This window comes from Odocoileus virginianus, unplaced genomic scaffold (assembly GCF_023699985.2).
Source record: "Odocoileus virginianus isolate 20LAN1187 ecotype Illinois unplaced genomic scaffold, Ovbor_1.2 Unplaced_Scaffold_12, whole genome shotgun sequence".
NCBI lineage: Eukaryota > Metazoa > Chordata > Mammalia > Artiodactyla > Cervidae > Odocoileus > Odocoileus virginianus.
Window position 1 is genome coordinate 798945 of NW_027224274.1, and position 483163 is coordinate 1282107.

At 42.0% G+C, this 483163-nt stretch overlaps 3 protein-coding genes, 3 long non-coding RNA genes and 1 pseudogene across 12 annotated transcripts; 3 read left to right on the forward strand and 4 right to left on the reverse strand.

Annotated features, from left to right (window-relative positions):
• Positions 1–37832: 37832 nt before the first annotated feature.
• LOC139033503 (uncharacterized) lies at positions 37833–60876 on the reverse strand. Of its 2 annotated transcripts, none has more exons than XR_011486054.1 (3): positions 60206–60876; positions 45372–45464; positions 37833–38145 (listed from the first exon to the last, which is right to left on the reverse strand). It is a non-coding gene; the product is annotated as an uncharacterized lncRNA (long non-coding RNA). The 2 variants fall into 2 exon arrangements; XR_011486053.1 differs by lacking the exon at positions 37833–38145 and adding an exon at positions 39150–40177.
• Positions 60877–61020: 144 nt separating this feature from the next.
• CREG1 (cellular repressor of E1A stimulated genes 1) lies at positions 61021–73033 on the forward strand. Of its 2 annotated transcripts, XM_020889228.2 has the most exons (4): positions 61024–61416; positions 64649–64768; positions 68037–68221; positions 71702–73033. In XM_020889228.2, exons 1-4 carry the CDS (start codon positions 61063–61065, stop codon positions 71703–71705), a joined length of 663 nt encoding a protein of 220 aa, XP_020744887.2. In that variant the 5' UTR covers positions 61024–61062; the 3' UTR covers positions 71706–73033. The 2 variants fall into 2 exon arrangements, with proteins under 2 accessions (XP_070318844.1, XP_020744887.2); XM_070462743.1 differs by lacking the exon at positions 71702–73033 and having other exon boundaries at positions 61021–61416; positions 68037–68225.
• Positions 73034–79284: 6251 nt separating this feature from the next.
• LOC139033505 (uncharacterized) lies at positions 79285–80771 on the reverse strand. Its single transcript, XR_011486056.1, has 2 exons — positions 80553–80771; positions 79285–79650 (listed from the first exon to the last, which is right to left on the reverse strand). It is a non-coding gene; the product is annotated as an uncharacterized lncRNA (long non-coding RNA).
• Positions 80772–95202: 14431 nt separating this feature from the next.
• CD247 (CD247 molecule) lies at positions 95203–181104 on the forward strand. Of its 3 annotated transcripts, none has more exons than XM_070462746.1 (8): positions 95203–95396; positions 174533–174636; positions 175552–175608; positions 176188–176268; positions 176799–176834; positions 177580–177636; positions 179207–179248; positions 179946–181104. In XM_070462746.1, the coding sequence occupies exons 1-8, from the start codon at positions 95339–95341 to the stop codon at positions 180009–180011; spliced, it is 501 nt and encodes a 166-aa protein (XP_070318847.1). In that variant the 5' UTR covers positions 95203–95338; the 3' UTR covers positions 180012–181104. The 3 variants fall into 3 exon arrangements, with proteins under 3 accessions (XP_070318847.1, XP_070318846.1, XP_070318845.1); XM_070462745.1 differs by lacking the exon at positions 95203–95396 and adding an exon at positions 174176–174392 and having other exon boundaries at positions 176802–176834; XM_070462744.1 differs by lacking the exon at positions 95203–95396 and adding an exon at positions 174198–174392.
• A 2825-nt stretch (positions 181105–183929) lies between these two features.
• On the reverse strand, positions 183930–380185 carry POU2F1 (POU class 2 homeobox 1). 3 transcript variants are annotated; one of them, XM_070462735.1, is made up of 16 exons: positions 380086–380185; positions 266791–266856; positions 238527–238627; positions 234942–234995; positions 232932–233051; positions 229923–230111; positions 228431–228557; positions 227255–227349; positions 222037–222210; positions 215739–215880; positions 213826–213971; positions 213181–213360; positions 211644–211749; positions 197409–197754; positions 196697–196785; positions 183930–194413 (listed from the first exon to the last, which is right to left on the reverse strand). In XM_070462735.1, the coding sequence occupies exons 1-16, from the start codon at positions 380144–380146 to the stop codon at positions 194373–194375; spliced, it is 2037 nt and encodes a 678-aa protein (XP_070318836.1). In that variant the 5' UTR covers positions 380147–380185; the 3' UTR covers positions 183930–194372. The 3 variants fall into 3 exon arrangements, with proteins under 3 accessions (XP_070318836.1, XP_020744880.2, XP_020744882.2); XM_020889221.2 differs by having other exon boundaries at positions 183930–194895; XM_020889223.2 differs by lacking the exon at positions 380086–380185 and adding an exon at positions 270147–270427 and having other exon boundaries at positions 183930–194895.
• Positions 257691–261026, reverse strand: LOC110134610 (large ribosomal subunit protein uL11-like; annotated as a pseudogene).
• Positions 380186–380323: 138 nt separating the features above from the next.
• LOC110134611 (uncharacterized) lies at positions 380324–388212 on the forward strand. The gene is made up of 3 exons (XR_002313129.2): positions 380324–380764; positions 381058–381250; positions 387947–388212. It is a non-coding gene; the product is annotated as an uncharacterized lncRNA (long non-coding RNA).
• Positions 388213–483163: the final 94951 nt, after the last annotated feature.

Consider the following 483163-nt stretch of genomic DNA (forward strand, 5'->3'; position numbering starts at 1 on the left):
CCGCTCCCCCCTTTAACATCTCTTCTTTCTTTTCGCTTGCCCTAAAGGTTACAGTGGTTCTTTCATTCTTTTTATCTCCCCTCTTTTCTATTGGCTTCTTTTATATACATCTCTACCCCTGTCTCTGCTCACTTAAAAAGTAATTGCATTCGCCGGATATCTGGTTTCCCCAGCGCTCCTGGGCGGAGGATGAGGACCCTCCCGAGGGTAAAAGGCTCTCCCACTCCCCTCCTCCCGGCCCTCGGAGACTGTTCAGGCAGTGCCTTCAAAGCCTGGTGTTGCAAACACAAGTACCTCCCCCTCTGCCATCTCTCTTCCTCTCCACCTTCAGTCTCACAGTTTCAGGAGACCGCTATCAACCGATCCATCTCTCATCTGTGTATCAGGTAGAGGAGGAGGAGAAAAGGAATCCAAGCAAAGTTTTCCAAGCTCCCTGTAGCAATCTGTCTTTTTCTCTCCCCATTGGATTGCTGCATTTGGATTTGTGGAATTTCATCTCCCACAAACTGCTTGTTGCTAAAGGGCCTTTTTTGCTGTTCCTAAGTGTACTCTAAGAGCAAAGGGCAAGATCCCGAACATCCGATTCCCATAGGCCCAACATAGCAACCCTCCCCAGGGCCATCCCAGCTCCCTGAGCAGCAAAGAGGCTGAAGAAAGCAAAGCTGCAAGGAAGGGGCAGGGGACCTGGAATCTGGAGCAGCTTCTCTCTCTGCTGCCAGTTTACACCCTGGTCACCAGCGCTAGGTGCTCCTTCTGGGTCTGGACCCCTCCCAGAGAAGAAAAGGGGAAGCCTTCAGAGACCTGTGAGTGTGACAAGGATTGGCCCACAGGGATGCCTCTGTGTCTTTCTGCAGTGTCCTTGGGCCCCACCCCACCCCAAACCCTCACCCAGCTCACCCTGGGAAAGAGACAGTGGGCCAGGTAATCATGAGCACTGTGAAGACAGGTATGTGGGAAAATGGGTAAAAGAATCCAGTTGAGAATGTGCTCACACTACAAAGAACTGCCCTAATTCTGCTCTTTATCCCAACACTCCCTGCAGACTTTCAGGCACTTAAGATTGTTGCTTTGGGTACCAGCATTGGAAGCCTTGGGCTTCCCTGGTAGCTCAGACCGTAAAGCGTCTGCCTACAATGCTGGAGACCTGGGTTCGATCCCTGGGTTGGGAAGATCCCCTGGAGAAGGAAATGGCAACCCACTCCAGTATTGATGTCTGGACAATCCCATAGACTGAGGGGCCTGGTGGGCTGCAGTCCACGGGGTCGCAGAGAGTCGGACATGACTGAGCAACTTCACTTCACTTCCCTTAGAAACATGGCCTCTTCCCTATAGAGTCTTCTAAGACTTGCCTTTCGGAAACACTGAGAGCCCTAATGCCAGAGTGTTTTCTAGTTCATTTAACTTAGCCTAACCTTTATTTCAGAAGCAGATTGAAGGTTGAATTCCTGCTCTGCTAATTAATAGCTGTGTTTTCCAAGACAAGTCACTTACCTAGTCTGATCCTCATTTGCCTCACCTGTATAGTTCAGTAGGCACTTTGAAAAAAGTAGCTACATCTTTTTTTTTTTTTTTTGAGTAACTACTTTTATAATGTTAGCCTCATGTACAAGCTCAAATAAATAGGGACCCAATATTTCTTTTATTCCCAGGCATTCTAAAGCCCAATGAATGGGATTCCACCCCCAGGAATTAATGGTCAGTCTTTTTCCATCCAGCCACACAGCTGCAGAAGTGAGAGTTCGAGAGCAGAGTTGTCAGCAAGAAAGGAGTTTCTTGGTACCTTGCAGTGTATACTTGTGCATATAATTTTTTTTCCCTTTTCTTTTTTTTAAATGTGCAGGACTGAGTTGGTGATGGGAGCAGAGTCTCTTCTCTTATTTTCTAACTCTGATTCATAGGGCCTTTTCTTTTCTGCCTCCGTCTAGTCCTCCTTTCTGCTCAGAATGGGGCTGTCCCAGCACAGGTTTCTGGTTCACAAACAGAAGGGCGGAAGTGCCTGCCAAAGGAAACCGTTAGGCTTAGATAGCATCACAGTCGCTCAAGGTGACTTCAGCTGCAGCCCACGCCCTGTGTGGGCCTTCCCTCAGCCATGTGAGAACCCATGACCACAACGCAGACAAGCTTGGCCGCCAGCTTGCTCCTGGGTCTCAGGATGTGCAGGGTAGGATGCTCCTCCGTAGTTCTTTGGGCCCTAGGAGAGGCGTTTATGAGAGGAAGCGGTGGAAATGGGGAGAGAGGCCGAGGCCTGGAGCTGTTTCAGCAGTCCCGAGAAGGTGGGGGCTTGTGCTCACCTTTTCCTCCCCTGTCACCCCTCCTGAAGCCCCCCAGAAGCCAGAATGGAAATAACCCATTTCCAGGGAGTTTCCAGAAACTCCTGATGGCTTCTCTGAGATTCTGACTTGGTGCTCGGTGTGCTGTGAGGAGCTGACAACCCACGGGGAAGGGAAGGTGGCTCTGACGGGGTCGTTCCTCCCTGTCTCGAGGGGACTGGTCATCTCACAAGGGCTCATTTCCTTTACTCTCCCTGCTTCACACAGCCTGATAGCCTGAATCAGCCAAGCAGTAAATAGAGGCCAGCGCAGAATGAAAAACAAGAAACACAGAGCAGCTTGAGTAGGGAAACCCATATTACTATCAAATAAATACTCCCAAATACATGTTACTATTTGGGGAATGAATGAGTGCATCAATGAATGAATGAAGCAAATTAATAGCATCTTTGCCTTTAAATCAAAGGCAGAGCCTTTTTTCCATAGATGGGTCTTCAATGGGAGAAAAGACCTGCTGAGAGAAAAGATCAAGAGAGATCATGGAAGGGTACAAGTTAATTAGTAAATTAATTAGTTTTTAAGCAGAACTGCAAAGAGCTCCAATCAGGCAATTCTTAGTAAGTGGCCACACTGGGCTGCTGATGGTTCATTTTAAAAACTAAGAGCAAGAAGCAAATGCTCTCTCGTAACTATAAATACTAATTTTCAAATATATATACTTGAGCACTAAGTCCCGGGAATGTGGCAAAAATAAAACAAAAGAACTCATTCTGCTGTGATTGTCAGTGAGGAACAGAATTGAATAAACTGAAATGAAAGCACCACGGTTTGAGTGCTTTATGAGTTCAAGGATTGGTAAGAAGAGCTTCCCAGAGGAAGATGGTAGCAGGTGAGAGGTAGACTGAAGCGAAGGTAGCGGGACAGCAGCTGGGCCACGGGGAGGATGCTGATGTGTGGAGAGAACAGCCAGCAGGGGTTGGTGGCTTCATGAAGTGTTTCGACTGGAACTGGAAAATTGATTACATAGGGCAATTGAGCAAAGAAATCGACGTGCAGAAGCCAATGGGAGACAAGATTCTCACTGATATTGGAGGGAGATACAAATATGCCAGGGGAGTGGGAACTGAAATAAACCCTATGGTATTGGATTGGAATGGGAGGCATTGGTGTGGACCCGTGGTTTTCAATCTGTAGATACATATATGTGGATATAAATGTGCAGACACACATACACATATTTCTTAGTTTGATCCACTGAAAGGGCCAGGGAGAACTGATACCCCAGTGCAATCAGTGAACAGAGCCCCGATCTTGGTTTCTAAATACCATTCTTCACTGAAGGAGCCAAGCTGCCAGGCTCCTCTGTCCATGGGATTTCCCAGGCAAGAATACTGGAGTGGGTTGCCATTTCCTTCTCCAGGGGATCTTCCTGATCCAGGGATTGAACCCAGGTCTCCTATACTGGCAGGCAGATTCTTTACCACTGAGCCACCAGCAAAGCTCCAGAAATGCATTAGACCCTTTAAATAAAATAAGAGTTCATAAGTCCACACTGATATAAACAAACAAGTGGATAGATAAGTGGAAGGTTCTTATAGCACTATGCTGACTAACAAAGGTAAAAAAAACTTGTCTTTTGACAACAATTATAGTTAATAATTTTAGGTAGAAACATCATTTGATGCTAAATCTAATGGGGTAAAAATGGGATGAGAAATAGGATTTTAATAATTTCAAATTATCTCCCTATAAATTATTCATTGATTACAAAGGGGAAAATGTAACTTTTTAGAGATAAGCCTGTAGCTGTGCTCAGTCGCTTCAGTTGTGTCCAACTCTTTGCGATCCTATGGACTGTAGGCTGCCAGGCTCCTCTGTCCATGGGATTCTCCAGGCAAGAATACTGGAGTGGGTGCCATGCCCTCCTCCAGGGGATCTTCTGACCCAGGAATTGAACCCACGTCTCCTGCATCACAGGCAGATTCTTTACCACTGAGCCACCCAGAGATAAGCCTAACAGACAGCATATTAAGAAAGTGGTCGAAGCAAACACCATGGGTGATGGGACGAGCTGACATCACACGTTACCTGATGGGATGCAGTAGGAAGAACGCTCCAGGACTTCTCTGTGTTCCAGCGGCTAAGACTCTTCCCTCCCAGTGCAGGCCGCCTGGGTTCAATTGCTGGTCAGGGAATCAGATCCCACATGTTGCAACTAAGAGTTTGCATGCCACAATGAAGACTGAAGATCCCACATGCTGCAACTAAGACCTGGCACAGCTAAATTAAATTAATTAAATATTTTTTGAAAAAAGAAGAATAAGACACCATCACTTCTGTGACACTCTGGCCCAAGGTGCATAACCTGAGTCTAATCATGAAGAAACACTGGACAAGTCAAATAGGAAGAACATTGCTCAAAGTGACTGGTCTGTGATCTCCAAAAGTGCCAGTATCAGGAAGGTCAAGGGAAGGCTGGGGAAGAATTCTAGTCTACAGAAGACTAGAGCCACATGACAACTGGGTTGACCATGTGCTTCCAGATTGGCTCCTTTGACTATAAAGTACTTTGAAGGAATTATACTCTCTCTATATTAATACACATATCAAATATACACATATCAAATCATCAAATGTATACTTTAGGCATCTTACAGTTTTGTCAGTTATATCTCAATAAAGCTGAAAAAGAGAGAAATCATTAGAATTGGCAAAATTCTAAGGATCCTAGGTGAAGGATATATGGGAGTTTTTGGTTCTAATCTTACAATTTTTTCAAAGTTTGAAATTATTTCAAACAAAAAAGTTAAGAAAAAAGGTGGTGGGGGTAAGAATTGAACCCTCCTGTTTCTTTTTTCCAGATTGATTTGCCACCCAGTCCCTTCATCATCTGTTCCTCCCCAACCCACCCCCAGAGATCCCCAGGATGAGCCAGAGTCCTGTTGACACTGGTGATAGAGAGAGAGCAGGCAGAGAGAGACTAGTCTTTTGGGAAGACAGAGGATGGAGACATGATGTGGAAGATTATTCAGTTTTTTTTCATACAGATATCTTTGTGATGTTTCAGTGGTTGCAGCAGACACATGGACTTTTAAAGTTTTGGAGGAGAGTTGTTTTTTTTTTTTTTTTTTTGCCTGTGCCCTGGGGCTTGCCCACAGGATCTCAGTTCTCCGACAAGACCAGAGATTGAACCTGGGTCAAGTCAGTGAAAGCCTGGAACTCTAACCACTGGGCTGCTAGAGAAGTCCCTGGAGGAGAGATTTAACTTAAAAAAAAAAAAAAAAAAAGAATAAAAAAGGACTTCTTTGGCGACCCAGTGGTTAGGCCTCTGAGTTTCCACTGCAGAAAGATGGGTTCAATCCCTGGTCAGGAAACTAAGATCTCACATTCCTTGTGGCAAGCCAATAAAAAGAAAAGAAAAAGAACTGTTTTTTTTTCTAGAAAGAAAGTGGGAAGATAAATTTGTAGAAATAAAGGTGGTTTTCGTGAAGTATTCATATCACAATTTCTTTGGGGGTATTATTAGTAACATTAAGTGATGCAGTTTTGCCACAAGGACATTTACTAAAATGAATCAGTAGCTTGAATTGGACAGGAGCCTGTCCAAAGCTGGAGCTTACCCATATGGCCTTAAAATGAATATCTCTGATGATTCTACACTAACAAAGTGAAACATTATAAGAATGAATAGCACCCAACTCCCACTTGCCACTCATTCTCTTTGTTTTTTTTTACATGGACAATAAAGAATTATGTGGAAAGTTTTCTGCACAAAGTACACATCTACAAAATTCTACTAAAAATCTGTGTTCCTTCCTGTTAGTTTTTCTTCCTTCTTGTCGTGGTATCACTGTCCATCCATTTGTCCCAGAAACCCGGGAGTCATTCTTGATTCTTCCGTCATCTTTACCAACCAGGTGCTATATACTTTTAGCTCTGAAATATCCTGACATTACTCCCTGCAACCTCCCACCAATCACAGTCATTGCCAGCTTTCATTTGGATTAGAAAACTATTAGATATAGTTCATCTCCACATCTCCTAATTATTGTCCTTGCCTCCAAACTTGACCCATCATCTCCCCGCATCTCTTTTCCACTTTACTGGGAGTAACCTTTCTAAAGATTACTTTGGAGGGTGCAGCTCACACTCCTAACATGACCAAGTTTGCCTCTCCAGCTCCTTCTCAACAGAGAACACAGCACTCCACACTTGAACATCCTGATGTGCCGTCTGGTCCCCGAATGAGCTCTTTTCTCTGTCTGGAACACATTCCTTGCTTCGCACAAAGCCCAAAGTTAACTCTTATTCATCTTCTGTTTCTCAGATAAGGCTTCCTCCAGGAAGATGGTCCTGACCACCATCACACAGCCCTGGTTTCCCACCACCTGGAATAGATGTGCTTCCTATGTATACCTCATGCCTGCACTATTCTTGTCCTCGCAAGGATTACTTTATACTTGCCCGTTTACTTTCTTTATCTTCCCACAAAACTTTAATCTTAAAGAAAGCACATTTCATTCTGTTTTGGTTAAAGTTCCAAGGTTGGTGCTGGGTTCAAATTTGATGAGTTCACATGTTGGGTTCACGTGTTGAATGAGTGAATGGACACTGGCTTCATGCAAAAAATGTAGATAATCCATTTTGTAATCCAGTTCTTGAATGTCCACCGAAAAATATAGTATAAACATGAAAAGTTGTAACACAAAGGATAGCATAGAGATTTAAAGATTAGTGTGGAAACCAGACTTCCTAGGCCTAACTGTGACCTTGATCAAGTTACTTAATTTTGTTCCCGCTTCTCCATTTATAAAATGGGGCTAATGATAGAATTTACCAAATAGAGTTAAAAGAATTAATTGGATCAATACATGTGAAATGCTTAAAATAATGCTAGCAACATAGTGTGATGAAGGCTGAGTCATTATTTTCATGAAGTAATAGTAGCAGCAGCTTCTTATCATGATGAAATGATTGTAATCAGAGGGAAGTCCCAAACACAGCTGCCTTCACAACATAATTCTATGTTCATCTCTCAACTCCAAGTTATCTACTTGTGATTTTCACCTACTTTTTTTTTTTGACCACACTACTCGACTTGCGGAATCTTAATTTCCCAACCAAGGATAGAACACCTTTGCCCTCGGCAGTAAAAGTGCCAAGTCCTAAGCACTGTACCGCCAGGGAATTCCCAAGTTTCACCTACTTTTAATAAATTTGTCTGCTGGATGCAGCCTCACTTGGACGAAAGATTCATCTCTGTCTCATTTCTTCTCAGCTGTACTTTATCTGACTGTTCTAGGATATTTTAAGTTTAGATTCAGTTCTGCAATTTTGCTTGTACATGCCAACAATTGAAAAAAAAATGGTGGGAAAGGAATTCCTCACATCTCAATTCTGAATAAATTTCACTATCTTGAATGAGTTTCATTTTGGAAATCAGTTTTAAGTTACACAGATGTAAATAATGCATACATTTAATGCACAGAAACTATGGTCTTTTTTCTGGTATAGTCTAGGATTTGATCTTTTTCCCTAGCTCTTATCACTTACTGACTAGTCTACTTGCTCTTATCCTGTTGCACTACCTCATAACTTCTGGTGCCGAAGCCTTTTTCATGATTTTACAGCTTCAGAATATGTCGTTATTACATTTCCTATGCTCATACATCTACATTAAATTTTTCTGCCTTGTGATAGTATTTGAGACTTTTTCACATTTTTCTCACCCAATAATATTGGGTGTCCCCAATATTATTCAGTCTGCGAAGCCCACACAGGGTCCTATCTTGTAACCTTGTTATTTATCTGAGAAGGCAATAATTAATAGACCCTTGAAGGCAATAATCAAATAGACCTTTGAATCAGCGATGCTTGCTAAGTCGCTTCAGTTGTATCCGACTCTTTGCAGCCCTTTGCGACCACATGGACTATAGCTGGCCAGGCTCCTCTGTCCACGAGATTCTCCAGGAAAGAATACTGGAGTGGGTTGTCATGCCCTTCTCCAGGGGATCTTCCCGACCCAGGGATCAAACCAGAGTCTCTTGCGTTTCCTGCATTGGCAGGCAGGTTCTTTACCACTAGCACCACTTTGATGCAAACTAAATGCCAAATGTCCTGAAGCAGTGTAAAACTGGATTCTGTGAGGTCCTGAGGAAGGCCAAGAGGTCAAGGACGGGGGGTTCAAGGAGCGCCTTGGGGTATAAGGAAGGTGAAACTGACCTAAGTGTGCTTGGCGAGATAGAGTTGTAGGAGGCTGGGTGCCTGGAAGGATGGTGTGAGCAGAGGGCTGCTGGAGACTGAGGAGCGGCTGGAGAGGGACAAGAGGGTTTGTCAGAGACCCGCTTTGACGTTCTGCTCAGGTTTGCAGTGTGTGTCTGCTCCAACATGGTACACATCATCCCTTTAAGTGGGTATTAAATTTAGAATCCTGGCCTCCTTATAGGGAGACTGCTGCCCCTGGAATCTTGTTCTGGGAATATTTTGTGCTTGGTATTTGCCTCTGCAAAAATAGGTGTTATTTGCATCTTGAAGATGACTGACCTGAGCACAGTTGCTTCTGGTTTATATTTTCTGTTTCTGTTTCCTTTATTGTACATGGTGGGGATTTTAGGCAGCAAGAAAAAGAAATGGGGTTAGAGTGAGTAGGGGAAGAGACTTGACAACCACTTACCTATAAAGACTCTGTAGGCAAAGGGGCCAAGCTGAGGACTGGGGACTCCAGGACCCTACCACCTGTGTGCTTTCTAAAGGGCAAAGTTATTTAACCATTCACATTTTCTAATTTGGTGAAAATTCTCATTAGTTACCCAAGGATGTGGCAAGGAACTCTTAGTCAAAACAAACATAAATCTAAAACCATAATGAAATGCGTTAAGCACTCAATCTGGCCTTGCACAGATGAGTTGGCAATAAGGCGAAGGATGCAGGCAGCCCCTGCTGGAAGTCACACAGGGAGATGAATGCGTCTCTGCTGTGGAAGGCAGAATGGTGTGGGTGGCAGTGGTTGGGGAGTGGGGTGGGGGTGGAGTGGGGAAGGGATTTGCATCTCATGGCTTAATCAGATCTGAAAGCTAACATCCTGTTTTTCTGTAGGTTGGGCACATCAGTAGCTGAAAGCCTCTCTGACCACGGCCAGGCTCAGGAAGTGAGTGTCAACAGCCTTGCAGATGGGAACCCAGCTCTGAATAACCGTTCCTGCAAAGGCGTCCTGCCCCCATCCTGGCCAGGCCCCTGCCCCTCTACCCCGATTCTAGAACTCCAGACCTCACCCCTCCTCCCCAGAGACTTACCAACAGGAAGTTAAGTCAGCTGGAACACTCTGTTCCCTTGATAATTTTGTTTTAATTCTGCAGCTGTGTTTAAGGCTTTGAGAAGTATCTCTCTGGTTCTATGTCTTGGTTCTGTTTGTTTGCCTGATGCTAATTCTCTCACATCCATGTAACCATATCATGGTTACCATTAGGCTGGTAGACCAGAAAGGGAAGTAGGGTTGCTAAGAAGGAAATGGGGAGAGTGGGAGAGAGCGCTTTAGGGACTGTAATACTAGCTGTTGATGAGCTAAGGAAGGTGACCAATTGCTCAGGAATCGTTACTGAGGGGAAGCTATAAATTCTGAGAAGGAATTCCTAAATCATGAATAATATGCACTACCAGAGCCGTTCCTTCTCATTGCTTCAGGGTGCTTATCTCTACTTCATATCAGAGTCAAGTGTGGGCATGTCTTCTCAATATTCTACAGTACCTACTCAGCAGATGGCTTACCCACACTTATTTTCTCTTAGGAAGCAGTTGGTAAATAAACACATGAAACTTCTCTCCTTCCTTTTATCCGAAGTTAGCTTAACACTTAAAAAACCAAGACACAGATTTCCCTGGTGGTCCAGTGGTTGGGAATCCTCCTGCAAATGCAGGCTACATGGGTTCGATCCCTGGTCTGGGAAGATTCCACATGCCAACAGGCAACTAAGCCTGTCTGCCACAACTACTGTAGCCTTCGCCTCTAGAACCTGTGTTCTACAACAAGAAGTAGCCCCTACTCACCACAACCAGAGAGAGCCCGTGCACAGCAGTGAAGACCTAGCACAGCCAAAAATAAAAGCAAATCAGTCCAAAAGAAAAAAGTTTCCATATACAACTTGGTCTATGTATATGGTCTACAACCATATACAACAAGGTAGTATCTCAGAACTTCTTGTAGCTGCAATTACAGTTCTTTATTTGCCGAATGTCTATTTCTTTTATCAGCAGCTCATTGTTACGAGACTCATCAGGGAATTATTTTGTTCTGTCCTGGTTACTTTTTCTCCTGCTGCCTTTCATTTAAGTCTAGAAGGGAAGGACCTCTAAAGTTAGAGACCATGAATCTCTAAAGCTATTAAGCAACTAGAAGGAAAGTGGTGATTATTCTCTCTCCGAGTTCTTTTTTAACAGATCCAAGAAGAGTGTCCCCCATTCATTATAGTAACTGGCCCTTTGAACTCACGTGTGTAAACTGCCAGGGTGGGTTTTTAAAGGATCATATGAGGCAAATGACTTTTAGTCACATGAGTTGTATACGCTTTGTCAATCCCTGTCCTGGAAGCCTAAGTCCAAGAAAACATGGCTCACAAAACATATATGGTATCACATGTCTCCATAAAACCACATCTAGAAAATCCGTATATAGATCTTCTTTTGCTAGTCAGTAATTATTTACAGTGAGCTATCATTTCAAATGCCTGCTAGTGTCTGCCCAAATTTAATATTTCAGAATTAGTCCAGGAATTTTGTATTTTAAGAAGTGAACTATATGAAGCCTGCAATGAACATGATACTCAATAATAAAAAACATGAAACTTTCTCTCTAAGATCAGAAACTAGGCAATTTTGCCCACTTTTGCCAGTTGTATTCTACATAGAGTACTAGAAGTTCTTGCCAGAACAATTAGGCAAGAAGAAGAAATAAAAGGAATGCAAATTGGAAAGGAAGAAGTAAAACTATCTTTGTTTGCAGATAATATGATCTTATATGTAGAAAACCCTAAAAATCCCCCCAGAATCTATTAGAACTAATAAACAAATTCAGCAAAGTTGCAAGATACAAAATCAACATACAAAAATCAGTTGCATTTCTGTAACTAATGATGAACAATCCAAGAAAGATATTAAGACAATAATTCAGTTTAGAAAAGTATCAAAAAGAATGAAAACTTAGGAGTAAGCTTGGCCAAGGAGGTGAAAGACCTCTAAACCTATAAAAGTCCTGAAAAAGACCTGAGAACTACAAAATGTTGATAAAATAAACTAAAGAAGACACAAATAAATGGAATGATATTATGTGTTCATGCATTCAAAGATTTAATGTAATATTGGTAAAATGTTTATACTAACAAAGCTATCTACAGGTTCAACATAAGCCCTTTGAAAAACTCAATGATTTTTGTCAGGAACAGAAAAAGAATCCTAAAATTCATACAGATTTTCAAGGGGCCCTGAATTGCCAAAAAATCTTGAAAAAGGATGAAGTTGAAGGCCTCATACCACATGGATTCAAAACATATTACAAAGCTACAGTGAGGCACAGACATAAAGACAGACACATAGACCGATGAACAGAGCAGAAAACCCAGAAATAAACCTTTGTGTTTATGGTCAAATGTTCTTCAACAGGATGCCAAGACTACACAATGAAGAAAGAAGAGCCTCTTCAACAAATGGTGCTTGAATACTCACATGCAAAAGACTGATGTTACACTCTTACCTTATACCATATACAAAAATTAACTCAAAATGGAATAAACAGCTAAATTTAAATCTATAAAACTCCTACAAGAAAACACAGGAGAAAAGCGTCATGGCATTGAATTTGGCAATGGTTTCTTGGATATGACACCAAAAGCACAGGTAACAAAAGCAAAAATAGACTAATGGGGCTACATCAAATTTTTAAAAACTTTGGCACATTAAAGGAAACAATCAACAGTGTGAAAAGGCAGTCTATGGAATGGCAGGGAAGAAAAGAAAATCATATATCTGATAAAGAGGTAATGTACAGAATATATAAAGAACTCCTATAACTCAACAACAAAAAATCAAGTAACCCAATTTAAGGCAAAGGACAAGAATAGACATTTCTCAAAAAAGATATACAAATGGCCAGCAAGCATATGAAAAGATGCTTGATATCATTAATCATTAGAGAAGTGCAAGTTGAAACCATAGTAAGACATCACCTCATACCTATTAGGGTGGCTACTATAAAAAAAAAACAAAAAAACCCAGAAAATAACAAGTCTTGGCAAGGATATGAAAAAAACTGGAACCCCCTTCTGCCCCATTGGTAGGAAAGTAAAGTGGTGAAGTCACTATGCAAAACAGTATGGAGTTTCCTCAAAAAACTAAAAACAGAGTTGTCATATGATCCAGCATCCCAGAAGTGTACACTTAAAAATAGTTAAGAGAAAAATAACAACAAATAGAAAAAAAAACACAAGAAAGCAAAAATGGTTAAACAGGAGGAATTTTATTGTGTTTGTGTGTACTTTACCAGATTAAAACTTAAAAAGAGAAAACAGAAAGTAAAAGAATGAATGCTTGAATAGTCCTAACTATAAAGTACCTCCATCGATGCCACTCCTCTAGGTTTACTTAAAAAGCAGTCCTATGACTGAATAAAATTTTCTTAAAAGTCAGATTTGAAAAAAAAAAAAAGTCAGATTTGTCATTAACAAAGAGGCATCAACGTCTATAACAACTAACCTTCCAGCTGTGGTCTTCAGTAGCAAAGATCACAAGCCAATCTCAGGCAATCACTTATGGGGATGTTATAAGGCATTCAAGTTCTGATAGGTTCAAACTGATTGACTTTCTTAGTTTCCAGTGTGGAGATTTTTGGATTATAAACCACAAAACTGGTCTGAGAAGTGGCAACGGGAGAGACAGAAGGCCCTATGGTTTGAGCATTATCTCTCGGCTTAGACCATGAGATTAATTGCTGAAGCCACAGACTGAAGCCCTGTTTGAGTGGATAAGGTATAAAATAGCTCTAAGGTATCCAGCTATAAAATGTAAGTTGTGTCTGGTGGGCTGGGGAGAGGGCAGATTCATGCATTGAGGGAAGGGCAAGGAACAGATCTGGTAGCCAGCAAAGCCTTACGAGGAGTGAGAGGGGAAAGGATGCTTAAGAAGTGGCAGCACTATCAATCTTAGCACTTTTCAAAGTGGGAAACAAGATACTATCTGCCTCCTGATATGATGCAATAAAGAGGACACAGGGCTTTCCTCTTTTGCAAAATGCACCAGTCCCTGTTTAGCCAGCTGTTTTCCCCAGTAGCAATTAAAGAATCTGTTCCTCCTATTTTTTTCTTCTAAAAACATTCATGGCAAAATCCTTATCATTGCCAATTCAATATACTAAGCTGAATGAAGCTGTTCTGTACAGAAAATGAACATATAGCTTGCAAAGAAGAAATGGTTTGTTTTCCAAGAACTCCTTCTGGGATAGAGGAGGAGGGCATGCAACTTGTTATCATCCATCCCCCATTTGGAAATTGGGCATGATTCTGCAGGGCTGACATGAGGGCTAATGAGGTCGTTTTCACTGAGCAGTTAGTGAGCTCTTGTTGCTCAATAAATGGTGACTAAAATAGAAGAGAAGGAGGAAGCACCCACATGTTCACGTTTCTTCTTTGTATCTTTCTACTTCTTCCTACTTCCATCCCTTTTCTTCTCCTAACCTCCTAGTGCCTCAAGGGTCTCCAGAACCCTTCTGCTGTAGTCAGGACCCTGCTCAGGCACTTCATCTTGGATACTTCACTGCAGCCCTGAGGTGGGGAGTCATGGATGTGAGAAGCGCCTTCCAATAGGTGCAGGGAGAGCTGGGGTGCTGGGGAGACTTCACTGAGGAGTCAACACTGGCATTAAGGATGAAGACCCAAGGCAGACCTTTCCAGGCTGTGTGGTCAGCAGAAAAAAGTCAGAGGATACACAGAAGAGTACATAGTAAGGAAGGAAAAGCAGAGTCCAGTGTGATGGGATGGTGGACAAAAACATGGGCTGGACTGGGACGTGCTAAATAGTTTGGACTTTAGTAGGAAGGGGGCGACATGGCACAGACGAACTGCACAAAAAAGATCTTCATGACCCAGATAACCAGGATGGTGTGATCACTCACCTAGAGCCAGACATCCTGGAGTCTGAAGTCAAGTGGGCCTTAGGAAGCATCACTACTGACAAAGCTAGTGGAGGTGATGGACTTCTGGCTGAGCAGATCCTGAAAGATGATGCTGTGTGAGTGCTGCACTCATTATGCCGGCACATTTGGAAAACTCAGCAGTGGCCACAGGACTGGAAAAGGTCAGTTTTCATTTCAATCCCAAAGAAAGGCAGTGCCAAAGAATGTTCAAACTACTGCACAATTGCACTCATCTTCACATGCTAGCAAAATAATGCTCAAAATTCTCCAAGCTAGGCTTCAAAAATTTGTGAATGGTGAACTTCAGCCATGAAATAAAAAGACGCTTACTCCTTGGAAGAAAAGTTATGACCAACCTAGACAGCATATTAAAAAGCAGAGACATTACTTTGTCAACAAAGGTCTGTCTAGTCAAGGCTATGGTTTTTCCAGTAGTCATGTATGGATGTGAGAGTTGGACTATAAAGAAAGCTGAGCACCAAAGAATTGATGCTTTTGAACTGTGGTGTTGGAAAAGACTTTGAGAGTCCCTTGGACTGCAAGGAGATCCAACCAGTCCATCCTAAAGGAAATCAGTCCTGAATATTCATTGGAAGGACTGATGTTGAAGCTGAAGCTCCAATACTTTGGCCACCTGATGCAAAGAGCTGACTCATTAGAAAAGACCCTGATGCTGGGAAAGATTGAAGGCAGGAGGAGAAGGGGACGACAGAGGATGAGATGGTTGGATGGCATCACTGACTCAATGGACATGAGTTTGAGTAAACTCCAGGAGTTGGTGATGGACAGGGAGGCCTGGCGTGCTGCAGTCCATGGGGTCACAAAGAGTCGGACATGACTGAGCGACTGAACTGAACTGAACTGTGAACTTCCAGATGTTCAAGTTGGATTTAGAAAAGGCAGAGGAACCAGAGATCAAATTGTCAACATCCATTGGATCATAGAAAAAGCAAGAGAATTCCAGAAAAACATCTACTTCTGCTTTATTGGCTTCGGTATTCCACGAACTGTGGAAAATTCTTAAAGAGATGGTAATACCAGACCACCTGACCTGCCTCCTGAGAAACCTATATGCAAGTCAAGAAGTTAGAAATGGACATGGAACAACAAACTGATTCCAAATTGGGAAAGGAGTATGTCAAAGCTGTATATTGTCACCCTGCTTATTTAACTTATATGCAGAGTATATCATGTGAAATGCCAGACTGGATGAAGCACAAGCTGGAATCAAGATTGCAGGGAGAAATATCAATAACCTCAGATATGCAGATGACACCACCCTTATGGCAGAAAGTGAAGAGGAACTAAAGAGCCTCTTGATGAAGGTGAAAGAGGAGAATGAAAAAGCTGGCTTAAAACTCAACATTCAAAAACAAAGATCATGGCATCTGGTCCCATCACTTCATGGCAAATAGATGGAGAAAACAATGGAAACAGTGAGAGACTTTATTTTTTGGGCTCCAAAATCACTGCAGATGGTGACTGGTGACTGTAGCCATGAAATTAACAGACACTTGCTTGTTGGAAGAAAAGCTATGACCAACCTAGACAGCATATTAAAAAGCAGAGACATTACTTTGCTGACAAAGGTCCATCTAGTCAAAGCTATGGTTTTTCCAGTAGTCATGTATGGATGTGAGAGTTGGACTATAAAGAAAACTGAGCACCAAAGAATTGATGCTTTTGAACTGTGGTGTTGGAGAAGACTCTTGAGAGTCCCTTGGATTGCAAGGAGATCAAACCAGTCAATCCTAAAGGAAATCAGTCCTGAATATTCACTGGAAGGACTGATGCTGAAGCTGAAACTCCAATACTTTGGCCACCTGATGTGAAGAACTGACTCATTGGAAAAGACCCTGATGCTGAGAAAGATTGAAGGCAGGAGGAGAAGGGGACAACAGAGGATGAGATGGTTGGATGGCATCATTGACTCGATGGACATGAGTTTGAGCAAGCTCCAGGAGTTGGTGGTGATAGGGAAGCCTGACGAGCTGCAGCGCATGGGGTCTCAGAGTGTCAGATATGACTGAGCGACTCAACTGAACTGAACTGAGGGAAAGGAGCGACATGGCACAGGCTATTTTGTAGGGGTCAGAATTATATTTTATGAAGGTAACTCTGGCAGCAGAAGGAATCAGCGGCAATATGTTTGCAGAACAGGAAAGCAAGTCAGGAGATCCTGACCACGTCAGCTGAGACACAGCAAAGACCTAAACTGGGGAGGAGGAAAGGGGTTGAAAAATATTATAAGGTTGATTTGCCAGGACTAGCAGCCAGAATAAATAGAAGGAGCTGAGAATTACAAACTTTCAGAGTAGGTTTGCCAGATGTATCAAACAAAACTATAGGAAAGATGTCCAGTGACTTTTGAATTTCAGACTATCAATGAATAATTTCTAGTGTAAGTATGTCCCATGCAATAGTTAATCTAACATCTAAAATGAATTTCATCTGGCAACTCTGCACTTGTTAACTGAAAGGAGTTAACAATTGAGCAATCATATCTCTCATTTTCAACTGGACAATCAGCCTAGTGAAGAGCACCATGTTTATTTCAGTGTCATGAGTCACCTGTAGCATAGCTTATTCAATATATTTTTTAGATCTGTACTAAAGTTACTCTTTAAATTTAGCATTGTCCTATGTAGGAAATTGCCAGTTTAGTGAGTTTATTATTTTTTTCATTACCAACTAAAATAAATCTATGACTCTAAAATAATTTTTTTACTTCCATACTACCTAAAATGTGCATATGTACTATGGGAAATTCCAATAAAGTAGAGAGAGCTAACCCTTGGCTGGTCTGACTCATACCTGACCAGCCTTGAGCCGCAATCTCTGTCTAGATGGGGAGGAGGATGGGCTGGCATGCTTAAAAACCCGCACTTGACTGTATTAGATCAGAAGGAGATGGACAGACTCTGGATAAGGAATGGGCAAGTGGAGACTCGGGCTCTGTCTATAGGAGTCCAGCAGGTCCCAGAGGCACGTTTGTGGTTGAGGCCACATTGCCTAAGAGTTGCGTGGGGACAAGTGAGGGCTGAGAACCAAGCTGGAGGTTGTCACCCAGAGGAATATTATGTCTCTCCAGAGGCTGTAAGCTGATATCCAAGAACGCTTGTTCTGGGATTTGGATAGAGACTGTTGATCTACCTGCTTGTGCAATGTCTAATTGTTCCAGATTTGTTAAGAAAGCTTCTCCTGATACTTGGTAATGGTTCAGGTTGATGTCAGTTCCTGCGCCGTCCAACAGAGAGGTTTTCCCAGGTTTCTTGGTGGAGACTGGAGCCACCAGAATTGGGGCATCCTGAACTCAAACCAAGCAGCCATTCTTGCCCAGGCACCTCTGGCCCCAAATTTCATGCTGAGAGCCCAGTGGCTCCTGTCGTGATTTCAGCATTCAGCCACATAATGGCCCCCACTGTTATGCTTCCCAAACACCACGAGGTTCTCTTCCCTGCAGCTTTCACTAATCCACTCTACTCGTCAGACGACTCCTGGATAAGCCAGCGTTGCTCTGGGGCTTTCCCGTGTTCATCAAAGCTCAGGCCCCTTGGGCAGGGCTGATGCTTCTCTGGGTGCTTTTCCACAGTGGGCTGGTGAGACATGAGATGGTGGAGGTAGCACCAGCATCCTGTCTAATGCTCACGCATCACAAGGCTGTTCTGTGGGGAGCAAGGCAGAGGGGCTGGGTGGGAGACTGTAGCGAGTATCTGTTATGTGCCAAGTATTGTGCTAAGCCAACCTTTGCAGTGTTCCACGAGGCAGGTACCATCATCTTCATTTTACAGACAAGGAAACTTGGAGAGATTAACTTGTATAAGGCAGAAAAAGTAGAGGTAGAATTAGATCTCAGGCATTCTGGACTTAGGTGCTCTTTGAATTATGCCACTTGAAATCATTTTGAGAAGGGTAATCACTGTTTCATTTTCAATACAATAAGAATTTGGAGGCACCTCTGTACAATTAGGAAATGACAGCTGGCTTAACCCACTGGTGTGCTGGGAGTTACAAACAACACATCTTTGAGAGCTTAGGCTTCAAGGTCACGTGAAAAGTGAAGTGCTACTACATTAGGAAACCCAGATGTGGTTTTCTGTGTGTGTGTGTGTGTGTGTGTGTGTGTGTGTGTGTTTAAATTGTGAACACTTGGTGCTAGCTCCCAATCTTGGTTTAGGGTGAAAACCACATATCTGAAATGTCTATTTTGTATTTCCACTCACAGGGGACTTCTTGGCATGTTCTATTTGCTTCCTCTGGTTAGCCTGTCCCGCCTTGATGAAGCACCTCTCCTCAGGCACCTGGACTTTCACCCATCTCTGGGGATAGAGTCATTGCCTGCCTGCCCCACTGACTGTGCTCTCATCATATGAAGTAGGTGAAGGCCCCTGAAACTTACTCCTCACAAAGTGGATTTGAGTAGAGACCTTGGAACAGAACTGGTAGGAAGGAAACTAGCCAATAGCCCCCAGTGATGCCAGAGTGAACGGTTTCTCCCTTCCCTGTGTACAACAAGCCACAGAAGGAAGCCTTGGCTTTATTTGTATCCCTAGTTGAGGTGGTATGTCAGCTTACAGTGTGTATCAGTTATAGCAGAACCTGTTCTTACCTAGTAGCCTCTAGACTCCAGATTTCTGTCAAGAGAACACACTGGTCATAGCAAACACCCTCTTCCAATAATACAAGCTACAACTCTACACATGGACATCACCCGATGGTCAATACCAAAATTGGATTGATTATGTTCTTCACATCCAAAGATGGAGAAGCTCTGTAAGAGAGCAAAAACAAGACCTGGAGTTGACTGTGGCTCATATCATAAGCTCCTTATTGCAAAATTCAGGCTTAAATTGAAGAAAGTAGGGAAAACCACTTAGTCATTCAAGTATGACCTAAATCAAATCCCTTATGATTATACAGTGGAGGTGACAAATAGATTCAAGGGATTAAATCTGGTAGAGAGAGTGCCTGAAGAACTATGGACAGAGATTCATAACACTGTACGGGAGGTGGTGATCAAAACCATCCCCATGAAAAAGAAATGCAAAAAGGTTGTCTGAGGAGGTCCTACAAATAGCTGAGAAAAGAAGAGAAACAAAAGGCAAGGGAGAAAGGGAAAGATGTACCCAACTGAATGCAGAGTTCCAGAGAAGAGCAAGGAGAGAGATAAGAAACCTTCTTAAATGAACAATGCAAAGAAATAAGGAAAACAATAGAATGGGAAAGACTAGAGATTTCTTCAAGAAAATTGGAGCTATCAAGGGACCATTTCATGCAAGGATAGGCACGATAAAGCACAGAAATGGTAATGACCTAACAGAAGCAGAGGAGACTAAGATGAGGTGGCAAGAGCTATACAGAAAAGGTCTTAATGACCCAGATAATCACGATGATGTGGTCACTCTCCTAGAGCCAGACATCCTGGAGTGTGCAGTCAAGTGGGCCTTAGGAAGCATTACTATGAACAAAGCTAGGGGAGTATGTGATAGAATTCCAGCTGCACTGTTTAACAATCCTGAAAGATCATGCTGTTAACATGCTGCACTTAATGTGCTAGCACATTTGGAAAACTCAGCAGTGGCCACAGGACTGGAAAAGGTCAGTTTTCATTCCAGTCCTAAAGAAAGGCAATGCCAAAGAATGTTCAAACTACCTGCACAATTGCACTCATTTCACATGCTAGTAAGGTTATGCTCAAAATCCTTCAAGCTAGGCTTCAGCAGTACATGAACCAAGAACTTCCAGATGTATAAGCTGGATTTAGAAAAGGCAGAGGAACCAGAGATCAAATTGCCAACATCCTTTGGTCATAGAGAAAGCAAGGAAATTCCAGAAAAACATCTACTTCTGCTTCATTGCCTATACTAAAACCTTTGACTGTTTAACAAACTGTGGAAGATTCTTAAAGAAATGGCAATACCAGATCACCTTACTTGTCTCTTGAGAAATCTGTATGCAGGTCAAGAAGCAATATTTAGAACTGGACATGGAACAGCTGACTGGACATGGAACAATTTTGAAATTGGGAAAGGAATACGTCAAGGCTGTATGTTGTTACCCTGCTTATTTAACTTTAATGCAGACTATATCAAGCAAAATGCTGGGCTGGATGAGTCACAAACTGGAATCAAGATTGCCAGGAGAAATATCAACAACCTCAGATATGCAGATGATGCCACTCTAATGGCAGAAAGTGAAGAGGAACTAAAGAGCCTCTTGATGAAGGTGAAAGAGGAGAGTGAAAAAGCTGGCTTAAAACTCAACATTCAAAAAATGAAGATCATGGCATCTGGTCCCATCACTTCATGGCAAATAGATAGAGAAATAGTGAAAGTAGTGACAGATTTCCTGGGCTCCAAAATCACTGTGGATGGTGACTGCAGTCATAAAATTAAAAGATGCTTGCTCCTTGGAAAGAAAGTTATGACAAACCTAGATGGTGTATTAAAAAGCAGAGGCATTACTTTTGCCAGCAAGGGCATATTCAAAGTTATGATTTTTCCAGCAGTCATGTATGGATGTGAGAACTGGACCATAAAGAAGGCTGAATGCTGAAGAATTGATGTTTTGAATTGTGCTTCTGGAGAACACTCTCAAGAGACTCTTGGACTGCAAAGAGATCAAACCAGTCAATCCTAAAGGAAATCAACCCTGAATATTCATTGGAAGGACTGATGCTGAAGCTGAAGCTTCAATACTTTGGCCACCTGATGCAAAGAGCTGACTCATTGGAAAAGATCCTGATGCTGGGAAAGATTGAAGGCAAAAGAAGGGGGTGGCAGAGGATGAGATGGTTAGATAGCATCACCAACTCAATGGACATGAATCTGAGCAAATCCAGGAGACAGTGAAGAACAGGGGAGCCAGTCCATGGGGTCACAAAGTGTTGCACACAGCTTAACAACTGAACAACAATTTCCTTATGCTCCTTAAGGAAGGAAAGAAGGAAGAGAATCTTTCTTCAATGTCTGTTATGTTACAGGTACATAGACAACTTGCCAGCATTTATTTCCCACCCAACCCCACTGCCAGCAGATATTATGATTTCCTTACTGACAGATGAGGAGTCGGAGGTTGAAAATCTACCTTGCTTAGTAATAAAATAGCTGTCAAGTGGAAGAGGCAGAATTTGAAGACCCAAGACCTCTGATGCCAAGTCTGGCTCTCATTCTACCACACTGTGATTATTTTTATTATAGTTGAATGTGGAAGGGTAGAAGCCACTCCAGCAGACATTGGATCCTCCTGAGTATAAGCATGACTTTGAAACCATTTAACTCAGATTGGGACTTGAACCCATGTCCTGGGACCCGAACCCAGCCAAAACCCATGGTCTTCCAACTGAGATCACAGACCTGGTTTCAGAAACCTAATGAAGCTCAGGTTCTTGATGTCTCATCACAGAAAGAATTCAGTGAGAGACAAAGTGATAGGTAAGAAAGAAGTGGATTTATGTGGGGAAATACACACTCCACAGACAGAATGTGGGCAACCGCAGAGGGCGAGTGCAGTCTCAAAATGTGATGTCATTAGTTTTTATGGGCTGGGAAATTTCATAGGCTAATGAGTGGCAGGATTATTCCAACTACTCTGGGGGAAAGGGTGGGATTTCCTGGTGTTTGGCCACTGTCTAGTTTTCTTTGATGGTTGACCTTGGAACGGTCACGGCACCTCTAACTGTGTCATTTAGCTTGCTGACATGTTACAGTGAGCTCATACTGAGTGTCAAGGTTTAGTCAAGTTGACTTGTCTGCCTCGTGGACCCATTTGGTTCTAATCAGTTTATGTTGTGCCCTTGGGCTATGTCATCCTTTCAAAGGTTTCGTCCTGTCCCTTTTCCTCCTATTTATATTTCATGACCATAGTAGAGAACCAACCAGTTGGAATAAATGGCATTTTCACCATTTTATCTTTAGCAGTACACAACCTAGTACCTGACATGTATTTATTGCATATACTTAAGTTATTGGATTGATTTTTTAAAAAATTTTTAATAGTTTTACTGAGATATAATTCACATACATTTTACCCATTTAAAATGTACAATTCAATGGTTTTTAATATGTTCAGAGTGCAACCACCACCACAATCTAATTTTAGAACATTTTCATTACCCCAGAAAGAAACCTAGTGCCCGTTAGTAATTACTCCCCGTTCCCTCCTCCCCTCCTTGGATTGATATATTTAAAAGAATCATAACTGAGTTGAAGGTAAAAAACACCTTGCAAAGCCCCCATGGTAATAGGGTCTTTACAGAGATAAAACAAGCAAGTGAAGTCAAGGAGGGGGGTTTCCTGCACACAACTGTGCAGCCCTGGCTTCCCAGTAGAATCTGAGCAGGAGTTAACCAACGTTCTACTATAGCCAGTATGTGAGTCACAGTCACAGCCTGAATCTGTGGCAAAAGCAAATGGCACTTCCAGCGGGCATTCCCCAGCGGAGCAATTTCCCATGAGGTATGTGCATGGCGACTAGCCATCCTGGGATTTCTGGCATGGTTCCGTTTCACGTCTTTTGTTCCAAAGTCCTTAGAATGGCACTTGTCCTGGTTGGGTAATGAACCTTGTTTTTGTATATGGAAAATGCAGTTACTACAGGCACGTGGAAAGTGCCTTTTATTGCTTCCTGCTGGCAGATCAAAAGCAGAGAGGTTCGACCACCCCAAGAGAGCCTGTTTTATTCAGGGAAAGGGAGGGGCCTCGGGGCTCAGGAGTCTTTTGTTATTCTGTGCAGGCCAGGAAACCCAGGGAGGCTGCTGATAGAGCCAAATGAGGCTAGAGCAGAGCTGTTGTCCCAGAAAAGGCAAAGAAAATTGTAACAGGAAAGAAAAAAAGCAGAGTCAGAAACTGCTGTTTTGTTGCACAAAGGAAGGAGGTGACCCAAGGCTGCTTGTGACACAGGAAGAAGCATATTTGGAGAAGTGAGAGCCTCTTCCTACAGATGCCTTCAGATTAGAGGCCAATTATGGATTGCCCCGAGGAGGGCATGGCAACCCACTGCATATTCTTGCCTAGAGAGTCGCAAGGACAGAGGATCCTGGCAGGCGACAGTCCATAGGGTCACAAGGAGGACCGAGCCGCCACGCCCTGCACAGCATGGGTTGCCCCAGGACAAGCAGGAAGCTCTTCTGTGGTTCTGGTTCTTTCCACACCTGGGTGAGGTTGCTGGTGTCAAGGTGGCCTTCATAAGCATGTTGAAACCAAGCCCAAAGCCTATTCTTTTTCTAGGATTGGTCTATTAAGACCTGCCTCCCCATCCCCCGGTCCTCCCACCCTCCCAAGCTGGTCAGGCAGGTCCCTAATGGTTAATTAAATCTTGAGTTAGGACTCAAGAGACTCGGAGTCAGTCTCATCCTGCTTCCCTCATCAGCTTTGAAGCTGAGGGCACATCACTCCCCACCCCTCCACCCCCAACCTCTGCTTTCTCAAAAGAGGAGTAGAGAAGACTGACAGAATTATCTTAACCAGACATATTGATTGCTTTGCCTTGAGGTGATTCAACTGATTCCACATTTAAAAACCTTGAAAATATTTGGATTCCTCAGTGAAATAAAATCTTCATGATTCTACACATTTCATTCGTTAATTCACTCACTTAAATATGTATTAAGCACCACCATATGTGAGCCATGCTAAGCAACAAATAGTGATGACATCTGCTTATTGAATCCCTACTATGTGTCACAAGTTGTCAGATACTTTAGATTGATCATCCCATTTAATCTTCCCCACAACTCTGTGAGTTAATACTTTCATCATTAGGCTAAAAGGAGGAGCCTGTGGTAGTTCAGACAGTAAAGAATCTGCCTGCAGTGCAGAAGACCTGGGTTTGATCCCTGGGTCAGGAAGATCCCCTGGAGAAGGGAATGGCTACCCACTCCAGTATTCTTGCCTGGAAAATTCCATGGACAGGAGGGAGCCTGGTGGGCTTTGATCCACGGGTTCACAAAGAGTTGGACACGACTGAGCAACGGACACACTTATTAGGCTAAGAAGAGTTTAGGCAACTTTTTCCAGTTCACACGTCTTTGATTCTAGACACTAACCCTGCCACTGCATAGATAAATGAGATGCAGTGGGTTCTGATTTCAAGGATGTTCCAACCAGCAGCCCTGTGGCCAGTTTGCAGGCTCTGAAACCCTTGACATTGTTCACTTGGTACATGGATTCTCTAGGCAAGAATACTGGAGCGGGTTGCCATGCCCTTCTCAGGGGATCTTCCGGGCCTAGGGATCCTATCGAGCCTCTTAGGTCTCCTGCATTGGCAGGCGAGTTCTTTACCACTAGCGCCACCTGGGAAGCCCTAGGAGTTCCGCAGACCTGGTTTTCTTCCATAGGAATAGCCAGACCATGAATATTATAAACTGAAGAAATAGCGCCCTCTTGTGTCAGGAGTATAACACATTCGTACTCAGGAGAAAGACATTTTGTACAATCTTAAATTATGAAACATTTGGGTTTTTTTGGGTTTTATTTTTACTTCGTTGACTTTGAAACATGCTACAGAACTCTTTGTAAATTACTAAGTACAAGAATCAGCAGGACAGAATGAAGGGACATGATGTTGGAATACTCCTTTGCTGGGGGATCTACACTAGAAAATCCAGAACTTCTGTTCTGGTATCATAAAAGTATCATAAAAATATGATACTTCTGGACATGTTTACTTTCTTCCTTTATGAGTCCCCCACCCCTCCCGTTCTTTTCTCTTTTTTCTATTTTTAACCTGCATTTGCGTCCCCCCTCTCCTCTCTACTCTCCTTACCTGTTCTTAAAAAGTTATATTTGTTTATAAACGATACAACCTTTATTCCCCTTTTTATGGGATTTAAAATTTTTATCTATTCTTTTTTTTGAGTATGTGTTGGGGGTGGCAGAGGGTATACAAAGAAGGAAGCACTGATATAACCTAGGATTTAGAAGATCTGGATTTGTCTCCATCCAGCCATCCCTTCCTGCTCTTTCCATAAAGAATTCGGTTTAGTTCAGTTCAGTCGTTCAGTCGTGTCCGACTCTGTGAACCCATGAATTGCAGCATGCCAGGCCTCCCTGTCCATCACCAACTCCTGGAGTTTACTCAAACTCATGTCCATCGAGTTGGTGATGCCATCCAGCCATCTCATCCTCTGTCGTCCCCTTCTCCTCCTGCCCCAATCCCTCCCAGCATCAGGGTCTTTTCCAATGAGTCAACTCTTCACATCAGGTGGCCAAAGTATTGGAGTTTCAGCTTCAGCATCAGTCCTTCCAGTGAACACCCAGGACTGATCTCCTTTAGGATGGACTGGTTGGATCTCCTTGCAGTCCAAGGGACTCTCAAGAGTCTTCTCCAACACCACAGTTCAAAAGCATCAATTCTACAGCACTCAGCTTTCTTTCACAATCCAACTGTCACATCCACACATGACCACTGGAAAAACCATAGCCTTGACTAGACAGACCTTTGTTGGCAATGTAATGTCTCTGCTTTTTAATATGCTGTCTAGGTTGGTCATAACTTTCCTTCCAAGGAGTAAGCGTCTTTTAATTTCATGGCTGCAGTCATCATCCGCAGTGATTTTGGAGCCCAGAAAAATAAAGTCTGACTATTTCCACTGTTTTCCTATCTATTTGCCATGAAGTGATGGGACCAGATGCCATGATTTTAGTTTTCTGAATGTTGAGCTTTAAGCCAACTTTTTCACTCTCCTCTTTCACTTTCACCAAGAGGCTTTTTAGTTCCTCTTCACTTTCTGCCATAAGGGTGGTGTCATCTGCATATCTGAGGTTATTGATATTTCTCTTGGCAATCTTGATTCCAGCTTGTGCTTCTTCCAGCCCAGCGTTTCTCATGATGTACTCTGCATACAAGTTAAATAAGCAGGGTGACAGTATACGGCCTTGGTGTCAGTCACTTATTAAACATATATAATAGAAATGACACAATATATAGTTTGGAGAATATGATGAAGGAAAATTTTTGTAATCATAAAAGGTCAGGAGGAAGATCTGCACAAAGCAACATACACCATAGAATCCTGTATGTTTGCTCAAAGTAGGTCACTAGATATCTTATTGTGGAATCTCTCAGAAACCAAGGAAAAGAGGAAAAAGTAATTAGTGATTGTATTCATCATATTCATTAGATGAAAACAGACGAACTGCTCTTTGGAAGTATTGTGCTGTCTGGTGTTGAGGCCTGACAAATTCTCCCACGGATCCTCATGAGGAAAGGACTAAGTTACAGCGGGAAACGCTCCTACAGCGGCCCAGCAAGAGCTGCAGAAACAGGCTTCCTACCTTTATTTCCTGTAACGCCGTTCAGCGGGAGGCTGGCAGCGTAGCTCTAGAGTGCAGCTCAGTACAAAGCAATCCAAACAAGGGAGGAACATGATGTAGTCCAAGCAGGCAATTCTCTGCTACTCTGATACATCTTAAGGGTAAAATTTAGAAGAGCTAAAAAAAAAAAAAAGAGTGAAATGCATGTTCTTAGGAAATCCATCGCAGGTGTGATTTCTCCTGACTGGGCTGAATGTTCATTCTGAACAGGATGTCAGGTTGTAACCTCCAGGAAGAACCTGTGTTGTTGATAAAGGGAAGATATTGTGATTTTAATAACTGAAAGGGAAAAAAAATCAAGTCCTTTAAAGAGCATTTGGGAGTAGATCCAGACAAGTGACTGACAGATATCTACTCCATCTGAGCAGAGGATGAACTTAAGAAATATCTAGAAGCTGAAGCCAAAATCTCTATAGAAAACAGTTTGGGGTCTACTCCAGCTTATGAAAGAAACAGAGTAGCATAAAAATAATTCTCATATTATGGTATGCCTAGCACATACTAAGAATTTGTTTAGAATTCTAAACTAAGATATTTGTTTAGAATCTTTAGAATCCAAAGGTTTTGATTCCATTGTTCTAGACTGGGCTAATGAATCTTCATTTTAAACTCAAGAAACAATTGATACAGAGACATCATCTTAAAGTGGGGTTATGATAACTCTAGTTGAGGGGGACAACAACTCAAAGCTGATGCTAGGGACTGCTTGCTTGGACAAAAATCTCTCAGTAAAACACCTTGACTTACAACTACTTCAAAACCATAACTTCCTAGTAAAATCTGTAGTACAAATTAGTTCATAGCTGTGTCCCCTGCCCTCCTTTCCCAGTAACCAAATGTTCTAACTTGCTGCATGGAATGGCTCTGCTGTGCTGTTCTTAGTCGCCCAGCCGTGTCCGACTCTTTCAACCACATGGACTGGAGCCCACCAGGCTCCTCTGTCCATGGGGATTCTACAGGCAAGAACGCTGGAGTGGGTTGCCATGCCCTCCTCCAGGGGATCTTCCCAACCCCGGTCAGTTAATTACATCAGGTCAGTAATTAGATAAGTTAGGATAAGGTTTGGCTGCATGTAATGGAAAAATCACAGTGTCTTCAACAATTTGAAAGCTTTCTTCTGTCTCTCAGAAATGAGTTTCAGAGGTTGGCAGTGCTGAAGGTGCATCATACTCGAGAATGTTAGGGACTGAGGCTCCATACATTGCTCTGATCTTTGGCGCGTGGCCCTTACCTCATGCCCAAGATGGTTGCTGCTGTTCCCACATGGTTCTATATGACAGACGGCAGGAAAGAAGGGCGAAGATGGGAGTACTCCCTCCCTTTAAGAAGTTTCCAGGTTGATACTCAATACATTTGCTTACGTTTCAGTGATCAGAACTTCGCCTCATGGCCATATCTAGATGCAAGGAGATGGGGATTTGGGAAAAGTAATCTTCATTTTGCATGGCCACATGTCTAGCTAAATTTAGGGGTTGATTCCAAAAGGTAGAAAAATAAATGCGTATTGTCTTTGCTATAGCCATTTGTGGACACCATTAGGTGAAAAGTTCAATTGTCAGTTGAAAGAAACTGAAAGTTGCTCAGTTGTGTCTGACTCTTTGTCCATGGAATTCTCCAGGCCAGAATACTGGAGAGGGTAGCCTTTCCTTTCCCCAGGGGATCTTCCCAACCCAGGAATTGAATCAGGGTTTCCTGCATCACAGACAGATTCTTTTTTTTTTTTTTTTTTTTTTTATTAGTTGGAGGCTAACTACTTTACAATATTGTAGTGGGTTTTTGTCATACACTGACATGAATCAGCTATGGATTTACATGTGTTCCCCATCCCGATCCCCCCTCCCACCTCCCTCTCCACCCGATCCCTCTGGGTCTTCCCAGTGCACCAGGCCTGAGCACTTGTCTCATGCATCCAACCTGGGCTGGTGATCTGTTTCACCATAGATAATATACATGTTTCGATGCTGTTTTCTTGAAACATCCCACCCTCGCCTTCTCCCACAGAGTCCGAAAGTCTGTTCTGTACATCTGTGTCTCTTTTTCTGTTTTGCATATAGGGTTATCGTTACCATCTTTCTAAATTCCATATATATGTGTTAGTATACTGTAATGGTCTTTATCTTTCTGGCTTACTTCACTCTGTATAATGGGCTCCAGTTTCATCCATCTCATTAGAACTGATTCAAATGAATTCTTCTTAATGGCTGAGTAATATTCCATGGTGTATATGTACCACAGCTTCCTTATCCATTCGTCTGCTGATGGGCATCTGGGTTGCTTCCATGTCCTGGCTATTATAAACAGTACTGCAATGAACATTGGGGTGCACGTGTCTCTTTCAGATCTGGTTTCCTCAGTGTGTATGCCCAGGAGTGGGATTGCTGGGTCATATGGCAGTTCTATTTCCAGTTTTTTAAGGAATCTCCACACTGTTCTCCATAGTGGCTGTACTAGTTTGTATTCCCACCAACAGTGTAAGAGGGTTCCCTTTTCTCCACACCCTCTCCAGCATTTATTGTTTGTAGACTTTTGGATAGCAGCCATCCTGACTGGCGTGTAATGGTACCTCATTGTGGTTTTGATTTGCATTTCTCTGATAATGAGATGATGTTGAGCATCTTTTCATGTGTTTGTTAGCCATCTGTATGTCTTCTTTGGAGAAATGTCTGTTTAGTTCTTTGGCCCATTTTTTGATTAGGTCATTTATTTTTCTGTAATTGAGCTGCAGGAGTTGCTTGTATATTTTTGAGAATAATCCTTTGTCCACAGACAGATTCTTTACCAACTGAGTTAGTAGGGAAGCGCATTGTCAGTTGAAGCAGTTCCTAAGTGTCAACATCAAAGCCATGTCATCAGCCTCAGAAAAGAGCCTTTCTGATCTCAACATAGAGACTAATACTTTCTCCTTATCTGAAAGCAAAAGTAGTTCATATGATATACACTGTAAAGAGGATGGATCAAAATCTCTGCTTACGTCCATCTTTCCTCTTTTGAAAATTGTACACATATAATATTAATATGTGCTTATGCTAAACCCAAGCAGCATGGAAGAGTAAAAAGCTCAAGCTTCCTCCTGTTGCAACCCAGGTAGTCTTGGTTGTCATTTTGTGTATTTCTTTCTGAACAAGATTTATACCTCCATATCTCCTCCTCAAAATTGTTACCTGGTTTATCAGGACACCATGTTTATCCTGACTTCTATCTTGCTTTGTTTCGTATCATTGTAGTATATTGCTATTCATTGCAGTAATGCAGTGGGGGTCAAAGATGACAAATGTTAGAAGTTAAAGGGGCTGGAGAAATCACAGTGTAATCCTTACAAGTTACTCCTTGTTTTATGTTGAAATGTAAATAGGGCTGGGCTTGCTAATTTTTTCCCCACTGGACTTAAGGAATTGTCTTTAATTTTTAAAAATACTAAATTCATGTAAAAGTAAATATGTAACTTCTCTTGGGATCTTCAGTAATATAAACCAGGACATTCTCTTTTCTTGTGCTCTAGACAGTTTGTGATTTTGTTGACAGTTATTCAGACAGTGTCTTCATAGGTAACACCTAAGAGAATATGAAACAAATAGAGGGAAAGTAAATCATCTTCCTTTTCTTTCTTATTATTTATTTATTTATTGGCTGTGCCTTGGGACTTGCAGGATCTATGTTCCCCGGCCAGGGATTGAATGTGGGCTCCCAACAGTGAAAGCCCATAAACTTTTTTTTTTTAATTTTTAAAAATTTATTATTTTTTTAAAATTTAATTGGAGGCTAATTACTTTACAATATTGTAGTGGTTTTGCCATACATTGAGATGAATCAGCCATGGGTGTACATTTGTCCCCCATCCTGACCCTCCTTCCCACCTCCCTCCCCATCCCATCCCTCTGGGTCATCCCAGTGCACCAGCCCTGAGCACTTGTCTCATGCATCAAACCTGGAATGGGGACCTATTTCACATATGATAATATACATGTTTCAATGCTGTTCTCTCCCTATCCTCACCTTCTCCCACAGAGTCCAAAAGTCTGTTCTTTACATCTGTGTCTCTTTTGCTGTCTCGCATATAGGGTCATCGTTACCATCTTTCTAAATTCCATATATATGCGTTAATATACTGTATTGGTGTTTTTCTTTCTGACTTACTTCACTCTGTATAATAGGCTCCAGTTTCATCCACCTCATTAGAACTGATTCAAATGCATTCTTTTTAATAGCTGAGTAATATTCCATGGTGTATATGTACCACAGCTTTCTTATCCATTCGTCTGCTGATGGACATCTAGGTTGCTTCCATGTCCTGGCTATTATAAACAGTGCTGCGATGAACATTGGGGTACATGTGTCTCTTTCAATTCTGGTTTCCTCAGTGTGTATGCCCAGCAGTGGGATTGCTGGGTCATATGGCAGTTCTATTTCCAGTTTTTTAAGGAATCTCCACACTGTTCTCCATAGTGGCTGTACTAGTTTGCATTCCCACCAACAGTGTAAGAGGGTTCCTTTTTCTCCACACCCTCCAGCATGTATTGCTTGTAGACTTTTGGATAGCAGTCATTCTGACTGGCATATAATGGTACCTCATTGTGGCTTTGATTTGCATTTCTCTGATAATGAGTGATGTTGAGCATCTTTTCATGTGTTTGTTAGCCATCTGTATGTCTTTGGAGAAATGTCTGTTTAGTTCTTTGGCCCATTTTTTGATTGGGTCATTTATTTTTCTGGAATTGAGCTGCAGGAGTTGCTTGTATATTTTTGAGATTAATTCTTTGTCAGTTGCTTCATTTGTTATTATTTTCTCCCATTCTGAAGGCTGTCTTTTCACCTTGCTTATAGTTTCCTTCGTTGTGCAAAAGTTTTTAAGTTTAATTAGGTCCCATTTGTTTAGTTTTGCTTTTATTTCAATTACTTTGAGAGGTGGGTCATAGAGGATCATGCTGTGATTTATGTCAGAGAGTGTATTGCTTATGTTTTCCTCTAGGAGTTTTATAGTTTCTGGTCTTATGTTTAGATCTTTAATCCATTTTGAGTTTATTTTTGTGGATGGTGTTAGAAAGTGTTCTAGTTTCATTGTTTTACAAGTGGTTGACCAGTTTTCCCAGCACCACTTGTTAAAGAGATTGTCTTTTCTCCATTGTATACTCTTGCCTCCTTTGTCAAAGATAAGGTGTCCATAGGTGCATGGATTTATCTCTGACAGCACAGAATCTTAAGCACTGGACCGTGAGGGAATTTCCCACCCTCCTTTTCTATCACAGCATGGAGGGGCTACAGTGGCATAGAGGATGGCAGAAGTCTTCAGCTGGGAATTGTGGCGTCTGCCACCATGGCCCCCTGCAGACACATCTGAAGAGGTCACCCTTTGAAAAGACAGTGGTTTCTTGGGGAGAGTCCCAGCAAGAAGGGCTCTAGCAGGACAAGGACAATGCAGTACAGTAATTATATCAGGTTTAGTTCACGTGCCCTGGCCCTTATCTGCCCTGTTCCACCTGCTTCTCCCCCCACCACCCCAACATTCTAGCCCCCTTCTCACCCCAGGGCCTTGGCGACCTGCTCAGTGGAGATCCTCCATGCTCATACTGTCGTCATCTCATGTCCTAACAGTGTCGGCTTCCTCAGCCTCCCCCAGGAGAGGGTTTGGCTTCGGCATGGCTTCTGTCATATCCATCAGAGGAGTGGCAGAGTCTTGATTCTTCCCAAATGCACACTTCTGCATCCAGGAGAAGATCACACTGGAGGGTAGAGGGTCTGACTTTCCCAGCAACTTACCAGAAAGTCTGTGTAACTCAGCCATGCAGTGAACTTCGGGGGCTTCCCTGGTAGCTCAGCTGGTAGAGAATCCACCTGCAGTGCAGGAGACCCCGGTTTGATCCCTGGGTTGGGAAGATCCCCCGGAGGAGGGCATGGCAACCACTCCAGCATTCTTGCCTGGAGAATCCCCGTGGACAGAGGAGCCTGGTGGGCTACAGTCCATGGGGTTGAAAAGAATCAGGCAGGACTGAGCAACTGAGCAGAGCACACAGCACAACTGTGAGCTTCAACAGTGACAGGAGAGGAGAGCGCTGGCGGACACATCCCCCTCCTTCCTTCTCCAGAGGCATGCTTCCCAGGCACTGTGTTTCCACCTGGCTTGTCAGAACGACAGTCTGCGCAGTCAAGCAGCCAGCAGTCTTCTCTTGTGCAGCCGAGGGCAGCTAATCAATGTGCCACCTTGCATTTGCTTTCACTCCTTTCCTGCTCTTGTCTCCTGCCCAGGGATTCGCAATAAAGCTGCAGCATTGTGAGGTTTGCCTCCAGATTTTCTTCAAGGGAACATGGGCTAGGAGAGCAACTGATGATATTTGTTATGAGCATATGTGAGCAGGTCCCTGGAGGGACGGTTTAGAGATTTGGCAAAGAGATATAGCATTGAATCTGAAATACTGAATTCCAGGTAAAGAGCGATTTTTTTTTTTTTAAGTAAAAGTGTCTCCCAAATATTGAATGGCACATACTTGTGATAGAAGAATTATTTGCAGTTCCTCTGAAATTCACCTTTAAATCTGCATCCTGTATTTTATTTGTTAAGCCTGTGTGAAGACTCTGAGAAATTCCTGGGAAAGAGGCTTTGCTGGATTTGAGGTAAGGGAACAGTGTAGGCCAAACTCTATGAAGCTGTGCAAAGAGTGAAAGAATATAGCGAGAGTGTAAAATGTGAAGAGGGGGCACAGTGGGAGTCAGAACTGTGCCATAGTGAAGAGTCTTGCCCTTTGTTGCTTAGTCTCAACCTCGTGTCCAACTCTTTGCAACCCCATGGACATCAGTATGGCAGGCTTCCCTGTTCTTTGCTATCTTCTGAAGTTTGTTCAAACTCATGTCCTTTGAGTCAGTGATGCCATCCAATCGTCTCATCCTCTGTCACCTCCTTCTCTTGCCCCCAGTCTTTCCCAACATCAGTGTCTTTTCCAATGAGTCAGTTCTTTGCCTCAGGTGCCCCAAATTTTGATGCTTCAGCTCCAGCATCAGTCCTTCCAATGAATATTCAGGCTTGATCTCCTTGCAATCAAAGGGACTCTCAAGAGTCTTCTCCAACACCACAGTTCAAAAGCATCAATTCTTCGGCGCTCAGTATTCTGTCATGGTCCAACTCTCACATCTTACATGACTGTTGGAAAACCATAGCTTTGACTATACAGAACTTTGTTGGCAAAGTGATATCTCTGCTTTTTAATACACTGTCTAGTGTTTGTTGTAACTTTCCTTCCAAGGAGCAAGCTGGCTGTAGTCACCATCTGCAGTGATTTTGGAGCCCAAGAAAATAAAATCTGTCACTGTTTCCACTTTTCCCCCTTCTATTTGCCATGAAGTGATGGGACCAGATGCCATGATCTTAATTTTTTGAATGTTGAGTTTTAAGCCAGCTTTTTCACTCTCCTCTTTCACCCTCATCAAGAGGCTCTTTAGTTCCTGTTCTTTCTGCTATTAGAGTGGCACCATCTGCATATCTGAGGCTCTTGATATTTTTCCTGGCAATCTTGATTCCAGCTTGTAACTCCTCCAGCCCAGCATTTTGCATAATGTAGTTTGCATATAAGTTAAATAAGCAGGGTGACATTATATAGACTTGACATACTCCTTTTTCAATTTTGAACCAGTTGGTTGCTCCATGTCTAATTTTAACTGCTGTTTCTTGACATGCATACAGATTTCTCAGGAGATAGGTAAGGTGGTCTGGTAATCTCATCTCTCTTTTTTCTTCCATTTATTTTTATTAGTTGGAATCTCATCTCTTTAAGAATCTTCCACAGTTTGTGGTGATCCACACAGTCAAAGGTTTTAGCATAGGTCAATGAAGCAGAAGTAGATGTTTTTCTGGAGTTTCCTTGCTTTCTCTATGATCCGACGGATGTTGGTAATTTGATCTTTGGTTCCTCTGCCTTTTCTAAATCCAGTGTATACGTCTGAAAGTTCTTGGTTCATGTACCACTGAAGCTTAGCTTGAAGGATTTTTAACATTATCTTGCAGGCATGTGAAATGAATGCAATTGTGAGGTAGTTTGCAAAGAGTCAGACATGACTGAGAGACTTTCACTTCACTTCACTTCATGCACTTCACGTACACAGAGGAATATTATTCAGTTCTAAAAAGAATGAAGCACTGATGCATGCTACCATATGGACAGACCCTCGAAACACTTCTGCTAAGTGAAATAAGCAGTCACAAAAGGTCCTAGCTCACTGCATCTATATACAATATTCAGAATATGGAAATTCATTGAAACAGAAAACAGATTGGCAGTTGCCAGGGAGAAGAGGGAATGGGGAGCCAAAGTTTAACAAGTACAGGATTCTATTTCGAGGCAGTTAAATTGTCTAAGAATCAGATAGATGCAGTGCTTGACAACATTGTGAATTTACTAAATGCCACTGAATCGTTCAGTTTAAATGGTTAATTTTATGTTACGTATTTCACCTCAATTAAGAAAAAAATTATTCCATAGGCAACGGTAAATAACAAAAGGGTTTTAAAGCAGGCAAATACCCCAATTCCTTGTACTTATATAGATCACTGCTTTTTTTGTAGGAAGTAGATTGTTGCCAGCAACGGAGGCTGGCAAGAGTAGAGAGAGATACTTAGTGGCGACTACAATCATCCAGATGGTGGTTGGCACCACCTTAACGTTTGTGCAAAGAATGGGATAGAGAGACAACTTGAGAGGAAGAGACAAAGCGACAGAGGAAAGAGCAGCCAGAGAGGACTCGGGTTTCCAGGGCGACGCACCAACAGTGCACCGTTTTACTGAGTTACCAAATAGGAGCGAAGACGGACTGGGCGGTGAGCTTATTTTCAGACTTCAAGTTGAGAGGTCTGTGAGACATCCAAGTGCAGTTACTAATTAGGGAGCTGGAAATACAGGTTTGAGAGTTTTTGCCCTCCTAATGAAGCTGTAGGAGAGGACAAGATTGCATAGGGCAAGAGTCTAGAATGAGGAGGACAGAAAGCTTACAACAGAGCTTGAAGGAACTTCAAATGTAAGGTTGAATAGAAAAGGAGGAGTAGGCAGAGGAGACCAAGATGTGTCAAAAAATTGTGAAAAGCCAAGGAGAGCAAAAAACAAGGGGTCAAATGGAGACACTGCTTTGAGAAGAATGAAGCGGTCCGTTGTCTTGAATGCTTCTGAGAAGTGAAGTGTCCATTGGATTTAGCAGCATGGTAGTAATTGTCAACCTTTCCATGGAAGAGTGGGGATAAAGTCAGAATTATTAATTTGGGGAGTGAGAATTTTATATCTTTACCCTCTTGACATCCAGTTCACTGCAGGGTTGTTCTGGATTCTATTCTCCTGAATTATCTTGGTACGGAGTTGCGCCAATGTTGCCTAAGGAATCTATGTCATGCAGTCCCTATGTAACACCGCTGTTGAAGATTTTGCCTGTGATAACAAAATGTGTACTTCCTTTATGCTACCTCAGCTACTGATGTTGCTTCTTGATACTGACTTTCCTCTTAGGTTTATGTTTTCATGTCTGGAGAAAGCAGATTTAATGACAGTAGGATTGAGCTGTTAGGAAGATTTTCCACTCATCATTCCTCATTTCTTTCTGGATGACTTTCCCTATGACCCTCCCTCTTCTTAAAAGATAGTAGATACTTCCTAGATTGGACATGGAAGCTATGGGCATTTTTGTCTGTGGTCCAAGGGTGCAACTGACCAGGAAATACATTAGCCTTATTTTCCATATGGCATATGGTGTGGTGGTGGTTTTGTTGCTAAGTCGCGTCTGACTCTTGTGACACCCCCATGGACTATAGCCTTCTAGGCTCTTCTGTCCATGGGATACTCTAGGCAAGAATACTGGAGTGGGTTGCCATTTCCTTCTCCAGGGAGTCTTCTGAATCCAGGGATCAAACCCAGGTCTCCTGCATTATTTTCCATTCTCAAGTGCTAGGCAAAAGGCCACTACTCATACAAAATCCCCATTAATCGAGAGATGATTTATAATAAGGTTTCTCTAGGGGGAAAAAGTGTAGAAGGCAATGGCAACCCACTCCGGTACTCTTGCCTGGAAAATCCCATGGATGGAGGAGCCTGGTAGGCTGCAGTCCATGGGGTCGCGAAGAGTCGGACACGACTGAGCAACTTCACTTTTACTTTTCACTTTCATGCATTGGAGAAGGAAATGGCAACCCACTCCAGTGCTCTTGCCTGGAGAATCCCAGGGACGGCAGAGCCTGGTGGGCTGCCGTCTATGGGGTCGCACAGAGTCGGACACGACTGAAGTGACTCAGCAGCAGCAGCAGCAGGGGGAAAAAAACAAACAAACCATGATTTATAGCATGTACCAATTTCCACGGTGTAAATACTTCCACCACATCCAATTTCAAGCTGCTGCAAGGTCACTGAATTCAGAGATAAGAGATGCACAGAATCAGCTCTAAACGGTTGGTACAAACTGGCTCAAACACCAACATCCCTCTTTCTAACTTTAAATGTCTTCCTGGAAACTGGTCATCTTTTTCTCCTAATTTACTTCCAGAATTTATCATCAGATTTGATTTAAGAAATGCTTAGGTAGGAGCTGCTCAATAAGTATGTGTAGAATGAATGAAGGAATAAATGGAATCATCGTTGCTTGTTTCACTGACCTCATTCTACAGTGAAGGAAAAGTAGTTGGTTTTGTCAGGCGAGTGTATGCTCCTTGGCTCTTGTCTCATCACTCCAAGGATTTGGAGTGATGGACATTAAAGCCCCCTCGGCGGGTCGCAGATCTCGGGCCTTGGAAAGACATTGTTAAAGCTCTCAGGTCTCGAACGGACCATGTTATAGCTCTTAGACAAATCAGTGTTACAGCTCAGGGTTACAGCTCTGTTTTATTTAGAAGATAAGCCAATCCATCTTTGAGGCGTGAGGGCACGTCGATCCAAAGACGCAAAGAGAAGAGCGCCCCAGTGCGAGCGGGGAGAGAGAGAGCCCTTTGGCTCCTCTTTTTATATGTTTTTTTTTCTTCCCCCTGGGCCTGCCCTATGCAAATTGGGCTTAGGCAGGAGCGCTGTTCTACCTGAAGTCCTCACTCCGGTCCTCGGACCTTCCTTTGACCTTCCTCTGTTCTATTTTTGTGGGCTTTTCCCTTCCTTGTCTTTTAGCCACCACCATTTTGGACTCCTTTTCCCTATTCTAACTACCTAACATTCCCCCCTCAAGAGATGGGAGGCCCAATTCTTTGGGAATAGGGGCATCGAGGTCTTTCTGGCTACTTCCTGCTGAACTGGGATGGCGAGGGGTATTGGGCCTCCCCCTCTTGCTAGTCTCAAGCCTCAGAGTCCTTATAGTGGTGTCCATCTAAGGGTGAGTGATATTTTCCATGGTTGGCTGTAGTTTTATATCTTTGTTGAACTGGCACTGCATGTTGTAGCTTGACCTGGGCAGAGACAAGACAGGTTAGTCAATTGATAATACATAATTATTATGATAATAATCATAAGCAGCATCAATATGGCATAGCAAGGACTAGTAGGGGCATTAGCCAATTCTAAATTCACATCGCCAGGATGGCTCAAGTCCCTCCTTGTTCAGGGATCAGAAGATCTATCTCCTGTCTGTTTTGGAGTACAATCTCTGTCAAGCTGTGTTGGCTCTTTAGAGCTATCCTGAGAAATCTTATCCCCCAGAAACCAGATTTTGGGGGTGTTCATTAGAATGGCACTCATTTGTAGTCCTGAATAGGTATCTGAGATCTCCCAGGGGCTCACAGGTGTATTGAGTGTCCTCTTCTGTTTTCTTCCATGGCTTGACTCGTGAGTAGTGAATCCAGGAGTCATGTCCTGGTACCTTGACTGCTGTGGGGGTAGAAAGTATTACAGGGTAGGGGCCCTTCCATGTGGGCTGGAGTTGAGCCTTTGGGGACCCATCTTTCCAGACTTTAATTAGGACTTGAGTCCCTGGAGCATATAGTGGTGACTCCTTAGAGTCTTTTGGGTCCTGGTTCATACCCCACAAGCGTATATCCTGTTGGAATTGCCCAGTGGCCATGGTATAAGACTGGAGGGTCTGAACCTCTGGATCTAGGAAGAGGTCACTGACATAAACAAAAGGTCTCCCATATAGCAGCATCTCATAAGGACTAAAACCAACCTGTTCCTTAGGGGCAATACGGGTGTGGAGGAGAGCTATTGGTAAAGCCTCCTTCCATCCCAGGGAGGTCTCCCAGGTTATCTTTTTTATCGCTGATTTTAAGAATTGGTTGGCTCTTTCTACTTTTCCTGAAGACTGAGGCCTCCAGGCACAATGGAGATAATAAGTAATGCCCAATGCTTTAGAGACCCCTTGGGTGACCTTAGAAGTAAATGATGTCCCATTGTCACTTTGTAATGACCTGGGCAGACCAAATCTCAGAATGATTTCATGGAGCAGTTTTTTTTTTTTTTTTTTTTTACCACCTCCTCAGCCTTCTCAGTCCAGGTGGGAAAGCCTTCAATCCATCCTGTGAATGTATCTATCATGACTAATAGGTATTTATACCCTTGAGAAACTGGCATCTGGGTGAAGTCCATCTGCCAGTCCTCTCCTGGGTAGGTCCCACATCATTGGATGGGCTGGGCCAGCTGGGGTCTTCGAGCTCCTTGGGGGTTGTTTAATTGGCAAGTGGGGCAAGAGGAGGCCACTTGCCTTACAGTTGTTTGGAGGCCTGTTCCTCTGAAGGACCTTTCTAGTAATCCTTGGAGGGCCTGCTCCCCTACATGAGTGCTGGCATGTAAGGAGTTAACCAACTTCCACTGGAGGTTCCCAGGCAGAAACAGGAGTCCCTCCTTTTGCAGGCACCCCATATGATCTTCTTGAAAGCCCTCACTCTTAGCTTTAAGAGTCTCACCTTCAGTATATGAAGGAGTTTCTGGCAATCTAATCTAGAAATTAGTCTGTGGAACTAAGGTGGCAACCCCTATTAGGTCATGGTTCTGTAATGCTGCTCTCTTAGCTGCCTGATCAGCTGCTTGGTTCCCTCGTGCCACTTCCGTGCTCCCTTTTTGGTGTCCTTTACAGTGGGAGACTGAAACCTCAGTGGGCAGATGGACTGCCTCCAAGAGTCTAAGGATTTGATCACCATATTTGATTGGGGACCCTCGGGTGGTCAAGTGGCCCCTTGTCTTTCCAAATAGCCACATGTGCATGTAGCACCAGAAAGGCATACTTGGAGTCAGTGTAAATGGCTATTCTTTTTCCTTTTCCCAGCTCTAGAGTTTGGGTCAGGGCTATGAGCTCAGCTAATTGGGCTGAAGTACCTGGTGACAGAGGCTTAGCCTCTATGATCTCAAAATTGGAGACTACTGCATATCTGGCTCTTCTTTTTCCATCTAAGACAAAGCTGCTTCCATCAGTGTACCAGATTTCCTCAGGATTGGTCAGAGGATCTTCTGACAATCCCTCTCAGGGTTTTGTCCAGTGGTCCAAGGTTTCTAGACAAGAGTGAAAGGGGAGAGAGCCCTCAGGGGTAGGCAGGAGGGTGGCTGGGTTAAGAACCTCACAAGGGGATATAGTGAGGCCTGGATTTTCCATCAGCATTACTTGATATCTGAGGATTCTTTGATCAGACATCCATAAATGGCCTTTCCCATTTAGGAGTTGTTTTACTTGGTGGCTGGTAAAAATAGTTAGTTTGCCCCCAAAGGAGAGTTTTAAAGCATCTTCTATCATGATTGCAATAGCAATTTCGAAGGCAGGGGGGCAGCCTTGGGCAGTTGGATCAAGTCTCTTGGATAAGTAAGCTATAGGTTGGGGCTCAGATCCCAACCTTTGAGTTAACACTCCCAAGGCTATTCCCTCTTTTCATGGACATAAAGTTGGAATGCTTTTTCTGGGTCTGGCAACCTCAAGGCAGGTGCCTGAGTTAAGGCCTGTTTTAGTGTAGCCTCTGCCTTCTTTTGAGGAGTTCCCCACATCAGTGGGATTGAATCATCTCGTCCCTTTAAGCTTTCATATAAGGGCTGGGCAATTAGACCATAGTTGGGTATCCAGATTCTACAGTACCCAGTTAGCCCCAGGAAAGCTCGCAATTGTTTTCGAGTCGTGGGGGAGGGCAACTGGAGGATTCCTTGTACCCGATCAGAGGACAGCCTCCTGGACCCGTGTGTAATCTGAACTCCCAGGTAAGTGACCTTTGTCTCGACCATCTGTGCCTTAGCATGGGAGACTTTATATCCCCTCTCTGCCAAAAAGTTTAGAACCTGAATTGCATGTTGTTGGGCATTTTTCTCATCTGGAGAGCAGATTAGTAGGTCATCTACATATTGTAATATTTTCCCATTAGGTCCCAGGTCCAGATCTAGGAGATCCCGGCTAAGGGCCTGTCCAAACAGGTGGGGGCTGTCTCTGAACCCCTGAGGTAATACTGTCCAAGTCATCTGTTGGTGCTTTTCTCCTGGGGCCTCCCACTCAAAGGCAAAAAGATATTGGGATTCTTTAGCCAGTGGTATGCAAAAAAATGCATCTTTGAGATCCAAGACTGTAAACCACTTGGCACTGGGTGGGATTTCTCCCAAGATTACATAGGGATTGGGTACTGTGGGATGGAGGGGGACTACAGCTTCATTTATGATCCAGAGATCTTGAACCATTTGCCAGGTTCCATCCTTTTTCTTTACTGAGAGGATTGGGGTGTTACATGGCGAACTGGTGGGGACCAATAGCCCACAAGCAAGGAATTTATTTATTAAAGGCTGTAGTCCCTCCCGAGCCTCTCTTTTGAGAGGATATTGTTTCCGGTTAGGAAACCGAGTGGGATCTCGGAGGACAATGATGACCGGTTCAGCTTGGTGGGCTCGTCCAGGAATCCCCTGGTCCCACACCTGGGGGTTAATTTTGTCCTCCCATAGTCTTTGTTCTCTCTCTATTGGAGAAGGTGTAATGGATTCTTCAGTAGTAACCAGAAGCTGTAGGGCCCTAGGGGCTGAAAAGCTTCCCATCACAAGGGTGGTCCCCAGTTTAGTGAGTATGTCTCTTCCCATTAAGGGAGTAGGACACTCAGGGACCACCAGGAACTGGTGGGAGAATATCTGTCCATCCCAGCAACAAAGAAGTGCTTGGGTGAATCTTTTAGTAGTTGCTTTTCCTGTAGCACCCAAAATGGTACAGGTTTGGGAGGAGAAGGCTCCGGAGTAGGAGCTCAAGCAGAGTAGGTAGCCCCTGTGTCAACCAAGAAATTCTCAGACCTACCTGCCACATCCAGTTGCACCCTTGGCTCCAGCCCCATGATGGTTATCTGTGACAGGCGGGCTGGCTGGAGCGGGCCAGTCCTCTTGAACCATCGTGAGGGAAGGCTTGGCACTTGACCTTGAGGCTCTTGGGTCCTGAGGGCAGAGTGCCGCCCAATGTCCCAGTTGATGGCATTTGTGGCAAGCCAGTTCTAGGAGACTTGTCACTCTTTGGCCCAATGCCCTGCCTGTCTACAGATTAGGCATTTGCCTCGTGCCTTGTCCTTCAAGGACTCAGGGTTTGCCATAGGGCTTCCCTGGAGGGCGGCCAGCATCTGGGCATGCCTTGTCTCTTTCCTTCTCTCCCTTCCTGGGCCTTGGCCTCCTTCTCCTGTTCTCTGTTATAAAAGGTATTGGTGGCTGTCTGGATCATCTCATCTAAAGAGGCAGCAGAGTCCTGCTGCTGTAGCTGTTGTAACTTAATTCTGATATCTGATGCACATTGGGGCAGGAATTTGTCCTTTAAAATCACCTGTCCCTCGTAAGAGTCTGAGTCTAGATTGGTAAACTTTTGGAGGGCCCCTTTTAGCCTTTCCAGAAAGGGGAATTCTGCAATGGGGTTCTCGTTGGGCTCCTGAGTTATTGCTGAGACTGGGCACAGTCCCACAAGTAATAGGCTTCCTTCTGTTTCCATGGGTGGACTTCCTTAGGGGTGAGTCTTTCTGAAGGTTATCCTACCCAGTACTGTTGCAACCTGAGAGCCAGGTGTCCCCGGGTCAGGGTGCAGATCCCCAGGCAGGCTGAGGCATGACAGCCTCCTAGAGATCGAATCCCTGGGCAGGTCGAGGCATGACGGCCTCCGAGAATTGGGTCCCTGGGCAGGTCGAGGCGTGACGACCTCCTGGGACCCCTGGGACTGGCGGATCCCTGAGCAGGTTGAGGCGTGACAACCTTTCGAGGACCAGATCCCTAGGCAGGTCAAGGCGTGATGACCTCCTGGGACCCCCGGACTGGAGTTTGGGCGTCCCCAAGGTCTCCAGTGTGACCAGTGCTGGGTAGGATTAAGGGGTTGTAATCTTAACTCATTGCTGGTTTGCCCACCATGGATGGGAATAGATATCATGATGTAAGCTCATCCTACCTAGTACTGTTGCAACCTGAGAGCCAGGCGTCCCGGGTCAGGGTGCAGATCCCCAGGCAGGCTGAGGCGTGACAGCCTCCTAGAGATCGAATCCCCGGGCAGGTCGAGGTGTGACGGCCTCCTGAGAATTGGGCCCCTGGGCAGGTCGAGGCGTGACGACCTCCTGGGACCCCTGGGACTGGCGGATCCCCAAGCAGGTTGAGGCATGACAACCTTTCAAGGACCAGATCCCTAGGCAGGTCAAGGCGTGATGACCTCCTGGGACCCCCGGACTGGAGTTGGGCGTCCCAAGATCTCCAGTGTGACCAGTGCTAGGTAGGATTAGGGGATACAGGATTTCCCTCCCAAGGCCAGCTATTTTCTGGTTGTCCCTCTAGAAGATTGTAGAGGCAACACTGTGGGCCCGGATGGGGCTGAGGAAAGGAGCATGAAACAGGAGGGAAGGGGGCAGAGCACAACCTTTGAAAGATGACACAGCACAAGGGCATAACGTGAACCAATTAAAATCAATTGGGTCCAAGATGACAAGTCAAATTCAAGTAAACCTTAATCCCCAATCTGTAAGCCAAAAGACACACCCAGAGGTGGCAGAACAGCTCTAAGGCACTGTCAAAAGAGGGAGGAGTGGGTGGTTCCCCAATGGCTGGGATGATCCTCCCACTCATTAGCATATGAATTGACCCCACTGGCAAAACCTAACCAGGCAGCATTCCTAACCCTTGGCAATGGCCCACACCCTGAAGCATGTGCTTCTCTCTGAATTCTAACAAATCCACCTCTTACTTTTTGGCTGGGCTCGAGTCCCGGGAGAGAGCTGAAGGACAGGAGGAAAAAGCAGTGGGAAAAACGTGCCAAGGAATCCCCTTCATAGCCTGCTGGAAAATTTGCTAAATATCTGACCGGTGCTCACAGTTTTCATTGGCCTGATCCTTGGCACAGAGAAGAGTAAGGACAGAAGAACCCCCACCGGCTTGGGTAACAGCTACTGGGGCCCAGCAGATAGTGCCTTTGGGACATACCGAAGAGTAGCCTCTCCAGAGTTGCGCCCACTGCTGCCCGCCTGTTCGCGGGGGGTTCAAGGAAACGAGAAGTGAGAGATTGTAAAGGAATTAAGATTTGTTAGGCATGTCCCTCCAGCCATAGGAGCGAGGACCTCCTACCTTAACCGGAGGTCTTCTGGAATCTGAGACTGAGCCGTGTGAGCTTTCTGCTGAGTTTGTTTTCCAGTGTCCCAGTTTCCAGCATGATGGGCCTCTTGTCACTTCCCTTGCTCTAGGTTTTCTTCATTTCGCTTCTACCGCGGAGCTTGACTGAGTGGGGCTCATGCTGAGCTTGGCCTCGTCTGAGGGGGGCTTGTTTCAGCCAGGTTAAACCCGAGTCACGGCCCCATAGGTGTCAGGTGAGTGTACGCTCCTCGGCTCTTGTCTCGTCCCACCAAGGATTTGGAGTGGCGGACGTTAAAGCCCCCTCAGTGGGTCACAGATCTCGGGTCTTGGACAGACCGTGTTATAGCTCTCAGGTCTCGAATGGACCATGTTATAGCTCTTAGAGAAATCAGTGTTACAGCTCTATTTTATTTAGAAGATAGCAGGCCAATCCATCTTTGAGGCGTGAAGGCATGTCGGCAGGAGTGCTGTTCTACCTGAAGTCCTCACTCCGGTCCTCGGACCTTCCTTTGACCTTCTTCTGTTCTATTTTCGTGGGCTTTTCCCTTCCTTGTCTTTTAGCCTTGCCATTTTGGACTCCTTTTCCCTATTCTAACTACCTAACAGTTTGAAAGATACCCTGAATTATAAAGGGCACTGCACCTGGAGTCAGAAAATTTAGGTTCAAGACCTGGCTCTGTCTTGTAATATCTACCTCCCTTAAGACAAGTCCCTTAATGGCTCTGGGCTTCATTTGGATCATCTACAAATGAGGCTAAGAAGAGCCTGCTACAGAGTTGTTGCAAGGATCAAATGCAATAATGCATAGTAAAAATTATATGGTGCTATTTTATTGGTATCACTGTACAGAAGAATTTGTAATTTATAAAAGCTATGAATCAGTTTGTAAGGATATGCATCAGAAAGTAAAGTTTAATAAATGGATCTATAAATACAGGGTAGAGAGCATAAATGTGGGTTTGAAAACAGATTCTACTAATTTGCTCTGTGACCTGAGAAATCACATCAATAAAATGGAGATAATAATACCTATTCCAAAAGGTTTTTGCAAGAATTAAAATTAGACAATATATCAGTCAAAATAGGCTCAGTTATGCTGTGGCTTCAAGCAGTAAAGGTTCATTGCTATTTCCCAATCATAATATGTACTCACTGTGTTCACTGCAGATGACTATGCCATAGCAGGGATCTGCCCTACAATGTCCAGATGGATTGAGCAGCCACAATCTGGAATGTTATCAGCTGCCTAGGTAGAAGGAAAGACAGTCTTACACCAGAATGAAAATGATACACATCATTTCCACTTTCAGCCCCTTGGCCAGAACTAGTCAGATAACCCCACTAACCCCAAATTGGTCAGAAACTATAGTTCTCCCTGAGATACTGCAGACAAACTGAACAGTGAGTGGACAGCATAATATATTCTACAGATAGTAGCATACACGATAACCCTTGACCCACTTAAATATTCCTCCCTGTCTTTTAGATATGAAGGAATAAGATGATTTCAATCAAAAAGCTTAAATTTATTGGCCTAGCATACATTGTGTGAGAGTTTCCTTTTGCAGTTTTATGAATTTGAAGGGAGGGGAAAAAAACCTACTAGCTTAAAAATGGACCCCAGAATTTCTTTAGAAAAAAAAGTATATTTTATTCAACATAATGATTAGAAAGCCGTTTTGGTCATGGGAAAATAGCCCCACAGCAGGGTGGCTGGACCTAAAGCTAAATTACTATTCATATTAAAGAGAAAAAAAATTAAAGTTTCTTGAAGCAGCCTGGGAAACTTTCTAGAAAAGAGATTCAAATATTTAATTTAATATAATCTGCTATGGTACATAGCAATGTAACTTCACCCCCAAATCTTCAACAAAAACCAGCTACACTTTGGGTTAAGTAGAGCTTGTAATAATGGGGTTGGAGGATTAAGAGAAAGTGTTTTTGGGGTAAATTTAGGACAAAAGGAAGAAAAAGTTTCAAGCTACATCAAGAACTTAGCCCAAAACTGTTATGAGTAACACAATCCCCTGAGAATACTCAGTTATTCTGTAAGGAAATGCTGAGCTTCCCAGCCCAGTAAATGAATTATTTTAATTTAAATATTAAAGAGAAAAGTAGTCCCACTAAGTTGACAGAGATGCTGACATAAAAAAAAAATAGTATAGACCTCCATTACGGGTGACTTTCTTTGAGGATGCCATTGGTTAACATGTAAAAAATCATAATTGAAGTTGATTTCTTCAAGAGATGTCAACATCTTATTAAGACAGATCCAGCACATGAAGTATTGAAACGAGTTCCCTGTAGTTCTATTATGTTGCAGGAAGCCAGGAATGTTTCTCTTGGGCTGAGGCTGGGAGCCAGCTCTGCATGTGGCCTTTGTTCCCGGGCCTCCCTCTGCCTTCCTAGCAGTTATTCCACAACTCACAGCCCCTCCTGGGCTTTGGAGCCAGCCCCATGAAAGGGGGTTAATTTACCTCCGCATGTCATGTATTTACCTCCTGTCAAACAAAATTACATCTCCTGAAATACAAGTGGAATTTTGAGTCATAAATAAGCTTAGGTGCGATGAACAGGAGAAGACCAGATTGTTTTTAGTATGAAAGGAAAATCAAAACGGAGTTGGTGTTGCTAAGAGAGCTCTCTAAAATGAGGCCTTAAGGAAGTGTGACTTATGCATGTCTCAGCTTGGATGGAATCTGACATTTTGACCTGATGATGTCATCCACAACACCTGCCAGAAACTCAAGAAACTGAACTCTTAAATTTTTTTGTGACATTTCAGGTTTTAAAAATATTTACCCATGCTTACCCATGAAGTCCTGAGAGGATTTACTGAGAGTTAAAGCAGGCTTGTTAGTGGGAGCCGCTCCCCACAGATGCACGGCCAGGGAGCTCCGGCAGGGGGGTGGGGGGTGGAGGGGGGAAGGCTGGCTTGGCCTCCCCGTTAGACCTTGAGAACATGGCCAAAGACTTTAGCCTCCTTAAGCACTTTTATTTTTACTTTCAATAAAAAATCATTCTGACTTTTTATTTATTGTAAATAATCCTCAGGAAAAAACTCCTTAAATTATTGTCAGTGGTTAAAGAAAAACTTTCTTCTATTCACCACACTTCTGACATCAAAAGTGTGTGTGTGGGTTTCCCATATCAACCACTTCAACTCTCTGGCACCAAATGAGTATCCTACAATTCAATTCTGTCCTTCAATTCTGACACCAATTACTCAGAGCTTGCTCAGACCCCAAAGGTTAGGGGCTCAGTCCCATAAGACTACCCACCTCTTTAGATGCCAAATGCAATAGTGGATCCCCAGGGAACCCACACTTCTGTCCAACTTGGCTACAAATGGGAGGTTTCCATGACTCCCTCAAGGGTGATAGCTTGCTAGAGCAGCTCACAGAACTCAGGAGAACACTTACTGTAAGTGATATAATAGAGATGAACACCCAGGTGAGGAGGTATGTAAGTCAAGGACTAGGTCTGGAGCACAGGAGCTTCTGTCCTTGTGGAATTTGGGAACCTCAAACCAACTTCATTGTTTAGGGTTTTATGGAGACTTCATTCTATAGGCATGACTGAATAAATCATTGGTCATTGGTGATTAGTTAGTTCAGCCTCCAACCTCTTTCGCATCCCAGAGGTCAAGGCAGAAGAGTCAGGGATTAAATCAAATAGTATAACAAAAGATGCTCCTTTCACTTAGGAAGTTACAAAGGTTTTGGAAGCTCTATGCTAGGAACCAGATGTGTGCGTGCCAAAAGTCACTTCAGTTATGTCCAACTCTGTGGGACATTATGGACTGTAGCCCACCAGGCTCCTCTGTCCATGGGATTCTCCAGGCAAGAACATTGGAGTGAGTTGCCATTTCCTCCTGCAGGGGATCTTCCTGACCCAGGGATCGAACCCGTGTTTCTTATGTCTCCCCTCCATTAGTAGGTGGGTTCTTTACCACGAGCACCATCTGGGAATGGAATCAGGCCAGAGACTAAATATATGTTTCTTATTATATCACAATGCCCAAGAAATCACAAAGGAAATAAAATAGAGAGGAAAATAACTGCAGGCTTCCTCCTCAACTCTTGAGGAGGCAAGAGACATAGAAATGCCAAGGAGGGCATTCTCCCTGCTCACCCTTGACCTCTGGAGGGAGAGAGGCCGTGCCTCTGCCTCCAGCCCAGGGCAGAACATCAGGGGCCTGAGGGAGAGCACAGCGCCTAACTGGGTGCTGACCTGGTACCTGGGAATGATTTTCATAAAATCGATTGTCTGTTAGTCCACTCACTAACTGCCACAGCTTGGGTAAATTCCTTGACCCTCAGTTTCCTCAGGCATAAAATGAGGCTGATAAAAAGAGCTCATAATCTCTTAACCGAGAAACTTGGGGCTAGATAACTCATGGAAGTCAGTTTGTTCAGACCTGAGAGAGGAAGTAAGGCGTATCTTATATAAGATCGCAGTGCAGCAGTGTCTGGAGCAGGGTCCTGGAAGAAGCCTGGAAGCACACACACTGAGGAAGTCCCTGGAGGACTGAGGAGTCCCCACTGGAGCCCTCACAGTCCTGCACCGCCACAACACACGACTTTAGCCCCGAACTGCTCCTCTCAAGGAATTCCAATTTGCCCAAACCGTGGCAGCTGACGGCCACAAAGAATCCTCCCTTTCCGGAGACCCATCCTTGACCAACTGCTCCTGTAACATGCTATGTTAGAACTGATCCCCTGCTAAAACCCGTATGAGAATCCCTTTCTTCCCCAAGGCTGAACACTCCTTTCAGGGACTTTTTCTCATACCAGGAATTCTGGAATAAAGGCTTATGCTGCCAGTGCTCTGGTTGCCTTTCTTCCATAACATTCAGAATTTTATGTGACACATACAGACACACAGTAAGCAGAGTGGTTATTAATAAAAACCATAAAGAACCTCCCAGAGGTAAGATGTGCCGCCAAGTGACTTATGAAAGCTTCCTGTTTTCAGTGCTTTTTGGGTGTGTGTTTGTGCGTTTGTCACTCAGTCGTGTCTGACTCTTTGAGACTCCGTGGACTGTAGCCCACCAGGCTCTCTGTCCATGGAATTCTCCAGGCAAGAATACTGGAGTGGATTGCCATTTCCTTCTCCAGGGGATCTTCCTGACCCAGGGATCAAACCCAGGTCTCCTGCATTGCAGGCAGATTCTTTACCATCTGAACCACCAGGGAAGCCCTTCAGTGCTTTCTGTATTTTGGAAATGAGGATATGAGATTGAGGACCTCTAGTACATATGACTGCAAGGAGATCCAACCAGTCCATCCTAAAGGAGATCAGTCCTGGGTGTTCATTGGAAGGACTGATGCTGAAGCTGAAACTCCAGTACTTTGGCCACCTGATGCGAAGAGTTGACTCACTGGAAAAGACCCTGATGCTGGGAGGGATTGGGGGCAGGAGGAGAAGGGGACGACAGAGGATGAGATGGCTGGATGGCATCACCAACTCGATGGACATGAGTCTGAGTAAACTCCAGGAGTTTGTGATGGACAGGGAGGCCTAGCCTGCTGCGATTCATGGGGTCACAGAGTTGGACATGACTGAGCGAATGAACTGAACTGAAGTATATATGAAAGTGCTTAGAATAGAGCTGGGCACAGGGTGTGTAATTAATATTTGCTATATTGATCGCACTGAGGTGGTTCTATAACTAAGGAGCTGTTATTTTGGGAGCTCAGTCTCACAGGTGCAGAGTGATCACCACTTGGGCAACACCACTGGAGAGGGCATCCTCTCATCCCTGCGCTCAAGCACCAGGCTCTCTGTTTGCAACAGAGTTACCACGCATCTGTAACACTCAAAATAGTCTCTTGAGAGCAGTCTGTTTGTAGAGGGCTTCCTTTCTCACTTTTAAGTTATTTGTTTTTGAATAGGGCAATAGGAACAGAATCAGCTCTATAGTTTGAAGAGGGGCCAAGAATTTTTAGGGGTGTGAGGGCACAAAGAAGGAAGGAATAAGTTCTTCTGATAGAGGCATGGAAATGTACAGTGGCTTGATCTTAAATTGTCTTCCAAGTTAAATACACTATAGAAATAAACTAGTTAAAAATATTTAAAATATTTTGCATGATTTAATCATACATGTACTAATTCGTTTAACAGTCAGCGCTTGAGCTCCTACTGTGGACCAGGCACTGTTCTGTGCTCTGGGGATTCAAGGTGGAACAAAACAGACGAGCTCCTTGCTGTGGCCTGACTGGTTACAACCTCCCCAAATTCACATTTTGGAATCCTAACACCCAATGTGATGATGTTAGAAGGTGAGGAGGGCTTGTCTTTGATGGGGGGTTAGATCATGAGAGTGGAGCCTTCATGACTAGGACTGGCGCGCTTATAAAAGAGATTGCACAGAGTTCCCTTGCCCCTTCCACCATGTGAGGACACAGAAGTCTTTAAACTACAAGTGGTCTCTTTTCTGATCATGCTGGTACCCTGATCTTGGACTCAGCCTCCAGAACTGTCAGCAATAAATTCCTATTGTTTTTAAGCCACCCAGTCTGGTATTTTATATTACCAACCAAATGGACCAAGATAGTTCTCCTCTCGTAGAGTTTCCATTCTAGCAGAGAGAATGAACTCATGTAATTATTCATTGTTGCAAGTGGTAGGAAGGCAATAAAGAATATTGATGGCGCTAGAAGTGACTGGAAATGACTGTGCTAGGTGGGGTGGTCAGGGAGAGTCTCTGTGAAGTTATCTCTAACACTTAAGAAGAGTAAGAAGAAGCTGGCTCACAAACTGCTCACTTAGAAGTAAGTTCTTGGAGGAAGGAAGAGCAAGTATAAAGCCTTTAAGTTGGAAAAGGCTTGCGGTGTTTGGGGACCAACAAGGAGACATGTAGCTGGAGTAGGGCGAGTGAGGGTTGGAGCTGTGGTTCGAGAGCAAGCCGAGGATGGCCCAGGTAGGACCTGCAGTGCAAAGCAGTGCGGGTAGCAAGTGCAATGAGAGGCCGCGGCGGGCGTGAGGAAAGGAATAACCTGCTCTAACTTAAAACAGGCCGGTTCCAAACTGGGAAAGCAGTTCGTCAAGGCTGTATATTGTCACCCTGATCGTTTAACTTCTATGCAGAGTACATCATGAGAAACGCTGGGCTGGAGGAAGCACAAGCTGGAATCAAGATTGCCAGGAGAAATATCAATAACCTCAGATATGCAGATGATGCCACTCTTATGGCAGAAAGTGAAGAAGAACTAAGGAGCCTCTTGATGAAAGTGAAACAGGAGAGTGAAAGAGTTGGCTTAAAGCTCAACATTCAGAAAACTAAGATCATGGCATCTGGTCCCATCACTTCATGACAAATAGAAGGGGAAATAGTGGAAACAGTATCAGACTTTATTTTTCTGGGCTCCTCAATCACTGTGGATGGTGATTGTAGTTATGAAATTAAAAGACACTTACTCCTTGGAAGGAAAGTTATGACCAACCTAGATAGCATATTTAAAGGCAGAGACATTACTTTGTCAACAAAGGTCCATCTAGTCAAAGCTATGGTTTTTCCAGTGGTCATGTATGGATGTGAGAGTTGGACTGTGAAGAAAGCTGAGCGCTGAAGAATTGATGCTTTTGAACTATGGTGTTGGAGAAGACTCTTGAGAGTCCCTTGGACTGCAAGGAGATCCAACCAGTCCATCCTAAAGGAGATCAGTCCTGGCTATTCATTGGAAGCACTGATGCTGAAGCTGAAACTCCAATACTTTGGCCACCTGATGCAAAGAGCTGACTCATTTGAAAAGACCCTGATGCTGGGAAAGATTGAGGGCAGAAGGAGAAGGGGACGACAGAGGATGAGATGGTTGGATGGCATCACCGATTCAATGGACATGGGTTTGGGTAGACTCCAGGAGTTGGTGATGGACAGGGAGGCCTGGCGTGCTGCGGTTCATGGGGTTGCAAAGAGTCGGACACGACTGAGAGACTGAACTGAACTGAACTGAATTTATAACTACTTAAGGAGCATGAGAATTTTTTTATAGTGTGTTCTGGTCTATGATTTTTCTCACATCCTTAATGGAATTTATAAGGAAAAACTTTTTAAAATTTATTAAGGAGAGATGGGATAAATGGAAGAAGCAGCATCGACATATATGTACTACCATGTATACCTGGTGAGAAGTTGCTCTATAACACAGGGAGCCCAGCCAGGCACTCTGTGAGGACCTAGAAGCGTAGGATGGGGGGAGGGGAGGGAGGCTCAAGAGGGAGGTGATATATGTATAATTATGACTGATTTGCATTGTTGTATGGCAGAAACCAACACATTGTAAAGCAATTTTCCTCCAATTAAAAATAAACTAAAATTTAAAAAAAATTATTATATATATTTTTGGCTGTGCTGGGTCTTCGTTGCTACACTTGGGCTTTCTCTCTAGTTGCAGTGGCTTCTCTAGGGTGCACTGGTTTCAGTAGTTGGGGCATGTCAGCTTAGTTGCTCTGAGGCATGTGGACTCTTCCCGGACCAGAGATCAAACCTGTGTCTCCTGCCAATGGCAGGCAGATTCTTATCCACAGCACCAACAGGGCAATCCAGGAAAAACTTTTAAAGGACTTTTAATTCATTCCAGTCACTGAATCTATTATGCTAGTAGTCACCCAGGTTACTAACACTGCCTTCAGTCACAATTTAACTTCTAAAATCAAATCATTCCCCACATTACAAAACCTGTGATTGTTGGAAATGAGGCACTTGATCTAGTAAACATGGATTTTTCTACTGTGCAAAAATATCCTCACATTACATAATAAGTATTTATCAAATATTGGTTTAAGTAACTGTGTATGGAGCAAAATTTAAACAACATAAGCCCTATATGCAAGCCACATAATATTTTATATGTCACAATTTAACTTGCATTTCCCGTATTCCTTTTAGGAAAAACTACTAACAAACAGCCAGGTCACTTCCATCACCCCACACCACCCCACACCTCCCTGCATCACTCCTGCACTTTTTGTTTTTGGCTGAATGGCATGCAGGATCTTAGTTCTTCTACCCAGGATTGAACCTGCATTCCCTGGAATGGAAGTGCAGAGTCTTAATCACTGGACCACCAGGGAAGTCCCAACTCCTACACTTCTTTGATAAGTGAAGATTTTGATTCCAAGCCTAAGCCTGTCAGAGACTGATCATAGAAGCAACAAGAGGAACATAAGAATGGCTGTTCTGAATTCAGTGTAGTGCCTGCCACTTTAAGACCTCTGACCAAAGCCTACTCACTCACCACAAGCAAGCAAGCCAATGATTTGTCTTTGTTCCCAGTGAAATTTTTACCTACATAGGTAGCTTATGTTGCCTAGGAGACAAAACCGGTCATGTTAACAGTAAACTCTAATTCTATGGCCCTCATCTCCACTCATGACAGTGGGACCTTTATTTCTATCCAAGCTTCTCCCATCACCAAGATGTCTCTTGCAGGCACACAAACAAATAAAAGCAAACTCCACTGCCTGCTGAGGCCACTTTGCCTGCCCTGCTTCATGAAGGCCCTTCTTCGGTCGTCAGGACCATTCGTTGAGCCACTTGAAAATGGCCAGCATTGTGTCAGCTGCTCCACTGTTGCCAAATGTTATTGCACCACATGTACTTTCAGTTTATGTGGCTGAGTTTCTCTTTTGGTGACTTTTTCCCCTTTTCATTATGTTCCGTTTCTAGACTAAGGCATGAGACCAAAGGAGAGTACAGAGCTGGACTGGAGGATAAATATAACTTGTAGATGTTTTTCTAAATTCATAATGGTTATATAACTTCACCAATCCCAAATACCCGTCTTTCCCACCTCTTGGTATTCACGTTCTGTGTTAATCCCTTTGTTAATCTCACAAATCCTCTTTGTGTGACCAATGACACTCCAAGATTATAAAAAAGTTATAAAAAAAGATTCTGCTTTCTATCCTGCTGGCCTTCTCTTTTTCTCCCTCATTTAGCTGCTTTAGGTGAATCCAGCTGCCCTGGTGTGAGCTGCTTGTGGAGGGGCCCATGTGGCCGGGACAGAGGGAGGCCTGCAGCCAGCAGCCAGCAGCCAGCAAGAAACTGAGGCCTGCTATCCAACAACATACAAAGGACTGAATCCCACCACCAACAGTGTGAGTGACCTTAGAAGGGGATCCACTCCCAGTAGGCCCCTGAGATGACTACAGCCTGTGGAACAATCCATTTCCCCTACACAGCTGGACATGCCTGTCTCCCACCAGGGGTTCTTCATACTCCCTTCAACAACAGCTGTCTTCCCAACACCTCATGTCTGTGCCTATGTACATTCTAGGTCCTCTGTATAAAACCCTCCCCATCCTTCTCTCTCTCCCACTTTCTCATTGTCTGCAACCTTCCATTTATCCTTCAAGTTTCAACTGAAGAATTGCCTCTGATATAAAGCCTTCCCTTGATACAGGCCCGAGTTCCCTCTTCTAGTTTCCTTTGCCCCTTGCATAGTTCTCTACATAGCACTAATGACACTGAATTATAATTTTTGTACTTGCTCATCTGTTAATTAACCAGGCAGAAATTTTCCTAAAAGGTAGGGACAATGTCTATTAATATTTGGTATCTTAGCACTTATTACAGTGCCCCCATGGCCTGACTGACTCACTCAATGCATAGTTATGTAATGCATAAATCTAACACACAAATGCATAAAGGGAGGAAATTTTGGCATCTGGCAGGCAAAGTGGATGTATATCTTATCTTTTTTATAGATACTCTTATTTTTTACTCAAATTACTATGATAATCATGTGAAAGGCTGACTTTTAGTACAAATTCTAATTTAATAATTTTCTTCTGACTCACAGATAACTTTCTTCTCCTATTTAAACTACTAAATCATTAAAATACTAAGAAGATTACTCTTCTAAAGCTTAGTTGATGTGCTTTTGATTAAAAACACTTAATTTAAAAGATGTTTGTTAATATGTCTTTTTATTTACCAAGCACTATCTAAGGAGATGGAAAACATGTCCTATAGATTGAGAGGCATCAATAGTTATTTCCAAAATATCTGGAAAATCATTGTTAGTCAAATATAAGCGTGCATGAAAGAGTCAAATGTAAAACTTAAGGTAGTCAACAAAAGGTTTGTTTTACTGCTTTTTAAAGTCTGGGAATATTTGATTAAAGTGAGGGTGGATGGTAAGTGTGGTAGAAAGGACATCTTACTAATGAAAAATCACATGCATGGGCATTTTCCTGCTGAATGTAGGGGTGGGCAATGAAATTTCTCAGTAGCTGCTTGAGGAATTCCCATTTAGTAAAAATATTTTTTTTCAGAAGGCATTAAAAAAAAAAAACCAAAACCCCAAAACAGGAGCCACAGTGGAAAGCATTAAATCTCAAAAAATAAATTAAATGAAGCAAACTACAGATCTGCAGAAGAGAAAGTAGAAACAGAAAGAATGGAACAAAAGTAACAATCACTAAGATGACAATTAGAAATTACTGAGCATTTGTGATGTCTCAAGTACTATGCTGGGTATTTTCAATGTATTATCTCATTTAATCTCCACAAAAACCCAGTGAGGTAGGAGCTATTATTCCCCCTTTTAATGCGGAGGAACTCACCCTATCAAGGTCATGCATAGGTGGCTTACTCTAAAGCTAGCTCTTTTCACCACTTCACTAAGCAACCTAACATTTGAAACATGCATACTGCAAAGAAGAAAGTTCCTAAGCAATTGCAGATAGCCTGAGAACCTTCTACAGTTGGTATAACTGTCCTGACACAATTCATTTTGTCAACAGCTTGTAATGCTTTCCTGCTGGATGCCTGGCATTGTTCTCGGTGCTGGGACACTGCTCTTGCACTAGATGAAACTGGGACTGATAGTGACCCAGATAAATAGACAAGGGTAGCACTATGTAAAAGATGTTACACTTTTCACCAGGATGGAACCCAGATGTAAGGAGATCACTATTTCCCACTGGACCTATGGGAGGTGGGGATCAGTTCAGGCTGTTCAGAGATGGACAGAAAGTCCAGATGAGAAGCAGTGGGATCTGGGTGGTTGATCCAGACACTCCTAACTAAGGGCTTTTCCGAATATTCCGATGTGGAGAGTTTGATAACTAAGAGCTGAAGTACCTGTTGCTATTCTTGAGTGTCTCCATTCAGTTGTCCTCATTTGCTAATTGTTGATTTATAAGGCTTTATCTGCAAAGCATTCCATCAAATATTACTCATTAACTTGGTCATTCAAGAAATATTTATTGAGTGCCTACACTGCATTGAGGATATGGAAATGGACAAGATAGACAACATTCCTGCAACTTGCATTCTAACAAGGGATACAATGAACAAATAACCAGCTATTATTAAATAAACATGCTAGTTGCAGAGGGTTACAAATGCCTAGCTAAATAAATATGTTGTTGCAGAGTGTTAGGATTGCTATTGTTGGGAGGGGACAATTTCCCCCTTCCTCTCTTGGTTCTTTTAACTAGTTGAATAATTAAAATGATATAACACAGGAGACATAAGGGGCTTCCTAAATGGCTCAGTGGTAAAGAATCCACCTATCAATGCAGGAGACACAGGAGATGCAGGTTCAATCCCTGGGTCAGGAAGATCCCTTGGAGGAGGAAATGGCAACCCACTCCAGTATTCTTGCCTGGGAAATCCCATGGACAGAAGAGCCTGGTGGCGCTATAGTCCATGGGGTCACAAAGAGTTGGAGAAAGCTTAAGAGATTGAGTACACACACACACACATGACAGGAGAAAACTTTAATTAAGTATTACTGGGAATCCACATAGCATGAAAGATTACGAAAGCAGTCAGGCTAACTGAGCTCTATGTCATCTTGGGCTCCAAAATCACTGCAGATGGTAACTGCAGCCATGAAATTAAAAGATGCTTGCTCCTTGGAAGAAAAGCTATGACCAACCTAGATAGCATATTAAAAAGCAGAGATATTACTTTGCCAACAAAGGTCCATCTAGTCAAAGCTATGGTTTTTCCAGTAGTCATGTATGGATGTGAGAGTTGGACCATAAAGAAAGCTGAGTGCTGAAGAATTGATGCTTTTGAACTGTGGTATTAGAGAAGACTCTTGAGAGTCCCTTGGACTGCAAGGAGATCAAACCAGTCAATCCTAAAGGAAATCAGTCCTTGCTGTTCACTGGAAGGACTGATGCTGAAGCTGAAACTCCAATACTTTGGCCACCTGATACAAAGAGCTGACTGATTGGAAAAGACCCTGATGCTGGGAAAGATTGAAGGCAGGAGGAGAAGGGGACAACAGAGGATGAGACGGTTGGATGGCATCACCGACTCGATGGACATGAGTTTGAGCAAGCTCCAGGAGTTGGTGATGGACAGGGAGGCCTGGCGTGCTGCAGTCCATGGGGTTGCAAAGAGTTGGGCATGGCTGAGCAACTGAACTGCACTGATGTCATCCCAAACTAAAGAGAAAGGGGTAGGAGTCTGGGACTTCAAAGGAAAATAAGGCAATTCACAGGAAAAGGAAAAAAAAATCAAATGTTTGGTAAATAAATGTTTTCTGGGCCATAGATAAACAACAGGACACAGAGAGGAATTTAACAGACTTTGTTGGGTTCTGTGAAAGGAAAATAAAAATGGAGTAGGTATTGCTAAGAGAGCGCTCTTAAATGGAACCAGGAAGGTATTAAGGAAGTGTGACTTATGCACATTTATGTGGTTTATGTCTCAGCCTATCTCAGCCAGGAAGGAGTCTGACCTTTTGACCTGGTGAAGTCATCCAAACAGCTGCCAGAAACTCAAGATACTAATTGGACCCTTCCCCTAAAATAACTTGTGACAGTATGTTTGTTGCACATTTACCCTAAAATGATTGTGATTCCTTATGGACAAATATTTCCTGACTCTAAAGTCATCATAATTCTCACTAGGCAACTTTTAACAACCTCATAGCTTTTTTTTTTGGCTTTAACAATCCCTGACTCTTTTCCTTGGAACACTCTTTCTGGGTAACCTAAATCTGTGTCTCCTGAATTGCAATTCTTAAAACTCCAAATAAAGTCTTTCCTTATTTGCAGCTTCCTGTATTACTTTCTGGCTGACAACATTCCTCTGTCTACAACAACTAGTTCACTTTACACTACAATTATCTGTGTTGATAGCTCCTTCCTGGAACAAGTCTTCTAATTCTTTCAGGCAGTTAGGTGGAAGCTCAAAGTTTCTTCCTGAGTCTTTTGGGCCTCGACTGTTTCCAGCTTAAAATAATTCATAAGATTAATCCATATGCTTATGGATTCTTATGGATATGCTAATTCTCTGCAGCTGTCACCACTGCAAAGAATAGAATAATAGGACAGAAATAAGACATTTTACAGAATATTCAGAGAGCCCTTAAGCAATTTTCCCTCAAAAAAGGATAACAGCTTCATCTTCTCAACAAAGGCTCTAATTAGTAATTATGGTTATCACTGCAGATCAGTCTTGGCATTGTAATTCCTTTGAATTATCTCATGTTGTTCTATAGATATGAAGTTAAAAGGCATTTAAAAAAATCTTAGATCAAATGATGTAATCATATCAGAGCTTCTTGAATGGACCAAAGAAGTACCAACATTGTTTATTAGGAAGAAAATGCCTCATGAATAAAATGAAATTCTCAAAAAAAAAAAAAAAAAAAAATTCACATGCCAAAGTGGCATACCTTGGGGTGACTTGTTTTAAACTACTACACTATGAAAGAAATAAATAGGGTTGTCTAGTAGAGAGTAACCCAGGAAAGCCTCTTAGAAAGAGTGGTCAAGGATGCACATTTAAGAAGTGACATTTGAATGGAGATCTATATGTGAGTAGGGTAGCAATTCTGCTGACCAAGGGAGGAGAATTTTGAGCAGAGCAGCTAGTGTAAAGACAGACAGTGAGGGTAGGTGCTTAAAACTAGAGGGTTTCTTGACCTTATTCTCATGCTCAGATGCATGAAACCAAGTTCTAGGTATCTGTTTTGTAATGGGGCAGTAATAGGGCTTACTGTTATTCCATATACCAGCAACAGCGGTATAACATTAAACAAAAAAAATTGGGACCTTTTTGCAAAAAAATTATTCATGTTCTGAAAGTTACAAAAGGCCTCTGTTTCACATGTTAGCAGAAAAACAGAATTTAGAGCCATAAGATGTATCAGATATCATTCAATCTAACTCTTCCTTTTAGAAATAAAAACAGAGGTACAAAAAGATAAACGTTTCAGGGTCACATGACTTGACAGCAGCAGAGGTGAGATTAGAACTACAAATTTGAAACTCACATGGTCTTTCCTTAAGAGTAACAGATGAAATATTTGTAATTGGAAGGCACTCAATCGACTTGCATTAAATATTTGTCTTGAAAATGATAAACCTGATCTTCCTCCTCTTAAATTTCTCCCATTTCATTTTCTATTTAGCTTGAAGTTCTCCCAAATCCAGCTGTTAAAAAGGAAAACAACTTGACTAAACTGTTCACCCCCTTATTTGAAGAGCAAGCAGTCTGTGTAACAGCCTTTGGCCACCAGAGGGAACTGAAGGCTGCTACTCAAGAGTAAATTTCCTTTCTGCACCCAAGTTCTGAGTAGCCTAAAATCTCTGCGGCTGAATATGGGGAGGCGGAGTTGGAAGCAGGAAACGGAGACAGGGCTTCCGCTCACATACCTGTGGCTCCCACCTGCTCACTTGACCAGCCCAGGGCAGCTGAGGGAACTTACCTCACCTTTGTTGAACATCTCAGCCTCAGAGGCCAGATTTACAAGGCTTACGAGTTGACAGGGTCAGTGACAAACTCCTGTGGCAACACTACCACGCGGCATATATAACAACGATGAAAACTTGGGTTTGAGGCCACGCCAAGGAGATGAGGACTCACTCTGGAGATATGTGACTTCAGTTTACAGTTATAAAGAAGGCAGACCAGGTGTTACGAGGTTACTTATTAATTCCCAAGAGTATGAGAAATAGGAATCACCCTAGAATAGACTGTAGGAGGAGCAAAAAGGAAATGCCACTTACCTGGGGTGAGGGTCAGCAAGGGCAAGTCATTGATGAAACCACTGCCCCCGAGCCTGAAGTGTTAGGTCCACAACTGGCTCCTGGATGCTGCTTCAGTTGTGTCTGACTCTTCGCAACCCTATGGACGGTAGCCCACCAGGCTCCTCTGTCCATGGGATTCTCCAGGCAAGAATACTGGATTAGGTTGCCATTTCCTTCTCCAGGGTATCTTTCCAACCAGGGAGGAACCAGCATCTCTTATGTTTCACACATTGGCAGGTGGGTTCTTTACCACTAGCGCCATCTGGTAAGCCACAAATGGCTTTGAAGAATTCAAATTCGTGCATGGAACCCTGACAATACCAAAGTGTCTCTGTCTGAGAGTCTCCAATGCCAGGAGTAGTTTACAAAAGTGGGGGCTTCTGTCCTTCTCACTGGGATCTTCTGCTGCTCTTCACAGCCTACAGTGAAGTAAACGGAAAGGAGGAGCATAAGTGGAATGCGCAGCAATTCGTCTCAGATATCAGTCATAACCAAAGGTATTCAAGGAAGGCGTACATGTGAAAGGCCTGGTCCTTTCCTAGTAGTATGACTTAGGCAAGCTGCTTAATTTGTCTCAGCCTCCGTTTCATCAGGCATCGAAAACACAAACACCCTATTCAGGACTATTTCCCAGTCCTGACGGCCGCGGGGCGGAGCGACAGGGAGGTGGCTAACCAGTCAGTCCCAGCGAGTGGAGGAGCCGGTCGAGGGACACGCCCCTCCGCCCTCCGCCCGCGTGCTCCGATTGGTCCTCTTCGGAGGGGGCGGGGCCCAATCGGGGCTCTCCTGGGTCGGGGTAGGCCGCCGCGTTCAGCACTCTCGCTGGGGTCACCAGCATGGCGGGTTGTGCCCGCGGGTCCGTGCGCGCAGTGCTCGCCTTCCTGCTGGCGCCCGCGCTGGTGACTCAGCTGGTGGCGCCGGCGCGAGGCCGCGGCGGCCGGGGCCACGGGGACTGGGGCGCCGCCGAGCTGCTGCCGCCGTTGCCGCCCCGGGAGAATGCGGCCCTAGTGGCCCGCTTCGTGACAAACCTCTGTGACTGGGGCGCCCTAGCCACCATCTCAACGCAGGAGGGGGTGCGCGGCAGGCCCTTTGCCGACGTCTTATCGCTCAGCGATGGGCCCCTGGGCAAGGGCAGCGGCGTGCCCTACTTCTACCTGAGCCCGCTGCAGCAGTCGGTGGGCAACCTACAGGTGAGCCGGAGGGGCGGTGTGGCTCCGCGGGGCTGGAGCGCGCGCGAGCCTTTCGACTACCGCTTAAAGTCTGCCTGGAAAGGAGAGCCGGCCTCATAGAGCTGAGTTTGAACCCAGCCCAAACCTCTGGATCTTCTCTCCTGCTCTGGGTAGGCGTGCATTACAGCTTTCCAATTGTTGGGCAACTAAATACCAAGAATTGCCCACACGTCCTTGCCACCGTGCCACGCACTTGGGGTGTATTCTTTACCAGCACCTGGACGACTTCCCACCTGAGTCGTCTTGGGGCACTGTGTCTCATTAACTGGGCTCTTATTGCTAAAAGTTATAGGCCTCGGGTGCAGGTCAGCCTCCCACGTAGGGAGCAGACCGGATTGGAGAACTAGGTCCTCACCCTTTGTCCACCTTTTGGGGCAGAGCCAAGTTAACACCTCTCCGGTGGATTTCTGATGCTTCGAGTGGTGTCACAACCTGGAAGGCTAGAGCTATGCTGAGTCCAGGGATGGAGCAAGATTTGGGGAAGGTTCCTTTTGACAAAAGATCCCTAGACTTGAGGTTAACATTGTTTATGGATTATATTGAAAGAAACCTGTATTTGATGAGGTACTTGCTATGTGCCGGGATGACCTTTCCCTTCATCTTCCCCTCATCCTGTTTTTTAATCACTCTTTGAGGTGACTGTTACCACCCTGGCTCTGCAGATAAAGAACTTGCCCTAAGCCCAGTGGCCACACTGGAATTTCATGCCAGATCTATTGCCTTCAAAACGCAGGTCACGAACTGGTGGTCCGTGAGCTGAGTATGTCCCACAGATGGGTTTTCTTTGGCTCACGCAGAGTTCTGTATTGTTTTTAATAAATTTGAATTAGTTACCAACATTCAAAAATGGAGCTTGCAATTAGAAGCCTGAATTTCTAACTTGTTGAAAAAGGGGAAGATCTATGACACTGGGAGCCTGCATTCTCTGAGCTAACCCTCCTTTAGTTAAGGTATATATACATCCCTGTTCCCCCATTTTCTTATTCCCAGTCACCTGCTCCACTCCCTTAGACATTTGCTCAGAGCAAGTTCATTTCCCTTTCATCAGTGATGGTCCATCTTGGCTGCAAATACAGTCACCTGGGAAGATTTTTAAAGTGCAATTCCAAAGCATATTACTAAAAACACATTTTATTATAAAACAACCCCCCAAATCCCTCCTGATGCTTCTAATGTTGGGAAGGGGTGAGAACCACTGCTATACACTATTATATTTAAACTTTTGCTGATATTATCTTCCTCATTTTAGGCAATGAGTAAACTCCACTCAGAGGTGCAGAGACTCAGTTGTGACTAGCCAGCTAATGGCTGTCAGGTGGAACTCAAGCCCAGGTCTTTGACATCTCTAGAATATGACAGTGATGAGGCGCTTACCCAGGATTTCAGATCCGTGATGGCAGTGAAAAGGCATGGCCACATCAGCATCAGTCTGACTGTAATTCTGTCAGTTAACCAGTCAAAGTTGGTTTCTGCTTTCCATTTTTTCTCTTCCTTCTAACCCATCTTCTTCCTGACTATTTCTATCCACCCTATCCACCCAAATAACATGAACGAAATACCACTCAGCATTGCCCTCTGCCCAGAAACCTTTAACAACATCTGGCAACAGAGCTACATAAGATTCACCTGGGTGTTTGTTAAAACTGCAAGTACCTGGGCTGAGAATGGAACCAAGAAATCTGCATTTTAACACGCTCTCCAGACAGGTGGTTCTTGGAAAGCCCTGACAGATGCCAGCCTGTAAAACACAGCTTTGACTCTTTAGCTTGGACTTGAGGCACGCTCACTACCCACAACCCTCTACCTCTCACTACTGTGTCCCTTACCCCTTCCCCTCAGAGAGCTTTCTTTCATGCAACTCACAGTCTTGTCGTATACTTTCCCCATTCTGTGTTTTTGCAATTACAATGCCTTTACCTTTAATACGGGCTTCCCTGGTAGCTCAGACGGTAAAGTGTCTGCCTACAATGCGGGAGACCCGGGTTCGATCCCTGGGTCGGGAGCAACACACTCCAGTATTCTTGCCTGGAAAGTCCCATGGACTGAGGATCCTGGTAGGTTACAGTCCATGAGGTCACAAAGAGTTGGACACGACTGAGCGACTTCACTTCACTTTACCTTTAATACATCTTTTGACTTTTGTGCTGATTTTCACTATCTTACAAGGCTCCCTAGAGTTTCCATATCACTCCAGGCTGTGCTAGTATCTCCTTAAACAACTTCAAATATGCTTAATTATCATTCACTTGGCAGTGAGTTATGCGCTGCCTTTTGACCTCTTCTGTGTCTTTGTTTTGCATTTTTAAACTTTGTTTATGTTTGACTTTTCAACCAGATTATAAACTCAGAGAGAAGGGAAAGACCTTGTCTGAGTCTCCCTGTCCCCTATTTTTGGTCTCCCTAGTGCCTTGCCTAATAGGTTTTGTTGACAGCAAATTTTTGCCTAATAATTCCAAAGAGATCTCTTTATGACTCATTGTTTTGATGAGTCACTGTGAGATGGCAAAATCCCACACACAAGACATTTAAAGTTTAAAACACTAAATGTAGCATGTGAATTTTGCTGTAATCTGTCAACAATGCCTTTTATGAAGCTGATTTCTGAATAAGAAAGAATTAGGAATTTTGCTTATATCACATTTTTAATTAAAGAATTCTCTTACTGCTAGAACAGGAAAGAGCAGCTTCTCCAATTTTGAAATCACATGATAGTTTCTGCTAGTATAAGATAACCAAGAAGCATGATTCAGCTACTTTCTTGCTTAAATTGTACAATTAGCTACTTGAACCATTGTGGTATTTTTATGCATTAGTTTCACAGTAGTCTAATCCTTTAGCTCTTTCAGTGAAGGTTGGAGTTCAGCCTTGTATTTGGGTGATAATGTAGTTATAATTCCTCTGGTAAGTATGGGACAAATTAGGAGTCTAAGAAAAAGAAAAGTGTTTAACATAATTCTTACTGAGTTGGTTACTTAAAATGCGGAACAACCTCCAACACACTTTTTTTGGAGAGAGAATAAAGATCAGTCTCTATCCAAGTAGTAATTTTCCCAAGTGGAAGGTGGTATTTTCCAATTCATTGTTTCATGAAAGAACGATCAAGTTCTGGGGACAATGTGTATGCAACTTGTGAAATTAATTACCTCTCCAGAGACAATATTTCACATGGGAGGTCTTCACTTTATCTCTACAGGAGAATCCATATGCTACGTTGACCATGTCTTTGGCAGAGACTAGTTTCTGCAGGAAATATGGATTTGATCCGCAGAGTCCCCTCTGTGCTCACATAATACTATCAGGAACTGTTATCAAGGTAAATATCGTGTAAGAACAGATACTGGCTTTAGAAGATCATCATCATCAACAGTAAAGGAAGACATATTTTGAGAATAAAATAAAATTTGTGATTGAGGTACAGAGTTAGAATATATTCTAATATGTGTAATTTCATAAAAACTAAAGGTTTTAATTGGTTACTTTCATGTAGGTGTTCAATAAGATATTGAAATATTCAGTTGAGCAGATAGATGTTCAATAAGAAAAAGGAACTATTTTTTGAAGCTGAACAGATGTAACAGCTATTAAGCTCCTATATAAGGAACATCTGCTCAAAGTTCATACTCCTGACCATGTTGTACACTGTACAGTATTTCCCATGTTTGGATTCCTTGTCTCCGTATTTAACAGTGGCTTAGAGCAGAAAGCAGATTAAGTATATTAAAAGGGGAGTATGCACAAAATCAATACATGTGAATCCCTTGCATTCCTATATACTAACAATGAAAAATCAGAAAGAGAAATTAAGGAATCAATCCCATTCACCATTGCAACAAAAAGAATAAAATACCTAGGAATAAACCTACCTAAGGAGACAAAAGAGCTGTATACAGAAAACTATAAGACATTGATGAAAGAAATCAAAGATGACATAAACAGATGGAGAGATATGTCATGTTCTTGGATCAAAAGAATCAATATTGTGAAAATGACTAAGCAATCTATAGATTCAGTGCAATCCCAATCAAATTACCAGTGGCATTTTTCACAGAATTAGAATAAAAAAATTTCACAATTTGTATAGAAATGCAAAAGACCCTGAATAGCCAAAGCAGTCTTGAGAAAGAAGAATGGAGCTGGAGGAATCAACCTTCCTGACTTCAGACTATACTACAAAGCTACAGTCATCAGACAGTATGGTACTGGCACAAAAACAGAAATATAGACCAATGGAACAAGATAGCCCAGAGATAAGCCTGCACGTCTATGGGCACCTTATCTTTGACAAAGGAGGCAGAATTATATAATGGAAAAAAGATCGTCTCTTTAAGAAGTGGTGCTGAAAAAACTGGACAGCTACAAGAAAAAGAATGAAATTAGAACACTTCCTAACACCATACTCAAAGATAAACTCAAAATGGATTAAAGATGATCAGAAACCATAAAACTCTTAGAGGAAGACATAGGCAGAACACTCTTTGATATAAATCACAGGGAGATCCTCTATGACCATTTCCTAGAGTAATGGAAATAAGAACAAGAATGGACAAATGGAATCTAATTAAAGTTAAAAGCTTTTGCATAGCAAAAAAAACCATGAACAAGATGAAAAGACAACCTCAGAATGGGAGAAAATAATTGCAAATGAAGCAACTGACAAAGGATTAATCTCCAAATATATACAAGCAGCTCATGCAGCTCAACAATCAAAAAAAAAACCCAATTAAAAAATGGGCAGAAGACCTAAACAGACATTTCTCCAAAGAAGACATACAGATGGCTAATAAACACATGAAAAAATGCTCAACATTGCTTATTATTAGAGAAATGCAAATCAAAACTACAATGAGGTATCACCTCACACCAATCAGAATGACCATCATCAAAAAATCTACAAACAGTAAATGCTAGAGAGGATGTGGAGAAAAGGGAACCCTTCTTGCATTGTTGGTGGGAATGTAAATTGATACAGCCACTGTGGAGAACAGTATGGAGATTTCTTTAAAAACTAGGAATAAAACTACCATATGACCCAGCAATCCCACTACTGGGCATATACCCTGAGAAAACCATAATTGAAAAAGACACATGTACCCCAGTGTTCATTGTAGCACTATTTACAATAGCCAGGACATGGAAGCAACCTAGATGTCCATTGACAGATGAATGGATAAAGAAGATGTGTACATATATACAATGGAATATTCAGTCATAAAAAGGAATGAATTTGAGTCAGTTCTAGTGAGGTGTATGAACCTAGAGCCTGTTATACAGAGTGAAGTAAGTCAGAGAAAAATGTTGTGTATTAATGCATGTATATATGGAATCTAGAAAAATGGTACTGGTGAACCTATTTGCAGGGCAGGAATAGAGACGCAGACATAGAGAAGGGACTTGTGGACATAGAGGGGGACGTAGAGGGCGGGATGAATTGAGAGAGCAGCCCTGAGATACACATATTACCACGTGTACAACAGAGCTGATGGGAAGCCGCTGGGTAGCACAGGGAGCTCAGTGCGATGCTCTGTGACGACCTCGCGGGTGGGAGCTTCATGAGCGAGGGGGTGTGTGCGCCTGTGGCTGATTCATGTGCATCTATGGCAGAGCACAGTACAGCATTGTAAAGCAATGAATCCTCTAATTAAAGTAAACTTTAAAAATTGAAGACAAGGGAGAGTATCTGTATTAAATACTAGAAGTGAATTTAGATAGTTGGGGGTGAGTGCTAGAGAGAAGAGGTTAAATAAAACAGTGGGAAGGGCAAAGGGCAAGGTGTTGTGAGGACTGATCTGATTGCTAAGCCAGTAGGCAGACTTCTTGACCTTGTCAATCATGAATACCTCAGATAGGTTTTAATCGTGGTCTCAAAATTCTATGTGGCTCTGTTTCTGGAGCTGAGTGTTCTTCAATGGTCAGAGACGGGGGGAGGGGCAGCAGATGCACTTGAGTTCCATTGCGCTCCTTCTAAAGACTTCTATCCTTTATGTGCACTCGTCTATGTGTTTAATATATGCATGCTGTGGGATAAAAGTGCTAATGTTACACAGCGTAACCACCAGCACTATTTTATTATGGTACTTTGTGCCAATTACTCTGACAGCTCGAAATTGCTATTTCACAATGAAAACTGGTACTCATGATGGTTTCCCACTTCATTATAGTATATGTTATCACCAACATTTGAAATCTCCATTGTTCTCTGCATTTCTTCAAGCTTCTTTTACTGCCTCTTGATGGCTTAAGATCAAGATTTGTAGTAGATGTTAAAAGTGCTCAGCACAAAGGGAAAAAAAGGTGAGAAAAAATTACTACTATGTGTAGTGATGAACGTTAACTAAACTTGTGATTATTTTGCAGGGTATGCATATGTCAAATCTTTATATTGTATACACCTAAAACTAATACAGAGTTATATTTCAATTATTGATCAATAATTAATTTTATAAATAAAAATTAAAAAAATCAGGATTTATAACTAAATAATCTCTTTAGGATTTGTGGAATGCTAGAATCACACATTCTTAACAGCCAAGAAAGCAAAATGTCATTGCTATGAGTAGGTTTATTTTATATATATCTTTTAGGTGAGTGAAACAGAAATGGACGTTGCAAAGAATTCATTATTCATTCGACACCCTGAGATGAAAACCTGGCCATCCAGCCATAATTGGTTCTTCGCTAAGTTGAATATAACCAATATTTGGGTCCTGGACTACTTTGGTGGACCAAAAATAGTGACACCTGCAGAATATTATAACGCCACATTTCAGTAAGTATTTACACATCTTCCATCTTTCTAATATTGCAGCCCTTATCAGTGGTCCTCAATCTTCTAAAGCAAAGGGGTCTTAACCATTTCATGTACCATGGATCATTTTGGCAAGCTGGTAAGGCCTATGACTCCCCTAGGAATAATATTTTTAATACATAAAGTACATAAGATTACAAAAGAAACCAACTATATGGAAATACATTTATAAAAATATTTTACAAAATGTGGGGTATATAAAATATGGGATATATAGTAATATGTTGGCTTTTTAATGAATACATTAAATAGTAAGTTCTAGTAGAGAGTCCATAACCTTCCTGTACTTTCAGAGTAGTGAGAACTGAATATTTTAAGACATATGGCAGCAACAGTGCCGTGATATGAAAGTATCTATAATTCCTATATTTCTGTCAGTGGCCATCACAGATACACTGTCACCTCTTAGTTTATTGCCTACATTCATCATTAAAAAAAATAATACATTTCAGTTAGAGCTTAATGAAAATGAAAACCTCTTTCCATGCCAGTTTTTTCCCCATCACAGACACCCTGAACTCTTATCTACAAACTAGGACACCAGGTGGAGACTTTTTTTTTCCCCTGCGCCCCATGGCTTGCAGTATCTTAGTTCCCTGATCAGGGTTTGAACCTCCGCCACAACAGAGAAAGAGTTGAGTCCTAACCACTGGGCTGCCAGGGAATTCCCAAGACCCTGTCTTAGGTCTGTGCTTGTGGAGCCTAGTTCTGACCCATGATGATGTTTTCTCACGAGAATCAGACCTGGCACTTGACCCAAGGTGAAGGATTCACATGGTGGGTGAGCATGTGATCCAGATCCGCAGGCCCTGGTCCTCTAGTGCCTGTGGGAATGTGCGGTCCATCCTGCCAGGAAATGGACACTTGGAGGGAAGGAGCGATCGGAGAGAATGAAAGAGAAGAACATAGCCTGAAGATGGGGAAGGGACAGGACAGAAGGGTGTGATCAAGGTTTTTGAAATTAGGTTAGGGTTCAAATGAAGGAATACAGGGGACTGGTACTTTTCCCAGGCGACACGGGTCACGTTGGCCTGTCTGGCAGCCTCAAGGCCTCGAGGATGGTGATGACAGTAACAGCAGCAGCGGTAGCGTTTGTTGGGCATTGTGGGCTGCGCTTACTGGCGGCTTCCCATGTCTGAACTCGCTGAACTCTCACCGCAGTCCTATGAGTTAGGTAGTCTTTTTTTCTTTGTGTTTTTTTCTGCTGGAGAGCTGATGCACAGAAAAGTCAGAGACTTGCTTAAAGTTTTAGGAAGCAATAGTGCTGGGACTCAAAGCCCAGCATTCTAGCTCTGGAACCTTCACCTTGTTTCTAACCAGGAGGTTTTGCTGCCCTCTGGTTACATCCATCCCCGGCAGCTGAAAGTGAAAGTGAAGTCGCTCAGTCGTGTCTGACTCTTTGTGATCCCATGGACTGTAGCCTACCAGGCTCCTCCGTCCATGGGATTTTCCAGGCAAGAGTACTAGAGTGGGTTGCCATTTCCTTCTCCAAACTGGCAGCTGACCAGGCTCCAACTCTGGTGTCATTTAAACACTTTCTGCTTGCAACAGACTGGCTGCTATTTGTGGAGATGAGAGTGTCCATGCTAAGCTAGACTTTGTAGGTTGCAGCTCAGGTTTGGGCTTAAATTCTCAGCATTCATGTATTCTGCCTTATTATATTATGTAACAGTTCTATTGGTGAATCATTGCCTTTCCATCATGACTGTAAATCTCTTCACAGCAAAACTCAGGTTTTAGTTTTGGTTTTTCATTCCAAACTTAACCTAGGAGAGTGCATGGCACAGAGTTGGTGTTTAATAAATACTGGCTACTTGTCAGGCTGATCCTTTGAAACAAAGATTCTTGATTATGTTGTTTGAATAAGAAAAGTGAAAGTGAGGTCGCTCAGTCGTGTCCAACTCTTTGCGACCCTGTGGACTGTAGCCCACCAGGCTCCTCTGTCCATGGGATTCTCCAGGCAAGAATACTGGAGTGGGTTGCCATTTCCTTCTCCAGGGGATCTTCCCGACCCAGGGATCGAACCCAGGTCTCCCGCATTGCAGGCAGATGCTTTAACCTCTGAGCCACCAGAGAAGCCCCCTGTTTGAATAAAGAATCTAACAACAACAAAGAAGAATCAGTCATGGCATTTATTCTGCTGTTGTGCCTGCAAGAGAAGAGGCCCAGGCCAGTGATTGTGTTCTGGACCTGAAAAGCCATCTTTTCAGGAAGGAAGACAGAGGTAGCAATTATAACATTATGGCTGGGCAACAAATTATCAAGGAGGACGGTCAGTAAGATGACAGGCCAACTCTTCAAGGTTAAAGTTCACTTTACAGGATGTAACAGTCTCTGAAGTACAGTTAATCTTTGTCTAAATAACATGCCTGAAGGCAATGTTTGCTTTAATAACAAAGTAAAACTGGAAAAGAAAACCCATAAGTCTGCACATTGAATAAGTCAATGAAAAAGATAAATTTGAGGTTTCTACTATATTAACATAGATGAATGGGCCTTTTCTACAGCTTGGATATAAGAGGGAGCATTTTTTCCTATCCTTGTGGGAGGAGGGCAGAAGACTAGCCCAGGGTGTGACCCCTCCTGAGACAGGATGCAAGAATCCTAGGAATGGGCAGTGCCTTGAATGTGACCTGGAACAGATGCTTATGACTCCTACCCATTTCAGAGTCCAGGAGTGGGTCCCCCACCATTCCACCCACCAGGTTTGCCATCAGGACTGTTTAATAGTCCAAGAGAGTGTACAATAGTCCTTGTCTTGCTAGACTCATATTGAATGGAAGCTGGTAATGTTTACCAGAAGTATGTGTAGATGTGCTTTGGTAAGCAGTTCTTCTCATAAGTATCAGCAATTGCTTCCTCTCACTGTTAAGTCTGAGCAGCAGGCCTCTGGGGTACCCAAAGACAGAGGTAATGAGAGGTCAGTGGATTGCAACTTGCCCGCTCTCCCTTACCTGGAGATGGATTTCCTGATGGCCATGATCAGGGCCACGATAGGAAAATGGGTCAAGGTCACCTTCCTGGCTGAGTGCTGGATGACTGCTGCTCTTTTGCTCTAATGTTGGGAACCCCTTCTGCTCTCATTTGTCTTTTAACTCTTCCAATATTCTCGAATGTGATGATCACAGTAGCCACAGCTGCTGACCAGTGTTTTGTCCCGGCAGTGCTTACTAAAGTGTATCAGCGTCATATTTGGAGAGGTGGGATGAGAGCTGAGAGGAAGACCCTAGGCCTGACCCTAAACCAGGACTCAGTAATGAATTTTTTGCATTTTAGCAAACCCAGATTTTTCTTTACTACACTAAGTGCCCAAAATTAACTTGAGATCTTAAAACTTTTAGATCAGAAGTGTCTCTAGCCCTTCCCAAGAATGAGTTAACTTCTGATTTGTCAACTCTGTTTAATGAAATAATTTTTCTTCCTCTCTCTTCCCCTCTCTAGGTGAAGCAGCATATGGTGAATTTAACCTCATGCGTGAAATTTCTTAGGAAGTTTCACAGTGATTTGAAGCACTTATTGTTTTTCTATGGGAAGTTTGCCAGAAGATTGGCCAGTTTTCTTTCTTTGCTTGCTTGCTAACAGAATTGAGTTGGATTATTACTGGATTTCTTGGAAGATGAGATTGTTGGAGATATATATATATATTTTTTTAATATTTTGAAGCCATTTTCATAGAGACGCGTCTTTCTTTATGATCAACGTTTTATTCCATTAATTCCAAATAGTTTGCCAACAGTGCTCCTTGAAGAGGAACAGTTACCAGTTTTAAATTGACCATTGGTATTTGAAAGTACTCAAGTATGTGTTCTTAATTCCTGAAATCCACTGTGCTGGGGAGAGGGTCACGCCCCCACAGCTGCTGCCTGAGTCTGTATTAAGGGCTCCTATTACAATGCACCTGAATAAATCTTGCCAAGACAAACAAACAATGATGAAACACAAATGGAGCATCCTACTCATGGTCCACTTATGTTTGACAGTCCTGGGTGTTGTTAATCCAACACAAGGCCAAACTATCTCTTATACAGAACTTAAAAAAACAAAAAAAAAAACCTCTTCAAGTCTAAAGTGATAAATATCTAGAACAAAGGATCATAAAACTTCCTTAATCTGACTTAATAAAGGAAGTTCATAAAATTTTCTGAATTTGACTTCCTCAGCTAAGTGGACACTGTGTGATTAGTTTCTTCCTCTCAAAATACATACACACAAGCACACCTTTAGGGGATTATGAAAGAAAAAAGAAAGGGGTAAGTTATTTCTGGTGTTCTTTTATAACATTTCTTAACGTCAACCCAGACATGGACCAGGTTCAACCAGAGCCAAAATCCATCTTCCAACTCTCTCAATAATGGCCTAAGCCTTTTTCAACTTCTTCAAATGTCTAAGTGGCTTCTAATGCTGTTACTGCCTAAATCAGGTCATCAGAGGGAGGGCAACACTATTTTAAAAAATCACATTTCTTCAGAAGGGAAGAGACTGTGCTTTTATTACCTATATACGTGATTTTAGAAGACTCTATGAGATCCTTTATAAGAGATGTGTCTGGAATCAAGCAACTGGATCCTTAAATGGCTAAGAGAAAGGAAGTTAAATATGAGTTTGAAACTACAAAATGAACTTACCTGAAATCCAGCAAACAGCTTCTCTTTAAGAAAAATGATGTAACATAGGCAACAAAAAAAAAAAAAAAAAAAAAAAATGTGTCTTAAACTTGGTGGAGGAGGTTTCTTACTCAAAGCATTAATAATAAAAAGCATTATTTTCATGAAATGTGTTGTATTTATTTTCTTACACAGAGATGGTAATATTTATTGCACTTTTTTTTCATTGTCCACTGCTGAAATCCCTTTGTGTTTTTATTTTAGCAGGTTGTTAAATTAACTTCTGGCTGATTTAAAGCTTAAAGTGAATAACTTGACCCTTTCCCTATTGGTAAATGGTTCATTATGTCTTAAAATTTGGAGGTTTACCAGAATGCAGTCTTTGTCAAGGGTCTTTCCTCAGGGCCTTGGGTGCCAAGGTAACTTGTGATAGAATTAAATTGATAGTGTCTATCTGTATTTCTCCCTTTACTCAGTTATTGTGAGTTTTCTCTTCATTATTTGGTACCATGTAAAAATACCTATATTCAAGTAAGATCCAATTATCACAGAGGAGAGTCAACCACTTTTTCACTGAAGATGCTGTGGCTCCTTTTTTAACTGAATGTGCAAATTAAGTCCCCATTATGTTCTGATTGATCACCAGGGGGCACTGTGGACCACTTTTTGTGCAGATGCTGGTCTTTTGAACAGTAATCTTCCACATGCTTACCCAAGTGGCTCAGTGGCGAAAAAATTCTGCCTGTAATGCAGGAGACACAGGTTCAATCCCTGGGTCAGGAAGAATGGCAACCCACTGTCCCACTCTAGTATTCTTCCCTGGGAAATTCCATGGACAGAAGAGCCTGGCAGACTATACAGTCCATGGGGTCACAAAAGTCGGACATGACTTAGCGACCAAACAACAATAATTTCCCGCTTATACATAGGGATCTTTTCCAAGACTGTCCCCAGCCCTTGCAGATACCTGAAACCCAGGATGATACCAAACCTATATGTACTATGTTCTTTTCCTATACACACACACGATAAAGTTTATTTTATAAAGCATGGGGTCGCGAACAGTCAGACACGACTGAGTGACTGAACTGAACTGAAAGACTATAGGAATTGCCAGCATTGCCCTAAGTAAAATAAGGGTAACCTGAACACAAGCAGTGTGATATCAAGACCACTACTACTGACAGGTACATACAGCGCCAATTTGCTGCACAAAGGGATGATTCAGGTGTGAGATTTCATCATGCTACTCAACACAGCACACACAAAATGTACAAACTGTTTATTGCTGGAATTTTTCATTTAATATTTTCGGACTGAGGTTGGCCACTGGTAACTGAAACTGCAGAAAGCAAACCCGTGGATAAGAGGGGACTGTGGTACGGCAGAGCTGATTGAGTCCACTGTGGGCTGGGGTGGGATGGATAACCTCGGTAAGATGACCCTGGAGTGGAAGTAGCCCAGCAGAGCAAAGGGGAGAAGCTGAGGCCTGGTCTGTGCTGCTGCTGACGACTGTCGTGGATTTCCCCCTCCCTGTCATGCGCTTCATTACCTGCTGCAGAACTGGGGCAGAACCCTGACCCGAAGGAGAGAGGGGGTGAGTGTTTTGGACTCGGACTGGCTTTGGCCCAGAAAGCAAGGCAGGCCCTGATAGAGAAAAGAGAAAACCGGAAGCAGGGAGATGGAGTGGCTGAAGAACCTGAGTTTCTAAGCCAGGGGCTGTGCCTGGTGACATCGTCTTGGCCTTGGGTCTGTCCTCAGCAGGTCAAAGTCGTGTATCTTTACTAGACTGTGGCCAATAGTCACGGTTCATTCTGTCTTTTAGTCCAGCTTTAGATTCCTTTCAAGTATAAGGTGGAGTGGGGACCTTTATGACTTGAGGTTCAGCTCCATGAGATCAATGCATACATATTCTGACTGGAGGTTGTTCATGTCACATTTTCCTTCTTAGTAATAGTCAGACTGAAGATCACAAAATCGTTGAAGAGGAGACTCTACTTTCCTGTAGAGGGGCATATTTTCAGATTTAGAACTGGGGGAAAAAAAACAAAACGTTCTACTTGGTGCAACACTGGTAGGTCAGTATTGTAAGGGAAATTCCAAACTGTCACTTCAAAAAGAGGTGCTCTGTATATTTTCATCTGAGAAGACAATGGTAACTGAGGTCCTTTTGGAAGTTAAGGAAGGTATAAATTAATCAGTAAAATTGTATCTTTTTCTTAATTTTTCCTTACTTTCCTACTTATTGTAAGATATATATCTTTGTGGGGGCTTCCCTGGTGGCTCAGATGATAAAGAATCTGCCTGCAATGCAGGAGACTGAGTTTGACCCTGGGTCAGGAAGATCCCCTGGAGAAGGGAGTGGCTACCCACTCCAGTATTCTTGCCTGGAGAATTCCATGGGCAGAGAAGCCTGGTGGGTTACAGTCCATGGGGTCACAAAGAATCAGGCATGACCAAAGCAACTTAGCTTGCACACATGTATCTTTGTATGGGAAATACACAAATAAAAGATTAAAAATTAGTAATCTCACCAGCTAGCATGACTGCTAGTATTCTGATGTGTTTTCTTAGAAAAAACATCTTTGCTCCCAGGAAATGTTTAACTATAAAGATCATGTTATATGTTGATTGTGTATCACACGTCCTTCACTTTACCATAAGCTTATGTTACTAGAAACCATTCATAAAGATGGTTTAGAATGGCTGCAAATGTTTCATCAGATTGATCTCTTTCAGCTACCAAATAATGATCTGTGTTAGCACTCTGTTGCTAGTGACATAAACCTGAGTCAAAGTAGTTTAAGCAAAAAGAAGAGTTCATTGATCTTAAAATATTCCTTCAGAACCAGCTCTTCATCTCCTGACTCCTCTTTCCACTGTGTAGGTTTTAACTGAAGTCAGCAATCTTAGGGCAAAAAGGATGCCTCTTCCCCAGCCATGGGAGCCATTCCTGGATAATCTCTGTGTCTGGAAATGCGTTCATTGGCCAGGTCTCCTGTTTCTTTCCCTGCAGTTGACAGTTCAGCTCAGCACTGGTCAGAACCACGTGGATCAGATAGATTTTGAAGTGGAGCTTCTGAAAGGAAAAAAAGAAGCTATGTTAACTGAAGGGAGACTGGATAGGCCAAAGTTAAGGGCTGCTACCACTTTCTCCAGTATTTGACCATTTAAATTACTTCCAATTTTTCCTTGTTATAAGGGAGAAATCTTTATGCATGAAGTATTTCCTACACCTGTTTCCTTGGAGAGATTCCCAGCAGTGGAATTCCCAAGCCAAAAGCTGGTGAAATCTATTACACATGCCCTTAAGACTTTGTGCCAATGAACAGTCCTGCAAACGGTCTATGAAAGTGTTCACTCTACACTGAATTTATAGGTAAAAATAGTACTGTGTGATTTTAGTCGGCAGCTCTTATGTAGTGGTGTATGTGTGTGTCAGTCGTGTCTGACTCTTCGTGACCCCATGGACTGTACCCTGACAAGCTCCTCTGTCCAAGCTCCTCTGGGATTTTCCAGGCAAGAATGCTTGAGTGGGTTGCCATTTCCTCCTTCGGGGGATCTTCTCAACTCAGTGATCGAATCTGCGTTTCCTGCTTTGGCAGGCGGATTCTTTCCCGCTGACCCATCTGGGGATGGTAACACTACCTGTGTGCTTGTGGCTCAGTCACGTCCTGCTCTTTGTGACCTTTGGGTTTTAACTCACCAGGCTACACTGTCCGCATGATTTTTCAGGCAAGAACACTGGAGTGGGTTGCCATTTCTCCTCCAGGGGATCTTTCCGACCCAGGGATTGAACTCGAGTCTCCTGTGTCTCCTGCATTGCAGGCAGATTCTTTACCTGCTGAGTCAAACTCAATAAACACTCGGTGCTTTTCTTTCCTTTATTCGAATATCAGTTGGTAATTATAAGTTGAGTTTTCTCAAAAATAAATGTTACGATTGTCATAGGACTTAATTTTATAAAATAGGTTCATTCACAGCATTTTTATCTAATCCTTGCAACAAGCCCAAGAAGTAGATGGAACACATATTATTTTCCTTACTTTGGGGAGAAGATTGGAGTTCCCAGATAGTCAGGTTGGGGGAGTTCACACAGTTGCCTGTCAGGCCCTGTCCTTAAATCTAGCTGTTTCCCTAAGAATCCAATGACCCTTTATCTGCTGTTGATGTCTGGGTCTTTTGAAGAAATGTCTTGCCATTTGTATTAAAGACATGCAGTAAAAAAAATCATTGGCAAGAAATTCTTTTTCTCTGTAAGAAAACCCCAGGTTTTCACGGTGGTATGCTGACATCTTTCGGGGCCAGTAGCGCGTGGCAGAGAGAGTGAGCTCCGAAGCCTCCAAATCCCAGCTCAAACGCTGCCAGCGCCCTATGCAAATGCTCTGCGAGAGGGTCCCGTTGGTAGTTAGCTGGGGAGGATGCCTAGGATGGGAGGCGTGTCTGTTAGCATTATTCGGTCTCCGTCACGATGTGGGCTAGCCCACAGTCCCTCGTGACGTGGATACACTGGTCAGGATGTAGAGGAGCAAGGAGCCAGCCATTTTCTCAGTAATAACACTGCAGGAAGGGCTCCCCTGTCATGGGTCAGTCACGGGTCTTCACTGGGCCTTGGAGGAAACCCTCTTCCATCATGTGCTAGGTGTGTGCCGTGGAGGGGCAGGGTTGAACCTGCCCAGGCAGCCAGCTGTGGAAGAGACCGGGAAACTGTAATTTGACTAGACAGCCGCTAGAGGTCCTTGTGGAACTGCATTGAATTGCCCAAGGAGGGTTGGCCCAGAGCAGGAAAATCCTCTTTAATCCACCTGTCATGTAGCCAGGCCAGCTGCACCGCTGGAATTCCAGCCCGCTTGGTCTTTTAACCACTCTGTCTTCCCCATAAGCTGGTGAATGTTCTAAGGGACAGTAAAGGTCTAAGGTGGGGATCCACAGTCCCTCTCCAGCAGTTCCAAGAGGTAGGCCCCTTTCAGTCTAGTTTCTGGGGCATGAGGACACATGCCTATTTGGGGGGGGGGGGATTCCCAAAGTCCAGAAGAAATATCAACAACCTCAGATATGCAGATGATACCACTCTAATGGCAGAAAGTGAAGAGGAACTAAAGAGCCTCTTGAGGAGAGTGAAAAAGCTGGCTTAAAACTCAACATTCAAAAAATTAAGATCATGGCATCTGGTCCCATCACTTCATGGCAAATATAAGGGGAAAAAGTGGAAGCAGTGACAGATTTTATTTTCTTGGGCTCCAAAATCACTGCCAATGGTGACCACAAGCCATGAAGTTAAAAAACACTTGCTCCTTGGAAGAAAAGTCATGACAAATCTAAACAGCATATTCACAGCAAAGATATCACTCTGCCAACAAAGATCTATCTAGTCAAAGCTATGGTTTTTCCAGTAGTCGTGTATGGATGTGAGAGTTGGACCATAAAGAAGGCTGAGCATCAAAGAATTGATGCTTTTGAATTGTGGTGCTGGAGAAGACTCCTGAGAATCCCTTGGACTGCAAGGAGATCAAACCAGTCAATCCTTTTTTTTTTTTTTTAAGATTTTCTCATCATGTTTAATGAGAAACAACTAAAATGTCATGAAAATAGTCCAGAAGGGAAATTTTTACTATTTATCTTTCAGATCATATATTTTTTCTTCAAAACCTGTACATATTCTTGTGATGTTTTCAAAAGCAGGTCCTCATACAGATTTGACCCATCTGTAGCTCCTAGAGGAGACAATCCATAGGACTCAGATTCAAATTCAGCAGCAGCTTCTCTTAGTTCTCTAGTTATACTCCTGTCCAACTCCTGCCGCATCTTGGTCAAGTAAGTCTCCATGCTGTCATTTGAAGGGCGTGGAATTGAGGTAGAAAACCCTCCATTCGCTTGTAGAGTAAGACTTCCGTTGAGCACTAAAGGATTATTGAAATTTCCAACACAAGGGGGCTCCAGGACTGGCCTCGTGCTAAGAGTGCTGAGTAAAGATCTGTTCTGCTGCTTCTCCACCTCAAGTTTGGTGCTGATCTCTGCCAGCCTCTCATGAGTCTTGTCTAGTTTACCTTCCAATGACTTTCTAACTGCTAGTTCTACTAGGTAGAGATGCTTATATTTTTCCAACTCTGCTTTATGAGAATCTTCTTGCAAAGTTTTCACCTTGGAGAGTTCAGATTCCAAGTCTTTAATTCTGAGTTCCATCTGACTTCTTATGGAAGCATTATTCTTCTCTTGTAACTGCTCTAAGTTCTCTTGAGATGCTGCTTGCATCTGCAAAAATAGGTTGACTTCTTTTAATTTCTCTACGAGTTCTTGTCTCGCTCTTTCTTCAATTTCCCGTTTATACTGCTCTATTTGACTGTGTTCTATCATATCCATTTCTATAAGACTTCTGAGGTTCACTACTTCTTGCTCCAACTTCTTTTTATTCTTCTCTAGTTTTTCACATTTCTTTTGCATTCCTTTCATAGACAATAACTCCTCTCGAAGAACTTGATTTTTTGCATCCAGGTGCAGACATTTTGAAGATGCAGTTTCCAGCTCTGCTGTAAGATCATCAGTCTTATGTTTTAGCATATTAATCTGAATATCCATTTCAGTTTGACTGGTTTTTAAATCTCCATGGAAACTAAGCTCTCCATTTTCATATTCATTTAACTTCCTTCTTGTCATTTTTAAGACTTTCTTAAATCCAGTAATCTCTGTTTCTAACTCACTATTTTTCTTCTTTTCTTGGTCCAACCTATCTTCCAGAGATTGTTTTAATTCAATATATTTCTTTAATTGTTCCTTTTCATCCTCAGACTTAGAAAAAAAAATTTAAGAAAATTATTTTTAAACACCTAGAGAGATTTATTCTTTCTTCAAAATATTATTTCTCATGAGTTCACAAGTTAATATGAATTTGTAGTAAACACAGTTTTTAAACCTGATTGATGCCAATAGGAAAGTGAAGTGGCTCAGTCGTGTCCGACTCTTTGTAACCCCATGGACGGTAGCCTACCATGCTTCTCCATCCATGGGATTTTCCAGGCAAGAGTACTGGAGTGGGTTGCCATTTCCTTCTCCAGAACAGATTTCAAAACTGATGACTTTTCTTAAAACAACTTAAAATGATTTTTCATTTCATCACTTTTCTGGAATTTAAATTGCCAACATTGATTTGTTAAAAATAGAGGCTTTTACACATAAAATATTAATGCTAATGAAAGGTTTTTAAAGAGTGCCTATATTTACATTTTACTTTCTAGAGATGCTCTAAAATAATTTTCATCAATGGTTCAAGATATTCCAGGTTTTGTTAAATCAGCTTACTAAAATAATCTTTGAAAAATTCCCAAGCAACCTCCATCTCTTTAAAAAAAAAAAATCCAACAAATGAAAAATACATTTGTTCAGAAAAATGGTTCTATATAAAGTATTCATTTTGAATGAAGAGAACAAACTACAATATTTAAAATGATTTATTCTCAAAAATCTCACAGAAAGATTTGGATTACAAACGAAATTCAAAATTCTCAATCAAATCATTACTCAAATTTCTGGACTCAAATAGATGTTTGTGTACCAGTGTTCAAGGCAGCATCATTAACAATAGTCAGAAGGTGGAAAAACCCCAATTTCACTGACAGAGGAATGAACAAACAAAATGTGGTCTATAAAATATTGCTTTTGGACTGTCACAGTTTTTGAAATTAAAATCTTACTATGCTGCTGATGCTAAGTTGCTTCAGTCATGTCAGACTCTGTGCGACCCCATAGATGGCAGCCTACCAGGCTCCTCCGTCCATGGGATTCTCCAGGCAAGAACACTGGAGTGGGCTGCCATTTCCTTCTCTAATGCATGAAAATGAAAAGTGAAAGTGAAGTCGCTCAGTCATGTCCGACTCTTAGCGACTCCACGGACTGCAGCCTACCAGGCTCCTCCGTCCATGGGATTGTCCAGGCGAGAGTACTGGAGTGGGTTGCCATTGCCTTCTCCACAAACCAGTCAATCCTAAAGGAAATCAACACTGAATATTCATTAGAAGGACTGATGCTGAAGCTGAAGCTCCAACACTTTGGCCATCTGATGTGAAGAGTTGACTCAACAGAAAAGACCCTGATGCTGGGAAAGATTGAAAGCAGAGGATGAGATGGACTCAATGGACATGAATCTGAGCAAACTCCAGGGGACAGTGAAGGACAGGGAAGCCTGGTGTGCTGCAGTCCATGGGATGGCAAAGAGTCAGACGTGACTTAATGACTAAACAGCAACAAAAGGCCTGGCTGGGCTTAAAGAGGACTTCTGAGCCAGCCAGCTGTCCCTGCCTCTGGCAAGTTCAGTCAGTCCTTCCCTTTGGCAGATGACAAAAATGTGATCCGCATGAAGTCAGAGCACCTCCAGCACAGCCAGGCCTGGCAGGCCCCTGAAACCAACACCCAGACCCTTGTATGCAATCTTGGTCACCCCGCCTGCCCTCGGGTCAGTGTGGATGGCCAGCAAGGAGCAGCAGGATCGCAGCACCCAGGATGTACTCGTGGCAGCACACATATGACCCTGTGCCTCCCCCTGGGGGCAGATGACAGTGGGCAGGGCTGAAGCAGATGGGGCACTGGGAGGCAGGAATAATTAACCCTAAATAGAAGTTCTGGATAGAGGACAGCCTGGGAGGGGCATCTAGTTCAGTCCTTCCATCTCTTTTTTAAGGAGAGAAGAAAGGTGCTTTTTCTATGTTTAAATTACAAATACAAATCAAGACCACTCTTTATGTAACAAGCACATACTGAGCTTCAAGTATATACAAGGCACTGCACCAGTTCTCCTGGTATTGGATAGCCTTCCAAGTGCTGCTTTTCTGACACAGGAACCAAATATCTTTATTTCTCAGGATATTTTTCAGTATCAAGTAATGGAAAATCCACCTAAAAATTCAGCTCCTTCATCTTATGACTGAAGACACCAAGACCCAGAGAAAGTGATTTGAGGTCACAGGGCAAATTAAAGACAAAGCTGGGAGAAGATCCCTATCCGTGCATTCCTACAGTAGCAACTCTCTGTGGCACCATGCTGAGGGAAGGCCATTTGGTAGGGTCAGAAGTAAGTCTAAGCCTTGGCCGAGGCAAGGAACATGAGAACATTCACTTATTCTAATATAGTTGTGAACTGCGTTCTCAGATGTACTGGCGTCTCATAGTTTGAAGCTTGCTCATTTCAGAGGACAATTTTGTGTTTGCTCAGATATCTAGGAGCAGACTTTTAAAAAAATTTAATTTTCCTTTTATTCTGGAGTGCAGTTGATTTACAATGCTGAGTTAGTTTCAGCAAAGTGCTTCAGTTATACAAGTACATACAGCCATTCTCTTTCAGGTTATTTCCCCATATGGTTTATTACTGAATAGCGAGTAGAGCTTCCTATGCTCGACAGTGGATCCTTGTTGATTATCTATTTCATATGTAGTGGCGGGCATGTGTTAGTCTCTAACTCCCAATTTATCCCTCCCCCCACCTTTTCTCCTTTGGTAACTGTAAGTTCATTCTCTTAAGTCTGTGAGGGTTTCTGTTTTGTAAATAAGTTCACTTGTAACATCTTTTTAGATTCCACATATAAGTGATATCATATATTTGTCTTGTTTGACTTCACTTAGTATGATAATCTCTAGGTCCATCCATGTTGCTGCAAATGGCATTATTTCATTCTTTTTTATGGCTGAGTAATATTCCATTGTATATATGTACTGTGTCTTCTTTATCCATTCATCTGTTGCTTCCAGGAGAGGACTTTATGAGACTTCTGAAGCTAAACATATTATCCAAACCAGTCCAGAAAATGGAATCACATGTTCATAACAAACATGTGGAGGCAGGTGCCCTAAATTCTGACCTGGTGTTCAAGAGCTGCAGGATGCAAAAGAGGGCGCATAGCATGGGGCCTTGCCTCCCCTTCTGAGGACTTGCCTACCTCATCCCTCATCTGCTCCTCTCTGTCTCCCACCCTCTCCACAGATGCTGGGACCACCCCCTTACCATTCCTAGAAAGATTTTGCCTCCATAATCTGCCCCGAACATTTAACAACTCTCTGGGGTCCTTTCTCCAGGCAACTATGGTGATCTCACCTCCTTTGAAAGACTTCAAAAGGAATAACTCTTTCCAACACCTTCTATATCATGGACATAACAAATATCATTGTATTCCTTCCTCCAACAGTCCAATGAGTCCATTGTTAGCCCATTCAGAACGAGGAGTTTCAAACATTATTAATGTAGTCAATAGTCAGGCAGGTAGTTAATGGTAGGACTGGAATTTGAACTGAGGTCCAGCTGTTTTAAAGCTCATGTTCTCCCACTGCCATGAACCAGCACCCAGAAAAGCTGAGTTCTAATCCTTATTTGGCCACTACCAACTTTGTGACCTTGGGCAAGTTTAAGTAACTTGCCCAATCTTTCTGAATCTTAGTTTCCTTAACTATAAGGTGGAAACTATATACCCGTATTGACTACCTTACGAGTAGTCAATCATGAAGATTAAGCGTGAGTCATCATGAAGATTGAGCATGACAATATATATGAAAGTGACACACAGATGTAAAGGCATCCCCAAAGCAGAAAAGATTCTTCTTCTGGTGGAAGGTCTTTGACCATCAATAGTGATATTCAGTAGGTTATATCATCCCTTGATAGTATCTCTTTAATTTACCCATACCCTAGCTTATTTTTACCATCTCTTATAATTTTTAAAATCCTTTATATCCTTGTGCAGTCTTTTCATTTATGTTTTTCTTGTGTTTGGACATTAGGTATGCATTTCCTCAATGTCTCCTTAAAGAAAATTGTGACTTAATTTTCTTACGGACAAATAATCTTTTGAAGGGAGGGGCCCCTTAAGTAAAACTCCCACAGATTAGACCCAAGTAAAATTATGAAATTTACAAATATGTCTTTAATGGTTCTGCATTTTCAGCATCTGTAATATTCAAGGCTGCTTCAAATGCAAGATACAGAATATAAAGCAAATAGCTTAAGGGAAGTTATTGGTGGCTTCTGGTTCAAGATGACGGAGTAGAAGGAAGTGCACTCATTTCCTCCTGTGAGAGCACCAAAATCGCAAATAACTGTTGAACAACCATCAACAGGAGGACACTGGAACCCACCAAAAAGATATCCCACATCCAAAGACAAAGAAGAAACTGCAGCAATAACGTAGGAGGGGCACAATCATGATAAACTCAAATCCCGTATCTGCCAGGTGGGTGACTCACAAACTGGAGAACAATACCAAAGACGTTCTCCCACTGTGGTGAAGGTTCTGAACCCCATGTCAGGCTTCCCAGCCTGGGCAATCCAACAAAGAGACTAGGAATCCCTGGTGAATCTGACCTTGAAGGCCAAAGGAGTTTGACTATAGGACTTCCACAGGACTGGGGGAAACAGAGACTCCAGTCTTGGAGGGCACAAACAAAATCTTGCATGTACCAAGACCCAGAGGAAAGGAGCAGTGACCCCACAGGAGACTGAACCAAAACTACCTGCTAGTGTTGGAGGGGCACCCTGTGGAGGGGCCCCCCACCCGGATGGGGGCACTAGCAGCAGACCCGGAAAGTCCTCCATGGCATAAGCCCTCTTGGAGGTCACCACTAACCCTACCAGAGAGCCCGCAGACCCCAGGGCTGAGTTGCCTCAGGCCAAACAAATACCAGGGAGGGAGTGCAACCCCAGCCATCAGCAGATAATTGGGTTAAAGCTTTACTGAGCAAGGAAAAGTGAGCAAGACTCAGTTTTTCCCATAGCCAGTTCCTCGCATCAGGAAGCTTACACAGGCTTCTTAGCCTCTTCCAACAGAGGGAAGACAGAAGACGCAAGAAGAACCACAATCCCACAGCAGCTATAACAAAAACTGCATTACGGAAACTTATTCAGGATGAAAAAGCAGAAAGTTATGTCCTGAAGGGACAAGATAAAACCCCAGAAAAACAACTAAATGAAGTGGAGATAGGCAACCTTCCAGAAAAAGAATTCAGAATAATGATAGTGAAGATGATCCAGGATCTTGGGAAAAGAATGGAGAAGATGCAAGAAATGTTTACCAAAGACCTAGAAGAACTAAAGAACAAACAAACAGAGATGAATAATACACTAGAAGGAATCAATAGCAGAATAACTGAGGCAGAAGAATGGATAAATGACCTGGAGGACAGAATGGTGGAAATCACTGCCGCAGAACAGAATATAGAAAAAAGAATGAAAAGAAATGAAGACAGCCTAAGAGACCTCTGGGACAACATTAAATGCACCAACATTCACATTTTAGGGGTCCCAGAAGGAGAAGAGAGAGAGAAAGGACCTGAGAAAATATTTGAAGAGATAATAGCTGAAAACTTCCCTAACATGGGAAAGGAAATAGTCAACCAAGTCCAGGAAGCACAGAGAGTCCCAGGCAGGATAAACCCAAGGAGGAACACACCAAGACACATAGTAATCAAACTGACAATTAAAGACAAAGATAAAATATTAAAAGCAGCAAGGGAAAAATGACAAATAGCATATGAGGGAACTCCCATCAGGCTATCTATCAGTCGATTTCTCAACAGAAACTCTACAAGCCAGAAGGGAATGGCACAATATATTTAAAGTGATGAAAGGGAAGAACCTACAACCAAGAATACTCTACCCAGCAAGACTCTCCTTCAGATTTGATGGAGAAATCAAAAGCTTTCCAGACAAGCAAAAGTTAAGAGAATTCAGCACCACCAAACCAGCTTTACAACAAATGCTAAAGGAACTTCTCTAGGCAGGAAACACAAGAGAAGGAAAATGTGTGTTAGTCGCTCGGTCGTGTCCTACTGTTTACAACCCCGTGGACTGGAGCCCACCAGGCTCCTCTGTCCATGGAATTCTCCAGGCAAGAGTACTGGAGTGGATTGCCATTCCCTTCTCCAGGAGATCTTCCCGATGAAGGGATCTAACCCAGGTCTTCTGAATTGCAGGCAGATTCTTTACCATCTAAACCACCAGGGAAGCCCACAGAAGGAAAAGATCTACAGAAAATAAACTCAAAACAATTTAAAAAATGGTAATAGGATCAAATGCACCAACCAAAAGACAAAGACTGGCTGGGTGGATGAAAACATGTGCATGTATGTACTTCCACTTACCACATCACTCTGCTTGACCCCCCAAATTGTATGTAATTATTTTATATTGTTAGGTTAATCATGTTCCCATTATGGCTTGCAATTGTAATTATCTTTTATTTTTGTCTGGCTATTGATTGTGAAAACTGATAAACATCTTTTACTATTGTGATTATGTAATTAGTTATTTAATACCATTGTATCATGATTGGTCAACAGAAAAATAATAGAATTCTGTATCACCAAAACTACCATTTAATAGAAAAACCTGTAATCACTTTTTAAAATCCAGATGCATATCAGAATTATCTTGGAATTTTTTGAAAAATACAAATGCCCAGGTATTGCTTTTTTTCTCCAAAGCTCCAGATATGTTTCTAATGAGCAGCCATGTTTAAAAACAACTGGACTATATGATGATCTTTTACTTTTATCTAGTTTGTTTCACTTTTTTCTATTTCACATTCAGGGCTCCTATTTCATTTAGTTTATGTTTTCCAATTTCTCCATCTCTCTTTAATGTTCTTTCTCAGGACTTTAAATCAGATGTAATAGACAAGTTTTGTGCTGAAGCTCCAGTATTTTGGTCATCTGATGCGAACAGATGGCTCATTGGAAAAGTCCCTGATGCTAGGGGAGATTGACAGCAGAAGGAGAAGAGGGCATCAGAAGATGAGATGGCTGGACGGCATCACTGATGCAATGAACATGAACTTGGGCAAACTCTGGGAGATGGTGAAGGACAGGGAGGCCTGGCGTGCTGCAGTCCATGGGTTGCAAAGAGTCGGCCATGACTGGGCGACTGAACAGCAACAACAAATATATATATATATATTAGAAAACTTATGAATTTTTGTTTAACTAAGAAATTCATGACATTTTGATTCCACTTGTTTAACTTAGTATGAATGTGCTGTGCTTAGTTGCTCAGTTGTGTCTGACTCTTTGTGACCCCATGGACTGTAGCCAGCCAGGCTCCTCTGTTCATGGGATTCTCCAGGCAAGAATACTGGAGTGGGCTGCCATGCCCTCCTTCAGGGGATCTTCCCAACCCAGGGATCAAGCCTAGGTCTCCTGTATTGTAGGCAGATTCTTTACTGTCAGCCACCAGGAAAGCTCTTATATGAATAGAACGTTAGATTTCTAATGGAAAAAGTAGATATGCAACAAGCAACAAAAATTTACTGTATAACACAGGGAACCGTAGTCAATATCTTGTAATAACGTATAATGGAAAATAATTTCAAAAATAGTATACGTGTTTATGTGTAACTGAATCACCTTTATGTGCACCTGAAACATTTGTAAGTCAACTATACATCAGTAAATATATATATATGAAGACAAAATAAAGTTAGAAATAAGCAAGTAAAAAAAAAGAGAGGTTATTGGCTTATGAAATGGAAAAGCCCGTGGGCAGGCCTTTAAGTATGGCATCATCCAGGTTCTCAGTGGATGCAGTAAGTTTTCAACCTGTCATTACACATTTCTTGTTCTGCCTTCCTCTGGAGTAGATTCATTCCCCAGCAATTTTCCTCCATTTGGGAGAAAGATGGACTGGATATCAGGCATACCTGATCCTCACAGAGAAAGAAGCATCTTTTCCCATAGCTCTTCTGTGGGAGACAAAAATCATAAATTGGCCTCCAAGATTTCCATCCTTTGGTGTGTATGCCTCTCATTACCTCCTTGATTATGAAAAGGACATGTGACTATGATGTGATATCACTCCTGTGATTATATTATTTTATCCTGGGTGGCCCAGATTCAATCAGGTGAACCCTTTGAAAGCAGAGTTTTCTTGGACTTCCCTGGTGGTCCAGTGGTTAAGCATCACCTGCCAGTGCAGGGGACGTGGGTTCAATCCCTGGTCCCAGAAGGTGCCGTACGCTATGGGGCAGCTAAGCCCACACACCACAACCACGTGCTGCAGCTACTGAAGCCTGGGGACCCTAGAGCCTGTGCTCTGCAACAGGAGAGGCCACCACAATGAGAAGCCAGGCGCCCCGACTAGAGAGTAACCCTCACTCACCGCAACCAGAGAAAGCCCGAGCACAGCAGCAAAGACCCAGCACAGCCAACAAACAAATAAATAAAATTACACAAAAAAGCGGAATTTTCTCAAGGTGATTGCAGAGTAAGTCAGAGAAGTGTGCTCTGGTTGGGCTAGGAGGAAGCAAACATCTACGCAGTGAACTGCCTACAGGGGCCATGTAGTAAGGAAATGCAGATATTCTCTAGGATCTGAGACAGTCCCTAGATAATCATTAGCAGGAAAATAGAGATCTAGTTCTATATTTGTTTGGAAATAAATTTTGTCAATAGCCTTGGGAGAACACCCTGAGCTTCAGATGAGAACTGCAGCCCCAGCCAACTCCTTGATTTCATCCGCATAAGCACCTAAGCAGAGAACCATCTCCCACTGTGCTTGGACTGACCTACATTACTATGAGGTAATAAATTTGTGTTGATTTAAGTCATTTCATTTGTGATACTCTGTCATGCAGCAATAGAAAGCTAACACAACTTCTGAACATTCCAATGTAGGAGTTAGGATCTTTTGCTTGTAAGCAATAAAAACCAACTGTAGGTAAGCTGAGCAAAAAAGAGATTTATTGGAACAGTGTTCATAGAGCCACAGAACATGAACATCTCCTGGGATGGATGAGTCCAAGCAGAAAAAAATGAATGAAGAATGTTTCTAGGTCTTCTTTCACTTTCTCGAGATTTAAATTCCAGGGAGAAAGGTGATTGGCTTTACATGACAGCCTCATCAACATTGTAACCAGAGGGGAATAGTTGGCTTTTTAAACCAAAATTGATGGAGTGACATCAACAACCTAGCTGAGTAAGACATCCCTCATGTATAATCCACTCTCCATAACAACAATTTGACATCCATAAATGGGCAGAAGTGCCTTTGTGGGAGCTCTGGGATCCAGTACCATATACCAAAGGATTCGGAAAGAGTCTTGCCTTGCTGACTTGTTGGGTAATGAGCATACAGACCTTGGTCCTGGCTGTGGATCTTACAGTGGCCCATGAACTGGCTCCAGCTGCTCTCATCCATGGCATGGGAGTCCCCAGAAAGCACTATCTCAGACAGTCATCCACAGACAAGAGACCCTTTGTGGAAGTCCAGGTTCCAGAGGAGAAATTCTAGCACTCTGTTCTAACAAAAAATATATGCCTTTGGATGTATTGGCGTGGGTAAGAGGAACACCTTTGAATTGCATCATCCCTCCCCTGAGGTGGCATAGCTAAGGAATAAACAACATCTTCTCAGGCCTGTGATTTCTTCTACAGGGCAAAGTGAGAGCATGTGAGTGATGCTCCTTAGCTGTGTGAGGTGCTCCTCAAAGGGCTAATTTCTCTCTCGTTACATCCAGAATACTGAATCATGATCTATATGAGTAGGGAGCAGGAAGAGATAGGACTCCTAGGGGCACTGAAGGGATGCAGATTCTAAGTGCATTGTGGGCTCCATCAAGAAGCTGGTCCATGAACTGCTGGGGATGTCTTGCCTGCACACCCCCAGTCAGAATGGCCATTATCAATAAGTCTATGAATAACAAATGAAGAAGGTGTGGAGAAAAGGAAACCTTCACACACTGTTGGTGGAAATATAAACCGATGCAGCCACTATGGAAAGCAGTATGGAGGTTCCTCAAATATTAAAAATAGAGACCATCTAATTCAGCAATCACAGTTCTGGTTATACATCTGAAAGAAATGAACTCAGGATCTTGAAGAAATATCTGCACTCCCGTGTACATTGAAGCATTATTCACAATAGCCAAGACATAGAAAAAAGCCCAAGCATCTGCCAACAGGTGAACGGATAAAGACAATGTGGTATACATACATATATATATATATATATATATATATACACACACGATGGAATATTATTCAACCACGAAAAACAAGGAAATATGCCATTTGTTGTAACATGGATGGAACTTGAGGGCATTATGCTGGGTGAAATAAGTCACATAGAGACAGACAAGTGTTATCTGTTATCACTTATATATAGAATCTAAAAAAGATGAACTTATAGAAACAGAGCAGAATGGCAGTTGCCGGGGGGTAGGGGGTGGAAGAAATACGGAGATTTTGGTCAAAGGGTACAAACTTGCAGTTATGAGGTAAATAAATTTTGGGCACAGCAAGGTGAGGTGGCAAAGATGAGGCCCCGTGGAGGTGTCTGGGTGAGGTTCTGCAGGGATTGGCAGCCGTTTCTGTTCCAACAGAGACCTCTCAGGAAACAGGCACTGGCCTCCCACTTCTTCTCCATCTAAGACCAGTCAGCTGAAGAAGGGTGGGCAGGGCTTAGGCCAGTGCATCGGGTCTCAAGGCCCGGGGATGTGCTCCTTACTCCAGAGAACCCTGGGGAGTGACTGCCTCTGGAAACACCAAGGACAGAAGCCAGTCCTCTTTTTTGTGCTTCTTTCTCTGGTGATCAGGAACCTGGGAATTGCTGCATTTAGCAGTTTCTGGATTCCTCTTGCTGTGTTCTTCTCAACAGTTGAGGCAGTGTTGGACTTCCTGCCATCCTGGATATTACAATCCACACATCCACCCATTCATCTACCCATCCAGAATGCACTGGGAGCTAGGGGTTCAATCGTAAGGAACAGGCAGATCTTTCCCGCAGGGAACTCAGTTGCTGGTCACTATGTTCTACTTGGACTTTCTCTCAGCTCCTGACCCTGCCCGTATCCTCCTGTAGGTCCCAGCCCCATCCCACTGCACTCACCAGAACAAGGCTGGCACCACTGGACAGCTATTGTTTCATACAATACCTTTCCATTTCTCCCTTTCATGATAAATGATTCTGGGAGGGTTGTTGATCATAATGTCTCATCTCTAGGCTTGTCTTGTTCCCACTGGGAACAATGGTTGATCCAAGAGGTGAGCATAAGACCCAACGTGGGCCAATTAGATCGTTTCCTGAGATTGATATGAGGATTCTGAGTGTTTCTGTTATTTAGCGGTATAACAGCTATCCCAAATTTAGTAATTTTTAGAACAAAAACTGTTTTAGGTATTTGTGATTCTGTGGGTCAGCAGCTTAGGCTGGGTTCAGATCCGCAGTACTCTGGCATCAGCTGGCATCATCCATGTGACTGCAGTGCTCTGGTGATTCTGCTGTGGCTGGATGATCTAAGATGACTTTACTCACTTACCTGGAAGTCAGTGCTGGCAGTCAGTTGAGTTGTGTCCCCAGCAGGCTAATCCAGCCTTCTTCATATGTAGAAGCCTGGATTCACTTTTTGGATTCCCATGGCACCAAAAGTTATGGCAAGTTCCAATGCGCAAAGGTTTCTCAAATATTTGAGGGATTTTTTTTAAAGATGGGAGAAATAACATGCTTGTATATTGATAATAAGAGATAAGGAGAAAGAAGAGAAAATTTCTGGAATAAAGTCCTTGAGAGGCAAGAGAAAATAGAACCCAGAGAGGGGTTGGTACCAATATAATAGGTAAGAATGTGTATTCACTGTAGTTATAATTTTGATTTATCTCATTTGGAGTGATATTGAGGGTTTTTCATTCATTTAAAAGCCAGGACTTCCCTGGCATTCTAGTGGCATTCCATCTGCCTGCCAATGCAGGGGACATGTATTTAACCCTTGTGTGGGAAGATTCCACATGCTGGCAACTAAACTGTGTGCCACAATTACTGAAGTCTGCACGCCAAGAGCCCATGCTCTGCAACAAGAGAAGGCACTGCAATGAGCAGCCCATGCCCAGCAATGAAGACCCAGCACAGCCATATATAAACAAACAAACATTTTAAAAGCCATTTGCTACTTCCTTTTCTATGAATTTTCTGTTACTCATTTTCTGATATGTTTTTAGACCCTTACAAGCCTGAAAACTTCATGAGGGTGAAGATTCTTTGTTTTACTCAGTCATGTCTTCAGTATTATAGCACAGTGCTTGGCACATTGTAGGAGCTCAAAAAGCATTTGTTGTGACTTCCTTGGTGGTCCAGTGGTTGGGAGTCTGCCTGCCAGTGCGGAGGTCCGGGGAGATTCCACATGTCGCGGCACAACTACTGAAGGCTCCTGTGCACCCAAGAGCCTGTGCTCTGCAACAAGAGAAGCCACCACAGTGAGAAGCCGAGTTTAACAGCTAGGGAGCAGCCCGTGTGTGCAACAGTGAAGACCCAGTGCAGCCAAGAATCAATAAATAAAAATGTAAAAATAGTGTTTGTTGTAGCTGAACAACATTTAGCTACTTATTATGTGTAAAGGTACTAAGCCCCTATGACAGTGCTAGAATTGTGCATGAATGGAATCACTCAAGATTTACTTACTCTTTGCCTGGCTTCTTTCACCCAGTATGATTTGAGATTCGCCCATGTTGTTTTGTTCCTAATAGCTTATTCCTTTTTATTATCAAGTATTACTTCATTATGAATATATCATAGTTCATCCATATATTTGGTGATGGATATCTGGGTGGTTTCCAGTTTTTGGCTATTACAAACATAAAGTTGCTATGACTATTCACGTATCAATCTTTGTATGGAAATATATCTCCTTTACTGTTGGGTAGATACCTAAGAGTGAATTGGCTGAATCATATATAGATGTATGTTTAACTTTTTCATTAACTGCCAAACTTTTTCCAAAATTGTTTCATGCTACATTCTAATCATCAAATGTATGAAAGTTTCAGTTCCTCCATATCCTTGTCAACACTTCATATGGTCAATTATTTAATTTTAGCTATATTAGTAGGTGTGTAGTGGTATCTCATTATGTTTTGTGTTTCCTTAATTATTAGTGATGTTCAGCATCTTTTTCATTTGTTTACTGACCATTTATCTTCTTTGAGGAATTTTCTATTCAAATATTTTATCCATTTTCTTGTTGATTTAATCATCTTATTATTGATATGAAGGATTTCTTTATATATTCTGGATATCAGTCCTCTGTCTGATGTATGTGTTTACAAATAATTTCTCTGAGTCAATGGCTTGCTTTTCCAGTTTCTTAATGGTGTTTTCCAATGAACAAAGTTTTAATTTTGATGAAGTCAAATTTACCAATTATTTTCCTCTAGTCCCTTTATAAAATTTGAATTTTCCTAGTCCCTTTATAAAAAACCAATTGACCACGTATGTTTGAGTCTATAAGATCACAACTACTATATGTTAATCATGCCACTCTGTATGCTCAATGTTTTGCAGGGTTATTTCACACTCCTTGCTCCTCTTTTACAGAGTTTTCCTGGCTGTTGTTTTGCTTATTTAGCATTATTTTTGTACTGAGATGTAATTCACATGAGTCTACCATTTTAAAGTGTACAGCTCAGTGATTTTTAGTATATTCACTGTGTCATACATCATCACAACAATCTAGTTCTAGAACATTTTGATCATTCTCAAAAGAAACTTCATACCTATTAAGAATTAGTCCCAATTTCCCCCTTTCCTTGTCCTCTGAAAACTACTGATCTACTTTCTGTCTCTATGGCTTATTATAGATATTTTGTATAAATGCGATCATATAATATTTGGTCTTTTTGTGTTTGGCTTGTTTTGTTTAGCATACTGTTTTCAAGTTTCAACCAGATTGCAAGTATAATATTTTATTGTTCAGATATATGATTTGTTTATCTATCCTCAGTTCATGGACATAGGGGTTGTTTCCAGTTTGGGGCTATTATGAATAATGCTGTTATAAACATTCACGTAAAAGTTTTAATGTGCACATGTTTTCAATTCTCCTGAGTATATGCCTATGAGTAGAATTGCTGGGTTGTGTGATAATTCTATTTAAATTTTTGAGGAAATGTCACACATTTTCCATAGGGAAATTTCCCATGTTTCCACCATTAATGTACAAGAGTTCCAATTTCTTAACATCCTTACCAACACTTTGTGTTTTTAAATTTTAGCCATCCTAGTGTGTGCGAAGTAATAGTTCACTGTAATTTTGATTTTCATTTTCCTAGTGACCAAAGATATTGAGCATCTTTTCATGTGCTTGTTAGAGAAATATCTATTCCGATCTTTGGCAGATTTTTACTTTTTTTTCTAGTTGAGTTGTAGGAGTGATTTATATATTCTGAATACTATACCTTTATCAATATTTGATTTACAACTATTTTTTTCTGTGGATTGTCTTTACTGATAGTGTCCTTTATGCACAAAAGTTTTAAATTTTGGTGGAGTCCAATTTACCTATTTTTTTCTTTGATTGCTTGTGTTTTTTTTGAGTCTTCACTATTTTTTGTACATTAATTTTTCATGCAAACTTTCAACCAAGGTTATTTTGTGCTAAAACTTTTGTTGGTGTTTGTAGAAGTATGGGTTGATTAATTTATAGAGAATCGTGGGCTTCTTAAAAGGAAGCTTTCTATCAAAGACCAAGATACATCTTTCCATTTACCCAAGTCCTTTCTGTATTCTTTAGTAATGTTTGAAAGTTTGTTTCACATATATCTTACACTTTCTATTAAGTTTATTTATCAGTATGAATCGTTTTTATTATTGTAAGTTGGTTCAATGTTTAAATGGTGTCAAATAACAAACGTGTTTGAAGTATTATGTGAATTCTTCTGTTTTCTACGGTCCAAATTCCAGCCAAGTTCAGATCTGCATCCTCAGCAATTTGCTTCATAGGCAGGGACGCTGAGGTCTGGAGATGTTGCGTGACTTACTCAAGGCCGCACAGGAAGCAGATAGCAGAGGTGGCACTGAGATCCGAGTATTCCATCTCCACATTTTACCCGACTCTGAACCTAGAGCTCTGTTGTCTCACCAACCACCATAAAACACATGAATCTAGGGGAGCAGCGAACATTCTTAAATGCGCTGGTAACTTGTATTTGCTTAGGGGCTGACTACACCAATCAAGATAGGAATTAGATAAAAATTAGACAAAAAGAATTAGAGAAAAATTAGACAAAAAGAAGGAAATGGCAACCCACTCCAGTATTCTTGCCTGGAGAATTCCATGGACAGAGGAGCATGGTAGGCTACAGTCCATGGGGTTACAAAGAGCCAGGCATGACTGAGCAACTATCACTCAGACAAAAATTAGAAAGAAGGAAAATAAAACAATGGTTAAAGGAGACCCAAAAAAAGCGAAAATTCAGACACAGGCACACACACACACACACACATGCACACACATGCATACACACACCCCAAACCCTCAAACCTCCAGAGCTTCCTGCCTGTGAACCGAAAGGGGGAGTGTGAGTTTCTTGCCCGGTTGGCAGGTGCCTTCTCAAAGGCCGTCGTCCTCCACTTCCTGAGGCGGCGGCAGCAGAACAAAGCCAGCAGACTCCTTTTCTCTTCTTCATCCAGCCACAGCTGCCCCAGCCTCTGCCTTCTGGCACCATCCTGGGGAAGGACAAGATGAAGTGGACAGCACTTGTTATTGCGGCCATCCTGCAGGCACAGTTCCCAATTACAGGTAAGGCTGATGTATCGATGGAAATGAACTTTTGGAAGCCCTTTGTACATATGTGTGTGGGGTGGAGGGAGACAGTAGAGACGTGGAGGAGAGCCAGTGTCTCCTTTAAATCTTGCCCTCCCCAAAGCAATGGGCAGCTGAACAGGGAAGGGTCTGTTTCTATAGAGACATCTGCTTCATTATGACCAAGTTGGAAATTAGCTTCGAGTCAGCAGCTTGAAAACAGACCTGTGTGAAGTATGGATTTTTCCAGTGATAAAAGGAGAGAGAAAAGTCTGCGATGGGGAAGGGTGAGGGGGAACTGAGGCAGGACTTGAGTGGACAAGAGGAGAGGGAGAACTTAACAGAAGCTGGAAGGAGCCAGAAAACGTCAGCCGGGCCACGTTTTGTGCTGAAGCATTTCCCGAGTCTTTGTGTATTCTTTTACTACCTTGCTGGCTCCGTCACTCGCCCACCTTCCTGCTTCGCCACCAAAGAGTGTTTCATGTGCTGTTGGGCAGAGAGGGTCATGACCGTGGCTTACTCGAAGCACCTCCATAGGCCAGGCACCGACGGGGTTAATGAAGGAGGGAAGCGGCCTTCTTCAAGGCCCACGTCTCCTCTCAGCTCTGACATGGCTGCCTCCGCACCCCACAGCCGAGGGCCGCTTGGTGACACACCCACCCCGGGCTCCGTGACTCACCCACTGCCCCTTGCCTTAGGCAGCTCTCTGTCTCAGGCCCAAAAGCCAGAGATGCTGACAGAACGTAGGGGACAGATGAGAGGATGTGACTTGTTAGGTCACGACCACAAGGAACAACCAACCGACAAGAGAACTTACTCCTCACTTCATTTCAGTCCCCGGAGACTAGCTTTTCTACAATCCTTTCATTCCCGCTGTGTTTTCTAGCTCAGATAATAATAATAATGATAAGTGAGAAGCAGATGAAATGGATTCTGTCTGGGGTTTGACATCTCGGCATTTTTACAAGAAATGGGACAAGCTGTATTTGAATCTAAAGAACTGGGAGAGTGGTCAAAAGCCAAGGCCGTTTCTCCACTTTACAGCTCACCTCAGCGAGGGACGGTGTTTGGCAGCAGTGGTGGGAGGGCAGGAGAACCCTGGCACTTCCGTTCCCACCAGAGAACATGGCCCCGCCTTGGCCCAGGGCCTTGGGGGCTCGAGGACCAAGTAATCACGGGGTTTTCTGTACCACACAGCGTCTTCTCAGAAAAGGCCTTGCTGGGTACGGGTCACGTGCTGCTGTGGGGTAGGACACCAGGGCGAGCCCAGAGCAGCCCGTCCTTGTGTGCAGGGCGCGGGAGGACCCATGACGCCAGAGCAGCCTGTGAATTCAGTGACTTCAGAGGGAACAGATGACAGCAGTAGACTCAGGCCCTGGAGATGGTTTCACCACCTGAAGTTCTGAGCCTCGGAGCTAAGGCAGGGGCAATAGCATTAGAAAAGAAAAGCTGCTTGAGTGGCAGTGGCTGCCAGGAGTGGTAAACAAAACCCCACCCAGGAGACAAGACGGGGGCCATGCCCATTTCCACAAGCAGTGTACAGGAAGAAAAAGCTTTAGCTTCGCCTTTCAAAGTCACTTGCTTTGCCAGCTTGGAGATTGAAATTTCAGCTGTTTTTAGATGAGGCTCCTAGCCTCATTGAGGGAAGGGTGAGGGAGGCTTAGAGAGGCCTTTAACACCAAGGGCCACAAAAAGCACCCATGCTGGCTGAGAAGACATGCTTTATGATTTCCTTTGGAGGAAAGGCTGCTGATGAAATTTGAGTTGCGGTCTTCCTTCATTTCTCGCTCAATTAAGTTACTTACTCCCCAAGCCCTTTTAAGGCTTCTTCTTTTTACTAAGACTTTTCCATTTGTTTTCTTGCAATTGCCCAGATCATTAAGATCACAGCAAATAGTGCCCCAGTCTGTCTACCTGAGGAAGTCTTCCTGGGTGAATCTGCTAAGACAGTCACTTGAAGCTGAAAGAGATTAAGATGGAGTGCCTAATGGTGTGGGCAGAGTTTTGTCTGCAGAGACCTCAGCTCATCAGTGCCTTCAACACCAAGGTGGTCACTACCCTACCATAGTCCATGCAGCATTGACACAGAGTCTCGGGAAATGGCGTTGTGGGAAGAGTCAGGCCAACCACAGTGCTGCCAGTTTTTCAGCCATACAACCTTAGGCAAGTTACTTAACCTCTCTGGGCCTCAGTTTTCCCACCTTTAAAGGAAGAATAACCTTCATTGCAGAGTTGTGCAAACGAGAAGTAAATGTTGCATGCCTGATACTTACTAATCAGTCAATACATAAAAGTTGTATTAATTTTTATTACTATCACACCCTGGACTGTTTTCTTGTTTTCGCCTCCCAGTGACAGGAAATGGAAACCCATGGTTAGGATTCTTGATCTGCTTTTGATTGTGTTGTAGAGCAGCACTGGACATTTTCTCCATCCGTTGAGATCCAGTTCACCCTTCTTTTGGTTTTTGAGCATACCTGTAACAGCTTAGGAACACATTGGTGATCCCTGCCAGTGGTAGGCCCAACTATGAACAAGTGTCAAACCTTCGCTGGATCATAGGATGAGCATTACAGCAACCATTTTTATTTTTCAGAGACACTTATTCTCTAGGGGATATTCCCTCAAAGTGAAAATATGGCTAATATATAGAAGTAGTTAGGAGGAGCAAATTAGAACACAGTTTGCCTGGTCATCACTGGTCAGGGTGGCCAGCCAGAATTTCAGCCAAATGGTTGGTGTGGATGCACAGTGACCAGGGTATTTAACTGAACACTCTTTGCAATCAGACCTTTGCTTAAGCTGCTTGGGGCTGTGCTTGAGGGAAACTTTTGAGTGACGCCAGGATGCCAGGAAGTTTTTCATGGATGGCACTTTCACCAGTGGTTTATTTTGATTTCTGCTCATCTGGCTCTGCTTATCCACACGATCTGCTTCATTTTCTACCATGGCCTTTCTCAGATTTGCTAGCCTATTTACACATCTACTGCTACAAAACATTCCCCAGAAAAAGAGCCGCGAAACTGTTGCTTAGATGAATAACCACTGCTGAATCTTTTTTAAAAAATCATTTTATTTTTGCCTTTGTCTTTAAAAAGTTTATTTTTTTTAATTGGATATGCACTTTTATTTTCAGGAATCCCTGAGTGTGGTGTTTTCTGTTTATTTCAAAGAATTCAGGCACCATGAGGGAACTGTCTTGCTTTAGAGTTGTCCAAACACACTCTGTAACCCTTTTTCTCCTGAGCCTTATTCACCCATGGGGGTTTCCCTGCTGGCTCAGCTGGTAGAGTCTGCCTGCAATGCCGGAGACCTGGGTTCAACCCCTGGGTTGGGAAGATCCCCTGGAGAAGGGAAAGGCTACCCACTCCAGTGTTCTGGCCTGGAGAATTCCACGGACTGCATATCCACAGGGTCGCAAACAGTTGGACAAGACTGAGCGACTTTCACTCACAGCTAACTGATTAAATAAATAGCAGCAATACTTCGAAATAAATTTCTCCTCTGCTTGGGTCAAGGTTAGTTCTTTTCAACACTAAAGTGACTGTAGATTTTACCAATTTGACAAAACATAAAGTCCATTTGGTTAAAAAATAATCAAACTAGTCATTTGATCTGTTAATTGAAACAAAATGATCTTTTAGTCACTGCACATACACAACTACTCCTTCCAGTCTAAAACACAATCTATGTTTTCTGAGGGAAAATATGCTTTAATCTTGCTCAGAGAGAGATATATCCAAGCACTTAGCACAGTGTTTGAAGCAGAGATCACACACAGTAAATATTTGTTGAGTAAATTAAAAGGGTGGGTGAATGAATGAAATCTAGACTTTTCTGTGTGATTAAATTCACTTTAATGGTGCATGGAGGGGCATTATGTAGACCTTTCTTCTAGAGAACTTAGTGTAAAACAAAGTACTTTAAAAATTAAACTGGTGGAGGGAACAAGGCAGTTTGAATAAACAGACTGATTAAAATGATTTATAAGGATGGTCTAAGATAAAATTCTACCATCGTTAAAAGTTTCTGATTGGACCATAAGAAATTTTCAATATTCATTTGAGACCTAAAAAAATGATAATTTCACATGATTCAACTAATATTATATCTTGAAAAGCAGACAAAGAAAAATATTCATTTTTCTGACTTGAAAAAATTTCTGATTAAGGAAAAGCAGAAAATAAAGAAGGCTACCACTGTTGGAGATTAACTAATGGACTAATAAATTAATGAAAGGCAACAAGGAGAAAAATAAAAATTTGTGGATTAAAGCATAAATCACATTATTCAATTATCTGTTTCAAAATATAGAAAGAAAGAAAAAGCAGGATATCTAATCATTATAGCCCAATATGGTCTCAGTTACTAAGTAAATATCTCAACTAGCTATCATTTTTTCTCTCCATTTGAGATATTTTACAAAAATATATCATAAAATCAGAGGAAGTTATAAATTTGAAAAATATTCCATTCCAGTATCTTCCCAAGTGTCTACGTATCTTTATATAGCTATTATTTGTTGTTCAGTTGCTAAGTTGTGTCTGACTCTCTGCAACCCCATGGACTGCAGCACGCCAGGCCTCCCTGTCCTTCACCATCTCCTGGAGCTTGCTCAAACTCATGTCCATTGAGTCGGTGATGCCATCCAACCATCTCATCCTCTGTCATCCCCTTCTCCTCCTGCCTTCAATCTTTCCCAGCATCAGGGTCTTTTCCGACCCTGAAGTCGGCTCTTTGCATCAAGTGGCCAAAGTATTGGAGCTTATTACAGTTGTTATTACAAAAACAATTTCATGTGCTTTTTTTCCTTAATATTTTGTTCTGAGTATCTTTTTTATGCTTAGCTTTCACGATTATTTTTAATTGCTATGTAAACTTCCATAGTTTATGCATCATATTTTCTTATTTATTGTCGGACATTTGGGCTATTTCTAATTTTTCTTATTATAGCTAATCCTGAAAGAAAATCTTAACATATATAGCTTAAAAATTTTTTTTCTGACTTTCTTCCTTGGGCTAATTTCTCTAGGGTTGATAATTAAAAGAATAGGTTAAAGTAAAAAAACATTTCCCAGGATACCTTAGACTTCTATTGAAGTCTAAACAGTTTTTCCATCAAAGAAAGAGAGTTTTTTCCCTAACTGACCATCTGCAAGTGTTTCTTATCTTTTCTGGAGCAGGCAATAGGGTGGAGGGACAGAGTAGGCCATGGAACCAAAAAGATCTGGATGTAAGTCCTGGTTCCTCACCATCCTTTCACTGTGGCCTGGTGCTTACCGTCAGATCCCCGTTCTTCTTCTACGAGATGGCGGTAGCGATGTCTTACCTCATGCAGCGCAGTGTAGGGTGGAAATACTACTTAGAAGTGCCTGTATACAGAAGTGCTGCAAAAGCAGTAATCATTATGATGTGTGGCTCAGTTTCCCTACCTACAAAATAGAAAGGATAGAATTTTTCTGGTAGAAGAAAGTGGAAACCCTGGTACTAACATGCTTTCTTTTTCTTCCTCTGTTACTAAATTGCAGCATAAACTTGGGCAGAAATGTCTTTAGTTTTTGCATCTGTAAGATGAGAAGAGAGCTGAACACCCCTTTCAGCTACAAAATAAATTGCATGGTCTTGTAAAATTACCATAATTTTAAAAAGAATATTTAAGTTGCCTACCATCTCACTGGTTTTGCCTCATAGAATTAGGAACCTAAATCTTACTCTTCCCTGAAGCTCCAATAAACAAATAAACACTTTTTAAAAAGAATGCAGACTTCTACCTTATCACAATATTTTTAACTCTCTAAGCGGAAGCTCCCACTGTGAAAAATTCAAGGAGAGTCCAACATTTTCTGGCTTGTTCCTTACCCTTGTGCATCGGCCGCAGATTTATGGCCGCACAAGGACTTTGTTGGTGAGAACTGACTTGAAGAGAAAGCAAATTGCTGTCTGAAGCAGTCAAATTGCAATGGTGGAAATGTTAGAAGCTTCCACTGTCCGCTTTGCTTGCTGGTTAAGATTTGTGATACTCAGCAACTAATTTTCAGGCTCAAGGGGAGAAAAATAAATAGAAAGCATTTGAACAAAGACAGGCAGGATCCTCGCTGGTCCAGACCAACGTTCTCTTTGAGCAGTTACACTTTTATATCTACAAAATGCTTTCCAATACCTTCACTCGCAACTCTCCTACGGCAAGGCGGCCGAAAAAGTAGTGAGATTCTCTCTCTATAGAAAGAGAAATGAGGATCAGAGGTTTAGTCACTTGCCTGAGTAGAACCAGGCCCCAAACACAATTTTTCTGATCCCTTGTTCAAGGTGTGTGCTCTCGAATGTTCTTTGCAGCCTCTCCACCAGGCTTTTTGTCAACTTGCAATATTATTCATGCGATGACTGAATTCTGAAGCAGACTTTTGAAGGTATTCCCCTTAGTAAGCATGTATTGTGATTTTCCTTTAAATTTCTGAAGTAAGAAATAACTGTTTTGATACCGAGTGTCCTCATTAATATATTTTTTCCTGAGTATAAAATATTTGGTTGTTAATATAGGATTGTGTTTTCCTCTGGCCTATTACTATAATTCTGAACTCATGTTCACCCCAAATGGTAAAATCCATCTTTTCTGTTTTCCTCTTAATAAATACACATATTTGGGAGCATTTCTCGAGAGGGACCAACCTCAGTTTGCAATTCAACCAGCTTCTGTGTATGCAGGCACCCCTCCTTGCCCCTACCACATTATGCATAGGTGGAGATAAAAATATAAATTAAATTGTATTTGAGAAGATTTGACCCTAAATAATAGCCTTTAATCGATCTATTTGGTAACAATGTATCTTCATTAAATGTGTAAGATTTTGTGGGGTGACTTTTTCTAAAAGAATAGTGTACTATTAATATTACACATAGACTTTGAGTTGAGAATTGGTTTTTTTAATATAAATCCTAAAGGAGTGGGAGAATTATCTTTAAATAACAAATGTCTACAATCAATGATTAATTATTTATGTCAGATTTTAGCCTTGAGTCCACTTACATCTGCCTGGGCTGAGCTCTGAAAGTGCAAAGCCTTTTGCTGCTGGCTGGGGAAAGCAAACAGATAAGAAATCTGATGTTCAGAGCAGAAGCATTAAATTGCCAGATTCTGAACATCAGTGAATCTTAGTGGGGCTGATCCCCAAGCTGCCCCGCAGGAAGACTGGGAAAAGAGAAGTCTCCGGGGGGTTCTCCGGGTGTCTGTAGGGGTGCTGGTTACCGGTGCGTGGCTTTCACCAAACCCTGGAGCTGGGGAGAATGGCTTAGAACCAGCACCACCACATAAGATCAAACAAGTCCCCACTTCTCTGTACTGCTGTAGGCACTAGAAAGTCAGTTGTGTGGTTCCTACATTTCACCGGTCCCCCACCGTGTAATGTTGTTCTGATTCTAAACCATAATGTGAACGTCAGCCCTGAGTTAGAACTGCTTTTTCATCTTATAGGCTGGGAGACTTGGAGTGAGTAGCTATTATAGGGAGAAGAGTAGGAAAGATAGCCTGGTGGGGTGGAGGTGGAGATTGCAGTCTGTGGCCCTGGGAGGCAGACTGGCCGGAGAAGCCAGGAGAATCAAGCGAGCCAGGGGACCCCAGCATGGGGCCGGCTCAGTGTGGGTGCGGCACACGCATGTGCCTGCGTGCTCTGCTGGGGGTAAAGTGTGTGTGCTCCAGTGCACGTGTGAAGGTGTGTGGGGGGCTGTGTGCCCGTGCACAAGCTCTGGTGTGTCCCAGCATGTGAGTTCACTGGCATGCTTGGTTTAAGTGTGTGCTTGCCTGCATGCAAATGAGCGTGTCTTGCATCTGCTGGTATGTCTCTCCATGTGCACCAGTGAGTGGTTTTCTGAGCATTTAAGAGGAAGCTGGTGGCAGCAGGACAGCTCTGTAGAAAGAAGGGCAAACACTGCTTGAGCTTAGAGCTGGCAATCTAGGCAGGAGAATGGCGGAGCTGAGATGTCGCTGAACCCATTCCAGGCATTCTGTGGCAGAAGGGAGTTAAGACAACTTCTGTCCAAACTAGAATCTCTAGGATTATGGAGAGGTGTGAGCGACTCCTTTATAGAGACCCTTTTCTTTCTCTCTCTCCTTCAAACTTTTTATTTTACTTGGAGTATAGTTGATTGTCAAAGTCGTGACAATTTCAGGTGAACAGTGAAGGGACTCAGCCATACATATACATGTATCCATTCTCCCCCAAACTGCCCTCCCATCCAGGCTGCCACATAACATTGAGCAGAGTTTCTTGTATTATACAGTAGGTCTTTGCTGATTATCCGCCTTAAACACAGCAGTGTGCACATGTCCATCCCAAACTCCCTAAGTATCCCCTCCCCGCATCCTCCTCCTCCCAGCCCTGCAACCATAAGTTTGTTCTCTGTGAATCTGTTTCTGTTTTGTAAATAAATTCATTTGTATCATTTTTTTTAGATTCCATATATAAGAAATGTCATGCAATGTATCTCCTCTGTCTGACTTACTTCACTCAGCATGACAATCTCGGGTCTATCCATGTTGATACAGAGACTTCTCAGGTCACTCAGTTGCCCTAAGAACTCCTCTCATAACTCTCCCTTTTCCCAAGGCCGCTCTCCTTCTTTCCACGTTCCCCTCAGATCCCTCTGCCTAGAATGCTGACCCTACCCTGCCCCCGCCTGTGGAAACACTGTCTTCCTCTTATAATCAAGTCCAGATATGCGAGGACCTCCTGGACTCACTGTTGACATTATCAGCAGCATTAAGGTGACAAAGTGAGGTGGAAAACTGTTCTCAGAACTCATAGTTAAAACTCCAACACAAATGTTCCCCATGGTGAGTTAGAGCGGAGGCCCCGCACACAGTTTCAGGAACACATACCAGCCCGCAGAAAATGCCACCAGTTCCCCAGTTCTCACCAGTTCTTCCCACAGTGGTCATCCTGTGAATCTTGACTAAAATAGTCAAAATACATTTGATGCTTTTCTTTCTCTCTGCCCTCAAAATAGATCGATAAGCAATTCAATAAAGTGGCTCTTAGTAACCTATTTGGGCTGTAGAGAGTAGGTATTGCCAGACTGATAGTTTTTTGTTATTGTTGTTTTTATGGGTGATAGTTATTTTCAATATCTGGTTATTCAGACCATCTGGTTAGCACAATGGCCTTCAATGGCCTCCTCACTTCACAGTTGGGAAAGCGAGCATGGGATTGGAAGGGAGAGGGAGGCGGTGCCCAGCAGAAAATGCTACAAATGGCCTCATTTTTGCTGAAATTTCTGCCGGCGCATTTTTAGGCCTTACAGACCTTTCTAAGGTGACAAGAATTTAATTCTCTGCCCTGTGTTTTCTTTGAAGTACTTAGTTGAAAATATGATTTTTTAAAAAAAAGTTTGCTGCTTTAAAGCACAATCTGCCATTCTTGCTAAAATACTCAGAATTTTATGTGTCTTTGTGCCACTGCTTTGATCCAAAGGAACCAGAGCAGTTGAAAAAACTGTTGTTTGGTGGTCTGAGTGTTGAAACTACAGATGATAGTTTAATAGAACACTTTAAGAAATGGGGCACACTCATAGACTGTGTGGTCATGAGAGACCTCCAAACAAAATGTCCCAGGGTCTTTAGTTTTGTGGCTTATTTTTGTAGTCACGAGAGGTGGATGGAGCGATGTGTGTTGGACCACACAAGGCTGATGGGTGTGTAGTGAAGTCAAAGGGAGCTCTTCCTAAAGAAAGTGAAGGAGAGTGTTAGTCACTCAGTCGTGTCTGACTCTTTGCGACCCCACGGACTGCAGTCCACCAGGCTCCTCTGTCCATGGGATTCTCTAGGCAGGGATACTGGAGTGGGTTGCCATACTCTTCTCCAGGGGATCTTCCCGACCCAGTGATAGAACCTGGGTCTCCCACATTGCAGGCAGATTCTCTACCATCTGAACCACCAGGGAAGCTTCCATTTAACAGTGAAGAAGATTTCTATTGTGGCATTAAAGATGCAGAAGAATATAATTTGAAAGACTACTTTTGTGGCAATGTTATGCGCTAGGGAGGAAACTTTGGCCATGGTGGAAACTTTGATGGAAGAGGAGGCTATAGTCATAGAGGTGGTGGTAGCAGGAGATGATAGTGGATATAGTAAATTTGGAGGTGATGGTGGCAACTATCACGATGCTCCTGGTTCTTGCATTAGAGAAGGCTATTGTGGTGGTGGGCCAGAATATGGAAACCAAGGTAACAGAAATGCTGATGGTAGCAGGATATAATGGTTACAACGAAGGAGGATATTTTCAGAGTGGTAACTATGGTAGTGGGGATACTATAATGATTTGGAAATTATAGTGAATAACAGCAATCAAATTATGGGCCTATGAAGTGGGACAGTTTTGGTGGAAGGAGCTCAAGTCCCTATGTTGGTGGTCATAGATCTGGTAGTGGAGGGCTGGATGTGGTATCAGAAGGTTCCAACAACTCAGCAGAAAAGGGCTAAAGTTCTTAGCAGGAAAGAGTGAGGGGTCATCATGAAAGCTGCAGATTACTTTGAGGCAGTCCTCCAAAACGCACTGAAGGGGCTGTAAAAATCTGCCACAGGAGGAACGATGATCCATAGTCAGAAAAGTTACTGCAGCTTAAACAGGAAACCCTTCTTGTTCAGGACTGTCATAGCCACAGTTTGCAAAAAGTGCAGCTATTGATTAATGCAATGTAGTGTCAATTAGATGTACATTCCTGAGGTCTTTTATCTGTTGTAGCTTTGTCTTTTTCTTTTCAGTATATCAGGTATGTTGTCCCATAAATTGTGGTATTGATACCAGGAATAAAAAAATCAAGAAATTTTTAACTTAAAATGAAAACAAAATCTTTCACTTAAAACAAATTGTTTGGTAAACCAATTGACTTATCGATGAGTGAGTATTTACGAAGCACTTCTCATCTACAAACAATCCTGTAGATGGTTGGCCCAACCAGCCCATTAACCAGACCAGTCTTTGAGAGATGGATGCTGAAAAGAAAGAAGAGCTTTCTTTCTTTAAGAGAAAGCTTCCCTAGTTCTGTAGGTCATGTTTTCAGGTTTTGTGAAAAAGTCTTAATTTCCCTACAGGCTTGCTTCTTTATGGTTTAGTCTAATTTCTGTCATTTTGTGAGCCTGTGCTAATTTCCATGCTGAGTTTAATAGCAAAAGAGGCATATATCAGGAGATACCACCCAGGACTTCTAAGTTAGGCTTTAGAGTTTCAGAAATTCTCCCTTTGATTTCTTCAGATTAGAGAGGAAACTTTGTCTTTTCTTCTACTTCACTATCAACACTTCAAAACCCAGACCTACATAAAATACACAAATGCTTTACGGACAAAATGAATCTTGTCTATTTTCTTTGGATTTCGGTGGGAACAATAAAGATTGAGCTACAAAAGGTTGGCAAAGAGGATTTTTCTATTTCTTTCTATTAAGTGTAGAGGCTTCAAAAGAACAGCTCAGAAAGTCAAATAATTGTATCTACCGCAGCTCAGCCATCCATCTCCCTGCTGACCTGGCCTGTGAAATCCCCTTTAAAAACTTGGTCAGCTCTCACCTGCCCATTGCAAATGCTGTATTGTTAAATGTTCCTATCCAGAATTCCACAAGGGAGGCTGCTGTAAAGTAAATTCCTTCCATTTCAACACAGCATCTCATCAGGAATAGCTCTTTGGGGTGAGCAGAAGGGTGCCTCTAATTTTCAAGGCTTTGTAATTTCATCTTGGAGAGGGAGCTGCTTGGAAACCAAAAACGGATTGTGAATTAAGTTATAATCACGAACTCTTGCAATCCAAAGTCGCCTGGGGGGAGGATGTAAAAGGGAAGGCTTGGAGAGCAGTTTTTGATCTTCATGACAATTTCTTGATTTTTTTCATTAGGAAAAAAAACACATCAGTTTCTAGCTATGGCTCTAAACACAAAGCCTCAGATTTGAAGCCAATCTAATTTCTGGTTTGGTTTCTGACCATAGCTTCCTCAGAAAATTCCTGTCAGCCATTTTTAAGAGCACAAAATGGCTCCTCTGTGCCGAGGGATAAAGAGAGGATTTGGCTGTTTAGGAATTTTTCAATTTGGGGTTGAATATTTCATAGCAGCATGCAAGCCTGGAGTAACTTCAATTAAAAAAAAAAAAAAAGGCATCTAACCTCCAAATTGGTTAATCATCTCAGATTCAGTGCAGAATGATTACCCAAGGAAGACGATATTGCGTTGCTTGGCCCTCTCTAGGGAGTCCTCTCAATGGGCCTAGGTGCTGTCCCTGTAATGAGTCCTCTATCGTCCTGGATGCCTTCCCCATAGAATTCCTTCAAACCCACAGTCTTTCTCCATCAGGTATGACCATGGACTTGACCTTTCTCTTCCATCACCTTCATTCCTTTTCTCTGAAGGTCTTTAAAAAATCCTTTCCAAGGGAATATAAAAATCACATTTAATGGGATTTTGAATTATACAAATGCAAAATAATGCAATACAAAAAAATTAACAAAGAAGGTCTCAATTTATATGCACTATTTACAATAATGTGGCTCTAATTTTGCATTTATTCCTGTGAGAAATTAACTAGAATTTTGGAAAATCATCAGGAATGCACCTTTCATATAGTGTAACTATTTTGTAATCAAAAGTGGCTTTGGTAATATCATGATTTGCTGGGGTGGGTATGGGGAATGCTGTCAGTGAATTTTACTTTCAGTGGTAAGAACAGAGCCTCTCTGGAAAGATTTTCTGTGATCTAAGTGGGGCTTCCCTGATATGACAGAATCACAGAATATTTGAGCTGAAAAAGATAGATACCTTTAAGTTCTACTTTTGTATTTTGCCAGAGAAGAAATGGCGGTCCAAGAGACAAGAAGCACCCTGGCTCTATTTGTTTGTATGCGTGTGTGTTTAGCTTTCTTTCTGCCTGTCCTCTGTCTGTCTTGCTCCTGACAGGATTCTGGGAGGAGTGCTGACTTGATCTTCTCTCAGGGGCTACAGAAGAGCAGGTGCTATAAAGCAAGGCCCTCCCTCAGCCTGCTGCCTGCAGGTGGGCAGGTGAGGGCCTGCAGCTTTAACGGGCAGAAATCTTAAGAACAGTGGGAGCTTGGTGTGTAGAAGCTTGAGTGGAGGGAAAGTACTTTTTGTCTATATAAAATAAAAGTTTAATGAACAAACAAGAGATCCAAATTCCTTATACTATTACCATATCTAGGTTCAGAAAATGCCTAATATATGTAAATGATGCCTCAACAAAACTGCTTTTTAAAAGAAAAAAAAAAAAAATAAATATTAACCACATACAAAAGGACCTTCCCTCCACTGGAGTCTCTTTGAAAGTTTGGTGGAAGAGAATATTATAACAACACTTACTTAGGAGAGTGTTACCGAATCATTTAGTAATAGAAGAATTCATTTTCTAATTCAACTGTTTTCATGAGTGTGAATTTTCACTTAGTGGATTTTCATAGCATACGTGTGTGCATGATAAGTAGCTTCAGTTATGTCTGACTCTCTGCAACCCAGTGGACTGAAGCCCACCAGGTTCCTGTGTCCGTAGGATTCTCCAGGCAAGAATACTGTAGTGGGTGGCCATGCCTGCCTCCAGGGGATCTTCCTGACCCAGGGATCCAACCTGCATCTCCTGCATTTTTGGCAGATTCTGTATTGCTGAGCCACTGTGGAAGCCCTTTCATAGTGTAGACAGACACATTTAACTTTCTTAAAGGAGAGATGTGTCCAGATCTTCTTATCAGTTGTTTACCAACGGATGACCTTCCTAGGATGAGCAAGATTGACCCTTTGGACTTGGAAGAATTTCCTTTTAAGAGCTTTCTGTGATGCGGTTCTACTTGGGTATAGAACATCCCTGCTTGGCACCCCATTCATAACCAAGAGAGACAGATAAATCAATGCCATCTTAAACATCTCTGCTGTGACTGCCCAGGGCCATGGAGACCACAGGACAGTGACCCTCTGATCAAAGGCCCTGGCAGCCATCTGGTCATGACGGGTCCTCTCTAGCTGGAGAGAAAAGACTACAATGAGAGAAAATCAAGTTATCTTCCTATTAGTGAAGAGGGTATGTTATAACAAAACATTTCGTTGTTGGAAATAATGTCAGAAGTAGAAACAAAATACAGAGCATAGCCATCCTTTAACTCATCCTGAATATATTTTCTGAGAAAACACTATTACACGTCAACTACTGCACAATGATGAGTCCCAGTTGCTATGCTCAGAGAACTGTTTCAAGACGTGATAGAGGTATCTGGCTGGTCTGGTGAAGTGATGTGAGCTGCAGTGACAGTCCACACCTGTTGAGAGGAGCTTGCTTTCTGTGTTGTTTACGTGCATTAGGTCCGATAGCCCTCCGGCACTTTTGCTGGTGTCCCTGTGATGCAGGTCGGGGGCTGAGGCCCAGTGGCGCTTGAACTAGTGGCACATGACCCGGTGGTCATGAACTAGAGCTGGGCTTTGACCCCAGGCAGCTTGGCCCCCACTATGAGCTATATTGCCCCTGGGAGATAATAGCTTACATTTGTTACGAACTTTGTGGTAGGAGTTGAGGTTTGCTTGCCACAAGAAGTTGGGATAGGCCAGATCTGGTGTTAGGAACAGAATGTCTTACTTCAGGAAGGGCTCTTAGTAGCGCCCCACCTGTCCCTGGAAACTCATTCCCCACCCTCAGAGTGGTTCTGGGGTGAAGAGCCTGGGGGACCTCACATTCATGGCCCTTGGGACTGTGGCATGGAGCCCACTCCCACTTAAGGCCGGTACTGACTCCCTCCCTGGGCCAGCGGCTCATCCAAAGGAGCTGACTCCTAAAGGTCTTGTTCACTGAAGTTTATAACAAAGGCATTGTTTCCCAAACTGTGTTCTGCAAGATAGGAATGCTGTACCACAGCAAGAAGGGAGACATACTGGAAACACTAGTTTGAACAAACTTAAGGTTTCTTTTTTTGTCATTTCACTGCAGGACTTGTCAGAACCTTCTCTCTACAAATGTGCCTTACACATCCTCAAGAGGAAGAGAGGGAGAAACAGAGTGTAATACTGTATGAATTGATTTGACCCAGTGTGGCATGCATTTTTTCAGAGAACTGCTATTAAATGGCCTGCAGAATCATTTGAAAAAAGTTCAATGGAGAACAGTATCAAGTAGTTCAAACGTAAGAGTTTTCAGAAAGCTACGCTGGAGGAACAGAGATGCACCTTGGGGTTACAGGATTTGAATGGGTAGGACTCAGTGCAAAGAGGGGAGAGGAAGACACCCCAAGAACAGGAGGAACGTATCCAAGGCAGGACCGCAGCATGAACGTAAATGCCCAGGCAAGGACTTAGACGCTCCATTCCTTTTGAGCAGCTCTCATTTCCTACTCATATCCCCATGGCAATCAGGACAGGCGAATGATTAAGGGCACTAGGGACACTGATTGGGAGGACTGTCCCAATGAAAAGAGAGGTCAGTAGTATTTTACCCTTCTTAGATAACCTCGGTGCTAAACCCTGCAACAGAAACTCCTAACAGCCTGGGGAAGGTTTGGCATGTCCTCTGTAGCGGATGATGCATGTTCATACCGCATTGGCCTCCCCCTCAGTGCCTAGCCTGCCTTCCAGCTGCCTCCAATTGCCCCTCTCAGCCTGAGGCCTTGCTCGGGTCCCAGAAACTGCTCCCTTCTGTGCCCCTGGCCATGCAGGAGGTGGTGCAGGAGGTGCTGGCAGGGCCGGAGGCCTAACGCCTTGCAGGGGCAGCTCTGGGCCAGGGACTGAATTCAGACCCAAATAGCCTCGCTGTCACATATGCTAACCCTGAACCACCTATTTCCACGAATTTGCCAGCATCATGAAGCCCTGTTGTTAAGAGTGGTAACTAGCTGATAAGGCCCCCCTTTATTGAGTTCCTTTCTGCTCCTGCCAGACTCCTGCACATATGTACTATATCCATTTCCTAGGACTGCTGTAACAAAGTACCATAGCTTGAAATGATTTTCTCACAGTTCTGGAGGTTAGAAGTCCAAAATCAAGGAATTAGTGGGGTGTTGGTTCCTACTCTGGGAGAATCTGTTTTATGCTCTCTCCTAGCTTCAGGTGGTTTGCTGGCAATTTTTTATTTTTTTATTTTTTATTTTTTTCCATTTATTTTTATTAGTTGGAGGCTAATTACTTTACAACGTTGCAGTGGTTTTTGTCATACATTGAAATGAATTAGCCATGGATTTACATGTATTCCCCATCCCGGTCCCCCCTCCCACCTCCCTCTCCACCCGATCTCTCTGGGTCTTCCCAGTGCACCAGGCCCGAGCACTTGTCTCATGTATCCAACCTGGGCTGGTGATCTGTTTCACCCTAGATAATATACATGTTTCAATGCTGTTCTCTTGAAACATCCCACCCTCGCCTTCTCCCACAGAGTCCACAATTTTGGGCATTCCTTGGCTTGCAGATGCAACACCCTGATTTCTGCCCCCAACTCCACATGGCATTTGCCCTATGTGGAAGTATGTCTCTGTACTTAAATGTTCCCTTTTTGTAAGGACACAGACCTATGGGGTTAGAACCCACTCCAGTGACCTCATCTTAACTTGAGCATCTTATTTCCAAATAAGGTCACATTCACAGGTACTGGGTGGGGAGGGGTTAGGAATACAACAATCTTTTACAGGGTATGATTCAATCCATAACACCCACCAGTGCTTCCTGGGAATATCTCCCAAATAAAGAACCTGTACTCCAAACTTCATCTCAGGGTCTGCTTCTGGAAGAATCTGAACTAAGACACCCTTCTTAAAAGTGGTGCCTCAGGGATACAGAGAGATTGTGAAACTTTCCAAGCACCATGTTCTTTGCTGAAATTATGATTTGAGTCAGCATTTTAATTTCTTACCTAAATACTATAATATGTTTCTCAACCTTTCCCAAGACTATCTGGAAGGGCTGTTTCTATGATGGCTCAGTTTATTTGTTTTGAACACTGGTTGTTGTTCACCATGATGTGCTTCATTGAGGAAAGAAAAGAGGCATGTCAAATGCACAGGGGTCTTTGCCATCAGGCATTGCTAAGGGAAGGACACTTCCAGCCCAAGGCATAAGTGTTCATTTCCAGCCTGGTTGACTGTCAAGCTCCCTCTGAAGTAACTGGCGTGGATGCAGTCTGTGGGGCTGCTGAGCCAGCTCTGTCCCCTCCTTTCCTCCGGAAGATGGAATAAACATGTCAGAGGGGAGGGTGCTTCCCATCTTGGGAGCACCGGGGTTGCCCTTTAGAAAAACATCGCCAGCACATTCTGCAATCTAGAAATGAATCTGCATGGTAATTCAAGCAGCAGGGCTTGTTCTGGATTTTAGACAGTTCCAGACCCTGCTCCAGGCCCTCTTTTTCCAATCTCCATCTAGATTCCACATAACAGCAGTCTGGATGGCATAGTGACTCCGACAGGAGGAAGGGCCAGGGTGGCAGCTGAGGCCATCCCCTCCTGCCTTGTGTGTGTTCTCCTTCGCTGGTGAAAGAACAAAGTGTTTCCAGGGCTGGGGGGCCCCAGCCGTGAGGCAGGGTGGTTCCAGTTCAGTTTTGAGTTAACAAATGCTTTAAACAAGTTCTTGCAAACAGTCACCAGGAATTGGCCATTGCTCTCTAGAGCTTTCTGCAGTCCACGAGCATTTCAGAAACAGGATTAGGGCCCTGATTACAAGGAATGGCTGTGTGAGTGTGTTTTAATTATGAGTAGATTTTTATTCTAGTGAGACTTGCTTGTTTCCAAATACAGATGAGTAGAACAGGACTCAGAGTGACTTGACTTTCTCTAATATTACAAGAAGATTGTGTGTGTGTGTGTGTGTGTGTGTGTGTGTGTGTGTGACAGAGACAGACAGAGATCAAGAGACACAAGAGAGAGACAGAGAATTAGGAGGCAGGAAAGGGGCAGGAAGATGTATTAAAAAGATATTCGTGGCAAATAGTATAATTTCTAGGATTTCTTTCTCTTCTTGTTAGCAAACAGCCCCTCAAGAGAGCTCTGGGATGTGGGTGTGGGAGGCTGTGGGAGGAGAGTGCTGACTAGGAGCAACTGGCTATAATAGAAGCAGCACCACTTTTATTCTACTGCTGGAAAACGGTCCCCTCCTTTGCCAGAGAAGGCCACTCTGTGAGGTTCACATCCTCAGGAAGGAATCCCTCTTGTTCAGTTGATTTGGGAGAAAAGAACCACTTTCTGAAGTAGGACAGTCTTCATTTACTTCAGATTCCTCCCCTTGTTGCCAGCTTGCCGTTCACCTTTAACTTCCATCTCGGATGTCTGTCAAGTGCCTACGTGCACCTGGAGTTTCCACGTAGGGTCCCGTCTCACAGCCCATTCAATCTTATGACAACCCCGTGAAGCTGGCATCGGTTCTCCGTTTTATGGATGAGGACACCGAAGCTCTGAGTGACTTAAGAGATTTGTCCCAGGACTGGTGCAGCCTAGGTTGCGTGCCCGCTGTTGCCAGGCCCCTCAGTGTGCTGAGCTCCACCGTGAACACAGCTGCAGGAAGGGGAGCCGTCAGAGGAGGGGCTGCGGTGTGGGGTGCTGAGACCAGACCCGAGTCTCTCTTTGGGTGACTCGGGCGCTGCTGACCACACCTCTCTCCATAGCTCTGGGACAGACCTGCGTCAGGCACTCTCCCCGGGGCACGGGGGCAGCCACCAGACACCTGAGCACACACCTCTTGCCAGCACCATTTGCTCACCCACCGTGCTCGGGGCCACCCCCTGATGTGTGGTGACAGGGCTGTCTGCAATTGACTGACAGCTGCGAGTAAACACCTACTGGATGTTCAGAATGGATCCAGGAGCAGTTAGTCCTAGGAAAGACCCGTCCTCTGGCCACGCCCCCTCCCTAGGGCTAGCTGCTCTTGACCAATGTACAATGTGGGGAGAATTGTTTCTCAGACTCTTCTCCATCCTTCGTGGCGTTGCTCAGACCCCACCTCTGGTTTGACGCCTTCGCAGCCCACCCAGCCAGTAATAACCCCCCTCACTGAAGTCCTCAGGTTTTCACCAGCTGTCCCTCTCAATGGGCGATGAAGAACACGGGTTCTGGAGTCGCACTGACTGGGTTCAAAGCCTCACTTCAGTACTCGCCAGCTGTGTGTCCTTAGGAGCAAATAAAGGCTTTCTGGATCTGGAGCTCTTCATCTGTTTAATGTGGATAATGACACCTATTTCAGAGGGGTTTTGTGAGGAGCAAACTCTTTAATGCATGAAAAGCGCTGGGCTTGGTGCCCAGCCCATGAGCCCTTGATATCCACCGGTTCATAAGATCAGTGCCCTGGGCTGTCGTTGATTGCTGACTCATGTCATCATCCAACTCTTGTATTATTAATGAACTTTTTCTGTGGTTACACTTCATTTTTCCAATTGAAAGATTCTGGAGGCAAGGTCCCTGACACTTGTTTTTTCCATGCCTAAAGCATTTACTATTGGACTGTGTTGAATGAAACCCAGTGGTTAAACAGAGCTCAGCAAACTTTTTCTCCAAAGAGCCAGGTAGTGACCATTCTAGGCTTATGGGCCATAGGCCTTTTTCACAGCTACTCAACTCTGCTGAAAGTCCCTCAGTCATGTCCGACTCTTTATAACTCTGACTATATAGTCCATGGAATTCTCCAGGCCAGAATACTGGAGTGGGTAGCCTTTCCCTTCTCCAGGGGATCTTCCCAACCCAGGGATCAAATCCAGGTCTCCTGCATTGCAGGCAGATTCTTTACCAGCTGAGCCACAAGGGAAGCCCAAGAATACTGGAGTGGGCAGCCTATCCCTTCTCCAGTGGATCTTCCTGACCCAGGAATCAAACTGGGGTCTCCTGCATTGCAGGCGGATTCTTTACCAACTGAGCTATCAGGGAGTAACACAAAAACAGCCACAGACAGTATGCAAACCGGTAAGCATGGCAATGCTCCAAAAAACTTTGTTTACAAGCAGGTAACTGCCCAGATTTGGGCTGTAGGCCATACTTTGCTACCCCTGGTTAACAGCAATGGAAACAGAAGTCAGATGCTTGGGTCCAAATCTACATCCACCACTAAATATGCCCAGTTTTCCAGCTTTGTGTTTGAAAGAAGGCCCCGTCAGTAAGTATCTGCCTGTCTGCCTGATCCCAGCCCATGGCACCAGGGAGACACCTGAGGTGTCCTCCTTAGGCAGCTGCAGAGCTGAAGCGGGTGGTTGACTTCAGTGAGCGGATAGCACAGGTGTGGAACTTAAAACAAAAATGGCATACATTTGCTGGGGTAGTGTCTTCAAGGTCAGTAACTTTCTCACTAAAGTGAAATGGAAACACGAAGTGATTTGGCTGGGCTGAGGGATAAAAGCATTTGTTATTTTCTCTAATTTGCTGTGTTCATGGGGAATTTAGTCATAGGACTTTCTATTCTCAGGAACTCACAGCACGTCATGACACACATCTTATTCACCCACAAAATAATTCTGTTCTGCATAACAAGCCTTTACAGGCAAGGGGTGGAAGGCAATTATGAGAAATCATGTGTGTTAGGATTGTTAGCAGTGCTTCAAGAGCATCAGAGTTAATTAACAAAGCATGTGTACAGATCCCCTCTCTTACCAGAAGCTCAGGTTATAAGGAAAGGATGATATTCTATTTTCAACTTTCTTATAATCCTTGAAACTGTGTTGATTTTGAAAGTAAAAATTCAACATCATGTTAAGGAAAGACAAACACAGGTGAGAATTATAGAGCATTTAGAGTCTGGCTCAAAGTGGTAAGAGTTATTGTAGGACAAGAAAGTATTGGGTGCTGTCAAGATCTCATCATTGGGAAAATGGGAAGCTACATCATAAATGTCTGCCTGATCATCCTAAGCTTTCTCATTGTAACAGGATGTGTTGTTTTCTAATAATAATAAATCTTATTAAGGAGAAGCAATAATTTCCTTTGGGACATGAGTAAAATAAATTGAATTCAGTCTGTTTTCAAAATATAATGAGTATTTCACCAGTGCAGCATAAGAAATAGAGTATCACCTAAGAGAAACTTACATAGGCAGTGATAAAATGAGGAAATATAATAAAAGAACACATGCTCCGTGGAGGAGAAGCCCTCTGTGTGTGTGATTGTCATCTTGTGAGTGGTCAAATCACACTTCATAATTTTGCGAATTGCTTTAATGTAAATTACTGTATGAAAAATTCATATCACTTTGAAATATATAGGTTAGCCCCCTTTTATTGGCAGAGAAGCTAAAGTTTAAAAGAGATAGGTGATTTGTTCAAGATTATTCATTGGTAGAGTTGGAAATTGAATTCTATTCTTCTGGATCCAAATCCAAGTTTTTCTCCTATACAGTTACATGTGGACAGGTTATGTGTGTATCTGTGGCCTGGAAGGGTGGCTTGCAAAGAGGTATAAAACCTTACAAAAAAGAATGCACTCAACTAAAATTTGCACTTGAACTTCATTGTTATACATACTTTTCATTTTCTGTTTCCTTTTAGAGGTTAAATTTTCCATTTCTGATTTTAAACCAAAGAAGAGCTAATTATATTTTATGGTCCACTCTTGAAGAAGGCAAACTGGAAAAAATATACAATGCCAACTAACTGGCCTAACAGGATGTGGACTCTTTTTTTTTAATGTTTAACTTTTTATTCTCTCTTATTTGGAAAGATCCATTTTGCCATATTTTTTTAAATTAATTTCTATTAGAGAGTAGTTGCTTTACAATACTGTGTTATTCTGCTGTACAGCGAAGTGAATCAGTCATATGTACATAAATCCCCTCTTTATAAGATTTCCTTCTCATTTAGGTCACCACGGAATGCTGAGTTCCCCAAGCTACACAGCCGATTCTCACTAGTTAGTTATTTCATACACAGTAACACATATACGTCCATCTCAGTCTCCTATTTCATCCCACCCACATTTCCCCCTCTTGATGTCCATACAAAAGAACACAGATGTTCTTTACATCTGTGTCTCTATTTCTGCTTTGCAAATAGGTTCATCTGCACCATTTTTCTAGATTCCACATATATGTGTTAATATATGATATTTGTTTTTCTCTTTCTGACTTAGTTCACTCTATATGACAGTCTATAGGTCCAACTGTGTCTCTGCAAAAGGCAGCATTTTGTTCTTTTTTATGACTGAGTAATACTGCATTGCCTATATGTACCACATCTTTTTATCCACTCCTCTATTGATGAACATTTAGGTTGCTTCTGTGTCCTGGCTATTGCAAATAGTGCTGCAGTGAACAGTGGTGTGCATGCGCTTTTGAATAATGGTTTTCTCCAGGTAGATGCCCAAGAGGGAGATTGCTGGACCATAAGGTAATTGTATTTTTAGTTTTCTAAGGAAAATTGGCTGTACCAATTTGCATTGCCCCATAGCGTAGGAGGGTTCCCTTTTCTCTACCTTCTCTCCAACACTTACTGTTTGTGGATTTTTAAAAGCTATTTATTTTTGACTGTGCTGGGTCTTCGTTGCTGTGCATGGGCTTTTCTCTAGTTGCGGCCAACGGAGCTAATGTTTGCCGCAGGGCTCAAGCTTCTCACCGTGGCGTCTTCTCTCGCGGCGCACAGGCGCTCCGCGCACAGGCTCGTAGTTGGGCTGCAGGCCTTAGTGGCCCTGCAGAATGTGGAATCTTCCCTGACCAGGGATCTAACCTGTGTCTCCTGCATTGGCAGGCAGATTCTCATCCACTGTACCACCAGGGAAGTCCTGGTTTTAGATTTTTTGATGATGGCCATTCTGACCAGTGTGAAGTGATATCTCATTGTAGTTTTGATTTGCATTTCTCTAATAATTAGTGATGTTGAGCATCTTTTCATGTGCTTCTTGGCCATCTGTATGTCTTCTCTGGAGAAATGTCTATTTAGGTCTTCTGCCCATTTTTTCACTTTTTTAAAAAAACAATGAGCTGCATGAGCTGTTTGTATATTTTGGAGATTAATCCCTTGTCAGTTGCTTCATTTGCAAATATTTTCTCCCATTCTGAGGGTTGTCTTTTTGTTTTGTTTATGGTTTCCTTTGCTGTGCAAAAGCTTTTAAGTTTAATTAGGTCCCATTTGTTTATTTTTGTTTTTATTTTCATTACTCTAGGCAGTGGGTCAAAAAGGGTCTTACTGCGATCTATGTCCAGAAGATCTAAGTCTGTTTTCCTCTAAGAGGTTTAAGTGGCCATCCATAATTTAGGTCTTTAATCCGTTTGCCTTTATTTTTACTACTAACTCTTGTAAAATTTAACTCTAGCGACAATTGTACAGGAAGAAAAATATCTGCTCTTTTTGATATTTGGTCTCTGGTTGCATCAAATAGCTTTTGATTGAGTGCTCAGAGCTTTTCAACCTCTACACTGTTACATTTGGGGCTGGATAATTCTTTGCTCTGGGAGACTCTCCTGTGCTTTGTAAGTTGTTTAGCATCATCCCTGCCCTCCACCCACTAGATGCATTGGCAGATGGATTCTTATCCACAGCATCTCCAAGTTGTGATAATCTAAAAAGTCTTTAGATGTTGCCCAAATCCTAGGGGGCAAGGTCTGCCCCTGGTTGAGAACTAGTGGATTAAAGCCATCATTTTCGTTGGTCAGTCACTCAGTGATGCATTCATTAGGCCTGATGGACAATCTAGTCTGACTTGATTTTGGTTTAAGTTGCCCAGTACAGGAGGCTAAACACTTTCCCAACATCAGGTGAAGTCAGGCAGCCTCAGGGCTGCCCTGTGAGACTGGCTTTTGGATGGCTCTTCCCAAGGTTGACAGCTATAACTCATGGAAGGCAGCCACTTGGTACTGTGTCTTCAAGTTGGCAAATTCCTTCTTCTGTTTTCTTTTCTTATTTCCATCTAGATGGTGGGATTGAGGGAGGTCGGTTTCAACAGGAAGTGGAAAGAGCATAGATTTATGAGACAGCCAGACTTTAATTGAAACTCTGGCTTTACCTAGCTATGTGACGTTGGGCAAGTGACTAGACCTCTCTGAAACCGCTCCTTTTTAACATTTTAATCCATTAGTTACTGGTTGCACTGGGTCTTTGGTGCGCGTGGGCTTTCTCTAGCGGTGGTGAGTGTGGGCTGCTCTTCGCTGCGGTGCGCGGGCATCTTGTGGAGCACAGGCTCTAGGCGCACAGGCTCAGTAGTTGTGCACATGGGTTTTAGTTGCTCTGTGGCGTGTGGGACCTTTCCAGATCAGAGACTGAACCTGCATCCCCTGCATTGTCAGGCAGATTCTTATCCTCTGTACCACCAGCAAAGTCCTAGAAACTGTCTGCTCCTTTATAAAATGAAGATTGCCTACCTTAAAGAACTTGAAAATTAATGTGTGTCAAGGGCCTAGATGGAGTGAGGCACATGGTAGGCCTGTAGCAAATGTTTTCTATTACTATAAACAATAATAAAAAAAGAATGAACAGCTGAATGGATAAAGTAGAAATGTCAAAAGGAGTGTCAGGCAGTGACCAGGTCCCTCTGGGCTGGCATCTAGGATTTTCTGATGATCCCTGAAGCGTATGCCTGTCTTTAGCTCCCTGGAGGCCCTCTCAACCTGTTCTCACTTTGGTGTCCCTGCTTCTCCGGCTCTTGAGAGACCTGCATGTTCCAGAAGAAAAGGTTGGAAAGGTGTCAGTTCACATAGAAATATGCCAAAGCATTGTTGATCGGGGGTGTGAAAAGCAACCAAAGTCACCAAGCCACAGAGGGATAGAAATGTGAACAGATGGGTGGATGGGAAGGCGGTTCCTGATATGAGAAGCACAGAAGCTGCTGCCTTGGCCAGAGCTGGAGGAGAGGCTGAAGCGTGGGAAGGGTGGCAGAGAGCTGCCACAGTCCTGGATCCCAAGGCCCAGCTGCTAGCACCCATCACACATTTGCAGCAGGGTCTATACTAGGCACCAAGGAGAAAATGAAAGACCCTCAAAAGCATGCTTCGCCAGGACAGCCCTGGGGAAAACGATGAAGGTGACTTTTTGGGGGCTACCTCTCTTCCCTTCTGATCATGGAATTTATGTTTGGTAAAAACATTAGGGGATCCCCTTTGTCCCAATCACTTTAGGTTCACTGGCCCCAAGAAAGGAGGTGGCAGAATTGAAAAGCTGGTGGCTGAGCCAGAAAGATGTTGGAGGTGGAATTTAGGTCACAAATGGGATTCAGTGTCCCTTTTTTGATAGGGAGTTCTAAGTTTGTTCCAGTTAGCAGTTTGCTATTCTAGATCTACAGCCCAGGATGGACTCCCAGACAAGTACTCTTTCTGCACTACCAGCTTCCTTCCTCTTAATCCTGTGTCTTATTTTAACCCTAAATTCTAGGATAATTGTTATCCAAGGAAATCAGTACTGTTTCCAAATCAAACAGCCTTTACAATCTTTATGTCTTTATTTACTTGATGCTGCCCCTAAAAGTGCAAAGGTTCTCCTGCCCTAGAATACTAAAGAAAAGGAGAGATAAACAAACACGACCTGGAAGTCAGTCACTCTACTGCATCTTATTTAAAATTGAGTAGATTTTATTACCTGTTTTTAGAACCTTGCATTGCATGCACACATTAAACACAACATTTTTTTCATATTTTAATGATTACAAGGTCAAAGCATACTGATTATGGAAAAGAACAAAGAGAAAACAAAAACTCATTAGGATGTTGGTGATTATCCTTCGAGGTTTGAATATGGGCATTTAGTTTTGTAACTGTTTTTTTCATTTAATAATAAATCATGGCCATTTTTCCTTCTTGTTAAATATTTCTTTATATCAGTTTTAGTGTCTATAGAGTGCCATAATTTATTCTACCACTGCTTATTGGCTTCACAATTTGGCGCATTATGAACAGTGCTGCTGTAGACATTTCTGTACGTGTATCAGATCCACATTTGGGGTTATTTCCTTGGAATAAATTCCTGGCAATAGACTTTCTAGGTTTCCCCTCCCCTCAGTGTCTCTACTTCCTGGGGCCTGCTTCTGGTGCCTTCCTGGGCCCAAACTTTGCATCACCCACCGTTCTCATGAAGCTTCCTAAACTCCAGGCCTATCCCCATCTGTTGGTGATCTCATGCGAGACAGCGCACACATCACACCTCTCCTGGACCGCTCTTCAAGGGGCAGAGCTGATAGCCATTTGTAACCATGGTGACCAAGACCAAGACGGGTTTCTTCTATCATCCCTGTCAGACCTTTATGACGGTGACAGAGGACCGCAGAGGACACATCCATACAGAGATCTCTCAGGAAATGAAGGGAGGCCAGGTAGGGAGAGCCCCCAAAGCTCAAACTTCTGACCAACTCGGTCCCTGGTCAGACTCTTGTCTTGCCTTACTGTCTCCCTGGTTGTGGTCTTTCTTCCTTCTACCCTATGTCCACCTCTCAGCCCCACCCATGAAGTCCTGCTCATCAGCTGGTATTGCTAATTTCTCTCTCAGCCTAGCAGCTCTGACATCCAACTGCTTCTTCCTTGAGTTTCTTCATCCCACTGCCTGCTTGACTCTGTGCAAAGAGTCAGATCCTCCACAGGACAGGGTTTAGGATATTTATGGAATAAACAGGGTGGTCGCGGGCATGGGAAAGGTGATTGGAGGTAGGGAAAAGGTGCAGCCACAGGGTTCTGTGCAGGCGCATCTCACTTACATGCCTCTGGATGTTTGTTCAACATGGAGACACTTAGCACAATCTGAGGCTGGAGTTTTCCAGACTTTGACAGTTGTAAGAGAAGCCTCTGTCAGCTCTCTGACACCAAAATGCCATTCATTAGACACCTATGCAGGCCCAGTTTTAGGAGCAGGGACCGCAACCAGCCCCAGCTGGTTCACACTGGACAAGAGCTGACTCCAAGTTCCTGTAAAACAACTGCAATGCATGAGTCTGGGAAGGTATGCAATTAAAGAGAGGGAAAAAATAACTAAAGCAGATTTAATCAATGAAGGCAGTTTAAAAAGCAAAGGAGTTTTAGTAAGCTGTTCTGTTATCTATTGTTCTATAAGACAAGTCCAAGAATTTCTACTAGTATCAGCTTCTGTTAACTCTTTGGGGCACGACTACCCCCCCCCCCCCCAGCATTTAATATGCACTTACCAGTACCAAGCTAGGGGCTGAGCACACACCATCCATTATTGCAATTATTCCTCTCAAGCATTTGTAACAGCCCCATGATATCCAGATTTTACAGATCTTTATAGAAGAAACAGGCTCAGAGAGGTTATATAAGACATCCCAGACCACATAGCTAATAAGTAGCTAGTTCAGTTCAGTTCAGTTGCTCAGTTGTGTCTGACTCTGCCACCCCATGGACTGCAGCACACCAGGCCTCCCTGTCCATCACCAACTCCTGGAGCTTGCTCAAACTCGTGTCCATCGAGTCGGTGATGCCATCTAACCATCTCATCCTCTGTCATCCCCTTCTCCTCCTGCCTTCAATCTTTCCCAGCATCAGGGTCTTTTCTAATGAGTCAGTTCTTCACATCAGGTGGCCAAAGTATTGGAGTTTCAGCTTCAGCATTCAAGTCCTTCCAATGAATATTCAGGACTGATTTCCTTTAGGATTGACTGGTTGGATCTCCTTGCAGTCCAAGGGACTCTCAAGAGTCTTCTCCAACACCACAGTTCAAAAGCATCATTTCTTCGGTGCTCAGCTTTCTTTATAGTCCAACTTTCACATCCATACATGACTACTGGAAAAACCATAGCTTTGACTAGATGGACCTTTGTCGGCAACCTGGATTTAAAACCCAGGACTGTCTCATACCAAAGCCATGAGCCTAATTGCTATGTCATTGTTGGAAACTCTTTCCCATGCTGGATTTTGAAAGTACTCCTAAGATAGCATGAGAAGTCTGCTGAAATCTTTCAGGTGGCCACCTGGGTCACCAGGCCTCCTTTCCTCCAGATCTGTCCTCCGCGCTGTGTCTGAACGGAGGTCCCTGAACTGCTCTGGGGACAAGAACCAAATGGAGAAGGAACTTAGTTCTCTAGGATAAGGCCTCTCAATAGGTCTCGAGCCCTCATTTCAACTATGAAATCCAATTAGTACATTGGATTTTAAAGTCTGATGTAATCATTGCCTTCTCCCACACTGGTGGTTTTTGACAAAATGTCACATTCAACATTGCACTAAACTCAATTGCATTAATAAAGATTTCTCTGTATCCAGGCCCTAGAAGGGGTACAGAATACAAGGCAAAGCTCCTTCTCTCTGAGAAACACCTCATTCATGCTCTTACCTGATCCTTAAAACAATCCAGTGATGCAGATTGTGGAAAGCCACAGTGCAAAATAAAACTCCGGCAATGCAACCACAAGAGCGCTCTTGCCTTCGTGCTAGTTACTACCTTAGTGACTAGTTCGCACCTATTTCCTCATCTGACCCTCACAGCAGACTCGAGAGGTTGACGGTGAGGAACTTATTTCCGTGTCAGAGACGGGCAAACTGCAACAAAGTCCTGCTCTCACTAGTGTGAGGGGCCACCATGTTGATTAAACTCTGAATCCTCAAGTCAACCCAATACGGTCTCTGGAATACCCCAAGTACCTGGCTACGTCCCATGTAAAAGGAGATTATCTGAGACTTTCAGACAGGATTGAACTCATCTCTAATCCTTGGGCTGAGGCTTTGCTGAACTGGCCCTAGACCTCGGCTGTACACGTTTAACAGAGACAGCAAAGGGCTCCCAGGAAGCAAGCTTTATCTATCAGCCGTCTCCACCTCCCACCTTTTCCACCCCCACCCTGGACAAGTCACGTGGACCAGTTGTGTTCCCATACTCGTCCTGCCCCACTAATAACTTGGGAAAAACTCAGCCTAGATCACCCCTGAGAGCACGCTGTCAGATCGTGTTCTCATTTCGCAATCCCTAGAGCCCCAGCAAGAAGGTCCAGGGTCCCCCAGGCAGCACCCGTAGACACAGATTCAGCAAGAGTGAGAGCACTCCAGGTGTGCTCGGTCTCTCGTGGGGTTTGATTCCGTGCCTGACCAGGGTAAGTTTTTGGCAAATGCTTCCTGAACAGATGAATGATTCTAGATAAGTAAACCTAGCAGCATCCACCTATAGCGAAGGCCTATAGAACACGGAAATCGTGGAGGTGGGTGGCCAGTTTCTGGGCCTGAGCTCTGCCATTAGCTAGCAATGTGGCCTTAAGAACATCACTTGGAAAAAAAAAAAAAAAAGAACATCACTTGATGTCTCTGATCCTATTCTTTGGTACGTTATGGGAGACTTGGACATTGATGATTAGTAAGTTCCCTTCTAGAACTGGAACTCAGACATTTCGGAAAAGACAGGCAGAAAATAAATCTACGTTAGCGTCATGAGTGGGGCTTGAGCCTGGCTGCCTCCTTCCTCTTCTTATCAGTCAGATTTCTCCTCCATTCCTTGCTGACACCATTATCAACAGATCTACTGTGTTAGGAAAAGGAAGGGTAAGAGAAAGACATAGAAGAGGGATGGGAGAAAGAGGAGGGAACAGAATTTGCAAAAAAATATAGCAACATAGTGACGAGTCTTGGCTCTGAAGGCAGACCATTAACATTCGAATCTGAGCTCTACTAGGTTCTAACTGTGTGAACTTGAACATATTACATAACCTCTCTGAGCCTCAGAACCTCTATCAGTAAAGTGGATGCAATAACACCTATCTCATATGGATCATGTGAGGATCCAAAGACACAACCCAAGTTAGCCCTTAACCAGGGGCAATACTTAAAAGAGTCCAACTAATGAACAGCTCTCTCTCTCTCTCTCTCTCTCTCTCTCTCTCTCGGCAGCTTTATTTTAATTGAAGTCTCCCTCTCTCTCTCTCTCTCGGCAGCTTTATTTTAACTGAAGTATAGTCGGTTTACATTGCTGTGTCAATCTCCGCTATACAGCAGAGTGACTCAGTTTTACACATACATACATTCTTTTTTTCATATTCTTTTCCATTATGGTTTATCCCAGGAGACTGGATATAGTTCCCTGTGCTATACAGTAGGACCTTGTTGTTTATCCATTCTAAATGTAACAGTTCACGCCTACCAACCCCAAATTCCCTGTCCATCCTTCTTCCTCCCTTCGTCCCCTTGGCAACCACACATCTGATCTCTATGTTGCAACAGCTGTCTCTTGATGCTTCCTCTGTGAAGCAGAAAGGGGAAAGGTAGAGAAGGAAAGGGGAAGATGGAAAGAAAAGAGGAGGAAAATTAAGTAAATGGCAGTGGTGGGTGGTGGGCAGGAAAGTTTTGAGGTGGCAGTGAAATCATTTTTGCCTGCCTAAAAGTGGACTATGTATGAAATCCAAAAACACCCTGCCCCCGCCTCCCACTCCCCATCACCTTGCTCTCAGCCCCCAGCAGACACCGTGGCATCCTGGGAAAGAAGCTTTCTGTGGCTGTGGGGCCTGTTACTCCAGGCTGTCACCACACTGGCGTCCCATCTGTGGGCAAGACGGCCATTTCAGCCTCCTTCCCTCTCGCCCACCCACAGAGGGGTCCCTGTGAGACGGGTTAGAGTGGTTCCCCACCCCCACTTGGGGCTAACTGACCTGTCAGTTCAAAAGGGGGTTTTAGGGCTTGGGGTGTCCCCCACCTGGGGCTAACCCTAGCCGAGGCGTTTGTTGATGATTTGAAGCTGAAGCGAGCAGCCTGTGAGAAGGGAGAGGAAAATTCCCCTCCCTGCTAGTAAGAGGCCTCACAGAGCTCGCCAGCCTGTTGTTCTCTGGGTGTTTTGTTTTTTTTCCTTTGTGCACATTGGCTTCTAAATTTTACCAGCTGTTGCCTGCCTTCATCTCTAGAAGCTAAAACATGTTGGACTCAGAGGAGCAAGTGACAGTGAAGCAGGGAGTAACGGATGGACCGATAGAGGCGAGGTCTCCTGCTTTCCTTGGAGCTACGAGGTTAAGCCTCACTGTGGACAGCAGTCTACCCAGCACAGCTCCTAACCTGTTCACCTCTTCTTCCTCCTCCTCCCCCACACATGTGGAATGCGACAGTCGTAATGCCTAAGACAGTTTTAACAGTATGTGCCTCTAGATTCTGCACACCCCCCTGCCCCGTTTTTCATTGTGGTAAAATACTCATAAAATTTACCACCGTAACCATTCTTCAGTGTGCACTCAATGGGATTGAGTATATTTATATTGTGCAGCCACCACCACCATCCATGTACCGAAGTCTTTTCATCTTGCAGAACTGAAACCCTAACCCACTAAACGGCAGCTCTGCCTGCAGGCCTCCCCTCAGCTCCAGCCGCCGCCATTCTGCTCTGTCTCTGTGAGTTTGATTGCTCCAGGTACTTTGTATAAATGGAATCATACTATAGTTTTCCTATTGCATCTGGCTTATTTTACTTGGAATAACATCCTCAAAAGTTGCCCATGTTGTAGCCTGTATCAGTTCCTGCCTTTTTAGAGACTGAGCTCTTTCCCATTGTGTGTATACACATTTTGTTTATCCATTTATCTGTTGATAAACATTTGTGTTGTTTCCACCTTTTGGCTAATGTGAATAATGTTGTTAGAACATGGGTGTCGAAATAATTTCTTCAAGACTCTGCTTTCAGTTCTTTTGGGTACATACCCAGAAGTGGAATTGCTGGATTCTGTGGTAGTTCTATTTTTAATTTTCTAAGGAAGGAACCACTAAACTGTTTTCCATAGTGGCTGCACCACTTTACATTCCCTCTAGTAGTGCACAATGTTCCAATTTCTCCACATTCTCCTTAATATTCATTATTTTCTATTTTTGATAGTAATCATTTATTTTTTAAAAAAACTTTGGCCATGCTACATGACATGTGGGATCTTAGTTCCCTGACCATCAATTCCACCCATGCCCCCATAGTGGAAGTGTGGGGCTTTAATCGCTGGACTGCCTGGGAAGTACAATAATCACCATTTTAATAGCTATGAGGTGGTGTTTTTAAAAGGAAGAGATGGCAAAACCAGGATTTCAGAATTTATAAATATAGAATAAAATATACCAAAAAGTGACTATTTAACAAACAACGAGTTTAACACACATGCAAATAAAATAGCTGTTTATGTAGGTTCCTTCTGAGATGTCACAGGAGAAAACAGAGGAGAGGGGGAAATAGAAAGAACACGAGAAGAAAAATTAAGTAAAATGGGGGCAAGATGAGGTGAAACGGTGGAAGGGCTTGAGGGCAGTCTGGAACGATGTTTCTGGACTCACAAGTCCAGGGCCCCTGGATGTACATCGGCACTCCTGCCTGCATGTACTCGCTTGAGGGACAACGATTGCTTCCTGCTGTGGTTCTCCGTGTTGGGAGGGCCACAGAGATGAGCCAGCCACCGTTCCTTACTCGGGCCAGGAGGTCAGGAAAACGGGGTGGAGATGAGGGGCGTTCCCGGGCAGAAAGGCCAGCTTCCTCCAAGGCCTGCTGGTCCCAGCACCTCAATGCGGACACAGGTCAGAAGGAGGGCTAGGTGGCATTCGCTCTTGAGTTTCATGTACTTTTAAAGCCGCTTTTGAAGGGATGAAGTCATCTCGGTTCTTTCATTTCAGGAAAGTGCCTGTGAGAAAGGGGGAGGAGGGGAGAGCCCTGGGAGGGGCTGCCCTGGTCCAAGAAAGCTGCTGCTGCCCGGCAGCTGGGCTCTTGCCCTTTGAAAACCGATCACCAGGAAGCCCTCCACCTCTTTCCCACAGGCCAGTCACATCTCAGTTCACGGATCTCAGGAGAGAGGACCCAAGTCCCTGTCCTCGGTCCCAGTCTCCAGGGTGCTAGTTTTCTGGGCAAACACAGCCTAAAGTGAATGGCAGCATTTTGCTTCTTTGGTCCCTGACCTGGGTCACACTTCCATGGAGTTCCATGACCAAGCCAGATGAACAGAAAGAAAATGAACAGGGACGACTAAACAGACACAGCCTTGCTGGCGTCTCAGTGGAAGGGTCACCTACTCATAAAGCAGGCAGGAAATCTTTAATTAGCCCTTTTTCCAGACACAAAATCCTGTGATAACATTTTGTAATATTTGAATACATATTTTCAAAGAAAGTGATGTGGGAGCCCTTTTGTCTTTGTTATTGGAGTGCTAATTTCACACCATGTGTATTTTAAACCATCAGGGGTATGTGTGTGCTCAGTCGCTCAGTCCTGTCCGACTCTTTGCAACCCCATGGACGATAGCCCACCAGGCTCCTCTGTCCATGGGATTCTCCAGGCAAGAACACTGGAGTGGGTTGCCATTCCCTTCTCCGGGGATCTTCCCAACCCAGGGATGAAACCTGCGTCTCCTGCATTGCAGGCGGATTCCTTACTACAGTGCCACCTGGACAGCACTAAACTGTCATGCAAGAACACAAACTTTGTACCTACAGGACGGAGGACGGGGGAGATCCTTCTAGGAACTCTTCTTTCTCTTGTCCATTTTTATTCTGCACATCCCTTTTGGGAAAATCCTGCCCTGGATTTTATTAGTCTCGTGTAGGCCTCACAAAATCCATTATGTGTCTCTCAACCCTGCTTTTCAAGTTGCCTCTCCATGAGGCGTGGACTAATGAAATGGAGGGGGAAGCAGCTGCCTTCACACTCGTAGAAGACACTGAGCCCAACGGTAGCCCCGTCCTTCAGAGACTCTCAGGACAGCCTCCTCCCTGCCCTTACCATATACTCACTGCCCTGAGTTTATTTTATAACTATTTTAACTATAAGAATATGCTTCCATAACTGGCTTTAAAAGCACGTGTGCACACATAGAGGGGGAAATACTGGTTTTGCTTCATCAGAGAAAGTCTTTTTTCTACTTTAAAAAAAAGCCTCAAGGTAACCATTATCTTAACAATAAAATTATTTTAAAATTTTTGTTAGAACACATGCTAGTAACATCTTAGAACCATATCCTGGTTTTCACTTTACAAGGCACTCTCAGGTTCATCTGGGCTGTGCCTCACTGCAAACGCTTTGAGAGAGGAATTGGCGTCCCCATTTGGCAGATGGGGGGACTGAGGTTCTGGGGGTTGCCCGAGTACCTTAGGGCAGACAGCTGGGAGGCAGTGACGTGGGACAAGGACTGCATCTTCTGACGCCCTCGGGTGCGCTTTCCCTTTGGCTGTGTCGTCTGTCACACACACACAAACCACTAGATAAAGCGCTGTTGGAAGGATAGTGGGTCCGGCTCTCACAGTGAGACTAGCGACCCCTCTGATTGGTGCTGTCAACTGTTATCAGTTTGGGGGGGCGGGGCTGAGGCTGCCGGTGGGTCCTGGAGTGTGCCTCCTCACAGTGGGGGCCCAGGAGCGCCTGCCTGCAGGAGGGGTGTTGATCGGCTAGCCCAGCCTCCGCAAAGATGCCTCTTCCTAACTCATGCAAGGGTGTACGCGCAGCTGGCCATGGCCCAGAGTCGGCGGTCAGAGCTCTCTCTCAGGGTGGGAGGGGGCGTGTCGGTGCTGACCCTCCTAGCAGGCAGCAGGCCCCACGAGCCAGAGAGAGGATGTGGTGGCAGAGACTGGTCTCTGCAGCGTGAGAAACAGACTTGCCTGCCCGTGCAGCTGTGCCTGCCAGACTGATGCTCTGCCCTCAGCCGAACCGAGGCGCTGGATGGGGGCCTGGGCCTGAGGAGATCGCAGTTCTGGTCCCAGTTCTGCCACGGATCCCCTTCTCTTTACTTTTCCTCTTTCAATTGACACAGTATTTTCACATAAGCAACCTCTGCTGAGCCCCACTGCAACCCTGTAGAGCTGGCCCCTGATGCTCACAGAGGTTCAGTGACTTTCTCGTTGTCCAGAGCACTTGGGTCCCCAAGGCTCGGGCACTTGTCACCTCCCTGAGTTGTCTCTCAAGAGCTGTGATGATTCAGGCAAGTCCTGTGTCCCTTCTGAATTTGATTTCTCATATGAAAAATGAGGGGGTTGAGGCAAGAATCAAACCAGTTTCTTGATCTTGCTGTGATCAAAACATGTTTTCTTTCCACTGACTTTTCCATGTTGCTCATTTCTTTGGCCGACAAATGCTTCTTCTTATTATCTCTTGGGAGCAGCTGCGCTGAGTTTATCTGCCCCTCGGAGCGTGGTGGTGTCTCCCACAAGGGGCCCGGGGGTCAGTATGGACTGGGAGGCAAGGGGAAGGAGGCTCTTGGAAGGCGGCCAACCGCAAATCCCGTCCCTACCCCACCTCCAGCACCCCCATCACTTTCTCTTTGGCCAAAGTCCTGGTGTTCAACCTCGTCAGCGTGCGGCTTCTTTCCCCACGCCCACCCTGCAGCCATACTGGTCTCCTCTGGGGCTCAGCCAGAGGGATGCAGAGAGCAAAGCTCACATTATTCTTGGTGGGAAACAGTTAAACCCTACCCAGAGTGTATGTGGGGATTTGGGGCTGGAGGCAGGGCAGAAAGGAGGTCTGTCCTTCCTTGAGGACAGACAGAAAGGAGATCTGTCCTGAGCTCTGCCCCTCACACTTCCCACGCCTGCCAGGGACATGGACGATGTGGTAGGCTAAGAATCCTCCCCAACAAGAGCCCGGCACTTGGACCCCTCTGCCTGCCAGCACTTCAGGAGTAAGACAGGGGCCTGACTTGGGGGTGCTCATAGGAGATCATTTTCTTGAGTCTCCAACAATCTAAGGCCGGGGCTGAGCTTCTGCAGTTGAGCAGCTGCTGAACTGTTAATCAGTCTACCAGCTGTCGGGCTTCCCCTCTGAAACGTCTGGTGAGGCATGGCAGGCGGGAAGGGGCAGGGGCGCGAATACCACCCCGGGGCTCCCGACCTCCACTGTCCCGCACCCCAGGCCATCTGCAGACCTGCTCAGCCAGGGATGTCCTCTCCTCTGTTTTCCTCAAGTGGCCACGGTCAGAGTTAAGTGTAGGACATGCCTTCAGTTGCTCTGGCCAGAGGGCTCCAGCTGGCACCTCTTCCGCCAGGACCGCCACCCTAGCCGCTGGGATTCCTGAGGGGCAGGGACAAGGATGGGGCTGCTGAGAGCCAGGAGACTGCAGTGGAGCCTCAAGGAATCCCCATGCCCATAGGCAGCTCGTGGGGAAGGGAGGAGTCAGTGGGAGGAGAAGGGGAAGGGGGGGCAGGTGGTGTCTGAATGATGATCCGAGTTAAAAGAATGAGACTCCCGAAGACTGAGTTAGTCTCAGAGAAACAGGACAAAAACTGAAGTGGGTCACTGACTTCTGTGCCAGAGCCTGAGGAACGGTGGCAGGGGGCACTGTGCCTGCAGCACGCTGACCGGCGCGTCCCCACCTCTGTCCCACTTCTCGCAGTCCTGACCTACCTGCCCCTCAGGCAGAGCTGGGACTGTGGTCCTCTGCCCCCAGCCCTGCCTCACACTGGGTGCGGGCGATCTAGGGCGGAGGGACACTTGCTGTGGGCAGCTGGATAGCCTCTGTTTGAGAGACCTCTGATTGTCGCTTCGACCAGTCTGGTGGGCAACCATTTCTCACATCCCTCAAGAAGTGGCTGAGGTCACTTCTGGGCTGGAGGAGGGAAGGGGACCGCACCCCTTCTCAGACTCCGTTCATGCCCCGAAGTCTGAGCCAAGGGGCACCGCTGAGAAGTGCTGGGCAAATGCAAAACACGTTCAGTGTCATTATCATCGCCAAGACTGGGTACACGGGGCACCATGCCCCGGCGGGCCTCCGAAGCAGGTGCCACACTGTGGGTAAAGTGGGCCTCACCCCTCACAGAAAAATGCGTTCCTCCACCTACCGCTGCGTGGCTTTGGGCAGATGACATACTGACCCTGAGAGCCTGCCTCCTCATGGTTAGATGGGGAGATTGTGCTCCGTCTCCCGGGGCAGAATCTGAGGATTGAATGAGATGCACCTTATAACCAGTGTGGGGAACATAGGAAATAGTAACAGACACCCTGGGGGGGAAGAACTAGCGCGGATGCTGTGGAGGGCATGCCGACATCAAAGGTTGGTGGGAAAGCAGGTAGGAGGCAGAGGGTAATGATTCGTGGGGTCCGGACAGCAATCCCAGAGCAGGGCTGGATCGTCTTCACTGGACAGCGAAATGCACACACGGAAGGTGTTAGAGTGTTGGTGAGCTGCTCCGCGAGCATAGCCATCAGCATGGGGGGTGGGGGGGGGGGTGGGTTTAGATCAGATCGGGCAGCTCAGAAAGGGCCCCCCAGGCCTCTCCCTCCCGCCGTTTTAGCTTCTCACCTGCCTTGAGGCAAACTTCGGCTCAGGCCTAAAGCACTGTGGCAGCCTGTGTCTGACAGGCCACCCCCACCCCCGCCACCCCACCTCCCCTCGCAGGTCCTTCCCCGTGCAAGAGGCACAAGGCATTTTGGACTTGAGTCCAGAAGGATCCCTTAAAGTCATCCAGCCCTCCACGGTGCTGGGAGGCCTGAGGCCTGAGGCCCGGGCCTCCCTGCTGCTTCCGTAGCAGTTGGGTTTCCTCTGTTTTCTGTCAGCCCTCCGTGTTCTCAAAGGTCAGCGCCTGGCCCCAGTCTGCAGGGGCTTTGCTTCTGGGGAGAGCAAGAGATGGGAGAGGAATGTGGGCAGAGGAGGGCAGGAAGGGAACGCCAACCCACTGTTTGGGTGCCAGTCCATTGCACACTCACAGAGAAAAGAGGCTCACTCCACCTGGCCCACAGCAGTGAGCAGAGCTTCAAAACAAAATCTAGGTAAAACTGGAAAGACAGTGTCTGGATGGGGTCAAGTGTTGGTGGGGTAGACCCACCTGCCTTCTTTCTTTATCATCAGTACCTGCAGGAGCTCAACATTTCATGAGCGGTGGGGAAACCATATGAGCCTGGAGCTTTGGATTCTGAAAGGTTAAGAGAGAGAGGAGATGTCATTTTGACTCCTTCATCCCAGAATGGTGGGGGACAGTGCTGTCCCTAGTGGGGCAGGGATAGGGGTTCGAGATCATCCTCAGGTCAGAGAACTTTACAGGGGACAGCCTCTTCAGGGCCTGGGCTGCCTTCCAAGGGTTGTCCAGATGGTGAATAGAGCAGGACCCCGGAGCAGGGCTGGGGCAGGGCAAGTTGCTTAGTCAAGATCCACACCCAGTGGTTTTTGCCAAAGGCCGAAATCAACTTCAGTGCAGCCTCGGGGCCTTCTCAGCACCCAGCATAGGCTTTTTCTCCACTTGCCCTGTGCCTCAGTGTCCCCTGTGACATGGGCAAGCAAGATTTCTTTATAAGTTTCTTGGGGCTAAATGAAGGGATGATCTTATAATTCCCCTCTACTTTCCCTGGAGACAGTTGGGACAATAGTGCAATTTTCAATGTGTCTCCATCTGGAGTACAAAGTATTAGTCAATTCAATAAGCTATTTCTTAAGCCCCTAATGCACAGAACTGGATTGCATCATGAACTTACTGCATCTGTTCTCAGGAAATTTGTGACTTCTTTCGTGGTCCAGTGGATAAGACCCTGCACTTCCAATGCAGGGGATGCAGGTTTGAACCCTGGTTAGGGAACTAAGATCCTATATGCCTCAAGGTGTGGCCAAAAGGAAACTAAGGGTTTTCAAAAAGAAATAAGACTTTTCACACAAAATAATCAGAGCAGTAATTCTAATTTTTTCTTTCAATTTCAACTCGTATTTGATGGCACTAAAATATGCGTTCCCCATGGGCTCTCAAAAATCCTACCTCACCCTACTCCCAACTTTCTCCCCGAGAGAAAGAGAAAGCTTTATGTGTGTGTGTTAGTTACTCAGTTGTGTCCAACTCTTTGAGACCCCATGGACTATAGCCTGCCAAGCTCCTCTGTCCATGGAATTCTCCAGGCAAGAATACTGGAGTGGGTTGCCATTCCCTTCTCCAGGGGATCTTCCTGACCCAGGGATCAAAGCTGTGTCTCCTGCATTGCAGGCATATTCTTTAGCGTCTAAGCCACAAGTTCATCATAGCAGGGAATCTGTTTGGGCCAAAAACCAGAAAGGGCCACCGAACCTACCCAGGGCATCCATAAACCAATCTGAGATCAGAGTGGAAGGTGAGTCCAAGACCAGCAGAGTCCCTGTCCCCCCACCCCTAACCCCAACCCGTCTCACATGGGCAGAGGGAAGCTGCTGGCTAAGGCGGAGAGGATGGCCTGAGTGGATATGAAAGACAGAAAGCAGCCAGGAAAGGGTTTTTCGCCATTTTAGACCCAAAGGAGGGGAACTCAGAGCACTGAGATATCTTGTTCTTTTTTCACGGAACCACTTTAAGAGAAAGCTTTAGGAGAGCAGATAAATGAAAATAATTTTAACAAAGGTATAGCTTTGACTACACTTAAAATTTCGTAATAGATGTAAGTTATTTCCAAGGTTTTGTATTCTATTATACATAACAACAGAAAAAGCAATGGCAATCCACTCCAGTACTCTTGCCTGGACAATCCCACGGACAGAGGAGCCTGGTGGGCTGCCGTCTGTGGGGTCGCTAAGAGTCGGACACGACTGAGCAACTTCACTTTCACTTTTCACTTTCATGCCTTGGAGAAGGAAATGGCAACCCACTCCAGTGTTCTTGCCTGGAGAATCCCAGGGACGGGGGAACCTGGTGGGCTGCAGTCTATGGGGTCGCACAGAGTCGGACACAGCTGAAGCGACTTAGCAGCAGCAGCATACATAACAATTTTCTTATAACACCTCTTAATGGATAATGATCGAGAAACAATACACTAGGCACTGAGTCTCAGGCGATACTATAACTGTGCTTTATACCAATCTTATTGCTGACTTAATATTCACATAAATCTTACATGTGAAAACAAGCTGTAGGTTGAAGTTCTTTCACATTATAAAAATTCCCAAGACTGCATGATAAAAGCCAAGAAATTGTAGCCAGTCACAAATCAAATAAATTATTTGTAACTAAATAATTTTAAAAACAAGATTATAAAAATACTTTATAATCTTTTTCTAACAAAATAATTACTATTTTTATGGGGAACGCGTGCATCTTCATGTTTGATTTGAAAGACAGTGGATCAAAGAGTTTAAAAGTTTCAAAAATCCTGCTTAAACCATTCTCTAAAATATCTCTATTTTCTCTAAAGTCACCTGAGAAGAATATTCCACAATCACCCTTGTTTGCATCCTTCAGACCCTACTGTCTCAGGTTTAAGAGGCTCCAGGCTAAACTTTTGGAGCTGGGGAAGATCTCGAGGTGGCTCATGGGCTGGTTGAGTAGGAAGCGCCCTCCTGCTATGCTGGGGGCTTGGTGGGGAGGGTGGCTGTCTCTGAGAGGTGAAATACCACTACAGCATGCACAGTTGCCATGGTTTTCTTCATCTAGTAAAGACTAGCATGTTCACTTCAATTCAGTCGCTCAGTTGTGTCCAACTCTTTGCGACCCCCATGGACTACAGCACGCCAGGCTTCCCTGTCCATCACCAACTCCCGGACTTGCTCAGACTCATGTCCATTGAGTTGGCGATGCCATCTAACCATCTCATCTTCTGTCGTCCCCTTCTCCCGCCTCCAATCTTTCCCAGCATCAGGGTCTTTTCCAGTGACTCGGGTCTTTGCATCAGGTATCAGAAGTACTGGAGTTTCAGCTTCAGCATCAGTCCTTCCAATGAATATTCAGGACTGATTTCCTTTAGGATTGACTGGTTGAGGATCTCCTTGCAGTCCAAGGGACTCTCAAGAGTCTTCTCCAACACCACAGTTCAAAAGCATCAATTCTTCAGCACTCAGCTTTCTTTATAGTCCAATTCTCACATCCATACATGACTGCTGGAAAAACCATAGCCTTGACTAGATGGACCTTTGCTGTAAAGCAATGTCTCTGCTTTTTAATATGCTGTCTAGGTTGGTCATAGCTTTTCTTCCAAGGAGTAAGCATCTTTTAATTTCATGGCTGCAGTCACCATCTGCAGTGATTTTGGAGCCCAGAAAAATAAAGTCTCACTGTTTCCATTGTTTCCCCATCTATTTGCCATGAAGTGATGGGACCGGATGCCATGATCTTAGTTTTCTGAATGTTGAGCTTTAAGCCAACTTTTTCACTCTCCTCTTTCACTTTCATCAAGAGGCTCTCTAGTTCTTCTTCGCTTTCTGCCATAAAGGTGGTGTCATCTGCATATCTGAGGTTATTGATATTTCTCCTGGCAATCTTGATTCCAACTTGTGCTTCATCCAGCCCAGCGTTTCTCATGATGTACTCTGCATATAAGTTAAATAAGCAGGGTGACAATATACAGCCTTGACATACTCCTTTCCCGATTTGGAACCAGTCTGTTGTTCCATGTCCAGTTCTAACTGTTGCTTCTTGACCTGCATACAGATTTCTCAGGAGGCAGGTCAGGTGGTCTGGTATTTCCATCTCTTGAAGAATTTTCCACAGTTTATTGTGATCCACACAGTCAAAGGCTTTGGCATAGTCAATAAAGCAGAAATAGATGTTTTTCTGGAACTCTCTTGCTTTTTCAATGATCCAGCGGATGTTGGCAATTTGATCTCTGGTTCCTCTGCCTTTTCTAAATCCAGCTTGAACATCTGGAATTTCATGGTTCACGTACTGTTGAAGCCTGGCTTGGAGAATTTTGAGCATTACTTTGCTAGTGTGTGAGATGAGTGCAATTGTGTGGTAGTCTGAGCATTCTTTGGCATTGCCTTTCTTTGGGATTGGAATGAAAATGGACCTTTTCCAGTCCTGTGGCCACTGCTGAGTTTTCCAGATTTACTGGCATATTGAGTGCAGCACCTTAACAGCATCATCTTTTAGGATTTGAAATAGCTCAACTGGAATTCCATCACCTCCACTAGCTTTGTTTGTAGTGATGCTTCCTAAGGCCCACTTGACTTTGCATTCCAGGATGTCTGGCTCTAGGTGAGTGATCACACCATCATGGTTATCTGGGTCATGAAGATCTTTTTTGTATAGTTCTTCTGTGTATTCTTGCCACCTCTTCTTAATATCTTCTGCTTCTGTTAGGTCCATACCATTTCTGTCCTTTATTGTGCCCATCTTTGCATGAAATGTTCCCTTGGTATCTCTAATTTTCTTGAAGAGATCTCTAGTCTTTCCCATTTTATTGTTTTCCTCTATTTCTTTGCACTGATTGCTGAGTAAGTCTTCCTTATCTCTCCTTGCTATTCTTTGGAACTCTGCATTCAAATGGGTAAATCTTTCCTTTTTCCTTTTCTCCTTCGCGTTTCACTTCTCTTCTTTTCTCAGCTATTTGTAAGGCCTCATCAGGAAACCATTTTGCTTTTTTGCTTTTCTTTTCTTGGGGATGGTCTTGATCACTGCCTCTTGTACAATGTCATGAAACCTCTGTCCATAGTTCTTCAGGTACTCTGTCTATCAGATCTAATCCCTTGAATCTATTTGTCACTTCCACTGTATAATTGTAAGGGATTTGATTTAGGTCATACCTGAATGGTCTAGTGGTTTTCCCTACTTTCTTCAATTTAAGTCTGAATTTGGCAGTAAGCATGGGGCACACTACCACACAATTGCACTCATCTCACACGCTAGCAAAGTAATGCTCAAAATTCTCCAAGCCAGGCTTCAACAGTACATGAACCGTGAACTTCCAGATGTTCAAGCTGGATTTAGAAAAGGCAAAGGAACCAGAGATCAAATTGCCAACATCTGCTGGATCATCGAAAAATGCAAGAGAGTTTCTTTATCCACGCTTTCTCCAGCTGAATTCACCCTATTTTCTTTACTTTTTATTCCACTTTCCAAGCTGTTTCTCACTGTTCGGACCCTACCAAAGTTTCTCCAGTTCTTCTCCATTCGGCACATGTTGAGAAGTTCTAAACCAAATACCGAATGTTCAGAGAAAAGTCAGAATTGTGTTTCTTTCACTGCAGGGCAGGATTGTGTCCTAACCGCAGGGCTACTCTGACAAGTCATCTTTGCCTGGCCCAGGTCTATTCTCTTTTCAACCCCATTGCATGTCTGCCTATTTGGATCTCGGCATGGGGTGGGACTGGGGTGGCAGACCATGGGGCAGAGGCCATTGATAAAATGGTTCAGCCAGTTTAGTTTTTAGACTCTGAGTAACCCTTGCTCAGCATGGAGCTAGGTGTTTCGGTCTGGGGCATGGGAAACAACAGAAGAGTAGAAAATGTGGCTCCATAGTCAAGACGCTCACATCCAAATGGGCAAACAAGACACAGGGGCAAGAGCAATAAAGAATGTAGTCATGATAAATTGGTTGGTGCAGGAAAAAAATGGGCATTTGCAGGAGGAACTCAGGCAACCTTGACTGATGGGTCGAACCTGAATGCTTGTATTGGCAGGAGGAGGGGTCCCAGGTGAGGGATCAGCTGTGGCCCAGGCACAGAGAGTGCTGGGGTTAGTGAGGCCCCCAAAAGGCAGGCCTTTGAGGTGGGAGTGATGTGGACAGGGGACACGGGTGGAAAGTTAAGTGACCAAAGCCTGAGACACTGAAGCCGCAGGGTGGGAGGGGAGGTTTGCAATGTGATGCAAAAGCAAGCCGGAACTTCTAGGTGGTTTTGAAGGGGAAGGGGGAGGGAGGGGGGCATGACCATCACTGGGCTGCAGTGTGTGGTAGATCAAGGCGGATGTGTCATGTCATGTAATTGCCACCATCTTGTGGTCACAGAATCATGGTCATGGAAACTAGATCGGCAGGTCTAGGGGAGACTTTGAGCTTATTGAGACTGACCTCCTTTTCTTTTGATTTCTTTCTGGTTTAGTTTTCATTCCACTTACTGCCCCTCCCCCACCATTTTCAAAGTCATACACATTTTATTTAGAAAATGTTTAAAGTACAGAGAAGAATAAAGAAACAACCAAACCCTAGTTATCATCCATCTCTGTGGAGTAACCACTGTTGCTTGTGCCACTGATTTCTCTCCAATCTTTGCTTTTACGCACTGGCTTTCTTCCATGCTTGACATTAAATAGTATAAATATCGCAACTGTCCATTAGTCATGTGGGTTTGAATATTTTTAGTGACAGTGTGTTTTAAACCCTTTTAATGACCAGGATCTCATTACATCTTTAAGCACATTGGACCTTTTGAAAATATAGATGGCTTAAAATTTTTTTTTATTTATGATGTATTATTACATGCTTACCTGGAAAATCTGCAAAACTTAGAAGTGTAAAAATTTAAACCATTCATAATCCTACTGTCCAGAAATCACTTAATCTGTTGTTGATATTTTGTGGTATTTTCTTCTAGTTTTCTTTCAGAATAATGTGCATCTTAAAAACAAAACAGGAATCACATCACATACAACTTTAATCCTGCTGCTTCATTTACCGTATCATACAAGTTTCCGTTTTTGACAGCTGTTAACATCATGTTAACCTAATATTTATTGAGAATTGAGCAGGTAACAGACCATTCCAATCATTTTATGTATACTCACTCATTCTAATCTTCACAACGGCTCTTGAAGATAAATATTATTTTCTGTTCCCACTTCGCAGACAAGACAGCTGAGGCACAGAAGGTGGGATTTGACGCTGGACGTTCTGACTCAGAGCCAGCATTCCTACTGTCCTATGGCCTCTCCAACCAGTTCTCAGTGAAGCGTCTTTTACTGCCCTGAAGTACACACACACACGCACACACACACACAAGCACACATACACGCTGAGGCCCTTTTCCAGGAGACAAACTTTCAGATATTGAAAACATCTCTGAGGTCCCCAGGTCTTGCCTTTGCCAGGCTTAGCAACTTCATCTCAGCCATTCCTCATGGCCTCAGGGCCCTTCGCCCGGTGGCCTTTCACTCAGGCAGGTCCGAGCTTTTCTGTGTCCCTTTGGATGGCTAGAAGCAAAAGTGCGGCTGTGGGGCCGCCTGCTGAAGGCCAGTCGCAGCCAGCCTCTCCGCCTGTGTGTGCTGGACCCCAGGCACCTGCAGTGTAGCCAGAAGTTCAGCAGCGTTGACATGTGACGACTGAACCGCAACAAAGGGTGCTCTTCCCAAACCTCTCAGCCCGTCACACGGCCAAGGCCAGGCTGGTCAAGCCTTTGCCTGGTCCTGCAGGGCACAGCCCGGAAGAAAGGTGTTTAGGAATTTCCAGGGGCCTTAGTGCGGCTGGACTGGGAGCTTCCAGGACAGCCTGGCTCAGGGTCTGGCTGGCCTGGCTCCGGGAGGTGGCGGGGGAGTTCGGCCGGGGCAGCAGGCAGCTGTGGTCTCCAGGTCGTTCCCAGTTTTATACCGTGATTTCACAAGAAGGCAGCAGCAGTCACAAGAGCCAGTCTGCCAGAGTCTGCATGGGTGCCAGGCACGGCTCGGAAGGGTCGTTCTGGCCGAGCACTGCCGCGGCAGAGGGGGCACATTTAGTAGCCCCCCGGTACCCGTTCCCCGGGTCTGCCCGAGAACAAGCAAGGCAGCTTGGTTTGCCTGTCACCTGGCACTCACCACCTGAGGCTGGGGGCAGGACGGGGTCCAGGGAAAATCGCCCAAGATCACGAACTTGTCCTTAATACCTTGATACCTTTGTCCTTGTCCTTAACAGCCTCTGGGTGTCCCCTGATTTGATTTCGCTCAGGCTCCTGAAAGAGGAGGGAGAGGAATGCAATGAGCAGTTTCACAGTAAGGCATTCATAGTGCATGAAGCTCACTGTGCTACCCTCTCAGGGTCACTTCCACTGAACAGAGACCTTTCAGAGACCCACAAGCCTTCATCTGAAGATAGTTTCCGAGAGGGGTCTTACTGCTGTCCCTCGTTGTAACTGGGTGGCCGGCAGCCTCTTCTTCTTTGCACATTAAGAACAAACACACAAATCTGGCACTGATCCTTTATATCCTTGCGTTTTGATTTCCCCATCTGTGAGATGAAGATAGTAACAGTACACCCGTGACAGGACTTGATGAGGATTAAATGAGATAATGCATGTAAAGCTCTTAGAATTAAAGCTGGAACATAGTTAGCCTTCAATATATTTAGTTCTTATATTACTGTGAGTTATTAATTTGATTATACAGCAGCTTCACATTTACTATGCCATTTTATCCTTATGACAACCGTCTGAATTTAGTGATTTTGCTCTGACTTTATAGGTAAAGGAAGGGAATCTAGGGATTAAGTATGCAGTTAAGTAGAGTGGAGAAGAACCCAATACTCTCTGAAAGGGTCGCTATTTTCCCCTGCTTAGCAGGGGTTCGAGGTGTTCAAAGGCCCGGCCATGGGCCTGGCACCCTGGAGGCACAGAGAAGCTCCAGACTCAGAGCCCACCTTGGAGAGCTCACCAGAATCTCCAAGTCCAGCAGCCTGCGAGACGTGCCATTTCAACCTGTCATGTTACACTCACCTCTGAAGCTTCACTTCTGACCAGATCCCTGACTTCCGAAGGGGGAAACCAGGGCTGCTCTTCTGTTCCAAACACACATAAACAGAGAAAATAATATAATAAACTGTATATGCATATTTCAGTATGTATCTCTAAAAGTTAGGGACTTTCTAAAAAGGTAACTACAATACCATTATCCTACCTACACAATTTACTATCAGTTCCTTAAGATTGTCAAATATATGGTCAGGGTTTACATTTCTCCAATCTACTTTTTTTCGTTTTTCAACACAGCAGTGTGTTTGTTTGAATGAGAACCTAACTGGCTTATATGTGGCTTCATCTCGTGTATATCTATACTTTCCTTCCCCATACCCTGCCTTCCTCCCAACCCTCTTTATTTCCTTGAACTTTCTTGTTGAGGATGCGAGGCTGTCTATCCCATAGTTTCCCACAGTATGGATTTTGCTGACTGCATCCCTGTGGTGTCATGTTCCTGCCTCATATACTATATAAACTGGCAGCTGGATTTGGAGGCTTGATGGGATTCAGGTTTGGTGTTGTAGCAAGTATACTTCAAGGTGCTTTGGTGTGTTTTATCAGGAGACTCATGATGTCCCTTTTGGTGACATGAGAAGCCATTGATGATCGTTGCTTAGTTTTAGAGCTGCTATTTCACTAGGAGTTAGCTCTTTTTTCATCTATTTAGTAGAATATTTCTATAAAGTCCTCACTATTTGGTTACCCTGATAAATACCCAGAATAAATGCTTATTTTCACTGATTTGTTATCTTTGCATAAAATGATGGATACACAGTTTTATGATCGAATTCAAACTAACCCCAAGAGGGGAGAGTAGGTGAGCATTTGGAAAAAGAAGAGCTGGGGCTGACCATTTTTGGTCGAATGATAGGTGTACAGAGGTTCATTCCACTACTCTATTTTCATGTATGTTTGAGACATTTTGTAACCAAAAGTATGGGGTTTTTAAGTAAAAAATATAAAGACTTGGTGCCCAAGCATCCTGCAAAGGAAAGTGATGAATGTGTTGGTTTTTCTAGTGTCATGATGACTGCATAGACTTAAGCATATTTAAGAGTTTTAATCCATTGTAGTCATTTTCTTACGGATGTTTAAGTGTTTCTATTGTTGGCCAGGGGAACCTCTTCAGGTTGACTCCAAAGTTCTTTTTGACTCAAGTCCAATACTCTTTGACATCATCCACGTTGATGTATCATCCCATATTGACGTTGTGAGTCCTATTCTTGTTGTGCATCTCCTACCCAGACCTGGGACGTATTTCCGAGGTAGGGCTCTGTCTTTCCCTAAGAGTCTTTTTTGTGCCTGGTCACTGTAACCAAAAGAGATGCCTCCTTTGGCCTCTGTAGTCAGGAGCAGAATTCTCTGTACAACAAGCAAGTGTGGCTTGGCCGCCCTCTATCCCCTTTGCGCTGCTCCCCCACCCCCACCCAAGCAGGTGTCTCAGCCATGCGTTGATTATGCTGGTGGGTGGGTGGAGGGGAAAAGAGATAAAAATCTGACTTTAAAGGCCCAGGCAGTAACTTGCCTGAGGCTGGCTCCCCCTCCCCAGCATTGGCCCCACCCCCAGACTCAGAACCAGGCAGAAGGAAAGGGGGGCACAGAGAGTTCAGTATCTCTATTTATCTATCTATATTTAGGCAGATTTATCTTGAAAGTGAATCAGAGAGGAACATTTAGGGAGGAGGTAGCGGGGTACCTCCGGTTTACATAGCTTTATCTAATCTGCCAAGGGCGGGTGGCAGGGGTTGTGTAGAGCAGGCTGAGCCCTCCAGAGCCAAGTGTGAAGTGAAAAGGGCACAGACACTAAAGGGGAACTGACCGAGGTGGGCCTTCGATGCGCAAGGGGCCACCAAGCAGAGGACTGCACATATAGGTGAGCTCCCAAGGGCAGGTCAGGAGGATGAGGAGGCTGGTGACAAGTAGAACCACCCGGTGACAGAATGCCGCATGAAGCGGGGAGAGTTCCCAGTGAGAGTTCCAAAAGGTCTAGAGGATCTCCAGTCAGGAGTGTTTTGGGGGTTCCTGTCTGATGGCTGAGTCCACACCCAAAGGGAGAACATGGAGTTGCTTGTGGCAGAGGAAAGAAAGACCCAGGGCTCACAGTGGACACACCAACTGTGTGAACTTGGACAGTCCCCCCACCCCCACTTTTTACACAGTGGGGATAATAGTCATTCCTCATCTTCAAGGAGGGTTAAAGGAGAAGTCAGCTGAGAAACTCTGGGGATCCCGGGAGGTAGGACTGAAGGCATCACTGGAGGTATCACATCTGCTGGGAAACTGAAACTAGGCCAGAAGCAATTGCATTTGTCTTCAAAACAGTATCCAGGTTGAAACTGCTCTCAGATAGAAGTTGCATGATAGAAAGACCCAGAGTGGCTAGCCTAGGGAGGAAGAAGCCAGGCTTGCTCCTGGGGGTAGTGGGTGGAGGCTCCGGTGGAGGCTGGTCATTTCAGAGGACAGGACTACCTGGAGACTCTATTAGCGAGTCTGATATGGAAATATTGTGTTTCAAGTAAAGGTCTCAGAATAGATTTCTCTGTAAGACTATGGGTGTGTGTGTGTGTGTGTGTGTGTGTGTGTGTGTGTGTACAACTTAAGAAAACAAATGGTAGCAGACACCTGAGGAGTCCAACTTTCCAGTCTCGATCTATAGAATATTTGGGCTGTAGGGTAAAGGCCCCGCAGGCAGACCTGCCAGGGAGGCCGGACAGCAGGGTCCAGAGTGGAGGGTTTGTAAGCGTCAATATGTGTCCACGACCCTGTGTGCCAGGCTGCACAGGGCGTGAGCCAGGCCAATTGGACAGGGAAGTCTTAGGCTAGGGGGCCACCCAAGCCTGTCTAGAAGTTGTAGTATATGGGAGGGGCATGTGAGACACAAGATGGGCAGCAGTCTCATTTACGAATATGTATTTAAAACATTTCCTACACATACCTCTGCCTCCTTTGATTTTTATTTTAATTTAAAAAATGACAAATTAAATATAAAAGTTAATTTGGAGTTAATAAAAATAAAAGGAAAATTGTTAGGACCCAGTTTTAATGGCGGCAAAATCCTAGTAGAAGTAGAGTTATAGCTTTTCTAATCTGGCTATGAAACAGTGATCTTGGCTATATTGTTACTGCCTCCTTGACATAAGTCCACAATTTTTCCTTAATTTTGTTGCATCTCAGCAGATAAAGTCAGTTTTGTTAGACTTGCTTTTCGCCTTGTACACACACTGTGTGTATGGTGTGTACACACAGATGAGGTATAATTCTGCCAACCTGAGCTGCTGCATAGAACACTTCCTAAGTTTTTTATTGTGAGTGTTTCTCAGAATATCATTGAAAATAGTGCTTTCAGGAAAATATAAGTGAAAATATATTTGATCTCAAAATGAGGAAACATTTTCTAAGCATATGACTAAAAGCAAAAAAAATTGGTGATTTAAATAGCAATTTATATGTGTGAAAGACACAAAATGAAAAGTAGATGACAAAGTGGAAAAATATTTGCAATAAGTATAATGGGAAAACTGTGAATATCCCCAGTATGTAACATACTTTTTGAAATAAATCAAGAAACCCCAGCGGCTAAGATGGTAAAGAATCTGCCTGCAATGTGGGAGACCTGGGTTCAATCCCTGGGTTGGGAATCCCCCCTGGAGAAGGGAATGGCAACCCACTCTAGTATTCTTGCCTGGAGAATCCCATGGACAGAGAAGCCTGGCAGGCTACAGTCCATGGGGTTGCAGAGAGTCGGACACGACTGAGAGGCTAACACTAAAGAAAGCACATCGGAAAAAAACCAAAAAACAAAAGCAAGCAAGCAAAAGTCATTGTCTCACAAGTCATAAAATGAGAGAGACACACAAAGAAAATGCATGAAAAAATATTCAACATTACTAATAATCAAAGAAATGCAAAATGTAAAATTAGAGTCTGTTTTTTCCTTATGGGTAGGCTGTTTCGGTTTTCGTTTGCTTAATGATAATACCCAGGGTCGGTGAGACTACAGTGAATTGGAGCCTTTCAAAAATTGCTCAGGATAAACTGACACCAGATTTCTGAAAAGTAATTCAATCCTGAGCTTAAAGAGCTCCAAAAAATTTATTCTTGTTGGCTGCATTTTCCTGTGTCTTAATTTATTTCTTAAGATATAATCAGAGGAGTTTTAATTAATTAATTAATTAATTATCTATGTTTAAGGATGTGTATTACAACACTATTTATAATACATATCAACAATAACCTAATTTCTAATAATAGGCAGAGTGGTTAAATAATTGTATATAGCAAAAATAGTAAAAAAAAAAAAAAAGAAAAAAGAAAAACATAATCCTAAGTAGAATCAAACAAAACCCCTAAGGTTTTGAAAAAATGCATTAGAATAAGCATTTTAAAATACCACAATATGTTAACAGTGATTACGTCTGAGTGATAGAGTTATGGGTAATTTTAATTTTCTTTTTCATCATATTCTATATTTTCTAATTTTCCTACACTTAACATTTCTACTCCTGTTATCAGAAAAGTTATAAAGAATATAAAAATAAATATGTCACTTTTGAATTGAAAAATCAAATTCATCCTAACATTTACTCAATTACCGGAGAAAGAGCAGGTTTGGGGCAGGAGGTCCTGTTAGAGCTGAACTGTTGTTCATTAGATCTCCAAATGGATGTTCAAGTCTGGACTTCAGGGGAGAGTCAGTGTTACAGATACAAATGCTTGAGAGTCAACAGCACATGGGTGGGATTTTAATGCCCTGAGAATGAACGATGAGATCACAAAGGGAGTGAGTTTAAGCAGATTAGAGAAGACCCTTATTCTCTCCAAGACATCTGGGAGACCACGGTGCCCACAGCAGGCACTTAGAAACATTTCTGCAGTGGCTAGGAACAAACAAATGAACTCCAGGGACTGATTTATTCTAAAACCTCAGATCATTTGCCTGTACCCTTTCCTTTATCTCTCCCTCATTTTTCAGGCCCAGTTCTCCAGTAATGGCATCATTCGTGAGAATAAAATTATGTTTGGCTAACAAAAAAATGCCAGATTAAAAAACGCTGATACAATGCTTAGGACCATCGTAAATGTGTCAATATCAACAGTAGCCACTTCAGCACACTGGAAGTCAGCCAGTCCTGCAGGCCAGGCCGAGAGTCGATCCCTTTCTTCAGTGAGTCCTTCTGAGTACATGTGCAACTGGATTGCACAACTGAAAATCCTATGTCTCCATTTTCCAATTAAACTGATTAGTCCGATGGGCCTTTGTTTAGAGCCAGTACATTTGGATTATTCAAGTGGGTTCAACTCTGCAAATGGATAAATCCTGCTTGCCAAAGTTTTAAAGAGAGATTTATTTAAAAAGCAGATCACTTATTTTTAGTTTTAGAAACTTCCGTTTTTGAGTGCAGTTTGCTTCCTTTATGTGCTTGAGAGAGCGGCTTCCTTCCACTGCTTGGAAGGAAAGAGAATGTATTATTTTTAATCCCCTTCGTTCACAATGGACCAGGGAAGTGAAGGAGCTCCGTCTAGGAGAGACCAGTTGACCAGGAATAGGAGCATTAGCTGCTACAGATTTGTTGGCTACAATAAGTAGAAGGCAGGGGTCCCCAGGCGGTGCAATGGTAAAGAAGCTGCCTGCTAATGCAGGAGATGCATGATGCGCGAGTTTGAGCCTTAGATTGGAAAGATCCCCTGAAGTAGGAAATGGCAACCCACTCCACTATTCTTGCCTGGAAAATTCCATGAACAGAGGAACCTGGCAGGCTACGGTCCACAGGTTGCAAAGAGTGGACACAGCAGTCATGTCAGGGCTGGCAGGGGAGGTGGGAAGAGGTTGGAAGTGAAGCGACGGTTGCTCCTTGTGACCCCACGGACTGCAGCCTTTTCGAACTCTCCAGGTGAGAATACTGGGGTGAGTGGCCATTCCCTTCTTCCCCACCTAAGGAGTGAACCCAGATTTCCTGTATCGCAGGCATATGCTTTACCATTGTGCCAAATGGGTTGCCCTGGGAAGAGGGGGGGGGCTCCCTAACCCCGGCTTTTCCTGCTTGGGAGTAGGGTAGTGAGAGTGGAAAGATCATCCTTTTCCCTTGTGTGAGCCCAGCAGCGTGGGCTCACTGTGTAATTCAATGACTTAATTAAAGGAAAGCAGCTCTGAGACAGCCCTGCTGGGTTTCTGAGAGGCTGACTTGGAGGAATCTTTACATTAAACTGATTGATAATCTCTCTGTGTCTGTGAGAGGTGTTTTGGCTTCATGTCAGAGCTCCCATCAGATAGGCATGTACTGTGAGAGGTTTGAAAAATGGTTCAGATGAAAAAATTGACTCTGTTCAATAATAAATGATATAAATAAATATCATTTATTAATAAAAAATAATAATGATGCTTTGTATTTATAGAGCATCTTTCAAGTGTGGGAACTCTAAGTTCTTGTGGATATTAACTTACCTTTCACACAATAGAGAAAAAATAATTTTGTCCATTCCATATTTTTGAATTCTCTTTTTTATTTTACTGGGAGAGGAGGGTAGATACTACAGGGATATTTTCTTGTAATTATTTCAAGGCAACAAATCTTCCTTTCATTTTTTTTTTTCCTGCTGGAAATCTTTCCTTATTGGATATCACCTAAGAAGTTAAAGAATAGTGATGCCTAAAATGTGTATGTGTTTTTATATGTCTATGTGGGTGTGATATCTATATAAATATTTAATGTTTATGGTCTAAGCCTTTTCCCTCAGTTTTCATGAGTTAGAATTTATTAGCTACGGAACAGTGGGGATATTATTATTCGCTTTTGCACGTAAGTGATTTAAAAGTCAATTATGAATTGATTAAGGGTATTGGAGAACTATGTCATGTAATATGGCCCCTGCAATTTCGATTTGTTACCAAATATCTGGAATGAGGAAGTGTACAGGGTGGGAAATAGCCCACAGAGGTACCATATGGATATTAAACCGAGCAGACAGAGGCCTTAGGTCACTGGGCTGTAGCAACTCTGCTGGGTTTCATCTGGCTGGGTTAGGAGGTGGGAACATAGGGTGCCGAGCAGGTGTATAGGCAGACACTTGTTCAATCACTAAGTCGTGTCTGATTCTCTGCAACCCCATGGGGTGTAGCCCGCTAGGCTCCACTGTCCATGGGGTTCTCCTGGCAAGAATGCTGGAGTGGGTTGCCATTTCTTTCTCCACAGGCAGACCCTTAAATATAAGAATAAAGCAGAACCTCAAGACAGGCCCAAACTATTACTGAAAACCAGGCAAGCCCGTAGAGAGGCTAGTCAAAACAGCCAGCCCCCCACACTTAGGTCAGGGTTCTTTACTCCTTGTGACATTTAGAGCAAGCACCAACCAGCTAGGGTCCCTGGGGAAGGAATGTAAACATTTATTGCATTTCCTATTTATCTGCCAAGTCTGTCTTCTGGGTCACTAAGGCAGAGAAGCAGGCGGGAAGGCACTAATAACCCAATGCAACAGAATTATTTGAAAGGAAGATTCCCCTATAGAATTCATGTCCTTTGACCATTCCAAATGGGATGTGGGGGTTTTCAGGTGGTAAACAGAGGTGGAAAATAGGTGATTTGTGGCTGGGGCCCTCCACTGGGGACTTTGTGTTTGCATGAAGGGATGCTTAAAATCAGATAATGTTCACCTCAGAATTAGCCAGGAGCAAAAGGCAAAACTTTGTTAACAAAGCTTGGAGCCCACAGTAAATTTTAAAAAGCAAGCGTGCACCACAATGATGAGCATTCATCATAAACCTTCAGTCGCCTCTGGGTTCTGGCCTGGATGCTATCCTTTTGGATAAAGTAATTTTGGAATTTTGGAACAAGAGCCAGGTCTTATGATTCCTTTGTATTGGTATGGAAGTGAAATGAAGTCGCTCAGTCGTGTCCGACTCTTTGCGACCCCATGGACTGTAGCCTGCCAGGTTCCTCCATCCATGGGATTTTCCAGGCAGGAATACTGGAGTGGGTTGCCATTTCCTTCTCCAGGAGATCTTCCCAACCCAGGGATTGAACCTGGGTCTCCCGCACTGCAGGCAGATGCTTTACCGCTAACTAGCTAATCAAGGTGTTCCAGCCCGGCACGCTCATGCTACCCAGTGACTACTCACCTGACTTAGCAGTCCCCACTCTTGAAACTGCTGCTCAGCGTGTGTGCATGTACCTATGCATGTATATGTATGTATGTACAAATATACATGCACATATGTTTTCTCTCATAAACGAAACTGAATTACACTTTATTTTCAGTATTTAGGTGACCCTTGGGCTTCCCTGATGCTCAGACGGTAAAGAATCTGCCTGCAATGCAGGAGACCTGGGTTTGATCCCTGGGTTGGGAAGATTCCCTCCTGGAGGAGGGCATGGCAACCCACTCCAGTATTCTTGCCTGGAGAATCCCCATGGACAGAGGAGCCTAGCAGGCTTCAGTCCACGGGGTCGCAAAGAGTCGGACACGACTGAGCGACTAAGCACAGCACACAGGTGACCCTTAAAACTCAGGGGGAAAGTTGGGATTGAAAATGCAGGGAAAAAGCAGAGCAGAGGAATAATTATTTTGCAGATCATCACTAAATGAAAAATTTCCCCAAACCATTAGTTCCAAATTCTAACATTAAAAAAAGTCTAAAGTAGTACAACATAAAGATGGACTTTAATGTACAAAATCATGTAGCACTTTGTATCAGTCCAAAGACACACTGATTTTTTTTCCCTAAAGGAGGTTGAAGTTAACCTGGCAAATGGTCAGAAAAGTGTGAAGAAGGCAGGTTTTTTTCTTTGTGAATTTGTTTGATTTGAGGTTCTCTAAATGCCATGATTGGTACCAATCATGAGATCTGTGCTGAGCCACAAACCCCAAAGCTGCAGCCCAAGCCCCCAGTGAAGTTAATTAAGTTTGAGTCTTGGGCTGGTTGATGCCAGAATAAATGTGTTGTCAGCAGGCTAAGCCAGAAGAGTTGGGCTCCAAAGAGGAATTTCTCTGCAGTAAATATCACTTAAATTCCACTCAGAGTTGGAGCTGGTGTCAAAGTCCAAAAAAGCAATATTCCCTGGCAACTGCTGTCAGGAGTGTGTTTGTGCCTGGCTATGTATCATCTGAACTCAAATTAGCACAGAAGAAGGAAAGGGAGTTAATATTACCCAGCTGACTGCTCAAAGAACTGCTTCAGCTGTAGCCAGAGAAATATGGATAGGGCATGACCAGTCATCAATGACCTCCAAATGACTAGATGCTCAGAATTTTCTGGCAGTTTGGGCTAGATAAATAATTCCCACTGTGAAAGAAAATATTCCCTGAAATATTTCAGGGAAACCAATGCTATCACTGCCCTGTTGCTCACCTACAACGAGCCGGAGAAACACTACAGGAAGAGGAAAGGAACAGTAGATTTCTACCTCACCACCCGCTGGGTTATGAGGAGCCGGTCAGCCCAAGGAGGCTGGCGAGGTAGACGGGAGTGGGGAGTCTCACGTAAGCATATCCCACCTCTGGACAGGTCTTTGGAAGGGAAGGGAGGAAGGAATGGAGGGATGGGAGGTGGGAGGAGGGGGAATATATGGAAAGGGAGACTGAAGACGGAAGGCAGAAGAGGAGAAGAAAGGCAAGAGACAGTGATATTAATTTAAAAAGGAAATAAAGGCAAGAAGAGAGAGAGCAAGAGGGAGACGACAGAGGGAGAGAGGGAAAAGAAAAATGGATTAACACTGGGCTCTACCATGCTGTGCTAAGTCGCTTCAGTTGTGTCCTGACTCTTTGTGACCCTGTGGACTGTAGCCAGCCAGGCTCCTCTGTCCATGGGATTCTTCAGGCAAGAATACAGGAGTGGGTTGCCATCTCCTTCTCCAGAAATTAATACAACGTAGCTCTCAAGTAATAGGCATCATTTTTTTTAACAGAACACACACTGCAGATAAATACTGCAATCTTTGAGCTTTTCCAGTAACTGTATTTCTCTTAATCTTTCTTTCTGCTATATTCTTACATTAATTTTAAAATGTTTGCTTTTAAAACAAAGATAACGGAAGTTTTGGGTCAGCAGTGTCACCTTTCATTTCCAGTAATTTGAAGGTAGAAAACTGCAGGCAAAATTCTTCCCTTTCTTCTCCATTTCCTTCACTCACCCAGGTTCCTGCTTGGCCAGCTTTCTGCTTTCAGAAAAGGGAACAGGGGCTGAGAAAATCCGCCTTGGGGAGTTCAGGTATTTGGACTGCTTCAGGAGACAGCACCCTTGCCCAGAGCAGGAGGCAGCTGGTTCTAGCAGCCCCTTCTCCCAGGGAGTTTACTAACAGGACTATTTCTGAGTTATTCTTAAGGAAAGCCACCCTTAGAGTTGTTAAGATCTGGAGCCAAATTCCTCCTCAGCTGAGGAATCCCTTACACTCCATGCAGCAGGGAGGCAGCTTCTGTATTTGGTGCTAAGTGTTTGTGGAAAGCCCAAATACATGATGGAGAAATAAATTAGCTGCCTTCTGAGAATGCATAAATTGGGAATTCAGAAAAACTTCATCCTGTGTGGTTGCAATCTTGGGGTGGTTTTGTTCAAGAAGACTGGCTCCTGCTTGGGGGAATAATTATAAACTTATTATTATTTCCATTTATAAATCAAGCTTCTCAAAGGAAGAGAATGTAAAAGCAGTTTTAGTAGTGCCCAGTGAAAAGACAATTGCTATCAGCTACAATTGATACACTCTGGAGAAAAACAGTGCATAACCAAACACACAGCATAGTCACAACTGCAGGGGGTTCTTCTGAAGGCAATTGTAAAAGGAATGTGCCTCAGTAGCCATATCAGGATCTCTGGGGGTGTTTTGTTGTTCTAGGGGTGATGGAATGAGAAGGTCATCTCCAGGGTGGCTTTCTTCTTAAGTCAGGAACCAAAATATTACAGACAAATAAGCAAACAAACCTTTTCTTATTCACCAGTTCTCTGACCATCTCCCTTTAATTTGTAGGATGTAGCATTCCTGGAATAAGAAACTTCTTTAGCTGAAATGAATCACTGGTTTAAATTCAGGCAATAGGGTGACATTCTCCTTAATTTAATAATTTTAAGAAATAAATTGATGCAGATTCAGATCAAATTTCAAGCACTCACTTCAATGTGGTCAATAATTTTAAGTTTAAATGTCTGATGTTACAAAAAATAGTGACTCTTTGAACTTAATGTTCAACTAATAATTAGTGCAATTTCAAGATCCTACTAAATTGGAGGCTAAAATGCAGGATCAAAAGAGAGGCCAAGTTACAATCCTAGATTCTAAATATCCCAGCAGACTATTTCCATGAAAGACCTTTTTTTTTCTTGTGAATAAGTGTACGTGTGCTCCCCTCCCTTTCCCCTTCTCTTTAAAGAAAAACAAACAAAAAAAAAAAAACAGTGATGACTTTTCCCAGTCTCTGCTTCCAGGGTTTTGGACGTGTGAAGTCAGATGGGAGGCAGGGATGAGAGCACTAATTGGGTGCATCCCGGTGCGCTAATATGAGGCCAGCTGATATGAGGCCAGCTAATATGAGGCCAGCTGAGGGTTTCTGAGTCTGCCGTCTGCACCTGGCCTCTCTGGAGAGTAAGAAGGGTTTGCTGCCCCTGGTCATAGGATACACTTCAGTCTTGACTGCCATTCCCTGGGTCATTTCTGTGCCAGAGTGGACAGTGTGACTTCTACGCTAACCAGCCCAGAGCAGTTCATGCTCAGTGGTCACCCAGGAAAGCCACGTACAGATGCTGGGAAGGGTTGCCAGGATGGCCGGGTAACTGTCCATCCTCCAGAAAGTTGGATCAGCCCAAAGGAGTTGCCAAGTTCTTAGGGCTAGGCTGCTGGCAACATGTCACCCAAGTCTGTGTGAGGCGACAGGGACTGACGCCGCCTCAGGAAGTGGCCATCTGGTGACAGACGAAAGGTGCGGCAGAGATGGGCGGCAGAAAACTAGACGGGGCGAACTGAGGGGAGTGCTGGGAGGAGACCCTGGAGAGAAAGGCGCAGAGAGGAGCTGCCCCAGACTGAAGACAGGCTGACACGGGAGAGGGGAGACAGGAGGCGGGCTGGAGGGGAGGGGGGAGACAGGAGGCGGGCTGGAGGGGAGGGGGGAGACAGGAGGCGGGCTGACACGGGAGGGGGGAGACAGGAGGCGGGCTGGAGGGGAGAGGGGAGACAGGAGGCGGGCTGGAGGGGAGGGGGGAGACAGGAGGAGGGCTGACACGGGAGAGGGGAGACAGGAGGCGGGCTGACACGGGAGAGGGGAGACAGGAGGCGGGCTGACACGGGAGAGGGGAGACAGGAGGCGGGCTGACACGGGAGAGGGGAGACAGGAGGCGGGCTGACACGGGAGAGGGGAGACAGGAGGCGGGCTGACACGGGAGAGGGGAGACAGGAGGCGGGCTGACACGGGAGAGGGGAGACAGGAGGCGGGCTGGAGGGGAGGGGGGAGACAGGAGGCGGGCTGGAGGGGAGGGGGGAGACCGGAGGGCTGGAGGGGAGTGGGGAGACAGGAGGCGGGCTGGAGGGGCGGGGGGAGACAGAGGGGAGACAGGAGGCGGGCTGGAGGGGAGGGGGGAGACAGGAGGCGGGCTGACACGGGAGAGGGGAGACAGGAGGCGGGCTGGAGGGGAGAGGGGAGACAGGAGGCGGGCTGAGGGGAGAGGGAGACAGGAGGCGGGCTGGAGGGGAGGGGGGAGACAGGAGGCGGGCTGGAGGGGAGAGGGGAGACAGGAGGCGGGCTGGAGGGGAGAGGGGAGACAGGAGGCGGGCTGGAGGGGAGAGGGGAGACAGGAGGCGGGCTGGAGGGGAGGGGGGAGACAGGAGGAGGGCTGGAGGGGAGAGGGGAGACAGGAGGCGGGCTGGAGGGGAGAGGGGAGACAGGAGGCGGGCTGGAGGGGAGGGGGGGAGACAGGAGGAGGGCTGGAGGGGAGAGGGAGACAGGAGGCGGGCTGGAGGGAGAGGGGAGACAGGAGGCGGGTCCTGGAGGGGAGGGGGGAGACAGGAGGGCGGGCTGGAGGGGAGGGGGGCGACAGAGGGGAGACAGGAGGCGGGCTGGAGGGGTGCAGGGGAGACAGGAGGCGGTCTAGGATGGGAGGGGGGAGAAGAGCGGGCTGGAGGAAGGTGAAGGACAGAGGGAAAGCAGGAGGCGGAAGCTGCATGCTACAATGGATACCTTGGGAGAAAGAAGGCAGTAACCAAACGACAGGCAAGTCACAAGCGCAGGGGGTTCTTGAAGGCAATGTGTAAAAGGAATCGGCCTTAGAAGGCATATCAGGAGCTGCTGGGGGTTGTTGTTCAGGGGGATGACAGGAAGGATTCCGGGTGGCTTCTTCTAGAGTCAGGAACAGAAATTAGCGGCAGATAAGCAAAGCAAACGTTATTGCACCAGTCTGACATCTGCCTGTATTTGGTAGGGGGGTAGCATCCTGGAATAAGAACTTCTTTAGTGAAGAATCAGGTTAAATCGGGAACAGGGTGACATTGCTGCCTTATTTAGGGATTTGTAGAGAGAGAATTGATGCGTTCAGTGCAATTAGCACTCACGTCGATGGGGTCAATAATTTTAAGTTTAAATGGGTCTGATGTACGAAAAAAGTGATCTTGAACTAATGTTCACTAATAATGTCAATTCAAGATCCTACAATTGGAGGCAAAATGCAGGATAAAAGAGAGGCCAAGTCAATCCGATTTAAATATCCAGAGAGGGCATGAAAGACCTTTTTTATTAGGTGATGAAGTGTACGGTGCTCCTGCTATCCTCCTTAGGAAGAACAAAAAAAAAAAACGTGATGACTTTTCAGTCGGCTCCAGGGTTGGCGTGTGAAGTCATGGAGGCAGGAGACAGCACTGAATTGGGTGCAGCAGGGGCGACTAATGAGGCGCTGATATGAGGCAGAATTGAGGGCAGCGAGGGTTCTGAGGCTGCTTGTACCTGGCCTCGAGAGGGAGAAGGTATTGCGCCGCTGGGTCATAGGAACACTCAGTCTTGACTGCTTCTGGGCATTTCGGTGTGCAGAGTGGGGACAGTGGACTTCTACGCTAACAGCCCAGAAGCAGTCATGCTCGTGGTCACAGGAAGACGACGAGCGGGAAAGGAGTGCAGGATGGCGGAAGGTCACCTCCGAAGTGGATGCAGCCAAAGGGAGGTTGCGAAGTTCTTAGGGTAGGCTGCTGGCAACAGTCAGGCCAGGTCTGTGTAGGGCGAGAGGGATGACGAGCGCTCAGGAGTGGCACTGGTGACAGACAAAGGCGGCGGAGGAGATGGGGGCAGAAACAGGAGGCGGCGACTGGAGGGGAGTGCTGGGAGGAGACCCGGAGAGAAACGGGCGAGAGAGGAGTGCCAGACTGACAGACAGGCTGAGCTGGACGGGGAGAGGGGAGACAGGAGGCGGGCTGGAGGGGAGGGGGGAGACAGGAGCGGGCTGAGGAGGGGGGAGACAGGGGCTGGAGGGGAGAGGGGAGACAGGAGGCGGGCTGGAGGGGAGGGGGGGAGACAGGAGGCGGGCTGGAGGGGAGGGGGAGACAGGAGGCGGGCTGGAGGGGAGAGGGGAGACAGGAGGCGGGCTGGAGGGGAGGGGGGAGACAGGAGGCGGGCTGGAGGGGAGAGGGGAGACAGGAGGCGGGCTGGAGGGGAGGGGGGAGACAGGAGGCGGGCTGGAGGGGAGGGGGGAGACAGAGGGGAGACAGGAGGCGGGCTGGAGGGGAGAGGGGAGACAGGAGGCGGGCTGGAGGGGAGAGGGGAGACAGGAGGCGGGCTGGAGGAGCTTCAGCCCCTCAGCCAAGGAGGGCTCTCTCCAGGAGCGACAGGCTGGGTCTGGCCGCCTTCTCCTGCGGTCACATTCTTCTCACAGAGAGAAGCCATTCTGGGAAACAGCCCAGGTGCCTCTTCTCTGTAAATGAGCCTAGAGTGTTCTGTCACACCTCTCCTACCAGGGATTGGCTCCGGCCCAAAGGAATACCTAACCACCTTTCCTGGTGTAGACACTCCTGAGACACGGGGCGTGCCCTCTCTCACGGGCTCTTGTGTGTGCAGACACACTCATTCATACATGCAGACACTCCTAGGTCCCGATCCAGGTCGAACCACCTGCCTGTTTGGATATCCAAGGGACACCATTTTTCCCAGCATCCCCCCCATCACTCAGGTTTTGTTCCCTAAGCCACAGCAGTCCAGCTGCACGGCCAGACTCAGGGCCTCTCCTGTGAGCTGTGTTTCGGGAGGGATTCCAGGAAAGTGGACCTGTGACCCAAGAGCAACCCCAAACCCCAGCCTGGCCCTTGTCCTGGGATGTGAGAGGGGAATGCCACTCCCTGAATAGGACTAGCAGACAGTTTCCACCTGCCTCCTGGGCTCGAAGAGAGCCAGGTGGGGAGAAGACTGGGATCGGCCCCGACGGGTCTGTGATGCCAGCAAGTCCTGTGTGGGCTGTACCGTGTTAAACGTCCCACTGCTTCTCCTGCGGGCTTCCACTACTCCGTGAATTGACTGGAACCAGTCTTGAACTCCAGCATCCCATCAGCTACCTACCTCCTGTCCACATGTGTATGTGAAGAATGTGGAGTAATTTAGATATTCATTGATCTAAAGCACATCTAAGGAGTGGAGAAGGCTAATAAAAGGCATGAAAAATGTATTTTACTATCTTCTCTTATTTAAAAATTCTGTACTCATATAATATACTGTAGAACTTGGAAAGGGCATAAAAAAGGTTTAAATCATCTGTAATTTCAAAAACCAGAAATGAAAGCACTGCAAACAGTTTTATGAATTTTCTTCCCTCACTTCTCTATAGTGATATCTGCACCTCTGTGTATATGCTTATAAATCTAGTGTTAGTTGCTCAGTCACGTCTGACTCTCGCAGCTCCTCTCTCCATGGGATTCTCCATGCAAGAGACGGGAGTGGGTAGCCATTTCTCTCTCCAGGGGATTTTCCTGATTCAGGGAGTGAACCCTGGTCTCCCACATTGCAGGCAGGTTCTTTACCACCTGCGTCACTCAGGAAGCCCGCTTATAAGTCTAGACTGAGAGTTAAATACGAGTGGTCACAGGGCACTGCAAGGGTCCCAGGCTCTGGGAGAAGATCTCACTGATTTCTGGTCGTCCTGGCGAGACATCCTGAAAACCCAAATTACGGGGTAACTGAGATAGCAAGAGAGGAGGTGGCAGGCCAGGCTCCCCTGTCCCACGTTGCCTCCACCAGAGAAGAGGGAGGGTGGAGGCTGGCTTGGAAGCCATGGGGTGAATTCCCTCTCATGGGAGAGAGCCGTGATCAGAGATGGCAGGCTGGCAGGCTGACTCTCAGCCCACAATCGCCCACGTCCCCAGCAGCTGCAGGGGCATCAGGCTTTGCGGGGCCTTTGATCCATGAGAACGAAGTACGTCACAGGCGAGTGCTCATGGGGCGTGGGCTGGGTGCAGGAGGGTTGCCAAACTGACAAACACACCTCCAGGAAAGCCTTCCAGCTCTGGCTGGGCTTCAATCAGTCAGCTCCCCCTCGTCCACTCCCCACACAGAGCGGGCATAAAAGGCTTGGGAATGTACCTGCCCTTCCCTCAGGTGATCCCAACGCCCACCCAGCTCCCAACCTCAGGAACTCAGAAATAACTCTCCGCGGGTAAGAAGCTGGGCTTTTCCTGCACACTGCTACACACACCCACTCACATTTCTTTTGGACATCTGAGACATAAAGACAAATAATCTTATTTCTTCTTGTCAAGCTTTTGGAGATTAGGGAGAGAGAGTTGAAAACACAGAATTGAGAGAGGCAGCCCACTCTGGGCTCAGCTTGAGAGCAAGGGCAGGGGTGAATCCAGGTGGAATTTATCATTTATTTCTTGATCACACACTTAGGATCACTTACTTTGTGCAGGCATTAGCTAGGGATTGCAGAGAAAGAAATATAAAGCAGAATAAAATATATTCTTGTGGAGTTTAATTTTTAAGACAGACCTGTCATCAAATCTTTAGTGAACATGTATCAAAAGCTACAATGTCTGATAAGTCAGAAATATTATCATAAACTTATTTTTAAACAGAATGGTAACGACATTTTCAAACAATATGTTTGATATGATTTACTTCAACCTCCCAACAACTTATCAGGAAATCCTTCTAAGTTTAAAGCAATGAGCGCAATTGTCAATGTTGAAAAAAAAAAAAAACACAAGAAATACACTACAGAGTGTCCAAAAGGCTTGAAAACACAAAGAAAGTACTGTGTTTCTTTTATCTTTTAAAAACAAGGTTAACAATTGGATCCATTTCTTCAATTTAGAAGTACTTTACCTGAACAGGTATCTGAAAGTTGAAGGAAAACATATTGAATCTATCTTTTTGAAAAAATGTAACTAAAATTCTGTTTAACAATAAATTTAACTCATGATTCCTGATTTTTCCGGCACCCCACAGAATAGAAACAGGTGACCACTGAAGGCAGATTAGTTCTGCCTGAAGGAAGCACAGTTTTCCCAGAGGAGGTAACATTTGATCTGAGTCTGGAAAAGTGAGTAAAAGTTTTTAGCTGGACAGTTTAATGGAAGGATGGGCTGAGTAGTCTTCTTGGAAGCCACTGACTGGTCCTCCCAGAAGACTCATCCTTTTTGGGTGAGACTCAGCCTGCTCTTTGCTCAGCTGCCAGTAGGATGCTGAGGATGCTGAACCTGGGTGGCAGTCCTGCATGGCAGGGCCTGGGGCTGCTCACAGCCTGGAACTCATTCATGAAAAAAGGCCTTGCCAGTCTTTCTCCTTTGCAGGCTCAGGGGCTAGGGCATTTCTTCCTACTTACTCACGCTCATGCAGGGACACCAGAGAAGGGGGAGGGCACTTCGGAAATCTGACACTTTGTGACATCTGCTCATTAAGAAACCTTGAGTAGTTTTTTTTCCTAATAACTAGCTTGAACACGGATCACAGCTGGAGGGAACCATAGGGGTTGTTATATGAACAGCCTTATTTTGGAAGTGAAGAAACCAAGGGTGAAATAGTTTCCATAAGGTCACTCACCTTAGGTAATGGTGTTAGCCCAGACTCCCATTAAGACAGTCTCTCAGGCTTCTTCCAACTCATAGGTTCTTTGAAAAGTAGGGGGCAAAATTCATGTGTCTTATGCATCATTGTTGCTGTTCAGTCGCTCAGTTGTGTCTGACTCTTTGTGACTGCATGGACTGCAGCATGCCAGGCTTCCCTGTCCTTCACTATCTCCTGGAATTTGCTCAAACTCATGTCCATTGAATCGGTGATGTTATCCAACCATCTCATCCTTATGCATTAATAGTTATCAATCAATCAATCAGCCTCTTAATCATCCCAGTGATTATGTAACGACTGAGTCCTGGTGATGACTACCACTGGGCTTTCTATATGATAGAATCAAAAGAACTAGAAGCCAGGCTCTTTCTTTACCCCTGAGTAACATGCATGAGCTGAGTAGAAAAGAATCCTTTAGACACAGTGAGAGTAACAAAGTGCTCTTTGTACTAAAAAAAATAATGACTGCAGTGGAAGCTGGTATGGGCTGGAGCTTTTTGGAAAGGAAGCCTGAGAGGAACAAGAGAGCTGAGAGAGACATGAAAAGGATTACTAGAGGGAAGGGGAAAGGCAGGATCTGGGTGGAGAACTGTGGGCAGCATCTTGGAAAACTCTCGAGTGCCTGTTTACATACAAGATTGCACTTCCTCCTACATTCCCAGGCTCCCTGCTTCAACTCACAGCACTTTTCATCTCCAGGGTTGGCAGGTGATCTTCACCCTTTGTTCATCCAGGATAAATCAGTGGCAATATTCAAGGGTGAGACGCCAGCTCCATTTTGGCCGCCACATTATTTTTCGCTTGAGCGTTGTCCTGGTCTGTCCTGGTAAATTGGACTTGTTCTCTCTCACCAACTAATCCTGCAACAGGGATGAAAGCATGCTTCAAGGTGCCCAGGCTCCCCATCCTACTTCCACACAGCCCTGAGCAAACCAGCAGGGCCCCTAAGCTGCTCAGAGCAGCTGTGACTCTGGTGCCCAGAGCAGAGGCCCACACTACGACAGTGCTGGGCAGTGTGAGGGGTCCACCCCAGCTCCCGGCACCACCCAGGATGGCATCTCATGCTAGCTGTTCAAAATCTACCAAGACACAGGTGGATATGAGAGCTAGCCAGGCAGGCCCCAGCAGCCAGCAAGCTTGTCCTCAGCAAATGACTGGATGTGGAAAAAGTGGAACTAGAGGGATAAAGGGAGAAGGAAATGGCAACCCACTCCAGTACTCTTGCCTAGAGAATCCTGTGGATGGAGGAGCCTGGTGGGCTGCTGTCCACAGGGTCGCACAGAGTTGGACACGACTGAAGCAACTTAGCATGCATGCATGCATTGGAGAAGGAAATGGCAACCCACTCCAGTGTTCTTGCCTGGAGAATCCCAGGGACAGAGGAGCCTGGTGGGCTGCCGTCTGTGGGGTCGCACAGAGCCAGACAAAACTGAAGCGACTTAGCCGCAGCAGCAGCAGAAAGATAAGAAATTTCAGGACTGTCTTCATGAGTCTATTTTAAACTAAGCAGAACCCCAGGCAGCCATGGCAGGGGCAGCATGATGTGCATGTGAGATCACACGCCGGCACAGTGAAATGTGAGGAATGAGAGGCACCGAAGATAACCTAAGATGCACCTGCCGTGTCAGGCTGCGGGCCCTTGGGTTTCCCTGACAACAGTGACAGAGTGTGGGGGTACTGGTCCTGGTGGGGTTGCTCTGTGTGTACAGCAGAGAGCCTTGGGGTTGCCTTCCTTCAAGGAGCAGCCTGTCCACAAGTGTTCAGGTGGGGCTGGATGTATTCCTAGAATCTTCCAGACCCAATCAACCCAGAAGGCAGCAGAGCCCGCAGTGAAGCCCAGGAGGGAACTCGAGGCATCACGTTACAATGCAGATCCCTGGGTCCTCCTTTAGAGACTGATTCAGCTACTCTGGGGAGCTTCTGACACAGGCCCTGGACCAAACTGGCAAGCACTGCTGACAGCTTCGGGTCCGCTGCCAGGCAAGAGGAGTAAAACAACCCCTCTTCACCTAGGAGCTAGCTCAACTACTTTTTCTGTCCTCAGTCAGAATATTACCCTGTCCTGCAGCCTGGTTAGCTCATGTCGGAGAAAACCGGGAGAAGCTGACAAGGGCTACCTCCTGGGGCCCTCCCTTCCCGACATGGCCCCTCGCTCCTCGGCTGGGTGGGAGAGAACGCACCCCAGCAGGCGCAGGCCACCTGTGGATTCCTAGGGCTCCACACAGCGCTGCCCCGGCAGAGGGGCGGCTAAAATCCAGCACTCGCTGCTTACGCCGTGTTCAGGGCTCCAAAGTGAAAGCAGCTCTGGACTGTGAGAGCGGCGTCTTTTGACGACATTCGGAGTACCCCTCAGTGTGAGAACCGAGAGATGCCTGCGCTCCTCCTGGCTCTCTGAGAAGGGGGGGCAGAGCTCGTAGGCTGGAGGCTCTTCGTGGGGAGGCTTCCGTCTCCAGAGGGCCTTTCTCTCCCCTGGGCCTTCCGGAAGGCCCCGGCCTGTCCTCCGCGCCTTAAGACTGGATACGCGCTCGACGCTCTGGGAGACCCAGAGCCAGGCCTCCTGATCCGCGCGTGCGCTCCCCACCTCCTCACCCCGCAGGGCCCGGCGGGTCCCTGCTTCTCGGGGTGACCCTTGGCCGGTTCGCCTTGGCGTCCGGGACACAGCCCCTGCGGCCCCAGCCCCCAGGTCCAGAGTGGATCCCGCTGCCCCCCCTCCACCCCCAGCCCGAGCGCTCCCAGCCGGGCCGACTTCCCCGCGGAGGCCGGGGGCGGTGCGGTTCGGGGTGAAGGGACCGCAAGTGGGGGCGGCTGCCTGAGAGTGTGAGAGGAGTTCAGGTTCAGAAGGGAGATCTCCGGTGATAACCCGGGCCCTGGATGGCTGAGCTCGACAGGAAACCTCGAGCTGGGAGACAGCTGTGGGCCCGGGGTGGAGCTGCTGCTCCCAGTAACCGCACCGCGGGGTGAGCGCCCAGAGCCCACCCCGGCCTCGTGGGGAAGGACCTTAAGGCCCCCCACACACACACAGGCGCGCGCAGCCCAGAACTCCTCTTCCTCTGGGCAGCGGAATTCTTCATGAATTCGGCTGCTAACCTTAGGCTGGGCTGTGGTTGGAGGGAAGAGCCCAGCCTCTGACCGGCACTTGGTGGGCTCGGGGCCCACCCCTGGCCCAGCTGGGTGGCCAGGGCCCAGGGATGAGTGAGCACGACCACCTCAGGAGACGCCCCAGATCCTGCCACTGCTTCTTTCCATCTCCTTTCCAGGGGGGAACCCCAGATAGGGGACTGTGAACTTGGCCTCATGAAGGCTCAGGCTTGCCTCTAAAATCTCAGAGAATTTACCCTGCCTGGTAAAGTATGTATAATTTCAAATCAAAATAGCATTTCCTCCCACCAGTCTGGGAGAAGCTAAGCTTGGTAGGCAGGCCTCACCCTGTGACTTGCCCCCAGCCTGCCAGCATGTATCCAAAGGAGCCCAGCACAGGGCCCTCGAGTGGGCCAAGCACAGCCCCAGGCTCAGGGCGCGCCTTGGCTGGAGGGGCTATCAGTCGAGCAGAGACATATAGAGGTTTCTGCTGTGGGTGCTGTGCAAGCCGGGAAAAGGTAGCCTCAATTGCCTGGAGTCAGTAGGAGCCTTCCCAGAGGGCAGATGAGGGCTTCAGAGATGGCCTCTCTGGCTCCCTTCTGTCTGATGGTCTCCCTTGGGTTATTCTGGTAGCGCAGCTCCTGATGCCTCGAAATCTGCTTGGCTTCTTAGGTGCCTGACTCCCAGGGGGCAGTGGCATGAGTGGAGCAAGGCAGTGGGTCAGAGCTGCTTTCACCTGCTGGGCTGGTGCTTGTGTCAAGGATGGGGCAAGGAGGAACTTGAGTACGAAAGTATGTCTTTTCTGCAGTACTGCATAATAATAACAGCAGCTATGATTGTGCTGTGGACTTCCCTGGCGGCTCAGAGGGTAAAGCGTCTGCCTGCAGTGCGGGAGACCCAGGTTTGATGCCTGGTCGGGAAGATCCCCTGGAGAAGGAAATGGCACCCACTCCAGTACTCTTGCCTGGAAAATCCCATGGACAGAGGAGCCTGGTAGGCTACAGTCTATGGGGTCGCAAAGAGTCGGACACGACTGAGCGACTTCACTTTCACTCATGATTGTGCTATCCATCAGGAGTAATTGTTTTTGTGTTTATGCACAAAGGTTTTAAAACTTCCCAAAATACCATTAGAGTGAACATTTCTGTATATTTGAATTACTTCCAAATCCCAGTAAGTCATCACCAGAAATGTATTGCGCACCAGTCAGGTTCAAGGTGCTTTGCTAGAAGGACAAGTCTGTATCCCTCCCTTCACTTTCTGCTTGCCTAGAACTGTGCTGCGCAAACGTGGACTTAGTTAAGGGTTTTGTTTTTGTCCTTTGTTTTTGTTGGGTTAACATTATAAATGTAATATACTATCACAAAGTTTCAAAGAACCCAAAATGTGCAAAGTAGAAAATAAGTAAAATTTTCCCAAACTCTCCCTCGACTCCCTCCTCTCCAGAGTTACTGTGAATAATGTATTTTGTGTATGCAGCAATCCAAATATATAGGTAGGTAGGTAGATAGATAGGTATAGATACTTTTTTATTGTGGTAAATTATAAGTCATATAAAGTTACAATTTAACCATTTTTCAAGAGTACTAGTCAGTGGTATGAAGTACATTCACAATGTTGTGTAACCATCACCACTATCTGTTTCTAGAATTTTTTTTTTACTGTCATAAATTTTTAATTTTTAAAAATTACAGACTTAACAGTAAAATAATTAACAATACACTATTTTTGGTGTGTGGTTCTATGAGCTGTAAGATTTGGATAGGTTCACGTAACCACGATCACAAACATGATACAGAACAATTTCTCTCCCCAACTCCCATATGTATATTAGAGTTTTATATATTCAGGACTCAATCCTCTTTTATACATGTGATTCAAAAATATTTTCTCCTGGTCAGTGGCTTCTTCTCAAACAGTGAGTATACTTAACAAATTGTGTATAAAACTTGTACACCAAAAAGGATAAGCCATGTTTACAGAAGCTAAAGAGTCTTAAATGGAGAGATTTATCATAATCACGAATGTTTCCAGAAGTTGTTCATCATCCCAAACATAAAGCATCCAGATACGTTTTTATGTATAAGTATACATGTGCAAGCTGGGCTTCCGAGGTGGCTCACCAATAAAGAATCTGCTTGCCAATGCAGGAGACACGGGGCCGAGGGTTAGATCCCTGGGTCGGGAAGATCCCCTAGGGGAGGAAATGACAACACATTCCAGTGTTCTTGCCTGGAAAGTCCCATGGACAGAGGAGCCTGGCAGGCTACAGTGCAGGGGTTGCAAAGAGCTGGACACGACTGAGTGACTGATCATGCACACATACTTATGCAGGCTATGTAATATGCCTTTTCTTGTTCATGCACAAGTATTGTATACATCATTCCAGAGTTTGTTTTTAATCTAAATATCTTGAAGATCTTTCCGTAGCAGCACATATAGAACTATCTGTTGTGTTTGTTTATTTGAACTGCTTTACATAAATATACCAAAATTTATTTATCTGGTTTCCAGCTGGTGGACATGTCTTCTTCTACCTCTTTTTGTTTTGCTCCTGCAGATAATGATGTAATAAATATCAATAAATATAAAAATGTGCTTATATCTCTGCATACTGTGAGGGTTTATCTGCAGACTAACAGAATAAATGAAAGTCTCAAAGAAGTGGCAAAATCCTGCCTGGAATTTTTACATGAGGGTTTTGTTCTAGAGTGGATTTCTTTTAAATGGGGCTAATGTTCAAGAGCACGCTGTGAGGGCTGTGGGCTGTGTGAAAGACCGAAGGCCTGGCAAGACCTGGCCTCTCCTCCCGCTTCTTCCTGGCCTCTCTCCTGGCTCTGCGGCATGCACAGCACGGGGCCTCAGGAGTCACTTCACCTCCCTGAGCTGCAGACTCTTTATCGGCAAAGTGGAGCAAGTAAGGTCTGTCCAGCTTACAGTTCATGGGGTTGCAAACGGGTCGGATATGACTTAGTGACTAAACAACAGCAATAAAATATGTAGAGAAATATACATATAAACATAGATACTGCTCTTTCTGTGTGTGTATATATATACACGTGTAGATATAGCTTGTTTATAACTGCCTGGCACAGAGTAAGTGCTGTCCACTAAAATGAGAGACTTGTCTGCTGGCCTTGAGGGGCAGTGGGGAGGTGTACTAAATGCAAAGAGCTGAAATGTGAGTTCCGCTTACCGAGGGAGGTTGCGGCTGTCATTGCTTTACCCCCAGAGCTCGGATGAGCACGAGCGCCGTCTCCCTTGGCTGTCCGCAGCGTCCCGTGCGTCTCTCTCACCTCCCTGCTCAACTGGGAAGCTACTTATTTGTGTTTTTGCTTGCTCCTCACTGCCTAGCACCGTGCCTGCAGCTTCTCCTAATAACAGTGGCCTATCATGGTGTTTTGAGTACCTACTATGTGTCAGGAACTGTGCTATGTTCGTGCTTACATGCAATATGCTCCCTCCTTACAATTTTCTCAGAAGGTAGAAATTATGCCGGCTGCCCACCTCCAATACACTCACATTCTGAGGTACTGGGAGTTAGGACATATGAATTTTAAGGGGACACAATTCAGCCCTTAACAGAAAAGTTGGTCCAGTGGATAAGAGCCCGCCTGCCAATGCAGGGGACATTTTTTCCGTCTCTGGTTCCGGAAGATTTCATACACCGCAGGGCAGCTAAGCCCGAGCGCTGCAGCCGCCGAGCCCATGAGCCACATGTGCTGCAGCGTGTGTGCCTCAGAGCCTGTGCTCTGCGACACGAGGCGCTATTGCAGCGAGGAGCCTGCACCCCGCAGCTGGCCCCGCTCACCGCCCGAGAAGCCCACGGAGCGACGGAGACCAGCATGGCCACGGCAGCAAAGCAGACAAACCAGACGGCACCACCTGAAACGAGCACTGCATTACTGCCCAGCTACGCTCCGACACAAAGTGAAATGGTAAAAAGTGACTGGCACCAACAAAGGATGTAGTCAAGGTGATTAGGATGTTCCCAAATGGATCAGCCTCTCTAGGCACTGGCCAGTGTGGGTGCTGGCCCCACATTTGATAGCAGGCCAGCGGTAGCTATTAACCCCGGAAGCCTTTCAGCCTTCTGCCTCCTCAAAGAAAGAAGGCCATTTGTGAAGTTAATATCACCTACTAACATGGATCCTCTGAAAAAGAAGGTCTCCAAAGCCTGGTGAGGCTCCTTTCTCCCCATCCCTGAAGACCAGTAAGTCGTCCAAGGGCAATACCAACTGGTGGTTAGGACTCTGGACCACACGGTGTCTAGATTATGGATTCAGATAGGTCCAGGTTTAACCCTGGCTCTAGACCACAGGCAAGTTATTAAACATCTCTGAGTCTCAGTTTCCCCAGCTGTATAGTCATAGTTGCTCTAAGGATCAAACGGGAAAACTCACATGTGCTTCCTAGCACAAAACGAATCTTCAACTAGTGGTTATAACTATCATCCTGTGAGTCTAGCCTAGATTTTCCCTGCTGCAGTGAAAGTTAGTTTTTCAATCAAAGAGCCACTCCCCTGAGGGGGAGGTCTGGATGCCTAAGGTGCTGCGGTGGACGGGCTGGGCATCACTCCCAGCACAGGCACCCATCACTGCTGCCTTCCTGAACACACACGACTTCCTGTTTTCTAAATTCTTAGCCTGCAATGTCATCACCAGTTGCATCTGAGTCTGGAGGTGCAGCTGGGCAGCAGCCAGACCCTGAGCTCAAGGTTGGAGTGGTGAAAGGAGTTCAGGAGGCTTGGAAGCTGTCTCCTCCTACCTGAATTGGAGGCTATTAGAATCAATACCATCAGGTCCTGCGTACTGAGAGCTCACCAGCCCATCTCACTTAGCTCACACACCCTGGGAGGTGGCTGTGATTACCCCATATTCATACAGCTAGTTAAGCAGCAGGGCCAGGATTCGGACTCAGGTTGTCTGCCTTCAGAGGGTTTGTTCTTGCTGTGATGTTAAAGTGCTTCTTATTAAGGGGGAGACAAGCTGGACATGGGTGGGATTTTACAGTCCCTATAGATGTGGGAGAATTTGTGTTCTTTGTGCTTTTGGAAGCAGATCTAGGACCAAAGCTATTTTTTTAAAGCTCTGAAAATTTGAGCTCTCCACCAGTAATTGATGGGTGGTGAGCTTTCTGTCACCTGAGATATTCAAGCAGAGGCTGGGGGTATCAGAGAAGAAATTCTTTTAAAAGGTGGGAAGCTCTCTGGAAGAGAGAAACTCCAGAAGCATCCAGATAGACTGGAGAGACTTTGCATCAGATAAAAGTTGGGAACTCTTTAGCTGAGGGATCTTTCTGAGACTCCATTTCCTCATCTGAATAGAAGCAGCATCATTCTTCCCATATCATACAGAGTTGTTCTGAGGATTAAACCAGATAACTCAAGGGCGAAGAGTTCTCTAAGCTGAACACAGTGCAGATGTAAGTTAGCTTGTTATCACTTGGTGAAGCCAAGAGTTCTCAGGATGTCCACCCACTATTGAGCTCCTGCTGTATACCAGGCATTTTCCATATACGCATTGTGTGGTTTCATCCTCATATACACTGAAAGGGGCGTCGCTCCATCTTGAGCTGGGGAAACTGCCCAGGTTTTGTCCCCAACCTTGGCGTGAAGGAGTGGGAAGCCCTGGTCTACTCCTGCCGCTGCTTGTACCTTCAGAGCCTCTATCATGGTGGAGAAGGTCACCTGAGACCCGGGACTCAGCACGTGCCACCAGACAGGGCACTTTCCCACACACTGGTGTCATTTCATTTGCATAACTCCCCTGTGAAGTCAGTCTTAATAAACCCCTTTTGCAGATGAAGGAATTGAAGCTCAGCGTGGTTAAGAAAGTTGTCCCAAACCACAAAGCTGGTAAGAAGCAGATTCAGAAGTTAAATCTTAGGCTTTCTGGCTCTAAGGCTCATGTTCTTTCCTCTTCTTAAGTGGCCTGGTATGTGCTAGGTGAGGAGGGGAAATCAGCAAGTGAAACCAAAATGCATCATCTGTGCTTTCCAGGCCATGTGGGGAGGGAGACACCATGTGAAAAGTTAACAAGCTGCTGTGACTAAGTGTCAATAGCCAGCAAACAGTGAGAGCTGTGAATTCAGAGGTGGGTGAAAGTCCTGTGTCCTGCAACCAAAGGGGAGGTGCGCCTTAGGCAGAGAGGTTAGACAAGCACCCAGGACCAGGGACTCAGTGTCCCATCCAGCTTGGCTCTAACCTGCAGGTGTCCTCAGGAAAAGTACTCTGCTCCTCTGGTCTCAGTTTATCGGCCTGTGAATTGGACCTAGTAATAGCCCCTTGCTCACCTTCTGGGCTCTCATGAGAATCAAACTTGATCATGTACAGGAAGTCATTTTAAAAGTACATGTTGGGATTCAAATGGGAAGTATCCTTACTAATTGGATGTGATGGAGTTTGACAGACACCCTGCTCCTAAAAAGGATTTGCTGGAGGGGGAGACGGGCATCAGTGTGTGTCTGCAGATTTGGGCGACAGCAGGACCAGGTTGATAAGTCCTGTTCCGTCTGTTTGTGGAAGCTCATAGTCTGCCTGGGAGACAGACAAACAACCTAATTCAAATACCTCTCATCCAGAGAAACCAGACTCTAGTGCCTCCAGGCTGCCTTTTGGGGACCCAGAATCTTTCTGTTAATGGTCAGTGCCATGAAACTTCCTAACTCCGGGCCTTTATGAAGATGACAAATGGGTGTATAGAGATGGGCGGGCTCACTTTCCCTAAGACAACTCATACCATTTTTAGATGTAACATGTGGAGAGACACACTTTGACACACCTCTCTGCCTTAGGTGCACCTCACCTTTGGTTTCAGGACACAGAGCTTTTGCCTAGCTCTGAATTCACAGCTTTTACTGTTTGCTGGCTTTTGAAACTTAGTCACAGCAGCTTGTGAATATTTCACATTGCGTCTCCCTCCCCAACCAGACCTGGCTTCCCCTGGAGCCTCCAGGCATCTGATCATGCAGGATCCTACAAATAAGCAAAGAGTTTATTTGGAGTCTTTATTTTGTTGTCATTGTTGACTGGGGCCTTAAGTACAGCAACTCAGGACATAGGACATGCAGATTCAGGTAACCCTGAAAGAGTGTTCCGAGGAAGAGAAAGAATCGGGTTTATGAAGACAAAAAGCCACCAAGCTGTTAAGAGTTGCCTGCTGAGAACTGTGGTTGGCTCTAACATGAGGCGGAAAACATTTGTCCTGAAGGAATCACAAGTTGTTCTAGAGTGTGGGTTCCATACGTAGATAGGTGGTCATGAGTTATTTTAAGGTAAGGGAGTAGTAAGTATCTTGAATTTCTGGCAGGTGTTCTAGGTGACATCACTGGGTCAAAAGATCAGATTCCATCCAGGCTGAGATGTTCATAAGTCATACTTTCTTAATGGTCTCCTGGCTCAGTTTTAGAGAGCTCTTTTAGCAACACTCATGCAAGTTTTATTTTCATTTCACGCATGCCACCTGGCAGGAAGGCTCCAGTTTATCATGCTGTTGGCCCAATTCTCCAGTGCCTACCTGGTTGATGACAGTATGACGACAAAGGGAGGCTAGGAAACACCTAGAATCCAGGCTCCCAGTTCAGGCGGGCCCTGACCACCTGGACCTACACTGTTTGTGATGGAGACTGGAGTGAGCATGCGGGCAGGCAGTCTCGGTGAACAACCGCAGGTCCCAGACTGGGTCTCCTTCGCTCCCTGTGTTCTGATCCCGGATCCACGGCAGGAGGCACTTGGATGTGCAGGGTCAGCTCTTCTGAAGCTCCAGCCTTCTTTTCTTCCAGGTTGAGTTCTGCCCTGGAGCAACTGGAATCACCTAAATAACTGCTCTGTTTCAGCCTGACCACCTTGGGTGAGGACTGATTCTGGAGCACCTATAGGACAGCTGCAACCTGTCAGTATTCAGACGGGTTCCAGTCCAGCTGGGCTCCTGTTTCCATATTTGCCATGTGTCTACCCAGAAGTGGGGGCCCAGAGAGGCTGGGTCTGTGCCCTGGGATTGGGTCACCTGTTGGACCTGGATACAGTGGAATGGGGCTGGGGAACTGGGAAGACTCGTCCTAACTCGCAGATTTGCTGGTTTGCCTTGTGCAGGGGATCACAGAGTGGTTTGTGGAGGCCTGGATCGGAGGGGAAGGATCATGGGGTCAGATTCCACCCCCAGCTTTCACTCTGCAGCTCAGCTGGGAGCTCTGTTCTTTTGCTTTGCAAATAGGGGGAGATTCTTTTTCACCAGGTCACTATCACGTCCTGGCCTGTGCTAGGAGGATACCGGGCTCTAGGGAGTTCCGTCCTCATTTTCTGCTAAGGAGGCAGCACCTGCTCAGAATGCATCCTCCCATCGCGCTCTTTGGTCACCTGGTGTCGCCTCACACACCCTACCTGTGCAGCTGTGAACCCCCAGAAGTTAGGCAGATCGGTGTCCCTAATCCTGTCTGGTTTAAAAGTTCTTGACATGGTTTGACCCTTTCTCCCTCAAACAAATATATTGGTGGTGATTTGGGGAAAAAAAAAATCATGGTGATAACAATAGCTGATATACGGAGCACTTATTATTAATACATGCCAGGCATTAATTATCTTATTGAGATATTAAGCCTCACCATCACCTAATGAGACAGTTAATATTATCCTGTTTTATGGATGAGGAAACTGAGGCTTAGAGAAGTTCAATAACACACAGTTGAGAAGTACCCAAAGGTTACAGTGCATATAAAAGACTGAGGCTTTGCTTTTGCTTTTTGTCTCTTTTTGGCAGTGAAATGATACTTGTTGTAGGGCACAGCTGTATTGCTGAGAAGGGCTGGGCCTGAGGGACACTGTGCTCTGAGGCTCGGCTCTGCTGTGCACTGGCCCAGTCCCCACCCCAGACAATCAAATGAGAACTTGGGCTCAGAGTGGACCCCAGGCCTATCCTAACACGCGACCAGGGCTGAGAATGAGAACCCTTAATCAGTATCTGGGTACTTGTGCAAATTCTGGGCTTCTCCTGGGTGCTGTGGATCTGGGACAGAGGATGGGAAGTGTGAAATAAAACAGGTTCTCCTGTTGTTTAGGAAAACAGCCACCATATAACCCCATTAAATACCTCTCTTAAGGACTGAATATGGTGGGGACAGAAACAAGATGCTCAGGGAAGGAGGAAAATGGGTCTCTCTCTTGGGGATGGGGAGGCAGGGAAGAAGCCAGAACCTAGGAGTGTCTATGGCTCCTGTCTTTGAGTTGTCATCTTGGAAAGCTGCCTGCTGTCCAAGGGAAGCCCCTCCAACCTGGGTGTGGCCTCAAGACCTAACACATGAGCCCTAAAAGAGCAGGGACTCAGAAGACCCTACTCAAATGTGAGACATGTGTATCCTTACAGAAGAAATTTACAAAAACACCTACCAGTACCTTCTCTCATTTGATTCTCACCACACCCATAAGGTAGACAGGATGACCCACCATTTTACAGATGGAGAAACAGGCCCAGAGAGGTGAGGTGACTTGCCCAAAACCATACAGCTACTTAGTGGCAGAGGAAGGACTATTGATAGAACCCACCTGATACCCAATCCAGGGTTCTTTCTATTTCAGTATCCCCTGACATCAAGCAGATGCCCAATAAATATTTAATTAGCCACACAACTGAATTAGGCCCTGGGTCCCTTCAAGGAACTTTCTGGATTATCACTGCTTTCATCAGTTGCATTCCTCCTCTCATGGGCACAGCTGGACTAGACAGAGGGAAGTTTCCACCCTGGGGTGTATGTGGCGATTAATATCCTTTTTTGACCAAACCACACACAGCACATTTGTCTTTGGTCATAAAATCATGCTGCTGTTCAAAAAGAAAGAAAAAAAAAGAAATCTGTTCCTATTACTTATCTCTGGGGAGGGGCCAAATCCTCTCCCCACTGCACTGGCTCTGCACAACACCAAGAAATATTTCTCCTTATTTGTTCTAAATTTACTGCCCAGTAATTTTTCTGCTCTCATTTTACGTGACGGGCAACTGAGCAATTTTCTCCCAACCCTTTTTCTGAATCTCAACCACCCAAATAAATCTCCGCTGACACCCTTCCAGTCCTAAAAGGAAAAAAAAATTACCCCAGCTAGGGTGGAGTGGCCACCAAACATGGCCTTCGCTGGGGGCTGGGTTGTCTCCCATAGGCCTTCAGTGTGTGTGGTGTGCGTGTGTGATCAGTCGTGTCTGAATCTTTGCGACCCCATGAACTGTAGCCGGCCAGGCTCCTCTGTCCATGGGACTTTTCAGGCAAGAATCCTGGAGTGGCCTTCAGATCCCCTACCTTCAGTCAGCAGCGGCTTCCAGCACCACCTCAGGGCCAGAGGTCAGGCCAAGCTTGCATAGGAGGCCTGGTATCTTCCGTGAAAATTCCATATATCTAGTCTGTGCTCTGATGTTGGGGGTGAAGGAAGAGGCAAGAATGTGGAAAATGCAGTCACTGTTGTCCAGCACTTACATCCCAGAGGAGGGGAATTTCACAACCCAACACACTGAGTCTGTAGTGAGCTCCGTAGAGGCAGGTCCTTCAGCAAGGGGAACTCTCACTGGGGCTGTGATGGCGGGACGGAGCCCCACTCCGGCAGATGAGTGCTCGCAACCGCAGGCAGATAGAGGGACCGACTGCAGTAAAGGCAGGCAGGAAGGGCAGGAGGGACAGTGTGGGGAGACCCTGAGCGGGGGCTGGACCTGAGCTAAGTCAGGGCTAGACTTCACTCAGACAGAAAACGGTTTCTGAGCAAGGACTGTGGGGAGTTTACAAAGAAATCAGTGCCTGGGGCGGGCGTGGGGGTGGAGGGTCCTGAGTTAGGGAAGTAGTCAAAGGGTTGAGAACAGAGGATTCAAGAGGGCTGGGGGTGGGGACTCGGGTGCAGCCTTGAATCACCTGCTCCGGGGCTTGTGGCAGAAGCCAAAAGGTTGCTCCTGCAAGAAGGAGGGCAGGGCTCGGCCCAGGAGGTCGGGGGGAGGGGGGTGGGGGTGGGGAGATACACCATCTGGGCTCCCCTGGCCTGCCTCTTACTTGCTGAGTGCTCCTGACTAAATCCGGAGTTCTCCCTGCTTCTGTGTCCACGTGGTGCTGTTGGGAGGAACTGACGAGCTATTACATCAAATCGGTGTCTAGCACGAAGTAAACACTAAAGAAATGTTATAGTTTTCACCCTTGTCAACAGACGAGGCAGCTGAAATAGGGTAAACAACTTGCCCCAAGTCACAGGAGGAGGCCTTCAAGGGCACGTTACCCGCTCCCTTAGTCCCGGGGTAGTCCTGCAGGCGGCCATGAGGGGGCGCCCTCGGCCCGGGAGAGATTGCGGCCGCGGGATGCGGCTCCCCTGAGAGCAGGCGGGGGAGGAGTTAGACGCCTACTACACCCCGTTTTACACTTGAGTTGCGGCACACATACCCGGCAGGAAGAACAGTCTAGGCTAAATCCGTGTCTCCTCTCCCACAGTGTAGTGAGCTTTCAAAAAATGCTGTTTACTGTACTTCCTTCCCCAACCCCATTGTACTTTAGTTTGCATAGCACATACTCTGGGGGGACCCCTGGCAATTTGGGGTGGCTTCCAGATTACGTGGTTCACATGGGGCTCGCACCTATCGGGGCTCCCATGCTGGGAGCAGCACAATGTGTTTTCATGCGCAGTGTGCACAAGGGACAATTTCACCTCCCCCGCTTAGTTTTTACCTCCTTCCTGCCTTCCAGGCTGTGTGGTCCTGCCGCTTGCCATGTCCCCTGCTGGGGCAGGCTAGGTTTCCCCAGAGGCTGGTCCAAGGAGGGAGAGAGGTTGTGGTCAAATGGGGTATGGAGAATGCATCCAGCCCTCATCATGATTTCCTTGACCTGTCACGGTACCCGCGCCCCGCCCCCCCCCCCCCCCCCCCCAAACCAGACATGTTCCTTCACTTGGACCTGGCTAATCAGTCTCATCTCTTGACACAGCGGCACAGAGCTTTGGCCTGCTCGATCCGAAACTCTGCTACCTGTTGGACGGGATCCTCTTCATCTATGGCGTTATTGTCACTGCCCTGTTTCTGAGAGCAAAGGTTGGTGTCACTGGCCTCTGGGGGGCGGGCAGGGGCTCCCCAACTCGGTGGATGTCCAGAGGGCCTTGGTCGTGGAAAATCTCAAGCACGAGTGGTTGGAATCCACGGGCAAAGCAGAGACCAGCCAAGTGAGCACACTGGGTGGGCTGGAGAGGTGGGGGTGGTGTTTCGCTTAGCCGGACAGGAGTGGGAGGGTGAGTGTGCACTGGTGCTGGAGTCTTAGTGAGGAGTCATACAGATGTGTGAACATTTAGGCGTCTCAAGGCAGAGGTTCTGCCAGGAAAGGGGGTTATGCTTCAGTGCAGAGCAGGGAGGTGGGAGCCTGCAGTCTCTTTCCAGACCCTGCTGTCCAACTGCAGACCCAGGCTTGGCTCGCCTCTTCTCTTCTAACCCGGTTTTCACCCGTACGTGGGAAGGTTAACGCAGAGCACGGGTTTTCACCGAGGGCCCTGCAGGTCCTGCCAGGGGCTGGGGCGGGCGGTGGGGTGGCCGCGGCGTGGGCAAAGGGAGACGAAGCCTCGGTCCTCAGGCACAGCGCCACATGGAAAGCACCAGGCCGCAGGGGTCAAGACAGGAGGTGGCACCTCTCAACTAGTTCTCCGAATCCCTGGGAGGAAGGGGCCGGGGGAAAACCCGGAACGCAGTGGGCGCGGCCCGTGAGGCAGGCGCTTCTGCGCATGCGCGAGGGCCCTGGCCTGGGAGCGGAAACCCGGGCGGGCGCCAGGGCACCTGCGGTGACTGCGCTTGACCCCTGCGAGGAGTAAGGACAGCTGGGCTCAGAAATGAGGCTTTCAGGCCCCGGGAGCTCGCAGGGGCCCAGCCCCAGCAGACAGGGCGCACGCGTTTGCAGTGGAGAAGCGGAGCGAGGCTGCCCGCGCAGAAAGTAAAGCGCTTTCTCTCCTCTTCCCCATCCAGTTCAGCAGGAGTGCCGACGCCCCCGCCTACCAGCAGGGCCAGAATCCGGTCTACAACGTAAGTCCGCCTCTCCAGGAGAGCCTAGCCTAGAAGGTGCACGCCTCTCCTGGGACGTGGGGGAACAGCGGCCAGGGGCTCGGCTGTGGGTCTGGTCCGCGGCCATTAGCCCTGCAGGTTGTTTTAACCTCTCTGGGACTCAGTTTCCTAACTCATAAAACGGGGATAGTCACCATGCCTGCTTCGTGGAGGTGCTGGGAGGATGCCGCTCCCTAGCGATGTGCTGCGCGGCGGGCGCCCCCTTAGTGCGGTGCCTGCTCCAAGCGAGCCCCCTCCCGGCAGCGGTTTCACGGACCAGAGTGATGGGGGTGGAAAAGGAAAGTATAGATCTTCCCTGCGGTGGAGAAGCGATTTCACTGTCTCCGTGCAGTGGGACTTTGATCGAATAGATCATGCACCCCCCCCCCCCCCGCCCCCAGTAATATGTTCTCTGAGAGGCTTTCCGAGATGATCGTAGCCGATGGATCCCCTGGTCCCTGCTCCTTTGTGAGCCACCACTCTTAAAGAACTGCCTGGCCTACCGGCCCCATCCTCCTGAGCTTTCCTTTGTCATCTCTGACTCATTTCTGCATCTTCTAGGAGCTGAATGTCGGCCGAAGAGAGGAGTATGCAGTCCTGGATAGGAGAGGGGGCTTCGACCCTGAGATGGGGGGGAAACCGGTAAGGCCTTTTTGTGTCTGCGTGTGTGAGTGTGTGTGCGGGCTCAGCCAGGCAGTTAGAGGTGGGCTCCTTGGGGCCAGCGGGCTCTTCACCATGCTGGACCTTATGGTGTGAGAGGCCTGCCAGGCGGCCGGTGGCCACCACCCCGTCCTCCGCCGCTGCCCAGGGCGCCTTTCTGCATCACACAGGCCTTCACAGTATGAATGTGGCAACGCTGATACCAGGCTCTCGGCAGCTCTGCCTTTGCAGCTGTAAACTCCACACCCTGTGGGAAAAGGAGCAGCTGGAGGCCCGAGGTGGGGTCTTAAGAGCAGGGCTCAGCTTGGGTGTGAGAGCATGTCTGTGTGCATGAGGGAGCATGAGGCCGTGGAGGCCCTGGGGCGGCTGAGCGGGACTGCAGGCGCCCAGGGGGCACACGGGCTGAGGAGGAGCCCACAGTTGTGGGGAAGGGGCGGAGGGAAGGAGCCTCAGCTCTCCTGGCCTGGATTCCTGTTTCTCCCATGCTAACTTCTTCCCCTTCTCTCTCCCAGCAGAGGAAGAAGAACCCCCACGAAGTCGTGTACAATGTGAGTAGAGGAGGTGGCATATTTTTCCTTGGAAATTTGGGGGGGAGGGCTGGAGAAGGGCTCTGGACAAAGGTTTGGCTCCTTGCTCTGTGGTCTTTGCCTGACTTGACTCTCACTTCCTGGGGCCGAATTAGACCTCACCTGCTTGCTGCCTGCAGTGGCTGCTTGTAGGAAGGCCCCTCGGCCTGCTTTCCCTCTCTCGGCCCCTGTGCCTGCCGCTGGAGTTCCCGGGTCAGCCTGGTTGGGACCCGGCAGGGACAGTGAGGTCAAGCTGGGCAAGCCCCTGGGAGGGACTCCTGTTCCTAGGATCCAGAGTAGTCCCCGAGTTTCACGTCTTGTTGAAAACCTCCCCATCCTGGGTGTTGATCAGCGCGTGGGGGACCAGTGCAGGGGGTAACCTACTGTAAAGAGAGCTACTTCTTCCTACGGTGTTGGCTATGTAAAGAGACAACTTGCTTAAGTAAATAATTCTGGGGCCTTCGAGTGAGCTCTTGCATTGTCCAACATGTGTGCCCTTTGGCTAGGAGTCCACATCTTATCTCAGGTTCCAACCTGAGCTGCTCAGCTCAATGCAAAGGGCTGGCTTTCAGAGGTTTCCAAAGGAAAAGGGTGGAGTTGGAGCTGATTGTTGGAGCCTTGAATATAGAACCACCCCCCTTGGGAATCTAGAGGTTCCCTTTTGCAGGGGAGTCCACAGTTTTCTGCATTGGTTGGTAAAACCAGGGTCTCATGCCCTCTTTTTCAGGAGCTAAGAAAAGACAAGATGGCGGAGGCCTACAGTGAGATCGGGATGAAGAGTGACGTGAGTGTTGCTCTTTCTTTGTTCCCCGGCTTGGGTGGTGTGGGGGATGTTCCAGAGAGTCCCATCCCTGCCTCCTGTCACCTGCAAAAGCCCATGGGACGGCCACCAGAGGCAATGGTTAATCCAGCTGTGTCATCTCTTGATAGAATGTAAGGTACTCAGAAAGGACTGATGCTCTTTAGGATTAAAAACCAAGTTAAATTCTAAAATGGCCTATGCTTTGCAAGAAAAGGTAAAATCTGTCACATTAATAATAATCAAGTGATTAATGTGTGTCAGAGCATGTTCAGCACTTGGGAGGGTGGCCCCCTTGTTCACACACGATTAAGGACTCCCAGACGGCGAGAGCAGGGCACTGAGCCTTCTAGGTCCGGTCCCTGCGTAACTGCACACGCAGCACGCCCACACTGCTGGCCTGGCTCGTGCTTTCCAGGCAGATGGTCTCATTTAACGCCCACAGTGACCTGGTGAGACAGGTGTGCCCTTCCAGGCACATGGTTCAGTAACTTACCCAGGGTCGCGAAGCCGGTGATAGGGAGCCAGAATCGGAACAGACTCTACAGCTGGAGCTTGTGCCCATGACGGAGTTGCTGTTCCCAATGAGTATAAATGACTAGATAAAAATTTTTTTAAAATTTATTTCATTCACATATAGTTGATTTACAGTGTTAATTAAAGTGATTCCATGATTATATACATTGTTTCATATTCTTTTCCATTACGGTTTATCACAGGATATTGAATATAGTTCCCTGTACTATGTAGTAGGACCTTATAATTTATCCATTTTATCAGTAATAGTTGGCATCTGCTAATCCCAAACTCCCAATCTATCCTTCCCCCACCCTCTTGGCAACCATAAGTCTGCTCTATAAGTCTGTGAGTCTGTTTTGTAAATAAATTCATTTGTATAATCTTTTTAGATTCCATATGTAAGTAATATCATATGGTATTTGTCGTTCTCTGGCTTACTTTGTATGATAATCTCTGGGTCCATCCATTTGCTGCATATGGCATTTTCTCTTTCTTTTTTTATGGCCAAGTAATATTCTGTCATATATATGTACCACATCTTCTTTATCCATTCATCTTTTGATGAACATTTAAGTTGCTTCCCTGTTTTGGCTATTGTAAACAGTGCCACAGTGAACATTGGGGTGCATGTATCCTTTTGAATTGTAGTTTTCTAAGATCATATGGTAATCCAACTTTTAGTTTTTTGAGGAACCTCCATAGTGACTTTCCTAGTTAGCCAAGAATTTTGAGAGCTGCAGGGAGGCCCGATTATTCCAAGCAGTGGGCAGTGTGGCCAGCACCCATGCAGCCCAGATCCAAGAATCTGATGAGGGTCTGCGTCGGGCAGAGCAAACCTGGGCCTCGTCAGAGCCCGGCTTCACCTTACTCTGCGGAGGCCATGGTCTGACCTGAGGGCCTTTCTCTCCCTGGGCAGGGCTGCTGGCTAGGAGATGGTCAGCTCTGACTGTCTGGGGCCCTCCGAGTAGGGCCCTTGAGCAGGAAGGCCGCTGCCAACTGTCTGACTTTCTAGCCTTTTCTTGTCTCACTCCCACAGAACCAGCGGCGAAGAGGCAAGGGGCAGGACGGTCTTTACCAGGTAAGTGCAGCTGGCGGTGTCTCTGGTCTGCACGGCCGGCCCTGCTTCCCGGGACGGCGCCGTCTAACCAGGACCACGCTCAGGCCCCTTGTGTGTCTCGTTGGCAGTGCCAGCTCTTCAACAGCTGACTTGGCAAGCCAAGGGCACCCATTCAGGCCTGTAGTGACTGCTGTGCCAGTCAGTCCCTGAGGCAGGGTTGGGATTCAGCCTTTCAAGCACATCACTTGACTCTAAGGAGGCTGCGAGGGGAGCCCTGGGGGAACAGAGCAAGGCAGACAGGTGGCAGTTGCCCAGAGGCTGTGTGGTCTTGAGCAAAGGACACCAAACAAGCCATTTCCTGCCTCTTTCTCCACTGCTCTGGGTCCTCGCAGAGGCCGTACCCTGCCTTATCCTCACACCTGGTAGGGTGGGTGAGAAGACGGAAGTAAACCAGCCAAGAAAAATAACTTTAAAAAGAAAATGTTATTGTAGTCGGGTGCTTAGTTTTTGCAAATCGGTGTGAATTGTGTACCCTGAGCACAGCCAGCTTCTCTAAAACACAGAGCCCTCAGCTGTGGCCTCGGGGACAGTTCCCGGGCTCCGGAGCTCGGGGGGAGGGCGCGGGCCAGCTTGCATCTGAAGCCTGTTGGCCTCGAGGCAGGCTCACACCCACACAGGGCTTCTGACCTCCTCCTCTTTTCTCATTTGTTTTTCCCAGGGACTCAGCAAGGCCACCAAGGACACCTATGACGCCCTCCACATGCAAGCCCTGCCCCCTCGCTAACAGCTGCTGGAGTTTCAGCACTCACAGGCCAGACCTGTAGACGGCCAGATTGTCAAAGATACAGGATAAAGCATTTATAACCCAGTTCACTCATATTTCTCCACCACCCAAGTATTTCTGAGTGGGATGCTTCAAGTTGTAACATTTGGTCATACCCAATTCCAAACTCACACAGAATTTTGTCCTTGGATGCTGGGAGAGTGCATCCCCATGCCCTTCCCTGAGGAGTCCACTGTGAACGCACCTTGTTCTCAGGTCTTCTGGTTTCCTGGAGACCGTAGGCAGACCCTACTCCCTGCAGCTCCAGGTTCTTAACTGGGAGGCGGGCCTCCTCCCTCTCAAACATAACTGAATTCAGGGTGTGTTTTGTGAAGTCCCCAGAGAAACCACAAATGTTAGTGCCCGTCCAAACAGTCTGTATCGTCCTGTCCGCTTTTGAGTAGCTTTGCCCCCGCTGTAAATTTGGCTTCAGCTGTTACCGTGCCCCCTGATTTCAAGGTAACTGGTGATCGGGCCAGGAAGGGGGCAGAGGGGAAGGTGGGAGTAGGTGGCAGTTGGTATTGGTAGACAGGGGTGGGAGCAGGGGAGTCAGAGGCCTGGGGGGCGTGAAGGAGCCCTCCTGCAATCAAGTGCACGTTCCCCGTGATAGAATCTATGCCAGGCCTTCTTTTGGGACCGAGAGACGAACAAGCCTAGCCGTGCCCTCAAGGAGCCCATGCTCTCACAGGGAAGCGAGCTGTGAAGAGTCTGGGATGAGAGAACAGAGCGGTGTCACTGCAGATGTTGAACAGGTGAGCTGGCAGCGAGAGAAGCAAGACCACGTTCTTTGCAGCCACTTGCTCACCTCATGGAATGAGACAAACCCATCTCATCAAATGGGGAAGGCCTTGAAGGACGACTTGGTATAGCTCGAACCTAGAAAGATCCCAAAGGACAGTGGCATCACAAAAAGAGCCTCAGCTGACGTGTTAGAACAGAGCTGTGTAATAAAAGGGCACATGGTGATGGATGGAAAACCCACTCTGCTTGGTCTTAATTTATGCTGGTTTGCTAGAGCCTTACTCTTTTGCATAATAAATAACTTTAGTGAAAATGCTTTGCTGTAAGCTTCATTTAGACAGCCAAGCCTATAATGGTCATTCAGTCATCAAGGAATCAGCCTGCTGCCCCTGCAGTGGGGGCAGAACTGCTGATTCTTGGGAGAGAACGGGATGGGTTCCTGGAACATGCAGGAAAGCAGGATGCAGCCAGTGGCCAGCCCAGGCTGTGCCTGGGGCAACACGGGGGGCACGGCCTGTGGGAGGTGGTGGGAGAGAGCCCTGGGTGCAGGGCTCACCGCGTGGCGCAGCTTGTGTGCAGGGGGGAGAACGGGAGAGGCGCCCGCCGAGGATCCAGGTGTCGGGAGAGAGGGTGCTGTGAGCAGGGGGTGCTGGGGGTTATGAGCAGCCGCCAATGCCACAGCACACAACCTCAGTCCGTAAGGTATGGGGAAGGGACAAAAAAACAGACTCTGCCCCCAAAAGTGACCCTGTCCCCAGCAGTATTTTGGCTTAACTGTAGTGGCTGTTTATAAGGCCCTAACTCAATAAGCTTTCCCAGATGGCTCAGTGGTAATCTGCCTGCCAATGCAGGAGACACTGGAAGATACCGTGGAGAATAAAATGGCAATCCACTCCATCCAGTATTCTTGCCTGGGCAATCCCACGGACAGAGGAGCCTGTGTGCCATAGTCCATGGGGTCTCAAGAGCTGGACACGACATAGCAACTAAAAGAACTCATGAAGCCACCAATTGGGTAGATTTTGAAATAAAAAAAGACATTGAAATGCAAGGCCATGGCTATTAAAAGCCCCTGAGCATTTGGGATTCCAACAGAAGTGATGTGCCTCTCTGCCAGGCAACTCACAGATAGGACGCCTCACACAGGCATTTTGATTTGTATCCTGGCCTCAGAGGGGAATTCAGTTCCACCCACCAGGTATTAACTAGCACCTTCCTCTTCTGTACCTAGCACTTTGCAAGCTACCAAGAAGGCTAGAGAAGTAACATCCCAGTTAGGGACTTAAAATTTTGTCACTGGATTTTGTCCACACCATGTAAAGAACTCTGCATCACACTGCAGTGTTGTGATCCACACAGGACCTTCAGGCGGAAGCAGGGATGAGTGGCCGCTGATGACAGGGTGTGGACAGAGCTCACCAAGGCACAGAAGCTGTGGAAGGGTTTGTGGAAGGAAAAGACCTCTGAGGTGGAACAGGATGGCTGAAAACTCAACCCTGATTATGTAAGCTGGTCATGGGGCAAATTACACTATGTTGTTTTAGCTGCTCTTCCACTGACTAGTTCTTAAAGACAAGTGACAGCTCTTTTTTGGCTGCTGCTGCTTTATCATCTTCTCATCAGGCATCTTAAAAACTGAAGTTAGCTTCCTCTGTTAGTCAACATTTGAATAAGCCTCAACCTCACACCTAGTTTTAAGGTCAGCTAAGTTTCATATAGGCTGTGTATGACCCATATGGCTGGCCTGAAGATAAGAATTTGACCTAATTCTGTCAAGATTCTGACTCACGAAGTAGGAGGAAAGCTGGCTGTAAGCTCTGGGTGCCGGAGCTTGCCCAGGGTGGCTGGGGTACAGGACTTACTGGACTTTGTGCAAGACAACTACACAAGAGAGGCCAGTGGGAGAGGATGGAGTGGATATACTGGCAGAACAAAGCCCCAGATCAAGTTGAGAGTGGCCCTAGTCGTTGGGGAGAGAAAAGACTTCAGTAAGAAAACTCACATCCTTTCATGAGTAATTCTGCTTGGCAGATACCTCTGGAGTGGGTTAGAACATAACCTTTTCACAAAGAACTACAGGGAAACAGGTGGAAATCAGTGCTTATCTTCATATCCGCACGTGACAAAGGGGTTTTGCTTTCTGAAGTCCTTCTCATGCTTGCGAGCCCGCTGCCGTCTCTACCAAATAGCTGACTCATATTAAAATTGTTTTAATAAAATAACTTTACAAACTGAAAAGCAAGGTATAAATATGAGACACGGTGGGCTGGGAAAGAGTGAGGCATTCTTTGACACAGGAAGTGGGGAGAAAAGAAGCCAGTGTTTGTCTTCCACTTTGGGCCCCTTTCAGGACAGCAAGCATAACTTGAGGCCATAGTGTGAGCTCTCTTTCAATCTCTGACTCCTCCTTTAAGGGGATGCACAAATTCAGTTCATACACACTAGTAAAGAGGTCACCTCCCAAAGCCTGTTAACAGGCTGAAGTTCCCTCTCTCTGGGAAATTCAGTTTAAGATTCCAATTTTCCTTTATATGCAGTCGACTAAATTGCACTAAAGACACTAAATGTTGGCTATAAGAAGCCAGAGGGAGCTAAGTTGTGAACCATCAGACAGGAGAACGAGAGGCCAAATTCGGGCAGGATCACCTTCCTTCAAAGGACACCAGAAAATGAGTGTTCAGGACCTGGCAAGAAATGCTAGAGGCGCATGGCAGTTTAAACAATCAATTTGGAAAAAGTCAAGTTCAATGCCAGTTCTGAAGTAAAATACACAGTGAGAGGGGAGTTGTGAAGATTTCTCCCACAGGTCAATCAAGGGTTTGTGTGTTTGATCACAGAAAGTCCTCAGGCCTGAAGGAGACCACTGCTACCAGACTCAGGGTCCCAGAAAACCACTAGGGCCTGGGGAGGGAGCACGGTGGTGGCCACCATGGAGCAGGGCCCCATGGAGCAGAAGGGGAAGTGTGCAAGAGTCAGGGTGAGGGTGGGGGAGGAGCCAACGTGCTTACAGGGACCCTGGGACTCCTGAGAGCACCTGCTGGAAAAAAAAAGTTGGAAGGCTTAGGGGAGTAGTGTGGGAATATGTGAAGCATCCAGAATACCAACATGACAACTTCAGAGAAACTCAAACAATGTGAAAACACTTGGAAAATGGTTTAATGATGTTTTACAACAGAAATGAACTGTACAGTTACAGTAAGTTTAATATATATAAAAAATTACAGCAGACAAATGCATCTACATGAAATCTACCACTTCATTCTGATTCACTGTCACCTACACCACCTTTCCCAAGCCTATAGGGCCCCTGCAAGCAGCCTCAGGAAGGGGATCATATAAAGGGCACTTTGAAAGAGACAGCACCGTTCATATTCCCCACCACCTCCTCAGGCCTCAGGAGGTACCAGCTAATTCCCCCAAATGTGAAGTTGCTTGTGTTTCAGGTTTTCAAAACCAAGAAAAAGTGTTTCCCAAGGGCCCAGATAATGAGGTCCTGAACTCCAAGTTATCAGTTGATTCTTATGAAATATTCCTATTAGAGGGGAAATGGCTAACTAGGTATGCTGGGACAGTGAGGCTACACAATAGCCACCCAGACTGTAGTTATCTAAGCAGAAATGTAAAAGGACTCCCAATAAACTACTTAGGAATTGTCACTGCCTCATTAAAGTTGCTGGACAATTTTGGAAAAAAATCATTTACACCACATCTTAAGTTTCCACAAAAGAGAACTCAAACTCACATTTTAAAGTTAAGTACATAAAACAAAAAGTTTCGGGAGACCAAGGAGTCAATTTCCCCTTGTGTTCCTCCCTTGACAACAGTGGAAAAACACCCCTGAATCAATATTAAAAAAAAAAAAAAAAAAGGCAAGAAAAGAGAAAGGTGGTAAAGTTAAGATATTTAAAGACAGAGAAAGAAAACAGCTTTAGAAAAACACGATCACTGTCTCTTTAAAACAAAATGGAATCCCAGTTGGGATTGGTAATCAGCAAATATTCAATCCAAATTGAACCCAGTGGAAGTTTATTACTGAATATTATGTACACTCAGAACTTTTTTGTTTTCTTTTTTATTATGAACACCTAGGCAGTGAAAACTGTTATGTTAATACATACAGAGACACACCCCAAACATACAAAAATACTATTATTCAAACTACTAAGAATAGGACAGTTATTTTCATGCTATGACTTTAAGAGCATTACACTGAAACAAGAAATGACATTTTTTTTAATATCCCAGAAATATACCAAAATATACATCTAAGCTTTGGAATTACTGAGGTTAGACTAATGCAAGTGCTGGGTAATCGTACTTAATACACAAGTCTAAGGTTCTGCAGGAAAGAAATTATCTTTGGTATCTGCATCAGGCTAATATTATTAACATTTGGATTTTGCTTTGGGATAGAGCTTGTATGACCCTAAAACCAAATCCCCCCCCTTCCCCAATCAACTGAGATTAAAAAGATCCATGTAAAAAGTTCCTTCATTTGCAACCCCCCACCCCCCCAAGTTAAAAAGTCACAGGCATCTACCTAGCGCAAAAGGTTGTGAAATACAATGCATAGTTGCACAGTGGTGCTGCAAAGAGGAAACAGATTACAGTGAGGAGAAATGAGAAGCTTGACAATCGTTCTGCATGTTTTCTCACAAACAGGACAGCCACTTCCAAGCAGTTCCAGTAAAGGAAAAGAGAGAAAAGGCTCAGAAGGGCAACTTGGCGTGTATTCACCCGCCAGCACCGCCCCAGAGGTTAAAGCACCCAGCAGAGCAGCCAATCCTGCACCAGTGTCTTCAATTTCCCCCACTCTGTGGAGTCCACGGGGGCCCAGCAGCAACCCCAACCACCCGAGTCCCTCTGCTAGACCCTGTGGTGACACGGCTGTTGTAGGGGTGGATCACCGTGGTAACTGCAGGGTGTATTATCATGGTGATGGGCTTCAGTCCATTGTTTTAGAAAATTGAAATGCCAATTTATTCCACGGCATGTTCACAAGTTGGCAAGAGTCAAGGCTACTGAGCATCTGCCTCTGCAAACCCGGACCATGGAAAAGAGACCCCCTGCCCTTCCAATACTGTCAGAGGCCCCACCTCCCCACCCCCTCCTCTTAATGCCAGGACGCCACAGACTGGATTGATGCTGAAGACTTCCCTTTTCTTTGGTTTTTTTGTTTGTTTTGAGTTTATACAATCATTAAAAAATCTTTGGTTTTGGCTGGAAATTTTAAAAATGAAGCAAAACAACACAAAGAAACCACCCTCCCCTGGCTTATAGCAGCAGTAGTAAGACCTGGCAAAGCTTTTTTTTCAACAGCGGGGGTGGGAATTGAAGGTTGGGAACTACATTCAAAGAAAAGGTGAAGGGCTGGAGATGCAGCTTCTAGACAGCCCAATGGATATAAGATTGTCAAATAATAATAATAATATTAATAATAATAAAAACTTAAATATTTGGGGGTTTTTTTGGTCATGTCAAAGGAAAAAAGTGAAATGTGTATGCAGCAGTCAGCTTAAAGGAGCCTTTGGTGTGTCTTCCCTTCCACCCAAAGTCCTGAAAAGAAGCAGAACCCTGAGGCCTCACAGGGGAAGGGGGTGACCTCTCCCTACCAGGGAGAGGCAAGTACAGGAGGCGATGTGTGGCCAGCGGTCAGAGACGTGGTGCGGGTTGGGGTGTGGGGTGGCTGGCCAGCCCCTAAGGGCAGGGTGGCGGGGAACAGATGTTAAGAGAGTCCTGTGAAGACCCCTTGCAACGAAAAGAAAGAGACGATTGCAATTTGCCCTCAGCTTGCAGTAGCTTTTAAAGCAGCAACATTCGGAGGCTTTGGGAAGTCCCACCCTAGGCTACAGGTCCCATGATGCTATAGGCCAGAGCTCAACATTACTCAGAAGAGGGAGGGCAGACTTGGCAACTCTGTCGGGGTTAGAGAAAGTTAAAGCATGTTACTCAGTCAGGAGTTAGAAATGAGGTATACAACAGCTCCTGGATTTGCGGTGGGCGGAAAACCCCCACACTTACTCACCTCGTTTCTGCTATCACCACAGCTGCAGAGACTGAACTATGGTCTAACGTAGGGGAGGGTGTTTCCTTGGAATGAAACCTCCTGTGGACTGAGCAATGCACACAGGCCCCCTCAAGCAAAGGTAAGAAGCTGGAAGAAGTCTGTCTCCCCCTTACCTGCACTCAGGGGAGACACTATTTACGCTGTCAAAAGCCAATGTTGTAATAAAGTCTTAGGCTCTCTCCTCCCCGCACTCTGAACTGTTTGCAGTTTTAAACACAACCAGGCTGGTCCACTCTACTCTCAGAAAGTATCTGCCTCGCGTAGAATTGTGTAGGGTCAGAACCAAAGACACGGCACCTCCAGTTGCCTACAACCACAGCCTTTCCTAACAGGACTGTCCTTCTGCTTCTGAAAGTGCTTTCCCTTCCTGTGCTATTGTTCCGACTTAGAGACACTGTGGGACCAGGCAGGAGTAGTCTTCTCTGCCCGTGGCTCTGCCTCTTTCCATTCGAAGGAGATCCCAACTTTAAAGAAGTGTTTGGATGTCTCACTGTGGAGGCATCAGTGTACCAACCGTCTGCCCGCAGACTTCCTGTATCCCGGGAGAGCTCAGCGTCACCGCCAAGTCACGAAAGGAGCCTTAAGCTGCTTTTGTGAGGTTGTGGCTCACTCAGAACAATGATGGACAAGTAAACAAACCAACCTCGGGGGAACTTTGTATCAGACTTCAACGTTTTGCTTGCTTTTTTGCAGTAAAGTAGTTTTGGGGTCTGAACTTTCTGACAGTGCCCTGGGTTTGAACTAGAGGGTGACCCTGGGTGGCACGGTCCTGCACAGCCTGGGCTGATTCAGGGACAGAAAGAACCATCAAGGGACCGGCCCTGCCCTGCCCACCCTGGGAGCTCCGCTTCCGCGGCAGCGGCGGTCCACCGTGTTTGGTCTGTCTTCCCACAAGTGTTTCAAGTGCTGTTATCTTTAATAGCCCTGTTACCTGCTTCCTGACCTATCTAGTACTTTGAAAAGTCACATGATATTAATATCACTTTTATATAATGCCAGAATAGGATTACTGGTAAAGCTGTCATGAAGTTCTGCAACCTGATCATTTTTTGATAGAATATCAAGAACAATAAATTTCGTTTCCCTCTCCCATTTTCTGTCTTACCAATAGTAAACCAAAACAATGAACTACTCAAGTCTCCAGAGCCCATATGTAGAAACATTCTGTAACAATACAGCTTGACGGAAGAATAAAAGAAGGTCTTTCGGGTCTTCATGTAATCTTGCTCTTAAAAACGCTTATCCTTTACAAGTGACAGAACAACTAAACAGCATCTGAACTCACACTGGTTGTACTTATTCTCACTCTAAGTGTTAGATAAAGGGAAATAAAAGAATCCAACCCCATCTTTTGCCACACTCCCTTCTAAATTTCCCAGCAATTCCAAGAATATCACTGCCGCACTGAGCAACTCCATGCATCTTCACAGAACCAGCAGAGTGAAACTCAATCAATCTCTCTTCCAAAGCTAGGATGGCCAACGAGACTTCCTGCAAAGAGTGGAGACTGCATAGGCGGAAGAAGAGAGGGGAGAGGAAAAGTAAAGAGACAAATGTAAAGCTTTTTCCAAATTTCAGCTTTTTGTTCCTATTTCTACTGTTTGTATGGAAAACAGAAGAAAAAAACAATGCACTGTCTTTGGTATCCAGACGGAACCCCACTGAGGTTCTATGAGAAGGGTCTCCTATTGAAAAATAGCCTTTCTGGACACAGAGTCTATATCTGAACTTGGGAAGCCATGAAAGTCTGTCCCACAGTCTGGCCAGAAAGGGCTCTTAACTGTTCCTAAACCAGCATCATTTCTCATTCAAGACAACCCACCAAGAACAATACTTTCGTCCGTCTCACTAATCAGTCTCTAAAGGTCACACCACCACACATGTGGGGCCAGCTGGTTGGCTTTCCACTTCTTGATCTGGTTTCCTCCTGTTTGCATTTTTGGTCAAGACAGAATTAGCCTTGATATGAGTAAAGGAAGTGAGGTTCTAAACTGCTGTGCTACCTGCACAGCATTCAATAATGTGACAGAGGGTGACAAAAAAATATTTTACTGTAATTTCCTAAGATTAAGATGCATGATTCACTCATTTCTCTTTTCCTCTCCAAATTAAAGGGTGCTTGTCTAATTCTGTCTCTATTTCTCAACTACATACCCCAACATTCACACATTAACCCTTCTCTTAAGCTCTTGCTACATAAGAGGTAATGAATCATCAGAAGAGCCTGGCAGGGTCTGGGGGCCCCAGGCAGCCACAGGAAGGGATGTAAATGCCTTGAGGACCCTGAACTGGATAACAAATGTGTGCCCTGCATGCCACACTGCACTGCAGCCCAGACCTTAGAGAGGCCAAAAAACCCCAAACCCAAACACAGGGATGATCAAGTTTCCTTTGGCAAGACAGAGATAAGGAAACACACACACACACACACACGCACACGCACACGCACACGCAATGCAATGTTTTCCTTCTAACATAATCACCTTCTCCTCTTCCCCCCACCCCTCCCTAACCCTATAAACTGTAACCTATAAACAGGATCCCAAATACATATAGCATCAGTCATGTTTATCAATCGTAATAAACATCAGTTCAACTAAATGCTACAGCTAGAATTATTTCCACTATTTATAAAGTTTTTCCTTTTTATTTATTTGGTTTTTAGTTTAAACCAGCTCTGTAACAATGCTAAGCTATGCTGAGGTATTTTATGAAGGTGCCAGAAGCTAGCTGTTACCCACCAGCATTATCCTCACGGATTAAGGTATCACCATTCAAAGTGAAAAGGAAGAGAGGAAAGGAGATCCAGATTACAGAATAACATAAAATCCACTAATGTTTACTGCTTTAAGAAAAGGCTGAGGGTAGAAGAGCCTACACATGGAACTGCTTCATGAATAAGGATGGTCAGAAGAAAGCAACTTCACAAATCATATGGAAATCTGGGTATAAACTGGAGAACTGAGAAAAGACATAGTCCCTGTCCTCTGGATGGATCCTTTCAAATATCTTACTGAAAATTTCAGGGGTGTTCCATTTAATTTCTTCAGATTAAGAAAAGAATATGGTAGAACAGGATTAGTATCAGTCTTTAACGATGAGAGCAATTTATTTATCCTATTTTTGTCCAAGTTCACATTTGTACTGTGTGCATAGACGGCCAGGGCTGTGATTAAACTAAATGCTTTTCACACACACATACAAAAATGAACTCACAATGGCTATGATCAAATGAATCCATCAATTCTTGCCCATTTAAGTCCGCTCCCTGTCCATTCTCTCTCGTTTCTTCCTATTGTAATGATTTCACTCTTCTCTTGGTAAAGAAAGTTTTGTGAGGATGATAAGGTTCGGGAACAACTTTAGACTATGAACTACAAAGAGTTTCTTCTGTAAGCCAAGTGTTTATTATATACTAATTGCAATGTTTACTATCAGGATCTACAACTTTAAAAATCTACATTAATTTCTTGTATTTCCAAACGTATCCAGCTTTCCCAGCAATTTAAATAGAAAATTTAATGTTAAAGATTGGGCTGAATTTATATATTGTGACAAGCAAGTATCTGTGCTTCTGCATAATATAGATAAGGTTTTCTCCCACCTTCCCAAATAAATGAGGAATAATAGAACAAAATAACATAAGAAAGAGGTATAATTGTGCTTTTCTTCCCAACGATGGATGAACTGTGTAGAATAAATTGGCAAGATAATGTCACTAAGAATCTTTTAATTAATCTTATTTTCCCTTTTAAAAAATGCTAATTTCTAACAATGCTACCATGAAGTACAAATCAGTATGGCCCTAAACAAAATGAAAGTTGGATGCCTTTGGTTCCATTTCTCTACTAATAAGTTGAGCAAACTGGGATGGTATTGATCTTTCTTAACAAATAAATAAAAGAAAGTGTGTTTTATATCAAGTAATGAATGGATAGGAACAATTATTTTTTTGATTCTAAAAGACTGCCTATATAACTTCAGAAACATTTAAACTAACACAGCACTCAACATATTTCTTAAATCAAGAACAATAATATTGTTCTTCTGAGAAGCCCTTTTCTAGGTCTTTCTCCTCTGTCCTTTAGATTTATACAGGGTACAAATAAAGTTTATAACCAAACTTCCCTGCTTGTGATAAGCAGGATTCAAACAATTACATTCACTACTCCCCAGGCAGGGCCCATTACCATGGGCAAATATAGTATCACTATAAATGCATTTGGAATTAGTCTTTGGCTTAATATGTATTAACCAAATTCAGGAATAAAATAAAACTTGCATAAAGATTAAGGGGAAAACAAAGAATGACCACAATGAACTGTGATGACCTATCTGGTCTTTTCTCTTAGAAGTGCAGAAACTCTACCAAATATTTCTTTCTGGCCAAATGGACCCCTTAATTTCCAGACTCTCCCATATAAGGTGGCTAAAAGTTAAGTCTGAGTACCTTAGATTAGAAGATTCAAAGCATTTCTTGAGATGATAAAAAAGATGATGCAAAGTAAAAAAGGACTAAAGGTTGAGTCATGAAGCAATACGGTCAGTAGACTATCTAGGGATGATGATGAGGATTCAATTTTAAGTTAAACACCCATCAACAAGCTGTTTTAGTGTTTCGTGTATACATTTCACAACTTGCTTCTTAAATAAGAGAATAAAAGAAAAATTCTAACAGTTACCTTTGTCTAAAGGATGGATTTCTTCTTTCGAACACAGGTTTTTATGCTGGTTTAAAGTTTATCCTCACAAAGTGATCCACACTCATACCCACACAAAGGCAGAATCCCTTTATCCCAAACTGATTAGAGACTACAGACAGGGCAGGGAATAGAAGACCACTGTACTGACATTTAAAGCTTAGTATCTTTTTTTTTTTAATATGAAAGTCTATTGGCGATCTTATTTAAGAGAGGGAGTATCTCTGAACCATGTAGGAAAACAAACAAAAACGGTCTCCTTGCTCCTCCTCTTAATCCACTGGGCTTGAGTCGTTTGGGACTCAACACTTCCTTTGGTAGCGATTTGGGAAGTGAATGCTACAACCTCTAACCCAGTCTGGTGGGTATCAGCATTTTCCTCCCTGAATCCTTCCTCCTAACCTACCACTCCCGAGGGAGGGACCCATCCCTGTGGGCAGCTACAGTGTAACTGACAGCCCTAAAATCATCTGCACAGACTAAAATTAGAGATGTCAAATCAGGGTAAAAGGTCAAATTCAACTACATCAGAGAAACAGAGGGATGAAGAGGAGAAAAATTAGTAACTGACACTGCCATTCTATTTACACACCAAACTAACTAAACTACTTAAAAAATCAAGTTAATGTCTGCCCAGAGGATATTACAATTTACCAACATAAAAGATTAAAACAAGCAGCAACTTTTATATAAAATTAATAAAGACAAATGAAAAAAAGAAATTGTCAGTAGCATCTATCTCCTCAATGTGTCTGAACTGCACGATATAAACTAGTCCATTAGTACAGCAGCTTGCTAAAAATTGACTTTGGTTCAAGCTTAGTTAAAAAAAACAACATTAAAAAAACATACCACACATAAAAATGGTGGATGGACATTTGTTAGTTTCCCTGCTTGCAGTTCACTGATTTCAGAGGGATTTTAGGAAGGTGAAGGGTACTTTGTGAAATAAAATGGGAAGACAAAAGAAACAGAAGAAAAACTAACAAGGGAACTAAAACGTTTCTGGCCTTTTAACAGTAATATGCCTGTCTCCAACTTGAATGATCACAAACAAAAATACACACAGTGTCTGTATCACTGCCTTTCCCAACACTGAGACAAATACACAGAATTCAAGCTCCCTCGTGGACACAAGCAGAGCAAGAAGAAGAAAAGTCACCTGTAAGCTCTCTCTCAGCCCCAAGCCTGGAAGGGGGAAAAAGTGCAGTCATGGAACCACCAGAGATGTGCACGACCACCCACAGATGCCAGGTGGGAGCCTCTAATTCCAATAAGAAGGGAGCTCAAAGGAGCTGCATTGCAGCAATCCAGTCGTTGGGAGCTTTTTTGGATACAGATACTATAATAATAGAACACTGACAAAAAGGGAAATCTGACCTCCAGGTTACCCTTCCTGGAGAAGGGAAACCTTCATTCCTATTCATCTCCTTCCATAAACATTTCCTTTTCACGGGCTCATTTACATCGTCTAGAAATACCCTGAAAACAATTACAGAAGCTAACTGCCTTCTACAATGAATAAAGAGATGTGTATTGCCATTTAGACCTACCTAGCAGGAGCATCACTAACAAACCAAGGAGACATGTGAGGTGTGTATAAAGTTCCTGCTCAAAGTCTTTCAAAGGTTCTACAGATCCCGTATTTGGCTAATTAGTGCCTTCTCCAGTCAGAGAACCAAGGAGAGTATCAGGGTTAGAGGAACTGATAAGCCATCTACTGAAAAGGAAGTCTGTGGCTAGAGGAAAACGTGGTAACCTCACATTCTTCTCATCACACCTCTTTGGGTGATCTATAACCAATGAAAAACAGTCTAGTAGAGTTCCTTCAATAAACAAAAGAAGGGAGGGAAAAGTTTCCCAGTTTCAGTAAGTCATTTTGTTCTTTGCCAAGTAAGTTAAAGGAAGTTTGGATGAAAAACTTCCACCACGTGGAAAAAACAAACACACACACCAACAGTAGGAGCATTTCAGGAGATAAGAAACCAGGAGAACCACCAAGTCAGGTGTCTGCAGTAGTCTTTGCTCTGTGGAACCAGACCGTGTCCTGCAACGTGTGCAGCCATTCCCACTGAAAGTAGCAGGAAGCAGCGCCGCTGCACTACAGGGTCTGGGCCTCGGGTCAGTGATCCGGGGCGAGTGAGAGCTACAGTTCAGCAGGAATTCCTTCCCACACAAAAGTGCTCCAAAGGCACCGCCTGATGGGGGAGGGGGCGCGTGTGGGGCGGGAGTGTTTGCACACACTGCCTTCAGCTTCTGCACCAAGCCTCTTGCATAAGTGGCAAAAGAAAACCATTTTCTAGCACCTCTGTGAGAGTCATCAAGGACAGGGAAACCAGCAAGAACACCCCCCGCAGTTCAGAATCTAAGTCCCCCCTTACCCGAAAGCCCTCCCACCCCGCAGCGTGGGGGCTCACTGAGATAGGATCCAGGAGCAAGAGACAAACATGTTCAAACTATATATATATATATAAGCTATATATATATATATATATATATAAAAAACAATAACAACAACAATAGAGATACAGTAATACAGGCCTGCCTAAATTGTACCAGTTAAGAAAGGAACCCCCAACACAACTGATATGATTATAAACACCTTGTTATGACATAATGGCCTGTACAACAGACCCATAAAAATGATTTTTTTTTTTAAAGAAAAAGAAATTTAGACAAACAAGAAGTCCCCTTCCTATATCGGAATTGGTAACCCACCTTAACTTGTCATCATGACTGCTGGAAATGATAAGTAGTCCTTTCACTTATTTTTTTGTTTGTTTTTGATTTTTTTGTTTCTGCCTTTTTTTTTTTTTAATTTTTGGTTAGAAAGTTCTCCAATCCATGAAGCAATCCTGAAAAGACAGTGTTTTATTAAAAAATTAGGCAAATTTGCTGTCCCAGCTCCATCTTTCTTTCCGCCACGTGTTTTTCTCTTCTCTCCCTCCGCTCCCTTGCCCTTGCGACATGGCAACAGGAAGTCCATCACGCGTTTCAGTCCCTGCCAGCAGCGCGCTCGGCCCAGCTCACTGCGCCCTGGAGGCAGTGGTGGTGGTGGAGGCAGCCCCGCTGGCAGAGGCCACAGTGAAGAGAGAGTTCTGGACAGACTCAGCTGAGGTGGCGGTGGCATGAAGGCTGGCTGCAGGTCCAGAACTCCCTGCAGAGGCTGCAGCGGCAGAGACCAAGCTCACTGGGTTGCTGGTGAGCAGAGAGAGGTTCTGAGGGGTCAGGAACAGAGGGGCAGTCACGATGTTGGGGGCTCCTCCTGCATTGGCAAATACCAGGTTCCCAGTTGCATCCAGTGACGTTATTGGAAGAGAGCCACCAGAAGCAAGAGCTACAGACAAACCCCCCAGAAAACAGGTAGGAAGGAGAATGTTAGTGCCAGCTTGGAGTCGACAAAGGACACATCAAATGTCCTAAGTTTTCCTGCAACTCAGATGAAAAAAGTTTATCCCTTACCTGATTCTTTTCCCCTTAATCACAGTGCTATAATTTATCAACCAAAGTTTATTTATAATTTTAAAAGAGCCTAGAGGACTGAAAACTCTAATGAGCATGAACAGGATAGGGGAGAAGAGAATCAGAGTTATATTTCTATCCTGAAATCTCAACTTATTTCATCTACCCAGAAATATCTGTTAAATCCAATAACTTTGATTTAATGAAGATTACTGACTTTAGAGTGACTCCATTCAAAAGACTATCTTTTCCTGTATCTGAAAACCCCCCACAATCCCCTCACCCATATAATCACACCCTCACATGTATATTTGAGGGTTTTTCCTAGTGGCATTAAAAATTTGATTTCTTACATAATTAAAAAAAGCAAGAGGAACTGAGGGAACATCCCTGACTTTGGATAGGATCACACAATGAGTACAGAACAGTGAGTCCTGGTGCAGCTTGACATTTTCTGAGACTCCAGGCTTAGGGTCATAGTCCAGTTCTAGATCTTCCCACACAGTACCTCTTTGGTACACAGCTGTGTCTTTTTAGCATCACCACAGACCAGAGACACATTGTAATGCAAGAGAAAAAGTGATTTATCACAAATCTTACTCCAAAAAGAAATCATTTTATAATAAAAGCTTTACAGATCTAACCAGGAAGCAATTTCACATATGATTTAATCAATGAGAAAAGTCAATATAACGTAAGGTAATCTAAGTGACATTTTGGATTTGTCTGGAACTAACTGCCTACAGTATACTGTAGAGACATCATTCATGAAACACTAATCCTAAATGAAGTTTAGCAGTTTAAAAACTGTTTTTGACTCCAAGAACTCTCATTTAAGCACAAACTATTTTTTAAGAAAAAATTCTGAGATTAGTATAGTGATGTCTCAAAGTGTTTCCTTGAATCACATAACAGCAAGCATCTTCAAACACAAAGGTCAAATACTAAACAAAGCAGACTCTTCAATATATAGAATGAGTGGACTTAAGACTCATTTTAGACTGGACAGCATGCTAAGGCCAAAAGGGACCCATGTGGGCTTGGGAAAGAGATGTTAAAATCCAAGAGAATATAAGCTCTACAATGATGAGGATATACAAACGGCAGAACCTAATCAGAATTAAAAGTACTCTTGCAGGCTGCATGATGTCCTCCAACGTTAATCTGTTACAGAGCCTTCTTGCATATGGCTCTTGAGGGTGAGGATGGGGCCTGGGGAGTTTTACTTGGTCAAGCTTGCCTGGGGATGGTTCTTGGATGACTATTTAGATAAATTTAGGAAGCAATGCCTCCAAGCCTATATTATAAGAAGATAAATATTAGCATGAAAGTCCTGATTTCTCTCTGTTTTTCTGGTCACACTGCAGCTGGCAGGATTTCAGCTCCCTGACCGGGGATGGAACCTGCGCCCCTGTGGTGGAAGCGCAGTTTTAACTGCTGGATCGCTAGGCAAGCTCCAGTCCTGGTTTCTTAATACACCACACTGAGCATATTTCCTGTTCTTACAAACTGACACCTCTATTTCCCTTACAAAGCTTTTTATAAGAACACATTCCTGGTCCTTAGGTTAGTCAGCATTATCAATTCAACTATCTCTTCCTATCACTTTCACCTCTAGCAAAGCAGACTTCCTCCATTTAAGAAAAAAAAAGAGAAAGGGAAAAAATTCTACTGACCTTGAATAGTTGCCAGTGTACTGTTGCTCATCAGAGCTGGGCTGAGAGCACCACCTAGGGTTCCCGGATTGAGACTGAGTAAGGCACCTCTGAAAGACCGGAAGAGCAGACACATTACTATAACGTAGACACATGTGTCAATCCGACAACACACCCAAAGGGAAGAGAAAAAGGAAAATACAGGTGGGAAGTATATGGGAATATGTGTTATTCTTCTTTACTCTTTACATGGCGCTTCCAAATCACCGCTTTCCTTGATGCTCACTTATACAAAGCAAAGCGCGGTTATGGCCCACACAGAATGTAAAGCTTGAGTCATTCTGACTCTTTGAATTACTGTGTTCTCTTTTTTCCAAAACAGGAGAAAAAAATGACAGAGAAAGGAATATAGTTACAAACTAACTCTTAAAAAGTGTGAGGACAGGAGCCCGAACTCTGCTTCCTCCCTGGCCCCCTCACCCAGGTACGATCGGCGGCCGGGCGTCCGGCGCCCTCGTCTGGGGAGGAGACTGTGACCCCAGGCTGCCAGGAAACCCCAGTCCCACCACAACCGAGTGCCTGCGCTGCTACAGAGCAACCTATTTCAAAGGGGTATGGCTTTAACGGTTTTTGTTTCTGCATCTCAGACAGTGTTGGAAAGTATTCCCCATGAGCAGCTCTAGGGACGACCTCCGCGCTTTCTCAGAGGTAAGCAAGGCAGAAAGCGCCTTACCCAGCTGCAAACTGTGAGGGCGCCATCAGGCCTGGGTTGAGCCCCGCAGCAGCAGCCATGGCAGCAAGACTGGCATTCGCTGGCAGCTGGGCAGCTCCCTGCAGGGCGGCAGCGGCCGCTGTCTGCAGCCCCGAAGCCGTCACCATGACCTGGCTGGCCCCAAGGGGAGCGGCCAGGGCGGCGGAGGTGGTCTGTGTCGTGCTGGTCTCACTGGCGCTGGAGGCCTCGGAGGCGGGGGCTGAGGCAGAAGGGGAGGGGCTCAGGGCGGGGGAGGCGACCGCCGAGGAGGCCGGAGGCGCCGTGGAGATCACGGTCGCAGTGTTGTTGGAGGTGGTCTCTGTAGTGCCTGAAAGAGAATCACACCTGACAGTGACCCGCTGGAAAAGGCTTTGGAAGGATGGTCGCTTTATTCAGCCATACTCTAGAATCAACTGAATACTCTACCATCCAGTAACATCTGAGTATGTCCTTTTCTATTAAACTGGTTCAGTGCTTCTATGGAAATTAACCACAAAAACAAACACTTTAAGAACCAAAGCCATGAATCCTACTTTAAGAGGCAAGAGTAATAAAGTAACCATGAAACAGAGAACATGGCTTTCCAATTCCAATTTCCTATTAAAAATTAAAAAAAAAAAATCACAGAGGCTCTAACTATAGAACACAATTGCTCTGGAGAAGATATGTATAAGCAAAAAAATCCAAGCTTCTGAAAACCATCTTCATTTAGAAATCTCCTTAGTCTCTTTAGAAAAATCAAAACAAAGTAATGAAATTTAAAAAAAAGTATATTTACTAAAATAAATAACATTCACAGAAATAGTACAAAAATAACAAAAGGCATATGTCTAGAAGTATAAAAGACTTCAGAAATGATGTAAGAACTAGACCAATCAAAATAAATCTTTCAAACCCATAAACATATTAGAAAAAAGATCTATATAAAAACTTTCTCTGTGATAAAATCTGTCACTAAGCTGTAGAAGACTCTCTTCTCTATTAACAGCTGTATTAAAAATTCAGTCAGTTTTGTTCTTTTAAAACCTATGTTGAAGCTTTTTCTGACCTATACTAAGAACATCTAGAATTCAACTCTCATCATTTTACTGTGAAGAAACGTTTCTTCACATATCACAGAGCTAGGAGAAAATCAGACCCCATGTATTTCAGTACTGAATTCTACTTTCTCTGTTTCCTATTACGTTACACGAAAGTGCTATGTAGTCTCTGAATGATTCAGGTAAACATACCTTTCTTACTGTTAACTGAAAAAGGAGGATTTACTTACTCTTCTTTCTGCCTTTCTCAAAAATATAAGATGATTTCCTCTTCACTCTTGCTGTCCATAAGTACAAATTACATCTTTCTGGATACTATTAATCACAATATCATCATTCAGTTCTAAATCTATCAAATCAATTTATGTCACTGGGCTATTGATGCTATGCTGGTTCTTATGTTTGGCAGATTCATATACTTTTTCACTTTTTGACACTCTTCTCCTAAGACCTGCACACTGTTCTATAGAAAGGTAAACATCTTTTCTCATTTCTTTTCTACCGCTAGTAAATTTCAATCTTCTCTTGACCAATTTCTCACCTTATCTAACTTGATTTCACTTATGGGCACTACTTTCTTTTCAAAGTTCTGAGATGAAATCACCCATATCTTAAGGTCAAAAGCTTAAAGTAGTGTTCACTTCACGCTTTCTTCACTCGCCATTGCCATCTTTAGACTACTCAGCATCCATTTCTTAAAGTCCCGTATGTATACAAAGAAAATCCCAATAATTTCATCAGTGAATTTAAGCTAGGCTAAGAGACAATGACTCCAGAAACCACTCAAAGTTATTTTTTCTGGTTTTATCTTCCAACCACTTCCCAGGTGGCACAATGACAAAAAATGTGCCTGCCAAAGAGACACAATCTAACAATGCCAATCTCCAATGAGACACAGGGGACTTGGGTTTGACCCCTGGGTTGAGAAGATCCCCTGGAGGAGGAAACTGCAACCTGCTCCAGTGTTCTCGCCTGGGAAATCCCATGGACAGAGATGAGCTACAGTCCACAGGGTCTCAAAGAGCCAGACAACTGAGCAGCTCCCCATACACTCACGCATCCTCCAGTCACATTCTAAATGTCTTCACCATGAATGTCACATGAGCAATAGAGTACAGTGACTTAGTAAGATCTTCAAATTATTTCTCCCAGTCAGTACACACATTTTAATCAACACGTATCTTTTATCTATATTCTTAGCAACTCAATTACTTGGGCAATTTTGATCAGGGAATTGATGTTTGCTGAGCTTCAATGTCCTCAACAACAAAATAAGATGCCATCATCCACCTCACAAGGTTAGTAGAAAGTTATCTGCAAGAATACATAGTGTTTGGCATAACCTCTTGCTTCCCATCTCATCGTTTCTAATTAAAATTAAAAAAAAATTATTGTAGTTGGTTTAAATATTGCTCAGGTGTATAGCAAAGTAATTCAGTTATACATATGTCTATATCTACACATATATTCTCCTCCATTCTTTTCCATTACAGGTTATTACAGGATACTGAATATAGTTCCCTGAGCTACACAGTAAATCCTTGTTGTTCACTGATTTTATATATAGTAGTTAGTATCTGTTAGTCCCTATCTCTGTACTGTTATAATTTTAGTACACATACTGCCAAGGCGAGTACCCATTTCATCTTTTTTAAAAAAGATTTAGAGAGATAAAATTTATATGCCATAAAATTGACCCAATTTAAGTATAAAATTCAATGGTTTTTAATATATTTACAGAGTGGTATAGCCATCACCCCCATCTAGTTTATGACTGAAAAAGATCCCTAGTGCCTATCTGTAGTCACACTTGTTCCCACCTACAGCCTCCAGTCATCTGCTTTTTGATCTGTAGATTTACCTTTCCCAGACACATCATATAAATGAATCATTTGATTTGTAGTCTTTTGCATCTAGCTTCCTTCAGTTAGCAAGCTGTTTTCAAGGTTTATCCATGTTGTAGTAGGAATCAATACTTTCTTCTAGCTGAGAAGTACCCCACTGCACGGATAGACCACATGATGTTTAATTCATTCACCACTTGGTGGGTAATGGCTTGTTTCCAGTTTTTGATTATTACAAATAATGCTGCTATGATCATTGTGTAAAAGTTTTTGTGGAAACGTTTGCTGTTCTCTTGAGGGGGAATTATTGGGTAGGATGGTAAGTAAATGATTAACTTTTAAAGACACTGCCAAAGTGTTTTCCAAAGTGGCCATATCATTTTACATTTCCACCAACAATGCACGAAGATTCCAGTTTCTCCACATCTCGAAGACCTATTATTTTTGGTCTTTCTGATTATAGCCATTCTAGTATTAAGCAGTACCTCATTATGACTTTAAATGTGCATTTCTCTGAGTAATCATGCTGAACATCTTTTCATGTGCTTATTAGTCATTCCTATATCTTCTTTGATATAATGTGTCAGTTCAGTTCAGCTGCTCAGTTCTGTCCAACTCTTTGTGAGTCCATGGATTGCAAAGGCTTCCCTGTCCATCACCAACTCCCAGAGCTTACTCAAACTCATGTCCATCAAGTTGGTGATGCCATCCAACCATCTCATCCTCTGTCATCCCCTTCTCCTCCCACCTTCAATCTTTCCCAGCATCAGGGTCTTTTCCAAGGAGTCAGTTCTTCGCATCAGGTGGCCAAAGTATTGGAGTTTCAGCTTCAGCATCAGTCCTTCCAATGAATATTCAGGACTGATTTCCTTTAGGATTGACTGGTTGGATCTCCTCACTGTCCAAGGGATTCTCAAGAGTCTTCTCCAACACCACAGTTCAAAAGCATCAATTCTTCGGTGCTCAGCTTTCTTTATAGTACAACTCTCACATCCATACATGACCACTGGAAAAACCATAGTCTTGACCAAATGGACCTTTGTTGACAAAGTAATGTCTCTGCTTTTTAATATGCTGTCTAGGTTGGTCATAACTTTCCTTCCAAGGAGTAAGTGTCTTTTAATTTCATGGTTGCAGTCACCATCTGCAATGATTTTGGAGCCCCCAAAATAAAATCTGTCACTGTTTCCACTATTTCCCCATCTATTTGTCATGAAGTGATGGGACCGGATGCCATGACCTTAGTTTTCTGAATGCTGAGTTTTAAGCGAATTTTTCATTCTCCTCTTTCACTTTCATCAAGAGGCTCTTTAGTTCCTCTTCACTTTCTGCCATAAGGGTGGTGTCATCTGCGTATCTGAGGTTATTGATATTTCTCCTGGTAATCTTGATTCCAGCTGTGCTTCATCCAGTCCAGCATTTCTCATGATGTACTCTGCATATAAGTTAAATAAGCAGGGTGACAATATATAGCCTTGATGTACTCCTTTCCCGATTTGGAACCAGTCTGTTGTTCCATGTCCAGTTCTAACTGTTGCTTCTTGACTTGCATACACAGATTTCTCAGGAGGCAGGTCAGGTGGTCTGGTATTCCCATCTTTGAAGAATTTTCCACAGTTTGTTGTGATCCACACAGTCAAAGGCTTTGGTGTAGTCAGTAAAGCAGATGTTTTTCTGGAACTCTCTTGCTTTTTTGATGATCCAGAGGATGTTGGCAATTTGATCTCTGGTTCTTCTGCCTTTTCTAAGCCCAGCTTGAACATCTGGAAGTTCACGGTTCACATACTGTTGAAGCCTGACTTGGAGAATTTTGAGCATTACATTACTAGGGTGTGAGATGAATGCAATTGTGCGGTAGTCTGAGCATTCTTTGGCATTGCCTTTCTTTGGGATTGGAACGAAAATGGACCTTTTCCAGTCCTGTGGCCACTGATGAGTTTTCCAGATTTGCTGGCATATTGAGTGCAGCACTTTCACAGCATCATCCTTTAGGCTTTGAAATAGCTCAACTGGAATTCCATCACCTCCACCAACTTTGTTCATAGTGAGGCTTCCTAAGGCCCACTTGACTTCACCTTCCAGATGTCTGGCTCTAGGTGGGTAATCACACCATCGTGGTTATCTGGGTCATGAAGATCTTTTTTGTATAGTTCTTCTGTGTATTCTTGCCACCTCTTCTTAATATCTTCTGCTTCTGTTAGGTCCATACCATTTCTGTCCCTTATAATGTATATTAAATATATTAAATATAATATAATGTACATTAGATATAATGTTATTATATATTAAGATCTTCTGACCCTTTAAAAAACCAAGTTGCTTATATACTTACTATTGAGTTTTTTAAAATTCTTTACGTATTTATTTAGGCTGCTTTGCGTGGGCTTTCTCCAGCTGCAGCAAGGGGATGCTACTGTTCCTCGCAGGGCACAGGCTTCAGGGGCTGTGGCTCCTGGGCTCTGACGAGTGCAGGCTCTGTAGTTGTGGTGCACAGGCTCGGTTGCTCTGAGGCATGCGGGATCCTCCTAGATCAGGGATTGAACCCATGTCCCTTGCACTGGCAGGCAGATTCTTATCCATTGCACCAGGAAAGATAGTCCCTTACTATTGAATTCTAAGAATTTTTTTTTTTTTTTTGGCTGAGTGAACTCCCTGGGAATTTTATACATATAGGATGATGAAGAAAAAAAGACAGTTTTAACTTCTCCCCTTTCAAAATGGATGTTTAAAATTTTTTTCCATTGTTAAGCTGGCTATAACTAGATCAATTAAAAATCTGTTAGAACAAACATTCTTCCTTTGTTCCCAATGTTAGGGGGGAAAGCATTCAGTCCTTCTCATTTAAGATGCTGTTAGCTGTAGGTTTTTCAGTTGTTGCTCTTTATCAGGTTAGGAAGCCTTCTTCTATTCCAGGTTTTTTTAACCATGAATGGGTGTTGCATTTTGTCAAATGCCTTTTCTGTATCTAGTAAGATGATCATGAGAATTTGGTCTTCTATTACTATGGTGTATTACATTAATTTATGTTCAATTATTAAGCCAACTTTTTATTCCTGGGATAACTCCTTGGTCATGTATAATCTTTTTTATATGTTGCTAGATTTGACGTTCTTACTTCTTCCTAAAATATCTGATAGAATCCACTGTTACAGCCATCTGAGTTTGGGCACTTCTTTTTGGTTCATTTACTTGTTTTAGGTGTTTTAAAGGTTTTCTATTTCTTGTTGAGTCAGTTTTGGTAATTCGTGTCTTCCTCAAAATTTGTTCATTTCCTCTAAGTCACCTAATTTTGGGGGGCATAAGTTGTTTATAATATTCTGGTATGCTGCATAATGCAGCAATTCAACTCCTAAATATCTATCCTAGAGAAATGAAAACATATAACCACATTAAAACTTGTAAATGCATACTCATATCAACAGTACTGAAAATGGCCCCAAACTGTAAGTAACCCAAATGTCCATCAACTCGTATAATAAACAGAATATGGTATATCCACACAATGAAATACCACTCAATCATTAAAAGGAATGAAGTTCCAACATTACTCTGCAACATAGATAAACCTGGGAAATAGAAGGTCATATATTATATGACTCCATTTATATTTGTCTGAGACAGGCGAATCCATAGAGACAGAGTAGACTAGTCACTGCCATGGATACTGGAGGAGTGAACAGGGAGAGACTGATAATAGCTATGGGGCTGCACATGGTTTACTATGAAACATCATTTTGGAGTAAGAATTTGAGGAGAGTTGAGATTATTAAGGGCTGCAGAATTTTTACAAGTTCTTAAAGACACATAAGAATAGGTATCTTTCTGGAGCAGAACAGTCATGATCATTCATTTTCTATGCTAGAAAAGTTTACCAGAAATATTGAATTTAACTCAGGAACACAATGAAAAGAAGTTAAATTAACCAATCATGAGAACCCGAAGGAGAAAATCTTTAGAAAGTAGAGTGCATTAGATAAACTATAAGATATTGAATGACTTTCATAAATAATATGTGTGAAAGAATATGCTACTTTTGTCAACAGAAAAGAAGAAACGCAATATAGAAATGTCAGAGCAAAAGAGGCTATAATAAGAAAGTTATGGTCGAAACAGGAATAAAACTAAAACAGGACATGATTGTGAGCTCACAAGAGGAAGAAAACAAAATCCACTTGACATCCAACTCTTGTAATCTTCTCTTTCAAGGAGCAGGGTTTACGTGCCAGAAGATTACATTTTTTTTACCCTATCATGGGATGGCCTTGAACAATATTTACGCAAATTTAATACTACTGTGGGCTTCCCTGGTGGCTCAGTTGTAAAGAATCCACCTGCAATGCAGGAGAGGTGGGTTTGATCCCTGGGTCGAGAAGATCCCTTGGAAAAGGAAATGGCAACCCATTCCAGTATTTTTACCTGGGAAATCCCATGGACAGAGGTGCCTGGTGGGCTACAGTCCATAGGGTTGCAAAGAGCCAGACGAGACTGAGCGACTAAACCATTCCAATACTATCATACTCACTTTCTATTGCTATTTAACAAAGTACTACAAACTTAGCAACATAAAACAACATACATTTACTATCTTATAGTTTCTGCGGGTCAGGTGTGTAAGCACAGCCTAGATGGTCCTCTGCAAGGCCACAATAAAGGTACCAGCCAAACTGTTCCATTTTGTTGGCATAACTGGGGAAGAGTATGTTGCCAAGCTCACCTGGATTGTTGGAAAAAATCATTTGGCAGAATTTGCTTGCTGCTCTAGACTAAATGCCCAGCTTCTTTCTGGCTGTTGTGTACAGGTCAAGCTCAATGTTAGAGGTCACCCCCAGTTACCTGACTGGTGAGGTGTGTCTCTAGAGTAAGTCTGCTAAACAGACAGAGTCACAAAAGCATGAACACTGTGAGACAGACCCATGGTGGGGGCTCACCTTAGGCTTTGTCAGAGTTACAAATTCTGACTACTAATTTAATATTTTGCCTTTGACAGTAAGAGTAATGAAGCAAACTTACCCTTATACCGTAATAAGAATAGAGGAACATGAGAAACTGTTTTAAGTATGAGAAGGTAAGCAGCACAGTGCTGAGGAAAGAGAAACAAATGGCGTGGGCCCTGTACTTGGAAGCGCCTCTGTTTGCTTCTTTTTGGCGGTACTGGGTCTTCCCTGCTCTGCACGAGTGTTCTGCGGCTGCGGTGAGCGGGGCTGCCCTTCGCTGTGGAGCGCGGGCTCCTCGCTGCGGCGGCCTCCTCGCTGCGGCGGCCTCGCCTGCTGTGGAGCGCGGGCTGAAGGCACAGGGCTTTAGGCACTGCAGAACGCAGGCTCAGCAGTTGCTCTGCATCGGCAGGTGGGTTCTCAACCACTGTGCCACCACGGAAGTCCCCGGAAGTGCTTTTCAAACCTCTGTACCAGGGGAGGAAACTAAGAGGAGCGCAGCAATTTCACTGATTCAAGGAGACGAAAACTACAGCTGAGCGCCAAAATGGCTGGAGTCTGCAGGAGAGGGTAGTGGGAAGGAAGAGACCAGAGAAATCTCTCTAGAAATGTCCAACAGGGTTTTCTATCTGTAGTTGAATACTAAATGACACATGCACAGGGAGACACCATGAGTCCAAGCAGGGAGGATGTAAACTGAACGATCCTTGGAATTCATGCAGGACAAGCAGATACTCCGTGTCTGACTACACAGAGAAGAGACGCTATTGAGTTGGGCAATCATAGAGACCCCAGAAGGGTCACACCTGAAACTACTGAAGGCTCCTTTAGGGCCAATCTGGTAAAGCTTAAAAAATAAGTCTTGAAAGGGTGAAGCTAATCTGTAGTAATCTATCTGCCTGCCAAAACCAACTCAAAAACTCTTTAAAAGAAAACATCAAAATCCTGATGTCTAATCCCCATCTCTTAAGAACAGGTAGATCTGTGAATATGATGGGGATGCAATAACTACTCCTTTAACTGGATTATATCATATGACAAAGATGAGAGGACTGATTACCTTATATTTATAAGATGCTCTGTAGTAGCTGACTGGATACAGATTTTCATGTTGCTTTTGAAGAAGCTGCCATGTTTAAGGTCAAGGAGCTAGGACTTGGGGTTAGCCTGTGGGATTTGAGTGATCTAGCTGGCAGCCAGCCAAAAAGAAAAAAAGAGGTGGGGGGACTTCAGTTCTATAACCATATGGATAGAATTCTGAAAACTAATGAACTTGGAAGATCTTGGTCGTCATATGAGGTCACAGCCCCAGCCAACATCTTAACTTCAGCCTGGTAAATCCCTGAGCAGAGGACTTAGCTCTAATCTATGCCTAAACTTCCAACCTATACGTGGGATAGTAAATGAGTATTGATTTAGGCCACTAAGTCTTAGCAACTGTTATGCACCAACATAAAACTAATGGTTGGAAAAATGACAACAATGTCTGCTCTTACCACTTCCCTGAGCTGGAATTTCTAGTCTGTGCAATACTGATCAATTGATGTGAAACAAAACCTATTTCACTGTTATAAAAGATGAAAAATGACACTTAAGTATATGAAATGATGTTCAACTTTACATGATTAGAAAACTGAAATTTAAAGTACACTGAGAGACCCTCCCTGGTGGTCAGAGGTTAAGAATCCACCTGCCAGTGTGGTGGATGTGGGTTCCATCCCTGGTCCGGAAGATTCCACAGGCCACAGGGGCAGCCAAGTCCTTCTACCACAACCACTGAGGCTGCGCAATACAACACCCTTGAACTGCAGCTGCCGAGCCCGTGTGTTCCAGAGCCCGTGCCCCGCTGCAAGAAGTCCGTGCACCACAACCAGAGAAAGCCAAGCGCAGCAAGAAGACCCAGCACAGCCAAAAATAAAAAAGCAAAGTACACTGAGATATAACTTCTCACATATCAGACTGGCAAAAATTAAAAAGTGCATAGGCTATGGGGAAGCTGGCCCTCTCATGTATTATTAGTGGGGCTGAAAATAAGTACACTCCTTTTGGAAGGCAATTTGACAGTATCCAACAAAACTACATAGTTACCTTTTGACTCAGAAATTCTACAGTTTGAAATTTACCCTCAAGACACATTTCCAACAGTACAAAAATACTTATCCACATGGCTACTCCTGCAAGATGGTCAATAATTAAAAAATATTGGAAACAAATTCAATGTCCATACAACAGGAAAAGAGTTAAAATAAGATGTAGCATATCCACATAATGGAGTACTCTGCCACAATGAAACAAAATAATGAAGATTTCCATGAACTAATGTGGAGTGATTTTGAGAATATCTGTTAAGCAAAAAAAGGTTACCTAAGTACGCAGGAATGGCACAAGTGGGAATGGGCTAGAAAGGATACAGAGAATTATGATGGAAAGGAATGACATTTTTCTAAGGAGAACCTTTTGTATAGTCTTGACTTATAAAATAGTTAATATCTCATATTCTTTAAAAAAATCACAAGGATGGAAGGATAAACACTAATCTATATGAATGAAAAATAAACTAAATGGAATTTCAAATGAATAACGTAAATATACTGAAGGGCATATAAGAACTAACCCAGATAACTTTTGAACACTGTATTTGGACGTCATGTCTTTAAGTTTAAGACAAGAACTCTGAACTGAATTAGTCGGTCTTTTCAGAGGCATGGGTTAGCAATTTTGAAATCCCTTTCTTTTCACTATAGGATGGTGCAATTAAGTAACTTGTAATTGATAATGGGAGCCAGGTTACTGTTACTGAGTTAAAATATGGAAAGAGATTAGGATAGAAAAGAATGAACTAGAGGGTATTGGATTGGAACTGGAGATATCAGTATGAACTTGGGGATTTTAAGGAGGCTGATTCTAGGACAGAGGCAGAGAAACTTTAAGATGAGGCTGAACATCATGTGTGCCAAAAAAATCAGGAAGTACTCAAAGAATGCTAGGGACACGTCAAAAGGGCACAGAAGCCACTCTGAAGTAGTTCCCTTTGGCTAAATCTGGAAAATCTGAATAATAAATAAAAAGTGATAGTACGATTGTAACCTATTGAATGCAGAAAGAATTTCTGAGTCCACACTGATACAGATAGATACATAGAGGAAAAGGAAAAGTTCATCCTTAGAGTTGAAAGCCAACTAATAAATGTAAAAGAAATGATGAAACTATATGAGAGTCAGAATAACATAGATTTAGGCAAAAATCATCAATGGACACTAGTGTATAAACATTTGAAGAACAGGATTTTTGCAGTCTCAAACTCCTCATAAGATACTAACTGTAAAGAGTAAAACAACTATACAATGTTATTACATTAACAATATACAATATACAATAACTATACAATGAAAAAAATCTGGCAGATACCACCTTAATGAAATTACCAAAGTTAAAAACATTGGGACTAATCAACAGCACACGTCTGCACATACGGCACAAAGAGGGACTCAGCATCACTTCTGTGGGTTCTTGCCCGAAGTACATAATCTGAATCTGATCACGACCAAACATCAGGTAAACCCAAAGGGACACTCTACAAAATAACTGACTATACTCTTCAAAAATATCAATGCCACAAAACACAAAGACTCAAATTGTCCCAAACCAAATGAAACTAAAGAGACACAGCAACCGAGTGTGATATATGACCTCAGATTCTCTTTTGCTATAAGGAACATTACTGATCCAACTGGCAAAATCTGGATGGGAGCTATTTACTAGATAATAGTAGTTGAGTCAACGTTAATAACCTGATGTTTTGTAACTACTCTGGTTATATATAGAATTTCTTGCTTATTAAAAAATATATAGTAAAGAATTAGGGGTATGGGGGGGCATATCTGTAATTTGCTCTTAAAAACAGTTCAGAAAAAAAAAAAAAAAAACAGTTCAGAAAAAAACCACATACACAAACACAGGAAGAGAAACACACAGAAAGGGGAAAAGGAAGAGAGGAAGCAAATACAGTAAAATTTTAATATTTGGAAAATGTAAGGAAGAGATTTGGGATTTCTTCAAACTATTCTTATAACTTTTCTATACATCTGAAATGATGTTAAAAAAATTAAAGAAAAAGCTGTATGCACAAAAGTGTTCATTATAGTATTCATTAGAGTGAAAACTTCATTCATTTAATAATTACTGGGCATCTTACACTCTAGGTGGTGTGCTGGACATGATAAATACAATAGTGAACAAGCAAGGCTAGTTATGTGGCTTATAGACTTGAGAAGTTTCCTGGGATTTAATATTTGCAGGGCTCAAACTGGAAAAGTTGGCTACCTTCTATAGAACTTAACCATGATGTCAGCATATAGAAATGTTTAGGAAATTACAGTACGATCATTTGATATTAAGGCAAATCAAAACTAGAAAAGTAAAGACTATAGTAACAGAGGAAGATGTTAAAAGATATTAAGTTAAAAAAAAAAGCAGGATACACTGTAAATACTATTAGAATTGTACATCTATGTACACATAAAAAAAGATATAAAAACAGTACTCATGATGACTGTCTTTCCTATTTGAATTTCCCATGTTAAAAATTTTAATGATTAAAGAAAAATTCCATTCCAACAGTTACTAACATTTCAGAAAATTGTCATAATTAAATGTACATAAATGGGCCAAGTAATTGAGTTTAAGAGAATTTGATTAGTCAGTTAAGATCACCAAAATTTTTTTTCTAATTTCCAGCTAGTTTCCACTATGTATATCTTCTTAAAATTACCTTTTGCTTCAGATTTGTGCCATTTAAGAAATGCCATTTAATGTGCCATTTTATGAAATCTGCAAAGCTACTTGTTCTTAATGTCTGAACTATTATGACTTTTTTTTCAACAGAAGCGTATCTTTAAACCTAATGTAATATGACTTATAATTTGTTTGGAAGGTAAAGTACACAATTTACCAGTTAATGCAGTTAGGGTAGACAGTAACTGCCGCAGAAGCAGGAATTTCATGTTCCTGGTGACCAACACAATAGCGACCGATCACCAACAGTTTGCATATTAAGCTAAGGTGCTGAATACGATACACTCTGGAACACAAGTTTTTAATTTACCTCTAAGACTTCCAGAAATGGCAAGCCTTGGTAAGGTGAGAGCTGATGAGGTTTGTCATTTATAAACCTTGTATTTTACTAAAAACTGAGTATGTTTATTTTGTGAGAGGAAAAGTTTATAGTTTCACCGAATTTTCAAAGAGGTCAAAGGCCCAAAAGTTATCAAAGGTACTGCTCTGAATAAACAATATTATGAAATTTTCTAACTTAGAAATTTAATAACTACATAAAACCATTTAATCCAATTTTTACATCATGGTTAAGTCACTTAAAATATGAGTGGAAAAAAATCAAATTTCCCAACTCCAGGTTAAATTTAAGCTTGATTATGAAAGATCATAAATCTATCCAATGATTTACTAGCATATATATCAACCTGGTGAATAATTAGAGAATGTCTTCTGCAAAATGTATCACTAAAAAACTTCTGATGACAATACTAATTTATTTTAGATGTATCTGGAAAATGTGCCATTTAACAGAAAATATTTATTCATTTTTACCATGAATGTATCAAACACTAAGCTAGGCACTGACATTTCAAAAATGATAGTCACATCTTTTGAGATGTACAAAGTCTATTGGAAAAGAAAGAAGTATAAAAATTGTTTATAATATAGGCAGGTGGAAATAATTTCCTGGAGTAGCTAAGCAGTATACATCCAAGAAGAACTGATATCTCAGTTGGAGTAGTTTCATCACTAACAGAAAGAAGTGAAGGCTAGGATGGACACTACACTGTGGGATGTTTACAAAGGTACAGAGGATCCTTCCTGTGTTTTGAGGATAGGATGGAGAAAAGATGAGTGGAAGATAAGGTCCAGACTGTAAACAGTTTATGAATTCATGGTGAATTTGGATGTTTTCCTGAATGCAAAAAGATGAAGCTATTACACATTTTCAAGGGGAGGAGAAGTTAACTGGAAAAAAAGTAACTCTGGGCTTTCCCCGGTGGCCCAGTGGTTAAGTCTTGGTGCTTCCACTGCAGGTTCAATCCCTAGATGGGGAACTAAGATCCTGCTGCATGGCACAGCCGAAAAAAAAAGAAAAAAAAGTAATGCTGAGAAGCAATGTAAAAGACAAACTAATGTGGGAAAGAAAAAAAGATAAAATCTTTATGTGAAAGCATTCTTTCTGGAAAAATGTATTATGCCTGATACTTTTTTAAGAGTTCAGGTTTTCACATATAACTTTTCTTTTAAAAAAGCAATATATATTTTTAGTTAAAACCTTAGTTTACAATTGAACGGCAGATTCTCACAGAAACATCGCGGGCCTACTGCTTGGCCGCCGCTTACCTGTAACAGAGAGGTTAGTCACCGCAGCGCTGGTTAAAGGGAGGACTGGATTGACCGTGAGGGTCGTCGCTGCGCTGCTCGTCACAAGGCTGGGTGTGGTTGCCACCTAGAGGTCCAAGTGAAAATATGCAAAAGCATTTAAAAACCAAAATTTAAAACTTTAAGTCCATACTGTAGATTTATTTTTCCTATAAACATTTTTAAAATTCCAGATACAAGAGAATAAAATTAAAGTGTCCAAAAAGCAATGATTTTACTAATTAATCTCTGATCTTGGAATTGAGAAAACTGACTTATGTTGAAAGGCTGCTTTCAGTAGATGGTTTTTCACTAATATTACAAATGGCTTTGTCCAAGTTTTAATAAGAAATTAATTTAAAAATTCCCATATTTCAGTTATGTTGAATAATACTCTAAATCATTAAAAAACAGTACACCATTGTAAGTGATCTAAACAAGAAAACTCTTCAAGGGGATCATAGAATTTGGAGTTCTTGTTTATTACTTCTATTTTCAGCTATGTGGGGGCAAGACTGTCTTGATTTTGTTTTTAATGAAATCTCATTATGGAAAGAATATAAAACAAATTTTAAAAAATGGACAGTTTCTTTTTTTGAACTAACATACATATTGATACACTAAAGTAGGAAATACTGCATTCCTTCTATCCTTCTATCCCTTCTCCCTTCCTCCTTCTAGTACAAATAAATCCAAAATACAAAAGTCATGTACATAAAACAAAAATACCTAATACTATCATTTTCATAATTACTATCTCATGAACTTTATGATTAAAGTCTTACCAGTTAACAATCAAAGCTTTCACTTAACAAACGAGGAAGTGCTATTAACGATGACTTTAGTTTGAAAAGTCTCCTTGGCATGGAGTAATATTAAATTAGAAATAAATTAACAAGACAGTATCATAAACGCAAACTCAACAATACCCCCATCTTGGAATCCTGGGTGGAAACATGGCATCACATCCGCAATTATCCTAAAGATCAAGCGAGTCACATGACGACTACACGTCCCTCCAGTCTAGGAGTACCATTTTAACGCTAACAGAGAGGTTACTCAGTAAGGTACAAACGAAAGGCCCACATCAATACAAACTCAAGAGTGAAAGGTTATCTGGGAATTCACTGTCACCTAACCATGTAAGTAAAAGTTTAACAAATTGAGCCTTTAGAACCCAAAAAGAATAAAGGGAAACTATTTTTTACATAATTGAAATTAGCTGCAAACTGACTCTCACTTATAGAGTAACCTAATAAACTATAGCAGAGAAGAGAATAATGGAACTGCAATGAAACAGGAAAGGATTAAAACTGTTTAAAAAAGAAGGATCAGTTAAGTTCTTGGGTTAATGACAAGAGATTTCATTACTTTGGTAACATTTAAAATATAAATTTATATACCTTTATTCAACATGAATATATATAATAGATTCCTATAATGATATAAATTCATTTGATAGGTCATTCATAATGTAAACATTGGCCCTTGAGCATGCGCCCTTGCATCCCATCCTTACCAGTGAGGCTGGGCTGGGGAAAACTGCTTTGATAGGTGAGCTGCTGGTCCCACCACTGCTAGGTGGGTTGATTCTTTTTTCCTTCTGGCGGCGGTTACAAAACCAAACACGTATTACCTCCTTTTCCATGTTAAGTTGATCAGCAATCATGGTGATTTCTTCCGAGGTAGGCTTTTGATTCTGAAGGGGAAAATAATAAAATCATCTGTTGGAAAAACTTTCTGAACTACAGGCATAACCATGTCATTAAATGAATAAGCAAACAGGAGGAGAAACAAGAGAATGAAGTTGGGCTATACAGGGTCATATCACTCCACTTCTAACAAAAAACTTCTATATTCTAATAAACATACATTTATTAAATGCAGTCATATTAACTTAGAATATTATTCTTGAATATATATATATGTATATTTGTAAGGGTAATTAATCATGAATGAAATTAATGCTTTATTTATTAGTGAGAATTTAAGAATTTTTCCAGTGCTTCATACACATAATCTCATTTGGACAATGTGAGGAAGGAAGAGTTCTGGTTCCAAACACTAGAATTTAGCCAAACCAAACCACCTGTGTTTTCCCTGTACACAACATTAGTATTACACAGATAATCCCGTGTACATGAAAAGTAAAAACCTCACTAACCTCCAAGAAACTCTTCTCTAAGGCCACACGAATGTTGGTCTCTATGCTGGTGCGTTTCTTCCTCCTACGGTTCAAGCCCTCAATTCCCATCCCTGGAGAATTCAGGGCACTTGGGCTGGAGAGAGCTGAATCAGATGAGAGGTTCTCTGTAAGAAAGAAGAAAACACGTAAATCAAATTAGCTGAGCATGATTCATGCACATAATATACATATTAACAACAACAACCAATCAAAATATTTTAGGCTGAAAGCAAGTATGAAAGGTTATTGTAACTTGTATTAAAATATGCTTACTACCATGGATCTTTCCACTGCTCTTATTGGCATTCTCTGTCTCAGGATGGTTCATTATATTGTCACTGCTATTCTTCGATTTGTTTCTGACAAAGCAGTCTACTACTCCTCTCTATACTCTAAGCCCTACCTCTTCTGCTTTTATGAGACAGCTCTGCTCTTCTGTTTTGGTTTTGCTTGCTCTTTTATTTATTAACTCTAAGGATGAAAGCAAGAAAACTTGGAAATTACTGTTAAATGTTTATCTTGCAAATGACCTCTCATTTTATTTCACTGGTATTCCTTCTCCTTTCCCTCAAACCAAACAATGAAACACTTTTAAACCATTTAAAATTTAAACAAGATTCAGTCATTTAATAGTTTAATGACCCTGAGCATGTCAGAGACATCTCTGAGTTTCTTTCCACTCTATGTTCTACGAAGGGAACAGACCAGCAGTTCTCACCTGTGGAACTCAGTAAGATTACAGATGCCGAGGCCGTATGTAGAACAATGAAATCAGACTGTTTAAAGCTGAGAGTTACAGGTTTGTCTTTGCCAAACACCTGAATTTTGTTCACATCTACAATGAGAACCACAGTCTAGGGAATCTCTATGATTCCTTACAGCTCTCACGGTCTATGATTCTGTGACTCAAAATTCAAAATTTCCAAAGGGAAAATGCAGCACGAAGCATGTAAGTTAAAACTAATAGCTCAATTTTTTTAATGTATAAAAAGGTGGTCATTTTTTAAAAATCAAAGTATAATTGATTTACAATGTTATGTTGGTTTCAGGTATATAGCAAAGTGATTCAGTTATACATACATTTTTTCAGATTGTATTTCACTATAGAGTATTACAAGATGTTGAATATAATTCTCTGTACAATACAGCAGCTCTTTGTTGCTTATCTATTTTATGTATAGTAGTAATTCGTATTTTTTGTATTTATTAAACTCATACTCCTAATGCGTCCCTCCCTCCCTCTCCCATTTTTGGTAACTATAAGTTTTTTTTCTATGTCTGTGATTCTGTTTCTATATGAATACAGATTCATTTGTGTTATTTTTTGGATTCCACATATAAGTGGTATTATATAGTAGTTGTCTTTGACTCATTTACTAAATATAATATTCTCTAGGTCCATCCATGTTGTTGCAAATGGTAATATTTCATTCTTTTTTATGGTTGAGTAACAGTCCATTGTATATACATACCAGTGTGTGTGCTCACTTTTAATAACAGAGCAGAAGTACTATCAGGAACAAATTTATAAAAATCCATGGAGGAAGAAACAATAAACTTATCTTTCAAGTTTATTTAAATGCATAGGCCTTCTTATCCTCTTCACCTTCCTTCAACTGTCTCTCATTCTGGGCTCAAATACAAGAAATGCTCCAAAGCTAAAAACTATTGCTGATTATGTAACCTTGCAATTACTAGACTATTTAAATGAATTAGATCTCTAATTTATGCAGTCATAATTTATGTTGACCCTCCCAAGATTAGTGAGCTTCAAGATTCTGTAGTATCAATAATGTAAAAAGAAATATAATCCCCATTTATACAACAATCCCTCCTGTAAAATTTCAATGAACAAGAAGGAAATATATATATTTTTTTATATATTCACCCACCTGCATCATTTAGCCACTTCTCCAAAAGTGGCTTTAATTTGCACATGTTCTTAAAGCTGAGGTTCAAGGCTTCGAAACGAGAGATGGTAGTTTGGCTGAAGTCATTTCCATACAGTTTACCCATAGCAAGCCCAACATCACCCTGCACAATAATACAGAATAAGAAAAGAGAGAGAGAGAATATTCATGTAATGCTTATGGTCTTTACTCGAGGGTGCTGCTCCAGTAACTGTTCTAGACAAAGAATCAACAATCATTCCATTTACTGGGTTTCACAAACATCCATCCCTAAGCTGAGCACAGTATTCCAGTGAAGGTTCTTGTTAATTAGGCCTCAATGGTGACAACATTCAAAACTGTCCCATATTCTTTCCATATTGAATCTTTTCTTAATAATTGAAATATCAAGTATTTCTGCTAACTCTCAAAAGGTAGTGCTGATATTCTACCAAGTAATTGATGCAACCAAAGTGATCTAAGTGATCTTTAAAAATCAGCTAACCTGTATCACCTACAGGGTTAATAGATATAACTATCTGGATAACCTTGGATATTTCTGAACTAGTCCAACTTCACATAAATCACTTAAATCTTAGAAACCATGCTTCGTTCTTTAATTTTTTGTTTCTGGGAGCTGTGAAAAAGTCTCCTTTGTGCTCTTAGTTTGGATTTCAAAGTTTGTTACAAAAACCAGGTATTCTAAAAAGACTACTTCTATACCCATTATAGAAATTCACAGTAGAGAGTTTTGACCCATTTAGTCAAAACCTTTATGGGCACTGGAAACTTGGTAACCTTATAGCAATAGAACAATGATCCCTTGAATATACTGCAAAAAATATCTTTCTCTATAAGCCTTTGAAATGTATGGAGGGCTTTTCCTCCAGCTGAAACCTCTCTTATTGTATATATATAGGTAATACAAAGTGTTAGTTGCTCAATTGTGTCTGACTCTTTGTGATCCCATGGACTGTAGCCTCTGTCCATGGATTCTCCAGGCAAGAATACTGGAGTGGGTTAGCCATTCCCTTCTCATGGGATCTTTCTGACACAGGGATCGAACTTGGGTCTCCAGCATCACAGGCGGATTCTTTACTGTCTGAGCCACCAGTTAAAAAACAGAAATAATTCACACTCTCATTTCAAACAGTTTAGTGACAAGACAGAAAGGCAACACTTCTGGTCCAAAATACTACATAGCTAATTCTACTAAGACAGCCAACTCCCAACTATCTTGGCAACACTCGTTTTGAATTAGGAATATCTAACTCCCTTGATTTATCTCCCCCTACAAAATACCTTTTGGATAGAACATTGTCTATTAGCACTTACATAAAGGGTTAGTCAGTGAAAAGAAAGAATATTTCTTTTTAAACTCCATTTTCTCACTGGTGAGCAAATTGTAACAAAAAGCTTAACAGAAGAGAAATGTTGGATAAAGATAAAATGAGACTTTGAGAATACCTGAACTCCAACTGATCTATATTCTAATCTTTCCCATAGAATAGATACCAGCTGCATGTATAACTTAAATTAATTCAAAGCAGCAGATAAATTAAAATTTTAGTTCCTTAGCACCACTAGCCACCTTTCAAGTACTCAATAGGCACATGTGGACAGTGGTTATCCTACTGGACAGCACAGATATAAAATCATACAAGGTTTTTTTGACAGCTGCGAATATACTATCTCATAGAAGCGGAACAGAAGCAGACCATCACATTTAAATAATTTCATTGACTAAAAAGCAACAGATGCCTCAGTTAATGTACTAATTTTCACTAATTTGATATAAGCTTGGTTTAGTGCTTTTGTAATACACAACCACCTTGGGTTCTCCCTCACAGAGTAAATGTTTGAACAGTTAATTCATACATAATCTGAACTAAATAATATTACTTTTTTTTTTTAAAGCAGAGAAAAAAAGGAATGAAGATTGAGATTAGGAAATAATGAATGTATCACATGTGAGGGATGGTGTTAGAATATGGCATGCCTCCTAATTATGTAATAACATCTACAGCAGTCCTTTAAAAACAAATTATGTAGTTAGAAAATACTGTTTAAAACACCTAATACATGTATATTTACTCAGAGAACAGTAATTTGTTTGTTTCAACTAATAACTCAAAAGTCTAACTTACCCTCTGAGTGAATGTGTATAAACTGGATACAAAGCAATGTTTTAAAAAACTACAATTGAGGTATCTGACATAAAACATGTTGATCTTCCCATTCTGCATCACTAATGTGTGCCTTAATCCACACAGTCAAGGTTTGTGAAATGTTGCCACTGCTAAGTCAAAGTCATTTTGAAAAATAAGGAAGAGTTGTGCCAAAGAATAGGATAAAACCAAAAGCAGAACACCAGATCACAGGGAAGCTCCTTTATCAAAAAGAGAGGGACTTTCCTGCTAGTGCAGCGGTTACGAATCCGCCTTGCAATCCAGGAGACGTGGGCCACGAGCTCGCACATGCTGCGGAGTGATGAAGCCCGTGCAATACGGTGAGAGCCCGCAGGCCACTGTGAGAGGTCCTGCACGAGGCGATGGACCTGTGTGCCACAATGAAGACCCCACACAGCCAAATACACAAATACTAAAAAAAGGAGAGAAAGAGAGAGACAACCCTGGCAGTGTGTTGGGTCAAAAGCTGCAGAAAGGCAAACCACCATTTGGTATAAAAGTTAAAGGTTTTTAAAAGCCTTAACAGCCTTGCCACATCACTTGGGCAACAATCTCCTAGGAAACGAACAGTAAGCTATACTGATAGCTTAAGAGCTGAAGCACTGTTAAACATGCCAACCTTATACTTATTTAAGCTTATTAGTTTATTTCTATCAACCTAGTTCTATATTATCTTAGCTTTCTTTTTTAAAAGCCAGTCAGATGGTTTAGATAGTTCAAAAGTACTAAAATAGCTGTGAATTACAATTTGTTTCTTCATAACTGAGACTCTTCACAAATATGCATTTTCTCTAAAATTATTATATCTATTAAAAAACACTTTATGTTCTCAATATATAATGTTTCTTTGAGCAAAAATAAATCACCAAAGAAATATAAGGAGCAAAACGGTATCACCCTTGATGTTTATCTACCAGAGTAGGTGGTATGTTGCTACACTTTCAACATAAACTAATTTGGATAATATTTTAATGCTGGCTTAAATTTCAAACAGTAATTATATTCTCTGGGGAAAAAACCATCAGGCTTTTCCTGATTTTATTGAAACACCCAATCTAATCTATACTTCAGTAATTTTATTTCACCTAATGATCTAGCTATGACCAGTGCGTTCTCTTGGCAGAACTCTATTGGCCTTTGCTCTGCTTCATTCTGTACTCCAAGGTTAAATCTGCCTGTCACTCCACATGTTTCTTGACTTCCTACTTTTGCATTCCAACAACACAACTGAAGACTCTACACATGGACATCACCAGATGGTCAACACTGAAATCAGACTGATTATATTCTTTGCAGCCAAAGATGAAGAAGCTCTATGCAGTCAGCAAAAACAAGACCGGGAGCTGACTGTAGCTCAGATCATGAACTCCTTATTGCCAAATTCAGACTTAAATTGAAGAAAGTGGGGAAAACCACTAGACCATTCAGGTATGACCTAAATCAAACCCCTTTTGACTACACACTGGAAGTGAGAAATAGATTTAAGGGACTAGATCTGATAGAGTGCTTGATGAACTATGGACGGAGGTTTGTGACAATGTACAGGAGACCGGGATCAAGACCATCCCCCCCAAGAAAAAGAAATGCAAAAAAGAAAAATGGTTGCCTGATGAGGCCTTACAAATAGCTGTGAAAAGAAGGGAAGCAAAATGCAAAGGAGAAAAGGAAAGATATACCCATTTGAATGCAGAGTTCTAAAGGACAGCAAGGAGAGACAAGCCTTTCTCAGTGATCAATGTAAAGAAATAGAGGACAACAATAGAATGGGAAAGACTAGGGATCTCTTCAAGAAAATCAGAGATACCAAGGGAACATTTCATGCAAAGATGGGCTCCATAAAGGACAGAAATGGTATGGCCCTATCAGAAGCAGAAGATATTAAGAAGAGGTAGCAAAAATACACAGAAGAACTGTACAAAAAAGATCTTCACGACCCAAATAATCATGATGGTGTGATCACTCACCTACAGCCAGACATCCTGGGATGTGAAGTCAAGTGGGCCTTAGGAAGCATCACTGTGAACAAAGCTAGTGGAGGTGATGGAATTCTAGTTGAGCTATTTCAAATCCTGAAAGATGATGCTGTGAAAGTGCTATACTCAATATGCCTCAAATTTGGAAAACTCAGCAGTGGCCACAGGACTGGAAAAGGTCCATTTTCATTCCAATTCCAAAGAAAGGCAATGCCAAAGAGTGTTCAAACTATTGCACAATTGCACTCATCTCACACGCTAGTAAAGTAATGCTTAAAATTCTCCAAGCCAGGCTTCAGCAATACGTGAACCATGAACTTCCAGATGTTCAAGCTGGATTTAGAAAAGGCAGAGGAACCAGAGATCAAATTGCCAACATCTGCTGGATCATTGAAAAAGCAAGAGAGTTCCAGGAAAACATCTATTTCTGCTTTATTGACTATGCCAAAGCCTTTGACTGTGTGGATCAACAATAAACTGTGGAAAACTGTGGAAAATTCTGAAAGAGATGGGAATACCAGACCACCTGACCTGCCTCTTGAGAAATCTGTATGCAGGTCAGGAAGCAACAGTTAGAACTGGACATGGAACAACAGACTGGTTCCAAACAGGGAAAGGAGTATGTCAAGGCTGTATGTTGTAACCCTGCTTATTTAACAGAGTACATCATGAGAAACTCTGGGCTGGAGGAAGCACAAGCTGGAATCAAGATTGTCAGGAGAAATATCAATAACCTCAGATATGCAGATGACACCACCCTTATGGCAGAAAGTGAAGAACTAAAGAGCCTCTTGATGAAAGTGAAAGAGGAGAGTGAAAAAGTTGGCTTAAAGCTGAACATTCAGAAAACTAAGATCATGGCATCCGGTCCCATCACTTCATGGCAAATAGATGGGAAAACAGTGGCTGACTTTATTTTTTTGGGCTCCAAAATCATTGCAGATGGTGACTGCAGCCATGAAATTAAAAGATGCTTACTCCTTGGAAGGAAAGTTATGACCAACCTAGATAGCATATTAAAAAGCTGAGACATTTTGTCAACAAAGGTCCATCTCATCAAGGCTATGGTTTTTCTAGTGGTCATGTATGGATGTGAGAGTTGGACTATAAAAAAGGCCAAAGAATTGATGCTTTTGAACTGTGGTGTTGGAGAAAACTCTTGAGAGTCCCTTGGACTGCAAGGAGATTCAACCAGTCCATCCTAAAGGAGATCAGTCCTGGGTGTTCGTTGGAAGGACTGATGTTGAAGCTGAAACTCCAATACTTTGGCCACCTGATGGGAAGAGTTGACTCATTGGAAAAGACCCTGATGCTGGGCAGGAGGAGAAGGGGATGACAAGATGAGATGGCTGGATGGCAATACCGACTCAATGGATATGGGTTTGAGTGGACTGTGGGAGTTGGTGGACGGGGAAGCCTGTGTGCTGCGATTCACAGGGTTGCAAAGACTCGGACACAACTGAGTGACTGAACTGTGAATGATCTTGCGTCATTTTACATAAATGTCATTCAGTTTAATTCTTTTCCTGCTTTATTTGTGACACATTAATCAAAGAGTAAGTCAGCAGGATGGTTAGAACAACAAGCTATATACCTAGAGGCCTGTTTAAACCATTAAATTCAATCCACTTAAAAAACCCTCTGTTGGGTGATATTTTAAAATTTAATTTGGATTTTGATTAATTTGGAGTTTTCATCTTCAACAGATTCCTATTTAGTTAATCAGCCTCAGTTTGGTATTACTCTGTGTCTGTGTGTGTATGTGTTTCCATTACGCTTTCTTTTCCCCACAAACTATTTTAAACAAGTCTTTCAAATATTTCCCCTTTCAGCTACTATAACAGGAATAAAGTAATCTTTATTTCTCTCATTCTTACTTATATATAACACGAAGGGCTAGAACCAAATGTTTTTCAAACGACACAGCTTAATGTAACAGTAAATTATATATTTATACATGAATAAAAATAATGAAAGTCTAAACTTATAAATGCAGGAAATGGCTAAGAAAAAGTTACAGTCCAAAATTAAAAACAAACCTGAGGAATATACTGCTCCTTAGAAGTCTTTTTGGACATGGAATGCAAGTATTTGAACCTGGCCAAGGAAGGAAGCCTGTTAAAGGTAGGTTCGTCCTACCTGAGTGAATCCAAGTTTGATTCGTCTTTGTTTGAAGGTCTTGGCAAACTGCTCAAGCTCCTCAAGGTCGCTGGGCTCCTCCAAGCTGGGAGTGTCAATCCGCTTTGGTGTTGCCTGGCTCTGTGGAAGCGTCTGAATTGGGGTTGCTGCTATTGTGCGTGTTGGGGTTGCTGGCTGTTAGAAAAGGAACAGAAGGATAAGAACAAACATACACTAAGAAATTTAAGTTTATATCTGGAATGCTGCAAGTAAACAATTTACAGGAATAGCTATATTCAAGAACTATGAAGACCATAAACACTGCGGCAGGTACAACCTAACACCCAGTGAGAAAAGCAGAGTGCAATGTTATATACACTACAATTACAGTTGAGGTTAAACTCGTACATCTGTGGAAAAGACTCGAATATACACAAATGAAATCCATTATCCTTGAGTTTTCAAATGGTCTGAATACATGCATCTCATGTCATTTAATAAATCAGTCTTCACTTTTAAGAACCTGTATCACAAATATGCCACTTAAACTATAAGTTTCAAAACAGCAGGAACCATCCCTGTCTTATCACTATCCTATCTCCTACTTGAAATAGAATATTATAAAAAACAGGATTATTAAAAACTATTTTAAGGGGGAAAAACAAATCACCTATAGTTTAAATAACTTAATAGCTTCATTTCTGACTATTTGTTCAAGTTTTCTTCCATACAGCTTCATTTTTACACTGTTAAATTTATCCATAACCTCTATACGTTTTCTTTCTCCCTCACATCTACCGATAACATTTGTTAACCTTAACTGTAATTATAGTAACAAAATTTTATACTCTGCTTTTCTCCCTTAATATTAGGTTTCAATTTTTTCTACTATAGTGTTTCATTCATCCTAATTGTCAAAGGTGGGCTGAAAGGTAATATTATCAAAATAATTTATTTAACCATTTCTTTATCGTTAGACATTTTTCACTTGTTTTTACTAACATAGATGATACCACAATGAAACACTGTGCATACAGTCATTTTTTCCACCTTTCTAATTAGTTCTTTGAGATAAATTCACAAAGGATTATCTGTAACTGGATAAAGAGCATACCATACACAATTTCATGGCTTTTGGTATGCATCATAATGCTGGTTCTCAGTATACAATGTTCTCCACATGATTGGTGTTAGCAGTTTTAAAAAATGTTTTACTAATTCAGGAATAAATTGTACTTTGCTAATGCCTTAATTCATATTTCTTATTACTTAAAGCCAAAATTTTCCCATGGGTTAATTATTACCTGTACTTCCTTTCATGTGAATTAACTTCACATCCATAACCCATTTATATATTAATGGTATCCTTATTCTCAAAGAGCTCATCAAATGTTATTGATTAAGCCTTTGTCTGTTGTATTAATAATTTTCTCATTCTGCTTTTCTCCTTTTATTTTTCAGTGTATGTAAGTTATGAATTATCATTTGGGTGAACTATTTTTTCTTCCTAATATCTACTGTTGCTTCAAATCTGAGAAAGCTTTGACTTATTTCTAGCTTGGATAAAGTTCCTTTTAATATCCTGTTTCTTCCATGTCTTTAACAATGGTTAATTATTTAAATCCATCTAAAGTTTATTTGGGGACATCAGGGTGTAATCTGTCTTGTTTGACTCACAGGCTCTGAGCAGAAGCCTCCCTTCTGAGGCATCAGTAGTGAGAGGAGCTGCCCTGACCGCATCATAACTGCTCAGTTAAGCCTTCCTGTGAACAGAAGCCCAGGTGAGAGATGACAGGACGGGATTACAGCTGAAGTCTCTGGTTATGAGCTTTTTTTCTTATGATTTTAATGTGTCATATACCCATAAATTTTACCTCATTAGTAATATGCTCTCTCCAACTGAACTAACCGCCCCTGAAAACTACCTATTAGGAATTACACATGCCTACACTTCGGATAAGCTCCTCCCTACCATCCCTCTTCAATGAAGACAACAAAATTAATCTTTCTGGGGTGCTGACACTGGGAAAATTTTAACCTGAACACCTGGAGGAGCCCAAAACTTGACCAACCAAGTTAGAGTCCTATGTGGTTATAACTTCCCACTGAAACTGGTTGATGGTTAGAGATGTGTCTCAACTGTCAGACAATTGCTTTATTTCCAGGCTTGAAGTAGCCCCATTCTCAAATAATAAAGGACTAAAAATAGCTTGGGTACCTTTTGGTGGAGTGGTTACAGATAAGTTACCCCAACTCCAGAAACCTCAGGCTGGACTGGGCCAGATCTAGAAATAGTAGAGTAAAATTCAGTGAGCAGGGGTCAGGATGACGTTATCAGCCCTGCTACTGTTTACAAAGCTCACAGGTCAGAAAGGAATTGCTGCTATAGGTTTTCTTTTCAACCTCATTTTTGTAATTCAGCTTATTCACAATTAAATGCACCACTTAAAAGTGTACAGTTGGATGGGTTTTGACAACTATATTTAGTCATAAAACTGCTATAAGCGATTAAGATGCAGAAAATTTCCATCACCCTCAAAAGTTTCCTGGGCCCTTTGTTGTCAATCCTCACCCCTAGCCCCCATCCCCTGGCAACCAGTGATTTGATTTCTGTCCCTACAGCTTTGTCTGTTGTAAAATGCCGTATAAATGGAATCATGCAGTATACAGTTTTTTATGTCTGTCTTCTTTCACCTGGTATAATGCTTTCGAAATTCATACATGATGTTGAATGTATCAGAAGTACATTTGTTTCTATGGCTGAGTAGCAATCTATTGTATAGATATGTCAAAATTTATGCTATCTATTCACCAGTTGATGGATGTTAAGGCTGTTCATAAAAGCTCTATGAACATTCATATACAGCTCTTTGTGTGAGCAAATGCACTCATTTCTGAGAGTACAGCTGCTGAATCATGAGGCGTATTTAACTTGGGAAGACTGCCGAGCTCTTTCCTAAAGTGTCTGCATCAATCCGCAACCCCAGTGGCAATGTTTAAGAGCTGGGTTTGCTTATATTCTCATCAACACTTGGTACTATCATAGTCTTTTTAATTATGCCTGTTCTTCTGGGTATGTAGTGATATTTCATTTGCATTTTCCTCATGACTGATAATTTTGAGCATCTTTTCATACACTTATTGGGTATTTAATGTGCCTTCTTTGGTAATATATCTTCAAATACTTTGCACACACCCCCTTAAAAAAAAACAAACAGGTTGTCTTATTGTGTTGTGTGAGTTTTTTATATAAACTGGATATAAGTCTTTTATTAGATATAAGTTTCAAGAATATTTTCTTCCAGTCTGTGGCTTTTCTTTTCATTCTTTCAACAGAAGCTTTTAATTTTTACGAAATTAAATTTATTACTTTTTTTTTTAATGGTTAAGTGCTTTTTGTGTCCCACTTAAGAAATTACCTTATCCAGGGACACAAAGATTTTTCCTTAAGTTTTTTTCTAGAAGTTTAGGTCTGCAATCCATTTCAAATTAATCTTTGTATATGACTGTGAAGGAGAAGAGGGTGACAGAGGATGAGATGGTGGGATGCCATCACTGGTTCAATGGATGTGAACTTGGGCAAACTGCGGGAGACGGCGAGGGGCAGGGAGGCCTGGCGTGCTGCGATCCACGGGTTCCCAGAGTCAACACGACTGAGCAACAACAATAATATTGTGTGAGATAAGGAGTGAGGTTCTTTTCTTTTTCTTTTGCCTATGGATAGCCAGCTGGCTCTCGATATGCAAGTCTATTGGACTTCTGCTCTATTTCTATTCACATGCCATTATCACACTTTCTTACCATAGTTTTTTTTTTTCCTTACCCTAGTTTTATAATAATTCTAGACAACAAGTAACCCTTTAACTTTCTCACTTTTCAAAACTGTTTGGCTATTCCAATTCTGTACAAATGTTAGAAACACCATACATATTTCTTCAAAGAAAGCCTGTAGATATTAATTGGGATTGTGTTGAATTTATAGATCAATTTGGAGAGATCTTATTTTACCAATCGAAGTCTTCATGAACACATTACATCTCTCCATTTACTTAGGTTTTCTTCAACTTCACTTAGCAAGATTTTGTAGTCTTCAATGTATAGGTCTTATACATGTTTTGTTAAATTTATTCTTAATTACTGCAAATATTTTTCCTCTTAATTTCAATTTCCAAATGATTTTTATTAATATACAGATTTTTATTTATTGACTTGGTATCTTGCTTGCTAAGTTACGAATTAACTTTGTATCATACTTTCTAAGTTCACTTATTAATTCCAGCAACATTTTTGTACATTCCTCTGAATTTTCTGCATAGAATAGCATGTGGTCTGCCACAGGAGACGCTTCCTTTCTAACCTACATGTTCTTTATTTTTCTTATCCTACTGCATTGCTAGGCTCTTCAGTACAATGCTGAATAAAAGTGGTAACAGTGGATAACTGTTCAATCTTTATAAATTTTTTTTTTTTTTTTTGCAGATGCCTTTTGGCAGGTTGAGTATGTTACTTTCTGTTCCTAGAAGAGTTTTTTTTTTAATCATAAACAGTTGTTGAATTTTGTCAAATCTAGTAATTTGTTAGTATCAAGTGATAAATTCCATAGTTATGAACAAAGAGAATCAGAGATGGAAGGGGAATTGAGGATCAGCTAGTTCAATCACCTACTTTACAGATAAGGAAACACAGGTGCAGAAAGCAGAAATGATATGCTCAAAGTCACAGCTAGGAAAGAAACAGAACTAGGTCTAAAGCCTAAACCTCTAGATGCCTAGACTTGTACTTTTTCTATAGTTAAACTCTGGAAGAAATTAGCTAAAGCAACATATGAAAGTTGAGATGGAATAAAACACAGAGAGAAGAGTTTCTTGGCAGTTTCTGAGAAAGAGCAAAGAACAATGACGGTTTTAACTGAGGCGCTAGGTGTCTAGTTCAAGTGGTAATCTCTATTGTCATTTATCAGGGGGGAGGGTGGTTAAAGAGCCAGAACGCGTTACTCATTCAGTACTAACACAGCTATTCTTTATGAACGTGTAAGAAAATAGGGACTCGCTGAAGGTTTTCAAAGACTACATCAATTTGGCAGCTTTTTTTTTATGAAGCTGATAAACCTAGCTTTGAAATTTTGGTGAGTTTTTTAAAACTATTTGAATTATTTTTATTAGGGAGCTGAATTAGACACAGCCCCAAAGTATCTCGACAACAGGATAAAAGAAAGCAACCCTCACGGAAGAAAACTGACCTGGGAGGTGAGGGCGATGCTTGGCTGAGACTGTAGGAGGTTGGCTTGGCTTTGCTGAGGTAGTTGTGTTAAAAGATTTTGCGCTTGCAGGAGACCTACAAAACACAAACATGTTATGTCCAACATTAAAGATTACATTGAACATATGGCATAAGAAAGTGAAGTGAAAATTTTCAACTGATATCCTGATAGTCCTACTGGTCTTAAAACTCTTAAGGTCTTATCTGCCTACAATTCAGTCTTATTAAGTACAATTTGGGCAAGAAGATACGGAAAAATGTAAAACAGGTATATGTCTTTGGTGTAACCTAACATCTCTGGTTGATCATTTTTTTTTTATTTTAGGAAGGAATGGATGAAAGTGAAGAAGTATTTGAAACACTGAAGAAAAAACACAAAGCTCAACTTCTTAACCCAAAAGTCATTAGAAACTGCTAGTATATGCTGGACCAGAGAACTGCTTAGTTCATGAAAGGGTCAGGCTATCTTATCCGTTAAAAGTGGGATAGGTATGTGTATAACAAAAGATTTTTGAATGATTAAGAAAAAAGGCTAAAAAAAAAAAATGAGGAAGCAGTAATGCACTAATATTCCTTGGGTTGAAGCCTTGATACTCTAATACTGTGTATACTGATTCCATTAACGAGCCCAACAAACATGATTGCACTTTATACAGAAATAATACAACATTTAGCACTAAAAGGCCTTGAAGATTTTTTTGTAACTCCCCAAATTTGTACAGTTTCTAACATGATACCCTCTTTTTCTTAAACTTCAAAAGAAAACCAATGATTGTTAGAAGCATATACTTTCAATGCTCAAATCCTCAGCCCACATTCTTTGAACACATTCCCATGAAAAAACTATCAAAACATTAGAAGCAATTTATCCAATATATGTTCAGCAGTTGAAGAATTTAATTTAGACTTTTGGTCAAACTCACAGTACTCCTTACTGAGTAAGTGTATTGAAAGGCAGGGAGAGATGACTTTCAATAAATGAGGTATGCATGACAAAGTTTTTCTCAACATGAATATTGAGCTTAAAGTTAAATAAAATTTTTAAAAACCACTGTTTTAATGTACAGCTTCCGGGCCAAAGTGTAATAGTTACCATCTGTGTCACACAAGTGGACAGCCTTGGTGTACCACTAATGACCTTTAAGGAGGGGCTCACCCTGCTGGCCCTGGGGCGTCTGTGAGATGATGAACTGCGCTGGTTGCAGGTTGGTTGTTGGATGGACCAATACAAACTGCTGCAGGTTGAGATTCTGCTGTTGAAGTTGTTGCAGTTGTTGCAGATCCTAAAAAAGCAGGATTAAAACATGGATTGGAGATTCTGAAATAAAAGTGCACTTAATCTTAAGGTTCCCAGATGAAGAGTTCTGTCATCCAAATAAAAAAAGAGTCAATATTTGACATTATTATAAACTCTTAACAAGGATGTGCTCTGGATATGTTCCAAAGTGTTTGAAGAAACCTGGAGCTGCAACAAGGACATGCTATTTCTATGAGCGTATATTGTGTCATGACTTAATTTTCAATAGTTAAATGCTTATGGTTGTATCTTTAGCATGTAGAGATGGACATGAGCTTTAAAAATCAAGTGAGAAAAGAATATGTTGTTATTTTAAGTGACTGAATTTCCTCTTGTAGAGCAAAAATTAAGTGTTAAGTCTGAACCTGCCATCAATAAATTAAAAGACGTATAAGTTTGGCACCAGCCTAACTCAACTAGAAAACAATGCATAAACTAAAAAAAAAGCTATCCATATAAAAACCTGATCTATAACATATTAAACTTGCTTATATTGGCTTATTATTTCATAATTTTTAATGTCCTTGCATGAATATTATCTTATTAGAATAATGTCAAGGTATAGTCTCACAACTTAGGCATTAAAAACATTTATTTGGTAATGAAAAAATGGGCAAAATAAAAACTATTACATAATAGTCATAAACATTAGTCTGACATCTGTTCTGTACTTATAGTTTATTAACTTTTTTTTTAATGTTTAGTCAAATTCTAGCTATAATTTAAGCCCATTCTGAGTCTTCTCGGGGGTATAAAACGATTATCTGCATTGGACTCATAATAACTCTTCATACGTTTCACTGATGTGACTACTACTTTTTTCCTCTCCTTGAGATAAAGGTTTCCATTTACTTTTCCTCCCTGGTAGAACTGTCTATGCCTCTCTAAATAAATTTTTATTATCTCTGGATACTCTGCCCTAAAATGCAAAAATTAAAGCCAAACAACGCTGCAGTGCAGTTCTGCGCACAGCTAATCGCCCTGTGGCAGAGATGACCCCCAGTTCCCCTGCACAGGGGTGGCAGCATTCACTGCAGGGCACGAGGGAACGCGTGCCTGCCGTAATTAGCTAATTAAATAAACACAGTGATCCTCTGCTCCAGAAACATGCCAGCTAATTGTTCAAGAACTGCCACCTAATATAAAGTTATTCAAATAATCAGCTCTGTGTTTATAGTACCAACTCAAATAAGCAAACAAGCGTATTATTTCTAGTTCGGTAGTGAAGGTTTCGCCACTCACCTGGCTGATTCAGAGCTTCTCAGGCCTTTGGACGGCCACGCCAACAATCAGAAGGTGAGCCTGCCCGCTAGCCCCCTGCCCGGCCCAGCGGGGAGCGGCCCGCACTCACCTGCGCGATCTGTATGGGCTGAGACAAGGGGATCTGCGTCATGGGCGTGGCGGCGGACGCGGAGATGGTGGCCCCGGCGGCGCTGTGCTGCTGGCTGGCGGAGTGCTGCTGCACGGCGGCCGCCAGCAGCTGCGCCTGGGCCTGGGCCTGCTGGAGGAGCAGCTGCTGCTGGGCTGGTGTCAGCGTCAGCTAGACAAGATCAGGACCAGCAGTTGGAAAGGGTTGACGGAGATGGGCCCCTAACGCAAGCCAGCTGCTTTCAGGTAAGCAACTCCAGTGGTGGTAAACCACAGCTACCCAACTTCACATGGCAAGTATGAGGCTACCATGGTCATCAGTGACCAAGCTACCGTTACTTTCAGGCCATTTACATTAAAATAGTGGTCCTCACTCTGGACTTGGTCACTCAAGCTTGCCCAAGGCCCCAGGGTTCAGGCAAAAAAAGTAATTAGTAAGCAACGAAGAAAAGAATCAATATTGACAGGAAATGAAAAGAAATTTGCACCCAACAGAACAGCAAGTGATTAGTGATATGAATAAGGAACAAGGATGCTGATCTGACCAGGAAAGAACTGATAAAGCCAGCTTCTTCTAATTAGCATGAATCCCTGCCACATTCCATCACTTTCATTATGTTCTAAGACTAAAGATTATGAGGTCTATTTCTTTTCCCAAGTCTCCCTACAGACTCCTCCCCAACAATCTTTTCTGTTACTGAAAGCTTTGGGTCTCTGCAACTTTACATCCTCTTTCAAATATATTATCTCTGTGAAAAAGGTGGTAACAGACACTCTCTTTAGATGCAAATGAATCCCAATGTCCAAGTTTGACAGAAGCTCCAGCCACATGAACCTGGATTCCAAGTGTCTCTTACTATTGTAAACACTAGGCACTCAAACAAAACCCAAACAAGAAAACAGGAAATGTATTTGAAGATCTAAACTTGCCTTCAAAATACAGCTTATTTCAAACACACTTAAAGTGTTAAGTATGTTTTACCTTCTTTTTGGTGACATGTTCTGATCAAATCAAGAAGGAATATTCTGAAGAGCAAGTATGTCATTTAGTGGCATAAACCTTTTTCAAAAAAGGCCCAATACAATTTGTGTATTAGACAGAATCAAAATTAAATCATTCAAAACCCCAATATCCATCAAGATAGATGTTTATAAATATTTTATATAATATGTAAACATATTAATTTATATTGATGGGATTTTGTAAAACAATATATTAATTTATATTGATGGGATTTTGTAAAACAATTCTGCAACGATTCTTAAAAGAGCCTTCCACTGCCAAAACATACTTAACTGAAATGAAGGAAATAAAATATTTTGTAGGTTGATGTGATATGAACTAAATAACAAACAACTCTTCCTTACCACTCCTCTTGACTCCCCCACAAAAGATAATTTAAGACACAAATTTTCAACATTGGAAAATATTTTTAATGGGGCCTCAGAGCAAAGACATCTGAAAAGTAAAAGCTTAACATACTTGCACAGGTCAATTTACTACCAATATTGAAAGAGGCACGTGTACCCCAACGTTCGTTGCAGCACTGTTTACAATAGCCAGGACATGGGAGCAACCTAAATGCCCATTGGCAGATGAATGGATAAGCTGTGGTACATATACACAATGGAATATTACTCAGCCATTAAAAAGAATGCATTTGAATCAGTTCTAGTGAGGTGGATGAAACTGGAGCCTATTATACAGAGTGAAGTAAGTCAGGAGGAAAACACCAATACAGTATACTAATGCATATATATCGAATTTTAAAAGATGGTAAAGATGATCCTATATGCAAGACAGAAAAAGAGACACAGATGTAAAGAACAGACTTTTGGACTCTGCGGGAGAAGGCGAGGGTGGGATGATCTCAGAGAATAGCACTGAAACATGTATACTATCATATGTGAAACAGATCGCCAGCTCAGGTTTGATGCATGGTGCTTGGGGCTGGTGCACTGGGACAACCCTGAGAGATGGGATGGGGAGGGAGGTGGGAGGGGGGATCGGGATGGGGAACACATGTGCACCCATGGCTGAGTCATGTGACTGTATGGCAAAACCACTACAATATTGTAAAGTAATTAGCCTCCAATTAAAGTTAAAAAAAATTTACTACCAATAAAAACAGATGACATTTATTGAACACTATGACATGTCAGACACTGTTCTGAGTTTCACCTACATCATTACTCTTAATCTCTAAAACAATACTGTGAGCTAAGTATTATTAACATCTGCGTTTAACTGAAGGAAACCTGAGGCACAGAGAGATGAATCAGCCAACACAGTAAACTGAAGAGCCGGGATAAGACAGCAGAGGTTTCATTTTAGAACACTATGTGTGTGCTCGGTCACTCAGTCATGCCTGACTCTTTGTGACCCATGGACTGCAGCCTGCCAGGCTTCTCTGTCCACTGGAATTTTCCAGGCAAGAATACTGGAGTGGGTTGCCATTTCCTACTCCAGGGGATCTTCCTGACCCAGGGATCAAACTCATGTCTCCTGCATCAGCAGGTGGATTCTTTACCACTGAGTCACTTGGAAAGCCCCTTAGAACACTATATAGTAATTTAAAATGTTTTTCTTTTATAGGTACCAATCCATTCTTTAACTTCTACTCTGCAGTGATGTTATAACTCCACACTGACAACCACTGATACAATTTCATCACTGTAACTATTCCAACCATGGGAACATGATTCCACTGCATGATGAAGCAACAGTTGAAACATTGGTTTAAAAAAGTCCTTAAGTTTACCCAGAGCCTATCTGCCACAGTAAGAACAAATACACTCATGACAACTCATGAAAACTCATAACAAGAATAGCTCTTTTTTTCAGAGCTGTTTACAATGGAGAGAATTCCTTTAAAGACATATGCCAGGTATAGCCATGTATCTGCTACAGTCAACAGATCTAATCAGATACTAGCCAATGGCAGTTTTGACACAAAGAAAGTTTATTACAAACCTCTCAGTGGAAACTTACCCCAGTTATCTGTCCTCCAGCCAGCATAAGCTGGGTCTGGGGGATGGCTGCCTGCACTGAAGGCTGCTGGGAAGGCTGGCTTGGCTGCTGTGAATCCCCCGATTCTTCATTAGGTTTAGACTGAGGGGGTGGGGGGAGAAAAAAAGATTTAATAATTGATTTTTTAAAAGTACTAATTCCATATCTTAAGATTTAAAACACAGACTTATCTAATCATGAGTTTTCCAAATTCACATTTCCTTTCTTATAAATCTTTGTATTTTCCTAATTTTATGTATTAAGTTTTCAGATTTTTTATTCCCAAACCAGCAAAGCTGCTTAGTTTTTCTTAATTTTTAAAAATTTTCAATAATTCTTCTTAATTTTTAAGAAGAAAAAGTAATTTGGTCTTCCACTAGTCGACAGAATTTTTCATAAACACAAATCCTTAACTCTGGAAATAAGGAGTAAGAATATGTAATAAAATGAAAATATGTAAGAACATATTTTCAACCTATGTTTACACTAGACAGACCCTCTATCTCAACATTTTGATATGTCTTTGGTGGTCAGTGTAATACTTCCCTATATACCATCTCAGAAACTGATTATTTGACCCACTGAACTTTTCAACTAATCTTTTAAAGAACTATAAAAATTCCCCCATCAAATAACAGGGAAATGCTGCTGAGAGGGAAATGCTGCAGCCAAGAGGGAAAGAGAACATGATCCTGAAAGGGGCACTGAGAGAAAATTTTATGGTAATTAAAACTGGTTATGCAGAGTATTAAAATTCTGCCTAGATTTGCATATTTCCCACCACCTGTTTTGGGGACTGCAGCGAGGCTAATTAACATAAAGGCTCTGATTAATTCTGCCAGTCACTGAGAGATAATTACAGTTCAAGACTGTAAACATTCCACAGTGGAGATACAGCCTGTTTGCCAACATCTCTCTAAGGGATAAAAGTTTACCATGGCAACCAAGGCAATTTTCCACCTCCTCTCCCTCAAAAGGGAAGGTCACATTATCTCTTTTTCTTTTCTCTTCTCGTCTCCATGTGTTACTAGGTCCATATTTCACTTGGGTTTCATGGAATGCTCAGTCCAAGGTCTTTAGTCATTAGCAACACTGAAATCAGCCTTCCAGAATACTGTTTTTCTCTCTTGACTGTTAGTTACCTAAACACTATAATGAAAGGAAGCAGCAGGTTGACTGAAGTATTATGGAGTAATGCATAAAAAGTGAACTTTGCATGTTATGCTGAATGGTTCATAGAAACAAAGCACCCAGATTTAAGTTTTGTCTTTAAATTTGATTGTATGAAGCCCATTAATGTTTATAAATAGGTTTAACTGCAATTCTCAGACTCATGACATGGCAGAGCAGAGAAGAACCTTGGCAATCTTCTAAACTCATCCACTTAAATACATACAGTTGCCCCTTGGTATCTACAGAGAATAAGTCCCAGGACCACCTCCACACCCCCAACCCCCTGCCCCAGACACCAAAATCTGCAGATGCTGAAGTCCTTCACAGTCAGCTCTCTGTACTTCCAGATGTGGAACCCAAGGATAGGCAGGGCCGACTGTATAAGAAAAAATGAGCTCCAGGAGGAAAAGTGACTTGCCAAAATTCATACAGCTAGTGAGTGGCAGAATGAGAATTCAAACCTAAGACTTAGGTCTCTCATTCTATTGTTCTTCCCTCTACTATAATGTTTTCCTAAGAAATGAAAAGTGATAAATGGCTGTACAAGTTAGAAACATTTTTACTGAACTTCCAAATAAAACCTTGAAAGTAGACTTTTCTTGTTCACCTTTGGACATTCACAGTGATGTAATATAAAATGGGTTTTTATTAATGGCAATGATTATCATTATTTGAATCTTTATGAGATTCAGTAAGAAAAAAAAGTAATACTTCTAAGTATTTTCATTATAAAATTACTGCATATTCATTATAGAAAATTAGAAAAATACGGTAAAAATGAATAGAAAAATGGATCCACAGTCCCATGTCCCAGCTCACCTGTACATTCAGAGACTGAGCAGCAGCCTGTAAACTTGTTCCAGCGAGCTGGACCTATGAAAGTAAAGCAATTGGGGAAATTCTAATCGAATACTGTTGACATCCATCATTACAGCCTGTCATCAACAAGTTTCTATAAATGTGTGTTTTATTCAGAGCCAAGCATACAAAGAGGTTTACCTTATGAAGTTGAAACTTTATGGAAAAGCTCATAGTACCCCCATCTCCCAACAGAAAATGCTGTCAAAATTTCTTTTCTGGAGATGTTGTCCCACACTAAATTTGCATCAGCAGGCATGCCACACTTGTATTGGACATTCCTTACATTACATTGTTTGTACTCACAGGATACTTAGTTTCTAAAACCTTAACTCATCTTCAACATTGAGTTAAAGAACATAGAAGCGGGCTACTTATAGACATTACTTTTACCCTTAAAAACAATCAGAATTATCTACTCATTCTAATTTCAAAATTTCATGTATATAAAAGTAAAAATAAAAAAAAAAGTAAAAATCTTATATATATATATATATATACACACACACACACACACACACACACACACCCACATAGTCAAGTCCTTAAAATATTTATTGTCATAATTCAAAAATCCTAGCTGAAATAAAGAATCTGTCCTATAAACCACATATGAAAGCCTGTCAGAACAGTTAATAGTAACACTTCACACATTCAAAAAGTTCAAACCATGGTTATATTAAAATAAGGATCATCACGTGGCAACCATGATAATAACAACCGATTCAGGCAACTGTCACTAATTGGTGTTCTAACCAATGGGTGAAATCTAAGGAGTAACAAGATATTTACATACTCTCTCCCCATCTCTCCATAGATATTAATTACAAAGGGTAAAATAGTGGGAAAATCAGGAAGACAAGTGATCACAGTTAAAGCCACCAGTAATGACACATGTCCCTTCTGCTATGATGCACATAGAAGAAAACGGTATTATTTACAGTGTGTTTCCCTCTAGTTCTAATTGTGATGAAACATCAGTCAAATCTAAATGGATGAACACTCTATAAAACAACTGGACTGTTACGTAAACTAGGTGTGAGTAAACGGAAACCTGCCCGAGAACGGCAGCAGTGGGAATTAAAGGTAGGAAACATGGAAAGTGCTGCAAAAGCACTACACAGGGCCCTGGGAACTGCCCGGACACAAACTAAGGGAGAAAAGTTACAGATTACTCCAGGGTTCAAATTTGGAAGACTGAAAAAATTTATCATTAACATGATAATTCCATTTTGGATTTAGCACACAGCATCAAGACTTCCTGAACTTAAAGTTTCTTTGTGAATTTATTTCAATCATGATCAAGTCTTCTAGTATCTCCGTATTAATTATGAGGAAGAAAGTTACCTTTATAGTAGACAAATCTGACACACTACCTTAATCAAATGATCAAATTCAGTACAGAATAATGGGACAAGCTGACATGTATGCTGCTGCTAAGTTGCTTCAGTCGTGTCCAACTCTGTGTGACCCTATGGACAGCAGCCCACCAGGCTCCTCTGTCCACAGGATTCTCTAGGCAAGAGTACTGGAGTGGGCTGCCATTTCCTTCTCCAAGTTGACATGTACATACATAAACAAAATGTATGTGCACAAACACATAAAGCATATATAGTAACATGGTAACAGTTAGTGATACCAGATGAAGAGCTTTTGGCTGAAAACTGTTCTATTGTTATTCAATTTCCCATAGATTTTAAAGTTTTCAAAAGAGAAAGTTGAAAACCAAAAGTGAGAGCATCCCTTTACAACTCCATTTGCCAGCTCCCAACATCCTGTGGGTTTCCCTGCTGGCTCAGATGGTAAAGAAACTGCCTGAAACGCAGGAGACCTGAGTTCAGTCCCCGGGTTGAGAAGATCCCCTGGAACAGACATGGAACAAGGGACTGGATTCAGAATTGGAAAAGGAGTACGTCAAGGCTGTGTACTGTCACCCTGCTTATTTAACTTACATGCAGAGTACATCATGCGAAATGCCAGGCTGGATGAAGCACAAGCTGGAATCAAGATTGCCAGGAGAAATATCAACAACCTCAGATATGCAGATGATACCACTCTAATGGCAGAAAGCAAAGAGGAACTAAAGAACCTCTTGATGAAGGTGAAAGAGGAGAGTGAAAAAGTTGGCTTAAAATTCAACATTCAAAAAATGAAGATCACAGCATCCAGCCCCATCACTTCATGGCAAATAGATGGGGGAAAAGTGGAAACAGTGACAGATTTTATTTTCTGGGGCTCCAAAATCACTGTGGATGGTGACTGCAGCCATGAAATTAAAAGACGCTTGCTCTTTGGAATGGTGAAGCTGAAGCTCCAATACTTTGGCCACCTGGCAGAAGAATTTGGTGAAGAGCTGAATCACTGGAAAAGACCCTGATGCTGGGGAAGATGGCATCACCGACTCAATGGACATGAGTTTGAGCAAATTCTAGGAGACAGTGAAGGACAGGGAAGCCTGGTGCGCTGTAGTTCCTGGAGTTACAAAGGGTCAGACTTGACTTAGCGACAGAACAACAACATTCTTTAAAACGTGGCTTAAAAATTACCCTATGATAAAAATCTTACAATATATGAGATGAGCTAATCATTTATTTCTCTGTACTCATAAGTTTTACCATTCATTCATTCATTTGTTCAACAAATAGTTATTGAACATCTATTATTTTATGTTCATATGTGCTTTTCATTGAACGTCCACCACTAGTACCATGTGGCACTACCAAAATCACTACTGCTGACCTGCACAATTTGTACACTAAACCAGTTCTAGGGTTTATATGAGGTAAAGGTTATATGAGGGTTATATGAGGTAAAGACCAACAAGTTGTGCAAAGTAACGCTTTAACACAGAACTGTGAACATAAATCAAGCAGTTGAGACACATTCCTAATCTGTCTCCCAAATGTTTTCATTGTTTTATTTACTTTCAATTTGCAACCAGCTCCCATATCCCCAAACTCTTGGAGAGTCAATATTTGTTTTTATATTCCTTTTGTGTCTACTTTAATAACATATGGATGATAGATTTAGAGCCTGCTTTAGACTTAGGAGAAATTCATGTAATATAACAGTAAAAAAGTTGAACCCCAAACCAGGATGTTCACAGTCAAGCAAAGCCTCTAAGTGGTTGCCCAAATGTAAATAGTTTGAAATTGCTTTAAAGAAGGAATACGAGCTGTGAACTCAAAGCCTTACACAGCAGGTCTCAGGCAATGGGTGTTAAATCATTTTGGATGACTTTGTAATTTACTATTCAATACTTTCAGTGAGTCACCACAGACCACACTCACAAAAACAGTAACCCAGTTGTAAATATATCTGTTCATAACAAGGAACTCCTTTTCACACAGCTGTGGGGTCAACAGCTATACAGGCAACTAAGTTAAAGGACTCCCTAGTAACCATTCAGAATGACACGGTCAGATGCTGGTAACATCAGATTTAAATCAACTTTAACAGTCCCACATTCTGAAATGACTTTACTAAGCACTAGCATTCCGTGTCTGCGTTTTTCACTCTCTCTCACAGCTGAGCAGAACAACCCACCTGATGGAGATGTCCAAGGAAAGCCTGGGCCTGGGCTGTCGAGATGGCTCCCCCAACGGGCACAGGCTGCTTCTGAAAGTCCAGACCATTGGTTTGTGTGCCTAGGAAGCAAGCGAAATAATATAACTATTGAAAACACCAACACTGGAATGAGCACCAGATTTCTCTCAAACAGGTGCATTTATCAAGTACCTATTTTGTACAAGCATTTTTCTGAGTACCTGCAAGGAGAAAAAGAGATTCAAAAGGATGAAGAAATACAGTAAAATGATTTATCTTCTAAAGACAGGACTGCAAGACATGCACATGGATGCAGATAAAGCTTAAGTAACAAAACTATGAATAATAAATTATAATCATAAAATCATGTTAGTTCAAAAGTGAAAGCAGCAATTAGAGCAAGTGGGGTCAGAACAAACAGGAGACCTAAGGTGGCTTGAAGAAGAGATTATCATCATTACACTGTTGTAAAGACTGGTAGAGACAGAGCTCTGATGGGAGTACCAAGGCTCTCTTCTAGTCTCTCCTTTCTCGATACATGGCTTGGACAGAAGAAATTAACAGGTGACTTTGCCAAGACTGAGATGAATTTACTCTTAAAATGCTTTAATAAACGACAGTAAAAGCAATCATTTAGATAAACAGAATGATCTTACTAATGTACAGATTGCTGCATACATCTAATTAGCAGGGGCCCTGCTATCATTATCATTTTCTAACTGTTACGTCAGTCAGTGCCTTTAACCACTCATACTGCAATCTAATGTAGGAACTGGACTAATTTATGGAAAGACATACCACCCCACTACCCAGAAATACTTTCTAGGAACATACTACATTGTTTTCAAATTACTGTGTCTAGATATTATTTAGAAATAACCAGAATGCTTTGTAGTGAATAAAATATAATGGACTATGGGAAACTGCAAGAATCATTAAGTCACATAAACATAGTAGTGAGCTTCCATTTCCTACCACTGGACTATCTCAATTTCTCTTCCTCAGCCTCCGTGTATGTTGACAGAGCAGACCAGTTAGAAAAGAGCAAGCTAGAAACTTCAGGTAGTATTTCTAAAAGGGGGCTAACTTCTGCCATTATATATTCTAGTTAACTTTGAGCAAATGCATCACTTTAATAGAATTAATTAGGTAGATCACATGACTCACAAGAACTATTTAAGGTTTGAGATAATTATTTAAAAAGTGTACATATATTTCACCTCCTTGAAAAATCTCATAGTGATTGTTCTTATGGTTTTTCCTAAAGTTTCTCATAGATAAGAAATATAGAACTTCTTACATATACATAATTAATGATACTAAGAGTACATGCTTGCATCAAGTAGTGTGAGACACTAGTATGAAATAAAATTTACTTTAAATTCCATAAGCCACATACAGAAGTTTCACTAAAGTTGCACATTTTTGTCAATGGCTGCTGTCTCCATCTCGATGCAGGAAATCACTACTTATGTCAAGATTCTAAGACTGTGTACCATTAGAGAAACAAGCTCAAGATACATTAAATAAATCAACAAGGCCAAAAGAAGATAAGATTTTGAAAAAGAGAGATGAACACATCACCAGTTGAAGTCTTTCAGAAAAAAATATTTCACTCTCAAGGAGACCATGAAAATTCCACATACTGGTTCCATTCTTGAGTTCTCATAAAAATAACAAGCTTTTCGTAAATCACAAAGAAATATACAACACAAATTTGACTGATTTCTGGTGTACAAAGCCTATTCCAGTGGCCTACGCATAATGCTATTTAGTTCTCTGCTCTTCCTCTTGGGGGTAAGGAGGGGTGGCATAAAGTTATGGTATCCAAAGCACGGTATGATCAAAATACTGAGATAACAACTCAGACAACCAGAGATCTAAGATGCAAAGGCACACATTTTTTTTTTTTTTAATTGAAGTGCTGAGGCTCCACTGGGATGTGAGAGGTAGACTAAAGTAGATACTGCATAGAAATCATTCTCGTAAAACATATTCTGAGCTAAAGAAAGGAGAAGGGAACAGATATACACAGGCATACCCTAATCAGACTTCAGTATGAAGACAGCATGGAAAAATAGGAACGCTGGGAGCCAAAACCAAGTGTGTGCCTGAGAAAACAGCAGCACTCAAAGGAGCAATCAGGGAAACTAAGGCTGGGGGAGAAGGCTGAATTACAGATGCAGATTATCATAAGACACAGCACTGAGCTTCAGAAACCCTAAATCCATGGCTAATTCATATCAATGTATAACAAAAACTACTGTAATGATGTAAAGTAATTAGCCTCCAACTAATAAAAATTAAAAAAAAAAAAAAAAAAAAAGAAAAAAAAAAAAAAAAAAAAAAAAAAAAAAAAAAAAAAAAAAAAAAAAAAAAAAAAACATCTAAGACAAGTCATCCTGGGGAATTTAGAATGACAGAGGCCAGAGCTAAAGAACTTGTAAGGTTATCACTAGAACAGTTTACTGAGGTAAACTTCACACCTCCTTATCTCACTGGTGAAGAAACAGAGATTAAGGAATCTTAAGTGAATTGCTCACGATATCTGAGCTAGTTGGTGGAAGGGCTAAGACAAGGAATAGGTTCCTGATTCTGCATAAACTCACTCATCGAGAAAGGGCAGTTGAAATTAGTAAAGTAAAAAGTCAATTAACTAAGAATGGATATATGTATAGATCTTTCTTAATTAACAATGGGGTTACATTCTGATAAAACCCTTCCTAAATTGAAAATATCCTAAGTCAAAAATGCATTTAATACACCTAACCTACAGAATGTCACAGCTTGGCCTGACCTAACTTAAATGTGCTCAGAACATTTTTATTAGCCTACAGTTGGGTAAAATCATCTAACACAAAGCTTATTTCATAATAAAATATTGACTATCTCATATAACTTAATGGAGAAGGAAATAGCAACACACTCTAGTATTCTTGCCCAGAGAATCCCAGGGACAGAGGAGCCTGGTGGGCTGCCATCTATGGGGTCACACAGAGTCGGACACGACTGACGCGACTTAGCAGCAGCAGCAGCAGCATGTAACTTAATAAATAATGTAATGAAAGTGAAAAACAGCATGGATGCATAGGTGCTGAATGGTTATAAGTGTATCGGTTGTTTCCCCTCCCGCTGCTGCCCAGCACCCAAGACAGTATCATACTGCCCCATCACCAGCCTAGGAAAAGATAAAAATTCAAGACTCAAAGTATGGTTCCTACAGAGCCCACAGATTCAAAGTATGGTTCCTACAGAGCCCACAGATTCAAAGTATGGTTCCTACAGAGCACACAGATTCAAAGTATGGTTTCTAAAGAGTCCATATTGTTTTTGCACAATCATAGGCTGGGACTGTGTACAGAGAAAAGGTTGAAGATAAGAGGGGATCTAACTAGAAGATGTAAAGACAAAGAGTCAGAGGAAGCAGTTAAAAAAGTAGGAAAAATCTCCCTCAAGACTAACATCCTCAGAAGCCAGAGAAGAGAAAGCTGCAAGGATGGGGTACTATGATCAAACGGTACAGAAAATATAAGGATTAAGTACTGAGAAAGAAGAAAGAAATGGATCAAGAATTAATGAAATGGGGGAAAACACATAACAGAAATATCAACTTGGTTCTTTCAAAAGAATCATATAACCTAACAAACTTCTGGTAAAATAAAATAAAAGAAGCAAATAATTTAAGGATAACCAAATGAGCAAAATAAAAAAATGTCACAGAAACTAATAAGAAGATATTGTGAACTGATAAAATAAAACTTAAGAGACAGATAACTCTCTAGAAACTTTATCAAGACTGACTCAAGAAAGAAAGAAAAAAAAAAACCCAAGAGTCCACAGCATTTGAAGAAAGTGAATTAGTAGATAAAAATACTCCTGAAAAGAAATGAAAAGTCTAGATTATTTTATTCTGCTTGCTTTCAAAAATTCAAGGAAAAAAGAATTGCAATCCTATACAACATTATCAGAGTGTGGTTTAAAAAAAAAGGAAATACTCCATAACTCATTTTATGAGGCCAGAATAACCTTGATACTAAAACTTGACAAAGTATGAAAAACAAAAATCATAAATATATGAAAATATCCTAAATAATAACAAAAATAATCCAGTAGAATAAAATATTGTGACTAAGATGGGCTTATTTCAGGAATGCAAGGTTGGTCTGGGGCTAAAAGAAATTCAAATAATGTAAGGGGGTAAAATCATACAATCACCTCAAAAGACGGAGAAAAACATTTAGACAAAAGTCAATATCCACTTATGATAAAAATTCTAGATGTAGGAAAAGGAAGAAGCTTCTCTAACTTGACAGAGTGAATGCACTCACTTTAAGATTAAGAACAAGATAAGGATGCTAGCTATTGGAAGGCTTAGTCAGCAAAATAAGGAAAGAAAACAGTAAGCTGGGGTGAAAAAAACAAACTTTCTTCCAAGATAAGTTGATTATGGACATAGAATATTCTAAGGAATGTAACATACAAGATGTTTATCTCTCTCTCTCTCTTTAGTCGATAAGTCATGTCCGATCTCGTGACCCCATGGACTGTAGCCTGCCAGGTTCCTCTGTCCATGGGATTCTCCAGGCAAGAATACTGGAGTGGGTTGCCATTTCCTTCTCCAGGGGATCTTCCCGACCCAGGAATCGAACCCGGGTCTCCTGCATTGCAGGCAGATTCTTTACTGACTGAGCTATGAGGGAAGCCCAACAAGATGTTCCTAAGGACACACGAGATGGCAGAGTAGAAGGATGTGCGCTCATCTTCCCAAAATTACAACTCGCTGCTGAACAACCATTGACAGGAGAATGTTGGATCCCACCAAAAAATGATACCCCATGTCCAAGGGCAAAGGAGAAGCCCCAACAAGACGGTAGGAGGGGCAAAATAGCGATTTAGAATCAAACCCCATACCTGCCAGAGATGCTTGGAGGGCTCAACAAAACCTTTTGAGCACAGGACCCAAGACCCCACAGAGACTGAGCCACACCTGCCTTTGGGTATTTGAGTGTCTCCTGTGGAGGCATGAGTTAGAAGTGGGCTGCCGCAGAGGCAGGGGCTTTGTGTGCGGCAGACCTGGGTCACACAGCCTGTGGCATAAGCCCTCTTGGAGGAGGTCGCCATTAACCCCACCATAGAGCCGCCGAGCAGACAACCCACAAACTGCAGAACAATTATACCAAAGAAATTCTTGCACTGTTAAGAAAGTTCTAGGACCCACAACAGATTTCCCAACCTGGGGATCTGGCAAAGGGACTGAGAACCCCCAGGGAATTTGACTTTGGAGGCCAGTGGGATTTGATTACAGAACTTACACAGGACTGGGGAAACAGACTCTTGGAGGGCACAAACAAAACCTTTTGTGTGCACCAGGACCCAGGAGAAAGGAGCAGTGACCCACAAGAGACTGACCCAGACTTGCCTGTGAGTGTCCAGGAGTCTCTGGAGGAGGCGTGGGTTGACAGTGGCCTGCTGCAGGGTCAGGGGCACTGAATACAACAGTGCCTGTACAAGAATTTTTGAAGGAGGTCCCCATGATCTTCATCAACCCCACCATACTTTAGTCTCAGGTCAAATAACAAGGAGGGAACACAGCCCTACGCATCAACAGAAAATGAGATTAAAGATTTACTGAGCATGGCCCCGCCTGTCAGTAGGAGACCTAGCACCCCCCACAGTCAGCCTCTCCCAACAGGAAGCTTCCATTGGCCTCTTATCCTTATCCATCAGAGGACAAACAGAATGAAAACAACAATCACAGAAAACTAGCCAAACTGATCACATGGGCCACAGCCTTGTCTAACTCAATGAAACTACAAGCCATGCCTTGTAGGATCACCCAAGATGGACCCAAGACGGACAGGTCATGGTGGAGAGTTCCGACAGAGTGTGGTCCACTGGAGAAGGGAATGGCAAACCAGGACTCTAACCTTGAGAACCCCATGAGCAGCATGAAAAGGCAAACAGATAAGACACTGAAGGATGAGCTCCCCGGGTCGGTAGGCGCCCAGTATGCCACTGGAGAAGAGCGGAGAAATAGCTCCAGAGGAATGGAGAGGCGGAGCCAGAGGGAAAACAATGGCAAGCTGTGGGTGTGACCGCTGATGGAGGTAAAGTCCGATGCTGTAAAGGACAATACTGCATAGGAACCTGGAATATTAGGTCCATGAATCAACGTTGGTTTTTCCAGCAGTCATGTATGGATGTGAGAGTTGGACTGTGAAGAAAGCTGAGTGCCGAAGAATTGATGCTTTTGAACTGTGGTGTTGGAGAAGACTCTTGAGAGTCCCTTGGACTGCAAGGAGATCCAACCAGTCCATCCTAAAGGAGATGAGTCCTGGGTGTTCATTGGAAGGACTGATGCTGAAGCTGAAACTCCAATACTTTGGCCACCTGATGCGAAGAGCTGACTCATTTGAAAAGACCCTGATGCTGGGAAGGATTGGGGGCAGGAGGAGAAGGGGATGACAGAGGATGAGATGGCTGGATGGCATCACTGACTCGATGGACATGGGTTTGGGTAGACTCAGGGAGTTGGTGATGGACATGGGTTTGGGTAGAGTCGGGAGTTGGTGATGGACAGGGAGGCCTGGCGTGCTGCAATTCATGGGGTCGCAAAGAGTCAGACACGACTGAGCGACTGAACTGAACTGAACTGAATCAAGGTAAATTGGAAGTGGTCAAACAGGAGATGGCAAGAGGGAGCATCAGCATTTTAAGAATCGGTGAACCAAAATGGACAGGAATGGGCAAATTTAATTTACATGGCCATTTTATCTACTGCTGTGGGCATTCTGAAACCCTTAGAAGAAATGGAGCAGCCCTCATAGTCAACAAAAGAGTCAGAAATGCAGAACTTGGGGTAGTCTCAAGAATGACACAATGATCTCTGTTCATTTCCAAGGCAAACCATTCAATATCATAGTAATCCAAGTCTATGTCCCAACCAGTAATGCTGAAAAAGCTGAAGTTGAACGTTCTATGAAGACCTACAAGACCTTCTAGAACTAACACTAAAAAAAAGATTTCCTTTGCACCAGAGGGGACTGGGATGCAAAACTAGGAAGACAAGAGATACCTGGAGTAACAGGAAAATTTGGCCTTGGAGTACAAAATGAAGCAGGACAAAGGCTAACAGTTTTGCCAAGAGAATGCACTGGTCATAGCAAACACACTCTTACAACAACACAAGAGAAGACTCTACACATGCACATCACCAGATGGTCAATACCAAAATCAGATTAATTAGATTCTTTGCAGACAAAAGATGGAGAAGCTCTAAACAGCAAAAAGAAGACTGGGAGCTGACTGTGGCTCAGATCATGAACTCCTTATTGCCAAATTCAGACTTAAATTGAAGAAAGTGGGGAAAACCACCAGATCATTCAGGTATGACCTAAATCAATCCCTTACAGTGAAAGTGTACAAAAAGATTCAGTGGAAGTGACAAAAAGACTCAAGGGATTAGATCTGATAGACAGAGTGCCTGAAGAACTATGGACGGAGGTTCATGACATTGTACAAGAGGCAGGGATCAAGACCATCCCCAAGAAAAAGAAATGCAAAAAGGCAAAATGGTTGTCTGAGGAGGCCTTACAAATAGCTGAGAAAAGAAGAGAAGCAAAAGGAAAAGGAGAAAAGGAAAGATATACCCATCTGAATGCAGAGTTCCAAAGAACAGCAAGGAGAGATAAGAAAGCCTTCCTCAGTGATCAATGCAAGAAGTAGAGGAAAACAACAGAATGGGAAAGAATAGAGATCTCTTCAAGAAAATTAGAGATACTAAGGGAACATTTCATGCAAAGATGGGCTCAATAAAGGACAGAAATGGTATGGACCTAACAGAAGCAGAAGATATTAAGAAGAGGTGGCAAGAATACACAGAAGAACTGTACAAAAAAGATCTTTATGACCCAGATAACCACAATGGTGTGATCACTCACCTAGAGCCAGACATCCTGGAATGTGAAGTCAAGTGGGCCTTAGGAAGCATCACTACGAACAAAGCTAGTGGAGGTGATGGAATTTCAGTCGAGCTATTTCAAATCCTAAAAGATGATGCTGTAAAAGTGCTGCATTCAATATGCTAACAAATTTGGAAAACTCAGCAGTGGCCACAGTACTGGAAAAGGTCAGTTTTCATTCCAATCCCAAGGGCACTGCAAAGGGGCACTGCCAAAGAAGGGCAATGCCAAAAAATGCTCAACTACCACACAATTGTACTCATCTCACACACTAGCAAAGTAATGCTCAAAATTCTCCAAGCCAGGTTTCAACAGTATGTGAACTGTGAACTTCCAGATGTTCAAGCTGGATTTAGAAAAGGCAGAGGAATCAGAGATCAAACTGCCAACATCTGCTGGATCATTGAAAAAGCAAGAGAGTTCCAGAAAAACATCTACTGCTTTATTGACTATGCCAAAGCTTTGACTGTGTGGATCACAACAAACTGGAAAATTCTTCAAGAGATGGGAACACCAGACCACCTTACCTGCCTCCTGTAAAATCTGTATGCAAGTAAAGAAGCAACAGTTAGAAACGGACATGGAATAACAGAATGGTTCCAAATTGGGAAAGGAGTATGTCAAGCCTGCATTTTGTCACCCTGGTTATTTAACTTATATGCAGAGTACATCACGTGAAATACAGGGCTGTATGAAGCACAAGCTGGAATCAAGATTGCCGTGAGAAATGTCAAAGCCTCAGACATGCAGATATCACCGCCCTTCTGGCAGAAAGTGAAGAACTAAAGAGCCTCTTGATGAAAGTGAAAGAGAGAAGTGAAGAAGCTGGCTTAAGACTCAACATTCAGAAAATTAAGATCGTGGCATCCGGTCCCATCACTTCATGGCAAATAGATGGGGAAACAATGGGAACAGTGACAGACTTTATTTTCTTGGGCTCCAAAATCACTGCAAATGGTGACTGCAGCCATGAAATTAAAAGACGCTTGCTCCTTGGAAGAAAAGTTATGACCAACCTAACTGCTGCTGCTGCTAAGTCACTTCAGTTGTGTCCGACTCTCTGTGAGTCCATAGACGGCAGCCCACCAGGCTCCCCCGTCCCTGGGATTCTCGAGGCAAGAACACTGGAGTGGGTTGCCATTTCCTTTTCCAGTGCATGAAAGTGAAAAGTGAGAGTGAAGCTGCTTAGTCACGTCCGACTCTTCGTGACCCCATGGACTGCAGCCCACCAGGCTCCTCCGTCCGTGGGATGTTCCAGGCAAGAGTACTGCAGTGGGTTTCCATTTCCTTCTCCAACCTAGACAGCATATTAAAAAGCAGAGACATTACTTTGCCAACAAAGGTCTGTCTAGTCAAAGCTATGGTTTATCCAGTAGTCATGTATGGATGTGAGAGTTGGACCATAAAGAAAACTGAGTGCCAAAGAATGGATGCTTTTGAACTGTGGTGTTGGAGAAGATTCTTGAGAGTCCCTTGGACTGCAAGGAGATCCAACCAGTCAATCCTCAAGGAAATCAGTTCTGAATATTCATTGGAAGGACTGATGTTGCAGCTCAAACTTGGGCCACCTGCTGTGAAGAACTGACTCCTTGGAAAAGACCTTGATGCTGGGAAAGATTGAAGGCAGGAGAAGGGGATGATAGAGGATGAGATGGTTGGATGGCATCACCGACTCGATGGACATGAGTTTGAGCAAGCTCTGGGAGTTGGTGATGGACAGGGAGGCCTGGCGTGCTGCAGTCCATGGGGTCACAAAGAGTTGGTTGGACAGGACTGAGCGACTGAACAGAAGTGAATAATCAGAATAAGAAATTTAATAAGATGCAGCACACAAAATCTTTTAAAAATTGCCTTTGTTACACACAAGTGACCTGGGCTTCCTTGGTAGGTCAGTTGATAAAGAATCCATCTGTAATGCAGGACAGTCCCATTTGATTCCTGGGTCATGAAGATCCTCTGAAGGGATAGGCTACTTATTCCAGTATTCTTGGACTTCCCTGATAGCTCAGATGGTAAAGAATCCACCTGCAATGTGGAAGACCTGGGTTCGAGACCCGGGTTGGGAAGATCCCTTGGAGGAGGGCATGGTAACCCACTCCAGTATTCTTGCCTGGAGAATCCCCATGGACAGAGAAGCCTGCTGGGCTACAGTCCCTGGGTTCACGTAGAGTCGGACACAACTGAGTGACTAACCACATACATACATACTACTTTAAAATTACAAGCATCATTCATCAAAAGATTATGTATAATTAATGAAAAGAAGAAAATAATTACAAACATATAAATAAAAAAGGATTAGTATTCAGAACACACAAAAAACTCCTATGAATCAACTTTAAAAGCCCAATAGAAGAATAAGACCGGCAAAACAAATTAAGAATTTCACAAAAGAGGAAACATAATGGCCCACAAACACAAGAAAAGATATTCAACTTCCTTAGAAACTAGGGAAATACAATAAAGTCCCAATGAGAGAGCATTTTAGACCCATTAGATTGGCTAAAATTACAAAGTTGGTTAACAGCGAGTTTTGGCAAGACTAAAATTCTCATCTGTTGTCGGTAGCAGTATTAGTACTACCACTTTAGCTGTGGCCACAGTACTGAGTAACACTGTAACAAGTTCAGTTACACTATTAATACTCTAGACTTTCACACATATGTATCAAGAGATTACAAAACTATAGCAGTGCTGTGTGTAATAGCAAAAGCCTAAAAATAATGGAAACGTCATCAATAACTGAATGGATAGAAAAATTGTGATGCATTCATACACTGGGATTACATATCCAGTGAAAGTGAATTAGAGACATACGTACAAACCTGGATGAATCCCCAAAACATAATGTTCAGCAAAAGAAACCAGACAGAGAATATATATATTCTATATATATATATACTCTCTCTATATATATATATAGTATGATTCAACTCATACATAGTTGGAAAAATATGGAAAGAAAAGCAATGTGACCGTTAACACCAAATTCAGGTTGATGGTTACCTCTTTGGTAGAAGCACATGATCAGAATGGATCTACAGTGGCCTTCTGGAACATGATAACTGTTTTGTGACCAGAGCAGTAGACACATGAGTGCTTAAAGCACACATATATGTTTACATACAGGTTTTTACAATTACCACTTTTATATTAAAACAGTAAAAGAAAAACATCAACAATGACCAGAGTTGCAGTAAACTTTTGGGGACACATCCAGACAGCAAGAGGCAAAGAAAAAAGCAGGTGCACTAGAGGTGAATCCAAGGACACCAGTTACAGCGGAGGCCTAGCTGAAAGTCAGGTGAAGTTAAGAATTCTTGGCTTCCCCGGGGGCTCAGCTGGTAAAGATCCGCCTGCAATGCGGGAGACCTGGGTTCGAAGGGAAAGGCTACACACTCCAGTGTTCTGGCCTAGAGAATTTCAGGACTGTATGGGGTTGCAAAGAGTCAGACATGACTGAGCGACTTTCACTAAGAATTGGCAAGCTGTCATCTCCCAGGAAGTTGTTTCTTCATAGGCAGTAGTCAAGAACCAAACAGGAAAAGTTTCCTCTCCTGATGAATATAGTTCACACTTATGAGATCTGCACAGTTTTCACGCTTTTCAATGCCTTTAAGTGCCCAGATCACATGCTACCTTCCTTTATGTTTCCAACCTTCCAAACACAAAACCAATAATTTATACCTTCTATTTACTCCAATGTGATTTGTCTCTTAAAAAAAAATTGACTTCTGCTTTTTAAAATTCTGTCCAGAAGTGCTTTTATTATCTTTTGGTAGAGGGAGAACAGTCTTTTCATTACCCTAATCCTGTTGTCATTTCTGCGTGAATGACAATAGATATCTATGTCCTTTTTTTGTTGTTTTAGTCGCTAAGTCATGTCCAACTCTCTTGCAACCCCATGGATTGTAGCCCACAAGGTTCCTCTGTCCGTGGGATTCTCCAGGCAAAAATACTGGAGTGGGTTGTCATGCCTTCCTCCAGGGAATCTTCCTGACCCAGGGATGGAGCCCACATCTTCTATGTCTCCTGCCTTTGCAGGCAGGTTCTGTACCACTAGTGCCACCTGGGAACCCCTGTTTTACGTATAGTAGTTTGTATATATGAATCCCATACATATTGAGTCCATAATGATTAAAGCAATTTAAAAATACAAGTGCCTTTTCTTTATCTTTACTTTTGAGTTAACTTTATTGGCGTACAGGTGACTTACAACATTGTGTTAGCCTGCACTGTACAGAAGAGTGCATCAGTCATGCATACGCATGTATGTCCACTCCTTCTTAGATCCTATTCCCACACAGGTCATTAAAGACTACAACTGAGCTTTTAAGTGAAGACATGTAATCCTTATTTAAGAGGTAATATTAATGTTTTCCAAACAGATCAACCATTCGAGGCCTCAAAATTAAAACTTACATTTTAATTATCTCTTCAGGATCTAGTTATATCTAAAGGAAACCATGATACTTAAAAAAAAGTTTAAAAAAAGTTCTTTTTTCTAATCTCAGTGATCTCAGATTTTTCTTCTAAATGCACAGGTCTGAGAGGTAGTAAATAAATAAGAAAAACTGCCACTGCCCTCAAGCAAAGCATGGCAGACTATGGTATTTGCGGTAAGAAAGGTACAAAGCGCTTTAAGAGTTCTAGTGTGGCAAAGAGGGAGAGAGGAGATTTTAAATAGGGTCTAGGGTTACAGAGTGAGGGCTGAACCACCAAGGTGAGTAAAGAAAAAAATCAAATGGTTCAGATGTAAACATACTTTATTACAACCCATTGTTCATATCATAAGTCATTCTAACTGCAATACAGAGGGAGTTGCCCAAAGATACTGTTAAAGAAAAAAGAAGTAAAGATTTGGTTTCTAACACTATTTCCTTGGAAAAATGAATACAGAGAGGTTACTTTAAATGTATATTATTCAACCCATTAGCAGGCTCTAACAGGAGGGAAAAAAAGGGAAAATAACAAGTGTAACAAGGATGTAGAAAAAATGGGATCCTTGGCCCTGATTGTGGAAATGGAAAATGATTGAGCTGCTGTGGAAGAGTTTAGTGGGTCTTCAAAAAGGTTAACTACATGATCCATCAATTCCACTGTAGGTATATACCCCAAAGGACTGAAAACAGATACTCAAGTCCTCGGACAGGAATGTTCATAGCAGCACTATTCACAATAACTAAAAAGTAGTAACAACCCAAATGTCCATTAACAGATGACTGGAAAAACAAACTATGTTATAGTCAGTCACACAATGGCGTATTATTCGGGCACAAGAAGAATGAAGTTCTGATACATGCTACAACACAGGTGAACCTCAGAAACATTATGCTAAGTGAAGAAGTGACACAGAAAGTCACCCGCGGTACGATTCCATTTAAATGAAATCTCCAGAAGGGTTCAACCAGCACAGACAGATCACAGACTGCCAGGAGCTGGGGGGAGGGAAAAAGGAGAGCAACCATTTAATGGTTTCCTTTTGGGGTAATGTTACAACTAGATAAAAGCGGGAGCTGCAACAACACTGTAAATGTACTAAATGTCACAGAATTGTTTGCTTTTAATGGTTAATTTTATGTAATACGCACTTCACCTCAATTAAACAAAACCAAAGATGAATTCGCAGCTGTAGAACAAAACAGACAGTGGAAATCTTACTGCCCTGTGAGTTTCCCTGGCTATAGCAGCCAATCTCACCTATCTAACTGGCCACTTGACATGCTGCTACAAGGCAAGTAACAAGAGAGTTAACCTCTAGTGGAACTAGTGTATGTACAAAAATAAATAAAAATTTTTTGAATGAGAAATTCTGGAACATGGGGTTTGCGAAAGCAATTTTTCATCACTAAGCAGCTATATTCTGGATAATATCTACTATATTTTAATCTTGTGTGTGTGTGTGTGTGTGTGTGTGTGTGTGTGTGTGTGTGTGTGTGTGTGTGTGTGTGTGTGTGTGTGTCTGTGTGTGTGTGTGTCTGTGTGTCTCTGTGTGTGTGTGTGTGTGTGTGTGTGTGTGTGTGTGTGTGTGTGTGTGTGTGTGTGTGTGTGTGTGTGTGTGTGTGTGTGTGTGTGTGTGTGTGTGTGTGTGTGTGTGTGTGTGTGTGTGTGTGTGTGTGTGTGTGTGTGTGTCTGTGTGTGTGTGTGTGTGTGTGTGTGTGTGTGTGTCTGTGTGTCTCTGTGTGTGTGTGTCTCTGTGTGTCTGTGTGTCTCTGTGTGTGTCTGGATAATGGAAATCCAGAAAGAGCATCACTTATGGCTATAAAAACATTCTATGTTACTACAAAACAAGATGCATAATCAGAACTGATGCTATAGTTTATCCACGGAATGGATGATTATAACACATCCGCTAAAAATTCAAAATCAGATTAGATTACATTCTACATTACATTGCAGCCAAACATGGAGAAGCTCTATATAGTCAACAAAAACAAGACCGGGAGCTGACTGTGGCTCAGATCATGAACTCCTTATTGCCAAATTCAGACTTAAACTGAAGAAAGTAGGGAAAACCACTAGACCATTCAGGTATAACCTAAATCAAATCCCTTACAATTATACAGTGGAAGTGAGAAATAGATTTAAGGGACTAGATCTGATAGAGTGCCTGATGAACTATGGACAGAGGTTCACAACATTGTATAGGAGACAGGGATCAAGACCACCCCCAAGAAAAAGAAATGCAAAAAGGCAAAATGGTTGTCTGAGGAGGCCTTACAAATAGAGAAGCTGTGAAAAGAAGAGAAGCAAAAAGCAAAGGAGAAAAGGAAAGATATTCCCATTTGAATGCAGAGTTCCAAAGAATAGCAAGGAGAGACAAGAAAGCCTTCCTCAGCGATCAATGCAAAGAAATACAGGAAAACAATAGAATGGGAAAGACTAGAGAGCTCTTCAAGAAAATTAGAGATACCAAGGAACATTTCATGCAAAGATGGGCTCAATAAAGGACAGAAATGGTATGGACCTAACAGAAGCAGAAGATATTAAGAAGAGGTGGCAAGAATACATAGAAGAACTATACAAAAAAGATCTTCATGACCCAGATAATCACGATGGTGTGGTCACTCGCCTAGAGCCAGACATCCTGAAATGCAAAGTCAAGTGGGCCTTAGGAAGCATCACTATGAACAAAGCTAGTGGAGGTGATGGAATTCCAGTTGAGCTATTTCAAATCCCAAAAGATGATGCTATAAAAGTGCTGCACTCAATATGCCAGCAAATTTGGAAAATTCAGCAGCAGCCACAGGACTGGAAAAGGTCAGTTTTCATTCCAATCCCAAAGAAAGGCAATGCCAAAGAATGCTCAAACTACCACAAAATTGCACTCATCTCACACACTAGTAAAGTAATGCTCAAAATTCTCCAAGCCAGGCTTCAGCAATATGTGAACCGTGAACTTCCAGATGTTCAAGCTAGTTTTAGAAAAGGCAGAGGAACCAGAGATCAAATTGCCAACATCCACTGGATCATAGAAAAAGCAAGAGAGTTCCAGAAAAACATCTATTTCTGCTTTATTGACTATGCCAAAGCCTTTGACTGTGTGGATCACAACAAACTGGAAAATTCTGAAAGAGATGGGAATACCAGACCACCTGACCTGCCTCTTGAGAAATCTGTATGCAGGTCAGGAAGCAACAGTTAGAACTGGACATGGAACAACAGACTGGTTCCAAATAGGAAAAGGAGTACATCAAGGCTGTATATTGTCACCCTGCTTATTTAACTTATATGAAGAGTACATCATGTGAAATACAGGGCTGGATGAAACACAAGCTGGAATCAGGATTGCTGGGAGAAACATCAATAACCTCAGATACGCAGATGACACCACCCTTATGGCAGAAAGTGAAGAAGAACTAAAGAGCCTCTTGATGAAAGTGAAAGAGGAGAGTGAAAAAGTTGGCTTAAAGCTCAACATTCAGAAAACTAAGATCATGGCATCCAGTCCCATCACTTCATGTCAAAGAGATGGGGGAACAGTGGAAACAGTGGCTGACTTTATTTTTCTTGGCTCCAAAATCACTGCCGATGGTGACTGCAACCATGAAATTAAAAGATGCTTACTCGGAAGGAAAGTCATGACCAACCTAGACAGCATATTAAAAAGCAGAGACATTACTTTGCCAACAAAGGTCCGTCTAGTCAAGGCTATGGTTTTTCCAGTAGTCATGTATGGATGTGAGAGTTGGACTATAAAGAAAGCTGAGCACTGAAGAACTGATGCTTCTTGAACTGTGGTGTTGGAGAAGACTCTTGAGAGTCCCTTGGACTGCAAGGAGATCCAACCAGTCCATCCTAAAGGAGATCAGTCCTGGGTGTTCATTGGAAGGACTGATGCTGAAGCTGAAACTCCAATACTTTGGCCACCTGATGCGAAGAGCAGACTCATTTGAAAAGACCCTGATACTGGGAAAAATTGAGGGTGGGAGGACAAGGGGCAAAAGAGGAGGAGATAGTTGGATGGCATCACCGACTCAAGGGACATGCGTTTGAATAGACTCTGGGTGTTGGTGATGGACAGGGAGGCCTGGTGTGCTGTGATTCATGGGGTTGCAAAGAGTTGGACACGACTGAGTGAGTGAACTGAACTGAACAATTTTCACTGCTATTGTATATTCATGTTTTACTTTTTTTGGTTGTTTTTATGTAGATAATTGCACATCAGTGACGCATGATAAGATTTCTATAAATGGTTGACGTTTGTTGAATTAACTCTATCAGGATGAAAGTTTCTATTAAAATAAATTTTTTTTAGCTTTCTTCTTAATTGTAGAAAAATGACTTGTGAGCTACTGAGATCAAGTCTTCTGCAAATATCACGTAACAGGAATACTCTGAAGACCAAGAAAACCAAAAAGCCCTTATTCTACAATTACAGTATCATAGCAACACTTTTGTTTACAAAAATCTGCAAACATTTGTCTGTTCCATCTCTCTCCTGTCTCATCATCTAGTCACAGGCTCCTTATTCACCCTTTAGTGAGCCAGGTAATGGTGGCAGTTTCCTGCTTCGTTGGGAAACACAAAACGTCCCTGAAAAGCTGCAGTAAAACTTGTTATCCTGGTTTTATCTGATGTCAGGGTTCCCAGCTTGAATTATGACTCTTTGCTACCAATCCTTTTTATATTGTTTATTTATCTGGATGAATAAATACTACTCCCAGACTTCTTACTGCATTCTATTCCCTGGTTTCATTTTCCCCAATATCACAAGGATATTCCTAATTATCTCTGTTCCTAATCCTATCTAGAGTGCTTTCTTACCTTCCCTTCTACCTAAAAACTTATCATCTATATCCATTATCTATAACTTATCTTTAACTTCTTCACATTCCCATTTCTCCAACATTTAAAAAAAAGAAAAATGTGATGGTGGAGGAGGAGAGGGCTTCTATCTAAGCTACTTCATTTATCAGTGCTCTGAAAACCAACACCCACCTTCTCCTTAGGTACTTTACCACTCCCCTCCTACTGGTTCTCTCTTAGCAGATAAGTGGACTTGAACTCCTCTTCTGTCCATTCCTTCCTTTTATTTAATATCACATCATCATCACGCTCATACTCATAATAAACACTAGTTACTGAGCCCTTACTGAATTATACATCTACTTGCTTTCAACATCAATTTTATGCAATGGCTTATTATTATCTCCATATTATAGCTAAAAAAAACTGGCACAGAAGGAAATAATGTGCCCAAAGTAACATAACTGAAAAAAAACCAGGATCTGAATCCAGATGGTCTGATTCCAGGGCCTAAGCTCTTAATCACACACCTTCTTATAGAGCTTCTATTAAAAAAGTTGCCTACATTTATCCTTCCCCTGCCCAACTCTATCCATAGCAATTTCTTTCCTTGTATCACTTACTTAAAACCTTTAAGTCCCTAGTATATGAATAAATAAACAAGGTACATACTGTATAGCACAGGGAACTATATTCAATATCTTGTAATAAACCATAATGAAAAAGAATATATATATATATATATATATAACTGAATCACTTTGCTGTATAGCAGAAATTAACACAACATTGTAAATCAACTATACTTCAATAAAATAAATTTCTTTAAAAGTCCCTAGTAACTACTAACTGTCAAATCCAAAGATGGCGTTTTAAGATTCCTACATGTCTCTACCTCTTTGCAAGACGTCATCACAGTGAACACTAACTCCATGAGCTCTGCCGTCCAGTTCACTGCTGATCTCTGCAGTTGCTCCTTCGTAGTCTGCTGAAAGCACTGTCCAAAGGAAGTTTATGTGATGATGGAAACGTTTTACTACCACAGTGGATAGTAGCCACTAATGACATGTGGCTACTGAGCACAAGAAGGTAGCTTACATGACTGAGTTTTTAATTTACTTTACAGCGACGTGCAGCCCGCGGCCACCCTACTAGAGGGCAGGGCTTCTCTTTCTCTGTCCGCCCTTTTTATGTTGTAGAAGAACTTTGCCTGTGGTCCTCTTCTCAGCTTATTCCATTCTCTTCCCAGTAGTATCTCCCTGCTAAGTGCTTCCACACCTATATAAGCAGCCAATTTTTCTTCCTCAGGAACATATCTCTACCTTCAATTACTCACTTTTTCACCTACAAGTACTATAAGGCACCCAAATGCAACACCTTCAAAACTGAATGTATCACCTCAGGCAGTCTATTCCCAGTTCAGGTCACCCCTACTCGGGTAATGGTGCTACGTCGATTGTGGTCCCAAGGCAAACACAGGTATTTATTTTTAGATCACTCCCTTTTCTTCCTCTCTTTTTTCTAAAAAACACCTTCTCAGTCTCCTCTCCACTTCTCCCCAGTGCTCATTAAACCTGACCCTGGCTTCTCCCGCCACCGCTCTAAGCCAAAAATGCTGTGTAGTGGGTCTAATTGAAAGAGTAATGGAGTCTAGTTTTTTGCTTCAAGCAAGATGTAAAATATAAAATAACTGGGGAAATCTTTTATATTTGTTAGAAAAAAAGAACACAAAAAAGTGACATGTAGGGAACTAACCTGCTTTGTAAGGAGGAAGGGAGAAAACCACAATCTCATAATCTGTGTTTAAAGCAGCCTTTTAGAAACAAACACAACATATTAATATTCTAAATTCTATTGGTAATGAATAAAAATAAAGTGGATACTACCTTTAAAAAATCCTAATTTTTGTTACTGGGTTACCACTTGGTGAAAAGATCAATTGCTCATTCACTGGTTTAACAAAAGTGAAATTTTAATTAAAATGTCACTTAGTATTCTCATAGGCTCACTAATTATGCATGGCTCTCTGCCCCAAACACCAAAACAGCAGTAATCAAAGCCCCCCACGGGCACCAAAGGGCGGGGACAGGGAAGTTCCTCAGCACGCAGTAGTCAGAGTCTCTTAGAAGCCATGTACTTTGACGTCTGCCAAACCAAACACTAGAGGAAAGCCATCTTTCCTATTAACTGATTGACTTTTTGCTTCCAGACCACCAAGACCAGAGTAATATACCCTCTACCATGCTCGTGAGGCTCTAGAAGTGCTCCAGGCAATTTCAATGACCTGTGCAACTATTTAAAACACTCTATCAAGGAAGACTGAGAGAAATCAGTGTCAGTGTTGGTATTTCCACTCTGATGCTTATAAAAGAACTTTGGCCAGTGCATAATGCAGTCCACACAGTAAAATATACAATAAATTTAAAACAATAATGATAGCAATAATAATACAAGGAATAATCCTACAATAAACATAAGTTCAAAAGGAAAATAGCCTTGTGGAGTCTGAAATGTGTAATTGTTCCACTATTTTTTGTTTAGTTTTTTTGGTTGCCAAATAAATAGTCTTTTATTTTTCTTTTTTCTTTGCAGTTCTTATCTAGCTGGGCACTGCACTGCACCACTGTTGATGTCATGAAAGTGGCAGCCATCAACACTGCAGTCCACAGACTGGGCGGTCTCCAGGATTTCTTTAATTCTTTATTTCCAGAGAATACTCGAACTATTAAAGATTGATTTCACATCTGTCAGGCAATGTTGACAAGCTCATCAAAAGTGTTATTTCATCTGTGCTTAATGTTTTTCTTCTTCTGTCTTTGTACTGGAGGGCTTTGATGATCAGGGCAGAAGTAGAAGGTACCACCTCAATCTGGGCCTGTCTGTTCTGAATGGTCAGTTTCACTGTAATCCTCAGACCCTTCCAATCACCAGTTGCCTTGGTGATGTCATCACCAATCTTTTTTGGAGACAGAGCCAGAGGACCGATCTTGGGAGCCAGGGCAGACGTGGCACCTACTTCCCCACTGATACACCTCAGATACACAACTCTGATATCGTTGGGGTCTAAGTTAGGTGACCTGGTGGAGTTGACTGGTGCCAGATGAACCTGGATTTGGGACAACTGAAGAAAGCTGCATCTTTGCTTCGTCCAAGCTGAAAGCTCCACTCTGTTTTGATGATAACTTTATGTGAGTCCTGTCCCTCAGTGAATTTCTGAGGCTTCTCCTAAAAATACTGGTACTTCATCTGGAAATATTTTCCCAAACTAGCACTGTTTCAATACATCAAGATTCTTCAATTGTTACAAAAATAGCAGATATATTCACTGGTGCCCTGGTCTTTCAACATCTTTTGTCCTCATCTCGAAGAAAATGATGACTGATCATGATCTCTTAAGAATATAACTTCCTAATGTCAACCATGGCACTAATAAGTCCCACAGAAAACATTTGCTGCTAAGAATTTCTGACAGTATTTTTGGAAAGCCACTTCATAACTGTAGATTAGGTAATTAGGTGGATTAATAAATTTGGCTTTTTCAGTTGCCAAAAAGATCTTGATATTATCCTGGAGAAAAATCTGAATGAAAAAATCAAGGGAACATAATTCAGGTAAAAAGAAGATAGTTAAACCGAACACAAACTCAGTCAACAGGTTAAAACTAAATCCTCCCTAAAACTGATTTCTTGTCTGGTTAAAAGATGAGTTGGTTGCTTTAAAATTAAAAAATTTTTAATCTTTCAAAACAGTTAAATATTATCAGAAAAATACTATCCTATGGGGAATACATGTAAATCCATGGCTAATTCATTTCAATGTATGACAAAAACCACTGCAATGATGTAAAGTAATTAGCCTCCAACTAATAAAAATAAATGGAAAAAAAAAATTTAACCTGATGTCATTTTATCTTTATTAATTATAAAAATTATAAAAGCCAACAATAGAATTTCAAAAATAATAAAAACAAGCCAACGGTAATGGAAGGGGCTGCACTAAAGTCTGTAGAACTGTAATACTAACTCTGAGGATGACTAAATGATAAGAGATTTAGAAACCACATGGCACGATGGGGAAACTGAAGAAATCAGATTTCTTCCTGCCATCTGAGCTTTCGCTCTTTCTCCATACTGAACACACACTGCCTGTTACCATCACATTTAGATCCTACCCAGCTTCAAGGCCCAGTTTAAGTTCCACTTTCTTCAAAGCCTTCCCTGATCTTCCCAGCTAGAAATGATATCTCCCTACACTGAATTCCTATGGACTCTTGTAATACTTATAGTTATTCTATTACATTTTCATACATGTTCTCTATAAGATAAATTTCTTGAGAACAAATTAATATTTTATTCAATTTTAGTGATTCTACTGAGTATAGTGTAGAGTCTTACACACAGAAGACAAAACAAAAGGAACATAGTACAAAGGATAGGAGGATGTCTCTGCTCACTTTTATAGATATTTGCTTATAGACATGTGTGGCTCTTGTCAAGTAACATCTAAGCCTCAATCCCTGATCTACAGAAAGAAAAAATAATGCCTCATATGGTTGTTATAAGGATTAAATGAGGTAATCTGTACCAGTGTTTAACATACTTAATGAACATAATACTTAATGAATGACAATCACTATTATATTACTTGTAATACTTAATGAATGACAGCCACTGTTATATTACTTTATAATAAATTATCAATTTATAATACTTTATAATAAATCTATATACTTTATAATATATGTACTAATATAATAAATACTTTATAATAGATAAATTAAAAAAAAAATATTCAGTCCTGGAATTCTCCAGGCCAGAATACTGCAGTGGGTAAGCCTATCCTTTCTCCAGTGGATCTTCGCAACCCAGGAATCCGAGTGGGGTCTCCTGCATTGCAGGCAGATTCTTTACCAACTGAGCTATGAGGGAAGCCCTTTATAATAAATCACTTCATAATAAATGTCGAACGATGAAAACTTAGACTAGGGCAATGACTTCTAGGAAAGCTTTCATTTTTAGAAAATGAGAAAAATCATTTTAATCTGTGTTACTGCTAAGGGCAGGATTTAAGAGTACAGATAACACAGTTATACAACAGCAGAATAGGCTGCATTAAAAACTGTTCCCTGTCAAAGGATGAGTCCAAGCTCAAGGTAGATGAACATTTGTCAGAAATACTGATGAAAGAAATCTGCTCTCTGATTAAAAAGTGAGCAAGGCTTAACATTTGTATAATAATTCTTACATTAAAGAAAATGCCTTGGTTTTTCTTACCGAAGTTTATAAAACATTATACAGCTTCTGGTCTCCAACTGTCACCTAAAATACAGTTAATCAGATTTAATTTAGGATAAAGTACTGTGGCAGGCAAAATGGCCACTCAAAGATGTCCACACTTTAATCACAGAAGCTGTGAATAGTTACCTTACATGGTAAAAAAGATTTTGCAGACTGGATCAGGTCAAGGGTCTTTAGATAGGGGTGTTATCCTCGATTATCTGAGTGGACCCAGTGTAATCACAAGATGGTCTTTGTAAGAAATAGAGGAAGGCAGGAGAGTCAGAGAAGATGTGATAAGAGGAGCAGCAGTGAGAGAGAGAGGAAGACAGGCAGACAGAGCTAAAGACACTTTACTTCTGGCTTTGAAGATGGAGGAAGAGGTCATAAACCAAGAACATAGGTAGCCTATAGAAGCTACTAGAGAAGAGAAGGCAATGAATTCTCTCCACAGAGCTTCTGGAAGGAGTGTAGCTTAGGACTTCTGACCTCCAAAGCCATAATAAAATTGTGCTGTTTTAGCCAGCAACGTCACAATTGGTTATACACTCCAAAGAACTATGCGCACTGGTGCCTAAGTCACAGTGGAGATGACCCAAGTGTCCATAAACAGATGAGTGGGTAAGCAAACTGTGACGCAGACATACAGCTATATGTTGGACAACACAGATGAGCTTGAAAATATGCTAGGTGAAACAAATCAGACACAAAAGAATGCACTGCATAATTCCACTTAAGTAAAGTATCTAGAATAGGCAAATTCAGAGACAGAAAACAGATTAGAGGTTACCAAAGGCTTGGAGAAAGAAGTAGAGTTATTGTTTCCCCTAGGGGAAGCATCTTTTCCAGCATCCTTGTACAGAAAGCTGTGTCATAAGAAATATCGTTACTACTCCCTCTTATCTAGATGGATACTTTATTGAAAGGATATTATTTGGAAAAATAATACAATCTTCCATTTTCTTCACTTCTGATCTTGGACTTCTTGAGCTAGGCTACGAGCCATGTATCTACTCTCTTTAATCTGACCTCAAGAAGCTTATTAATATTTTATTTATTTTGATCAATCCCTTAAAGGTAACTATGTCAAAACTCACTAACTCTACTCAAAACCTCAAATCCATCTCATTCAAAATCTTTGAGGCGATATGAGATAATAAAAGGCTCAAGATCTTTGCAATCAAAAATTACTAAATAGTTTTGAATTTATTTCCCTTATCTGTAAAACAGGCATAATACTACTTACTTTTATCAATTATGATATAAAGTATACACAATAAAGCAGCTAGTCATGCCCATATAGTAAGAATTCAACCAATGGTAAATGCTGCCACTATTATTACTGTTATCCTATTATTGTTATAGTACTGTTATTAAAAAAACTATTATCCCTGTCTTCCTCTCAGATGAAAATGAAAATTTTTCATCCTCAGATGAAAAATGAAAAAAATGGAGAAACCTAATGTAAATTATCCTCATTTTCCATCTCCCTTCCACCTCAATATTCTGTCACTGTCTGATTTTACCTTCTTCTCCTCAGTATTAAAAGAGGGTGTATCTTTGTCTATTTTCAAAGTTAACCCTCTATTCTGCACTTTCGATCTTACCTCCTTCCCCTACCTCAGTCCTCTCAGTTGTTTTCTTTAACTTCTTTCTCTCTGGGGGCTCACTCCACCTGGCCTGTGAAACATCGCCATGGCACTTTTCTATACCTCCTCTTGAGTTACCATAATCTACCCTGATCTGTCACCTGCATATCTGTTTCATCTCTAATGGACTGCTAACTCTTCAAAGACTGACGGAGTCTCATTTATTTGTACTAACATCTTTTAATAACACCAAATATAATAATATTATTATTATACATATAGCATAGGCACATACTTAATAATAAATTAATAAACCTAAACAACACATTTTCTGTGAACATGTAAGGGCTATTTGACAAAAGCGCATTGTCAGACTTAGCTGCTCAATCTAAATAAATCACTCTGGCTGGAGAAAGGCAAAGAAGTACCATCTCAACATAATCTTAAATACTCTTAGAATACATTCTTTTAAAATGTCACAAATAAAAAATTATTTTTTTTCCTGAAATGTTTAAAATTGTAGTAATCTACACAAAAGTATTCTGAATCCAGAAAATGTGAAACTTCAGTTTTATTATAATGCTGAGTTCTTTTCCACTGAAAATTTTACTTGTTATTCATAAACTAACAAAATCCAAGAACCCATATATTCTTTACAATTAATCTCCAGGCTTGTTTGTTATACTTTTAAATAAAAATCAAGTTATAAACATGTAATTATTTGAATAAACTATAATTTTATTATTTTTTATTTTTTGGCTGTGCCACACAGCATGTAGGATCTTGGTTCCCAACCAGGGATTGAACCCACATGCCCTACAGCTGAAGCATGCAGTCTCACCCAGTGGACCAGCAGTGAAGTACAAATAAACGTAATCTTACACTCAAGGCACCAGACATGGTGACTCACTACACAAACTGGAGCCCAAATGTGCTTTTATGTTCCTGAGCTGACCACCTGGCATCAGTGGGCGACGCTAACAACACAGTGACAGACCTTTACCATTTAAGAAACTGACATTCAAGGTTATCCTCAAGTGAATATAAAAGCCTATATCATGGAAGTAATTTGTAATTTTATAAAGGCAACAAATGCTTCAGTCAACACATAGAAAGTGTGAGTATCATGCTTCAGAGTTAAGATGATCTCACGTTTGATCCAACTTCTACTATTATTGCATTAGCAGTAATTCTTGAGAAAAAGGAAAACAAATTTCCCCTATTTTGTAAAATCAACCATTATTGCTGGTGATGGAAATTAAAAAAAAAGTCTAAGAGAGTACCACCCACAAAATCAGTTTTAGAGACATTAAAAAGTAAAATATCTAACTTCATACCGCTCAGCTCTATGGTAGGATGAGTCTACCAAGCACTCCATCTTAAAACAGGGCAAGAAACTCATGAGACTGTTTCAGCAAGTGTTTCAGCTACAATTTATCTTACACACCTCTATAAATGGTTTTAGACCTGAAATAGATACACAAAGTGTTGCTTAAATTTTCAGTTTTATTTTATTACAGTCATAGGAGGAACCATACGCAGGGCATGAACCATATGTTGGGTATAAATTCTGATCCTGCCTTTATTTCCTGGCTGGCTTTGTGTCTCAATTTTCTATTCCTTGAAATAATACCTAACTTGCAGGGCTCTCATAAGAACTCAAGTTAAAACCAGATAATGCATATAGTGCTTAAGATTTTAAAAAATATGTCAACAGGGTTTTATTAAATGTGATACTCAATAAATGGTAGCTACTGAAACTTCTACTATAATGATGGATTCCCAAGGAATCCGATACAGTGAACATTCGCAGTGTTATCCAATCATTCTGGGTCTGTTTCCCTTCTTTAAGAAATACACAACTCATCTTTGAACCTGTTCTTTAGGCATAGGTGTCCTGCTCATTCTCTTCTAGCATCTTAATGGTATCAACTGCCTTATTTCTCTCTGCAAACAAGTCCCACACCTAAGTTAGGTGGCCAAATACTGGCAGAGGGACTGCAGCTACCAAAAAAAAAAAAAGGAAGATGGAGATATAAAGGAAACTGGTTGACACTTCAGACAGAGCAGAATGCTGCCCTTCCCTTCTCAGGATATATTTACCACAGTCTATAATGGTTAGCCTCAGAGTAACTTGAGAGACATATTAAATACAACAGGAAACCTCACTGCTCAGTTTCATGTAAAGAAGCAGGTATGTTTTAAAGATTAAAAGATTAACAAGTATCTCCAGGTACAGAAAAATTTTAAATGAAAGAAATATGGGCAGAAAGCTCCTATACTGGTTCAACTCGTCTACTTCAAATTAAAAGGCGCTGTAGCTATGAGGGGTGGAAAACAAAGACAGTTTCCAAGAGGGACTCGTGTTTACTGTGTCCCACGTGTGGGTGTGCGCTACGCTGCTTCAGTCACGTCCGACTCTCTGCGACCCTCTGGACCACAGCCCGCCAGCTTCTCTGCCCACGGGACTCTCCAGGGAAAAGCGCTGGAGTGGGCTGCCATGCACTCCTCCAGGGGACCTTCCTGATCCAGGGACCGAACCCTGAGTCTCCTACAATGGCAGGCAGTGGACTTCCCCGGTGCTCAGACGTTAAGGGATCTGCCCGTAACGCGGGAGACCCCAGTTCAATCCCTGGGTCAGGAAGATTCCCTGGAGAAGGAAACGGCAATCCACTCCAGTACCCTTGCCTGGAAAATCCAATGAATGAAGAAGCCTGGCAGGCTGCAGTCCATGGGGTCGCAAAGAGTCAGACACGACTGAGCGACTTCACATCACTTCTTTTTTTTTTTTTAATTTTTTTTTAAATTTTTATTTGTTGGAGGCTAATTACTTTACATCATTACAGTAGTTTTTGTTATACATTGAAATGAATTAGCCATGGATTTACATGTATTCCCCATCCCGATCCCCCCTCCCACCTCCCTCTCCACCCAATCCCTCTGGGTCTTCCCAGTGCACCAGGCCCGAGCACTTGTCTCATGTACCCAACCTGGGCTGGTGATCTGTTTCACCCTAGATAATATACATTCACATCACTTCTTAACCACCAGTGCCACCTGGGAAGTCCTGCTCTCTCCCATAATTAGACTTTTTTTTTAATAGCTGTCATTTAAAAAATGACAAGTCAAAGAGGCAACCCTCTCTGCTAGTAAAAAACCTAGTGAAACTATTACTTTCTGGGTATCCCTTCTTAAATGGTTGTATATTTGTAGTTTATGCCTTTAGTAGAAGTCCCTGCACCATCTCTGGCAGACAAATATACACAGTCAGATATCAGGAGTATGGGCTGTCAGGTTGGATGCATGAGACAAGTGCTCAGGGCTGGTGCACTGGGAAGACCCAGAGGGATCGGATGGGGAGGGAGGCGGGAGGGGGGATCGGGATGGGGAACACATGTAAATCCATGGCTGATTCATGTCAATGTATGGCAAAAACCACTACAATATTGTAAAATAATTAGCCTCCAACTAATAAAAATAAATGAAAAAAAAAAAAGAGTATGGGTTGTGGGGACAATCTATCCTTTACAGTCTCACCTCCTCCCAAGGGGGGGGTCTCAGTTTCCTCATTTTATGGTATTAATTATCGCCTGATAAAGGGTTTAATCAAGTACAATTTTTTCTAAAAAATTACCTATTAAAAGGATGTATTAAGAACAGATATGTTTTTATCTACTTATATTAACAGTATTACTTCAGTACAATTTATACTAAATGTGGATAAGATTTCCTATCTTGATTAATACCCATGACAGGAACAACATTTTACTGAAAGGCTACTGTATAGCTGCCAGAATGTTTAATACATTTCCTGTAATACTCACAGTGACCTGTGAAATTTATTATTCCCCTTTTATAGGTGAACAAATTAAGTCTCAAAAAGATTGGGGAAACTGCCTAAAGTCACAAAGCTAGACTAATAATTCATACTCAGAACTAACTGACCCACAAGATTATTCTCTCAGCTACTCTACAGTTTCTCTGATATATAGCAGGAAAAGAGTAAACAATCTGCAGAAGTTATATAATCTTAAGTAAATACAATCCCAGTTCCTGCAAATACTAACTTTATTTGACAGCTCACTACTCACATTGGTTTTTATTCACTAAAAACGAGTTAAATAGGAAGTTTCTTCTTTTAGCACTATTACATTTAATTAAAAGGCTGGATCTGAGGACCATCTCTTACCTGTGTTGCTATCTCCACTCTCCATAGACGGTTTACTGGTTTCTGACGGATTGTTCATTCTTGAGTCTGTAATAAATTAGAGATTTTTTTTTTTCAGTAGTTTTTGTTATACATTGAAATGAATTAGCCATGGATTTACATGTATTCCCCATCCCAGTCCCCCCTCCCACCTCCCTCTCCACCCGACCCCTCTGGGTCTTCCCAGTGCACCAGGCCCGAGCACTTGTCTCATGTACCCAACCTGGGCTTGAGGATGTGTTTGGGTAGGCAAAAATTGTGGCAAACAAAAAGGTTAAGAATACTGACTAATGTCACAGCCCTAAAGTTCAAGGAGAGATGGTGTCAACACTAAAACACTGGAAATTATAATACAATTTCATCTGAAAGAAATTTAATATTTCCTTAACTCTGAAATGATCCACAAATAAATCATCTTTTAAAGAAATTTAAGATTCTTCCAACAGAGACAACAGAAATCTAACCTGAAAAATTATGAGAGTATAATATAAAAAAGAGGAAAATGATTTATAATATGAAGCATAGAGTACATTACAGAAACAAAATTGGGGTGGGAGGGGGAGAAGCAAAATACCTCACAAAGCAAAATATGTTATTCCCCAAAAGTTTCTTTTTTCATAAGTAAAGATATTCATTAATTATAACCTAAATAAGCTACTGGTAATCTTGATAACAGACTGGACAATAACTCAACAGAATAAAAAGAAAACATGTCTAAGAAAAATAACTCCATATTTACTCTCCATGCCCCCCAAAAGAAACTAAACATGCATCAAAGTGAAAATATACCAAAATCATACAATTATAAACTAGTACAAGAAGCGGCATTACAAGGCATAACAGATACATCTAATAATTGCAAAATTAAGTCACAATCACACTCACTTAAAAATGATACTGCCTTGATATCCTAAATGGACACTTTCATAGTAATAAATTTTCATCAAGCAATATTAAGCATCTTAGAAGATATGCAAGAGGGAAAACAAGAACAAGTGCACTTTATTCCTACCTCTAAACTATACTTTTATATATTATATATCTTACTCTATTTCTCTTGTGAGCTGAAACTTAGCATATTTATAATCAAAAAAGTTTACTACCAAGCAAGTCCTAACTTTTCTGCTCATCAGGTTAAGAACCATCTAACTATAATCATTAGTAGAGAATAATACTTAAACTATATTTATTCAGATTTTGACTCGAGCCCATTTTGTCATCTGCTTAAATGTTTAACTAGAAAATCAAAATAATCGTAGTAATCCCCAACATGCTGCCCTTGGTTATTTTACCCACAGGCATAACTGCTAAGAGAGAGTCAGGATCCCTCCCATAAATGTCATCTCCAATCTGGGAGCTATGCAGTGGCTTTTCTAATGCAGTTTTGAAACAAACGCTTGCCTTATGGGCTTAAGCAGTTCTAACATATCTTTGTTCTGTTCTTCACATGTTCAGAGTTCAAATTTGTTAAGTCTGCAGTCATAAATGAAGACAGTTCTATAACTTCCGTCCCAGACCCATTCAGAAAAATTTAAATATCATCTGAAAGCATACGAAGTTTTGAAAGCAACAGGTGTACAATAACAAGCTGTAAATATCAGCTTTCTGAATGACTTAACCGAAATCTTATGAACGTCAAGAAAAGTCACAATAAATGTAATAGAATATATTAATAAAGCATACATGCTGCTCAGTGCTTCCTTTATAATGTATGTTAAAACAAAATGGGAAAAAATGACGAACTAGTTAACGTTCATCAGAAGGCTAACAATTTTTCCCCACAAACCATAAAAACAAAGATGCAGGCATAGTTCTTAACAAGTCATGATCTTGTATAATTCATATCTTGGTTTCCACATGTATAAATTAAAAATTATGTCACAGATGTTCCATGTGAATCTTCTATGCATTTTCTATTAAACTCTCAAGAGTTTAACACACATACACAAAAATAAATAAAACCAAATTCTGACTAACTATACAACTATGAATGTTGTACATTGGAATGGAATGGAAAAATGTTTAAATGATATTAACTGTGAACTGAAATAATAATTTCTAATTCTAAAATATATTGCCAAAAATATTTCAAAAAGGCACTTTCCTTTCTTGAGTTCCCAACTTAGTAGATGTAAAAGAGTAAATACATGTAAGTTTTATTTATGTTTGAAGGTTTTTTTCTCTCTAGGCACACTAAACTGACTATGAGTCTAAAACACAGTCTGCAGGTTGCTCTCGGACTCAATTCTTGACATCGGTTTGTCACTGTAGCCATTCACCCTTTTCATAGTGGTTTCTATCATGCTGTGTAAGTATCACTACTATCTTGGGTTTAGACCATGCCTTCTGCCTAAAAATTCAAACATTTTCAGATCTGTCATTTTATTATGAGCAATTGCAATGGTGTTGGGGACAGCCTCCACTTTTCAAGTGGGAAAGATTACATACAGGAAAAAAAATAATCTGGGGTTCATAACATCACTTGGAGATATGACCAGAGTAACCCAAAGAGGACTCAATAATTCTTCATATAAATAGAAAAAACTCAGCACAAAATATGGTTACTATAGTCACAGTACATCTAAAAACCAAAGTGCCTCAATCTATTTTAAACCTTAACCAAAGACAGTTTATATATTCAAGCCACACATTTCTCTCCCCAAATCTTACTGTTTTTTAGGAAAAAACTCTAAAAACGTGCTTTCCAGCACTTAAAAATTGTTTCCTAAAGAACAGAAGTTGATTTTTAAAAATAAAAAAGGCTAGTATTAATTAAAATTTGAAAATAGTTAACAGTTTCTAAAATCTGGAAATTGATCAACAGTCCTACTGCAGTTAACCATTCCAACTTCCTTCTGCATTAAGGATTTATGGGAACAACTATGTACTATGGCTCCATCTTATTTTTCACCAGGCATTTTTGATTTTTAGATAAGACATTCATATTCAGTATGCAAAACATTTTTACTAATATGTACATATTATCGAGGTACACTTTATATCTTGTTTCAGATTTAGACTGTTTTTTTAGAACAATATGAAATGCTCTCAACAGAAATTCCCAAACCGCAAAAATGTCCTCCATTCAAGCAGAGCTCTAAATCCACACTATTTACTGAAAATATCCTCTGAACCAGAAGAGCTAGTGGTAGGGAGGAACTTACTGTAAACTCAAGCAGGCTTATGCTTTGCAAATGCTCTCCTCCTTCCCAGCTCAGTCCACTTCTCCCCCCTCCCACAAGTTGGTTGCATATGCGATTAAGTATTTATGCATAGTCAACCCTACACACACTATTTCCATATTAAAGCTTATAAGAAAGAACTGTGCTGGTACCCACCTAGGACATAGTCACTGCAGTCCAGCATTGCTGTGAAATCTTCTAGAGGTTCAGACAGTCCAAAGCAAGGAAGAAACAGGTAGCGGTTTGGCGTGGGAGAAAGAAGGTACTACTATTTCTAACAAATCTACACTATATTCTTTAGAGAACAAGGGTGGGAGGTGGAAAGTGGATTAGGGGGAGAAGCAAAATACAACTTCAGTTACACCATAGCAATCTTCAACTGAATAAGGAAACTTCAGTTGCTCAGAGTAGTTTTAGTCTCTCTTACCAGCTAGGACTGACATTGTCAAGGCAACTGAAGCATGAAAAGTTCCCCTTTTTGTAATAAAATAGAAACAAAGATTGCAGCTGGCAGTTTCCATAATGAAGCTTAATCAGTATGCGCGTGATTAGGGCCTTATGCAAATCTCTCCTCGTTAGCACAGCAGCCAGCACTTTGAAGTCCATGAACAATTCATTTACAGAATACACTGAAAGCACCCCCTGCATAATTTAAATCATTGCATAAATATTTATCAGTCTATTTGCATATTAATTGGCAGTGCATGAAGGTAAAAATTATCTCCTGAGTGCCAGCATAATAATTAGGAGGATAAAATGAGATTTCTTCCAATGGCCTGGCTTCTTGGACCTAACTTAAGATAGTACTGAGGGAGAGGGGAGGGACAGGAGACTGTGTTCTGTTAAAATGCCACTGAAATGACACGTACAAATTAGAAACAACTCTACAGACTTAAGCACCTTTAATCTTATTCCTGCTGGCAACAATGACTTCAGTAATAAGAGGATTTGCAAAAAGCTTTTGACACAATCCAAATAATCCCAAGGAAACAATTAGCAAGGTAGAAGCAGAACACAGGGCTGTCAAGATGGTGCTAGCCTACTGATAGAGAATTTTCCAAATATTAACATACACTGTCAGGGGAAAGTCCTCCTTTAAAATGAGGAACCAACAAATATCTGGAAGCAATGCAGCATCTATAAAATTATCTTCAAGAGTATGAAAACTCATTAGCTGCAAATTCTTTTATACTACCAAATTAACCAAATAGATTAATTGAATGCCACATATCACAAAATATCCTTCCCCCATCAAAATCAATCTAAAGTGTATGACAACTTGTTATTTACAATATCAATCATAAAAAAAATGGGTCATTAAATTATGGAATTACTTAGTATTTTCAAGTAAATTTCACTTAATGGATATGAATCCATAAACTCAAAATACCTACAAAAATACATTTATTCAATTAAAATGAATTTACAAGGTAAAACATCAACACCAAATTTTTTAGGCATTACCACATAACAACATTCTAATGTAATCATTAGACAGTTTGAGAGATTTCTAAAAACCCATGAAACAGGCATTGCTACTCCTTTTTTAAAGTAAGGAAACTGAGGCACAGCTTGAGAGCTGAAGTATTTTACCTAGTGTCACACGAATGATTTGGAGTCAGGATTTAAAACCGTATTTTGCTGACATTAAAACTTGAGCAGCTGGCCACTATAATACCTATGTACAAATCATACATTTAGGGAACTGGTAGACATGGAGGGCTTGAATCAAGCAGCAGACTAAAGCAGTTTCTTTTCAGCATAGTAAGGAAACCAATAATTGGTGACAATGACTTTGTGTTTAAAAGTCAAGTGTGTGTGGACACACAGAAGAGTGCACCAGACTTGAGAGTTCTTAATGGTATTATTTCATTAATAATTGCTTTTATTAAGAACTTATCTTCAAGCATGCCAAGTGTCTGACTCTTAAAAATACGTATATACCTTTCCCTAACATTAAGGATGAAATGAAACAATATGCATATGAGGAAATGAAATATAAGAATTCTCTAAGGAATGGTCAAAATATTTCCCTGCAAGTCAACAACTTTGCGAGAACAGAACCAAAAAGGCTTCTTAACTTTTAGATCAGCACTCTATTTATATTGCTAGTTTTTCTGTTTTATAGAACCACAAAATCTGTAAGAGAGGGAGTGTGGGGGAGAAATTTAGCACTGACATGCAGCACCTGTGAGACGTTCCCTCTCCGAACCTTCCTTTTCTCGTCTATAAAATGCTACCTTTCCCACGAGGCTGCTGTGAGGACCAATGTGCTCGTGCCTCTCAGACTAGACCCCGCACTAGAGCATGAGGCTGCTGTGCCAGAGAAGACATGAAGACACAGGGCAAACATGGTGTATCTTCTAAGAACATCGATCTTGTTCAATAATAATTCACAATGCTTTGTATTAACACAATCAACAATATATTATGGAACAGAAAAGGAAACAAGTGAATTTTTAAGGCAGAATGTATTGGACTACACAACTTCTACTTGGCAGGAAAATATGAGAAGTAGCAATGAATGTGATTGAAACATAGTGGATGTCAGTCAAAAAATGTTTTTTTCCTTCTTCTGCCTTCATAAAATTTCACATTTACTGCCTGCATTTATCACAGAATCTCTCTGCAACTCACAATCCACCTTCTTCTACCGCATGCGGTAAATACCACTCAACCATCTTTCCCATGCCAACTAGGTCTTTCATCCATCAGCTAAGGATGACCTATAGCTGCGGGCAGCGAAGGAGTGTTTACTGGAAGATACCTTGCAGGGCGGTATAATCACCGTCCTCTCCCTCAGGTCAGGGGAGCCCCACAGGGTGTCTCTGCACAGCAGGCCTGCCGCTCACCAACTCACACCGGCCACGATGAATGAGCTCACCATTCTCACCCCAGGGTGAGGGAGAGAGGGCAGCATGAGAGGCATGTCCAGGGTGGCATGAAGCCTCACCTCGTCCGGGCTACTGACTCTGTCACAGTAGCAAGGGTGAAGAAAACTCCCTGTCACTCTTGATCCAGGTACTTTGTGCATTCCAGACGGAAGGCTTAAATATGAGAAGGTTGTCCAGGCCTTTCATAGATGGATTGCAGGAGGGATGGCCACCATTTCCCCATTAGAGTCCCCTAACCATGGAATACTTAGATCTGAAAGAGGGGAACAGACAGAGAGCTTTTTCCACAAAGACTCAAATGTTCCTTGTGGCTCAGCTGGTAAAGAATCTGCCTGCAATGTGGGAGACCTGGGTTCGATCCCTGGGTTGGGAAGATCCCCTGGAGAAGGGAAAGGCTACCCACTCCAGTATTCTGGCCCAGAGAATTCCATGGACTGTATAGTCCATGGGGTCACAAAGAGTCAGACACGACTGAGCAACTTTCACTTCAAATGCTCACTTGGTCCTCTGTCTGAACTGATTAAAACTTAACCTAAAAGGAATACCCTTTTTAAAGAGAAGAGCCATTTCTGGGAGGTTGTGGGATTGCTATTCACACTGCAGCATGAACCAAGTCAATTACAAACTGCTTTCCTTTTAGGGACCGAGCTCGGCTTCCCTGGTGGCTCAGTCGGTAACGAATCTGCCTGCAGTGAAGGAGACCCAGTTTGCTTCCTGAGCTAAGAAGATTCCCCTGGAGAAGGAAATGGCAACTCACTCCAGTATTCATGCCTGGGAAATCCCATGGACAGAGGAGCCTGGCAGGCTGCAGTCCATGGTTTCCCAAAGACTTGGACACAACTTCTCGACCAAACCACCACCAAGACATAGTTTAGGAGTTGACTAGTAAGATAACAATTGTTTCCACTGGAAGAGGTCAATGAATACTCTTTTTTAAAATAAATACTTTTATTAAAGTATACTTGATTTATAGTGTTTCAGATGTATAGCAAAGTGATTCAGAAACATATTTTCAGATTCTTTTCCATTAAAGGCTATTAAAAGATACTGAATATAGTTCCCTGTATTACAGTAGATCCCTGTTGTAATCTGCTTTATATAGTAGTAGTGTGTTTATGTTAACCCCAAATTTCCAACTTATCTCTTCCTTACCATCTCCCTTAGTAATCAGTTTGTTTTCTATGTCTGTGAGTCTATCTCTGTTTTGTAAACAAGTTCATCTACAGAATTTCAGTTTCCACATATAAGTGATATCATATCTGTCTTTCTCTGACTTATTTGACTTAAATATGATATTATCTAGGCCCATCAATGTTGCTGCAAATGGCGTTATTTCACTCTTTTATGGCTGAGTAATATTCCATTGTGCGTATATATATGTCACATCTTATCTATTCATCTGTCTTGGATTCTTAGGTTGCTTCCATGTCCTGGCTATTGTGAACAGTGCTGATATGAATATTGAGGTGCATGTATCTTTTTGAGTTCAAGTTTTCAGATATATGCCCAGGAACGGGACTGCAGGATTATATGGTAACCCTATTTTTAGTTTTTAAAAGGAATCTTCCTACTTTTCTTCATAGTGGCTGCACCAATTTACATTCCCACCAACAGTGTAGGAAGGTTCCTTTTTCTCACATCCTCTCCAGCATTTATTATTTGTAGATTATTAACGATAGCCATTTTGACTGACATATGTGAATGATGCCTCCTAAGGTTGCACTACAGGGATTTCAGTACACACACACCAAAAAAACCCAAAAACACAATAAAACCCCAAACCCCAAACGGATGTCTATCATTTACTAAAAATTTAGATGACCAAATACCAAGCAGTATTTATTTTTAGTAATTACCTTTTATCAATCTTTACAAAGCATTCAACTTGGGTTTTCACAGGAAACTTTTAAGTTTTTCCAGAAACTTAACTTTTTCCGTGACTGATTTAATAACTATTTCAATTGTCTAATTAAATAAGAAGTATAAGCCAGTATGAAAAGGCCTGACAGCACAAACACGCCAATGAACCCTGATACCCGTACACTTTCTGCACCAGCAGCAGGCATGCACAGGCACCCTGAGGAGGAAGCATTCAGCACGCTGAGGGCATCATCAGGAGGCTGCAAGCAGGACTTCTGAGGGCATCAGTGAACAGACCTGTCATTTAGGAGGTGGTCTGTTAGGAAAGCCACCTCCCTAGAAGGTAGCCAGTATAAAGAGGCTCATGCTTTGGTCTCTTCCTTAACCTGTGCTACCTTCTATTTCTACAACCATGCCACAGCTCATTTACTGTTCAATCCAACACTCTGGCATTCTTCGGTAAACCTAGCATCAGTACAAAATCCAACCCTGAATTTCTTAGCTGTAAAAGCTTAAATCTTGTGTCATTCTACTCAATTTTTACCATTACACTAATCTTTTCTATTTTATCATCCTGATTTTTACTTCTATAACTGTCTTTTATTTAAACAGTTTTGCAGTCATTTATTTCATGTATGAAGACATTCAATAAGTATTTACTAAGTGCTGCCAGACACTAGAATAGGAATTGGGACTACAATGCTGAGTCACAGAATGCTTACAATTCCACAGCAGACAAAATATTAAACAATTATTTAAACACATAACATGGCTCGATGGTAAAGAATCCACCTACCAATCCCTGATCCAGGAAGATGCCCTGAAGAAGGAAATGGCAACCACTCCAGTATTCTTGCCTGGAGAAGCAGTAAATACATAACTGCAAGTGTGAAAATCCCATGGAGGAAAAGAACAGGTGACAACACAGATCTGTAATTTATTTTGACATCCTTGACTAATCTTAAAGAGTTTTCCAACCTTAAGAACAGGAATGTGACTTTTTCTCTGATTACATTTCTTAAATGCATGAAAAACAGACTGTTTTATTTAAAACCACGAGCTGCTTTGGTTATTCCCACCCATCCTTTGAACTAGGCTTCCCAGGTGACTTTTGATGAAGGTGAAAGAGGAGAGTGAAAAGGCTGGCTTAAAATTCCACATGCAAAAAACAAAGATCATGGCATCTGGACCCATTACTTCATGGCAAATACATGGAGCAACAATGGAAACAGTGAGAGACTATTTTTTGGGCTCCAAAATCACTGCAGATGGTGACTGCAGCCATGAAATTAAAAGATGCTTGTTCCTTGGAAGAAAAGCTAAGACAGACCTAGACAGCGTATTAAAACGCAGAGACAACACTTTGCAAACAAAGGCCCATCTAGTCAAAGCTATGGTTTTCCCAGTAGTCATGTACGAATGTGAGAGTTGGACCATAAAGAAGGCTAAGTGCTGAAGAATTGATGCTTTTGAACTGTGGCATTGGAGAAGACTCGAGAGTCCCTTGGACAGCAAGGAGATTAAACCAGTCAATCTTAAAGGAAATCAACCCTGAATATTCACTGGAAGGACTGATACTGAAGCTGAAGCTCCAATACTTTGGCCACCTGATGCGAAGAGCTGACTCACGCATGCATTTTTGCATACAAGTTAAATAAGCAGGGTGACAAAATATACAGCCTTGACGTGCTCCTTCATTATTTTCCTCTATACAATTTCACTGTCACATGTGTAGATTTATGCAATCACCACTGCAATCAAAATACAGAACTGTTTCGTCACAAAGAATTTCCCCTCTGCAACCCCACTATGACTAAGTTAAATATGAAAATTAAATAAGTAGGATGACAATATACAGCCTTGTTGTACTCCTTTCCAAATTTTTAACCAGTCTGTTGTTTCATGTCCAGCTCTAACTGCTGCCTCTTAACCTGCATAAAAGCTTCTCAGGAGACAGGTAAGGAGGTCTGGTATTCCCATCTCTGATCAATTTTTGTTGTGATCCATATAGTTTATTGTGACCCAGAGTCCCGTCTGTCTTGGGAGGCTCTGCATAGCACGGCTCATAGCTTTATTGAGTTATGTAAGCCCCTTCACCACAACAATGTGAAGGGTGATCTATGAAGGGAATATACTTATTTGCCATTCATATATCACCTTCAGTGACACGTCCATTTTTTCCTAAATTTTTCTAAAAATGCAAAAATCTGTTGCTTTGTTTCTTTTGGCCCATTTCCCACAACTTGTGGGATCTTAGTTCCCTGACCAGGGATTGAATGGGGACCCTTGGCAACGAAAGCATGGAGTTCTAACCACTGGACGGCCAGGGAATTCCCTCCAAGTCTCTTTTTTTCTAATGGATTTGCTTTTTTCTGGTTCAGTTTTGAGAATTCTTCATACACTGTAGATAACAATCCTTTATCAGGTATGTGCTTTGCCACTATTCTTCCTTACTGTGCATCCATTTAACAGAGTTTTGCACACAGAAAAACTTTTTAATTTTTGATGAAGTCCAGGTTATCAATTTTTTTCTTTTACAAACTGTGCTTTTGGTGCCATGATTAAGCATTTTTAACTGAGGCCTATGTCCTAAAAATTTTCTTCTGTTTTTAATCCTAGTGTGAGGTTTAGGGTAAAAGTATTTTTCCCCCCTCATTTCTTGAAAAGACTATTCTTCCTTCACTGTTTTTGTACTTTTAGTCACAAATTCATTGGCTGTACTTGTCTAGATATTTCTGAGTTTTCTGTTCTATTCTACTAATCAATGTGTCAATGTCCCTACTCGAGCCTTGATTCTTATAAAAACTCTTAAAGATGGATTCTTTATATTTTATTCCTCTTTTCAAAATTTTATTAACTTTTCTAATTCTTTTGCATTTCTGTATTAATTTTAGGATAACCAAACCTATTAAAAACCTTAACCGAGTTAATGGATGCACAGTACTATATAAAACAGATAAGTATGAGGACCTACTGAGTAGCACAAGGAATCACGCTACTTTATAACAGACCATAAAGAGGGCTTCCAGGTGGCTCTGTGTGAAGAGGCCTCCTGTCAGAGCAGGGCTGTGGGCCTGATCTCTGGGTCAGGAAGATGCACTGGGTAAGGGAAGGGCTGCCCACTCCAGTATCCTTGCCTGGAGAACCCCATGGGCAGAGGTCACAAAGAGGTGGCCTCGACCCAGCGACTGAGGAGCACAGCAGCAATGGGGAAGACTCTGGTCTCACGCACCACTTTGCTGTATATCAGAAACTAACAGCCTGTAAATCAACCACAGCTCAACAAAAGAGCAAAAACAGAAACAAAAGATCTTCAAGGAATTTTAATAGGAATTACATCAAACGTGTCTATCAATTGGGGAAGAATTCATCTTTCCTATGTTGAATCTTCCAATCCATGAACATGGCACATCTCTCCATTTCCCTAAGTTTCCCTTAACTTCTCCTATTAGTATTTTGAAGTTTTCAGCAAAGAAGTCCTGAATATGTGCTGATGGATTTTATTATTGTGTGTGTGTGTGTGCATGTGCTGTTGGATTTTAAATTAAATATTCTTTTTGGGTAGGGCTGCTAGAAACAAATCCTACTTGCTCTCCACCATCTAAGAATATCTTGATTTCTCCCTTCATTCCTGAAGGGTATTTTTCCTGAATATGGAAGTTCTGAGCGCTTTCTGTACTTGAAAAGTATTTTGCAAATGTCTCACAGCCTCCATGGTCTCTGAAGATTAACCCACTATTACTGGAGCTGTTTTTCCCTGTACATAAGGTGCCACTTCTCTCCTTGTATTTTCAGGATTTTTCTTTTGTCTTTAATTTTATGTAAGTTTTATTATGATGTGTCTTGAACATTGCTTTGGGTCTATCTTGTTTGGAATTTTCTCAGTTTCTTGGAGGTGTAGGTTTATGTCTTCTGCGAAGTATGGCAAGTTTGCATCCATTATTTCTTTAATTACTTCTCAGCCCTGCGTTCTTTCCACTCTTCTCCTTCTCTTGTTGTAGTCTTTTTTGGTCATAATCCTACAGGTACCTAAGGTTCTGCTCATTTATTTGCTCTATTCTTCCTTCTTGTTCAGATTGGGTAACATCTACTATCTTATCTTCAAGATCCCTTAGTCCCCTTCATTCTACTATAAGCCTACCCAGTGAGTTTTTTCTTTCAGTTATTATGGGTTTCAATGCTAAAACTTCCATTTAGCTCTTTATATCCTCTATTTCTTTATTGACATTTTCTGTTTTTTCACTGAGCCTTTATTTTTTACTTCTTTTACTGTTTTGGTGAAGAAATTACTAGCGGAAATGCTTTAAAAAATTATGGGAATATGTAAAAAAGAAATAGAAGCCAGCTTGAAATGTCTCCCATTGACCCACTTTTGACAATTTGGACAAACTGAAATAAAAAATGATGACTTATAACCATTACTCATAGAAAGTCAAGATTCCATGCTTATATATAAATAAATGAACAGGGAGAATAAAACAGTTCTTCCTTACAGCAGAATGTCAGGAAAACCAACATTTGGAAACCATTATATTAGGTTGATACAAAAGCAATCGCGGTTTAGGGCTGTGAATTTTAAATTGCTAAAACTCGTCTCAAACACATCTTTATTAACAAAATAGGAACCATTTCAAGCGACACATTTTTGCCAATGAGATGTAAGTCTGTTTACTCCTGTAGCATAAAAATCCTTTCTTCAGGATTCACCACCTCTTGGCAAGCATTTTCTGTCTCCTACTGGTTGTGGAAGTGTTTTGCCTGCAAAAAGATGTCGAGATACTTGAAGAAGCCGAGGTTGGTTGGTGAGAGGTCAGGTGAATATGGCAGGTGGGGAAAATTTCATAGTCCAGTTTGTTCAACTTTTGAAGTGTTGCTGATGCAATGTGTGGTAGGATGCTGTCATGGAGAAGAACTGGGCCCATTCTGTTGACCAATGCTGGCTGCAGGCATTGCAGTTTTTGGTGCATCTCATCAATTTGCTGAGCATACTTCTCAGATGTAATGGTTTTGCCAGGATTCAGAAAGATCAGACTGGCAGGAAGACCACCAAACAGTGACCATGGCCTATTTTTGGCACAAGTTTGGTTCGGGGAAGTGCTTTGGAGCTTTTCTCGGCCCAACCACTGAGCTGGTCATCACCAATTTGGTATACAATCCACTTTTCGTCACACGTCACAATCCAATTGAGAAATGGTTTGCTATTGTTGCATAGAATAAGATAAGACAGTTCAAAATGACAATTTTTTTTTATTTTCAGTCAGCTAATGAGACATCCACTTATGAAACTTTTTCCACCTTTCCAATTTGCTTGAAATACCAAATGACCATAAAATGGTCGACATGGAATCTTCAGCAACTTCTGTAGTCATAACAGGATCAGCTTCAATGACTGCTCTCAGTTGTCCATTGTCCACTTTCGATGCCCGGCCACTATGCTCCTTATCTTCAAGACTCTTATCTCCTTTGCAAAACTTCTTGAACCACCACTGCACTGTATGTTCATTAGCAGTTCCTGGGCCAAATGCATTGTTGATGTTGCAAGTTGTCTCCACTGCTTTATGACCCATTTTGAACTCAAATAAAAAATCACTCAAATTTGCTTTTTGTCTAACATCATTTCTATAGTCTAAAATAAATATAAAATAAACAGCAAGTAATAAGTTATAGGAGTAAAAAAACAAAGCAGGAAATATGCATTAAAATAATATATAAAATAATCTCATTTATTTAAGAATGCATTCCAATATCAAATGGCAAAGTTCAACAATGCAAAACCAAAATTACTTTTGCACCAACCTAATAGTAGTCAATTCAGTCAAGAAACAACCAATGATAAATTTAGTGGGTGAAAATTTGATGACAAAAATTTACAGTTTGAACACAAAATATAGGACTTCTCAGGTAGTGCTAGTGGTAAGCAACCTTCCTGCCAATGCAAGAGATTTAAGGGGCAGGTTGGATCCCTGGCTTGGGAAGATCCCCTGCAGGAGGGCATGGCAACCCACTCCAGTATTCTTGCCTGGAGAAGTCCATGGACAGAGGACTTGGTGGGCTACAATCCATGAGGTTACAAAGAGTCCACAAAATACATATTAATTACAAAGGGAAGAAGTGTACCTTGCAGTAAAGAAGCTTAGTAAACACCACCTTAATTGAGTGATCAAAGTGAGTATCACCAGTCAAGGGACAAATCAAACCTCCACCCCTCTAAAAAATGAGAACACTTCACTTCTGTGATATTCCTGCCATAGACACATAACTTGAATCTAATCATGAGGAACTATCACAAAAGCTCCAATTCAAACACATTCCACAAAACATATTCTTCCAAAGTGTCACAGTGCTGAGAAATCAAGGAAAGACTAATGAACTATTCCAGATGGAAGAATACTAAAGAGACATGACAACTAAATGCAAAGCAGGATCTTGGACTGAATTCTTTTGCTATGAAGAGCATATCTAAGAGTAAAAAAATTTGAATATGGTCTATGGATTAGTTGGTAGCAATGTATTATTGTGAATTTCCTGTGTTTTATGTTTGCATCAAAGCTATGCAGAAGAATGTCCTTATTTGCAGCAATTATATATACTGAAGTATCTGGGAATGATAGGGCATCAAGTCAGCAGCTTACTCTCCAAAGGTTCAGGGAAAAAGTTATCTGTATTATTTTTCAACATTTCTGTAAGTCTAAAATCATTTTACAAGAAAAAGGAAGATAAAGCAGAGATTTGGGGGGTAGGGGAGGAAAAGATCAACAAACTACCACACACTGTTTTCATTATCCTAGTAGACTCTTGCTCTCTCCAATCTTCAGAAATCTCTGATCACAAGATGCTTATTAACACAGGTGAAACCATAATTCTTCCAGAGTGTGAAATGTACAGATAATCTAGTACCAGAATGCACCTGAAATAAATTAAACAGTATTCTGATGGGCATCTCAAAATATGGTGGAGGAGTTGACACTTTGAAGCTTTACATTGAATTAATGGTAGTTCGGATTTAAACTCAGATCTAAGCACTGAGTATTGGACAACTTTCCATAGCTGGTGTCATAGCACTTACTTATCATCCAACAAAAGAAAAAGAATTTGAAATCCAGTACAACCAAAAATGCTATTAAATATTTTAGAAACTCAATACATGTAAATCCATGGCTAATTCATTTCAATGTATGACAAAAACTACTGCAATGATGTAAAGTAATTAGCCTCCAACTAATAAAAATAAATGGGAAAAAAAAATAAATATTTTAGAAACTCAGTTAATTTTAAATAAAATCTACCCAGGCATAAGAAAATATTATAAAGTGAATTTTACTTTATTAAAATTGAAGTATAGTTGAATTTTCAATGTGGTATTACAGATATATTTCATATTCTTTTAAAATTACTATTTCAGTGGCTGTACAATGCACTATGTCTAACTTTTCCTACTTAAGAGACCCTAATCAAATAACTTCATATCCTTTATGGGTTGAATTGTGTCTTCCCCAAAGATGCTAAAGGCCTAATCCCAGGATATGTGAATGTGGCCTTCTGTGGAAATAGGGTCTTTGGAGATGATCAAGTTAAGATGACGTCATCAGGGTGAGCTCCAGTCAAATACTATTGCTGTCTTTACAAAAGAGGAAAATTTAAATACAGAGGCAGACAGACACAAAGGGAAGACAGGAAGAAGGGCATGGAACAGATTCTCCCTCACAACCTTCAGAAGGAACGAACAGTGGCAAAACCTTAATCCTAAATTTTTAGCCTCCACGACTATGAGAAGATAAATTGCTGTTGTTTGAGGCACCTGATGTATGGTACTTTGTTATAGCATCCCTAGGAAACTTAACACAACATTTGAACCTTAATTGTCTCATCTGAAAAATGGGAATAATCATGCTGTCTCCCAAGGCTGTTCTTACAATGAGAATGTTAGTTATTTTGACAATAATCAGGAACTATAAAAATAACAGGATTATTTTAATATTCTAATAAATATTCAATATATACTAAAGATTTTTCTATTTTAATCTTTAACATCTCTTAAAAGTATAAATTTTCCCTTTAAAAAGTTTTTTAAAAACCACTTTATTGCGATATGATTGACACAAAAGGCTGTATATATTTAATGTATACAAACTCAGTAAGTTTGGAGATAAATATACATCTGTGAGGCTACGATTAAAGCCATAAACTTATTCATCACCTATAAAAGTTTCCTTTTGTGTCTCCCACCCCACTTCTTTTTTAATTAAAAATGTTTTTGTGGCAAGAGCACGTAACTAAGATCTACCCTCTTAGCAAAATTTAAAGTATATAATACACTACTGTTAACTATAGTCTGAGAACTTAAACTCCCCACTAAGTGGCTGTCTGGCCACATAAGCACTATACAGCAATCCCAGGTGGCCACGACTCAGAGCTGGAAACAATCAAAGGGTGTGGTTGGCCAAAAGTGGATGACAGAAGAATACGAAAAGTTTAAAAAGCTGACCGTCTGTACAAAAAAAAGATATGTTTGTAAACAGTGCTTCTTGTCTTTGCTCTACTTCCTGTACTATTACATTTACCTATGCATTATAAGTGAAAGCATACATGTAGACGTGTCTAGCACATGCCCAACAGAGTAGGAATTTAATATATGTCAGATGCCCCAGCCCTACCTCACCTCCCTCCCCTTTAGTAATATTTAGGGTAGTTACAAAACTCTGTAAGCTCATCATAATGTCACTGTATCAATAAATTTCTTCCACCTTCACAAGTTCCATTAGAACAGAAAGGTACCAATCTAACTTACGTTATTGCTCATTTTGAACAGCAGAGATTAAAATGCACATAAATTACAATCCTATGCTATAAGACCTCCACACCACCAGGAATAAAACAGCTATGTGTGCCTGTGTGCTCAGTCACCCCACTGGGCCTGATTCGTTGTGACCCCACAGACTGCAGCCCACCAGCCTCCTCTGTCCACGCAATTTTACAGGCAGGAGTACTGGAATGGGTTGCCATTTCGCGTTCCAGGGGACCTTCCCGATCCAGCGACAGAGCCGTGTCTCCTGCAGTGGCAGGTGAATTCTTTACCACTGAGCCAGCTGGGAAGCCCCAATTTTGTGACATGTGCTACTGAAAAAAAAGTGTTTCTTTATATCTCACTGTCTACATCGTACACCCCCACTCTCTTTTGGCCAGGCAGGCCGTGGCAGTAATTTGGTGAAAGATTCCTGAGGAAAAGTGAGTTTCAAAGGATAAGTCCGACAAGACAAAGATACTCCTAGTTTGAGAAACTCGGGTATTCTAGGTATTTTACTAAAGAAGAAGTATTTTCTTCAAACTTTTATCATTATAGTTTCATTTAAAATAATAAGCTTTTGTTTATCCCAAAGCTAGTCAGACACCTGAAATGTCTTAATTTCTAATACTCTTTGCTATAATATCGATCTTTTTTCATTAATGGAATCTTAGCGCTTTTTTTAGGTTGAGTAATATTCTTTTTAATTGAAGGATAATTGCTTTACAGAATTTTCTGTTTTCTGTCAAAGCTCAACATGAATCAGCCACAGGTATACATGTATCCCCTCCCTCCCGCCTCCCGCCCCACTTCACCCCTCTAGGCTGATACAGAGCCCCTGTTTGAGTTTCCTGAGACACAGCAAATTCCCCTTGGCTGTCTATTTTACATATGGTAATGTAAGTTTCCATGTTACTCTTTCCACACATCTCACCCTCTCCTCCTTCTCCCCATGTCCATAAGTCTGTTCTCTGTCTGTTTCTCCATTGCTGCCCTGTAAGTAAATTCTTCAGTGCCATTTTTCTAGATTCTGTATATATGTGTTAGAATACGGTATTTATCTTTCTCTTTCTGACTCACTTCACTCTGTATAATAGGTTCTAGGTTCATCCACCTCATTAGGACTGACTCGAATATGCTTGTCTTTATGGCTGAGTAATATCACTGTGTGCATGTACCAAGACTTCTTTATCCACTCATCTGTCAGTGGACATCTAGGCTGCTCCCGTGTTCTAGCTGCAGTCAACAATGGGACGCATGAGTCTCTCACAGTTTTGGTTTCCTCAGGGCATACGCCTTCGAGTGGGACTGCTCCGTTACATGGTGTTTCATTCCTAGGTTTTCAAGGAACCTCCACACTGTCCCTCATAGTGGCTGTACCAGTTTACATTCCCACCAACAGTGTAGGAGGGTTCCCTTTTCTCCACACCCTCTCTAGCACTTATTATTTGTAGACTTTTAGAGGACAGCCATTCTCACTGGTGTGAAGTGGTATCTCATGTGGTTTTGATTTGCATTTCTCTAATAATGAGTGATGTTGAGCATCTTTTCATGTGTTTGTTAGCCATCTGTATGTCTTCTTTGGAGAAATGTCTGTTTAGGTCTTTTTCCCACTTTTTGATTGGGTTGTTTGTTTTTCTGGTATTGAGTTGTATGAACTGCTTGTATATTTTGGAAATTAATCCTTTGTCAGTTGTTTCATTTGCTATTATTTTCTCTCATTCTGAGAGTTGTCTTTTCACTTTGCTTATAGGTTCCTTTGCTGTGCAAAAAGCCTTTAAGTTTAACCAGGTCCCACTTCTTTACTTCTCTTTTTATTTCCATTATTCTAGCAGGTGGGTCACAGAGGATTTTGCTTTGATTTATGTCATCAAGTGTTCTGCCTATGTTTTCCTCTCAGAGTTTCAGTTTCTGGTCTTACACTTAGGTCTTTAATCCATTTTGAGTTTATCTTTGTGTATGGTGTTAGTAAGTGTTCTAATTTCATTCTTTTACATGTAATTATCCATTTTCCCAGCACCATTTATTGAAGAGGCTGTCTTTGCCCCATTGCATATTCTTGCCTCCTTTGTCAAAAATAAGGTACCCATAGGTGCATGGGTTTATTTCTGAGCTTTCTATCTTGTTCCATTGGTCTATATTTCTGTTTTTGTGCCAGTACCATACTGTCTTGATGACTGTAGCTTTGTAGTATAATCTGAAGTCAGGAAGGTTGATTCCTCCAGCTCCATTCTTCTTTCTCAAGACTAGTTTAGCTATTTGGAGTTTTTTTATGCTTCCATGTGAATTTTGAAATTTTTTGTTCTAGTTCTGTGAAGAATGCCATTGGTAATTTGATAGGGATTGCATTGAATCTGTAGATTGCATTTGGTAGTATAGTCATTTTCACAATATTGATTCTTCCTACCCAGGAACATGGAATATCTCTCCATCTGTTTATGTCATCTTTGATTTCTTTCATTAGTGTCTTATAATTTTCTGTGTACAGTTCTTTTGTCTCCTTAGGTAAGTTTATTCCTAGATATTTAATTCTTTTTGTTGCAATGGTGAATGGGATTGATTCCTTAATTTCTCTGATTTTTCATTGTTAGTATATAGAAATGCAAGTGATTTCTGTGTATTGATTTTGTATCCTGCAACTTTGCTAAATTCACTGATTAGCTCTAGTAATTTTCTGATACTACCTTTAGGGTTTTCTATGAACAGTATCATGTCATCTGCAAACAGTGAGAGCTTACTTCTTTTCCAATCTGGATTCCTTTCATTTCTTTTTCTTCTCTCATTGCTATAGGTTGGACTTTTCAGAACTATGTTGAGTAATAGTGGTGAAAGTGGACACCCTTGTCTTGTTCCTGATCTTAGAGGGAATGCTTTCAGTTTTTCATCATTGAGAATAATGTTTGCTGTAGGCTTATCATATATGGCCTTTACTATGTTGAGGTAGGTTCCTTCTATGCCCATTTTTTGAAAAGTTTTAATCATAAACAGGTGCTGAATTTTGTTAAAGGCTTTTCCCGCATCTATTGAGAAAATCATATGGTTTTTATCTTTCAATTTATTAATATGGTATATCACATTGATTGATTTGCTTATATTTCAATTTGTTAATATGGTGTATCACATTGATTGATTTGCGTATATTGAAGAATCCTTGCATCCCTGGAATAAACCCAACTTGATTATAGTGTTATGAGTTTTTTGATGTGTTGCTGAATTCTGTTTGCTAAAATTTTGCTGAGGATTTTTGCATCTGTGTTCATCAGTGATATTGGCCTGTAGTTTTCTTTTTTTGTGTTGTCTTTGTCTGGTTTTGGTATCAGGGTGATGGTGGCCTCGTAGAATGAGTTTGGAAGTGTTCCTTCCTCTGCAATTTTTTGAAAGATTCTTAGGATAGGCGTTAGCTCTTCTCTAAATGCGCAACAGATTTCTCCTGTGAAGAGAAGACCAGATTTCTCCTGGTCCTGGGCTTTTGTTTTTCGGGAGATTTTTGATCACAGCTTCAATTTCAGTACTTGTAACTGGGTTGTTCATAATTTCTATTTCTCCCTGGTTCAGTCTTGGAAGATTGAACTTTTCTAAGAATCTGTCCATTTCTTCCAGGTTTTAGACTTCATTGCCATATAGTTGTCTCTTATAACAGTCTCTTAAAATCATTTGTATTTCTGAACTGTCTGTTGTAACCTCTCCCTTTTTCATTTCTAATTTTGTTGATTTGATTCTTCTCTCTTTTGTTCTTGATGAGTCTGGCTAAAGGTCTGTCAATTTTGTTTATCTTCTCAAAGAACCAGCTTTTAGTTTTATTAATCTTTACTATTGTTTCTTTCATTTCTTTTCATTTATTTCTGCTTGGATCTTTATGATTTCTTTCCTTCTGCTAATTTTGGGTTTTTTTTTTTTTTTTGTTCTTTTTCCAGTTGTTTTAGGTGTAAAGTTAGGTTGTCTATTCAATGTTTTTCTTGTTTCTTGAGGTAGGATTGTATTGCTATAAACTTCCCTCTTAGAACTGCTTTTGCTGCATCCCATAGGTTTTGAGTTGTCTTGTTTTCATTGTCATTTGTTTCTAGAAATTTTTTGATTTCCCTTTTGATTTCTTCAGTAACCTGTTGGTTATTTAGAAACGTGTTGTTTAATCTCCATGTGTTTGTGTTTCTTACAGTTTTTTTTTTCTTGTAATTGATATCTAGTCTCATAGCATTGTGGTCAGAGAAGATGCCTGATACAATTTCAATTTTCTTAAATTTACTGAAGTTTGATTTGTGACCCAGGATGTGGTCTGTCCTGAAGAATGGTCCATGTGCACTTGAGAAGAAGGTGTATTCTTCTGCATTTGGATGGAATGTCCTGAGGATATCAATGCGATCCATATCACCTAATATATCATTTAAGACTTGTGTTTCCTTATTAATTTTCTTTTTTGATGATCTGTCCTTTGGTGTGAGTAGGGTGTTAAAGTCTCCTACTATTATTGCATTACTGTCAATTTCTCCTTTTATGTCTATTAGTGTTTGTCTTATGTATTGAGATGCTCCTATGTTGGGTGCATAGATATTTACAATTGCTATGTCTTCCTCTTGGATTGATCCCTTGATCATTATGTAGTGTCCTTCCTTATCTCTTGTAATCTTCTTTATTTTAAGGTCTATTTTGTCTGATATGAGGATTGCTACTCCAGCTTTCTTTTGCTTCCCATTTGCATGGAATATATTTTTCCATCCTCTCACTTTCAGTCTATATGTGTCTTTAGGTCTGAAGTAGGTTTCTTGTAGACAGCATATATATGGGTCTTGTTTTTGTATCCATTCAGCCAGTCTGTGTCTTTTGGACAATTTAATCCATTTACATTTAAGTAATTATGGTATATATGTTCCTATGCCATTTTCTTAATTGTTTGGGGTTGATTTTATAGGTCTTTTTTCTTCCCCTGTATTTCTTGACTATATAAGTCCCTTTAACATTTGTCATAAAGCTGGTTTGGTGGTACTGAATTCTCTTAACTTCTGCTTGTCTGAAAAGCTTTTTATTTCTCCATCAATTTTGAATGAGATCCTTGCCAGGTACAGTAATCTTGGTTGTAGATTTTTCCCTTTCAGTACTTTAAGTATATCCTGCCGCTCCCTTCCACCTGCAGAGTTCCTGCCGAAAGGTCAGCTGTTAAGTGTGTGGGGTTTCCCTTGGACGTTACTGTTGTTTCTCCCCTGCTGCTTTCCATCTTCTTTCTCCGTGTTTAGTCGTCGACAGTCGATTAGTACGTGTCTTGGCATGTTTCTCCTTGGGTTTATTCTGTAGGGGACTCTCTGTGCCTCTTGCACTTGACTATTTCCTTTTCCATGTTGGGGAAATTTTCAACTCTAATCTCTTCAAAAATTTTCTCACACCCTTTCTTTTTCTCTTCTGCTTCTAGGATACCTATAATTCGAAAGTTGGCACCTTTGATATGGTCTCAGAGGTCTCTGAGACTGTCCTCAGTTCTTTTCATTCTTTTTTACTTTATCCTGCTCTTCAGAAGTTATTTCCACCATTTTATCTTCCAGCTCACTGATTCATTCTTCTGCTTCAGATATTCTGCTATTGATTCCTTCTAGAGTATTTTTAATTTCAGTAATTGTGTTGTCTCTGTATGTTTATTCTTTAATTCTTCTAGTGTCTTTGTTAATTGATTCTTGCATTTTCTCCATTTTGTTTTCAAGGCTTTTTGATCATCTTTACCATCATTATTCTGAATTCTTTTTCAGGTAGTTTGCCTATTTCCTCTTCATTTATTTGGACTTCTGTGTTTCTAGTTTGTTCCTTCATTTGTGTAGTATTTCTCTGCCTTTTCATTATTTTTTAAAAAAAGTTATTGTGTTTGAGGTCTCCTTTTCCCAGGCTTCAAGGAAAGTTGAATTCTTTCCTTGAAGAAGGTTGAATTCTTTCTTCCTTTTGGTTTCTGCCCTCCTAAGGTTGGTCCAGTGGTTTGTGTGAGCTTCATATAGGGTGAGATTTGTGCTGAGTTTTTGTTTGTTTGTTTGTTTTTCCTCTGATGGGCAAGGCTGAGTGAGGTGGTAATCCTGTCTGCTGATGATTGGGTTTGTATTTTTGTTTTGTTTGTTGTTTAGATGAGGCGTCCTGCACAGGGTGCTACTGGTGGTTGGGTGATGCCGGGTCTTGTATTCAAGTGGTTTCCTTTGTGTGAGTTCTCACTATTTGATACCTCCCTAGGGTTAGTTCTCTGGTAGTCTAGGGTCTTGGAGTCAGTGCTCCCACTCCAAAGGCTCAGGGCTTGACCAACCAGTGGGTTTGTTATGGCATTAAGTGAGACCAAAACAAATATTCAAAAATGGGAAACCAAAGATGAACCCCAGACAAATGGCAATTACAAAATCAGGCAAATAATAATTAAAATAATGGAATATACACATATACATATATACCCATGAGCAAAGTCAAAACAGTCCAACAAAAATAAAGTACAGTAGATTGACCTGGTGAACAAAGGAAATAAAAAATTATATTTACCAGTTAAGAACAAAACTAACTAAAGCACAAACTGGAAAACAAAACTAAAGCAAGGTGCCAAGTGGGGAATAAAGCAATGAAAATAAAACTAACAAATATGTTGAGAGGAAAGGAAAGAAAGAAAAGAAAGAAAGAATAGATATGCAAAGTTAAATAGAGGTAGATAAAGATTTATATATGTTAAAGATTAACTGCAAGGGGAAAAGAACAGTAGGAAAAGCAAACAAAGGAATAAATGTAGAAAAAATAACAATAGGTTTAAAAAATTTAAAAAAAAAAGAAAAAGGAAAACTCCGCTGAACTGCAAAAGCCCAATGTAGAGACAGAGGTTTATGACAACAATAAAAAATATGACTGAGGGGGAAGGAAAAAAAAGCTCAAAAGCTTAACTGGATTTCTTAGTGCTTGGCAGCACGAAGTGTGCAGGGACATGGACTGCCTCTGCCGCAGGAGTTATGGCCCTATCAGAGTCTTTTTTCGAGCCTCTTGTAGCTGGTGATCAGAAGGCCTCTTTGGCCAGTCTTTCTCTGTAGCTCCGCCCATTCAGGCACTTAGAGGGCTCCCTTGCCTGGGGCCCTACTCTGTAGATCGGCACATCAGTCACTTAAAGGGGCACCCTGGGTGGGGTCCTACTCTGTAGTTCAGGGTGTCAGGCGTTTGATGGGCCAGCCTCTCTATTCTTCAGCTGCAGATGCTGGATGTGTGGGGAGAGAGAGGCTATGGTGATGGCTCTACCCACCACGATACTCAGCAGTATCGCCTTGCTTCCATGGCTGCCTGGCTTTCCTCCACAGGCATTTCCCACCACAGTCTCCTCCCTCACATCCCCTCGATCTGTCTCTCTGCAGTCAACAGCAGCCCTTGCCCTGGGATTGCTCCACAATCCCTAAACTCCAGCTCCCAGCTGCTGCGCCTTCCAGGGGACCAGCTCCTGTCCGGGGTATGTATGGCTGCAGCAAGGACTGTCTGATTCTCATTCCATTTAGGCTGCCACAGATCAGCTGTTTCACTCTCAGCCTTAAATGTTTCTCCTCTGACTCAGACAACTGCCCTGATGTGTTCCCCCACCCGCTGAAGGCAGGTCCAGTCCTACTAACACTCATGTTTTTTCCCCTAGTTCCTTCATCCTACTGAGTTTTGTGTGGTTCTATATATTCTTTTCCTCTGGTCAGGTACTCCTGTCTGCTCTCAGCTGGTGTTCTGCATGGCACTTCTGTGTCTGAAGGTGTATTCCTGATGTATCCGTGGAGAGAGATGTACTCCACGTCCACCTACTCCTCCACCATCTTGTTCTCCTCTTAACTAATTTTGAAAGGTTCACTTTAAAAATATTTTAGGAAGGTAATCATTGCTTGATGATCAACTATAATAAGTAGAAACATGGAGACAAACTTTCAATCACACGAAATATACATATGGACTTGCTCAAATTAGTTTAAACATATTTATAATATACAAATATTATACAAATTGGAGAAGGAAATGGCTACCCACTCCAGTATTCTTGCCTGGAGAATCCCATTGACAGAGGAGCCTGGCCAGCTACAGTCCATGGGGTTGCAAAGAGTCAGACATGACTGAGCACATTATATATTTTTTGAGGGGGTATAAGGCCTACAGATACAATTTTATGGTTTCTCCACACTACTACATGTTGTCTTTAAAGTGGTCAAATTTTGGGATGGATGAGTTAAGAGGAAATAATTCCATAATCAGTATCAGTTAATAAGGAATGGGTTGGAGTTATGATTAAATTTTAATTTAAAAAATAAACAGGCTTCACAGTTTAGTAATGGGCTTTGAAAGCAGAGAAAAGTATGTTTAAACTCCAGTTCTAGAACTCTAAAATTCTAAACTATGACTCTTTCTAAGCCTCAATTCCCTCATCTGTAAAACAGGAACAATAATACTCCCAAGGGTTCTCCTCAGATTTGAACAAAACATATCTAAAAGCTTCAATGGCACCTAGTAGTTAATTAATTGTTCTAATATTGCTATTAATAGACAAAGTATTTAATGTAGAATAAATAAAACTATTTTGTTTTCTCTGTTGCTATATTAAGTTATACAAAAGGGAAATTCACATGAAATGTGATTATGGTTTTTTATTCCCTTAAGCAAGTTAATTTATATTTAAGGTACTTAAAAAATAAGAATTTTTAAAAGGCACTAGACTAGGAGTCTAGATTCTGATCTTAGCTCCACACTGGCTAACTGAACTTCCTTAAAAAAAGTTACTACATCAATCTAATATTCACTTAGGTCATTTGTAAAATGGTAAAATCTAGGTTATAATATTTTGATTACTAGATTAATTTTATAAAACTACAAAGCACTTCTATTAAACTACCACATAGGTATTATTACTAATGTTATATTATCACAATAAAAATGAGATTTAACATGTTCCTATTTACATTAATTTCACAACTTTTTCAAGAGAAATTAGAGCCAAATCTAAGTAGTAAGGCCAATCCTAAACTGTTTTCCATTGCTGGGTAGGACACAGGCATGCTAAGCATAAGTATCGTATCAATAAATATCAAACAAATTTCAGAGTTAAAAATGAACTGTAATATATTGAGTCATTTTTATAATCATTCCGCAAACTTAAAGGTAATCATCATAACACCTGGATTTCTCAGAGGCCACTAAATTCATAGCTTTTGTTAGCATAAAATATTTACCAGGCATAGAAAGACTGCCTTCTTTCTTTGAACTGAGTCACTGAAACCTGAGAGCGGTTTGGTAACTAAAAAGGCAGGAAAGCTCTTCTCACTTTCCCAGTCTATGAACACAAAAACAGAAAAGGGCAAGACTGAGCAAGCTGTATAAAATGACCTAAGGCTTTAGGGGGAACAGTGACAACAGTGGGGAACACTGGAACGGTTAGCTGCTTAAACACAAAGTGACTGGAATCAGGTATCTCTCCTGTGCCTACTTCCTCATCTAAAGAATGGGGGTACCAGCATCCACAGTTACTTCAGAAACATGGAGGTCAATCAGAAGATTCTTGGACTATGTATTATAAGGGGGTGGTCCTTCGTGAAGCTCGACAGCCTACTTCATATTTTAAGGGTATATTTCATTAACTTTAAAAAAGATCCCCAAATCTGACATTAACCTCCTTCCAAATTTACAAGCATCTACTTCAGTTGGCTGAAAACACACTCATATAGATGACGGGCATACATCAATATAGACTGTTATCACTGAATTCTGGGAAAAGGTGCAAGATTACATTTTGTCTTCAGGAAATAAGAAAGGTCAGTATTTCGTACACACAGGTGTGTACATTTACTGTCACTGGCTGACCATCACATTCTTTGCCACAAGGGCTCAGAACCCTGAACAGTAGGTTCAAGCAGCCTTAACGGATGAAGAGCTGGTACACACATTGACTCTTATTTGACACCTACCTCTACTTCATAGCTTTGTCTGAATTAGTATGACATGACTAATTAGTATAATTTGCATAAATTAGTACAACTGAGCAGTACAACATTAATGAAAACCAATGTGCTCAGTGCTCATGTAAAAGACAATGTAATTTTTTCTATACATTCTATGAAGTTCTTAACTACTTCATGAAACTGAACCAAGAGCATAATTAAGTTCAAAGTGCAAACAAAATCAAATATGTAAATAGTTCAAACTATCTTCTTAAAAAAGGAGTTATTTTTGTGAGAGAAGAGGTTCATATTAGCTCATAATATTGAAAATAGAGATCATCACTAAAATTCTGTCACAATTCTCCAATAATGATTAAAAATTTATTAAGACATTTTACTAGGTTTTACAACTGAAAAAAAAAAAAACTGAATTTTCCCCTCTCTTAAAAAGTATGATCTATATTTAATTATGTATCTATATTTTTAAAACTGTTAGGTTGTAAGAGGAGATACCTAAAACAAAAAGCAAAATGAAACAGAAACATACTAATATGAAACAGAAACTAAATACACAAAATAAACAGAACTTTAGCACACCCATCAAACTCATCTAGAGCAGGAACTGTAACAAATAAGGAGAACCTACTCACCCTTCCTCTTTTAGACCAATGTGACAAAGTGGCAAGCTCTTACTGCTGTCCACTGGACTGTCTACAGACCTCTTATTCTTTTAAAATTTTCCCAACTTAAAATGGATGCAAATAAGCCAGGTGTGATTCCAACAAAAGTGATCCTGCTAGGCTCTACTGAGTTTCCACAGAAACATGCACAGTTGGCAATAGCAAAGAAGTTGTGTACTGGCCTCAAACTAGCTTAAAGTTTCAATACTCATTGAGTGAAATAACAATTATGGTACTTAGTAAAAACCCAATACCAAAAAAAACCAAAACGTGTCTGTGAAAAGTTACAATTACCAATAGCAACCATTCTTTTACTAAAGAAACATAGTTTATGAGAGTATTCCCAGTAGGTCACTTCATGTAATAACCAACATCCAGAGAAAAACAATATAAAGTTTAATCTAAATAATAGCAAATACTGTGTACATCTTTCTTTCCCTTAAGTAAGTTCAGTATGACTCCTCATTGGTTTTACTTAAAAGTAAATGTTTTTACAGCAGTGACTCTCAGAGGGCAGTACCTAGGTCAGCATGCTCAGGAGATTACTGGAAATGTACGTTCTCGGGCCCCCACCCCAGACCTCCTGGAACAGAAACTCTGGGGGTGAAGTCCAGCAATGCGTGTTTTCACAAACCCTCCAGAAGATTCTGATGCGAGCTAGAGTTTGAGACCCACTGATATATAGTGTCAAATTTCAGAGGCGGCTGAATACGAAACAGAAACTGCAAAGTTTTATTTGACCCACTGGAACTAAGACAGACAAGGTAATAAAATAAATGTAAAGGAGAACTCACTGGCCTCCTGCATTAAGTCTGTTGGCTAGTAGATCACTGTCTCACAACACATTTGCACCCACTGAGGTCTTCAGACACGCAGGGCAACAATCTAACCATTTATTACTTTACAGTAAAAGAGAATAATATTTTTTCCAATACATCAATCATGTATGTAGGGATGAGCCTGAAAGTTTGAGTCATAAATTTTAACATTCGTCACTAAAATTGGCCCTCCATATCTATGGGTTCTGCGTCTAAAGATTCAATCAATCCATGTAAATCAAAAATAACTTAAAAAAAAAACCAGAAAGTTTCAAAAAACAAAACCTGAATTTGCCACATGCTGGCAACTATTTACAGGGCATCTGCATTATATTCACAACTATTTATGCAGCCTTTATATTGTATTAGGTATTATAAGTAATCAAAAGGTGATTTAAAGTACTATATGGGATATATACAAATTCTACGCCATCCTATACAAGGGACTTCAGCACCCTTGGGTTTTGGTATCCATGAGGGTCATGAAACCAATTCCCCCAGTGCTAAGGGATGGCTGTACTTGTAAAAAAAAAAAAAAAAAAAAATTTTAAGAAACATACATGGAGAGACATCCATGTGTGTATCCACTGGTGGTCCAGTGGTTAATAATCTGCCTGCCAATAGAGGGGACAAGCACCTCAATGAGAAGTCCAACAAAAGAGCAGCCCCCACTCACTGCAACTAGAGAAAGTCCTCACACAGCAATGAAGACCCAGCACAGCACCCACCCCCCAGAAAAAGAAACATACATGGATGTAGTTTTTCCTTAGTATCTAACACATTAGAGTTTATACACTACAAAATATTCATTTTTCCATTAATTTCTGTATACGTACTTGTAATTCCTTCTCCATTTCCTTTAAGACAACAGAGTTTTTAAAAAAAAAAAAAAAAAACCCAGATAATTTTTAAAGTAACCAGAGAGATACAATGGAGAAAAACCACTGGGTAAATCAAATATGCCATATACCATTAAAATCAATGAATTCAAGCCAACTGAAGTTTTCTGAAGGTCATAATTGAAAATAAATTGCGAAATGCCCTCAGTATTTTTGAGGAGCTCTATGTCTGGCTGTGTGGGCCGTGTCGCTGCGCGTGGGTTTTCTCCACTCTGGAGAGCAGCGGCTGCGCATGTGCGGCCTCCCCTGTTGCGGCTGTGCATGTGCGGCCTCCCCTGTTGCAGGGCACAGGCTCTGCCGGCTTCGGGAGCCACTGCACACGGGCTCATCGGTCGTGGCGCACTGGCTTAACTGCTCCAAGGCACGTGGGACCTTCCCGACCAGGGAATGAACCAGTGTCTCCTACACTGTGTGGAGGATCCCTAACCACTGGACCACCAGGGAAGCCCAATACCTTCAGTATTACACCGGCAAAATGTACTTTTAAAATCATGTTTTAAGTGAGTTGACGATCAGTCACAATTTACAAAGAAAAAAACCTAGGAAATTCAAAGCAGAATGTTTACCTACATCAAGAATTATTTTATAATCTGTTTTATGATAAGAAGCATGATGAAATTTACTCAAAGGTCAGATTCTTGACTTACAAACAAGGCAGGAAGCAGAAGAGAACATACATTTGACTTATTTTCTGCTGCTTGTTATTTTCGTTTCTCAAATTAGGAAACACCTGAATTATAAGAACATTTTTACTCAAATATTCGAGGGAAAAGTTTTACTTAAGGGATAAATTCAAATCTCAATTTCTAAGCTTACCATATTGCCAGCAATTCATTCTCTTGGAAAAAGAAATATAAAGAAAACATACCCTAAGGTCATCATTACTGTCTTAAATTTTTAAAACAATTCTCCATCAAAGCAGCAATACAGAATAAATATTAAGTAGGAAACTGATTTGCAGGCTCCTCTTCTCCTCTGTTAAATACTGATGTTCCTTAGGGCACATCCTTGGTCCACTTTGGACTATACCAGTGACTGCCAAAGTGCCACTAGTGGGCCAGAGCTGACCCAGTGATATCAATTTCATTGACTTTGATGTCTGACTGCAGGTTACATACTAATGGTCCACGCTGGTTGCCATTCCTACTCTCTCACTTGGATAAAGGCAAGATCTGAAAGATTAACTAATCCTCCAAGCTACTGACTTGTTCAGGAATGAACTGAATGTATACAAGAACTTTACTCAAATCTGGCCGACGAAATTAAGGAAAGAGCTCCTGAACTTGTATGGGACAGTTACTCTCAGTTTGAATAGAAACAGTAAGTGGTGACTCTCCTTCCTCTGGACACGAATAAGGAAGCCTGGTTTCCTGGTGGCTGCTGGAAGTTGTTTTGCAACCATAAATAAAGGAACCTGAGGGCACAGCAACGCAGAGTCCAATCCTACTGACTCTAAAGCGTCTGATCTCTTAATTACGTGAGCCAAGTCAAACGAGGTATCTGGGAGTGTGTGTGTGCACGTGTGTGTGCACATGCACACGATTCTCTAGCATGAACGTGAGAGAAAACAGCAGGACTGTGGGAAAGGCATGTTGGGTCTCGGGAGCTCCAAGCCGGCAGCACTCCTACAGGTCAGCTGGGCTTCATTCTGCCCAACGTGAAGGGACGAGAGCCCCTAAAGTAACGTCACTCAGATACTCTTCTACCACCCGAGACCATTTGGGAGACAAATGAGGCTATTAAAATTCTCCATTCTAAGCTTGAATTTACCACTAAACAGATTTCATTTTCACTTTGGAAAAATTCCTCAATAATAAGCTAATATGCAATAGAATATGCTCAATGTAAAAGAGAAGCACCGAGCACCTCCTCCCACCCTAAAAAAACGAAACTTGAAAAAAAAAAACAAAACAGCATCATATTGTAGACCACTCCATAAAATCTCCTTATACTTAAAGAGGCCATGAACCTCCAAACATTTCACCATTTGAGTTGAACCCCTTCTTATAAATATATCATTCTTTTGTGGTAAAATCTCAATACTTAGAAATTAGGAAGATGAAAAGTACAGGCCTTTAAAGAAAATAAAAATGGCACAACTGATCTTAACATAATCAGCGTGTACATACTACCACTGAACATTTTAAAGGTTTTCCTTTATCCTTTAACAAGAATAGTTTAAGTAAAACTATCTTCGATCACTAGATTTAGAATTGAATCTAACATAAAGGTAACCTTTATCTCTCCTGGTTCTTACAAACAACAAAGGATGAAAATCACATAGTTTCAGAACAAGAGAAATGTCAACAATAATGAATCTAATGCCTTCGATGTACATACTAGGAACTTGTGTGCAAGGCTGATTTACTTTGAAATACTCTTGTGAACAATGGCACAGCTGAAATTCAGATCCATTTTCTGATTTTGGGTACATAAAAGTGTTCCTCACATTGACCACCTTCTCTTTAAGAAATGTAAAAATATTTTCTAAGGAAATTTACAAAATCACTTTTTAAAAAGTAATCGATGTCATGTTAATTGTTTTAAGTATACCGACTACAGATCATTAGTCTCTAAAGATCACTTTAAAATAATGTTTATACATATTCATCCAATAATTTCTTCACTCAAAAAAAAACTTTAAGAAACTATGGACTTCCTTGGTGCAGTGGATAAGAATCCATCTGCCAATGCAGGGGACACGGGTTTGACCCCTGGTCCAGGAAGACTGCACAAGTGTGGAAGTGACTAAGTCTGTGCACCTGAATCACTGGACAAGGGCGCTGCCACTGCCAACACTGCCAACGCTGCGTGCTGAGAGCACTGAGGCCTGAAAACCTACAGCCTGCCCTCCAAAACAAGACAAGCCGTCACAGTGACAAAGCCTGCACAGCACAACCAGAGAGCAGCCTCCACTTGCCCAACAAGAGAAAAGCCTGAGCAAAGCAGCAAACACCCAGCACAGCCAAAAATAACAGCAATAAAAAAGACACTCATTATGTACAGGGTTCTGTACTCCGCTCTGTGAAGCCAGAAAGATCAGACATGAAAAGCTAGGACATTAGAAATCTATAATTTAAGTAAGGGCTAAGAAACGTTTTTACTTTTAAAAGGGAACAAACATACACATATTTTAATACAAAGAGAAAAGGTAGTTTTCATAAAATTTTAAGATTCCTTACTAATGTTGAAAACCTATAAATAACTACATATTTATGTAATAATGTTTATTCTAAAAAGTAGACAAAATGTTTAAATTCTGTGACATCATTTGGGGTTCTTAATATTACCTTTCAGGTTTCATATCTAAGAAATTCATATCCTTTGCCATTATCTCTTGCCTCCTGCTTATTTAACTTATACACAGAGTACGTTATGCAAAATCCCATGCTGGATGTAGCACAAGCTGGAATCAAGACTGCCGGGAGAAATATCAATACCTCAGATATGCAGATGACATCATCCTTATGGCTGAAAGCAAAGAGGAACTACAGAGCCCCTTGATGAAGGTGAAAGTGGAAAGTGAAAAGGCTGGCTTGGAACTCAACATTCAAAAAACTAAGATAATGGCATCTGGTCCCATCACTTCTTGGCAAATAGATGAATAAACAGCATAAAAAGTAACAGACTTTATTTTCTTGGGCTTCAAAATCACTGCCGATGGTGACTGCAGCCATGAAATTAAAAGACGCTTGCTCCTTGGAAGAAAAGTTATGACAAATCTAGAGAGTGTATTAAAAAGCAGAGAGAGATCACTTTGCCAACCAAGATCTGAAGAGTCAAAGCTACGGTTTTTCCAGTGGTCATGTATGGATGTGAGAGTTGGACTACAAAGGAAGTTGAGCACCAAAGAATTGATGCTTCTGAACTGTGGTGTTGAAGAAGACTCTTGAGAGTCTCTTGGACTACAAGGAGATCAGAGCCAGTCAATCCTAAAGGAAATTAATCCTGAATATTCATTGGAAGGATTGATAATGAAGCTAAAACTCCAATACTTTGGCCACCTGATGTGAAGAACTTACTCATTACAAAAGACTCTGATGCTTGGAAAGACTGAAGACAGGAGGAGAAGGGGACCGCAGAGGATGAGATGGTTGGATGGCATCACCGACTCAACAGATGTCTGAACAAGCTCCAGGAAATGAAGGCCAGGGAAAGCTAGTATGCTCGAGTCCATGGGGTCACAAAGAGTCAAACACGACTGAGCAACGGACAACAACCAACCACTTGTCTCCTATACGAAAAATCTAGATTTATAAGTCAAAAATGTTTAGTTTCACAGGCTGAATACAGGATAAGGCAAAAATCAGGGTAATTTACCTTATCCAAGTCAGCAAAAGAAATTCAAGTTATGACAATCTGGTGTGCTTTTCACACCATCATAACATTAAAATAAATTTCCTCAAAATGTAAGGCCATGTTAACCCATCACATAAACTCTCTAAATGCACACCTCTGCACTTTGTGGGTCACCTGCTCGGCGGCTCCATGGTGGGGTTAATGGCGACCTGCTCCAACAGGGCTTATGCCTCAGGCTGTGGGATCCGGGAGCTGCAGCCGGCAGGCCATTCGTACCTCCGCAGCGGACCCAACCACAGGTCTGGCTCAGCGTTCTTCAGTATTCAGTACCACTTCAGCATTCCTGCCTGGAGCGCCCCACGAACAGTATGAAAAGGCAAAAGACAGGACACTGAAAGATGAACTCCCCAGGTCGACAGGGCCCAATATGCTACTGGGGAAGAGCAGAGAAATACCTCCAGAAAGAATGAAGAGGCAGAGTCACAGTGAAAACAACACCCAGCTGTGGATGTGACTGGTGACGGAAGTAAAGTCCGATGCTGTAAAGAGCAGTACTGCATAGGAACCTGGAATGTCAGGTCCATGAATCAAGGTAAATCAGAAGTGGTCAAACAGGAGATGGCAAAGTGAACCAGTATTTTAGGAATCAGTGAACTAAAATGGACTGGAATGGGTGAATTTAATTCAAATGACCATTATATCTACTACTGTGGGCAAGAATCCCTTAGAAGAAATGGAGTAGCCCTCACAGTCAACAGAAGAGTCCGAAATGCAGTACTTGGGTATAATCTCAAAACCGACAGAACGATCTGTTTGTTTCCAACGCAAATCACTCAATATCACAGTAATCCATGTCTATGCCCCAACCAGTAATGCTGAAGAAGCTGAAATTGAATGGTTCTATGAAGACCTACAAGACTTCTAGAACTAACACCCAAAAAAGATGTCCTTTTCATCATAGGGGACTGGAATGCAAAAGTAGGAAGTCAAGAGATACCTGGAGTAACAGGCAAATTTGGCCTTGGAGTACAAAATGAAGCAGGGCAAAGCTAACAGAGTTTTGCCAAGAGAACACACTGGTCATAGCAAACACCCTCTTCCAGCAACACAAGAGATGACTCTACACATGGACATCACCAGATGGTCAGTACCGAAATCAGACTGATTATATTCTTTGCAGCTAAAGATGCAGAACCTCTATAAAGTCAACAAAAATAAGACCAGAAGCTGACTGTGGCTCAGATTATGAACTCCATATTGCCAAATTCAGATGAAAATTGAGGAAAGTCGGGAAAACTGCTAGGCCATTCAGGTATGACCTAAATCAAATCCCTTATGATTATACAGTGGACGTGAAAACAGATTCAAGGGATTAGATCTGATAGATAGACTGCCTGAAGAACTATGGACAGAGGTTTGTAACATAATACAAGACGCAGTGATCAAAACCATCCCCAAGAAAAAGAAATGCAAAAAGGCAAACTGGTTGTCTGAGGAGGCCTTACAAATATTTGAGAAAAGGAGAGAAGCAAAAGGAAAAGGAGAAAAGAAAAGATACACCCACCTGAACGCAGAGTTCTAAAGAAGCCCAAGGAAACATAAGAAGGCTTCCTCAGTGATCAGTGCAAAGAAATAGAGGAAAACAACAGAATGGGAAAGACTCGAGATCTCTCCAGGAAAATTATAGAGATACTAAGGGCATATTTCATGCAAAGATGGGCACAATAAAGGACAGAATGGTATGGACCTAAAAGAAGCAGAAGTTATTAAGAGGTGGCACGAATACACAGAAGAACGAGACAAAAAAGACCTTCATGACCCAGATAACAATACTGGTGTGATCACTCACCTAGAGACAGGCATCCTGGAGTGCGATGTTAAGTGGGCCTTAGGAAGCATCACTACGAACAAAGCTAGTGGAGGTAATAGAATTCCAGTTGAGCTATTTCAAATCCTAAAAGATGGTGCTGTGAAAGTGCTGAACTCAATATGTCAGCAAATTTGGAAAACTCAGCAGCGTCCAGAGGACTGGAAAAGGTCAGTTTTCATTCCAGTCCCAAAGAAGGGCAATGCCAAAGAATGCTTGAACTACCACACAACTGTACTCATCTCATATACTAGCAAAGTAATGCTCAAAATTCTCCAAGCTTCAACAGTATGTGAACCATGAACTTCCAGATGTTCAAGCTGGATTTAGAAAAGGCAGAGGAACTAGAGATCAAATTGTCAATATCCATTGGATCATAGAAAAAGCAAGAGAATTCCAGAAAAACATCTACTTCTGTTTTATTGACTACACCAAAGCCTTTGACTGTGTGGATCACAACAAACTGGAAAATTCTTAAGAGAGATGGGAATACCAGACCACCTTACTTGCCTCCTGAGAAACCTGTATGCAGGTCAAGAAGCAACAGTTAGAACCGGACATGGAACAATGGACTGGTTCCCAATCGGGAAAGGAGTGCGTCAAGGATGTGTAACATCACCCTGCTTATTTAACTTACATGCAGAGTACATCATGTGAAATGCCTGGCTGTATGAAGCACAAGCTGGACTGAACACTGACGGGACAAATATCAATAACCTCAGATACGCAGATGTCACCACCCTTAGTGAAGAGGAACTAAAGAGCAGAAGTGAAGAGGCAGAGAGTGAAGAAGAACCAAAGAGCCTCTTGATGAAAGTGAAAGAGGAGAGTGAAAAGGCTGGCTTAAAGCTCAACATCCAGAAAACTGAGATCATGGCATCCAGTGCCACATCACTTCATGGCAAATAGGTGGAGAAACAATGGAAACAGTGACAGACTTTATATTTCCAGGCTCCAAAATCACTGAAGATGGTGACTCAGCCATGAAATTAAAACATGCTTGCTCCTTGAAAGAAAAGTTATGACCAACCCAGACAGCATATTAAAAAGCAGAGACATTACTTTGCCAACAAAGGTCTGTCTAGTCAAAGCTATGGTTTTTCCAGTAGTCACGTATGGATGTGAGAGTTGGACTATAAAGAAAGCTGAGTGCCGAAGAATTGATGCTTTTGAACTGTGGTGTTGGAGGAGACTCTTGAGAGTCCCTTGGACTGCAAGATCAAACCAGTCAATTGTAAACTAAATCAGTCCTGAATGTTCATTGGAAGGACTGATGTTGAAGCTAAACTCCAATACTTTGACCACCTGATGGGGAAGAACTGACTCACTGGAAAAGACCCTGATGATGGAAAAGATTGAAAGGCGGGAGAAGGGGATGACAGAGGATGAGATGGTTGGATGGCATCACTGACTCAATGGACATGAGTTTGAGCAAGCTCTGGGAGTTGGTGATGGACAGGGAAGCCTGGTGTGCTGCAGTCCATGGGGTCGCAAAGAGTTGGACATGACTGAATGACTGAACTGAACTGAAGTGTGTACACTGGGAATCAATGACAGTCTCATGGTTAGGACTTGGCACATTCATAACTGAGGAAGTGCATATACTGGGAATTCCACGACAGTCTAATGGTTAGGACTTGGCACTTTCACAACTGAGACCATGGGTTCAAGACCTGATGGGAATAAATACCGTGTAATGTGTCATGGCTATAAACAAATTAAAATAAAGTGCATATAGCACCAAAGGGATATATACCAAGGTCATCAGCATTACAGCCTTTGCAATTTCTTTTCCTTCAGTCTAAGATGCTTCTGCCCAGGTAGCTTCTTTTTCTTTGCTATTCCAGTCTTTGACTAAAAGTCATATCCTCAAAGAAGCCTTCCCAGACCATGCAATTTAAAGAATATTTCTCCTTCCCTGTACCAGTCCATGACTATCATGTCAAGCCATTTTGTTCTATGTTCTCATAATTTTAACTTACTCCATTAAAAGGCAAGGGCAGATTTCATGCAAAGATGGGCACAATAAAGGACAGAAATGGTATGGACCTAACGGAAACAGAAGTGATTAAGAAGAGATGGCAAGAATACACAGAAGAACTATACAGAAAAGGTCTTAATGAACTGGATAACCACAATGGTGTGGTCACTCACCTAGAGCCAGACATCCTGGAGTGTGAAGCCAAGTGGGCCTTAGGAAGCATTAGTAGGAACAAAGCTAGTGGAGGTGATGGAATTCCAGATGAGCTATTTAAAATTCTAAAATAGGATGATGCTGTTAAAGTGCTGCACTCACTATGCCAGCAAATTTGGAAAACTCAGCAGTTGCCAAAGGACTGGAAAAGGTCAGTTTTAATTCCAATTCCAAAGAAGGGCAATGTCAAAGAATGTTCAAACTACCATATAATCACACTCATTTCACTTGCTAGAAAGGTAATACTCAAAATCCTTCCAGCTAGGCTTCAGCAATACGTGAACCAAGAACTTCCAGATGTACAGGCTGGGTTTAGAAAAGGGAGAGGAGCCAGAGACCAAACTGCCAACTTTCGTTAGACCACAGAGAAAGCAACGGAGTTCCAGAAAAACATCTACTTCTGCTTCACTGACTATGCTAAAGCCTTTGACTGTAGGGATAACAAACTGCGGACAATACTTAAACAGATGGGAATACCAGACCACCTACCTGCCTCCTGAGAAACTTGCATGTAGGTCAAGAAGCAACAGTTTGAACTGGACATGGAACAACAGACTGGTTCCAAACTGGGAAAGGAGCACAACAACACTGTGTATTGTCACCCTGCTTATTTAACTTACATGCAGAGTACATAATGTGAAATGTGGGCTGGAGGAATCAAAAGCTGGAATCAAGATTCCTCAGATGTGCAGATGATACCACTCTAAAGGCACAAAGTAGAGAGGAACTAAAAGCTGGCTTAAAAATCAACATTCAAAAAATGAAGATCATGCGTCCAGTCCCATCACTTCATGGCAAATGGATGGAGAAGTGTAAACAGTGGCAGATTTTATTTTCCTGAGTTTCAAAATCACTGTGGACAGTGACTGCCAGAATGAAATTAAAAGATGCCTGCTCCTTGGAAGAAAAGCTATGACAAACCTAGACAATGTATTAAAAAGCAGAGACATCACTTTGCTGACAAAAGTCTGTACAGTCAAAGCTATGGTTTTTCCAGTAGTCATGCATAGATGTGAGAGTTGGACCATAAAGAAGACTGAGTGGCGAAGAACTGATGCTTTTAAAATCAGGGTGCTGGTGAAGACTCTTAAGAGTCCCCTGGTCTGCGAGGAGATCAAACCAATTAACCCTAAAAGAAATCAACCCTGAATAGTCCTTTCAAAAGGACTGATGCTGAAGTTCCAATACTTTGGCCACCTGCTGTGAAGAGCTGATTCATCAGAAAAGACCCTGATGCTGGGAAAGATTGAAGGCAAAAGGAAAAGGGGGCAACAGAGGATGAGATGGTTGGATGGCATCGCTGACTCAGTGGACATGAGTTTGAGCAAGTTCCAGGAGTTGGTGATGGACAGGGAAGCTTGGAGTGCTGCAGTCCATGGGGTGACAAAGAGTTGGACACAACTGAGCAACTGAACAATAACAAAAAAAGGCAAGCTTTCTGGGCACTGGTATTTTTTTCAGTCTGTCTTATTCACAACAGCAACCTTAGTGCATAATAGAGTGTGAACAGTACTCAGAAAAGTATTTCTCCAGTGAATGAATGTTAACTAGGAAGTCAGTATGTATCAGATCAGGGATAGCAGCTTAAGTCCATAATAGAACAAACTCCTTGAAAGAAAGTATTTCTGAAAAAGACAGAGTATGTGTTCAGAGAAGTCATTTACTGATTTTGAATAAAAGCAGCCCTCCTAACAAAACCCTACTGAAAGTATACTCCTGATAGCAAATCTGAAACACAACAGTTAAAAAATATTCTGTTTACCGAATATTTCTTCTTAAAAGTCAGGGCCATAGGAGACTCAGTAAAATTCAGCTCAGTCACTCAGTCGTGTCTGACTCTTTGCAACCCCATGGACTGCAGCAGGACAGGCCTCCTAGTCCATCACCGACTCCTGGAGTTTACCAAAACTCATGTGCATTGAGTTGGTGATGCCATTCAACCATCTCATTCTCTGTCGTCCCCTTCTCTTCCCACCTTCAATCTTTCCCAGCATCAGGGTCTTTTCAAATGAGTCAGCTCTTTGTATTAGGTGACCAAAGTATTGGAGTTTCAGCTTCAACATCATCAGTCCTTTCAATGAACACTCAGGACTAATCTCCTTTAGGATGGACTGGTTGAATCTCCTTGCAGTTCAAGGGACTCTTGAGAGTATTCACGAAAACCACAGTTCAAAAGCATCACTGCTTTGGTGCTCAACTTTCTTTATAGTCCAACTCTCACATTCATATATGACTACTGGAAAAACCATAGCCTTGACTAGACAGACTTTGTTGGTAAAGTAATGTCTCTGCTTTTTAATATGCTGTCTAGGTTGGTCATAACTTTCCTTCCAAGGAGTAAGCATCTTTTAATTTCATGGCTGCAGTCACCATCTGCAGTGATTTTGGAGCCCCCCAAAATAAAGTCAGTCACTGTTTCCACTGTTTTCCCATCTATTTCTTATGAAGTGATGGGACCAGATGCCATGATCTTAGTTTTCTGAATGTTGAGCTTTAAGCCAACTTTTCCACTCTCCTCTTTCACTTTCATCAAGAGGCTCTTTAGTTCTTCTTCACTTTCTGCCCTTAAGGGTGGCGTCATCTGCATATCTGAGGTTATTGATATTTCTCCCAGCAATCTTGATTCCAGCTTGGGCTTCCTCCAGCCCAGTGTTTCTCATGATGTACTCCACATGAGTTAAATAAGCAGGGTGACAATATACAGCCTTGACGAACTCCTTTTCCTCTTTGGAACCAGTCTGTTGTTCCATGTCCAGTTCTAACTGTTGCTTCCTGACCTGCATACAGGTTTCTCAAGAGGCAGGTCAGGTGGTCTGGTATTCCCATCTCTTTCAGAATTTTCCAGTTTATTGTGATCCACACAGTCAAAGGCTTTGGCATAGTCAGTAAAGCAGAAATAGATGTTTTTCTGAACTCTCTTGTTTTTTCGATGATCCAGCGGATGTTGGCAATTTGATCTCTGGTTCCTCTGCCTTTTCTAAAACCAGCTTGAACATCTGGAAGTTCACATTCATGTATTGTTGAAGCCTGGCTTGGAGAATTTTGAGCATTACTTTAGTAGCGTGTGAGATGAGTGCAATTATGCGGTAGTTTGAGCATTCTTTGGTATTACCTTTCTTTGGGATTGGAATGAAAATGGACCTTTTCCAGTCCTGTGGCCACTGCTGAGTTTTCCAAATTTGGTGGTATACTGAGTGCAGCACTTTCACAGCATCATCTTTCAGGATTTGAAATAGCTCAGCTGGAATTCCATCACCTCCACTAGCTTTGTTTGTAGTGATGCTTCCTAAGGCCCACTTGACTTTGCACTCCAGGATGTCTGGCTCTAGGTGAGTGATCACACCATCATGATTATCTGGGTCATGAAGATCTTTTTTGTATAGTTCTTCTGTGTATTCTTGCCACCTCTTCTTAATATCTTCTGCTTCTGTTAGGTCCATACCATTTCTGTCCTTTATTGAGCCCATCTTTGCATGAAATGTTCCCTTGGTATCTCTGATTTTCTTGAAGAGATCTCTAGTCTTTCCCATTCTATTGTTTTCCTCTATTTCTTTGCACTGATCACTGAGGAGGAAGGCTTTCTTATCTCTCCTTGCTATTCTTTGAAACTCTGCTCAAATGGGAGTATCTTTCCTTTCCTCCTTTACTTTTCACTTCTCTTCTTTTCACAGCTATTTGTAAGGCCTCCTCAGACAGCCATTTTCCTTTTTTGCATTTCTTTTTCTTGGGGATGGTCTTGATCCCTGCCTCCTGTACAATGTCATGAACCTCCATCTATAGTTCATCAGGCACTCTGTCTATCAGACCTAGTCCCTTAAATCTATTTCTCACTTCCACTGTGTAATTGTAAGGGATTTGATTTAGGTCATACTTGAATGGTCTAGTGGTTTTCCCTACTTTCTTCAATTTAAGTCTGAATTTGGCATAAGGAGTTCATGATCTGAGCCACAGTCAGCTCCCAGTCTTGTTTTTGCTGACTGTATAGAGCTTCTCCATCTTTGGCTGCAAAAAATATAATCAGTCTGATTTTGGTACTGACCATCTGGTGATGTCCATGTGTAGAGTCATCTCTTGTGTTGTTGGAAGAGGGTGTTTGCTATGACCAGTGCGTTCTCTTGGCAAAACTCTTAGCCTTTGCTCTGCTTCATTCTGTACTCCAAGTGAAATTTGCCTGTTACTCCAGGTGTTTCTTGACTTTCTGCTTTTGCTTTCCAGTCTCCTATAACGAAAAGGACATCTTTTTTGGGTGTTATAGTCCTAAAAGGTCTTGTACAAGGTCTTCACAGAACTGTTCAACTTCACCTTTTTCAGCATTACTGGTCAGAGCATAGACTTGGATTACCGTGATATTGAACTGTTTGCCTTGGAAACGAACAGAGATCATTCTGTTGTTTTTGAGATTGCATCCAAGTACTGCATTTTGGACCCTTAATATATAGGAGACTAGCTTCTGCTTTGTGATGCTCTTGGCCACAGAGAGGAGCAAGTACTACTTTATTTATCATGTTTTCCCTAGATTAGCATGGGTTCTCAGAAACAAAAAATTTAGAACTATCTTTTAAGTAATGGATGTGAAATCTGGGGACATTCTGAGCAGAAATTCCAGGCTCAAACTATAAACCAAAACTGACTTTCAGGATCTTGGTAAACAAGGATAAGACTAGTTAATACTTAAATTAAAATTTGCTTAACAACCTATAAATAGACACAAATCTTGCAAGAAAGTCAGCCATTCTAAATCACATCCTGGAGACAGACTATGCCTCTTAACTTTGCAAAATAAAGACTAATCATAGTGGGAGTCCTGTTGAGATTCCAGCCTTTCTTTGCAAAATTCTGAATGAGAAGTCAACCCGTCTATTTGCTATGGTTGAACAAGAAAGCACACTATTACAGGAAAAGAGATGAATCATTTATCTGTTAATCAAGCATTTACTCTTTACCAAGGTCTTACTTAGATTTACCCATGTTAATGATTTCTTTGCTTACCATTCCTCTTCTATCTCAGTCTTTCCTTCTGAGTTCAACTTCTCCACTTCTTAAGTACATCCTTTCAAAGTCCCTTTAGTGAAGGTATGACAGTAGCCAACTTTTATTTTATTTAGAGCTTTTATTTGCCCAAGAAACATCATTTCTTTTTTTTTTCTTGAATAAAAGTTCAGCTAGGTAAAAATAAGATTACTAGTCATTTTCCTTTAGCATCGTACAATTTCATTCTCTTCAGGCTTCCATTTGTTGCTATTGAATACTGTGAAAATGTGGTACTTTTATGAGCAATTATCTATTCTTCTTGTCTTTTATTAAGATATTCTCTTGAGAGTTGATTTCCTGCAGTTTCACTATAATATATATCTAGGTACAGAATTTTTATCTGCCCTGCCTGGGCTTTTATTGTACTTCCTAAAGCTGAGAATTCATGCCTTTCATCAGTTCCAGAAAACTCTTATCCAGTATGTATTTGAATTGATAATAGTTGAGAACTATCTCTGTTCTCTCTGGAACTACAATTCAGTTCAGCTCAGTTTAGTCACTCAGTGGTGTCTGACTCTTTGCAACCCCATGGAACTGCAATATGCCAGGCCTCCCTGTCCATCACCAACTGCCAGAGTCTATCCAAACCCATGTCCATCGAGTCAATGATGCCATCCAGCCATCTCATCCTCTGTCATCCCCTTCTCCTCCTGCCTTCAATCTTTCCCAGCATCAGGGTCTTTTCCAATGAATCAGCTCTTCACATCAGGTGGCCAAAGTATTGGAGTTTCAGCTTCAGCATCAGTTCTTCCAATGAACACCCAGGATTGATCTCCTTTAGGATGGACTGGTTGGATCTCCTTGCAGTCCAAAGGACTCTTAAGAGTCTTCTCCAACACCACAGTTCAAAAGCATCAATTTTTCAGCGCTCAGCTTTCTTTATAGTCCAACTCTCACATCCATACATGACCACTGGAAAAACCATAGCCTTGACTAAACAGACCTTTGTTGACAAAGTAATGTCTCTGCTTTTTAATATGCTGTCTAGGTTGGTCATAACTTTCCTTCCAAGGAGTAAGCGTCTTTTAATTTCAAGGCTGCAGTCACCATCTGCAGTGATTTTGGAGTCCCCCCAAAATAAAGTCAGCCACTGTTTCCACTGTTTCCTCATCTATTTGCCATGAAGTGATGGGACCGGATGCCATGATCTTATGAATGTTGAGTTTTAAGCCAATTTTTTCACTTTCCTTTTTCACTTTCATCAAGAGGCTCTTTAGTTCTTCACTTTCTGCCATAAGGGTGGTATCATCTGTGTATCTGAGGTTATTGATATTTCTCCCAGCAATCTTGATTCCAGCTTGTGCTTCCTCCAGCCCAGCATTTCTCATGATGTACTCTGCATAGAAGTTAAATAAGCAGGGTGACAATATACAGCCTTGGTGCACTCCTTTCCTGATTTGGAAGCAGTATGTTGTTCCATGTCCAGTTCTAACTGTTGCTTCCTGACTACAATTAGATTCAGTTTAAACTTTCCCGTTCTATTCTCCATATCTCTTAACTTCTCTTTCATATCTTTCATTACTTCAGCTGCTTAATTTCTTTACACCTGTCATTAACTCATTCTTCAAAAAGTACCTTATCTACTATTTAACTTGTTCATTGCATTTATTTTTTTCTTTCTAGAGATTATCTCTTTGCCAAATCTGCTTAGTAATTTTCACAGCTGGTTACCTGCTCATGATTTCAATCCCCTTTATTACTAAAACATTTAAAAATTAATTTAAATAGTAAACCTGATTTTAGTCAATCACCTTCCTTCAAACTGTGGGAGGCAGCAGGGAGTTTACTTCTATTGCTGGTTGTTTTGCTGCAAGTCTGATGTTGCCTTGCTTCTTCCTACGTTGTATAATTTTGGGGTATAGACTCGTATTTTAAGAAAACTAACCTGGAGAAGTCTCCAAAGCATGGGTTGAATGTACATTCCTTCAGAAAGGTCATACATTTGCTTCTGCCCAACCTGAGGCATTTATACCTTGGGAGCACTTTTATTTCTTGGCTTTGGGTTTCCCAGATCACACAGGTAGTATAAATTCGAACTTGAAATTTGTGTTTAAAAAGAGTTGAGGTTATAAATTCTCAGGAAGATTTGTACACAGATGTAAAGAGAGACAAGCCTTCCCTGCAGTGCTCCGCTGGTGGGTGAAACTTTCCTGGCCTACCCTTTGGCCAAGTATGGGTTGTTGCTGCTGCTGTTGTTCAGTCTCTAAGTCGTGTCTGACCTTACGTGACCTCAAGCACTGCAGCAGGCCAGACTCCTGTCCTCCACTACCTCCCGGGGTCTGCTCAAGCTCATATTCGTTTCGTCGGTGATGTGATCCAACCACCTCATTCTCTGCAGTCTCCTCCTCCTTTTGCCTTTAATCCCTCCCAGCATCAGGGTCTTTTCCAGTGAGTCGGCTCTTCGCATCAGGTGGCCAAAGTACTGGCGCTTAACCTTTAGTATCAGACCTTTCAATGAATACTCAGGGTTTATTTCCTCTAGGATTGACTGGCTTGATTTCCATGCAGTCCAAGGGACTCTCAAGAGTCTTCTCTAGCACCACAATTTGAAAGCATTGATTTTTCAGTGCTCGGCCTTTTTTATGATCCAATTCTCACATCTGTACACGACTACTGAGAAAACCATAGCTTTGACTATACAGACCTTTGTCAGCAAATTAAGGTCTCTGCTTTTTAATACATTGTCTAGGTTTTTCATAGCTTTCCTTCCAAGGAGCAAGCATCTTTTAATTTCAAGGCTGCAGTCACTGTCTGTAGTGATTTGGGAGCCCAAGAAAATAAAGTCTGTCACTGCCTCCAGCTTTCCCCTTCTATTTGCCATGAAGAGATGGGACCAGATGCCATGGTCTCAGTTTTTTGAATGTCGCTTAGGGTGTAGGCCTTCCGTAAGGGTTCCAAGCTTTATGCAGGGATCTCAGCTCCATTTCTCCACCGAGAAGTCTAGTCTTCTGTCGAGAATAGACATTAAATCACAAGGGTCTGGAGGATGGTTTGGACAAAGGCCCTTAAGGCAGCCCCAGGGTGAACTTGGTCACCGTATATTTTCTTCTTCATGGATTCTGTGGAAATCCCTCACATATCCTTGGGCTTGCAGAGAAAACATGTATAGGAGTGTTATAGGCGTTTGTAGGATTTTTGTAGAATTTCTCTGAATCATCCTTAATAGTGTCAGAAGTCTTTGAGAGTGAGTTTTAAAATAAACAATTTCAATCCTCAAAAAGAAGCTCTAGGACTTCCTTGGTGGTACAGTGGATAAGAACTCCATCTGCCAATGCAGGGGACATGGATTCAGTTTCTAGTCCAGCAAGAATCCCACGTGCCCCCGAGCAGCCAAGCCCACGAGCCACAACGACTGAGCCTGGGTTCCAGAGGCCACGAGCTGCAACTGCCGCAGCCCGCGCGCCGAGTCTGTGCTCCACGGCGAGAGAGGCCACGAAAGCCAGTCCAGCAGAGTCGCCCCCACTTGCTGCAACGAGAGCGAGCGCGGGTGCAGCAACGAAGACCCAGCACAGCCAAAAATAAACACATTTAAATCAGAAAAAAACAGAGCATGCTGTAAGTTGGTTTGCTTAGAGCACAGTGCATCCTGACATAGCACAGTGTACCCTCTGTCATAGCTCTGCCTCTACTCCACACTCTTGTCACTGTGGTTTAAAGTCTCCTGCTCTGCCCTGATTTTAACAGACGTTTCTGGTGCTCACTACCTCAAGGTAATGCATCAACAATGACATTACCTGAGTGATTCTTACCATGGCTAGAACAGGAAAGTAACAATCAGCAGACTGTTACCTTAGCTTCATTAAGATGATAAAGGTCAAGCACAGTGACATGGTTTACAGGATACTATCTGTATTTTATAAGAATGGATATCTGCAAAAGGTTTTGAAGAATACTCTTAACAGGACAGCAAGAACAGAAACTTATTGGCTGATTCTGAGCCACGTGTCACAGTAATCTAGATGGTGGTAGCTTAAACTTGGATAGAAAATACAGGGACAAATTCAATATGTGTTTTACAGGTAAAACTGACAGGTGTCTCATTTGATGTGAGGGAAAGGAAAGGGATTGCCTCTGTTAGGCTACAGAAAATGAACTAGAACAGAGATGAAAGTTACAAGGAGACATATTTCAAGTTAATATTAAGGACCGTTTTAAAATTATTATATACTTTAAAAAAAAAGGAATGACTGCAATACAGAACTCACAGTTAAAACCTGCTCATTATACTCCATCTGACGTGTACCAGGACTCCTGCTGGCTGGCTATAACTTTCTCTTCCAGCCTGACCTTTACGCACTCCTCTCCCTCTCCTTAACTCCAGTAGAATGGAATTACTCACACTCCCCACTTTCCGCGACGGCTCCGTATGTTCTCTCCTCTGATCCACTTGCTCCTGCAGTCAGAAACTCCTCTAGGCATTCGCAGTCCACTCGCCCTCCGCGATGGACCTGCAGCACCCCGCCAGTGAGGCCCGCCGCCAACAGCCTCTGGAGCGGCGGTGCTGCTGCTCGGTCACCAGCCCTGCCGGCTCTGCGGCCCCGCGGGCGGCGGCACGCCAGGACTCCCGGTTCCTCCCTCAGAAGGGCGGCTGTGCCTCAGTCAACTCACTGCTTTCTCAAATCCACCACAGTGCCTTATGCCTAGGCACTGAGAAATGAATACTTGATGGCGATGCTAGACAAAAACTTAAATTCCTAAAGGAAGGCTGAGCTTGAACTCTGATTTCCCCTCTAATGTTTATGATTTTGTGATTCTATAAGGCCACTATTAAAATAGCCTTAAGACACACCTAAAGCACTATTTGTTTTCAGTATGTTGAACATTTACTGAACAGTTTTCTTGTACCAGATACTGTGTTAGGCAGGCTTCAATATGATCTGATTTAAACCTAACAAAATTTTCTGAAGCAGTTATTTTTTGCTTTATTTTATAGATGAGAAAAAAGGAATTTAAGCAAACTGTCCTAATTCAGATGCTATAAAAGTGATAGAATAAAGACACAAACTTTAACTTTAAGCCTACTGCCCTTAAACCAACATCACAGATGCCAATCGATTCAGAATTTAATTTCCACTTCTAAATAAAGCAAAACAAAGCAACTCATCTACTCCGTGAGTTCAATTTAATTTGACAACCATTTATTTATTGTGAAAGGCATTAACAAAATTCTGAAAGAAATATGCTAAGAATAACATTAGAGCCTATCATTGTATGTGTATTAGAGTTCACGGTAGCATGGAAGAAGATTCCATAGCTTAACGCTAAAGATGAAACACCATGTTATCTCCCATTTTTTCATTAAAATGTCTGTTTTAAGAGAGAAAAATGAGCTCATGCTGACAGATGCCCTTCTTCACAAGCAATGTTCCATAGCAGCGGGGTTTCCCGCCTGTGCCTCCAAATCAGAATACGGACTGGTAAGGACTGCCCACAGGACAGTGTGCAAGATCTTAGTCTCATGAAAAAGTTTTTAAGTTTTGGACAGTGGGAATGGCAAAGTGAGTATACCATGGTATTTTCAAATACCTGAAAAATAAACAAGAAATATATTTTAAATCCTGATCATTATTATTCTGTCAAATAACAATGGAAAGCATAGATACAAGATGGTCTAACAGAAAGCAAAAACAGTGGAAGCCAGAGCACTGGGCTTCTACCTCTCACGGTGATTTGAAATAATTGACCAATCTGTGAAATACTCTGGCGTTTTCAGATTAGAAATATCTAAATGGTTGTCAGTTAATATAAAAGACACCAACGTTAACTACAACTTGGATATTACCTTTAAGACATACACCAGTTAAGTAGAAAGTTGAATCATTAAAGAATCTGGGCTCAATACAAACTCTTCTTTCTCTTTTTTAAAACAATACTTTTTCTATGAAGATAAATTGTTCATATGGCTCAGAGGCCTCACAAAAGTTGGGCAATTTAGATTTGGCCAAATATCTATGATCCAATGGATATACAATAAATATTTCTGAATAAAATTTAAGTTGAGTAAAATTTAGTTCCTTCCATCAAAAAGCTTACAATACAGTGGAAGAGGGAGTAAGTAGTGATTCAGTACCTGATATCATGTGCTATTAAGGAGGAACACATTACTATAACAACAGGCTAAGGCTCAATAAGTGTTAACATATGCCAAGGACTATTCTAAGTATTTGATATATATTGTTCTCACAAGAGCAAGCCTATTAGCTAAGTTCTAGTATTACTCCTATTTAACATACAAGAAAATTGAATGACATAAAGACATTTAACCGCCCAAGGAGACCTAACCAGCAAAGAGTGGAGCTTAAGTTTTACTATCTAGTTTATCTCTGGAGCAAGTCCTGCATTTAAACCCTTACCTGAGACGCTAAAGGGGCCAAGAAGAGCTACAACGCATACATCAGACAAGAAAGTCAGAGCAGGATTTACTGAGTAGAACAAGTGAAACAATGAGTACTGGGGTACAAAAGTACAGAAAAAAATAGAACATGAGAAGGGAAAGTGGTGTGATAGTCACAAGTTCAGGAAACAGCAAATGTTATGTGTGAGGAGGTAAGGAAGGTAAAGTTAGAGGTAAAGTTAGAGACGTAAGCAAGGACATTAGGTTCCTCATATTTAAATTTCAGCTTCAACTTAAAATAACTTAAAAGTTTAAATTTTGACCTTAAAGTTTTAAGGGTTTTAACCAAGAGCAACATAATTATTTTTTTAACTTTTTTTGGATAGTTTTTTGGAAGCTATATGACTACAAGTTAACAGGGTGTCAAGTCTGAAAATTGAACCATTACATGAACTCAGGGCAGGAGTGGGGGTTAGAACTAAAGCAGTCAGGGAGAACGGAGGAGAAACCAGCATGAACGTTTCGGAGCAGCCTTGGTACCAGTTTATATGCTCAGCTGAGTGAAGGAGATGAGCAGAATGACTGCCAGCTTCTGGTCTGAGTGACTGAGCATGTAGGTGATGGTATTAAGAAGGAGGAAAACATGAGTACAAGAAGGGAAGAAGTGGGAGTGAAGAGGGAATGAGTTTGGGTATGTTTAATTTGACACGCCTATGGCTTCCAAGAGGTTCAGCAAGTAGCTGAATTTTTAGGTCTGAAATGAAAAGGAAAGATCCCTATCTTCTTCCAGATCACAGTGTTCTTCAACACACTGCCTCACTTCAGAGCCCTCCACGCCACTTACACGCCGTCACCTCTATCCCTCTTTCTAACCACATGGCATTCTATAAAACCCCACAGTGATGACAGGAACTGTCCTACAAACAAATGCCATGGATCTCTACATCTTCAAGCTTCAACTTTTCTTTATTCAACCAGCAAAATAAATCTTCCTTATTTGCTGTTTGGTTAACTTATCACCTTGCCTGGTGTACAAAAGTGTACCTGCAGGGGCGGGGGTTTGATAACAAAAAAAGATACCTAGAAAAGAAGATTCTTGATAACAGCTTTCATCACAATTTCTAATCTAAGCAAATATGCATTACATTTGTTCCCTAAAGGATAGGGGAGTAAGACATACAGTGTGGATGTTACAGCAAAGATGGCATCCTTTTAGGCTCCTGACTGCACGGTACAAGGTAACACTGCACAAGCAGCGTGGTCTGTTAAAGATGTTTGTATGCATTATGGTGAGAGAGATTAACCGGAGCTAAATTTGTATTCATATTTGTTTCTTGGGGGCTGGGAAAAATGCAGGCTTCTATTACCCAGTGGCACTTTATTACACCTCATACTAGACCCGGGTTTCTTAACTTCAGCATTACTGACTTTTGGGACTGGGTAATTCTTTGCTGTGGACACTGCACTGTGCAGTATGGGATGTCTAGCAGTGAACCAAGTCTCTAACAAGACGCCTGTAGCGCCCTTCTCCCAGACAGTCAAATGCCTCCCAAGAGGCAAAACCGCCCTCATTTGAGAACACCTGCTTTAGACCCACACAAATTTACTTAACACTTTTTTTTGCGAACTGTCCTCTGGAACTAATCCTGATTCCTGGAATGCTCTTCCACATTCAGCAGGCCAATCTTTTGTTATTCAAACAACTCTTAAAATCCCCCTTTTATAAGCTTCAAGCACCACAATTATGTCCCAGAATTCTAAAAAGCATGAATATTTACAGGCTACTAAAAGGCATTCTCCACTGGATCTGATCTTTAGTTCGTCAGGAATTTGCCTAACGACAGGCTGGTTAATTGTGGGGGTGCTTTAATATTTTTCATTTGTCCAATATACAGTTCTCTATGTCTTTACAAAGTTCTAGTATTCTTCAACTCAGTAGCTACCATTTATTAAGCCTTTACTGTGGCTAAATACTGTTCTAACCATTTTGATACATTATCCTCAAAACAGTCCAGGACTCAAACACAGGCAGTCTGGCTTCAGAACTCCATCACCATCCCCTGAGGCCGGGCCTCCAAAATGTTCATCAGTAACTCTGCATCTACTCTACCTATTCAAGGTTTTATGACCTCAGATCATATACAATCTCAAGGTTTTTTTTTTTTTTCCCCCTTAATTTCTTGTTCTTTTGTTTTTCCTATTAGAGTGGTAAGAAAAACAAACCAGACAGACATACAGTTTGCACTGACCAGTCTGACTGAAGCATCAAAGAGCATTCTGTGAGCCTAGTACATGGCCTAGAATATACTGATTTCTCAGTAACTACCTGGTTGAATGGATGCCTAAAACATCCTCAATTTTTATAATAATCCAGATTGAAGTGCTTTGATTATTTTGTCTTTTTGGTTTTTAATCATGTCTCTTCTGGAACTTTCTTCTTTCCTAAAGCAACATGTCCAAACCTATATACAATATATACAGACACTTTGGCACGAGAATAGAAAAATATTTTCTATGTTTCTAACAATCTTGTAAAAGTCAGAACTAGTCTTTTGGGGCAGCACATCAGTCTGCTATCTTCAAATAATAAAAAACAGTAATTTAAAAATTCTCTCTCCTAGTAAGAGCTTGCCATCCTACATGTATAAACGGGAATATCTTCTCCCAAATACATTACTTTAAACTTGTACACTTTTTTTTATGTAGACAATCAGAGTCTTAGGCATTCTAGTACCAGGACAGCACTTCCAAATACAATACGTGACATACATTTTGAATAAGACCAGTCTATAAATGGACCTCTAGGGAACTATATAATTTATATTTCTTCATCTAAACCAGACCCAAATGAAACCTAGACACTTCACCCTCCTCTGGGGATGTGTTCTTAAAGCATTTAGGGCACTTAGCTTGGCAGGGTGGAGCAGGGACACTATTTATATGAATACTTTTGATAATATGATATGCGTTAGCATTACCTGGCGCTTTAACAGCACCTAACAGCTGGGAGGCCCACGTGCTCCCACTTCATCACTGTAATACTTAGCACAGTAGCAAGCACATGCCTTTGGCATGAGGACTGCTTGAAATCTAAGAAGCTAATATTTTAGCACAATTAATTTCTGGAAAAGGGTTAGAAAGAAGGAATATCTTCCCTTTCATTCTTACTTAGGGCTGGGAAAAATAAAAGCCTAAGACTGGAAAGAACAAGCAAAGGAAACCATCTCAATGAAAAGGGAACACAAAAGCCTAAAAGAAAAGCAAAACTGGTTAGAGGCCCACCTTGACCCTCACCTTTAAAACAGAGTAGGGGTCATGTAAAACCTAACGTGAACTAGCTTTTTAGAAGTTACTGTTATGGTGCTCTCCATACCTTTAGGTAATTTGGGCTGACGTTGGCACAAAGAACTGACAGGAGAAACTGTTTTGAAACATAACAACATGTCTGCTAAATACAAAGTGTTCAGAGTTACTTTTCTAAATTCTCTGGATGAACACTACTTGGAAAACTTAAAAAACAGCCGTAAGTAACAAAATTAAGCCATTAAAAAAAAAAAATCAAGCTCTAACACCATCATCTTTGCTACCTATAGCATCTACTTTTACTTTCACAAGACCAGAGCAAGGTTTTATTTTTTCTCACATTATAAACTTTTAGACTATATTTTGAAATACAAATCACCTTATCAAGTCAAAATTCTTAGCTTGTATTTCCAAATACAGTTTCCACTAATCACCACCTTTTCGTCACTCTAGACAAGTAAACCTGCATGCTAAATTTTCCACTTAATCCCATTCATTACCCCTGACTCTCAACATCTGTTTCCCTAGGAACATTCATGCTGTAGTTCCCTCTACCAAGAACCACATTTCTCCCCTACTCCCCTGTTAAGCTCTTTAATAATCCAATATTTCTATTTCAAATAATCCAATAAACCAATATCTGGTTTGCAAGAGTAGGCCACAAGTTACTCCCTTAATTCTGATACATAGTCTATCATGGTGGGAAAGATCTCTAAGGGGGAAAAATATGGGCTCAGCATAAATCTAAATTTGAAAACTGTAACAGCTCTTGGTCTAACATCCTGGGGCAGAAATAACTGTAGTATATTTTTAAAACAAAGAACTGAATTTCTTTTTTAAAATCCTATTTCTAAGTCTCATCCATGAATGACATTTGTTACATACCATAACCCTCTACCAAATATCTGGGGAAATATTCTACTGGTATTGTCAGGAAGAAATAGAACTTAGGGGAACAAATCTATTTCCAATGGCATTTGAATATCTTTAACAGGCATAATTATGTAAGAATTAGAGTTTGTCTAACTAATCACAGTCAAGAGAAAAGACATCTTTCAAGTGAACACTTCATTTATAAAGTGATTTGTTTAAAGAAAGGCTCAAACACACAAATATGTACCCATGTGCAACAGAGGTCATGGAAAGCAAATCTAGGTTTAAAATTACTTTAACTTCCATTATCACAGAAAGATAAATGCAGGGGAGAGTAGTCAATTAAAGTCTACAAAGTGTCTGGCATATTATACACTCTCAAATGTTTGCTGAATTAAAGCAAAACCCCTACGTCTGCATGTCTTCTTTGAGGAAACACACTCGGGGACAGGTAAAAATGGTGTTTCCAGACAATCTGAAAAGACTCAGTTCCAGTTCAGAAAACAGCTGATTTTTCCTGGATCTTTTATTTCTATACTGTGTTGAATGATAAACATTATAGAAAACAAAATAGATAAACATTACAGAAAACACAATTATCCTCATCTTTGAGTCCTAAACAGATTACACAGTGTCATAAGATTTCTTGAAAGTAAAATGTATGGACCAGCGATGCATACCTTGAGTCTACAGAAAAAGAGAGACTCAAGACATTTAACCACCAGGTGCTGGGGATTCTAGGCGTTCAGCAGTGAGAGAAACAGACCAGGTTTCATCCCTCTTGGGATTTTTCTGTCTCATCACAGAGATACATAATGACAAATTACAATAAATGCTAGAAAAGAACAAACTACTATAAGACCATATGTCAAGCAGCAGTTTTTCTACGGAAACTGTCTTTGTGTTGAGATCTGAAGAATGGACTGGGAATTGACCAGGCAAAGCAAAATGTGGAAGGTCAGGGGTTGGCATCTGTGAGAATCTGAACAAAGGGGCTGGGTGGCTCATGTGAAGAGAAGGAGGAGAGAGGAAAGGCTGGAGAAGTAGGCATGTGGGATGTTTGTCTTTATTCTAAAAGCAGTGGGAAAGAATTTTAAGCAGAATGATATGACTGGACTCATATTTTCAAAAGATCACCTTAGTTTCAGTGTAGAGAATAACTGAAAGGAAGATGATGAGAGACTACTATCATGCTGTAAGACACAGATGATGACTACAAGACTAGGGTAGCTGAGAACATGGACTGAGAAACAGGCAGACTTGGGAGTCACTGAACAACGTAAAATGGGCTTTGGTAGTACGGATTTGGGATGTGAGGCTGAGGCAGGTATTGGGAACGGCTCCTAAGTCTCTGACCTGGACATCTAAATGAGTAAGGCAGTGCTATTCACTGATATGCAGGACACTAGAGAATGACAAGTAGCATTAGTCAGTGGTAACTGAAGCCACAGGATGGATACATTTGCTAGGGTGTAGAAAAAACATACAGGTGTCCAGGACTGAGCCTTCATGAACTCCAAAGTCTCAGGACAAAAATGTTAACAAAAGAGAAGCTACTAGAGAAATGAGAGGAAAATCAAAATAGCATGATTTCACAGTTTCCAGAGGGGTTAGAGAGAGATAGTGGACAAGAATGTCAAATGCTGTTGAGAGCTCAATTAAGAAATGGTCTGGTTTTCATAACCGAGAGATTACTAATGATCAAATAAGAATATTTCAAAGACTGGTGAATTATTCCAAGGCTCTTAGCAGCAGAACATTACAGGTAGATTTTCTGTTCACCCCTTTAATAAAACCTCTCTTGTTTTCCCTTATTTCTAACCTTCCTTTCTTGCTTTATACTGTCTCCCTGCCATCAATATAGCTTTCTTTTTCATTTCTTTTTTCTCTATACTATGTTCCCTCCTCCACTTGATTACAATATGAAACTGAAAATATTTCATTTTTTAACTGAACACTTTCTATCCTTGCTGTCCTTTTTAAAAACATTTCACAGTTCAGACTCATGTGTGTGGAGAGGATGATTTAGCTGCTTTTAATTACGAACTTCAGAACAATTTCTCTCACAAGGTACATCAATGGCTTCAATAGGAAAAGATTTCATTAAAAAAAAAAAATGAGTTCTTCCTATATACGAATAGTCTTCTAATGGAAGTTAAATTTGCTCCTATATTACTAATTTTGGGGCATAATGTAGTCAAACCACCATCTCTGTTAAAAATTTTAAGATAAGTAAATGATTAATATTAAGTAGGATTCATATAAAGTAGTTTTTCCTGAACACTTCCAGGACACAAAGGTATTCTTATACAGGAACTCTGAATGGAAAGTAGTTAAGGCACAAATGCTATTTCACAGAACAATCAATCAGTCATTACCAGGGTTCCACATTTCTCACTGACTGTTTAATCAATCATCACTGTTGGGGATGGGGGGATGAAGAATGATAGAATCTAAAATTCACCATTACTAGGACAGAGTGCCACTAAGCTGGTATTTTAAAATGTCTTTGCTTCTTAACCTAAACTCTTTCAGGCAGTCTTCAAATGTAAAGATTCTGTAACTCTGCCTGCACAGTTAGGCTTGTGTTCGGTCATGTTTGACTCTTTGTGACCCCATGGACTGTAGCCCACTAGGATCCTCTGTCCAAGGGATTTCCCAGGCAGGAGTGTGTTGCCGTTTCCTTCTCCAGGGTAGCTCAAGCACTTTAAAAAATGAGAATGGAAAACCTGAACAGCTGAATCAGAACATTTAGTCCCATCTTCCAATTTTAGAAAGACTGGGTAGAGAGATTTCATGGCCACTGTGGCCTACTGTAATATTACGGCAGAATGATGTACCCTTAGTTCTATGATAGAGTTTTAAAATAAGTTGCAAAATAAGTATCTGATGTAAGAAAACACTCTTGGTAAGAGATGGTCTGTCCTCACCAAGCTGCTCCCTGCTGGCCAGGGAAGAGCAGCCGCAGTTGAGGTTGCTGGGGGCTGCTGGTAAAAACAGTAACAACACCCCTACAGTCCTCGCAGAGGCAAACAGGGCTTAGGATGCTAAGGCCAGGAGGCTGGAAGACGAGAAGCAGACGCCCCCGCAGGCCTGGCCCTTAGGCCGCTGTCTGCCCCTCTGTGACACTGGCTTCCTCGGGGGCCTCTCCCCTCGACCTGAAGACCGTTCGAGGGGTCAATCCTTGCTCTCCTGAGCTTCATGCGCTCTATGTGCCAGTTTCCTCTGCATCACAGTTTAGAGGTTCAGTTTTACTGGCTAATATTTAATGATGTTTCTTCACACAATTCACTTGTCCAATATCCTATCCTACTCCTTCGCTTCTTTCACAATGTCTATCTGCTGTTAATAGCGTGTCAGTGGCACACACACATTCTTTAGTAGAGTCACAAGTTTATGTGGGTCTATTCTCCTTATTTTTGGATGAAGATTTTTGTGATTATCTGAAATGAGGTCCAAGACAAAGGCACAACTAACCCCAATGACTTCTGATGTGTACACACAGTTATATATGTGAAAACACTTACTAACCAGGTTTTCTGAGCACCTGCTGTGTGCTCTGTTCACTATTCAGGTGGTGGGTATAGAGAACAAGTCAACATCTGTGCCCTTGTGTAGCGTACACTCCAATGGGGAGAACCACAATGCCTTTAAATACACATAAAAATAAATGCTAAAGAGAAAAGTTAATCAGACTAGAAGAAACAGAAGCTCTAAAACAATGAGACCGGATTTTTTTGTGTGATTTAATCTGTCCAACTATTACAGACATATCAAGGAAAGTTACTAAACATTAAATTTAATCTCTAATTTGTGGGGAAGAAAACAAGACAATCACTGAGAGAATGACAAAATAAAATATCATTTAATCATCCCTATATGCTCACTACAAAAATAATTTCACCTCTCTGTTAGGTAGATTCCACCTAACTTACTTTCCTTTTAGAATATGTACAAGAAAAGAAAAGGAGAGGGAAGGGGAGGAAAGGGAAGGAGAGAGGAGGGGAAAAGTGGGGAGGGGAGGGGAAAGGAGAGGCAAGGGAGGGGAAGGAGAACACACTATTGATCTCATCATATAATTCTTCCACCATCAATAATCATTATATTCTTTTGGCTAAGGTTAGCCCTGGAATCCATCAGTTGCAAATCTCGGGACTAAAAACAGCATCTTCTAAAAGGCAAAGAAAAAGACGGAAAACAAGAAAGAACTGTAAAGGAAAGTGACAAGATTGTTAATATTTTCCTTAGATGAAGATATTAGCAACTAATGAAAACTAACATGACTTCAGAGACATTACTTTGCCAACAAAGGTCCGTCTAGCCAAAGCTATGGTTTTTCCAGTGGTCATGTATGGATGTGACAGTTGGTTTATAAAGAAAGCTGAGTGCCGAAGAATTGATGCTTTTGAACTGCGGTATTGGAGATGATTCTTGAGAGTCCCTTGGACTGCAAGCAGATCCAACCAGTCCATCCTAAAGGAGATCAGTCCTGAAAATTCATTGGAAGGACTGATGCTGAAGGTTAAATTCCGATACTTTGGCCACTTGATGCGAAGAACTGACTCACTTGAAAAGACTCTAATGCTGGGAAAGGTTGAAGGTGGGAGGAGAAGGGGACGTCAGAGGATGAAATGGTTGGATGTCATCACCAACTCAAAGGACATCAGTCTGAGTAAACTCCAGGAGTTGGTGATGGACAAGGGAGGCCTGGCGTGCTGCAGTCCAAGGGACCGCGAAGAGTCGGACACGACTGAGCGACTGAACTGAACATGATTTCTTGCAAGAAAAGAATTTATAAGCAAGCATAATTTTACCAAATTCATAGTTTAGACAGACAACTGAACTTATGAACAATTAAGAACTTAATTACTTTAATTTCCCAACTGTTTTGGTAACACAGTTGAGTCCACAGAGAAGTAAGCCTACTAACTAGCAAATGTACTAAATTACGTTATGGGGCTTCCCGGGTGGCACAGAGTGGTAAAGAACCCGCCTGCCAGTGAAGGAGACACAAAAGACCTGGGTTCGATCCCTGGTGGGGAAGATCCCCCAGAGTAGGAAACGACAGCCTGCTCCAGTGTTCTTGCCTGGAAAGCCCCATGGACAGAGGGCCTGGCGGGCTGTGGTGCAGGGGGTGCAGAGAGTGGGACGCGACCGAGTGGCCGAGCAGCAGGGGCAGACATGTGGTTAACAAGGCAGAGTGTACAGCACGAAACAGCAACTTATCTAAATGCAAGGCCAATGAAACAATAGGAATAGGTAACTTCTTATTTAAAATCCAAACTGCTTCAATATCCCTGCAACTCCTACAGAAATTAACCAAAAAGGGTAAATTTAGGCAATATGCAAAGACCTAAATGGAAAGGAAGAAACTAAGCAAAGAAATTATCAAGAATAACCAAACTGAGTATTACCATTATTTTTACAGCCACATGGATTTTTGATAGCTTCATTCTCTACCCAAACATATTTTTAAAAATCCTGAGTAAGGAATTTCCTTGTGGTCCAGTGGTTAGAACTCAGCACTCTCACTGTGGGGGGCCCAGGTTTGATCCCTTATGTGGCTGGAGAACTAAGATCCCACAAGCCTGCATGACTTGGCAAAAAAAAAAAAAATCTGCATAGAGTAATATAATATGAATAATGAAATAAAGGAAAATATCAACTTTATTACTGCTTGGGTATGATGAGGAACAAGAAATCCTAGCTAGAGTAAAGAATCATACTTAGTTTGCAGCTGGTGGTCATTCAGAATAAATCAGGAGTTTGATTTATGATTACTACCTTCATTATTTTATATAGAGATAAGTCATGAACAATGTGCTTCTGATTCTCTTATTTAAGAGATGTTAGTAAGACAAAAAATTAAATACCTATTTTTAACTATGATTTTTATACCTTTGTGAAACTCAATAGTTTATTCTCTGATGATATTTCTAAATCCCTAATTTTATTGTCCTAAGCATGTGACTGACAGAAGAGAGAAAAGCAGGAAAAATCACAGAATACAGGCTACAAATTCAAATTCTCCACCCAGCAAACTATAATATGGGTCACACGAGCTTTTCCTACAGAAGCCTGTGAGGACTCCCAGTTACTTTCCCAACAACTGCCGCACTTCCCTGGATACTAAGGGAAGGGCAGAAGCTACCAACCCTGAAGCCAAGAGAAAGAAAAATCAGTGTTTTAAAGAACAAGTCTAAAATGCAATCCTCTTAATGCAGCTTAAAATGACTGATTTACAAATTTTGGAAGTCTAATGCTTTCAAGAAAGATTAACTGCCCATTTCAATGTCTGGCTAAATTGGGGCAGTAGCTGCCCTGTGTGAATCTAAGCGCTCAAACTTTCCTGAACAACAGTACACAGCTCTCCAATGGTCGAGCAATGTAATCTCCCCTGCTTTAAAGGAGAAAAGCAACACAGTTCTCAGCAGACTTGGAAATGAGACTGAGGTCTGAATACAATTTGATTTTTTCAAAATCTTAGTGAGTAGAAAATATACGTAAGGAGCCAGAGTTGGAGCATCTCCCCCCAGCCCTCCCCCACCCCCTAAAAAGAGCAATCTCAAACAAACAAAAAAAAGTGAAGAGGAGGAGGAGGAGGAAAGAAAAGACAAGAAAGGATTGGGAAAAGTCTTCCTGATGAACAAATAAAGAACACAGAAAACAAACATATTAATGGCAAACATTTCTAGTCTTAGAAAAACTCTATACTGTTCATTCTAACAAACTGCAGGCAATCCTTTATTACAAACTTGTTTTGCAAAGGGCCAGAAGGTAAACATCTTCATCTTTATGGGTCATTCAGTCCTGTCGCAACCCCTCAGCTGACTGGTGCAGCACAAGCGCAGCCCCAGATTCTACACAGATGATAAAAAACAAATGCGTGTGGTGGTGTCCCAACAGAACTTTAATTATGGGTACAGAAATTCCCATTTAATTTTCATGTGTCATGAAATATTATGCTTTCAGTGTTTTTCTATTTAAAAATAAAAAATTTCATCTTTGCTCACAGGCCATACAAAAACTGAAAGCATGCTGGATTTGGCCAGAGGAAACCTGTACTGTGCTGTGCTTAGTCGCTCAGTCGTGTCCGACTCTTTGCGATCCCATGGACTGTAGCCCGCCATGGGCTGTCCATGGGGATTCTCCAGGCCATGCCCTCCTCTAAGGGATCTTCCCAACCCAGGGATAGAACCCAGGTCTCCCGCACTGCAGGTGAATTCTTTACCGGCTGAGCCCCCAGGGAAGCCCAACCTTATGCCTATCCCTGTTTCCAGCAACGTAGAAATAAAAATTGCCACAGTTGAGCAGTTTGTATTTGACTGTGAAGTGATCTCTCCTGAAGACAGATGCCAGCCCAAGGAACAAAAGCAGAAAAACAATCCAAGGGATGACCAGAGGCAAAAGCAAGAAAAGATTAGAACTGCAAGCCTCTTCCTCCCACCTCCCCCCCAAACTCCTTTGCTACATCTTTAGAACATCCTGCACAGACAACCAAAATGGTACTTTCCTACACAATACAAAGCAAGAAGCTCTTTGTCTTTTCTTTTGCTGCCAAATGTATAAACCAGAGGATTTCCTGCAAACTCCTGTAACCCCAAAACAAGAAACCAAGCAATACGGTTCCTGAAAAGCAATAACAAGGGTCCACTAAAGGTCAAAACATTTCCTCACACATTAACACATTTATTTTTTATTTTTAACTTCAAGTGCACTAGCCAGGTTTTAGTATTAGAAGAAATGCTTAGGATCAAAAAGGGGGGTAAACTATGGACTTTTATTTGAATGTTGTATGGGAGAAAGAATAGAAATACTAAAAATCTCATGAAATTTTCAAAATAAAATGTTACTACTGTTCCTACAAAGGATATATTTCTCTAATTCTTACAAAGGTTCTTTTTAACCCCACTGAATCACTTCTGCAAACCTAAAACGGTAGATTCACTCTCTATCGTCAAGTCACAAATTGTCCACCAGATTCTTCCTTCTTCCATCTCTTTCACCACGTCCCCAAACCCTACCACAAATCACTGAGTGACTTGCCAATTTCTTTGAAAGAATAAATAAAACCATAGTTCAAACCTCCAATTATCAGATATTGCATCTCTGCAGTGAACTAAGGAGGTCTCTAGCTATTTCACTAGACTTGCTAATCTGATGTTTTTCTCAAAGATGAACAAGTAGGCAAATATCTTGAATCAATCACACAGCCCTCTCCAAAAGCAGCTGACCTTTGTCAGCAACAGTAAAGCAAGCTAAATTTCCAGCTAAGTTTCAAGTGTGTAAAATTTGAAATTTAATATTTTTTCTCTGGCATTTTAAGTCTGGTGGTACATAAGTAATTCCCCTTATTGTCTGCCCACTCTAAGCTGTTTGCTGTCATCAGTGCTCAGTTCCACCCCTACAAAAAGTAACAAGACAAGAAGCCGACAGTTAAGCCATCTGCACACCACCACGCAAACACCCAAGGAAAAGCAGCAGCAAATCAACGGGAGCGTCTCACGACTGCAAGGTCTGTTCTCAGCAACTGGGCTTATTCCCATTTGCCTGTTTTGTTATGTTAGACAAAGAGGAGAAACTAACTCACCAACCCATACTGAATGTGAATCAAAGATATTTTAAAATGCAGGATATTAAAAGGCACAGAGTAGAACAGCAGTAAAGATTTCGGTCCCTTCCACCTGCCCTGGATTCTGGAGTTGCAGCTTCTTTAACAGCCAATTTTCTCCCCTTGGGGGGTTTTGATGTGCATCTCTCTCCACTTCCTTTTCTACCCATGTAGTTTTTAAAAAGGAGATAAAGCAACTGTATAAGAATGCTTAAAGGCCTCAAAGACCTAAAGCTTCACTGGCTGCGTGTGGCACTGGCGGAAGAGAAGGAAAACGTGAGGTAATGAGGATCTACTGTATTTACCTTAGGTGCAGGCCATGTGGACAACAATAGAAACTATGTAGGGAGCACGTTTTGTCAAAAAAGAACATGGCAGCCTAATGGGAGGCCTTTGTTCTTCAAAAGGGTCTCCTTTCCCCCTTTTGTGCTTCATTTGATTCACGGCATCTGAGCCGCTCTTGAACTTGACAGACTGACAGAAAGAAAGGGAAAGAGAGGGGAGTCAGAAACACAAAGAGAGGGGGAAGGGAGGACTTCAGAGAGAATTCATCTGAGAAAATTAGCTCTACTGCCAGTTTTCAGGAAGTTCTGCAACTTTAAAGGTGTTAGAGAGTATCGCTCAGTATTAAAATAAACAATTTTCACAGAGATTGTCGTGAGTAATAAAGCAGAAACAGAACAAAATGAACTATGTCCAAAGAACTTCTGCTACACTATATTCCTTGAAATCATAGTTTGAAAAACACCTGATTTTCAACAGTTACATGAAAGACAGCATTCCTCGAACAGGACTAGTGATTAAATGATTTTGAAGTTTAGCTGAATTATACTTGAATCAACACTGCAAAAGAACACAAAACCACCAGTGCCACCTGCAGGATAAATACAGATGAGACTTCTATACTGTATTTTAAAGCCTAGGTTTTTTAAAACAAACCATTCCATAACTAATCTTTTGACATTTTCACTTTTCAAGTAAATTAATTTAAATTTTTTAAAAAGCAGTGAATAACTTCAGATGAAGAGCAAAACCCTTAGGAACCTTTAGCCAATTTCAGGTATTCATGAATACAAATACAAAACTACTAAAAAGTTTCATATTAAAACAAAAGGCTACTTCAAAACAATAAAAGATCTGGCTATAAAGTATGGTGACTGTTCTTTCACTTTAAAATATTTACTATTTTTCTTCCCGACTGTAAAACATATATTCATTATAAAACTATCAAACATGTCTGAAATACAGAAAGCTATCCGAGCAGGGCTTCCCTGGTAGCTCAGCTGGTAAAGAATCCACCTGCAATGCAGGAGATCCCAGTTCGATTCCTGGGTTGGGAAGATCCCCTGGAGAAGGGATAGGCTACCCACTCCAGTATTCTTGGGCTTCCCTGGTGGCTCAGTCAGTAAAGAACTCACCTGCAATGCAGGAGACCTGGGTTCAATCCCTGGGTTGGGAAGATCCCCTGGAGAAGGGAACAGCTACCCACTCCAGTATTCTCGCCTGGAGAATTCCATGGACAGAGGAGCCTGGCAGGTTACAGTCCACAGGGTCACAAAGAGTCAGATATGACTGAGTGACTTTCACTTACCTAGTCCCAATTGTTAGATTTAGTATTTTTTCTTCCAGCTCCTACATATATAATTTTCTATAGTATGCCATATGTGCTTGTTTGGGTTTTGCTTTGTTTTTACTATTCCCTCTCCAATTTAATATACTTTCTATCTCCTTTCAGTCCACACATCAGTTCTTTTTGGTGGTGTACAATAATCCACCACAGAGATGTACTAAAGATTAGTGACTGAGATGCTGTTGATAAGTATTTGGATTGTTCCGTTTTTTTCCACTTTACAGACAATGCTTTAAGGAACAGCTTGTATGTATACAGACTATGAGATAGAGATTTTATATGTGTCTTTGCTTACTGGTATAAATGTTTCTGTAAATTAATGACTAGAGGTAGAATTTCAAATCTTTAAAATTTTAATATTATCAAAGTGCTCTCCAAAAGTTGTGCCAAGTTTCCTCAAATTATTTGAGAGTGCCTATTTCCCCTGATCCTAGACAACAACAATCTTTTTAATATTTTGATATTCTGAGAAACATTGCTTTTGTTTTAAATCATTTTAGAACTTTCACACATAAACATGCTCCTTCAAGTAGAGAATTCAGTACATTTATTCCCAATATTTACTGATGAAAATATCTGCAGAAAAAGCATTACTCTTTTTAACTATCTTCAAAGCCAATTATTACTTTACAAGTCATATCTCAATTCCATTTTTCAGCAGAATTACTCCCCAACCTCGTTACTCATCACAGTACATTCAGAAAGCACTGGATATTTCCTAACTCACCCTCAGAAGAAAATGTGCTACCAATAAGGAGATTTCAAGAATTTGCTGCAGGCTCAAAGGCAACTGTAAAAAAAAGGCAGGATCACATAAACGAATAATCTTTTCAACAGAACTACTTTGAAGATAGAGCTTTAAACTGGATTCATGTACCTGAGCATATATATATGTTGCTTATTGTATATTTGTTTAAAAGTAAGACCCACTCTAGTCACACCTTGTATAGACAAGAAATTATACAGGTTTGTGGATGTTACAGTGTAACTGTAGACTGACCACCAAAATAAGGTGAAAACTGAGTTTCAATCCCATAGGCAGGGTTTCTCAACTCCAGCACTACTGACATCCTGGACCAGATTCCACTGGGGGAGGAGGGCTGACTTGGGTACTGCAGAGAGTTTAGCAGCAAAACCTGGCCTGTAATAACTAGTGCTACTAGCAATATCCTACAAGTTGCTAGTGGCACCTACAACCAAAAATGTCTCCAGACACTGCCAAATGTTCCCTGGGGAGCAAAATCATCCCAAGTTAAGAACCACCACCCTAGGCTAACTAAAAGAACTATGCCATATATACCACTTCTGCATGCACTGTCGCACCAGTTTGATTTTAAAAGTCTAAAAATATTTAAAATAACTAAGCATTAATATTTAAAATACTTATCAAATTCAAATACTCTTCACCACACTCTGCTACTATCAGTGAATATGGCAGCACCAGTAGACAGAGACTTAAAAAAAAAATCTAATTACTAACATATTACTAGCTAACAGCTATGTTTCATGGTGATTTAGTGGAAAAAAAAAAACATTAAATTTGTAAGGTAATGGCTTGAGTTATTTTAATTGTGTGAACTATCCTATTGATTCTTATCTCCAAGATATAGCTTAAAAAAAATTTTTATTCGGCTGTACTGGGTCTTAGTTGTGGCATGAGGGAGTCAGGTTCCCTGACCAAGGACTGAACACAGGCTCCCTGCATTGGGAGTACAGAGTCATAGCCACTGAACCACCAGGGAAGTCTCCTCCAAAACATATCTTAAATCCATCATTTCTTTGCATCTTCCACAATCTTCCACTAGGCCAACATCATCTCTTATCTAGACAAAGAACCTTTAGCTGTTCCCTCAGCTTCTACTCTAGACTTCTCCAATACAATCTCCATCCATTCATCCATCCTTCAACTAATAATTACTAAATGTATGCTATCTGCCAGGCAGACTAAGTAATGAGTATTGAGTACCATGCACAAAACTCTCCTACAGAATCCTTTGCCTAAGAAACTTAAATTCTAGTATAAAACACATCTGAAGGCAGTTAAGTGCTCTGGAGAAAAAGAAAGTAGGAAAGGATAGACAGGGTGCGGTCTAGTGTTAAATATATGTGGCCGGGGATGGATTCGCCAACTGTACAAAGACCTAAAGGTTAGGAAGTGAACCACAAGGCTCTATCTGGAAAAGTGCCCAGGCAAAGAGAACAAGGATGAAGGTTCTGAGGTGGAAGCACGCCTCCGCTTTTATTCTGTATGCAACAGGAAAACTCAGGGGGAGTGGAGCCCAGGAGAGCTGTGCTGTAACATTGTACAGGCGAATACTAGCGACTATGCCAAGAACAGGCTGTAGGACTGCAAGAGTGGGAGCAGAGACCAGCTAATTCACATGAGTTTTAGACCAGGGCAGGGTGAGTAGAGAAAAGAAGAGGCTAGATTTAGGATATATTATTAATTACAGTGATCTGTAAAAACAAAAACTGAATTGTATCATTCTTCAAAAGCCTTTCAATTACCACTTTCTTCCCATTGTATTGGATACAAAATGAAAAATACTAAATATGGCCCCAAAGGCTCTACATGATCTACCTCTGGCCTCACCTTACTCCTCAGTAACCAAAATGTCTTGGCCACACTGACCTTTCAGTTCCTCTATGACCCCAAATTCTTCTCCACTCAGTGGGGGTGGGAGATTGGGGCACGCTGTTCTCTCTGCTTGGAATGAATGCCCTTCTCACCTTTTGCTTTGCCTCTTGGCTCTCATGCTCACATTTCAGTTCTGAGCTTAAAATTCACTTCCTTAAAGAGACCTTCCCTGACATGCCACTCTGAATTAGCTTCATGGCCTTCCCTCATTATATTCTCTCAAAAAAGTACTTTTCCTTGATAGGACTCACCTCAATCAGTGATAATAATGTTGGCTTCATTATACCTAATAGTTAATGTTTGTCTCTTGAGACTGCAGGCTCTAAAGAATAGGAACCACTTCTGTTCCACTTACCATCATACCCTCAGGGTACGGCACCATACCTGGTACTTGGCAAGTATAAAGAATACTTTTTGAAAAAATGATAGAGCTTTCATCCCAGCTCTGCCAGATATGATCTAGTCACTTAAGTTCTCAGGACCACAATGTCCTTTCCCCCTTTTTAATGTTATGACTCTAAGAAGACCATAGAAACTAGAGTAACTGAGACAAAGAAATAGGAAATTACAAGTAGTCTCAAGAACACTTTTTCTGAAGCAGTCGGGGAATGGTGGGAGTGGGAGAGAAACCAGGGAGGGCCTTGATTACTGGGTTATGACTTTCAGACTCTCTTCAGCAGCTAAGCAGTGAAGGCTTCTTGAGGAGTACAGTGGTACAATCAGAACAATATACTGGAAGGTTAATCTATCTGTGGTATATAACTACCTGAAGAAGAGTCTAAATGCAAAACTGTAATTAGAATCCATCAGGTGAATAAGGCCTCAACTAGTTTTAAAAGGCAGTTGAATATGAAAACACAAATATATGTATTACTAAAGATTCTTAGCATTATTATTTAATAACGAAATTAAGCTCATGCTTGGTTTTAGTTATGTTTAGATAGAAAGGAAAAATAAGTGAGCGAACAACGTAAAATACTTTCTTTTCCCCATTCATTCATTAGTCACAATACAACCAGATTAATCTTTCAAAATCATGGCCCAGATCATATTACTCAAAAAACTTTAGTGGCTCCTCACTGTCTACTGAATTAAGTCCAAACACCTTAGCCTGATATTTAAGACCCTACACAAACTGGCAAACTTATTTACTTTTACTCCTGTGTATTCTAGCCAAATTGAACTACTTTTGCTCCAAACACAAGTTTTTTCTGTCTCCACCAGGTTTTGGTTCACATAGTTCTGTCTTTCTGAAATGCAATCCCACCCTCCACTCCTAATCCACTTGCCACAGTGCTGCCTTCCTTGTTCAGGACCCAGCTCATGATCTCCCACTCTCGGCCTCCAGCACAAAACTGTTTCCTCCACTTCTACAGCCTCCCATACTTCCAGGGCTTTGTAACTCACTCTATATTATCTTGATGACTTTCTCCTTGTATGTTTGATTTCCCCAATTAAATTATAAACAATGCCCACCCCCTCCTTTCGTGAAGTTCAGATGGACACATGTTATAAACAACAGAATTTATAACTCGTAAAACCTGTTCTAAGAGCCTTTTGAGGGCAGGACCCGTTTCTGATTTGTGTTTTGTTTCCTATGATTTTCTGAGCAAAGTCTGTGCTTAAAAAGCTGTGCTGAATAAAACACTCATATAAATGTTACGGCTGAATACACATCCGCCCTTGACTCAGGTCTCACTCGCGAGGCCACACCGAGGGAAAGCAGCACTTACAAGCCCCTGGGCTGCAGTGTGCCGGGCTCCCAGCGGGGCAGTGTGAAGAGCCTGCCCGCCAACGCAGCAGACTGCGGTTCCATCCCTGGGTCAGAGTGACTGGCTAAAGACAGCCCATTAGGTGAAACTAATCCCGTCACCAGAAAACCGAGACTGTGAGCCATGGGGCAGGGCAGTTCTCCTGGGTTCCCTGACCCTCCCGCTCTCCACCCGGGCGCCCTCCCAATAAAGTCTCTTGCTTGGTCAGAATATGCCTCTCCTCAGACAATTCATTTCCGAGTTTTGACAAGAGCCCAGTTTCGGGCCCTGGAAGGGGTCCCCCTTCCTGCAACACACATCCAGATAGTGAAAAGGGACTGCCACATTCAAATAGGATTTTGCTGCTGTATAGGCATCTCTCTGCCTTAAGAACTCAAAATTATGACTGCCTTAAAATAAAGGTTCCTGTAGCTATAACCAATATACCCAGACCCTAACTTATCAATAGATATTCACTCAGGCGCTTCAGGAAGGAGTCACTGTACTGTTCTATCCCAAAGAGTTCTTCAAATACAACAAAAAGATAGATAAAAATCACATTTCTTTTATCCACAGACAGCTCAACCAAGAGGCTTCCCTCGGGCTCAGTGGTAAAGTATCCACCTGCCAATGCAGGAGATGCAACAGACAGAGGTTCGGTCCCTGAATCAGGAAGATCCCCTGGAGAGGGGAGCCTGGCGAGCTGCAGTCCAGAGGGTCACGAGAGTCAGACATGACTGAGCGGCTACACAGCAGGCCAACCAGAGAACATCGCTTCTTTTCCGTCTGCATAAGTCAGATAATATGGTATTAAAAGCACTGAGCTAGAAGTACACTACCTAAATTTTAATCTCAGGTCTCACTTATTAGATGCTCACCTTCAGCAAGTCATTTAATTCTGCTGTTTTCAACTTAGGTATGAACTCAATGCAGAGTACATCATGCAAAATGCCAGGCTGGATGAATCACAAGCTGGAATCAAGATTGCCAGAAGAAATATCAACAACTTCAGATATGCAGATGATACCACTTTAATGGCAGAAAGTGAAGAGGAACTAAAGAGCCTCTTGATGAGGGTGAAAGAGGAGAGTGAAAAAGCTGGCTTAAAAGTCAACATTCAAATATCTAATAACATGGAATCTAGTCCTGTCACGGTATGGCAAACATAAGGGGAAAAGTGGAAGCAGTGACAGATTTTATTTTCTTGGGCTCCAAAATCACTGTGGACGGTGACTGCAGCCATGAAACTGGAAGACACTTGCTCCTTGGAAGGAAAGCTAAGACAAACCTAGCTATGTGTGGTAGTTGCTCAGTTGTGTTCAACTCTTGGGGACCCATGGACTGTAGCCCACAGGCTCCTCTGTCCATGGAATTCTTCAGGCAAGAACACTGGAGTGGGTTGACATTTTCTTCTCCAGGGGATCTTCCCGACACCTGCCGGACAGGCGTCCGGCACTGTAGGCAGATGCTCTGCCACTGGAGCCTCCGGAGCAGAGAAACCGCTCTGCCAGAAGGTCCGTGCAGTCAGAGCTGCGGTTTCTCCAGTAGTTACGTACAGAAGTGAGAGTGGGACCAGAAAGAAGGCTGAGCGCCAAAGAACTGATGCTTTCTAACTGTGGTGCTGGAGAAGACTCTCGAGAGTCCCTTGGATAGTAAGATCAAACCAGTCAATCCAAAAGGAAATCAACCCTGAATATTCACTGGAAGGACTGATGCTGAAGTTGAAGCTCCAGTACTTTGGCCACCTGATGTGAAGAGCTGACTCACTGGAAAAGACCCTGATGCTGGGAAAGACTGAGGCAAAAGGAGACGGGGAAGCACAGATGAGGTGGTTGGATGGCATCACTGACTCAATGGACATGAATCTGAGCAAACTCTGGGAGATAGTGAAGGACAGGGGAGCCTGGCATGCTGCAGTCTATGGGGTCACAAAGAGTTGGGCATGACTTAGTGACTGAACAACAACAACAACAAAGGAACTCAAAGTTATTTGGGTGAATATCCTGACCAATTCTTCATCTAAAAATTCATGTTCTGTCTGCCATCTATTCTCCTGACTCAGCAAAAAAAAAAAAAAAAATTATTATTTCCCTATCAGGACTACATCTATTCCAAGGGACAGGAAACCTAATACAAACTGACATAAATTAAAAGAAAAGTGGTGGTGGGGGGTGTTTAATAGGCTCAAAAAACTGGGATATCCAGAAGCAAAGCACCTTACAGACACTTAGCCAACATCTCGAAGACCTGACTTTTCTCTCTTCTCTGTCTCTCTGAGACTTCCTTCTTAGGCTTCACCTGTTGGGCCAAGAAGTGCAGCCACTCCTGCATTTCATTAGCCTGGGTTTAAGTGGCAGGAGGATTCCTCCTAGCTATAAAGCAAAAGCTGTGATTGGCGTCACCCAAGAAACTGCCCACCTTGAACAACCCACTTGACTGGGGAATGCCAGAGCAATCACTCATTATGCATGGACTCAAAGTGGCGAAGAAGTGAGTCCTCCCAAGCAAAAACAGAGATGTTCTTTACTCCTTCTCACCCAAAGTAAATTCTTCCACTGAGGCTCATTCCCATTTCCCTCTCCCATCACCTATAACCTCCAGCCCCATTATCTTCTTCGAAAACCAAATTATGTCCTGTAAACCTTTACCTTGATGTTTGGCACATTATCCAAATTCTTAATACAAATGAGGTATCCTTTTCTCTTCATTTTCGAAACCCAATCAGTCACCAGTTCTCAAAGATTTCACCTCTTTAATTTTTTTCCAACCCTCTTCCCTCCCCAAGCTGTGTGCAATTCCCTTAGTCTAGGCCTCCTCATCACTCCTGTGACTGTATCCAACTGGCCTCCCTGCACCCAGTCTCATACCACTCCAACCCATATTCCACACTCCACCTATGGTCTTTCTAAAGTTCAAGTCTAATCTTATTTTTCTTTCATCATACTTTTTAATATCTCCTTGTTTCCTACAGCATAAAAGCCATCTTAATTCTGACCATCTTCACCACATAATCATGCTCTTACAATTTCCAAAATTTAGTAAGCTGTTTTTTCATTTGTCCTTTGTTCACATTGGACTTTCCTTGTGGCTCAGCTGGTAAAGAATCCACCTGCATTGCAGAAGACCTGAGTTCAATCCCTAGGTTGGGAAGATCCCCTGGAGAAGGGAAAGGCTACCCACTCCAGTATCCTGGTCAAGAGAATTACATGGATTTATACTCCATGGGGTCGCAAAGAGTCGGACATGACTGAGCGACTTTCACTTGTTCACATCGCTCTCAGCTGGAATCTTCATGTGCTATACCATGGATTCAAGGGGTTCCCCCTACTCTAAAACACCTGGGTGAACAAGATTCAGCTGAGGTGTTTGTTCTAGCATGAAACCTTTCTTTTAGGTATCCATTAGGACTTCTTTGAGCCCTCAACAAACCAAATACAGGTCTCTCTCACAACACCTACATTTCATTGCACTTACCTATTCACAGACTTGTCTCATTCCTATAGATTTTAAAAGCAAACATGATTTAGGAGCATTTGAAAGGCTTTGTAAAAACAAAGATGCCTGAACCTACTAAACCTATTAATAAATTAGGGCCCAGCCATGCATACTGTGAAAAAGCTTTAAGGTGAGTAATGTGACCTGCCCCTACCTCTCTAGTTAAAAAAAACCAATGACTGCTGAAAATCTGCTTAAGGAAAACAATTCTTATTAAATATATCCAGTTCTTCAAATTGTTGGCAGTAGGGAAGCAGTAAATGTTATGGAATGTAAGTTTAGTCTTACACTTTGCTGTGAATTAGTCACCAAAAATCACCCAATGGAAGAAAATGAATCATAATATCATTTTGGGGCATTCCAATTAAATAATGTTTTACACACTGGGTGGGTGGGGGTGGAGCAGAATGGGGAAAGAAACAGATGAAGATATTACCCAAACCAACATCTTCTCTGATAATCAAGAATGGAACATTATCCCATACATTCAACTGCTGAATCAAAAGGATAAATGCTTCTGATTTTAGGTTCAAGGTTCTCTACAGTTGTAGGTGAGACTTTAAACAGTACTTGCTGTTTTTTATCAATGGATAAAACTAATACTGCCTTCTTCATAGCTTCCTTCCTATGCAGCAAGAAACGTGGAACATAGCTCTGGTATGAAGTTAGGCAATAGAAAAAGACATAATTACCCCTGCATCAAATCCCATTTAAAAAATATTTTCTACCTCCTTGCAGGGCCACACGCTAGTTCATTTGTACAAGTGAGGTGAAAAAGAGGCACAGTGGTTGCTCTCACTTAAAGCACATTAGTAATATTGCTCAAATTCACATTAAATAAAACTGAGGCTGCCAAATGTTTCATTTGCATGTCATCATAACCTTTAAGTCAGACCAATACTCATAAGATTTTACAAAAAGAATACCAAGATGTCTTCTAGATTTGTGCAGCATTATCAAAAAGATTTCCTGTTTAAAACCTGAACAATGTGTGAACAGGTTTGTTTAAAAAATTGAAAATCCCACTGAAGCAATTTAACTCACCATATTATATAGGAATCTGAAATATTTTGCCACAGGACTCAACCGAGCAAGAATAGAGTCCATTCATTCTCATCAAAACTCAAACTAATAAAACTTACTATATGCCAACTAGAGTATAAGTGTCACTGAAGTTGCCTTCTTTTTTTTTTTTAAACTTGTATTATAAAAGGAGCAAACAGAAAAAATTAAATAATACAGAAAAGACAAAAACTTCCCCTCAGTGAACATTTTCTATTCTCTTCCGTACTGACACAGACAAACCTAGCACAAACTTAAAAAGGAAAAAAAAATCTGAGAAAGAACTCTAATTATTTAAAATTTTAAAAATCCTTAACCAAACAGTTCCAAGTTCCACTCTTAAGAAGAAAAACTAGAAAAATAAAAGATGAAACATGATGATGGAAAAAAATGACATCTTGTTGTACAACAGAGTTAGTAAATTATTACAGAATTCACAGAGGATAAAAGTTTTGTTTCTGACCTTTAAGTACAACCTCTTGGGCTGAAAAGAGGTAGAATAACAGTAATTCAAACTGCCTAAAGGACTGTGGGCTTTTCTTTGACGTGAAGCTCTTTTGGCCTCATTAACTGAACTTGTCCCTTGATAACAAAGTCTGTTCAAGTTTCAGAAGTATTTCATTTATAAATTCATCATAACATGCACTTTGGGTCATCCTATTTTAAAATATGCATTGTAAAGAACACTGTACTGTAATAAAACAAGGCCATTTTTACAAACCCAAAGGCTCAAAAAGATTATGTAAGTATGAATTAAATGTATACATAAATCAGCCAATACCCAAAGATCCCAGCAAAATACCAGCCAGCACAGTCTTGGGCTGTGAAATATTAGAAATGACATCCTTGACAGATACATGCTTTTTCTCTAGTGCCGTTATGTATCACATGAAAAGCTACAAACTAATGATCCATGTTAACTCTGCTTTAAGCAAAAAAAGCTATCAAATATATTTTAAAAGATTTTTTTAAAGTTTTTCTAATAGGCAGAAATATTTTAATTTTGCCACTTGTGGCTCACTTGTGAACATCTTTTGGTTTGGAATTTGCAAAAAAGTAAAAATCCACATTTAGTAAAAGCTGTAACTTAATTACACAATTATACAGAATATAGATAATAATCTGATTTGTCCTCTCAAATTATCAACTATGGATTTCATTATTAGGTGCTGATTTCCCTTCACAGCAAAAAAAAAAAAAAACATTAACACTGAAAACAGACTTTGGAACCTTACAGCCCCCTAAACACTTCATATTAGTGATTCTTGCATGAGCTTCTTCTACACAGAGAACTATGCCTGAATAAGTTTAAATAGCACTTTGGAAAAGCACACTTGAATTCCCCAAACAAGTCTCTCAAGGGGAATTAGTGAGGACTGTTGATCTTTAGGGGCTTCCCTGGTGGCTCAGTGGTAAAGAATCCACCTCCAATTTAGGAGACTCCAGTTCAATCCGTGGGTGGGGAAGATTCCCTGGAAAGAGTACTGGTAAGTCACTCCCACATTCTCACCCAGGAAATCCCATGTATATAAGAGCCTGGCAGGCTACAGTTCATGGGGCAGCAAAAAGTCAGACATGACTTAGCAACTGAATACGTACGCATACTGTTAAGCAGATGTAGTCTACAAAGAAACTGCAAACATCTGTGCTTCATCTGCAAAGATACAGGACATGAATCCTAGACTGTTGGTTCTAAATATACTCTCTACAGAAATCTCTTCAGATCATCCTAACAGTAAACAGGATGGCGTTCATTTGGAGAAGCGTCATATCTTATGAGATGAAAGACAAGGAAGCATTAAAAAACACAGAAAACTGCCAACCCTAAGAAAAGAAATACATTTGATTCAAATAATTAATACATAAAGAAGAAACAGAAAAAAGACTAGAATGAGAAAGACTAGACATCTGTTCAAGAGAATTAGAGCTACCAAGGGAACATCTCATGCAAAGATGGGCACAGTTAAGGACAGAGATGGTAGGGACCTAACAGAAGAAGAGATTAAGAAGGCATGGCAAGAATACGCAGGAGAACTGCACAAAAAGGTCTTAGTGGCCTGGACAGCCACGAGGGTGTGATCTCTCACCTAGAGCCAGACATCTTGGAACGCGAAGTCAAGGAAGCATCACTATGAACAAAGCTAGTGGAGGTGATGAAATTCCAGCTGAGCTATTTCAAATCCTAAAAGATGATGCTGTGAAAGTGCTGCACTCAATATGCCAGCAAATTTGGAAAACTCAGCAGTGGCCATAGAACTGGAAAAGGTCAGTTTTCATTCCAATCCCAAAGAAAGGCAGTGCCAAAGAATGCTCAAAGTACCACACAAGAGCACTCATTTCACACACTAGCAAGGTAATGCTCAAATCCTTCAAGCTAGGCTTCAACAGTACGTGAACTGAGAACTTCCAGATGTACAAGCTAGATTTAGAAAAGGCAGAGGAACCAGAGATCAAATTGTCAACATCCGTTGGATCATCAAAAAAGCAAGAGAGTTCAGAAAAACATCTACTTCTGTTTTATTGACTACACCAGACCACCTTACCTGCCTCCTGAGAAATCTGTATACAGGTCAGGAAGCAACAGTTAGAACCGGGCATGGAACAAAAGACTGGTTCCAAATCGGGAAAGGAGGAAAACCAAGGCTGTATCCTGTCACCCTGCTAATTTAACTTACATGCAGAGTACATCAGGCGAAATACTGGGCTAGATGAAGCCCAAGCTGGAATCAAGATTGCAGGGAGAAATATCAATAACCTCAGATGTGCAGATGATAAGAGGAGCTAAAGAGGCTCTTGACGAAGGTGAAACACTCAAAGAACAAAGGTCATGGCACCCTGTCCCACCACTTCATGGCCAACAGAGGGAGAAACAGTGGAAACAGTGACAGACTTTATTTTCTGAGGCTCCAAAATCACTGTGGATGGTGACTGCAGCCATGAAAAGAAAAGACGCTTCTTGAAAGAAAAGCTATGACAAACCTAGTCAACAGAAGTCTGTACAGTCAAAGCTCTGGTTTTTCCAGCAGTCACATGCAGATGTGAGAACTGGACCATAAAGAAAGGTGAGCGTCAAAGAACTTATGCTTTCAAACCGTGGTGCTGGAGAAGACTCTCACGAGTCCCTCGGACTGCAAGGAGATCAAACGAGTCAATTCTAAAGGAAACCAACCCTGAATATTCACTGGAAGGACTGGTGCTGAAACTGAAGCTCCAACACTTTGTCAACCAGATGTGAAGAACTGACTCACTGGAAAAGACCCTGATGCTGGGAAAAACTGAGGGCAAGAGGAGAAGGAGACGACAGAGGATGAGATGGTTGGATGGCATCAGTGACTCAATGGACACAAGTTTGAGCAAGCTCCAGGAGGTGGTGAAGGACAGGGAAGCCTGGCGTGCTGCAGTGCATGGGGTCACAAAGAGTCGGACATGACTGAGCGACTGAAGAACAAATACCATACCTATTTTCTCATAATTCCTGATAAAATACAGATAATTTAATTAGTTTACATTATCCACTGTTAAGTCTACAACACCAATATACTGACCAACGATAAAAATGATGTGGTGTTTTTATCCATCTTGCAAAATCTACTGTGTCAGGCAGGAAATATACCCTAAGGTTTGATCAATAAGCTCTGAATGTCAAACCAGGAGAATTTCCAAGAAGTACAAACTTTCAGTGGAAAAACACAATTTTCCTAATATCCAATATAGAGAAAACATGGAAGCAAATCAAAACAAGAATTCTCCACTAATATATTGTAAACTATGTCTCCAAACCCTATTTCTCTCCATACTTAGCAAAATATTGATAAATACTGGCCCCAATTTACTTAGGTACAAATGAACTCAAGATTAGTTTTTTTGTTTTTATCAAGATTAGTTTTTTTTTTTTTTGCTTAAGTATATATATATATATTTTTTCCATTTATTTTTATTAGTTGGAGGCTAATTACTTTACATCATTGCAGTGATTTTTGTCATACATTGAAATGAATTAGCCATGGATTTACATGTATTCCCCATCCCGTTCCCCCCTCCCACCTCCCTCTCCACCCGATCCCTCTGGGTCTTCCCAGTGCACCAGGCCCGAGCACTTGTCTCATGCACCCAACCTGGGCTGGTGATCTGTTTCACCCTAGATAATATACATGTTTCAATGCTGTTCTCTTGAAACATCCCACCCTCGCCTTCTCCCAGAGTCCACAAGTCTGTTCTATACATCTGAGTCTCTTTTTCTGTTTTGCATATTCAAGATTAGTTTTAAAACTAAAAACCTCATAGTCTGCTCATGAGATTTTCTTATAATACCTCTAAAATATGCACACACACAAACCTATTATTACCTGAAATGTTAAATTTTTACTGATTTCTTGAGGAACACAATCCTGAAATTACTAAAATAACACAGTAATTTGCTTTTAGAAACTTAGCAAAACAAAATTTGTGTATGTGTATTCATTTTCAATCTAGCCTAAACTGAACATAATCAGGAAAATTTGAAGAAATAAATAACTTACAATAAAGACATAGTGATATTACGACATATTTTTATTTTTTTTATTTTTTTTTTTACGACATATTTTTAAAATAATGCACTATTTTATGTACCAAAATACTGAGTTATGCAAACATTCTAGGCCCTTAAATTTCCGTTGTCAATGAGATTTGTTGTTGTTGTTTACTGGCAAAGTCATGTCAGACTCTTTGCGGCCCTTTGGACTGTAGCCCACCAGGCCCCTTTATCCATGGGACTTCCCAGACAAAAACTACTGGAATGGTTTCCTTCTCTAGGGTATCTTCCCGACCCAGGGATCGAACCCATAGTCTCTTGTGTCTCCTGCACTGGCAGGCGGATTCTTTACCACTGGCCACCTGGGAAGCCCCTACAGATGAGATTACTGGAGACCAATTTTTAGAGTCGGTTTGATCCACTCTGCTGATACAAAGAAGGCTTCCAGAGTCCATTAAGTAAATAGCTATGTCTAAATTCATAGAAAACCAACAGACTGTACCTTTGTTACCTGTATGCATCAATGTTCAGCCCCAAAGTAGCATCCTCTCAGGGCGATGCTAACAAAAACTAATTCTCTCAAATAAGATTACATTACATTTTTTTCCCCTTACATACCTGTGGTAACAGCCTTAAGAATAAAAATACTGAGTAATATTCCATTGTGTGTATGTACCATAGCTTCCTTATCCATTCATCTGCCGATGGACAAAAAGAGGACACAGACAAGAATCTGATCACACAAACAATGCTCCTTTTCACAGAAGCCTTTGCATTATTCTATGCAAACAAGAATAATATGTCAATTACAAAGGTAAACACACCCTCCCAGTGCTTAATGAATATTTGGCTGCGAGGGGCAAAGACGATGACAAAGAGCCCCTTGCAAATTACGCTTTCATTCTTTTTCACAGCTCATCACACTGCTCCACTGAATACGCAGGCCCATCCTCACCCTGAGCCAATTACACCTCACCCTGGATTAATCAGCTTCCTCAGCTTTAATGAAATGATCCTTGTTTCAGTAAGCCTGGTGGTCTACAGCCCATGGGGTCGCGAAGAGCTGGACACAACTGAGAGACTACCACTTTCCCTTTTCAGTCACTCACACCAAAGGTCATATCTGGAATCCCATCATCACCCAGAACTAGTCCTCAACACTTCAAACTTTCTCAACACAACCTCACTCTTTCTGGATGGCTCACTCCCTTACTCTCATTAAAGACCTATTTTCTCCAACTCATTCAGACCCCTTCTGTTTAATTCAGTCGCTCAGTCCTGTCTGACTCTTTGCGACCCCATGGACTGCAGCACGCCAGGCTTCCCTGTCCATCACCAACTCCCAGAGCTGCTCAAACTCATGTCCATCGAGTCAGTGATGCCATCCAACCATCTTGTCCTCTGTCATCCCCTTCTCCTCCTGCCTTCTGTCTTTCCCAGCATCAGGGTCTTTTGCAGTTGACTCAGGTCTTCGCATCAGGTTGACAAAGTATTGGAGTTTCAGCTTCAGCATCAGTCCTTCCAGTGACTATTCGGGGTTGATTCCCTTTAGGATAGACTGATTTGATCTCCTTACTAACCTCAAGGGACTCTCAGGAGTCTTCTCCAACACCACAGTTCAAAAGCATCAATTCTTCGGCACTCAGCTTTCTTTATAGTCCAACTCTCACATCCATACATGACTACTGGAAAAACCATAGCTTTGACTAGATGAACCTTTGTCAGCAAAGTAATGTCTTTGCTTTTTAATATGCTGTCTAGGTTAGTCACAGCTTTTCTTCCAAGGAGAAGGTGTCTTTTAATTTCATGGCTTCACTCATCATCTGCAGTGATTTCGGAGCCCCCCAAAAATAAAGTCTCTCACTGTTTCCATTGTTTCCCCATCTATTTGCCATGAAGTGATGGGACCGGATGCCATGATCTTAGTTTTCTGAATGCTGAGTTTTAAGCCAACTTTTTCACTCTTCTCTTTCACTTTCATCAAGAGGCTCTTTAGTTCTTCTTCACTTTCTGCCATAAGGGTGGTGTCATCTGCATATCTGAGGTTATTGATATTTTTCCTGGCAATCTTGATTCCAGCTTGTGCTTCATCCAGCCTGGCATTTTGCATGATGTACTCTGCATGTAAGTTAAATAAGCAGGGTGACAATATACAGCCTTGATGTACTCCTTTCCCAATTTGGAACCAGTCCATTGTTCCATGTCCAGTTCTAACTGTTGCTTCTTGACCTGCATACAGATTTCTCAGGAGACAGGTAAGGTGGTCTGGTATTCCATCTCTTGAAGAATTTTCCACAACATTGTTGTGATCCACACAAGGGCTTTGCCATAGTCAAGAAAGCTGAAAGAGATGTTCTTCTGAATTCTCTTGCTTTTTCAATGATCCAATGGATGTTGACAACTTGATCTCTGGTTCCTCAGCCTTTTCTAAATCCAGATTGTACATCTGGAAGTTCTCGGTTCACGTACTGTTGAAGCCTGGCTTGGAGAATTTTGAGCATTACTTTGCTAGCGTGTGAGATGAACACAATTGTGCGGTAGTTTGAACATTCTCTGCCATTGCCTTTCTTTCGGATTGGAATGAAAACTAACCTTTTCCAGTCTTGTGGCCACAGCTGAGTTTTCAAAATTTGATGGCATACTGCGTGTAGCACTTTTACAGCATCACCTTTCAGGATCTGAAATAGCTCAACTGGAATTCCATCACCTCCACTAGCTTTGTTTGTAGTGATGCTTCCTAAGGCCCATTTGACTTCGCATTCCAGGATGTTTGGCTCTAGGTAAGTGATCATATTATTGTGATTATCTGGGTCATGAAGATCTTTTTTGCACAGTTCTTCTGTGTATCTCTGCCACCTCTTCTTAATATCTTCTGCTTCAGTTATGTCCATACCATTTCTGTCCTTTATTGTGCCCATCTTTGCATGAAATGTTCCCTTGGTATCTCTAATTTTTTTGAAGAGATCTCTAGTCTTTCCCGATATATTGTTTTCCTCTATTTCTTTGCACTGATCACTGAGGAAGGCTTTCTTATCTCTCCTTGATATTCTTTGGAACTCTGCATTCAAATGGGTATATCTTTCCTTTTCTCCTTTGCCTTTAGCTTCTCTTCTTTTCTCAGCTATTTGTAAGGCCTCCTCAGACAACCATTTTGCCTTTTGCATTTCTTTTTCTTGGGGATGGTCTTGATCACTGCCTCCTGTACAATGTCACAAACTTCCATCCATAGTTCTTCAGGCACTCTGTCAGACCCCTCATTCAGACCCCTTATGTGTCCATTTTCCCCTAGGTCATCAATTCACTCCTGTCTTCTCAATTCCAGTGAGACCATGGGGTCCATTATATGACTTTTTTGTCAATATTTTCTTGTTCTTCCTTGCTTCCTTGTCCTTCCACTGTACATCCCAACAAAGCCCCCAATCCTGGAGGATTACATCTGACTGCCTTCTCCACTCATACACCTTGGGCTGCCAAGCACTACTGGAAAAATAAAAATAATAGGAGGCACAACCCTACAGGCTAGTCCTCCACAACCCAGTAAAACTATGTCTTTAGAATCCAGATTTCAATGGGTTGAGGAGGGAGTTAAAGGTGTATAGCAAAGGAAGGGAGTTCAGCAGTTTACATCATGTTCAAGGAAGCTTGGGGCAAGGTGAAAGAAAAGGCTGATATGTGAAAAGGGTTTCTCGCCAAAGCAACCCAGAGTTTAACTTCTTGTACTAGGAAAAACCCAAACTCTGAAGTTAGTCAGCCTGGGTTTATATTCAAGCTCTTATATGTCCTAGTTACGATATTTTCCAGGTAATTTATTTCATCTTCCTGTGCCTCATGTGTAAAATGGGAATAATCACAATACCTACATAATAGTGTTGTGAGAATTAAAGGACTTAATACACAGAACACACAGAGCTCTGGAGTGACTGGCACATATACAAGTGTGCACTAAATATCAGCTATTATTTTGGCTAAAAACTTAAATGCTACTTAGATGCTCTCGTGTTCATTTAGTACTAAAAAGAACATGCCAGACTCCCCTTGCCCACCCCCCTATCCTTACCCCCATATCCTCAACTTAACTCCCACTATCTTTCAGCTCTGGTCTTCTTTCCTTTCAGCTCAGGTCTTCCCTGACTTTCTCTCCTTCTCCCTGGGGGCTCAGACAGTAAACAATCTGTTGCAATGCAAGAGACCAGGGTTTAATCCCTGGGTTGGGAAGATCCTCTGGAGAAGGGAATGGCAACCCATTCCAGTATTCCTGCCTAGAGAATTTCATGGACACAGGAGCCTAGTGAGCTACAGTTCACGGGGTCGCAAAGAGTTGGACACGACTGAGTGACTCACACTCACTCACTCTCCCTAAACAATTAGTTTAAGTGAATCGCTTCTCTACTGTACAGCAGGTGGTTTACATCCTTCACAGGATATCACAATTTTCAATTGATTCATCTATTCCCATACTGCCCTCCGCCCACAACCTCCACTGAGTTGTGAATTCTTGCAGGATGGTGGTCATCTTTTCTGACTGAAGTTCAGAGTGAAAAATAAGCGATATATGTAAATCAGTAAGACATGTTGCCTGATGTATATTAGACAATAGGTGTTCAATAACATTTAACACTAGCTTTCAATGGCTGTTTCATGCAAGTTCATCTGCTAGCCTCTATCACTTCTAAATTCGCTGCAGTCAAGCCCTTAGGTGAAAACCCAACGACCCTACCCTGAGTTCTTAAAAAGCACTGCGCACAAAGGAGTGGCCACACATCAGAGGAATCATCACACACAACCTCTTGCAATGTTTTCTAAATTCAGTATGTACGCACCTTATACAACTATGCCTTTCCAAAAGAAACCTGATAATGGGTAAACCTGTTCGTTATGCATTCGTAAAGCAAAACACGTGACTCAACTGCAGGTCTTTCCACAAACCATAGGATATTCTATTACCAGAGATTGACACTCCCCCCTTACTGGTTATTATTCTACCTGTATTTTTTGTTTAAGTTAACTTTTTGAAGCACATCTTTTGAACTATATGTATATAATACATGTATCAAAACCAAAAAAAGAACTTAGAAACAATTCAATGTTCCAACTGCTTAGACGACAGAAGCTAATAGGTATTAGATAGCTCAAAATTGGAATTCAACAGGAAATGAAAGATTTTCAGAAATTTTTAAACAAAAAGGAAAAAGGATGAGATCTGATAGAGAGGAAAGTTGGAGGGGGAAGAGGAAATTTGGGTAAAGATTAAAATACATGCACTGTTTTTAACAGTGACTAGTCAGACTAGGCCTTGTACCCAGGTTCTACCACTTCCAATTCAAACTTGTCTTAAAATTGGGGAAAAATTAAAAGAAACCATAAACAAAATGAAGACAACCCTCAGAATGGGAGGACATATCTGGAAACTGACAAGGGATTAACCTCAAAAATAATACAAACAGTTCATACAACTCAATTAGAAAGAAACAACCCAATCAAAATATGGGTGGGAGATCTAAACAGCCATTTCTCCAACAACATACAGACAGTAAAAAGCACATGAAAAGATGCTCAACATCACTGATTATTAGAGAAATGCAAATTAAAAACTACAATGAGATATTACCTTACTCTGGCTAGAATGGCCAGAATCAAAAAAAATCTACAAACAAACGCTGTTGGTGGGAATGTAACTAGCACAGCCACTACGGAAAAGAGTAAGCAGGTTCCTTAAAAAAACTAAAAATAGAGCTGCCATATGATCCAGCAATGCCACTCCTGGGCATATATCTGGAGAAAACCATAATTCAAAAAGATACACGCACCCCAATGTTCACTGTAGCACTATCTGCAATAGCCAGGGCACGGAAGCAACCTAGATGGCCACCAACAGATGAATGGATAAGGATATGCTAAAAATACACAATGGAATGTTACTCGGCCCCAAAAAATAAAATAAAATAATGCCATCTGCAGCAACACAAATGAACTCGAGACTGTCACACTGAGTGAAGTAAATCAGACAGAAGAAGACAAACACATGGTACTGCTTATACGTGGAAGCTTAAAAAAAGTCTATAAACGAACTTATCTTCAAACAGAAACAGAGTTACAGACGGTAAAAAAGTAAACGTATGGTTACTGGCAGCTAAGGGGAGGAGGTAAATCGGAAGACTGGGACTGACACATATGAGAAACCGGTAACTTCAGACCTGCTGGACCACAGGGGCTCTACTCGGTCCTCTGTGACGGCCTGTATGAGAAAGAAGGGACACACGTGTACCAGACTCACTGTGCTGCACACCTGAAACTGACACAGCACTGTAAATCAGTTACACCTCAGTATTTTTTTTTAATTGGAAGAAATTTTTATTATGAACTGGGAGAAATAAAAATTGCATAATGTTTATAACCTGATTTACTTACACAATTACATTTAGCATTAAACTGAAGTACCATTTGTTCACACAGTCATCATTTCCTTATAAAGCTATAAACTAATTAAATTAAATCTACAACACCTCATTTTTATTAGCCTATGAGAAACAGAAAAAAAAATCTGACAGAAGTTATCAACAAAAAAGCAAAGGAAAAATTAAAGATATGGTCTTCCTGTCTTCCAAATAGTGCTAGGAGATACAGAAATCATTACATTTTAATTTTTTTAAAAACCACCACACAAAACAAACACAATTTACTTGGAAATCTAAAGTATGGAGTCTCTTTTCAATTGTAAGACCTTGGGTCAAGTAACTTAACTCGCTCTAAGTTATTGAAGGAGAGTCTTAGGATTTTAAATCCCTTCCAGATCTTAACAATCATAGAAATTATCTTCTATGCTTCTTTCACTGTTTATCAAACACATTTTACATTTTCAGTAAACCGTAATTCAAAAAGATACGTGCACCCCAATGTTTCCCCCACAACTTTTCTCATTAAAGAGGAAGTGTTTCTAAGTACCAGGTTACAAAAGTCAGACTAGGGTTTGTACCCAGGTTCTACCACTTAGTTAGGAGTTGGATGATTTCCAACAAGTTATTTCAGCTCCCCAAGCCTGTTTCCTTGTCTATAAAGCAGTAGTTAATACACACAACCCTCATAAAGTTGTTGTGAAGATTAAAAGAGAAAGTGCTTAGCACAGTCCTGGCACATAGTTAATTAAGATACCCAATTAAAGCTAGCTACATTATTATTTCATTTTAAAGACTTTTAGAAATGTTATCACTCCTTCCATTAAATGGACAGATACACAACAGTTTGCGTGCTCACTCAAACAACCCATTTAGGTTGTTTTTAAATTTTACCTTTTTTAAAATAGGGGATATAAACATCTTGGGCATTAAGCTTTTTCCAAATTTAGGGAATCTCCTTAGGAGATATTCAAGAACTTAAATCATCAGATCAAAAGATATGGATGTTTTAGGGCTCTCCAGAAAGGTAATATAGATTTATACTTCCACCAATAGAGTACATCATGAGAAATGCTGGATTGGATGAAGCACAAGCTGGAATCAAGATTGCCAGGAGAAATATCAATAACCTCAGATATGCAGATGACACCACCCTTATGGCAGAAAGTGAAGAACTAAAGAGCCTCTTGATGAAAGTGAAAGAGGAGAGTGAAAAAGTTGGCTTAAAGCTCAACATTCAGAAAACTAAGATCATGGCATCTGGTCCCATCACTTCACAGCAAATAGATGGGGAAACAGTGGCAGACTGCCTTTTTCTGGGCTCTAAAATCATTGCAGATGGTGACTGCAGTCATGAAATTAAAAGATGCCTTCTCCTTGGAAGAAAAGTTATGACCAACCTAGACAGCATTGAAGAAAAGCAGAGACATTACTTTGCCAACAAAGGTCCGTCTAGTCAAAGCTATGATTTTTCCAGTAGTCATGTATGGATGTGAGAGTTGGACTATAAAGAAAGCTGAGGGCCGAAGAATTGATGCTTTTGAACTGTGGTGTTGGAGAAGACTCTTGAGAGTCCCTTGGACTGCAAGGAGATCCAACCAGTCCATCCTAAAGGAGATCAGTCCTGAATATTCATTGAAAGGACTGATGCTGAAGCTGAAACTCCAATACTTTGGCCACCTGATGCGAAGAACTGACTCATTTGAAAAGACCCTGATGCTGGGAAAGACTGAAGGCAGGAGAAGGGGATGACAGAGGATGAGATGGTTGGATGGCATCACCAACTCAATGGACATGAGTTTGAGTAAACTCCAGGAGTTGGTGATGGACAGGGAGGCCTGGCGTGCTGCAGTCCATGGGGTTGCAAAGAGTCAGACACGACTGAACTGAACTGAACTGAACAGATGTCCTATTCACTGTATCCATGTCAATCAGTGGGCTTCCAGGTGGCACAGTGGTAAAGAATTCTCCAATGCAGGAGACTGAAGAGACATGGGTTCAATCCTTGGGTCAGGAAGATTCCCTGGAGAAGGAAATGACAACCTACTCCAGCATCCTTGCCTGGGAAATCCACAGAGGAGCCTGGGGGGTCCCAAAAGAGTCAGATATGACTCAACAACAATGTCAATCAGCACTGAAAACCATATTTTCATTTCTTATACTTTGATTTAAAATATTTCTCACTGCTGCTATAATTTGCATTTCTTTGATAACTAGTAAAGCTGAGAATTTTTTCAGTTTTCTATTATTAAAAAATTTTATAAGAACAATCTCATAAGTTTTTTCTGAGGAAGAAAAAAGTACAGGACACATAGAAAAAAATAAAATTAAGAAGAAAAGAATAAAACAAGCATAAATTTAGAAGGTAAATATATAAAGTTCTTAAACTGAGGAATAATTTGGCACTAAAATTCCTAGCAGCTAAAAGCAAAGAAGAAAATGTTCTGAACTTTGCTTTGGGAGGGTTGAGGTAAGGGGACAGCAGCATTCAATTCCTCAAGAAAAGCAAAACTTTTTCAAATATTTAATATCTAAAAGCTATTTCTTAGATGAATCTTCATAAAAAGGATACAAATTGACTGTAGGACAACAATCTCATCAACAATAAATCTGAGAGAAGGACTTCTTTGCTGCAATTGTGTTCCTTACCTTAAATTTAAAAAATATAAGGAAGTAGAATAATTCACTAAACATAGTTTTGGCACACGACACTTAATATTACAGTCATTTCCCAAATTACTAGTATACTGCTATCTGCAATTTCTGCTTCTTCTAGCCATCCATTTTTATCTTGACAAATTTCTAGCATTGAAAGGTTGCTCAAACTGAGACAAGCTTGTTTACAATTTTTCAGCTCCCTTTATATGTGAATCTTGGGATATTAACAATATTCAGGCTATTCTGATATCAATAATGGCTTATCTGACATCAACATTCTTCTCAGTCACCTTGTATGCTTTTATACTTGCAAGAAGAATTAAAATTAGACTCACAAAAATTATCTTGTCTTGTCCTAAACGAGTTTGAGAAAGAAAACTTTTTGTTTGGATCAAATGATTTGATATAAACAATTTTACAATAAGATCTTTTTTTTTTTAGAAAATATTTGGGTCACTTAATGGCCTTTAAACCATACTGGAATTGATCTGAAACATTTTAACAACCATTTTTAAAAAATTATCACTGCAAATTCTTTCACTTTTACATTCAAGTTCTGAGAGCTTCCTAAAGGGTAACATATATACAAAGATTCTCCAAAGAAAAGTTCTGCTTTGTAAGAATATGTTCCTATTTTCTTCCTTCCCAGACCTCTCTATAGACATTAAAGCTAAAGATATTTGGACACAAGGACCTATGATCAACATCTAATAAACCTATGTTACAATATAAAATGCTTAAATAAATACTGTAGTAAAGTTAATAACCTCAGTATCTTTATATGAGTGAGTTCCTCATAAAAGGAAAGAGAGGTAAGCAGGAAAAGATAAAGGGATGGCAGAAGAGACATTAAGAAACCTCATATACTTACTTCCGAAATTCTGCCTGTAAGTCATCACTAATCACAGATCCGGTCATTCATTTTCTTCTCACCCTAACCCAGACCATCTTAAAAAACTGTGAAAACAAATAGAACCTTCACCTAATCCACGGCTCCACTCTACAGATGAAGAAATTTTAGCTCCGAACGATTAACATCACAGAAGAGGACAGTGACAAAAGTGTAGTGGAAACTTCAAAATGCTCACCAAGAAATCAAGCATCCTGGCTTCTCATATCATAAAGCATAGTGCAAGTATTTAGTTAGATGCTACTCTTAAATCTCTCAACCAACCAGGTACCCTAAGTATCTGATGCATTCTTTCTTGCTACTCATGGAGTTGCAATTACCAGGACAAAACAGTGCTTTGTGTCCTCATGACAGCTATGATATGCTTCAGAGACTGTTTAATTTTTCTAACATCTGCTATTTCATTCTATCATGTTTGTGCTACCTCCTGAAAGATGTTGCTTAAAAAAAAAAAAAAAAAGCTATGTAATAAATAATATTAAGACCCTTTTCTTCAGAAAATGAGGTCCACAAAAAGAAGTTCTTCCCCATTTCATTTTCACTTCCCAGGCCCAAGGTATTACTCTAAAGAAAACCTTTTTGAAGGATGCTATTACTTCCCACATGTATATGCCACCGATTTAACATACATGTAGATTAGGAGTTTTTGTGGTTTTTTTTTAAGTCTCAGGACCCCTTTATATACTTAAAAATTACTGAAGATCTTGTGATCAAATTTTTAAGATGGCCCCCAAGAATTCCCAACTCTTGGTATTCATGCCTCCTCTTGTGTGTGGGCTGAACCAAGTGACCTGCTTCTAACAAACAGAATATTATAAAAGGATGAGAATGCTCCTGTGATTAGGCTGTGATTTCTGTCTAACAACTCCTTTCCTGCTAGCACTCTCTAGCTTTTGTGTTTTTGAGCCGATGAAGAAGCTGGAGAAGCTCACGTGGTGAGGAACTGAGGGTAGCCTCAAGCCAACAGTCTAGAACGAACCAAGGCCCTCACCTCATCTGTCTGACAGTAAGGACCTGCGTCTAGCCAACAGCCATGTGTGTGATCGCGGAAGCGGGTCATCCCCCTACTGGGCCTTCAGATGAGATCACGGTTCTGGCCAACACCTTGACCTTTAGAGAGACCGAAGCAAAGGATCCAGCTAAGCCATGCTCACATTTCTGACTCACAAAAATTCTTCCTTTTTCCTCACATGCTCTCGTCTGACCTAAGATGTATTCCCAATCCCAAATCTCCAGAGTCCACATTCTCACACTGCCCCAGCCCTTTAATTCAGCAAGCCTCATAGTGCCTAGTGCTTGGGACTCTCAGAGCCAGGATGAGCAGAACATTGGCAGACACAGACTCTACTCTGGGTCGGTTATTAAGGACAGATACAGCAGAGAGCAAAAGAAGATATGTTTCTACGTGACAGCTGCTCAGACCTTTATTAGGCCTACTAGTATGCCTGTGGTAGTGCGCAAGATGCTAATTACATGGGACACATTAAAATGAAAACTGAATTAAATTTAAGAAAATACTTCAATAAATATATACTCAATATCTTCTACGAGCTAAATACTGTGCTAAATGAGGTACTAAAATTAACAAAACTTGGAATCTTTCAAAACCCTCAAGGAGCTCAAAGTCTAAGGATTACCAAGAGAAAAATTAAGCAAAAATCTACTTTGCAAAGAATAAAAATTACATGTGACAGTAAACATGTTAATTTACTGTTTTCTTTAACATTAATAAATTATTTAGTCTTCCACAATTTATGGCATATCTACTGACTATTTTAAAAATCAAAGTAGTCTTAAAATGTGGATAATCAATTCGCTTTCTGTATTTGTAATTTTGCATGACGCATTAAAAATGTTAGCACTCGTTCATACTTGCTTTTGTACTGAGAGTTCAAAGTCATCAAAAGATTTAAATAACACAAATTTTTACAGACCCCAGGATAAGAAAAAAATTATGGATTTCATTTTCCAGGCAAAGTGCTCAGCAATCTATGTATATTATCTCATTTAATTCTAAACACAGCTATGTGAGGAAGAATATTTACAGATAATTTCTCAGAATCTAGGTTTTCTTCAGTGCCTAAAATAATGCCTTGTATATAGTAAGCAATGAAATCTGCAGAAGGAAGAAAGTTATTGGTCGTGTATTCAAACCAATTTGCCCGATTTCTGGGCTACTATTCTTAATTACTATGTGACAGTGATCCAGTTAAAATGTAAACAGAGCTGGAAATAGATGCAGGTGAACGTCAGTTACATAGTGGCACTAAAGAATAGATCCAGCTTCAACTAAGTGACACCTCCTCAAAATTCTGAGTCAAATAAACATAGAATTCATTTTGAGAGACTAAGGACTAAGAGAAAAAAAGAGAATATGCCCATATGTTTGCATATGAATATGTGTAATTGATAGTTTTCGGAGTCTTGTCTATAATGTACAGATATAATATTTATCCTATGCAAAAGTAGGCACCATACATATATTACTATATGTGAAGTATTGTTCTATAGCGAAACAATTATAGTCAGCACAAACTCCCAAAGGTTTTGAACTTTTTGTTACTGGATTGGCCAAAAAGTTCGTTTGCGTTTTTCATACTATCTTACAGAAAAACTCAAATATAAAAATAAATCATTTTGTTTAATGTATTCATTTCTGGCTGTGCTGGGTCTTTGCTGCTGGCGGGCTTTCTCTAGCTGGGGCGGCCCCCCTTGCTGCGCAGCCGCCGCCGCGTGCGGGCTCAGCTCGTGTGACTTTCCACCTCCAGAGCACAGGCTCAGTAGCTGTGGCACACAGGCTTGGCTGCTCCGAGCCATGTGAGGTCTTCCCAGGTCAGGGGTCGAACCCGTGTCTCCTGCACTGAGCCCCTCGGGAAGCTCCTCCAACAAACTTTTTAGCCAACCCAATACTTTGCTGGTAAAAACAAGTAACAATTGCAAATATGAAAACTTGGGTCCATATAAATTGATTAAGTCGTGGCTCCTGGTTTGGGTTGATTTTACATACAGGGTAACTAAATAACCAAGTAAAAGTTAAGCTATGGAAAAAAGTATATATTTGCTTCTCTATCTCAGGACAAAACCTAGCAAATTCTATAGCTAGACTATCTTAAGAGACATGTTCAAACATCTTCTGCTTCAACATGTCACCACTTTAAGAAAGCTGGTCTTGGGAGTCTTCTGTGATTTGAGTTCTTACACCAGCAACTTATCATCTCTTTTGCAAATACCAGCTTTAACAGTCTTTCAGCATCATCAAAAGGGCAAGCAGCTCTTCCATGAGGTCCAGAACAGAAAACTGGCACACAGACAGGCAGACAGACATACAAACGCACACCTCCCAAAGGTATCCACATTCTATTTTTCTTTTATGTCACTGTTCAGAGTGCTGAAAGTTTCATCCATGGAATTTATTTTGACTATTGCTAGAAGGCTGAACAACTCAAAACTGATACCTCAACTTCAAAAAGCATTAAATCTATGCTTCTCAATTGATCCAAAATTATTATCTATAATGCTATATGACAGAAGCAAGCAACACTTAAATGTGTAATTATCTCTAAAGTTACTTTGCCACCCAACAGACAACTCGTTTCCAAAAAAAGGAAAAAAAGTGACTAACAATAATAAAGAATTTCTGCTAAAAATACCATCCTTAATCAAACAGAGAAGTCAACTAAAGTTAGCTAAAAACTGGAATCAATACCTTTAACTTATTATAAACTAAGTCTACCAGTTTCCAGTTATATTAACTTTGGAAAATTATATGACTTTCTTATACCTTAGTTTCCACATCTACAAAACAGTGTTATAACAGAATCTATATCATAGTATCATAGCTGATGTGAGGATTGAATGAGATAATTCATGTAGAACACTTAGTACCCTGCCTGGCAGATGGGCCAAAAACAAACTTGATAACTTGTTATTTTATACTACCCAGAACCATTCCATCTTAAGCTAATACTGACAACTGAGGTTGTCTGTTAATTTTTCAGCTCACACCAAAAAAATTAGCTGTCAACTTATTTATCCATGCTTTCAAATTTTTGTAACAGCATCACTTCATATGCTGAAGTAACTTTTTGCTGACCTCATTATGGCAACCCACTCCAGTACTCTTGCCTAGAGAATTCTGTGGACAGAGGAGCCTGGTGGGCTGCTGTCCATGGGGTCGCACAGAGTTGGACACGACTGAAGCAACTTAGCATGCATGCATGCACTGGAGAAGGAAATGGCAACCCACTCCAGTGTTCTTGCCTGGAGAATCCCAGGGACAGAGGGAGCCTGGTGGGCTGCCGTCTGCGGGGTCGCACAGAGTCGGACACGACTGCAGCGACTCAGCAGCAGCAGCAGCAGCACTATGTTTACTGTCCAGCAGTAGCTAGAAGATTCCTGATTCCTTCTTTTTAAGTAAAATAATTATTTCACTTGCCACTAGAAGGAGGCATCTGTAGACCATTTGGAGACACACCTATAAGAAAAGTGAGTTATAATGGAAGAGACTTCTGCTAAGGTTATTGCTTTACACTGGCCAACGAGGTAAATGATTAAAACACAAAAGGAGGAGGAGATTAACTGTTATCTCCTGGGTGACAATTTCATTACAAAACAAGGAACCCCTAATGCAAAAGTTCCAGAAGTTGAGCTCTGAATCAGAATGGATATTCCCATAAATGTAATGCTAAAGACTTCTGGGGGAAGGGCTTCAAACTACTGCAAAAAGGACCTTCATCAGGACAGTGGAAGCATGTATTAAAGATGTTTGTGCAGGAGTACAAGAAAAAGTGAGTTAATAGTTGACTTTCAATTATCTATGAGACATTTATCTAGGAACAAACTAACAATCACTACAGTTCATAGGGTTGCAAAGAGTCGGACACAACTGAGCGTCTACGCACACACACGAACACAAGCTTAGGCAAGGCATAAACACATCATTTATCTGCTGTCTTGCACATTAAATCAGGAATGGCAGGAATCCCTTCTCTACTTAACTTTCATATTTTAAATATATTTTTCTCCTTTATGTATGCTTAGTCACTCAGTCTTATGCGACTCTTTATGGCCCCATGGAGTGTAGCCCGCCAGAACCCTCCCTCTGTCTATGGGGATTCTCCAGGCCAAAACACTAAGGTGGGTGGCAGTGCCCTCCTCCATGGGATCTTCCCAACCCAGAGATCGAACCCAGGTCTCCCACACTGCAGGTGTATTCTTTACCATCTGAGCTACCAGAGGCCCTTTCTGCCTTTAAAGCAATAAAACTACCAAACAGCATGTATACTGGAAACAACACACACATGCATATATATACTGGGTTGACAAAAAGCTCATTCAGGGTTTTTATTACAGCTTTCAAAAATCCAAACAAACTTTTTGGCCAACTCAATATATACTATTTGGTAATTTTATTGCTTTAAAGGAGGAAATGGCATACACACACACACACACACACACACACACACACACACGGTTGGCCAAAATGTAATTTTATTGCTTTAAAGGAGGAAATGGCACGCGCGCGCGCGCGCACACACACACACACACACACACACACACACACACGGTTGGCCAAAAAATTCATTCGGGTTTTTCGAATGACATAATGAAAAAACCTGAATGAATTTTTCAGCCAACCCAATGCACATATGTGTGTGTGTGTACTGTTTTTGTTATTCAGTCACTAAGTTGTGTCTGACTCTTTGCAACCCCACGGACTGTAGCACACCAGGCTTCCCTGTCCTTCGCCATCTCCAGTTTGCTCAAACTCATATCCATTGAATTAGTGATGCCATCCAACCATCTCATCCTGTTGCCCTCTTCTCCTCCTGCCTTCAATCTTCCTCAGCATCCAGGGTCTTTCCAATGAGTCAGCTCTTCACATCAGGTGGCCAAAGTATTGGAGCTTCAGCATCAGTCGTTTCAAAGAATATTCAGGGTTGATTTTCTTTTAGGGTTGACTGGCTTGATTTCCTTGCAGCCCAGGGACTCTCAAGAGTCTTCACCACACCACGATTTGAAAGCATCAATTCTTTGGCACTCAGCCTTCTTTATGGTCCAACTCTCACATCTGTACATGACTACTGGAAAAACCATAGCTTTGACTATATGGACCTTTGTTGGCAAAGTGATGTCTCTGCTTTTTAATACACTGTCTAGGTTTGTCATAGCTTTCCTTCCAAAGAGCAAGCGTCTTTTAATTTCACAGCTGCAGTCACTGTCCTCAGTGATTCTGGAGCCCAAAAAAATAGTATCTGCTTACTCTTTCCATTGTTTCCCCATCTATTTGCCATGAAGTGATGGGACTGGATGTAGTTTTTGGAATGTTGAATTTTAAGCCGGCTTTTTCACTCTCCTCTTTCACCTTCAAGAAGCTCTTTAGTATATATGTATACAAACACTCCTATGTTACTTCTAAACCATGGCCAGTATTCAACTCTACCACTTTCCCTAACACATAAATTTCTCCACTATTCTACCTAAAGCACAGCTTTTCTAATTCATCCTTCCACTTTATGTATTTCCATCTTGAAGAATGTTCCGTCTTTATAGCTGAGGCTCTTAATCAGGGTTCATATGTTTATACTCTTATTCTCAAGCCAACTGCCTGTTCATATTCTTTGACCACTTTTCTGCTGAGATGTCTGCCGTTTATTGTTGACATCTAACAATACTTAAGGGGCTTCCCTGCTGGCTCAGCTGGTAAAGAATCTGCCTGCAATGCGGGAGACCTGGGTTCGATCCCTGGGTTGGGAAGATCCCCTGGAGAAGGGAAAGGCTACCCACTCCAGTATTCTGGCCTGGAGAGTTCCATGGACTGTACAGTCCATGGGGTCACAAAGAGTCGGACACGACTGAGCAACTTTCACTTTCACTTTTCAATAATACTTAATACATTAAGAAAAATCAACTGTCATTCCTATATGCTACAAATATTTGTATATTAAGTTATATAAATATAATTTTTTATAGAGTCTTTTGACAGAAAGAAACTTAAAATACATAGTCAAATCTGTCAATCTTTTGCTTGTATGGCATCTGAGTTGTGTGTCATGTCAAAAACCTTTTCCATGCCTAAAATTAAATAAACTGACAGGAAACTTTCATGTCTGCATTAAAGTGATCACTTTTCAAAGCTTATTGTTGTTCAAGGGGCTATGTATTCTGCTTTGAGCATTCCCAGCACCTGCTACAATTAAAAGAAGGGGGTAGGCAGAGACGATACCAATGCATAGCCATTAAGTCAGCACAGCTTACTCTATGCACAACTGTAGTGCATAGAGTGCATGCATGTAGTGCATGTCCAACTCTATGCACATATTACACCTGAACTGCGTCTGTGGACAGCACTTTATTAGATCGTCTCTGTAAGTCTGGCTTCCCGGGTGGCTCAGTGGTAAAGAGTCCGCCTACCCATGCAGGAGACAGGGGTCCAACCCCTGGGTGAGAGGTCCCCTGGAGGAGGAAGCGCCAACCCACTCCAGGATTCCTGCCGGGAAAACCCCACGGACAGAGGAGCCTGGCAGGCTACAGTCCATGCAGTCGCACGGTGGGGCAAAACTGAGTGACTGAACATGCATGCACTTATTCTGTCAAAGCAATGGAAACTATATAAGACAAACATCACTTATTCTAACCGAGAGTTAACTACGCCTTAACAGCATGGTACACAGAATACCACAGGAGTTGAGATCCACAAACAATACAAACTTCAACTTTCTCCCTAAATAAAACAGCTTTTAAATAGACTATTTAACCTAGTGTCTCTTTCTATCAGGGGCAAACAATTAAAAACAGGAATGGGAAGCCTAGAGAACAAAAATTTTCAGGATGTGCCCAGCACTGTTCAGGGCAAAATACATGCTAACCAGCAGAGAAAGTGCGTCCTGACTATTAGCGTAATTATTTTCTGAGCCTTGACCAAAAAGAAGTCATTAAACAACTTTTCTGACCGCAATTTGGCTCCTCGTGAGACGAGGCCGTGTACTGCTGAACGGTCAAGAATTTTGGTACACTGTGCAAGTATATTCCTCATAATAGGTCTACAGGTTAACGCAAACAGGCATTGTTTCTATTTCTGTCTATCCTGTATTTGCTCATCGAGAATCAGTTCTTTTGAACTCAATTACCCATAAGAATGGTAACGAAACCAAGTTTCTGAGAACCAGGCTGCCAATGAGCCTGCCATATAGTATTAACCTTCGAGGAGCTGCCTGAGCAGCAAGGTCTCCCTGAACAAAACTCTACCTTCAGTTTCAACCTCAGTGCATGTGTATTCTGAAAAGACTCAATAACCAACACTGTGCCTGTAACTCTGTACTAATGTGAACAAAACAGACCTCCTGTCCTCACAGAGCTTATAATCTCTACAAAATTGAGAGAAAGAATACTTACGGAAGATTGCCTAAAGGATATACAACATTTCCATCCTTCTAATTATTATAAAATCTCTGCCACACTGTTTTGAATCATCCTCATCTCCCCACCACAAATGATCATGCACCTGGGCCTATAGAGGGGCCTGTGAAGTTTCTTGGTGCATGCACAGCAGGCCTACCATGAGGCCACTGCTCATCTTATTACATGGGGTCCTGCTTACAAGGCCTCTGAGGAGCAACTTCCTTCTGATCTTAAGTGTCAGAAACTACACTTTTTTTTTTTTTTTTTTTTAATATATGGATACCCATAGCTGATTCACTGTGCTATACGGCAGAACCTGACACAGCAGTGCAAAGCAACCAATCTAAAAAAAAAAGGAACAAGTTCAGAGGTGAGAGTGGCTTCTCACACCTCAGCCCCTGTGACTCCCCCAGCAGGCTGGAGAAGCCGCAGGAGTACGTGCATCAAACTCCCTGTAGGCCCCGCTCTACCTCCCGGCGAAGAGCTGACAAACCAGTTCACAAATACATGACAGAGCACACACACACATGTGAGTTCATGGTGAAAACCAACGGAGACTTTCATGGAAGAAGTGGAGGATGCCACGGGGTGCCAATCAGATGCCCTCATTGGGACCACCCGCCACCCCTGATCTCCCTTCACCAGGAATTCGGGGTGCTGGTGACACCTCCCTCTTTGGGAACAGCCTCAGCCAACCAGACAGAACTGTCTCCTCTCCCAGGGCCACCCCCCCCCACACACACCCCACAGCCACTTCCAATGACCAGCTGATGTAGGACAGAGGCCAGACAACCATAAGGGGTCAGACCTCCCCCCTGGACAGGCTGAGGCCTGCACGCAGCGAGCTGCAGCTCGGCTCCTCCTCTGCCTGGTTCCCGCCCCTCCTCGCACCCCCCGGCACCCTGCCCCGGGCACTGGTCCCTAAAGCATCCCTGTTAACTCCCGCACGCAAGCCTCAGAGTCTGCCCCAGGGCACTAGACCAGCACAGCTCCCGCAGGACACATTCCCAGACAAAGCCCTGCCACCCTCCCTGGCTGTCCTCATATCTTCTCCCTCCCACCTTGCGGAGGCATACTGGAGAAGATGGGGGCTCAGTTGCACTCTGGACCAAGCTCCCTGTGACTGGAGGAGCCCCCGGGCAGAGTTCTGGGCAAGGACCCCTGGGACTCAGGTGCCTGTTCCATTTCTGTCTTTGTTCTTTCTGGACTCCAGGCAGGTCACCTAACTTCTATCTGCCTCAGTGTCCCCGTCTGCAAAACGAAGAGCTCCCGCAGACAGAGTGGATGCAGTAGACGGATCTCCCAGTGGGCAGATGTGACCCACAAGCACAATGGCTTGACTAGTACTGAGTTTGAAAAAAAGACGAATACTTGCTGGTTCTAAAGCTGGGTGTCTCATGCTTGTGAGACAAAATTCCCATTTGTTTTAATCACGAACTCACACCTGTGCGTACACTCCACAATATATCCACGAACTGGCTACTAAAAGTGGTTTTGACTCCTCACCATGAAATGAAGTAGAGTCTACAGGGAACCTCCAGGCTTTCAGCTTCTTTCCAACAGTTGGGAGATCTCTCCATTGCGTTGAGAAACTACACTTTTTTAAAACAAAGTTTGTTTGCTTTCAAATATTATGAACATAGAGATTTTTTTTTTGCACCACCTACAATGAAGCTTAGAGAAATATCTGTGAAAACAAATATTAGGTTTTTATATTAGAATTTTTATTTTATATTTTTATTTTGCATTTCTTGCTACAGTTCATTAACCTCTACAAACCACCTTAAGCTTTGGGGTGAGCAAAAAAGCAACAAATGGATGAAGCTTGCAGTAATGCACCATATGGAAAATGTTCTTTTTAAATTTAGTGCAACAGAAAACAAAATCACATGAGAAGTCAAGGGAGTGGAAGGATTTCAAGAGTATGATACACAGATTTAAAAAAATAAAAACCAGACAATGCTCAGTTAACTGGGGAAATCAGAAAAGGAAAATTAAGAAGGGGAGCAGAAGAAAGATCAGAGAATATCCCCAATAATTTTTTTTATTTATACAAATTAGAACAATGGCAGTTACAAATGGCTTTGTGTAAACTTGAACTTATTGTAAATCTAAAGTTACATATAATATTTAGAAATATTATTTCACAGGTATTGCTCAAAACAGTAAAAGCAAAAGTCATAACTGACACAGAAAACATAAAAATTACTTGATAAAAATGACCAAAAGGGAAAAACAGACTGTTATTATAACCTGTGTCTTATCTGAGCTCTTCTCCATACCCCCAAATATGAGGAAAAACCCTATGCATTGCAACAATCTGAGTCTACTGACCCCTCAGCTTTCCAATTACTTGGCATAATCTAGGCAGGTGCTTAAACTCCACGAGATGCATGATCATGATTTTGCTGGACAGCCTTTCTTCAGGTCACTGTCATCTTTCCTAGCCACCAAGCGGCTCTACAATGATATCCCTGCTGTATGTCAACCAGGGTTCACACGTAACACTGTTGAGCCATTTCCATTCAGAACTTAAATTACCCTCCTTCCATCGTCAGCTTCCCGAAATTCCCTGTTCCTCACACCCAGAAAATTCCAAGCCTGGGAGGTTCGATCCCAGTTCAGTCTAGCACTGGAATGCTTTTAGGTCCTATCAGTACCAAGTTCATGCTGCACTGTGTACTAAGTCGCTTCAGTTGTGTCTGACTCTACGCAACCCTATGCACTGTAGCCCGTCCGCCTCCTCAGCCCATGGGGTCCTCCAGGCAAGAATACTGGAGTGGACTGACATTTGTTTCTCCGGGGGATCTTCCCAACCCAGGGATCGAACCAGTGTCTCTTACATCTAACCTGCACTGGCAGGCAGGTTCTTTACCACTAGTGCCACCTGGGACCAAGTTCATAGGGAGCAAATACATTCCTAGACTTTCCAACTTGAATTTCTTTCCAATTCTTCTTCATCCTAAACATCTGATTAAAAACCAAAACTTCTTCAGAACAGCAGAGTAAAAAACTAGGCTCACCCTAATTCCCCTCTACTAAAAGAAACATTTTTGTGCAGCGCAAGGCATGGCTCAATCGAAACACTGATTCACATGAATTGAAGCAAATGCCAGGAGACAGTGAACAGAGGAGCCTAGCATGCTGCAGTCCATGGGGTCACAAGGAGTCAGACACGAATGGAACAGCAACAACAAACCTGTTGAATGCCTGGGGTAAAACAGTCCCTGACAGCACAGAGCTTAAGTTATCATAAAAAAGAGAAACCTGTTGACCAATAATTAAAAGTGGTAAGTAAGATGCCAGAATAGTAACTATAGAAACAGGGAAAGATAGCTAACTCATATAATGGGGGATACTAGGGAGGCCGAGGAAGAAAGCTTAAGTGTTCCCAAGGCACGACCCCAGCTCTCCTCTCATCCTTAAACTGCTATTCCAAAGAGGTACAGGAATTAATTGTGTGTGGGGGGAAGGGGGTAGTCACGAAAAGAGAATATTTAGGAAGTTATACATTTTCATGAAAGGGTCAGACCTACAGCAATACAACAAGAGTAAGAAGTCACTGCTTTACATTTGGAAAATATACAGAAAAAGAAATTAAAATGTTTGTTTGACTTATAGCAAAAATATAAAAATTAAAACAATGTTTCATCTATCAATACATCAAAAATTTTAAAAACAATATGGGGAAATTGATACTATTAAATACTATAGACAAAATATGTACTATAGATAAAAACACAGAATGGTACCTCTCTCAAGGACAATCTGATAGCACACACAAAATTTTTAAATATATAATTTTTTTAATGCTACAATTCTATTCCTAAGAATTTATCTTGAAAAAAAAAAAAAAACACTATAGAGGATGCTTACAACATAGTTACAGAAAAAATTTAACATATATCCAAAAGAAACAAGTAAATAGGCTGGTGCATCAATACAATAAAATAATATACACCCACTAAAAAGGATTAGGTAAGGTATAGAAGGATAGTGGTAAAAAAAAAAAATTATTAGGTAAAAGGGCAGGTTAGGTTAGTTTTTGAAGAACTGAAAGCTGCAGACATGTCAATATTTTCCAGTTTCATTAGACAAGGTGAAAACTGCCCCATACTGACTTCAATGGGTCTCTCTGATTAACCTAAGATCACTCATCCTTGATCACTTACAGCTACCCTGAATAACAATTCAACAATCAGTTTACTGTTTGTTATTTATGCCACTAGAAGTTACTCAACTAAATGAAGTTCAAAGATCTTTAAAAAAAAGGTGGGGGGAGTTAGCCTTGAAATTACCCAGTGCTTAGTGCTCAGCTCAGTTCAGTCGCTCAGTTGTGTCCATCTCTTTGTGACACCATGAACTACAACCTACCAGACTCCTCTGTCCATGGGATTCTCCAGGCAAGAACACTGGAGTAGGCTGCCATGCCCTCCTCCAGGGGATCTTCCCAACCCAGAGATCAAACCCAGGTCTCCCGCATGGCAGGTGGATTCTTTACCATCTGAGATACCAGAGAAGCCCTGAAATTACCCAGTTGTTGTACTTAACAAATAAAAAGGTCTATTTACCTGGGTAAACCTAAAATAGGATGACATGTTTAAAAGAAAAAAAAAAGCAGGATGCACACTGACTCCTTTTTGAATTATGTACACACATAGGTAGGGAAGGAAATGGCAAACCACTCCTATATTCTTAAGTGGCAAATCCCTTGGACAGAGGACCCTGGCAGGCTACAGTCCCCAGGACTGCAAAAGAACTGGACACAGCTCGGCAACTAAACAACTGCCACACATACACAAGGGGCAGGCACACCTGAGGCAGGAGAGTGGACGTGGATGCGCTGTGCATCTAATTAGGGTACGCGGGTGCGCGCGCACACACGAGAACATTGCAGGGCAGGGGCTCACTCGCTGACCCAGCACCGCACTGGGTCCACAGCAGGACAGCACCGTTCAGACGCAATCCCAGCACCGCACTGGGTCCACAGCAGGACAGCGCCGTTCAGACGCGATCCCAGCACCGCACTGGGTCCACAGCAGGACAGCACCGTTCAGACACGATCCCGGCACCGCACTGGGTCCACAGCAGGACAGCACCGTTCAGACACGATCCCGGCACCGCACTGGGTCCACAGCAGGACAGCACCGTTCAGACGCGAGATCCCAGCACCGCACTGGGTCCACAGCAGGACAGCGCCGTTCAGATGCGAGATCCCAGCACCGCACTGGGTCCACAGCAGGACAGCGCCGTTCAGACGCGAGATCCCAGCACCGCACTGGGTCCACAGCAGGACAGCACCGTTCAGACGCGAGATCCCGGCACCGCACTGGGTCCACAGCAGGACAGCACCGTTCAGACGCGAGATCCCGGCACCGCACTGGGTCCACAGCAGGACAGCACCGTTCAGACGCGATCCCAGCACCGCACTGGGTCCACAGCAGGACAGCACAGTTCAGACGCGATCCCAGCACCGCACTGGGTCCACAGCAGGACAGCGCCGTTCAGACGCGATCCCAGCACCGCACTGGGTCCACAGCAGGACAGCGCCGTTCAGACGTGATCCCAGCACCACGGACTGGCGACTGTGCTGACGCTACACTCCAGTTCTTTCAAGTCACACCATGGCTTCTTCCAGTAACACTCATAAAACGGTTAATTTGTCTCCTCAGGCTTTAGTGATGTTTACAATGTCTCTCATGACACCAGATGATTTTCACCAATTCCTTTCTAACTAACAGTGATTGACAGATGAATTAACATATACTACAGTCTGCCAAAACAGCCTTCTTGGCTGACGGCATGAAGCAGCACACAGAGGGCAATGACTATGCACGGTAAAGAAAAATGTTTCACACACAAACACTGTACCAATAAACAGGGTGATACGGGGAAGGACTAAACATGGTATATGTGATAGGGAATATCATACTATTAAATGACTAGCTTCTCATCAGAAACAATAATCAACTGTCTTGTTTCTTCAACTGAAAGCTGGCTTAGTTACAGCTTTGTGGGGGAAGGGGAGTGATGAACAAATTCCCGGCACTTGCCAGCATATCAATTTTAAGTCACAACTCATTGGAGAAACATTCAAATATTTTAAATACATGTTCTGATTTCCTAATCTAGCCAACAGAAGAATATAAATGATACCCCAGATGAAAATTATCTGGATGTTAACATCTGCAAGTAGCTTCAGTTTTAAAGTATAATTTCAAAATGTTCAAGCTTTACGGACCACCAGAATCAACAATCTACATACAGACAGCTTCAAAATATTTTTATAATCAACAACTGGAGATGCCTGAAAGCTAGGTTAACATTAGATCTGCTGATCAACTGTCCATCCCCCCAAACTGCAAGACAGAGATAAACGCACCATTGATTCTAGGCCACACAATTTGGAACTGGGAACTGCAAAAGCACTAAGGATAAACTCAAAAATAATAGCTGCCTAAACAGTTCATCATTCAATTTGACTGGAAGTAGAAGTTAGTGGTTTATGCTCTTAATTGCATCCAAAATAGGTCAGAGACCTAGGTGTACCACTTAGCCTCTTTACAGCTTTCCTACCTGAAAGATGATGAGGATGAATGACAACTAAACACACTTCATGGGGTCACTGTGAAGATTAAAGGGAAAATGCATGTAAAGCTTAGTAAGTAGCACTGGTTTCAAAAATTACTTCCTTTGCTTGTAACATTTCCAACCCCACTTCCCACTCCCAGACTTGAACTGATAACTTGCAGTCACCCTTCCTGTCTCAAGTGTAAACACTGCTTCCTAAATCCTCTCGTCCTGATTAGGTGTCCCTATCTTAATGTCCTTATCTTATTCAGAGTATTCTGAATCTCCCCTATTTTACTCAATTAACTGTAAACAGTGTTATTTAATGTATGACTTGCCCAACAGACTGTAAGATTTCAGAGGACAGGAGCAGTATTTGTCTTATTTACTACTCTTTCTCCAGTGCTGTGTGCAGGGCAAAGGAACAGAACAAAAGTCTGTATTTACTGAATTATATGAATGCAGAAGGACCAGTCTGATTGGTTAATTTTTTTTTTTTTTGGTTTTTTTTTTCTCATGCATTTTATTTATTTATTTTTCTTCTGAATTTTTTAAATTTCCATTTTATTTTTTTTTTTCCCAATTCTGATTCATGTCAATGTATGGCAAAAACCACTACAATACTGTAAAGCAATTAGCCTCCAACTAATAAAAATGACTGGTTAATTATAATCCACCTCATACTCACAAGAATTATTACAGTTCCTGATAAGTTGACTGTCCTTGTTCATTCACATTCTAGAAAGATGTTTCAAGTTTAAAATCTAAATACTACATTTTCAGACTCCCCATATATTTTAGCTCTGCTACTGAGATAGGATCAAGCCTACCATGTTCTATATTCTTTATATGTTTATTAAAATGGTATTCAGATGAAAGCCAAAGTATCTGTCATGTTTAGTGGTCTTCACCAAAAAAGATGCTTTTGAAGAATTCCACAGCTTAAAAACAAAATATGAAAATAAAACACAATTTGTCAATTTAGAACCCTATGGGCCAGAACAGTTAAGAGATTTGTTCAATACCATAAAGCTAAATAGTGCTACAAACAGAGTAAGGATCCAAGTTTCCTAGTTCTCTGTCTTTCCATTATGAAGACTTTACGGTCCACTGAGAACCACAATTCAAAATATTCTAAGCAACAATCTAGAAATGCAACAAATTCAAAGTAACTGAATTATTTTTTACAAACATTTAAAAACTATGGCTCACCAGACCTCTGCTTTTTTAGAAACTCGGAAGGTAAGGTCTGGGCCTCTTCGTGCTGAAAAATGGGCAAGTGTTATCCCAGCAAAGAGTCAGCTCAGTTACTCAGTCGTGTCTGACTCTTTTCGACCCCATGGACTGCAGGACACCAGGCTTCCCTGTCCATCACCAACTCCTGGAGCTTGCTCAAATTGACATCCATCCAATCAGTGATGCCATCCAACCATCTTATCTTCTCATCCCCTTCTCCTCCTGCCTTCAATCTTTCCCAGCATCAGGGTCTTTTCTAATGAGTCAGTTCTTCACATCAGGTGATCAAAGTATTGCAGATTGAGAACCTCTAATTTAACCAATCAAGCATCATTTGCTAACTGTTGACTCTGTCCCTAGCAGCGTGTTCCTTCTCTCAAGGCTTCTTAGGAAGAGACAAGATTTACTTATATAACTCAATTAGTGAAGAAAATAAGACTGTGTATAATGAAGTGCTAAATTAGCTAAATGAACACAAATTAAGTGCTAAATTCAGACAAAGCAGGACAGAAGCACAGGCGCAGAGACAGAACAACAGATAGGTCTGCATGATAAGTAAGGATAGCCAGTTCCAAGCAGCGCACCAGCGGGAGGTCTAAGACCCTATGAGGGGCCCACAGGGTCACTCTGGGGAGCAGAGGCAGATGTCTTCCCTGCCCCTGCGCCCTCCTCCATCAGAAGAGCTCCACTCCTAACCTTTTAACATTAAGCTTCTGTCTAAAATTCATTTTGAAAATGATTCCAATGGCCTTTTGTTTGAAAACTCTTATTTACAAATGCAAATAAAGGAAAAAAACCAGTGGTGAAGAAATCTGTCCCAGTCACAAAGCTAACTAGTGATACAGAGGCCAGGTCTCCCAGCCTTCCATGCTGTTTTCACCGCACCACACGACATCCCACAACACTCCAAGGGAGGGGCAGCGTGAGCCTGTGAGCAAGAGTTCTCAGAGCACCCCAGACAGAGGGCTGGCCCGGACAGCGGGCGTCCTTTCAGGTCAGGCGACACCACTGCGACGGGGAGAGGAGAGTCCACACTCCAAACAAATAAGGCCACCTTCCCAGAACAGCTCCTCAAGACAAAGTTTTAAGGTGATCTTTTAAAAATTAAAAGCTGTTAAAAGAAGCACTGTTTGCGGTGGGCCTATAAAGGGACATAAAGGGCGATGGGAATGAGTTTGAGCAAGCTCCGGGAGTTGGTGATGGACAGGGAAGCCTGGCGTGCTGCGGTCCATGGGGTCACAAAGAGTTGGACAGGACTGGGCGACTGAACTGACTATAAAGGGAACTTTCCACTGGAATTATTGAGTCACGCTCTTTAAGGAAGTAGTAAAAGATAAGAATGTATAGGCAGGGGTAGGGGCGAGATAACAGAATACCCTGAAATCAAGGACAAGTGTATGTTTGCTACAATGCAATAATACCTCCACTATGTAGCTTTCGAAAGAGTATTGGAGGAGTACCTCCTATTCCCAAGGTGCTGGTCACACATAGAAATGTACAGCCTGAAGTATGGTGTCCCACAGAATCAATTTAAAAGCTCCCTCTCTACAGCAGCACAAATAATAATAAGTGCTAAATTTACTCTTGTGCTAATGTAAGAAAAACTATTACAGAACTTTAAAAATGCTTCTGCTATCAATTTGTAACTCCCCACAGCATCCCTGTAACATTGGTATTATCACCATCTTATTACTGAAACCACTACAAAAGCCAGTGGCAAAAGCAAAATGAGATGCCTAGAATTTACCATGCTGAGACTTAATGCTCAGTCCACACACAGTGGCATGAACATAAATCTCAAATCCTATTATTTGTATGGGTTCCCTGGTGGCTCAGATAGTAAAGAGTCTGCCTGCAATGCGGGAGACTGGGGTTTGAGTGTTCGATCAGGAAGATATCCCTGGAGAAGGAAATGACAACCCACTCCAGTCTTCTTGCCTGAAAATCCCATGGACAGAGGAGCCCCAGTTCATGGGGTCGCAAAGGGTTGGACACGACTGAGCAACTCACACACATACACACAACCTAGCTCAGTAACACTTTGCTGATTTTCACAATAAACGTGTAACCCCATGAAAACGACCCAGTCATGTCTCAAATGACATGTCTACGATTGAATTCACTGCCGAGTCCCCCAAATGGCTCTCTTCCAACCTCCCTACTTCTGCTCACAGCACTGGTATCCCCTTTGACTCCAATCACCTGCTTTTAAACACTTTAAATTAAGAACTTTGATTATGGCTCAGTACAGAACAAAAAAATTCAATGACTCCTACTGCCAAGCAAGTGAAATCCAAACTCCTACACCATCAATGCCTGACACGCAGGGCTCTCCAGAAAAGAATCCTAGCGGCCCTCTATCACTCTGCAGTGTGCAGCCTCAGGAAGCACCAGCCTGGAAGTCCTGCGAGTCCCCAAACACGCTTAGTGCTTATTAAGCACATGACCTTGGGAAAGACATTTAATCTGAGCTTTATTTTACTCAACTGTAAAATGGGTATAATAATTCTTGCCTGAAAGGAGCAAACAAGTTAATGAAAATCAGAGTACCACTATAAATTTTCAGGTACTATAAAAATATAGACAGTCTCATTATGCTATGATTATCAGTAATTTTATCTATACCTGCTTTGCTCCAGAAAGGATATAAGGTAGACCACATAAAACACAAAATAACAAGAGTTTAAAGGTGGAAGCAATAAAAGAAATGCAAAACAAAAGGTAAGGACCTAAAATGGTACTGGGAATGAGACTAAGAAAAATGGATATTATAATTGCCTATCTAAGTTTTCAGGTTGATAATGTGGTCCAAACCGTGTAGTTTGATTTGAAAAGGAAATAAAGTCAATTAGTTCAGTGTCCCAAAGACTAAAAACAAAATCATTGGTCAGAAATAAAAGTTCTTACTGTAAAGACCAGCAAGAATTTCTCCCAAAGGTCCTTACTCTGTGCAGAGTAACTGAACAACATTCTCAACATCCTATGAATTATCTATTTTCATTACATCGCTATTAGACTGAAAGCCTTTTGATGTACGGTAATTGTCTTACTATATAATGTTTGTATCTCCCTGGTGGCTCAGCAGTAAAGAATCTGCCTGCCAATGCAGAAGACCCAGGTTCAATCCCTGGGTGGGGAAGATCCCCTGGAGAAGGAAATGGCAACCCACTCCAGTCTTCTTGCCTGGGAAACCCCATGAACAGAGGAGCCTGGTGAGCTACAGTCCAAGGGTCGCAAAGAGTCAGACATGACTTAGCAACTAAACAACAACTCCACAGCTTATTTATTCAAAAATCACACACCCCAACTTTTACATACTGGTTTCCATGGACCCAAATCCCTCCCTTCCTATTTCAAACCATCCTGCACACCACCGTGTTAATCCCAGAATGCTGCTTTTATCACAGGATTCCTTACATCAAAAAACTCCAACAGCCTCCCTGCACACAGAATGACCTCATTCTTGACATTCACAGCACAATCTTGAACACAGCCTCCTCTGCAATATCTCCTCTATCTTCCCGTTCGTCTAAATTCTTTTCACCCTTCTAAATGTGGCTTAAAAATCTCACCTCCTACTACAAGTCTTCTCTGACTAGCAGCAATGTGGTCGAGGGAGAGATGGGGCAGGGGGACTTATATGAAGTCTGGAGTCTTCATTCCTCAACAGTTAAGAGACTGTGGGCAAGTCACTAAACCACCACCCTCTGTGAGAATAGTCTCATCTGTAAAGGTTTTAAGATCGACTGTACCTAAACTATCTTCCAGCTTTAAACATTCTAGGATGCTTTGGTTCCTACAAACTTGGAGAGACCTGATCTCTACTCTGACCATTATTATCTATTACATATTTTAATATGTAACTACAACCATCCCCTGCTATCCACAAGTGATTGGTTCCAGAATCTTCATAGATACCAAAACCCAGGGGTGCACAACATTTCCATCTAACTTATGCACATCCTCATATACTTTAAATCATCTCTAGATTACTTACAATACCTAATACAGTGTAAATAGTTGCCAGGATGCAACAAATTTAAGCTTTGCTTTTTGGAACTTGCTGGAATATTTCTTTCCATTATTTTCATTCTGCAGTTGGCTGAATTAACGGATGCCAAACTCACCAATATAGAGGACTGACCGTAGATACATTGCTTTAAAATTTTCCCTGCTAAGTATAAACTCCACGGCAGAGTCTTACATTCCCTTGTTAGCCTCAAAGACAAGTGGCATAGGGACCTGGTACAAAGCAGCAGGTATTTTTGTAAGCTTAGAAATGTTAATTATTTTTAAAAGATTGATTAAAATATACTTGCCTACTGCAGCATTAATCAGCAAAAAAAAAAAAAAAGGCAGTTTTAACACTAAGCAGACTATTTTAAAAAGTATACTAAAGTAAGAAAATAGTTAAGTCACTTTTCTCTAAAATATATATTCATTCTGCAGGTTACAAAGCTAGTCAGTACAACTTGAGGTGACCACATGTTAAAAATAATTGAGCTGTTTAACATACACAACATAATGTTCACTTCCTAGCCATTCCTGTTTGCATCTTCTATTGTAAACAAAAGCTCACCAGTCCAAAAAAAAAAAAAAAAAAGGCCTATCATAATTTTTATTATTTTACTGATTTAATAATTAACTTTACATGCTAGAGCTATAATTCCAACATAAAAACCAATAAAGTTACACAGAGAATTATGAAATAGAATAAGTGACAAATTAAATTGTACTTGCAATGACTTTCAATATCACAGGCTGAGTAAAGCTACTACCAACACTCACAGTGAACTAAGTTTTGTGCTTCACACTGTCATTCTAAAAATTAATTATTACGTATTCTCTTCTAAATGAGTATCTAGTTTCCTGTATAGTACTTAAAAAAAATAATCTGATAAATCTAGAGGTTTGCTGATTCTTCTTTTGTTGATTGCTAGGTCTGTCTATAAAATCTAGGCAACACTGAAAACTTGAGTATTTGCTTAACTGGGGAAAAACAAAAGCGTTTTTACCAGTGATTAAATATAAATAAGATATCTTATCAATGTTCAGTAAATTAATATCCCGCAGTAAAAACTACATGTATTATACATAAAGAGCTTCCTCAAATCAGAGGTTCTGATACTCAAGACAATTCTCATATTCCAAATTCTAAATATACTGTACATGGATCAGTAAGTCAAGCACTGGCTCCACTCACGCTATTTTTGTTTCCGTTGCTACTACTGCTAAAAGAGTTTATAAGGGCTCATTGCCAGTTTAGAGCATAGTTAGAAGCATTTCAGTACAAAATAAAATCAATTAATTCCTAAGAAGAAATATAAATCTAAAGTAAATATAAAGTATCCAACTATCTTTACAAAACACCAACAATGTGCAAAAATATTTGGCAAAAGATGGATAAGTTATCTGTGAACCATAAGCATTACCTCTTTCAAAATTGATTCCACTCAAAAAGACATTTTTAAGCAACACAATCAAGATAAGAATTAAGCAAAATTCTGGTCCAAAGAGTTTCCTATCAAGAGGAAAATGAGGAAAGAACTCATTCAGGAGGGATACAGAAACTCAAATAAGGCAAATGCATAGCAATCAAATCTACACTCTAATGCCTAATATTAGATTTCCTTGAAGAAATAAGTAATAAACATGTTTGCTCAGGCATTTAACATTACAGGAGGCAACAGAAACATGGGTGACCAAAAAGGGACAAGTTTTGCCTGTGATTTGCTCTGTTCTGTAAACAATAATTGTTTGAATATTCCTAAACACAATCATTTCCACTAGGAAAACACATTCCTGCTTAAAATTTGGCTTCCTAGTAAGTCTTTACTACTTACAAAAACTGTAACTGAACCAACACTGACAATCACACACCAGCATCTTAAAAGAAAATTAATTTTAATAGGGCTTGAAGGAAGACTAAAGCTGTGGGCTTCCAACATTAAAAAAATAACTGATAACATTAAGGGAATCACTACTACATTATAGTCCTCCTAGTACAGACGTTCATGAAAGTGAGAGACCAATACAAATTCAAGAAACTTTGCTTCATTCTTAATGGAAAATACTTATGAAAGGCAACATTCAAATTTCCAGTTATGTCACTTTAGAACCACCTGCTTAAGATATACAAGGCTCCTTTAAACATCTCTGGTGACTTTATAAGAGCAATTTAACATTCTGAACCCTAAACTTATTCCAAGACCCACCGACCAGATGAATAACTGATTAACAATTACTTCAACCTACGTATTAATGAAACACATTTTATTTCTTCTTCTTTATATTGCTTATCAAAGCAGAGAATAATAAATCTAAAATATGGCAGAATACTATACCACTCAAACTTGAATAATAGTCACTGTTTTTTCCTTGATGACTGGGATTTTTGACAATGACAAAATGAAAGGAATCAGAAATTAGTTTGGGGGTCAAGGTTAAAAATTACTTGAACAGTAATGCCTTGGAAGAACAGTCCTCTTAGAAATTAAAATATTTGGTCAGTTGTCACATAAATTTTCAAGATCTAAATTCAAAAGAACCATTATAATTACTAGAGGGGGCAAGAAAGAAGGAAGTCACAATGGCTTTTCTGAAAACTTGTGGGAAGCCACCTGACAGATGCAAAAGGACAGAGCAGGTCATAAACTCATGCAGGCCCAACAGTAAGCTGGATACTCTGTGACTCTCGTCTCACACGGACAGAGTAAGAAATAAATCACAAGTCCACCACATTCCCAGGATATTTTAATCATCACTTTAAGATAAACTAGTTAAAAATAAGATGGAAAATGTCCGACAGGAAAATTTAATAGGTCAAAAATCATTTGTGCATTCATACCTCACAGTGAAACAATTTTAAAAATCCCTAATCAGTCAAAATAAAATGCACAAACTTGTCCAGACTAAATTAAGACAAACCAAAAAGAATTCTGAAATTAAAAAAAAACTGTTTGCAAAACACAAAAGCAAAGCTTTACTCTAAGTATTTTAAACACTGTAATTTCAACCTAACAGAATATAGAGCCCTCATCCTCTTCAAGTTCACGCTACTCATTGTAACAGGTCCCAAGCCAAATATGATCTCTCCTTTATCCTGAGCAATGCTTTGAAGAAACTATATCAAGAAATAGAGCTTCTTACTAGAGTTTGGGGGATTATTAAAAAAAAAACAATCTAAAACAGGTATGCTTACGGATCGTTCCTATGATTATACTTATTTTAAACCATGGTCCCCAACTGAGAATTTTAGGAAGTGAATTTTTACAACAGCATGGAAAGCCAACCAAAATATAAGGCCAGTTAACAATACTCATCCTTTCCTGTATCACAATAACTGTAAGAAAGAAATTTTGTTTGTAAAATGCAACGTACATTTTATCATCTTGGATAAAATATTTGCAGCCTCGGTAGTGGTTAAATTGCAGCTATAAAGGAAATTGTCTTGAGATAAATGGTTTCCCTATGAGAAGGTTTCATTGCTACACTTCACCTCAGGACAATAAATCAAATTAACTGCACCTTGTCCTCTGTCCAATGACATCATCAGTTTGACCACATCTTCAGAATTGGGTGCAAAAACATATGCTATTTAAGGCATGAAGTCATATTACTGTTTTTTGTCCATCCAACCTCATGCTTCAGGTCTCTGAAGCAGTTATTCACCTGAACATTCTAATGAAAGCTACAGATTCTTTTTTCCTGCTGCATTCAGGCCCTGCCTATTGGCAGTAAAAGGAAAAAAAAAAAAAAGTGAGAACTGGTATTTGAAATTGGCTTGTTTTTAGTCCATCAAATCTAAAATTTTGTTTCCAATTAAACTGAAGACTAATGTCTCGCAAAATATGTTATCTTGCAACTGACCATCAAGTGCATTAACATAATTTCAAAGATTAAACATGTCAGTGTTCAACAACTCTTCACCAATACTTTACTAGCAGGGGTTAAAAAAAACACCAAAGAGAAGCCACACCATGCTTTTTAAAAAACAGGTAAGAACTATACAAAATTAAAAAGACAACTCTACTATGGGAAAGCCCCCAAATCAAAATTATTTCTTTTAAATAGCAAAAGTTAATCTGCCCTTCACAGATCGAATGTTCTAAGCCTACACAAAACATAAAATCAATTCTGACAACTTAAAGATGAAGGGTGGGTGTGCTTGGGAAGGGAATAAGTTTCAAGATCAGGGTAGACACAATAATGCCTCAGTTTTATTCCTCTATTTTCACTCATTTAACCTTGACACAAACACTCAAAGAAAATATAACCCCATTTCTGTTTTCAGGAGTGCTACAATTAAAACAAGCACATCTATAACACAAAATTAATATCAGCTCCATTTTAAATTAGAATGAAGAGGCTGAAAGGGGAATGCAGCGTGCTGTTAATTGGAACTTCTGAAATAACTAGCTACTCTACAACTCCTAGAAAACACTACTTTTTTTTTTTTTTTTTTCAAATACTGAAGATCTTTACAAAGCCTGAAAGTGTTTAACTTGGGGTTAGAAGTCAAGGGGCAGGGGTGAACTAGCCCGAAAACAAAGTGATTTTATTAAACCAAAATAGGTTTCAATCGCCTCTGAAAATGAGAAAGCATAGATTTTTTTTTCCTTAGGCCCAATACTATGGCAAACTATAAGAAAGTCTTTTTAAGACAAAACAGAACACGACAGAGTTGATGCTTAGCTAGGAGCTGTTTGAAAGCTGCTAACGCCCCAAAAGGGTTTCTTTTGCCCGTGGAGTAGGGGTAAGCGTACGGAAGTTAGTTTTGGGGGGCGGGGGGGAGTCATTTTGGTTATTAGTAAATAAATCAAGCGGCAGAGAACATGAGGCCTAGGCCACTGCTACAGGAGCCAAGGCCTAGCTCTCTCCCTCTCTTCCCAGCACAGTCTGGGTTTGATCTCAGAGCCCTGTGGATTGCCAAGGAAAAAAAAAAAAAAGAATCATATCGAACCACAAAAGCACATGGGGCGAATGTAAAATATAAACACGGCGTTGGGCTGTGAGTGGCTGTTATTAAAGGTCTGAATTACTAAACATGAGAGGCGGGGAAAGCCAGGCGGCCATTTCAATAATATAAACCTCCCCGAATTAGACATTATTCAAATGAGAGAGGCTCAGCTAACCAGAGCATAAGAGGACCCAGCACCCAGCAAGAAAACAGGAGCAGAGAACCAGGAAGGGGGATCCCCGCCCCTACCCAACTCCCCACCGGTGGGGGGAAACCAAGAATATTATCAACTTGTCAGCGCAGCCGGTTCTGGGGCAAGGCAGGAGGGCAGCGCTTTCCGTCCGAGTTCCCGGGAGGCCTCCGGGCGCCGCTGCGGCCTGAGGGGGAGAGGCCCCCGAGGGCCCCCGGCCCCGCGGGTCTGGGTCAAGCGCAGAGGCAGGGGGCAGACGGGGTGGGGCAGGGGACCCGGAGCTCAGACGGCGCCAGGCACCTTCATTCGGCTCAACTCTCCCGAGAAACCACGGCCGCTGGGGAACAAGGGGCCTCCCCAGGACCCGCTGGGACCCCTGACCGGTGGCCTGGAGCACATGGGATGACCTCAGAGAACCTGCTCCTCGGAGAACTTTCCCCAAGGGCCGCTTTCAACCCAGTCCGCCCCCAAGGGGGCGAAGCGCTTCCGGCGCGGACTCCCCAGTCCCTGCGCCCGGAGGCCCCCTCGCAGCGCCCAGGACCGCTCACCCCTACCCATCTTATTTACAGAGGCCCGGCTCGGGTCAGGCCACCGTGCGGGGGATGAGTGGGGCGCGGCCGGGCCGCCTGGGGCCGTGACCCGCGGGCTCGGCCCCGCTCGGACCCCGGTGCGGCGGCGCGGCGCGGGCTGGGCACTGTCCGCGGGCGCACCCGGGCCGCTGTCCGGGCCGCCCCCCGCGGCCAGCAGCGCGGGGGAGGGGTCGCCCCGGCCCGCGCCGGGGGCAGGACACGTGCGGCGGTCCGGCCGCCGGGGTCCGCTCCGGCCCCGCCGCCTCCCCGGCATTGTGCTCGCCGCCACCTCCGTCTCGCCCTCCACGCCCCCCCACGCCGCGCCGCCCGGCCCGGGTCGCCCGCCCGCGCCCCGCCGCGCCCCGCCGGCCCAGCAGCTATGAATATGTAAAACGTCTTTATTGTCCTCTCCCTCTGCCCCGGCCCCGCGGCCCCGCCGCGGACCCGCTTGGGTAGGGGCTCAGCGGCTAGGAGGCGGAGGCGGCCGGCGGAGGAGGAGGAGGACGGTGCCGGCGGGCGGGCGAGCCCGCGGCGGGGTGGGCTCGGGGCAGGAGGAGAGCGGCAGATCGCAGCCCCCTTTGCCCCTCGTCTTCCCCCTCCGCCTGGCCGCTCCGAGGCTCTTTCCCCCTCCGCTCGGCGCCCGGCGGGGGCTCCGTACTCCCTGGCCCCCCATCTCCCCGCCGTTAATTATAATAATCCTGAGTACTAATAAATTATGCTAAGTCGCGGGGGGGCAGCGGGAGCCGGGGTTGAGTATGAATATGAATATGTAAAATGCTGTAATGATTACCTGCTGCTGCTGCCGCCGCGGCTGAACTCTCATCTTGACTCGCTGCTCCTCCGTCCGCCATTTTGAATATTTTAACCAAAATCGCCCGGTCGATAAACCCTCCCTCGCTCCGGCTCCCCTCCCCCCGCCCGCCCTTCAGACCTCCTCCCTGCTCTCCGCCCCCTCCAGCTCCCGCCTCTCCGCGGGCGCGCGCCAGGGGGCGCGCGAGGCTGTCCCCCAGGAAGAGGCCCACCTCCGCCGGGCTCTCTGCGCACGCGCTCCGTGGTAGCCGCGGCTCTTCAGTAGCTGAAGCGCCCTCAACCTGCGAGTCACTCCTTCGCTTCTTTTCCCGTCGGTCTCTGCACATGCGCGAATTTCCCCACGCGCCTAAAAGGCGGTCTGCGCATGCGCCAATTTTCCTGGCTCCCTCCTGATGTGTGAACTGTGAAGTGTAGTACGGAGCGCGATTGTGGTGTCTTAATATCCTTCCTTCTCTTCCCGCTTTACTCTCCTCCCGATTTTACTCTGGCTTCCCCCAGTGGCATGCTACAAGAAGGACAGGGGACCCAATGGCCAAAAGCGGGGAGAGGCGCGAAGGGTCGGTGGGCGCACTGGCCCGCGCCCTCTTCGCTGCGCACTTTTTAAGGCTTTCCGCGCTGTTTAAACACCGACAACAAAGGACTGGCCGCTCCCCTGCTAGGTAATTTCCGGCCCTGTGGGCAGGTAGGGGCGGAAACCAGCGGCGGGGAACCGGGCTGGAGGCACCTGCTGGGTCAGACGCGGGCCTCCCGCTTTAAGTTTGAATCCGAATTAGTCCCCGCCCTCAACCTTGCGAATGCTGGAGACCTGACCCGGGCCGAGGCGAGGGGGAGTGTCCTGTGATTCTTTTAGTTAGCCCCAGATCTTCTGCTCTACTTGTTTTCAACACCCGGCTGGCTTGCATGTTATCTGGGAGTTTTATCAAGTCGCCAATTCCCGCCCCTACCCTTTCAGGTGCCTTGATCGCCGCGCACCGGATGGAAGCAAATAGCCGACCTCTGGTCTACAGATAGGCATTCTTCCCTTCCTTTCGGTTATGAACATCTTTTGAAACCTAGCATAAACTGAAAACCCACGACCTAGTAAATAAAAAAATGTCGAAATCAGCTGTAGCTTCATCAAGAATTTTACTTTGTTGCTTCTCAAGGTAAATATGGAAAGTAGGCGTTTTCCGATGTAGATATCTTTGCTTGTAACTAGTCATAATGTTCTAAGATTTCTTTATCTAAATTTAATAGATTTTCCTGGACAAGACCCGGGTCTAATTATTTTACGAATTTTTAAGCCCTGTGGTTTTTCCTTTTTTTTTTTTTAAGAGGAGTGTACTGTATTTGATGATTACCAAAGAAAAGTTCTTTTAAAAAATCAGTTTTAGGTAGTCTTGAGGAGAAAAAAATGAGTGTAAGGTTTAAATTGAGAAGGATTGCAAATTCTGGTCTCCCCAGGTGGCTCAGGTGAAGAATCCTCTGGCCAGTGCAGGAACTGAAGGAGACTCTGGGTGGTGAAGATCCTGCTGAGGAGGAAATGGCAGCGGCATTCCTGCCGGGATAAACCCTTGGACAGAGGAGCCAGTTAGGCTGCAGTCCAGGGAGGCGAAGAGCAGGACACGACTGAGCACGCAGGCACAATTTCTGCACTGAGGAAAAAAAACTGATCACTAGGAGATAGCCAGCCATTGTTTAATAGCTGAAGTTTAATCATTGCTCTTAGCCTGCTCATTGAATTTCTTAACACTGTGCAAGTACAGTTAAAGCTATTGTCAATGTCAGCCAATGAATTCCAGGTGGTATTGATTTATTCATGGCAGTTAAAGCCTAGGGTGTATGCATGACTCTAAGCCAGATAATTTGGCTACCCTATAATCTAATTATTTCAGACAATGGCCAACCAACACACAGTTAAACAAATGCAAAGTTTAATCATGTTACAATTAATCTGTAAATATAGCATATTCACCAGCTTTGCTATTAATAGAAAGTCTCAGAATCCTCAATCTATTTGAAACTGAAAGTTGCTCACTTGTGTCAGACTCTTTGCGACCCAGTAGACTGTATAGTCTGTGGAATTCTCTGAGCCAGGATACTGGAGTGGGTAGCCTTTCCCTTCTTCGGGGGATCTTCCCAAACCAGGCATCGAACCCAGGTCTCCCACATTGCCAGCGGATTCTTTATCAGCTGAGGCACAAGGGACAAAGTTAAGTACATGACCCTGCTTTAAGGGCAACAAATTTGAAGTCATCTCCACTAAGAAAAAGAAATTAAATACCCTTATTTAAATTCTTATCTTCTATTTAATCTTTGTTTTGCTCTTTGTTTAAAAATAAATTAATATGACTTTCAGAAAGGAACTGAAGCCACTGCATCTGCTATTCATTATTATTTTATTTATATAAAAGGAAAGTTTTATGGAATGAACTTTTATGTAAAGAAAAATAGCTCTGTGAGGAAAAGAAAGCTGAAAATACTATGTATCAGTGATTCATCTTCCTCTTGATGGTAATATTTATGTTTCCAAATGTATGCTCAGTTCAGTTCAGTTCAGTTGCTCAGTCATGTCCAACTCTTTGCAACCCCACAGACTGCAGCATGCCAGGCTTCCCTGTCCATCACCAACTCCCAGAGCTTACTCAAACTCATGTCCATTGAGTCGGTGATGCCATCCAACCATCTCATCCTCAGTTGTCCCCTTCTCTTCTGCCTTCAGTCTTTCCCAGAATCAGGGTCTTTTCCAGTGAGTCAGTTCTTCACATCAGGTGGCCAAAGTATTGGAGTTTCAGCTTCAGCATCAATCTTTCCAATGAACATTCAGGACTGATTTCCTTTAGGATGGACTGGTTGGATCTTCTTGAAATCCAAGGGACTCTCAGGAGTCTTCTCCAACACCACAGTTCAATGGCATCAGTTCGTAGGCGCTCAGCTTTCTTTATAATCCAACCCTCACATCTATACATGACTACTAGAAAAACCATAGCTTTCACAAGACAGACTTTTTTGTTGGCAGAGTAATGTCTCTGCTTTTTAAGATGCTGTCTAGGTTGATCATAACTTTTCTTCCAAGGAGCAAGTGTTTTTTAATTTCATGGCTGCAGTCACCATCTGCAGTGATAATGGAACCCAAGAAAACCAAAGTTTGTCACTGTTTGCATTATTTCCCCATCTGTTTGCCATGATGCGTTGATCTTAGTTTTCTGAATGTTGAGTTTTAAGCCAACTTTTTCACTCTCCTCTTTCACTTTCATCAAGAGACTCTAGTTCCTCTTCACTTTCTGCCATAAGTGTGGTGTCATCTGCATATCTGAGGTTATTGATATTTCTCCTGGCAATCTTGATTCCAGGTTGTGCTTCATCCAGCCTGGCATTTTGCATGATGTACTCTGCATATAAGTTAAATAAGCAGGGTGACAGTATACAGCCTTGATGTATTCCTTTCCTGATTTGGATCCAGTCTGTTGTTCCATGTCCAGTTCTAACTGTTGCTTCTTATCCTGCATACAGATTTCTCAGGAGTCAGGTCAGGTGGTCTGGTATTCCCATCTCTTGAAGAATTTTCCAGTTTGTTGTGATCCACACAGTCAAAGGCTTTGGCATAGTCAATAAAGCAGAAGTAGATGTTTTTCTGGAAGCTCTCTTGCTTTTTCGATGATCCAGTGGATGTTGGCAATTTGATCTCTGGTTCCTCTGCCTTTTCTAAATCCAGCTTGAACATCTGGAAGTTCACAGTTCATGTACTGTTGAAGCCTGGCTTGGAGAATTTTGAGCATTACTTTGCTAGCGTGTGAGATGAGTGCAATTGTGCAGTAGTTTGTGAATTCTTTGGGATTGCCTTTCTTTGGGACTGGAATGCAAATGGACCTTTTCCAGTCCTGTGGCCACTGCTGAGTTTTCCAAATTTGCTGACATACTGAGTGCAGCACTTTTCACAGCATCATCTTTCAGGATTTGAAATAGCTCAACTGGAATTCCATCACCTCCACTAGCTTTGTTTGTAGTGATGCTTCCTAAGGCCCACTTGACTTCACATTCCAGGATGTCTGGCTCTAGGTGAGTGATCACACCATCATGGTTATCTGGGTCATGAAGATCTTTTTTGTATAGTTCTTCTGTGTATTCTTGCCACCTCTTCTTAATATCTTCTGCCTCAGTTATGTCCATACCATTTCTGTCCTTAATTGTGCCCATCTTTGCATGAAATGTTCCCTTGGTATCTCTAATTTCCTTGGAGATCTCTAGTCTTTACCATTCTATTATTGTCCTCTATTTCTTTGTACTGATCACTGAGGAAGGCTTTCTTATCTCTCCTTGCTATTCTTTGGAACTCTGCATTCAAATGGGTATATCTTTCCTTTCCTCCTTTGCCTTTAGCTTCTCTTCTTTTCTCAGCTATCTGTAAGGCCTCCTCAGACAACCATTTTGCCTTTTTTCATTTCTTTTTCTTGGGGATGGTCTTGATCACTGCCTCCTGTACAATGTCAGGAACCTCCGTCCATAGTTCTTCAGGCACTCTGTCTGTCTATCAGGTTTTATCCCTTGAATCTATTTGTCATTTTCATTGTATAATCATAAGGGATTCTATTTAGGTCATACTTGAATGGTCTGGTGGTTTTCCCTACTTTCTTCAATTTAAGTCTGAATTTGGCAATAAGGAGTTCATGATCTGAGCCCAGGGCCTAGCACAATAACTGAGCATAGTAGATAGTCATAAATATTTGTTGAATAAGAAATAATAAATGATACAGTTATATATGTTAGGATTATTTTAAAAATTGATAAATCATCTATTCGACAAATAGTTTTGAAATCTTCATTCTGCCATAAACTTTACTAGGTGTTAAGGATATGAAATACAGTTTTTTCCAGTGGTCATGTATGGATGTGAGAGTTGGACTGTGAAGAAAGCTGAGCGCCTGAAAAATTGATGCTTTTGAACTGCAGTGTTGGAGAAGACTCTTGAGAGTCCCTTGGACTGCAAGGAGATCCAACCAGTCCATCCTAAAGGAGATCAGTCCTGGGTGTTCATTGGAAGGACTGATGCTGAAGCTGAAACTCCAGTACTTTGGCCACCTGATGTGAAGAGTTGACTCATTGGAAAAGACCCTGATGCTGGGAGGGATTGGGGGCAGGAGGACGAAGGGGACAACAGAGGATGAGATGGCTGGATGGCATCACCAACTCGATGGACATGAGTTTGAGTCAACTCCGGGAGTTGGTGATGGACAGGGAGGCCTGGCATGCTGCAACTCATGGGATCACAGAGTCGGACACGACTGAGTAACTGAACTGAACTGAACTGAAGGATATGAAAATGCGTAAGATACTGCTTTGACCCCAGCAGACTTTGTGTATCAACTTTTTAAAATCCTTACAACTCTGGAGAATGAGAACTCTGATTATCCCAGTTGTCCAGGAGGGGGAAATTGAGTCATATAGATATTATGTGACTTACTTGTATTAGTCAGTGTTCTGCAGGGAAACGAAACCAATCGGAGTTACGTATATGTATATGTATATGAAAGAAATGTTTTATAAAGAATGAGCTTATATAATTACAGAGGCTGAAAAGTCTCCAGGTCTGCAGTTTGAAGGCCCAAGAAGCAATGTTGTGTTCCAGTCCAAGTGCAAAGGCCTGATTCGACTTTATATTCTTTCCATTGTTATTCTAATCCCCTAATATCCATTTCCATACTTGTTCCCAAGATTTCTGTCTGTAACAATTAGAAGACTCAAGGAGTTCCTTTGAAGTGTTGTGCACACCCTCATAAATTAGGTAATTTCCAGTTCATGATGGGCAGCTCAAGTCTCATGGTAATTTGGTGGCCCATCGGTAAGCATTCAGTCTCTGTTGAAGTCCAGCAGTAGGCCAAGAGCTATTTCCCAAAAGGGGAGTAGTAATCTATAGAAGAGTCAGGGCTTTGCTCTGAAGTCCTAAGGGTTTGCCTGTGCTTCAGTCGGAGACTGGCTGCATCCCCACCTATGACTGGCATGTGGAGCATCTTTGGATCTGCCAGATCCTATGGCCCGTGTGCTGGAGCAGCTTGCACAGCTGTCTGGACTTGTTGCGGAGCTTTCCCTTATGCTGAGTTTCATTCAAAACTCACGGCTTTTTGAGTCACTTGGTAAGTAGGTTGAAATAACCCAAATGTAGGCTGTTTCCTCTAAAATCCAAACCCCGCTAGGCACTGTGCCTCTTTTTTTAGTTGTAGGAGGAGCCAGATGCAACACCTTAGAAGGGATATCTTGATATGCACCACACCACTGGGTCCCTAGAAATTTCACTGAGGTAGAAAGCCCCTGAATTTGTGTCAGACTTATTTCTCACACTTTGACACGTAAATGCCTTACCAGTTTAAATATGAAGTAGTTACTACTTCTTGCTTACTAGGTCCAATCAGCGTGATGTCATCAATGTAATGAACTAGTGTAATAGCTTGTGAAAGAGAAAAGAGAGCAAGATCCTGCAAACTGAATTGTGATTCCCAGCTGGTGAATTGACATACTTCTGAGGTGGGATGGCGAAGGTGTATTTGCTGCAAACAAACTGCTTCTTGTGGGTCTTATTAACAGGGATGGAAGAAAAAGCATTTGCTAGATTAATAGCTATATACCAGGGGATGTGCTAATTTGCTCAAGCATTGAAACCACATCTGGTGCAGCAGCTGTCAGTGAGGTCAACACCCAGTTAAGCTTATGGTAATCCTCTGTCATTTTCCAAGATCTGTCTGTCTCCTGTGTAGGCCAAATAGGAGAGTTAAATGGGGATGTGGTAGGAATAACCACACCTACAGCTTTCAGATCCTTGATGGTGGAACTAATCTCTACAATCCCTCCAGTAACGCAGCATTCCTTTTGGTTCACTATTTTCCTGGAGAGAAGTAGGTCTAGTGGCTTCCACCTGGCCTTTCCCACGTAATAGCCTTGACTCCCCAGGTCAAGGAACCAATGTGTAGGTTATGACAGCTGCTTCCATTTTCCAGGGTGGGGGAAACTGAGGCATAGAGGTAGTAAGTAACTTGCCCTATGTCACCCCACTTAAACAGTAGAGCTGACATTCAAACACAGTTCAGGGATTGTGCTCCTTAACACTGATGCTTGCTTTGGATCAGGCCAAACCCTGGAGGTGCATAAAGTTCATGTGGTAAGAGAACATATTAACACATAATGTCCCTGTATGTAATCTCATAATTAAAATACAGACATGGATGCAAATTTATGTTCACTAAAAAGCATACATACAAATAGCAGCTCTGTTAGAGTTGCCAAATCTAGAAACAATTCAAAGGCTCTTAAACAAGTGAATGGAAACACAAACTGGAGTACATTCATAACATGGAATACTATTTTGCAGTTTAAAAAAAATGAATTATTGACAAGTGCAAGAACTCTCAGAGGCATTACACTAAGTGAAAGCAGAAAATCTCAAATCATGCTGTATGATTCCATTTGCATGACATCCTTGAAATAAAACTGATCAGTAGATGCCTGCAGGTAATGGGGGAAGAAGGTGTGTGTGTATGTGTGTGTGCACATATATATATATATATATATATTCACACACCATATACATATAAGGTACAGAAGTAGTACAAAGGTATGATGAGTCTGCCTAGAAGTTACTGTTACTGGATGTTCTTTAGTTGACAGCAGTAATGTGTGGATGTGAATGTGTAAATCTATCCTGCTAAAGGGTAAGCTAAAGGGTAAAGGGTAAGCCTTTGTAGCTAGGTGTGGCCATGTGATTGAATTTTGGCTTTTGGGTTTTAAGGAATTGTTGGGTTGGCTTTCTAGGAAGCTTCTAAAAGAAGAGTTACTTTGTTCTTCATTTTCCCTTCCTGCTGCCTGGAATGCAGATGTGAAGACTGAAATTCCTGCAGCTTTCCTGGACCATGGAGTACCATCCTCAAGAGAGAACGTGTTAGAAACAGCAAGCCAATCAGCTGAAGAGAAGCCTGGGACTGGGCCTGGGACGGACACAGAAGTCCTTGTACTGAAGTTAACTGTCCGTGCTGCTACATAGTCTTGTTAAAGACTGAGGAATCCAGACTCTGGGAGATGTATTTTAATGACTCTAATTACCTTAGTTGAATAAATTAACAATTGTATTTTTATAAACATCTCCAACATTTTAGCTATTCATAAAGATTATCATTCTAATATAACAAATTAATTTCTCTAGTGACCTAAGGTGTATTTCATAACTAGTTACTCTTATAGCAGAGTTTTCAAGCCATGTTTCATGAAGATCTTAGGCCTGGCCTTAAGAGAGGGTGAAGACCAACACCTCCATCTCCTCTTTAGCTGAAATGATTTTACTTTACCTGTACTGGAAATCAAGATAAGATTCATTTGAAAACATGGTATCACTACTTTAAAGCATTATATATAATCCATATATATATATATATAAAATGTATATGTGTGCTAAGTTGCTTCAGTTGTGTCTGACTCTTTGCAACACTATGGACTGTAGCCCACCAGGCTCCTCTGTCCATGGGATTCTCCAGGCAAGAATACTGGAGTGGATTGCCATGCCCTCCTCCAGGGGACCTTCCCAACCCAGAGATTGAACCCACGTCTCCTGCATTGGTAGGTGGATTCTTTATCACTAGCACCACCCGGGAAGCCCCATATGTATACATATACATGTGTGTGTGTATATATATATATATATATATATATGAAATTTACTATCCTGGGAGATTCAACCAAGACGTTTCATTGCTTAAAGGCACATGTACTATGAGTGCTTCTTTGGAGTGGAGCAAGATTAGCAACAATGACTTTTAAAAGTTTTCATGATAAAATGATCATGACCTTTGTATAAGTAGCATTGGGACCTTGATCTCCTTTTTCTCCATGTCTTATGGTGTACCCAGAATTTTTCCCAAGGAAGACTTTGATCTTGCCTCAGATATTTCCATGGTCCTCCTCTATGAGCAGGTGGAGATGGCCTCTATTAAATTAGTAACTGTATCCTGATCACATATCTTAACTTTCATAAAGGGATGTCAAACCTACTTACTGTAACTATCTGCTGCAATTTATGTTTCTACCCTTAATGTACAATGTACAGTATGTACTTCTTTGAGAATGTACACTGAATCTTTAAAAGTCAATACTTATCAGAAAGCTCAATATCATTGATGGAGAACTGATAGATATATAGTCCATGGTCCTCTCTGGTTCAGGGTCAGCAAATTTGTGTCACGACTTATATAATATTATAATATTTTATACTGATATTAAGAAGAGGTGGCAAGAATACACAGAAGAACTATGCAAAAAAGATCTTCACTACCCAGATAATCATGATGGTCTGATCACTCACCTAGAGCCAGACACCCTGGAATGGGAAGTCAAGTGGGCCTTAGAAAGCATCACTACAAACAAAGCTAGTGGAGGTGATGGAATTCCAGTTGAGCTATTTCAAATCCTAAAAGATGATGCCATGAAAGTGCTGCACTCAGTATGTCAGCAAATTTGGAAAACTCAGCAGTGGCCACAGGACTGGAAAAGGTCCATTTGCATTCCAGTCCCAAAGAAAGGCAATCCCAAAGAATTCACAAACTACTGCACAATTGCACTCATCTCACACGCTAGCAAAGTAATGCTTAAAATTCTCCAAGCCACACAGTACATAAACTGTGAACTTCCAGATGTTCAAGCTGGATTTAGAAAAGGCAGAGGAGCCAGAGATCAAATTGCCAACATCCACTGGATCATCGAAAAAGCAAGAGAGTTCCAGAAAAACATCTACTTCTGCTTTATTGACTATGCCAAAGCCTTTGACTGTGTGGATCACAACAAACTGGAAAATTCTTCAAGAGATGGGAATACCAGACCACCTGACCTGACTCCTGAGAAATCTGTATGCAGGTCAAGAAGCAACAGTTAGAACTGGACATGGAACAACAGACTGGTTCCAAATCAGAAAGGAGTACATCAAGGCTGTATATTGTCACCCTGCTTATTTAACTTATATGCAGAGTATATCATGCAAAATGCCAGGCTGGATGAAGCACAAGCTGGAATCAAGATTGCCAGGAGAAATATCAATAACCTCAGATATGCAGATGACACCACCCTTATGGCAGAAAGCGAAGAACTAAAGAGCCTCTTGATGAAAGTGAAAGAGGAGAGTGAAAAAGTTGGCTTAAAGCTCAACATTCAGAAAACTAAGATTGTGGCATCTGATCCCATCACTTCATGGCAAATAGATGGGGAAACAATGGAAACAGTGACAGACTTTATTTTTGGGGGCTCTGAAATCACTGCAGATGGTGACTGCAGCCATGAAATTAAAAGACACTTGCCTCATGCATCCAACCTGGACTGGAGTGCATGAGACAAGTGCTCAGGGCTGGTGCACTGGGATGACCCAGAGGGATGGGATGGGGAGGGAGGTGGCAGCGGGGTTCAGGATGGGGAACACATGTAAATCCATGGCTGATTCATGTCAATGTATGGCAAAAACCACTACAATATTGTAAAGTAATTAGCCTCCAACTAATACAAAATAAAGGAAAAAGTAAATAAATAAAAGACACTTGCTCCTTGGAAGAAAAGTTATGACCAACCTAGACAGCTTTTTGAAAAGCAGAGACATGAAACTTTGCCAACAAAGGTCCGGCTAGTCAAGACTATGGTTTTCCCAGTAGTCATGTATGGATGTGAGAGTTGGATTATAAAGAAAGATGAGCGCCTAAGAATTTATGCCTTTGAACTGTGGTATTGGAGAAGACTCTTGAGAATCCCTTGGACTGCAAGGAGATCCAACCAGTCCATCCTAAAGGAAATCAGTCCTGAATGTTCATTGGAAGGACAGATGCTGAAGCTGAAGCTCCAATACTTTGGCCACCTGATGCTAAGAGCTGACTCATTTGAAAAGACCCTGATGCTGGGAAAGATTGAAGGCAGGAGGAGAAGGAGACAACAGAGGATGAGATGGTTGGATGACATCACTGACTCAATGGACATGAGTTTGAGTAAACTCTGGGAGTTGGTGATGGACAGGGAGGCCTGGCGTGCTGCAGTCCATGGGGTCACAAAGAGTCAGACACGACTGAGCAGCTGAACTAACTGTACTGAACTGACTCTTGTACTGTCTATTCCAAGCCCCTGGACACCTTCTTTAATCCATAACCCTTTCTTAAGCCAAGCCTTGACTGTTGCTCATGTTTCTTCCAACCTGTGCCTCAGGCAATCATTGGCATTTCATCAATTTTGGCATTCAGGATGAAATCCACTTCTAATTCCAACTCTAGGTATTCTTAAAAGCCTAACTGTCAGAGAGCCATGCACTTGAAAACAGTCATTTTGTTTGCCTGTAAGATTCTTTCCTAGAATTATGCTTGGATTTATGTCATCAGCCTACATTAAAATTATAAGGAGAAAAAAAACTGAAGAATGTATCATACTTACTGTTCAGAGTGTTTTTGGCGTTTGTGTTTCCTTTCTGAGGATTTTTTCTTGGTATCTAAAGGGCCAAGGTGAAGTAACTTGCTCAAGTTCGTACAGTAAGGAACTAGGAGTTGAATGAAAGACTGCCTGATTCCATACCGTCTATAGGACATCGGATCTGCTCTGTGCCTGGGCTGCCCTCTGCCATCCCAAGCTGCCTTCCACTGCATGCAGACATCCAGGCCTTTGCTTTGTTTCCATGTTTCTCTATTTCCCCTCCTGCATTCATTGATTCCATTCCTGCCCTTTCTGTTTTTTCCCTGTCTCTTCCTATCCTTCCTCATAAGCTATTTCTAAATAAACTCTTGCGTTTACTCATCTACATATTATAGTCTGATATCTGCTCCAATCATTTTCCTGAAATTACTTTATTAGAAGTTACTGACGACCTCCCAACTGCAAAATTTGGTAACACTTCCAGTTTTCATCCTGTTCCATCTCTCAGCAGTTGGACAACAGCAGTGGATCCTTCCTTCTTAAAACCACCTGTCTAAATCTAGCTTCAGTGACAAGTTTGAGCTCCACTGTTTCCTCTGATTTCTCTAAACACATCTTGGTTTTCCTGGCTGGATCACCTTCTTCCCATCTAATGTATGTCCTCTCCAAGGATCTGCCCTTGTCTGTTTCCTTATTGCTACAAGCCTGTTTGATGTCATTATTATCCCCACAATTTTAACTGTTATCTCTCTGAAGCCAACCACCAAATCTACACCTTCAGTCCTGACCTCGCTCCAGTGTCAAACTATGTTTGTTACATTTCTTCCTTTCATCAGAGTATAAAATATTCAAGGGATGGACTATATTATCCTCTTTATTTTTTCTCTTTTTATGTTTTATGTTATAGCACAAGCCTAGATATAGTCTTTGCTTAGCAATTTTTAAAAAACAATTTTTACATACTTCCTCATATATTTTAGTGGCCATCCAATGCAGCTAAGAAGACTTTATTCTCTCACAAGCATTCATCAAGTACCTACCATGCACTTGGCATTACTCTAGGCAAAACATTTCCTTTAGTTTCTTGGAACACCTTGGGGTGAGTACACATTTAATTCAGTTTTTCAACACCCAAGTCTACCTCTATAAGTCTATATCTTATCTACTCCAAGACGCACATTTTTTTTTCGCATTTTAAGATCTTTTAAATCAAGATTCATCTTACAAAGTATATAAGAAAATGTTGTGTCATAGTTTAATTGGCAGCACTTCTTAATAGTAAATTATAGTACATTTTACAAGCAATGACATATTAAATCAACAAACTATGATACTGTGTATAGAAAACAAAGGTTTAGAAACTTCATTCTATTGTTTAATCATCCAAGAAATATTTAATTATCCTGAGTATGCTAGAGTTTCTAAGGCAGGAAAAGAAATATTTTAAAGGAATTTTCAATAATAAGGATTAAAACAAAAGGGAAGGGATTTTCCTGAGCAAAGAAGTTTCACACCCAGTATTTTCTCTGCTGTAAAGTTACGGCAGTGATAAACTACAAGGAACGAGAACCAAACAGGAGTGGGCCCCAAAGCAGTTATACTTTCCGTGAATCAGGAATAGCACAGAAGTGGGTCTGCCGCTGTGGGCCTGTTGGGCTGTAAGCCAGGAGGAAGGCAGTGGTGCTGGGATTTTAGTGCCACAAAGAGAAAGAGCTAGAACTAGGCTCATGACTTGAAGCATCATGGCCCCACCGCCCCCTGCCACAACACACACACACTTTTTGTAATTGGTGGTGTTTTGTTACAATTTTATCTTCCATAAATCTTATATAAGTCATTTTATATATATAGATCTTACATAAATAAAAAATCAAAACTACAGCATTTTATGATATAATACAAGGAATTCTTATGTTTACACCATTTCCCACTTCCTCTTCTCTTTAGGAAATCAGTTTTATTTATTTGTTGCTTATCCCTCTAAATCTCTTCTTGCTGCTGCTGCTGCTAAGTCACTCAGTCGTGTCCGACTCTGTGCAACCCCATAGATGGCAGCCCAGCAGGCTCCCCCGTCCCTGGGATTCTCCAAGCAAGAACGCTGGAGTGGGTTGCCATTTCCTTCTCCAGCACATGAAAGTGAAAAGTGAAAGTGAAGTCGCTCAGTCGTGTCTGACTCTTCACGACCCCATGGACCGCAGCCTACCAGGCTCCTCCGTCCATGGGATTTTCCAGGCAAGAGCACTGGAGTGGGGTGCCATTGCCTTCTCCAAAATCTCTTCTTAAAACCACATAAATTCTTATTTCCCTCTCTTTCTTATACAAAACATAGATGCCATATGTACTGCTCCATACCTTGCTTTTTTCACACATCTGTATATGGAGAACACTGTGTCATATCAGTGTTTGGAGACTTGACTTTACCGTTGTTGTGTCTGTGTGTACTTCACTGTGAGCACAAACCATGGGCTACTCACCCGCTCCTCTCTTGCTGAGTGCAGGCTGTTTACACACACTGCACGTTGCTCACAACCTTCTACCTATGGCATTTTGTGCTCCTTTTTATCCTCTATTTTATACTCGCACACCTAGAGATGGAAGCTGCTTGGCTGCTGCCTGGAGCTACAGCTTTATAGGAAGCTGAGCAGTCAGTCAAGTAGGAAGACCAAGGCACAGCCTCGCTACCAAGAACTAAGCAGAACTGCCCCTTGGGTTGTTCCAGTGCTGCAGGAGCCTCTGAGCACCATCAGCACACTTAGTTATGGACCAAAATTTTAGGAGGTGGTGTGGTGTTAACTGCAAAACTATTAAACAGCCAAAGAAAGAGAGAGACTTCAAAACAAATGTGCACATGTGTATGTGTATATGTATATGTATAATGTATATATTAAAAAACCAAAACATATGTGTGTATTAATATATAATATATATTTCAAATTGTTAATATTAAATAAATTTAAAATTATGTTAATTTATTTAAAACTACATTTAGCTTATATTAAAGCAATTTATCCACTTTTTAAAATTGGATCTATATCTCAATGGGCTTCCCCGGTGACTCAGATGCTAAAGAATCTGCCTGCAATTCAGGAGACCTGGGTTCGATACCTGGGTCAGGAAGATCCCCTGGATAAGGAAATGGCAACCCACTCTAGTACTTTTACCTGGAGAATTCCATGGACAGAGGAGCCTGGCAAGCTGCAGTCCACGGGGTCACACAGAGGCAGACATGACTGACTAACACTTTCACTTTCAATAGCTCTGGAAGTAGAAGTGATAGTCAAAATATTAAACACTTGGTATGGTACAAGCACGGATGAAATAGAACAGACAACCAGTCCATCAGAGTAGATGCCAGCTATACCTTACCTATTGAGTTTCAGCCCTGTCTGTAAAGACCATCTCATGAAACTTATTATAGGACATTGAGATATAAGGAGATTTAATACTCCTCTAATAGAGTTTAATGCACAAAAGAAAGAGAGAGCTCTGCGCTGTTTGGCAAATCATGGACCTCAGTGCTTTGGAAAAGGGACCAGCAGCACCAATCAAATGCAATAGCAGTGTCTAGAGAGGGGAGCTTATAGACAAATGGGCATAAGATGGGGGCTCTCTCCTGTAACTGGTCAGATGTATTTGAGAAGGGAATAGAATGTAATCCTTAGGTGACTTCTGGCATCAGCCAGATCTGAGATCAATCCCATTCTGCTTCTCACTCACTGTTTAACCTCATGCCAGAGACCTGAATGCCTTTTACTTTAGGGTTTCCTCTAGAAAATAGGGGTTGCAGTACTCTCTCCACGGTCCCTGTTGTTGCAGGTGGTGGGAAGATCATGGAACACACCCACCAAGTCCCACCACTCACAGGGACTAGTCCTACACGAGGTGATACACAAGTCAGCATCTTGATCATAGCCAGGAATAGGGAGAGAACAAACTGGTATTTACTGAGCTACTGTGCTTCTCTTTTGTTTCACTTCAGATCCATAGCTATCCTTCCAGAGATAAAAGTACAATTACTTTCCTCAAGAGAATTTTAGGCTATTGGGCATTCACCAGTGTGGGTTAGTATACAGTATGAAATCCACATAAATCAGGGGATCTCAGAGTAGATGCATCTGACAATTCAGACATGAATTAGGAGCCAGTGGGAGGAAGGAAAGGCGGACTCTTGAACAACCACTAGCTTCCTGGCTGGGAGTTGGAAGGGCTCTATACACACAAGAAGGGACCTGGGGATAGAGGTAAGGACCAGCACCCTATCGGTATAGGGCTACAGTTTCTAAATAAATAGAAGGCTTGTGGGATGGAGAAAAGTGCTAAAAATACATTGTATCATTTAATGGGATGCCACCCTTGAGAATGAAGCAATATTTTCACTGCATGTTCAGAGGAACTAAGGTTTACTCATTTGGGAAACGTATATGTATAAATATGAACACTCACAGAAAACATACATATGTACATACAAAGAAATTCCTATGACAACCAAAAAAAAAAAAAGAGTTGAGGTTCAGAGAAGTTTAGTAACTTGGTCAGAGTGACTCAGGCACTTAGAGTTGAACCTAGGACCACCTTATATTTGCTCTTCTCACTAAGCCAGGCTGCCCCAGCTCAGGAGAGAAAACCTAGTGTTTCTCTTTGCCAGATAGTTCTGATTGCTATTTACTTTCTAATCTATTTCATATTATGATAATGTTTTCCTGGAATTGGATGATATAGTACTAGGAATTGAAGATGTTTATTCACTACAAAGATTACATATGTAGACTTCCTGTCATAATCAAGGGAAGTTGCTCACATCATTTATGATTTCCAGTCTTCTCTGTATATGATAATGCTTATTTTAGGAAATCTGTTTTTACTAAGCCTTCTGATCCTCAAAAGGAAAATAAGAAGAGGTGGGACAATGATATACCCTTTTGATATTTATTGAGCCTATCTAAAATTAGTTTGCTAGGAAGCCTTGCATATGATGAATGGTATAATATTTAAATGACGCTGTGGATGTTCTCCCTTGTAATAAAGCAAATCACTCGAACAAAATTGTTTTGTTTCATTTCTTCATGCAAAATTCATGTTTGAATTTCATCTAGGTCTTAAAATTTTAAATTTCCATAACAGGTTTTATGCATTATTATATTTTATACACTACTGCATTATGCTTTGGAAACTGATTGTACAATCTAATTAATTCAGAATATTAACTACGGTTTCCATAAAATAAATAGGATAATGTTGATCAGGGTGAGATGGAGGGCTAGAATCAACTCTTCCCCTCTCCTCAGGATGTCAATTACATGTTCACTAAAACCCACTTCTCTGAAAGTCCTTCATCCAGTAACTTCAGTTTGGAGGAATACAGCCAAGACCCAAAGTTCATCTACAATGCCTCAAATAAATTAATTTCTTAAAGACTTGCACTTCATTCATAGGCAAACCTTTCTGACCCTCTGTCAGAAATGAGAACCCAATTTTTTATGCTTTTTTAGGCAGAATTTTTAGAAGAGTCATGTAACTTCTAGATCCAAAGCAGACAAAATATCAAAGTAAAATGATGGGGGTAAGGAAGATTCTTAGAAACCATCACCCTGAGAAAAGCAGGAAGTGTCTGTTGACAGCCTAATAACTGGAAGAGAAAAAGGCCACCAAAAGTGGACGCAAGAATTCAGAAACACGGCAGTCTAGGTGCAATGGATTTTAGGGAAGTGTGGCCCGACACACCTCAGGACCTCATCCTGTGTGTGTGTGCGACCCGATGGACTGGGCCCTCCAGGCTCCTCTGCCCATGGAATTTTCCAGGCAAGAATACTGGAGTGGGTTGCCATTTCCTACTCCAGGGGATCTTCCAACCCAGGGATTGAACCTGAGTCTCTTGCATCTCCTGCATTGGCAGGTGGATTCTTTATACTGTGCTACCTGGGAAGCCCCGAGACCTTAAAATACTATGTATAAAAAGTAATCAATGTTCATCATGACTTAGAGATACCAAGGAATGGTTAAATTATTCTTTGTTTCTGCTTCAGAGAGTAGCAAAGTGTACAGTATATTTTGGCAGGTTTTCCATCAGAAAGATTAAAATGTTACAAATCTTTAAGTGCTGTGCCAATCATTTGGAAAAAATTGGCTCACCTGGAATATCATGTTCCCTAACAAGTGAAATAAATGAGCATCTTACTATATATTATTATATGTTATAATTGAATCCTCTTTCATTTGTTTAAAGAAAACTACATAAACCATGTTGATATCATATAACCCTAGATGCCTCAAGACCCTACTGTCCTATGGGTATAGAGGAAGTTAAATTATGCACAATAACCCCAAAGTTCCTATTCACAGCACCAATTCCCATTACTGTAAGACAGCACATGCTGTTTGAAGTTGGCCTTTCAAGTGCCGAGTCCCCCTGCCAGCCTTGCTAGTGAGGATCAGGCAGCTTCCCAGGGCTGTCACAGCCCCAAGCCCCTGGGCACACCAAACAGCTTCTGGACCAGCTGTGATCTTGAATGCCAGAGTGCACTGTACCACTGTGCTGAAATCTGTCAACCAGCCCAGAAGCATTCCTTCTGGTGCTGCAAGTCCTACTGAATGACTTAAGAAAATCAGCTTGAATGATTCCTTCTCTCTCTTGAGGCCTGAGTGGGGAGCAGGCACCATTCCTAATTCACTTTCCCCTCTCTTCTCTAGCACAGTATCTACCCTAAACCTCCTCGAATGCTTCTCCCCAACACTCATAGTAGTGAACACAGGTTCCTGGGACTGCCAGCTGATGGGTTTGACAGACACACTGTGGAAGCTGGCTTTGGGATTCTTCTAGAGAATCATGCCCCATAATATGTTTGAAAAATTTTAATTCTGTTTTTTTAAAGGCCATTAAATGAAACAATATATTTTTTTTTAATCATAAAAATTTCCCTGAAGCCAAATCGTATTCAGAAACTCAGCTCCCATCCCCACTTTCCCCTTTCCTGGAAGCTGCTGTATTTGTTCAAGCCACGTAGTAGCCTCCTCAGCCTGAGGGCTGTGCTTCCGTAAAATCTGACCATGCCTCCTCCCCCACTGTTATTTCATTCGCCAATTGGATTCTCAATTCATTCTTCACTGTTTCACTAGTCATCATTTCATGGAAATATTTTAAGCCGCTATTAAAAAATAGATACATTTTTAAAAAGAGCATGCCTCTGGGCTCCAACCTTTCCCACCATTGCTGGCAGTCCACATTTTATCTCCACCAACAGGACTCCAAACTAGTTCAGGAGTGCATGCAACTCAGGAATCCAGAACTTGGACATGATTTGGTGATGGGAACTCACTCCTCCATTTGCTCACTGGGCATGGAAATACTGAGTCTATATTTGGAGAATCCATCCTATGCAGGAATCTCTCCCTAAAAACCCTCATGTTGAGTTCTTTTGTATCAGGACTTGATGTAGACAGCCAGACGGATTAATTGAGAATAACAAAACTTTCATCATGACATAAACTCTAGATAGTTTTCTAAGTAGCTTCTGCATAATTATTTATACTGATTAGAGATACAGTTGAATTAGTACAAAATGACCCCACTGTTAACTCTTTGGAAACTCCTCATGATGTGTAATATGTAAAAGGAGAACCATGTATTAATATTAATATCCTGATTCTATCTGGATCCTCCTTATAGTCTGACAGACCCATGTTTGATCTCCTGGAGAGCATGTATTAATAATAACCATGTAACCCAGGACTTACAAATTTGAGTAATTTTCAGTCTCTTTGTTGGTTATTTTGAGAAATGCTTTTTCAAGATCTGCTCATTTTACTATTATATTGTCTTAGTGATCTGTGCACGTGGGCTCAATTGCTCAGCTACGTCTGACTCTTTGCCACCCCATGGGCTGCAGCCTGCTAGGCTCCTCTGTCCATGGAATTTTCCAGGCAAGAATATTGGAGTGGGTTGCCATTTCCTCCTCCAGAGGATCTTCTTGACCCAGGGATCGAACCTGTGTCTCCTGCATCTCCTGCATTGGCAGGCATATTCTTTAATTTTAAAAATATTTAAAAAAAATTTAAATTATGAAAGTATAATAATACATTTACAGGAGACTTGGAAAATACAGAATGAAGTTACATATAGTTCCACTATATATTACAATTATTTTTTAAGTAGATAAATTAAGATTTTTAGTTGGAGTTTCAATATCAAACTCTCAAAAATTAATAGAATGAATATATAGAAAAGTAGAAGGATATATAGTAGACCTGAAAAACACCATGAACCAATTCAACATAATTAAGATTTATGCTTTGGATTTATACAATTTTCACACAACAGTAGGATACAAATTCTATTCAAGTTCCCATAGACTATAAACTAGGAGACACTGGAACATATCCAGGAACATAAAACAAGGTGCAAAAATTTCATGGTCTAAAGGTATTGAAATCATACAGAGTCTGTTCTCTTATCACTGTGGAATTATGTTAGAAATCAATATCAAAAGATATTTGAAAATAACCCACATATTTTCAAGTGCAATGTGACATTTACCGAGAGATTTTTCACTTAGCCATTGAAAGGCTCAACAAAGACTAAAAAAGTGCAGAAGGTAACTGCAGAGAAGAAAGCATTTAAATAATAAATTAATATCAAAGATACTTTAAAAGCCCCATGTATTTGGAAATTAAATGTCCACTTTTAAATGATGGGTGTATCTAAGAAGCCATAACAAGGAAAACTTAGAAAATATTTGTAATAGAATAAAAATGAAAAGAGAATTTACCAGAATTTGTTGCATGCAGCTGAAGCTGCTCAATGCAACTAAATGCAGTGTGAAATCTTGAATAAGGTACTTTAGTTAATAATACTGTATCACATGTTAATTTCCTGTTTTTTTTTTTTACAACATAGTATTTCTTTATATTCTCAGAATTGGATTAGAAGTTTCAAGCCTCATTCAAAAATTTTAAAAATCACTAAGATAATAAACTTTCTAGACTTTTAGCAGTAATACTAGATGCCAAAATACATGGAAATATATCAAATTTTTGAGTGATATAAATTAGAAATCTAGCATTCTTCTAAGTCAGACAAGTAAACTCAAAATGCTATAAATTTTTTAGCTAGGCAAAAATTTGTAAGTTTTCTAAAATATGTATATTATGTTATACATACTACTTATATGTTTGTATACAAAAGCTTTTCTACTATACTTGATAAAGGCTTGAGAAAGAACAACAAAAAAGAGAGAACTTGGAAAACATAACTAAATGAAATGAGAGCACTGAATGTGAAATAGAAAAAGTGACACAAGCTAGATAAAAGTTAAAGATCCTCATATGGTCTACTTGTTTTTATGGCAGGTGGATTCTTTACCCCTGAGTCACCTGGGAAACCTCTCTTATCGATCTGTAGCGGGGGCATTATATATGAACTTCTTGTTGGCTAGATGTGTTGTAAATATCTCCTTCCATCCTTGTATTTGCCTTTTCACTCTCTCAGTGATATCTTTTATGAACAGAAGAACTTCTAAGTTTTGACATAGTTCAGTTTGTTAATCTTTTTTTACCTTATGAGTGACAAACCATCCCAGTTTGGCTGGAACTAAGGGGTTTGCCAGGACATGGGATGTCAATGCTAAAACGGGAAATGTCCAAAACAAGCCAGGATGCTTGGTTACCCTAGGCTGGGTGGTTCATATTGCTTTGAGGTAGGGAGGGATCCTGTCAAGTCACAAATATGTTTTCCAATGTTACCTTCCAGAAGTTTATTGTTTTATCTTTCACATTTAAGTCAATCATCAATCTAGAATTGACTTTTTGTGTGTGGTATAAGGTAAAGGTCAACCTTCCTTTAATCCCCGATGGATGCATACTGATCAACCCAGCACTATTTATGGAGAAAACCCACTTTCTCCATCGTTTTGCAGTTATACCTTTGTCATAAGTCACATGTCATAAATCAGTTGTGTGACTTTGTTTCTGGACACCTTATTGCCTTCCATTTCTCTATTTATGCCTATGTGATATTATTAATATTGATATTAATATCATGGTACTTGATAGCATAAAGGTCCTCTGACTGTCTTCTTTTTCACTAAGATTGGCTCGGCTGTTCTTGGTCCTTTGCATTTCATGTAAATTTAAGCACCAGACCATTGACCTCCTGAAAGAAATGTGTTAGGATTTTGACTGAGGTTACATCAGATCTCTCAATAACTTTGAGAGACATCTTCATAAGACTCAACATTTCAGTTAGTGAAAATATTACATACCAATATATATTTAGGTCCTTTATTTCTCTCATCAATGCTTGGTACTTTTCCTGAATAACCTTTTAAATAAACACATTTGGGGCCCCGCTTCCAAGCCTAACAAATTAAAATATCCAGGAATGAGTTGTTTTTATGACCGTGAACACCTTGGTACATATTCTCCAGACTTGATTCATGAAACTAATATAAATGGGTATCTATTCCCTTGAGACTGGAGTGCAATTACCTTAATGCTCTTAGCTCACAGTTGGTGCTAACTGCAACGCCTGTTGTCCTACTTCCCTCAATACAGTATTACAAATTCCTGGAACCTTATGTTCTCATGGTCTCTTCTGACACTTGATCTCTGGATCTCACTTTTATCCCACTGTTACTGTCTCTTCTTCTCTTCTTCACAATTTAAACCATTCATGGACCCCATGGGGGAACTGAACCCCTACGCCTACTCAGTTTCTTTATCGCGTATTTTGAATAGCTTCACTCTGTACTCTGCATATCTCTGACCCACCTTTGCGCGTCCAAAGGTACAATTACAAGCTCTGATAAAACAAAAGACATCTATTCTGTGTCTCACTTTTTAGCAACAAAGAGTAGCGAGGATTTAAAGTTTCTATTTTTCTTTTACCACTCCTGCTTCCATAAGTCTTTCTCAGTAGAAGGGACTAATTGGAGGTAATTATCTTCCTATATGTAAAAATTATTTTAGAATTATCCCAACTTTCAGAGGTAAAGGCTTCTTATATACATATTTACACAACACATACATATAGATCAATGTGTTTACATCAGTGTGTATATACATATATATGTGTATGTTTGTTTGTATATATACACACACATTTAAATATATTTTTAAACTAGTTTTCATATTGAATTCAGTTATGATCATTTTTAAAGTGATTCTCCTATGACTCTCAGGTATACAATCATGTTATTGGCCCACCATAATAATTCAGAAGAGACAACATTAAAAGAAAAAACTATATACCCTTAGAAAAGTGATGAGCTCTTTCTAACTTAAAGCTGCATGCCTTGCACTTTTATTTAATAAAAAGATGGAAAAAGATCCCCACTTGGCTGCTTCTTTAATGGGTCTAGATATTCATAGTTATTGACTGCAAAGCAGTCCTAATTTTTCCTGAGTTTATACCGTTTTTATGAAGAAAGAGAAAAAAAGACATTTTCACGTAGAAAAAATAAGAAGTGGGGGCTGTAAACTTTTTATGTTTTTATAATGGTTTTTCCCCTGGAGAAGGGAACAGCTACCCACTCCAGTATTCTGACCTGCAGAATTCCATGGACTGTATGGTGTTGCAGAGTCAGACACTACTGAGCAACTTTCACTTCCACTTACATTGGTTCTTTCACAAAAAGATTGCTTACCACAGGCTTTGAATTCAGGGATTAACTATATCCATTTGCATTTTTGAAAATATACTCAACAAAATGCTCAGAAATGTTTTCCCTTAATCCTTAGGAAACCCCACAAATTGAACAGATACCTCTGGGCCTTAAGACCCTTCATCAGTGTTGATCTACAGCAGATCATTGCTTTTGGAGAAGATAAGTTTCGCTCCCAAAATAGGCTACCACAAAAGCAAGACTTGTGAAACAAGCTACTCTAAATAAACAGATTTTTAGCTAAGTTATATATTAGCAATCCTAACCTTCTGTGTACACCTCTTGTACTCTCAAATTTTCCTTCTGGGATAATTATATGTCTTTGCACTCCAAATAGGAGGAAAAATACATACTGACAATGAACTTGGCAGAGCGGCTGGTGGAAGGAAGAGGCATAGTCGTGGAGGCAAAAGAAAGGTGCTAAGGTTAGAGTTTCAAAAGAAATTGTAATCTTTATGGTGGAAATAGGAGATTTATCTGGATTTTGAGCCTTCTATTTGGGGTGCTTGGAAGTCTGACACAGATCATTCTGAAAAGAGTCACATATACATTTCCAGAGGGATTTGCATTATTCTCATGTACATCATCAAGCGCTGTGCGTGCTTCAAATCTTAGCACAGAGTTAGAAGCATGGTATTTTGAGTCATAACATTTACTCCTTAATGAATGTCATCCACAAAGCATAGCAGCTATTGAGTTATCATTCCCTTGAACATTTCTAATTTGTTTTATGTAAAAAAGAAACTGTAACATCTCATTGGTAAAGGAGGCAAATCTTAAAGAGGGAGGGCTTATATTCCAGCTCTTACCTTTGTTTCAAAGGAAGATGGTGATCCAAGGGAGTACAGGTGTTTATCTCTTGCCCTAAAATAATAATGATTCTGACTAAAAATGTTTTCTGACTCTTAAAGCTTACCAAACTTTCATTAAAATAGAAACTGAGTCAAAAGTCCCAAAGTGCTCATTATAAACCAGTTTTCCACCCTTAGGAACTAATATTTATAGAGTACAACTTATGAATCATGGTTTTTACTTTTTATTTTATACTTGTTAACCCATTTAAATTTTCTGCAACCTTGAGAGGAGATTGATTATCAGGAAGCATTTAACAAGAGGCTTCCTGTGTGCTGATCTGGATCTGTCAGGAACCCTCTGGTCCTTACTGATTCCTGAATATTCAGGAATTCAGAGGAGAGGCACGCCTTTCCCAGGGCTGAGGAATCCAGGCATTTCTCATTACAGTGATAAGTACCCTCTTCCTTTTTATGAGCCAAATGGTAAAAGATGATTGTTTGCAACTCTCTCTCTTTGATAGGGATCATCTTATGTTTTGTAAGTCTGGAATTTTAATCTTTGTCTTTGCTGAGAATTACTACAGTATATATGCCCACGCCATGTTGATTAAAACACCTTTGCTCCATCAGAGCTTTGGTCCCCGTGTCTTTCTTTCTTTCTATTCCTTCTCTTTCTCTCTCTCTGTTTCTGGCTAATTCCTTGGAGCGCGGAGGCCCGCTAAGCTCACTTTCTTGCCCGGGCTTCTAAGACCCTCTCGAGAGGGCGCCCGGTGCCTCCGCGCAGCAGCGCCGCCCTAAGAACAGGGCTCTATTGGCTTTCCGCGTAAACCAGGGGATGTCAGCCTCTTTCTCTCTCTTACTCTCGGAACCACCAGGTTCCGGTCCATTAAAGGACCAACAAGCGCTCTCTCTTACTTTCTTATCGTCGACTCCGGACCACCAGGTTCTGGTCCATTAAAGGACCAACAATTGATGGAGCCCACATCATAGATGAGGAAACTGAGGCTCAGAGAGGTTGCATGGCGAAACCAGCATTTACACCTTAAATGATGAAGCCAGTCTGCAAACCCAAATCGGTGTATCTCCTCAGTAGTTTCCCAGGCAATCCAAGGTGGTCCTTGCTCTGCATTTTGAAACCGCTGTCGTTGTCTGCTCTCACTTTAAAAATGCCAAGAGCATTTAGTTTATATCATTGGAACAACAGCTGTAGGCCTTGTTGGCAAGATATAAACTGTTGTCAGCACCTCGTATATCCTGAACAAAATCTGCACAAATTTTCTGTAACAAGAGTAATGAACAGTGATAACGATAATAGCACCTTAAATTTGTACAACATAGAAGAGTTTATAAAGCACTTGCGTTTGGGGAAGCACACTGACTGAAACCTCCCACCCTGGCCAGGCACCATAGTAACCATTTGTGTGAGTTATTTTGCGACAGGAGGTACTAGAACGGAACATGGAACTAACAAACCACCAATAACCGAAAGAGCTCAGGAAAGGACAAAAGGAGAAGCCACGAGTCCTACCACCTCCCGGAATCCTTCTTGCTGGCGCCCATCTTGGTTGAACAATGCATGCACCACCAGGAAGGATGCTGAGTCAGAATGATTGCCAAAGACAACCCAGAAATGAATCCTATCACCATAAAACTGGAGACTGTGAGCCACACAGCAGAGCAGTTTTCCTGGGTTCCCTTACTCCTTCCGAATAAAGTCTCTTGCTTTATCAGCATGTGTGTCTCCTCAGACAATTTATATCTGAGTGTTAGTCAAGACAAGAACCCACTCTCAGGGCCTGGAAGGGGTCCCCATTCTTGCAACACTTTCACATGTTATCTACATATATTGCAGATTGTCTGGACCTAGACTTTCACAGTGATTTCAACCTGTGTCAGTCCTTATGACTGGTAGTATCTGCCTTGAACTCTGTGCTGGAAAGGATCCTGAGGGTCATTCCAGGATCTGTGGGAATCAGGGCCACCAGTGAGCAGCCTTGTTAAAGTGTCAAAGGCACGTTAGGTGTCTGTCTGCTGTCTCTTCTTATACGGGAGTAAATGGCTTCCGTGTGGTCATATGCTAAGTGGTGGTGCCGTGCTGTGCTCTGCTTAGGCGCTCAGTCGTGTCCAGTTCTCTGCGACCCCATGGACTAGAGCCCGCCGGGTACCTCTGTCCATGGGATTCTCCAGGCAAGAACACTGGAGTGGGTGGCCATGCCCTCCTCCAGGGGATCTTCCCGACCCAGGCAGATTCTTTACCATCTGAGCAATCAGGGAAGCCCAAATAAGTGGTAAAGCTGAAACCAAAGTTCAGGCTCCCCTCAATCTGTTGTCATTGCAATTAAACCATACTGTATGTGAAGACAGTATATCATTTTGAGCTCAATAATGTTTAATCTAGATGCTTTCTTTAGCAAAAGGCAAAAAAAAAAAAAAAATGATGTCACTTGTGAATAGTCACAAAGAAATGGCCTCAGGTATGCAAATGCTGTGGGGGGTACAAACTACACAGGTGAGGCTACAGACATACTGAACTGTTGTCAACTGTGTGCTGTTACCTAACTGATACTAGCTGGAAAGTCTAAGAAGCTCAAAATCCTATTTCAAAGGCCAAGGACCTCTTGATAATGCCAGAGTAGCATCAACATGACATTGGAAATCAAGCAAAGTCTCCAAGCTGACACAGCAATAAGTGTGACCAATCTTTTAGTTATTGCTTCTCAGCCTTTTGGCTAAGGTCAGGTGCAATCTTTTAGTTAATTTAACATCTCCATGTTCATGCAGCGCTGTTTACAATAGCTAGGACACGGAAGCAACCTAGATGTCCATTGACAGATGAATGGATAAGGAAGATGTGGTACATATACACAATGGAATGTATCTCAGCTATTAAAAAAACACGTGAGTCAGTTCTAATGAAGTGGATGAAACTGGAGCCTCTTATACAGACTGAAATAAGTAAAAAAGAGAAACAGCAATACAACATATTAACATATACATATGGAATTTAGAAAGTAATGACAATCTTATATGCAAGGCAGCAAAAGAGACACAGATGCAAAGAATAGACTTTTGGACTATGTAGGAGAACGTGGGGGTGGAATGATTTGAGAGAATAGCATTCAATATACACTGAAACACGTATATTACCATATGTAAAATAGATGACCAGTGCAAGTTCGATGCATGAAGCAGGGCGCTCAAAGCCGGTGCTCTGGGACAGCCTAGAGGGATGGGGTGTGGAGGGAGGTGGGAGGGGTATTCAGGATGCGGGGACACATGTGGCTGATTCGGGTAGATGCATGGCAAAAACCACAACAATGCTGTAAAGTAATTATCCTCCAATTAAAATAAATTAATTACTTAAAAAAAAACAAAGCTCTACATTCAAGACAATCAGATATTTGAAGCAGTCGAATAGTCATATAGAAGATGTTCTAGTAAATATTGTTGATAATGATAATAATTTTTAAAATTTAATTAGTGTGTGACTATGGAAGTAAAAGCAGAAACCAACTGTGTTCTTCAATAAAAAAAAAAATTAACATTTCCCTCTGGCCTATGACAAAACACTTCCAGCTTCTTGAAGAATTTTACTAATGCAGTATTAAAACAATTTAGCATAAAAAGAGAAGAGAAAATCAGTAATTATACATATGCAAGCAGGAACACATATATAACCTTTGGGAATCATGGCAAAATCCCGCAGGTTATTATGGTTTCTTCAGAGTGAAAGTGGCACAGGCTGTAAAATCACTGACCGCAACAAGACTTGTGAAGGATAGCTATACAGCAGAGAGGCTGAACTGTTCCTAGAGTAGGCCACCGGTTCAGACACTGTCGCCGCTCTCTCCTCTGTCCGCAGTGATATCTTGGAATACAGAAGACAAGGAGGCACATACGTAGTCAGCTCTGGCCACCAAAGGCCAAACAGCTTTTCCTTCCAGCTGGGGTTACCTGCCTGACTTCGCAATACCCAAGACTCAGGGCAGTTGAGTAGCAGAATACCCCACCCCACCACTTAGCCCCAGCCACCTCAGAGAGAGCTGACAGGGGTTGCTTATAGCTCTACACACTGCCTTTGTTGGTGGTTTCCAAGGTGACAGAGTGTTCTGTCCTTTGCTGTAAATAGACAGGAGCAAAGGGCCCCAACCCATCCTTCTGCTTCTGTTAGCTTCTGTTGAGCTCAGTTGAACGTTTCTTACGAGGGGGATGTAAAAGCCCTGTTTCCTAGAGTCAAGCCTTCCTGGGGTTTTGTTGCTGTTATTGCTGTCTCTTTGTTTTATGTCTACGTGGAACTTTGCTGTCAGACATGAAGCCTTGTAGCTGTCATCCAAAGGCCTCAGATTCTCACTCCTATTTCATTCCAAAATATCTCAGTAGGGGAGGAATACATTCAGTAATGTTGAGGATTGCTATTATATATTCCCAGTTAGTCACTCAACCAACTGCCCTGTGAGATGACACTTTCCCAAACCACTGACCCAGGCCTGGCCTGTGACGTTCTTTGAGCAAATGTGCTCTCAGAGGAGCTGATGTATGCTGTGACTGAGTAAAGTTTTAAGAGCCATCTCATAACTCTGCCACTGCTGTTTTTTGTCCTCTGCCTTGGAAAAGGTACTGAGGTATCCAGCTGGGGGCTGCTCATTCAGCCTAGATCCCAGAATAAAGGAGATACACAGAGCACTGCCACAACTAATCACAGTTTACGTGTAATAAGAGTGAGAAATAAAATTTTGTATTTGTGAGCCCCTAAGATTTTGAGAAATGTTTGTTACTAGAGCACAACCTAGGACAAACTGACTCATGAACTAGTGGTTAGCATGAAACAGAAGAAGTAACTGAACAAACGGGCTGCACGGGCCTGCAGCAAAGTGGAAAACCCGCTCTGGTCTGAAGGGCATAGCAGGGACTCAGCTTCAAGTGCTTACTGCCTTTCAGGAACACAGGCCTATCAGCCTTGCCAATTTTTAAGAGTATATCAGGGGTGCGGGAGGGATGGATTGGGAGTCTAGGATTAGCAGATGCAAACTATTTTACATAGGACGAATAAATAACAAAAGCCGACTGTATATATCACAAGGAACTATATTCAGCATCCTGTGATAAGCCATAACGGAAAAGAATGTGTAAAATAACAAGAAAAAGTATATGTATAACTGAGGCACTTTGCTGTACAGCAGAAATTAAACGCAATGTAAATCAACTATGCTTCAATAACATTTTAAATAAGAGTATATCAGGAATCTAGATTTTCATGTGAATTCTACCAGTTTTTCAATGTTCAAACTAAATTCAGGCCAAATAATGCACATACTATAGTGCAAATTTGGGCATCAGGCTCTAGTGTGTTAACGCTGTTCCAAGTTAACTGCACGCCCCATGGCACAACTGGTCTATCCACTGCTCTCCAACGCCACCAGTGTTCCATCCCCACTTCTGTTACTCTTGCTGTGTCCTATCCTCCCACTCTGCTCTCAGCCCTCTGCCACATGCCCCTCTTTCAAGGTCTTTGTCGAGTTCTTCCTCCATTTCTCCAACCAGACAATCCATCCCTGAATTTACAGCCTGTATTGTAGTTAGCATTTCGCATGTTTCTCCAATGTTATTGTCTTCTTATACACACTCCATCCTTTGAGACTCAATAAGCCCAGTGCCTCTCACACGCTAGTAAAGTAATGCTCAAAATTCTCCAAGTCAGGCTTCAGCAATACGTGAACCGTGAACTTCCAGATGTTCAACTGGTTTTAGAAAAGGCAGAGGAACCAGAGATCAAGTTGCCAACATCCACTGGATCATCAAGAAAGCAAGAAAGTTTCAGAAAAACATCTATTTCTTCTTTATTGACTGTTCCAAAGCATTTGACTGTGTGGACCACATCAAACTCTGGAAAATTCTTAAAGAGATGGGAATACCAGACCATCTGACCTTCCTCTTGAGAAACCTGTATGCAGGTCAGGAAGCAACAGTTATAACTGGACATGGAACAACAGACTGGTTCCAAATAGGAAAAGGAGTACGTCAAGGCTGTATACTGTCACCCTGCTTATTTAACTTATATGCAGAGTACATCATGAGAAACACTGAGCTGGAAGAAGCACAAGCTGGAATCAAGATTGCCAGGAGAAATATGCAGATATGTCATCTGCAGATATGCAGATGACACCACCCTTATGGCAGAAAGTGAAGAAGAACTAAAGAACCTCTTGATGAAAGTGAAGAGGAGAGTGAAAAAGTTGGCTTAAAGCTCAGCATTCAGAAAACTAAGATCATGGCATCTGGTCCCATCACTTCATGGAAAATAGATGGGGAAACAGTAGAAACAGTGAAAGACTTTATTTTGGGGGGCTCCAAAATCATTGTAGATGGTGATTGCAGCCATGAAATTAGAAGATGCTTACTCCTTGGAAGGAAAGTTATGACCAACCTAGACAGCATATGAAAAAGCAGAGACATTACTTTGCCAACAAAGGTCTGTCTAGTCAAGGTTTTGGTTTTTCCAGTGGTCATGTATGGATGTGAGAGTTGGACTATAAAAAAAGCTGAGTGCTGAAGAATTGATGATTTTGAACTGTGGTGTTGGAGAAGACTCTTGAGAGTCCCTTCGACTGCAAGTAGGTCCAACCAGTCCATCCTAAAGGAGATCATTCTGGATATTCATTGGAAGGACTGATGTTGAAGCTGAAACTCCAGTACTTTGGCCACCTGATGCGAAGAACTGACTCATTGGGAAAGACCCTGATGCTGGGAAAGATTGAAGGCAGGAGGAGAAGGGGACGACAGAGGGTGAGATGGTTGAATGGCATCACCGACTCGATGGACATAGGTTTGGGTGGACTCTGGGAGTTGGTGATGGGCAGGGAGGCCTGGCGTGCTGTGGTTCATGGGGTCGCAAAGAGTCAGACACGACCGAGCGACTGAACTGAACTGAAGCCCAGTGAAGACAAAGATCATAGCTTATATTTTTTGGCATCCTTAGTGCCTTACAGACTTAATAGATACAAAATTAATGGTTTTATGCCGATAGTCTGTTGGTTGAGGTGAACACTCACTGTCAAGGATCTCCTTCAAGATTCTTGAATACAAAGGATGAAGCCTGGAAAGAGTCAGATTCTGGATACTTTCCTACTTTCTTCACATTAAAGAATGTCACTAGCTCATTAACAAACAAACAAGTCAGGTTTGAATGCTGTACACACAATCTTGTTAATGCCTGAGATTCTTTGTAGATTAAGTTCTCTCTGCTCTGATAAACATATAATTAGGGATTGAATATCAGCATGAATCCAGTTCACCTGGAATCGAGTTGCATGTTATGCTGACTATTCTTATAAGACCCCTCTTGTATCTCATGCCTCAATGACCAAAGTAAGTTATGACATTCGTTGAGTTCTTAAAGAAGGATAATAACTTTTCAACCTGCTGGCACATCCTTTCAAGTGCTTTTTTAGGAGTCCTGCTGTATGCATAGCCACTGCAATGTTTTTCATGAGCCTCAAAATAAGTTTGTTGAAACGAACAAGTGAGTTAATGAACTGCTTTAATACTGCGGGTGCTATTTCCCCAGCACAGGAAGATTAAGTTCCCACCACTGTACCCTGTTCTTTCATAATCCAAATTGGCTTAACCCCTGTAATTTTCACTGCTTTTGAAGTAATTCTGTACTAATCATCCTCCTAATTTCCCTGAGAACCTAAAGACTAGAAGAATCTAGTTCTTTAATTAGCAAGTATTGTAACATGTGTTTTCTTATATTTTAACATTGAGTTGTTCAGTGTATATGTGAAAAGGGGCCAAATAACACCCAAACGTGTTACCCCAATTACTAGAAGATAAACTACCAGATCTAGGAAATTAATACCAGAGTCAGAACAAATCACTTGGAAGTGAGTCACTTCCCTTTGGCAACTGAAATTGATTTAAGCAACTTCCCCCCACATCCAGTTACTCGCCCTGCCCCACTGCCCTGCACCATGTTTTTTTCTGACATTTCTTTTCAAATGCCATTGAACACCTCATTTTGTCAAATTAGATAAATCCAAGCTGCCAATCTCATGTGCCTTTGAAGCCATATGGTCATATGTCTAGGACATTCTAGGACACTCCAATTTCATGTAACTTAAATCTTTTTAATAAAGACAATTTGTTAAATATGTAACTAAATATAAAGATATTTCATATAGCTGTAAGACTTCAAAATAGTTCAATTCACAAGTGAGAAAAGACTCTCAATTACCATTCAGTTCTATTTAACCAATGTTTACTGACTACTCCATACTATGCCAGTCCTTGAGTTAGGTCAAAGGGAACTAGAGGTAAATATGACATAATCCTTGCCATTATAGGACCTTACAAAGAAAACAATAAATTACAATTTGCTGATTTGTGTATAACAACAAAAAAATATTCCAATTACAAGGAAACATACAACTTTATTTAGTCTGAAGGTAGGCAGTGCAGGGGAGGCCTGAAAGAGGTGACTCCTTGACTGGGTTTTGAAGGATAAATAGGATAAGAATAGCCTATGTATACCTTTGTTTAGGAAATTAGGATCATTCTGTAGCAATAAAAGAACCCAAAGGCTAAAAGAGAGCTATTAGTCTAATTATATTTATTGTACTTCAGAAATATTTCTGGGTTTTAATTTTGGCTTAAAATATTCTCTAGCTATTGTCAGTTGGGAAGAAAATTTATTATGTTTGTTTTAAAACTATGTAAAAACCATGCCTTGGATGTTTGTTTGTTGATGATGAATGCCGTGAGTGGCTTCCAAACTGAACTGAAAACTACCCGCTTGTGGGGTCAAGACAAGCCTAAAAGGGACAGCTTGGTTGGATGGAAATCACTGGTTTATAAAATCACACGCACATTTTCTCTTACAGGACACTTGATGCACCTGCTATTTACTCTTCAACTTTTTCTGAAAAGGAAAAAAAAAAAAGTTCTGCCCACAATGTTAAAAGGGTCAGGGGAAGAGGGAATCATTAGAACATAATTTGGAGTTTGCAGGAATCCCGTAGTCCACTAGCTGGCTGTGATCTGAAATGTAAAAGAGAGTCTGAAAGTTTGGAGAAAGTGTCTTCTGGGTGGGAAGCATACAAGGCCTCCTGACCAAAAAGAGAGTCTTCTGCTGTATAAACCCAAGTAAAAGTGAAAGTGTTAGTTGCTCAGTTGTGTCCAACTCTTTGTGACCCTGGACTACAGCCTGCCAGGCTCCTCTGTCCATGGAATTCTCTAGGCAAGAATACTGGAGTGGGTTGCATTCCCTTCTCTCTCCAGGGGATCTTCCTGACCCAGGGATCAAATCCAGGTCTTCTGCATTGCAGGCAGATTCTTTACCGTCTGAGTCACCATAAGGACCTCTATGCAGAGAAAATGTGCCAAAATAATACCTTCATGTAGTGTCTTTGAGAACGGGAAAAGAAATGAAATGTCTCTCATTGAAGAGAAGAATTAGGATGATCTGGTTATTTTAAACAAGCTTTTAAACTTTAATATATGCTTTCCCCCCACTCTCCCCCCTATATAGTGTATTCCTAAAAATCTGCCTGGAAAATTAGACCCATACTACAGGATAAATGGACTTATGTGTAAAATGAGAATATTTTCAGAGAATTAAATGCATCCCAAAGACCATCATTTTACCCCCCTTTTTAGATGGAATCTTAATGATCTATTTTAAGCATTTTATTCTGAAGTTTTTTTCTCTTTCTTTATAATTCAGTATATTTGTTTACATTGACTACATTAATAAGTCTAATTGACATCTGTCTTAGGCCAAAGATTGACCACATAATGATTTTTATCTTAGTCTCAAGTCTATTGAATTAATGAGAGCCTTGCTTCCTATCACAAATAAAAGCATTTTCTTTCTGTTCTCTAGTCATTGAAAAGATTTTCATGTGTATTAAAGCAAAACACGTGTGTATGTATACTCAATATTGCTGTAAATTTGAGAAATTAAAAGTATATCCATAAGCCTCATTCTCCCCACTCCAATGCCCATTCCTAGAACCTTTTAACTGTTTCTTCTGTTTTTTACTGTCTAAATATGCTTATACTGCCAATTTTTTTCAAAATTTTATATTTTGGACATTATTTATTTACTTCTAATTGTAGACGTAGATAGGATTTAGTTTGGATTGATGAGTTTCCTTTATTCTTATACCACCTCACTTAGAGCTATGACCGTGTTATTTTTTTTATTAAATCAACATTCAAAATTATAGTAAAACATATAAAACCAGAATTGACATTTTTATTGTTAGGTGGGCTTCTCTGGTGGCTTAGTCAGGAAAAAATCCATCCGCCTGCAATGAAGATCCCCTGGAGAAGGGCATGGCAGCCCACTCCAGTGTTCTTGCCGGGATAAACCCATGGGCAGAGGAGCGTGGTGGGCTGCAGTCCATGGGATCGCAAAGGGTCAGACCCGACTGAGCGACTAACCACAGCACAGCCCAGATCCAGGTTACAGCTGAGCCACTCAGTCTACTTTGATTATATTTATTATCAAGTTCTACTTTCCTTTTTCTCCTGAAGTAAATAATTATCTTATTTGTTGTTTGCTTAGTCTTCATGTAACTATTACTAATTAATCCCTAAACTTTCTAAGAGGAACATGGTACTCTTCTCAGTAGGATCAACATCAGTAAATTTAACAATTTTTTGAAGCCATCCCTCCTGGCCTTCACCATCCTGTCTGACCTGCACTGGCTGCTCCTGAGGCTCACTTATTCTTGGGCTTGTCTTTGCCAGCAGCCCGAAAATCCCTTTCACTTCACTTCTGTGAAATATCCCCTCCTTCCTTGAGCCCACATTTTCCTCTTCCTTGGCTTATTCCCTCAGTTTGGGCAGGGGAGGGGGGAGTAGCTTGCTGAGAAAGAGTACATTCAAAATACTTTTACATTTTTGAGACCTCAGTCAGTCTTATTTCACCCTTTAACTTAATTGAGTATTTATCTGGGAATATTTAGTGGAAATAATGTTCTCTCAGAATTTTGAAAGCATTGTCCCAATGTCTTCTAGCTTTCATTATTGCTTTTGAGAAGTACAATCCCTAATTCTTTGAACCCTTCTTTTTTTTTTCACCCTGGAAACTTCAATTTTTCTTTCTTCCTGTAGTATGGGAAGTGTGTTTTTGCTTTGTGTGTGTGTGTGTGGTTTTTTTCTTTGATAGGTAAGAAGTGGATTTATCAATATTTAGAGAGAAACATACTCCACAGAGTGTAGACCAGGACATTTTATTTTATTATTTTGTTGATAATTTCCTCCCCTTTGTTTCTTCTTCTTTCCCTTTTTGAATTTTTTGTACATTGCAGATTAATCTAAATTCTTGACTTTTCTCTTCTATTTTCTATTTGTTTCTCTTTTTTGTTCCATTTCCTGAATATTTTCTCAACTTGATCTTCCAGCTTTTCTACTGGACTCTTGATTTTTGATATATCAATTGTTTTATTATTAAGAGATCTTTCCTGTTTTCTAAATGCTCTTTTTCTCTAACATCATATTCCTCCTTAATATATACAACATCTTTTAATTTGTGAGAACATAGTGCTCATACTTTTAAAAAGAAATTTATTTCTGTTTTCTGCATTGTCTTTCTTGTTAGTTTTTTTCCCTTGCCTTTGTTGCTGTTGTTGTTTTGGCTTTCAAGTTATAGGATTTCCTTGAATTTCTGTTAGTCTATTCATGCTTAAGAATGAGGCACTAAAAATCTGATTGGAAGTTCTGCGTGCATCGGCAGAGATAGTTAATTACTGAGTTAAGCATGGTTGGTTGGTTGCTAGCTTGTGTCCGACTCATCACAGCCCCATGGACTGTAGCCTGCCAGGCTCTTCTGTCCATGGGATTTCCCAGGAAGAATACTGGAGTGGGCTGCCGTTTCCTTCTCCAGAGGATCTTTCTAACCCAGGGATCAAACCTGAATCTCCTGCATTGCAGGCAGTCTCCTGCATCACAAGAGGATTCTTTACCAGCTGAGCCACCAGGGGAGCCCATGGGAGACCCCAAATGCCTGTATCTGTAGGTTTGTCTTCTTGGGATGGTCATTAGCTCAGAAGAGAGTCTTCGCAACTGCTGGGCGTGGTGGGAAAGGCCAAGAGGTGTGCTTAGCTGTCAACACCCTGGAATTCAAGTAAAGAATATGGGGGGTCCTTATCATTTCGTAGGCTGACCTTCAGTTAATTCCTCTGTTTTCAGTTTGGTGCCTTCCTCCCACCTTCAGCAGTGCCCAGTGTCCCTAAGCTCATAGTCTCTCTGCTTCTACCTGTAGGCGTGTCTCTGCTGTTGGCGTTGGGGAGGGTTGCCTCACAACTACTTTGGTTGAAGGAAGAGACCTGGGGATCTAACTGCTTTTTATACAGACTTTTAACCAATACTCTAGTTGAGAGTTCCAGCTCATATTTCAGTCTTTAGAATGACCTGTTGTCTTGAATAAATATACTCTTCTAATAGATTCTCCTGCTAAATCAGGAAGGACTCATTCATTCAGTGTCCCTCTTCCTAAAATTTGTTGATATTGCTAAACTGTTGCTTTTTCTCCTATTTTCTTTCTCTTAGTTAACACCTTTTTGTTTTTTTACAATAACAGTAAAGGAATAACAATCATAGTTGGGTTTTAGGAGGAAAGAGAGGTGAAAATACATGTTCAAATACTCATAGTGTTAGTGTTAGTTGCTCAGTGGTGCCTGACTTTGTGATCCCGTGAACTGTAGCCTGCCAGGCTCCCCTGTCCATGAAATTCTCCAGGCAAGAATACTGGAGTAGGTAGCCACTCCCATCTCCAGGGGATCTTCTCAACCCAGGGTTTGACCTGGGTCTCCTGCATTGCTGGCAAATTCTTTACTGTCTGGAAGTCTCTAATATTCTATTTTAAAATAAAATACAAAAATTAAATAATTGCACAATCAAAACTCTTTTCTCAATTTTGAACCAGTCCATTGTTCCATGACCGGTTCTCACTGTTGCTTCTTGGCCTGGTTCAAAATTGAGAAATGAGTATATCAGGGCTGTATATTGTCACCCTGTTTATTGAACTTCTATGTAGAATAAATCATGCAAAATGCCAGGCTGGATGAAGCACAAGCTGGAATCAAGATTGCCAGGAGAAATATCAATAACCTCAGATATACAGATGATACCACCCTAATGGCAGAAAATGAAGAGGAACTAAAGAGCCTCTTGATGAAGGTGAAAGAGGAGAGTGAAAAAGCTGGCTTAAAACTCAACATTAGAAAAATGAAGATACTGACATCCAGTTCCATCACTTCATGGCAAATAGATGGGCAAAAAATGGAAACAGTGACGTGACAGACTTTATTTTCTTGAGCTCCAATATTGCTGTGGTTGGTGACTGCAGCCATGAAATTAAAAGACACTTGCTCCTTGGAAGGAAAGCAATGACAAACCTAGACAGCATATTAAAAAGCAGAGACATCACTTTGCCAACAAAGGTCTGTATAGTCAAAGCTATGTAGTCATGTATGAATGTGAGAGTTGGACCATAAAGAAGGCTGAGCACTGAAGAACTGATGCTTTTGAACTGTGGTGTTGGAGAAGACTCTTGAGAGTCCCTTGGACAGCAAGATCAAACCAGTCCATCCTAAAGGAGATCAGTCCTGGGTGTTCATTGGAAGGACTGATGTTGAAGCTGAAACTCCAATACTTTGGCCACCTGATGCAAAGAGCTGACTCATTAGAAAAGATCCTGATGCTGGGAAAGATTGAAGGCAGGAGGAGAAGGGGACCACAGAGGATGAGATGGTTGGATTGACATCACCAACTCAATGGACATGAGTTTGAGCAACTCTGGGAGATGGTGAAGGACAGGGAAGCCTAGCGTGCTGCAGTCCATGGGGCTGCAAAGAGTCAGATATGACTGACTGAACAATAAGAAAAACAACAGCCAAAACAATTGCTGAACCAAAAACACCACTGTTGAAACTGAACAAATTGGCTGGCAGACACCAAAATCATGTGAGAATTCAAAACATCCTCCTGTTAGCAGAGTACAGGAATTTGAATTCCACATATGAAATGCTAAATATATAGTATATTAACTGTATGAAAGTCACCCAAATTAGGGTCATAATGAGAAAATTATGCCAAAGAACCTGAGTTATTTCCATGACTGAGTGGGGGGTCATACAGACAAAGGATAATAAAGATTGGAATTTTATTAATTTTTCTTTTAGTCAGACTACGAAGATGTAGTCTATCCAAATCATAGTATTTTAATATGTACAAACCTCTACAAAGTTTTCTTACTTTTGAAAAATTATATTGTTATATTTAAATAATTCTACAAACACTAAAGAAGTAAAACAAAAGCAATATTTTGCCACCCAGAAATATTTTTAATATTTTTCATGTAAATAAATATAATTATTTTAATAGTTGAAGGTTATACCACTGTACTGGGTCTTCCCTGGTCACTCAGTGGTAAAGAATGTGCCTGACAATGCAGGAGACGTGCGTTCGATTCCTGGGTAGGGAAGATCTCCAGGAGATGGAAATGGCAACCCATTCCAGTATTATTGCCTGGGAAATTCCATGGACAGCGGAGTCTGGCAGGCTACAGTCCATTTGGGGTCACAAATGGACTGAGTTGGACACAACTCAGAAAATAAACAGCAACAATAATTCTTCGGGGCTTCCTTGGTGGCTTAGTGGTAAAGAACCCACCTGCCAGTGTAGGAGACGGGCATTCAATCCCTAGGTCACGAGGAGGAGATGGCAACCCACTCCAGGATTCTTGCCTGGGAAATCCTACGGACAGAGGGGCCTGATGGGCTACAGCAAAAGAGTTGGACATGACTCAGCACTAAATAACAACAATGGTACCCAAAGCAGCAGACTTCTATCAGCCTGCATAGTTTTGGGCTTCCCTGGTAGCTCAGCTGGTAAAGAATCCGCCTGCAGTGCAGGAGACCCCGGTTTTAGGGTAAGAGCTTCAGTTAAATTTCAAGTTCATTCCAGCCTGGGGAAGATCAATGTCTAGCCCTTACAGGACTGTGTGGGTGCAGACCACTGGTCCCAGAAGCTACCTTACCATAGCACGGCCTAACCTGAAGTAGCCAGTGGTACCCGGTCGCTCTGATAACTTCCTGGGAACTGGAGCCGCTGGTGAAATAGTTGCCCTGCCCTGTCGTGCTCAAGCTGAGAGGTAAGACAGAGTGCCAGACAGGGAGGCCGGCGCCGGACCAGGTCCGGGTCCGGTCCCAGGCACCAGGTGAGTGAAGGAATCTGGTCTAGTCCCTGCGCTGCGGTTGTTCCCTCTGGGATACTGACTGTGCTGTTCCACCTTTCTGAACCCCAGTTTTGCTGTCAGTGCAGATGGTGCAGCATCCTCCTTGAAGTAAATTTTTTTGAGGATGAAATTAATGATGATAGCTGACATCACCTGAGCACTTATTACTGCATGCTTTTGTGTCTTTCTCTAATTCTAACAGGCTTCCCAGGTGGCGCTAGGGTAAAGAACCCACTTGCCAACGCAGAAGACACAAGAGATTTGGGTTCGATCCCTGGGTGGGGAGGATCCCCTGGAGTAGGAAATGGCAACCTGCTCCAGTATCCTTGCCTGGAAAATTCCATGGACAGAGGAGTCTGGTGGGCTACAGTTCATGGGGTCGCAAAAGGATATGACTGAGCAAGTGAACATACACTAATTCTACCATCTGTGTCCATTCTGGATTGGGCCGGTCAACTTCAATGGATTAATTCTTCTCAGTCTGTATCACGTTTTCCTGCCTCTTTGCCTGCCTTCAGATGCCAGGTGTTGTGAATGGTATGTTGCAGGGTGTTAGATATTTGTGTATGAGCTTTGTTCTGGGTTGCAGTTACTTAGAAATACTAGCTTGATCCTTTTGGGTCTTGCTTTTATGATTTGTGAGGTGGTCCAGAGCAGTGCTCAGCCTAGTGCTGGATATTGCCCCCTTCTGTGACGAGAACTTCCGGAGGACTCTACCCAATGTGTCATGAATTATGAATTTCGTCAACCTGGCTGAAGAAGCACAGTTCAGGCATAGTGCTTCTCCTCTGAGCCTGGCCGACGGCTCCACCCCCATACCCAGAGTTCTGCTACACATCCTCGCTCTGCAGAGCCCCGATGCTCTTTCCGCTCTCCTCTCTCATACTCTGCCCTCTGCATTCTGGCCGCTCCAGTGAGTGCAGACTCAGTTCAGACTCCAGACTCAGTCTGTCTCCTCCCCTCAGTGAGATTGCTGGACGTTGCCTCACGGGCCGCTCTTTGCGTCCCAGGTTGGCAATTATCTGAGGCAGGGAGTGATGGTCCTTGTAGAGCTCATTAAGTTTGTTTCCCATTTCTCCACAATCATGATCCGTTGTCACCTCATCTCCATCGCCTTAAAACTTCCATTTCATATATTTGATCTCTTTTGTTGTTTCAGACTGGAGGATGAAATCCGGTCTCTTGTTACTTCATTTCAGTCAGTCGCAGAAGTCAGGATTTCTTGTTTGAAGTCCCCTAAATCTGGGTAAACTTGCTGACTTTATTCCTTAAGTCTGTGTGACTTTGGTCAAGTTACATAAACCGCGTGTTTTCTGCTGCACGGGGGTAAACGATCTTGCTCCACTTGCTGCCACAAGCACAGAGTGAGAAGGGGCGTCGCGCACGTTGTCTGTGTTGAGGAAAGAGAAGATGAGCAGTCGAGGCAGGAGAAGTCTTGGGAGAGAGGCTGACAGGTGAGAAGAGCAAGTGAGAGGGTGAGGAGGGAGCCAGGCAGGGACCCCTCAGATAAGAGACAGGGAGGCGCCTGGGGGGCCAACGGTGACGAGGGAGGAGGGAGTCCTGGGGGGCCTGACAGGGAAGTGGGGGGGAGGGATTCGGTAGCCACCCAGATTGTGTGGCATCGGTGCTGCATGGGGTGCCAGCCCCGGGGTGAATGGAGCTTCAAGTCTAATCCAAGTTCAGCAATCCAGGTGTCTCCTTAGGTCATACCGCGACCCTCCTACAGAGGCTTCTGCCACCAAACTGTGCCTGTGGAACTGCGTCTGCCCAGAGGGGTACGTCTTCATAATTTGCACAAAGGTGCTGTGTAGGCCGTGAGGCCCTTTCTACAAACTCTGGGCCGTGTCAGGAGACTTGTCAAGCATGAAGGAAAACAGTTCTCTCTTTTGCGGGGGAGCTTTGGACAGTAAGGACTTCCCTTGTAGCTCAGTCGGTAAAGAATCTGCCTGCAGTGCAGGAGACCCGGGTTCAATCCCTGGGTTGGGAAGATCCCCTGGAGAAAGAAATGGCAACCCACTCCGGTGTCCTTACCTGGAAAATCTCATGGACACAGGAGCCTGGCGGGCTGCGGTCCATGGGGTGGCAAAGAGTCGTGCACGACTGAGCGACTAACACTAACTTACTTTGGACAGTAAAGCACTTAATGCCATTTACTAATTGATCAATATCCACGTGTTCATTTGTTTAAGGAGGCCCACTTTGAGCCAAACGCTATGCTTGGGACTGGGGATAAAATGATGAGCAGGGCAGCCCTCTGCCTTCTGGGGAGAGGCTGTCACAGGCTGCGAGGCATGGCATCTGAGGTGGGGCCCGAGGAGAGGAGCAGGGGCCAGGTGAGGATGAGACCAGGGGAAGCAGAGCCAGCCCCTGGAGCTTGGCCCGCTGGCCAAAGTCAGTGGACAAGCCCTGGCCTATCTTCCCAAAGCCTCACATTCTCCCCTACCAAATCTGGGAGAGAGGGATGCTGGCATTAGGTTACAGGGGAGCAGGACCAGTCTGGTCCAGCCCAAGAAAGCTGGACCCCACCCTCAGTACTGGGAGTTTTTTTTATAATGTAGGGTCCTCAGTGCTTGTCACCAACCCAGAGTTCCAGTCAACCTCCTGGGCTTTGGGTACAGTGCAGAACTACCACAAAAACTGTTGGATAGATAAAATAATCGTGTGATACAACATGCAAAGTCACAGTAGGGTATACTGGAAAGTAAATCTCCCAGCTCCCCACTTCTCTTCCCCAGAAGCAGCTATTATTATCTGATGGTGTATGTTTCTGGAGATTATGCATAAAGAAGCAAACATGAACATATATAGATGTCAATGATTTTTTTACACAAAGTCTGGGTATAAGTTTCTGGCCAGATCATACTTAAATACAATGATGTGAGAAAAGAAGAAGATAAGTTAAATTCCTGAATTCCTGGGCCACTTTTCTTGATTTGTTAGAAAGGCCTGTCCCCCTCCCATTTCCCCAACTTGCTTCTGCTGGCAGGTTCCTGCTCAAAACCTCTAGGTTTGACTCAGGGAGCTTTGCCACCCAGATTCCAGTTCTCAGTATCTCCTGAGTTTCCTGTCTACACCCCAGCTCACCAACATTTTGGGATGTCGGAGTCATTTTACCCCAAGGGAAGCAAAGCCCTGCAAATGATCAGCACCCATTGCCCTTATGCATTTGTTGTAATGAAGTGAAGCCTTGCAGGTCTGTGCTGAGAGTGTAGAACTCCCTTTTTAATTGCTGCGTGAAAATGCCAGTGATCTTTCCATAGTCATGCTCTGAGGCTGGCATGATCAGTGCATGTTTCACTGTGCATTCGGCAGCATCACTGGAACACGCTGCCATGAGAACCTCACCACTGACACTGTACAGCCTTTTAGGCCTCTGTATAAATCTTAGAAGAACAACTTATGGCAGGTTTATTTTAAAGCGTACTGTGCTGTGCTGTGCTTGGTCACTCAGTGATGTCTGACTCCTTGCAACCCTATGGACTGTAGCCCACCAGGCACCTCTGTCCATGGGATTCTCCAGGCAAGAATACTGGAGTGGTTTGCCGTGCCCTCCTCCAGGGGATCTTCCCAGACCAGGGATTGAACCCAGGTCTCCCACATTGCAGGTGGATTCTTTACCGGCTGAGCTAACAGGGAACCCCTTAAGCATAGTATCTATACATAATGTTTAAAGTTTCATACTCTCCATACAGATTTTGTTCAAGAGAAAATTCAACACATAATGTTGACCAATTAGACATTCTTAGACAATTATTAGAAGAAAGCATTTACTTGAGAGTGAAATTTTTATAAATTTTAGAGTGGCTGCTAGATTTCTCAAAATATAAATTGTAGAATTGTTCTCAGAAATATTTAATATCCAACTTGTGTTCATTTGGGCTTCCCTCATAGCTCAGTCGGGAAAGAATCCACCTGCAATGCAGGAGACCCTGGTTTGATTCCTGGGTCAGAAAGATCCCCTGGAGAAGGGATAGGCTACCCACTCCAGTGTTCTTGGGCTTCCCTGGTGGCGCAGCTGGTAAAGAATCCAGCCGCAATGTGGGAAACCTGGGTTTGATTCCTGGGTTGGGAAGATCCCCTGGAGAAGGGAAAGGCTACCCACTCCAGTATTCTGGCCTGGAGAATTCCATGGACTGTATAGTCCGTGGGGTCACAAAGAGTCGGACACAGCTGAGTGACTTTCACTTTGTGTTCATTTAGCTTGCATTAAATAAACAATGTTTGATAGAAAAACCTCACAATTAATTTTTCTCTATTTCCTCTGTTTCTTATTTTTCTATTTATCACTATTTCCTCTACTTATCTCCCTTCCTCTGCTTCTTTATTTCATAGAATTTTAGAGAAGAATTTGAGACCTTGGAAAATATTTTACAGGTTGTTTGTTTGCTTGTTTATTTGGTTTGATTAGTTTTTAAAATAACCCCTACTCATCAGAATACCCTGGGATGCTTTTTCAAAAACATAGATTCCTTGACCCTCCCTATCTCTGGAAAGTTTATTTCAGGAGGTCTAAGGTGTGGAGTCTGTATTTTTAAAAGCTTTCCAAGTAATTAAAAGGAACTCCCAGCAAGGAAGACAGCTCCCCAGTCTGTGACAGGGTTCATCTCATGGAGTGCTATGTGCACCTGTGTCCAGGTCACATGTGTGGGTCAGACACTGTAACAGGTGCTTGGAATAAATCAGAAAACCAAGAGGACAAAATCCCTGCTCTTGTGGAGCTTATACTATAGCATTAACTAAAACAAAACAAACCCATCCAGACCTCTGCACTAGTCTACCAACTCCGATTGCATACATGAAATGTCAACCCCCTTGCAAGTGGCTGTGCCTTGGTCGTAAGGGAAGCCAGATAAAACATGGCAGGATAAGAGCGTGAATCCTATATATAAGGGCCATTAATATTTCCTCCCACTTCATACTGTCTTGGAGAACTTGCCCTTAACCCCTTCCCCATACGTCCTACTGAGTGGTTCTGGAGCCATATAACTCCTGCTGTGGCCAAGCTGCTTGGACCAGGGGCAGACATGGTCACAGCTGGGCCAGTCTAATTCTTCTTCTGGGGGCTTAGCATGTCACTAGGAAAACTGACTAGGATTTCTAATGTCAATGCCTGTAAGGGCCAAGCATGTAACATAATGAGTGGTGCTCCTTGGGTTTAAGGAAACCAACAACACAATTTCAATGTTGACAGCACATGACCGGTGATCTTGGGGTCAGGGATCTTGCTATGGATTGAATGTTTCGGTCTCTAATTTTATATTGTGACACCCCAATCCCTAATATGATGGCATTTGGTGATGGGGCCCTTGGGAGGGTCATGAGGGTGGAGCTCCTATAGGTGGAATTGTGCGTGCATGTTCAGTTGTATCTGAATATTTTGCGAGTCCATGGACTGTGGCCTGACAGGCTTCTCTGTAAACGGGATTTTCCAGGCAAGAATACTGGAGTGGGTTGCCATTTCTTTCTCCAGCGGAATCTTCCTGACTCAGAGACTGAACCTGCGTTTTTGCATCTCCTGCCAGTGCAGACAGAGTCTTCACCACTGAGCCACCCCTTAGCGATGAGAGAAATTGCCCATCTCCCCCACGCCCACCACATGAGGAGGCCTGGGAGAGGACTCTCACCAGAGCCACCCGTGTCACGCCCTGCACTTGGACTTCCCAGCCTCCAGAACTGGGAGAAACACGTTTGTTGTTGAAGCCACCCAGTCTATGGTATTATTATTAGAGCAGCTCCAACTAATGAAGACAGATACAATAGTGAGAGTTGAGAACTGCTACATGTAAAGCCAGTTTGCCTGGTTGTCTGATGTTTACAAAAGAAGTCCGACATTCAGGTTTTTATGTGAAATTTGATAATCTAACAATGTTGAGATCATTTTGCATTTAAAGAAAAATTGTGTTGTCCAAAGCACACCCAGTTACGAGCCGTGTCTGCTGTAGAACCCCAGTGTGTAACTTTTCTGCTTGTTGTAGCCAGATTGGTGGAAACAAGGAAGAGAAGTGTGAGAGAGCAGGTCTCAAGGCTGCCAGGTTCTGTCCATTTGTCTGGAGAAGCAGAGTGGCGGGGAAAATAAGTGCTAATGACGAAAACAGAGTTTTTTGTTTAGCTGGAAAGCCACCCTGATTCTTAATAGTCTTCTAGTTTTTTATTCCAGCCATTGCTGCTGAAGCTTGGGTTCCGTAAGACACCCCTTTTTCTTTATAATAAACTACTGTTTTTCTTAAGCTTCTACTAAATACAGTCAGGGGTAAGGAGTGGCAGGGTGGACAGTAGTTGCTTAAGTATTTAAGCAAGATCTCAAGAAGATGCCAGCTTCCAAGTTACCTTAATGTTAAAGTGCCAAAGTTTTCCATCTTGCCTCCTTATCCTTTCTTGAGTTGGGGAGTAGGTTGAGAGGAGAAGATCCTGGAACATCTTGGTTAAATCCCATGTGGGAATTGTACTCAACTGGCCTGCAACAGGCTCCTCTAATTTCCTTCAACTACACAGGGCTAAATAGTTGAACATTACTGCTGAAACAACTTTCCAGGAACCTTCTTTATAATGGGACAGAAGTGGCCAAATTTGTGGATGGACTCTCAGATCTTGGGACTAAAAATAGTAAGGAAACTTTGTAATTGCAGGCCTCTCATTTAAAGCACTCAGAGTGCTTCATAAATGGTTAAGAGCTTGATATGCTAATAAGATTTCCAGTACGTAAGAATGTGTTTTCTCATGTACATACTTGGAGTCTATGAGCTCAGTCAAGGCAGGGTCCTTCTTCAGATGTTTATTTCTTTGAAGCTATTATTATGTATGCAGGAAGACAGCACCCACCCCCATATTTTTCCTTGCTTCTTTACATCGCTTTTGAAAGGAGATAGTGAAATGGAAATACGAGCTAAGTTTATTCTTGTGTAGGAGGTTTCATAAGGACCCTCAGTTCTGCAGCTTCAAATCAGGGAACTTTTGGCAAAATGATCTTACAGCTTTCAGTCTCAAATCAAGTTTTCTGGGAATCTACTGCTATGTAACAAGTAACCCTTAAAGTTAGAGCTAAAAACACATCTACTGAAGCACTGATACATGCTACATGAGTGAGCCTTGAAAACGTGTTAAGTGAAAGAAGTCAGACACAAAAGGAGTATTGCATGAAATATCCAGAATAGGTAAATCCACAGAGAGAGAAAGCAGGTTGGTGATTAACAAGGGCTGGGGGCAGGGAGGAATGGAAGGTAACCGCTTAATGCACACAGGGTTTCCTTTCGGAGTGATGAAAATGTTTTGGAACTGGATCAAGATGATTGTTGCACAATATGATGAATGTAGTAAATGCTATTGAATAATACATGTTAAAATGGTTAATTTCATGTTATGTGAATTTCACTTCACTTAAAAAAAAAACTGACACCGTTCAATTATATCTCTTGATTTTGTAGAGCAGGGACTCTAGGAGGTGATCTGTTCCATGTGATTAAAAGAGGTCACTTGATAGGGTTCTGGCATCAGCTAGGGTGTCCAGTGGGATCCAGGACAGCTTGGTTACTCCCCTGGCAGCTTGGTGGAGACAGTTGGAAGAGGAGGCTCAGCTGGGCCTCTCTTCTCCATGTCCTCTCAGGGCTCTCCATGTGGTCTCTCCAGTAGGCTAATCAGACAAGGCAGCTTAGGGCTCCCAGAGACCACGTAGAAGCCGTCAATCCTTATAATGGCTGGACCCAAACTGACATAGTGTTACTTCAACTGTATCCTATTGACCAAATCAGCCATGATTTAGAGAGAGGATTAAATAAACCCAATTTCTCAATAGCAGTGCAAAAAGTTTGCAGAAATCTCTAATCTGCCTCCCCAAGTTTCCTTTCACTGATGAGGTCATTAATATTGGTTGCCGAGGGAAATTAAAAACTCAGGGCCTAGATTCCTGATAACACTGAACAGCTACATTTTCCAGTGTATTTAGTTTTGAAAACTGATGGCAATAGTTAACAGTCAGTAAGCATTTACTGAGCACCCATGATAGATATAGCCTTGTATTATAATAAAAATTACATACATCAATATTATAATAACTATAGAAATCACAATCTTGGTTTTGTTAAATATGATTGGGTCGTACTGAATATGAATGTCTAGAAGGTAAAGCCAAGGACAATACTATTCTAAGGTCTGAGACAGGAAGTTATCTTGAACTGAAGTCTCTTTGGTGCTGTGAATCTGGTTCTTGGTCCCTTTGACTCCTGATTTCCTGCCATTACACATGATAATTGCACTTACCATGGCCTTTAAGGCCTTGCGTACTCCTGGTTCCACTCTTCTATTTATCTTGTTAACCATTTTGTGTCTGGTTTTCTGCTTTTTCCTGCTCTGGATCCTGAGTGCGTTGCCTCGCTTCTCCTATGCATTGTGTGTGAGTATGACTTACTTCTAGCTCCTCAAGCTCTACCTTGAGACTCTACTGACATTTCCCAACTGTTCTACACAGACCTGGCTAGCCTTAGCTTACCTTCTCAAAGCTTAGGCTTAAAGGACGAGACTTGAGAGGCATCACACCAGTAATCTCTAGGCTTCATTCCACTGAAGACTTTTGCCGGTTTTACATTTACTTGACTCTCCCGGAAGTGGTGCCTAAGCCCGTTGAGGAAAATCGAGCAGGATTTGGCTGTGTTGTCTGTAGAGGCAAGAACTCTGCAAGTCAGCATCAGGGAAAACACAGCTCGTTGGGTTAGTGATGCATTAGAGAGAAAGAGAAACTTAGCCTACGACACCACTGCTGCTGCTGACAAGTACTCAGTTGTGTCTAACTCTTTGCAACCCCATGGACTATAGTCCACCAGGTTCCTCTGTCCACGGGATTCTTCCAGCCAGAATTCTGGAATGGGCTGCCATTTCCTTCTTTAGGTGATCTTCCCAACCCAGGGATCGAAACTGGATCTCTGGCATCTGTTGTATTGGCAGGTGGATTCTTTGCTACTGATGCCATCTGGGAAGCCCCTATGACACCACAGTAGATGGTATTTCAGCTTGCTAAATATTTCAGTTCTCTCCCCATAGAAAGGACTTCCCTGCTGGCTCAGGGGTAAGGAATCTGCCTGCCAATGCAGGAGTCATGGGTTTGATCCCCAGGTAGGGAAGATCCCCTGGGGAAGGAAATGGAAACCAACTCCAGTATTCTTGCCTGGAAAATCCCATGAACAGGGGAGTCTGGTGGGCTACAGTCCATGGGGTCACAAAAGAGTTATACACAACTTACAACAGCAAACAACCCCATAGGAAGGTTATGCATTATCATCCCACTGATGTTAGGCTTGGCCACAAGACTTAATTTGGCCAAAGAAATGTGAGTGAGGTAGCCAAATGACCCCTAGTGATCCTTGCTCCTGATATCCATGCCCTTGTGTAATCTCCTTCTACAATGAGTCAGGGCTGGTTTTTGTGACCAATAGAATAGGCAGAAGTGATGATGTATGATTTCAGAGGATATGCAAGACATGGCTGTCTCTGCCTTCCTCTATGGGATCCCTTGGTCTGGGAAAGCTCATCCACGGCACTGTGAGGACACTAAAGCCGTCCATGAAGAGGTGCATGTAGAGAAGACTGAGGCCCCAGACAATAGCCAGCATCAACTTGCCGGTCTTGTGAGTGAGTCACCTTGGAAGTGGATCCTCCAAACCCAGACAAGCCTTCAGATGCTGCTGCCTCAGCTGCAATCTTATGAGAAAACATGAGAAAACCACACAGCTTGAATTCCTGACCCATAAAAACTGTGAGATAATAAATGATTATTGTTTTAAGCCAGTGTGTTTTGAAATGGTTTGGTATACAACAGTAAGTAGCTAATACAATGAGTATAACTCACGTGGGTTGTTTCCCACAATGTGGAACATTAAGAGCCAGTTTGTGATTGCCAAATTTTCTCTTCTGTCTGTCATGGCACTAGCTATGTCCCAGATGAATACTGCTGCCTCAGTCTGGATCCTGGTGCTGAGGCAACATAGAACTCCACCACAGTTCAGCTTTGTGCGTGTGCTTAGTCAGTCCGCCGTGTCTAACTGCTGCCACCCCGTGGACCATAGCCCTCCAGGCTCCTCTGTCCATGGGATTCTCCAGACAAGAATCCTGGAGTGGGTTGCCATTTCCTTCTCCAAGGGATCTTCCCAACCTACGAATCGAACTCGGATCTTTTGCTTACACCTTATCTGAGGTGGATGTAATAATGCTTGAGAAACAAACAAATCTTTGTGGCTATAAGCCCTTGAGATTGTAAACTTATTTGTTATCACAGCATAATCCAGTCTATTCTGACTGATACAGCCAAAGATTGTCCATATTCCAAGTTAAATTCAAACTATTTTTTTAAAGACATAGATTAATGGAAATTTCCTAGAGGTAGAAGAGAAAGCTGATGTATATTTGGGATAGGAAGTGCAGGGAAGACAGACACAGAGAGAGAGAGAGAGATTCTCTTTCTACCCCTGCCCCAGGCTCTCCAGACGCTTTGATTGAGAAGCTCTGAGCACCTTAGCCCTGCCCTGCCTTTCGGCAAGCCCCTGTGTCTGAGGATGGCTGCCTGTGTGGTGCCATGAAAGTAGGTGGCTTGTGCCCAGTGGTTCTGCCTTTAACCTAGTCCATAACTGGCTACCAACAGTCATCCTTCCTGGGCTGCTGAGATGAGAAAATCAAGTAGCCTGCCTAACTGTGAGTGTGAGTGTGCATTGCTCAAAAAATGCTAAGAGCTGTTTAACACTGTTCAGTTCAGTTCAGTTCAGTTCAGTCGCTCAGTTGTGTCCGACTCTGTGACCCCATGAATCACAGCATGCCAGGCCTCCCTGTCCATCACCAACTCCCGGAGTTTACTCAAACTCATGCCCATCGAGTCAGTGATGCCATCCAGCCATCTCATCCTCTGTCGTCCCCTTCTCCTCCTGCCCCCAAATCCCTCCCAGCATCAGGGTCTTTTCCAATGAGTCAACTCTTCACATCAGGTGGCCAAAGTATTGGAGTTTCAGCTTCAGCATCAGTCCTTCCAATGAACACCCAGGACTGATCTCCTTTAGGATGGACTGGTTGGATCTCCTTGCAGTCCAAGGGACTCTCAAGAGTCTTCTCCAACACCACAGTTCAAAAGCATCAATTCTTTGGTGCTCAGCTTTCTTCACAGTCCAACTCTCACATCCATACATGACCACTGGAAAAACCATAGCCTTGACCAGACGGACCTTTGTTGGGTAGCAATAGATGGATGAGTTTGCAAAAAATCCAGATTTTATTGACTTCACTGCTAATTACATCCTTTCAGGAAAGGAACCAGCTAGAGGAAGCAGGGAAGAAAAGAGTTCAAATTCATGTGCAGAATTGTATGAATTTTCCCAATATAGGATTCATTGCTTATATAATCTCCAGAGAGGTTATCTTAGAAAACCTTATGTATGTCAGCTTCATCACTGAGAGATACCAAATGGGGGAAGGGGAACCTCTACTATGTGAGCATTATTGCAATGTTTGTCTCAAAAGATTTGTATGAATGTATTGGGCATTGCCAGATCCGTCCAGGCTCCCAAAGTTATGGTACCTTGAGAAACGACCAGAAAATATTGCTGTGAGGGGCAGAGAGAAAAGTGGGAAGCCATTCAGCCATTGATATAATGAGTCCTTGGGAAACTGTAGGAGGAGTCCCCTGAAGAGAAGGACAGAGACTCAGCCGGTGTCTCCCTAGCCTCCCTATCTCCAGAGGTGACTCATTCTATCTCACCCAATCCAGAGCACCCCGTTCTGAAGACTTCTGTGACCACTTTGCTGCTCATCAGCAAATCTGCCCTACAGCTGACCTCTTCTGAATTTCAGGCCTGAGTTTCTAACTTCCTCCAGACTCCCTCTGTGTGACTGTCTCTCTTATAGGCACCTCAAACTTCTCCATTCACCAAACCAACTTGCTCCTTGCCTTATGTTCTCCATTTCTCCTCGTTCACTCTTATAGTGAACCAGGCTAGAAACTGTGTGGTCCTTACTGAGAATTTCTATGAAGGCTAAGCCTAAAAATTCCTCACGCACCCACAGCCTTTCTCCAAAACAATTCTCCTAAGCTGTGCCCTGCTGGTACCATGTGACCTACCTCTCAAAATGTGAACTAAAGATTCAGAGAGCAAGTCAGTCAGTCAGCAGGGAGGAGAAATTAAAAGACACATAGGAGGCACTTCCCTGGCAGTCCAGTGGTTAAGACTCCGCACTTCCAATGCAGGGGACATGAGATTGATCCCTGGTAGAGGAACTAGGATCTTGTATGCTACAGGAGTGGCACCAAAACAAAAAAAAAAAGACACAGAGGAACAATCATAGGCAGCTCTCATGAGGTCATGTGTGTCAGAGGCTGCGAAAGCCAGAGGAAGCACACACGAAAAGGAAAGAGCAGTGCTGAGCAGTGAGCTCGGAGCAGCAGGAGAGCAGTGACCGGCTGCTGCTGACAGCGCAGTGTCAGGAGGTGGGGCCTCCAGGAGGCGACTAGGTCAGGACGGTGGGGCCTCACGGGTGGGATCAGTGCTTTCATAAGGACAGTCGTGAGAAAGCTTGTTCTCTGCTCTCTGCTACCTGAGGATGCAAGACCGCCATCAGCAAACCACATGGTAGGTCTGCCTTGATTAGTGGGCTTCCCAGCCTTCCAATGTGAAATAAATATCTGCTGCTTATACCACCTAGTCTCTGGCACATTAAGTCCCCTACATGCAAATGAGTTCCATTCTGAGAGCACGTTCATAAGACCAATTTGTTCCTAACTCCAACAAACTTAGCCTGCCTCTCCGGAGTGCATGCGTGCTCAGTCATGTGTGACGTTTTCTGCCCCTATGGCCAGGTTCCTCTGCCCATGGAATTTTCCAGGCAAGAATACTGGAGTGGGTTGCCATTTCCTACTTCAGGGGATCTTCCTGATCCAGGGATCAAACCCTGTCTCCTGTGTCTCCTGCATTGGCAGGCAGGTTCCTTACCACACTGGCACCACCTGGGAAGCCTAATATACTCTGCTCTAATAGGTTTATAATAGTTTTCACAAAAATAACAGGTGCATTAAAAGAGCAAACACAAAAGATAAAGAAAACATTTTTAATCTTACAGATTAAAAGGGACAGATGGTACCTTGAAAAGTATAGAACAGCTGGCATACGAGCATGTGGGCAGCTGGCACGCCCGTTCACATCTATGAAGTCTTACAACTTGAAGGTCCGTATGTGGGGCACTTGCTGCCATCTGCACAGCGGCCTGAACTGACTAGGACAGTTCCTCCTGCTCTGTCAGGGCCCCAGGATGTGCTGTGCTGGGTGGTGGGTGTTCTTCCTGGCCATTTCATCAATTCTGAGGTCTCGTCTTGCACCATGTACTGAAGACCTCAAATCTGTACCACAGGGAGACCGCTCCTGAGGTCTAGCCTATCAAGTTGTGAGGCCTATAATAGCTCTCCTCACCCTACCTGTTACTGGCTTTAACTGCTACATTAGTCATAACATTAGTCATAGCAGGAGGCACCTGGCAGGAGAATTCAGTGCAGATCCTGGAGCTGACTTCCCAGGTCCTGGCCTGACCCTACCGCTAACTAGCTGGTATCCAGGGATAAATTGCTTCCTCCTCAGGGCCTCAACCTCCTCATTTTGAACACAGAGGTTCATGATAGTACCTACCTCATAAGTTGATCTGAGAATTAGATGAGCTTAACAGGTGGAAAGTACCTACAACAGCCCATGGCACATAATAAACCTTCAATATATCAGAAATCAGCTTATTCTGTGCTTGTCACTTTGTTAATTTTTCAAGTAACCCTATGAGGTCTTAAGGGATTTATCCAACTGCAGAGCTTAAATTCTTATGCCAAGACATATTGTACTGTCAGTCTGACTAACCCCTTGCAGACCTGGGTGTTCCTTCTTTGGGTGGCCATCATACTCGCTCCAGGCTCAACTCAGCCCTCTCACTGTCTCATAGCTGTGGGCTTGGGCATCAGCTCTCCACCAAGCCACCAGCTTCTTCTTGCCTGTGAAGACTAGGCTTTGTTTTGTTTCCCCAGTAGAATGCCTGGTTCACAAGGGCTCATGCTTAACATGTGTTGCTAAATAAATGAACTCAGGAAAGTGTTCATAGAAATAGCTACTCTGCATCCTTTCTTCTTCCAGATAGTTTATAATATGTAATTTATATTAAATTAATTTTTAACTGCAAAAGCATCACAGGTTTTTATAGAAAACATATTTACACACAGAATAACATGGACATGGAACAACAGACTGGTTCCAAATAGGAAAAGGAGTACGTCAAGGCTGTATATTGTCACCCTGCTTATTTAACTTATATGCAGAGTACATCATGAGAAATGCTGGGCTGGAAGAAGCACAAGCTGGAATCAAGATTGCCGGGAGAAATATCAATAATCTCAGATATGCAGATGACACCACCTTTATGGCAGAAAGTGAAGAACTAAAGAGCCTCTTGATGAAAGTGAAAGAGGAGAGTGAAAAAGTTGGCTTAAAGCTCAACATTCAGAAAACTAAGATCATGGCATCCGGTCCCATCACTTCACGGAAAATACTTGGGGAAACAGTGGAAACAGTAGCTGACTTTATTTTGGGGGGCTCTAAAATCATTGCAGATGGTGATTGCAGCCATGAAATTAAAAGATGCTTACTCCTTGGAAGGAAAGTTATGACCAACCTAGACAGCATATTGAAAAGCAGAGACATTACTTTGTCAACAAAGGCCTGTCTAGTCAAGGCTATGGCTTTTCCAGTGGTCGTATGTGGATGAGGGAGTGGGACTATAAAGAAAGCTGAGTGCTGAAGAATTGATGCTTTTGAACTGTGGTGTCGGAGAAGACTCTTGAGAGTCCCTTGGACTGCAAGGAGATCCAACCAGTCCATCCTAAAGGAAATCAGTCCTGGGTGTTCATTGGAAGGACTGATGTTGAAGCTGAAACTCCAATACTTTGGCCACCTGATGTGAAGAGCTGACTCATTGGAAAAGACCCTGATGCTGGGAAAGATTGAAGGCAGGAGGAGAAGGGGACGAACAGAGGATGAGATGGCTGGATGGCATCACTGACTCGATGGACATGAGTTTGAGTAAACTCTGGCAGTTGGTGATGGACAGGGAGGCTTGGTGTGCTGTGGTTCATGGGGTCGCAAAGAGTTAGACATGACTGAGAGACTGAACTGAATTGAATGTGTATCTTAAACATGACCTTTCCAGAAGCAATGTTCTCATTTTGAATCCATACTATTGGTGACTCACACATTAAAAAAATATTTAATTTTAGAATTGTTTTAGATTTACAGAAAAATTGCAAAGATAGTATAGTTTCCACTTACTCCACACCCAGTTTTCCCTATTACTGATGGCTTATGGTACATTTGTTTCAATTAACAGGACAATATTGATACATTATTATTAACTGAAGTCCACACTTCATTCCAGTTTCCTCAAATGTTCTTTTCCTGTTCCAGGATTCCACACCACATTTAGTCCTCATGTCTTCTCAGTCTCCTCTTGGCTATGACTATTCCTCAGTCTTTTTAGACCTGGAAAATACCCAGTTACTGTGGAGTTCAGGTCATCCTCTCCTCCATAGTTCTGGTTGGGTGTGCTTGCCTGAAAGGATTTTCACATGCAATCTTGGGGCATTAAGGGGAAACCATAGAATTTGTTTGTGGAAGAGCCTGATACCCAACCACTTGGGGGGAGTCGGGATCCATGGTTGGGGGGGACACAGCACAACGTAGAGCCCCTACACAGCAGTGATATTCTAATGCCAGTTTCCTGGTTTCTTCTCCCAAGTCCTTACTTTAGGCTTCTAAGAGCCAGCGACCTTGTTCTTTCAGGTGAATTTTACCCTGCTCTCACCTGGCCAACTCTCAGTGGAGAGAAACAGGAGAGCTTCCTGGGTTCCTCTGCATCCAGCCCCTGCCTCACGGTCATGCATTTTCGCAGCAGCCATAAATCTAGGGAGATCAAAATTAACACCCCGCCTTGCCCTTAGACCACCGTTAATCACATTAGCCACATGCCTTAATGCCCTCATACTCCTTTTTATAAAGATTCTATCTTTCCTTCCTCCTACTCTGCACCTCCTTCATCCTAGCTCCTTTCCCCACTCCTGACCAGGCGAAGATTAGAAACCAACAAACAAAAGAATGTCTAATCTTGTCATCTCTGGTCTGTTTCTTTTCATTTCGTAAGCTAAATTCCAAATTGGTAATTACATTAGTCATCCCCAAACCCAGCCTTCCCTGTGGGGTTGACCCCCTGAGCACTCTTTTCCTCACTCTTTCATGGGGCTAGAACATGGTCTGTAAAAAACCTCTTTCCCTAAATTTCCAACTTACATTCTCTCTAGAACCTTGTCCCTTTGCAGAAACCGGTCATCTGAGTTAAACCTCAAGCTGCAAAAGCCTCCAGAACATAACCTTTCTCCTTGTTACACCTTCTACCTTGCAGCCAATTAATGATACAGAAAGCTAGCTGCTGCGCCTGCTGCTTGGAGGAAGATGAATAAGAAAAGGCTGGTGGGAAGCCCTGCTGAGAAAGGGGCCAGGCCCTGGGCTAAGATGGGATGGAATGTGCAAAGGGATTTATGAAAGCTTGGGCTGGATGTGAAATTGTGTACAGCCATGCTGACCTGCAGGGCTGGTGAGGAAAAACTAAAAATAAGGTGTGTCAATTTTCCCTACGAATTTGCCATTTTCTCAGAGTAGCTCTGACTTTGTCCTGTGGACAGGGCAGGGGCAGTTTTCCTCGAATTGCAAACTGTACCTCCTTACCTGGCTCTGCCCCAAATAACACTGTGATGGATTTGAAACAGGCCCCACCTCCACCTGAGAAGTTTCTTTCTCAGACACATTGACACCTCCTCTTTGCATTTATGACAGAAACTCATGGGGTGCCCAGAATCCACAATCCCTTTTTTGAGAAGGGGTTTTTTGTTGTTGAGGTCAGTGGTCAGAAATGAGAAATTTGGTCTGTGTAACTTTTTAAGATTTTTTTAATATGGACCAGTTTTTTAAGAAGTCTATTGAATTTTGTTACAATACTGCTTCTGTTGTATGTTTTGGAATTTTTTGGCTGCAAGGCATGTGGGATCTTAGTTCCCCAACTGGTGACCCCTTTCACTGGAAGGTGAAGTCTTAACTGCTGGACTGCCATGGAAGTCCCAACTTTTGTTATTTAAAGATCAATTGATGGTTTTTTTCAAGTGAAGTTATAAGAATTCATGCTGTTTCATTAGTTATCCGTTCTGGGCTGAGGGCTCTCAAAAATTAGTTTTCATGACCCATTTGCTCTCTATTATTCACTGAGCCTGTGTGCCAGCATGGAGCTAGATGCTGGGGATATAGAGACGGCCAGGGAACAGGCCTCCTCTGAGGAGCCTAGATGGGAGGGGGACACGGACTTCTTAACAGAAAAATTACGTTTGTGCAAAAGTATGGTCTGTGGTGGCATATTGCTATGAAAGAAGAGTTAGAGAGCTCCTAACTTGGGGGAAGTCAAAAAAGTTTTCACCAAAATACTGATATTTCTGCTAAGCTGAATTAGTATTCTGACACCCAGTTGTTGTTATTTAGTTTCTTAGTCCTCTCTGACTCTTTTTTGACCCCATGGACTGTAGCCCACAAGCCTCCTCTGTCCATTGAATTTCCCAGGCAAGGAAATGAAGTGGGTTATCATTTCCTTCTCCAGGGGATCCTCCTGACCCAGGGATCGAACTCGGGTCTCCTGCATTGGCAGACAAATTCTTTACCACTGAGCCACCAGGAAGCCCTTGACACCCCATGTTGTATTGCAATTCAGTTATACCAGAGTTAGCATAGACCCCCCAAATTAGGGGCACAGTCACGTACGAGACTTCCCCAGCTACAGATACCAGCACAGATTTAACGGGTCCTCAGCCACCTGTACTTCTGGCTGATTGGCGGTAAACTCAGGAGTTCCTGTGATCCCTGCAGGTTCCATACTGTGCTAGAACGTCTGACAGAACTCAGGAAAGTGCTACATTCCAAGTTCAGTTTTATTATAAATGATACAGACCAGGAACAGCCAAATGAAGAGAAACACAGGCTAAGGCCTGGGAAGATCCCATACTCTCCTCATGGAAAGAGGGCGCATCACTCTTTCTGTATATCAAAGTGCTCACCGACCTGGACGCTCCCCTCACCTTTGGTGTCCAAAGTTCCGTTATACGTGCATAGCTGGCTAAATCACGGTTAAACTCAATCTCCTGTCCCCCTTCCCTCTTTGGAAGTTGAGTTGGCTCAAAGACCTAACCCTCTAATCACAGTCATCCCATTCAGAAGTTATCTAGGGGCCAGGATGAGTCACCTCATTGACATAATGACAGCACAATGATCCAAGGGGGTCATGAATAACAAAGATGCTTCTATCACTCTGGAAATTCCAAGGGTATGAGAAGCCCCATGCCAAGAACCTGGGGAAAAATTCAGACAAATCCTTTATAAAACAAATTTTTTATACTAACATATGGTATGCTGGGAAGAAATTCCATCAAGTGATTAAGGGTGGCTGCAAGGGTCAACTTGAAGATCACTGGCCGAAGCTGACCAAAGACTAAGCTGAGGATACCCCTTGGCCCCTGCAGTCAGGGTAGCAGGTGAGCTTAGCTTGTAGTAAAGATAGTATGCGTTACCTCTGTTTCTCCTCTCCTTCACTCTCAGTTGTGCATCTCTCTCCACTCTTCTTTTTCCTGCAGTTTCTTTTCATCAGTTTCTCCAACTTTTCCTGCCTAAATTGCTTTAAGTTGTGGCACAAAGCCATCCCAAGCCCACTGAAACCCCATCACATCAAACAGTCCTCCTTTCTAACCGCCCCCCTCCCCAAGGCTCCGAGTCAAAGGTAAACCTGTGGAGCCCCTCCACTGTGTCTGATACCAGTAGCCAGCGTGAAGTCCTGTGGAAGTCATAGTAACTTGGGGTTTCTAGTCTTTAAAGCTGTCCCAGCTCCAAAACAAAATCCTGGAGATTTTACAGAGGCTTTGGGAAGAAGAGAGGCAATAACGTCCCCGAGAGTCTCTTTGACGTGAGCTCTGCCTTACATCATCCTTGTCCTCTTTGGGGAGGTAGAAAAGAAATCATCGTTGTCCTTGCTTGGCAGATGTAAGGTCTGTCCCGGAAAGGCGGCTGTGAAAGACAGAACGATTCCTTTGATGGCGCATGCACTCTGTGAATTCCTTCCCACCCACCCCCCGACTCCCTTTGTAGGGGTTGGGGTGCTGGTAGGAAAAAATTATGTAAAATAGGATAAGGATCAAATTGTAAGCAAATAAAAACAATTTATTTCCAGGAGATAAAGATTTTAAATAAAAATTCTCATTTTTCTCAGAAACGTTGAGATTGGGTGAAAGGGGGAGATTTTCAAGTTTTCTTAAAGAGTCCCTAGACATCTCCCATTCATTCATTCATTCAACAAATATTTACTTAACATCACTAATGTGCCAGGTACTGTTCTAGATGCTTGGAAAATATCAGTAGCAAGGAATGAAATTGAAAAAGTCCCTATGCAAATAGTCTCTTCAATAAATGGTGTTAGGAAAACTGGATAGCCACATGCAAAAGATAGCAACTGGACCATTATCTCATACTATACATGAAAATTAACTCAAAATGGATTAAAACTTGAGTGTAAGATCTGAAACCATAAAACACCTAGAAGAAAAGTTGGGCAATAAGCTCTATGACATCAATCTTGAAGATGATTTTTTTAAAATCTGATACCACAAGCAAAAATAAATAATTGGGATAAGATCACACTTAATGGCTTCTGCACAGCAAAGGAAATCTCAACAAAATGAAAAGACAACCTAGTGAATGGGAGAAAATATTTGCAAATCAGATAAGGGGTTTATATCCAAAACATTTTTAAAATTTAGACAATTCAACAGCATAAAAATAAAACACTTTAATTAAAAAGTGGGCAGAAGATCTGAATGGATATTTTCCCAAAGAAGACATATAGATGGTCAATAAGTACAAAAAAGGTGCTTAACATCACTAATTATCAGGGAAATGCAAATCAAAACCACAATGAGATATCACCTCACATCCATTAGAATGGCTATTATCAAAAGTCAAAAAACAACAACTGTTGCAAGGATGTGGAGAAAAGGGAAACTGTGCACTTTGGTGGGAATGTAAATTGGTATAGTCACTATGGAGAACAGTGTGGACAGGCCTCAAAAAACTAAAAATAGAACCACCATATGATCCAGTCATTTTACTTCTGGATATTTATTCAAAGAAAATAAAAACACTAGCTCAAAAAGATACATGTTTATTGTATGTTTATTGTAGCATTATTTACAATAGCCAGGATATGGAAAAACCTGTGTCCATTGGTTAGATGAATGGATCAAGAAGATGTGGAATGTATATACAATAGAATGTTTTTCAGCCAGTGAACAGAACAAAATTTTGCCATTTGCAACAACATAGGTGGGCTTTGAGGGCATTAGGCTAAGTGATATAAGTCAGAGAAAGACAGATACTGTATGATCTCACTTATATGTGGAATCTTAAAAAAAGAAACAAACAAAAAACTGAACTCAGCAGAGCTACAGTGAATAGACTGGAGGTTGCCACAGGCAGAATGTAATGGGGTGGGCAAAATATATGAAGGGAGTCAAAGGTACAAACTACAGTTATAAAATATTAAGTCATGGAAATGTACAGCATGGTGACTATAGTTAATAATATTGTGCTGCACATTTGAAAGTTGCTAAGAGAAGCAAAAAGCAAAGGAGAAAAGGAAAGATATTCCCATCTGAACGCAGAGTTCCAAAGAACAGCAAGGAGAGATAAGAAAGTCTTCCTCAGTGATCAGTGCAAAGAGATAGAGGAAAACAACAGAATGGGAAAGACTAGAGATCTCTTCAAGGAAATTAGAGATACCAAGGGGACATTTCATGCAAAAATAGGTTTGATAAAGGACAGAAATGGTATGGACCCAACAGAGGCAGAAGATATTAAGAAGAGGTGGCAAGAATACACAGAAGAACTGTACAAGAAAGATCTTCATGACCCAGATAACCATGATGGTGTGATCACTCACCCAGAGCCAGACATCCTGGAATGTGAAGTCAAGTGGGCCTTAGGAAGCATCACTATGAACAAAGCTAGTGGAGGTGATGAAATTCCAGCTGAGCTATTTCAAATCCTAAAAGATGATGCTGTGAAAATGCTGCATTCAATATGCCAGCAAATTTGGAAAACTCAGCAGTGGCCACAGGACTGGAAAAGGTCCATTTTCATTCTAATCCCAAAGAAAGGCAATCCCAAAGAATGCTCAAACTACTGCACAATTGCACTCATCTCACACGCTAGTAAAGTAATGCTCAAAATTCTCCAAGCCAGGCTTCAGCAATACGTGTGAACTTCCAGATGTTCAAGCTGGTTTTAGAAAAGGCAGAGGAACCAGAGATCAAATTGCCAACATCTGCTGGATCATCGAAAAAGCAAGAGAGTTCCAGAAAAACATCTACTTCTGCTTTATTGACTATGCCAAAGCCCTTTGACTGTGTGGATCACAATAAACTGTGGAAAATTCTTCAAGAGATGGGAATATCAGACCACCTTACCTGCCTCCTGAGAAACTTGTATGCAGGTCAAGAAGCAACAGTTAGAACTGGACATGGAACAACAGACTGGTTCCAAATAGGAAAAGGAGTACGTCAAGGCTGTATATTGTCACTCTGCTTATTTAACTTATATACAGAGTACATCATGAGAAACACTGGGCTGGAGGAAGCACAAGCTGGAATCAAGATTGCTGGGAGAAATATCAATAACCTCAGATATGCAGATGACACCACCCTTATGGCAGAAAGTGAAGAGAAACTAAAAAGCCTCTTGATGAAAGTGAAGGAGGAGAATGAAAAAGTTGGCTTACAGCTCAGCATTCAGAAAACTAAGATCATGGCATCTGGTCCCATCACTTCATGGCAAATAGATGGGGAAACAGTAGAAACTGTCAGACTTTATTTTTTGGGGCTCCAAAATCACCACAGATGGTGATTGCAGCCATGAAATTAAAAGACACTTACTCCTTGGAAAAAAAGTTATGACCAGCCTAGATAGCATATTAAAAAGCAGAGACATTACTTTGCCAACAAAGGTCCGTCTAGTCAAGGCTATGGTTTTTCCAGTGGTCATGTATGGATGTGAGAGTTGGACTATAAAGAAAACTGAGTGCCAAAGAATTGATGCTTTTGAACTGTGGTGTTGGAGAAGACTCTTGAGAGTCCCTTGGACTGCAAAGAGATCCAACCAGTCCATCCTAAAGGAAATCAGTCCTGGGTGTTCATTGGAAGGACTGATGTTGAAGCTGAAACTCCAATACTTTGGCCACCTGATGTGAAGAGCTGACTCATTGGAAAAGACCCTGATGCTGGGAAAGATTGAAGGCAGGAGGAGAAGGGGACGACAGAGGATGAGATGGCTGGATGGCATCACCGACTCGATGGACATGAGTTTGAGTAAACTCCGGGAGTTGGTGATGGACAGGGAGGCCTGGCGTGCTGTGATTCACGGGGTCGCAGAGTCGGACATGACTGAGCGACTGAATTGAACTGAAGAGAGTAAAAGTTTCATCACAAATAAAAAAAATTTTGTAACTATATGTGGTGAGGGATGTGAACTAGATTTATTGTGGTGATCATTTCACAATTATACAATATTGAATCCTTGTTGTACACATGAAACTAATATAATATTGCCTGTCTGTTATGTCTTAATGAAAAAAGTAAAAAGGCAGGCAATATACTTCAATAATTTCCAAGATCTTTGTTATATAAATGCCCTAGGCAGAGCTGAGTTAATCACAGATGAGTTAAAAAAAGAGTAGAACAAAGAGTTTCAGATGTTTCTATTAGTTAAGTGAAATAATCTTATGAAAAATGTTGTTTCTCATAAGATATTGCTCTTATTCTGCAATAATTAGTTTTGGAAATGCTTAAGCTTCCTTTGTTTCTGAAGTTGAGATGTGATAAAAATTTATAGCAATTTAAAATAAAGAAGAAGAAAAGAAAAAGTCTTGTGCTGGAGAAATTTGCAGTTCTTTGAAGGAAAGGAAAAGAAACCAATAAATATATAATATGGCAGATGGTAATAATTGCTGGTTAAGCAATTAGAGAGTGAGATAAGGGAGGCGACTTTATATGAGGACATCAAGAACAGACTCGCTGTGAGGTGATCTTTGAAGTGAAATGAGAAATTAAGAACACTGAGGAGAGAGAGTTTTCGGTAGAGGCACCAAGTGAAAAGACCTTTAGGAACAGTTTTCACCTCTCACATCAGGAACCTCCCTGGAGGTCAAGTGGTTAAGACTCCAGCTTTCACTGCGGCCGGCCCAGGTTCAACCCCTGGTCTGGGAACTAAGATCCCACATGCCTCCAGGTGCAGTCAAAAAAAAAAAAATTAATTAAAAATAAATGAGTGAAAGAAAAGGAGATGAAACTAGAAAGCTAGGTTGGGGTAATATATTTTTTTAAATTGTTACAACCCTAAAAGTCAGTACTATTGTTATCCCTTTTTAAAAAACTCTTTGCTTTACCAATTTCTTCAGCCTTTTCCTCTTCCTCTTTCTCTAATCTTTCCTCCAACTTTTCCTCTTTCCTTTCCATCCCTGATTTTCTCCCTCTTGACAGTCTTATCTAGCAGTACCTTGGAGTATGCCCAATCTTATCCAGAAAATACTCATATCAGATAAAATAGACTTTCAAATTAAGTCTGTGAAAAGAGACAAAGATGGACACTACATAATGATCAAAGGATCAATCCAAGAAGAAGATATAACAATTATAAATATATATGCACCCAACATAGGAGCACCACAATATGTAAGGCAAATGCTAACGAGTATGAAAGAGGAAATTAATAGTAACACAATAATAGTAGGAGACTTTAATACCCCACTGACAACTATGGATAGATCAACTAAACAGAAAATGAACAAGGAAACACAAACTTTAACGGACACAATGGACCAGCTAGACCTAATTGACATCTATAGGACATTTCACCCCAAAACAATCAACTTCACCTTTTTCTCAAGTGCACATGGAACCTTCTCCAGAATAGATCACATCCTGGGCCATAAATCTAGTCTTGGTAAATTCAAAAAAATTGAAATCATTCCAGTCATCTTTTCTGACCACAGTGCAGTAAGATTAGATCTCAATTACAGGAAAAAAATTATTAAAAAATCAAACATATGGAGGCTAAACAACACGCTTCTGAATAACCAACAAATCATAGAAGAAATAAAAAAAGAAATCAAAATATGCATAGAAATGAATGAAAATGAAAATACAACAACCCAAAACCTATGGGACACTGTAAAAGCAGTGCTAAGGGGAAGATTCATAGCACTACAGGCCTACCTCAAGAAACAAGAAAAAAGTCAAATAAATAACCTAACTCTACACCTAAAGCAACTAGAGGAAGAAGAAATGAAGAACCCCAGGGTTAGTAGAAGGAAAGAAATCTTAAAAATTAGGGCAGAAATAAATGCAAAAGAAACTAAAGAGATCATAGCAAAAATTAACAAAGCTAAAAGCTGGTTTTTTGAAAAAATAAACAAAATTGACAAACCATTAGCAAGACTCATTAAGAAACAAAGGGAGAAGAACCAAATTAACAAAATTAGAAACGAAAATGGAGAGATCACAACAGACAACACCGAAATACAAAAGATTATAAGAGACTACTACCAGCAGCTCTATGCCAATAAAATGGACAACTTGGAAGAAATGGACAAGTTCTTAGAGAAGTATAACTTTCCAAAACTGAACCAGGAAGAAATAGAAGATCTTAACAAACCCATCACAAGCAAGGAAATCGAAACTGTAATCAGAAATCTTCCAGCAAACAAAAGCCCAGGACCAGATGGCTTCACAGCTGAATTCTACCAAAAATTTAGAGAAGAGCTAACACCTATCTTACTCAAACTCTTCCAGAAAATTGCAGAAGAAGGTAAACTTCCAAACTCATTCTATGAGGCCACCATCACCCTAATTCCAAAACCAGACAAAGATGCCACAAAAAAAGAAAACTACAGGCCAATATCACTGATGAACATAGATGCAAAAATCCTTAACAAAATTCTAGCAAACAGAATCCAACAACATATTAAAAAAATCATTCATCATGACCAAGTGGGCTTTATCCCAGGAATGCAAGGATTCTTTAATATCCGCAAGTCAATCAATGTAATACACCACATTAACAAATTGAAAGATAAAAACCATATGATTATCTCAATAGATGCAGAAAAAGCCTTTGACAAAATTCAACATCCATTTATGATTAAAACTCTCCAGAAAGCAGGAATAGAAGGAACATACCTCAACATAATAAAAGCTATATATGACAAACCCACAGCAAGCATCACCCTCAATGGTGAAAAATTGAAAGCATTTCCCCTGAAATCAGGAACAAGACAAGGGTGCCCACTCTCACCACTACTATTCAACATAGTTTTGGAAGTTTTGGCCACAGCAATCAGGGCAGAAAAAGAAGTAAAAGGAATCCAGATAGGAAAAGAAGAAGTGAAACTCTCTCTGTTTGCAGATGACATGATCCTCTACGTAGAAAACCCTAAAGACTCTACCAGAAAATTACTAGAGCTAATCAATGAATACAGTAAAGTTGCAGGATATAAAATTAACACACAGAAATCTCTTGCATTCCTATACACTAACAATGAGAAAACAGAAAGAGAAATTAAGGAAACAATACCATTCACCATCGCAACAAAAAGAATAAAATACTTAGGAGTATATCTACCTAAAGAAACAAAAGACTTATACATAGAAAACTATAAAACACTGATGAAAGAAATCAAAGAGGACACAAACAGATGGAGAAATATACCGTGTTCATGGATTGGAAGAATCAATATTGTCAAAATGGCTATACTACCCAAAGCAATCTATAGATTCAATGCAATCCCTATCAAACTACCAACGGTATTTTTCACAGAACTAGAACAAATAATTTCACAATTTGTATGGAAATACAAAAAACCTCGAATAGCCAAAGTAATCCTGAGAAAGAAGAATGGAACTGGAGGAATCAATCTGCCTGACTTCAGACTCTACTACAAAGCCACAGTCATCAAGACAGTATGGTACTGGCACAAAGACAGAAATATAGATCAATGGAACAGAATAGAAAGCCCAGAGATAAATCCACGAACCTATGGTCACCTTATCTTCGACAAAGGAGGCAAGGATATACAATGGAAAAAAGATAACCTCTTTAACAAGTGGTGCTGGGAAAACTGGTCAACCACCTGTAAAAGAATGAAACTAGAACACTTTCTAACACCATACACAAAAATAAACTCCAAATGGATTAAAGATCTAAATGTAAGACCAGAAACTATCAAACTCCTAGAGGAGAACATAGGCAAAACACTCTCCGACATAAATCACAGCAGGATCCTCTATGACCCACATCCCAGAATTTCAGAAATAAAAGCAAAAATAAACAAATGGGACCTAATGAAACTTAAAAGCTTTTGCACAACAAAGGAAACTATCAGCAAGGTGAAAAGACAGCCCTCAGATTGGGAGAAAATAATAGCAAATGAAGCAACAGACAAAGGATTAATCTCAAAAATATACAAGCAACTCCTCCAGCTCAACTCCAGAAAAATAAATGACCCAATCAAAAAATGGGCCAAAGAACTCAACAGACATTTCTCCAAGGAGGACATACAGATGGCTAACAAACACATGAAAAGATGCTCAACATCACTCATTATCAGAGAAATGCAAATCAAAACCACAATGAGGTACCATTATACGCCAGTCAGGATGGCTGCTATCCAAAAGTCTACAAGCAACAAATGCTGGAGAGGGTGTGGAGAAAAGGGAACCCTCTTACACTGTTGGTGGGAATGCAAACTAGTACAGCCACTATGGAAAACAGTGTGGAGATTTCTTAAAAAGCTGGAAATAGAACTGCCATATGACCCAGCAATCCCACTTCTGGGCATACACACCAAGGAAACCAGATCTGAAAGAGACACCTGCACCCCAATGTTCATCGCAGCACTGTTTATAATAGCCAGGACATGGAAGCAACCCAGATGCCCATCAGCAGACGAATGGATGAGGAAGCTGTGGTACATATACACCATGGAATATTACTCAGCCATTAAAAAGAATTCATTTGAATCAGTTCTAATGAGATGGATGAAACTGGAGCCCATTATACAGAGCGAAGTAAGCCAGAAAGATAAAGACCATTACAGTATACTAACACATATATATGGACTTTAGAAATATGGTAATTATAACCCTATATGCAAAACAGAAAAAGAGACTCAGTTGTATAGAACAGACTTGTGGACTCTGGGAGAAGGCGAGGGTGGGATGTTTCAAGAGAACAGCATTGAAACATGTATATTATCTAGGGTGAAACAGATAACCAGCCCAGGTTGGGTACATGAGGCAAGTGCTAGGGCCTGGTGCACTGGGAAGACCCAGAGGGATCAGGTGGAGAGGGAGGTGGGAGGGGGGACTGGGATGGGGAATACATGTAAATCCATGGCTAATTCATTTCAATGTATAACAAAAACTACTGTAATGATGTAAAGTAATTAGCCTCCAACTAATAAAAAAAAAAAAAAGAAAAAAAAAAAAAAAAACTCTTTGCTTTACCAATTTCTTCAGCCTTTTCCTCTTCCTCTTTCTTTAATCTTTCCTCCAACTTTTCCTCTTTCCTTTCCATCCCTGATTTTCTCCCTCTTGACAGTCTTATCTACAGTACCTTGGAGTATGCCCAATCTTATCCAGAAAATGCTATATATATATGTTTTTCTTTTTATGGTGGGGGAGAAGTGCACAGTCACTCACTCGCTCTGCCTCAGTGAGTGACACTCAGTCCACGAGCAGCTGCTCTGTGGCCAGGGCACATCGTTGAGAAAGCCCTTCCCCGGTTCTGGGCCACCTGTGGAGCAAACCTCAGCTCCTCAAACCACGGGGTGAAGACTTGCTGTCAGTGTTTCCTGCCAACTTTGAGGAATATGGTCAGCAGGACACGGGATGGAGAGGAAGGGACTGTAAAAACACATTTCTCTATCTGTCAGCAGTCAAGCTGAAAGCTCACCAGGATCTGCCACGTAAGACTTCCTAGTTCATGAATTAAAATCAGAATGCTTAACTCTCTACTTCTATGTTAGAGGAAATAAAAGTTGTTCAGCTTGTATTAATTATCAGAACATGCATTATGTTTTTTAAAACAAAGTGAAAAAAATCTCTCTTAACAGCAGCATGATTTCCACATACTCTACTCTTTAACCTATGTCAAAAGATATGCAGTGACTGAACCTCTTGACCTTTAAAGAAAACTCTCATTCATATGTACAAAGATAAACATTGCCATAAATATGAAGTTTAAGAGTCTTAAGGAGAGAAATCCCTGGCGGAGGTAGTATCTGCCTTAGACAGAGACTGAAGATGGATTGAAACAGTCTCTCCAATTTGCTTCCTCTTTTCCATCCTCATATTCCTAAGTTCCTCTCCTCTCTTCTGTCTCCACTGCCACTATGGAAAACAGTAGGGAGGTTCCTCAAAAAACGAGAGTAGCCACATAATCTTGCAATCCTACTCCTGGGTGTATATCCAGAGAAAATCAGAATTCAAAAAGGTAAATGCACTTCAGTGTTCACTGTAGCACTGTCTGCAACAGCCAAGACCTGAAACAACCTGAGTGTACATCAGTGGAGGAAGGATAAAGATGCGGTGCATGAACACAATGGACTACCACTCAGCCCCAAGAAAGAATGAGATGATGACACTCGCAGCGACATCTCTGGACCTAGAGATTATCATCCTAAATCAGTCAAAGACAAATGTTATGTGATATCACTTATACGTAGAAGGTAAAATATGATACAATTGAGCCTATCTATGAAACAAAAACAGACTCACAGATATAGAGAAAAGACTTGTGACTGCCAAGCAGGAGGGTGGTGGGGGAGTTTGGAATTAGCAGATGGAAACTATTGTGGACAAACAACAAGGTCCTACTGTGTAGCACAGGGAACAATCGTCAATATCCTGTGATAAACCATAATGGAAGAGAATATGAAAAAGTATGTGTATGTATAAAACTGAATCACTTTGCTGTGTAATAGAAAGTAGTGCATTCTCAATCAATGTTACTTCAAAAGTAAAAATAAAAACCCACGCTGAGTCATGCCATTCCCACCAGTCTCTCTGCCACCACCTCTGTATCATCTGCACTCTATGTCTCTGCTGTTGTTCTCGCCACACTGGAGGGTGAAGTCATTTCCACATGGCCTCCACTGCAAGCAGGCAAACTTCTAACTTCACTCATCTCTGCATAGTCCAGGCCACCTGCAGGTACAGGAATGGTGCATGAACAGCTGAGTGAATGAAGGGGCTGATTTCCGAGTAGAATTTGGAGCCCCGTCTGGGCTTTACCATTCATATCGCAGCCACTGCCACAGCTTTTCTTGAGGCTCTTCTCAACTTTGAAGACTATTCTTGGTGCTTGTGTTCATTTACATCCTGGCTATATACGCTTCTCCTTGTCTTTGTGTTTTGTCTAATTTAGATGAAGAGGTCACTGGTTTTCTCTCATAGAGCACTTGATGCATTTCAGATGGCAAAACCCAATGCTGAATGCACGTAGTCAGTGTGTGAAGTCGCTCAGTCATGTCCGACTCTTTGCAACCCCGTGGACTGTAGCCTACCAGGCTCCTCCGTCCATGGGATTCTCCAGGCAAGAGTACTGGAGTGGGTTGCCATTTCCTTCTCCAGGGGATCTTCCCGACCCAGGGATTGAACCCAGGTCTCCCGCATTGCAGGCAGACGCTTTAACCTCTGAGCCACCAGGGAAGCCCCAGGGAAGCCCCTACGTAGTCAGTGGTGAGCTGTTAATTCCCAGCACACGCCAGAATCATCTGCCAGAGTCAGAATGATGCCCTGAGAGTCTTAGATAAACAGACTTCCCTGGTGGTCCAGTGGTTAAGAATCCACCTTCCCACAGGAGACGTGGGTCGGATCCCTGAACTGGGAAGATTCCACATGCTGCAGGGCAATTAAGCCCATGTATCACAACTACTGAAGCCCTGCTGCCCCAGAGCCAGTGCTCCACGACAAGAGAAGTCCCTGTAATGAGCAGCCCATGCACACAGCTAGAGAGTAGCCCCCACTCACGGCAACTAGAGAAACCCCACCCAGCAGCAAAGATGCGGTGCAGCCAAAGATAAGCAAAGTAAATTAAAGAAGAAAACAGCTAGAAAATGACTTCATTTGTTCACTCATTCATGTGTTAGTTGAATAAGAAAATTTATTCAATAAATGTGTACACGATGAACTGAGCCCCCGTGATCCCAGCTGGGCTTCCCTGGCGGCTCAGTGATAAAGAATCTGCCTACTAAAGCAGAAGACATGGATTCCGTCTCTGGGTCAGGAAGATCCTCTGGAGAAGGAAATGGCAACCCACTCTCCTATTCTTTCCTGGAAAACCAAATGGACAGAGGAGCCTGGCGGAATACATTCCATGGGGTCCCAAAGAATTGGAGACAGCTTAGCAACTGAATAATAAATCTTAGGTATAAAAAGTACGTGAAGAAACATGGTATATGTGGTTATAGGCCTCATTGTGTTTATAGTCCAGAACACCTTGGGAACCTGGGGAAATGTGTGGCTTAGATTATATAGCTGGAATACTTGGCAGTTTCCCATAGTTGCCATGAAGACCTTAGACAGAAGAAGAAGGAGGGGACCTCTGGTATCACCTAGCAGTTTCCAATATTCTTCCCTCTTAGCCTGAGCTGTGGCCCTTTCCCCAGCTGCAAATGCCACCCACAGGGCTTCTGATTCCAGATGGTGGAGTAGAAGGACCTGTCTCATTTCCTCCTCCAAAGAGCACCAAAATTGCATCTATCTGCTGAACAACCATCAACAGGAGGATGCTGAAAGTCACCAAAAAAAAAAAAAAAACCCAATCAAAACAAAAACCCATGTCCAAAGACAAAGAAGAATATGTAGCAAGACAGTAGGAGGGGCACAATCATAATAAAATCAAATCCCATACCCCCTGGGTGGGTGACCCACAAACTGGAGAACAATAATACCAAAGAAGTTCTCCCACTGTTGTGAAGGTTCTGAACCCCATGTCAGGCTTCCCAGCCTGGGGATCCAACAAAGGGACTGGGAATCCCCAGGGAATCTGGCCTTGAGGGCCAGCAGGATTTGATTATAGGACTTCCAGAGGACTGGGGGAAACTAAGACTCTGGTCTTGGAGGCACAAACAAAATGCTGCATGCACCAAGACCCAGAGGAGAGGAGCAGTGACCCCATAGGAGACTGAACCAAAACTACCTGCTAGTGTTGGAGGGCCTCCTGTGGAGGTGTGGGTCAGCAGGGCTCACCACAGGGATGGGGGCACTGGAAGGTCCCCCTTGGTGTAAACCCTCTTGGAGTTCACCATTAACCCTACCATAGAGTCCACAGACCCCAGGGCTGGGTCACCTCAGGCCAAACAACTACCAGGGAGGGAGTACAATCCCATCCATCAGTGGATAATTGGATTAAAGCTTTACTGAGCAAGGCCCTGCCCACCAGAGCAAGACCCAGTTTTTCCCACCACCAGTCCCTCCCATCAGGAAGCTTACACAAACCTCTTAGCCTCATCCATCAGAGGGCAGACAGAAGAAGCAAGAAGAACCACAATCCCACAGCAGCTAAAACAAAAACCATATTACAGAAAGTTAATCACAATGAAAAAGCAGAAAGTTATGTCCCTGATGAAGGGACAAGGTAAAACCCCAGAAAAACAAGTAAAGGAAGTGGAGATAGGCAACTTCCAGAAAAAGAATTCAGAATAATGATAGTGAAGATGATCCAGGATCTCAGGAAAAGAATGGAGGCAAAGATTGAGAAGATGCAAGAAATGTTTACCAAAGACCTGCAAGAACTAAAGAACAAACAGATAATACACTAGAAGGAATCAATAGCAGAATAACTGAGGCAGAAGAACAGATAAATGACCTGGAGGACAGAATGGTGGAAATCACTGTTGCAGAACAGAATATTGAAAAAAAGAATGAAAAGAAATGAAGACACCCTAAGAGATCTCTGGGACAATACTAAATGCACCAACATTCACATTGTAACAGTACCAGGAAGAGAAGACAGAGAGAAAGGACCTAAGAAAATATTTGAAGAGATAATAGCTGAAAACTTACAGAACATGGGAAAGGAAATAGTCAACCAAGTTCAGGAATCACAGAGTCCCAGGCAGGATAAACCAAAGGAGGAACACACCGAGACATAGTAATCAAACTGACAAAAATGAAAGACAGAGATAAAATATTAAAAGCAGGAAGGATAAAGTGACAAATAACATGCAAGAGAATGGCCATCAGGCTATCAGCTGATTTCTCAACAGAAACTCTGCAAGTCAGAAGGGAATGGCATGACATATTTAAAGTGATGAAAGGGAAGAACCTACAACCAAGAATACTCTACCCAGCACAGACTCTCCTTCAGATTTGATGGAGAAATCAAAAGCTTTCCAGACAAGCAAAAGTTAAGAGAATTCAGCACCACCAAACCAGCTTTACAACAAATGCTAAAGGAACTTCTCTAGGCAAGAAACACAAGAGAAGGAAAAGCCCTACCTACAGAAAATAAACCCAAAATTAAGAAAATGGTAACAGGATCACACTTATCAATCATTACCTTAAATGTAAATGGTTTAAATGCACCAACCAAAAGACATAGACTGGCTGGGTGGATGAAAACATGTGCATGTATGCACTTCCACTTACCACATCACTCTGCTTGACCCCCAAATTGTATGTAATTATTTTATATTGTTAAGTTAATCATGTTCCATTATGGCTTGCAATTGTAATTGTCTTTTATTTTTTGTCTGGCTATTGATTGTGAAAACTGATAAACATTTTTTACTATTGTGATTAAGTAACTACTACTCAACTTGATACCACTGTTTTCATGATTGGCCAACAGAAAAATAGAACTCTATATCACCAAAACTAGGATCTAATAGAAAAACCTGTAATCACTTTTTAAAATCCAGATGCATATCAGAATTATCTTGAAATTTTTTGAAAAATACAAATGTTCAGGTATTGCTTTTTTCTCCAGAGCTCCAGATATGTTTCTAATGAGTAGTCACTATATGCTGATCCTTTACTTTTATCTAGTTTGTTTCACTTTTTCTGTTTCATATTCAGTGCTCCCATTTCATTTTAGTTTATGTTTTCCAATTTCTCCATCTCTTCTTTTTTTGATGTTCTTTCTCAAGTTTTATCAAGTGTAGTAGAAAAGCTTTTGTATTGCTGCTATTCACTTGTTCAGTTGTGTCCGACTGTTTGTGACCCATGGACTGCAGGGCTCCAGGCTTCCCTGTCCTTCACCATCTCCCAGAGCTTGCTCAAACTCACGTCCACTGAGTCAGTGATGTCATTCAACCATCTTGTCTTCTGTTGTCCCCTTCTCCTCCTGCCTTCTATCTTTACTAACATCAGGGTCTTTTCAAGTGAGTCGGCTCTTTGCATCAGGTGGCCAAAGTATTGGAGCTTCAGCTTCAGCATCAGTCTTTCCAGTGAATATTCAGGACTGATTTCCTTTAGGATTGACTGGTTTGATCTCCTTGCAGTCCAAGGAACTCTCAAGAGTCTTCTCCAGCACCACAGTTCGAAAGCATCAATTCTTCAATGCTCAGCCTTCTTTATGGTCCAGCTCTCACATCCATACATGACTACTGGAAAAACCATAGCTTTGACTGTACAGACCTTTTTGGTAAAGTAATGTCTCTGCTTTTTAATACACTGCCTAGGTTTGTCAAAGCTTTTCTTCCAAGGAGCAAGTGTCTTTTAATTTCATGGCTGCAGTCACCATCAGCAGTGATTTTGGAGCTGAAGAAAATAAAGTCTGTCACTGTTTCCATTGTTTCCCCATCTATTTGCCATAGATATAACATGTATACTATACAAATTTATATATGTGTATAATATATATATTTTGGAAAACATGAATTTTTGCCTAAGTAAAAGAATTGTGGCACTTTGATTCTACTTGTTTGACTTAGTATGAATAAAATGCTAGATTTCTAATTAAAAGTATGCAACAAGATATGCAACAAGCAACAACGGTTTGCTGTATCCCATAGCAAACTATAGTCAATATCTTGTAATAAAATATGATGGGAAATAATTTCAAAAATAATATATGTGTATTTGTATAACTGAATCACCTTACTGTGCACCTGAAACATTGTAAGTCAACTTTACTTCAATCAAGTGTATATATTAACAAATGCCACCCAGAGGGGACTCTGGGTGAGGGAAAGGAGCGGCCAACCTCCGGGAGCTTCGGGCTGCAGGTGATCTACGCCATGGAGGAGGAAACCGTTGGCTCGGCCTCAAGGCTGGCCAAGGAGAGCTGCCATGAAGAAAATAATGAGGTGAATCAAACTTTAATTTGATTTTTATTTGGCTTCAGCATCCAATAAAGGGACAGCAATTTTCCAAGTCCTATCACTGGTTGGAGGAATTCTTTGAGAACATCTGTTTTACTAATAGCAGTGACAACAAAAGCCTATCCTATATTGGCCGAGAGGCTGTCTTCCAAGCTCCTCTGAGCACTTTCACTGATCTTAACTGCACTTCCTTCCCACAGCAGTCCCAGGGAAATGATGTTGACTTGTAATTAAGCTGCTGACCTCTTCTGCAGGCCTCTCCACTGCTGCCCACTCAGCTACTCGAATCACACAGAGGAAGACGAGCATGGCCCAGGTGGGAGCCGGGCAAGTTAGGGAACCAGAAAGCAGAGGGAAAGAAAAGGGAGTGACCTTCATTTATTCATTGTCCTTTGTTCAACACTGGCCATATGTGTGCTGAGTTTTCAGGGCTTATGAAAGTATTCAGATCTAGATGTGTGGGCACAGGAAAAATGGGGAGAAGCATTTCTGGTTGGCAGAGAATTCTAGTTTTCTGAAATAGTAGAAAAATACAGAGATTTCATATTCTCTCCCAAATCTTTTCTCTCCTTTCCCCCTTCTCTTGCTGAGATGCCCCCCTCCCTTTTTTTTTAAGGCTTTACTGAATTTGTTACATAACCCATGTTACCTCATGAGTTTTTCACCATGAGGCATGTGGGACCTTACTTAGCTCCCCAGCCAGGGATGGAACTGTCACTCCCTGCATTGGAAAGCAATTCTTATCTACTGTACCACCAAGGAAGTCCTTTTTACAAATTTTTATTGATGTGTAGTTGAGTCACAATATTGTGTTAGTTTCAGGTGTGCAGCAAAGTGAACCAGTTGTATGTATACATGTATCTACTCTTTTTTAGATTCTTTTCCCATAGGCCGTTACAGAATATTGCGTTCCCTGTACTATACAGTAGGTCTGGAGCTTCTTTGGGAGTGATGAAGGTGTTCTGGATTAGACAGTGGTGATCGAAGATCCTATTGTATGGCACAGGGAACTATATTCAATACCCTGTGATAAACCATAATGGAAAAGAATATGAAAAAGAATGTATACATATATAACTGAATCACTTTGCTGTATAGCAGAAATTAACACAACATTGTAAATCAACTGTACTTCAATAAAATATATACTTTTTAAAGATGTGTTTAATAATGGGATAAATCTTCGAAACACTATATTGGATGAGCAAATCAAGAGACTGCATAGCACAGAACTGCAGTGGAAGCACATTTACACACAGATCAGCATTCTATATGAAGCATATGGGTATACACACATATTCCTAGACATGTGGCAAATATGGGTTTCTAGGAGCTGGGTTGGAATGACACTTAGCTATAAGGAGACAGGTCTTCAGTGGGTCTTCAATGGGTTGATGATGATAATGTACCACAGTCAAAGAATTTAATGACCTTCAAAGGTTATTCAAATGTTGCAGAAAAGATACTTATAAAAGAAGCTGAGGAGATAAACCATCTAAAGAACAATGTAAGGAAAACATAAAACTATGAGTAAATATTGTTCAAGTTATAAGTCAATTGGGAAATTGACTCTCTTAAAAATAAAATTATTTTCTCTATTAAAAAAATACTATATAAATTACAAATATGAATAGACATATATATTTCTATTGGTTTTAGCTAGTCTTTAGGGGGCTATTTTTGAAGTTACTCTCACACTGAAGCTCAATACTGTAATTCTCTTTTTTTCTGTCATCAGAAGCACTTACTCATATCATTACACATTTTTAATAAACATCATGTAAGTCAGACAACTTTCTGACTATGTATGTTGTTAGAAGAGAACAGATTCAAAATGACTAACAGTCTAAAGTGGGATGGGAGGAAGGATAAATTAGGAGTTTGGGACCAAAATATATACAGTACTATACATAAAATAGATAACCCAAAAGGATCCACTTCATAGCACAGGGAACTATATTCAGTGTATTGTAATAACCTGCAATGGAAAAGAATCTGAAAAAAAGATACACATGTATGTGTGTGTATGATGGAATCACTTTGCTGTATACCTGAAACTAACACAACATTGTTAATCAACTATACTTCAATAAAAGTTTTTAAAAATGACTAACAGTTAAAAATGCTAGGCAAATTTTAATTAATCTGAATACTCAGAGAATGAATTCTCATTTATAAAGTAAGTATTTACTTTAAAACTCATGGGGAAGAAAGGAAATACAGTTTAAAAGTTCAACAGCCCAAATTAGAAAAATTAGCTTTTCCCCAGCAGTCTCTCAGCAATGATTTTTAAAAAACTATTCTCAGGATGAGGGCAGATACAGGATGGAACAAAGACATCAATTGGATGGTTGAATGGGGTTGTTTTAAACTCATAGCTGAAATAATAATTTTGAAAGACTAGGTTCTAGAGAGTGGAAAGTTTTTTAAATTCCAAAAGCTGGCTTTGAACATCAAAAGCCAACTCCGGAAGGAAACTGGGCATAACATTTATCCACAAATCACAGAATAGGGAGGAATGCACAGCAAAATAGACTGCCTCCTGAGAACTGTTTATTACTGAGATAAGGAGCTCATAACAGAATGTAAATCAACTTTATTACAATGAACACTGTCTAGTTCAGTTGGCACTTTTGCTTTTGGTAGCCAGACTGTCTTGATGAAGGAAGCAACATGTGGATTTATGAGCTGGCACAATACCCTTTTCTTATTGCAAACGAGCACTCTGAATAGCACTGACAGAGGAGACAGTTTTCTGTCCCAAAGGAGGGGGGACAAGAGAGTTGGGAAAGGAGAGCAAGAGAGGGCAACACTGGCGAGCTTCCTTGTGAGAAGGTTCAGAGCTCTGACCACAACCCCATTCCCTCTCCGTGGGTTTAATCTCAGAAGCTGGGTGTAGAACAAGACTGACAGAAACCTCAGAGGGTTGAGGGGGATGGGTGAGACAGGGAGGCACCTTGCTCAGGAAGATGTGGCCTAGGGGATGGCCTGACTCTTATGAAACAACCTCCCCGCCCCCGCCATGAGGCATGGTGCCAGCAGTGGTCCCTGTAAATGAATGAATTACTTGGGGACTACTTCACAGCATCTTCAAGGTCTTCAGGACCAAAGATTTGTGTGGAGGGACAAGAAATATTATAAGAGGGTTAGTAGACCCCAGAGGTCTTTGGTTGGGATGAGGAGGGGGCAAAGTGGTCTATCTAGTATTCAGCGGTCATGACAGTGCTTGACATCTACCACAAAGGTCAAGAGGAAGGTTACATAGCTGTGATGGTCTGCAGACAAGAAGACAGCCTTAGGGCAAAGGTCTCATCCTGTACCTCTTTCTGTGGGACCCATAACTATACTTCTTACTCTCTCCATTACTCAAAACTTAGATTTACTCTCCCCAGTCCCCATTGGGCAAGGAAGACAATGGACAGAACCTAGAGCTGACCAAGTAGTTCTTCCTTGAAACATAGCTGAGCATTACATTGAAAAGTGGATTGAATGGACAAGACTCGATTTTTTCTTTTTACATTGGTAGAAGTGAGGACTTACTAAGTTTAGTTAAAGGGAAATGAAGATGCATCTTTGTACTCCTTAGGTTGGGACTGTATCAGTCAGGGTAGGCTGTTTATGTTGCAGCATCAACTGACCTCCAAATTTCAGGCACACACAGCACATTGATGTTGGGTCAGCTGGGTCCTCACTCCAGCACCTGTGCTGTTGGAGCTGGAATGTGGCCATTCATGGAAGGGAAGAGAACTCTGGGAGGTCTCCCATCAATGATTAAGTGCCTTCATCCTCAGGTGACACACATCACTTCTATTCCTTCCTCTCTCAACTCAACGGCCTAAATTAGTCACAGGGCCCCAACCAAAAAGGAGGTGCCAGGAAAGAAAAGAAACGGAAGTAACTCAGTCGTGTCCGACTCTTTGCGACCTCATGGACTGTAGCCTGCCAGGTTCCTCTGTCCATGGGATTTTCCAGGCAAGAATACTGGAGTGGGTTGCCATTTCCTTCTCCAGGGGATCTTCCCAACCCAGGGATCGAACCCAGGTCTCCGGAACTGCAGGCAGCCTCTTTGCCATCTGACCCACCAAGTGTTTTCCTTTTCTGTGTCTAAAAGGTGGAAATCTGAAAATATTTGGTGAGCAGCACTAATGATTACCCTAGCAAGTGTAAAATTCTTACCTACAACATGACTTAGGACTTTAAAAACAAAACAAAATTAAAAAAAAATAACAAAACTGAGATAAACACAACATAGCAGATTAGAGCGTAAAACCTGGGGTTGAATTTTGATTCTGCCCTTGCAAATGGTGGTTTGATCTTGACTAGGTTACTTACCTCTTTAACACGTGGAGTTTCCCTAGGGTTGGTGTACGTATTGTAGAAAAATAACTTGCTGGCACACAGAAGTGACATGATATTATTTTCATCTTTAAAAAGTCCTTTTGCTTCTTTCTTTTCTTTATAGCTTGCAATCCTAAGTAAGAGTTCTAGTTAGTTGAATTCCAACTAATTGAAGGGCTTTTTTTTTTTAAGTTCATTTTTTTAAAAAAGACACTCAAGGGGGAAAGAATAAGTTAGGAGTTTGAGGTTAGCAGATACAAACTACTATATATAAAATAGGCAAACTACTGTATAGCACAGGGAACTATATTCAATATCTTATAATGGAAAAGAATATGCACATATATAAATATACATAAAACTAAATCACTTTGTTGTACATCAGAAACCAACACAACACTGCGAATCCACTATGCTGTGCTGTGCTTAGTCACTCATCTGTGTCCGACGCTTTGTGACCCCATGGACCGTACGGGCTCCTCTATTCTTGGGAATGTTCCAGGCAAGAATACTGGGTGGGTTGCCATGCCCTCCTCCAGGGACTCTTCCCAACCCAGGAATCAAACCCAGGTCTCCCACATTGCAGGTGGATTCTTTACTGCCTGAGCCACCATGAAAGCCCAAATCAACTGTACTTCAATTAAAAAAAAAAAGAATATAATTGATACATATAATTCTAGCGGTGGCTTTCTGGGGGTTACTTTGAATGATGGGTATCTTGGCTCCCACCCTGGAATGGCCCTATGTATATATATATATGTTCTACCCAATGATATAGTTAGATAAAATCAGTGCTCAGTGACTGGAGTGATCTGCATTCGGTTTTGTGAGCTTATGGTTGGTAGTGATTGGAAACGACTGCTTCCCCACCCTTCCCCCATACCATGACTGACAAATGTGAACTCAGGAAGATAACAATGGGAGACAGATGTGAGGGAGACAGAGCAAGAGAGCTGGCACAAAACCATCTCCACCTTAAACCAGCATCAACACGATTCACAGTTACCCCGTCAGATCTCCACGAGTCGCCAGTCCTGCCACCGCTTTAGCACGAGCCCAGAGCGTCTATGTCTTAGACCCACGCTTTGGTTTCGGCATGGAAATGCCCCAACAGAAATCTGGAAACAGAAGCTCCGGTTCCTCTTCCTGCCTCTCTCAGGGATTTCAGCATCTGCTCTCTATGGAGCAGAGATCTAGAGAAGTGGTTCTCCTCTCCTCTGACTACTTCCTTCACCCACCTCACTCCAGACTCACCACCACAGAGGTGGAGGACACACGGGTACCAAACTCGAAGGTGCTTTCACACATCACTACACGCTTTCCTTCCTCTTGTCCTCTTCTCAAGGGAGAGGCTCGGTTTTAGAGAGCACTAAAAGGAACACTTCTGGAAGGCACGCTTCTCCTTGTGTGTGTTCTTTTTAACCGATGAGGGATCAACTACTGCAGCTGAGAGCAAGATGCTAGACACTGAAGAAGAGGGACCGTCCAGGTGAACAGGCCTGGCCTGAGGCGGAAGGATGTTTCTGTAGACGTGGTTGTTAGCGTTTCAGAATACCCACTGTTCACACTGCTTATGTGGTAAATTGAGCTCAGAGAGTGAGGACTTCCTTTGCTGAGCTGTGTTACCAGGTCACCCATCCCCCAAGCAACCCAGAAAACAAAACAGAGGCCCCAAAAGAATTTTTTCTATAGACCAATCAATCCCCAGTGCACACTCTGCAGAGAGAATAAAAAAGTGTCCTTCAAGGAAGGACAACCTCAGAAATTTCGCTCCCTTTTAAAATTAATTTTAACACCCAGTGGCAGGAGTGGCAAGAAAATCCTTTAGCATACCTTACAAAATGCAGGATAAGGTCAACCATAAATAGCAGAGTCCCTCTCTTAACTTGGTTTGAAGGAAAGGTGAGACTGAGAGAAAGATACATGGAATAAAATATTTCACAAGAAAGGGAAAACAGAACGCTGAAATAAATGAGAGGTACCTGCAGAATGAGAATTTAGACTTCCCGTAGGACACAGATGTCCTCTGTGAACCTTGTCTGGAAATGGTGTTGGAAAGGTGAGATTCCAGGCTGCTTGGAGGGTCTCTGCCTCCTGAAGTAGCAGAGCAGAACCGGGGAAAATGCTTTAATTTGCAAGGTGAAGCATGGAGTGAGCCACCATTTCAGGAAATCGGCACCAGGGTTGAGCAGCAGTGTTGGGAATCACCTGGATCAAGAGCAAAATGTGTGAGCCAGTGTGCACGCTTGTATACGCACATGATCATTTCTAGGTACATGATGAGGGAGGGAGTGTTGAAAAGTCATTGACCGAGCCCAGGAAGAAATGAGGAAATGCAGGACGACCTGCCAGCACCACCTGTGTCCCTGCCCAGCCCCAGGAATGTGGCCACCACAGTGACTGTCGGCCGACGCTGTCCCTGCAAGGGCTGAGCCAGGTGTGGGAGGAGCGGGTGCCTCCTGGCCAAGGGCGTGTGCGGAGGCCCTGGGGGAGCGTGGGACCCGGGCCCCTCAAGTCTGCCCTGCTGACTGTTGCACTCCTGTTCCTGGTGACCCTGGGGGGAGGCGCCCTGCAATGGGAGCCTTGCACTGAGCCCAGCGATGAAAGCGGGGCCACAGTGGACGCCTCCCAGGTGCGGCAGGAGGACCACAAGCAGGTTTATGAGATCACCAAGCAGATCCTGCAGAAGTCACTGGGGCTCTGAGCCTTGTCCCCCGCACACAACCATGTGCCCATGTGTGTGTAGACGCACCACCACGTGGTTTCTGGGGCTTCTCTTCTGGGGCAGTTGGTGACAGTGACTCTGTGCTGGTATCAAAATATGGCAAGCTGGCAGAACCGCAGCATCTCTTTTTCTACCCTTTCCTCCCCAAACAGGCTTCTTCTCTGAAGCAGTGGTTTCTGTAGAATGATGGCAGCTGGGCACAGGTGGCGGCATCTTGCCCAGGTGGCTTGGCAGATAATAGGAGCTGTCACCATCACCTCTCCAGCTGGCGTGCCTGCGGACCCAGCACTGAGTGGCCTCTGTCCCTCCCAGAGCAGTGAGGGCTTAGCACTGGCCCGCCACTGCCACTACAACCAGTGGCGCTCCTTCTGAAGATGTGGGGCCTTGTCACCCAGGCAGAGGGCGTCCAGTGGACCTGGGGGCTTCTCCCGTCTCCCTTGTCTCCCATGAGGAGCACATGACTTTGTTTCAGTACTTTTTTTTTTACAAGATTTTTTTTCTTACAATCTAGTCACATTTTTCCTTTGTTGTATGTTACAAATAATCACAGTCGCCAGGTGTCGCAAGTGGTAAAGAATCCACCTGCCAATGCAGGAGATGCAAGAGATGCAGGTTTGATTCCTGAGTTGGGAAGATCCCCTGGAGGAGGAAATGGCAACCCACTCCAGTATTCTTGCCTGAGAAATCCCATGGACAGAGGAGCCTGGCAGGTTACAGTCTATGGGGTTGCAAAGAGTTGGATACGACTGAAGCAAATGAGCACGCATCAATAATCACATTAGAATACTTTCGTGAAATACTTTTTAAAAATGTGGATTAATGAAGAAAGGGGTACATAGAAAAGGAGTTTCCTGCTGGCTGTGAAGACTGACGTTTTCCATGCTGGTGTTTGTCACAGTTTGCACTCATGTCTCAGTTACTAGTGCTTTTACAGAGTAGGAGTACTGGAGCCCGAGACTGTAGTCAAAATGTCTTCTGAGTGGAGTAAGTTTTTCTTTTCCAATCTAAAGGCTGGGAATTCTAAGCTTTTGTACATGGTGGCTGCAGCAGGAATATGTTGGGACAAAACTGTTCTTTGCAGCTTGGGAAGGGAAGGGCGCAGAGCCCAGAGCGTGCATCATCCTGGACCTGACTGGCGCCTGTGGAAGCATGGAACTCAGGGTCGCTGCACCGGGCGTGCACTCCGCTGTGGTTCATGACTGTGAGGTGGTCTGGATCCCTCCTGCGTGGGCAACTCAGCCCCCGTCCAAGGCTCTGTTTCAAGCAATAACAAATCTGCTGCATGCAGAATCAAACATTTGGCCTGTTTCAAACAGGTTGCATGTAAATGGAGTTTCTATTTTTGAAATCAGAGGTGGTCTACAAGACATACAATATATTTTACTCTATGTTGTCCTTTCCCTTCCGTAAAGTACCTGTGGACAGGAGTCCGTTTTACTGAAACTTCACTGATTTCTTGGTGTTAAGTGGTACTGGTTGAAGGTCTTCTGTGGAGACCAGATTCTTTCCTTCTCAGGAGGGAATCATTTAAAAGTTCAAATTCAGTATGAGGACTTTGTGCTTGGAAGGGGGTGGAGAAAGGGGAGGTGTTGTATATACAGAGTATTTGCAGGCAGGAGGGTGAGCCTAACCCTCTCCAGAGAGAGGAGAACTTGGTTGTGGGGCGGATGTGCTGGGTGGGTACCACTGGAGTGGGCCTGTGGCCACATGAGCTGTTGGCCATGGGGCTTCAGGAAATCTGGAGAAGGAGGAGAGGCGATCCCTTTGCAAAATAAAGTATTTTTATTCATTTGTATTTATTAAATGAAACAAAAGGGAAAGAATCCCATGGTGTCCTTACTCTGTGAAGGAGTTTAATTCCTATAGCTAAAATAAAGTTGTATTTTCCCCCTAAAGAAAAAAAAAGGGGTATTGGTCCTGGGCAGTCCTTGGCAGGAGTCCTTGGCACTGAGGTCCCATTCCGAAGGTGGGAAAGGGACAGGAGTGTGGGAAGCTATTTACCTGACCTAGGTGGAATGAATGCAACTATTAGGTGTGTCCAGTTAGATCTGGTGTCTTTCTACACCACCTGAAGTGTTTTGTCTCCCTGTGACTTTACTGAGATAGCAAAGTGTTTCATGGAGAGCGACTGTACCCACATTATTGGGACTCTGATGACAGTTTGCGTTCATGACTGTGAGCATCAAACTAAACAAATGAATGGCTTCTTTTATTGCAATGATTGCTTAAAATGCTATCTTTAAAAAAATTATTGTAAGAAATTCCTTGGCAGTCAGTGGTTAGGAATTTGGTGTCTTCACTGCCGTGGCCTGGGTTCAGTCTCTGGTCTGGGAACTAAGGTCTGGCAAGCTGCTCAGTGCAGCCAAGAAAAAAAACAAAAAAGACTCTGAAAGTTCTTCAGTGTGGCTTTGATGGTAATGCTTCTTTTTATCTCCCTACAGATTGGACAGTACAGGTCCCACCTCTACCCCGTGGCCGACGGCCCCACCGTCTTTGGTTGGGTGATTCTGCATCACTTGCTGATTCTCTGCTGCCCCTGGGTTTGTTTAAATTCCAGTTCGCATGGTAGTGGTACTCCCTCTTCGAGGTGGGCCTAGGAAGAGCCTTGTCTGAATCTGTGGACTGTTGGGACAATTATTTGGGAACATGAGGCAGGATGGCAGGCTCCTGTGTCCACTGTGACACAGAAGGAAAGAGAGAAGCCCATTACCCACCCTTTAGTGCAGGAGATGTCCAGGTGAGGACAGCAGCAACTCAAGCACAGCTTTGCCTCCGGAGGACCTGGCATATTGCCACAGCAGTGACTCCAGCTGGAGAAGCAGAGGGAGGAGGCCCAGCAGGGCAGGGCTGCCCCTGGTGCCAGCCCTGGCTGTGGGCATCCCGGGGTGGTACCGGGGCAGCAGAAATCATCAGTGGGAGCGGAGCAGAGGAAACAACAGCGGGGACAGCCCAGAGGGCCTTGTCCTCAGCACACAAGGACCCCCTAAGTAACTGGTGAGGCTGTGGGAGGCGTGGGGGTGAAGCATGGAAACACATGAGGCTGAAGTTAGATCCACGAGACACCGTTTACTCCTGTTGATGTGACCCTGTCTCAGACTCCAAACTGATGAAACTTTGGAAACACAGGCTATCACTTCAAGGATTTTATATAAAACACATAATAAAAATATTTTATTCTGTCTACCATGATTTTGAGCCTACTCTTAAAATGTCATATGGTATCTTAAAATGTTATGCAGTCTTAATGTTATGACCTGTATGCAGGTCAAGAAGCAACAGTTAGAACAGGGCATGGAACAATAGGCTGGCTCCGAACCAGGAAAGGAGTATGTCAAGGTTGTATATTGTCACCCTGCTTATTTAACTTACATGCAGAGTACATCATGCAAAATGCCAGGCTGGATGAAGCACAAGCTGGAATCAAGATTGCCAGGAGAAATATCAATAACCTCAGATATGCAGATAACACCACCCTTATGGCAGAAAGTGAAGAAGAACTAAAGAGCCTCTTGATGAAAGTGAAAGAGGAGAGTGAAAAAGTTGGCTTAAAGCTCAACATTCAGAAAACTAAAATCATGGCATCTGGTCCCATCACTTCATGGCAAATAGATGGGGAAACAATGGAAACAGTGAGAGACTATTTTTTTGGGCTCCAAAATCACTGCAGATGGTGACTGCAGCCATGAAATTAAAAGACACTTGCTCCTTGGAAGAAAAGCTATGACCAACCTAGACAGCATATTAAAAAGCAGAGACATTACTTTGCCAACAAAGTTCTGTCTAGTCAAAGCTATGGTTTTTCCAGTAGTCATGTATGAATGTGAGAGTTGGACTATAAAGAAAGCTGAGCGCTGAAGAACTGATGCTTTTGAACTGTGGTGTTGGAGAAGACTCTTGAGAGTCCCTTGAACTGCAAGGAGATCAAACCAGTCAATCCTAAAGGAAATCAGTCCTGAATATTCATTGGAAGGTACTAAGGATGAAGGTAAAGTTCCAATACTTTGGCCACCTAATGCAAAGAACAGCCACATTGGAAAAGACTCTGATGCTGGGAAAGAGTGAAGGCAGGAGGAGAAGGGGATGACAGAGGATAAGATGGTTGGATGGCAACACTGACTCGATGGACATGAGTTTGAGCAAGTTCCAGGAGTTGGTAGTGGACAGGGAAGCCTGAAGTGCTGCCGTCCATGGGGTTGCAGAGTCGAGCATGACTGAGTGACTGAACTGAACTTAAAATGTAGAGTCTTCCTCAACTATATTTTAAAGATTATAGAAACAATAAACCTGCAGAGCCAACTGGATGAATTCAGAATAGACCTGGTCATTACTCACAGACATTGTGAAAAATTAATCTTGCCAGAGTCTTGGGGGTGATCAGACTCCATGGCATTACCACCATTTATAAAGCTCATAAAATACAGATGTAAAGAACAAAGATGCCCATTTACTAATGTACATTTGGATTTATATCCACCAAGGTGACTAGGTGTTTCTAACCCTTGGCCTACAAGCTCCCTCTCTGAAGGAAAACTATTGGGGATGCTCATTTATGATCAGAAGCCTTCCAGGTGAGTGTGGAATCAGGAGGAATTGGTTTTGTGATTCAGCTGTTCCTGGCAGCAGGCTGAGCTAGCATGAGGCATCTGTCTCTGCTGGGGGATGTATGTGCAGGCCAGAATGGAAAATGGGACATGGTCACTAGTGGGCCCTCCCCACACTAGCTTCTGTCACTCTTTTATTTCCAACTCCCTTTTGCCTAGCACACCAGATTTTGGGCCAAGCAAGCCAAATTTCCAAAAGGCAATATTTCTGTTTGCTTAAAAGAAATGTTCTAGGTCATCAATATGTCAAATGACCAACTGACCAAATTTTTGTTTCATCAAAACCCTGCATTTACTAACTACTGACAGAACTTATAACAGATTTCTTGTGTGATACTGCTTCCACATTCTTTAAAAAAAATTTTTTTATTGGAGTAGAGTTGATTTACAATGTTGTGTTAGTTTCAGGTATACAGCAAAGTGAATCAGTTATACATATACATATATCCACTCTTTTTTAGATTCTTTCCCCATATAGGTCATTAGAGTATTGAGTAGATTTCTCTGTGCTACACTTTCAGTTCAGTTCAGTTGCTCAGTCGTATCCGACTCTTTGTGACCCCATGAACCGCAACACGCCAGGTCTCCCTGTCCATCACCAACTCCTGGAGTTTACTCAAATTCATGTCCATCGAGTTGGTGATGCCATCCAGCCATCTCATCCTCTGTCATCCCCTTCTCCTCCTGCCCCCAATCCCTCCCAGCATCAGGGTCTTTTCCAATGAGTCAACTCTTCTTCACGTGAGGTTGCCAAAGTATTGGCATCTCAGCTTCAACATCAGTCCTTCCAATGAACACCCAGGACTGATCTCCTTTAGGATGAACTGGTTGGCTCTCCGTGCAGTCCAAGGCACTCTCAAGAGTCTTCTCCAACACCACAGTTCAGAAGCATTCAGGTCCTTGTTAATTATTTGTTTTATATATAGCAGTGAATATATGTCAGTCTCAGCCTCCCAGTCTATCCCTTCTCGCCCCACCTTCTGCCCCGGGAATCATGCCTGTTTTCTACATCTGTTTTGTAAATAAGTTCATTTGTGCCACTTTTTTTAGGTTGCACATATTCATATGGTATGACATATCTGGAAGCGTCAGTACTCTGAAGACTTGTCTTCCGTTTTGTTTGGTGTGGCTCATGGGGACTGCTCCAGCCCAACTCTTTCACTGAGAATTTGCAGGCTGGCTCAGTTGAATATCTGTTTTATGTTTTTCACCTTTTAGATCCTGTACTTCTTTAACATACAACATTTTATATGTTAATGCATGAGATCACCCTAGTTTTGAGGCCTTATCTAACTTGGATTTTATAGGTCACATGCGTAAATTTATACATAGACCTTACTTCATGCAAGTATTTTTTCCAATTTCCACATTTGTTGTATATATGTAAAATTAACAAGAAGGCAAAAATCTTTGTTCAAAAGACTGATAAAGTCAGCAAAAATATGAAGGGCAAATTGGTATAAAACTGTGTTTAAAGGGCAAACCATTCTTTCACATATATGACATTAAAGTGAAAGAAGCGTGAAGTCTGAAACATGCACAAAATATTTATTTGCTTGAGCTTATTCACAGGCTGTGATTAAAAGTAATAGGAAAGGAAGTGGGCTAAATCTATTTGCAGAGAGAAAACAAACTTACTTTTTACAAAATCCTCAACATTCAATTTGTGTACAATGCATGAAGTTTAAAATACACAAGATCCTCTCACATACACCAAAATGACAAATACATTAGGATTGACTGGCCTCAGTGACACAACTATAGCAAACCAGTTTGTAGTGAGGTCACTACTGTTAACTGTTTGAGACCTGGCTTAAGGTAATGGACTTGGCAGTTTTAGGTGAATTAATCATTCAGCAAATTCATCTTTGACCAGCTGATTTTAATCAAATTTACCTAAAGTTTTCCTTTGGATCTATTATCACCATTAGCTAGATTAGCATTATATTTCCAGTTGAAGGCATTCCTAACTCTTTAAGGTGATTTAGCAAATTCCCAATTAATTCCTACTGTGTTGATTTTATAGTTTACCCTGAGGGCAAGCACATTTTTAACATCTTGGGAAACCTGTCAGTAACCTATGTCCATATTGATGTCCAGTGTTTAACACTTACTTTCTGTTATGCTACTGAAATATTCACGCTATGCACAGAGTTTTCAGGCATGTGATCATCCTGCAAATCTTTTCCTGGGGGTATTCCCAGACATTGGTTCTCAATGAGGGTTATTGAAGAGGGTATTCCCACTTTCTTATTGGGAATATTTTGGAAATTTATAGGGGCATTTTTGCCAGTTGACCACAGTGACTGGAGAGTACAGCTGACTAGGGATAGTTTACTTCCTGAAATGAGGAAAGCAAGCCGTCATGACAGTAGCTGTTTTTGAATGAATGAATGAATGACTTTGGAAAATTATGCTAGATGCTTGTGTAGTTGAAAATCCTACATATAATGATCTGAGCCTAGAGTGTAACTGTAACTGGGTGAATCAAGGGAAGGTGGCATTTTGCTTTTACCAAAAGTTCTTCACAATTTTGGAAACACATGTTTCTGGCAACAATTGCCACTTTAACTGCAACTATATCCATCTGTATTTGTAGCTCTTGCATTCATATAATGATTTTAGGTAAAGCTGCAAGCATCTGGCTCTTTGCTATGTCCTCTAGTGTAGTTGTGTGTTAGTATTCACATATATTTTATTTTGTTATGATATTACTTTCTTTTTATTTTTTGTCATATTATGGTAGGACATTATATTGATTTTAAAAATTATTTGGGTAGGTAGGTTATATTATCCAAGAATTTCTAGAAAAGGGACATTGTTAAGTATTTCATATGAAAGGGAAATATGTGTTTGAGAGTGCTGTCCAGAACTTTCTTTCTCCCTGCACTGCTCCATTCTCTGGTCCTGGCAATCTGCTTTCTGTCTGATTGTGTTCTGGGTGTGGGAGGGGCTCTGTAGTCAGCCTCGGCTTTTAGGCAGGAAAGAACAACCTCCAGGACAAATTGACCTCACTAGAGTCCTCAGGGGCTCTGAGGTCACCAACATTCTGAGACTTCCTGTGTCGCCACATGAAATGTCTTCCCTCCAGCCCCCCACCCCCACCCCCGTCCCCACCAAAACTTTCCCATCACAACCCAGCATCGAGAGGTTCCACTGTAAAAACACTACCCACTGATAAGGCCGCAAAGTAGAAATGGCTATGGGCTTCCCAGGTGGTGCTAGGGGTAAAGAACCTGCCTGCCAATGCAGGAGACACCTAGAAATGCTTATATTTTAAGGATTTTTGCACACCAAAATCCTGTGCAAGCCTAATGTACCTTTACGTTGGAGTTTAGGCTAAAAACTACATGTGTGCCTGCTAAACTGCTTCAGTAGTGTCTAACTCTTTGCAACCCTATGGACGTTAGCCCACCAGGCTCCTCTGTCCTTGGGATTCTCCAGGCAAGAGGACTGAAGTGGGTTGCCATTTCCTCCCCCAGGGGATCTTCCTAACCCAGGGATTGAACCCACTTCTGCATCTCCTGCATTTCAGGTGGATTCTTTACCCACTGAGCCACCTGGAAAACCTCCAAAACTACATTATCTTCTCCAAATTCCCATTTACTTATAAGCATGAAACCTGTGAGGAACAGCCTATTAAAGCTTTGGTGCGTTTTACCTGAGATCACATTAGCCAGAATGCAAGAGAGGGCAGGTCTCTGCAGAAACAGGGCCTTGGTGTGGGAAGGGAGAGAGAGTCAGGCTCTGGGTCTGGGTACAGCTAGTGAGGGTCCTACAGGGGTCCCCTGGAGGGGCAGAAACAGTGCTGATCAACAGATTGTTAAAGGCTAGTCTCAAGATATGAAGAAGAGAGGAGTTCTGGTTCAAGATGGCAGAGTAGAAGGATGTGTGCTCATCTCCTCCTGTGAGAGCACCAAAATCACAACTAGCTGTTGAACAACCATTGACAGGAGGATGCTGGAACCTACCAAAAAAAGATACCCCATGTCCAAAGACAAAGAAGAAGCTTCAGTGAGATGGTAGGAGGGGCATAATCACAATAAAATCAAATCCCATACCTGCTGGGTGGGTGACCCACAAACTGGAGAACAATAATACCAAAGAAGTTCTCCCACTGTTGTGAAGGTTCTGAACCCCACATCAGGCTTCCCAGCCTGGGGATCCAACAAAGGGACTGGGAATCCCCAGGGAATCTGACCTTGAAGGCCAGTGGGATTTGATTACAAGACTTCCACAGGACTGGGGAAACAGAGACTCCAGTCTTGGAGGGCACAAAAAAACCCTGTGTGCACAAAGACTCAGAGGAAAGGAGCAGTGGCTCCACAAGAGGCTGAACCAAAATAACTGCTAGTGCTGGAGGGTCCCCTGTGGAGGCGTGGGTCAGCAGGAGCTCACTGCTGGGACTGGGGCACTGGCAGTAACTGCCTGGGGATGTCCCCTTTGTCATAAGCAGTCTTGGAGATCTCCTTTAAACTGACCATTATATGCAGAGTACATCATGAGAAACGCTGGGCTGGAAGAAGCACAAGCTGGAATCAAGATTGCCGGGAGAAATATCAATAACCTCAGATATGCAGATGACACCACCCTTATGGCAGAGAGTGAAGAGGAACGAAAAAGCCTCTTGATGAAAGTGAAAGAGGAGAGTGAAAAAGTTGGCTTAAAGCTTAACATTCAGAAAACTAAGATCATGGCATCTGGTCCCATCACCTCATGGGAAATAGATGGGGAGACAGTGGAAACAGTGTCAGACTTTATTTTTTGGGCTCCAAAATCACTGCAGATGGTGATTGCAGCCATGAAATTAAAAGACGCTTACTCCTTGAAAGGAAAGTTATGACCAACCTAGACAGCATATTAAAAAGCAGAGACATTACTTTGCCAACAAAGGTCCATCTAGTCAAGGCTATGGTTTTCCCAGTGGTCATGTATGGATGTGAGAGTTGGACTGAGAAGAATGCTGAGTGCCAAAAAATTGATGCTTTTGAACTGTGGTGTTGGAGAAGACTCTTGAGAGTCCCTTGGACTGCAAGAAGATGCAACCAGTCCATCCTAAAGGAGATCAGTCCTGGGTGTTCACTGGAAGGACTGATGCTGAAGAGGAAACTCCGATACTTTGGCCACCTGATGCGAAGAGTTGACTCACTGGAAAAGATCCTGATGCTGGGAGGGATTGGGGGCAGGAGGAGGAGGTGACGACAGAGGATGAGCTGGCTGGATGGCATCACCGACTAGATGGGCATGAGTTTGAGTAAACTCCGGGAGTTGGTGATGGACAGGGAGACCTGGCGTGCTGCAATTCATGGAGTCGCAGAGAGTCAGACACGACTGAGAGACTGAACTGAACTGAACTGAACTGAAGAACCTCTAGACCCCAGGGCTGGTTTGCCTCAGGCCCATAAACTACCAGGGAGGGAGTGCAACCCCAATTATCAGCAGATAATTGGATTAAAGCTTTACTGAGCAAGGCCCTGCCCACCAGAGCAAGACCCAGTTTTTCCCACCACCAGTCCCTCCCATCAGGAAGCTTACACAAGCCTCTTAGCCTCCTCCATCAGAGGGCAGACAGAAGAAGCAAGAAGAACCACAATCCCACAGCAACTAAAACAAAAACCACATTACAGAAAGTTAATCAGCATGAAAAAGCAGAAAGTTATGTCCCAGATGAAGGGACAAGATAAAACCCCAGAAAAACAACTAAATGAAGTGGAGATAGGCAACATCCCAAAAAAAAAAAAAAAAGAATTCAGAATAATGATAGTGAATATGATTCAGGATCTTGGAAAAAGAATGGAGGCAAAGATTGAGAAGATGCAAGAAATGTTTACCAAAGACCTACAAGAACTAAAAACAAACAAACAGAGATGAATAATACACTAGAAGGAATCCATAGCAGAATAACTGAGGCAGAAGCACAAATAAATGACCTGGAGGACAGAATGGTGCCACAGAACAGAATATAGAAAAAAAGAATGAAAAGAAAAGAAGACAGCCTAAGAGACATCCGGGACAACATTAAACACACCAACATTTGAATGATAAGGGTCCAAGAAGGAGAGAGAAAGGTCCTGAGAAAATACTTGAAGAGGTAATAGCTGAAAACTTCCCTCATGTGGGAAAGGAAATAACCAACCAAGTCCAGGAAGCAGAGAGTCCCACGGAGGATAAGCCCAAGCAGGAACACATTGAGACACAGAGTAATCAAACTGACAAAAATTAAAGACAGAGATAAAATATTAAAAGCAACAAGGGAAAAACAACAAATAACATACAAGGGAACTCCCATCAGGCTATCAGCTGATTTCTCAACAGAAACTCTACAAGCCAGAAGGGAATGGCATGATATATTTAAAGTGATGAAAGGGAAGAACCTACAAACCAAGAATACTCTACCATTAGGACGCTCCTTCAGATTTGATGGAGAAATCAAAAGCCAGACAAGCAAAAGTTAATTCAGCACCACCAAACCAGCTATGCAACAAATGCTAAAGGAACTTCTTCAGGCAGGAAACACAAGAGAAGGAAAAGCTCTACCTACAGAAAATAAATCCAAAACAATTAAGAAAACAGTAATAGGATCATACATATCAATAATTACCTTAAGTGTAAATGGATTAAATGCACCAATCAAAAGACATAGACTGGCTGGGTGGATGAAAACATGTGCATGTATGCACTTCCACTAACCACGTCATTCTCCTTGACCCCCAAATTCTATGTAATTATTTTATATTAATAGTGAAAAAGTTGCCTTAAAACTCAACATTCAGAAAACTAAGATCATGGCATCTGGTCCCATCACTTCATGGCAAATAGATGGGAAAACAGTGGAAACAGTGACAGACTTTATTTTGGGGGGCTCCAAAATCACTGCAGATTTGGTGACTGTAGCCATGAAATTAAAAGACACTTGCTCCTTGGAAGAAAAGCTATGACCAACCTAGACAGCATATTAAAAAGCAGACATTACTTTGCCAACAAAGGTCTGTCTAGTCAAAGCTATGGTTTTTCCAATAGTCATGTATGGATGTGAGAGTTGGACTATAAAGAAAGCTGAGTGCTGAAGAACTGATGCTTTTGAACTGTGGTGTTGGAGAAGACTCTTGAGAGTCCCTTGGACTGCAAGGAGATCAAACCAGTCAATCCTAAAGGAAATCAGTCCTGAATATTCATTGGAAGGACTAAGGATGAAGGTAAAGTTCCAATACTTTGGCAACCTAACGGCAAAGAACTGACTCATTAGAAAAGACCCTGATGCTGGGAAAGACTGAAGGCAGGAGGAGAGGGGGACGACAGAGGATGAGATGGTTGGATGGCATCACCGACTTAATGGACATGAGTTTGAGTAAACTCCAGGAATTGGTGATGAACAGGGAAGCCTGGTGTATTGCAGTCCATGGGGTCGCATAGAGTCAGACACGACTGACTGAACTGAACTGAACTGAATCATGTTCCCGTTATGGCTTGCAATTTTAATTATGGTTTATTTTTTTGTCTGGCTATTGATTGTGAAGACTGATAAACATCTTTTACTACTGTGATTATGTAACTGTTACTCACTTAATACCATTGTATCATGATTGGTCAACAGAAAAATAATAGAATTCTATATCACCAAAACTATCATTTAATAGAAAAACCTGTAATCACCTGTAATCACTTTTTAAAATCCAGATGCATATCAGAATTATCTTGGAATTTTTTGAAAAATACAAATGCCCAGGTAGTGCTCCTTTTTTTTTTTTGCCAGAGTTCCAGATACATTTCTAATGAGCAGCCATGTTTAAAAACAACTGGACTATATGATGATCTTTTACTTTTATCTAGTTTGTTTCACTTTTTCTATTTCATATTCAGTGCTCCCATTTCATTTTAGTTTATGTTTTCCAATTTCTCCATCTCTCTTTTTTTTGATGTTCTTTCTCAAGCCTTTATCAAGTGTAGTAGAAAAGCTTTTGTACACACACACACACACACACATATATATATATATATATATAATATGTATAATATATATATTTTAGAAAACTTATAAATTTTTGCCTAACTAAAAAATTTATGACATTTTGATTCTACTTGTTTGACTTAATATGAATAGAATGTTAGATTTCTAATTAAAAAAATAATTATGTAATAAGCAAAAAAGGTTTACTGTATAGCATAGGGAACTATAGTCAATATCTTGTAATAACATAGATATTATTATGGAAAATAGTTTCAAAAATAGCATTTGCATATAACTGAATCACACACACAGAAAAGAATTCTACTTTCAAAATTTAATAATGCTTATCTTTTTGCCACTTCTTGTCCTATTTGCCAGTTTGTGTCCTATTGACATCTAATAACAACATTTGAGATATAAAATTTTGAATATATTTGTATGTGATATGATTAATATAAATTAATTAAATATAAACATATTATATTTAAATTATTAATGACATCAAGATGCTCCTATTCTTATTTTTTCTGCACTTGATAAAATATTCTCAGAGAAATGTATGTCTCACTATGATTATATAATTTTTCTTTTTCCTTATATTTCTTCTGACTTGCTTTTTGTATCTTAGTTCCTTTGTTGTTAAGGTGTCTAATGGTTTATGATTCTATTTTCTTTGCGAATTGCATCTTTAGCATTAAAAATGTTCATCTTTGTTTCATTTAAAGTAAATAAATAAATTTTAAAGAAGGAAAGAAAAGATATTAAGAAGAGACCATTTCCCACAGGAATGTGCCTGGAAAGCCAACATTACTGACACATAAAGTTGAGGTTTACAATAAGGGTAGCAGGTAGGAAGTAAAACAGATTGCTATCTCTGTGGTTGGTAGTCACAGATGACTTTTATTCTTTTACTTTTTCTTTTCTGTATTTCATAGAAAACAGTGAATAATAGTACTCTGGCTAGGGTTTGACTGCTTAGTCACACATGGGTGTGAATCCTAAAACTACTGAAATGGAAGGGAAGGGGGGAGTGCATAACCTCAGAAAGAATGACTTAACTCTTGAGGATATGACCTAAACTCGTTATAACTGACTAGGTCCAAGATGGTGGAAGATTGAACTTTCTCTAGGCCTTGAGATTCATTACGCCCTCATTGTGACACATTGGTGTGCTGCATGACATATCCACAGGTACCCTGATAGTTCTGAGGTCAACCATAAATGGTCAAAAGAGGGTGGTGGCTCAATTCCTGGAAATCTCTACTCCTTCTCCAGAATAGGTGAAATAATCCTCCAACTCATTGCATGCATGCCTGTAAGTTGCTTCAATCGTGTTTGACTCCATGACCTACAGACTGTAGCCTGCCAGGCTTTTCTTTCCGTGGGATTCTCCAGGCCAGAATACTGGAGTGGGTTGCCATGCCCTCCTCCAGGGGATCTTCCCAACCCAGGGATCGATCCCACTCATTAGCCTATGAAATTACTCAGCCCATAATAACTAACTATCTCATATTTTGGGGCCTCTGACCTCATGAGATGCCCACACTCTGCGCAGTGTTTTTCTAAGTAAATTTACGTATCTATTGCTTTGTCCTTCACTCAGTTTTTTCTGGATGAGACATAAGAAACTGAACTTTTAAGTCCTGAGACCATGTGTGTGATCTCAATTAAAAGACAATGGGTTCAGTCCCAATCTGAGTTGTGTGGTTTCACTAACACGTAGCAACTGTGATCTGAGATAAGTGGATTTGTTACCGAGTCCAAGCTCACTCTGCTCACCACATGACAGGCCAAGAACCTAAGACATGAGGTGTTGAGGCAAGGGATACGACTTTATTCAGAAAGCCAGCTGCCAGAAAAGATGGCAGAGTAATATCTCAGAGTAATCATCTTGTCAGCGTCTGGATGCCAGTTTCTTTTATAGATTCAGAGAGAGAGAGAGAGAAGCAATGAGGAACTAAAGTCAAAAGGCAGAATAGAGAGGGAGAGGCAGTGGGGAAGCAAGTGAAAGGGAGGGAGAGACAACGCGGAAGTAAAGTGAAAGGGTCTCAGCCTCCCGAGATGGCCCAAGAACGGTCAGCCTTTGGAAGAGATGTGTTAATCTCTTCTCTTTTTTGTAGCTGTTCACAGATGGGCAGGGTCAGATTATCTGTCTATGAGCTGAACAAAGGTAGTCAGGCAGAGGGGCAGGGTCCTCTGAGGCAGACTGTTCTGTAAGATTATAATAACAGAGGGCTTCTCCAGTTGCTCATATCTTAAAGAGTCTGTCTGCACTGCAGGAGACGGGGTCCGATCCCTGGGTCGGGAAGATCCTCTGGAGAAGCAAATGGCAACCCACGCCAGTATTCTTGCCCAGAAAAATCCCACGGACCTAGGAGCCTGGCAGGGTCCATGGGGTTGCAAAGAGTTGGACACAACTGAATAACTTCACTTCATTTCATAATAACAAAAGCAAGGAAAAGCAGGTCAAAGAAACAGTTTCCAACACGGAGTCAGAATCGGCTTCTTTTCTGCAACAGTTCCCAACATCAAATTCCATTCCACAATCTTGTGGAAAAGCGGGTGATGGCTGTTCTGCTTCATCAGATGGATCTTTCTGGAAGTGTCCACCATTGGTGCTGTTTCAAATGTTGAGATTTGTCTTCTTTTTGTTCCTCTTTTGGAAAGTGTCTATTTTACACTTGTAGACTTAGAAATGCTGAACTTCAAATCCATGAGACAGGATCTCAAGTTAAGAAATTTGGTGCTTTTTTATGTATGGGAAGAATCAAGAGTCGGGGCTCGTTAAAATTATTTTCTTAGTATGTACCTAAGCTATCTGGAGGCCTGTAACCCTGTATTCTCAGAGTTTCCTCAGGATTCACCTTAGGGGGAGTGGCTGCAGTCTGATGACTGCTTAGGTGGCATGCATCCCCCCTTCCTTGGGGTTCACTGGTTCACATTGAAGGTCTACAATCACTGATTCCACTCCTCAGACCTTCCCCTCTTGGTAAGGAATTTGACCAATATTTGGGAGACATTTCATAATCAGCTCTTGTCCCATGGTGCTGGGAGACTCAGTCCAATTCAGGCAAAAATTCTTGATATAGCACTCCAGGTGTTAAGTTTCAGACCAGGCCACATCAACAATTAGAAATTATCTAGATTATATCTAACTATAATCCAGGAGACCCGTTCCCTCGTTGCTTCTTCCAGTACCTATAATCACACTATTACAATTATTTTATGTTACAAATGTGATTTCCTCAAAATGTTTAGCCATAGAAGTTTTGTTGGAGGCCTAATTATACATTGGTTTCTGCAAGAGATAACTAACCAGAGATAACTAGACAGAATATAAGCAATGCAGCTAGTAATAGTGACAGTGATAAGTGATGTGGGGAGGCACGAAGCAGTGTGAAAACAAAGAACAAATTTAAACAATGATTAGTATAGCTAGTTGTAATCCAGTTGCAATAATCAAGTGACCAAAGAAGCCATAAACAATTTAATGAGCTATTTGCAGTTTCATTGTACCAGCCATGCACATTTATGCATGGTTTAATCTTCTGAGACAAGTGCCCAAAGGCATAATCTACCAAACTACTGTAAGTCATAATTAGTTGAAGGAGAAGGTTTTTCTTACACCTGGAAAACACAGATTCAAACCAGCAATCCTTTTAGGTAGAAACCAAAAAATTACAACCATGTTTAACAGTTTACTCAGTCTTATGTAACTAATCCTTTTGGCTAATGATTTTATGAAGTCATCAGGTTTCTCATTAGAATTCTTCAATTTTTTTACTCAATTCAGTATTCTGTTCTGAAAATCAGAAACTTTTATTTATAAATCTTCTTGAAGAAGTGGCATTTTTGCAAAGGCATCAGAGTGAAACCATAACTGTCTATATCAACAAAAGACTTAAAAAAGGCAGGTTTAAATCTGAAATCTGATTACATTGCAATTAACAGAGCAACCCAATTACTGCTGTGACATACAACACCTTCAGATAACTAAAATTATGACTGATAATATTCTACCAGGACATATCAGATTCTTAGGAACTCCATATAATCTCTAGAATATCTGTACCATTTACCATATAATATAATTTAAAATTTATCACTCATTTGACAACACTTCTCTTATGATTTAACATACCAAATGAATCTAATTAGCTTAATATCTCCCTTTGAGGTGCTTCAGGGACCCATTGAAGCACTTCAGAGTTAGCTAAAGGTCAAAGGAACTTTATTGTAATTTGACTTGAAAAGCCCTGTCAAAGGGATAGGATAAAGGGATATATATTAAAAAAAAGTTAATACAACAAGACCATAGATCACTGTGAAACTTAGCCAAAGTAACAATACAAGATTTCAAAGGCAAATATAGATTATTTAAAAAGTAAATAAAAATAAAATCTGTTATCAAAGGCACTTTAGCATCTTCAGAAAACTTGTCTGCTTTAACAGAGAGAAAAGCCAAATTTATGTGTTGCACCAGATTATTATTAAACTTAATCAGTCCTAACTGGTCAAGTACAAAACCCTTTTTGGGGTTCGTCTTCCACAACCTTTCATCATTTAACTTACTTTAGCACAATTTTAACTTGTTATAGAGTATCTGGAGAGATCCTTAGAGCTTCCCAGGTAGCGGGACTGGTAAAGAACTAACCTGCTGATGCGGGAGATGTAAGAGATGCAGGTTGGACCCCTGGATTGGGAAAATCCCCTGGAGGAGGGCATGGTAACCCACTCCAGTATTCTTGCCTGGAGAATCCCACGGACAGAGGAGTCTTGCTGGCCCCAGCCCATGGGGTTGCACAAAGTTGGACACGACTGAAGTGACTTAGTACACATGCGTGTACCGAGAGTTCCTAAAACATATATTTCTAACAGTTCACTCACAACTCTGTTCTCATTTGTATTTTCTTTCCTTAAAGCCTCTTTATCTAAAAAAGTCTTATTTCATTTATATTTACTTTCCCTAAAAGTTTCTTTACATTGAATTGGGCCACTACCCATTTGTTGGTGCATCATTTAACTCGCTGATGTGTTACTAAGAGTGTGTACTGAGGTTCAAGGTCTAATGGAAGTTGACTAACCCACTATCTTGGCTCACATAGCCATCATTTTGATGTGGAACTATTGTAATTGCTTCCATAGTCTTCCTGTGAATCTCCTTGATAAAAGAAGCCTTTTTGTAACAGCATCAGAGTACAAAAATGTCTATAAATAACAAAAGACTTAAAAGTCATGGTTAAACATTTGATTAATTGATAAAGACATTTGAACAACGCTTATTCCTTAACCAGAGTAACCAGAGATCTCAAAATCAATACAAATCACTTAAAGGCAGCGAAACTCATATAATCTGTTTTCAAAAATGGCATTCCAAGAAAACTTTTATCTGAACATAAAGAAAAAGCCAAATCCGAGACTTAGCTTACTCCCAACAAGATTCATTTACCCAACTAAATTCAATCCAGTCTTAGGAAAATCCTAATCAAGCATAACTCTTTTCAGAATTTCTTTATTTTTATTCCTCACACTTTCTTCTACGAAAACACATACCTTAGAGTTCCTTAAGGTTTTTTCCCCACATTGAGGTACTTTTCTTGCTGACAAATCAGTAACAGATACAATACCTTATTTATGTTAAACTTAGGGACAATGAAAGTATTATACTTAGTATTATAGTTGATATGTTGATGAGTCAAGACTTGTCTGTATTATTATAATTAGATCAACAAACTTAAACATTAATAGCAGGTACTAATTTAATATTAACTATTTCATAGTTCACGTGAAACTGAAACTCATTTAACTTAATTTCTCTTGTATTTAGAATTGTTTGGTTTGTAAATGCTTATTACTGTTATTTTGGAAAAGGGAATGGCAACCCACTCCAGTGTTCTTGTCTGGAGAGTTCTGTTAGGTAGTTAGAATAGGGAAAAGGAGTCCAAAATGGAGGTGGCTAAAAGACAAGGAAGGGAAAAGCCTGTGAAAATAGAACAAAGGAAGGTCAAAGAAAGGTCCAGAGGACCGGAGTGAGGACTTCAGGTAGAACAGCACTCCTGGCTGAGCCCAGTTTGCACAGGGCAGGCCCAGGGGGAGCCCCCCTCCGCCCCCCGCGCTGCCTCACTCCTCCACTCTCTTCTCTTCTTCGAGGATGGATTCTCCTGCTATCTTCTAAATAAAATAGAGCTGTAACACTGATTTGTCTAAGAGCTATGACACGGTTTGTCCAAGACCTGAGAGCTGTGACGCACCAAGGGCTTTAATGTCCGTTGCTCCAAATCGTTGTTGTGATGAGACAAGAACCAAGGAGCATACGCTCGCCTGACAGTTCCATGGCTGGAGAAGTCCATGGATCACAAAGAATCGGACATGACTGAATGACTGTCATTACTGTTATTTAAACTAATCAAATGGAGCTCTTTTAACAAATAAACTGCAGCAATGTTATCCAAAAACAAAGATATATATAAACACACAAACCGTGAGGCCTCAGTTATTTCAAGATTTCAGTCCTGAATCAGTTACAGCAGTGTAAAACCCATCAGTTTACAAAAGAGTTTGGATGAATATTGGGTTTCTCACAGAGGGAACACGTCAGGCTCTTTTGGCTAGATGGCTAAACATTAATATTTGCAGAAAAAAGCAATTTCTAATTATCTTGGACAAGCCAACTTCTAAATTACTTTCAGTTCAGTTCAGTCACTCAGTCATGTCCAACTCTTTGTGACCCATGGACTGCAGCACGCCAGGCTTCTCTGTCCATCACCAACTCCCAGAGCTTGCTCAAACTCATATCCATTGAGTTGGTGATGCCATCCAACCGTCTCATCCTCTGTCGTCCCCTTCTCCTCCTGCCTTCAGTCTTTCCCAGCATCAGGGTCTTTTCTAATGAGTCAACTCTTCACATCACCTAGCCAAAGTATTGGAGCTTCAGCTTCAGCATCGGTCCTTGCAATGAATATTCAGGATTGATTTCCTTTACGACTGACTGGTTTGATCTCCTTGCAGTCCAGGGACTCTCAAGAACCTTTTCCAACACCAGTTACTTTACCTCTCTAAATTACTTGACCCTCTCTAAAATTTACTTTGGGGCTTCCCTGGTAGCTCAGGCGGTAAAGCGTCTGCCTGCAATGCAGGAGACCTGGGTTCCATCCCTGGGTCAGGAAGATCCCCTGGAGAAGGAAATGGCAACCCACTCCAGTATTCCTGCCTGGAGAATTCCATGGACAGAGGAGCCTGGTAGGCTACAGTCCATGGGATCGCAAAGAGTCAGACACGACTGAGTGAAGGAAAAAAAAAAATTGCTTTAAAAAAACAGCACAGACAGATAAGGGTTCCTGAGAAGGCCAGAGAAAAAAACATTTGCATCTCAAAGATACAGGCAAGTTCTTCATAGGACGACTTTATTTCTCCTTTGTTTAGTATTTAGAAGCCTCTTAAGATAAACAGGGAAGGTTTTAGGAGTGATAAAAGAATTTTTAGAGCCACACTTCTGGTCCTGTAAAGGTTACATTTGTAAAACAGAGACAGTTTTGTTTTTCCCTCCTTTCCAGAAAGAATTGGGTGGCCACCTCATGGAAACTAAAGGGCTGACACACCCATCCACTCATGGAAAGTTTCACCCTTTTCCTCTAGCCTAGGGGAGAAGGCCTCCTAAAAATCAATCTATACTGAGGAGGAAAGAGGTGAGGGGAACAGGAAAGACGGGCTGAGTAATCCACCTTGTAGTCCTGCCAGGAAGGCGGCAGCCGGGGGAACTTCATAGCAAGTACTTCTCATTTTAGCTTGAGCAGTTAGTACCAGATGTCTGCACATTACCAAAGTAACCAGAATGAACCAAAACCTAGCCAGCCAGATGGTCACATTAACGCGATTTCCCAGTCCCATTAGACCTGTGATCTTTGTCCAAAAGATCAGAGTTTTCCTTCACAGGGAGAACACCCCAAATTGGAGCCAAAGCCCCCCAGATGGGAGCCAAAGCTCCCCAGATTGGACAAGGTCAAAAAGGCCCCAGTGGGACCCTGATGTCAAGCTGTTCTGGGGGAAAGATTACTTGAGAGTTTAATTTACAAAGAAAAGTGGTATCTATTAGCGACTCATTCATCATGTTCCCCACTGTCAAATCACCCAGGGCTCTGGTAGGGGAAATTAGAATTGGACACCTTAAGTCCAAGGGGTCTGTTCATTATCAGAGTGGTCCCCTCCTTTGTAAAGTACTTCTGATGAGGGCAGAAGCAGACAGAGCTGGGCTCCATCTTAGGCCAGGCTGTGAACTTTAGGCTACACACGTGGTCGCCCTCCCAATGGACCCTGTGCCCGGTGTCTATAGAAAGGGCATACCGATGGAGAACCAGACTCCCCGGGTAAAAGAGCCTCAGGACTTGGACTTGAAGGCTTCGTCCCCTAAAAGAATATGCTAATTATCTCTGTAACAGAACAAAGTCGTAAATTCCATTATGTTTATCGGGATATGACCACAGGCCTATTGATAAATGTCCACTGTTTAACTATCTAGGCTTATGACACATGAATCATGGGTTAACTTTGATCGTATCTCTCTTTTACCTTGTCCAGACTAGTTTCAAGGAATTTGGGGAGGTGGGTTTGAGCACGTACACTTAAGGTATATAAGGTTTTCACAAAAACTGGTTGGGGTCCTTGGCTAAGAGGAGACTCTGCCTTGGGCCCGCTGGTGTAATAAACTGCACTCCACTATCTGCATTGTCCTTCTGAGTGAGTTTGTTTCCCAGAACACGTGGCTACAACACTGACTACCAGATTATTTAATTGTGAGCCATTCAGGGTTCACTGATCATTTGATCTTATATCTGAAATGTGCCCCCAAGATCTTTCCTTTGTGATAGATGAAATATTCCCATTTTCATAAGTTTGATAACACCAAAACCCAGAAGAGGTAGGCAAATTCCAACAAAGATGGCACGAACAGATTCCAGCATCTATGCACAGATTAACTGGTTCCCAGCTTGGGTAAATAAATTTACCTTACAAAAATGAACTAGTTCCAACTAGGGTAGGCTTACCCTCATATGACCTAGTTCCCAGTGAACCAGTATCAGCTCAGGCAAAAGTGCAACAACAGGATACCCTTTCCAACAGGATACCCTTTCCAACAGGATACCCCAGCTAGATTTGCTTGTCCCATAAACGAAAAGCCCAAATTGAGGGGCAGATATGTTTCTGGTGTGCACACCAGAGCAATTTACCCTACAAAACTGAACCCATTGACTTGCAACACAAAAAGACACAGCACAGATGAACCAAATCAGCTAAATAAACTTCACCCTACAGAGGAACTAATTCCAACTATGATAGGCTTGCCCCGTAAGAACTAGTTCCCCAATGAACTGGTCCCAACTCAAAATTTCCCTCTCCACAAATTGAGGGGGGATTATGTTGACTCACAAGACAAAAGGGCACACAAACCCACAAACAAATGAACTGGCTGGACCGGCTATTGAATTGGGTAGACTTACTCTATGAATGAAACTGAGTCCATTGACTTGTAGAAGTTTGTCAGTTCCTTGCCTCAATGACCAAGGACTGGGGGCAACTGGTGCCATTTCAGGTGTCTTGAAGGGAAGATGCTCAGGACAAATGGTCCCAGCAGTTGCTAGGGCCTTGCTCCGATATTCCCTAACCAAGATCAGCTAGCCACGAGCAGCAAGACTCCTGGCTGGCTTGCCAAATTTGTTATGGAGTCTAAGCTTGCTCTGCTTAGCACATGACAGGCCAATGAATCCAAGAGAAGAGGTGTTGAGGCAAGGAATATGACTTTTTTTTTTTTTTTTTTTTTTTCAGAAAATTGGCTAACAAAGCAGATGGCAGACTAATGTCTTGGA

Excerpts from the sequence above, each read along its gene's own strand:
- CD247 (XM_070462744.1), top strand. The coding sequence starts at position 174,218 with ATGTGTTTTCATGCGCAGTGTGCACAAGGGACAATTTCACCTCCCCCG. Across the intron at positions 174,393-174,532 it reads AGAGGTTGTGGTCAAATGGG|CGGCACAGAGCTTTGGCCTG; the intron begins GTATGGAGAATG and ends CTCTTGACACAG. Across the intron at positions 176,835-177,579 it reads CCCACGAAGTCGTGTACAAT|GAGCTAAGAAAAGACAAGAT; the intron begins GTGAGTAGAGGA and ends CCTCTTTTTCAG.
- CREG1 (XM_070462743.1), top strand. The coding sequence starts at position 61,063 with ATGGCGGGTTGTGCCCGCGGGTCCGTGCGCGCAGTGCTCGCCTTCCTG. Across the intron at positions 61,417-64,648 it reads AGTCGGTGGGCAACCTACAG|GAGAATCCATATGCTACGTT; the intron begins GTGAGCCGGAGG and ends TTATCTCTACAG. Across the intron at positions 64,769-68,036 it reads TATCAGGAACTGTTATCAAG|GTGAGTGAAACAGAAATGGA; the intron begins GTAAATATCGTG and ends TATATCTTTTAG.
- POU2F1 (XM_020889221.2), bottom strand. The coding sequence starts at position 380,146 with ATGGCGGACGGAGGAGCAGCGAGTCAAGATGAGAGTTCAGCCGCGGCG. Across the intron at positions 238,628-266,790 it reads GAGTGGAGATAGCAACACAG|GCACACAAACCAATGGTCTG; the intron begins GTAAGAGATGGT and ends CTTGCTTCCTAG. Across the intron at positions 194,896-196,696 it reads TACACTGGCAACTATTCAAG|CTCTTGCTTCTGGTGGCTCT; the intron begins GTCAGTAGAATT and ends GTTTGTCTGTAG.